Source organism: Felis catus, chromosome A2 (genome assembly GCF_018350175.1).
Source record: "Felis catus isolate Fca126 chromosome A2, F.catus_Fca126_mat1.0, whole genome shotgun sequence".
NCBI lineage: Eukaryota > Metazoa > Chordata > Mammalia > Carnivora > Felidae > Felis > Felis catus.
The window spans coordinates 54,531,230-54,998,260 of record NC_058369.1 but is presented as its reverse complement, the minus strand read 5'-3'; the positions used below and the strand labels follow the sequence as shown (position 1 = coordinate 54,998,260).

Sequence of the window (467,031 nt, the reverse complement as noted above, 5' to 3'; positions counted from 1 at the left end):
GCAAAGGTAATCACACCGTGCAAAGCAGCCCTCTGGGGGAAGGTTACGTTCAATCACCCACTAACAATTACTCTGCAATTACAGCAGGACCCCGGCAGGGCTCCAGAAAAGCCTCTGTGTTCTGGTCTGAGCTCCTGAACAGGACCTCACGCCTCGCTTTTGGCCTCCACCACATCCTGAGCTTTTACTTTGCTCCTCCCTGATTACTGCTATCAAAGAATCAGTAGTCTCCATTTTTATACATCCTTCCTCTTCCAAGAAAATTATCCAGATAATTCCAGACAGATTGCCCAGACGCGGCACTGAGCACTGGAAACAGCAACGGCTTCAGAATCACTCAGGCCTACGTTCAAATTTCCACTCCACTGTTTCATTCACTCGATGGTTATTTGTTGACCACCTACTACGTGCAAGGCATTCCACAAAATCGTTGCTCTTACACAGCTTACATCCTATGGGAACAGCTTATTTGCTGTGTGACCTTGAGTGGGTCACTGTACCTCTCTGTCAGTTTACCTATCTGTGAAGTGGGGTTCATAACCCCCAACCTTGCAGGGCAGCTGTGATGAGAGGAGGTCTGGGGCCTGGGGCATTCGGTGGAAGGCATCCCAGGTGCCTCGACCTGGAAGAAACCTCAGCCCAACCCTCTTATTCTGCAGCTCTTGACAAATGCTGTCGAGAGAGGGACAATGACTCCTCCAACGCCACTCAGTGAGATAGGGCCGAGCGAGAACTGGATCTTCTCTTGTTCCTCTTTCCTCGAGTCTGACGTTCTCTGCATGGTCCAGCCAAGGCTGGGGAAGACATCATATTCCTGGGTGGAAAGAAAGCATTCTGACTCTAGAGTTTACCTTCTCCTTGTGCCCTTCCCCAAACCCAGAAGCCAACTTCTTCCCCACACTTCACCACCAAGTGGTCATTGTGGGAAATGTCCCCCAGCTCCCTTTGACAAACTGCAGCAGCTAATGTGCGGGCCAGAACGATGGCTTGGGAGCCCCAGGCAGCCCGGCATCTGAGTCCTGTGGAAATGACTCTTCTTAAATACCTACCTAGTTCAGCCACAGACCTTCAGGGAAAGGCCCCACACAGCCTGGGGAATGCTGAGGAGGAACGTGCAGGAGCCGGGATCAGTCTTTCTTTTCTCATCCCTTAAGTTCAGCTCCAGACACAAACCTGCACATCTTACTCAGCAAAGCAAAGGCCTGATCCCTGCCCCATCCTTTTGTTAAAAAGACCAGTTGGTGGGCATGCTGTGGGAAGTCTGACCCTTTCCCCAGCTACAGGGGCCCACCCAAAGGATGATTTCATTGAATCCACAGAGGTCTCTGCACCAAAGAGTCGTGGGATATACCCCAACCTTTCAGTTGGGATGAATGAGGGTTAAACCCCAGGAGAAAGTTGGGAGGTGGGAGGAGGCACAGGTAAACCAAGACTTAGAAAAATCATGACTCAGACTTGAATCAACATAGCCTCTGATTGGATTTAAGACAACATTCCCCAACTCGAGGTCTGTCACAGGAAAGGGCAATGTCTTATCTGGAGAAAGGTAACAACATGAAGATCCTCTCATGCACAATATCTGGCGTTCAATTTAGACAAAAAAAAAAAATTTTTTTTTCTTAACCAGACACATGAATAAACAAACCAAAATGAAAAAAAATAAAACTGATCGAAAAAGACCCGAAGGTGACCCAAATATGAGTGTTATCAGATGTAGACTTTACAACAACTGTGATTGATATGTTCAAGAAGATGTAAGAAGACATGAAGAATTTTTGTCAGAGACTGGGATCTGTAAGAAATAACCAATTGGAAATTCAAGAGAAAAACACAATCACTGAAATCGAGAACCCAGCCAATGTGTTTACAGATGATTGTGCAAATTTGGAGAGAGGATCTGTGAATTTGAAGATAGGTCAGTAAAAAATATGCAGAAAAATAGCTCCAAAATAAAGAGGAAATATCATGGAAAACACAGGAGAGAGATGTATAGGACGTGATGAAGAGGTCTAACTATATGGAATTGGAGTCGCAGAGAGGAGGATAAAGAGCATGGAGCAGAAACAATAGTTCTGATAATGACAAGAATTTTCCAGAATCGATAAAAAGACATCAAACTGGGCCGCCTGGGTGACTCAGTCGGTTAAGCGTCAGACTTCGGCTCAGGTCGTGATCTCACTGTTTGTGGGTCTGAGCCCTGCGTCAGGCTCTGTGCTGACAGTTCAGAGCCTGGAGCCTGCTTCGGATTCTCTGTCCTTCCCCGGCTTGCACTGTCTCTGTCTCTCGAGAAATGAATAAATGTTAAAAAAAAAAAAAAAAAGAATATGTCCACATTAAAATGACAACAGCAACAACTGCTTAGCAGTTGGGACTGCCCCTGTGCCTGGGTGGCTCAGTCGACTGAGCAGGTTGAGCATCCAGACAGTTGGTCATGATCTTGAGGTTCATGAGTTCGAGCCTTGTGGTTTTGAATTGTATTTCCCTGATGATGAGTGATGTTGAGCATTTTGTCATGTGTCAGTTGGCCATCTGGATGTCTTCTTTGAAGACGTGTCTATTCATGTCTTTAGCCCATTTCTTCACTGGATTGTTTGTTTTTTGGGTGTTGAATTGGATAAGTTCTTTATAGATTTTGGATACTAACCCTTTATCTGATATGTCGTTAGCAAATATCTTCTCCCATTCTGTCGGTTGCCTTTTAGTTTTGCTGATTGTTTCCTTCGCTATGCAGAAGCTTTTTCTTTTGATGAGGTCCCAATAGTTCATTTCTGCTTTTGTTTCCCTTGCCTCTGGAGACATGTTGAGTAAGAAGTTGCTGCGGCCAAGTCAAAGAGGTTTTTGCCTGCTTTCTCTTTGAGGATTTTGACAGCTTCCTGTCTTAGATTTAGATCTTTCATCCATTTTGAGTTTAGTTTGGGGTATGGTGTAAGAAAGTGATCCAGGTTCATTTTTCTGCATGTCGCTGTCCAGTTTTCCCAACACCACTTGCTGAACAGACTGTCTTTATTCCATTATATATTCTTTCCTGCTTTGTCAAAGATTAGTTGGCCATACATCTGTGGGTCCATTTCTGGGTTCTCTATTGTGTTCCATTGATCTGAGTGTCTGTTCTTGTGCCAGTACCATAGTGTCTTAATAATTACAGCTTTGTAATACAGCTTGAAGTCTGGGATTGTGATGCCTCCTGCTTTGGTTTTCTTTTTCAAGATTGCTTTGGCTCTTTGGGATCTTTTGTGGTTCCATATTAATTTTAGGATTGTTTGTCCTAGCTCTAGGAAGAATGCTGGTGTTATTTTGATAGGGATTGCATTGAATATGTAGATGTCTTTGGGTAGTATTGACATTTTAACAATATTTGTTCTTCCTATCCAGGAGAATGGAATATTTTTCCATTTGTTTGTGTCTTCTTCAGTTTATTTCATTGAGCTTTCTATAGTTTTCAGTGTATAGATTTTTCACCTCTTTGGTTAGAATTATCCCTAGGTATTTCATGGTTTTTGGTGCAGTTGTAAATGGGATCAATTCCTTGATTTCTCTTTCTGTTGCTTCATTATTGGTGCAAGGAATGCAACCGATTTCTGTGCATTGATTTTTTTTTAATTTTTTTTCAACGTTTTTTTATGTTTATTTTTGGGACAGAGAGAGACAGAGCATGAACGGGGGAGGGGCAGAGAGAGAGGGAGACACAGAATCGGAAACAGGCTCCAGGCTCTGAGCCATCAGCCCAGAGCCCGATGCGGGGCTCGAACTCACGGACCGCGAGATCATGACCTGGCTGAAGTCGGACGCTTAACCGACTGCGCCACCCAGGCGCCCCTCTGTGCATTGATTTTATATCCTGTGACTTTGCTGAATTCATAGATCAGTTCTAGCAGTTTTTTGGTGGAATCTTTTGGGTTTTCTATATAGAGTATCATGTCATCTGGGAAGAGTGAAAGTTTGACCTCCTCCTGGCCGATTTGGATGCCTTGTATTTCTTTGCGTGGTCTGATTGCTGAGGCTAAGACTTCCAATACTATGTTGAATAATAGTGGTGAAGTGGACATCCCTGTCATGTTCCTGACCTTAGGGGGAAAGCTCTCAGTTTTTCCCCATTGAGGAGGATATCAGCATTAGGTCTTTCATATATGGCTTTTATGATCTTGAAGTATGATCCTTCTATCCCTACTTTCTTCAGGGTTTTTAATCAAGAAAGGATGCTGTATTTTCTCAAATGCTTTCTCTGCATCTATTGAGAGGATCATGTGGTTCTTGTCCTTTCTTTTATTGATGTGATGAATCACTTTGAGTGTTTGATGGATATTGAACCAGCCCTGCATCCCAGGTATAAATCCCACTTGGTCATGGTGAATAATTTTTTTAAGGTATTGTTGGATCCAGTTGGCTAATATCTTTTTGAGGATTTTTGCATCCATGTTCATCAGGGAAATGGGTCTATAGTTCTCCTTTTTAGTGGGGTCTTTGTCTGGTTTGGAATCAAGGTAATGCTGGCCTCATAGAAAGAATTTGGAAGTTTTCCTTCCACTCCTATTTTTTGGAACAGCTTCAAGAGAATAGGTGTTAACTCTTCCTTAAATGTTTGGTAGAATTCCCCTAGAAAGCCATTTGGCCCTAGAGTCTTGTTTTTTGGGAGATTTTTGATTACTAATTTGATTTCTTTACTGGTTATGGGTCTGTTCAAATTTCCTATTTCTTCCTGTTTCAGTTTTGGTAGCATATATGTTTCTAGGAATTTGTCCCTTTTATTATTATTTATTTATTATTTATTATTTATTTATTATTGCCCATTTTATTGGCGTATAATTGCTCATATATTTTCTTATTGTTTTTATTTCTGCTGTGTTGGTTGTGATCTCTCCTCTTTCATTCTTGATTTTACTTATCTGGGTTCTTTCCTTTTTCTTCTTGATAAAAACTGGCTAGTGGTTTATCAATTTTGTTAATTCTTTCAAAGAACCAGCTTCTGGTTTCATTGATCTGTTCTACTGGTTATTTTGGTTTCAATAGCATTGATTTCTGCTCTAATCTTTATTATTTCCTGTCTTCTGCTGGTTTGGGGCCTTATTTGCTGTTCTTTTTCCAGCTCGTTAAGGTGTAAGGTTAGGTTGTGCATCTGAGACCCTTATTCCTTCTTTAGGAAGGCCTGGATTGCTATATCCTTCCCTCTTATGACCACCTTCGCTTCGCTGTGTCCCAGAGGTTTGGGGATGTCGTGTAATCATTTTCATTGGTTTGCATGTACTTTTTAATTTCCTCTTTAACTTCTTGGTTAGCCCATTCATTCTTTAGTAGGATGTTCTTTAGTCTCCAAGTATCTGTTATCTTTCCAAATTTTTCTTGTGGTTGATTTCGAGTTTCATAGAATTGTGGTCTGAAACTATGCATGGTATGATCTCAATTTTTTGTATTTGTTGATAGATGATTTGTGTCCCAGTATGTGACCTATTCTGGAGAATGTTCCATTTGCACTGGAGAAGAATGTATATTCTGCTGCTTTAGGATTAAAATGTTCTGAATATATCTGTTAAGTCCATCTAGACCAGTGTGTCATTCAAAGCCATCGTTTCCTTATTGATTTTCTGTTTAGATGATATGTCTATTGCTGTAAGTGGGGGTGTTGAAGTCCCCTACTATTATGGTATTATTATCAATGAGTTTCTTTATGTGTGTTATTAACTGAGTTATATATTTGGGTGCTCCACATTTGGAGCACAAGTGTTTACAATTTTTAGGTCTTCTTGGTGGACAGACCCCTAAATTATGATATAATACCCTTCTTCATCTCTTGTTACAGTCTTTATTTTAAAATCTAGATTGTCTGGGGGCACCTGGGTGGCTCAGTTGGTTGAGTGTCCACCTTCGGCTCAGGTCTTGATCTTGCTGTTCATGAATTCAAGCCCCGCATCAAGCTCTGTGCTGGTGGCTCAGAGCCTGGTGCCTGCTTCGGATTCTGTGTCTCCCTCTCTCTCTGCCCCTTCACCACTCATGCTCTGTCTCTCTGTCTCTCAAAAATAAATAAACATTGAAAAAAATTTAAATCTAGATTGTCTGATATAAGTATGGCTACTCCAGCTTTCTTTTGTCAGCCATTAGCATGATAGATGGTTCTCCATCCCCTTACTTTCAATCTGAAGGTGTCTTTAGGTCTAAAGTGGGTCTCTTGTAAACAGCATGTAGATGGATCTTGTCTTCTTATCCGTTCTGTTACCCTGTGTCTTTTGATTGGAGCATTTAGTCCATTAATGTTTAAAGTGAGTACTGAAAGATATGAATTTATTGCCGTTATGTTTCTTGTAGAGTTGGAGTTTCTGGTGGTATTCTCTGGTCCTTTCTAGTCTTTGTTGCTTTTGGTCTTTATTTTTTTCCCATCGTTTGTCCCCTCAGAGAGTCCCCCTTAAAATTTCCTTCAGGGCTGGTTTAGGGGTCATGAACTCCTTTAATTTTTGTTTGTCTGGGAAACTTTTCCTCTCTCCTTCTATTTTGAATGATAGCCTTGCTGGATAAAGAATTTCTTGGCTGCATATTTTTCCTTTTCAGCACATTGAATGTATCCTGTCACTCCTCTCTGGCCTGCCAAGTTTCTGGGGATAGGTCTGCTGCAAACCTGATCTGTCTTCCCTTGTAGCTTAAGGACTGCTTTTCCCTTGCTGCCTTCACGATTCTTTCCTTGCCTGAGTATTTTGTGAATTTGACTATGATATGCCTTATTGATGGTCGATTTTGGTTTAATCTAATGGGAGTCCTCTGTGCTTCCTGGATTTTGATATCTGTGTCTTTCCCCAGTTAGGAAAGTTTTCTGCTATGATTTGCTCACATAACCCTTCTACCCCTTTTTCTCTCTCTTCATCTTCTGGGACCCCTATGATTCTGATGTTTTTCCTTTATAATGAGTCACTGATTTCTCTCATTCTTAAATCGTGCTCTTTTGCCTCAGTCTTCCTCTTTTTTTGAGGGGGCTTCATTATTCTCCATAAGTTTGTCCTCTATATTGCTGATTCACTCCTCTGCCTCACCCATCCTTGCCACCGTGGCATCCTTTCTAGATTGCAGCTCAGTTATAGCATTTATTTCATTCTGACTAGCTTTTACTACTTTCATAACCACAGAAAGGGATTCTAATCTGTTTTCAACCCCAGCTAGTATACTTATTATCGTGATTCTAAATTCTGGTTCAGACATCTTGGTTGTATCTGTGTTGATTAAGTGCCTTGCTGTCGTTTCTTCCTGCTTTTTCTTTTGGGGTGAATTCCTTCATTTCATCATTTTGAAGGAAGAAAAGGAATTAATAAGGTAAAAAAAATTATAATTAAAAAATTGAGAACAACACACACACACACACGAATCAAATAAATGATGCTAGATCCTAGGTGTGTTTTGGTCTGGTTGTTGAAAGGAGCTTGATAGATGAGGGGGAAAAAGAGAAAAAATTTTTAAAAGAAGAAAAGAAAAAGAAAAAAAGGAAAATGTTTGAAAAAAATGAATACAATGAAATAGAATAAAATGAAATGATGGAAGTAAAATAGAATTTGAAAATTTTACAAAAAATAAAAAATATAGTAGAAAAAAATTAAAGAAAAATATTTTTAATAAAAATTGAAAATAAAAATAAATTTTTTCTCTTTCTGTATTCAAGAAGAAAAGAAACAAAAAAAAAAAGAAAATTTAATAGATGGACCAGTGAACATACTGAAATACGATTGAAATTACATCTTTTTCGTGTAGAAGTCAAACTATGAAGCTAAGCAGGTGGAGAGACTTGTGGTGTTCATGAAGAGCGAGGTTGGCCCAGTTTGGCAGGGCTTAGTGTAACAGCTCCATTCTCCACTAGATGGAGCTGCTTAGCTTACTGGGGTGGATTGTTGTGGTGTTTGTAGGTGTGTATGCGCATGCACGGGGAGGGGTGAAAATGGCAACCCAGGCTACCCAGTCTCTAGTATCAGAACTCTGCTCTCCCCGACCAGCAGTCTCGCACCTGTCCTTTGTCTCCAACTTCCGTTCAGTGCCTGCTTTTACACTGTCCGTGACCAAGCCGTCAGGTTGCCAGGCGGCACCTCCCTCCTGAGTTTTATCTCAGATGCAGCAGTGTTTCCTGACCCCTCACTTCTGAGGGTCTGTGGCTTTGACCCGCTGAGACCTTCTGTGGGAGGGTCTCACTGAGCAATGGCCAGGTGCCAGCCGCACCCAGGAACATTTACGGGACCGTGCTGCTGCTGGTGCCCAGAGACTGCAGCTGGGTGCCAGCCCGCCCCAGAAAAAGTTCACGTGATCGGGTAGCAGCAGCATTTCAAGGATTATGGAAAATCACAACACACATCTGGCACTAGGCTTCACCCTTGACAACCTTGTTCCAGCACCGGTGAATGTGGTTGTTCTCCGAGGTCTGCTGGTACCTTTGCCTGTGTGGGGGCCACACCGCCTCTACCAGATGTCCTCCCGGCAGGGGAACCTCCTCTCCCCTGTGGCCTGAAGAGTCCTCCAGACCCCACTCTGCTGGTGAGGATTTGCCCTTCCCACCAGAGCACCACCAGTTATAGAGCTGCAGAGTTTCAGCCTCTGTGCTCCCCTGTTTATAGAGTCTTAATGGAATTTAAACCCTCTCCTTTCTCCTTTCTCCATTTTTAGTTCAGTCCCTGCAGCTATTTCCACTTTTCCATTTTCTCTCCAGCTGCTTTGGGGGGGGGGTGCTTTTCCCATACATCCCCCCCGCCCCAGCTCCATCCTCTCTCCACACACAAAAACAGCTACCTGCCCTCCACAGCTTCTCTCTTCCCCAGTTCACCTCTCCACGCAGAGTACCTGCTGAGTTCTGTGGTTCAGGCTGTGCATATTGTTGTGTTAATCCTCAAATCAGTTTTCTAGGTGTGCAGGATGGTTTAGTGTTTATCTGGCTGTATTTCATGGACCCGAGACAAAAAAAACTTCCATGCTGTTCTGCCATGTTGGCTCCTCTGACCTCAATAGATATTTTTAAAGTACTTACTAAGTACAGGTGCTGTGCCTAATGCACAAAACACAGCTAATTGAGTCACCATGACTTCCACCATATAATTTAGCAGGGATTTGAAAGAGTGGGAGAAATCCTGTCACATCCTGTTGAAATTCAGGTGAGGCTTCATGAGGGAGGTAGCATTTGAGCTGGGCCCTTAAGAATGGGAAAGCTTTTGGGGCTCCTGGGTGGTTCAGTCAGTTAAGTGTCTGACTCTTGTTATGGGCTCAGATCATGATCTCACAGTTCATGAGATTGAGCCCCATGTCAGAGCCTGCTTGGGATTCTCTCTCTCTCCCTCTCTCTGGCCCTCCCCTGCCCATGCTCTCTCTCTCTCGAAATAAATAAATACATAAATTTTTTTTAAAAATAAATTTAAAAAGGGGAGCCTGGGAGGCTCAGTTGGTTAAGTGTCCAACTTCAGCATGGGTTATGATCTCACCGTTCCTGAGTTCGAGCCCCATGTCGGGCTCTGTGCTGACAGCTCAGAGCCTGGAGCCTGTTTCAGATTCTGTGTCTCCCTCTCTTTCTCTGCCCCTCCCCAACTCACGTTCTGTCTCTCTCTGTGTGTCTCAAAAATAAACATTAAAAACATTTATAAAAATAAATTAAAAAAGAAAAGAATTAGATTTCCACAGGAGGTGGAGCTGGCCTGCTACAAGGACATGAGCAACATGGCCAAATGGCCAGTGACAGGAGAGCCCAACAGTTTGAATGGAGCAGAATATTTGCATACACGAGTCACAGGAGAAAAATAATAGAGCCCTATTAGACCAGACGAGGAGCGTGCCTTTGCTGCCAGCCCAAAGGGTGAGGACCACACTTCCAAATCATGAAAACAAATATCTGGGAGTCATAGAGTTCATCTTCTCAACCCTCCCATTTTACAGATGAGAAAATTGGGAGCTGTGAGCAAAGAGAAACTTTTTTAGTACAAGCATAACATGGACTGATGTGGGCTTTAGAAACGTCATTCTTGTGGTTTGGGGGGAGGATAGATTGGAGAGGCAAGATCAGAAACAGGGAGACCAGTGAGGGTTTTTTGAGATGGTCCAAATGAGTATAAGGAGGCCTGTCCTGGGGAAGTGACCACAAAGATAATTGAAAGGGAGGAGGCACATATGGGTGACAGTGTGTGATGTGTGTGCCAGCAATGAAGGCCGGTTGAAAAACCTCATATGAATGAGTTGGGGTTCTCCAGAGAAACAGAACCAATAGGATGTGTGTGTGTGTGTGTGTGTGTGTGTGTGTGTGTGTGTGTGTGTGTATGTGAAGATTTTATTCTTATGAGCCAATTTCTTATATATATACTTATATGCATATTTAAGAAATTGGCTCATAAGAATTTATGAGCATGGGCAGGGGAGCCTGAGAAGTCCAGACCAAGGCAAGCCAATGATGTGAATTCCTGTCTGAGTCCAAAGGCAAGAGAAGACCTACGTTCTACCTCAAAGACAGGCAGAGGAAAAGAATTCTTTCTTACTCAGCCTAGTATTCTATTTAGACCTTCAACAGGTTAGATGAGACCTGCCCACCTTGGGGAGGGCAACCTGCTTTACTCAGTCTACTGATTCAAATGTTAATCTCATTTAGAAACACCCTCACAGACACACCTGGAATGATGTTTGATTAAATGTGTGGACACATTACGGCCAGTCATGTTGACGTATGAAATTAGCCATCATGCCATGTTAGCCATGGGCCCTTCTGCCTAGCCTGCTCAGGGAGAGGCCCAGGCCTAGGCTTAGGACACACAGTGTGAACACATCCCCTAGAACTCGGGGTGATGAGATCGTGAACCTTTTGGGGAAAAAACTAGCATTTATCAATCCCTGCAAGTTTGTACCAGGGCTAAAGCATGATCTTATTTAATGCTTATAATCATCCTCAGATGAGGGTTTGCATTTTTTTCCTTTAGAGATGAGGGAACTGAGTCTCAGAGAGGTAAAGTGTGGCAGAGCTGGAACCCAAACTTTGTCCAACTCCAAAACTCACATTCCCTCCACCTCATCAGCCAGGGCATACAAATGACTGAAACCCAAATGTATTAGTTATGGTAACATTTCCCACTGTATCAGACAGACACCCAAGTGCATAATGGCTCCACTATCTAAGTTTATTTCTCACTTACTTGAAGTTCAAAACCACCTCCTCCCAGCAGTGATTCGAAGATCAACTTTCTTCCATGTAGTGACCCCACCATCCCCACATGGTCGTATACATTAAGCTGGGGGAAAAGGAAGCAGGAGGCAGGAATGTTTAAGGGGACTTTGGAGTCCAGGCCTGGAAGAGGCTTACATCACATAAAGTGTATATTGATGGAAAGAAAATGCATTATCTTAGGTTAGGTTTCATTGGGGCAAAGCCTTAGCCAGACTCTTGTACGTGTGTTTATCTAGGGAGAGCTCAATTGTAATCAGAAGGGGTGGGGGAGGGAAGCAGGAGGAGGCAGGAAAGAAATCACTCAAGGATGTGGTTTCAGGAAAAGTCTAGCCTCAGCCTGATCCCACAAGTTGCTCTGGAGCATGAGCGCTACAGGGGGGGTCATCCCACCATCCCATGGGAAGAATGTAACTCCCCAGAAATTCCCCAGGGAGGCTCCTGTTGGCTGAAAGCCATTCTCAGTGGAAAGGTGCAGCTGAGAGCTGTCAGCAGCTAGCTCTCACAGAAGCCGGGGGGGGGGGGGCGTGGAGTGCACCACTTTGGTGATGGAGATCTGGCCAGAGCAGGGCCATGAGAGATAAGAGTGGGGACTTCAAAATATTAATTTGATACCTACTGTGAGATAAGCACTGTCCCCACATCTGAGCTCGCTTTGTCCCCAGGATAGCATTGTCATACTGTATGTTAGTGATCAGACTCTCACTGCCTCTGGAGGGCCTTTGGAGGGCAAATTTGGGTCCATTTCACTTTCAGTCAGTTCTCCTTTCTCCAGCTCCTGTATGCCAGGCCCGCAAGTGCCAGAATCTCTCAGACACGGACCCAGCACCTTGGGAGGCCAGTGAGGGACACAGACAGCTAGGTAAATGGGTCACCACAAGACAAGACTAGCAGAGAAATGCCTCAAGAGTGTTCCCTGCACTTGGCCCCATGCTCGTGCAGAACAGATGGTGGGTATTTGCTAAATGAAGAAGAAGAGGTCCCCAAGGCCTAGCTTGGTCCCTGGCATAGAGTAAGCTGATCAAGAGAAATCTGTGGAATGGATGTCCCTGGGGCTGGGTTTGGGCTCAGAAATTACTGGTCACTTATCCATCCTGGCTAAGCTGGATGTTGAGCTGGGGAATGTGTCTATACAGACCCCGGAGCTGCCATCCTCTCTGTGGCTCCCACCCCAGTGGATAGGCCTAATGCCAGACCCCAGCTGCTCTCCACCCCCCTCCCACCCTCTCCCTCATGTCTTTGCAGGAACAGGATATTAAGAGCCTTGAGTGCTGGAATAAAAAATGCTAATGTTAGACCTTCATCCACTGTGATTATTGTCTTTGTCAGCGAGGGCTGCCACAACAAAATGCCAGAGTCTAGGTGGCTTAAACCACCAAGATTTATTTTCTCACAGTCTGGAGACTGGAAACCCAAGATCAAGGTGCCACTGGAATCAGTGTCTGGTGAGGGCTCTCTCCCTGGGGTGGAGATGGCTACCTTCTCACTGCATCCTTAATGGCCTCTCCCCTTAATGGCCATCTGTAATGGCTTCCATGGAGAAAGAGAGCTCTGGTGTTTCTACCTCGTCTCATAAGGGCACTAATCTGTCATGAAGACTCACCCTCATGACCTCATCCAACCCTAATTACCTCCTGAAGCCCCCACCTCCAAATACCATCACATTGGGGTTAGGGCTTGAAGTAAGAATTTTGTAGAGGGAGGGCCATCTGGGTGGCTCAGTGAGTTGAGCATCCAACCTCAGCTCAGGTCATGATCTTGAGGTTCATGAGTTTGAGCCCAACATCAGGCTCATTGCTGTCAGCACAGAGCCCGCTTCGGATCCTCTGTCACTCTCTCTCTCTCTCTCTCTCTGCCCCTCCCCTGCTGTTCTCTCTCTCCCCCCCCACCTCAAAAATTATAAATAAACATTAAAAAAAAAAGAATTTTGTGGAGGGGACATAATTCAGTCCATAGCCACTATCTACTATGCACTGCCTCAGGGCATAAAAGGTCAACAAAAGCGACACAGACCCTGCCCTTCAGGAGCTTAAATTCTAATAGGATGGGGAGAAGAAAATGGGAGAAAAGTCAAAATACATATGAGATACAATGAGTGGTGAGGAAAAAACAAATCAGGAGGATGATGAGGCCAGGCCTCTCAGCAGAGCTGACATTTAGGCTGAGATTTGACTGACAAGGAGAAGGCCATCATGAGACACATGAGGCACTGAGTGAGGGCCCTGACAGCTGGAAGATTAGGAGGCAAGAGCTGGTGGTTGGCAACGAGGCTAAAAAAAATGGCAAAGCCTTATCCCAAGGGCTCTGGAGGTCCCCATAAGGCATTTGGATTTCACCCTAAGGGTAACAGGAAGCCATAGAGAGGTTTTAGGCAGGGGAGAGACATGATCAGATTTATATTTCTAGAAGATTCTTTGGGATTCTGGGTGAGGTCCATTCTGCAAGGGAGTGGACTTCAAGAGGGATGAAAGTGGGGTGGGTGGCAGTTGGAGGCTGGGTAGGGGTCTAGAAATGATCTAGTGGCCTGAGACAAAGCAGTGCCAGCAAGGATGCAGAGAAGGTGGGCAGTCAGCACCATTCAGTCCTAGTACTTCACCCCTCTTGTAGCCTCACCCATTGCAGCGCCTGGCGCCTGCACTCTGAGCTTGGCTGCATGACTTGCTCTAATTGATGGGATGTCAGCAGACGTGGCATCAGCAGAGGCTAAAACAGGCATGAGCTTGTGCTAGCCCTGTGCCTCTGCCACTGCCACCCACTGGGATGGCCTGGTGGAGGATGAGAGACGTGTGGAGTCGTCCCAGGCCACGGCCAACTTAGATGCATCCCCCGACCCCCAAGCCAGCCAACAATCTCCAGACGTATGAGTGAGCCCAGCTAAGCTTGGCAGAACTGCCTAGCCTACCTCTAGCTTATCCTAGACACAACATGTTTATTGTTGTAGGCACTAAGGTCTGTGGCTGTTTGTTACACAGCGGTATCGTTATGCTAGGTAACTGATACAAAAGTAAACAGATTGGAGAGTACACTGGAGGCAGAGCCAGCAGAATATGCTGATGGTTTGCATGTGAGAATGAGGGTGGAGGAGAGGTCAAGGAGGGCCTCCAGGTTTCTAGGTGCACAGGGTACCCTAAATCTAGAGGAGGAAGAGAAGGGCTGGGAGGCTAGAAAGAGAACAAGCCTAGTGGAGAAGATCAAAAGTCCCATTCTATTTGCTCTGATAACAACAGGGAGTCATTGAGGGCTCTCCAAGCAGGACAGTGACCTGGTGATGGTGACGAAGGGGGTGGCCTGAACCCAAAGTTCTCTTCACCAAATGCCTTTCCTGCTGCGGGACTTTCCCTGAAGGTTGAACTTAAACAAATGTCTTTTGTCCATTCTGTTTCCAGAGAGAAACAGACCATATCCCCCCTCTTCCAGTTGCTAGGACACTAATCTGTTTGAGAAAGGCATGGGAACATCTGGTTGGTGGGAACGGTGCTTCTGGGAATTTCCTTTGTATCTGTGATTCGTGCTCCAGGGTTCTCCAACAGGGAAGGGGCAGCTCATGGCCAGGCACTGGGGCAGCAGCGAGGAGAGCTGGCAAGTCGGGGAGGGGAGCCCCTTTTAGTGAACACCGACTGGATGCCTGTGCTGGGGCACCTGCTGTTGTATCATGATGTATCCCAGAGGGGCCAGAGCTCAGCGAGAAAAAGAGGTGCCTTAGATTTATCTTTCTTTCAAAGAAAGATTTTGGTTTTGCGTGGGTTATCCTCTTTCTCCTCACTAGAACATAAGCTCCGTGTGGCTGATCCTTTGTTTGTTCTCTCCTGTACCCCTGGTGCGTCGAGAAATCTCTGTTGCGCAGTAATAATAGTAGTTAGCGTTGGTGGGGTGGTTACTAGCTGCATGGCACGTTGGTAAGTTCTTTAGATATACAAATTCTTCTAGACTTCAAAATCACCTCAGGAAGCGGGTATTGTTTTGTCCCCATTTTATAGGTGAGGAAACCGAGCATGAAGAAATGAAATAACTTGCCCAGGAAGCAGCGGAACTGGTAGTCCCAGGCAGTCGGGCCCCAGAACCTGTGCTCAGAGCGGTAAGATGATTTGTTGAATGAATCAATGACCTTGCCCCTGTTGCACCAAAAAACTGTGTTCCTCACTAGGACGTCCCATCTGCCTCCCTCATACACACAACTAAGGCTTCATCTTTGTGGGGTGTGGACTTCCAGGATGGTGGGGCTGGGTTTCCCCCCTGCTCCACCCAGCGGGGAGACCACAGGTGGGCTCTTCTCAGAACCACCCAAGTGCAGGGTCACAGGCCTCCCTCCAGGCCACCAGTGGCTTGCTAGGCTCCAGGCACTGTCACCACAGCAATTGGTGTGGGCAAGTAGGGGGCTGTGCATATAGGTAAGTCAGATAGAGCCAAGAGATGCCTCAGGCCACAGCGTCCTTCCTGCTGCTCTTTCAAACAATGGTCCTCACAGGGTACCGATGAGGACAGCCAGACCCTTCAGCGTTGGGCCCCTTGTGTGGACCCTGCTAATCTCATCCCTCATCATGGCCTCTCCTCCCCTCTTCCTCAATTCAGAAAACTGTTCAATATTCTGAGGCCCAGGTCACCTGGCTCTTCATCTGTTTTTCCCAAATCTATTAATTAGAACATGAACCTATGCTCTGACTCAGGGTTTCAATGTTTGAAACCCAAAAGGCCACACTCAGAAAAATCAAAATGGCATTTGAAACTCATCAACCTTGGCCTTGGAATTTAAAGTTCCTGGGATTTGAAACTCAAAGGTCTTTTTTTTTTTTAATGTTTATTTATTTTTGAGAAAGAGACAGAGTGAGAGTGGGGGAGGGGCAGAGAGAGAGGGAGACACAGAATCCGAAGCAGCTCCAGGTTCTGAGCTGGCAGCACAGAGCCCGACACGGGGCTTGAACTCATGAACCATGAGATCACGACCTGAGCCGAAGCCAGACACTTAACCGACTGAGGCATCCAGGCAGGCACTCCTAAAACTCAAAAGTCTTAACTTTTCAAACTAAAATATCTTAGCTTCTGAAATTCTTGGCACTTGAAACCCTAAAGTTTAGAATTTTAAAACTAAATGAATGGCACTGGAAGATGGGGAGAGAGCAAAGAATTCAGGGATAGGGCAGGTGTGTGTGTGTGTGTGTGTGTGTGTGTGTGTGCGTGCGTGCGCACGCGTGTGTTCACATGTATGGGGGAAATATCAGTAAATATTTGTGAATAAAAGGTTAACAAAACTCTTTCCTTCTCTTTTTCTTAATGTTTATTTTATTTATTTTGAGGGAGAGCGCAGGGGAGGGCCAAAAAGAGAGGGAGAGAAAGGATCCCAAGCAGGCTCCACGTTGTCAGCACAGACACTGACGAGGGGCTCATACTCACAAACTGTGAGATCATGACCTGAGCCAAAATCAAGAGTGAGACACTTAACCAACTGAGCCACCCAGGCGCCACTCTTTCCTTCTCTTAAGAACAGATTTGACCTTGGGTTAACTTACTAGCTCTGTTAACCCTAGAAACCAGAAAAAAATGTTGGCTGTGTTGCCAGGCAACATTGCTTATGTCAAAAATGGCTCTTGGCCAGTGAATTGCATCCAGACTAGAAGGACCGTGAATGTGCCTGATGAGGAAGCCATAAGGTTGAGCTTTCCCATGTACAAAGACCCCTGAAACTGGGTGTGTCCTTTGCAGGCACCCTGGAAGCTTTGTATATGGAGCTGTTATTACAAGAGACACTGACTAGTGTGACATGAGTCTTGAAGCCCACACCTGCCCCATGTAGATAGTATTTCCTGGACTTAAGTCATCACCTGAGGACCAAACATGACTAGCTCTTGGACTGCTATGGGGACTCCTAAGGATAAGAAAGTCCTGGTGCTACCCTTAGGCAGGCTATTTCTTGGACTGTGTCCTGAGTGACAAGCATGTGCTATGGTCAGGTGTGAATTTCATTACCTAGATGCATGCAAAGAAGGCCCCTCCCCCTACTGCCCTCCCCCATTAGCTCATGTCTCTGCCTCAGTTACAGCTAGGTAAGCACTTGGAATATTCAACTTAGCTAGAGCAACATCTAAAGGGAGGGGAAGACAATGTCCGCCATTTGCCCAAGACTTCTGCACACTGTATTCATATGATCTCTGCACATAAGAATTCATATCATCTCACATCAGTCTCTTCACAGGAGGATACTCGTGCATTTTACAGGTGAGGAAACTGAGACTCCCAGAGGTAAAGAGACTTGCTGAAGGTCATGCAGAAAACCAGTGGTATAGCTGATGTCTGGAAGACTCAGATTTAAGTGCTAGTGTGTTGGGTATGAGCCGGCAGACCTTGTGGGCTATTCTAAACCTCAATCTCTCCCTTGAAATAAGCGGATGTAATTATATTACCATACAAGGAGGCTGTGAGGCTTGAGATAGTCCACTTTCAGATGTCAGGTGCAAATGCAGCAGAATTTAAAATCTTCCCCCTCTATCCCCATCCTGTCTGTTGCCAACACCCCCCGCCCAGGGCTGTACTATCTAGCAAGAGTCTCTAGTTGCCAGTGGCCACATGGCAGATGTCCCCAGTTCTGCAGAGCAGCATTTCCACGGCACAGATAATCCTGGGGCACAGCTAGAACAGAGGTTCGGCTGTGTCAATAGCCAAATCTGATTTAAAATGGGGAGCCTGATTACCAGCATTCCAGAATCACCTCTGGCGAATGTAAGTAAACCTCGCTGTTGTTAAGGCAGTTAGAGAGAGTCCATTCATTCAATAAATATTTGATGAACACCTACCACATGTCAGGCATTGTGAATACCATTTTCTGTGAGCACACATAATCCTTGCCTGTAGTGTTTCACAATAGTTAGGGAGACAGACATTAATCAAGTAACTAACTCAAATAGGTTTTTAAATCCAGCAAATGTTATAAAGGCAAATGGCAGGGTATTATGAAAATTTGTAACAGGAGGTCTGTTGTAACCTGCTATTGTTATTGCCCACCCAGCATCATGCCCTCATTTTCTCACTTTTCATTTGAGGCCCATGTTTCTCTTTCTTTTTTTTTTTTAATTTTTTTTTAATGTTTATTATTATTATTTTTTTGAGACAGAGAGAGACAGAGCATGAATGGGGGAGGGTCAGACAGAGAGGGAGACACAGAATCTGAAACAGGCTCCAGGCTCTGAGCTGTCGGCACAGAGCCTGACATGGGGCTCAAACTCACGAACCATGAGATCATGATCTGAGCCAAAGTCGGACACTTAACCGACTGAGCCATCCAGGCGCCCCCTCTTTCTTTTTTTTTTTTAATGCTTATTTATTTATTTTGAGAGAGAGAGAGCAGGTTAGGGGCAGAGATGGAGGGAGAGAGAGAATCCCAAGCAGGCTCAACATTGCCAGTGCAGAGCTCCATGCAGGGCTTGATCCCATGAACCATGTGATTATGACCTGAGCTGAAATCAAGGGTTGGGCACTTAACCGACTGAGCCACCCAGGTGCCCCAACATATTTCTCTTTCATCAGCCCATGTGATTCAGGTGGGGATGAGCTGAGGGTAGGGATATGATCCTGGCCAATCAGAGCATTCCACTTCCTGACCACTTCAATGATTGGTCAAAGATCTGCATATGACCTAAATCTGGCCAATGAGATTCAACTCTGGGACTTTTGTGAGGACACTTAGGGAAAGCAAGTTCTCTCTGCACTGGGGTTTCTAAACTGGAAAGATAGAAAATCTGGGTCTGCCATGGAGGTGCCTCCCAGGACAGCCTACCTGAGCCTGGAGCCCCACAGAAGAAAGTTGAGAGATCTGTCGTTAGGCAGCTTCCTGGGGATGAGTCCAGCTCTATCTGAAGCCATTACCCTTGGATTTTTCTGTTATCTGAACCAACAGTCACTGTTTTTGGCTTAAGTCAGTTTAATTTTATTTTTCCACCACTTAAAATCAAGAGCTTTGCCTAGTACAGGACCAAAGGGTCTTGGAAGCCTTCCCTGAGAAGTGACATTCATGCTGAGTGCTGAAGGACGAGTAAGAGGAAACTAGGCAAAGAGGCCAAGTGTGAAGTCAGCAGTTTGGGGGCTTTTGAAAACCTTGAGAAGTTCAGGAAAGGGGAGGGTCCTCATCCTGTGTTCAGAAAAGGCATTCATGAAGGGAGATCATCACGGGGAAAAGGTAAATCACAATTCACACCTAAGGCTTCTATCACTCATGGTCTTTCATTTCATTTGAGCCAGACAAGCTCATCTCTATTCACTTGTGATAAGACCTACATTATAACAATGAGCTCCTTTTGCAGACAGAAAGATGTCCTTCCCTACACTGGCCATTCCCAAGAGGGCAAGGCCCAAGCTTGCCCTTTTTTTTTATTATTTTTTAAGCTTTATTTATTTTTGAGAGGGGGCAGGAGGAACACACACACACACACACACACACACACACACACACACACACACAGTCTGAAGCAGGCTCCAGGCTCTGAGCTGTCAGCACAGAGCCTGACACGGGGCTCGAACCCACGAACCATGAGATCATGACCTAAGCCACCCAGACCCCCCCCCCCACCCGCCCCAAGCCTGCCGTTGAAGCACCTCTGCTTCTGGCTTTGGAGGCAGAAGTATATTTTTTTAAAGGGAGGGAGGAATTAAACCAAAAGTAATAACAGACCGAAAATGGGGCCTATTTTTAAATGCAAATAACCATTTCTTAATTTACTAGTTTTGTAACAGTGTGTGGTTTTGTGTTTCAGATTTTCTTAATTTTTAAGTGTTTGTTTTTTTCATTATGAAACTAATATAACCACATTTTGGGAGATGTGGAAGAGAAAAAAACCCAACTCTTTATTATTCCCTCTTTTCAATCCAACCAAAGTTAGTTTTTTGTTTTTTGTTTTTGTTGTATTTTTCTTCTGTCTTTTTGTTTGGCTAGTTCTGTGCAGTGTGCAGCCTAGTGCTTTTCAAACTTTGATCACCTAGGGATTTGTTAAAATGCAGATTCTGACTCAGTAGGTCAGAGCCAGGACCAGGGATTTCTAATAAGCTCACAGATGATATCGCTGCTGGTCCTGGATCATGCACCGAGTCACATGGAGTTGAAGTCAACTCCGGGCTGTGTGGCCTTAGGCAACCCACTCAGACTTTTTGCTCCAGATCCTAAGTCCTGGTTCTTAGGGGTCTCCCATTGACAGTAGGAGATGGGAGGCACCCATGTCTAAGCACTGCTAAAATGTCATTGGGAGGACTATGTGGGTTTGAGAAGCCACTGAGGTAGGGGTGAGGTTTCTGAGAAGCCTGCTTCAGTGGGAGGCACCAAGGAAGGTAGGCCATGGTACCTTCCAAGGAGGGTGGCCTAGTAACTTCCGGCCTCTGTCTTCCCAGGGCAGAATGGAAGTGCTCGAGGTGTGGAGCAGACACTTAAGCTGCCACCCACATCTCCCATTCCCCTTCCTCCTACCCTGTCCACCCCTCTACCGCGTGAATGCTAAACCCGCATTTTATTAATCTTCGCTGCCCAGGTGGGACAGATGATTAGCTTCTCCAAGGTATTTCAGATCTCAGCCTTGCCCCTGCTCACTGAGTGTGTTCCCAGCTAAAATCTTAGCATATTAAACGCTTAAGATATCTGCTTGGGAGGGGGGGGGCACTTTCGACAAGAGACACGCATTAAGCCTCCACAGCTCTAGTGAGGCCTGATCCACTCTCCTTTCTGCCTACCACACACAGGAGAAATGTCCCTCCCCCCTCTCCCGCCCCCCCCACTCCCCTCCCCGCAAGACTGGCACTCAATAGTCTATAATCTGACCTCATCTAACTTCCCCGCCTCATTTTCCTTTTTTTTTTTAATTTATTTTAAATGTATTTTTTTTAATTTATTTATTTTTGAGAGAGCGTGCGAGTGAGGGGCAGAGACTGAGGGAGAAAGAGAGAATCCCACACAGGCTCCATGCTGTCAGCGTGGAGCCCGAAGCGGGGCTCGAGCTCACAAACCGTGAGATATGACCTGAGCTGAAGTCGGACACTGAACTGACTGAGCCACCAGGGCGCCCCCCCCCCGACACCCCGCCTCATTTTCTTATGTCCCACATTCCAGCCACACTGAAGCCTCCCAGGCCCCACTTGCGTGCCACTGCCGTGTCACTTCCTCTGCCTCAAATGCCCTTCCCCGCCTTGATCCTTGAAGAACAAACTTCAGTTTATCCCTCAAAACGTAAATCATACGTCTCCTTCTTCGGAAGCCTTCCAGACCCTTTCATTGCAGGGGCTGACCTCCTGCCCCAAGCCTCCTTTGTGTGTTGCACGGACCTAACACAAAGGGCATGACTCTTGGTAGCAGGTGGCTTAGGAAAAAAAACACGGGAGAGGATTCATTGATTTGTGTAATGGAAAAGAGCAGGTGGTAGAGTTGTGGCTTCAGACACACCTGAGACAAAAAATTGAGTCTCCTTGGTCTGGCTTGATCACGTGCTGATCCTTGAACCAATCACCGCGGCCAGGGGATCAACAGCTCTGACTGGCCCAGCCTGAGTCACATGGCTACAACACCTGGAGCCGGAGGGTCTAGAATGGGGAAGGGCAGCTTCTGGAGGGAAACCAGGGGTCTGGAACCAGAGGCCAACCAAGTATGGGCCCAGCAGCCGAAACCCCCACGTCCCCACCTTAGAGCACTTTTCACACTGTAGTATTTGTTTATATGTCTCTCTTCCAGCTAGTAGGGAACAAGGGTCTTTCTAATCTATAATTCCAGAACATCATTCTAGCCTAAGGGAAAAGGAGCTTAATAAATGGCCATTAAATTGTACATTTTAGGCATTTCCTTGCTATGTGACCTACATAGCAAGTAAATGAGAACAGAGTCTGACAAAAAGTTTTGTGACATGTGTATTAAGGTAATGCTTCCTGACATTTTTTTAAATCATAGATTGACTTTTGCTCCGTGCCTGTGTCCATCCAGGGTGAGTCCAGGGTTCTCTCGTGGAATCCACAATGCTGAAGAAGGGAGGGCTCCCTCCTTGACAGGTGAGAAAACGGAGAGAGAGGCCCAAATGCCTTAAGTAGATTATCTGAGGTAACACAGCTGGCCGGTGGAGTCGCTGGGAGGGAGTTAATGCCGTGCGGGGCTGCCTTTCCAGGACTTTGCTGAAGGGGTTCTCAGTTCAGGGGGACAGAGAGAGAGGGATCTCGGAAGCACCTTTGGGCCTGTTTGAAAATATTGCCCCCTCAGTTTGGTTTCCCTTAGAGCCAAACCCTTGAGACAAGGCTTCAAGTGCATGCGTTTGACTTGGGAGGGGACCCAGGGTGCACTGGTGAGAGCCTGTCCGAGTAAGACCGAGCGGACTGCTGTGGGCAACTGGAGCGGAATGCTGTGGAGACTCGCTGAGGGTCAGGGAAGGATGGAGCTCACGGTGGTCCCCCCTAAGGGGCAAGGGATCTGGCATGTTTTCACCCTGACTCTCTTCAGCCATTGGTTGGGGCTGCTCCCAGGGGGCAATCCTTAGCCAGCATGTCCAACAGCTAGAAAAAGGCCTCAGGCACCGCCAGATGGATGGGGTCCGGGGCCTCACGCAGGGCACTGACAGAGGCCGCTGCGACCCCTGTCCTCCCAAGCTCGGAAGCACTGTTCTTCAACAGAAAAACAGGCCAAAATATTTGAAATCAGGGCCGTTCCGGACCTTTAATGGTGGAGCACATAAGGCACAGAGCCTTTGGGGGGCCTGAGGGGGAGGCAGTTTCTTCTTCCTGCTCTCCCTTCACCTTTCTTGCTGTTTACCTTATGTGTTAACTAGTGTTGCACAAAGGTGGTTCTGAAGAGAGCATCCGGGGATCTAAGTGCAGGGGTTCGGTAAACCCAAAGATTATAGCCAATGACTTAGATCTGATACGTATTTTCAACGTTTTTTATTTTATTTTTGGGACAGAGAGAGACAGAGCATGAACGGGGGAGGGGCAGAGAGAGAGGGAGACACAGAATCGGAAACAGGCTCCAGACTCCGAGCCATCAGCCCAGAGCCCGACACGGGGCTCGAACTCACGGACTGCGAGATCGTGACCTGGCTGAAGTCGGACGCTTAACCGACTGCGGCGCCCCTGATACGTATTTTCAAACAGACTTCCTGGAGCACCTGAGTGGCTCCATCGGTTAAGCATCGGTCTCATTTCTTCTAAGAAAATTATGATAAAGCATTTTAGACACACCAAGTAGGGGGACAGTAACAGCAAACACCCATGTCCCCACCCCCAAGCTTCAGAACTGGGCCATTCCATGCGGATTCCATCTTTCAGAACGACCATCCTGCCAGAGATGTGGAGACAGGAGCCCGAACTTCTGGCCTCCACTCTGCCCTTCCCAGCTGTGGTCTTGCACAGTCACTTCGTTGAGCCTCAGTTTCCTTATCTTTGAAATGGGGATCATGCCAGTACCGACCTTAGGGAGAAAATGAAGAGACCTGTGAGCTGATGGGTGAACACAGGTGGTCCGTGCTTTTTTTTTTTTTTTTTTTGCAAAATGTTTCACCGCATTTCTTGATAAGCCTGAAAAATCTCCATCCTTTTCCTTCTTTCAATGGCTGCAATCTTCACTCTGATGTTTCTAGCACAATAGAGTTCTTAGTGGAAAAACGAGCAAAGGCAAGGCTGGCCGTTTCTCAAGTCTTGTCAGCAATCAGATACAAGGATACACACTTCCCGGTATCCCAGGAGGAGTCGTGCAGGTTAGCTCAGGAGCAGGTTAGCTCAGGAGCGAGCATGAGTGTGTTCCAGTGGGAATGTTCATTTGTTTGCTTACACAGGTGTCCTCATTGCTTGGGGGGAGGAGGGAGTGTGCGGGGAGCGCTTGGGGAATGTGTACATGAACTCTGTGTCAGTGGATATGGTCCCTTGACACATTTTTATCTGGTTACATGTTTTTTCCTGTCATGGTAGTTTTTTTTTTTTTTAATTTTTTTTCAACGTTTATTTATTTTTGGGACAGAGAGAGACAGAGCATGAACGGGGGAGGGGCAGGGAGAGAGGGGGACACAGAATCGGAAACAGGCTCCAGGCTCTGAGCCATCAGCCCAGAGCCTGACGCGGGGCTCGAACTCACAGACCGTGAGATCGTGACCTGAGCTGAAGTCGGATGCTTAACTGACTGAGCCACCCAGGCGCCCCCTGTCATGGTAGTTTTTTATCCCATTACTATAATACCCAAATATCCTGACATTCCTTCAGAAATCCCTCGATTTCTATTTTCTCCTGCCTGCCAAGAAAAAAAGGCAAAAAGATGTTACATTCTAAGTCACACAACCCAGCCCCATCAGGAACAACTTCCGAGCAGAGGGGTGTCAGTTAGCTACTGCTGTATAACAAACATTACAATCTCAATGGGTTGAAACAATGAACATTATTGCTCATGAGACTACAGGCCAGCTGGGTGATACTTCTGGTCTCAGCTAGGCTCCCTCCTGTGTCTGAGGTCTGCTGAGAGTCATGTAGGGAACGTTCTGATCTGCTCTGGGCTCTCATAGTTTTGGGGTCAGATGTCCGTAAGCTGGTCCACAATGTAAGCTGGGACACCTGGGCTCTCCTCCAAGCCTCTTTACATCCTCCAGCAGACTAGACAAGGTTTGTTCATGGGGTATGAGAGAGAGGAAGCATGCAGGTACTCCCAACTGACACACCATCACTTCTGTCACATTCTACTGACCAGAGCAAGTCATGAGTTCAGCTCAGTCTCAAGAGTTGGAGAAATAGAATCATCTTTCAATGAGAGGGGCTGCAAAGTCACATTGCAAAGTGATGTGAGTACAGTGAGGCCATTCATACAATGAGTCCACTGCAAAAAGGAAGCATTCTGGAATGGTCACCCTATCTCAACTGCCACTACCCATAGCTGAGTGTGTGGGTCTCCAAATTGGCAGGTTCAACCTTGTTCCACGAAGGAAGGGAGGGAAATAGGAAAGAAGGAAGAGAGGACTGGGCTTGGCAATACTGGGCTCCCTCCCCATCCTAGCCAACAGCCAAAGGGCTGGGAGGGATTCGCTCTGGCAATGCATGTTCCAGGCATCCAACTTGGAGCTCCTAATACTTAGTGAATCTCTGACACAGTTCAATAAGTTAGTTTATAGGGCATTACTGATTCATTAACTAACAACTAATTGTTAAACATATTTATTCAAGTCTTTGAGCAACAAGATGCACACATGAAATCTGTGTGGTTTTATCGCTGCCGTGATAGTCATGCTCATTTAATCTTAATCCCTCTTTCAAGAATTATGTTCTTGTTCTTGTATGTTAAAGGGATGTTCCTTTTGTGAATCTGGGTGCCTGAGCTTTAGGGGGCTCCAGCAGAGGGAGTTAGAGGAGGTTTCCCTCCGATCTTGCTGAGCACCCTCGGGACTCCAGAACCTCCTCCATGCTAGCTCCCCCACCAACTTCTGCCTTGGCCTGGCTGGGCACTCAATTGTCCCATCTCATCTCTCCACGCTAGTCACTTGCCTGCCTCCTTCGAGTTGACAGCAGCCCTGGGAGTCAGATTTGGCTCTGAATCCGGGCTTCACTGCTCTCCTGGGTTGCTTTGGGACATTTTGAAAACCTCACTGACACTCAACTTTCTCATCTGCAAAATGGGCATCAGATGACCAAGACTGCTTTCAAAGTTCGCTCAGAGTAAAAATCAAAGTTCTTGCAAAGATCGTAAAGTTTGGATAATCTGGCCGCTGCTCCCTCTCTGAACTTATCCACTATTCAGTCTCTCCCCAGCTCCTCCCCCCCCTCATTTTCCTACAGCTACTTGGGCCTCCTTGCTCTTCCCAGCAGGCTACTTCCTCAGGGCTTTTGCATATGCAGTTCCCTCTAGCAGCAGTGCTCTCCCCCAAGCAGCCACATGCCTCTCTCCCTCACCTCCTTCATGTCTTTGTTGAAACTCACCTTCTCCCTATCTGCCAGGTCTGCCTAGAGAACGCAGCCCCCACTCTGCTGCACTTCTCATCCAGTTCCCTGCTTGATCTTTCTCCTTATTAGCACTGTATAATTTACTCCACAGTTCATCAGATTCGCACAACATCAACAGCAAGATGAGCCATTAGTTTTGTACCACAAAGAAGGAAAAAATAACACCAAGTAAACTGTAGAACAATGCTGAGACACCATCGAGTGTAGGATACACCCTGATTTCAGACATATTAAATGTGAGAAATAAATCCACATCACAGAATCAGTGAAATATGGTGTATTTTACATATTTATGTTGTTTATTTTTTTTAAGTTTATTCATTTATTTTGAGAGAGAGAGAGAGAGAACAAGCACAGGGGAGGAGCAGAGGGAGAGGGAGAGAGAGAGAGAGATTCCCAAGCAAGCTCTGCATTGTCAGCGCAGAGCCTGATGTGGGGCTCAATCGCATGAACCATGAGATCATGACCCGAGCCAAAATCAAGTCAGATGCTTAACTGACTGAGCCATCCAAGCACCCCAGAAGGTGCTCTTGCAATATTGTTCAACATTAAATGAATTCTCTTCACCCCCAAGAAAGTACAAGACCTAGAACTGCCTTAATACTGCCCAAATGGGCTGTAGGAGTTTCCGATGTAAGGCGGAGCATGTCAGGAAGGGGTTCTGGTGGGAAAGCAGCCGGCTGGACAGTGACAGCAGGGAGCTCTCCGCACCAGCATGGCAGACAGGAATTCGCTGTAGGAATTCACTGCTACAGTGTAGAGGGTATCCCCTGCTGTTGTGGGGCACCCTGCTTGAGTGGCCAAACACATCCCCCTGGCTTCCTGCCTCCATGTCCCAGGGCCCGGACCCAATGAGAGAAGGGTGTGAACAAGTGAACATGTTGACTCGCAGGACCTGTCACAGGTTGGGGAGTGGTAATTCGTCCCATCCTCACATTTACGCAGGGCCTCACACATTCAGATTTGAGACATTCTGGGGAAGTCACTTTCTGTGTGAATTTTAGGCAGTGCTTTGTAAAAATATTAATGAAGTCTAATTTAAAATGCAAAACTGGAAACAGTAAAAATATCTCCCCCTCCTCTCTCTCTCTTTCACACACACACACATGCACACACACCAGTTAGTGGAAGGAAATTCAAGAGTCCAACATTTTCAGAGAGGGCCAGCCAAAAAAAGAATTCTAAGTTGTACTTCATGACTGGTGCCACACGATGGCGCCACGCCAGCCATAAACAGAAGCTGCCTCCGTCTTATCCTTGTTGGTCTTGAATTATGAGACTTTTGAATTATGCAGGGTCTTCAGGAACACTTCTTTCACATACTCCTCATTGTGTTTTTTTGTTTGTTTGTTTTTTAATTTTTTTTTCAACGTTTATTTATTTTTGGAACAGAGAGAGACAGAGCATGAACAGGGGAGGGGCAGAGAGAGAGGGAGACACAGAATCGGAAACAGGCTCCAGGCTCTGAGCCATCAGCCCAGAGCCTGACGCGGGGCTCGAACTCACGGACCGCGAGATCGTGACCTGGCTAAAGTCGGACGCTTAACCAACTGCGCCACCCAGGCGCCCCAACTCCTCATTGTGTTTTATGGGTTGTGTTGCTCAAAGCATTCGTTTGTTGACTTGTACCTTGTAAAATATACCACTTTGTGACACCATTTCTTCGTTATTTGGTCTATCAGGCACCCCCAAACATGGAAGTGGCCCCGGGTCTCTTGGCTCTGAGAGGCCCCAGAGATTTACTTTCCTGTTGACCCAGGGGAGGTAGCATCTCCTTGCCCCATCCATCCATCCCCAGAGACTTCCATGGGTACATACATGAAGCAAATACTCTGCAGCACATACCCTCAGAAAGGTCTTGTGCTGGGAACCAGATGTCAGAGATGGATCAGATGGGCTCCCCAGAGCCTAGAGGCTGGGGGCTCTCAGGGGAGGCATCCTGGAGGAGATGATGTCTTGACATTCATTAGGTTGAGAGTGTGCACCTGAACATGAAATTATTAATTACCCTTTGTCTCATTGGCTGAACCACGAGCTCCTTGTGGTCAGGAAACACAATGTCATTCATCTGTTTTTCTGCCCTTCTATTTAACAGAGGAAACAGAAAGTGAATTAAGTATGCAAATTTCTTAGAGCCTTGCCTGATGCATAGTAAAGACCATGTAAGTGTTAGCCGCTGTTCTTGGTGTGGCCATCTTGCTATTAACCAGAATCGATGTATACAGAATGAGTGAGTGGCGTGGTAGAAAGAGGCTCAGACTAGAGGTCTAAGGCTTGCACTGGAGTCCAGGATGTGCCCCTGACTAGCTCTGATCCTCAGTTCAACATCCAGAAAGTAGAGAAAATAAAACCTTTCAGACCTGGGGTTTTGAGGGGGAAATGAAATTTGAGAAAATGCACAGAAAACAGCCAGCATATAGAAGATGCTTACTGCTAATTCTGCTCCCCCTTCTCATGTTATGGCACCTAGCACAGGACTGGGCATGTGTGTGGGCTCAATAAATATTTATGCATGGATTGATAAGTAATATTCTCATTGCTTTAAGAATATTAGTCATGAGGCACCCTGGGGTGGCTCAGTTGGTTAAGTGTCCGGCTTTGGCTCAGGTCATGACCTTGCGGTTTGTGGGCTCAAGTCCCATGTCTAGCTCCGTGCTGACAGCTCAGAGCCTGGAACCTGCTTTGGATTCTGTGTCTCCCTCTCTTTCTGCCCCTCCCCTGCTCACACTATCTCTCTCTCTCTCTTTCTCTCTCCCTCTCTCTCTCTCTCTCTCAAGAATAAATAAAACATTAAAAAAAAGAATATTAGTCATGAGACACGTTCAAGTATCTCAAACTCTGAAGCAGAAATGGGAAGTATCTGACATATGAATGTCCGCTCACCATGCCTCACCCAAGGCAGACATTATTAATCAATCATGACATTCTACCAGTCAGGACTGGCCAGCTAGGATCATGTGTCACTGGCAAGGTGCCCCAGGGGAGGGCAGTCAGCAGGAGTGAAGAGTTGGCCCTCCTATTGGTCCAGAGGAAGAAGAAACAAAAGCTTGCATACAACTCACTTTGGCTCGTTCAGAATTGGTTCTGAAAAATACACAGGCTTCTGCGTTGATTTGCTTACATGAAGAGAAACCCAATATCTTTATGATAAAGTACCTCTCACACTAATGAGTCTCCCTTAGAGCCTGTAAGAGTTGGGGTTTGATTCGGTTTTTTGTTTCTTCTAAATTACCAGGAAGACCTTTTTTTTTTCTTTAAGGGCTAGGAAGCATCATTCCATCTGGAAGAACCATCATCATCATGCCTCCCTTTCCTGGGTGGCTGACTCACTTGCTCGGTTCCAGGAGGCACTGCCACTCAGTTCTGGTTAGGAGCTGTGTGTGCATCACTGTGCGTGCACACCCACGAACCATGGGCACACACACACACACACACACCTGCCAGGGGCACAAAGACACCATGCTTGAAGTAGGGTGTGTGTCCCCCCACGCCTGGGGCTGCTGACAGAAGCCATTCTGCAAAGGCTTGTTAATTCTTAGACGGCGGGGTGTGAATATCGTCTGACATTTCTAGCTGTCTTCTCTGCACTCCGTCTCGCCCACGCTGAACCATGCACCTGCAGAAGGGAACTGTGAGCATGTTTGCAGCAGATGTTGTGTGCCCTGGGAACGCTTAAATATGTATTCTAGCGAAGGCGTTTGTTACCCAAACACAGGACCGGAGGGAGGAGGAGTTGGTGGCGGGGGGAGGGCATTGCTCTGGTTTCCCCAAGTCTATGTCTGGGTGATCTGGGTGGATAGCCTGTGAAATCCCAGGCTTGGATAAAAAACAAAAGGCTATCCTGACTTGATTTTTTAAAACAAGCTCAGGAAGATGTTAATCATATACCAAAAAAACAAAAAACAAAAAACAAAAACAAATAACACATGGGCTGTGGAGTCCCTCAAAACCAGAAACCTGATTTTGAGTCCCAACTCTACCGTTTAACTTGCTGGGTGACCTTGGGCCAGTTGCCTAACCTCTCTGAGTCTTCTCACCTGTAAAATGGATAGATTAAAGTTATTTACTTCTCAGGGTTGTGGTCAGGACCCGTTAGATTAGTGATTCATAAGGTGGAACCAATGTTGATACTATTTTCTTTATTTGAGCTTCTAAGTTCAGGATGGCATGTCAGGGCAACTTTGTCCTAATATTAGAGATATTATGACCATTTTCTAGTTGCCTCCGGTTCTCAGCTTCCTGTCCCCAACTCTGGCATTCCTGTGCATCCTGGGGGTGGCTCCTGCAGATCCTGCCCCTCCTCAGTCCCCAGGTCTCCCTGGCCTTGAGGGGGAAAATGTATTATGTTGCTCAGTACTTTTCTGATCGCAAAGTGACAGAAAATGGGAACTTACTAATTCATGTAATTAGAAAGTTCAAGGGTCTGACTTCCTGAGATTAGACACAAAGTACAAACAGGCCACCTGCACTTGATTTGACTCTATGTGTCTTCTCCACTTTCTCCAGGTCGGCTCCATTCTGAGGATTTTCCTCATGGCCACAAGATGGTTGCCAGGAACATCAATTCACATCCAACCTAAAAAAGGTGACTCTGTCCCAGCATTCTTAGCAAAATCTTGAGACTTACTTTCATTGAGCAGAGTGAGGAGAACCAGGCACAGGTACAGTGGCCCAAGGAATGCAGCACACTCACTGGCACAGACCTGGGTCACTGGCTGGCACTGGGCAGGGAGACTGACTTGGATCAAGAGTGTACGAAACTGCCTCCTCAAACAAAAATTGAGGGTTCTTGCTAGCAAAGGAGGGTGGGATGCTGACAAGACAAACTGCGGCCGTCTACTGCGTATGTCAGCCTAAAGCTGTGGTCCAAGGAACCCAGCGTTGAGCCTTCTCATTGTTCTCCCTGGGGTCCCAGTGTTCCTGCTCTGACCACTGGCCCACGATTCAGATAAGTGATGGGAAAATGGAATGAACAGTACCCGCGGGGTGTTGTGAGCAATCAACGGGTCACATAAGTAAATGCTTAGCTCATTGTGGGGAGACGGTTCCTTATGCCACCAGGGTCACTTCCATCTCCTGGATGCATGAGAGAAGAACATTCCCTGCAGGTAGATTGGGACCTCAGACTGAGTTCTGACCAATGGACTGTGGACGGGAATGACATACATATTCATGTCCAGGCCTGGCCACCTTCCATGCTTCTCTCTTCCCTGTCTATTAGGTGGAAGCAAAGAGCTCTGAGATACTGGAGCCACCTGCTGAATAAGCTCCGATCCCTCAGTTACCGTGTGGAGGCAGGCCACCCAAGAGATCAACTGGACCAGGCACACTGGACTTTGTAACAGCAAACCTTAGGTACGGTAAGTCAATGGTTCTCAAAGCGGGGCATTTGATTGTATCTGGGACATTGTGGTTGTCCCAATGACAGGTGGGGTGGGGTGGGGTGAGGAAATGCCATTGGTATCTAATGGGTAGAGGTCAGAGATGCTGCTAAACATCCTACAGTGCCCAGGGCAGCCCCCCAAACAAAGAATCACTTGGCCCAAAATGTCAACAGCACCAAGGTTAAAAAATCCCACTCTAAAATGTGAGCACCTTGAGAGAAAAGATTTGTCATTGCCCCAGGATAAATCCTGGACACCCCCCACCCCACCCTTTGATCTACAAGGCCCTGCAGGACCGGGATCCTGCCCACCTCTCCTACCTCACATCCTATCCTCTCCCCTTCCCTCACTCAGTACCAATCACCCTTGCCTTCATCTGGCCTCTTTTAGACCTCAGGGCCTTTGCACTTGCTGTTCCTTCTTCCTTAAAAGTATTGCCCCCTGCTCTTCTAATTATCCAGGCACAACTTAAATGTCACCTGCTCAGAGACACCTTCCCTGATCACACAGTGTGTATTAGATCCCCTTCCACCACCTCGTGATTCTCCGTTACCACACCACATCACCATTACTGGTGATCACGGCGACAAGCCCGATCTACAACGTGGTAATGTGCTGGTTACTTGGGAAGGGAGGGATCTGACTTCCCCCTGGAACCTGAGGACATGAGGACAAGCACCATGGCTGCGTCATGTATTTCTGTCTCTCCGGCACCTGGCGCAATAGCTGGCGCATGCGCAAAGGTGAAAAATAGACGAGTTGGATGAAGGAGTAGGTGAGGAATGGGCAGAAGGAGCAGGGTGTTTGCAGTCAGACACTGCTGGATTGAATTCTGGCTCCACCACCAGCTGTGAGTCAGCTTCACTCTCCAAACCCCCATCTGCTCGTCTGTAAAATGAACACAAGAATCCCATCTCCTGGGCTGGGGGAGGATGAAGGACGACAGCATATGCAGAGCGCCATCACGATTCCCAGCACAGAACAGGCACCTGTAAGGCATGCATTGAATATCAAATGCAGGGATAAACACCCTTCCCTGTGTGCTGTCATCTTGAGGGTGACCACTGGGAAGGAAGATGGAGCTGGGGTGCCAGAGCCTGGTTCATCCAGGCAGCTTCCCTCAATGATCCTATTCTGTACCCTGCCTTCTCCTTTAAGACCGTGACCCTAGGTCCCTCCTGCCAATGTCACAGGACCCAAGTTGGTGCCTGGCTTCCCTGCGCCCTGCCTCTCCCTTGCAGGATCCAGGAGAGATGTGATGCAGCCATCATGAGGGTCCCTCTTGTGAGATTCACAGCCCCTCCCCACACATGCCTCCCACCCCCTGCCTCTATCTGTGTCCATCTAGACTACGCAGGAAATGAAACTGGGCAGCAGGGTGTTTGCAATAAGGATCTCTGTGATGCCCTGTGATGTCTGTAAAAAGGAACGCGATGAGGGGCCTCTTTCTTTCAAGTACAGTTTCATAGCAGATTTGGGGCCATAAAGGAACTCGGATTGTTTCTACCTCTGGATGCATGAAGAGCAGGGACGGCAGGCAGGACATAGAGAAGGTGGTGACCTAGGGGAGAAACAGGTGCAGGAGCCCCATCTTATAGGAGAGGCAGGAGTGTGAGGTTGGGAGCTCCTGCACAGCCTCAGTGTGTCCCTGAGCCTCCTTTCCCTCAGCTGTAAGATGAGGTGGCGGCAGGCCCCACGACGTTAGGTTATTGTAAAAATCTGATGAGTTAAAACTTGTACAGCACCACTGGACAGTGGGCTGGCCAGTGACTTGCTTCCAAAGGGTTAAAGATGCTTTACTGGTAGAGAATCCTGCAAATTGGGCCTTAGGCCAGGTGATGAGTGACTTCAGCAGCATCATTGACAGTCTTCCTTAGCTGGCCTCCCAGCAGCCTGACCCGGATGGGGGCAAATGTACCGTACCCACCAACTTCCTTTTTGTCCCATCTCTGCAGCCAGGCTATCTGGCCACCTTTCTTTGGCACTTCTTAATGATGCCTCAGGCAGTTTGTAACCCCAGGCTCTCTGGAGTGGAGGGAGGCCTCAGATTCCCTCCTCCCAGATGGCACTATGGATCCACAAGTTGTCCTTTTTCGAGACCGGCAGTGGAGCCCGTTGGGGGTTGAAATGGGTCCCCACCATCAAATGATATATTGAAGTCTTAACCCCGGCATCTCAAAATGTGACCTTTTTTGGAAGTAGGGTCGTTAACAGATGTAATTAGTTATGATGAGGTCATACTGAGAAAGCCAGGCCCCTCATCCAATATGCCCAGCATCCTTGTAAGACAGCCGTGTGAAGACAGAGACACAGGGAGAATGCCGAGCAAAGATGGAGGATGGGAGTGATGCATCTACAAGCCAAGGGATGCCAAAGATTGCCAGCAAACCACCAGAAGCTGAGAAGAGGCAAGGAAGGATTCTCCAACAGACTGCAGAGGCAGTGTGGCCCTGCTGGCACCTTTATCTCAGACTTCCAGCCCCCAGAAATGTGAGACAATGTCTATTGTTTTCCAACTACCAGGTTTGGGCCTGGGAAACTAACACAGGGCCAAAAGGAAGGGTCTGCTTTTCCCCACTTCATGGCCTTCAACATCCTGAGGGATATCCCACTCAAACATTGCCCTCTGTGCTCCATCCCTGGAGCCCCTCCCTCACTTGGCTTCAGGCTCCCCTGCCTCCTCTCAGCAGTGGGTCTGGTGGCGAGGAGTGCGGGAGGCGGTGGTGAGTTGAACATAGTAAGGCATCTTCTGCCTTTCCTCCTCAAAGCCACTGGGTTGAGGTTGGGGGCAACTGTCAGGACCCAGTGATAGGTGGTTTTCTCCAGGCTATAGAATTCTTAGTACCTCGTGTTTTCAGCTGTGGACTCACCACCAATTTCCCAGGCAGCAGGAAAAGTTCCATTCACCGTCCTGTTATTCCAGATTTGAAAGCTCAGGTGGGCTCTCCAGGCCACCATGATCCTTGTCCAACCCCAGGGTGCACCTTCAGGCCTCCTGACATTAACCTGGTCAGCCTCTTCTGCCTGCAATAACCTAATGACAGGTGCCTCCTGCAGAAATATTCTGGGGTCAGCTCTTGTAAAAATTCCTCCCTTCCTCCACAGACTTAAACGGATGAATGAATGAATGAATCAACGCAAAGCTAATGCAGTCCCAAATCCACCGAGGGAAGACAGTGTGAGGTTGTGGAACTAGGCTGCTTGGGTTCAAATCCTGAGACCAAGAATAGCTGGGTGACCTTGGTCAAGTTACTTTCTCTGTGTCTCAGTTTCCTCATCTACAAAATAAAGATAACAACAGCACTTACTCTTGAGGTTGTTGTGGGGATTCAATGAAATATTGCCAACAGCAGATTTTGTGCCTGATGCCAATAAAGGTTAGTTTCTTTGTTAACCGAGATACAAGTCTCGGTATCTTTCGGCCCCATCCTGTGCCTGTGCTTAGAACCTAATTTCCTAATCTTCTTTCACACATTGGGTTTGGCTAATTCATCCACTGCTGAGTAATTCATTATCACAGACGGTGTTCTGGAGACAGAACAAAGGTTAAGATGCTATGGGCTGAACGCATGGGGGAGAGACACATTTTTAGTTTGAGGAAACAGGATATATAGAAAAATTGTACACATGCCAAAGCTGGGACTGGATGAAATTAAACCTCTTGACTTAACTGCCAATTAAAACATTACAGGAGCAGCACAGGCTACAGCCTGCAACCAAGCTTCTATGAGACCTTGTGTTGGAAAATGACTTCAGGGCCCCCTTTAAAAATAAGAGCATGGTTTGGTGGCCATGTCCACAGGGAAATGGCTTCTGTATGTTTTGGAAGGTCTCCTCTCTCCCCCTTACTTAAAGCACCTAGGAGATTTGACAATTAAAACCTACTAAGAGATGAGAAGGAAGAAGATAATTGGTCTCCCACCTAGTCCCGCCCCCCTTGGGACCCAGCAGGGGGACAAAATGGACCTCAGAACACTGCAAAATATGCAGCATCATAACACAGACTGTCTTCAAGCGTGTGCCTTCTGCTGTGAGAAAACTGGCACTGAACAAAACTTCTGTATCCTGTAAGTGATGTGTGCACAGCACCTGTCAGCTTGCAAATCATTTCTGAGCTCTAGATCTCAAACATCCTGTGTGCCCAACTGGGTAAGAGTGTTGAGGCACAGAGGGGTGAGGCGATGTTCTCGAGGTAGCTGAGGGGGTGTGGTTGGGACCAAGTCCTAGGCTCTTTGGAGGAAGCCCTGGGCTCTCTCTCATCAGGCTAGAGCACCCTGTCTGCCTCTTTCTTCCAGAATGAACCCAGGTCCATGGGCTGGGATCCGGGTGAAGATGAACAGCCCGGTAAAGAACATAAGGGCTGTGGCCTCAATTTTTGTATTAGGTAGCTGAAGGCCACTCTAGATGACCCAAACGTTTGGAAAGCATCAAAGGAAGAATTTGAAGAAACAGGACATGTGAAAAATCACTGGTGTCCTCAGAGGGCATTCCAGTCCATCCAAGATTAAGCTTTCCCTGCTTCTCTGACCTTGAAGTGTGTGAGGCTGGGGGGGAATCAAGGAGACTCCCTGGCTTTTTCTTAGTAATTTCAATGGCTTGGGAGGTAATTAAAATCAGCTGGATGCCCCTCTAGTGAGAACTTCTCATAAAGATGATGGCATAAACTTGCCTAATGAGCATGGAGATGACAGCAAAGGACTAGGGAAGGCATTACAAAGAGTAAATTCAACTCTCAAGGTCTTCTGTTTATGGAAACAACTAAAGTTACTTTCTTTCTAGCTGCCCAAGATCAGAACCCTTTGAATGGCATCATTGCCAGTGGTCAACTGGGCAAGGAAACTAAAATTCATGGTTTCCAGTCTGTCTTTGGCTTCCCCTTCTCCCCCTCTTTCTTTCATAGAAGTCCTCTTCTAGCCATTTTTAGATGGTTCCCCTCTTTACAAGTAAGTAGAGTGCAAATAATGAGCTCAATGTCGTTGAGTTATTCTTTGACTCAAGGCTCCAGCACTTGTTAGCTGGCAAAGGCCCTCTGGGGTGTCACTTAACCTCTTGCACCTCATTTTTTTCCTCTGTAAAATGGAGATAAGTAGCTCCCACCTCTGGGATTATTTCAAGCATTAAACCAGATAACCCATGAAAAGAGTATCATCACATCGCCGACATCCAGTAGGGCTGTTGCTAAAATCTTTTCTATCAGTTTCCTATTGTAAGTGTTATCAAAAATCAATCTCCGTGCTTCAGAGTGCAAACATAACTCGAAGACAGAGTTTGGGGTAAAGAGGAACATTAGCTTTATTGCTTTGCAGAGCAAAAGAGGCTGCAAAACTGCAAGCCCGCCCAAAGTTGGGGGCTGGGGTGTTTTATAGGGACATCAGGATCTAGCTGGTTTTGCCAGGACTGTGTATGCACTGCCAGCTCAGTTGTCAGGGTGGTACAGGGTTCCTGAAAGAAAAGGCTAAGAAGGGAGGAGAGGAGGTTTGAGGAAGAGAGGAAAAGGGTTACTTAGTTTGAAATCGAGCCTCGCTGGGCCATTAGTACAGCCATTTTGATTTTTCAACTTTGTGCTTTTATTATTTTTTTTTAAAGTTTCTTTATTGTATATATAGAGAGAGTGAGAGAGACAGAGTGTAAGTGGGGGAGGGTCAGAGAAAGAGGGAGACACAGAATCCGAAGCAGGCTCCAGGCTCCAAGCTGTCAGCACAGAGCCTGCTGTGGGGCTCAAACTCATGAACCACAAGATAATGACCTGAGTCGAAGTCAGACGCTTAACCGACTGAGCTACCCAGGCAACCCTCAACTTTGTGCTTTTAAGCCATTTCATAACGAATTGTTGGGCTTAAAACAATACAAATTCTCCTATGGTTCTGGAGGTCAGAAGTCTGAAATAAGCCTTACAAGGTGTGATATTGTGATTTGTAATAAATATATATTTGGTCTTCATCCCAGTTTCTGGCGCTGAGCTCCTAAAACGCTTGGAATTTCCTAAGGGAAGACAACAGTAAAGGTGTCCTTTGTTCTGTTGGTGAGTGACTTTTGGAAAGCACCTAAGGGTAGGAGCTGGTTGCTAGAAGCAGAACCTTTCAGTCTCACCCTCTGACCTCCAAGGAGGGGATAGGAACTGGAGATTGACTTTAATCACTAGTGGCCAACGATTCAATCATGCCTATGTAATGAAGCTTCCATAAAATCCTCTAAAAAAGACAGGATTCGGAGAACTTCTAGATTGGTGAACATGAAGAGATTTGTGGAGATGAATAAAAATACTAATGGTTGTGGGGTACCTGGGTGACTCAGTTGAGGGTCCGACCCTTGGTTTTGGCTCAGGTCATGATTTCATGGTTCCATTTGAACCGATCACTCAGAGTGAGCATGGGATCTCCATCTCCCTTCCCACATAACTTGGCCTTACGCATCTTCTCCCCGGCCCCCACCCCCCTACCCCCCCACCCCACCTCCCACCAGCTGTTCTGGAGTTATACCCTTTTATGATATAAACTGGTAATCTGATAAGTAACATGTTCTCTGAGCCTGTAAGCTGCTCTAGTAAATTCATCAAACCCAAGGAAGGGGTGATTGGAACCTCCAATTTAGAAGCATAGGTGATAGACTGGACTTGGAATTGGCATCTGAAGTGGGGGCAGTCTTACAGGATGCAGCCCTTATCTTGTGGAATATGAGGCTATCTCCAGTTACATAAGGTCAGAGTGAGTTGAACTGTAGGCCATGCAGAATCACTATAAGGCTAAAGTCTAGGTGTCAGTGGTGCTGCATTCCTTCTAGAGGCTCTAGTGGAGGATTTGTCTTTTCCTTCTAAAGGCTGCCTGCATTCCTTGGCACACGGTCTTTGATCCTTCTGCCTCCCTTATAAGGACATTTTGATTACGTTGGGTCCACCCAGATAATCTCCCCATATCAAGATCTTTAATTTAATCACATCTGCAAATTCCCTTTTGCCATGTAAGGAAACATATGAACAGTTCCTGCAGATTAAAAGATGGACATCTTTGGCAGGGGAGGTCATTAGTCTATTGTTATCATTAATATGTTTTTTTAAGTTTATTTATTTATTTTTGAGAGAGAGTGAGCAAGGGAGACAGACAAGCAGGTTCTGTGCCGTCAACAGCAGAGCCCAATGCAGGGTTCAAATGGAATCGTGAAATCATGACCTAAGCCAAAACCAAGAGTCAGATGCTCAACTAACTGAGCCACCCAGGCACTCCACAATCATTAATATTTTTATCAAACTTAGCTCATTTAACTTATATAATCCTCATTAAATCCCATGAAGTACATACTATTTTCTTCCCATTTGAAAACTGACACAGAAGAAGTTAAGTAACTTTTCCAAAGTTCCAAAGTTACATAGCCAGTAAGTGTGATTGGAAGCCAGGAAACTGGCCTCTGGAGTTCATGTTCTTACTAGCAGAAATATGTGTACAGCATTTTTTTTTTTTTTTTTTTTTTTGGTATTTTAGTGAGAGAGCACAGAACAGGGGAGAGGGGTATGGAGAAGGGAGTGGGGAGAGAGAATCTTAAACATGCTTGGCTTGGAGTCCATCGTGGGGCTGGATCCCACGACCCTGAGATCATGATCTGAGGTGAAATTAAGAGTCAGACGCTAAACCTACTGAGCCATCCAGGTGACCCAAAACAGCTGAAATATGTAAAGTGGTATATAATAAGCACTGTATTAATGTTAGCTATTATTGTTATTTCTACCAAGATTAATATAATAATCCGTATCACATATGGCTTTTGTGCGAAATAAGTTAAAGTGTAAGAAGCACCAAACAGTGCCAGTCGTACAGCAGGTCTTCATTTAGATCTTTCCAGTCCTTACCAGCCCACCTTTCTTTTCAAAAGGAAGAACATTTGTGCTCACTGTGCCCTCCCCAAGATGGCGCCATCCCAGCACCCAATCCGCCCCATTCAAGATGGCGTCCATCACTCTGAAAGCCACATTCCGTCCTTCTCAAGATGGCGCCAACACTAGCCCTTGTTACCTTCCTCTCTCCTGAAGATGGCCTTAGCTTAACAGTGGGCTTCTTTGACCCTCTCAAAATGGTGGCAGGCACACCATGCACAACATCTGACCCTTCCAAGATGGCGCCGGCGTCGCAAACTTTTCCTCTGTATTATAACAGCACTTCCGGTTGCGCCGGATGCAGGCGTTAGAGGCCTGCGGGAGGGCGTCGGTGCTTGTCCGCTTTGCGCTGGGAGCCTCTGGCGCCAGAATGGACCGGAGGAAAAAGCCTTTGGACGTTACTGCCTCTTCGGTGAGTGCGGGTACGGTGATGCTCCGGGGCTCCGAGTTCTCCTCACCTCCACTAGACAAGAATCTCGACCTTGTGTGGCTTTCCCGCAAACAGGAACCCGAACCTGGCTTGTTTCAGTTGGGGACCCGGCCCAACTTTCTTACTGGGTTCTCCCCTCGGACGTACACCCGGACCGGGATTCCCTCCTTCGATACGGACCTGAACCTGATATCTTTTCCCCTTTAAGAACGTCCTTGCCCTTCTTCTGCGACAACCGGGCCAGGCCTCGTTGCCAGTCGTGTCTCCCTCCGTGGTCGGAGAGGAACCCCGGCCAGTGCTTGCTGTGCAGACACATTCCCCTTCCTCCTTTCTTTTCCAGTCCAGAGACCAGCAAGGTCCTCCCAGAACTTGAGAGAATGTGACTTATTCCCCTGGATCCGAGAGCGCCCAGCGTCCCCTGACCAGGAACTAAACAGTTGTTAATGCACCCGTAGGTTGCGGTGCTTGCGAGTTGTAAGCTCTCACAGGACGTAAGCAGTTTTGTTAAACTAGCTACTTCTAAGAAGAAAACCTGCTCTGACGTTTCTGTGCACTATCTCGTTGAATTCACCCAGCTGCTTTAGAAAGTAGGTGCTATTAATATCCCGGTTTTATAGCTGATAACTTTGAGGCCCATTTAAGGCAAAGTGGCTTTCCCCAGTTTACATACAGAATTCTTAGTGATAGAACTGGCTCACTCAATCTGGTTGTCTCCAAAGCTGTTGCCTTTTCTGTTACATCAGAGCAAATTGCCTAATATTTGATTTAACCTTCAATTTACTGCAGAGTATTAGGATGCAAAGGAAGTGCAAAGGAAAAGTTCTATGTGTGCCAAAATTTGAGTCTTTTTTCCTTGTCTGATATTGAACTTTAGTGCTAGTTAGTATGTTTGAGCAAAAAGAGCAAAAAAAGTATAAATAATAAAGTTATTCTATCCTGACAGGTTAAAATTAGCGGTAACCATAATAGGAATGTTCTCTGGGATGGACAGTTTTCAGAGCATCTTCTTTTTAAAATTCAAAAGTAGTCACAGAATAGGAAAATGTATGGCTAGAAAATGGAGGTGGTTAAGAAGGCTTAGAAGAAGAGGCTGTAAAGTTTTTGTGTTTAAAAGCTTGGATTATTAGGTTCTGGGATGACACTTCCTTTAGCATTAAATCCCTGCCAAGGCTGCTTTTAAACTGATGTCTTCCAAAATAGAAATCCTTGAACTCATTTTGATTCCCCTTAAAAGTCAATCTGTGATGCTTTATAAGTATCCTGTTGATAAATGCCCACGTGGAAGCACCTGGGTGGCTCATTCGGTTAAGCTTCTGACTCTTGATTTTCAGTTTAGGTCATGATCTCACAGTCCTGAGATTGAGCCCCGCGTGGGGCTCTGCCCCAAGTATGGAGCCTGTTTGGGATTCTCTCTGTCCCCCTCTCTCTCTCTGCTCCCCCTTGCTCTCATGCGCACGTGCATGCTTTCTCTAAGCATTAAAAAAAATGCCCATGTGTATAGGAAGCTGTATTTGGACCTTTAAAATGGAAACTGTCATTATATCTTTCTTTGCAAAGTAGACACTAGTGATTGGTACAGTGAGAGATAGGCATGGATATTCACCCAACTGCCCTGTTCCCTTTGCCCTGGCCTTTCCTGTTCTTGAACCCTGTGATTGAGCTAAACTTGCAGTTTCTAAAACATACATAAGCTTGGAGCTCTTTTCATTCACTCAGTCCACTTTATTTCCAGCTGTTGACATCTTGCGTATCTTTTTTTAAAATTTTATTTATTATTTAAAAAAAATTTTTAATGTTTATTTTTTTGGGGGGAGAGGGGCAGAGAGAGAGGGAGACACAGAATCCGAAGCAGGCTTCAGGCTCCAAGCTGTAAGCACAGAGCCTGACACAGGGTTTGAACTCATGAACCCCAAGATCATGACCTAAGCCAAAGTCAGATGCTTAACTAACTGAGGCACCCAGGTGCCCCTTATTTATTTTAAGTAATCCCTACATCCAGTGTAGGGCTTGAATTCATGACCCTGACTGAGATCAAAAGTTGCACACCCCTCTGACTGGGCCAGCCAGGCGCCCCTTTCCTGTCTTTTAAGGCTCAACTCAAAGCTGTCTCTGACCACTCTGGACAGCAGGAAATGCTCCTGCAGCTCAAATTTTATGCTATTTTCTTCCACTTTTTTTTTCTTCTTAAAGACTTTTTAAGTAATCTATACACAACGTGGGGCTTGAACTTACAACCTTGAGATCAAGAGTCATATGTTCCGACTGAGCTGGCCAGGTGCCCCTGTTTTCTTCCATTCTTTTTTTTTTTTTTTTTTTTTTTTGAGAGAGAGAGAGAGAGAGAGAGAGAGGGAGGGAGGGAGGGAGGGAGGGAGGTACCTGGGTGGGCTTAGTTAAGTATCAGACTTTGGCTCAGGTCATGATCATACAATTCCGGAGTTCAAGCCCCACATCGGGCTCTTTGTTATCAGCACAGAGCCCTCTGGGGATTCTCATTCTCTCTCCCCCTCCCCCTCCCCCTCCCCCTCCCCCTCCCCCTCCCTCTCCCCCACCCTCCCCCTCCCTCTCCCCCACCCTCCCCCTCCCCCCGCCCCCCCCCCCCCCCGACTCTCTCAAAAATAAACAAACATTTAAAGAGAGAGGGAGTCTTAAGTAAGCTGCACACTTAGTACAGAGCCTGACTTGGGGCTCGGTCACGCCTCTATCTCACAATCCTGAAATCATGACCTCAGCCGAATCAGGAGTCAGACAGTTAACCTTAATGCTTAACCTTAATGGACTGAGCTACCCGGGCACCCCTTCTTCCACTTTTAAAGTCATTTATTACATCTTACTGGTATTATAAGTTACCTTTCTTATTAGATTGTAACTGAGGCAGAAGTGTTTCTATTTCATGTTTATATCCTGCTCTTCAGTACTCGGATAGTTGCTGAAGACATTTCTCTGCAGAAATAATAAATTGTTGTGATGATTATATGGGATTACAGTATCAGTCAGAGAGAAGGTGTTTAGTGTTAATTCAGTCTGAATCTAATAGATGCAAACTTCATTTACTTTTGAGTAATTACCCGCCCCTTGCCCAGTGTTGAAGGTTAGAGTAGAAATACGTCTCCAACAGAGCTGGAATGCATTATGACTTGACTTAGTTTGCACTGGATTCTATATTTAATTTTGTATTCATTTTTGTCTGTTTATAGGAACTTTAAATCTTGCTTTGAGAATTACAGTAACTTGGAAATCTGGTCACTCATTAGAACTAACCCATCGTTTTTGTTTGCTTATTGGTTTTATTCTAGTTGGTAGACCTTAAGGCTGAACTCTTCCGAAAACAAGAAGAATTCAAACAAGAAAAACTTCTAAAAGATTCTGGAGTTTTGGGAAAACCAAAAACAACTAATAAGGTAAAAATAAGATCTAGTTATCTCCATTGATTCCAAACATGAGGGAATTATGCCATAATTAGATTTTTTGAAAGTCTCCTGGTCTCTGCTACATATAAAATTTCAGGGAAAATCCCTATCTTGTAGCTGAACATCCACATAAAATATATTATATTAAAATAGAAATTAGAGCATTTAAAAGCCTATTATAATGTTGTATGTAATTCTTTAGCACTTCTTTTGGAAAAGTGCATGCTCTAATAAGTTTTGTACCTGTTCATGGAAGATCAGCTACATAGGTATTATAAATCCAAACAGAGAGAAACAATTAGATAATACAGTAATATAGCAGAAAATACCAAGATCTTTAAGAGTTGTGAATGGTTTTCCGATTTTACAGGTAATGGTACTTATTATTTGTATTACTGATTCTGTTGAGTTAAGTTGCAGTCATTCAGGAGATAAAAGATAAATGTGCAGTCGCGTAAAAGGAATTCTTTAAATAATTTAGGGCTTTTTTTTTTTTCACCTCCAGCTTTTCCTTGTATAGTTTATTTGCCTGACATAGGTTGGCTGTCAGAAGATCTAGTTTTCTCCATTGATCCATAAGATCTAATCTGGTTTTTTCTTCTGATGTATAAAAGTAGAGATTTTTTGCAATCATTTGGTATTTCTGTTTTGTCTTTTTAAATTAATATGCTGCAGAAACCAAGTATCTGGAGCAAACAGAATGTAGGAGTTACAAATAGAGCTGAGAAGGATGCAGAACAGAAGATTGAGGAACAGAAGACTTTAGACAAAGCAAGGTAGAGTTAAACTCTGATAAATGTAGTTGCCTTCGGTGTTACCCAAGCAAAGAAGTGAGAGTTCCACTTCACACTTTTGAATTTATAGGTTTAATTTTGTCATCTTTTCAGTCAAATACTACAAAAATATAAAATAGCCTCTAAAAATAATATCATTTGTAATCTTATAAGAAGATAAGACATAACCTCCATTTGGAACATGAAACAGAATCCAACTTTGAGCCTTTGTTAGGCACTAAGATTATCAACAAGTGTTGAAGAAATGTCCCTAGGAAGGTATGGCTCTGGGCTACTAGGTGTTATGATGTTAGCATTTCGAAACTGAATTTTCCCTTTAACTTTTTATTTTGAAAAACTTCAAAGCAACAGGCTAATTGAAACGATGCCTGGGTGGCTCAATCGGTTAAGCATCCGACTTCAGCTCAGGTCATGATCTTGTGGTCTGTGAGTTCATGCCCTGAGTTGGGCTTTGTGCTGACAGCTCAGAGCCTGGAGCCTGTTTCAGATCCTGTATCTCCCTCCCTCTCTGCCCCTTCCCCACTCACACTCTGTGTCTCTCTCTCTCAAAAATAAATACATATTAAAAAAAAAAAAAAAAAAGAATACAGTACCTGGGTTTACCAATTAATGTCTTTCCACATTTGCTTTGGCTCCTTTCTGTCTCTGGTGTGTGTGTGTGTGTGTGTGTGTGTGTGTGTGTGTGTGTGTGTGTTGCAGAGAAACTTTGTTAAACATCATGATACTTTGCCTCAAAATATTTCAGCATGTATCTCCTAAGAACAGGATATTCTCCTACATAACCACAATAGTGCTATCATACCCAAGAAATTTAACACTGATAAAATAGTATTATGTACGATATGATCTATAGTCAGAGTTTACCAGTTATCCTGGCACAGTTAAATCCTTTATAGTTTGTTTTGTCTTAATTCAGAATTCAAAGATCACACATTCCATTTAGTCTGTCATTTTCTTTTCTTTCTTCCTTTCTTCCTTTCTTTCTTTCTTTCTTTCTTTCTTTCTTTCTTTCTTTCTTTCTGAGAGAGGGTGTAAGCAGGGGACAGGGCAAAGGGAGAGAGAGAGAGAGAGAGAGAGAGAGAGAGAAAGAATCTTAAGCAGGCTCCATGCTCAGCAGGGAGCCTGATGCAGGGCTTGATCCCATGACCCTGGGATCATGACCTGAGCTGAAATCAAGAGTCAGGTGCTCAACTGACTGAGCCATCCAGGCACCCCTCTTTCTTCTTTTAAAGAGGGAGAGATTTTGTATATAGAATGACTTTCTTTTTTCTTCCTTTTATTAAAATTATTTTTTTAGTAATCTCTACACCCAACATGGAGCTCAGACTCATGACTGAGATCAAGAGTCGCATGCTCTACCAACTGATCCCGCCAGGCACCCCAGTTGTCCTATTTCTTTAGTCTCTTTTAATCTAGAATAATTCCCATGCCTTTTTGTCGTCTGTTGTGCCATTACTGTTCTTGGTGAGTCCAGGCTGTGTCTGCAGTGTCCCACAATCTGATTAGAGTCTCATTAACTGCTTTTGGTAAGAATAAGATGTAGGCGGTGTGTCCTTCCCATTGGATCACAGCAGGAGGTTCACAATGTCAGTTTGAGTTATTATTGGTGATGAACTTTGATCACTTGGTTAAGATAGATTTTTTCACCGTAAAGGTCTCTTTCCCATTTGTAACTAATAATAATCTAAGGAGGGCAACTCTGAGACTATGAATATCTTGTTCACCAACATATTTCCACCCAGTGGAACCTTGTGACTTCTCAGTTGTTAGACTGGTGATTTCAAAGTGATGATTTTCTAATTCATTCGTTCCATTTTTATTTTTTCATTCTATTTGTTAGCTGGCAGTCTTCTGTAAAGAAGAACTCTTTGTTATTTACAGTGTCACCCTAGACTCAGAGGGAATCCCAAGTTTGAATGTCTGTCATGACTCATGTGCTTTTGGATCTATTGCGTAATAAAAACTCTGCACTTGGAAACAGTAGTTGCTAAGATTACTCAGCTCTTCTGGGTTTGAAAAAAAGAGGCAGAATATTAGCGCATTTGGGGAATTGTTTTTCTTAGTGTTTGACCTGTTCCCAGCAGACATAGCATATGTTAATTTTTGAGACATCTTTCTCACCCTACTGGAATATTCTCAGAATTCTAATTTGTTGAAAGGTGCCATAATCCTTTGTTATTTACTGTATATAACAAGAGTTTTCCTGGGTACTTTGCTGTGATTTTTTTTTATCCAGTAACCTATTACATAATACTTTGGCTTCTTTGTGCTTATGAAGAGTCAAGTCTGTCCTTGGTCTACAGGACTTCTGAGTCTCCCAAGAGCTCAAGATGGGCAGGGACAGTCCTTTGAGGATGTAAGACCTTAGGCAAGTTACTTCTCCATTGAGATGTTCCTTATCTATGAAGTGAGGTGGTTAATACTCAGCTCATGGAGCTTTGTAGGGAATTCATTAAAGGAGATACATAGTGTTTGGCACATAGTTGTTCCAGATAAGTGTCCCATACTCTTGCCCTCTGAATTCCATCTTTCTTACTTGACTGAAGAAATTGTTCTTTAAAGTCTCTAATGACTTCCTCATCTACTAAATCCAGTGGTGGCCATTTCTCTGACATCTTCCTTGATCTCCGTTATTCATCTGGAGACTCTTCCTGCCATCTTTCTGTTACACTGCATCCAGGCTTCTTACACTTTCCCATGTTTGTTTGTTTTTTAGGTGTATTTATTTATTTTTTGAGAAAGAGAGTGCCCGTGTGTGCTGGGGGAGTGGGGGATGGGCAGAGAGAAAGGAGAGAGAGAGAATCCCACTGAGAAGGCTCAGTGCTTCCAGTGCAGAGCCCTACACAGGGCTCAATCCCATGAATTGTGAGATCACAACCTGAGCTGAAATCAAGAGTTGCACACGTAACTGAGTCCCCCAGGTGCCCCTCCCACGCGTTCTTGTACCTGCCTCTCTCTGTCCTTATTTTGTGCCCCCCTCTCCTTTGCTCAGCATCTTCCACCATTGTGATCTCTGCTTGAACATATCAAGCTCATTCCTACTTCCTCCTTCCTCTGTCTCACTTGCTTTCTCCCTAAGATCCTCTCATGGTTGGCTTCTTGCTCTGTAAGCCTTAGCTCAAATGCCATCTTCAGAGAGGTTTCCCCTGGCTATCCTTTCTAGCCTAGTGTCCTCCTGGTTACTCTGTCCTCACACCTGTTTTTTTGTGGTTTGTTTTTTAAAAATTTTTTAGGTTTTATTTTCATTAAGACAGTAAGATTCTCTGATGACACAGCTTACTACGTTAAGCCCCCTCCGAAATAGAGTCCTCGTTACGGAAACAGTGCTTGGCATAGAGGAGGCCTGGAGGAAGTACTTGTTGAAGGAATGCATAAAATGGGAGAGGAATCTTTCTGACCTAGATGACGAAGATGCAGATGACGTACCTGATGGCATGCTTTCCGTGTGCGATCTAGTTACTCTCCATGACAACCCTAAGAGGCAGTGCTGTTTTTTTCATCTGTTACAGATTTAGGAACTGGGGGTGGGGTGGGGTACAAGAGAGGTGAAGTAATTTGTTCCAGAGCACACAGCCATGTGACCAAGGGACTTTATTGTCTCGGGATGCCATTAGAAGTGAAATTTTCCTTTATGATTAAATGTGATTGATTCTTCGCAAGCAAAAGCTCACATGACTTCTTTGGGACTTCTCTTTACCATCATTAAGTATTTCTAAAATAAGGAATTGCCAGCCATCTTACTAAGTCTGTGTCCACTAAAAAGTAAATGTCACCAGAATTAACGTGACCAGTGAGGCTGCTTTATTGAAATACCAGGGTTGATGTTTGTTTTTTATTAGCTGTGTCATGAGTAAATTACTCATGCTCTGTGTAATACATGTATGATGTATTCATGCATCATATTTTAACAGACTTCTAAGAAGTTGATCTTTAGCTCCCTTAGAGAAGCCTAATGAGCCACAGATGACCAGGGACTCGTGTCTTAAAACAGTAATGCAAAGGGTGTGCATTGAATATGGTGATCCCTTTAGAAGGTTGCACATAGAAAATGTTTTTATTTAGACACCTCTTTCTTTTTTTGGTATTTAACTTAGTTTGCATTTGGAATCTTAATTCATTATTTATTTTCAGATACTGATTGAGAATTTACTATATACCAGGTATTGTTCTAGGCACTGGGATATAGTCATTAATAAGAGAAAGATGGGGCTTGTCCTCATGGAACTTACATGAAGTTGGCAATCAGGAGTGGCTGGGTCTGAGGATCCCCTTAGGGTGGGGTGGTCAGCTCAGCCTCATCGCTAGACTGGGCCTCCTGGCAGATTGCAGCAGTCAGGCAGCCTTCACACGAGTAGCAGGCGTAAGACCATTTCTAATACTTGTCTTTTTTTTCTCCTAGGGAGAAATTGGAAGAAAAAGCCAAATTATATGAAAAAATGACTAAAGGAGACTTTATAGGTAAATACAATAATTTATTTATACTTCTTTATTTTCTGTAACTCATATAGCCCTGTGGTATTTCATTATTTATTAAAATAACCTTAAGTACGGGGAGAGATTTAAGAAATAACATGCATTACCTTCTGAGCCAGCACAGGGACGAGAAAATACATCCACAGTAATCTCTGATTGTCCATTGATCACCACATGTTAGGTGCTATGAGGGGACAAACAAGGGTAGCATGAGCCAGATTCTCTTCTCGGCCCTCAAGGGGATTGTCATCAGTGGAGGACAATGGCACGCAGAACAAAGCAAAGTTAGGAAATGAGGTCTAAATAGGCTACAATTAGAAACGATTCTACCTATATTAAAAAATGACTGAGGGGAATTATAGATATATCAGGGTGTTGCAGTTAGGTTTCCTTGTCCTTATTTTCTATTTTTTTCTGTGATGTGCCTGTAATTGCTTCTAAAATAATAAGATCCCCCTTACCCCATACCCCCTCCCCCCCCCAGAGAAGGAATGCCCAGCCTTACTAATAGATAGCAGTAGAAGAGATTTTACAAGGCACTGCATTTTTCATTGCCAAAAGGCATGTGAGGAAGTCTTTAGGGAGAAGGTAGGCTCTAATAGGATCTCAAAGGCTTTGGAGAGCTGGATAAAGGGATTCTGCAGGGTAGAGTGGTGAGAGAAGATCAGCAGAGAGAGGAGAGGGCTAGTGTTGGCAGACAGACTAGTATGGCTGGGCCTGATGGGCTGGGAAAGGGGGCAGTGGGGCAGCAGGAGAAGAGGCAGGGCCGGAACCTTGGTCATTGGCTGCCCACACAGCCAAACTCCCTCTTTCCAGACAGCAGAGGCATGTTCCCTGCCTGGCAGGGAGCCCAGCATGGGAGAGGTAGGCACTCTCAAAGCTAGGGGACATGGGGAGAGGCTGTGTCTTCCTTTTGATGAAGCAGCAGGGTGTCCATTAACCAGGAGGCCTCACTGTTATGTGGTCTTAGAACTCCGCTCTGAGAAAGTACATCTCTTTCCCATGTGAGTTATTTTGTGGCTTAAAAAAAAAAATTAGTCTTTTTTTTTTTTTTTTTAATTCAGACTTTACTTGTATCGTTAATATAGAAATCAGGTCAAAGGAGTGTGCCTGTGGACCTGGGGATTTGGTTCTGTCCAGGATGGTGAGACCTGATAGGCCTGATAGGCATATTGGATATTTGGGCAAGTTAAGTTTTGGAGCCTCAGTTATTCTCCACTGTACCTTGGGAGTTAACACCGGTACCTGGTAACAGGGAACCTAATACCTGTTCCATAGAGCTTAATCCTGTACTCAAAAACCTCAGAGAAAATTCAGCATAGTGAAACTTAATGTAAATGTTATTTGTGAGTATTTCAACTGTCTTGGGTTAAATTGAATTAAAGTCACGGGTTGCTATTTAACTTTCAGCGTATATGTTTTAGCTCAAGCATATTATAAGCCATAGGTCTTACCCGTCTCTGTATGCACTACAGATCCTGGCACCATGCCTTGCCTGAAAGTGGTGTTAATTGCATTGAAAAGAATTCAGATGACTTCTTTTGCCTATATTATGACCCTTAAAACACCATACCACAACAGTATAATTAGGGTTGGTAATAATATAGCCCCTTGATTGGGGAGCTACATGTAGTAACACAGGTCTGTTGCTCTGGTCTGGCGACATGAGAAATGCAGTCCTGCTTCTATATTATGTCATTGGGTGAATGAGTCTCTTTGAAATCACGTGGTTTTATCTTAAAGTTACATTCTGAGACCATATTGCTCACTCATTGTATTGACGAGGCAACAGAAGACTTTAGACTCTTAAGATTTTTTTAGTGTGGTATGTGTTTCTGATGGCACATTTGCAGCTCCACGGTTAGATCCCGCAGTGGCTCTGTGTCTTTGTAAACTTTCGGGGGGTGGCGGGGGTGGCGGATGCATCGACTAGTGAGCCGTCTAGGGGGAGTGTAGCCGCCCAGTGGTGAATGTGACTGCTTTATATCAATTCCATATGTGGTTTACATCTTTGAAAAGGATGTCAAAAATCTGAATATTGATTTTTATGTCTTAGATGAAGAAGCGGAGGATATGTACCTTGTGGATTTCACACAGAAGATCATAGACAAACACAAAGAGATGGAGGTGTTTGGTGCCAACAGAGATTGTAGGAAGGCAGGAGAAAGAGACGATGATGAAGAAAATCTTTCTGAAAAAGATATACCTCCTCCCCAGGACCCCGGTGAAGAATGGTTGGTGATAATGACATTAATTGATCATGTTAACATTCTCAGACTTGTGTTTACTTTTTTTTTTTTTTTTTTTAAGTAAGCTCTGCACCCAACATGGGGCTTGAACTCATGACCCTGAGACCAAAAGTTACATACTCCATCGACAGCCGGTCAGGAGCCCTGACTCGTGTTTACTTTCTGAAAGTGATTTTGTTTGGATGCTATCAAACCATTTCTCTTCAGTCTTCCTCTCTTTCCTTTAAGATTGGATTTACAGAAACAGTGGCTCCAAAGAAGAAATAATTAACAAGACTGAGTCAGGCAAAAGGCATTAATACACCTGTTTGACTGATGTGGAAGTGTTGTTTAGACAGAAGCGTATTCCTTTCTTACCTGGGCTGCTGCCCAGGTCATTATTCAGGCATTGTGGAGAGTCACTGTCCAGCTGGTGGTGATCTTCATTTCCACAGAAAAAGGCAGGCAGGACTCTGGCTGGGGCATTTCTGGCAGTGTCGTGTAGGCATTGTGGACCTCGGACCTGCATAGCAGGTCTTTCACTGGCAGTATGACCTTGATCAAGTTCCATCCTCACTGAGGCTCACTTTCCTCACCTGTAAAACAACGAAGCCTGGTTTTCCTTATTGTTTGCCTTAAACTCCCTTCAGGAAGTAAGAGTATGTTAAGCTACCCAAGAAACTGCTCTGTGGAGTAGAAGCACACATGTTGTAAGCTTTTATTTTTTTTTTTATTTTTTTTTTTCAACGTTTATTTATTTTTGGGACAGAGAGAGACAGAACATGAACAGGGGAGGGGCAGAGAGAGAGGGAGACACAGAATCGGAAACAGGCTCCAGGCTCTGAGTCATCAGCCCAGAGCCTGAAGCGGGGCTCGAACTCACGGACCGCGAGATCGTGACCTGGCTGAAGTCGGACACTTAACCGACTGCGCCACCCAGGCGCCCCTGTAAGCTTTTATTGAAATTATTCTAAGTTTTACCTACGTGTACGTGAATGATGGGGAAGCAAACTAGTCTTTTCCCTATGAGACCAATATGTCAATAAGTAAAGAGACCAGAATGAAAAGTCCCTTCTAAGGATTTTCTCTACTGAAGACTGTGTTTGCAAACTTGTTCAGACGTGGTTAAAATTGCATAGAGCTGCACTGATGCTGTAAAACTGTCTTGAGAATAACCCCGCCTGCCCACCCTCTTGCCAGTGCAGAGCCTACCCACCTTCTCTTCCAGGCTCAAGTATCCTCATTATCGGGATCTTTGTTGGGAACCGCTCAGGGTAGTTTGCAGCACTTGCTGACCTTTTGTCAGCTCTTGGCCCCGTCGGTAGGAGTCATTGGTGAGCTTAAGAGAGCAGGTCCGGCTACTGAGGATTGCAGGGACCTCACATCTTCATACTACCGAGGGTGTCCACGTTGTCCGGAAATAACATGACATTGAGATAGAACGGATGTTATCTGCTTTCTAAAAATTTACATTTGGGCTACGTTTTCTGGCTGCATACTTGTTAAAAGCAACCCAAAGAGAAGCACATACGACGTAGTCTCTTCTACTGATGCTTTTCCTCATCGTTTCCAGTATGAGCGATTTCTCCCTCACCCGAAATCTGGTAGCACTTAGATATGCTTCCGACTCCTTTGGGTCTTAGCTTCTCTTTATTATTGACACACAACTGGCCTCATTACTAGAAAAAAAATTCGAGGCAAAACTTTGGTGGTACTTATATCCTCCCTGCTGATGTTAGGAAGCGTTTCATGGGCATGGGCCTTAACTCTCCCTGAGAGCGCTTTGAAGATGCCCTGACTCTGAGCCCTGCCATATTACTCTTGTACCTCAAGTAATTGTTTTCCTGGAGCCTGTTCAGTGATTGCTGATTACATAGAGCACTTGCTGACTACTGTCTTGCCACTTCTGTTTTGAGGGGATCTGTACATTTTAGAGACCTTCTCCAGAAACAGAATAGCCTATGATTGCTTTTCATAGCAGAAATCTCATCTCCTTTGAAAGGTTTAATGTCTTTTTTTTTTTCTTCCTAATGCTTGTATGATTACTAGCAATTTGTCAGTGATTTGAAGAGTTTGGAGGGCAATTGAAGGTGTCACATGCCACCATATGGTGAAGGAAGACGCACCGCAAGCAGTTCTGACATTTTTTTTGTTTTTAAATTAAGCTCCAGAATTGTAGCTACTTGTAAAATCCTTTTGGTAGTTAAGTTCCAGGTGGTGGAAAATCTTTCCGCAAAAATACTGTAAATAATTACTCAGACCATCTGGCTAGATGATTTTATTTCTCTATTCATTAAAAAAAGCGGAGGGGGGAGGGAGGAAGAAAGAAACTGCTTTCTGCAGTTGGAGGTTTTATTTCTCACAGCAATCAGCGTCAGGACTATAGTAATAGATTCCCAGACATTCAGTTTTCAAGTCATGGGCTAACAATTGGAATCAGCACATGTAAGAGGAAAGAAATTGCCAACAAAAGCAGAGCCACATACATGAGACTCTGATCTTGAGTTGCACCAGCAGTACTGACCCCTTTCTGTGTTTTTAGCCCCCTGCTAAAGGCTATAGGCAATTCCTTGCCCATAATTAAACAATAAATCTGTTGCATCCTAATGCAGTTGAAATGTTTTCCATGAAAATCCGTCCATATTTCCTGTTGGAAGTAGGAGTATTTCGTTTTGCCTTGATGTCTGCCTGGTTCCCCTGACTGTAACTTCTGTCTGGTTTGGGCAAAGCTAAAGAAAGCAGAACTAAAAGTAAAAGATAATAGACTGGCCCACCACTGAGCTGCTTTTGCAGTACAAAATGTGTGTTGCTTGGCTTCCTCCTAATTAATGAGTCCTCATAGTAATCCTGACTTGAGAAATTTCTAATTGGAAGGAGCTGTACCAATTAGAAGAAGTAAAAGAAAGAATAAAAAGTCAGGTTTGCAAAGACTGAGAAAATGAGCAGGTTGAGCATGGTACAGAGCAAAGTTAGGCTGGTAAAATATGTGGAATTGTCTAAACCAGACTGAAGGAAGTTCTGAGGTATTGCAGCAAGGCTCTGTGTGGGGTGTTTTTATTTTATTTATTTTTTTAAATGTTTATTTTTGGGAGAGAGCAAGAGAGCATGCACACAAGCAGGGGAGGGGCAGAGAGAGAGAGAGGGAGACACAGAATCCAAAGCAGGCTCCAGGCCCTGAGCTGTCAGTGCAGAGCCCGATGTGGGCCTCCAACTCATGAACTGTGAGATCATGACCTGAGCCGAAGTCGGACGCTTGACCGACTGAGCCACCAGGCACCCTTGTATTAAATCACAGACATATATGATCAATCATTTTCTGCATTTTCTAAAACTAAGGTTTAACAGAGGGCACAATGAGCTTATTGTGTGTCAACTTAAAAAAAAAAAAAAACATGTTCTTATCCGTGGTTATGGTCTCTCAGGGTTGAGAGTGTTTCTTGGTAGTGAAGCTTACATTACTTTTTTACTGTGCACCTAGTCTGTAACTTAAGGAACCATATGTCATGTACAAAGCTTTCTTCACATGTTTTCACTTTTATTTTAGGGTGGATTATGTGGATTCTTTAGGGCGATCTCGCCGCTGTATGAAAAAGGATTTGCCAGATCTGCTGGAGATGGATAAAAATCTTCAGGGGAGGCTGTAAGTATGTGATATGCAAACCTCTGCCCAAGTCTGAAATGCAGACATAGGGATTGTTTTATGGGTGAGGCTGCTTTTAGTTCATTGTCTTGATGGTCCAGTAAGAAGGTTTTTTTCTTGATGCATAAGAATATTTGCTGAAGAACTCTTCTATGGTTAGCACACACACATAATCCACACTCAGGGAACAACCTGAATAGTTGATCATCCATATTGTGTAGCTACTGAAAGGGATGAGTTGGAAGCTATATCTGTTTACTTGGAAGGGTGTCTGATTATCAGAGTTAAAAATATAGAATGAGCCCAAACCAACAAACAAACCTTTGTGGAGAAAGATATTTAGGAATACATACTTGGTTATCCCATAGCAAGTGAGAGCACGGAGGTGGTTAGCTTATTAACTTTTTCTTTATACTAATTTTTGCATTTTGAAGCAAGGGCCTTATTGCTAGATTTTTTTCCTTTAGGGCCAGAGACATCTAAGAGATAACTTGCTAGTACACTCCAGGGAATAAAATTCCCCTCACCAAGGGCAGTTTTGATGTGGAAAGTCCACCTTGTCCAAGTCCTTCAGGTTCAGATCGGCCTGGGCTCAGCACAAGGAAGGAAGTGCAGGAGCCCTGAGCCGCCTGACATGGGACAGGAGACACTGCCTGGCTGCAGTGTTACGCAGCTGACCATGCAGCCGAGGCCCTGGCTTCTTCCTCCCCTTTAGCCCAGAAGGGGATGGGAAGGAAAGTGGTTTGTCTCAAGTGCTGAGGCAAGATTCTGTTGCACTAATGTAACAAGTCAGCTGCTTAATTAAAGAAAGATGAAAACAGTTTTTGCAGTTTCCCAGTGGTATTGTGGGTCAGAAAATTCTGTAAGGAATTACCTTATCAGCTAGAATTACTTGTCCATGATCCAGCTTACTGAACTGAAGTATTGCTGTCTCACAGCTCTTACCTAAATATAGCTTTGCTCTGTCCCCCTACTAGTTTCGTTAGTCCTGCTAATGAGAAAACCTTATTATCTGAAGATATGAGAAAAGAACTTCAGCGCCAGCAATGGGAGGAAGAAGAAAGAGAGGCCTTGAAAAGGCCGATGGGGCCCATACATTATGAAGACATTCGTGAAAATGGTATAATCATCTTGCAGCTTTTTAAATCTTTTTTTTTTTTTTTTTGGACTAATGGCAAGCATAAAGGGAAATATTCATAAAGCTGTAGCTCTTACATAGAAATAAAAGATTCTGATTTTGAAATTGAAAATATCCCCTTTGTTTGCTTTATAGCCTAAAAAATACTCTTGTTGGGAATATCTTTCTAACAGAGGGCCTGCTAATCATAAGCAGGAGATCTTTTTGGCTTAGCTGCCTTTTTTTTTTTAAACTTGTGTCAAATATTACTACGTTTCTTTTTGCCTTCATTGGAAATTTAGCCTGACTCTAATTTGTTAATCAGGGAACTCTAATCTTCTGAAAAATTGTGACTTATTTCAGAGGCCCGGCAACTTGGTGTTGGATATTTTGCCTTTGCCCGAGATAAAGAGTTGAGAAACAAGCAGATGAAAACGTTAGAGATGCTACGTGAACAGGTAAAAATTAAATTCAGAATTGATGTTAAGTATTTGAGAGCGGTTTGTTTCTTATTGGACCATATTATGGAAATGGTCTATTTTTTAAATTGATACTCAAAATGGCCTTTTAAAAAAAATTTTTTTTGTAACGTTCATTTATTTTTGAGACAGAGACAGAGCATGAATGGGGGAGGGTCAGAGAGAGAGGGAGACACAGAATCTGAAACAGGCTCCAGGCTCCGAGCTGTCAGCACAGAGCCCGACGCGGGGCTCGAACCCACGAGCCGCGAGATCATGACCTGAGCCGAAGTCGGACGCTCAACCGACTGAGCCACCCAGGTGCCCCGGCCTTTTTTAAAAAATATTTATTTAATAGTTAATATTCAGAGCAGTGATGGATAAAAGTACATTAAATAAACTTTCCATTTTATTAAAGATTAATATTTCTGATAATTAGTAAATATTGTGGCCATAAACCAGATACTGTATTATTACTTTTTAATTGATGTATAATTAACACATAACATTATGTTAGTTCCAGGTATACAATATACTTATTCAGTATTTGTGTATATAGCAAATTGATTGTCACATTAAGTTTAGTTACTATCTGTCACTATACATAGTTACAAAATTTTTTTTTCTTGTGATGAGAACTTTTAAGATGTACTGTCTTAGCAACGTTCAAATATGCATTACAGTATTATTAACTGTGATTGCCATGTTTTACATTACATCCCCATGACTTACTTATTTTATAAGTGGAAGTTTAAATACCTTTCGATTCCTGTCACCCATTTTGTCCACCCCCTACCCTCACTTCTGTCAACCACCAATCTGTTCTCTGTATCTATAAGCTTATATTTGTCTTTGTTTTTTTTTTCCTTAGGGAAGGGGGTTAGATTCCACATATAAGTGAGATCATGCAGTATTTGTCTTTTCCTGTCTGACTTATCTCATTTAGTATAATGTTCTCAAGTCCATCCATCTGGTTCAAATGACAAAATATACTTCTTTTTTATGGCTGAGTAATATTCCATTCCTCCCACCTCTTCTGTATCCATTCATCCATTGATGGACACTTAGGTTGTTTCTATGTCTTGGCTGTTGTACATAATTCTGCGGTGAACATGGGGATGCAGATATCTTTTTGAGTTAGCATTTTCATTTTCTTCAGATAAATAAGCGGAACTGGAATCACTGGATCGTATGGTTAATTTTTTGAGGAACCTCTATACTGTTTTCCATAGTGACTGCACCTGTTTACGTGCCTACCAACAATGCACAAGTGTTCCCCTTTCTCTACATCCTTGCCAACATTTGTTGTTTCTAGTCTTTTCGATAATAGTCATTCTAATAGGTATGAGATGAAAGCTCATTATGGTTTTCAATTTGCATTTCCCTGATGATCAGTGATATTTAGCATCTGTTCATGTGTCTGTTAGCCATCTGTATGTAGTTTTGGAAAAATGTCTGTTCAAATTATCTGCCTGTTTTTTAATTGGATTGTTTTAATATATATATTAATCCCTTATCCGATAATATGATATGCAAATATATCTCCCATCCAGTAGGTTGTCTTTCATTTTGTTGATGGGTTCCTTTGCTGTGCAGAAGTTTTTAGTTAGATATAGTCCCACTTGTTTGTTTTTGCTTTTCTTGCCTTTGCTTTTAGTGTCAGATCCAAAAAGTCATTGCCAAGACTGATGTTAAGGAGCTTATGGCCTATATTTTCTTCAAGACGTTTTATAGTTTGGAGTCTTGTGTTCAAGTCTTTAGTCCATTTTGGGTTAATTTTTGTATATGGTGTAAGATAGCGGTCCAGTTTCACTCTTTGCACCTGCCTGTTCCTTTTTTCTCACATGATTTATTAAAGAGATTGTCTTTTCCCCATTGCATATTATTGGCTCCTTTGTCATAAATCGATTAACTGTGTATGCTTGGCTTTATTTCTGGGTTCTCTTTTCTGTTCCACTGATCTTTGTGTCTGTTTCTATGCCAGTGCCTAACTGCTTTGATTACTATAGCTTTGTAATATAGTTTGAAATCAGGGAGTCTGAGGCTTCCAGTTTTTTTTTTCTTTCTCAAGAATGCTTATTCATGGTCTTTAGTGTTTCCATACAAATTTTAGCATTGTTTGTTCTATTGTGAAAAATACTTGTTGCAATTTTGATAGAGATTGCATTGAATCATAGATTGCTTTGGATAATATGGATGTTTTATTAATATTCATTCTTCCAGTCTATGAGCATGCTATATTTTTCCATTTCTTTGTGTCTTCTTCAGTTTCTTTCATTGTTGCTTTATGGTTTTCAGAGTACAAGTCTTTTACCTCCTAGGTTAAATTTATTCCTAAGCATTTTATTCTTTTTGATGTAATTATAAATGGGAATGTCTTCTTAATTCTTTTTCTGATAGTTTGTTACTAGCGTATAGAAACATAACAGATTTTTGTATATTGCTTTTGTATCTTGCAACTTCACTGAATTCATTTATTAGTTCCAACAGTTTTTTGGTTGGTGTCTTTAGGGTTTCTATATATAACATCCCGTCTTCTGCAAATAGTGACAGTTTTATCAATAAACTATTATTTATCAGTATCAGAATGCTATTATAGTTTTATGAATGTAGTTGCTATTCTATTTTGGTGTTCCAGACTTTAAAATTATAGCTGCTTAGAACTAACTTATATAACTTTGATGTTTTAAATTTGGTTTTAAATATGGTACTTTTAGAGTGGCCTGGGTAAGAAAATAGAGAGTTATTTAAGGGATTTCTTTAAGGGATTAAGGAGTAGAACAGAATTGGTTGGTTTCCTTGAATGTGAAGCATTCCAGGGTGCTCTGTGAACACTCGCTAAACTTAGAAAACCTGCCAGAGGGCTTGTATAAGAGGGCCTCCTAGGTCTGTGTTTTGAAGAGCTCAAGGCTAGCTGCCTAGTGGTGGCCCGAAATCAATTAATTAGTCTGTTTTTTAAGATAAAATTAATATTTAATCCTTTAAATTCACTTTTAATAATTTTAATTTGAGAAGAAATATTGTGAATTTGATTTACAGTAAATTTCTAATTTTCTGTTATATTCAGACAACAGATCAGAGAACAAAACGAGAGAACATAAAGGAAAAGCGAAAGGCTATGCTAGAAGCAAGGCTTGCTAAACTCCGACAAAAAAAGATGAAAAAGTCAAAAGAAGATGGAGCAGAGGAAGAAAACAAAGGTATATCGTGGCTCATTGTGTCTGAACTTCAAAAGGAAAATCTTTAGTTCCACTGATGTCTCAGTGAACAGGACTGACAATCTGGAAATGAGCCATTTAGTTTTATTCTCTAAGCAAGCAGGGTACCTTTGGGGTACTGCCAGGAGCAGTTTTTTATAATCCACGTGGTGCCGAATGACACTCGAAAGAATCTTTTTATACAGAGAAGAATATTAACGAACAGGACATTGTGTTACTTCATAGAAGGGCCTGGCTTAGTAAACGAGACTTCACTTAGAGCAGAGATGTTTTAAGATAGAGTTTTGTTGTACACACACATTTTAGACTTGGTTTCTTTTGCTATGGCTATAAGTTTTTTTGGTTATTGTGCATTAATTTATTTTAAAGGAGAAATATATTCACAAAGTCACGTAAGAAAGGAAAGAATTTACGAGTATAGACAGCTTCTGAAAGGACTGTCACAACACGTGGAAACACCACATGGCATGTTGTGTCCCTGAAGGCTTCTGCTTGCTGCATGAGCTACCCTAGTCTGGGCTTCACTGCCATTCCTGAGACTCCTGCATGGACTGGCTCCAACGAGCTGGAAGTCTATTTTTGGTTTTAATCCTTTGGAGGTGGTGGGTGTCTAGGCAGGTAGTAGCTCTGCCCCACGTGGTCACCCAGTCCCCAGCTTCCTCCTGTTTTCCTGCTTCTGCCGTTCCTAGAGTGATGCTTTACCTGCAGGGTGGAAGCTTGCTCCTTACCACCTGTTCATGGTCCAGCCCTAGGGAAGCGGGAAAGAGGGGAGAGGAACCTGTTGCTTCTTTAGGAATGTGAATTGGAAGGCCCACACAACCATGCATTTACAACCCACTGGCCTGAATGCAGCTGCAGGGGCCCCTGGGGAATGGCCTGTCTAGCGAGGTGGCCACATCTCTAACTGAAACTGGGGGCAGGGCGTTCCATTCCCAAAACGAAAAAGGTGAGTGTGGGTATCAGGAGCATGTTATACAAGCCTCTCCTGCTCACACGGAAGCCTTGTGCTAAGCCATCGGCCATTTTCTATTCTGAACACAGCTTCAGTTTAGCTTTGAAAGGAGACAAACATTTAGGAATAGGAAGATCATCTGTTTAGTTTTGTATAAATGCTGTGTTCCTGTAATATGTTAAGCTCTGCATATTGTTTCTCTATTTTTTGCTCTACTCCTGAACATCTGTCATCTCTACAAGATGTGGAGCGCCACACAGTGTTTTTTGAAAAATCCACTTTCTTTTAAAATCTAGCCAAAGGTGAAGAGCCTACAGCCCGCTGCCACACCCCAGCTCTTTGTCACTCCAAGTTCTCTTGCTTTGTCTGAGACTCTTATTTTAGTGGAGTAACTGGGGGTTTCTGGTCCTTCAGTTGTCGGTCTGGGGAAGCAGGGTGGCATAGCGGGAAGCACAGAGACTTTGAAATCCATCCCACCTGGGTTCGGATCCTGGCTCTTGTCACTTTCTACCTGTGTAGCATTTCTGAGCTTAATTTTCCTCATTTATAAAATAGGAATACTAACCCTGACTTTATGAGGGTTATTATAAGAGTTACACAAACTATTGTACACAAGGTACTTAGTTCACTGTCTGGGCCAAGATAGGTGCTCATTAAATACTGGCTGTTACTTTTACTCTCAAGATGAGCATGTTCTATTTAATGTTTATTTTAATAATAGCTTTAAGTTTTATTATAGTGATGTCTTATTCTCTTGCAAAAAAATAGATGTTATTGGGCCTTTGCCACCAGAACCAGAGGCTGTGCCAACCCCACGTACTGCTGCCCAGAGTAGCAAAGTGGAAGTCATCGTTCAGGAGAGGAAGGATACCCGCCCGGGAGTGCCACATGTCCGAGAGTGGGACAGAGGAAAAGGTAAGGGGGGGGGGGGGCGGTTCTAAACAGGCCTTGCACAGACTTTTCCAGTTCATCTCAGAGTGTGATTCTCATGAGTCTTAGTGTAGAGGCTTTTGAGGCTCACGGAACTCTCCAGATCTTTGAACTGTTTCTTCTCAGTACCCAGACCCTAGCTGTTTGTAAACAGGAACACTAGAAAGTGTGATTATAAAAGACCAGGGTCTACAACAGGTCATTTCAAAAGGACAATTTTTTTTAGAAGCACTGGGGGAAGTTTTTAAAAATTTGTGCTACCCTCATGTGGCTTTACAGCTTTGGAATGCCCTTTCTCAGGAGCCACTTTTAAAAATCTTACAAGGTTTGATATTTCAACGTCCTCTGTGTTTTTAGCAGCCTCCTTTACGTTTAGTTGAAAATAGTCTGCATGCCACAGGACTCACCTGGATCCACGTATGGTTCTGTTGGGTCATGCAGATTTTTCCGTAAATTATTTCTGTAAATCTACCATGATGCCCACAGCAGCTTCTTGTTGGAGGAGACCAGGATTTATGCCTCTTTGAACAAGATTGTTACAGTAGTGCATTAGCTCACCCTGTTTGAGCTGCTGAGATCCAAGACTCAATAAAGGCAAATAGGCCAGTGCATTTGGTTAGTGCTAGTTAGAAACAGAGATGAAATGCCAAATTAGATTTGGACTTTCGTGTCTTCTAAAACTCAGTAAAGGCCAAAATTTGTATTTTGTTGTGAAGTACCTACGTTATGTCTAGCAAATGATTTGAGTGTTTGGTTTTTCTGTATTTCTCTCTCAGATGTAATTTTAGTGCCTTTTTGGCAATACTTCCAGAAGCTACCAGCCTTCTCCGCCAGAGCCTTCCTTGAATCTTCCCCATCTGGAAGTAGTCACTCCCTTTGCTTAGGCTGCTGCTTCCTTATATTTTTGTAGGCCTTACATATACCTCGTATTATATTATTGCTTTCCTTGCTATCTCCTCCAGAGAATGGGAGTTGGCATTTAAGAAGTATATGTAATAATCGAAAAGTAATAACAATAAAAATTCAACTGATTTGGTCTTTACTTCTAATAATACTCTTTCTTATTTTTATTAGAGTTTTCCTTTGGGTTCTGGTCGAAGAGGCAGTCAGATCTCCGGGCTGAGAGAGATCCTGAGTTTGCCCCACCATCGGATTACTTTGTGGGTCAAAAGAGAACTGCTTCCCTCAGTAGCGAGACGTGGAGCAGAGCTGCAGCTGCACCGAGCGACCCAGGACAGTGCTCTGGCCAGAGTCGTGACACTGGCTCTTCACATCCACCATCCACTCCTGCCCCCAGCAGCCCACCACGAGCCCCGACAGTCACTTTTGAAACTCTGGACGATATGATATCATATTACAAACAAGTGACATGAACTTCCAAACCGTTCTGATTTGGGTCTCTACTGTGGATAGTGCCTTCTTCTCCTAAATTGGGGAAGATAATTTAATTTTAGGGACTGAATTGTACCTGTTTCCTCCCGTCCTTTCCCTGGAAGACACAGACTTCAGGTTGGATTTGTCTGTCAGCAAGGAAGAAAGTGAATGGTACCATGGGAATTCTGTGGCCACTTGGCTGTTCATTTTTTTCTAATTGATATGGAGCCCTGTCCTTCTGGATTTATGTGTAAGCTGTCATGTACGACCCCGAAGAGCTCGTAACCCTGTTTCATAACCACTTCCTTGGCTTACCTAGATTTAAGGGTTCCATTCCTTTCCTTTTGCAGATACTAGAGTGCAGCTTTCTTTGTTCCAAGGATTCAGCTTCCGTATCAATTCCATATCTGTCGGGAGGTGTGTTAGGCTGTCAAAGTGGCAAATGAGGGGACACTGTGTGGGCAAAGTGATCTAGTCTCCAAGAGGACCATGAAGCTGGTGGACTATTAAGTAATAACATTTGAAATAAGACCAGAGAGGAGAACTTCATAATCCAGAAAGGTAGAGGGTGAAGTCACTTACCTTGTCATCCCATCCTAAATGATGGTTGTCACCACACATGCCTAGTGGGCATTCGGTAAGTGTGTGTAGAGTCCCTGGGGCACATGTGGAGGCTGCTCAGCCTGGTCAGAGAGTGAGATGCTTCTTAGCTTAAGGGTTAGTTTTTCAGCTGGCCTGCCTCTCTGTTGCATCCACTGTAGGCCCTCATCACTCTCAGGAGCCAAGTCACCTCAGAAGTCTGATTGGAATAGACCTGAGCTGGAGTAAGAGGCAGGGAGGTCCCTTTGTCTTTACTAACAGTGAACAGAGCTCCAGAAGCATTTCCTGTGCCCGCTGCACCTCCGTGTCTTTACAGCTGCAGACAAGCAGTGGGAGTTGGCCCATAGGACTCCCTGTAAGAATGTGCTAGAGCAGGTCTTTCAGGTACCAGAAGGAGCCTACACTCTTGGGGCTCTGATGCACATAGTCTCAGTGGTATTGATGGGAATGCCCCCTTCTCATTACAGATTACAAACTGCAGTGCAGAGAAGGTCAATGACTTGTCCAAGGCCATGTAGCATCCGTATGGCAGCTCTGGGACTTCAGGGCAGTTTATTTAGGCTCATGTTTGCTCTAGCTTCACTTTCTCCAGTGCCATCTGCTCTCAGTCTTGTCCCAGTTATCAAATAGTATTAGATGAAAATCCCAGATTCTTGCAAACTTAGCCTCTGAACTCCATGTCAAAGGCAAAGTTGCCTGCCCTACTAAGGGTCATTCTGTCAGCCTGATCAGGCAAATACCTCTTCAAAAAAAATTTTTTTAATGTTTATTTTTTGAGAGACAGTGTGAGTGGGGGAGGGGCAGAGAGAGAGGGAGACACAGACTCTGAAGCAGGCTCCAGGCTCTGAGCTCTCAGTACAGAGCCCCATGCAGGGCTTGAACTCATGAACCGTGAGATCAGGACCTGAGCTGAAGTCAGACACTTAACCGACTGAGCCACCCAGGCATCCCAGGCAAATACTTCTTTTTAAAAAATATACCTTAATATCAACTGACCCAGTCACATTTTTTGCAAAACTTGATAAGCTGATCCTAAAATTGGTATGGAATTGAAGAGACGCAGAGTATCCAAAACAATCTTGAAAAAGAACAGAGTTGGAGGACTCGCACTTCCTCATTTCAAGACTTACTACAAGCTACAGGAATCAAAGCAGTGCGGTACTGACCTAGATCCATGGACTAGCGTTGAGTCCAAAAATAAATCCTTATTTCTGTGGTCAGTTGAGTTTTGACAGTGGTGTCAAGGCCATCCAATGGGGTAAAGGATAGTTTCTTCAGATGATTTTGGGACAACTATCTGCATGCAAAAGAATGAATTTGGACCCACAACTCAGACCATAAACAAAACCAACTCATTGTCAAAATGGATCAAAGACCTAAACATAGGAACTAAAGCTACAAAACCGACTGAAACAGCTTGTAGTACAAAGGGAGAGGGACAAAAAAGGAAAATTGGAATACTAGAGAGAAAAAATAGAAATAATAGTTCACTGGAATCCTAAGAAAACAAAAAAATGGAAGGGAAGAACGAAAACAATAGACAAATGAGAACAATGGAAAGAACGTGTTTATGAGGTAGAGCAGAAGGGCTTGAGAGCTGATTGTGGAGAACAGGCGGGAAGGCCAGCCAGACAGCAGTAAGCCCAGGCCTGTGGGAGTAGCGGTCATGAGCAGGATCCCCAAATAACCTTTCGTCGTTGCCCAGGATGGCCCAACCTAGGGTGGATGGCGAAGCAGTCTGCTCTTTGGCTTATGGTCACTGTCGACTAATAACTGTAAGTCGGATGTCCTCTAGGATTTCAAGACTATATAAACATTTCTAATCCTCTCTTAGCATACATGTAGTTGTTTCATGAGCCCAGTTAACATCCTCTTCCTTTTCAGACCCAGAGCTGAAGTGTTAACACAATTAGTTTTACCGGTTCTTGTGGGCCTGTTTTGTACACATGTATCCAGCAGATGGCGTTCAAGTCCTCAAGACTTCAGATCACTCTAGAACAGCACTGCCCCATAGAAATAGGATGCGAGCCCTCTGTCATTTTCAGTTTTCTGGGACCCACATCACAAAAGTGTAATTAATTTTATTGTATACTTTATTTAGTATATCCAAAATATTTCAACACTCCATATTAAAAAAATATTGAAATATTTTACATTTGTTTTCACACCAAGTGTTCAAAATCAACTGCAAATCCTCCCATGGTACATCTCAATTCGGATGCTAAGTTTTCATCAGGAGTACTCGATCTGTATTTATATGTCATAAAACATACAGGAAAAAGTAGACTCACATCCACATTGTTGCAAAAAGACAAACATTTTTAAGTTTGCCAGTAACTGAATCCAATATCAAGTCATAATACAATTTTAGTTCTTAGTCATACTAGCCACATTTCAGATGCTCAAAAGACACGTGTCTAGGGCTACTGTCTGTCCAGCACAGTACAACTCTACATGATCTGTTTTTATACACTTTATGGTCTGACCACACCTACTCCTCCCATTAGCAGCTAAAGGACTGATAAACATTTCTTCCAGGCATACGTTAAGCATTCAAGATATTATGGCAGTGTTTCACTTGAAGGCAAGGAGCAGTGAAATCTGTCAGAAAACATGACCACACCTTATTCATATCTTTGTAGAGCTAAGCGGAATGTTTTGGATCAGAAATTGCTTTGAATTACTTGTTTTCATTGTAATCTTTCCTCCAGGCCTTTGTGTGTTTTGATACAGTTCATTTGAATTGGCTAAATAAATCATTTTGTTTGCTTGCAAAATTCCCAAAGGAGAAACTTTAAATCCATATACATGAGATTTCTGCTATGTTTAGCCGTACATTTGCCAAAGACTTGTGGGATCATTTATTTCTTCTTAAAGCCATAGTGCAGCCTGCAGGATGGTTTTCAGCTAACCTTGTTGTGACATAGAGACGAGGCGGTAGAATTTAGAATTTGGAGCAAGGGTGGGTACTGGTCTTTACAGTTAACCCAAAATAGATTAGCCACGCCGTATGCGTGTAGTTTCTTTTTTAGCCTGTAAATTGAACTAAGTCAGTTATATGCCAAGCAGTTCCTGTAAAAAACAACATGGCTAAGGTAAGTGATAATGATTGAAAAGAATTTGTTGACCCACTGAAAACTGGGAGAGAGAATGAAACTCCCCCGGCCCTCCCGCCCGTTCCTTGCCTTGGTGAGGCATTTTGCTAGTGTAGGTTGTGAACGTCTAGCTTAATGTTTATAGTTTGGGGTTGGTGGGGAAGAGACTGATGTGATGGGTGTAGATCATTGTCTAGGAAAACTGGAAAATTCATGGAATGAAACAAGGTGTTTTAGTGAAAACCTGTCATTCAGGCCAAATATTGATCTGTTACCCTGTTTCTTAAATCCTGGGCTCCATTTATATATTCATGCATGGTAAATGTATGTTTGTTCAGTGACGGGATTGGTCAGAAATACTACTTCTTTTTCATCCTTAATTTAAAAAATTTCTTTCTCCACATTTCTAACTACCACATTCTTCCTAATTGTGAAAGCTCACCTGCTTGGTGGCAATTTTGCCTGGTGATAAGCATCTTCCCTGGGGTACATTGTATTCTGTTCCTGTTTTTTTTTTTTTTTTTTTTTTTTTTTTTAGTTTTTTTTTTTTATTTTGGGAGAGAGAGTATATGTGTGTGCAAGTAGGGGAAGGGCAGAGAGAGAGAGGGAAAGAGAGAATCCGAAGCAGGCTCCACACTGTCCGTGCAGAGCCCGATGTAGGGCTCGATCTCAGGAACCACGAAATCATGACCTGAGCTGAAGTGGGATGCTTAATTGTCTGAGCTACTCAGGCGCCCGCCCCTCTGTTTCTGTTTCTGAGAGTTATCAGCAATTAAGCTTCCTTGAACTTGAATATGAGGAGTAGTTTTAGATACTCGACCCCTCATCGCCCCTTCCCTGCCCCACACCTCTCTGCACATGTTGTTCAGGGTTGTTTATGAAAAACAGAAACACAAAAATAGGTTCTGCTCATAGCCGGTTCTCCCAGGTCACAAACATGTCTGAGAATGGCACTGCTGTTTTTGTAGGAGACCCAAGATTTACTGTCTTCAGTAATCAATAGATTTTTTTAAATCAAGATATAATTTACATACAACATACTAGTTTCATTGTACACCATAATGGTTTAATATTTGTATGTATCGTGAAGTGATCACCATAACGAGTCTAGGTATCATCCATCACCACACCTAGTTGCAGAATTCTTTTTCTTGTGATGAGAACTTCTGAAGTCTACTGTCTTAGCACCTTTCAAATATGTAATCCAGTGTTAACTGTAGTCACCATCCTGTACGTTACATCCCCATGGCTTGCTTATTTGATAACTGGAACTTGGCAGTTTTTGACTCCCTTTATCCGTTTCGTCCATTCCATCCTCTGCCTGTGGCAACCACCAATCTGTTCTCTGTCCCTGTGAGCTTGGTTTTTGTTTTTGTTTTGTATTTGTTTTAGATTCCACATGTAAGAGATCACAGGGTACTTGCCTCTGACTTCTTTCGCTTAGCGTAATGCTCTCAGAGCCCACCCGCGTTGTGGCATATGGCAAGATTTCCTTATTTTTGTGGCTGAATAATACTCCACTGTGTATATAAATCTTCTTTCTCCGTTCATCCATCGATGGACACTTAGGTTGCTTCCATATCCTGGCTATTGTAAATAATGCTGCAGTTAACACATGACTGCGTATATCTTTTCCAGTTAGTGTTTTTGTTTTCTTTGGATAAATACCCAGAAGTGGAATTCCTGGATCCTGGATCCTGGTAGTTCGATTTTTAATTTTTTGAGGAACCTCCATATTGTTTTCCATAGTGGCTGCACCTGTTTACATTCCCACTGTGTACCAAGGTTCCAGTTTTTTCAAATTCTCCCCAACACCTGTTATTTTTGTCTTTTTGATAATAGTTATTCTCACAGGTGTGACGTGATATACCCCATTGTGGTTTTGGTTTGCATTTCCCTGATGTTGAGCATTTTTTCATAATTTGCAAAGATCTTTACCTTAGGAAAGGCTTTTTGTCCCTGCTTCCAATGACCTGCATAAGTTTTAAGGTATACGTAACCAATGTAAACATAACATTAAAAAAATTTTTTTAACATGTTTGAAACTGAGCTGCTCAAATATTTTTAATTGGTACCTGATAGTTCATCAGATTCATCTGCATCATTGTTAAACCCTTCCTCAGTTGTTGGCTGGGTGCATTATTTCAGTATTAGGAATGAATTGGCTATAGGCATCTTTTTTGTTTGGCTCAGCCAGCATTGGTCTTTATTCCAGTAGCTTCTCTCCTTTTAAATCATCCCTTTGGGCATTATTTTCAGAAGTGAGATTACTGGGTCAAAGGGACGATCATTTTTATGTTCCTTGATGGGTCTTGCCGGGAGACCATCTTAATAAGGGCCCTTGATGTCGTGATAAATCTCCCTGGTGGAGGATGCAGGTGGTTTGCAAGTGAATTCTGCTCTAGGATAAGCAGTAACCATAAGGTTTCAGTCTCCTGTGTAAACCTTCCTCGGTGGCAGGTGGTTAAGCTTGATCATGTGCGCTGGCCCCCACTCTGCTTCCTCTCAGATCACTTCTCTCTCCAGCTCAGCCCTTTCTTCTTCTCATCTGCCTAGAGAATTCAAGCATCTGTCCAGAACATGCTTTCTATATTGAATAGCAGAGAGGACAGTGTCTGTTAATTTTCCTAGTCCCATCTCCACCTCTTTTGTGCACTGAGGGCTCATTCTCATGCCTGTCCTAGCCTAAAGCTGGGCTTGCTCACTGATTGCAGGCACGCAGTTACATCTGCACTGCTTTCTGTCTTTATCAAAGCATTTCTGATTAAAACTACAGAGAGCCAGAAACTAGAGAAAATAGCAAAGAAAGCCAGGACCAGGTGACCTGAGAGGGCTAAGTTTACAGCTTTTTGTTTTTAAGTATACAGCTGTATAAACTTCTAAAAGATACATTCTTGGGTCAGTGCCAATAATGGGAAGGAAGGATGCCCTTTTTTCTTCTAAACCTACACCCGATTCCTCACCCCCCATCCAGCTTCCTTCTGATTACATGCACTTGCTTTTCCCAAAGCCTGTTCAGAACTTTCCCACTTTTCACCCGTGTTCTGCTTGTGCTCAGCTTGCTGTGTCTGTATTTTTCAAGTACCCTTCCGGGTGCACCAAGGACTAGAAATCCCTTTGTCCTGTAGGCAGAAATCAGGGTACTGTGATTTGGTTCCTCTCCTTGGCTAATCTCTACAGCAGCTGGGCTTCTTACACTCCTTCCCACCACACTGCCAGCCCCTGGGAGGAGTACCCTAAAATACAGATGCCACCTCTGCTGGCAGTCCTTCCATGGTTTCCCATCACCTGCAAGATGAAGTCCAGGCTCATTATTTTACAGCTGGCCCCTTTCTGCCCCTCCCACGCACGGCCCCTCCCCACTCGACACTAACCCATCACCCGCTCTACTTACTTCCAGTTCCCCAAACTTGCCAGGCAGTTTAGAGCCTCTGCCCTGAGCAAGTTCCCATCACCTGGAATGCTCTTCCTCACCTTGTTTCCTAGTCAGCTTGTCTCCGGAGCAGTTTCTGTCATTTCCATTGTGCAACCTTTTTGGACTGCTCCAAATAATTTCCGTTTGCTATTTAACATTCATTGAGCACTTAACTGTATGCTAGGAGTTGCGCCAACCCTGTACGTGCATCACCGCACTTACTCCTCACAGTCCTGGGAGGTGGGGACTAGTGCCCTTGAGAATATCACACAGATCCAAGTGCTGGGTTCAAGGTCACCTAGCCTAAGCTCTTCACTACCCAGTGGTAACTATCTTCTCTGGGCTTCCGTTCTCCCTTGCAGAGAGCACTCTGACTTGTCATTGTAGCTTTGTGTGCATGCTTCTCCCCTCAGATCTGTCCTCTGGGACAGAGCAGCCAGACAGTAAGTAAATGGAATGAAGAAGCCCCTGGGCCTGTGGTCATCTTCTATATGCTTTATAAACTTATTGCATAATCCTTTCATTTCTTTGTGGGAGGTGTTTCTTGAAACTTTGCTTATGGCCACCCGCATGGGTCTTTCAGGCTATTCATGGGACTTCGATGCCACAAATAGTTTTCAGTTGCTTATAGCAGCACTGTAGTTAATAATATGGACACTATGAAAGAGAGAGAAGACACGGCCCCTGCTCTTCATTTGCAGAGATGAGATTTGCCACATGGGACACAATTAGTGATTAAAGACAATACATTTGAATATTTGATTGCATAACATGCAAATTCTTTGGCATGACCTTCTTTGGCAAGGCCTTTGGTGATCTGATGTGAGACCACTTTTCCAACTTTGTCTACTATTCTCCCACAGACCCCAATCATGCTGATGTGTTTTGCAGTGCTCTGAGCCCACCATGCTTTCGATGCTTCTGTTCCCATGTACATATTGTTCCTTTTGCCTAGAATGCCTTCTCCTTCCCATCTGCGTAGCAACCTCCGCTCATCTTTTATAACCATCTTCAGTGCTGCTTCCATTAGATCCTTTTCTTTGGGTTTTCATGGCCTGTGTATATTTTTTCTGTAGTGTGACCCTTATCCTATAGTCTATGAGTCAATTTTGTTCTAAGTCCGACCTGCCTGTTAAACGTTGAGCTAGTTGAGGGCAAGGCCCATGTCTCAGTGATGGAAAAATGAATGACCGAATCATAAAAAATGTTTACATAGAAAGGAGGGTGGGATGGTGTTCCAGCATGGCTGGTTGTCAGTCAGGAATCACACTTGACTGCAAGGATAGAGATCTGAATAAAGTGGTTCATTCTGCCCTGTGAAACCAGTTTAGAGGTCGGTGGCCGATTGTTGGTGTGGGGGTGTCGCTGTGTCATCAGGAGCCCAGGCTCCGGCGCTCTGCTCAGCCCCCTTTAATGCGTGGCTTCCCTCTGCAAGGTAACCTCATGGTTGCTTGAGCTACAGAGAGGAGGAAAGAGAAGGGCTGTGAGGAAAGAGCAAGTCCATGAAGGTAGCTTCCTGTAAAAACATGTCTCAGGGTCCTACCCAGAAGCTCTGCTTTCATTTCAGAGGCCAGAATTTAGTCACATGGGTACGTCTAGCTGAATTTTGAAGAGATAAATATACGGCAATAAATACAGGTAAGTAGAAATTATAAATATAATATTTATGTTGATTATATTATCATACTTTAATGTAAATAAAGTAAGTGTATGGTAATAGCAAATTTTAAATGACATTTTTCTTTTAAAAAAACAGCTTTTAGGTGCAAATGGACTCTTCTATAAAGAAGATATAAATTGGTCAATAAACACACAAAAAGATGCTCACCATCATTAGGCATTAGGAAAATGCTAATCAGAATCACAATGAGATGCCACTTCACACCCTCTAAAATGGCTCTAGAATCAAAAAGACAGAGTAACAAGTGTTCACAAGGACCCGGATTAATTACAATCCTCCTACATTGCTGGTGGGACTGTAAAGTGGTGTAGCCACTTTGGAAACCAGTCTGATGGTCCAAAATGTTAAACGTTGAGTTGCCATATGACCTGGCAATTTCACTTCTAGACATACACCCAGGAGAGTGAAGACATCCATCCACGCAAAAACTTGTACACGAGTGTTCATAGTATTACTATTCATGATAGCCCAAAGTAGAAGCAACCAAAATGTCCGTCAAATAATGAGTGGATCAACAAATTGTGGTCTATCCATATAATGGGATATTATTCTGCCATAAAAATGAATGACGTACTGACACATTCTGTGACATAGATGAACCTTGAAAACATGCTGACTGAAAGAAGACAGTCACAAAAGACAACATAGTGTATGATTCCATTTATGTGGAATGCCAAGAACAGGCAAATCTATAGACAGAAACTAGATTAGTGGTTGCCTAGGAGTGAGGGGGAATGGGGAGCGATTGCTAATGAATGTCTCTTGGGGATGATGAAAATGTTCTAAAATTAGATAGTGGTGTTCATTGCACAACTTTGAATATACTAAAAACCACCGTACACTTTTAAAAGGGTGAATTGTATGGCGTGTGAATTATACCTCAATAAAGTCGCTTTAAAAGCCAGCTTGTATCTGTTTGTAAGACTTATCTTCAAAGTTAACTTCAAAAGAAATGAACTGGTAGGGAGGGTGGGGAGAAGTTCCCCAAACCAGTTAACATTTCAAGGACTGTATTTGTCTTCTCTTCATTTGAGTCTTAGCTTAAAAAAAAAAAAAAAAATCTGCCTTGCTTGGTCAGGGTCAGATCCATCTGGCTGGTTGCCCAGATGATGGAGATTCTGAGTGGTTTCTTTGTTCTGCAGACTTCTCATTTAAAAAATGAACTATTTTTTTCTGAGTCTCCAAAGCTGAGGAATAGAGATGCCAGGGGGTCAGCAAATAGACATAGGAAGCCACTTCTCTGTAAACCAGGATGTCATAAGGGTTTGCTCTATGGAGCTCTTGTTCCTTGGGGATTTTGTTGCTGATAGATGGGCAGAGGCAGCTCGAAGGCCGTGGGGAAATCACAGTGTGCTTGGACAGCTTCTGTGCCAAGACTTTGCATATAGGCAACTCCTGCCTGATTAGGAGCTCGGTCTCCCTGAGCCTCTGATTCCTCATCAGTGAATTGGGAAAGTGAATAATCTCACCCCGGGGTGGTCGCACCAGATCGTGGCCCTGAGCGTGCTCTGGTATATGCCGGTTGTATACCCCACGGGTGACTTTGGGGTGGCTCCAGGGGGCATGGTTTGAGAAATGAAAGAGGGAAGATTGGCAGGAGAAGAGGCACCTTGGACATCGTGAGGGAGTGGTTGTCAGGATGGAAGGTAGAAGTGATGATTGGAAGGCTGTGGTGACAAGGATTGCCAGAAGGCACTGGCCAGCAGTCCTTCCTCAGCCGGTGTTACTGGTGTGCTGGTTGGGGGCCACTGAAGTCAGACCACAGGGGCAGCTGGCCTGCATGGCATGGAAAATGCTGGCAAAGGTGGTGGGGGAGGACCCTACCCCGTCTGCTCTAAGCTTCCCTTAGGTCAGCTTTTGTGACATGTTCTGGATTCTTCATCTTTTGCAGAGGCTCATATTCTCACAAAGCCCCTCTGGAATTAAAAAGAAATAAATCATCCTTTTTGTGTAGCGCAAGATTAAGAAGTGGACTTTACATTTTTTGTCAATGTATTTTAGACTGACATGCTACTAAAGAATGTCCTTATGGGGTTCATTTTGATTAGATAAATGAAACTTTCAGATCTGATTACAAAACCCTCGAAGTCTATCTGTGGATTTTCCCAGCTATTTTTGTGTTTATCAAACTGTTCTTCACACTCCCTCTCTTCAATTGGTGTTCTATTTTTTTAAGTTGATTTTTTTTTCTTAGTAATCTCTATACTCAATGAGCTTGAACTCATGACCTCAAGATCAAGAGTCACATGCTCTTCTGACTGAGCCAGCCAGGCACTCCAACCAGTGGTCTATTTTTGATATATATTGAGAAAATACTAATAAAACACAATTTAGAAGTAAGGGTAACAACCACCATAGCACCTAATGGTGTTCAGATGACCCAGACACAAATATGCTTCTTTGCTACCCCACACATGTCTACTTGATGAGCATGCAGAGCCCTCAAGAAATTCTATTAAAGTGGGGAAATATTTATTATAGTTCATTGATTTTAAGATAGGCATTTCCCCCATTTTAACATCTCTTAAATTGTGATATGTCTTATAGTCAGTGGCATCTTACATTGATTTTTTTTTCTTTCTTGTACATTGGTGCATCTTACAATCAATTGCTTAAAACCTTGCTTTGATGAAATGTGGCCAATATTAGTCATTGAATTGAGAAAATGTATTCTCTGTCTGCCCTTGGATGTACATGTTGAATGATTGCATGCCCACCCTTGCATCACCACCAGGAACTTCCACATCACCCCCTCCAGACAGCCAATAAAGCATCTTTTTGTTTTTTGCAGATTTTTATTACTAAATTACAAGAAGATCTCTCGCTGTCAGGTCTCTAACTGTAAAAGGTACGGTGGAACCTTTTGCCCTTCCCCATCCTTTCCACTCCTCCAGCCCCGCAGGGTCCCTCCCAAGAGGTACTTGGTTTGTATGACTGTCCCTGGAACCATTTCTGGAATCTGGTCATCCCCAAAGGCCCTTCCCAAAGTGACTCATCAATGTGGGTTTATCTGTTGCTGTCTCTGGGAAGAAAAGGGAAGAGGGGCATCCCTTTGCCCTACTGTGTGAGGAGTGACCAGTTACTTCCTTATCCTCCCTGGATAGGACCACTGGCTCAATGACCTGTAAAGGCCATTTCAGCACTTCCATTCTGTTTGTCTCCAAGGCTTCACCTTAGGTAAGAACTTTTCGCTCTCATTCACCTCTCAGGGGGCTTGGACTTTTTACAGCTGAAGGTCCATCTTATCTGAGATGGACAGTATTACCTAGCAGCATGCATACTCTAGCAACATGAATGACATCAAGAGCAACAGAGAACTGTACCAGCAATACACAGCCTTGGCCCCCAGGCTGCTGGCCCGCATCTCCAAACTGCTCATCATTTGCCGGAATGCAGGCATTTCTGTACCTAAGGGCATCAGGAACATCTTTGAGTTCACTTGGGAGGAACTCACTGCCGACCCCATGGTACCTACTGCGTCTGACATCCTGGGCCTGGAGATCAGCATTGGATCCCCACCTGTGGTGCTTATGGAATCAACCTCCATGCAGACCCCTGTCCAGAAGAAGGCACCCCCACCAGTACTACCACCTCCGTCACTGCCCACACCCACTGGGCCTGCCAGCTTCACCCGCTCTCCCACCCATGGCCATCTGGTGCACTCTAGCCGGGAAATCCTGCAGAAATTCCAGCGGCGGTCCATCCACCTGCTGACAGAGCTGCTCACCCTGAAGATGAAGGCCATGGTGGAGTCTGTATCTGGTAAGGCTGGCTCACCAGATTCTTCTCCATTTTTTCTGAGCCCAGAAGGATCTACCCAGACTGATGTGTGTGTGTCCACCACAGCCACCATAGCCCCCCCAGCCAGGTGTATAAGAATATGCTAGGGATAGGTGGCAGCCATGGGTCTGCCATAGGAATCGAACCCTGTCCCACAACCCCCCTCAAGAATCATCCTCTTCCCCCAAAGTGTTCTCTACTTTTTCCTCCCATTCCCCCAGTATTGCTGAGCTCAGACTGGAAGGTAGGCTGTGGAGAACAGTGTGAGGCCAGAGGCACTGAAGGGTGGAGTTTGTAGAAATGAAGGGTGGAGAGAGGCAGCACCCAGGAAGAAGGGGTGAATTCAGAGGGCTGATTGGTGTTTAGCAAGACCATCCATGGTAAGGGTGTAACCCCAAGATCAAGGAGGGAAGATAGAGCCATATCAGTAATTGAGCCTTCTAGATGCTTCTAGAACTTTCTAGATGTTATTTTAAATACTAATGGCACCAGGACCCTGGCCTGTGGGTAGGAAGAGAGAAGGGTAAGGGGGGTAGAGAGCAAAATGCCACCTGACAGGTCTTGGGAAATCGAGACCCTTCCATTAAGGAGACCCTTCTATTAAAAAACCCTCACTTGCTTACCCTAGGAATAGAGCTTCCCTCTACCCTTATTTCCTGGGCCATTTACAGAAGTCTTTTCCTGGAAGCATTAGCCCTGTGCTGGGAGGAAAATGAGTTTCTTCAATGATTCCTTTAGTAGGTGCCAATCCTCTGGACATCACAAGGCGCTTCGTGGAGGCCAGCCTGCTCCTCCACGTCAATGCCAAGGAGATGGCTCTTGACTACCTGATCAGCACAATTGGAAAAAGTAGCTATGGTGCTGGACAGACAGGGAAAGGTGGGTACCCAAGCTTCAGCCCTTAGAAGTTCGAATAGTGCCACTAAGAATGCAATAGAAAGGTCAAATCCCCAGTTTAAACATTTGACATCTCCAAGAGTTGAGGTGGATTCTCAAACAGAGAGATTCTGGAGCAACAGAGATTCTTAAATGCTGCAGGTGAGTATAGAAATCGGTGCAGTTCCCATGGAGAGCAATTTGATGGTATCTGCAAGGTGGTCGATGCTCTAGCATGTGACAACTCGGCAACTTCTCTTCTAGGTCATTCCCTAGGGCTGTGCTTTTCAAACTGTCTGTGGTAAAGGATCAACTTGTAAAATTGCCGATCTCTATCTCTTGTGGACTGACGTTTTAAAAAATGTGATGTGACAGCAATGTAAAATTGACACAGAGGTTTCTAAATGTTTACTCTTAATTTTTGTGCTCATCTGGCCATGGGCTGGTGTGGATTCTCATCAGTCCACTAGCCACACTTGGCTAGTCACACTTGGCACACGTGTGCAAGAAGTTGTACCAGAATGTTTATTGCAGTACTGTTTCGAATGGCAAAAGAAAATAAAATTGAAAACAACATAAGTGTCCATCAATAGGAGGAAAACAATTGATAGTCTATTTAAATAATGGAACGTAGTGAGAAGTAAAAATCAAGCACTTGTACAGCATAGGGACTGTAGTCAATAATACTATAGTGACATGTGTCAGATGTGACAGAGGTGACCACACTTACTGTGATGAGCAGTTTGTAATGTGCATAAATATTGAATCACAATATTGTACACTTGAAAGTAATATAATATTGTATGTCAACTATACTTCAATTAAAAAGAAAAAATAATACAAAATGAAATAAGCATTAAAATGCACATATCAGTACAGATAAAATCTCAAAACACAGTGTTAAGCAAATAAAAGAAAGCAAGTTTGAGAAGGATACATTTGGTATGATACTATTTAAATAAAATTTGAAAGAATACAAGCAATATTGCTTTGGGTACAGTATAAAAGCGTGGAGGGGAATGCTGGATGCTAAGTTGGAGGAAGTGAGCACTAGAGAGGGGTGGAGGGGAATAGGATCTGGGAGACACAGTGAATCAGTTGTATCTAATGTATCTCTTAAGCATGGTGGATATACAAGTACAACTGACCCTTGTGCTAACCCCCCAAGCAGTAAAAAATCCAGATGTAACTTTTGAGTCCCTCAAAACTTAACTACTAATAGCCTAATATAGATCAAAATTCTTACTGTTAACATAAACAGTTAACACATACTTTGTGTGTTATATGTATTATATACTGTATTCTTACAATAAAATAATGTAGCGAAAAGAAAATTTGTTAACAAAATCCTAAGGAAGATGGGGCGCCTGGGTGGCTCAGTCAGTTAAGCATCAGCTTCAACTCAGATCATGATTTTACGGCTTGTGAGTTCAAGCCCTGTGTTGGGCTCTGTGCTGACCTCTCCCTTTCTCTTTGCCTCTCCCCTGCTCACGCTCTCTCTCTCTCTCTCTCTGTGTCTCTCAAAAATAAACATTGAAAAAAATTTTTTTAAACCCTAAGGAAGAGAAAATATATTTACAGGACCGTACTATAGTTATTGAAAGAAATTCACATATAAATGGACCTTCACAGTTCAAACCCATGTTGTTCAAAGGTCACCTGTGTTCATTTTGGATGCCTGAAAGTCATCCTGCCTGTTAGGTTTCATAGGGAAGCGTAAAAAAAATTTAAATCTCATAACCATTGACCCTCACCTGTAAAATCCATCCCTCCCTGTAAAATAGCATCTCTCCCCGTCCACTGGATGTTTGTCCATCTTGGACAAACCTTTCCTTGGAGGTCAGAGCTTAAACATCTGATAATATACATGTACAGTACAAATAAATTGCATAATAAAATTGCCAGCCTTGCAGGAAAAATGTGGGATTTCATGGAGTCAGTGGAAGCGATGTTGGAAAGCTGCTCAGTCCCCATGCGAAGCCACTGACGATGGCACAGTGAGGCAAAACCAATCAGCTACTGGAGACAGGAAAATCATCTGGGGCAGCGACTCCTTGCAGAAAGGATGATTTGGGGGTCAGTTAAAAATAAAAACTGATAAAGCCCTTGGGTATTTTTGCAAAGAAAAACAGGAAGATACTCATGCTTTATTGCTATCCTACAACCATTCAGGAAAAAAGAAAATCACCCCACCTCAAAAAATTTTAAAAAAATGACACAGTCATTTTTATTGCTTATGAGAATTAGCGTGTGCTTACAAAATCAACAAACTTTCGTTAAATACAAGGTGAAAGAAAGTTATTTTGGTAAATTTTGGGGTTTTTTTCTAAGCCTCAATCCAAGTATGCTTTATTTTTTTTCTTTTATTAAATTTTATGAAGTTTTTAATTTTAATTACAGTATATTTAACATACAGTGTTGTGTTAGTTTCAGGTGTACAATATAGTGAGTCAGCAATCCTATGCCTTGTTCAGAGCTCTTCACTTATTTCACCCCTCCCCCACCTACCTCCCCTCTGTAACCATCAACATGTTCTCTGTACTTAAGAGTCTGTTTCTTTGTTTGTCTGTCTGTCTCTCTTTTTTCCCTCTGCTTATTTGTCTTTTCATGTGTCTCTTGACCATCTGGTTGTCTTTGGAGAAATGTCTGGTCATGTTTTCTGCCCATTTTTTAATTGGATTATTTATTTTTTGGTTTTCGAGTTTGTTTTCATTTTCTAAAATAAAATTCCAATTGGACTCCCCCACCCCCACCTCCGCACTATTTACCATGACCTGGAGGTCTTTGTTTTAAGGGAATTTACTCTTTGCGCATGCTGCTCAGGATCAGCTATGCCATGAAAACACTGGCCCTCTAACTATGCTGTAACTATATACACAGATGGTTACCAGCATGCATGGAGTCCTGCACCTTGCATTCTGTGTGGAGCTTAGAGATCCATCTCATTTGTGGGGGACACTGCCTGCTGGTCAATTGCATGGGTAGGAAAGTCCCACCTGGCCCAGCGGCTCACCCTCAGACCTGCCCAAGATGCTCCCCTACCTGAATGTAGCGTTCCCTTACCTTGAAAAGGAAATGGTTGTCACCATTAGTATTCCACCCCATAAGGTGTTTGAGCATTCTTGCAGGGTCACAGACGTTCACCCGTGATTCAGTGGCTTCCTGCCTCCCTTCTGGGTTGTGGTTAATATGGTGGAAGAGAATTTGCAGAGAACTGAGCTGAACTCTGGAGAGGCTTTGATGATTTCTGCATCCAGCTACATTAGCAAGAGTGTTCCACCACACTCCCTAAGAAATCTCTCACTTGCTGGCATGTCTGTTCCAGATGCTCCCCTTTAAACAAGCCTAGAGCTTGGGAAAAAAAAAAATATATAAATGAAGGACTGATCTGTTCTTTTTGGAAAAGCATTAATCCTAGAAGGACTTGAATTAGCTCTTACAGGGCATTTAAAAGAAGATCCAAATGCTGTTGACATATTTTACATGACTTTTGCTTTTCTGGACCATCTTACTGCATGAGGTAGACCAAAGCTGTAACTGGGTCTGGAGTAGTCTTCCCTTAAAGCTACAGCTAGAATATACCCCTTGCTTAAGGAAGCATTTCCTTGGTGATAAGCCTGCTTCCTGCCTTTTCTCCTTTCCCGTACATACTAGTCTGCCTTGTCATGAAAGAAAACTGGACTGCTCCTTGATTTTCAGTTGTTGGCAATATTACTAAGTAAAACATATACAAAAAAGGAAAACAAATAATCTTGCCATCTTTATTTACATAATTCCTATTTTTCATTTTTGTAATCTCCTTTTTTGGTTCCCCTCCCTCCCTCCCTCTCTTGCTCGCGCACGCTCTCTCTCTCTCTCTCTCTATACGTATATATACATATGTATACGTATATATACATATATATGTATATATATATACGTATACATATACATATGTATACGTATATATACATATATATGTATATATACGTATATATATACATATGTATACGTATATATATACATATATATGTGTATATATATGTATATATATACGTATATACATATGTATACGTATATATATACGTGTATATATACGTATACATACGTATATATGTATATATACATATGTATATATATATACGTATATACGTATATATACGTATATATATACGTATATACGTATATATATACGTATATATATACGTATATACGTATATATATACGTATATACGTATATATATACGTATATATATACATATATATACATATATATATGTATATATACATACATATATATATATGTGTATATATATATACATATATATATGTATATATACATATATACATATTAATATACATATTAATATATATATATACATATATATATGTATATATGTATATTAATATATATATATACATATATATATGTATATATACATATATACATATTAATACATATTAATACATATTAATACATATTATATACATATAATTATGTATAATTAATTAATTATATGTATATAATTAATATACATATTATACATATTAATATACATATATTAATATACATATGTATATTGGCATATTGGTATATGGCATAATATACATAATATACATATTAATATATATATATTAATATTAATATATATATATGTATATATATGTATATATATACGTATATATATATATACATATATATATATGTATATATACATATATATATATGTATATATATATATATACGTATATATATACATATATATACATATATATATATATATTAATACTACAATTTTCCTGCCTCTCAGTTTCCTTAACTGAGAGACAAATGTTTGCCAACATAGCTATATATTTTAATAATTGTCGCTTTAATTCATTGTAGACTTTTAATGTTCAGGTTCTATGATTAACCAAATGCTTAGGTTTTCAGTTTTCTACTATTAGTATAATATGCATCGCAATATGCAACTTCAGTTTCTATTGGTTAAGATTGATTAAGAGGAATTATTGGGGCAGAAAATTTCAATATGTGTACAGCTCTTACCAAATACTATTTTCTAGATGGATTTTGCCTATACCAGCATGGTTGACTGGTTTTATCCCATCTTTACCAGTATTGGCTGTTGTCAGTTCATTTCTGCTAACTTAGAAGGTACTGAAAGTTATCCTGATCTTAACTTTTGTATCACTAGTGAAGGTTATTATTTGCACGTGTGCAGTCTCTGGTTCTAGTCTTTATCTATTTAGGTCAGGTCTGCCATTTTCTTTAAGAATTTGAATGAACCATGATAAGTTGCTTAACATTTCCTAACAATTTCATGCCTAACCAGCGAAATGACCATATTTGGGTAAAGAATGAGTCAATGATTTGATGAAGTTTATGTAAGTATGATCACGATTTTCCGCCAGTGATGGGGGTGCTAAATTTTAATTCTCAAGTGGTCGGATATCAAATGATTCTATGTGAAACAGTGTGATTCTGCAACAGCCTGATTTGTTGTTGAAGAAGCATCTGATTTCAGTGTTCTGGATAGAGAATAATTGGCCCAGTGTTTATTCCCTCCACCTAGCGCCACACTTATACCTGCATTTGCCCTCGCAATAATACCATCACCTTCTGTGCTTGCTGTTCCCGGCTCCCTGTGCTGGTGTCATTACTCTCTTGAGGGATACTATAGTGGGGTGAGGGGTACCGTCGGAAAGGAATCTTAAAGATTCCCCTTAATTACTCTGAGCCTGCTCATGCATTAAAAAGTCTTTTTCTTCCAAGATGTGGTTGTTTTGTAGCAATCAGGGCACTTTAGAATATCTACTCTACCATACTGTCAGAACAAAAAATGTAATACTAAATTTTTGGTTACAAGAAAAATTGAAAAGTTGAAAAAAGAGTTCCTCCATCTTCCACTCCAGATTCGTCTGTGAGCACTCCAACCATGGGTGTGAACTCACCTTACCAGCTTGTCTACGAGTCATCTACTGGCTGTCTGAGCTTTTCCCTCTCAACTGGAAGGGAAGTCAAGAAGAAAACAGGTAACAGAGGATTCCAGCAAAGAGCTCTTAGCCCATCTTTGGGGGAGGGGGTGGGGGAGGGGATAGAGGATTCCCAGTGCAGGTTAATGAGATGCTTTGATTTAGTTTTCTGATAGGAAGGGTACATGGCTGTCCTGCCTGTTGGCAGAAGCTATTGACACAGATTCTTTCCCAAAGAAGTTGACACATCTCAACCCAGTCACTCCACAGTGCAGTCTCATCATTTGATTGTTTTTACGTGCCCTCTGTTCCTGGTGATGTGGTTCCCTTCACACAGTACAACATCCCTATCAAACCTACATCTTCCATCCCCCTCAGTATCCCAAACTCACCCCCTCTATCAAGAGAGAGATCTATGTTGCTCCTACTCACACAGCCAGTGGGGGAACGAGTATCTGAAGAGACGTATTTGGATACCAGACCTAACAGCATGTCCCAAACTGGGCTGATTCATGCAGAAAGAAGAGAAAGACATAGAGGGACCTGCTATCCCACGGAGGAGGACACACAACAGAAAGAAAGGCTTAAGACAAAGAACAGGTGGCAGTAGACCAGATAGTATAGCGGCAACCATGCAGCCAGAACCTCAGAGAAATAAGTTGGGAGTGGAAATGGCAAGGCAAAGTCTCATGGAATTTCCAGTTACCTTCTCCCCAACCAGCTGTGATGGCAGATGGTGGAATGGGGTAGGCAGGGAGGACTGTACTTGCAAAGTAGGTGGTGGAAGGATCAGCAAAAGGTAGGAATGCTCAAAGACTGTCCAGTTGTCCAGTGTCCCACAGACACTGGCGGTAAGGCTGGAAGTTGAGAAGTTTGCATTTTATTTCTGACCCTGCCTCTTGCTGACTATGTGATTTGCCTTCCTCCAGGCCTCATTCTCCATATCAAGCTCCTCCTGTGTCTTCAGTTAGTGAACAAATGTTTAGTGAACAATTGCTAGTTATCATTCACTGTTCTAAATCCTGGGGGTATATATGAGGACTCTAAGACAAAGAACACCTTCCCAAATGGAACTGACATCTTCAGCGTCCTTGTTTGGAGTAGATCCAGCTGCCCCCTCTCGTTTCCCAAGCTCCTTTACCTCTGTTGATGTGCTTTCTGTCACTGTGGTTCAATAACCCACAGCATCATTTCCAGCATCCCAATTTATGTGCTCCTGGTTTTATTATATCCACTCCTGAGCTGGCCCTAAATCAACAGAATCCCTTTGGGAGAAGACAAAGTATCTTCAAGATAAACTGTGACTTCATGATTTTTCCTCCTAATGATCTTGCAGGTGATGCCTTCTGTTGGCCTCTTTGTCTGTCCAACTGTTTTCCTCTGCTACCCCACCAAAATGTGATTTGTCATGATGTGCATCATTCTGACTAGATGTATTTTCGTGGTGTTGCATCTGTTATAGGTTCTTGATATGTTTAGAAACTAGTCTCATACATGCATGCCAGAATGGATGATTAACTTTCTCTAATAGTTTGTAAGTGACCGTGTAGACCTGTTTTGCCCAGGAATGTCCCAGTTTATGCTTATTGTTCTGACATAACATTTAATGATGCCCGCTTTCACTCTAAAAACTTTCCCAGTTTGTATATGTTGTACAGTTATTCTGGTTTTAGGCCACTTTGAATTTTGGACCTCTGCTCTCTGTTCATGCACATGTGCTATCACACCTTACCAACTGCCCCCTTTGCAGTTCTAGGACCAAGCAGACTTGGAGTAGACAGGCTTCAGGAGTTGAGTCTACTCCCTGAGGGAACAGCAGCTATTTTTGGAAAGTAGCCCAACTTTACAGAAGGAGAACTGAGAGAAGTCTGTCAAAAAATGGTTCCTGGTTGGAGTGAGAAGATATCACCCTCAAGGATCCAAGGCAACTAGGGCCAAGCCAGACATGAATGGTCAGACTAGAAGATGTTTCAGGAGGTCAGCCAGCTGCTAGCTGGGACTCAGGGCCAAGTCTCTGGTCTTGGGTGGCAGGAGGAGTGGCAAAAGGGACCAGAAACCACTCATAGTGGCAGATACCAGAGATGGTATCCAAGTACCAGCCAGAAAGCCGAAGAGTTGGCTGACAGTGAGGAAGACTTCATTTTGAGGCACTCAGGACCGAGCTGGAGCCTGAGCAGTGGCCCTGGCTTGAAACTCATTTTCATTCTTGAAACCAGGATGAAGTTGAGCCTACATATATTAAGAGAGAGCATGTGGCTCCAGTTGCGTGGGCAGCAGAGGCTCAGAAACATGTGGACCTGAAATGATGCCTCTGGAATTTTAGTCATGGAGAACTATCTCCACAAGTTCATGTCACCAAATCCTTATACCAGCTGACACCTGCCACAGGGTTATAACTGTGAAAATAAGTGCAATAAGCACAAAACATTGCCACCCAGAGTTGAGCAGGCAGAAGAAAGAATAAGCAAATTTGAAGATAGAACAATTGAAATTATTAAATCTGAAGAACAGATTTTTAAAAAGTAAACAGAGCCTAAGGGACCTGTGGGACACCATCAAGGAGAATAACATACACATTGTGGAAGTCTCAGAAGGAGAAGAGGGAAAGGGATAGCAAGAATATGTGAGGAAATGAAAAGTCCCAAGTTTGATGAAAGACATGAGTATAAACACCAAAGAAGTTTGACAGACTCCAAGTAACATGAACTCAAAGAGACCCACACCAAGATACATTATAATCAAACTTTCAGAAGACAATGACAGTGAATCTGGAAGGCAGCAAGAGAAAAGCAAATCATTATATGCAAGGAATTCTCAATAAGATTATCAGCAGGTTTCTCATCAGAAACTTTGGGGGCCACAAGGTACCAGGGCTGTATATTCAGAGTGATAAAAGAAAAAAAACCTGTCAACCAAAAATCCTATATTCAGCTAAACTGTCCTTCAAAAGTGAGGGAGATATTAAAACATTCCCAGATTGGCAAAACCCAAGGAAGTTCATGACACTAGACCTACCCTTCAAGAAAAGCTCAAGGGCGTCCTGCAAGGTGAAATGAAAGGTCACTAGGCACCTTGAAGCTGTATGGAGAAATAAGGATATCAATAAAAGAAAATACATGGGCAATTATAAAAGCTAGTATTATTGTAATTGGTTCATAACTGTACTTTTTGTTTTTTACATGATTCATTTATTTCTTAATTTTTTAAGTGTTTTCCTTTTATTTTTGAGAGAGACAGAGACAGAGAGACAGAGCACAAGTAGGGGAGGAGCAGAGAGAGAGGGAGACACAGAATCTGAAGCAGGCTCCAGGCTCTGAGGTGTCAGCACAGAACTCGACGCGGGGCTCGAAGTCACAGATTGTGAGATCGTGACCTAATCCAAAGTCGGATGCTAAACCAACTGAGCCCCCCAGGTGCCTCTGTTTTTCAAAAGGATTTAAAAGACTTATACATTTAAAGAAACAATTACTAGTTTAAAAGCTAGTATTACTGTAACTTTGGTTAACTACAAATTTTGTTTTCTACATAATTCAGAATACTAATACATTTAAAAAAATCATTAGTTTATGTTTTGGTGCATATACTAAATAAAGATGTTATCTTGTTGGGGCACCTGGGTGTCTCAGTCAGTTAAGTGTCTGACCAGCTCAGGTCATGGTCTCGCGGTTCGAGCCCTGTGTTGGGCTCTGTGCTGACAGCTCAGAGCCTGGAGCCTGCTTCAGATTCTGTGTCTCCCTTTCTGTCTCTTCCACTACCCTGTTCACACTTCTCTTTTCTCACCCTTTCTCTCTCTTAAAAATAAATACACATTTAAAAAATTATAAAGATATAATCTTGTAACAACTGAAAGAGGTGGGAATGAATCTGTTAAAGGAGAGTTTTTGTAAGTTAAGCTGATAAAAATTCAAATTAGAGTGTTAGAACTTTGGGTTGTTAAATGTAATCCCCACTGTTTCCCTCATTGTAACCACAAAGAAAATAGCTATACAATATACAAAAAAAACAAATGAGAAAGGAATTTAAATATCACACAATCAACACAAAACAGTATTGTAGGACCTGAGGGACCAAAGCCATAAGGCATTTAGTAAACAAAAAGTACAATACTAGTATCAGACAAAATAGACTTTAAATCAAAAAAGATTACAAGAGGGGCACCTGGGTGGCTCAGTCGGTTGACCATCCGACTCTTGATTTTGGCTCAGGTCATGATCTCACAATTGTTGAGATCAAGCCCCATGTCGAGCTCTGTGCTAGGCGTGGAGCCTGCTTGAGATTCTCTCTCTCCCTCTCCCCTTCCCCTGCTTGAGCATGCATGTTCGTTCTCTCTCTCTCTCTCTCTCTCTCTCTCTCTCTCAAAAGTTTATAAGAGAAAAAGGACACTGGTATTAATAAAATTTTCAATACAACAAGAAGATATAATAATTATAAATGTTTATCCACCTAATGACAGACCATAAAAATATCTGATGCAAAAAAATATATAGCTGAAGCAAAAACTGACAGAATAAAGACAGTTCTACAATAGTGGTTGAAAATTTCAATACCCTACTCACCATAATGGAAAAACAACCAGGCAAAAGATAAGTAAGGAAAGAGAGGAAATAAACCAATTAGAGCACAAACAACAAAACAATACACATTCTTTTCAAGTGCACATGGGAGATTTTTCAGGATAGGCCATATGTTAGGCCACAGATTTTAAGTCTCAATCAATTAAAAAGGATATACAAAGTATCTTTTCGGGCCACCATGGGATGAAGTTAGAAATCAATAACAGAAGGAAAACTAGAAAAAAACCACAAAATTGTGGAAAGTAAATAACACATTCTTAACCAACAGATTAAAGAAGAAATTGCAAGAGAAATTAGAAAACAGAGATGAATAAAAATTAGTATACAATATACCAAAACTTACAGGATGCAGCAGAAGTAGTACTAAGGGGATAATTTACAGTTTTAAGGGCTTACATTAAAAGATAAGAAAGACATCAAATAACCTAACTTCACAAGTTAAGGACCTAGAAAAGGAAGAAGAAACTAAAACCAAAGCTAGACAAGGTAAAAAATACAGATTAGAACAGAGAAAATGAACAATCATACACCAACAAATTAGATAACTTGCATGGAATGGATAGATTCCTAGAAACACAAAACCTACCAAGACTCAGGAAGAAGTAGAAAAATGTTGATAGATCTATAAATACTATGGAGATTAAATCAGTAATCAAAAACCTACCAACAAAGAAAACCCCTAGACCTGATGGCTTCAGTGGTGAATTCTACCAAACATTTAAAGAACTAATTACAATTATTCTTCATTCTCAAAGTTTAACAAAAAAATAAGAGGGAACACTTCTCAACTCCTTCTGTGAGGCCAGCATTACCCTGATACCAGAACCAGACTAGGACACTACAACAAAAGAAAACCACAGATAATGTCCTTTATGAACATTGATGCAAAAATCTTCCACAATATACTAGCAAACGGAATTCAATAGTACATTAGGGATTATACAACATGACACCAAGAAGGATTTATTCCTGGAATGCAAACATGGTTCAATAACAAAACTCAATCGTAGAGTGAAGGGGAAAAAAAACCACATGATCATCTCAGTGCAGAAAAAGCATTTGACAATTCAACACCCTTTCATGATTAAAAAACACTCAACAAACTAGGAATAGAAGTAAACTACCTTCACGTGGTAAAAGTCATGTGAAAAACATAGAACAAGCATCATATTCAGTGATGAAAGATGGAAAGCTCTTCTTCTAAGATCAGGAACAAGGAAAAGGTACCCAAGTTCACCCCTTATATTCAACTTAGAACTGGAAGTTCTAGCCAAAGCAAGATTGAGAAGAAAAGGAATAAAAGACGTTCAAATTGGAAACATACAATTTGGAAACATATCCAAATATGTATGTTTCCATGTATCATGGAAACATACACATTATATATATATATATATATATATATATATATATATATATATATATCCATCCATGTTCCTAGCAACATTATTCTCAATAGCTAAAACATGGAAGCAACCCAAGTGTCCATCAATGGATGAGTGGATAAAATGTGGTCTATACATACACATCGGAATATTGCTCAGCCTTTAAAAGGGAGGAAATTCTGACACATGCTATAATGTGGAAGAAGCTTGAGGACATTATGCTAAGTGAAATAAGCTAATCACAAAAAGATAAGTACTATATGGCTCTACCTGTATGAGGTATTTAGAATAGTCAGACTCAGACAGAAAGTAAGGTGATGGTTACTAGAGGCTGGGGGGAGTAGAGAATGGGGAGTTGTTACAATTTAATGGGTAAGAGCTTTAATTTACAAAATGAGAAAGAGTTATAGAGGTAGATGATAGTGATTGTTGCACAGCAGTGTGAATGTATTTAATATCACTGAACTGTACATGTAAAAATGGTTAGGATGGTAAATTTTTGTTACATGTATTTTACCACAATATGTAAAAAAAAAAAAAAGGAAAAAAAAAAAGAAAAAGAAAAATGCAGTCTTAGTCTGTCGATACACACTGCCCTCTGCAGAAGGCCCAAGATTAGCCAGCGTCGGAGAAGTGTTGCAGCCAATTGAGTTGGAACTGAGATTTTCTGTCTTTAATCAGAAGTGTCAAAAGGGAATCACTTCAGCATGCATGGCAGCCCCAGGCCCAGGCTGTCCTGGGGAAACATAGCTGGGTACGCCACTCTGCACGTGCCTGTTCCTAACACGTTCTTAGTTGACTCACAGAGCAGTGTCTCTGTGTTATAGTGACATGCCAGGGATTCCCATCCCCGGGAAGCATGAATGATGCCCCCCGATTATTTTGACTATCAAGAGAAGTTGCTATCCTCTCCCTGCCACCTCACCCCCATGTAAACATGACGTCTTAAGAAACTATCCTCTAGAACCCCTCTTTAACTTCTTCCTCTCCAGCCACAGGCAGATCAAAAAACTTCGAAGACATACCCATGTCACCCCTCCAACGAGGACTCGGAAACTCTGCCTCTGACAGTATGGAGTTCAGCGACCCCTGCCCTGAGGCCCGAGAGAAGCTGCAGGAGATGTGTCGCCTTATGTGAGCGCCTGGGTGGTTGGGGGCAGACGCGAGCATTGGGTATGGCTGCCAGCTACCTGTGTGTGCATGACGGGGAATTCACGGAAGTGTCTGAGCAGGGCCAGGAAGTGCCAGCTGCCCAGTGCCCCCAACGACAGTGACCAGTGATGGGGTGATGGCCATCCCTCATATGCATTAATGTCCCTACACTCTCACCACTCACAGTCCTTTTCAGCCCTCACTATAACCTGATGAGGAAGAAGGGGTATGCCCATTTTGCGGATGAGGAAACCAGTAGCCGGAGCAAGCCAATAAGGTATTGCCGGAGGTCCCACAATTTGGTGGACCTGACACCAGGCCATTGATCTTAGCCTTCTCACCTTTTGCAGGGCTCCTTACACTTTTTAGGCTTTGTGCCTTGAATGTTTATTTCTTAACACAGTTTGTCAGATGTTTTCCTACAACAGCAGCAGCAGCAGCAGCAGCAGCAGCAGCAGCAGCAGCAAAAATCCTCTCAGAGCAAACAAAAAACATTGACCTGGGTGATTAATGATATCTATGATTTGGGGTCCCACAAGTCCTAGTAAGTTAGTCTACATTTCTCCAAAGGCTCAGACCATGGGCCATAAAGGATTTAAAACCTAGCCCCATCTAAGGCATATGTCTTGGGCTCCCATGGGCCATCATTGCAGCTACAGAACATGGGAGGAGGGAAGCTACCCAGTTTGCCCTTTATTGTAACATTCTGGATGGAAACTCTTTCTTTGTAACCTCAGGAGTGGGGAGTGAGCAGAGTCCCCAGACCCTGCCCTCCAGACTCCCCTTCTGTACTCAGTCCCACTCCATGGGTCCTCATCCCATTGGAAATCAGGCAAGGAATGGTTTCAGAAGGGTACCAGGGCCTTCCCAGTTCTTCCTAAGTACTGCCTTTAGGATGAGGGGGAGTGGGGTGGGCACAGGTACTTTGGGGACAGAGAAATGGGACGAGAGTCTTGGGAGCTGGGCAGGGGCTATAGAGAGAGTGTTCCTGGTGAGTAAGAGCCAAGTGGCTAGAAGATATGTTGGTCTCCTTCCCTGCAGAGAAGCTGAAAGGGCCTCGTGGAAAGGGAGGAATTTCTCCTACCCCATGATCTTTCGCAACTACAGGGCAAAGATGCCCTCTCATCTAATGTCAGCCCCGAAAGGGGACGCTCAGACCCCTCACCCTCCAGGTGCTCAGACTTCCACTCCCACCCCTCACCAGCCTCCTGCCCATCAACAGCCCCACTTCAGCCAACATTCTCAGGAGTCTAAGACATCTAAGAAGGTCATCAAGTTGCATTACACCTTCTGTGATGGGTCCTCCTTCGTGTAGTATCCTTTTATTTGCTGCTGCCCCTTCTCCCCAACAACTCAGCCCCAGAAAATTTCTGGGTTTGAACAGGCTTGATTATTTACTTTGGCTTTTCACCTGACCAGAGAAGCCTGGTCACAGGTTCTTCAGGACATTAAGCATCTGTCCAGGTCAGAGAAGGCTCTCTTTGGAGGATGTCTGGGTGGGAAACAGTGCATCAAGAAGTCACCTTGGAGGGGCGCCTGGGTGGCTCCGTGAGTTGAGCATCTGGCTCTTGATTTTGGCTCAGGTCATGAGATTGAGCCTCGTGTTGGACTCTGCACTAACAGAGTGGAGCCTGCTTGGGATTCTCTATCTGCCTCTCTCTTTGTCTCTCAAAAATAAATGAATAAACCTAAAAAAGAAGAAGAAGAAGAAGTCACCTTGCAGCCCCGGTCCTGTCATTCACTCCCCAGTAGGCAGTGGGACTGGACCAGATGCCCAACTCATTTGGCAGCAAGGCTGTGAAGCCAGAGAGGGCAAAGCATTTATTCCAGGTTCTGCACTCTGAGTTGGATGATACGTCAAAGAGAGGAGACACTAAGCCAGACATTCTTGTCCCTTCTTTGTAGGAACAGATGGTATGACTCAATTTAATGTCACAAAAGGAATTTGGTGGCAAAGCCAGGCCCAGGTTCAGGGCCACTTCACCTCCATTTAGGGACCTCTTTTTTGGCACCATTTTTATGCCTTCTAGGATTGTTTCCTCCAGCAGAGAATAGGAGATGGGGGATGGAAGGGAGCCTCATTTAATAATAAAACCTCTAGGTACTTAGTGGCCCATACCTTTGGAGGAGAGGGAGCTCTCTGAACTCTCGGGCTGCCCAGCAGCAGTCCCCCCTCACTTCATTTGGCCTCCTCTCCGACTGAACTGGGAATTCAGAATTTAAGCACCCTGTCAAAGGAGTCCTATTGTTTCTCTGACTGTAAATGAATCCATTCATCACACTCTGCTCAGCCTTGCTTCCAGTGAGCCTTGTCATACTGTACATGGCAAACTCCTTCCAGGGTAGCTGCTGCTTGCTGTGGGTCAAGGGCTCTCCTTTCCCCCTTTCCTATTCTTCCACTGCCTTGAGTAGGATCGTCTTCCTGAGCCCCTGGAAAAGCTATGTCTGTGAATTCTGTTGCTATCAGCAGGACCAGAGTAGGTGGGCTAGAGCACAGTCTGTTCTCTTCCCTGTTCCAGAATCCTGAGGTTCCCCTGGGTGAGACCACCCCAGACCTGCAGGCCATGCTGCTGGCATGCTTGACTCATATGCCAGAAATAACCACATCCTGGCCATCAACGCATTTCCTCTTTGGGAGTCCCAAGAGGCTGGGTTCTAGGCCCAGTTCTTCTTGGTGACCCTGCACAGGTCACTTCATCTCTCTGGGCCTCACTTCCCTTCATTCGAAGCTGAGGAAGTTGGACCCAGTGATCTTGATAGAGAAATTCTGTGTTACTGCGTTCAAATGGCCAAAGCACCCATGCAGCTGTTGGATCCCTTGGAAGTAGAGAAAATGTTTGGAAGATGTTTTCTGGGCTCAGCGATTAATTCTGGTCCCATGGAGATTGCTGGACAAAACCTCAGGTAGAAATGGTTCATCTGCCCTTGGGATGCCAAAGAGCTCCCAGCCCTGATTGGTTTGCTCTTTGTCAACACCAGACCCCAGAAACCATCCCAGTATTCTTTTCATTTGGGTTTCATTCATTCCATTGTCAGCACCTCCTGGATGTCTTGGCTCAGCTGCCCATTCTCCCCTCAAACTTCCCTCAAAACCTTTTTTCATATGCACAGACAGACTCATCACATTAGAAACAAACCCTAATCACAGTGCACAGTGCTGTGCTCAGCCCTGTGCCCTTAAGGGTTGGTGGAGCGCTCAGAACCACTCTGTGTGTTGTTTTTTAAATATGGTAAAATATACATAACATAAAATTTATCGTTTTAACCATTTTAAAGTGTATCACTCAACGGCATTAAGTACATTCACAATGCTGTGCAGTCATCACCACTATCTAGTTTCAGGGTGTTTTCATCACCCTGAAAGCAAATCCCATGTGTCTGTTAAGCAGTCACTCCCCATTTCCCCTCCCCTGTAGCTCCTGGGGACCACTAATCTGCTTTTTGCCTCTATGCATTCACCTGTTTCAGATATTTCATATAAGTAGGATCATGCAATATGTGGCCTTTTGTATCTGGCTTCTTTCACTCACATTAATGTTTTCAAGGTTCATCCACATTTTAATATACATCACTGCCTCTTTTTTAATTGACATTTACATAGCATAAAATAAAAATATTTTAATATATACAATTTAGTGGCATTTAGTGCATTTATAGCGTTGTGCTACCATCACCGCTATCAAGTTCCACAACCATTCCATCACCCCAAAAGAAAACCCTATACCCATTAAGCAGTTTCCTGTTACTTTCTGTTTTCCCCTACCCTAGCCCTGGCAACCACCAATCTGTTTTCTATTTCTTTTGATTTGCCTATTCTGGTCACCTCATGTAAATGGAATCCTACAACATGTGACCTTTTGTGTCTGGCCTCCTTCACTTAGCATAATGTTTTCAAGGTTCATACATATTGCAGCATGTCTCAGAATTTCTGTTATTTATATTATAACGTGTGTGTGTGTGTATAAAATTTTGTTATATGGATATTCCACTTTTTTCTAATTCATTCATTTGTTTATGGACATTAGACTTTCCCCACCATTTGGCTATGAACATTCTTATAGAAGTTTTTGCACACCTGTTTTCAATTCTTTTGGGTCTATACCTAGGAGTAGAATTCCTGGATTATACGGTAATTCTATGTTTAACTTACTGAGGAACCTCCAAAAAGTTTTCCACAGTGACTGTGCTATAATATATCCCCACCCACATGTATGAGGGTTCCAGGTTCTCTACATTCTTGACTACACTTGATACATTTCAATTTTTAAATTCCAGCCATTCTAGTGGATGTAAAGTCATATCTCATTGTGGTTTTGAATAGAATTTTTCTAATAACTAACAATTTCAAGTATATTCATATACCTTCTTTGTGTATCTTCTTGTAAAAATGTGTATTCAAGTCTTTTGCGCATTTTTTTATTGTCATTTACTTGCTGAGTTGTAAGTGTTCCTTTATATATTGTAGATACTAGATCCGTATCAGACATATGATTTGCAAATTTTTTTTCCTATACTGTGGGAAGTTTTTTCACTCTTGCTCACCCTCTTTGGTATGTGGAAGTTTTTAATTTTTATGAAGTCCAGTTTTTCTTTTTTTTATTCCTTGTGCTTTGGGTTTCATATTTAAGAAACCATTCCCATGCCTGTGTTGTCTTCTAAGAGTTTCATACTTATAGCTCTTACATTTAGGTCTTTGATCCATTTTGAGTTGATTTTTGCATATGGTGCATATGGTGATAGAAAGCTCCAACTCCATTCTTTCACATGTGATTCCCAGTTCCACCTCTATTTCTTGAGTAAACTATTTTTTCACCATTGAATGTTCTTGGCACCCTTGCTGAAGATCGTTAACCGTAGATGTATGAGTTTATTTTTGTAGTCTTAATTCTATTCCATTGATCTGTATGTCTTATTGTGCTCGTGCCACAGTGTTTTGATTATTGTAGCTTTATAGTAATGTGTTGAAATCAGGAAGTTTGAGTCCTTCAACTTTGTTCTTTTTTCAATATTTTTTTGGTTATGTGGGGTCCAGTGCAAGTCCATATGAATTTTAAAATAAGTTTTCCATTTTTTGCAAAAAAGATTGATGAAATTTTGATATGGATTGAATTTAATCTGTGGTTTACTGTGGGGCATATTGCCATGAATAAGATGAAGTCTTCCAATTCATAAATACTAGCCACAAATGATATGAAATGCTGTATGAACAACTAAAACAATAAAAAGGAAATGAACAAAAGGAAATGATGCCATTTACAATAGTGTCAAAAAGAGTATTTTGATAAGGATTGCACTGAATATGTGTATTGCTTTGGGTAGTATTGATATTTTAACAATATTTGTTCTTCCAATCCATGTGCATGGAATGTTTTTCCATTTCTTTGTGTCTTCTTTAGTTTCTTTCATAAGCTTTCTATAGTTTTCACTATACAAATCTTTTACCTCTTTGATTAGGTTTATTCCTACGTATTTTATGGTTTTTGGTGCAGTTGTAAGTGGGATTGACTCCTTGATTACTCTTTCTGCTGCTCCATTATTGGTGTATAGAAATCAACCAACTTCTGTACATTTATTTTATATCCTGTGACTTTGCTGAATTCATGTATCAGTTCTAGCAGTTTTTTGTGGAGTCTTTTGGGTTTTCCATTTAGAGTATCTTGTCACTGCAAAGAGTAAAGTTTTGACTTCTTCTTTACCAATTTGTATGCCTTTTATTTCTTTTTGTTGTCTAATTGCCGAGGCTAGGACTTCCAGTACCCTGTTGAATAACAGGGGTGAGAGTGGACCTCCCTGTCATGTTCCTGACCTTAGGGAGGAAGCTCTGTTTTTCCCCATTGAGAATGATATTAACTGTGGGTCTGTCATATGTGGCCTTTATGATGTTGAGATTTGTTCCCTCTATCCCCACATTCTTGAGGGTTTTTATCAAGAAAGGATGCTATATTTTGTCACATGCATTTTCTGCATCTATTGAGAGGATCATGTGGTACTTATCTTTTCTTTTATTAATGTGGTGTATCACGTTGACTGCTTTGTGAATATTGAACCAGCCTGCAGCCTGGGAAAATACCACTTGATGATGGTGAATAATTCTTTTAATGTACTGTGAATTCAATTTGTTAGTATCTTGTTGAGGATTTTAATATCCAATTTCATCAGGGATATTGGCTTGTAATTCTACTTTTTAGTGGGGTCTTTGTCTGAATTTAGAATCAAGGTAATGCTGTCTTCAGAGAATGAGTCTGGAAGCTTCCTTCCATTTCTATTTTTTAGAACACTTTTAGGAGAATAGGCATCAATCCTTCTTCAACTGTTTGGTATAATTCCCCTGGGAAGCTATCTGGCCCAGGACTCTTGTTTGTTGGAAGGTTTTGGATAACTGATTCAATTTCTTTGCTGATTATGGGCCTCTTCAAATGTTCTGTTCCTTCCTGTTTCAGTTTTGGTAGTGTGTGTGTTTCTAGGAGTTTGTCCATTTCTTCCAAATTGTCCAGTTTGTTGGCATATAATTTTTCATAGTATTCCCTTATAATTTTTTGTATTTCTGTGGTATTGGTTGTGATCTCTCCTCTTTAATTCGTGATTTTATCTATTTAAGTTCTCTCTCTTTTCTTTTTGATAAGTCTGGCTAGATTTCCTTCAAAAAAAAAAAAAAAACCAGCCTTTAATTTCATTGATCTGTTCTACTGGGGTTTTGGTTTCTACATCTTATTTCTGCTCTAATCTTTATTGCTTCCTTTCTTCTGCCAGCTTTAGGCTTTATTTTCTGCTCCTTTTCTAGCTCCTTTAGGTGTAAGGTTAGGATGTGTGTATTTGGGACCTTTCTTGCTTCTTGTGATAGGCCTGAATTGCAATGTATTTTCCTCTTAGGACTGCCTTTGCTGCATCCCAAAGGGTTTGGACTGTCATGTTTTCATTTTCATTTGCTTGCATGTACTTTTAAAAAGTGCTTCTTTAATTTCCTGGTTAACCCATTCATTTCTTTTTTGTTTTTAAGATTTTTTTTTTTTTTTTTTAGCATTTATTCATTTTTTGAGAGGCAGAGAGACAATATGAGTGGGGAAAGGACAGAGAGAGAGGAAGACACAGAATCTGAAGCAGGCTCCAGCCTCTGAGCTGTCAGCACAGAGCCTGACATGGGGCTCGAACTCATGAACAGTGAAATCATGACCTGAGCCGAAGTTGGACGCATAACTGACTGAGCCACCCAGGTGCCCCCCCATTCATTTCTTTAGTAGGATTTTATTTAACCTCAATGTTTGAGGGCTTTCCAAATTTTTTCTTGTGGTTGATTTCAAGTGTCATAGTGTTGTGATATGAAAATATGCATGGTATGATCCTGATCTTTTTGTACTTGTTGAGGGCTGATTTGTGACTCAGTATGTAATCTTTTCTGGAGAATGTTCCATGTGCAGTCGAGAAGAATGTGCATTCTGTTGCTTTAGGATGAAATGTTCAGAATATATCTTTTAAGTTCATCTTGTCCAGTGTGTCATTCATAGCCATTGTTTCCCTGCTGATTTTCTGCTTAGATGATCTGTCCATTGTGGTAAGTGGGGTATTAAAGTCTCCTACTATTATGGCATTATTATCAATGAGTTTATGTTTGTGATTAATTGATTTATATGTTTGAGTCTTGCAAGTTGGGGGCCTAAATATTTACAATTGTTATATTTTCTTGATGGATAGACCCCTTAATTATGATATAATGCACTTATTCATCTCTTGTTACAGTCTTTGTTTTAAAATCTAGTTTGTTGGGGCGCCTGGGTGGCGCAGTCGGTTAAGCGTCCGACTTCAGCCAGGTCACGATCTCGCGGTCCGTGAGTTCGAGCCCCGCATCGGGCTCTGGGCTGATGGCTCAGAGCCTGGAGCCTGTTTCCGATTCTGTGTCTCCCTCTCTCTCTGCCCCTCCCCCGTTCATGCTCTGTCTCTCTCTGTCCCAAAAATAAATAAACGTTGAAAAAAAAATTAAAATCTAGTTTGTTGAAGTATGGCTACTCCAGCTTTCTTTTGATGTCCATTAGCATGATAGATGGCTCTCCATCCCCTCACTTTCAATCTGCAGGTGTCCTTAGATCTTAAATGAGTCTCTTGTAGGCAGCATATAGATGAATCTTGTTTTTTATCCGTTTTGATGCCCTATGTCATTTTATTGGAGCATTTAGTCTATTTACATTCAGAGTAATTGTTGAGAGATATGAATTTAGTGCCATTGTGTTACCTATAGAGTTGGTGTTTCTGGCGATGTCCTCTGGCCCTTGGTAGTCTTTGTTGCTTTGGTCTTCTTTTTTTCTCCACTCAGAGTGTTCCCCCTTAAAATTTCTTGCAGGAGTGGTTTAGTGGTCACAAACTCCTTTAGTTTTTGTTTGTTTGGGAAACTCAAGCCAGCATTCTAGAATAAACAATTCTAAAATTTGTATGGAACCAGAAAAGACCCTTTATAGCCAAAGTATTGTTGAAAAAGCAAACTAAAGCTGAAGGCATATAACTCCAGGCATCAAGCTATATTACAAAGCTGTAATCATCAAGACAGTATGGTTCTGGGTTCTCTAACCCAGAAATGGACCTACAAATATATGGCCAACTAATATTTGACAAAACAGGAAAGAATATCCAATGGAAAAAAGACAGTGTCTTCAGCAAATGGTGCTGGAAAAACTGGACAGCGACATGCAGAAGAATGAACCTGGACCATTTTCTTACACCATACACAAAAATAAATTCAACATATATGAAAGACCTAAATGTGAGATAGGAAACCATCAAAATCCTAGAGGAGAAAACAGGCAGCAACCTCTTTGACCTTGGCCATAGCAACTTTTTACTAGACATATTTCCAGAGGCAAGGGAATTAAAAGCAAAAATGAACTATTGGGACCTCATCAAGATAAAAAGCTTCTGCACAGCAAAGGAAACAATTAACAAAATTAAAAGTCAATGGAAATAATGGGAGAAGATATTTGCAAATGACATATCAGATAAAGGGTTAGTATCCAAAATCTATAAACAACTTATCAAGCTCAAAAAGCCAAAAAGTCCAGTGAAGAAATGGGCAGAAGATATGAATAGACACTTTTCCAAAGAAGACATCCAGATGGCTAACAGACACATGAAAAGGTACTCAATGTCACTCATCACCAGGGAAATACAAATCAAAACCACAGTGAGATACCACCTCACATCTGTCAGAATGGCTAAAATTAACAACTCAGGCAACAACAGATATTGGCAAAGATACAGAGAAAAAGGAACCCTTTTGCATTGCTGTTGGGAATGCAAATTGGTACAGCCACTCTGGAAAACCTAGTGGAGTTTCCTCAAAAAATTAAAAATAGAATTACCCTACAACCTAGCAATTGTACTACTAGGAATTTATCCAAAGGATGTAAAAATGCTGATTTGAGGGGGTACATGCATCCCACTGTTTATAGCAGCACTGCCAACAATAGCCAAATTATGGACAGAACCCAAATGTCCTTTGGCTGATGAATGGATAAGGAAGATGTGGCATGTATGTGTGTGTATGTATGTGTGTGTGTATGTATGTGCATGTATATATACACATGTATGTATACACACATGCATGTATATACACATGCATGTATATACACATACATGTGTATATACACATGTGTATATATACACATGTATGTGTATATACATGCACATACATACATACACAATGTATTATTACTCAGTGATCAAAAAGAATGGAATATTGCCATTTGCAACAAGGTGGGTGGAACTAGAGTGTATTGTGCTAAGCTAAATAAGTCAGAGACAAATATCATATTTCACTCGTGGAATTTAAGAAACAAAACAGATGAAAATAGGGAAGGGAAGGCAAACTGTAAGAGACTCTTAAATACATTGAACAAACTGAGGGCTGCTGGAGGGGATATGGGTGGGGGGATGGGCTAAATGGGTGACGAGCATTAAGGAGGACACTTTTTGGAATGAGCATGGGGTGTTATCTGTAAGTGATGAATAATTGGAGTCTACTTCTGAAACCAATACTACACTGTATATTAATTAACTTTAAATAAATTAAATTTTAAAAAGAAGATATTTTGGAATAAATTTAACCAAGGAAGTGTCAGACTTGTACACTAAAAACTACAAAATACTGTTAAGATAAATTAAAGAAGAATGAGATAAATGGAAAGACAACCCATGTTCATGAGGGGTAACTGATTTCTGGGTGTTGATCTTTTATCCTGCGATTTCCCTTTGCATGTTTCTAGGAATTTTTTTTTTCCAAGTAGGCTATCTAACCTGTAGATGTAAAATGGTTCATATACTTCTCTTATATGTCTCCACTGTCATTTCAGATTTTAGAAATTTGAATTTTCCTTTTTTTTTTTTTTTTTTTTTTTTTGGCAGTCCAGTTACAGTTTTCTCAATTTTGTCGATCTTTTCAAAGAACCAACTTTTGGTTTTGTTGGTTTTTTCTGTTGCTTTTCTGTTCTCTATTTTGTTTCTGTTTCTGCTAATCTTTATTATTTCTTCCCTTCTGCTAGCTTTAACTTTAATTTGCTCTTCTTTTTCTAGTACCTAAAGTGGTAATTATGGTTATTTATTTGAGATCTTTCTTCTCTCCCTTTTTTAAAAAGCTTATTTATTTATTTTGAGAGATAGAGAGTGAGCAGGGGAGGGGCAAAGAGAGAGAGAGAGAGTGTGAGTCCCAAGCAGGTTTCACACTGTCAGCGCAGAGCTGGATGTGGGTCTCGAACTCACAAACCATAAGATCATGATGTGAGCTGAAATCAAGAGTGGACACTTAACCAACTGAGCCACCCAGGCGCCCCTCTTCTTTCAGTGTGGGTATTTACGGCTATAAATTTCTCCTTGACCGCTGTTCTCACTTTATCCCATAAGTTTTTCATTGTTGTTGGTATATTATTCCTTTAGTAGAAACTGTGGTGACACCTGGGTGGTTCACCTGGTTGAGCATCCAATTCTTGATTTTGACTCAGGTTGTGATCCCAGAGTCATGGGATTGAGCCCTGCATCAGGCTCTACACTGTGGAGCCTGCTTGGGTTTTTCTCTCTCTCCCTTTGCCCCTCTCACCCACTCATGGACTCTCTCTAAAATAAAAAAATAAATAAATTGTTAATGAGAAATTATTTCAACACCTGAAGACCAAACTACAACAGAATATTCCATAGGTTCAAGATTTTAAGACATTCTGGAAAGAGTTTTCTGTAAAGTATATCCTTTCTGTGGCATGGCATCATCATTCTTTAAAAAAGTTACTGGAAAGGCATCATTTTCACCATCACCTACATAAACCATTCGTGTATAATTCACTCCCTCTTGTAACCGTTTGTCTACCAAAACTACATTTTGCAAATATTTTTTTTGGAACCTATTGCAAGAATGAGCATGATAATTTTTCACAGAGAGATGACGATTGCTATCAAAAGATGTTGGATTTATAAACATATTGTCTGACACATCATGAAAACTGGTAGCTTCTAAAACCCCATCCATGAAGACTGAATTTGAATCTGAAATAATGATACAGCCAAATTTATCCTTTTTATAAGGTAAAGTTCATCAAGGCATTGATGTCACTGGTCTTTTCATCTTTTCTTATACCTTCATCTCCCAAATACTTAAAGACTTTGCCCATAAATTCTGTCCAAAATCCTTTTTCATAAGAATCTTGTAGTTCCATAGGAAACTTTTTCTCTGGAGCACACTGTACAATCCATGCATCGCTATTGTCATCTGTGATTATATTGTCAAAGTAAAAAACGAGCAAAGTTTCATGGTTCCAAAAGCAAATTTGGGTCACCAGTATTACTGTGTTCCTGTGTGGATGATTCTTTGAGCACTACGAATTAAACTGACTTAGTATTTCTAAGACAATTTTACTTCAGAATAGAGCTTACATTAAGCAGTCATGACAATCTTCAGTTTTAAACACCAGCCAGATTCTGACCAACATTACTCCTATTCTATATGCAGGGAAGAATGTCTTGTTTTGGAGCAAAGAAACAGAGACTTCATAACTCCAGCATTATTACAGTGGAACATCTGACAGAAAACCTATCAGGTCGCCTTGAATGTAGGAGTAGGCACCTAGTTGGGGGTCATTCCCTGTGAGGTGCATGTTGGAGAACAGGAGCAGCAGGCTCGGCTGTGTCCCCAGGGCTTCTCACTGACCTGGGCCAGGTGTTGGCAGCATTCCTGGCCTCTGTGCCATTCCCATGGACTCTGTCCTCCAACCTCATTCCTGTGTCTTATCCTGTAAGTTTTGATGTGTTGTATTTTTGTTTTCACACATCTTTCTAATTTTCCTTGTGATTTCTTCTCTATCCATTGGTTGTTTAAAATGTGTATTGTTTAATTTGCACCTGAGAAATTTCCAAATATCCTTCTGCCATTGATTTCTAGTTTCATTCTATTGTCCGAGAAGATACTTTCTAAGGTTCCAATCTTTTAAAATTTATTGAGACTTGTTTTGTGTCCTAACATATTGTCTCTATCAGAGAATGGTCCTATGCACTTGAGAAGAATGTGCATTCTGCTGCTGTTGGGTGGAGTGTTCTGTTATGTCTAGTTAGTTTATAGTGTTGTTCAAATTCTGTTTTCTTTATTGACCTTCTGTGTAAGGTAGTGAGGTAGTGAAGTCTCCAACTTTTAACTTTTTAAGTCTCCAACTTAAAACTTTTTCTATTTTTAATCCTGTAAATTTTTGCTTTATATATTTTGGGGCTCTGTTGTTAGGTATATATATGTCTATAATTGTATCTTCTCTAGGTATTGACCCTTTTCTCAATACATAATGTCCTTCTTTGTCTCTTATAGAAATTTTTAAAATCTGTTTTCTCTGATACCAGTATAGCCACCTCTGCTCTATTTTGGTTACTATTTGCATGGAATATATTTTTTCCCATCATTTGACTTTCAACATAGTTGTATCTTTGGATTTCAAGTAAACCTCTTATAGACAGCATATAGTTGGATTTTTTTAAATTCATTCTGACAGTCCCTGCTCTTTGGTTGCAGAATTTAATCCATTTGTATTTAATGTAATTGCTGATGTGAAAGGACTTAATTCCACCGTTTTACTATTCGTTTTATATATGTCATTTTTTTGCTCCTCAGCTCCTCTATTATTACCTTCTTTTGTGTTTAACTGATTTTTTTGTAGCATTCCATTTTTATTCTTTTCTCATTTTCTTTGCCCCATATTTTTTAGTTATTTTTTTAGTGGTTACTCTTGTATAATGGACTTTAATAGTGTCTCCTAAAAATTTATGTTCACTAGAACCTCAGAATGTGATCATATTTGGAAATAGGGTCTTTGAATATAAATTAAGATGAAGTCATTATTGGCTTCCAATCCAATGACTTGTACCCTTAAGAAGAGAAAGCAGGGACCACAAAGAGGGAAGAAGACCATGTGATGACTGAGGCAGAGATTAGAATTATGCATCTATAAACCAAGGAATGCTGAAGATTCTTGGCAACCACCAGAAACTACAGAGAGGCAAGGAAGGATTCTTCTCCAGAGCCCCCAAGATCATGGTCCTGTCAGCACCTTGATTTTAGACTTCTAACCTCCAAAACTGCGAGAGAATAAATTTCTGTTTTTCAGGTTATCAGGTTTGGCCTGGATGTTATAGCAGCCCCAAGAAACTAATACACTTGAGTATTATAATTGACAAGAAACTAGTTTGAATTAATACCAACTTAGGCTTAATAATATATAAAACTCTGCTCCTATACAGCTCATCCTTCCTCGTTTATGTTGTTATCAGAAGTTACATCTTTATATGTGCATTGAGTGCCATTAACATAGATGTACAATTACTGTTTTGTGCATTTGTCTTTCAACTTATACAGGAAAAAAGAGGAATTATAAATCAAAATATAATAATACTGGTTTTATATTTACTTATATAAACACCTTTACTGGTGTTCTTTTTTTTTTTTTGTATGGCTTTAAGTTGCTGTCTAGTATCCTTTCACTTCAGCCTGAAGAACTAGCATTTCCTGTAGGGTAGGTCTACTAGTGGTGAACTCCCTCAGCTTTTATCTATCTGGAAAGCCTTAATTTCTTCTTAATTTTTGAGGGATAGTTTTTTTCAATATAGAATTCTTGGTTGGCAGTTTTTCTTTCAGCTCTTTAAATATTCTATCCCAGTGCCTCCTGGCCTCCATGTTTTCTGATAAGAAATTGCCCTTAACCTTATTAAAGATCCCATGTATATGATGAGTCTCTTTTCTCTTGCTGATTTCAAGATTCTCTCTTTGTCTTTTGGCAGTTTGATAATAATGTGTCTCAGTGTGACACTCTTTGAATTATTCTCCTTGGAATTTGTTGAGTTTCTTGATTGTGTAGATTCATGTATTTCATCAAATTTGTGGAACTTTCAGTCATTATTTCTTCTAATATTCTTTCTTCTCTTCTCTCTCCTGTCCTTCTGGAACTCCTGTTATGGATATGTTGATATGTTTGATGGTCTGCCATAGGTCTCTTAGGCTCTGTTAAATTTTCTTCATTCTTTTTAATTTGTGCTTCTCACACTGGATAAACCCAATTGATCTATCCTCAAGTTCACTGATTCTTCTGCTTCAATCTGCTGCTAAACCCAGCTAGTGACTTTTCATTCTAGTTATTGTACTATTCAGCTCCAGAATTTCTATGATTATTATGATTCCTATCTGTTTATCTCTTTTTCCCCCATTAATGGGAAACCCATAAGAGGTTGAACCCCAGTGATAACCACTGAAAGTCTTCTGTCTGGGCACTACTGAAATTCCTACAGTAGCTGCCCACACCATGTTCTCATTTAGTTGAGACCAGTGCTTCTTGGAGTCACCTTAGTAGGAAATGAGCAGGGAAACATTGCCTGCTCTTCTAGACTGATCATAAGGGAAGGCAGCCTGACAACATTAAAAATATCACTGGCTTCAGAATTCAGGTCCTGGTTCTGCCACTTCCTTGTGGTGTCACGTGGGGAAGATCATTTCTCTGGTCCTTGGATTTCTCATCTGTAGGGTGGCCAACTTGTCCTGGTTTGCCTGGGACTTTCCTGGTTTTAGCACTGAAAGTCCCACATCCCAGGAACCACCCCCACCCGCACCCCCAGACACAGAGAGACCCTACTCATCTCTGAGATGGAGATAATACTACCTACCACAGGTAGGTTGTGAGGAATAGAAAGAAGATACAAGAAGGCACCTGGGGCATGGTTGGGTTCCATAGTCATTTAGTTGTTACTTATGCAAAGTGCAGGGAGGGTCTTTGAAGACTGGGAATGATGCACCAAATAGCTATCATTTTGACATGTAGACTTACTTTCCATGGAGCACCTGAAAGCAGAACCCGGAGAGTTTTCTGCTAGTTCTCCTTGACCATTTCTGCCAGCTATCCTTCTGGAAATATTGCCATGTGTCAGATCCCCACGTGCTGCAGAGGGAGAACCATCACCTGCCTCTTTAATGACACACCCAGCTTCTCCTTTCTGGCTCTGTTCAATGCTGAAGGCCAGGGCTGTGTTCACTACAACCTGAAGGCCCGGTGAGTTGGTTGGGGGAATCCTGGCCCCATAGAAGTATCTTTGATGGTGACAAAGGGAGGCACCATGGGAAAAGGAGGGGCCATCAATGTCCAGAGGTCTAGGAGGGCAGTGAGACAGGGTTAAAGTAGGGCCTGCAGGGTGTAGGTATTTTGATGCCTGACCTTTGCTTGCTGGATCCATGTCATAGCAAAAGAGAGGGGCAATTCCCAAAGTCCTACTCCTCACTTATACCCTCAGGGCACTAAGATCTTGATTGTTGACTTGGATGGAATTCCTAGAAGAATTACTTAGTAGAGAAAATTTTTTTATACCAGGAGTAAGTGAAGGAGAGGCCATGGGTACCACTTCCGTGGGGTCTTTTAAGAGAGGCACATATTCTTGTCAGCCAAAAACTGATTTTATTTTGGCCTTTCATGAGGAACTGTTCTCAGAAGGAATGACTCTTGCATTATAGATGTTCCATTTCCCAGTTTGTCACCTGTATGCTCCAGCTCTTGGGCAACAGGACACACATTCTATTTCTTCCCCTGTTGGATGTGGCCTGAACCTCCATCATCTCTCAGACCTGCCCTTTCTGACAGACATTCCAGTAGCATCAACAGGTGAAAGGGCCTAAGACCACATTAGGCAGAGGAAGTGAGGCTGCCTGCTGGACTTCATGGTTCCTTCAGCCCAAGACAGTGTCTCAGAGCCCTGCCTTCCTGTAGCCTATAGTGATGAGGGCTTCCTTCAGGGGCCTGGCATCAACTTCTCACCTCTGAATTTCTCCTAGTTGCCCATTTGTCTTGGTCTTGGATGAGGAAGGTGGGACCACCAATGACTACGAGGGCTACGTAGTCCACAAGTGGAGCTGGACTTCCAAGACAGAGACTTTGCTCTCCCTGGAATATCAGGTGGGCATGGACAGCACAAGTGAGGTGGCTTTGGCAGTCTTCCTCAGACTGCCCAGCATTAAGAGTCATAGGGCTGCCTGTAAGACAGGTGCTTTTCCCTTAAGGAGCTTATGGTCTCATTCAGAGTTTCCCCAGTTGATGAACAGTGGTTGGGAGCTGGCTGAGGTAAACTTTTCACCAGTCTACAGTAACTGTTGGCTGCCATACTGACTTTCTTAGTAATATCCCTCCTTTTTTATTTTTATTATTTTTAATATTACTACATTTTGATGGTTAAATGCCCTTCACTTTATGAAATAACTGTTATAGTAGTTGCTGTCTTTATTTTTGATGCCTATACATGGCAATAAGAAAAGTTAGCAATTCTATGTTGGTCTTCTCACCTTCTGTTTTTATAATGTTACTATGTCATGAAAGTCAAAGGTGGCTGACAAACACAAGCCCTTCTTTATTATTCATTTGATTACTCAGACAGCCACTCATCAAAGATTCATCAAATAATAAATTAGTGTGGAATTACTAATACGAAATAATGATAAATCTAATTTATTAATAAAGCAACTAAATGTGCTTGTTACTTTATCTAGAGCAGACTTTCTCATCCTTGGCAGAACTGACATTTGGGATAGATAAGTCTTTGTTATAACTATGCATTGTAGGATATTTATCAGCATTCCATCAGATGCCAGTACTACCCACTCCCCAAACTGTGACAACCAAAAATATCTCCACACATTGCCACATGTCCCCTGGAGGAGAAAGTTGTTATTGATTGAGAATCACTGATCTGGGGGTAGAAAGATCCGCAAAGCCCCCAAGGAATCCCAAAGTCCAGGAGAGTAATAAGAACACAGGATAGAGAAGAATAAGGGTGTGAGAGAAAAGAAACAAGCTCATAGGGTTGGAATTCAGAGAAAGATCACAGAACATAGAATACACTCAAGGTGGCCTGATATTTAGAGCCTCAAGGTAAGGATTATGGACAGAAATACTCTAGGAGTATGCGGTGGGGCTCAGGCACCTACCCCTAATTGTCTGTCTTGTGCCCTTTCTGTTCATCCTCTAAATTGGCCACTGGATTCTCATCCTTGTATCCTAATTCCCATAGATCACACCTCTGCTCAGAAACATTCAATCCCTTAAATATATCTCATCTTTCCTATTAGGGAATAGGCCTGAAGTGTTCTCCCTCCTCTCTCTACCAATCCAAATTTCCCCTCCTTCACAGCCCTGCTCATACTTCCCCTCCATCATGGCACTGCAGCCCACATCCATTTGTCTCTTCTCATAGTACTCACAGTCTGGGTTAGTTATTTGATAATTAGTCATGCAGTGAAGAGGTCTTCAGCTCTGGTTGCTTATCAGAACCACCTATGGAACTTTAAAAAATGCAGATCCCCAGGCGTAGCCTCAGAGAGATTCTGATTCAGGTGGTCTGTCAAGAATGCTAGATTTCTGTAGTTGTCACAAGTACTTCTGATGCTTGGCCAGGCCTGAGATTGTCAATCTAGGGGTATATTGAATTGTTGCCTTAATATTAAACTTTTTCCAGCTCTATGAAAAGTTTATAATCCATAAAGATTATAAATTGGTGGCAGACAGGCACCATGTTTTATGTATCAGTGTGACCAAGTGGACAGAGAGCTGGAATGAGAGTCTAAGAAGCCATGTGTAGTGCCAGCCTTGCCGACTCTGGCTGTGAAGCTTTGTGAAAATCACTCAGCTCCTGAGTATTGGTTGCCTCATCAATACAAAGTGCTTTTGTGAGAACTAAATAAAATAATGGCGGGGAAGTTGCTTTGACATCACTAAAGTGTTTTGGCAGCGTAGTTCAGTTCATTGTTCTGTCCCCTGGAGCTGCATCTAGAAATGCATAACAAGGGCTAATGCAGTCAGGAGTGGTCTGAAAGATGAGGTGTCCTTTGAATTGTAATGTGAACATGTGTGAATATGATTCATGTAGATAGAAGGAAGGGAGAGTATTCTGATTAGAAGGAATAGCATCTGTAAAGACTTGGAGTTGGGACTCTGTATGGAATCACAGGTGCTTCTTGGGGCACCTGGGTGGCTCTATCAATTAAGCATCTGACTTCGGCTCAGGTCATGATCTCGCAGTTTGTGAGTTTGAGTCCCACGTCAGGCTCTGTGCTGACAGCTCAGAGCCTTGGAGCCTGCTTCAGATTCTGCATCTCCCTCTCTCTCTGCCCCTCCCCCACTCATGTCCTGTCTGTCTGTCTGTCTCTCTCTCTTTCTCAAAAATAAACATTAAAAATTTTTTTTAATAAAATAAAAAGTTCACAGGTGCTTCTTGTAAAAAAAAGAGGGAGCAGGAGGTGTATCTTCTGTGGGGTGGAGGTAAGAGGTATTGGATGTTAGGCTGAGGAATTTGCTTATTGTCTTGCAGACTGCATTGGACAGTTTGTTTTCACCCAGATGTTTACCATTTCCAGGGTTTTGCATTCCTCTGAAAATCCAAGTTTCCCCATAGTATAATTTCTCTTCAGCCTGAATAAGTTCCCTTAGTATTTATTGAAGTGTGCAGATCTGCTGGCAACAAATTCTGTTTGCTTTAATGTGAAAAAATATCTTTATGAAAGGATATCTTTGCTGGGTGTGGAATTCTGGGTTAACAGAATTTTTTTTTTCCTTCCAGCATTTTAAAGATGCTGTTCCACTGTGTATATCCTCTAAAGTTTATGATGAGAAGTCTGTAGTTACTCAAATCGTCGCTCATTTTCTCTAGCTGCTTTCAAGATTTCTTCTTTAATTTGATTTTCTAAGTTTGACTATGATGTGTCCAGGTGTGGTTGCCTTTGTTCTGTTGGAGGTTTACTTGAATTTGTAAATTAATGTCTTTCACCCAATTTGGGAAATCTTCTGTCATTATTTTAGGGGAAAATGTGCTCAATCTCTCTCCTTTTCCCCCAGACTCTAATTATGTTTTTTTTTTTAACAGCTTTTAACATTGTCTCAATATACTCCTTCTTTCTTCTTGTCCTATTTTCTTCTCTTCTCAGATTGAATAATTTCTATAGATCTATCTCCCAAGTTCATTGATTTTTATTCTGACATCTTCATTCTGCTATTATGCTAATCTAATCCTGTGAATTTTTTTATTTCAAATATGTATTTTCCAGTCTAGAATTTCCATTGAGGTTTTTTTATATTGTCTATTTCTGTGCTGAGATTTCCTATTTTTTCCATTATTACAAATATAATTTCCTTGGCTTCATTGAGTACAGTTAAATTAGCTGCCTTAAAGTTCTTGTCTAATAATTTCAACATCTGGGACATACCAGACAGGATTGGTTATCTGTTATTTTGAGAATAGCTCACACTTTACTAGTTCTTTACATGTTGAGTACTTTTGGATCACTGACATTGTGTACATTATCTGAGGATCTATGGATTGTGGAGTCTGAATTCTGATGTATTTCTCTGAAGAGTGTTAACAGTTTTGTTTTAGCAGGCAGTGAACTTGGTTAGACTCACGTCCCAAACTTTGTCTTACCACAGTGGGCAGGAGCTCACATCTCAGTTCAGCTTTTCTGATTCCCTAGCAGTTAGCTGTCTTGAGTCTTCACTACTCATGCATGGTTCAGTGATTAGCCAGGGATATGGATGGTTTATTCATAGGATTTGGGCATCTATTTCTTTGGCACTGTCCCTTCTGGAATTTTTTCCTTACTTTTTTGTGATTATAATTTCCACAGGTTTAGTCCTTTGGTTCTCTGGGCCAGAAAGATGATAGTGTTTTGGCCATGACTGCAGTTTGCCTTCAGGCTAAAACTGTAGAGTGGAAATTCATCCCATGCTAGCCCTTTCTTTTAAGTTTTGATTCTTCAAAATTTGCCTGCTTTTGTTTATTCATCAGAGCCTTTGGGTCATTGGGGTTTTTTTTGTATTTTTTTTCAAGTTCTGTGGGAGGGTCAGCCTGTTAGAAGCTGACTCAGCTATACTGGAAGTATAGTATAACCAGCCGGTTAGTTTCTAAGTTGATGGCTGGCATGGTTTGTCCAGCATTTGTGTGGAAAGCTGACTAGTAAGGGAAAGATCAGTGGATGGGATAGTACAAAGCCTGGTTATGGAGTTACTAGCCAGGTCTGACACGATGAAGGGCAGCAGCAATATATTTTAAAGGAGCCATTTCAATAGAAGGATTCAGTGACATTCAGGCACAGGCTATAGGGATAAATGAGAGGAAAGAGAAGTATAGATGACTCCACAGTGGAGTATGTGCTTGGGTGGAAACAGAAATTTCTGAAGGATCGGACATCAATATAGTTTTAGATGTGCTGATTTGGCTCAGTGCCTTTTGTGACCTAATCCTTGCTAAGGGTGAGAGATTAGAGAGGACAGATATATGTGATAGACTGGCTCATGAACTCCCAAGAAGATGAGCAGTGAATGAGCTTGTAGAGAAATCATCCAGGAAGCAGGGATAATAAATAACAGTTGTACTGTGCTAAGACTTGTGCATGTTTTACCCCAGAAAATCTGCTCAGTCCCCTAGGATAAAGCTTCTGTTACTGTCCCCAGGCTCGGAGAAGGCAACCAATTTGCCTAAAATTGCTCCTCTGGTAAGTAGCTACACTGGGATTTGAACCCTGTCCAGCTGTAGCACTTAAGCTGTCAACCACATCTCTCTACTACAGTCTCTAGAAGGAGAACAGGAGAGGGTAGGGTTTTTCCTTAAGTGGAAGTGATCAACAAATTTGAAGATGTCAAAAGGCTTGGCAAGAAGACAGCTGTGGAGTAAATATTTTCTAGGTGCTGGAGAGTACTAGCATTCAGACTGCGGAGTATAAGGAAGGGATTCAGTAGTGAGGAAATTGAGTGTAGACCTTGGGGCCAACAAGTGGAATAGTAGAAGTAAATGGAAGAAGCAAAATGAAGAGTATTTGCTTAGTTCAGAGGAGTCCTTGGGTACATGTAGGTCAGGGACTTTGAAAATGGAAGAACACGTCACCACACAGGTACCTACATAGGTAGGGCCACCGTGTATACATAACTCTCTGTACACATGAACCATCCAGGGACCTCACACTGGAGTTGTGCTGACACATCCTGACAGTATCTGCTCTTGTGTGTGATGGGTCATTGTCACTTCCATAATCTTTATCTCATTTGAACCTAATATTAGCCTTTCACCTATTTCCTGTTGAGGAATTTGAGCTTCAGAGAAGGTCAGTAGTTTGCTAACAGAGGCAGAACTCAGACTTACTTCTAGAACACAAAATTCTCAGAAAGGAGTGAGTTGCTATAAAGGCAGCTCATCCTCTCCCTGTTCCTATCTGGGATTGCTACATAGAAAATCCCACCCTTTTGGAAGTGATTTTAAAAAGGGGCAGGGGTGGGTAGGTTCCTTTGGCTCCTCTTCAGGGGAAGAGTAGTGACATATGTGGTGATTGAGGGGAGAAGACTGAGTATGTGTGGCTCAGCCCCTGCTGGGTTCCCTTTTGTCATCTGCCCACCCACCTGTGGAGGGGTGCATTCTGATGCCTCCTGCCATGTTGTCAGCTTCTGGAGGCAGCTCTGCATGCTCTAGACCAAGGTTCATAGTCAGAATTGGTGCCTGGGTGGACATGTTGTCTGATTCAGATATAGTGTAGGCTTATGACCCAAGCTGCATTTCCACCCAACTCTACTAGAACCAAAGCTGATTCGCCTGTAGACTCCTATGTCTCTTTCACAGTTGGTTCCAAGCTTGGGCTGGAAAGTGAAGGGGCAGGGGTAGGAAGGCATCAGTTACTTTTTCTGCCAATCCCCCAAAGAAAGACTGGCATTCTTTCTTCTCCATGAAAGCTAAATTCCAACATAAGAACTGGAAAGATCTTACAGCTATCTCAGTCCCAAGCCAGGAGGGATTTTATGCTTTGTGGAGAGTAAGGAGTGGGGTATGGATAATAGAAGCAGAGATCCACTAAGTATTGGTTTCTTCATCTTCAGGTGAATGAACAAATTAAGCTGACGGTTCTGAGCCAGGACTCCATCATAGTCACCTTCACCTCCCTAAATGAGACAATAACACTCTCTGTTTCAGCCAACAATTGTCCGCATGGAGTAGCGCAGGATAAACGGGTAAGCCAAAGCAGACCAGGTCCCCAGGCCTGACCCCAGGGTATCTCAATGTGAATTGCCACCCCATATTTCAATGCCTATGCTCCTCCTCTTCCTCCACCCCTGCCCTAGGCAGGGCGCTACCTCTTTCTCTGACTAATGGACTCCTACTCATCATCATTCACTACCTGATGTTAGTACCATCTTCTCCGTGAAACTTCTACCTGTTAGAAGTCTTTCAATTGTGATTGTATCCAATGCAGATTGGCTTAAACATAAAGACAGACTGTATTGGCTCAGTAAACTGAAAAGTCTATCAGTAAGCAGCTTTAGGCACGGGTGAATCCAGGATCTCAAATGATTCCATTCAGATCTTCCCATCTCTTGGCTCTGCTTTCCATTTTGTTGGTTTCGTTCTCAGAGAGTTTCTCTCCTTATGGTAACAAGATTGTCATGGGCATCTCTGGGCTTGGTATTCTATGAGCTTTGTTCTTCCTAGGAGAAAGAGGGCTTCTCTTTCCTAAGTGCTTCAGTAGAAGCACCAACATTGCTGCCTCTGCTTAAAATGGCCCCCATGGCCAGGAGCGCATGTTGCTCTCGCAGGCTAGGCTCAAGTGTCATGTCCATCCTGAGAGCCAGGGCATGATCAGCCCCAGGTATACCACCTGCATGATGGATGAGGCAGGAACATCATGGCGCTGTTACCAGAAGAGAGAGAGATGATACTGGAATGAATTACTACCAACGTGTGATGATGACCCTCTCCACCACCCCCTTTCCCATCCCAAGGAGAGTCTACCTCTCCCTCTGCTCGGCCCTCCCAGTCATGACTCATCTCTATTCTAGCACTCCTTTATTTGTAAGCCTATCTACTCTACCAGATTGGGAATTTCCTGTGGTTCCTACTGATGTCTGTTTTCACCAGAGCCCCAGCACAAGGACTGCTTCAAATTAAGTACTTACTAAGTATTTGTTGGTGGGTGAGCAAACAGTGGAGACTAGAAGCTCACTTCTTCCATTTGCTGTGTCTTCATGGATCTTTATATGTACCTGGTCCCTAGTCAACATTGTGGAGCGAGATTGGAGAGGATAGAGAGGACACAGTCCCTGATCCCTGAGGGGTTTACAGTCTAGTAGGGAACAGTTGACATATACCTTGAGACTGGGATAACCAAGGGCTCATTAATGGAGCAGACCACTTGCATTGCACAGAGCGCTTTGCTGGGATTCCACTGGGGAAGCCTCCTTGGAACAGTAGCAGGAGGACCACACCTCCCAGTTTCCCCAGGGCCAGTCCCAGTTTATACCTGCCAGCCCAGAGGAATTGTTAATAGCATCCCCTTTCACTCTCAATAGTGTCCAGGTTTGCGTGATCAGTTATATGACCATCCAGAGGGCAGTTCACCCTCCCCATGTTCCTCTCTGGAGCTGAGCAAGGCTCTTGTGCCACAGGGGCATTTGCCACCAAGGCTCATAGACTCACAAAGCTGAAAGAGCCCATGAGGAGAAGCCAGCCCAAAGTTCTCACTTTACATGCAGACATGGAGGCAGGCATTTGCTAGGGGCCCATGCTATTTGAATAAGGCACAGAACACCTGTGTTTTTCTTGGAAGAGAGCATTGCACCTGTTTTTCACTGCCTTTTCATTTCAGCAGGATTTCAACTTCATTAATTCATTTAGTAATTCAGTAAACATTTATTAGCACTTGCAGTGTGCCAAGTTGGCTGCAGGGATGTAGAAATGGAAGAAATCTCACTCCCTCTAGTCTCTAAGGTATCTTTGGTCTAATGGAAGGGGGCAAAAGCTTCAACAACCCGCTGTAATCCAGCTGGATTGGTGCAGTGTGCTAGGGAGGGGGCACTGTGGGAGTCACTGGGGTACCAGGAGAGAGTGTGTCACTTAAAGGGGCCTCATAGGAGCACCCAGGAAACTCAGATGCCTGTGACTTCAGGCTGCACTCATTACTTCAAAGAGCAAAAGAACCCCAGGGTTCTGACTCCATCTGGGCTAAGATGACAATCATGCTTATTGATGAGTCCACCCTGCCCATTTGGTTCCATGCTATTACTCTAAATGTTGCTGTTATGTGACTAAGTACACACGATATATGAGGTCATATGTCTATATTTCTTAAAAAGCTTTTTCAGCTGTGTAAAAAAAAAAAAAAACGTGAGCTTACTTTTCTTACCAAAGGCAACGGGTATTAGAGAATTGTTCTTTCCCATAAAGTTGCAATAATGCTTCATTTTCCTGGCAACCTCTTGTCTGGCAATTGCTGCAGCCTGGATCATAGCTGAGAACCAGGATGTAAGCAATTAAAGAACCCCATGAACAGCCAAGCCAAGAGAGGTCACTCTATGTCCAAATACCAAACATGCCCTCTGGGACTAGGAAAGCCCCTTAGTAATTCAAGTCTTATTTTGTCTTACCTAAACGCAATCTTAGAAGCTAGACCTAGAAATCCAGAAGTCCACGACAGAGTCCTGTCTAATATGGTAGCCACAAGCCACAGATGGTTACTGAGCACTTGCAATGTGACAAGCCCAGATGGAGATGGGCCATAAGTGAAAATGCATGCTGCATTTCAAAGACTTGGCATGGAAAGAAAATGCAAAAATTTCTCATGAATAGTTTGATTCTATGTTAAAACCATCATTTTTTGATATATTGGGTTAGGTAAAATAGTTATTAGGATTAATTTCACCTTTAAGAGCTTTTTTATGTGGCTACAGGAATGTTTACAACCACATGTGTAGCTTGTATTTTATTTGTGCTGGACCATGTGGTCTAGAAGGTGGCATCTTCATAACGGAAGCTCACAGAGGCAGTTTGACAGTGTGGTAGAAACCTGGAAAGCTATTTAAAAGGACATCATAACTCAAAAAGCACAATTGTCTTGGGGACATTTAGCATAGGGATAAGCAGACCAATACATTAAAACAGCTTCTGAAAACAGTGCTGTGTTCTAGTCTATAGTCATTGATATTGACCAAGAAGACTGACTTGCCATAAAAGTGACAAGGTAATAACCCCTTCTGTTTGAGAACACAGATTTCTGACTAGACAAACTCCAATAAATGAGGAAATATCAACTTTATTGTAGGTAACACAATTCTCAAATGTTGACTTTAGCTGCCAAGTTAAGCATCTTGGAATATTTTTACATGAAATCCTAAGGTCCAGAAAATTGGTTCATCGTAGATTCTTGGACCATCAGAGCTGCAAGGGGCCCCTGAGAATACTTGCTGATTGTGCGGGCTGGCCTAGGCTAGGAAGGGGCCATAGAGCCTTGGGCTAGTCCCTTCCCTTTCTGGGACTCAGTGTCCCCATCTTTATAGTGACATGTAAGGGCCTGCCTGGCTTCCACACACTCCCATCCTGGGACTTTTACAATCCATTCAACCTTTTCTAGGTCTGTGTGTTTGGGGCTAGTTATGACTCATCAGCAAAATCCATGGCAATCTAGAAAAGCTGAGGGTGGGGATTAGGGTGGCCTCCTCCCACAAAGTTCCCGTCACTGAGAAGCTTGTTAAATGGCTTCCCCAGACACCCATCACCTTGGAAGGAGCCACCTATCAGAGTGACAGGCAGGATGGCAGTCCTAGCTTTTACAGCCCTGCAGCCAGGCTTCTCACTAAATATTTCTATCAAGGCAGCACTTTGGAAGTGAGGCAACACCTCAATTTAAATGTTTTATTAGCCCAGAGTGCCACCTCAAAACCTTATTGGAAGCAGGCTGAGTATAAATTACAAATAAATAAATAAAATTAGCCCAGAAGCAGCAGCTGGGGCCAACAACCAGAAGGATGGTTGAAGCTTTGCTATTAATTGGGGCATCCTTTACGGAAGTCCTGACTGCAGGGCAAAGAAGAATCTATAGACTGACTTCGTCACACTTCAGAAAATCTGTCCCCCATCCATCCCATTCTCTCTACTTGAGGCTTCAATTCCACTGAAGAAAATTTTTTCTGCAACTGCTCTGTATTAAGCAGGAGATATAGAAAGCAAAGATCCTGCCTTGGAGGGGCCAGTCACATTGAGAGATAAAGAAAGTACAAAATGGCCAGGCCCAGGGTGGAAAGGACAGCAATGGGCCCTTATGCTGGTTTAGCATGGAGAGCACTTCCCCTGGCTGAGGAAATCAACAAAGGCTTCCTGGAGAAAAGGTCAGACCCCGACTGTCATGAACTCCGAGATCTGAGCCTCATTCCACATGCCTCTGAAATGCTGTAGCAGAGGTAGAGGTTGAACGGTGGGGCAGCCCCAGCAAAGGCCTCGCTGTCCTACAGAGGGCCTCAGAGCCAGAATGGCCTTTCAGGGTAGTCCCAAACTGAGGCAAGAGGCCTGGGCCTTTGTGCCCTACAGGAACCAATCTACGTAAGCTTGATCACAGTTTCTCATCTGAGATGTCCTGGCAGCTGTAGGGGACAAAGGGACTCTGGGGAATGCATATAGAGGGGGACTGGCAGCAAGGACTCCAAAGAGGCCCTTGTCTATCTAGTTATTCATAATGCAACAAGCATTAATTGAGCACCTTCTGCATGACAGGCACTCAGACACCAAAGAGACCAAGATCCGGTCCCTGCCCTTGAAGAGCTTACAGTCCAGTGGGGGAGACAGCCTCATATGCATCCAGTTACTTCATAAAGGGCTAACTTTTGACTTCAGGCTACACAGAGAGCAAGGAACAGTTTTGCTTCCTGGAGGGAAGCCCTCCCACAAGGGGACATTTGAGTCAGGTTGGGCTGATGTGCAGGAATTCCCTGAGTGCAGGGGGAGAGGGCTGTGTCCCAGGCAGAGGGGACAGCACATCCTCCAAGCTGGAGCAAGGCCTAGTTGTTGGTGGGCTGAGCCAATGGCTCCTGGGCTCCTGGCGGGGAGGCAACAATGCTCTCCCCCTTGGCCTCTCCCCAGCTGCTGACCCGCATGGACGACAAGATGTCTAAGATGAGCCGAGCCCTAGTGGGGATCAAGAAGCGGTTTCAAAAGACAGTGTCACAGTTTATGAATTCTGTCTTGTTGGCAGCAGGTAAGGAGCAGAAAAGTAGAGTGATGCCTGTCAGATAACTTCCTAAATCCTGAGTCACCTGCAAGGCATCTCTGAGGACAGCTTTTTACCACCTGGGGAGGTGGGTGGACAGGGCGACCTCCTCATCAGTAGATGGGGTAACAAGGCTCAGGCTCCTGAAGCAAGGGTACTTGCTCAGGGCCGTGTCTCAAGTAGTGGTGGCCTTTGCCACCTTCAGTTTTCTGAGCATGGTCCCATGTGTCCTCAGTGTCTCCTGTGGTTGTCTTATTTTCCTGGACCTCCCGTCATTGTTCTATAACTCTCTCTGTCCCCATCTGGTTCACCTTTCAGCTCTCCCATATTGCCCGTCATCCATTTGTAGACCCTGTTCCTCTCCTTGCGGACAATCTCAGTATAAGGGAAAAAAGCAGCCAGCTCACCAGTCTGTCCTTGTTAGGCTACAGGGTTCCCCCTGGGGCCAGCCTGGTGACCTCAAAACTGCTCCCACATCTAGACTTTCTTCCTGCTGATGGGCCTGGGGACAGAGGAACAGTGACTTCCATTCCATGCCACCCTGGCTGGGCACCAGGGGGCTGTGTTCCAAGGAGTTTTTCCTCATCCCTAAAGACTCAGTTCAACTGTACTCCTCCTCCAGAAAGCCTTCCCTGGTTCCCTAAGCTGAATGAGTCATATGCTCCTTTGGGTTCCCACAGCATATGTAAAATGTGCTCTAATTATAAATCTTACTACCTAGCATTATGAATAGTTCTTTGCTTGTCCATCCCCCCTGTATCCCTGTATCTCAGAGGCAGGGAACCCTGTTTTGGGTCATCTCTATATGTCTAGCATCCAATAAACATCTGGTAAGTGAATGAAGGAATGAAAGGTCCTGGGCCTCAGAAGTTTTCAAGTCTAGTAGGAGAAGCAAAACAAGAATACAAATAAACACAACAAAGAAAGTAGATGGAAACTCCTTAAATCTAGAGATATAGGGAATAACATTCTCAGGGAAGAGAACAGCATGGATGCATTGTATGCCCAGCCTCTATGAGTGCTGTGGAGGACACAGAACTGAATGAAATGCAGGCTCCTTGGCAGAAGAGGGATCTCAGCTGGGTCTTGACAAATGAGTAGAAATAAGATTGATTTGTTCTTACATTTCAGCCAGTATTTACCAATCCACTAACTGTACTGGGGTGGAGTTCTATGCCAGACAGCAGAAGGGAGGCGACCTGGCTTGTGAGTGTGTGAGAGTGGAGGAGTGGAGAGGAAGATGAGCTGAAGGGCTGCTCATGTGCAGAGCCTCATAGCAGGGCGGGGAAGGCCGGGCCATGAGGGAGAGTGACAGCCGTGTCTTCTGTTAACAGGCCTATTCACCATAGAATACCCGGTTAAGGAAGAGGCACAAAGCAATCGAACCAAGGTAAAATCGGGTACCTATGTCGAGCGAGGCCCCAAGCCAAGTTTATACTCAGGAGAAGTCCTTTTATTACGATCTCGGTCAGCCCGACCTGAATCCTCAGTTGGAGAGTCTTTGAGGGAAGAGCATGGGTCCGTTTCCGTGAGCCCCACTCGGAGGAAGACCATCAAGACCCAAGCCAAAGCCATGATCACACCCAGGTAGGCTTGGGCCTTCATTGCTTCTGGCCTCCATGTGTCAGACATGGTGATGGGCGGTGGGCACACCATGAAGAACGAAACAGATGAGGCCCTTCCCTCTTGGAGCAGAAATTTTAGGGGTGTGAGAAGATAGACAATAAATACAAGAAGAGTTGAAGCCATTTTAGGTAGTGATATAGGCTAGGAAGAAAGTAAATCAGGGTCACCTTAAAGCAGAGGTTGGCAACGTAGGGCCATTCACCAAATCTAGCCCCACCGCCTACCTTTTTATAAGTGAAGAAGAGTTTTTAGCTTTTTAGATGCTTAGGGGGGAAAGATCAAAAGAAGAGTATTTTATGACATGTGAAATGATATAAAGTTTAAATATCAGGGTCCATAAGTAAGGTTTTGTTGGAATAGCCACACCCACTCATTTACATATTGCCTGTAGTTACTTTCCCTAAGACAGAAATGTTGAGTAATTATGACTAAGACCATCTGGCCTGCAAAGACTAGAATATTTACTATCTGGCCCTTTATGGAAAATTTTGACTAATGCCAGGGGTGGAAGAGTGACTGGGAAGTCTGGGGAAGGTACTAAATTAGATAGTCAGTGAAGGCAGTTCTGAGGAGGTGATATTTAAATGGGGACCCACGATGGGCATTGAGGAGGGCACCTGTGGGGATGAGCACTGGGTGTTGTATATGAGCCATGAATCATGGGAATCCACTCCCGAAACCAAGAGCACACTGTATGCACTGCATGTTAGCTAACTTGACAAGAAATTTAGAAAAAAAAGAATAATTTTTACTATATTACCTTAAAGAAAATAAATGAGGAACCATGACGAGAAATAGGTAGGCACAGAGAAGGACAGGGAAGGGTTAGCAGGCAGAGGATAGAGCAAATATAGAGACCTGTGACAAGAACAAGTTAGGTATGTGCTAGGGAAAGTAAGAAGGCCAGTGAAGAGCATGCTGATAAAGAGGGGAGATGGCTGTAAATTGAGGACAGAGAGGTAGCCAAGAGCCACATCAGGTGACCTTGTTAGTGTTATAGGAAATCATTCCATAACTTTAAGACAGCAAGTGACACCATCAGATTTATGGGTTTTTAAACTTTAAAAAATAGATAAAATACATGTCTTTTCTATTTTTCTATCTTAATTTTATATACTATCAATTAATATATATTTTCTATATATATAAAAATACATAAAAATGAACAAATCCTGAGTGTATATAGCTTAGTGCATATCACAAAGTGAACATACCCTATAATCAAATCAAGAAATAGAACATTGCCAGCTCCTTAGAAATACCCTCTTGTCCCCTCCCACAGCTTCCTCCCCAAAGGGCAGAGTTCTAGCTTTGTAGATTAGTGTTTGTGTTCTTTTTAACTTTATTGAAATGGAACTACAGTATTCAGTATGTAACTGGCATCTAGCCTCTTTTGCTCAACATTATAATTATGAGTTGTGTGTAGCAGTGTTTTGCTCATTTCCATTGCTGTATGATAACCTATTTTTGAATACACTACAAATTATGCATTCTAATGTTAATGGATATCTGGGTTGCTTACAGTTTTGGTAATGGCAAACTGCACTAGTGTTAGCATGTGTCCTTAATTATTGTTGGTATATGCCTGGATGTGATATTGCTGTCCTAGGGTGGTAGGTACATGTGCCACTTCTTGTGGGACTGCCCATATTCTAGAGTGGTGGTATTGAGTGTCACTCCCACCAGTTCCAGTGGCTCCCCATCCTCACTAATGCTTGACATTGCCATTTTAATTACAATATGGATTTACATTGTGTTTCCCTGGTGACTGTCGAGGTTGAGCACCGTTTTGATTGTGCATTGACCATTTTGTATATTCTCTTTTATAAGGTGCCTGTTTAGCTCCCTTGTCCGTTTTTGTACTAGTCATTCGCCTTTTCTTTTTTTTTTTTTTTTAATTTTTTTCAACGTTTTTTATTTATTTTTGGGACAGAGAGAGACAGAGCATGAACGGGGGAGGGGCAGAGAGAGAGGGAGACACAGGATCGGAAACAGGCTCCAGGCTCTGAGCCATCAGCCCAGAGCCCGACGTGGGGCTCGAACTCACTGACGGCGAGATCGTGACCTGGCTGAAGTCGGACGCTTAACCGACTGCGCCACCCAGGCGCCCCATTCGCCTTTTCTTGATTTATATTTTGGAGTTCTTCGTATGTTGTGGGTAAAAGACTTTTGTCCATTACACACGTTGCAAACGATCTTACGTTTACTCTGGTAATGGTGTCTATTGAGGAACAGAAGTTGGAAAATTTTAATGTCCGATTTTCAATATTTTTCTTTATAATTAGCTTTTTATATCCTATTCAAGAACTTTCCTATTCAGAGAACATGACAATATTCAACAAAGTAACTTTCCTAGTTAACTTTTTTGTTTTAACTTTGACATTACATCTGTCCTCCACTTGGAGATTTCTGTAGTGATGTGAAATAGGAGCCAACTTTTAATCTTTTCCATCTATATCTATATCTATATCTATATCTATATCTATATCTATATCTATATCTATATCTATATCTATATCTATCTATATCTATACCTATATCTATATCTATACCTATCTATCTATAGATATCTATATCTGTCTTACTGATCCAGCATCCCCTTTTGAAAAGATTGTAACTTCCCTAAGCTTTTTGGTGCAAAGTTTGTCACAAATTAAGGGGCTCTATGTGTATAAATTACACATAGAGGGGCTCTATGTGTGTAAATCACACAGAGGACCTTTTCTGGACTCCTTATTTTGTTTCCTCTTTTTCCAGTCTTTTACCAATACCAGGCTGTCCAATTAATTATTATAGCTTTATAACAAGCATTGATATACAGCAGAGTACGTACTAATACTTTGTTCTAAATTGTTTTGCTGTCCCTTGTAGTTTATATTTCCATATAGGTTTAGAATCACCTTGTTGGTAAAAAATGTATCTTGGCATTTCAACTGGATTGTTAATGTCTTTGTAATATCGTAGTATTTCAATCTGTGAGTAGTATAGATTTGTATTTATTTATGTCTTCTCTAATCTCTCTCTGGTTTGTAGTTTTCAACACAGAGTTATGTGTCTTTCATTAGGTTTATTTTAAAGTTTTTAGTAGTTTTTGTTGCTATTATAAATTATGTTTTTAATTTAATTTTTTAATTTGTTGCTGGTTATATAGAAAGGCAGTTAGTTATATTACAATTTAAATTTATTTTTAATTTACTTACAGTAAGCTTTACTCTTTTTGGTGTATAAGTCTATGAGTTTTGACAAATGGATGGAGTTGTATAACCACCACCATAGCCAAGACATAGAACAACAGAACAGTTTTATCACCTCCTACCCCCGACACGCACAAATTCCCTCATGCTGCCCCTCTGTAGTCAAACTCTTCACTCACCCTTAATCCCTAACAACCACTGACCTGTTCTTTGTAGCTATAGTTTTGTATTTTCTAAAATGTCATATGAAAGGAATTATACTGTGTATGGCCTTTTGAGTTTAGCTTCTTTCACTTAGCATAATGCATGGAAGATTTATTCATGTTGTTGCATGTATCAACAGTTCATTTCTTTATATTGCTGAGTAGTATTCTATTTCAGGGGGCCCCTGCACTACTCCCACATTCAGAGATTTACCAGAACTCATGGGATTCAGCATATGGAAGCATTCATGTATAAGGTATTATAGTGAAAGGATACATGACAGGATCAGCAAGGGTAAAAGACACAGGTAGAATCTGGATAAATCCATACACAGACTTCTTTATGCTCTCTCCCTCCTGTGAGGGGATGCACCAAGCAAGCTCCTTTCTCTAGCAGTGAAAAATGTGAAAATGTAGTAATGTATGCAATATCTCTGCCCAATCATGCCCATTAAAGACTCAGAACCCAAGGTTTTTATTGAGTGATAGTCACATAGACACTCTCTGCCTAGCAAATATCAAAATTCCAGACTGCTAGAAGGAAAGCAGGTGTTCGACATAAATCACATTGTTTACACAGTGTGGGCATAGCGTAGGAAATGGTTCAAGTGCCAGGTTTCTAGACATCGGCAAAGGGCCAACCTTGTAAGCAGGTCCTTCTAAAGATAGTAGCCTTCTATGTTAACTCTTTTGTGCATGTATTGCATGGCCTGGATGGATAAAAAGATAATTTATCCATTCACCTATTAAAAGACATTTGGAATATTTTCAGTTTTTGGTGATTATGAATAAAATTGCTGTAAATACCCAAGAACTTTATGTGATCATGGGCTTTCAATTTACTTAAGCAAATACTTAAGAGCTAGATTGCTGGCTCTTAGATTGTAAATCTATGTTTAATTTTATAAGAAACTGCCAAACTGCTCAAGTAGCTGTACCGTTATACATTACTCTCAGCAATGTATGAGGGTTCCAGTTGCTTCAAATCTTTGTCAGTAATTGGCATCCTCAACTTAAAAAAAAATATTTTACCCATTCTAGGGGCACCTGGGTGGCTCAGTTGGTTAAGCGTCTGACTTCAGCTCAGGTCATGATCTCATGGTCCATGAATTCGAGCCCTGAGTCGGGCTCTGTGCTGACAGCTTGGAGCCTGGAGCCTGCTTTGGATTCTGTATCTCCCTCTCTCTGATCCTTCCCTGCTCACACTCTGTCTCTCTGTCAAAAATAAATAAACATTAAAAATTATATATTTTACCCATTCTAATAGATGTGCAGTGATATCTCATTATCATTTTAATGTGCATTTCTCTAATAATGATGTTGAGCATCTTTCCATGGGCTTACTTACCATCATTTGGTAAAATGTGTGTTCAGATCTTTTGCACATTTTCAAATTGGGCTATTTGTACTGTCAAGTTTCGAGAGAGTTCCTTATTCTGGATATAAGTCCTTTATCAGAAACTTGACTTGAAATATTTTTCCCAGTCTGGCTTGTTTTGTTTTGTTTTGTTTTGTTTTGTTTGAGCAAATTTATTTTGATGTAGTCTAATGTATTTTTTTTTTCTTTTCTGGATTGTGATTTTGTGTCATGTCTAAAAACTCTTTGCCTAAGCCAGTGGTTCTCAACCAGAGACAATTCTGATCCCCAGAGGACATTTGGCCATATTTTGAGAGTTGTTTTTTTAAGTTTATTTCTTTATTTTGAGAGACAGCATGCATACACATGCGTGTGCACACACATGAGTGAGCAGGGGAGATAGAGAGAGAGAAAGAGAATCCTGCATTGACAGTGCAGAGCTTGACATGGTTTCTATCCTACCAGCTGTGAGATCATAACCTGAGCTGAAATCAAGAGTCAGATGCTTAAGTGGTTGAGTCATTCAAACACCCTGGAGACATTTTTTAATCGTTACAATGTGAGAGGGATTGCTACTGCTATCTACTGAGTAGGGGTCAGAGATGCTGCTAAACATCCTACGATGCACAAAACGACCTGCACCACCACACACAAGAAAGAATTAAGTAGTCCAAAATGTCAGTAGTGCTGACTGAGAAAACCTGGTCTAACCCAATGTCACAAAGTTCTCCTTCAAAGTTTTATAGTTTTATGTTTTGTATTTAGGCCTATGATCTACTTTGAACTAATGTTTGTTTAAGGTACAAAGTGTGGGTTGAAGTTTATCTATTTTGCATATAAATATCCAGTTGTTCGAGTGCCATTTTTTGAGACGATGTCCTCTTCTCTGTTATGTTGCCTTGGTACTTGTGTAAAAAATCAATTGGCCATATATGTGTGGGTTTCTTTTTATTTTCTTCATATGGTGAATTATGTTGATTTCAAATGTTGAGCCAGCCTTGCATTCCTGGGATAAACTCCACTTTGTCATGAGGTACTATTATTTTTCTCTTTTGCTGGATTCAATTTACTAATATTTGGGGGAGAAGTTTTACATCTATAGTCATGAGGTTATTGGTCTGTAGTTTTCTTGTAATGTTTCTGTCTGGTTTGTCAGGGTAATGCTGGCCTAATAAAATGGGTTGGGAAGTTTTTCTACCTCTTCTATTTTGTGTTGAATTGGTTTTTTTTTTTTTTTTTTCTAATTCACCAGTGAAACCATGTTGCCTGCCATTTTCTTCATTAGAAAAATCTTTTTTTTTTTAAATTTTTTTTTCAACGTTTTTTATTTATTTTTGGGACAGAGAGAGACAGAGCATGAACAGGGGAGGGGCAGAGAGAGAGGGAGACACAGAATCGGAAACAGGCTCCAGGCTCTGAGCCATCAGCCCAGAGCCTGACGCGGGGCTCGAACTCACGGACCGCGAGATTGTGACCTGGCTGAAGTCAGACACTTAACCGACTGCGCCACCCAGGCGCCCCTGGATCTTCACTTTTTTATCTTAGTCAGTTTGGCTGTAGTTTTGTTAATTTTATAATCTTTTCAAAGAATCAGCTTTTAATTTTATTGATTTTCTCCATTGTTATTCTGTTTTCAATTCCATTATTTATGGCATTTATTTTTTATCTTCCTTCTGCTTGTTTTGTGTTTGCTTTTTACAGTTTCTAAATTGTAAGCTTGGATTATTGGTTTGAGGCCTTATTTTCTAACATGTAAGTATTTAATTCTGCAAACTTCCTTCTAAACACTGTTTTGCCTACATTCCATAAATTTTGCAATGATGGATTTTAATTTTCATTTTCATTTTGTTTGAAATATTTCCTAATTTCCCTGTGATTTCATCTTTGGTGCATGGGTTATGTAGAAATCCAATCTCTAATTTCCAAATCTTTGAGAATTTTCTAGATATCTTTTTGTTATTGATTTTAGTTTATTTCTGGTGCAGAGAACATATTTTGGATGATTTCTGTTCTTTTGATTTGCTAAGGTTTGTTTTATGATCCCTGAATATGGTCTATCTTGGTAAATGCTACATGTGCACTTGAAAAGAATTGCATTCTGCTCTCGATGGGTGGAGTCTTCAGCAAATCTTTCAATAGAGGATCATTTACAAATGTCAATGAGGTACAGTCATAGAGTTGTTTAGCTCTTCTTATCCTTGCTGATTTTCTGTCTTCTTACTCTGCTGGTTACTGAGAAAGGAATGTTTGTGTCTCCAAGCATGATTGTGGATTTTTTTGCTTAAATTCCTTAAAATATGTATAACTGTTGAAAGCAAAAGTTGTAACATTTTTGAGGTGTTTCAATCTATGTTTTCAATATCTTCAAATTTTATCATATTTTTGTTTCATAAATCTTGGACCCATGTTGTTAGGTATAGCACATTTGATTCTTTTAACATTATGTAATGTCCTCTTCAGACCTAATAATTTTTTTGTTCTGAATTCTACTTTGAATAAATAATAATAATAACAATAATAATAATCATCATCATCATCATCATCATCATCATCCCACTTCAGATTTCTTTCAATTAGTGTCTGGTATAACTCTTCCATTGTTAATTTTATTTTTATTTTTCATCTTTTGTTTGTTGAAGTAAACTCTAGACCCAACATGGGGCTCAAAATCACAACCCCAAGATCAAGAGTCACATGGTCTTCTGACTCTGCCAGCCATGCATCCCTCCATTCTGTTACTTTCAATCTATCTGTATCTTTATATTTAAACTATGTTTCTTGTAAACAGTGTATAGTTAGGTCTTGTATTTTTATCAATATGACACTCTTTTAATTGGTGTATTTAGACCCTTAATTTAATTAATTATTGATATAGTTAGATTTATGTCTACTATTTTATTTTTCTGTTTATATCCTGTTTTTGTTTTGTTTTTGTTTTTGTTCCTCTCTCTTCTCCTGCCTTATTTTGAATTACTTGAATATTTTTAGTATTCCCTTTTAATTTGTGTATTGGCTTTTTAGTGTATGTCTTTATGGTTTAATTTTTCTTTTTTAGTATTTGCCTTAGGATTTACATTCTACATGCTTCACCCTAAACAGTCTATCTAGATTTAATATTGCCATTTTGAGGGAAATGTAATAATTTTACAACTATATAAGTCTTTTTATTCTTCCCCCTTTATACTATAGTGGTTGGTGTATTATGTCTATGTATATGGAAACACTTCAACAATGTTATAATCTTTGCTTTCATTGGTCATAAATTCTGAAGAACTCAAGAAAAATATATGCTTTATTATATTTACTCAGATATTTATAATTTCTGCTGCCTTTCTTTAATTTCTGAAGTTCTGAGTTTCCCTCTGAGATCATTCCCTTTCAGCCTGATGAATTTCTTCTAGCATTTCTTTTAGAGCAAGTCTGTTGGTGATAAATCTTTTTTATTTTCCCTCACTTGATCATGTCCTCATTTTGCCTTAATTCCTGAAGGACATTTTCACTGGATAAAAAATTCTGGTTCAATAGTATTTGAATTATATTTACTCAGATATTTATAATGTTCTTCTTTCAGTACCTTAAAGATGTTGTTCTCCTGTTTCATAATCTCTATAGTTTCTGATGAGAAACCCATAGTCATTTAAATTGTTGTTCCTCCATATGTACCGTGCCCATGCGATTGCTGCCACTGCCATATGAGTGCACTTCTGCTGCTGAAACTGGCCTTGTGGAAGAACCAGGAGAGGAAAAAGAAGACATTAAAAGATGATTCTCTTCACACTCCCAGAATTACGGGGATCTATTTTCTTCTTTCTTTGGCTAGAAAGAAGGTTTCTCCTCAAGGATTTTATTAACCAGTTCCATTGTTCACTTCTCCAGATTCAGTTCACCCTCAAGTCCAAGCAGGGATATATAAGAAAGAGAAAGACCAGGAAACTCACCACTACACACTGATTGTTCCTTAAGTTTTGACTCCTTGCTCCCTCCTCTCACAATCTACCTGCTATTATTTATCTTTCAAAGGCACCAGGTATTTTTAAAATATTCTTTCTAGAATTGTAGTCAACGGGAGAAAGAAACTACAGTGTGCTTACTCCATCTGAGTAAAAACTGGCAGCCACAATTGAATTCTGCATATTGACTTTTTACCCATTGATTCTGCTCAGTTCACTTAATAATAGTTTTATCAGTTGATTATTTTGGATCTCCAACATACATAGACTTGTTATCTACAAGAGTAAATTCTTCTTTTCTAAATATTATACGTTTTTATTTCTTTTATTGCCTAACTGCACTGGTTAGATCTTCTAAGACAATTTTCAAAAATAGTTACAAACAGAGAAGGAGGGAGGCAGACCATAAGAGACTCTTAAATACAGAGAAAAAACTGAGGGCTGATGGGGAGGGGCGAGGGGGGAAAATGGGTGATGGGCATTGAGGAGGGCACTTGTTGGAATGAGCCCTGGGTGTGTGCAAGCGATGAATCATGGGAATCTATCCCCCAAACCAAGAGCACACTGTATACACTGTATGTTAGCCAACTTGACAATAAATTATATTTTAAAAAAAGGAAGTGATAATGATAGGCATTTTGGTTCATTCTCATCTTAGAGGAAAGTTTTTAAGTATTTTTTTCTATTATGCTGTAGATTTTTTATAGAAACCCTTTATTAGATTAAAAATTTATCCTTTTAGTTCTAGTTTACTAAGAAATTTTTTTTATCCTGAGTCAATATTAAATTTTATCAAATACCTTTTCTGCATCTGTTGAAATTTAGCATGTGCTTTTTCCCTTTATTCTATTATTGTGGCAAATTTTATTGATTGCATTTCAAGTGTTCAACTAATATTGTATTCCAACATAAATCTAACTTGGTTTTTATATACTATATCCCCTTTATGCATATTGCTAGATTTGGCTTGCTAATTAATTAATTAATTTATTTATTTATTTATTTTTCTTTATTTTTTAAAATTTACACCCAAGTTAGTTAGCATACAGTGCAACAATGATTTCAGGAGTAGATTCCTTAATGCCCCTTACCCATTTAGCCTATCCCCCCTCCCACAGCCCCTCCAGTAACACTCTGTTTGTTCTCCATATTTAAGAGTCTCTTGTTTTATCCCCCTCCCTGTTTTTATATTATTTTTGCTTTCATTCCCTTATGTTCATCTCTTTTGTCTCTTAAAGTCCTCATATGAATGAAGTCATATGATATTTGTCTTTCTCTGATTGACTAATTTCACTTAGCATAATACCCTATAGTTCCATCCACATAGTTGCAAATGGCAAGATTTCATTCTTTTTGATTGCTGAGTAATACTCCATTGTGTGTGTGTGGGGGGGTATGTGTGTGTGTATACATACACATACCACATCTTCTTTATCCATTCATCTATCAATGGATATTTGGGCTCTTTCTACACTTTGGCTCTTGTTGATAGTGCTGCTATAAACATTGGGGTGCATGTGCCCCTTTGAAATAGCATACCTGTATCCCTTGGATAAATACCTAGTAGTGCAATTGCTGGCTCGTAGGGTAGTTCTATTTTTCATTTTTTGAGGAACTTCCATACTGTTTTCCAGAGTGGCTGCACCAGCTTGCCTTCCCACCAACAATGCAAAAGAGATCCTCCTTCTCCACATCCTCGCCAACGTCTGTTGTTGCCTGAGTTGTTGATGTTAGCCATTCTGACAGGGGTGAGGTGGTATCTCATTGTGGTTTTGATTTGTATTTCCCTGATGATGAGTGGCTTGCTAATGTTTTATCTAGGATTTTGGTACTTGTGTTTATGAGAAATATTGGCCAATATTTTTTTCCTTTCTTGTCATGTTCTGGTCAGTCTGGCTTCTTAAAATAATCTGGGAAGAATTTCTTATTTTTCTATTATCTGCTATTTGTACACTTGAGTTATTTCTTCCTTAAATATTTGATAGAGCTTACCAATAAAGTCATCTGCCCTGGAATTTTCTTTCAGTGGAAGTTTCAAGTAAAACTTTTATCTTTAATAGATATAGGAGTATTCAGATTCTCTCTCTCTCTCTCTCTCTCTCTCTCTCTCTCTCTCTCTCTCTCTGTGTGTGTGTGTGTGTGTGTGTGTGTGTGTGTGTGTGTGTGTTTATTTTGGTAAGTTCGATTTTCCTAGGAATTTACCCATTTCATTTAAATGTTTAAATATATTGCAACAAAGTTATTCAAAATATCTTCTTGTGATGTTTTAAATGACTGTAGAATATATAGTGATACCTCCTTTTACATTTATGTGTGCCTTTTTTTTTCTTCATATATTTACTTAGGATGATTTTCCTTCTGCCTAAAGAACCACCTTTAGAATTCCTTTAGTATGTCTGCTCTTGCCTAATTTTTTGTTTTTTGTTTTTGTTTTTTGCCTTAATATGTCTTATTTCACTTTCCATTTTGAATCATACTCTTGTGATTGGCAATTATTTTCTTTCAGGACTTTAAAGATGTCTCTCTGTTGTTTTATAATTTTCATCATTTCTATTAATAAGTCAGCTCCCAGTCTTATTGTTACTTATTGTTGAAGGTAATGAGCCTTTTATTCTCTGACTTTTTTTTTTCTCTCCACCTTTAGTTAGTGGCTTCTTTTAGCACGTTTTCCATGACGTGCCAAAATGCAACTTTTATTGTATTCATCTTGTGTGTAGTGCTTCTTGACCTGTGGCTTTCAATGGTTTTGGAAAATTCTCAGCCATTACTTCCTTTTCTCTCTCTCTCCCTTCCTTCTTCCTCCCTCCTCCTCTTCTTTTCCCTCTCCTCTCAGCGTGGGACTCCAGGTATATCCACGTTACACCTTTTCACTAGGTTCCATGCATTTTTTTTCTATGCTGTATTTTAAATCTTTTTCTTCCTTCTATACTTATGTCTAGATATTTTCTTTTCTTATAATTCTTTAACTTTATTTAAATCCAAGCTAGTTAACATATAGTGTAGTAATGGTTTCAGGAGTAGAATTGAGTGATTCATCACTTACATATAGCACTCAGTGCTCATCCCAACAAGTACCCTCCCTCATGCCCATCACCCATTTAACCCATTCTCCCACCCACCTCCCCTTCAGCAACCCTCAGTTTGTTCTCTGTATTTAAGGGTCTCTTATGGTTTGCTTCCCTATCTGTTTTTATATTATTTTTCCTTCCCTTCTGTTTGTTTTGTTTCTTAAATTCCACATGAGTGAAGTCATAAATGTATCTTTCTCTGCCTGAGTTATTTCACTTAACATAATAAACTTTAGTTCCATCCACATTGTCGCAAATGGCAAGATTTCATTCTTTTTGATTGCTGAGTAATATTCCACTGTGTATATATACCACATCTTCTTTATCCATTAATCAGTCTATAGACATTTCAGCTCTTTCCATAATTAGGCTATTGTTGATAGTGCTGCTATAAACATTGGGGTGCATATGCCACTTCAAATCAGCATTTTTGCATCCTTTGGATAAATACCTAGTAGAGCAATTGCCGGGTCATTGGTAGTTATATTTTTAACTTTTTGAGGACTCTCTGTACTGTTTTGCAGAGTGGCTGCACGAATTTACATTCCCACCAGTGGTGCAAAAGTGTTTCCCTTTCTCTGCACTCTCACCAGCACCTGTTGTGTCCTGATTTATTCATTTTAGCCATTCTGACAGATATGAGGTGATATCTCATTGTGGTTTTGATTTGTATTTCCCCTAATAATGAGTGATATTGAGAATCTTTTCATGTGTCTGTTAACCATCTGGATGTATTCTTTGGAAAACTGTCTGTCCATGTCTTTTGCCCATTTCTTCAGTGGATTATTTGTTTTTGGGTGTTGAGTTGGATAAGTTATTTATAGATTTTTGATACTAACCCTTTATCTGATTTGCAATAACTTCTTCCATTCCGTCGGTTGCCTTCTGGTTTTATTGATTGTTTCCTTTGCTGTGCAGAATCCTTTAATCTTGATGAGGTCCCAGTAGTTCATTTTTGCTTTGTTTCCCTTGCCTTTGGAGAAATGTCTAGTAAGATGTTGCTGCAGCCAAGGTCAGAGAGGTTGCTGCCTGTTTTCTCCTCTAGGATTTTGATAGTTTCTTGTCTCACATTTAGGTCTTTCATCCGTTTTGAGTTTACTTTTGTGTATGACGTAAGAAAGTGATCTAGGTTCATTCTTCCATATGTTGCTGTCCAGTTTTCCCAGCACCACTTGCTGAGGAGCATCTTTTTTCCATTGGATATTCTTTCTTGCTTTGTCAAATATTAGTTGGCCATACATTTGAGGGTCCATTTCTGGGTTCTCTATCCTGTTCCATTGATCTATGTGTCTGTTTCTGTGCCAGTACCCTGCTGTCTTGATGATTACAGCTTTGAAGTCCAGAATTGTGATCTCTTCAGCTTTGGTTTTCTTTTTCAACATTACTTTGGCTATTGGGGGTCTTTTGTGGTTCCATGCAAATTTTAGAATTGTTTGTTCTAGCTCTGCTGGTGTTATTTTGATAAGGATTGCATTGAATGTGTAGATTGATTTGGGTAGTATTGACATTTTAACAATATTTGTTCTTCCTATCCAGGAGCATGGAATCTTTTTCCATTTCTTTGTATCTTCATCAGTTTCTTTCATAAGCTTTCTATAGTTTCACCATATAAGTCTTTTAACTTGTTTGGTTGGGTTTATTACCAGGTACTTTATGGATTTAATGCAATTTAAATGGGATCAATTCCTTGATTCCTCTTTCTGTTGTTTCATTATTGGTGTATAGGAATGCAACTTATTTCTGTGAATTGATTTTATATCCTGCAACTTTGCTGAATTCATGGATCAGTACTAGCAGGGTTTTTTTGGTGAAGTCTTTCAGGTTTTCCACTTAGAGTATCATGTCATCTGCGAAGAGTGAAAATTGACTTCTTCCTTGCCAATTTGTATGCCTTTTATTTCTTTTTGTTGTCTGAATGCTGAGGCTAGGACTTCCAGTACTATGTTGAACCACAGTGGTGACAGTGGACATCCCTGTTGTGTTCCTGACCTTAGGGGGAAAGCTCTCAGTTTTTCCCCATTGAGGGTGATACTAGCTATGAGTCTTCTGTAATGGCCTTTATGATATTAAGGTATGTTTCCTCTATCCCTACTTTCTTGAGGGTTTTTTTTTTTATTTTTTTTTCAACATTTATTTATTTATTTTTGGGACAGAGAGAGACAGAGCATGAACGGGGGAGGGGCAGAGAGAGAGGGAGACACAGAATCAGAAACAGGCTCCAGGCTCTGAGCCATCAGCCCAGAGCCCGATGCGGGGCTCGAACTCACGGACCGCGAGATCGTGACCTGGCTGAAGTCGGACGCTTAACTGACTACACCACCCAAGCGCCCCTTGAGGGTTTTTATCAAGAAAGGATGCCGTATTTTGTCAAATGCATTTTCTGCATCTATTAAAAGGATCATGTGGTTATTATCCTTTCTTTTATTAATGTGATTGATTTGCAGATATTGAACCAGCCCCACAGTCCAGGAATAAACCCCACTTGATCATGGTGAATAATTCTTTTAATGTATTGTTGGATTCAGTTTGCTAGTTTCTTGTTGAAAATTTTTGCATCCATGTTCATCAGGGAAATTGGTCTGTAGTTCTTTTCAGTGGAGTCTTTGTCTGGTTTTGAAATCAATGTAATGCTGGCTTCATAGAAAGAGTTTGGAAGTTTTCCTTCCATTTATATTTTTTGTAACAACTTTAAAATAATAGGTATTAACTCTTCTTTAAATGTTTGGTAGAATTCCCCTGGAAAGCCATCTGGCCTACTGACCTGCATTCCAATTTAGTAATTCTCTCTTTAAATGTATCTAGGCTGCTGATAAAACTTATCTCTTGAGTTCTTGATTTCATTTATTCTATTTTTAAGTTCTAGGATTTCCAACTGATTCTTTTAGAGCTTTTTCTCTGATGAAATTTTTCATCTTGTCTCCTATTTTCTTACATGTATTAATCATGGCTACTTTAACACCTTTGTCAGATATGTGCAATATTCCTGTGGGTCTGTTTCTCATAGTTTTCAGTTAAACCTTGATTCTTTATATGTCTGATTTTTTGTGTATGCCAGACATTGTGTATGAAAAAATATAGAGAGAATTTGAGGCTTTGGATAATGCAATATTCCTTCAGAGAGGACTTACCTTTGCTTTCAACCATCAACTTGGCTGGGTCCATATCACCCTCATCCAGACAGGAATTGAAGCTGTGTTTCAGTCTTTGTGAGGGCTTGTCTATTTCTGTTTCACTTTTACTCTTTAGGTATAGTTCTTCAGGTCCTCAACTAAAAGCCAGGACTTTTTTCAGGGACATCTTCTTTGGTGGGCCTGAGCTTCCATTTCACCCCCCTACAACCAATGAACATGCCAGGAGTCTCCTCACCTTCTCAGCCTGTCATCCCTAGGTTTCACTTTCAGAATCAGAATTTTCCTTGAGGGGTAAAGCTGTCCTATATGTCATACTTACCTTTCTTGTTTTCTCTCTTTTCCCATATCCTGACCTTACAAGTTCTCACTTATGAAATGCAAACATATTTTTGTTAATTTTTTCTCAGAAGGAAGGTTTGTCTAAACCCCCCTAGTCAGCCATTGTTGGAAGTGGGAATGTTTCTGATTGCTTTGTGGGAAAATTATTTTAGGATGAAAAGAGTGGAATCACAGTAGTTAGGAGAATATTTTAGTAATCCAGGTGACAGTGATATTGTGCTGTCAGAGGTAGTAGTAGAAATAAGGAGAAAATTAGACATATTTTTAATAAACAAAATATGTAATAACATATTTGTTAACAGAAATGACTAACTGATAGATGTGGAATAAGAGAAAAAAAGGTATTATGGATGACTTTGAGGTTGTTGTCTTAAATAACTGAATGAGGATGGTGTCATTACCTTGGATAGTGAAGAGTGAGGGCAAAGTAGGTTTAGGTGAGAATAAATGTGCAAATTACAAATATACTCCTTTCAGTATGCATTTGTATCTATGTGAGCAAGGATCCTGACCCAGATGGAGAAAACTCAGGACTTATTCAGAGCCACTGTTATTCAGTGGACCCCTGAGTCCATTTCTCCTTTGATCTTAAAACTCACTCTCCTCGTGTGGTAGAACACATCCCTAAAACCCTGGAGTTACAGGAATTACCCAAGTTTATACAACTCTAGGACCTTCTGGTCTAAGTAACTCTAACTCTCAAAACCTCAGTTTCCTTATTTGTCAAATGGGTCTAATAACCCCTGCCCTGTCTACCCTCTCCCTGTATGCTCTTCTAAGTTCCTGGGAAGGGCAACATCTATTAGATTTGCAGAAGTGCTATTTAAGCTGTAAGTGCTGTAATAACTTAAAATAGTGTGCTTCTGTATTTTCAGATACCTCAGAAACATTGTGGGAAGTGAGGAAGGAACTAACAAATCTGTTTAGTGAACCAGTCCTGCCCTACCATATACCTGGATTAGGTTTTCCTTAGGCAACAGGCAATAAGGCACCAAGGGGAGCAGTGTTTATGTGGGGAGCTGGAAGACAGGATTCCCTCTCCAGAGACAACAGTGAGCAAAGGTGAGCAGAACCTGTAAAAGCCTCTTTTCCTAACCTTCCAGTCTCAGGAGCCATAAACAGAATGCTGAACAGCAGAGCACTGAGCAGGAGAGGCAGTTTCCAGTTACTCTAACAACTGTTCTATCTTTAAAAACAGGCAGCCCAACTCTGGACAGGAACTGAAGGGATGGACTGCTAGGCATGGGAACTTAAGTGCCAGGCTTTCAGCATTGCAGAGGCCAGAGCTGGCAGGTGGAAGATGAGGACTTTTCCAAATGTGTGGGCCTATCTGAAGAGTAAAGTCAAGTTAGAGTGGGAAGGGGAACAGTTGATGAGACCAGGCTGCAGAGTTTGGATTTGACTTTCAGGGCAAATGACTAAAACCTGGACAGAGAGAGCAATGGGGAGGACCTTCTCATGGGAACACTGACCTGTGGCTGAGAGGAATGTGACCCCACAGGGAAGGAACTGGAGAAGTAAATATCTAACTGTATGGTCCTCTTTACTTCTGATCTCCTGCTGGTGCTCCCACTGGCAAAACCCAACCAGAATTTCTTAAAGCCTGTTTAAGCAAATGCAAATATATTTTACTTCTTCTGTTGCTGCTGCTTCTGCTTCCACTTTTCTTTTGTCTTTCTTTTCTCTTCTTTCTTCTTCAAAAGCATGACATTAAAAATGCTGTTCTGAAACTTTGCCTTTTTCACTTAACACTATATCTTAGAAATTGTCCTATAAATTGCTTTTTCTTTTGGCTACATAATATCCATTATATAGACGTTCCATGTTTGATTTGCCCAATTCTGTATTCCTATTCTAACCCATGGGGAAAGCAATGACCACATATATTCATCATTTCACATTTATACAAATATAGCTGTAAATAAATTGCTAAAGATGGAATTGCTGGGCCAAGGGTCACGTGCATTTAAAAGTTTAAGAGATGGCACAAAAACAGACACATAGACCAATGGAACAGAATAGAAACCCCAGAACTAGACCCACAAATGTATGGCCAACTCATCTTTGACAAAGCAGGAAAGAACATCCAATGGAAAAAAGACAGCCTCTTTAACAAATGGTGCTGGGAGAACTGGACAGCAACATGCAGAAGGTTGAAACTAGACCACTTTCTCACACCATTCACAAAAATAAACTCAAAATGGATAAAGGACCTAAATGTGAGACAGGAAACCATCAAAATCTTAGAGGAGAAAGCAGGAAAAGACCTCTCTGACCTCAGCCGTAGCAATCTCTTACTCGACACATCCCCAAAGGCAAGGGAATTAAAAGCAAAAGTGAATTACTGGGACCTTATGAAGATAAAAAGCTTCTGCACAGCAAAGGAAACAACCAACAAAACTAAAAGGCAACCAACGGAATGGGAAAAGATATTCGCAAATGACGTATCGGACAAAGGGCTAGTATCCAAAATCTATAAAGAGCTCACCGAACTCCACACCCGAAAAACAAATAACCCAGTGAAGAAATGGGCAGAAAGCATGAATAGACACTTCTCTAAGGAAGACATCCGGATGGCCAACAGGCACATGAAAAGATGTTCAGCGTCGCTCCTTATCAGGGAAATACAAATCAAAACCACACTCAGGTATCACCTCACGCCAGTCAGAGTGGCCAAAATGAACAAATCAGGAGACTATAGATGCTGGAGAGGATGTGGAGAAACGGGAACCCTCTTGCACTGTTGGTGGGAATGCAAATTGGTGCAGCCGCTCTGGAAAGCAGTGTGGAGGTTCCTCAGAAAATTAAAAATAGACCTACCCTATGACCCAGCAATAGCACTGCTAGGAATTTATCCAAGGGATACAGGAGTACTGATGCATAGGGGCACTTGTACCCCAATGTTCATAGCAGCACTCTCAACAATAGCCAAATTATGGAGAGAGCGTAAATGTCCATCAACTGATGAATGGATAAAGAAATTGTGGTTTATATACACAATGGAATATTACGTGGCAATGAGAAAAAATGAAATATGGCCTTTTGTAGCAACGTGGATGGAACTGGAGAGTGTGATGCTAAGTGAAATAAGCCATACAGAGAAAGACAGATACCATATGGTTTCACTCTTATGTGGATCCTGAGAAACTTAACAGAAACCCATGGGGGAGGGGAAGGAAAAAAAAAAAAAAAGAGGTTAGAGTGGGAGAGAGCCAAAGCATAAGAGACTGTTAAAAACTGAGAACAAACTGAGGGTTGATGGGGGGTGGGAGGGAGGAGAGGGTGGGTGATGGGTATTGAGGAGGGCACCTTTTGGGATGAGCACTGGGTGTTGTATGGAAACCAATTTGTCAATAAATTTCATATTTAAAAAAAATAGAAACAATTTAAAAAAAGAAAAAAAAAGTTTAAGAGATAGTCCAAATTAATCTCCATAAGGGTAATACCAATTTATATTCTCATCAGGAGAATATGTTGCCTTAGTATAGTTTTAATTCATATTTTTCTTTAAAATTTTTTTAAAATTCCAGTACAGTTAACATACACTTATATTACTTTCAGGTGTACAATATAGTGATTCAACAATTCTTTTTAAAAAAATGTTTATTTAGTTTCAGAGAGAGGCGCACATACAAGTGGGAGGAGGGGCAGAAAGACAGAATCCCAAGCAGGCTCCCTGCTGTCAGCGAGGAGCCCTATGCAGGGGACTCAATTCCAGGACCATGAGCATGACCCAAGTTGAAATCAAGAGTTGGATGCTTAACTGAGCTACCCTGACATCCATTGATTCAACAATTCTGTAAATCAGTCAGTGCTCTTCATGTTAAGTGTACTCTTAATCCCCATCACTTATTTCACCCATCCCCTACCCACCTCCCTTCTGGTGACCATCCATTTGTTCTCTATAGTTAGGAGTCTGTTTTTTGGTTGGTCTCTTTTTTACTTTGTTCTTTTGTTTTGTTTCTAAATTGCACATATGGTATTTGTCTTTCTCTGACTGACTTATTTCACTAGGTGTTATATTCTCTAGGTCCATCCACATTGTTGTAAATGGCAAGATTTCATTCTTTTTATGGACGTTTAATATTCCATTGTATATATACCACATCTTTATCCATTCATCTTTTGAGGGACACTTGGGCTGCTTTCGTAATTTGGCTATTGTAAATAAGCTGCAGGAAAAAATGCTTTTGTATTCTTTGGGTAAATACCCAGTAGTAGAGTTATTGGATCATATGGTAGTTCTTTTTTAATTTTTTGAGGACCCTCCATACTATTTTCCACTGTGGCTACACCAGTTTGTATTCCCACAACAGTGCACAAGCATTCCTTTTTCTCCACATTCTTGCCAACATTTGTTGTTCCTTGTATTTTTTATTTTAGCCATTCTGATAGGTGTGAGGTGATATTTCATTGTAGTTTTGGTTTGCATTTCTCTGATGATGAGTGATGTTGAGCATCTTTTCATGTGTCTGTTGGCCATCTGCATGTCTTCTTTGGAAAATGTCTGTTCTCATCTTCTATCCATTTTTTAATTGAATTGGTTGGTTTTGGGGTGTTGAGTTTGATACATTCTTTATAGATTTTGGACATTAACCCTTTATTGGATATGCCATTTGCAAATATCTTCTCCCATTCAATAGGTTGTCTTTTAGTTTTGATTGTTCCCTTGGCTTCGCAAAAGCTTTTTTTTATTTTGATGTAATCCCAATAGTTTATTTTTGCTTTCCTTTCCCTTGGCCTTGGGAGACATGTCTAGAAAAAGGTTGTTACAGCCAGTGTCAGAGAATTTACTGCCTGTGCTCCCTTCTAGGATTTTTATGGTCTCAGGTGTCATATTTAGATCCTTAATCCACTTTGAGTTTATTTTGTGTATGGTGTAAGAAGTGGTCCAGTTTCATTCTTTTGCATGTAGCTGTCCAGTTTTCCCAACATCATTTTTTGAAGAGACTGTCTTTTTCCCGTTGCATATTCTTGCCTCTTTTGTTGAAGATTAATTGACCATATAATTGTGGTTTTATTTCTGGGCTCTCTAATGTGTTCCATTGATCTATGTGTCTGTTTTTGTGCCAGTACCATACTGTTTTGATTATTGCAGCTTTGTAATATATTTTGAAGTCTGGAATTGTGATACCTCCGGTTGTTTGTTTTGTTGTTGTTGTTGTTGTTTTAAAGATTGCTTTGGCTATTCGGGGTCTTTTGTGGTTCCATACAAATTTTAGGATTATTTATTCTAGTTCTGTGAAAATGCCATTGACATTTTGATAGGGATTGCATTAAATATGTAGATTGCTTTGAGTGGTATGGGCATTTTAACAGTATTTGTTCTTGCAGTCCATGAGAATGGAATATCTTTCCCTTTTTTTGGTATTAGCTTCCATTTCTTTCATCAGTGTTTTATAGTTTTCAGAGTACAAGTGTTTGTTGGTTAAATTAATTATTAGGTTTTTTATTATTTTTGGTGCAATTGTAAATGGGATTGTTTTGTTAATTTCTCTCTCTTCTATTTCATTATTAGTGTATAGAAATGCAATGAATATCTGTATGTTAACTTTGTATCCTGAGACCTTACTGAATTCATGCATCAATTCTAGTTGCTTTTTTGGTGGAGTCTTTAGGTTTTTCTGTATAATAGCATCATGCCATCTGCAAATAGTGGAAGTTTTACTTCTTTCTTACCAACTTGTATGCCTTTTATTTCTTTTTGTTGTCTTCGAGTACTGTGTTGAATAGAAGTGGTGAGATTGGACAAGCTCATCTTGGTCCTGACCTTACAGGAAAAGTTCTCAGTTTTTCCCCAGTGAGTATGATGTTTGCAGTGGGTTTTTCATATGTGATCTTTATTATGTTGAGGTATGCTTCTCTAAATCTACTTTGTTGAAGATTTTCTTTTTATCACGGATGGATGTTGTACTTTGTCAAATGTTTTTTCTGCATCTATTGAAATGATCATATGGTTTTTATCCTTTGTCTTGTTGATGTGCTATATCATGTTGATTGATTTGTGAATATTGAGCCACCCTTGCATCCCACAATACGACTTTATTGTGGTGAATGATTTTTTAATATATTGTTGAATTCAGTTTGCTAATGTTTTGTTGAGGATTTTGTATCTATGTTTATCAGAGATAGTGGCCTGTAGTTGTGTTTTTTGTTTTTTTTTTTTTTGTTTTTGTTTTTTTTTGTAGTGTCTTTATCTGGTTTTGATATCAAGGTTATGCTGACCTCATAGAATAAATTTGGAACATCTTTCCTTCCTCTCTATTTTTTCTTCTTTTAATGTTTGGCAGAATTCACCTGTGAAGCCATCTGGTCCTGGACTTTTGTTTGCAGGGAGCTTTTTTATTTTTAACGTTTATTTACTTTGAGAGAGAGAGAGAGAGCATGAACTTGTACACATGTGTAGAAGAGGGGCAGAGAGAGAGAGAGTGAGAGAGAGAAAGAGAGGGAGAATCCTAAGCAGGCTCTAGACTGTCAGTGCATAGCCCGATACAGGGCTCAATCCCAAGAACCATGAGATCATGACCTGAGCTGAAATCAACAGTAGATTTAACTGACTGAGCCACCCAGGTGCCCCTGCTGGGAGCTTTTTGATTACTGATTCAATTTTTTTCCATAAGTGATCTGTTCAAATTTTCTATTTCTTTCTGATTCAGTTTTGGGAGGCTATATGTTTCTAGGAATTTGTCCATTTCTTCTAGGTTGTCCAATTGGTTGGCATATAGTTTTTCATAATATTCTCTTTTAATCCTTTGTATTGCTGTGGTGCTGGTTGTTATTCTTTCCTCTTTCATTTCTGATTTTGTCTATTTGAGGCTTGTCTTTCTCTGTTTTTTGTTCTGTTTTGTTTTGATGAGTCTGGCTGAAGGTTTATCAAGTTAATCTTTTCAAAGAGCCCAGCTTCTGCTTTCATTGATCTGTTGTATTGTTTTTTTAGTTTCTGTTTTGTTTATTTCACTCTAATCTTTATAATTTCTTTCCTTCTACTGGTTTGGGTTTTCTTTGTTCTTCTTTTACTACTCCTTTAGGTGTAAGTTTAGGTTATTTGAGATTTTTCTTGCTTCTCAAGGTAGGCTTGTATTGCTATATACTTTCTTCTTAGAGCTGCTTTTGCTGCATCCCAGATTTTGTACCATTGTGTTTTCATTTTCATTTGTTTCCACATATTTTAATCTCCTCTTTGATTTCTCAGTTGGCCCATTCATTGTTTAATGCATGTTATTTAACCTTCACATATTTGTGGCCTTTCCAGATTTTTTCTTGTGGTTGATTTCTAGTTTTACAGTGTTGTGGTCAGAAGAGATACATGGTATGGTTTCAATATTTTTTATTTGTTGAGACTTGTTTTGTGACCTAATATGTAATCTATTCTGGAGAATGTTCCATGTACACTTGAAAAGAATATATAGTCTGCCATTTTAGGATGAAATGTTCTGAATATATCTATTAGATCCATCTGGTCTAGTGTGTCACTCAAAGCCGCTATTTCCTGGTTGATTTTCCATTTGGATGATCTGTTCATTGATGTAAATGGGGTGTTAAAGTCATCCCCTACTATTACTGTATTACTATTGATTACTTTTTGTATATTTGTTATTAGTTGCTTTATGTATTTGGGTGCTCCCATGTGGGTGAATAAATATTTACAGTGATATATTCTTGTTGGAGTGTTCCTTTTAGGATTAGATAGTGTCTTTCTTGGTCTTTTGTTACAGTCTTTGTTTTAAAGTCTACCTTGTCTGATATAAGTATTGCTACCCTAGCTTTCTTTTCACTTCCTTTTGTATGATAAATTCTTCTCCATCCCTTCACTTTTAATCTGTATGTGTCTTTAGGTCTGAAATTAGTATCTTGTAGGTGATTACTTTAAGTTTTTTATCAGGTATATTACTCATCTCCATTTCATTTAGGTCTCTTGCTGTGATTTTGTCCTGTTCTTTCATTTGGGACATATTCCTCCATCTCTTCGCTTTGCCTGACTCTGTGTCTGTTACATGTGTTAGGAATTCAGCTATGTCTCCTGCTCTTGAAAGTAGTGGCCTTATGAAGAAGAGGTCCTGTAGTGCCCTGCTGTGCAGTGTCCCCTGTTCCCTAGAACTGGTGCTTCAGGGGTGTCTCCTATGTGTGTTCTGTGTACCCTGCCATTGTGGCTGAGTCACTTTTGCCTTCAGTTATCAGCAGTGGCTCTCTCTCCCTGTTGTGGGCAGGGCTTGTTTCCTGTATTGTTAATGGGTTAGTCTGAAGCCTCCAGTTTGAGGTTTGAGTTGAGTCAGGCCAGGCATTTTCCAGAGATGCAGTAGCACCAATATACAGAGTGCTTTTCCTGTGTTCTTCCCTGAGAAGTTTTGTTGGTGGGCAGAGCCTACATAGACCAGATGTCTGCTCCCAGGCCTCTGCTGGGCCACAGTTGGACTGGTGTCAGTGGTTATCTTCCCCATTCCCTGGGGCAGGTGTCACTTTGGAGTGGTACTGGTCCCTGTTGGGGCAGCTTGCATCTGCCAGGCTTGTGGCATCACTCTGGATGGGCTCCATCTAAGGGCATATGGGGGTGGGGGGTGGTGTCTGAAGGAGAATACAGAAGCAGGGCAGGTGGTGTTAACAGGGTCTAAGAAGATTTGCTGTGGGAAGGGACCTACAGCTTCTGGAAGTCATGGCCTGCCAGGTTGGAGGGGGTGGATCCACAGAAGTGTGTGGGGATAGGGTGCCCTGTTAGCAAGTAAGTAGCGAATGTTAGCACTGCACTCAGTTGCAGGTATCTACGTGTCTAGGCTAGGGCGTAGGGGAGGGAAATGGCACCTGCCAGCTCCTTGGTTCCTAGAGAAGTCTTCCAATGATCCCTGCCCCTTCAGCACATGCTCTGAGATCAGTAAACAGATCTTCCTCCTGTATACCTCAGGAGGTTTTCAAACTGCTGCTTCTATGCTGTATCTCCATGGGGCTGTTTGTGCTGTTTAAGGGCAGGGACTCAATTTCCTATTGCCCTCTCAGAGTTTTGAAAAATCCCACTGATTTTTAAAGTTCCAGATGTTAAGCCCTCTGATCGTAAGAACTCACAAAATTTGGCCCCTTTGGTTTTCAAAGCCAAACATTATGGGGATTTGTCTTCCCTGTGCAGTTTCCACATGACTGGGGTCCCTGATGTGAGGGTCTATTTCTTTCCCCTCTCCTCCCCTGCAGTATCCCTCCCTTCCAGCACAATCCTCCAGGTCCATTTAGTTCCTGACTGTGTTTTCACTCTTCCTATCCTCTTTGATGTGGCCTCTTCTTTATATTTAGCTGTAGAGAGTCTATTCTGCCAGGTTTTGGGTTGTTTTCTGGGACATTTACACTGATATAGGTGTTAACCTAATTGTATTTATGAGACGGGTGAACTTAGGGTCCTCCTACTCTACATCTTCCATACTTATTTTATTGTCAGTGAAGTCAAGCATAATTTTATAATTTCTTTTTCAACTTTTATGTTGTGGTAAAATACACATAACATAAAATTTATCATCCTGGTCATATTTAAGTGTATATTTCAGTGGTATTAAATACATTCATGTTATGAGACCATCACCACTGTCCATATCCAGAACTCTTTTCATCTTGTAAAACTGAAACTCTGTCCCCATTAAACACTGACCGCCCATTTCCTCTCCCTCAGCCCCTGGCAACCACCATTCTACTTTGTTTTTATGACTTCGATTACTCTAAGTCCCTTAAATAAGTAGAATCATACAGTATTTGTCTTTTTGTGAGTAGCTCATTTTACTTAGCATAATGTCTTCCAGGTTTATCCATGTTGTAGTGTGTGTCACAATTTTGCTCCTTTTAAGGGTTGAATAGTATTCCATTGTATATATAGACCACATTTTGTTTATTCATTTATCTGTTGATAGACACGTGGGTTACTTCCACGTATTAGCTATTGTGAGTAATGCTGCTATGAAGATGGGTATACAAATATTTCTTTGAGAACTCTTTTACATTCTTTTGGGTGAATGCCCATAATGCATTTGCTGGATTATATGGAAATTATCTCTTTTTTTTTTTAACATTTTTAATGTTTATTTAGTTTTGAGAGAAAGAGTGTACGTGGGGGAAAGGCAGAGAGAGAGGAAGACACAGAATCTGAAGCAGGCGCCAGGCTCTGAGCTGTCAGCTGTCAGCTGAGATCATGAGCCGAAGTTGGATGCTTAACTGACAGAGCCACCCATGCACCCCGAAGTTGTCTCTTGTTTTTGAGGAAACACCATATAGTTTCCCACAGTGGCTGTACCACTTTACATTCATACCAACAGCACACAAAGGTTCCAATTTCTCCACATCCTTGCCAACACTTGCTGTTTTCTCTTTTTTTTTTTGATAGTAGCTATCCTAAGTGTGAGGTGATGTCTCATAGATTTTTTTTGGGGGGGGTAGGTGTTTAGTATAAATTTATTATATGCTTTATATAAGCGTGAATGCTATGTACAATCATGCAGTTTTAAAAATAGTTAACAAGAAAAAAAATAAAAATAGTTAACAAGAGTTGTTATAGAACTATACATTACTGACATCATTGGGAAGCAAGGATTAATTGTTCATACTTTTGTAATGAAAGACACCTCAAATTTACTTAGTTATTTCAAATATCTATGTCAAGATAGTCTACATTTAGCTTGCCCTGGGTGTGTTTTATTTATTTTATTTATTTATTATTTATTTTTATTTTTTTAATTTACATCCAAGTTAGTTAACATATAATGCAACAATGATTTCAGGAGTAGATTCCTTAATGCCCCTTATCCATTTAGCCCATACCTCCTCCCACAACCCCTCCAGTAACCCTGTTTGTTCTCCATATTTAAGAGTCTCTTATGTTTTGTCCCCCTCCCTGTTTTTATATTATTTTTGCTTCCCTTCCCTTGTGTTCATCTGTTCTGTGTCTTAAAGTCTTCATATGAGTGAAGTCATATGATATTTATCTTTCTCTGACTGACTAGTTTCACTTAGTGTAATACCTTCTAGTTCCATCCACATAGTTGCAAATGGCAAGATTTCATTCTTTTTGATTGCTGAGTAATACTCCTTTGTGTATATGTACCACCTCTTCTTTATCCATTCATCCATTGATGGACATTTGGGCTCTTTCCATACTTTGGCTATTGTCGATAGTGCTGCTATAAACATTGGGGTGCATGTGTCCCTTCGAAACAGCACACCTGTATCCCATGGATAAATGGCTAGTAGTCCAACTGCTGGGTTGTAAGGTAGTTCTATTTTTCATTTTTTGAGGAATATCCATACTGTTTTCCAGAGTGGCTGCCCCAGTTTGCATTCCCACCAGCAGTGCAAAAGGGATCCTCTTTCTCTGCATCCTCGCCAACATTTGTTGTTGCCTGAGTTGTTAATGTTAGCCATTCTGACAGGTGTGAGGTGGTATCTCATTGTGCTTTTTATTTGTATTTCCCTGATGATGAGTGATGTTGAGCATTTTTTCATGTGCTTGTTGGCCATTTGCATATCTTTCTTTTAAGAAATGGCTCTTCAAGTTCTTTCCCCATTTTTAATCAGGTGTTTGTTATTTTGATTTTAGTTCTTTAAATATTCTAGGTATTAATCTCTTATCAGTTATATAATTTGCAAATATTTTCCCATTCTGTGGGTTGTTTTTTTACTCTATGGATAGTATCTTTTGATGCACAGATTTTTTGTTTTCCTGAAGTGCAATCTGTGTATTTTTTCTTATGTTACCTGTGGCTTTGTTGTCATATCCTTGAAATCATTGCCAAACCCAATGTTGTAAAGCTTTTCTCCAGTGTTTTTTCTAAGAATTATATTATTTTAGGTTCTTGATCCATTTTTAGTTCATTTTTGTATGAAGTGTTAGGTAAGGGTCCAAATTCATCTTTTGCATGTGGAAATCCAGCTTTGCCGACACCATCTGTTGAAAAGAAAATGTCTTTTCCCTATTGAATGGTCTTGACACCCTTATTAAAAAATCATTTGACCATACATGTAAGGGTTTATTTCTGTGCTCTGTATTCTATTCTAATGGTCTATATGTCTGTCATTATATCACACTGGTTTGATTACTGTAGCTTTGTAGTAAGTTTTGAAATCAAGATTTGTGAGTCCTCCAACTTTGTTCTTCTTCTTCAAAGTAGTTGCAGCTATTCATGGCCCCTCAACAATTCCATATGAATTTCAGGGTTGGCGCTTCCATTTCTGCAAGAAAGGCGGTTGAAATTTTGATCGGAAAAACATCAAATCTTCAGCTCATTTGGAGTAGTATTGCCAGTTTAACAATTTTAATTCTTCCAACACAGGAACATGTGATATCTTCCATTTATTTACATCTTTTACAATTTCTTTCAATGTTTTGTAATATTCACTGTGAAAGTCTTTTACTTTCTTGGTTACGTTTATTTCTTAGTATTTTCTCCTTTTTGGTTCTATTATAAATGAAAATATTTTCTAAATTTCCTTTTCAGATTGTTCTTTGCTAGTGTATAGAAATATAACTGATTTCTGCCTGTTAATCTTTTATCCTGAAATTTGCTGAATTTATTAACTCTGTGTGTGTGTGTGTGTGTGTGTGTGTGTGTGTGTGTGTGTGTGTTCTTTAGGATGTTCCAAATACAATTCATATTATCTGTGAATAGAAATAGTTTTACTCCTTCTTTCCAATTTAGATGGCTTTTATTTATTTTTCTTGCCTAATTGCTCTAGCTAGAGAACTTCTAGTACAGTGTTGAATATAAATGGTTGAAGCACCTGGGTGGCTTAGTCAGTTAAAACAGCCAACTTTGGCTCAGGTCATGATCTCACAGTTTATGGGGTTGAGCCCCTTATTGGGCTCTCTGCTGTCAGCATGTAGCTCTCTTTGGATCCTCTGTTTCACTCTCTTTCTCTGCCACTCCTATGCTTGCTCTCTCTCTCTCTCTCTCTCTCTCTCTCTCAAATAAATAAACATTTTTAAAAATGGTGAAAGTGGGCATCCTTGTCTTACTCCTGATCTCTAAGAGGTAAGGCTTTCAGTCTTTTACCATTGGGTGTGATGTTAGTGGTGAGTATTTTGTAAATGCCTTTTATTATATTGAGGAAGTTCCCTTCTAATCCTAGCTTGTTGAGTGCTTTTATCAACATTCATGAAAGGGTATTGCGATTGTCAAATGTTTTTTTCCTCCATAAACTGAGAAGATGTTGCATTTTTTTAACCTCCATTTTTTATTAAGGATATGTATTACCCTGGTTGATTTTCGTAAGTTGAACCGCCCTTATGTTCCTTGGGAAAATCTCTTAGTCATGGTGTATAATCCTTTTAATACGCTGCTGGATTTGGTTCACTAGGATTTATTTTATTGAGAATTTTTGCATCTATATTCATAATGAATATCCATTTATATTTTTCTTTTCTTATATTGTCTTTGGCTCAAGTATCAGGGTAATGTTGGCCTCATAGAATGAGTTATGAAGTGTTCTTTCCTGATCTATTTTTTAGATGAATTTGAAAACAATTGGTGTTAGTTACCCAAGTGTTTGGTAGAAATCAAAAGTGAAACCATCTGGTCCTGGGCTTTTCTTTGTCAGAAAGTTTTTTTTATTACTAATTTAATCTTTTTACTTTTTAGAGGCTTATTCAGATTTTATATTTCTTCTTCAGTAATTTTTGGCAGTTTGTGTGTTTCTAGGAATTTATCCATTTCATTTAGTTTTTCTAATTAACATATATATTATATATTGTATATTAATATGTATTATATATAATAATATAATTATATATTAACATATATTTTATATTATATAGTACATATCATTATAAATATATTTATATTATATGCTATATTAATATAATATATTAATATATATTGTATATTATATATTTTAATATATTAAGATATATTAATAATATATTGTTAATATATAATATATATTAATATGTTATATATTTTAATATATAATATATTTATATATTTTTTAATATATATATATTTTTTCAAGTTCATGATTCTTTTTTTTTCAATATATGAAATTTACTTTCAAATTGGCTTCCATACAACACCCAGTGCTCATCCCAAAAGGTGCCCTCCTCACTACCCATCACCCACCCTTCCCTCCCTCCCACCCCCCATCAACCCTCAGTTTGTTCTCGGTTTTTAAGAGTCTCTTATGCTTTGGCTCTCTCCCACTCTAACCTCTTTTTTTTTTTTCCTTCCCCTCCCCCATGGGTTTCTGTTAAGTTTCTCAGGATCCACATAAGAGTGAAACCATATGGTATCTGTCTTTCTCTGTATGGCTTATTTCACTTAGCATCACACTCTCCAGTTCCATCCACATTGCTACAAAGGGCCATATTTCATTCTTTCTCATTGCCACGTAGTACTCCATTGTGTATATAAACCACAATTTCTTTATCCATTCATCAGTTGATGGACATTTACGCTCTTTCCATAATTTGGCTACTGTTGAGAGTGCTTCTCTAAACATTGGGGTACAAGTGCCCCTATGCATCAGTACTCCTGTATCCCTTGGGTAAATTCCTAGCAGTGCTATTGCTGGGTCATAGGGTAGGTCTATTTTTAATTTTTGAGGAACCTCCACACTGTTTTCCAGAGTGGCTGCACCAATTTGCATTCCCACCAACAGTGCAAGAGTGTTCCCGTTTCTCCGCATCCTCTCCAGCATCTATAGTCTCCTGATTTGTTCATTTTGGCCACTCTGACTGGCATGAGGTGATATTTGAGTGTGGTTTTGATTTGTATTTCCCTGATGGGGAGTGACGTTGAGCATCTTTTCATGTGCATATTGGCCATCCGGATGTCTTCTTTAGAGAAGTGTCTATTCATGCTTTCTGCCCATTTCTTCACTGGGTTATTTGTTTTTCGGGTGTGGAGTCTGGTGAGCTCTTTATAGATTTTGGATACTAGTCCTTTGTCCAATATGTCATTTGCAAATATCTTTTCCCATTCCTTTGGTTGCCTTTTAGTTTTGTTGGTTGTTTCCTTTGCTGTGCAGAAGGTTTTATCTTCATAAGGACCCAGTAGTTCATTTTTGCTTTTAATTCCCTTGCCTTTGGGGATGTGTCAAGTAAGAAATTGCTACAACTGAAGTCAGAGAGGTCTTTTCCTGCTTTCTCCTCTAGGGTTTTGATGGTTTCCTGTCTCACATTCAGGTCCTTTATCCATTTTGAGTTTATTTTTGTGAATGGTGTAAGAAAGTGGCCTAGGGGAAAGAGCATCAGTGGGGGAAAGGGGCAGAGGGGAAGAGAGAGAAAATCCCAAGCAGGTTTCACATTTAGCATGGAACTCGATCCCACAACGCTGGGATCATGACCTGAGCCTAAATCAAGAGTCAGACACTCAACTAACTGAGCTACCCTGTTGCCCCTCATTTAGGTTATCTAATTTGTTGGTGTACAGCTCACAGTGACTTCTTATACTCCTTTTTAGTTAAGATCAGTAATAATGTCCCACTTTCATATTTTATTTTAACAATTTCAGTCTTCTCTACTTTTCCTACATCCAACTAAGATTAATGAATTCTGTTGATCTTTTCAGAGAAACAAACATTTTTTAGTTGTTTCTCTATATTGCTTTCTATTTTCTATTTTCTTTACCTACTGAGAATTATTTCTTTCCTTCTACTAGCTTTGAGTTTAGATTGCTCTTGTTTTTCTAATGTAAATTTCAGTTAGGTTATTGATTTGAGCACTTTCTTCTCTTTTAATGCTATATATCTCTATTTGAGTACTCTTCTCAATGTATCCCATAAGTTTCAGTATTTTGGGTTGTTTTGTTTTCATTAATGTCAAAGTATTTTCTCATTTTTCTTGTGATTCCTTCTTTGATCCATTGATTGTTTAATGTGTTGCTTAATTTCCACATATTTATGATTTTTCCAAATTTCCTTCTGTTACTGATTTCTAATTTCATTCCATTCTTATTGGAGAAAATATCTTCTATGATTTCATTTTTTTTAACTTATTGGGACTTTTTGATGGGTGAATATATATAGTTTACCCTGGAAAATGTTCCCTGTGCACTTGAGAAGAATATATATTCTTCTGTAGTAAAGGTAAATGATCTACATATGTCTCTTTGGTTAGTTGGTTTACAGTGTTCTTTAAGTTGTCTATTTTCTTTTTTGTCTTTTTTTAGTTGTTCTGTCAATTATTGAAAATAGGGTGTTGAAATACCCAACTATTAGAGTAGAATTTTCTGTTTCTCCCTTCAGTTCTGTCAGTTTTTGCTTCATATATTTAGACTGTGTTGTCATACTGCATATATATTCACAATTGTTATATTTCTAGTGAGAGTGACCCTGTTCTTAATGTCTAATACCTCATTTGTCTCCTGAAATCATTTTTTACTTAAAGTATATATTTTTGTCTCTTATCAGTTTAGCTACTCCTGTTCATTTATGGTTACTATTTGCTTGGAGTTTATTTCCATCCTTTTACTTGCAACCCAGTTGTATCTTTGATTCTAAAATGGGTCTCCTGTAGAGATCATATTATTGGGTCATAGGGTTTTTTGTTTTTTTGTTTTCTTTTCTATTCTGTCAGTCTTTGAGTTTTGTTGAAGATTTTCATCCATTTACATTTAAAAGTAATTACAATTAATGACTTACTTCTTCCATTTTGTTAATTGGTTTTCTAAAATCTTATAGTTTTTGTTCCTCAATTCCTCCATTGTTGACTTTTGTTTTTGTTTCTTATTTTTATGTATGTTGGTATATGGTGTGATGCTTAATTTTGTTTCAACTTGACTAGGCTAAGGGGAAAATATTATTTTGGGGTGTGTCTGTGCAGGTGTTCCTGGAAGAGATTAGCATTTGATTTAGTAGACTGGTAAAGAGATCCATCTTTACCAATGTGGGTGGACATCATCCAATCCACTGAGGGCCTGAATAAAACAAAAAAGCAAAGGTGAATTCCTTCTTTATTTTCTTGAGCTGAAAAGTCTATTTCTTCCTGCCCTCAGACATCAGAGTTCCTGGTTTTTGGGCCTTTGGACTCTAGGACTTACACAGAAGCCTTACTTCTTATGCCTTTGGCCTTGGACTAGGAATTTCACTGTTGGCTCCATTTCTTGGGTTTTTGGACTCAGACTGAATTTTAATACTAGATTTTCTGGATCTCCAGCTTGTAGACACCAGACTGTGGGACTTCTTGGCATCTATAATCACATGAACCAGCTCCTGTAATAACTTTTCTATGATATATATCTACATATATCCTATTGGTTCTGTTTCTCTGGAGAGCCCTAAATTATACACACAGTTTTATTTCCTTCTTTCTTCCTTTTCTGTGTAGTTTTTAGTTATTTTTTAGTGGTTAGTCTGGGAATTACAATAACAATCTAGCTTGAATTAATACCAACTTAGCTTCAAAAGTAAGACAATCTCTTCTATACAGATCCATACCCCCTGCCACATTGTTGTTGTCAAAAATGACATCTTTATGCATAGTGTGCCCAATTAACATAGTTTTATAATTATTGTTTTATGTATTTGTCTTTTAAATCGTATAGAAAAAAACAGGAGTTACAAATTGAAAATATAATAATGTGGGTTTATATTTACTTAATGTAGTTACCTTTACAGTGTTTTTTATTTCTTTATATAGTTTGAAATTACAGCCTAGTATTCTTCATTTCAATCTAAAGGATACTTTAGCATTTCTTTTGCAGCAGGCCTACTGGTGACAAACTTCCTCAACTTTTGTTTATCTTGGAATGTCTTGATTTCTCTTTTATTTTTGAAGGAAAATTCACTTAATATAGAATTCTTTATTGGAAAGTTTTTTTTTCTTTTAGCATTTTAAATATGTAATTCCACTGCCTTCTGGCCTCCATTATTTTTGATGAGAAATTGGCTGTTAATCTTACTGAGGATCCTTCTTGTGATGAAATACTTCTGTTGCTTTCAAGATACTCTTTGTCTTTGTCTTTCAACAATTATAATGTGTCTCACTGTGGATCTCTTTGAATTTATCTTACCTAGAGATTTGTTGAGCTTGTTAGAGATCTGTCAAAGTTGAAGACTCTCTTGGCAATTATTCCTTCAAATACTCTTTCTGCTCCTTTCTTTTTTATCCTTCTGGAATTTGCATTGTGTATATATTGGTATTCTCAATGGTGTCTCACGTGTAACTGAGGCTCTATTAATTTTTCTTCATTTTTTTCTTTTTATTCCTCAGACTGGATAATCTCACTTGGCCTGTCTTCAAGTTTGCTGATTCTTTTTTTTTTTTTTTTTTTTTTTTGGCCTGTTCAGATCCACTGTTGAATTTTTTATTTCATTTATTGTACTTTTCAACTCTAAAGTTTCTAATTGATTTCTTTTATACTTTCCATTTCTACATTGATATTTTCTGTTTGGTGGACGTTGTTGTCCTGGTTTCCTTTAGTTCTTCATTCCTGCTTTCCTTAGTACTTTGAGCATAATTAGGACAGTTAATTTAAAAATCTTTGCCTAGTAAGTCCAATAGCTGGATTTCCTCAGTGATAGTTTTTCTTTATTTCTTTTTTCATGTGAATGAGAAATATTTTCTTGTTTCTCTTTAGTTCTTCATAACTTTTTGTTCAAAACTGAATATTTTTAGTATTATACTGTGGTAATTCTAGAAATCAAAATTCCTCCCTTTCCATGGTTGGTTTTTGCTACTCATAGTTTGTAGTTGTTTGTTTAGAGACTTTTCTAGACTACTTTTATAAAGACTATATTCTTTGTCATGTGTGATCATAAGGTCTCTGGTTAGCTTAGTAGTCAGCTAGAAAAATTTGACAAACTTCCTTAAATACCTAGAGCCAAAACAACAACAACAACAACAACAACAACAACAACAAAAACAGTGACAACAATCCTCCTATCATTGCAGATTAACTATCTTGATGTACACTCCTTTAGTGCTTTTAGCCAGGCTCTTTACATCTCTACTTTGTCCTTCACTTCCCACTTGTGTGGAGCCCAAAGATCTGCCAGGGGTGAAAATCTAGGATGTTCTCAGGCTTTTTCTAAACATGGTTCCAACCCTGGGCATGCAGGTGTCCCTTTAGATTCCCTAGTGTATGTGGAACCTTCCAAAGTGTTTATTCCCTCATGAATTTTTTCCCCAGCCTCTTATTCCCAAGCTTTTTGGTTTGTGTACTGTGTGCCTGTGTGTTATACCTTGCACCAGGAGGTTGTATCTGATATATTTCCTTCTAAATACTTTGAGAGATGCTGTCCAGGAGAAAATTCCAAGGTGGGAAATACAAAGGCAAGCCATTAGCCAATCCTTCAGGGAACCTCCAGACACATCAAACCACCCAACCACAGTTCCTTGAGAGCAAAGTTCATATTACCATCTCTGGTATCAGCAAACCACACCAGGAACATGGGCTGCCATCCCCATAGATACCACCAAGCTGGGGAGTGGAGGATAGTAAATGAGTAAGTTAAAACACAATACTTTCTTATCAAAATATAGCAGTTTCTATATATTCCACTTTCCTCCACTGGAGGATTTCAGAAAGTAGTGACATAACGTGACTTAGGTTCTAACAGGAACCAGGATTCCCCAGTCTGGTGTGTGCAGAATAGATTGAAGAGGGGTCAGGGGAGAAGGAAGAGCACCATTAGAAGGCCCTTGCAGTCATCCAGGCAAGAAATGATGGCAGCTTGTGCCGTGTCAGTAGGAGTAGGAGGGCAGGAAAGCGGATGGATTCTAGATCGTTCTTGAATGTAGAGCAGACAGGCTTACTGATGGGTTGGATGGAGTGTGGGTGTCAGAGAAAGAAGAGGGTTCAGGATGATTCCAAAGTTTTTGTTGGATGGGTGAAGGAGTCACAAGTTTTGCACCTGAGGAAACTGAGGAACACAGAGGTTAGGGACACACACACCATCCAAGGTGGTGCTGCACCAGCAGGTGCTAGTGGGGCAAGGACCTGAGCCCTGCCCACTGAGCACTGGCCCACTTGTTTCTCATTGTAGGGGGAAGGCCCAAGAGGTACGCAGCCCCACCAGGTGGGCAGCCTCGCCCTCTGACTGCCCGCTGGTGCTGCGGAAGCTCATTCGCAAGGAAGACATTAGGGCTGGCTGCAAGTGCCTGGTGAAGGCACCCCTGGTAACCGATGTGGAGCTGGAGCGCTTCCTGTCTGCACCCCGCGACCCCAGCCAGGTACTGGTGTTCGGGATAGTCTCAAGCCAGAACCCCACCAGTACCGCACAGCTCCAGTGGATGCTGGACACACTCTACAGCCACCGGCAGCAGGGCCGTGCCTCACCCTGCATCCAGGTTGGTCTTGGGCCCAGCTGAGGAGGCCCCAGGGTCCAGGCATCAGGAACCTGGGGGGAGGACCTCCCACAGGGAGGCTAGGACTGGCTGAGCATCTGGCTGAGAGGCTGTCCTTCGACCTCAGCACATAGGCCTTCTTTTACTTCCTTTTCTCCTCCAGGCCTTTGTACACACTCTTCCACACACTGTCTGCCACATTTTGCCCCCTCTACTCTCTCTCTGACTCATCCTCCTGTCCTGAGATGAAAGTCACCACATTTATGTGGGTGCTTTGTCTGCATTCAAGATTTTTCCTGCCATTTTCATCCAGGGCACTGACCATAGCTGTGGTTGTATATTGGTATGTAAGTACTTAGAGCAGAGATGGGCTCACCACTGGGTACCCAGGGCTCAAGAATATTCACAGACTGTAGCCAAGTACCTACTGTGCACGGGCCCTGTGCCAAGCCCCAGGGAGGCTCCCAGCATGGTGGGGAGCATATATAGCACTCCTGAGCAGGGCCATGAAAGGCCAGTTCCAATTTGCAGGAGCTGGGAGCAGGCCCTGTCACCTCCAGAGATCAGGGAGAGTCTCCCAGGATGAGACGGTTTGAGCAGGTGGGTGAATGTTCCCAGAAGAAGCAGGGAGAGGGGTGCTTGAGGTCCCTGTTCAAGGGTCTGTTAGTCAGGGGTACATGGAACCACCTTCTCAACCACCTTCTCCCCATCCTGGCTGCAGGGTCCTTCCTGAGTCTCATCATCATCCTCAGTCAGTAGCCATCTCTGGCAGGGTTAGCACAGTTCAAGAGTGGCCCCATCCCCACCCCCACTGGAGCAGAGGATGTCACGTGAGCACATGAGCTTCATGTTCATCTAGTAACTTCCTTCAAATCCTCTTGGCCCCATGCCCTCTCTGGTCCACTGTCTGCCCTTTCTCCCTTTGTTGCAGACACAAAGTCTAAGTTTTTGTGTTTGTCCTGGGGATACCTTCTCCAGCTTTGCTCCCAGGGGTGCAGCCTCCTGACCCCATGAGCCTACCCAGCTAGTGCCAGGAGCTTGGCATTGGAACCAATCTGATCAGACACCAGAAGGCTTTTTACTAGTCACATACATCAAAGCCATGTATGTTTCCTGGAGTCAACCCCAATTTACATAGATTTAGTGAAAACTTACTGAGTTCCTGCCCTGCACTGATCCATGCATAGACAGATATCATCCCTGCCCCCATAGGACCTTAGAGGTGACATTTAATTACCTTGGGGCTATTAATGGTTTATTAATAATTATTCGTAAATGTAGGATGCATGGTGGTCCAGCCCAGCTGTGAGAAGTGCGAATGGGGACCGGGCCTGACCTGAGGTGGTTGAGGCCAATGGAGGAGTAGATAGTGGGTTTTGAGAGGTGCAGAGGACAATTCTGGAAGGAGGTGTCAGATGTCCCAGTGACTCTGATTCCACCATTCCAGTGTGTTTGGTTAAGGTAGAAATGTTCCCTAACGTCTTGCTCTGAAAGCTAAAATACCAGATACAGTTCTGGGTTTCACTTTTTTTTTATGTTTATTTATTTTTGAAACAGAGAGCAAGAGTGAGCAGGGGAGGGGCAAAGAGAGGGGGGTGGACAGAGGATCTGAAGCAGGCACTGTCCTGAGAGAGGAGACCCTGAAGCAGGGCTCAAAGTCACGAACCATGAGATCATAAGCTGAGCTAGAGTCAGATGCCTAACCAACTGAGCCACCCAAGCACCCCTGGGTTTCAAATTTTAAGTAGAAACATCAGGGGTGCCTAGGGGGCTCAGTCAGTTAAGTGTCTGTCTCTTGATTTCAGCTCAGGTCATGGTCTCACAGTCCTGAGATTGATCCCTGCATCAGGCTCTATGCTGGCCGTGGAGCCTGCTTGAGATTCTCTCTCTTCCTCTCTCTCTCTGCTCCTCCCCTGCTTGTGCACACTTACTTCCCCTCTCTCTCCAGAAAAAAATAAATTGAAATCTCATGTAGGACAGTTAGAGGCACCTGGAATAAAAGGCAGATCAAACCAGAAAACATCATACATTAGCCATATTAATGGATTTGTAGCATCCAGAAAGGAGGGGAAAGAGACCAGCTTTACTTTGGATTGCCCAGGTCCCACCTTGAGATGTAGGTTTGATTCAGGTCCTGGCACTGACAAGGGGTTGTCCAGAGGGGGAGGGGGCAGAGGGTGGAGGAATCCTGAAAATAGGTACACCCAGAAACACAGTATACCTCCAAATCTCCCACAGGGCTTCTCCCAGGCAAAGGGAACAGTCAAGTCCTGCAGACCCTAGAGTGTGGGGCTAGTGGCTGTCAAATGGTGGGGCACAGTCATCTCCATGACAGCTTTCACAAGCAGAAGGCCTTAGATGAACCCAGATGCCTAGATGGCATCCTTTGGCAATGGTCATGGTAGGTGTGCTTGTGGAGGCTGAACAGCCTGTTGAACAGGAGTTGGGAGGGGATGTTGAGGGGCTCCAGGATTCCATGGGAACTTGGCCTGGCTAAGAACTCTGGAATCTGAGTGCGTCCTCTTGGCATAGGATTGATGGGCACTTATTTCTCTGTTGGAAGTGCCGGCATGACCCCTACCGCCTGCTACAGTATGACCTGGACAGTGCCCTGCAGAAGAACCCACCACTGCTGGTGAAGAAGTATGCTGTGGTGCAGGGGATGGTTCTGGTGAGCTGGGGCCCGGCGGGGGGCTCACCACCAACTACTGCCAACCTAGTACCCCATAGCCCCTACCCTTGTGGAATCACAGATATGGGAGGGGAAAGGAGAGAGGGTCTGTGGGCTCTGAGGCAGAAGGCCTGACTGAGAGTCACCCATCACATGGAGCCAGGGCTGCAGCCCAGTCTCCCGTTTGCAGCCTGACCCCATGCGTCCCTCATCCCAGAAGACTCAAGGGAGCGAGGGACACCTAACCTGGAGAACCAAATTCTCTTTGTCTGTTTTTAAATAACTTTTTACTAAAAGCAGGGCATTGTAAAAATATATGTATATTTATTGAAAAAATTTAGAAAATACTTGCTTCCCCGTATTACCCAGATTGTCTCATTTGTTCACACAATGAGGATGTACTGGGCAGCTGCTGGATCCAGCACTATTGGAAGCCCTGGGGCATGCCCATGCTAACATTTTGGCCCCTGGATTTTTCTGATTTGGGGGTCCTGCTTTTTTTTAATGTTTTTTTAAATTTTTTATTTTGAAGAGGGAGAGAGAACAAGTGGGGTGGGGCAGAGAGAGAGGGAGAGAGAGAATCCCAAGCAGGCTCCTCACTGCCAGCATAGAGCCTGATGCAGGGCTCGATCTCATGAACTGTGAGATCATAACCTGAATTGAAATCAAGAGCCCAATGCTTAGCTGACTGAGCCAGCCAGGTGCCTCTGGAGTCTTGCTTTTTTAATTGTAATTTTTTAATCACTGCATGAGGATCTGTTATTTGATTTCTCTACCTGTGATCCTTTTGTTGGACATTTACATTATCTCCTTTTTGTTTGGGCAGTGGGCCATGACAAATAGCACTCTAATGGATATCCTTGCACAGAAATCTTTGGACAGGTGTCTACTTGCTGGAGACTGACATGTAGAGAGTGGGGGTTCAGAGAGCCATAGGACAAGATCCCTACACTCAGAGCTCCTATCTTATGGGGCCAGCTGATCAATGCATATGGATAAGTGGGCCAGCCAGCTGTAGGAGAGTGGAGTGGGGCCCTCTGAGCAGGAAGAAACCCTTCAGGCCCCAGGGCTCTGGAGCCCTTGTGTGTGTGGTGACCTCTGAGCAGGTGGGCCAGCAGAGGGCAAAGGCGGGGATGGTGGGGCTGCCCTCTGATTTGGGAGACCTTGATGGGGAACAGGCTCAGCCACACCTCACTGGGCGACTTGGGGAGGATAATACCCTTTGCCCGAAACCATCAAAGAAAGGCCTGAATTCTGGCACAGGCTCTGAGGCCCATGGCACCATCCTGAGATTCAGTGCCCTCCTGCTGTTTCCTTCCTATGTGTTGACAGATGTTTGCTGGGGGAAAACTCCTTTTTGGAGGCTGCATTTTGAATGGATATGGCTATAGCAGGCAGAATCTGCTGAAACAGATCTTCCAGGCTCGACAAGACTGCAAGATGGGCTACTTCCTGCCAGACAACTACAAATTTAGGTAAAACAGGAAAAACTTGGGTGCAGGGCAAGGACGGGGTGGGAGGAGACCTTGCTATGGAAGAGACACTATTAGGGACAGAAGCTGGCAGCAAGACGGAAGACTTCACAGGTGGCAAGGAGGAATGAGGCCGTGCTGTTGGGACACAGGTCAGGGGAAAGTGCCCTCTTGGAGAAAGAGGGACACAGGATGATTTGCACAGTGCCAATTTCTGTGGGGGAAAATAATGGAGACAGGTTTGGGTGGGGGTCCTAGTGACATTCCTGCCTTTCACCCTACGACACCCTACCCTATCCTCAGTGCGATCCCAGTCCTGCTTCTCTGTTTACCAGCAGGGCCATGTAGTCAAGGGTCCCTCATGAGGTGAGTTCAGTCCCTTGTAAAGGGAATGGGGTGGTGCTGGCTTAAGGCTGCCTCTTGGCCACTGAGCGTAGGCTTTTCAACCAGGTGACATCCATCTATGGAGTGACTCCTAGGCCCAGCTAGGGTGAGATGAGCATACATAGGTCTCTTGGTTCCAGAAGCATGCAGCCTGGTCCAGGGAAGGAGCATGGGGTTTATGACATTGCTGGAGGCTGTGTTAAGAGCTGGCAGTGGGTTCTGGAATGCCTGTGAAAATGCAGTGAAAAATTTACTGGGTCAGGAGTTCCAAGAGGAAGAGAAAGCCTCAATTCTGCTCTTTATAAGCTGGGGAACCATTAGCCTCCCTAATCCTCATTATCCTCACCTTTAAAATGAGGGTGATAATTCCCACCTCCCGGGGTTGTTGTGAGGATGTAATGAAGGCATGTTTGCTGAAGTGCCATATAAACCAGAAAGTGATGAGCAAACACACATAAAAAGCATACGCCTGCCTAGCACATGGGCTTGCCTTTGACTGTGCCCCTACCGCATAGAGTAGGGGACAGCAACCCCACCCCACTCCCACCAGGCCTCTCCGCTTTCTAGGAGTCCTGATGCCAATTTCTCCCCAGTGCACTGAGTTGGGGCCATGTCAGAGTGTCTGCCTGACCCTATAGAGGTTCCTCTAGGAGGATCTGGTAGAGGTCAGGTCCTGACCCCAGCATCCTGGACAGCTTAGTAGAGAAGGCAGGATCCCAAGGAGCCTGTGGACATCAGGAAGGCAGATGCTGGCAGGTGCAGAGAGGAAAGTCACTGAGACCCCAAGGCCTGAGACTCAAGGAGGGCTTGGAGGTTATTCAAGACCAGCTCAATGACAGTTCCAGGGAGAAAGGGAAACGGAGGCTCTGGGTCTGCTTGGGCTCAAGAAAGAAATACACCAAAGACAGAGGGGGTTGGGGAGGACGCTATCCAGAAGGCCCACACTGAAAATGAACTGAGACCACTGGAAGGTGCCAGAGACAGCAAGCAAAGGCATTTTCAGAAACATTTAACAGATGGGGTGCTTAGGGGTATGGTAGATGGGGATGCCAAAAACTAGTTACAAAAAGATGTAGCTCTTATTTGACTTCCACTGTCCCTCAAAGGACCACTTACTTTCTCTCTGCCTCAGCTTCTTTGCCTGCAAAGCAAGAAAAAGCATAGTTTCCACTGTATGGGGTTGTGAGAATTAGATGAGCCAGTGTGTGTGAAGTTCTGGTACATCACTAACATTTATTGAGAGGTTACAAATTATAGCTGTTAGTGCTGTCATTATTATTACTAAAATGAATTCCAGGTTCTTAATTTGTTATATGCACGGGTTCTAAAAGGACTTAATACTTACAATGGTTTTCAATAATTTTTTGAGGAATGATGGAGAAAGAATCAGCAAGCCACACACACACACACACACACACACACACACACACACACACACACACAGAGTCTAGGTTTTTGGAAGTGGAAAGGGGAGGATTCCGGAGTCTATAAACTAGTAGAACTCCTCTTAATTCCAGAATGGCCTATTAGGTTGGCAGTTTGAAAGCACTTAGAGAAAAAAGAGTGGAATTCTACAAGAAAATGTTGCCATAACAACAGTTCCTTTATCTCTATCTGTGGAACAAACCACCTCAAGTTTAGTGGTGTAAAACCACACAACCGTTGTTTATTACCATCTCTGGCAGTTTGGGGGCCAACCGGGTTCAGCTGGGTAGTGCTTGCTTAGGGTCTCTCATGTGGTTGCAATCAGAAGGTCGGGCTGGAGTCATCCCAAAGTCTTGCTCACTCAAGTCAGGTGGTCCGTGGAGGCTTTCAGCCGCGACAATTACTCATGGCTTCTCCATGTGGCCCGGGCCTCCTCAGATATGGCAGCTGGGTTCCAAAAGCGAGCATCCTGAGACACAGCCAGGTGGGGACTGGGTTGCCTTATATGGCTTGGCATGTATGTCATCACCGTCCACTCCATGTGACTCCCTAGGGCCGGCCCACATTCACAGGAAGGAAATGACACTACACCTCTTGACAGGAGGAATGTCAAAGAAATTTGGGACACATTCTAAAGCCACCCGCTGGCCCGATTCCTCTTCCAGCAGGGTAACTAGAATAGTAGTGAGACACGCTGTCAGCCTAGAATACCTAACTTCAAGGAAGACACTGGGTGAGATCTCTTGATGTCCTCGTGAACTAGATGGATAGACGGGGCTCAGGCAGCTGCTTGCTCGGCCACACCCAGTAAGTGGTGGTGGGCCTAAAGGGCAGACCTCTGTGTTTGGCCTGTCCACTTTTTCCCTAAATATGCAACTTAGATGTGTTCATGGAAGCCTGACTGATCATTTGTGCCCTAGATGGGGAGAGATGACAGAGTGGGAGTTTGCAGTAGGCTCAGCCACCAAGCAGGGGTTTGGGAGGAAAATGAACAAATGTTTACTTTTAGTTGTGGAAAGTTTATGGTCAGTGGATGTTGGAAGCCCCAGCGTGATAGTCTGTTATGCTGAAAAAAGTAACTTAGAAGTCAGAGCTATCGGTGCAGCCCAAGGGAGCCATAGGTCCTGGAGTGTTAGCGTTTTCATTTCTGGGTCCTCTGTTCCAAGAGGGACGCTAGCAGAGCTCTGGCAAGGGGGGTCCTCCCTGTCCCTTGGTGGGAGTCATTTCTTCCTTGCCAGAGTAGACTTTCAGCTGCTTGGTTTTATGCAGCTCCCGTGGGAGGATTCGAAGTGCGGAGGTGGGAGGGAGAAAATACAGGTGGGCAGAGTAAATGCAGGAGGGTGGGCTGGGCTGCTTACCCGGCACTCAGAGGAGCCAGCCACAGAGACGGCCATCCATCTGGGCTTGAGGTCTGTGAGGCCACCGTGGAGAAGCAAGGGCTGTGAGCAGGGAGGGGAGCCGGGCTGCCCAGGGAGGTGGGGCCCCCCACTGAGGCCTTCCAAGCCCCAGCGGAGAATGGGGTGGGGCCCCTGCTAGTGAGTAGACTGGTTGTGAAGGAGCAGGAGGGTGGGGGCCAGGCCAGGCCAAGGACAACTGGCGGGGTGGGGGGAGATTCATGCAGGGCTGGAGAGACCACTCTGCCTGGAGGAGAAGGCAGTGTGTTGGGAAGCTCTGTGTTAAGCTGTGCCAGCCCAGAGGACTGGGTGTCCTGTATCACATGGCCACCTCCCTTCTGTCTGTGTCCTTTGCTCATGCTCACAGCCTGGCACATTGAACCCCCTTGGGAAACGTTCACTGATTGAAGACCTAGAGCTGATTTTATCCCAGGGAAGCAGAGGGCAGGTCAGACTGAGGAAGGGCCGGTTGACAGAGTGTCCGCTGATAACTGGCCCTCAAGGCCATCCGGCTGCCCCTCATATACCTCCAGTGGTGGGAGGCTCCTCTCTCCAGAAGCAGCTCCTGCTTTTAACCTGGCAGTCCTGCCATTCCTTCCATTTCTGAGCAACTCCTGCATGCCCGGCCTCGTGCTCGGCACTGGGGATTTGGAAGTGAGTAAGACCTCAACCTGCTTTAGCTTGGCTGTTCCAAAGATGCAGAAACTGAAGAAAAAGAGCAAAGGGCACTAATCATCAGAGGACACAAGTCAAAACCACAGTGCCACACAGCTTCACACCCGTCAGGATGGCTGCTGTCGGAGCACCCAAAATAGCAAGCTTTGGCGAGGATGTGGAGGAGCCTAAGGCCACGTGCACTGCCGGTGGGAATGCAAACTGGCACGGCGGCTTTGGAAAACAGTACGGAGGGGGTCCTCAGAAAGTTAGAAATAGAATTATGGTGTAGCAGCTTCACTTCTGGGTAGGCACCTAAAAGAATTGAAGGTGGGCTTTCAAAGTCCATAGTGGCACTGTTGGTAATATCCAAGAAGCAGAAGCAACCCAAGTGCCCGTCCGTGGATGGATGGAGAAAGAAAATGTGCTCTGCGCATGTAACGGAAAAGGAAGGAAATTCTGACACACTACAACACGGATGACGTTGAGGGCATTATGCTCAGTGAAATAAACCAGGCACAAAAGGACAAATACCACGTGATCCCACTTACATGAGGTCCCCAGAGCAGACAGAAAGTCGGAGGGTGGGTGCCAGGGCTGAGGGAGGGACAGTGGGGAGTTTGCGTTTAATGGGGACAGAGTTCCAGTTTGGGACGATGAAAAGGTTCTGGAGATGGATGGTGGGGACGGCTGCACAACAGTGTGAATGTACTTAATGCCACTAAAGTGTGTACAAAAAAATGGATAAAGTTTATGTCATGTACTTTTAACCACAGTTTAAAAGTGGGGGGTGGGGGGAAATGCTCTGTGGGTGCTTTGCAGCTGAGGGGGCAGGGAGAAAAAGGGGCTATTTTCCCCAGTTAATGAGCTCCCAGGGCGAAGGCTGCTTTGGTCTCCAAAGCCCACCCCGCCTGCTCTGGTAACCAGGTCCATTCTCCATCAGCCCGGGGCCGGATGGAGGAGACGGACTCCCCAGGTGTCAGTACGTGTCATTTGCCAACACGGCCCCAGGCCTGGTGGAGGGTCTCACTTAGGGACGCCGCTGATGCTCCTGCCGCTGATGCTCCCGCCATCCTGGTCACCCTGACTCTCTCGTCACGTAACCTGCTATTGGCAGCTGTCACGTAGGAGTCCTTTTCCGGTGCCCCACTGGGCTGGACTCCCATTGCTCCATTTACCCAAGTTTTGAGTTCCTAACAAATGCTGAGCCATGACCCACCCTGGGGGACCGGGGTGGGTCGGGTGCTGGACAAGGGCATTCGGCTCAGGAAGCCTCAGGAGACCCACTCCCAGAATCTGCTTTCTTGCCACCTCTGCAGCCAGGACCAAAGGGGACGGGGGAGACAGCCAGGTCCACACCTTCCTTTTTTATTTTTCTGAGATTCTCAGAATGACAGAAGAGGCCCTTGTCTCCCCTCCCCTGCTCATCTCTTGTCGCTAAACACCCTGCCCTCAAGCAAGTCACATAGCAGGGGCTCAATTAATGTGAAGAAATGAGGAGTAAAAGGGCCTGTTCCGTCTCTGTCCTCATTAGTTTCCCAAGACTGCTGTAACAGTGCTTCACACACTGAGTGGCTTAAACTGGAATGTATTATCTCATGGTTCTGGAGGCCAGAGATGGCGGTGTGGGCAGGCCATGCTCCTTCCATGGGCGCTAGGGAAGGACTCGCTCAGGCTGGTCTCCTCGCTTCTGGTAATTCCTTAGCTTGAGGCAGCATTGTTACCCCAGACTTCGCATGGCGTTCTCCCTGTGTGTGTGCTTGTGTCCACACTGCCCCCTTTTTATAAGGACACCAGGTATTTTGAGTTAAAAGTCCACCCTACTCTGGTATGACTTCATCTTAACTCATTGCCTCTGCAGTGACCCTATTTACAAGCAAGGCCACAATCTGAAGTACCAGGAATTTGGACTCCCCCTACATGTGAATTTGGGGAGGGGGACACAGCCCCTAACACTGTACACAAGGACTTATTTCCTGGGCATCCTGTGCTCCCTCCCTCCCTTGCTCACTTTATGGAGCCCTCCTGCCCCATTGCACACCTTTCCGATGGTCAGTGCTGGGTGCACAGGTGTCGCTCGCACAGAGTTAGGGTGACTCCAGCCCTAAACAGAAGCCAGAGAAGCTGACCTCCGGTGAGTCTCTGTGTCCCCAGGGGTCAGACTCTCCCTTTACCCACCCTGGTGAGGGGCAGCCCTGTGTCCTTTTCTCTCTCGGAACCGGAACATTAAATGGCAGCGCCAGGTGAGGGCTGCTTACTCAGGGCCCCCTCAGGCTGTGGCTCTGCTGAGCGTTGCCCTTCCTTCCCTGCCTCCCCTGCAGCATTTCAACCTACATCGCGGGCCTGGAAGACCCTGACTCAGTCAAGAAAACAATACCAGAAGACATCCAAGGAAGCTTCTCCTCACTGACCATGGCGGACCAGATGGAGGAGTCCTCCCCTGAAGCTGAGAAGTAGGTGCCCCCCACCCTGCCCCGGCCCAGGGCTGAGGGGCCCTCCTGTGGTAAACAGAATGGGCGTGGCTCATAGCAGAGCCCCTGGCTCTGCTGCAGGCCACAGAGTCCATGTGGGGCTAAGTGGCCTTGGGGAAGTCACTTCCCCCTGGGCCTGGGTCATCTCTAACCATCCCTGACAGCTAGCCCATTTAATCAACACAATGTCCAGCTGGGCATTGCTCAGCTCCCCGGAGCTGCTGGCAGTGGTCTGGGTGGTGGCCATTGAGGCCTTTTGTGGTGAAATCCTACAGTCCAGGCCATCATCAGTCTGAGATGAGTGGAGACTGCCCACTGTCTCCCTGCGAGAAACTTCCTAGACCTTAACTTGGCCATGTTAACTGAAATGAATTATGTATTCTGCAAGAGCGTGAAAAATCACACATTTCTTATGAAGATGGAAAAACAAAACTGTTACAGTTTTTGTTAGAAAGGTTACAGGTGCCACTGGGACCCCCCAGGTTGCAGCAACACCCAGAGAGCCTCAACAGTGCAAAGCAGAGGGCCAGGGCTCTGGGCCCGGTTCACACAACCTCTCTCCACCCATTTCCCAGCGTTTGCTTCTCTCTATTTTGGTTTTTAGAATGAAACAGCCTGAAGTGTTTCTGCATACTCTCAGCAAAGCCAAGAGAGGCAGTAAGAAGTCGGCCATCTGGAAAAAACAGCCCTCCAAGAAATGATGCTGCCCCCACAGCTACCCAGAGCTCCAAGCCTGGACACAGCTCCTCTCACATCCACCCCAGTCCTGCCTCCCAAGCCTCCCACCCCCTTTCTCTAAGCCCCTGCATAATAAATAAGCGTGCCTCCAGCATCTGGGTGAGGCCGTGGGATAGGCTCCTATGAGGCCCCCCACAGACCTGTTCCAAGCTGAGTCCTTGGAAATGTGGTTCCTCTGACCCAGAGCTTCCTCTGTAACCAGTTAAACCAGCCAGAGAATCTCCCATTCCCAAGGAAACAGGTATCTCACTCTAAGGGTGCCAAGCCAAAGGATATATTAACCCTGGGGAGGTCTTGGATGGGACTGAATTGTGCCCTGCTGTGGAAAAGGACTCTGTTTCTGGTCCAGATGGAAAAGAGGGTGAGAGAGAAAGAGGGAGGAGAAAGACAGAGAAGAGGAGCAACAGATGGGAGGAAAGGCAGGGGGAGAGATGGAGAGCCGCTGAGAAGGGGCAGGAAGAGGAACGAGGGAGGAGGAAACTAGGGAAGAGGGAGAATAAGGGGGCAGGTGGAATGAGAGGGAAAGGGGCATGGAATGGGATGGAAAAGATAGTGATATCTATTTGTCCCAGACAGCCAGAGACCCTGTGCCCCGCCCCTCGTGTGTTAATGTCCCCATTTAGCCTAGCCTCAGTGCTCTTTGATGGATTAGACACCCCTTCCCTGGCTGATAGGCCTGAAGAATCCTTGCTAGCATCACCGGCCCAGAGATAGCAGCCCTGTCTCCCCATCTCATGTGCTGACTACTCCTGGATCATGGTTCCCAGCTCTAGGCCTGTTTGTCTGAGGCTCCTGAGAGCCACTTCCTGGAGCAGGGCATAGGCCCCAGAGGGTCTGCCTGCTTCTCCAAACTCAGAAAAGACTTCAGACTCTGATCTGTGGGCAGTGTTTGGTGATGTGCTCTACACTTAGCTACTTGTGCCCCTTTTTAATAGATGCTTTTTTAAGCTGAAGTTTTTGAAGGTTAATGTTTATCCTTTGTATCATGCAAAGGCTTATTTTGAATGATACATTTATTCCCCTAGAAATGGATTTGAAATGGCATGCTGTGTTCTTAAGTCTGCATCTTTTGATACCTAAGGGCCTGATGTTTGCTAGGTGTCTTGGGCACATAACTCTTCTCCCCTCTGTCCCCCCCACTCAAGCACAAGGGCACGCAAGGATTGGAAGGCAAGGGGAGGCAAGTTCCACCTCTGTCCTGGCTTGCAGGCACCCTTATCCCCTCAGCCAGGATTCTGGTAAAGGTGAGAATGCAGACACCGACCCTCCTACCTTCCTCCCGGAATTGGACCTTTGGGCCTGCATGCTAAGTTGTACACTTCACCAGCTGCATGCACAGGTGAGCACAGAACTGTCCCTAAAGGACAGACCCCAGCCCAACTCAGGATGCTCGCCACACTGAAAAGGGGCTCAAAATGAGCAGACTTGAGCAGCAACATTTCCCACTGGTGGAATAGGGCCCAGTGGAATGTCCAGTGCTACAAAGTCAAACTGTCCCTTGAGGACATAGAATGTCCCTTCACCATAGAAATACTAGGAGAGGGGGGATCAGGTTCCACCAACAATGCCTCCAAAAAACCAGGTGTGATGGGAAGGTGTGACTGAGAGAGTCAAACTTTTGTCTGACTAGAATAGCTAGACTTTTCCTTCAAGTTCCCTCCTGTTCTTTTTCCTTGGATTAGTGAGGTCCAAGGCTTTTTAAAGCAAAAAAAGCTCTAGATGACTCAGGTGGATACTCCAGAGATGACAAACATATGACATACATGTTACTGCTGTTTACCCCAGGTCTTTGCAGGCATCATTAATTAATCACAACACTTTGAACTCAAGTGATGCTTCAGAATCCATCTTCAGCACAAAAGTCCAGGCAGCCACTACCAACTAACTCCCCATATTCGCCTTCTGTGGACTTCTGTCCTCTACCAGGGCCTCAGCTTTTAGAAAGACTTCTTGGGGGAAGTAGAAGTGGAATAAGAGCCAGAGCCTAGGGTAGGTAGGCAGAGTCCTTGGCACTGAATCCATTCTTTCTCCTCTATCCCACCACTTTCCATGGAGGTGGACCCAGGGCACCTCCTTCTTCCAGGAAGAAGGAACCAGGAGGGCAGGAAGACAAAGATCAGACTTCCATTTCCAACAATAGTATGGATTAAATGGCCTGTAAAAAGTCACACTGCAAAATAGGTTGAATAACATAAACCCTTTTAATTGCATATTGGAGCTCAGGAGATTGTAAGGACAATCCATAGGTGCTGAAAAGAGGACTCAGGAAACCAAGTGGTAAGCAAGCACTAAAACCACAGCTGTCCTGAGGCTGTTTTGTTAATCCCAATGACCCAGAACCAGAGCTTTAATGGTTGTAGGGACACACGAGACAAAGCCTTGGGCCTGAACAAGATACCAAGCTTTTGTTTGTTTGTTTTTACTTTATTTTTTTATTTTACATCCAAGTTAGTTAGCATATAGTGTGACAGTGATTTCAGGAGTAGATTCCTTAGTGCCCCTTACCCATTTGGCCCATCCCCCCTCTCACAACCCCTCCAGCAACCCTGTGTTTGTTCTTTATATTTAAGAGTCTCTTATGTTTTGTCTTCCTCCCTGTTTTTGTACTCTTTTTGCTTCCCTTCCCCTGTGTTCATCTGTTTTGTCTCGTAAAGTCCTCACATGAGTGAAGTCATATGATTTTTGTCTTTCTCTGACTAATTTCACTTAGCATAATACCCTCCAGTTCCATCCACATAGTTGCAAATGGCAAGATTTCATTCTTTTTGATTGCCAAGTAATACTCCATCATATATATATATATATATATATATATATATATATATATATATATATATATATATACCACATCTTCTTTATCCATTCATCCGTCAATGGACATTTGGGCTCTTTCCATACTTTGGCTATTGTTGTTAGTGCTGCTATAATCATTGGGATGTATGTGCCCCTTCCAAACAGCATGCCTTTATCCTTTGGATAAATACCTATTAGTGCAATTGCTGGGTCGTAGGGTAGTTCTGTTTTTTTTCTTTTCTTTTTTTTTTTTTTTTTTTTTTGAGGACCCTCCATACTGTTTTCCAGAGTGGCTGCACCAGTTTGCTATCCCACCAGCAGTGCAAAAGAGATCCTCTTTCTCCACATCCTCGCCAACATCTGTTGTTGCCTGAGTTGTTAATGTTAGCCATTCTGACAGGGGTGAGGTGGTATCTCATTGTGGTTTTGATTTGTATTTCCCTGATGATGAGTGAGGTTGAGCATTTTTTCATGTGTTGGTTGGCCATCTGGATGTTTTCTTTGAAGAAGAGTCTATTCCTGTCTTTTGCCCATTTCTTCACTGGATTATTTGTTTTTTGAGTGTTGAGTTGGATAAGTTCTTTACAGATTTTGGATACTAACCCTTTATCTGATATGTCGTTAGCAAATATCCTCTCCCATTCCGTCGGTTGCCTTTTAGTTTTGCTGATTGTTTCCTTCACTATGCAGAAGTTTTTATTTTGATGAGGTCCCAATAGTTCATTTTTACTTTTGTTTCCCTTGCCTCCAGAGACATGTTGAGTAAGAAGTTGCTGCGGCCAAGGTCAAAGAGGTTTTTGCCTGCTTTCTCCTCGAGGATTTTGATGGCTTCCTGTCTTACATTGAGGTCTTTCATCCATTTTGAGTTTATTTTTGTGTATGGTGTGAGAAAGTGGCCCAGGTTCATTCTTCTGCATGTCGCTGTCCAGTTTTCCCAGCACCACTTGCTGAAGAGACTGTTTTTATTCCATTGGATATTCTTTCCTGCTTTGCCAAAGATTAGTTGGCCATACGTTTGTGGGCCCATTTCTGGGATCTCTATTGTGTTCCATTGATCTGAGTGTCTGTTTTTGTGCCAGTACCATACTGTCTTGATGATTACAGCTTTGTAATACAGCTTGAAGTCCGAAGACATCAAGCTTTAATTTTTTTTTTCAACGTTTATTTATTTTTGGGACAGAGAGAGACAGAGCATGAACGGGGGAGGGGCAGAGAGAGAGGGAGACACAGAATCGGAAACAGGCTCCAGGCTCTGAGCCGTCAGCCCAGAGCCTGACGCGGGGCTCGAACTCACGGACCGCGAGATCGTGACCTGGCTGAAGTCGGACGCTTAACCGACTGTGCCACCCAGGCGCCCCCGAAGACATCAAGCTTTAAATAAGACTCCCAAAGACAAATCTGGGACCCTTGATATACACAAAATTACAAGGGAATTTTAATGTCTCAGCCTCAGAGAAAAAAAATGTTTTGGTTAAGGATCCTTCTATGAATGTATAACCCATATCTGCCTTCATGGAGATTTTGGGTTTACATGTTTATGTGTGCTGTCTATGAGATCTAGAAACCCTCAAGATGTTTCGTGGAAGCAAACAAATCCTGTCTGAAAATGTTCAGTCTCAACCTGGACTTCATAGGATTCCCACAGAGATAATCCAGTTGAATATGAGCTCACAATCCAAAATTTAAAAGTATAAGCCAAAGTGAATAAAAATAAACATCAAACATTAAATTAGACATCCAAGATTTTGGATATTGAACTTGGCAGACAATATAAAATGAATGTGTTTTTAATGTTTAAATAAGCAAAAGAAGGAACTGAAAACATAAGCAAAGAAGAAGATATAACTAAACAAAAAAGAGGTGGCTTGAAATTTGCTTCCAAACATGTTAGAGTAAATGGTACTGGAGTGGATCTATTGAAAAACAACCAAGGTAAGAGAAAGAAAATGAGTTCTACAACCCACCCCCACCCCGCCCCCACCCAGCTTTGGCCAGAGATCATGCTTTCTGAATCATGGTACATGGAAGGAGAATTCAAGCAGAGTATGATAGTGTTGCTGAACTGAGGAGAAAGATTAGAATTAGGGGAGATAGCAGTGACTGAAATTTGTGGAACAGGGCCTCAGAGAAGAGGGAGTTATGCAGAGAGAACTCTAGATATCTGCACAGTGATCTCCTTGAGACTTTCAGCTGAATACTAAACTGCACGTGGTTTGAGTGTGGCTTCGTGAAGCCCAGTAAAGAGCTACATGGGAGCTGTGAACTGGGGAGACATTCAAGTTCCAACCAATCAGAAACAGACTCATGGGCCAGTAACTTCTTTGACATTAGCTGTAGCAGCTTCTTTCTTTGACATTAACTGTAGCAGCTTCTTTCTAGATATGTCTCTCAAGGCAAGGAAAACAGAAGCAAAAATAAACTATTAGGGCTACATCTAAATAAAAAGCGTCTGCACAGCAAAGGAAAACAATCGACAAAACTAAAAGGTAACCTACAGAATGGGAAAAGGCATTTGAAAGACATATCCAATAAAGTATTAGTATCCAAAATATATAAAGAACTTATAAAACACAACACCCAAAAACAATAATCTAATGAAAATCGGCAGAAGACATGAACAGGCATTTCTCCAAAGACATAGTCAGGCAACAGACACGTGAAAAGATGTTTATCATCACTTACCATCAGGGAAATGCAAATCAAAACCACAATGAGATGGCACCTCACACCTGTCAGAATGGCCAAATCAACAACACAAGAAACAGATGTTGGTGAGGATGTGGACAAAAAGGAACCCTCTTGCATTGCTGGTGGGAATACAAAATGGCACAGCCACTGTGGAAAACAGTATGGAGGTTCCTCAAGAAGTTAAAAACAGAACTCCCTTATGATTCAGCAATCTTATTACTTTGTATTTACCAAAAGAATACAAGAACATAATTTAAAGGGGAACATTCACCTCTATGTTTATAGAAGCATTATTTACAATAGCCAAGAAATGGAAACAGCCCAAGTGTCCATTGATTGATGAATGGAAAAAGAAGATATGGTATAGATATACATCAGAATAGTATTCAGCAATAAAAAATAATGAAATCTTGCCATTTGCAATGACATGGATGGAGCTAGAGAGTATAATGCTAAGCAAAATAAATTAGAGAAATAAAGATACCATATGATTTAACTCATACCTGGAATTTAAGAAAACAAATGAGCAAAGGGAGGAAAAGAGAGAGAGAGACAAATCAAGAAACAGACTTTTAATTATAGAGAACAAACTGATGGTTACCAGAGGGAAGGTGGGTGAGAGGATGTGTTAAATAGGTGATGGGGATTAAAGAGTGCATTTGTCATGATGAGCACTGGGTAATGTATGGAATTATTGAATCACTATTGTGTACCTGAAACTAATGTAATACAGTGTGTTAACTAATTGGAATTAAAATTTTAAAAAGAAAAAAAATAGAAGTAGAGACTGGGCATTTCAGTGAAGATCCCAGAAAATCCAGGCCATATGAGTAGGGATAAACTAAAGGCTAATCTAGACCCTCCCTAATAAAATTTAAAAGTAGTTCTTGGCAAAGCTATAGGGACAGAATAAAATAGATGAGGGGTTGCCTGAGATGGGAATGACTACAAAGGGTATGAGGGAATTTGACAGAGGTAGGGGTGTAAATGGGATTATTTTATGTCTTGATTATGGCAGTGGATACTTAACTGTAAACATTTGGCAAAACTCACAGAACTGTACCCCTAAAAGACTAGATTTTACTATATGTCAATTACACCTCAATTTAAGAATTATAAGAAGCCTTGAAAGAATCAATCTGATCTTCAAGTAAATTGAACTGCCTGGAAGATCAAGTAAATTGATCTTCAAGTAAATTGAATCCTCTTAAAAGGAAAACAATATAGTACAGACACAACATTCAACGTAACACAACATAGCATAATATAACATTCATAATGTCTGGCTTGCAATTAAAAAAAAATCTCTGGATATGTGAAGAAGCAAGAAAATGTAAGCCATGACAAAAAAAAAAAAGTCAATAGAAACAGACATAGAAAAGATAGAAGTGATAAAGGTTGCAGGCAAGGCCTTTATAATAGCTATTATAAATACTTCAGATGATTTAAATGAACACAATAAGAGACGTTAAACCTATAAAAAGAACTGGATGAAAAAATATACTGGGTAACAGTAACGGTGGATTAGATTCTATAGAAAAGATCAGTAAGCTTAAAGACAAGGCAATGCAAAATAGTCAAAGTTCAGAGGGAGAAAAAGTCTGAAAAAATACACAGAACCCTAGAAACCAGTGAGACAACATTAAGTGATCTAGTATATGTATAATTGGAATTCCAAAAGATAAAGGGGGAAAGAAAACATATTTGAAGCAACCCTGACCAAAAATTTGCCATACGTGATAAAAAGAATCACAATGAGGGGCACCTGGGTGGTTCAGTCAGTTAAGCATCTGACTTCGGCTCAGGTCATGATCTCACGGTTCATGAGTTCAAGCCCCACATAGGGCTCTGTGCTGGCAGCTCAGAGCCTGGAGCCTGCTTCGGATTCTGTGTCTCCCTCTCTCTGCCCTTCCTCTGCCTGTGCTCTCTCTCTCTCTCTCTCTGTCTCTCCCTCCCTCCCTCCCTCCCTCTTAAAACCTAATAAACATTAAAAAAAAAGAATCACAATGAATCTCAAGCAGGATAAACACAAAGGAAACATCATCCAGGTACCTCATGATCAAATTGGTGAAAGTTGATATTAAAGAGAAAATCTTAAGAAGAATCACAAAGACTCATTATATACTGAAGAAAAAAATGAATGCTGATTTCTCATTTAAAATAATGCAAGTACTAATTTTTTTTTAAAAAGTCAACTTACAAATTTTATATCCAGTAAAAATATCCTTCAATAATGAAAGTAGGGGAAAAAAAGTAAATGTGAATGGGTTAAACTCACCAATCAAAAAATAGAGACTCTCACATACAAAAACTTGTAAACAAATGTTCATAGTATTATCCAAATGCCTGTCAACATATGAATGGATAAACAAAATGTGGTTTAGCCATACAGCAGAATATGACTTGGCCATAAAAAGGGATAAAACACTAATACATACTACAATGTGGATGAACCTTGAAAACATTATGTTTAGTGAAAGAAACCAGACACATAAAGCCATATATTGTATGATTGAAAATATATTAAATGTCCACAACACACAAATCTCTGGAGACAGAATGTAGATTACTGGCTTCCAGGGAACGGAGTGGAGAATGATGGCTTAAAGGGTATGAGACTTCTTTTTTTTGGGTGATGAAAGTGTTCTGGAATTAGATAGTGATGTTGTTGCATGTTATTATGAGTACACTGAAACATACTGAATTGTATACCTTAAAATGTTTAAATTTGTTAATTTTATCTCAGTTTTTTAAAATCCATAAACCATTTCTGGAAAAAAGATTTAGATATACCATTTCATGTATTAGAAGTCTCAATTTATATAGAAATGCAAAAGACCTAAAGTAGCCAAAATTTTTTTGAAAAAGAAGAACAATGTTAGAGAACTTACACTATAGATTTCAAGATCCACTGTAAATTTACAGGAATTAAAACAGTGTGGTATTGGCAGAAGAATAGACATATAGATAAATTGAATAGAATAGATTAATATTCAGAACCATGTGCATATGGTCCAACAGATATTCAACAAAGGACAAGATAATTCAATGGGTGGGGAAGAGTAGTCTTTTCAACAAATGGTGCTGGAACAACTGAATGTCCATATGGGAAAAAAGTTAGAATTGATCTTTACCTCTCATCATTCACAATAAGTAATTAAAAATGGATCAGAGAGGGAGGAGTTAAGATGGTAGAGAAGTAGGGGGACCCTGGGCTTTCCTCATCCCTCGAACACAGGTGTATAGAAGTCAGGTTACTTGGAACACCCAGGGAATTGATCTGCGGAGCAGCAGAAGGATATCCACAGTTGGATGGGGACACCTTGGCAGGAGTAAGGTGCGTGGATGTGAATTGAGGGAGATAAAATGGCAAAGCCACGGAGGGGAGGGAACCCTTTCTGTGAGAGACAAAAGGAGGAGTAAGGGAGAGGGGTTGTGAAAGTGCAGCATCGAGTTAGCACAACAGGAAAACCTCTTTGGACCATGGACTGGGCAGAACAAGAAGTACAGAGTGTGCCAGTTCTGCCAGTTCTTTTTTGCAAACAGCCTTTGGGCTGAAATTCTGAGGTTTTGAAGGTGCACGACTAGCCATACTTAAATCAGATAAACTAGATTTTAAAGCAAAGATGGTAACAGGAGATGAAGAAAGGTATTATGTCATTATTGAGGAATCTATCCATCAAGAAGAGCTAACATTTGTATATATATATATATGCCCCCAACTTGAAACACCCAAATATGTAAATTAATTAGTCACAAACATAAACTCATTGATAATATTACCATTATTGTAGGAGACCTTAATACTCCACTTACCGCAATGGACAGATCATCTAAGCAGAAAACCGACAAGGAAACAACAGCTCTGAATGACACACCAGACCAGATGGACTTGACAGATATATTCAGAACACTTCATCCTAAAGCAGCAGAACACACATTCTTCTCAAGTGGATATGGAACATTCTCCAGAATAGAGCGCATGGTGGGTCACAAACCAGCCCTCAACAAATACAAAAAGATCAAGATCATACCTTGCATATTTTCAGATCACAACACTATGAAACTTGAAATCAACCACAAGAAAAAAATTAGAAAGCCCTCAAATACATGGAGGTTAAAGAACATCCTACTAAAGAATGAATGGGTTAACCAGGAAATTAAAGAAGAAATTAAAAATGCATGGAAGCAAATAAAAAGGAAAACACAACCGTCCAAACCCTTTGAGATGCAACAAAGGCAGTCCTAAGAGGAAGATACATTGCAATTCAGGCCTATCTCAAGAAGCAAGAAAGGTCCCAAATATACAACCTAACCTTACACCTAAAGGAGGTAGGAAAGGAGCAGCAAATAAAGCCCAGAGCCAGAAGAAGAAGGGAAATAATAAAGATTAGAGCAGAAATCAATGCTATCAAGATAAAAAAACACACAGTAAGACAGATCAATGAAACCAGGAGCTGTTTTTTGGAAAGAATAAACAAAACTGATAAGCCCCTAGCCAGACTTCTCAAAAGAGAGAGGATAGATAAATAGATAAAATCATGAATGAAAGAGGAGAGATCACAGCCAACACGACAGAAGTAGAAACAATTATAAGAGAATACTATGAAAAAGTATATGCCAACAAACTGGACAAAACTCAAGAAAAAATGGAAAATTTGAACAGACCCATAACCGGCAAAGAAATTGAATTGGTTATCAAAAATCTCCCAAAAGGGGAACCTGGGTGGCTTAGTTAACTGACTAACTCTTATTTTCGGCTCAGGTCATTGTGTCATGGTTCATGGGATTGAGCCCCCACATTGGACTCCATGCTGACAAGCCTGCTGGGGATTATTTCTCTCCCTCTCTTTCTGCCCTTCCCCCACTTGTTCATTTTCTCTCTCTCCCTCTCCCTCTCTCTTTCTCTCTCCTCATCCCCAAATAAATAAACTTAAAAAAAATCTCCCAAAAAATAAGTGTCCTGGGCCAGATGGCTTCCCAGGGGAATTCTACCAAACATTTAAAGAAGAGTTAATACCTATTCTCAAACTATTCCAAAAAATAGAAATGGAAAAAAAGCTTCCAAACTCATTGTATGAAGCCAGCATTCCCTTGATTCTGAAACCAGACAAAAACCCTACTAAAAAGGAGAATTACAGGCCAATATCCCTGATGAACCTGGATGCACATATTCTCAACAAGATACTAGCAAATAGAATTCAACAGTACATCAAAAGAATTATTCACCATGATCAAGTGGGGTTTATTCCTGAGCTGTAGGAATCAGCCTGCAAATCAATGTTGTACACCACATTAACAAAAGAAAGGATAATAACCATATGATCCTTTCAATAGATGCAGAAAACGCATTTGACCAAGTACAGCATCTTTTCTTGATAAAAAAAAAAAAACACCTCAAGAAAGTAAGGATAGAAGAAACTTACCTCAATATCTTAAAAGCCATATATAAACGTACCACAAATAATGTCATCCTCAATGGGGAAAAACAAAGAGCTTTCCTAAGCTCAGGAACATAACAGGGATGTCCACTCTCACCACTGTTGTTCAACATAGTTCTGGAAGTCTTACCTCAGCAAACAGACAACAAAAAGAAATAAAAGGCAAACAAATTGCTAAGGAAGAATCAAACTTTCACTCTTCTCAGATGACAGGATACTGTACATCAAAAACCCAAAATAGTCAACCAAAAAACTGCTAAACCTGATACATGAATTCAACAAAGTTGCAGGATATAAAACCAATGTACAGAAATTGGTTGCATTTCTATACACCAATAATGAAGCAGCAGAAAGAAATATCAAGGAATTGATCCCATTTACAATTGCATCCAAAACCATAAGATACTTAGGAATAAACCTAACCAAAGAGGTAAATGATCTGTATGCTGAAAACTATAGACAGCTTATGAAAGAAATTGAAGAAGATACAGAGAAATGGAAAAACATTCCATGCTCATGGATTGGAAGAACAAATATTGTTAAAATGTTGACACTACCTAGATCAGTCTATACATTTAACGCAATCCTTATCAAAATAACACCAGCATTCCTCAGAGAGCTAGAACAAACAATCCTAAAATTTGTATGGAATCAGAAAAGACCCTGAATAGCCAAAGTATTGTTGAAAAAGAAAACCAAAGCTGGAGGCATCACAATTCCAGACTTCAAGCTGTATCCATCAAGACAGTATGGTATGGGCACAAAAACAGACACATAGATCAATGGAATAGAATAGAGAACCCAGAAATGGACCCACAAATATATGGGCAACTAATCTTTGACAAAGCAGGAAAGAATATCCAATGGAATCAAGACAGTCTCTTCAGCAAGTGGTGCTGGGAAAGCTGGACAGCGACATGCAGAAGAATGAACCTGGACCACTTTCTTACACCATACACAAAATAAACTCAAAATGGATGAAGGACCTAAATGTGAGACAGGAAACCATAAAAATCCTAGAGGAGAAAACAGGCAGCAACCTCTTTGACCTTGGTGCAGCAACTTCTTTCTTGATATGTCTCCAGAGGTAAGGGAAATGAAAGCAAAAGTGAACTGTTGGGACCTCATCAAGATAAAACTTCTGCACAGCAAAAGAAATGATCAACAAAATTAAAAGGCAACCGATAAAATGGGAGAAGATATTTGCAGATGACATATCAGATAAAGGGTTAGTATCCAAAATCTATAAAGAACTTATCCAACACCCAAAAACCAAATAATCCAGTGAAGAAATGGGCAAAAGACATGAATAGACACTTTTCCAAAGAAGACATATAGATGACTAACAGACACATGAAAAGATGCTCCACATCGCTCATTATCAGGGAAATGAGATACCACCTCACATCTGTCAGAATGGCTAAAATGAATAGGTCAGCAAACAGCAGATGTTACCAAGGATGCAGAGAAAGAGGAACCCTTTTACACTATTGGTGGGAATGCAGACTGGTGCAGCCACTCTGGAAAACAGTATGAAGATTCCTCAAAAAATGAAAAACAGAACTACCCTACAACCCAGCAACTGCACTGCTACATATTTATCCAAAGGATGCAAAAATGCTGATTTAAAGGGGCACATAGACCCCAGTGTTTATAACAGCACTATCAACAATAGCCAAATTATGGAAAGAGCCCAAGTATCCATCGACTGATGAAAGGATAAAGAAGATGTGTGTGTCTGTGTGTGTGTGTGTGTGTGTGTGTGTGTGTGTGTGTGTGTGTGTATATATATATATATATATATATATATATATATATACATCTTCTTACACATACACATACATACACACACACACACACACACACACACACACACACACACACACACAGAATGGAATACTATTCAGCAATCAAAAAGAATGAAATATTGCCATTTGCAACTACATGGATGGAACTAAAGTGTATTATGCTAAATGAAATAACCCAGTCAGAGAAAGACAAATATTATATGATTTCATTCATATGCAGAATTTAGAAACACAATGGATAAGTATAGGGAAAAGGAAGGAAAAATAAGATAAAAACAGAGAGAGAGGCAAACCATAAGAGACTCATAAATACAAAGAATAAATTGAGGGTTGCTGGGTGGGTTGGGGTGGGGGGATGGGTTAAATGGATTATAGGCACCAGGATGGCACTTTTAGGGATGGCACTGGGTGTCATATGTAAGAGATGAATCACTGGGTTCTACTCCTGAAACCAAGACTACACTGTATGATAACTACTTGAATTTAAATGAAAAAAAAAAAAAACACAAGTTAAAAAAGTCAATCATAGATCTTAAGAGCTAAAATTATAAAACTTCTAGGAGAAAATATTTGTGATTTTAAGGCAGACAAAGACTTCCTACAACAATAAGAAAAAGTAATGAGAAGAAAAACAATGGACTGGACTTCACCTAAGTTAAAAATCGTCGCTCTTCAAAACAAAAACAAAAAGTACTTTATGAAAAGAAATGGTGCACCACAACCAATTGTGGTGCAATTGACCCTTACAACTCAATGAGAAGACAAACAACTCTATTCTTTCTACCTAAGCAAAATATTGGAATAGACATTTTGCAAAAGAAGATATATAAATGGCAAGAAAAACCCCACGTGGCAAGATGTCTAATATCATTAATTAAGAAGGCAAATTAAACCACAAATGAGATACTAGTAGACACCTGTCAGAATAGCTAAAAAAATTTTTTTAACTGAAAATACCAGCTACTAAGAAGTACATGGAGCAACTAGAACTCTCATACATTGCTAGTGGGAATGTAAAATGGTACAAGTACTTTGGAAGACACTTTAGAGATCTCTCATAAAGTCAGTTATTATATGACCAGAAGAAGGAGTCAGGTTGAGGAGCGGGAAAACCCTATTCTGTGAGGAGTGCTTAGAGAGACTGGGATGGTTCAGCCTAAACCCAAAGCCTCAAGGAGTCTCAGTCACTGTCCCCATCTCTGCAGGGCTATCCCAGGGCTTGAGACTGTAAAAGAGAAGTTATAGACAGGTGTCAGCATCTTTTCATTATAAGAAGAAGTTTCTTATGCTGAAAACCCCAAAACCATAGTAAGAAATCTCCACAGGGTTCTCCTGGGTGGCTCAGTTGGTTAAGCATCTGACTTTGGCTCAGGTTGTGATCTCGTGATTTATGGGATCGAGCCCCACATTGGTCCTCTCCTCTCCCCCTCCTCCACTCATGTGTGCACACACACGCATTCTCTCTTTCTCTCAAAAATAAACATTAAAAAAAAAGAAACTTCACATGACTACTTTGTTTAAAGGCCAGTGTGGCCAGAGCTAGCTCCAGCAAGGTATCTGCTCCATAAGATGGAAACACCCATTGAGAGTAATTCTGGTTTCTGCCAACATGGCAAACTGGCATGGACTACTGGACTACTGGCTACTTCCCTGTAAATCAACCCTGGAGAATTAGTAGCTGACATGATCAAGAAAATATGAGCTCAGAGGCCACAATAACTAAATATAGGAAGAATCATTTACTGAAAAAACAAGAGAACCTGAAAAAGAAGCAGTACCATTGGTAAGATCAGAAAAAACAAGCGCAATCAATATACTTAAGGAGACAAGAAATAGTTAAAATAAAAAACACCACACATGAGATAAAACCTGAAGAACCATTTAATGGATTGGAAGATCAGAGTGTGGAGCTCTCCAAGAAAATATCAGAAAAGACTGACAGTACATAAAATAGATAAGAAACAGTGAAAGATGTGGAGGAAGGAAAGAAATACAACAAAACCCAGACTGTAAGAGTCCCAGGAAGGACAGGAAATAAAAGTGGAGAGGGGGAACTACCTGAAGAAATAATAAAGATGAATGTGCCATAATTAAGAAAGATGAAAAACTTTAAGAATGAAATAAATCAGAGTGCCAAACAGGAGAGATAAGGAAAAACCCACACACAGAGTGAAATTTGAAAAAATCAAACAGAAAATTCTAAGAGACCAGATAGAGCAGACCACCTACAGAGGAGTAAGGATTAGAATAACATCAGATTTTTCACAGCAACACCAGATGCAAGAAGAATGAAGTAATCTTTAAAAAAATTTTTGTTAGTTTATTTTATTATTGAGAGACAAAGAGAGACAGAGCATGAGCACGCAAGGGACAGAGAGAGGGAGACACAGAATCCGAAGCAGGCTCCAGGCTCCGAGCTGTTAGCACAGAGCCCGACGCGGGGCTCAAACTCACAAACCGCGAGATCATGACCTGAGCCGAAGTTGGACACTTAACCAACTAAGCCACCCGGGCACGCCTGAAGTAATCTTTTTTAAGAATTGAAGGTAAAGTACTGTCAGTGTGGGGGTAGAGAAACTAAAGGGACATGACATTGTGGTAAGATATTTAGCTTCTAACAAGCTAGAGTAGATATTGATAAGGATACGAATCAAGACAACAGGAGGAAGAAGGCAGAGTAGGAAGCACCATTAATCTGTCTCCCCACCTGGACCTGATGGCTTCAGTGGTGAATTCTATCATTTAAATAACTAATGCCAATCTTTCTCAAACCTTCTAACTCATTCTATAAGGCCAGCCAGACCCTAAGACCAAAGCCGGAGGAAGATACTACAAGAAAACTGCAGACTAATATTCCTTATGAACATTGACACCTGTCATCAACAAAATACTAGAAAACAGAATTCAGCAGCATATATAAACATTATATATCTTGACATCAAGTGGGATTTATTCCTGGAAAGCAAGATGGCTCAAAATACAAAACTCAATGTAATACACCACAGAATGAAGAGGGGGAAAAAAAAACCCTATGATCATCTCAACTAGGGCAGAAAAATCAAGGAACAAGGAAAGGATGTCTGCTCTCACCACTTCTATTCAACATAGTACTGGAAGTTGTAGCCAGAGTAATTAGGCAAGAAAAAAAAAGCATCTAAATTGGAAAGGAGGAGGTAAAATTGTCTCTCTTCGCAGATGATATGATCTTATATGTAGAAAACCCTAAAGATTCCACACGAAGCTTTTAGAATTAATAAATAATTTCATCAAAGTATCAGGATACAGTCAACACACAAAAATCAGTTGCATTTCCATACACAATGAGCAATCTGAAAAGGAAATTATAAAAACAATTGCATTTACAATAGCAGCAAAAAGAGCAAAATACTTAGGAATTAACCAAGGGGGTGAAAGACTTGTACAAGGAAAACTACAAAACATTGCTGAAAGAAATTAAAGATATAGATACATGAAAATACATTTCACATTTATGGACTGGAATATTTAATATTGCTAAGTTGTCAATACTACCCAAAGTGATCTAAGATTCAAATGTAATCCCTATCAAAATCCCAATCACTTTTTTTTTTCAAAAATAGAAAAGTCCATCCCAAAATTCATATGGAATCTCAAGGGACCGCTGAATAGCCAAAACAATCTTGAAAAAGAACAGCATTGGAGGATTCCCACATCTTGATTTCAAAACTTACTACACATCCACAGTAATCAAAGCAATGTGCTCTTGGCATAAGGACAGATATACAGATCAATGGAATAGAATAGAGATCCCAGAAATAAATGTTTGCATATATGATCAAGTGAGCTTTGACAAGGGTTGCCAAGACCATTCCATGGAGAAAGACAGTGTTTCCAACAAATCGTGCTGAAAACTGGATATCCACATGGAAAAGAATGAACTTGGATCCCTATCTAATACCTTATACAAAAATTAACTCAAAATGGATGAAGGACCTAAAGGTAAGACCTACAACAATAAAAGTCTTAGAAGAAAACATAGGAGAAAATCATGACAACATTCGATTTGGCAATGATTTCTTGGATATGACACCAAAGGCACAGCAACAAAAGAAAAAGACAGACTGGACTTCGAAAATTTTAAAAATTTGTGCATCAAAAGACAAGTAAAAAGGCAACCCACAGAATGGGAGAAAAATACTTGAAGATCATATATCTGATAAGGGGTTAATATCCAGAATATATAGAAAGCGTCTAAACTTGATTCAGAATTGGACAAAAGATTTAAATAGTCACTTTTCAAAAGAAGATATACAAATGGACCATACACACATGAAAAGATACTCAACATCACCCGTCATCAGGGAAATGCAAATCAAGACTATAATTAGATACCACCTCGCACCCATTAGGATGGTTAGTATCAACAAAACAAAACAACCTAGAAAGCAGCAAGTGTGAGGATGTGGAAAAATTCGGACCCCCTGTATACTCATGGTGGGAATGTAAAATGGTACAGCTACTATGGAAAGCAGTATGGTGGTTCCTCAAAAAATTAAAAATTGAATTGCTCTATGACCCAGCAATTTCACTTCTAGGAATCTACCCAAAAGGATTGAAAGCAAGGTCTCTGAAAACACTTGTACACCCATGTTCATAGCAGTGTTATTAGCAATAGCTAACATATGAGAGCAGTCCCAAGTATCCATCGACAGATGAATGGACCATCAAAATCTGGTCTATGCATACCCTGGAACATTATTCAGCCTTAAAAAGGAAGAAAATTCTGCAGTACACTGCAGCATGGGTAAACCTTGAGGACATCAAGCTGAGTGAAATAAGCCAGTGACAAAAAGACAAATACTGTACGATTCCAGTTTTGTGTGAGATCCCTAGAGAAGTTAAAATCTTAGAGACAGAAAGTAGAGTGATGGTTGCCAGAGGCTGGAAGGAATGGAGAACGGGAGTTACTGTTTAATGGGTAAGAGTTTTAATCTTACAAGATGAAAAGAGTTACAGGAATGGGTGGTGGTGGTGGTCGCACAGCAGTGTGAGTAGATTTAATACCACTGAACTGGACACTTGAAAATGCTTAAGAGAGCATATCTTATTTGTATTTTAGCTTTAAGAAATGTTTTAAAACCCTGCAGCAATCATTTTTCTTTCTTCTTTTTATTAAACAAATTTTTAAGTGTATTTATTTATTTTGAGAGAGAGAGAGAGAGGAGGAGCAAAGAGAGAGAGAGAGAGAGAGAGAGAGAATGAATCACTAGCAGGCTGCACACTGGCAGCACAGAACCCGATGCGGAGCTGGAACTCACGAACAGCGAGGTCAAGGCCTGAGCTGAAACCAAGAGTCAGACGCTTAACCAACTGAGCCACCCAGGCACCCCAGCAAATAGTTTTCTTAATGGAGACACTTCAAATGCATTCTCTGTAAAATTAGAAACAAGACAAGGGTACTACTGTCAACACCACTGTCTACAAAATATTGGAAATTCTGAACACCATATGGAAAGAAATAGAAGTAGTTCCAGCTGCTCTTACAAAATACCAGAGCCTGGGTGGCTTAAGCAGCAAGCATTCATTTCTCACCGTCTGGAGCCTGGAAGCAGAAGGCCAGGGGCCAGCATGGCCAGGTTCTTGGTGAGGGCCCTCTTCCCGGGCCTGGCCTCTCTTGGAGTGTGCTCACAGAGAGTGATCTCCTGTCTTTGCCTCTTCTTATAAGGACACCAGTCCCATCATGGGTGCCCCACACTCAGGACCCCACCTAAACCTGATTGCCTCCCAAAGGCCCCACCTCTAAGTACTATTCCACTGGGGCTTAAGGTTTTGACTATAAGTTTAGTGGGGGACGGGGGGGGGGGTGCAGGGAGCAAACACACAAATGTTCAGTCCACAGCAAAGAGCTAGAAGGATGTGAAAGGAAATTATAACGTTGTCACTATTTGCAGGTGGATTAATCATTTACATTGAGAAGCCACCCAAGAATCAATAGACAAACTGTTAAAACTAATACGGGTTCACTGAGGCGCTGGACACAAGACTAACGCATGTAGTCAGTTTCTCACGGTGAGAAGCAGTTGGCCAGCAGCTTGAGGGTCTTAAACACACAGCACAAGTGGATGAGAAACAGAATGAAATCTGTACAAGTGACATTAGTGCCAGGGGTGAGCTGAGGCAGGAGAAAGCAAGAGTGCCTGCCCCAGAGAGGATGGTAATCCTCTGCTGATAGCCTGGAGCTCTGTAAAGCCAGGAAGATGACAGAATAAACTTGAGGCCTGTGGTTGCTGACCCGCTACGCCCCTCACCCAGAACCCTCAAGTATCTCCCCCTTCAAAAATCAAAGCTTGCTTCTCCGGTATTCCCCTCTGGCTCATGCCTTGAGACTGTGCGCAAGCAACTTCGGTCTCTGGGTCTCTACTTCCTCATCTGTAAAGTGGGAAAGATCACAGTAAGAACCTCCAGGGATATGGGTGGATTAAATGTGATAATGCAGAGGAAGGACTTAGCTGGTACTTGGTAAACATGAGTGAGAATAAGTAATTATTAATAAAGCAATTAAAGAGCCCCCCCCCCACCTCCAAACCCCCTAGCAAGGCCAGCGTGCTGGCTGCCTCCCAGCCCCCAGTTCCATTAAGGGTTAAGGAGTTTGGCTGCTTGCCTAGAAACAGGAATGAAGCACCAGCCCCAGCAGCTTCTCCCTATCTGAGAGCAATCTCCTCCCCGCCCCCTCCTCCAGCTCAGCCCTTCGGAAATGAAAGCCCCTCTAGGCTGAAACTCCTCCGCTGGCTGCATCATAATGACTTTCCCCTGGGCAGAGATGGGGGTGGGCTCTTCCCCCTCCAAGCTCTGCCTTGCTCCCCTGGATCTTGGGGCTACAGGGACCCCGGAGCTGTCAGCTCATATGTAGGAGAGAGATTGTCACTCCAGCTCCTGGCCCTGTGGGGTGCAGGAAACAGAAACGGGGGCGGCGGCGTGTTGGAACAGGGTCCTGGAGATGGGGGGTGCCGAGAGTTTGGGGAGTACCCAGCTGCTGTGGCCAGGCACCCTGGGTCTCAGAGAACCAATCCATCCTGCCGTGGGTCTGCAGATTATGACCCATTAGTGAGCTGTGGAATCCATTTAGTGGGTTGTGATCTGCATTTTAAAAAAGAGAACTGGAATAGAAAATAGAGTGCATTGCATATAATAAATTTACAAGCTTTGTTTCCCTACCGTGAGGATAGTGGCTAAAAAACACGGACCCTGGAGCCCACCTGCCCAGCATGTGACCTCAGACATATTATTTAACCTTCCGGGCCTCAGTTTCCTTATCTGTCCCTGGGGAAAAGATCAGCACCCACCTGATGGGTTATTGTGAGGACCGAAGGAGTGATACAGGCAATGTCTGTGAGTGCTGGTTTTTTTCTTGTCCTCACTGGGAAACAGAGATTTCCTCCCTGGGAGTGTAGTCACAAAAGCCTCAGGGAAAGCCGCTGGATTTGAGGACTGGGTACAGGACCTGCTTACAGTGGGAATTCGAGGTGCAGTCTTGACGAGGGTGTTGCTGCTCCTAGCAAAACAGAAAAGAGAAGCCTGAGTTAAAAAAGGAAAAACCAGCCTCAGAGGCCAGTCTGTGTGTACACAGCCCTCCACAGTTTATACCACCTGCTGGCCTCCCTTGCCCCACAGTGGACAAGTTGCTATGGCCGATGGGATCATTATGCCCATTTTGCAGATGAGAGTAGAGGCTCAGGGTGGAGAGCATTCTTCGCGTGGAGACTGGTGGCTGCAGGCCTGACTGCGGATACTGGACAGCACTGACCACTCAAGCTCACTCCATAACAGGGGTTATGGAAATGATAGAAATTCCCCTAATTTCCCGGCACATTCCATTCTCCAGCAGCAAGTCTGCCAGCGCACCAGGGGTCCTATATTTCAGCTAGCACTGGCCTTTACCAGGAGCAGTGATATCTCAGAAATTGCACTAACCAGGCCTCTGGTGTGGTCAGGATGACAGGGCAGGGAGGAGGGGACCCTCATGGGGCTGAGCTTGTCCCAGGATCCCAGCGATGACACTCTTGAGTGGCTGTGATGGGCCCTGTGCTTGATCTGCATCTGTGCATCTAATCCTGCGCACAGCTCTGTCATGTCCGTTTTTCAGGTGGGTAAGCGGAGGCTCAGAGGCCAAGGCTGCACCAGAACTCAGGCTCCAGATCCCGTGGGTGTAAGCACCGGGCTCCACGGCCTCATGTACACAGTGGATCTTCACAGGAATCCTGGGTGGTAAGTGTTAAGAACCCCCTCCTGGTCAGCCATTCAACTGATTTTTAATGAGCAGCTACTACGTGCCACACGTTGGCAATTTAATGGTGACAGGACAGGCAGGACTGACGGTCACTGAACTTACAAAGGAGGAAGTCATCTGTTCTTGTCTGTCCTGCTGCATGTCAGGTGCTGCACTTACCTGCGTTAGCTCATTTGATGCCCACCTCAGTGCCTCCCACACTCATCTCCCCATTTCCAATTGGGAGGTTGAAAGCTGGGAGTGGGATAGGGCCTGGCCGGTGACCCCACAGCCAGTCTGTGGTGGAGCAGGATTGGATCCAGGGCTGCATGCCCTGGCGACTGTCCCTCTGCCCTCAGAAATCCTCCCTGAGCTGGCGAAGCCCAGGCTGCTCTCTGTCCAGCCGAGCATATGAGAGCCCACCTTGCTCCCTCCTCCACTCCACACCCTCGCTCTTCTCTCGCCACTGTGGTTCCCCTCTTCTCTGTCCCTCAAGCATGCCACTACCTGTCTCACCTCAGGGCTTTTGCACGGCCATTCCCTCTTCCCGGAAGGCTCATCATTCCCTGGACCTTCAGGTGCTCGGCAATTTACTAAGGTCAGTCTCAACTGAGAGCCTCAGGAGAGGCTCCTGCCCTCCCAGCCCACGTTGTCCTCCGTCCCCACCGCCCAGGGCCTTGCCAGCACATCATCTGTTTTATTTCCCTCGTGGTGCCCATTACTACCTGGTTTGTATTCAGCTGTGTATTATCTATCTCCCTGATGGGGATGCCCGTTCATGGATGCGGGGTCCAGGTTCTAGTTCAATTCCTACAATGCAGGTCACTTCGGGTAAGTCACTTCTTTTCTTTCACCCTCTGTTTCCTCCTCTGTCAAATGGGATACCAGCACCTACCTCTCAGCATATTGGCAAGGGTGCAGTGTGACAATGGCGTGATGTTGGGCACATTGTAGGTGCATATTGCATGGTTGGTGGTGTAATAAAAGGGCACACCACAGGGGCGCCTGGGTGGCTCAGTCGGTGAAGCGTCTGACTTCGGCTCAGGTCATGCGTGAGTTCAAGCCCTGCCTTGGGCCCTGTGCTGACAGCTCAGAGCCTGGAGCCTGCTTCGGATTCTGCGTCTCCCTTTCTCTCTGCTCCTCCCTTGCCCGCATTGTGTCTCTTTCTCTCTCCCTCAAAAAATAAATAAACATTAAAAAAATAATAAAAATAAAAGTGCACACCACAAATAACTCAAATGGGCAAAGGGGCTGAATATACATCTCTGCAAAGAAGATATATGAGTGGCCACTAACCACATGAAAAGGTGCTCAATATCATTAGCCATAGGGAAACACAAATCAAAACCACAATGAGATACCATTCCACACCCACTAGGATGGCTCTAATAAAAAAAAAAAGCAGACAATAACGAGTGTTGGTGGGGATGTGGAGAAATCTGAGTGGCTGGGGGGAGGGTAAAACAGTGCTGCCAACTCTGGAAGACGGTCTAGTGGTTCCTCAAACAGTGCCACAGGGAGTTACCATGTGACCCAGCCACTCCCCTCCTAGGGAAATGAAAGCATCTGTCCACATGAAAAGCTGAACACGAATGTTCAGAGCAGCTCTGTTCCTAAGAATGGAAAATAGTCAAAAAGCGTAAGTCAAATGCACACCAACTGATGAATGGGTAAACGAAACGTGATGTATTCATACGGTGGAATAATACTCAGCCATGAAAAGGAGGGAAGTGTGGATAACACACGTAGTAAAAGAAGCCAGACACAAAAGGCCACACACCGTATGATTCCATCTATATGAAACGGCCAGATAAGCAAACCCATAGGGACAGAGGGTGGCTGAGTGGTTGCCAGGGGCTGGGGGGTGGGGAGGGCATGGAGCATGACTGCTCATAAGTACAGGGTTTCTTTTGGGGGTGATGAAAACGTTCCGAAATCGATTCTGTGGATACACTGATAACCACCGACCCATACGCTTTTCTCTTGTTTCTTTTTAACAAGTCTTGTTTCCTGGGGTGGGGAGGATATTGTGGGTGGACATTGTGTGCCGTGTTAAAATAACCCCACGAGGTACATTCTCTCTTTAGTAGCGTTTTACAGACAACTGAATTGGGCACAGAGAGGTAAATCAAGCTGCCCAAAATCATGCAGTGGCAAGGCTGAGATTCGAAGACAGGCAGTCGGCCCCAGAGCCCAGGCTCTTGTTGCCACTGTTTTATTTGAATATAGTTGACCCACGCTGTTACATTGGCTTCAGGTGACAGAGCCATGTTCTTAGCTACTTTTATGTCTGCTACGTGGACAAATATTAGAACCCCTAGAATATATACCCTTGCAATCTGTAACGACCCAATATGAAGAACCACTATTTATTAGACAGACACCTGCCTCATCAGGCGCCGAGCAAAGTTCTTCCTCTGAGATTAGCTCATTTGATCACCCCCATCTGTCAGATGGGGGAACAGGGTCAGGGAGGCTCCAGCAACTTCCCCGAGGCCAGCTGACAGCGAGGCTTGGATGCGAATCCTCCCAGCTGACAGACAAACCATTGCTGTTCCTATGCCTACAGCCACCTCCTGCCAAGTGCATGAAGGGGCCATGGAAACTGGCACTTCCTTTCCATGTGGGGAAATGGAGGCTCAGAGCTGGCAAGCACCCGTCCACAGCCTGGCAGCCCTTGGGCTTTGGCTTTACTCCAAGAATGGAGGTAAGCTGGGATGGGGGATCGATCCCCAATTCCTTCTCTCCAAGATGTAGTGGTTCTGAATTGGGCGGGTTCTGATTCTTCGGTTCTAAATGCTCCCCTCCCCACCCCAGGAAACAAGACTTGTTAAAAAGAAACAGGAGAAAAGAAATAAAGCCGTGCCTTGGTTTTCAGTCTGTGGGTGTCACGGGAATGGCCAGTTACACTAACGAAGCAGGAGGCAACAGGACACAGGGCAGAGGTAAAATAAGAGGTGCCCCGGGCAGTGGGCAAAGCCTCAAAGTGAATTCTCAGACCAGATGGGCCAAACAGCTTTTCTTAGAGTGGGAATGAGGAAGGAAGGAGAAGCAGTCTCAGCATCCCTGGGCCAGCCCATCCTGAACACACCTATGAAGCTCTGGGACCCAGAGCAGACATATTTACAGCCACTTCCTTCTTTTAAATTAAAAAAAAAAAAGTAACATTTTTAATTTATTTTTGAGAGGCAGAGAGAGACCGAGCACGAGCAGGGGAGGGGCCGACAGAGAGGGAGACACAGAATCCGTAGCAGGTTCCAGGCTCTGAGCTGTCAGCACAGAGCCCAAAGCGGGGCTCAAACTCACAGACCGTGAGATCATGACCTGAGATGGACACTTAACCGACTGAGGCACCTAGGTGCCCCCTTCTTTAATCCTTATAATAAATGCTATTAGCTCTTCCTTCCACAGATGGGGAAACTGAGGCCAGGGCCTCAAAGGCAAAAGGCAGAGACAAATACCCAGCTTGGCAGGAACCATGTCCCAGGTATGGCTGGGGAGCTGGGGAGGGGCCAACATGGGGGAGGATGGAGCCTTCAGGGGCTCCTTCCAGGGGCATCCCCCATTCACTGGGGGGGGGTGCTTACTCACCGGCAGTGGGGGGGGGCGCTGAGCTGAGAGGGAGGGAGGGGTTGAAGAACATGGACATCCCTCAGTCCTGTCTATCTCTGTCTCTCGCTTTATCTGCATTTCCTTTTTAGCTCACTCCCTCTTGTCTCTTCTAGGACAGAAATTCCTTGTAGACAAGCTACCCCCATCCCACCCCAAGTCCCTCCACTTCCAAAAGCAGGAAGGTCTCCATGGCTAGGGAGAGCAGTCAGCTTGCTAGGGACCTGGGAAGATCCCACAGATCTCCTCACCTCCTGGGACCAAAAGTGAGCTGGTTGATGTCCACAAGCCACATAGTCAGCACAGGCAGGAGACCGTGGCAACTATTGTGTTTCTCTTTCCAGCAAGTTTTCCCATTCTCTTTCTCTTGGTAACAAACTCTGATTCCCCCACATGGTGGTGGACATATGGCCCAGCCTGGCCAATCACAATTCTTTATCTCTGTAGCAACAGTGATAGGGCCAAGGAATAGCCAATCAGAATCCTTCCCTGAGATTGATGCTGGCAGCAATCCCCCCTTTCACTGCAGAAGCAAGCTGGGGGCTTCCTCATCTATTTAAAAAAGATATCAGAGGCAAAGGGAAGGGAAAAGTCTCTAATGACTCCTCCTTCTTAAACCTGCAGAGTAGGCAAATGTGCCATATTATTAGGATGACTTTGACCTGTCAGAAGGCCCTGCCCTGTGTTACCTTTGGTTTCCAAATTAATGAACTCTTCTTCCAGACTCTTCACTAAGAGCTGTCCTCGTATGTTCTTGTTCGGCCCTGATATTAGCCCCAGGAGGAGGAGACTTTCCTTCTCTCCAATTTTTTAAAAATAGACTTTATTTTTTAGAGCAGTTTTAGGTTTATAGCAAAACTGAGCAGAAAGTGTAGAAGGTTCCCATATACTGCCTGCCCCCTACCCCAGACACCCAGGCAAGCATAGCCTTCCTCACTGTCTACATCTCCCACCAGAGTGATATATTTGTTATCATTCATGAACCTCCACTGACACATCATTGTCACCCAAATCCAAAGTTCACATTAGGGTTCACTCTTGGTGATGTACATTCTGTGGGTTTGGACAAATGTATAACGCCGTGTATCCACCATTATCGTGTTATACGGAGTAGTCTCACGGCCCTAAAAATCCTCTGTGCTCCTTCTACTCATCCTTCTCTCCCCAATACCCCTTTGCACCTACTGAAGGACATCTTGGTTGTTTTGGCAGTTATGAATAAAGCTGCTCTAAATACCCACGTGCAGATTTAGTATAGACATAAGTTTTCAATTCCTTTGTGTAAATACCAAGGAGCTTGCTTGCGGGATCATATGGTAAAAGTATGTTTATTTTTGCAAGAAGCCACCAAGCTGTCTCACAAAGCGACTGTATCATTTTGCATTCCTACCTGCAATGAGTGGAACTTCCTGTTGCTCCATATCCTTGCCAGCATTCGGCATTGTCAGTGTTTTAGATTTTGGTCATTCTGCTCTGTGTGCGGTGTTACCTCATTGTTGTTTCAATTTACACTTTCATAATGGCATGCGATTTTGAGCATCTTTTTTCACATGCATATTTGCCATCTGTATATCCTCTTGCTCAGGTATCTGTTCACGTCTTTCGCCCAATTTTTAACGGGCTTGTTCATTTCATTGCTGCATTTTTATCGGATGTGTCTTTTACAAATGTTGTTTCCCACTCTGTGGCTTCTCATTCTCTTGACTGTGCCTTTCACGGAGCAGAAGTTTTTAATCAAATTATTTCTCTCATTTATTTCTTGGGTGACACTGGCTGTGAGCAACTTCTTTTACGTGGAAGCAGACAGAACACAGAGTAAGAAAGGTAGTTCCCTCCCAGTCTCCTGTCATCCTCCCTCTACCTCAAGGAGAGTCTCAGGTGGGTGCTACCCCATACCGAACCCCTCTTTGACCCTCACTAATCTCCCTTAACCCACAGAGGAGCGAGCGGTTCTCAAGCTCAGGGCCCCTGCAAACAACCGTGTTTGGCTTGAATTTAACAAAGGAGCTTTATGTCCCATCTAGCTGTTTCCCAGTAAACGTTCATATAAGAGCAAATCATGACAGCGGTAGAAATTTCTTTTAAATATATCTAAGTTGAAGATGTGATTTCGTGAAATCACATTTAATGAAAGGTATTCCATAAATGAAAATGGCAAACATCATGGAGGTGATGCATAAACACCCACATACCAGCATTTGGGAAGCACTCCCTTAAGAAACATGTTTGTAGGATTGCAGTGAGGTTGGGCTTGCGTCTGCTGTGTTTGTCCCCCCTCTTTGATACTTGCTCCCCTCTTCTTTCTTGTCCCCTGGCCTTTTCCTCTAGGAAACAGGACCGGGTGGGGTGGCACCCAACCTTTGCCCCACCCACCCTGCCCGGGCTCTGGAATGTCTGAGAACCTCTTCCAGGTCAGCGTCCCTGTGGGTCCCCAGTCCACTGGGGGGCGTCCCCACACTGGCCAGATCTGCCCACACTTGCGCTGTTTGGATGCGCTGACCTCACACCTTCCACCCTGAGTCCTCAGGGCCCAGGACCAGCACCAAGTTTCGCTTTCTGTCTGCCAGGGCTTCCCACATCACGTCCTGTTCTCTGCGCCCCATCTCCCCTACTCCCGACCTCCCAGCAGCCCTGTGACACGAGTACCAACCCCAAGAGGTGGTGAGGCTGGTGAGACCACCTGCAGGACAAGCCGCTGATCCAGGATGATGCATGGTAGTGGCTGTTGGGCTATCCCCCTCCCACTGTGCTCCCTGAAGGAGCTGCCCAGGAATGAATGGGGGAGGGGCCTTAGCACAGCACCTCTTCCTTACACATGAGCTCAGCCAGAGGCCAGTGGCTGTCCTGCCACTCATCCAGCCTGCTAGCGACCAAGCCAGGTCCCCCAGACACTGGGAATTTATGACTCCCTTAGAGAGGCTGAAATCTGACCACCAGAGAGAGCAGTGCTTACCCCCAAAGGCTGCCATTTCTGACATATGAAAGGTGACATTCCGAGACCCTCAATAATAATAGTAATCATAATAACATTTATCATATTTATTCTCTCAGAACGCTTTACAGGTATTAACTTGCTTCCTTCCTTCCCTGAAAAGCCCTATGATGCCGGTGCTTTTATGATTCCTGTTGTGCACATGGGGACACTGAGGCACAGAGCCATGAAGAAGGCCCGTGGAAGTTCACACAGCAGGTCAGTGGCAGAGCCAGAAGTCCGGCCCGGAGAATTTGGTCCCACACTTGTCAAAAGTGAGCAGAGGGGGCAAGGCTGTGGTGTCTGTTCATACTGAGCCTCCAAGCCTGCCTGCTGGTGCAGTGGGCCCAGCCCCTCCTCGCTGGCCTGGGTAGCGGCCAGAGTCACAGAAGGCTGGAAGGGCCCTTGGAACCTACCTCCCACTCAACAGGTCAGCCCTCGACAGCTTCCCTAGTATGTGGCCATGCCATCTCTGCTTGTACACCCCTGGTCACGAGGGGCTCACTCCTTCCCAGCCGCCTGTGTCCTTCCTGTTCCGTTCTGCCTGAGAGAAACCTGCTGTTCCTCACCCTGTGAATCCAGCACTCGGTGGGGTCTGATACTGCCCTGTGGATCCCCAGACCTGCCTCTTCCCCCTGCTTTGGGACAGCCCCAGAGCCTCTCTGACCCCTACGGACCCAGTAGGCTTTTCTGAACTTCAGAGTCTGTGACTGTGGGCCCAAGGGGCTTTAAGGGGGGGTTGGGAAATTAAAGTGAAGACAGAACTACAGCCACCTGTGTGTGTGTGTGTGTGTGTGTGTGTGTGTGTGTGTCAGGGCTGGTGGGAAGGGGTGGTTTCAGGGCTCTGCTAACACCCAGCCTCCCCACCTTTGCCCTCATGGTGAGGCCAGCCCAGTGCACGGTTTCCAGGGTCTGGCCCTTTTAAATTTAGCTGCAGGAAAAAGCAGTTTGTGCAGGCCTGGAACGCAGAGACAATCAGCAACAGGAAAAAGTCATCCGAGGGGAGTTTTCAATGAATTATGGAGGCATTGTTCCTGCACCCAAGGAGCCAGGACTGCTGCTGGTCCAGGCCTCACTGACCCAGCCCAGGCCTTTGGGGCCAAACATTGCCTGGAGCTGCGTCAGGACAACACAATGCGGGTGTCTGAAGGCCAAAAAAAAAAAAAAAAAAAAAAAAAGCAGAGGAAGAAAAATACTGGAAATTCCCTGTGTCCCAGCAATGGAAGAGCCCTTCTTGAAAATCAACAGCAAGAGAAAGGTTGCTGCCCGCCCAGGCAGGGGGCCTCAGGGAGCGGGAGGAAGTTGCAAGTGATATTTTGAGATATTTTCAGTCTGGTGTGATGCTGGCCGATTTTCCAAAACATGAGGACCTCATGCTGGGGGGAGACCTGAGGTTGGACAGGGCTGACCGGGGGGTGGGGCTGGGGCTCAGGATGGGCCAGGACAGGACATAAACAGAAGCTGACCCAGTTGGAGCACTCTCGTGTCCCAGCTGGCTGACTCACAGGCCCCTTGAAGCCCAGGGGGTCTCCTGTTGATTCAAATGCCCTTCCGGACCTCACCTTGATGAGAGGACTGCAAATGAACATTGGGATTCACTGCACAGAAAGTCTGCTTGGTGGCCAGGCAGATTCTGCTTCCTCACCTCTCCCAATAGGGACCTCACTACCTATTGCTCAGCCCATCCCCTTTCTGTACAGCTCAGACTGGGAAAAACAATAACAATGCCTCTGAGAGGGACAAATTAGTGACCAAAACAAAATCCCCTGTGCTCACGGAGCTGACATTCTGGTAGGGAGACCCAGACGGTGCACAAAATTAGTAACATTTATAGCATGTTAGAAGTTGTAAGCACTATTGAGAAGATAAAGCAGGAAAAAGAGTAGGAGGTGGTTGGGATACAATTCTAAAAATAAGGAGTTAAGGGAAAAACTCTTCACTCTCAGCCAGGACCCAGCTTCCTGGGATCTCTCATAGGCCCCTGCTCTGTCTACAGGGCCCATAGCCAGTCTGCTCCCTCTGTCCTGGAATAGCCCTGCTCTGTTCCAGGCTGAGTAGGGCAAGCTACTCATGGGAAAGGGGCCCCAGCCCCATCCTCACACATCTCCAGCAGCTCAGAGCTGAATGCCTTTCCCAGAAGTAGACAGAACATCTTAAACCCTCTGTCTCTATGAGAGCACCAAGGGTCCCAAATTAGCTGTTTTAGCAGCTGTGGCCCAGTCACCTCCTGCTGGGCTCACTGACCTCCACACCCTCGGTGGTCACCAGCCCTGCCTCTCCCCCCTTCTAAGAGTAGTGTGGGCTTGCAGACCCAGGAACAAGAATTCTTATTTATTTATTTATTCCCAGTGTTGCATCTTATGGAATTCTGTCCAGGCAGCTTGCAGAGATCTTCCTGACACAGCAATGGACCACATAGGAGACAGACAAAGCGTTAATATCATCATACAAAAAGTGCCTAAGAGTCTCTAAGGAAAACACACAACAAAAATAAAGAAACACAGACAAAGAATGTGATCAGGCAATTCACGACAGAAATGCAAACAGCCAGTAAACAAATGAAAAGATGTACAGCCTCTCAGGCAGTTATGGAAATACAAGTTACAAGAACAAGGAGATGCTATTTTTCTCTCATCAGATTGGAAGAAAAAAATTAAATATTGATGACATCCAGTGCCAGCAAGGAGGAGGGCAGTCACGTAGTTTTGACACTGCTGGTGGGAGCGTGCACTGCCACAGTCTTTTGGGACAATGATCTGCAGTGCCTATTAAAGTTTAAAATGTGTATGCCCTTTGATCCAGCAAATCCACTGTGGAAAATTTATCCTGCAAAGCCGTATAGACACATAAGGCAATACATACAAGGGTGTTCGTCGCAGTAAGAGAAAAAAAGAAGAAAAAGTGTTGGTCACTTAGGACAATGATTGAATGAATTCTGGGACATTCATTCTATAAAATATTAGGCAGCTGATAAAAATAATCAGATCTGTATGTATGTACATAGATGTGGATGGACCAGAAGTGCGTTTAGGATAGATTATTCGGCAAAAGCCACAAGGTGCCTGGGTGGCTCAGTCGGCTGGTAAGCATCAGACTCTTGATTTTGGTTCAGGTCATAATTTCACGGTTCATGGGATTGAGCCCTGTGTAGGGCCCTGCACTGACAGCATAAAGAAAAAAAAATTTGCAAAATCAGTTATATGTCTGAAGAAGTATGCCAGAAAGAAATATTCACCAAACAGCTAATATCACTTACCATAAGGCAAGAGGATCGCTAGGGGCAAGATTATTATATTTTTTATGTCACTTCTGTATTGTTTGACTTTAACAGTAAGTTTCAATGGCTCTAATAATTTAAGCAGCAAATACCTTTTCTTCTTTTAAAGTTTGTTTATATTGAGAGAGAGAGAGAGGGTGTGTGCAAGTGGAGGAGGGGCAGAGAGAGAGAGAGAGAGAGAGAGAGAGAGAGAGAATCCGAAGCAGGCTCCACACCATCAGCACAAAGCCCAGAGTGGGGCTCCAACTCATGGACCTCAAGATCATGACCCGAGTCAAAATCGAGAGTTGAACACTTAACCAACTGAGCCGTCTGGGCACCCCAGCAAACATGTTTTCTCAAAAGTCATTTCTAAGTGGTCCTTAACGGAGGACCTGTCATGTCATTGTCATGAACAAAGGGCAGTAGGGTGTCGTCTCCCTGCTGAGCTTGGGGATGTGGTTCTGGCTCACTGTGGGCCCCCTTCTCAGGCCTTCCAAAGGGTATTCAAGCACCTACTTCCCCTCTCACCCTTGGACCAGCAGCAACCCCATTGCTTACTGAGCCTCACGGTCTCCCCAGCCTCAGTTTCCCTTATCTGCTTCTCTTGTACCTCATCTTACCTTCCCTGTCCTGTGAGTAGCACTGATTCCAGAGACCATGCAGAAGGGACTGAGCTGTTTCTCAACCTTGGTCAATGATTTGAGGGATACAGAGTCTAGGCCCAAGGCATAGTCTCCATCTTGCATGCCAGCTCTGACCAGTGGCAGAGGCTGCTATGCAGAAAGGGAATCGGGGGCCATTTCTAGGCTCCATGGGTGCGAGTGTAATGATTGGTTAGGGACGTCTGCTCTCAGTGAGGGGCTGCGGACTGGGAGCCACCACAGTTACTGAACAGCAATGCTTGGTCTGGGCCAGTGATTCCCAGTCTGAAATATGCTCCCAAATTACTGGGTATCTGATTAACAGGCAAATTCAGGTCCCAGAAGTCTGGGGCAGGGCTGAAAATTCTGCATTTCCAACAGGCTGCCAGGGGATGTCCATGCTGTGGGTCTGAAGACCACCCTTTGAGAAGCATGGGGCAGAGATATTTGAGGTCTCCATTCACCTCTATCCCTGTTCTCCATCCATGTGTCACATACTTGCAGACAGAACTGATCAGCCCCTCCCCACCATCCAGCACTTTCTATACCCATCACAGCATTTGGTTCTTGGAGCAGCCTAAGTTCTCATTCTCTTCCGTGACAGATGAGGACCTGGAGGTCCGAGGGGAAAAGACTGGCCCTCAGACCCCCAGCTGCTGGTGGCAGAGGTCTACCTGGATGACAGATCCATCACCAACCTTCCTCATCCCCAACCATCTCTTCTCTGGAGCCAGAAAACAGCCAGAAAGACCCTGCTGTTCCAAGGCGCTGTGTTCACTGCCATAAATAAGGCCTCGGCCAGCCAGGCTCCTCCTCCTCCCTGGGCCACATCTCACAGCAGGCCAGGTCTAGGGCGGCCGTGGAGGGAAGGGAGGCTCTCCGACAGTGTGAGTTATGGGCTCTGGGAAGCCCATTAGTCACCCAAGCGAGAGAAGTTAACTCCAGCTTATTAACTCTAAACGTTTATTATTCACATTGATCACTTCGCAGACAGCACCCACCACCCCACCCCCTTGGAGCCAGCCAGTGCATTCAGATCGCAGGATGGCGAGTGGGCTGAAGGCACTCGCACATCGAGAATCCCCAGGGAATGCAGGTAGGGCACAGATGGCCCCAGCTGCCCCTTCCAAGAGGGCAAGGAGGGTCTCTCATTCGTGGCCCTGTCACTCATCCACTTCCCACTTATCTGTCAGCCTCTGTTCTGGGCCAACACTTGAACCAAGAGCAGGGGACCCCCAGGTGCACAGACACCGTCTCCATCGTCCAGGGGGTGGCCACGAGGTGAGGGACGTGGGGCAGATCGGTGGGGAGGAGCATAGCTTCAGGGTCTGCCTGGTTTGATTTCAGGTTCTGCCACTCAGCGGGTGCCCTTGTGTATAAACCCTGTGACTCTCAGAGACTCCATTTTGTCATCTATAAAATGGGGACACATTCATTCATTTGACAAATATATACTGAGCACCTACAATAAAGAACAGAAAAGCTCCCTGCCCTCACGGAATTCTGGAAATAGAGACAGACATAAGGCAACTGAAAAAAATAGTGTAATTTCAGATGGCGGTGAGTGCAATGAAGAAAATAACCCTGAGTCGCGTGGAAGAGAGGGACTAGGGGCATTGGGGGGTATTACTGGGGGTGCTCAGGGATGGCCTCTCCAAGGATGTGGCCTTTGAACTGAGACCTGAATTATGGGGAGGGGCCACCAGGAGGAGACCTGGGCCAAGGGGAGTCCAGGCAGAGGGAGCAAATAGCAAGGACAAAGGAAGATCGTGATTCCCGGCAATGCTTGGCTGCAGGGCAACCAGAGAGGAGCCAGGGCGGCTGAGTTAAGTGAGATGAGGGAAGAGAGAAACGGGGGGTCAGCCATCTTTTTAAGAACTTCAGCTTTTGTTCTTGGTGCAATGGGGAGCTGCTGGGTGGTTTTAGGTTGAAACGGTCACTAGGAACATAACCATACTTGACCTCCCTCCATAGTTATTATGAACTGTAGTGGACACTGGGGTCCCCGCTCTGCTCTGCATTACGGGACAGGGCTTCCTGTCCCCCAGGTGCAGTGAAGTTGGCTGCTAACGGCCAACAGCTGTCCCCTTCTCCTGAGCATTGCCCTTGGCTACCATTCTTCTCCAGTGTGGGCCCCCTGGCCTCTAACGGGGGCCAAATCTGTGGTGTGCTTTGCAAGCCAGGGCTCTCTGGTGTCGTGGTGGGGCCGGGTGAAGGCCAGTCTCCAGCAGGGACCATAGTTTCTGGCCTTGCCTGGTGCTTTGCTCCTGTGCTCCCTGCATCCCTCACTTCCTGCTGAGAGTGTGTCTTTGATATAATCCACGTGCACCTGGACCCCTGACTCAGGCTCTGCTGCGAGGGGTCCCCAACTTGAGACGAGGATTAGATCAGACAGTGACCATAAAGGCTGAACCCCATGCCTGCCACACACAGCAGTGACTTAAGGCTGCCAACTTGTCCTGATTTGCCCAAGACATTCGTGGCTATAGCACTGAAGGTCCTGCATCCCAGGAAACCCCTCAGTCCTGGGCAAAGCAGGACAGTTGGTCATTGGAGGTAACTGCTGACAGGCTTCATTCATTCATTCATTCATTCATTCATCAAATACCTCCCGGGGTCTCTCAGTGCCAGGCTCTGTCAGTGGAGCCATGACAGGGTCCCATCCTCACAGAGTTCACAGGAGGCAGGCAGTATCATCAGATGTTTGCTTGGGCCTGCAAGAAGTCAGGAGAGCCGTCCTGGGTGGTGAGGTGGAGGCTGTCCCTGAGGGCAAAGTTGCTGTCCAGTGAATGGGGGCGGGGGCTGGGGAGGTTGGGCAGAGCTCCCACCCTGGTGAGCCGATCAGGAAAGAAGCCCTGACCTTCAGATCTACAAATGCAGAGAGAGGCCATGAGCAGCAGGTTCTTGGGTCCCATCACCCCTGCCCTCAACTGCTCCAGGCCTCAGTTTCCCCCTGTGAGAAGTTCCCTCCAGCCTCAGCAGGAAGCTGAGAATGTGTGCAAAGCAATGACTCCTTTGGGAGGAGTGCTCTGAGGACACCGAGGCCCCTGGGCCACCAGTTCAGATGGTTACGCCAGGACAGGGAGCCAGCAGGCACTGTACTGGTCTCTGAAGCCCCACAACAACCCTGTCAAACAGGCCTGTTCTTTCCATTTTACAGACGAGGAAACTGAGGCTTAAAGTGGAGCACTGACTTGCACAGAGTCCCGCAGCCAGCGAGTAGTGGAGCCGGGGCAGGGTCCAGGGGCTCTCAGGCTCCACGGCCGCTGAGCCACTTGGGTAATTCAAGAAGATAAGGAAGGCATCATCACCTCCATCTGATTCATTGCTTTACACACTCCCCTCTTCTCCACGCTTACAGGGGAGAGCGAATGAGAGCGCAGGTCCTGGTGCCGCCCTGCCTGGGTCCGGGCCCCAGCTCCACCAACGCAGAAGCTGGGGGACCAAAGGTAAGTGACTTACCCCTTCTGTGCCCTGAGTTCCTCATCTCTCAAAGAGGAGAGATCTCAACAGCACCTCCTCCAGGGGTTGTTATGAAGATCAAAAGAGCTAATATATGGAAAGCACTCACAGCAGAGCCTAGCATATCGTCTCAGCTATTATTGCTTGTTTTATTACTATGACTCAGTACAATGCAAGTCATAATAATAAAACATTGGAAACAACCCGAATGTTCAGCAGTAGGGGAGTTATTAAACCACCATGATTTATCGATTTCAGTGGACACAACAGTAATTAAGACAGGTGGTCTTGGGGCGCCTGGGTGGCTCAGTCGGTTAAGCATCCGACTTCGCTCGGGTCATGATCTCATGGTTCATGGGTTCGAGCCCCGTGTCAGGCTCTGTGCTGAGAGCTCAGAGCCTGGAGCCTGCTTTGGATTCTGTGTCTCCCTCTCTCTCTGCCCCTCCCCTGCTTGCGCTCTGTCTCTCTCTCTCAAAAAAAATAAATAAACATTAAAAAAAATTAAAAAAAAAAAAGACTGGTGGTCTTGGCACAAAGACGGACAGACAGACGAAGGGAACAGGATAGAAAGTCCAGAACTAGACCAACACGTGTAGAATCACCAGATTAATGACAACAGAGATGTTGCAGCACAGTAGAGAAAGATGATGCTTTAGGTCAGGGCCAGTGGATTGGTGGATATGCACGTGGGGGAGGAAAGAGTCTTGACCCCCACCTCACATATCTGACCCCCACCACACACCCATATCTGTTTCAGTGAACTCTAGGTAGCCATTCGCCTTGAGCAAAACATTGGCTATGTGTCTGTTTACCTCGTCCTGTGCTTTAAAAAAGGCGAACTTGTGTTAAGTCCACTTCGAACACAGGCACGGACTCTGGCGAGGAAGCCAAGGTGAATTTCAGTGGTGTCGAAGCCTTCGCGTGAATGGAAGTTTTGGTTTGGTGATTGTCCTTTCAGTGAAATGAAAGACATTCCTTTATTTTGGAGTGCAGTCACACAATGCACACAATCCAAGATAATCACAGGAGAAGGAAGATGACTTTTAGGCAACAAGTAGTCAATAAGAAAGTTCCGATTTCCTCTGGAGAAAAAGGAAAACATGTTTTGTTGTCCCCTGACAGCGAGGTGGAAAAAAAGAAAATAACCAAGGGAAAAGTCACCCCACGCTTTCCTCGTGGCCGTGGGCCCCCACCACTGTGGCGCCATGAGGAAGTGGAAGGTTGAGTGAGCAAAACATGTTTTCCTTCGGCAGGACGTCTGTAGGAACCGTTGGAATCAATTATTGGAAAACACAAAAATAAAGTAAACTTCAGCCGGTGGTAAACATTACCCCTTCTTTCTGGAAGCAGGAAAACAAAGGCCAGGATGGGGGTCAGCGGGAACAGAGGGCAAGCATGCCAGGCCAAAGGCAGGGACCTGGGCTTTGGGTGAGACTGGGTGAGGCAAAGCCTTCCTGAGGCTCAGTTTACCCACCTGCAAATTCACAATCCTGTGCCCATCTCACAGACCTGGGGGTGAATGTGCCATTTCACTTAATAAATGTGTATTTAGCCCCTATTCTGTGCCAGGCTATGACCTGGGGGCTAGGCACCCCAAGATGCTTGCTGCTTTCCTAGCACTGGTGTGCACAGGGCCAGCTTCACAGCTGTGCCAACAATGTGGTCACCCAGGGACACACACACTCGGGAGGGTCCAGTGCTTGGGTTAAACCTCCATGTTCTGCTGTCACCATCTTGAAATGCCCCATTTTTGAACAACAGGCACTGCATTCTCATTTTGCACTGGGCCCCACAAATTATGTAGCTGGTCCTGGGTATGAGGCAAGAATCAGTGATGCTTTTTGATTGCTCATGGAGTCTGTGTGACCCCTCTGGGTTCACTCCAAGACTTGGCACAAAGAAGGGGGCTAATAGTGGGGTTGAAATGGACGTGAGAGCAGAAGCCAGCAGTTACGGATACTGTGCTACTGTCTGCCCCCCGTGTGCCCTTGACACAGGAGCCCCCTCGAGTCCTCGTAGGTGCTATAACTGCCACTGTTTCAGAGAGAATTACCTCCGTTTTGGTTGAGTGCAGTAGGAAGGGTACTAGCTGTGTGGTTACGGCAGCCCTGGGGTCACAACCTTCCCCATCCTTGCTGGCTCTGGATCTCTGGGCAAGTCTCTGCGCGTCAGTGTCGTCATCTGTAAAATGGGTATGATCACACGTGACATACAGAGTGCTTGTGGAGGTTAAACAGATAATGCTTAAAGCACCATAGCTCTACTCGTTGGAGGAGGTGCAAAGCCCACATCTACAGAGGTGGCAGGGGTTGGGATCCCGAAGCGGGTATTTACATTGAGAGGCAAACCGTTCTCAGGCTTTAAAATGAAGGGTTTGGCTAGACCAGGGGACACTGTCCCTGGAGAGCAAGAGCCAGGTGCTGCAGCCCATGCATAAGTGAAAGGCAAGCAAACTGTATTTATGAATAGTTAAGAATTAGGTAACCAAACTATCAGGTCAGTGAGAAATGACATGTGGATTAGACCTTCACAAAACCCTAGCAAATGTCTACCCGCTAAAAGGCATCAAATCTATTTGATTGCCTACTATGCACCAGCTACTTCGTTAATACTTAATAATGACGTCTAATATTTACTGGGCAGTTACTAGGTGTCAGGCACCCAGCAAAGCACTACTGTCTTCCTAACAGGCATGTGCAGTCAGTGCTAGAAATACCCCATTTTTCAGATGAGGAGAGCTACCCCCAAAAGAGACAGGGACTTGCCGGGGGCTCAGGGCTGGGAAGCGGTGGGGCTGGGGCTCAAACCGCAGCGTGATGTCCACACCCTCATCCCAAACTCTGAGCTGTCAAAGCTCCGTCCCCAGCTCGCTGTGAGATCATCAGAAGGATTCACGCATGGCTCCCACAGGCAGCTCTTAGGAGGTGCTGTCCTTCTCCCTTCTCATGCCGTTCTGTCCCCTCACTAGGGACTCCCCCCAAGCTGGAGAGGGTCAAACTCCAGCCTGCAGCCCCGCTGCTGGAAGGCAGCCTGGGAGCAGCTCCTGCAGGAACCCTGCACTTTAATGGTGTTCCTGGACTGGGTCTGATTAATTTCTCCTAAGTGTCTGGGTTTCAGGTGGGGGGAGGCTCATCCCAGCAATTGATGGTGTCCATGACAGGGGGTCACATTGCCTCCCAGGGCCCTCTCTGAGCACAATCACACGGGTGCACGCATGCTTATTAAGCTAATTAATGTGGTCTTTCCAGAGCCGCTATCTCCCTCACCCTCTGCCAGAGCTGGCAGAGAAATGCAGTCTCCACTCTAGAGCTCCATGGGGAAAATAAATCAGGAGTCAGGCCTTGCAGCTCATCAAAATGCCTCTTTGTAAATCACCACCATTCCTGGTACATCGGGGAAACTGACACGGCCACGCCCATTCCGCAAAGTATCCCACAAGGGAACGATGGCCTTGTGAGGGTATGAGCTCCCTGTCCCTGGAGGAACTCAAGCACAGGTGGCTGTCAAAGGTAGGAAGTTGGACTCAATTGCTTGGCAGGGGCTTCCTGGGACTGCCCTACTTCCCACCTCTGCACAACGGGATGAACATGTTCTTGCCCCTTTGGACATTAGTACACACTTGGTTGGGTTCTTGTCTGATGATCCATTTAAAACCTCAGGAGCTTTAGTAGAACATTGTCCTTGTGCTCTTCCCACAGGCCATCGAATGGGGCCTATGGGGCACCTGGGTGGCTCAGTCGGTTGAGCGTCCAGCTTCGGCTCAGGTCATGATCTCGCGGTTTGTGAGTTTGAGCCCTGCATCGGGCTCTGTGCTGACAGCTCAGAGCCTGGAGCCTGCTTCAGATTCTGTGTCTCCCTCTCTCCCTGCCCCTCCCCCACTAGCGCTCTGTCTCTCTCTCAAAAATAAACATTTAAAAGCTATCTAAAGAAATAATAATAATAATAATAATTAATAATAATAAAAATGGGGTCTCCAAAGCCGTAAGCTCATGTTAGCCAAAATGAGGAATCTCAATCCAACCCCTGGGAGTCTTAACTCATGGGGCCTGTGATGGGACTTCAGAGTTCATATTTTAACCAGCCCAGAAGATTCTTCAGATCAAGAGGCTGGGGTTCCCCTGTGTCAATCCAAAAACGTGGCTGGTGCCACTGGCCTTGACAAACCTTTGGAGGAGTTTTTTTTGTTTGTTTGTATGTTTTTCAGAAAGCCAATCACCTTTTCTCATTGTCTGTGTACAAGGCCCCTTTGGGCTTGGTGGGAGGGTAAGGAGAGAGCACAGGCTCTGAGAAGTCATTCCTGTTTCCCCTCAACCCCACCACTTCCCAGCTGTGTGGTCCTGGGCACCAGGCTTTCCTTCTCCAAGCCCTAGTGTCCTTATCTGAAAAATGGGGATAATGATGCATACCTGCCAGTGCTAATGCCCAACACAGTTCCTGGTGAACAAATGTTAGTTCTTCCATAGGGCAAGCATCTCATCCTTGCTCCCCTCATCTCCCGCTGACTCCTCTTGCGTGCCATCTTCCTGGAAGAAAGACTGCCAGTCCCTTCAGACTGTGCAGGTGAATGGAAGTTTGTTGCTACGCCCAGGAACGGGGGTCCCTGTTGCTATGCGTGCATTCGGTGTGTGACAGATACTACAGTGAGCGCTCACTGCATGCCAGGCTCTGTTCCAGGTGCCGGGGAGAGAGCAGCCGGCAGGAGAGACTCAGCCATGCCCTCCAAGAGCTGGCCTTCTAGGTGGGGAGACAGACACCACCCAGGTACGCAGACAAATGGGAGGATCTCAGATATGGGTAAGTGCAAGTGAAGAAGACACGCTGAGTGTTGGGATGGTGAGGGACTGGGGTGGGCAGTAGTCAGGGCACCCCTGAGAAGAGGTGACACTTGCAGCCCAACTGATGAGGGAAGCAAGTCCTGCCATGTGAAAATTTGGGAAGGAGACAGAAATCCAACATGGCGGAGAAGTCGGGGACCCGAAGTTCCCTCGTCCCTCAAACACAGCAGCCTTGAGGCCAGAGGACTTTGAATTCCAAGAGTCCAGGCTGCAGAATGACAGAGATGTCTCTAGGGGCCCCGGGGCCAACCTGGCAGGCCATAGGGCTACTTCAGTGAACAAATCTAAGCACACCTGGTGGAGGGTCCCAAACATCCCTGCAAGTAGAGAGATAAAGCAACCAGAGTCACAACAAGAGAGAGTACGTAACACTCTCCAAAAAACACCTCCTGAAGGGCCAGGCCCTGGGCAGTGTATGACCCCTCTTTATTTTTTTTTTTAATTTTTTTTTCAATGTTTATTTATTTTTGAGACAGAGAGAGACAGAGCATGAATAGGGGAGGGGCAGAGAGAGAGGGAGACACAGAATCAGAAACAGGCTCCAGGCTCCGAGCCATCAGCCCAGAGCCTGACGCGGGGCTCGAACTCCCGGACCGCGAGATTGACCCCTCTTTAATACAGTAGTGCTCGCAGGTGCAGGACGCATACCAAGCTTTTAAAACACATAAGGGACAGAAAACTAGCCAAAATGACAAAAGAAATCCCAGGAAGAAATGACAGCTAAAGAATTGCTCAAAACAGATATAAACAATATATCTGATCAAGAATTTAGAAGAATAGTCATAAGATTAATTGCTGGGCTTGAAAAAAGCGTAGAAGACAGCAGAGAATCTATTGCTGCAGAGATCAAGGAACTAAAAAATAGACATGACGAATTGAGAAATGTTGTAAATGAGGTGCAAAATAAACTAGATGCTGTGACAGCTAGGGTTGAAGAGGCAGAGGGGAGAATAAGTGACATAGAAGATAAAATTATGGAAAAAGATGAAACTGAGAAAACGAGAGTTAAAAAAGTTCTAGACCATGAGGGGAGAATTAGAGAACTAAGTGATTCAATGAAATGTAATAATATCCATATCATAGGAGTTCCAGAAGAAGAGAGAGAGAAAGGGGCTGAAGGTGAACTTGAACAAATCATAGCTGAGAACTTCCCTGATCTGGGGAAGGAAACGGACATTGAAATCCAGGAGGCACAGAGAACTCCCTTCAGACATAACTTGAATCAATCTTCTGCGTGACATATCATAGTGAAACTGGCAAAATAAACAAAGATAAAGAGAGAATTCTGAAAATTTGGGAAGGAGTTTTCTAGTGAGCAGAAATGGCAGGTGCAAAGTCCCTGGGGCTGCGGGGCACTTGCAGGGTCAGGGATGGAGAGGAAGGCCAGCTTGACTGGAGCTGAGGCTAAAGGGGAGGGTGGTGGGAGATGAGGCAGCATGCTGAGCTGGGGAAGTGCTAAGTATTGGAGGCCATGGTAAAGAGAGCCTATATTACTCATTCCCAGAGCAGCTGCTGCATGAGCCGCTATGCTGGGGGCTACTTCCATGGCCTCCTCACAGTGGCCCTTGGGCATCCAGAGAGAGCGGGGGAGGGATGTGTCCTGGTGCGCGGTCAAGGAAAAGGCCAGGTTCCTGGACACAGGCCACGGGGTCCCCGCCCTGTCCCGGCCCCGCAAACAACAACGGACTACTGCCTCTCCCCAGGACTCAGGGTTCCCAAGGGTCACAGCACAAGGTCCCCTAGAAAATATGCCTTTCAGAGTCCCAAGTCCCTGTCTCTCAGCTGCATCCCATGGGCACCAAGAACCAGAGGGAATTGTACAAATGCAACTCAGAGCATGCTCCTGCCTGCCTTGCCCCTCAGCCACACTGCCTTGCTCTGAGAACACAGCCCAAGGGCCGTGATGGCCAGCATCTCCTCCCTTCTCCCTTCCCTCCAACTCACTATTCCTCGGATGGCACAGGCCTTCCCTCCTCTGGGCCTTCCCTCTGTCTGAATGCTGTCCCCCCAAGTGCTGGGACAACAGGCGTGTCTCCCTCTCCCCACGTCCCGGCCTTTCCTGGACCAGCAAGAGACCTCTCCACACTCCACTCCCCTCTCATTGCTCAGAGCACTGGTCACTCTCTGAAAGTCTCCCATTTGCACTGGCTTGTGGGCTTCCTTACTGCATCCCTAACTATAATACTCACCCCATGAGGCAGGATACTCACGCTCCATGAGTGTTGTCACTGCCGTATCCCGGGGGCCTGTGGCAGCTGGCACACCACGAGTGAATATGTGTTGGATGAATGAATGACCTCAGGGGATGCCTACAACAGTCCCATGGGGCAGGTGCTCTAATTGTTACATTTCACAGGTAGGGAAAATGAGGCTGGAGAAGGTTAAGCCACTTACTCAAGGGACACAGCTAGCAAGGAGCCATGACGGAGGCAGATTGACTTCAGACCCCACACCTGTGCCCCGCTGCACCTGACTTACTGTATGGCCAGGCCTTCATCCTGTGAGCCTCGACATTGTCATCCATCTAATGGGTATAAAATCCCAGCCCTGCTGTTTCTTCGGGCTAGTGCTGAGACTTTGAGGGTGTCACCAAAGCAGACCCTCCCTGTCACCTGTATGGTGCCACACCCACAAGGGATTGGTTAAGAAGGGGCTTTCAGCCAGGCCTGCCCTCGGAAGGGTTAACATAGCCTCTTTGTCCCATGGTTGCCATGGGGACAGTTCCTGTCCTTCAGGAAGCAGGGAGAGCAGTTTCCTGTTTTGAAGAAGGCTTGAGGGCTGTTTTCCTCCAATCAGCCTGCCCAAAGAGGGGCAGGAAGCCTAGGGCCGGGCCGCCCCTGCTGATGGGTGTGTGGTCGAGCCATACCCACGCCCAGCCAGCCAGGAGGGGCCCTTGTGGAAATGCAGCCTCGGGGAAAAAGCCAAACAGGCCAGCAGAAGGAAAAAAAAAATGGTTGGCCGGAAGAGGGTGGTCACTTCCTCCACAGACCTTGGATCCCACCCAGTGGTGATAAAAACTGCAAGCTGGCCCTGCCCAGCCCCAGACTCCCCTCCCCCAGAGCTCCGCCTTTCCTTGGGGAGCTGAAGGTCTGCTGGACAATGGCCTTTGGGGCCCCTACCTGTCCCTGTCACCTAAAGGCACTCCCTACCCTATATGCTACACGCTTCAGCCTAACTGAGCTACTGGCCCCCACTTCTCACCTCCAGCTTCTGCCTGCCACGTTCTGCCCTGCCTTGCTCCCTTTTGCTTGTATGACTCCTTCAGGGTGCAGAGCAAAGCTGTCCTCCTTCTGGAAGTCTTGCCAGCATGCATTTGAGCCCTCACAACTGTGGGCCAGGAACATTCATGACTTCAGGCCTAATCTCTCTTGGGGCCCCTGTCCCAGCTTCCCTGGGTCATCCCACCTCCAGGCTTGACCCTCTGACCCCTTTAGCACTCTGGCTACCAGCTTTTCTACCACCCAAGTCTGACCATGTCCCTCCCTCCCCTGGAAACACTTTGTGGCTCTCTATCCCCTACAGAGGGGAAAGTCCAATCTCTTTGGCCTGCCATCGGAGAGCTTCCCCGCCCCCACCCCAGCACCATCCTGTGCTGTGACCACTTCCTACCTTGCCCCAACCTCGCCTTCCTCTTCCGTCCCCACAGACATTTGCTCAGGCTGTTTCCCTACCCGGAATGGAACCTTATTTTTCAACCTGGAAAATGCAACTTGACCTTTACAGTTCAGCCCCATGTCGCCTCCTCTCCTCTAGCCCCTCAGCTGGACTCAATCCCCTGCTCTCACCCCCAGTTCCACTGTGTCACAGTTAGCTGACTCCCACACCCTTCCCTTGAACTGAATTCTGAGCTCATCAAGGACAGTAAAGTGGAGAGAGGGGGGAACCAACATACCTTTAATCCTCACCCTGGCTCAAGAGAAAAGTCTCATTCCCCTTTTACAGAGGAGAAGATTGAGGTGCCGAGAGGTGAGATGTCTTGCCTGAGGCCACAAAGCCAGTAACTGGTAGAGCAAGGGGTCTTCAGGCCCCAGGCTCCTCTCTCTCCTCATGCCTGGCCTGGGTGTGTGCAGTGAGGGCAGGGGTGGGAGATGCCTGAACCAAATTTATCTGCCGTATTCCCACCCACCCCCACCAATCTTTGGGGCACGGGAAGGGAAGGGAAGGGAAGGGTGGTCTTGCTAAAACCCATCCACCCCGGCAGGTGTCTGGCTCAGATTTGCCACCCTGGAGCCGGGAAGGCAACTCAATGCCTTTCCAGGGGAAGATAAGCCTTAGAAGCTGATGATGTTGCAGCTGTGGCAGTGGGGGAGCAGTCCAAGGCTGCAGGGACCTGGGGGCCAACACCCGGGAGGCTGCAGGGCTAGGGTCATTTCCATTTGAATAGCGTGCACTTTGTCCCTGTAGACAAAGGCATACCTGCTGCTGGTAGAAAATGGGAAACCCAGGAGGGACCTCCATAGGAGGGGGAGGAGAAGGTGTCCAGCATGGGTCCCAGCTTTATGGGAACAAAACCCTGGTTGTCACCCTCTCTGGCCTGGTGCAGGAAGCAGAACCCAGGCTGCCTCCACATGCCTCCGTTGTCCCCTCTCACCAATCCCAATATAGCAGCTGTTCAATAAATGCCCTCACCTGTCTCTTCTGCTCTGATTGTGGGTTTTTCATGCCCACTTCCTGGTATACTTTATAAACATGGATTAAGCATCAACTATGTACTAGACATTTATTTTTTTAAGTTTATTTATTTCGAGAGAGAGAGAACGTGTGCATATGCACCCACGAGCGAGAAAGGGGCAGAGGAAGAGGGAGAGAGAGGGAGAGACAGAATCCCAAGCAGGCTCCACATTGTCATCACAGAGCCAGACGTGGGGCTGGAACTCATGAACTGAACAGTGAGATCATGAGCTGAAATCAAATCGAGAGTCAGCGCTTAACCAACTAACCAAGGGAATCACCAAGGCGTCCCGTTTACTAGACATTTAAATGATAATGACCATTTATTTAGATGAACTGTCTCATTTAATGAGCAGACACTATTATCACATCCACTGGGGGTGGGAGGGGGGTGCTGTGTGCTGAAGGGGGTCATAAAGCCAGCTCCAGAGCCAGGGTAGGATCCCTATCACTTACTAGCTGAGCATCCCTGGGCAAGTGCCTCAGCCTCTCTGTGCCATGGTAGCCTCATCTGTGACACAGGACTAATTATATTGCCTACTTTATAGGTTTGTTGAGAGGATTAAATGAGTTAATAATATGTGCAGAACATTTACAGAGTACACGCAATAAGCACTCAGCAAATACTAATTATTATGATTTACCAATGGGGAAACGGAGGCCCGGACTTGCCCGCAGGTCAGTATGGTTACTGCCTGTCTGGGAGGCTGGGCCATGGCCGTCTCAGCATAAGCTCACAGGGTCGGGGCACTCTGTGTCTGAGAATGCAGCCACATCTAGTTTTGGTGCTGGCTGTGCACTTTGCAGGGGCTCTGGGCAGGCGGGAACAGGGACCTGGATTTCAGTGGTTTTGATCTGAAATTACCTAAGCTGTGCACAGGTAGGTTATTCACCCTGGATGGTTCAAGGATTTAAAAAAAAAGACAGGAGGCATTTGCTTACTTGGAGGATCCTGATCTTTCATGCTGTGTCGTGTGTGTGTGTGTGTGTGTGTGTGTGTGTGTGTGTGTGTGTGTGTGACATGTGAAGGAGGAAGCATCAGTGGGGAGGGACCCAGGGGCCTTAAAAGGTCCATGGAGGGGTGACTTTAATTTCAGAAGCCCCGGGTAACTGGTCAGCCCCCACCAGGGTCTAAAGGCATCTGAGGGGACTCAGGAGGTCACTGTCTTCCCCATCAGTGCTCCTATCAAACTGGCAGATAATTTGCCACTGGTGTCCTGCTTCCTTGGCTGGTCTGCGGGCTCCAAAAGGCATGAAGGGAGTCTGGCCTGTTTATCCAGTACCCTGCTCAGTGCCTGGCACAGAGTAGGTACTCAGTGCACTTTTGTGGAGGGAAGGAAGGAAGAAAGGAAGGAAGGAAGGCCGGCTGGCCACCAGTCATTCTGTTTCTGATTCTGCCACCATGGTGTTAGACAAACATGATGTAATGTGACAGCCCCGGCCTTGAGGACAGAAAGACCTAGGTCTAGTCCCAACTCGACCACTAGCTCTGAGACTTGAGTAAGCCTCTTACCTCCCTGACCCTCAGTTTTCTTAACTGTAATTTGGAGATAATGATAGAATCACTCCACATGATCACAAGAAGCATGTAAAGAGAAAGTGCTCCGTAGACGTTAGCTATTCGCCCTCATTGTTACTATTGCTTGTTCTCATTGCCACAGCCTCCTCGTCTGGCAACAGCCGGCCACGTCCCTTTCACCCTCAGGTGCTCAGGCTCTGAGGCTCCCACCTAGCTGTTCCTTGGACGTATCAGAACCACAGTGTTGGTTCCCTGGAACACCCCTCCCAACACTCCTGCAGATATGGGCTGGGCCATCGCTGTGGAGCTGGGAGCTGCTGGCCATTCGGACCATCCACAACAGACAGAAAGACAGGAGGAGGAGAATAAAGGACAGAGAAGGCAGGCCTGGTCAGGGAGGTCTGACTGCTGCCATGGGTCAAGCATGTGACGCCCCTGTCCTGTCTGGCTTCTGTCCTCAAAAGGCAAAGGCAGCGACTGCAGCAGCACTGGAGGAAGAGGTGTGTGGTTTCAGGCTTCATGTGGTTCTGGCCTGGGCCTGGATGATGGGACGTGTGGATTCCAGCCCTGGCTGCTCCCCCCCCGCTTGCTGTATGATCCAAGGCCAACAATTTCCCCCTCTGGGCCTCAGTTTCCCAGTCTGTCGTGTGGGTATAATACCTACCCTGGGTGGCTCACGGTCTGCTGAGGGGGATTGAGACAGTAGTCATGATTTGGAAAACGTGGAAATCTAGGCAGACTTCCTGCCCATCAGAGAGAGAACAGTGTAGGCTGGTGGGGAAGTGCTCAGACTATGTTCTTGGAGTGAACGGTTGAGTCTTGCCTGGGCTATAGGACAGGACACTTCCATCTGGGCCTCAGTTTTCCCTTTGTGAGATGGGGATATAATAATCCCTTTATAGGATTCTTGGGAAGAATCCATGAGTGAAGGGCTCATTACCCCACACGGCCATGCCCTTTGTGGGTGTTTGCAGCCAGCCCCCGAGCTCAGTGTGTGGTTATGGCTCAGCTCCATTAGGACTAAGCAAGTCCAACCACCAGTATGAGCGCCGGATGTTTGTAAAGCCTTATGGTCTTTCACATCCATCTTCTCTTATTAGGAAAAGCAAACACAGGAACAAGCATTTCTACTTCATAGTCCATCACTCCACACCAACAAGTGGCTTCAGCTAAACGAGTTTAGACCTGTGCTTTTTCCCAACTGTCACTGGTGCTATGATCTTTTTAAGTAGACTTGGCTTAGCCTCAAATCCTAAATTCAACAGTCGTGGAAAGGGCTTAGCAAAGCATGAGGTCTCTTCCTGCCTTCCCTTCTTTTCACAGGCCCTACAGCGAGGGGTGAGGTTGGCTGTTGACTGAATTCTCTGAGCCTCCCTCTCCTGCTCCTACCCTGAGGTCTTAGGTTATTTGGGTTGTATTGCAAAGTCCCAGAAACAACCTCAACTTTTAAACACATCTCTTTATCTGCTCCACCATGTCCGTCACCTTGACCAACTCCACCACTACCCCCATCACCTCCTCCAAGTCTTCACCTCCACATCTGTCAGTTTCACTACCTCTATCTCCTCCGCCATCGCCAACTCACCACATCTTCCATTTTCACCATCACTTTCACAGCTACTTCTGTCACCTCACCACCTTCACCTCCTTTGCCTCCAATATCACCTCTCCCACCTCCACCGTCCATCACCTTCTCCTCCCCTTCCTTGCAGGGATCCATAAAGTTTATTAAGAGCTTGTCCAGAGAACACAAATTCCGCGGTAGATTTTCTACTCTAGAGGCACAAGTGCTTCTCTACAAAAGGCTGGAGGCTTGAGGACTCTGGTGGCAGTTCAGAGAAGAAAAGGTCCTCTAAAGGATCAAATTCCAGGGGCGCCTGGGTGGCGCAGTCGGTTGAGCGTCCGACTTCAGCCAGGTCACGATCTCGCGGTCCGTGAGTTCGAGCCCCGCATGGGGCTCTGGGCTGATGGCTCAGAGCCTGGAGCCTGTTTCCGATTCTGTGTCTCCCTCTCTCTCTGCCCCTCCCCCGTTCATGCTCTGTCTCTCTCTGTCCCAAAAATAAATAAACGTTGGAAAAAAAAAATTAAAAATGTTAAAGGATCAAATTCCATTCCCAATTTAGAAAAACTGAGGTACACCTTGCGCCCTTGCCTAAATGTGTGCATAATCGAATTCTATATTGTGGCGTTTAGACGATACAAATAAACTGAAACAAAATCAGCAAACCTGGTTAAGTGTATGAAAGTTCTTGGTGAGTGAGAAGACACTATATAAGATTTTTCATAATGACAGGAAAAAAAAAGAGTTTAACCTCTTCAGAGCCTTTCCACATTACCTCACTGAAATTCATTCATTCCTGTCTTTGGTCTGTGTGCACCAAACATCTTCTGTGTGCCAGGCACCATCTGGGTCAGGTAACAATTTAAATCAGACCTTCACTCATATAGTTTTAATATATTTTGAGTGAGCACTGGGAGTTCTACTGGGTGCAGACCCCTAGATATCCAGAAGCCTACCAACTTTCCAATAACGTATTAATAAGGAGACAGCGGTCAGGGGATTAAGTTCTCATCCCAGTGAGAACCTGGGGAAACCGTGATGTCTTTTCTCTACTCCTGTGGGCCCCGGAAGCACATCTGGCCAAAAAGAAATGGGGTGGGTTATCTACGGCAACGTTTCTCCAACTGTACTGTGTGTATGGATCATCTGGAGATCTTGTTAAAATGTAGATTCTGGTTCAGGAGGTCTGGGGGGGAACCTGAGGCTCTGCCTTTTTACAAAGCACCCGAGTGCTGCTCCATGGACCACGCTTATAGCAGTAAGGTGTTTCATCTATGCAATAAAAAGATCCAGTTACCTGGGACTCCTGGACCAAAGGCTGGCCGCAGGTATCCAGGTTCAGGGAGACAAAGCCAAAGTTGTAAAATGCCTTGTGTCCATTTGGAATTCTGCCTCCTTGCAAGGTCCCAACACAGCTGGCCAAAATCACAAAAATTCTAGCCTCCGCCATCTTTGATCCCAGAAAACCAAACTGATCCTGAACAACAGTAGGAACCTCTGTCTTGGGCCCTATTCTTGTGGACAGTAGATATTTTTTTGAAGACCTACTAAGTGGTGGGCTCTATGTTAGATGTCGGGGTTGCAGTGGTGAGCAGGTGAGCACATCCCTGCCCTGGAGCCATCATCCTGGCAAGGGGTCATGTCTGGGCCTTTCTCTCCTATTTGATGGACAGGAAGGAATGATGGTACTAATGGGAAAGGGGTACGTTCCATGTTCCTCCTCCAATTTCCACATAGTAGATACTTTGGCTCAATTGCCGAAATGAATTGAGACACACACTCCCCCCTCCCCCAGCACATACGCCTCCTGCTGCCCTTCCCAAAGGACACTGGAATTGCTGGGGGCCCACACCCTGGGCTTAGTAGACTCACATAGTAGTAGATTCACAACCAAACTATTAAATGACCAAGCCACACTTTGAGGCGGGGGTTCTGGAGATGCAGATGAGGAACAGCAAGGGCAAGAACAGAGGCAGGAAATCTCATTTTAGCAATTTACTCAGTTTCTTCAAACGTAAAATGGGAAGAATTTTGAATTTTTTTAATGTTTATTTTTGAGGAGGGGGGAGGGACAGGGACAGAGGGAGACACAGAATCTGAAACAGGTTCCAGGCTCTGAGCTGTCAGCACAGAGCCCAACGCGAGGCTCAAACTCACAGTGAGATCATGACCTGAGCCAAAGTTGGACACTTAACCAACTGAGCCACCCAGGTGCCCCATGGGAAGAATTTTGATACCAGCTTCACAAGGTTGCAATGAAGCTTAAATGAGTAAACATGCATGTACAGAGCTTAGCACTATGCCAGGCACACAGTAGGTGCTCCATAAATGTAAACAGCCAGTTATATATGGAAGCCATGTTCCCTGCCCTCAGCTTTCAATGGCTGATGTAATGAAGCCCTTAGTATGGTTTTCAAGCACTTCTGGGGCACCTGGCTGGCTCAGTCAGTGGAGTATGTGACTCCCGATCTCAGGGACATGAGTTCCAGCCCCATGTTGTGCATAGAGATTACCTTAAAAAAAAAAAAAAAAAAAAAGGAGGCACCTCTTACTTTGGCCTTTCTGTACCTCCTATTGGGACACTTTTTTTTTTTTTCCTTTTTTTAAAGAGAGAATTTTTTTTAAGTTTATTTATTTATTTTGAGAGAAAGAGAGAAAACCAGTAGGGGAGAGGCAGAAGGGAGAGGGGGACAGAAGATGGGAAGGGGGCTCTGTGTTGGGCTCAAACCCATGAACAGGGAGATCATGACCTGAGCCACCCAGGCGCCCCTGGGACACATCTACACCATCTATTTTCCTGCCAAGCCGACCCCTGTTGGCTCCTCCAACAGGGCATGCCTTTTCACACCTCTAAGTCTTTGCTCAAGCCATTTCCTCTACCTGAAAGGCCTTTTCTTTGCTTGAACCCTCTCCACTCCCAGGGATACCTCTGAGTTCCCACAAGCCCCGGTGCGCTCCTGTCATATCCTAGCAGTTGTGCTGGGAAGCAGAGCTACCTGCTTATGTTTGCATGACCAGTCAGACCAGGACCTCAAGGGCGAAGGCTTGGTACAAGTCATCCATCGGTGCCAGGGAGGTGATGGCAGGTGTGCGCTAAGTGAACACAGAAAGGCTCATCGCAACCAGGTCTTTCTTTCAATGTCAGCAACTCAGGGAGGCTTCTCTTCATCACCCGTACTCTACACAAGTGGTTCTCAAACTTCAGGTTGCATCAGAAAAACCTGAAGGGTTTATTAAACACAGGATTTCTGATTCAGTAAGCTCCGGGAGCAGAGGTGGGGGGGCGGTCCTGAGAATTTGCCTTTCTAACAATTCCGAAGCTGACCCACACACTTTTGAGAGTCAGTGCTCTGCCCCATTACCCTGGTTTATCTCCCTCTAGGCAGTTATCACTCTCTGAAACGATATTTATTGCTCATTTGTCTTGTGTCTCCACTGTCCTCTCATCTAAGCTCCACGAGGGTAAGAACTGGGAGCTGTCTTGTGTGATCTCAGCATAGCACTTGACACAGGACTGAATGCATACCCGAGGTTGAAAAGAAAGAGATGGATGGTCCGTTGGACGAGAGGACTAGGGGATCCCAAGAACCGCACTCGCCGGCTCCCCCACCCCACCGCAACTGATTCTCGTCCCTTGAACCTCTCGCAGCTCCCCGAGTCGCCACTGCCCCTTTAAATGTGCGCGGGGACGCCTCGCCCCTCGTCTCCTTCGATCCCTGACCGAGCAGAAAGGGGAGGAAAAAAAAAAAAAAAAAGCCTTCCTCTTGGAGAGCGGGAGGAAACGTCTAGGAGGGGGCGGAGGCGCGGCGGCGGCAGAGGCGCGGCGGCCAGAGCGCAGCGCGCCGGGTGCGGAGCCGGACCCGGAGCGGACGCGACGCCGCGCGCTGCCCCGGCCGCCGCCCCATGCGCGGCGCACTCGCGCCCCCTCCTCTCTCCCACCCCCGGCCAGCGCGGCCCCGCCCCCGGAGGCTCGCGCCCCGCGCCCCCACTTGCCCTGCGCTCCGCGCGGAATCTCGAGTGAACGCGACGCCGCGCGCCGTCCCGGCCGCCGCCCCGCGCGCCCCGTGCTCGTGCCCCCTCTCCTCCCCCCTCCGCCCCTGTCCGCCCCGCCCAGCCCGGAGGCTCGCGCCCCGCGCCCCCACTTGCCCTGCGCGCCGCGCGGAGTCCGGCGCGCGCCGGGGGGAAAGGGGGGGCGGGGCGGGCGCCTGGGAGTGCGGGCCCCGCGGGGCGGCCATGGAGTGAGGCGGCGCGCGGACTCGCGCTGGGACTGACCGACTGACTGACCGACGGGCGGCCCCGGGCTGCGCGTGCTGGAAGATGAACAGAGCAGGTAGGAGGCCCGCTCGACCTCGGGCGCCGAGGGACGCGCGCGAGGGGACCGCGCCAGGCGCTCCAAGTTGGAGCCCACGGGGCGCCGGGAGCGAGCCGCCGAAAATCCCCCAACCTTCCCGCCCTGCTCGGCCGCCGCTGAGATATGGGCGGGTCCGGAGTCCCCTCGCCGAGGAGGCTGAGGATCATCGGGGGCCCCCGTCCGAGACGCCCCGCCTCAGGGACGCTCCCTCCGTCTCCGCGAGGCCGCACCCTGGCGGTGTACTCCGTCATCCCGCTCCCACGGCCACCCCGGCGTGGGGGACCGCTTGGCAAACAAGGAAGGCTCCCTTCGCGAAGGCGACTTGATCGCGCCCCTGAATCCTTGCTCCGGCCCCTCTGGGTCCCTGCCAGATCCTCGCTGGCCCCTCGGAGGTCCCTCCAGGGCCCCGGGATCCTCCCGCAGCTCTTCGCCACCCCGGGGTCTATTCCTGGTCCGTCAGTACCTGGCGGCGCACTCTTAAGACGATTCTTGCTCCCTCCTCTCTCTTAGACCCCGAGACTTAGAGCTCACTCTGAGGATCAGACTAGAAAGCTCTAAATTATTGTCCCCCACAGCGTACCCTTCCCTCGCCGCGCCCTGGCCCGAGGCCTTCTTTGTGCCTCCCCCAGGGGACCACATGCCAAGGGGACGTTCCTCGCCCCTGAGGCTGAGCCCCACTCCAGACGTTTCCCTCCGTCCCTCGAGTCCGACTCTGCCAGTTCAGGGATTCCGGGAAATCCAGAATGCGTTTGATAGTAAATATTAGCAATCCCTTCCGAGGAGTGCCATTTAACAGATTTAGTAACTGAGACTCCCATGGGCGATGCCTGGAACCGGTCTCAGGATTTCTGACTCCATCCACCCGGAGGGCAGAAAGTTCCCTGAAGAGGCGAGCTTGCAAGCCAGCAATCTCAGCTAACTTCATTTCCCTGCCAAGGAGGGATAGTCACTCTTTTTTTTCTTTTTCTCTTAAAATTTAGCAGAAGGCAGCCCTCTCTCTGACCAACACCCTCGTCCGAAGCCATACTCCAAAACACACATCCCTAAAGAAACAGGAAGCCACCATTTTGGCTGTCTTAGAACCATATCCTGCTGCCTTGTATGTGTGTGTTGTGGCTTTTTCTTTTTAAAGACTTTTTAATGAAAAAAGTCATTGTCTTAGGAGGTGCAGAAGGGAGACATTTGGCTGGACTGATTTGACAAAGGAGACACTCGGGGACTTGGGAGTGTGGTAGCTGCCTTCATGTGGCCAGGCACTGTTGTTGCTGGGCATGTGGATGCCTGGACAGTGAGGGAGTGGGTCAGAATGGGGGTGGGGTGGGAGTAGGGGTGCCACTTTGGGAGTGGAAGAGGCTGGAGCGGGGTCCCAGTGTTCAGTTAGCCACTCCTTGGAGGAAGAAGGTGGCCTCCAGCCTGTTTCTGGCACAGCCTGAACAGAGCCGGACAGGCTAGCTTTTTCCTACACTCCTAATAAAACCCACTTTAAAACAATGGTGAGAGCAGTTCCAGTTTTCCCACGTTTCCCTGCTTGAGGCTTGGGCAAGCCCTCCCCTCCCTGAGAATATGGGGGATGAAGTGAGCAGGAATAAACTTGGAGGCAGGCTTGGACCCAGGAAATCTTAGCAGTTGCTGCTCTTGGGTTTAGCGGTCCTAGAACTTGCCTCCAGCATAAACCTGGTTACTTTTTCAGTGTGATAGCAATGATGGAAACCTCACATAATGATTTCTGTGTGCCATGCTCTGAATTTCCTGATCATGTAACATAGTGGTCCACAGACTCCGTGGGAATGAATTTCAGAACCACCATATACTTAGTTAGGTGACCTTGAGGAGGTTACTTAGCCTCGGTGCCTCAGTTTCCTCATCTGAAAAATGGAGATGGTATGATCTTTGTCATCGAGTTCGATTAAATAAAGCTCATAAGGTATCTGGAACAGTGTCTGTCATAAGCCACTAATGAATACTGGTTAACATTTATTGGTCACTTATTATGAACTAGGTGTGGCTTTTAAGTGTTTTACTTGTATCAGTTCCGTTTTCACAGTAACCTTATGAGGTGAGTACTCTTGCTATCCCCATTTTATAGGTTGGAAAACTGAGCTGCAGGGATTTTATGGTCACTGAGCCAAGATAGGATTGAAATACAGACTGTCCAGCTTGAGAGCCTACTTTTTTATGCAGTGCTGAACACATAGTAGATGCACAAGAAATGATGGCCAATTGAGTTTCTGTTGGCCTCTAATTGAGGTGTCTTCTATTATTTCTTTCGAACTTCTCAACAGCCTTATAGAAAAAGGAGGTATTTATTTCATTTTGCCAAGAAAGAAACTCAGGTTCAGAGAGGCAAAGTGACATGCCCAAGATGGCACAGTTGATATGTACCAGTGCTGGGATTGGAGCCCAGGTCTGTCTGAGCCTGGGGCCCATGCTTTTCCAACTTCGTCCCATGCAGTCTGCCCAGTATGTGCCCTGTTGCGGATCACTGGACTAGCTTAACAGCAGCCTAATTAGAAATCGTCAAGCTTGGCTTGGACATTCCAGCAGGCACCCAGGAATGAAAGTTAAATTAAGATGCGATTGGGAGGTGAAATTGGAAGATAATTACTCTTGGAACATATGGCTATGAGAGTTCCAGGGGGAATATAGTGAACTGCTGTTGAAACAGACTCAGGGATTGAAGAAGGGGATATCAGGAGACATCAGAAGAAGAGCCATGCATTTAATACTCTGTAGTTGGCCGGAGCAGAAGGCACTTTCCTAACTGGTGCAGTGCTCTTACTCTACAGATGGAGAAACTGAGGCCCAGAGAGGGGAAGGGACTTACCCAAGGTCACACCTCCAGTTAATGGCAGAGCCAGGAGTGGAGATCAGAGCTCCTGACTCCTAGTCCAGTGCTCCTCCCAATACCCCCTCTCATTTAACCTCTATATAGCTGACATGGGAGCAGCAGCATGAATGTGTGAGTGACAGATTTAATTAAAATAGAGAGAGAAAATACAAACTAGTAATGGGGGCTGGCTAGGGATGATTTCTATCACCAGAAACTGTTAAAAATCTCCTCTTCCTGTCACTGTGGTTCCCCACCATCATTTTAACTCTTGGCATCTTGGCTCAAAGGCTATTCTGCATTTGAGTTATGCTCATGCATAGCAAATTGCCAAGAGGTCCTGGGCAGAGAGGGTATTACCCTGGGCTTTGTGATACTGAGAAGGGGAAGGTTCACACAGCAGCCACAGGGACTCATGAGGCAGCAGAGGGTCCACACCAGCTGCACCCATGCTGGGTTCTAGTTAGAAAGAGAAACTTAACCTGGAGGAGGAACCCCCAGGTCTGATTTATCCTGTAATTCTGCATCCCTGCCAGACTGAACTCTTGACCATACTCCCAGAGGACTTGCGTCTAACCACCTCTGGGCCTCTGCATATTCTGTTCCCTCTGCCTGGCATACCCAGCGTCTCCTTTGATTAAGAAAATCCTGCCTGTCCTTCCACATGCGCCCCAGTGCTGCCTCTTCTGCGGGTCTTCTCTAGGCAGGATTGGTCTAGGACCCAGATAACCTTGTACAGAGGGCAGGCACTCTATCAGGTTCCTTTCTGCGAGGAAGGAGGGAAGGGAGCCGAGCTAAAGCTCTCACACAGCCTTCATTTTCTTTCCTTCCTCCCCAGTGTCTTTCCCAGGCTCCTCCTCATGCCAGGGCTCCCTCCTTGGCCCTGCTCTTTTCTTTGTTCACACTCATTCTCTTGGTGATCTCACCAGGCCCGTGCCTTAAATCCCATCCCTGTGATGGATACTTCCAGCCAGACCTCTCCCTGGAACCCAGACTGGTCTACCTAGGAGTCCACTTGATGTCTGTCTCCACCTAGGTGTGTGTGCTAGGTAACTCAGATTTAACACGTGCAAACTAAAATTCTGACTTTCCCTCCCTAGCACGTACAGCCTCCCCCAATTCAGTTGGTGGCAACTTCATTTTTCCAGTTCCTCTGACTCAAAACCTCGGTGTTGTCCTTGACCTTGCTCCTTCCCTTACACCCCGTATCCAACCTGTCAGCAAATCCTGCCAGCTCTACCTTCATATTTGGAATCTGACTCTTTACTACTCCCACTGCTGCCAACCTGGTCCAAGTCTCCACCGTCTCATCTCCTGCCTGGATGTCCCTGGATCCGTCATCACCACTTCTGCTTATCTCAGCACATTAACCAGAGTACGCGCATCCCTCTTCTGCTTGGGGGGCCTGCATAATCTGTCCCCTTCCTGTGACCCCTCTGACCTCATCTCCTGCTTCTCCCTGTTGCTTGCTCGCTTATCCCTCCCTTCTGGCCACTCTGGCCCTCCTTGAACATACCAACCGAGTCCTGGCTTCCCTCACATCTCTCTAATCTTTGCTCTAGCGTCCTTTCCATAAGGCCTACCCCAGTAACTCTTTAAAATTGAAAAAACAAACAAACAAAACCCCACCTAACTCCTAATCTTTGTCTATAGAGTTTATGATCATCTAATATACAATAAGGTCATATACATCTCCTTTTTATTCCTTATCTCCTCCACTAGAATATAAAGGTTCATGAGGGACAGGGTCTTTGTTTTGTTTATTGATGTGTCCAAAGATTCTAGATGGGTGCCCAGCACATAGTAGGTGGTCAATAAATATCTGTTCAGTGGAATTGGATTAATGGAAATTGGATGAGAACAAACCTTGTGACCAGTCAGTACTTCTGAGTTCTGAACTCAGCCTTTTGTAAAGTTCATACCTGGTTAGTTGTCTCTGGTCTCTCTGGCCTCAGGTTTTCTGAATTTTACCTTTCTCTGCCTCACTAGAAGCTGGGAGCCCTGAGTCTCCACTGTAGAAGAAAGCTCAGTAGCAAAAGGGTGAAGGCAGAGGTTCTAGCGACTGGACCAGGAGGCAGGAAACCCACATTCTCCCTGGGCCCTGCTCCGGGCTTGCTGAGAACAGTATGCGTCACCTCTGTGTGCCTCAGTTACCCTATCTTTTACTGAGGGGTCAGACAAAGCCTTTCTGATTCTGGCATCCTTTGATTTCAGAGAGGGTTCAGGTGAAACACCTTGAACCTCAGAACTGGAAGCAGAACATGAACACTAGATACTTGTCATTCCTAGGGGATCCTGTGGGGAAGGCATTTTCTTGCAGGATCACGCCTCAGACACCCACTGTGACCTTTCTCGAGGAGATGGCGCCCACAGATCAATAGCTTGATTGGATGAAGGATGGCGTGGGGGTGGGGGCGATGCAACCAAGGTGATGGTCGTTTTTCATGGCCCATCTGTCCCTCTGTCAAGTCTCACGGTGCTCATGTGAAATACCACCTGTTAAGGATGAGAAATGAGAGTCCCCACCCCCAAAGAGTAATTTCATGCCAATGCCTGACACCTGATGTTGGGAACTTGAAGCTAGTATTATACATCAGTGTAGAGCAAGGCTTATACCAGGGGAAGATGTGTGGTAGACAAAGACTGACATTGTTAGAATAACAATTGCTACTATTTATTGGCTAGTCCTACTTGAAGGCCTACTGTTGGGCACTTTTAATAAATTATATATATTTTAATATTCATAACCTCTTGAGAGTAGGTGTTACTGTTGAACCCATTTTACAGATGAGGAAACTGAAGCTCACTTTTATAGGTTGTAAGTGGGAAAGCCAGGATTTGAATCCAGATGAGCCAGGCTCCAAAGGCTATTACTTCACAGTTACAGGTTAGCTAAAGCTTAGCTGTTTAAAATCCACATAGTTGGGTGGATTTTGTTGGTGGTTGTGGTGGTGGTGGTGGTGGCAGCGGTGGTGTGTGTGTGTGTGTGTGTGTGTGTGTGTGTGTGTGTGTGTGTGTGTGTGTGTGTTTTAACTAATTTGGACAGATAATTTTCTAAATTAGGACGTATTTGCTTATGGCAACAAGGAGTTGGAGGGCCACTTATGTCTTGAACACTCTGGGTTATTATCTGGATGCCCGTGTCTAGCCTCGGTGTTGATGTGGATGAATATAGGTGTGGGTTAGGGCGTTGGCGTAGTGGGTGCTTTAGCCTTTAGGGTCTCGACAGCTGAGTCTCTTCTCTCCCTTTCTTGCTGGCAGCTGCCACATCTTACACCTGGCAGGGTTCCTGTTCTAACTGCCAGTCCCTTCCCCTCCTAATTAGCTGTACACTGGGAAACCAGACCACTGAGTTCCTTAGATTTATGTGCAAAGTACAACTAAAGAGACTGAAATCAGGCCCTTTCAGGAGCACGGTTCCTGGGCACCTGTATTCTTGCTGCCCCAGGCCTTTTTAATTTCCTTTGGAGCCTCCTCAGTTAAATTTTACATGGTTCTATGAGTTTAGGGGAGATACTGACTTTGGCTTGAGGTGCCAATGGAACAGTCCCACGGAGATGGGTTACAACGAGCTAGTGCTGTGCTGGCCAGCACCATAGCCACCACCCACATGTTGCTACTGAGCAGTTGAAATGCGGCTAATGTGAATTGTGATGTGCTGAAAAGTGTAAAATACACATTTGATTTCAAGGACTTAGTACAAAAAAGAATGTCAAATATTTCCTTAATAAATTTTGTATATTGATGACATGATCCAAATATGACTTATTGATGATATCCAAAATGATAATATATCAAATATACTGAGTTGAAAAAGTATTGTTAAAATTAATTTCACCATTTCTTTTTTACTTTTTTTAAGGATATATATGTATATCCTTAAAATATATATATATATATACATATATATATATATATACATATATACTTTGATCTATCAAATCTATCAAAGTGTGCATGCACCCAAGACAGAGGGAGAGGGAGAGAGAAAATCTTAACCAGGCTCCACACCCAATGCAGAGCTAACGTGGGGCTCCATCCCACAACCGTGAGATTGTAACCTGACCCCAAATTGAGTAGGACACTAAACTGACTGAGCCACCCAGGTGTCCCAGATCTCTCTCTCTCTCTCTCTCTCTCTCTCTCTCTTTTAAAGTAGGCTTCCACTGTGCTCTCACTACCCTGAGATCAAGACCTGAGCTGAAATCAAGACTTGGAAGTTGGGGCGACTGGATAGCTCAGTCTGTTAAGCATCCAACTCTTGGTCTCAGTTCAGGTCATGATCTCATGGTTCATGAGTATGAGCCCCACATGGGGCTCTGTGCTGACAGTGTGGAGCCTGTATGGGATTCTCTGTCTTCCTTTCTCTCTCTCTCTCTCTCCCTCCTTCTTCCCCTTTCCTGCTTGCTTTCTATCTCTTTCTCAAAAAAATAAAATAAAATAAACTTAAAAAAAAAAGAGTTGGATGCTTAACTGAGCCACCCAGGTGCCCCCTCGTTTTTACTTTTTAATGTGGCTGTGAGAAAAATAAAAATTACATATGTGATGATAAACGTGGCTCATGTTGCATCTCTGCCAGCTACCCCTGGACTACAGATGACAGGGTAACGGTGCTGCAAGGGTTTAACTGGAAGTCAAATGCATGGGGAGAAGAGTTTGCTGACAGACCTTTAGGAGCTCTGCTTCATCTCCCTTCTGTCATGAGCCAGGCTGGCATTCTGAGGTTGCTCTGCATCAAACCCAGGCCTTAGTGGGGATGGCACTGGGCGGCGGGGCGAGGCTTGAGGGGAGACTTGTGTGTCTTCATCTATGGGCAGTGGGGAGCCAGGCAGTGTGTTTGAAGCTGAGATGTCAGGATGGAGTTGCCTTCCTGGAAATCTTCATTCCTCACTCTGCCCACAGTGTGGCCAGGGGCTTGGAGGCATTGAAGCAGTCTTGTGGCAGGACGGATGAACTTGGAAGTGGGCAGCTACACCCTTGACCTTTGCATTTGTCCAGGCCTCTCTCATTCTGCAAAATACAACTTAAATTTCACCTACCGCAGGAGGGTCTTCCTTCATCATGGTAACTCTTGCTTCTCTGACTCCTGTTGGATGTACAGTTTGTACCCACATCCTTTATTCTGACATGGTCAGATAGATCCCCCAAATCCACAAGGGAAGAGAGTTTTTGCAGATATACATGTTGGAAAATGTCATGTAGCTTCTCCCATGAAGTTTGGATGCCCATGAAATTTAGACACAGGGCAGTTAGCTAGACACCAGTCTTGAAGCATGTAGAATTCAGAGGTGACCCTTAGAGGAGGAATCATGCATCACTGTCACAGACCTTTGGTGTATCATTCTTGAAGGAATGAGATAATGGCTATTCAGTCATAATATTCCAAAGGTCTGCAGCTCTGTCCTCCAGTTGTTCTGTTCGTTTTGTCTCCCTGACTCAATGGCAAGTACTCAGCAGAGGTATTCTTTTCGTCTTGATTCTAGAAGACCTTCCTATGTATGGTGCTATGCGTATAGATAGTAGGTATCCAATGCATTAAGTGTAGGGTGAATGTAGGCTCCATGTGGGTGGCAGAGATGATGACCGTCAAGTTCAGCATTGTCTCATGAGTGCCTGGCACCTAAAAAGAATTTTTTTTAATGTTTGTCTATTTTTGAGAGAGAGAGAGAGAGAGAGAGAGAGAGAGAGAGAGAGCGAGTAAGGGAGGGGCAGAGACAGGGACAGAGGATCCAAAGTGGGCTCTGTGCTGACAGCAGAGAGCCCAATGCAGGGCTCACAGTCACAAACTCTGAGATCCTGACCTAAGCTGAAGTTGGATGCTCAAATGACTGAGCCACCCAGGCGCCCCTAGAAAGCTTGTAATACGTAGCTGTTGGATGAATGATTACAATGATCTGGATACCTGTATTTGAGGAGTATTTCATTGAGTTCATTGAGTAGCTGGACTATATATAGAAGAAAGATCTATTTACTTTGTTTACAGAATGAATTATCAGTGGAGGTCAAGGGGTCTTAAAGATGATGGTGGAGGGCATAAACCTAACACAGAATATAGCAGATTGGGTTCACATAGGTTGGGAAACTATCTTCAGTGTTCTCTTCAAAATGGTAAGTTGGAGACTCTGAATGGAAATAAGGGTTAACTGTACTTTTTCTCCTTCTTTTCTCTATTTTTATCCTTTAGATTCACCAAAACCACCAGTTGCTCCCAAGCCAAAGACTGCCAGTCCCCTCACACCAGTGACAGCACCCAAATTCCCTTCATCACCCCGGCCCGATAGCCTTCCCAGTCCCAACTCCATGTCTAGGGGGCCGAAACCCCCCATTGCCCCTAAGCCCAGGCTGGCGACCCCCAGTGAGTGGAGAGCCAGCGTGTACGTGATCAACAGCTTGAACAAATGCAGCAACGGGAAGGTGCTCTGTGTTGACAGGGGGCCTTACGAAGAGCGCCAGTCCAACTTGGAGTGCTCGGAGTCTGAGGCTGACGAGGATTACATCGTGGTCCCCAGGGCTCCACCGCAAAAGGACGAACCCAGGGACAGCAGCTGCTCTGCAGAGAGTGCTGCCATGGCGCCTCCAGATGCCACGGGGGAAGAGGAGTGCAGGGAGGAAGGCGAGGAGTGTGACCCGGAGGGGCTGGGAGCTGCTCCAGCTGAAGTGGTGCTAGGTAGAGAGGCTGACGGAGGCGGGACCCCCACTCCTGAGAACGTGGAGGCAGAGGATGGTGCCTGTGACCCTGGGGCAGAGGAGCAGACATTGACAAGTGAGGAGGAAGAGAAGCGAGTGGAAGAGCACAACGTATACAACCTGGAGGACAGGGGACCTTGGGACGGAGAGGCAGTCCTCCCAAGCGATGACGTCATTCTCACTCACGTTGATTTAGAGGGTCCGGAAACTCCCAGCGAGGAGCCTGGGCCCCCTGGGACACCCAGGGAGGCAGAGGAGGGTGGTGGGGAAGGCTCCACCAACACAGAACCAGGGGCTCCAGAAGAATGTGTGGATTCCGACAGGCCCTCTGACGGGGACGCTGATGATGCCAGCAAGGAACCCACAGAGAATGAGGACTTGGCTGTGGGTGTCCAGGAGGCAGAGATAACCACTGATAGCCCTGAAATCTCTGAGGAGTGTGAGTGTGAAGATGACCATGATGACCAGGATGAACCACAGGACCAAAATGAGAAAACTGGCCAAGAAGAAATGGCAGCCGTCACCCAGGAGGTGGGAGAAGACCCCCGAGAAGGCAGAGACCTGGTGCAGGACGAACCTGCCGAGGAGAGCTGCCAGATCATTCCTTTTGAGAGTGACAGTGTGGATGACTTTGTGACGTCACTCTCGGGAAGTCCCTACGAGTTCTTTCCGACTGAGAGCACCTCTTTCTGCAGCGAGAGCTGCTCTTCTTTTTCCAAGTCAGCAAAAGGCTTAGAGTCCGAGCAGAAACCACAGTCAGGAGAATGTGCAGAGCAGGGCCCCGTTGTTGGAGCTTCCTGTGTCTCTGGGGAGGGCCCCTCTGTCCCTGAGGTAGTGGTTATGCCAGAGGATGAGGACGCCGGGGACGATGCACTCACCAACCCCTATGAGATGGGAGTTGACCTGGAGCATGAGGCTGACCCTGGGGAAGGAGAGAAGCCGGAGACACAGGCTGCATGTGACACGCTGAGTGGTTATGGCATGAAAGAAGAAATGAACTCCGATGCTGAGGGAGGCCTGGTCCCCCTCGACAGGAAGAACATCATCACGAGGGCCAGGCCCCACTCTGGGAAGGTGGCCGGCTATGTCCCAGAAACCGTCCCAGAAGAAACCGGACCAGAAGCTGGCTCATCAGCCATTGGCATTAGAGGTGCCACCAAGGAGGCGAGAAAGACAGTTCTGTCGTTGGAGGGGAAACCGCTGGAAGCCAGCAGGGCCTTGCCAGCAAAGCCCAGAGCCTTCACTTTGTACCCCCGATCGTTCTCCGTGGAAGGCCGAGAGATTCCGGTCTCCTTGTACCGGGAGTCGGAGGCATCTGGCTTGGACGACCATAGGATCAAAAGGAAAGATGACAACCTTTCTCTGCCCTGTGTGATCGGCTCCTCTGGGAGCTTCTCCCAGAGGAACCATCTCCCATCCAGTGGCACCTCAACACCCTCTTCTGTGGTTGACATCCCGCCCCCTTTCGACCTGGCCTGCATCACCAAAAAGCCCATCACAAAGAGCTCTCCCTCCCTGCTGATCGAGAGTGAGCCCCCGGACAAGTATACCAAGAAGAAGAAGTCATCCTTCAAGCGGTTCCTGGCGCTTACGTTTAAAAAGAAGTCCGAGAACAAAGTGCATGTGGATGTCAATGTGTCGTCTTCCAGGTCCTCTTCAGAATCCAGCTACCATGGGCCTGCCAGGCTTCTGGAAATCGACCGCAGGAGCCTCAGCAACTCCCCGCAGCTTAAGGCTCGGACTGGCAAGCTCCGGGCTTCCGAATCGCCCTCCTCCCTCATCTTCTACAGGGATGGCAAGAGGAAAGGTGTCCCCTTCAGCAGGACCGTGTCGAGAGTGGAGTCCTTCGAAGACCGCTCTCGGCCCCCCTTTCTGCCCTTGCCCCTGACCAAGCCGCGGTCCATCTCGTTCCCTAACGCCGACACTTCAGACTATGAGAACATTCCAGCCATGAACTCAGACTATGAAAATATCCAGATTCCGCCCCGGAGGCCTGCGAGGGCTGGGACATTTACGAAGCTGTTTGAAGATCAGAGCAGAGCCCTGTCCACAGCAAATGAAAACGACGGCTACGTGGACATGAGCAGCTTCAACGCCTTTGAGAGCAAACAGCAGAGTGCAGACCAAGATGCAGAAAGGTATTGTGAAGTTACATTTTCTTTGTTGTTGGGTGAGCCAGGAGGCAGGTGCTTAGGTTTAGGGGACGGGATGGACTTGCTTTTTAGCCTCAGGCTCTATTTATTTCTAGCCGTGTGAATTGGGGTGAGTGGCTTTACCTCTCTGAGCCTCAGTTAACTGGCTGAGAAATGGGGTTCATGCTACCTTGCGGCAGAGTGTTTGAGAGGATCAGAGTTGATCATCTGTGTGAAAGTATTGTCTAAAATGCCAAATACAGTGTAAATGTCAGCATTTGTGTTTCCATTATTTGAGAGACATTTCTCATGTAGATGGGAATGATGGGTTTGCTGGTCCCCTCCAGGAAAGTCACCAAGAGAGAAGGTTCTGGAATCTTGCCAAACTAAATATCTTTCACCATCAGGAAAATACCCTGAATTGAGATTGATACCCTTTTACTGTGTAAATATACACTCTATTCAAGGGAACTAGAAAAGACAATCTATTTAAATTGTTTAAAGAGCTAAGGGCGCCCTGAGCTAAATTTCTGAATAGAAGCCTTTTAAGAGGTATATCCAAGCTGATTTTTTTTTTTTTTTGGACTCATTCACCTTGGAAGTAAAAGTGAAACACTGAAATTATTGACAACAGTGGGGATTTTCTGACCCCACCTTTCCAAGACTGACTGAATGCCCTTATTGAACATCCCACGTGGATAACTGCCAAATCTTGCTGTTCCGCGTACCTTGTGGACGCAACTTAAAGGCAATGCAATTCAGCTTCAACCATTTACTCTCTTTGGGAGTGCCTGATCGGAATTAATAAAAGTGAAAATGGCGGTGATTTTAAAGGACATCCTGATTCTGACCCCTCGTGTGCAGTGACTTCACCCAGTCCCACACAGCTGCTGCTGCTGCTGCTGCTAGGAGTTCCCAGGGCGCCTGCAGTAATGAATAGATAAGATGATTTGCAATTAGCCTGAGCTGTCGCTGGAGTGTAGATGCTAGCAGTGTTTGTATGGTTTATTCTCCTGAGTTTTTTACATGGTTCCCCCACCCTGGCTCCATCTTCTCTCTCCCCCAAGTCTGGGTGAGGCTGTTAATTAGTTCTTTCCAGAATGAAAAGGTTTGTTTGCTGGGGCAAGGGTAAACACTAACACTGCTGGAGGGACTGAGTTTAATTTGGAGAGTGTGGACGTGTGCAAACTCTAAGAGGGTGAGAGCTACACAGCCGACCAGTTCATTGCATTAATAGTTATCAGCAGGGTTTGAGAAGATCCAGACCTAGCTGAGTGCCTCCTAGCGTTAATGAAAATAGAACCAAGCTCTGAAACCAAAATCTCCCTGCTAGAAAGGACCTCAAAGGGCAGATGGTCAAGGCTCCCACTCTAGCAGGCCTTGCTCTGACCCAGTCTGTACTTGAATTCCTCAAGCCACAGGAAACTCACCACCTCCCAGGGTTGCCTCATCTGTTGCTAGGTATCCTGATTAAATTTTCCTTTCTGACTGAGGCAAAAGCTGTCTCCTAATATCCCTACCCCACTCATGCTGGCTCTCCCCTCTCAAGCTAGGCAAGTGAGTTCATTTCCTCTTTTGTATGACATCCCTTCAGAAATCGAAATCTGCTTCTGTAGAATCACTGAATTTTACAGCTGGGAGGGAACTTTAGACAACATTTGGTCCTGTTAACAGAGGAAGAAACTGAGGCACAGAGAGGGAAAGGGATTTACCTAAGATAAGATAGCTCAGCAATTTAGTGGAAAAATCAGTGCTAGGACTCAGGTGTCCTGACACCTGGTTCGGGCATTCTTAGTGAATTACAACTAAGGGATGCCAGATCTGATTGCGCAGGCTGTGCACTGCACAGCTCCAGGGCCACGTTCACATCCTACGCCCCCAGGGTTGCCCAGTGCACAGGTTTTGCTTGGCCATATGCAGAGTCCCTGTTGCCTTGATCTGTACTTTGTCCAGAAACCAAAAAAGGTCCCTTCACCCAAGTTAACACGACAATAAGGGAAAAATACCCAAGAAAATGTCAGTGCTACCTTATCTTCTGATGCTATTTCACTGAAGGCCAAACTGACCAGGATAAATCTCCCATGCAGGAACCACATCCTCCTGGACATCAATCAGTGAGCAAAGCTTTCTTCTGTTTTCCTTCATGAAACATATAGAAGCAAGGGGGAGAAAAATCCTCGCTTTGAGCTGGAACAGGTCTGGGCAAGGGATGTTTCAGACACCTCAAGTCGAGAGGCACGGGGGACTGCCGTGGGGGTGGGGTCCTAGTGCGTCTTTGCCTGAACAGGGGCTTTGAGAATTGAGTGGCTGGAGTGTTGCTATCTGAGAAGCGTGCCCAGGGGTGTGCTTCAGGTTGAGCAGGACAGGAAGGGGTGAGAAGGTGGGGAGGCAGTTCCTCCTCCTTCCGCTCCTTGTCTTGCCCCACACCTTGCTTCAGTGCGAGGATCAGGGGGAGAAGCCAAAATAAATATCAACAGCCCTGAAAGGGTGCAGGGCAGTCCGTTGGGAGATGTGAGTTCAAAGCCTGCTCGGTCACTGACTTGCTGTGGGGTCTTGGAGAAGGCTAGGCCACAGTTTGCTCACCTGTAAAATGGTAAGATTGGAGCAGGTCTGTGCTTCTCAACTGTTTGCCTTTCCTGTGCCACTTCTACTATTTCCGTTACACCACCTATGCTATCACTTACTGTTTTTCTTTCAATCAGTCTTTTTTACTTTAAAATATTTAGAAAGGAAATTTTATGTCACGGTTGGGAAATGGAAAAACACTATTGGCTGCCATAAATAGAAGGCAATTGTACAAATAAGATACTAAGGAAAGGAAATTAACGGGTAAATTGTAGCTTGAGGTTGTTGCTTGCCAAGGCTGGAGCTGGAAGCCTGGTCCCTTTGTTAAACAGGGAGAGGTGTTAAAGACATCCTGGCACCACACAGAGACTTTCTCCTTGGCATAGTCAGAAGGATTCAGAAGGACTGAAAAGGGAATAACTCTGTCTCTCTCATGGTGTGATTCACTGTTGTTTAAATCCAAGTCCTTTTTCCGCTAAAAGTACCTCCCTTCAAGAAACATGTAGAGTATATAATAGAATTCAGAAGGCCCTTAGAGAACCCTAAACCAGAGTAGCAGCTCAGGGTCTAATGGATGATTGTAAAGTTTCTTCTATGTGGTAACTTCCACTGAGATTTATATACCCAGATAATAACGTTTTAGGAGCCACAATAATCTTATTAGCAGTTTTCTGTCTTGTAAAATAAAACTGTATACATTGTTACTTATGTGCATTTTCCCCATGGTATACAACATTTCCATCATCTTTTAGTTTAAAGTGTATCCCCAGAACATTCTTTTTTTTGTCCCCCCCCCCCCGAATTGACCCTTGTGAAAAAGAAAAGATGGACCAGAGATCTAGTCCAGAAAAGTCCTACTTTCCAAATAGGCTGTTCTATGTCTTCAGTCAGTGCTCTTTGATGGGGGAGCCTCGTCTTTACTTCTGAGTATTCCATGGCCCTTCAGTACGTTGGTTCTATGCTGGGAGCTTAATAAATGCATGTTTAAAAAAAACAAACAAACAAAATAAGTAAATGTATGTTGATGATGAGGGGTTTTATAATTCCATGCGAGTTGGTGATTTTGAGCTTCACAAGGATCAAAGAATTATCATTTATTAAGCACCTATCTTCAGCAACACAGTGCTAAGTGCTTTGTATACACTTAATAAATACTCATTTGGTGCAAAATACTACATAGACTGGTTTGTCCTAAGTGCCTCACTTTTATTTTATTTTATTTTATTTTATTTTATTTTATTTTATTTTATTTTAGAGAGAGTGCAAGTGTGAGCTGAGGGAGAGGGGCAGAGGGAGAGAGAGATAAAATCTTAAGCAGGCTCCATGCCCAAGGCAGAGCTTGACGCAGGGCTCAATCCCACAGCTCTGGAATCATGACCTGAGCTGAAATCAAGGGTCGGACGTGTCACCTCTGAGCCACTCAGGCACCCCCTAAGTGTCTCATTTATTTTTTTTAATTTTTTAATGTTTACTTATTTTTGAGACAGAGAAAGAGAGAGAGAGAGAAACATGAGTGGGGGAGGGGCAGAGAGAGAGGGAGACACAGAATCTGAAGCAGGCTCCAGGCTCTGAGCTGTCAGCACAGAGCCCGAAGCGGGGCTCGAACTCACAGACCGTGAGATCATGACCTGAGCCGAAGTCGGATGCTCAGCCTACTGAGCCACCCAGGCGCCCCCTTAGTGTCTCATTTAAATTCCCGTAATTGTATATTTGTTTTTTGCATGATGATGAATCTATTTTAATCATTCAGCATTATACATCAACATGGATCCCTGATGCTCCTTTTCCCCATTTCATTATTAACATTTTCAAACTTACAGAAGAATTGAAAGAGTTTTTACAGTGAATGTTTGTTTTCCCACCACCTAGATTTACCATTAACGTGTTGCCACACTGGCTTTTTCTCATCTTTTTCTTTCTCTGTTCTCTCTAGCTGTTGTGATCAGCCCACATATTGTTCTTGATGCATTTATGGCGGCTTTTTATGTTTACAGATGACGACCCTGGACCCCAGGGAGAGCACAGTGGCTAAGCATGTGGACTTTAGGCAGGCTGCCTGGAGTTTCAGTCAGTACTCCACCCTTTACTGTCTTGGTGACCTGGGACAAGGTACTCACCTCTCTGCACCTTGGTTTGTCTGTAATAGGCAATGAGAATAGTCCCTGCCTTATAACATTGTTAAACCTGAATGAGTTAATGTTGTACATAGTGAAATGATAAGTAAATATTAGCTGTTATTCAGTGACATGGTCAAGGTCACATAGTGGTGGATGCAGGATTTGAATTTGATTCTAGAGGTGTGGGTAGCAAATCCGGTCCCTTTCACTGTGGGGATGTCTCTGTCTCTGTCTCCCATATGGAGGTTCTTCTGCATGAGTTTGACTCAGTGTTCAGGACACCACTTGCGAGCTTCAGCTGTGGGGTGTGGTGTCAGCATTACCTCTGACTTCCTCTTGGGCTGGGGTCAGGGCTACAGACAACAGCCCAGGCGATAATGGTTTGGAGTCATTAGCAGCCTCTAACACCAAGGACGGCAGGACCAGAATTTTTATAATTCCGTGCTCATGGTAGAAATGCCTATCTCTGTGACTCTGACGTAGCTGTTATTTCACTTGTAATTCACAATTAGTTAGGTACATTCACCTCCAGGTGAGAAAACTGAGGCCCACTGAAGTGCTATAAACTATCCCCTGTTGCACAGGTAGTAAGTGGCCAAACTAAAATCTGAACCCAAGTCTCTCTCTTTTTTTTTTAATTTAATGTTTATTTATTATTGAGAGACAGAGAGAGACAGAGCATGAGCATGGAGGGGCAGAGAGACAGGGAGACACAGAATCCGAAGCAGGCTCCAGGCTCTGAGCTGTCAGCACAGAGCCCGACGCGGGGCTTGAACTCACAAACCGTGAGATCATGACCTGAGCCGAAGTCGGACGCTCAACCGACTGAGCCACCCAGGTGCCCCCCAAGTCTCTTTTTTTAAATTTTTTTGATGTATATTTATTTTTGAGAAACAGAGAGACAGAGCACGAGTAGGGGAGGGGCAGAGAGAGAGGGAGACACAGAATCCCAAGCAGATGCCAGGCTCTGAGTTGTCAGCACAGAGCATGACATAGGGCTCAAACCCACAAACTGCGAGATCATGACCTGAGCCTAAGTCGGACGTTTAACCAACTGAGCCACCCAGGCGCCCCATGTCTTTCTGAATCCAGTACTCTTTCCACTACCTCTTGTTTCCTGTAGTGAAAAAATGCCACGTTTTCTAGTTGTCTTTATCCGACAGCTGTAGTGTCTCCTTTGCAGAAGACAAGCTAGCACAGCCACCACCAAAATGCTGGCTTTGTTTATTGGTCTAGAGGGCTCGAGGAAAAGTGGAGTGACACGTTCCTTTATTTTCTGATGGGTGGTCAGTTTGCTGCTCTGTTGGGAGCTCATCAAGAAGGCTTACAAGCTTTCCTGGAACTTGCTGATGAGCTGTTCAGACATCTTGCCCTCCCTCAGGGCCATAGTGGGAGACGCTTGCCCTTGTGTAGCTCACTGTGCCCCTAGAGCAACCAGGAACTCTGGGTGTGGAGCAGGCCATCTGTTTGGGTTGTACGGGTGGTTAGGGGGGCTTCAGATGATTCGGCCCACCTGGGAGCAGCAGCTCATGAGTGCTCATGCCTTCTAGGGAGAGTTCTGGAAGGTCTAAGGTCCAGCCTTTCAGGGCTCTCTTCTCCCAGCCTGGGGGTCCTTACAGAGCTGTTCATTGTTGGAATGCAGCTTGAATTGCATGTTCAAGGGTTTGTGGGGTAGCCATATTATACAACATTTGTGTGAGGATAAGGAGTGGGAGCATCCAGGTAATTCAGTATTTTGGCTGATGATGACCATTTGAGAAATGAGTGATTCTTGAGGAACTGTGCCAAGTGAAATATGGACAGAGATGGACCAGGTACCATCACTGGCCTCAGTGGACTCACAGTGAAGGGTAGCAAGAGGACTTACACCCAAGTCCCTGGAGTGCAAGGTAGAAAATGCTCAGGATCCAAAGGGTGGAAGTCCAGGGGAGGGCAGGATGGCTTCATGGACACTGATGGAAAGGTAGGGTCTTGACACATGGAGATAGGAGAGAGATGTGAGGACATGTGGAGAAACACAGGCCTGTGGTTTTAGCAGGTAAAGCTGCAATGAACATGGTTTAATCTTGGTTTAGGAGTGCTTTGATCTCTTTATTCTGGAAAACAGCTCACATCATCTGTAGGCATGGGGAATAATATATGGAGGAGATTGGGTTGAAAGACTAAAGATGAAGCTCGAACACTGTGTTTTTCTGATTTCTGGTTCTTGTAGTAGAATGTTGCCCCCAGCTTGGCCTGTTGATCAGTCCCTCTGCTAACATTCGTTCAGCATCTACTAAATGTCCTCTACTGTTCTAGGTACGAGAGGTTCCCACCACCACCTGGAGAGAGAGACTGATAGAGGCCATTAGAAACCATGTGATAAAGGTTTTGCTGGAAGCCCATCCTGTTCTGGAGGAGGGGTGTAGGAAGCCTGGACCATTTGGGAGAAACTTGAAGTGGGTATTGGCAGAGGAATACGAGTTTGTGATGGAGACAAATAGTCCAGGAGGAACACAAGCATGTGCATGAGTCTGGGGGTTAGAAAGGACCATGAAGTGCTCAGATGGACCTCAGTGTACACATCTTTGTGATACAGTTGGGGAGGCAGTTGCGACCTAGAGAAAAAGTCCTTTGAATATCAACTTGATGAGTGAGCGCATTACCCATGGGCGGTAGGGCAACCATGGCAGGTTTTCGGCAGGGCAGGGCCACAGTGGAGATGCCGCATTGGCACAGACGCTCTGTTGGCACGGTGAAGTGGAGGAGATGAAGAAAACGGAAGCAGGGAGACTAGTCAGGAGGCCATTGCAGCGGTGCCCTCCAGAGAACATGAAGACCAGGCCAGAGCCGTAGCATCAGAAAAGCAGGGAGTGGGGTTCCACAGTGAACACAGCCACCCGCTTGTCCGGTGCTGACCAACTCCAGGGCTAGCTTGGGGCTGCCTTGGCTTTCCTCGTCCTTTTATTTGATTGTTACAGCCTGTCTGGGCCCAAATAAATTAAATATTTCCGGCAAAAGGCAAGCAAGAAGCAATAAGAATTCAGTCCTTAAAAGTTAAAGGATACAAGCTGAGTAATAAAGCCGGGAGAGGTAATTGTACAGGCAGTCCAGACCAAGGACAGCGACTGCAGCCAGAACGCTGAAACCCAGCACAAAATCTAGCATGAGAGCCCTCCCTCTCTCCTCCCCGGCTCCCAGTGCCTGTTCACCATCCTTAGAATGCAGTAAATATTTTGCAGAAGTGATTCCCTGAGAGAGTGAAACCTGACTTTTTATTTTTCACAACCATAGACAGTGCTGCAGCAGCAAATACACGCGTCATTGTGATACAAAGGTGATTTACAGACTGAACTGTAAATCCTCGGGTGGGTGCACTGCACAACTGCATCTAAACCTCCCGCTGACTAATTCCATTGGTGCTGAGGGCTGCATGCCTGGGTTTTTGGCACATCCCAGCCGTGGTTCATGGGTATCTTTATATCTGCCTGTAAGCTGGGAGCCTTCCTATTATTATTATGTTTTTGACAAATGAACTCATGCAGAGCTTTCATTAAGTTTCATTGAAAGGACCTGGAAATGCCATAAAAATTATTATAATCTCAAAACCATCACATTCCGAATGCATGCGGCTGTGCTTCTTGTTGAAATTGACTGATGAGAATATTCAGTTTTTAATTTTCTGACTTAAAATAAGACCATCTGCAGCTGTTTCTTTTAGCAATAATTTTTAATTAAATGCAATAAAATTTACGGGTAAGGACCCTAATAAGAAAATCGTGTCAGAAACACACTTATTGTAACATTTACTAGCATGATATTAAGGCCCCCAACCATTTTTTTTCCCTTGCAGAGCTATAATACAGAGGAAATCTTGATTAAGTGTTAATCACAATGTGGTTTTACCTTCATAAAATCAGGGTTTCCCCCTGTGGGAGGCGTGAAAATAATTCTCACTAATAGAAGACAGTCTCGTTGCACAAGTTCTTTGGTGACATGTCAGCAGCCGGTCTTCTTGACCAGCTGAGCCCCAGAAGAGGAGGGGAGTCTTTGTTCCAGCCTGAGTTTGGGTGGTGCTTGAGATGTTAGACCTTATTCTCCCCACCCCACCCCACCCCCACCGTGGTTGAGGGATTAGCTTATCACGCATTGGATGCAGTGGAAGAAGAAAATTATCTATGTATTTCATGAAGCTCCTCAGTAAGTGAAGAAATCAAGTGCCTACTACGTGCTAGGCTGTGCTCTATTTAGATAGAGTAGGGAGCAGACCGATAAGGTCCCTGCTCTGGCAGACTTGGTCTTCTATTAGGGAGAGGCAGACAGTGAACAGACTGAGAAGTAAACAAGATAATCATAGATAACTACATCATTCTTTCCTGATGAGATTTTGTGTGTGGTGTTGGTGGTGGTGGTGGGGGGGAACAGTAATGTGACAGAAAGTGACTGGTGGAAGGGATGTTTTAGGATGGTCAAAGAAGGCCTCTCTGAGGAGGTGATATTTGAGTGAAACCTGAATGATGGTCAAACCACCATGGGGGAAGGGCATTCCAGGCAGAGGAAACAGAAGGGACAATGGCCTTGAGGCTGGAGGACCCTTGTAGGGTTTGTGGGGAGGCCAGCATGTCTGGATTGCATAACAAAACAGGGGGAGTGTTGGGGGTGGGGTAAGCAGGGGCCTTTGTAAAAGACTTAGATTTTACTTTAATGAGACACCAGTGGAGAGAAATGTCAAGATCTAAAAATGTTTGAATTATCTGAACTCTTCAGACCATTTCATAGGACTTGGACATTTAGGGTCAGATCACTAAATAATTTGAAAATTATAGCAAAGAGTATTTGCTGTTCAGGATGGTTCTGAAAGTATAACACAGGTTTGAATTTAGGTCCCGGCTCTGCCCCTGGCTGTGTGAATTTTGAGCATCTGTGTCTCAGATGTCTCTCCCACCTGTGACTGCTCTGAAACTGCTTGGAACTAGCAGTTCTGAGTTCCCCATCTGAGTGTTCTTTACAGAAGACTGTGGTGGCCCAGGGAGCTGAGAGGGGACTGGCCCAGCCACACTAGAGGAAGGGTACAGGTGATAAGGCTGGGGGAGGCGGTTCTTAAAAATTAATGTGCTGCATTTGGACTTGTCCTTCCTACGTGAAGATATAATGTGTGAGCCATACAGAGCTATTGAAGGTTTTAGAGCAAGAGAGTGACTTGATTAACTGTTGCTCTAGCACAGTGATTGTCAGATGTGTGGGGTAGAACAGAGGAAAAGAAGCCACCACAGTAAAGTATCTCAGGGTCAAGAGATTGAGGCATGGCAGAGGGACCTAGCTTCTTCAGCCTCTGTAGTGTGATGGCCTCTAAGTACAGCTACTGCAGTCACTGAGCAAAAGATAAACCAGCGCTTCCACTGCTCTGGAACTCCCCAGCACAGGGTTTCTCAGGGTGGTCGATGGCAGTTAGGCAGCACAGATGACAGAACCACAAAGGCAGCGTGGCTTGTCAGGAAGACAGAATGAGTTCCGGTCTGCCTCTGTCCCTTACCTTGTCATCTGATCTGAGCCTCAGTTTCTTCACCTGTTCATGTGGTATGATGGTCCCTTCCTCTCTGAGTTATCCTGTGGTGTTAGGGCTGGTGCATGTACAAGGGCGTTGTCAGGTACTAAAAAAGGACGCTGTCAGTCTTGTGCTTTGCTGCTGGGAGCTGGAGTGGACATATGCTGCTGTGCCCACAGCACATGGGACTTTCCTGCATGTTCACTCTATGCCAGGCACTGTCTTAGACCCTTATGTACATCAACTCAGTTAATCCCAAACACCTCCCTGCCACACAGGTACTTTAAAAAATATATACTCAGCAGATGAGACATCTAAGGTATAGTAAGTCAAGTGCCCAAGGTCACAGCAGAGCCAGAATTTTAACCTAGGCAGTTTGCAACCCCCACACTGTCACGTCTTCTGTGAGGTGCTTTCTCACTTTATGTGCATCACTTCATTTAATTTGCTGAATGTCCCTTTGTCAGGAGTTACCCAGGTTTACTTTTTTTAGTAGAAAAGGAAACTGAGGTTCAGGGTGGTGACATGATGAGCAAGCCAATTAAGTGACAGAGCTAGGACGGGAAGGAAGGTAGCTTTAGGTATGGCTTCTTCCCTCTTTCTGGTTCACCCCCAGTGAGAATTTCCCAACTGGAGTTGGCCCTCCATCTGTCAAAGGTGAGGACACACAATGGAATATGAATCTTCAGAACGGAAATGTCCTTATTATAGGCATTCAAACTGGGCAGCTTATGATGACTGTCCACTTGCTTAGAGACACATGGCCAGGGGATGATGTAAAAACTATATATAGAGAGAACAGCACACACTAGTATAGTAATAATCAAAGGGATGATATTATGCAGGAGGTTAACGCTTCCTTAGATCGCCTGGCAGAGCTCAGGAGGGCCCTTGGGGCATTTATCATCTGTGCTCATGGTACTCCAGGTCAACAGGACAAAAATCTCATAATAATTTCCGAGTGATGAATTAATGCATTTCATCTGGCTCCTTGAGACTGCCCCAAGATTGTCCAGCCTCCAAGAGGTGAAGGCAGCCGCTGAGCTGTGTGCTGGAGAATTCTGAACTTGCCCCTGAGAATTGTAGTGTTTCCCTGTCTTGGAGAAGCCTGTGTCTTTGGCTGTTTTCCTGCAAGATGAATGTCTCAGTGTTGAGATTGTTTTTGGGGATGATGTGGCTGGTCTCTATGTAAACAGACCCATTCTCTTTGTGCTTGAGTTTGGTCTGGAGTCCAAGAGAAGTTTCTCCAGGTCAAGGCATGACCCAAGAACTTGAAATTTCAGGCTCGCTTGCATGATTTTAATTAAGAAAATAAGACACACACACACACACACACACACACACACACACACACACACACACACAGATACAAATCCTGCCTTACAGAGATCTTAAGTTCTGTTCTCTTGTTATGATGACACTTTCTTACACTGAGAGATATGTGCAGTGAGGGTTCCTGTGAGGTAGTGAGCTCTCCATCATCATCTGTAATTAGCACAAGTGGAAAGGATAACAGAATCTGTCATGAGGTTGTTGTAATTCGTACAGGCCGGGAAATCTGAACTCTTGGGATTGTTTTTGGTTGGGCAGATTAGAGTTCTAAGGAAGCAGGTGGGCTGCTATAGGGACTGTCTAAGTAGCCTCTGAAAAGTATCCAGGTCCCCAGTTTGGAGAGGCCCCAGAATACTATAGAAGACTCAATATCAGCTCTGGAACCAATTCCAGAAGCAGTCTCCTGGTACAAGGAAACATGCTTTTCATGCCCCTTTCCCACCACATCTGAATCCTCTGAGGTACTGAAAGGCTCACCTGCTGAAAGGTGGCACGGGGAGATGCAGTAGCTCCTGGGCTCTGGCCTGCCTCGGGAGAGGGCAGAAGTCCTCCTCCCTGGAGCCAAGGGCTCAGCTGTAGTGAAGCGGATGGGAAGGTTGGTTATTCGGTGCTTCTTGGGGGTCCCCTGACACATTTAATCTCAGTGGTTTTCAAACTCTGTGTTGTAGCAGAATCCTTTTTCAGATGAAATCTTACTTGGAACTCCAACAAAGAAGGCAAGAGTTTGTTATTATAATTCTCTTTCATAAGTTCAAATTTTCAATACTTCATATGAAGCTAGTTAATGAGATCATCATGATAAAGAAACGTCTTCATGGACATCATGATGGAAGAGACATCTTCCAACTTGGAAGTTGGGAGTTATGGATTGCAGTGTTGCTCTTACAGACTAATGAGGGGTGATGATTATACAAAGGTGTGTATCATAGGGGTTGAGAGCTTGTGTTCTAGAGCAGATGGTTGGGTTCAGATCTCAGCTCTGCCAGTTTCTAGCTGTGTGTCCTTAGACTGATTACTTAATCATTCTGTGCTTTACCCACCTTATCTGTGAAAACAGGGAAGATGACACTACCTACTATAAGAAATTGTTGTAAGGTTTGAATGAGTTAATACTTGCAAGGAATGTAGCCGGGGCCTGGGTGTCTTTTAGGTGCTCAAAACACTTTTAGCTGTTGTTGTTAACACTGTAGCAATATCTGTATCCATGAAATGGGAAGCAAACTTTTGTGAATCCTTGACCACAGGAGTCCAGGATTTCTAAGGAACGCTTTGAAACCCCACTTCATCTCATACGATCTGGTCAGTCTTCTTTTAATAAGTGTGATCTGTTGGGTATACATATTTATAAGTCTTTTTCACCAATAATGTAGTCAGTGGTTTACAGAACCCTGTGCCAGACATATTAGGGGAGGTGGAAAAATGGTTTCTGCCCATCTTTCAAAAACAGGCCTTTTGTTTGGTTGAGGGGGAGAAGGTGTGGCAGGTTAAGAAGTAGTTTAGGGTAGGGCGCCTGGGTGGCTCAGTCAGTGTTAAGCATCCAACTCTTGATTTCGGTTCAGGTCATGATCTCCTGGTTCTTGAGATGTGAGCCCTGAGCCCCACATCTGGCTCTGTGCTGACAGTGTGGAGCCTGCTTGGGATCTCTCACTTTCTCTCTCTCTCTCTCTCTCTCTCTCTCTCTCTCTCTCTCTCTCTCTCTCTCTTTCTCTCTGCCCCTCCCCTGCACACACACGTGTTCTCTCTTGCACTCTCTCAAAATACATAAAATAAATATTTTTTAAAAAGCAGGGGTTTAGAGATACATAACTAGTGTATCTTAAATTCTTGGATTATAGTAACCTCACATTCTGTGTATAAGAATGGAAGTGAAATTAAAGATATGAATGGGGAAAAGAAGCAACACTGCAGATTCCACGGTCTACAAATATTTCATATGCATATGTGCACCCCACTACTTTATATGTGTTAGCTCGTTGATTATCAGCCCTATTTTACAGGTGAGAAAACTGAGGCTCCAAGACATCATGTGGCAGAGGACACAGACAGGGTCCGAGAACCTAGAGTACAGAGTCAGGACCCACGGTGGGGCACAAGGAGGCAGGTCCCAGCCCCACTGAGCAGTGCCTGGTCCTGGCAGGAGTTGCCCCACCTTTGGAGGCAGGGAGTCACCCTGCCATGCGAAGGTGCAAAGGGGCTGGCCGAGCCCCCGACAGAGAAGCTGTCCTGGAGATTCCTTTTGTGGGCCAGAAGCTGGGATAGAAAACCCAGAAAGTTATGAAACCTTGATGTGGCCACTGTGTAACTGTTCACTGCACTTTACAGTTTACAAAGCTTTTCCATGCCTGTTAGCTCCATTGATTCTCCCAACAACCACCATGTGGAGTAGGCAAGCAAAGACCTGTAGGTAGCCAGGCAGAGTTACTTTCTTTGTGATACCTTGGGTAAGCTGTTCTCCTTGGGTGTGTCTCAGTGTCCTCAACTGTAAAATGGGCATAAGATTGTGACGGGTGTCTAATGGGTAAGAGTAACCCATGCCAAGTGCTTGGTGCGGGGCTTGGCATGAAGGAGGTTCTTAATGGATATAATTGTAGATATTATTATGATTGTACCTGCTATGAAGAGGGGATCTAGGAAGGACAGGAGGACAGGCTCCCTCTAAGACTGAGGGTTTGGAAAATACCAAGGAAGGGGTGATAAAGAGCAAAACAGGAACTGGAGGCTCCAGGTTTTGTCCAAGCTCACATAGCCAGCTAGCGGGGTATCCGCTACAGAGCTATGTGTTCCGTGAGGAATTGAGGTGAGCAAACCTGGGTCCCAGGAGTGACCTGGAGTCAGGATGTGGCAGGTTCCAGTCCACACCTGGAGGTGCTCTTGGGGTGATGTCATGCAGCTAGGGATTGTTCTGTGCCCTGGCTCCCCTTCCAGGACGCCCCTTGTAGATGCTGCATCTGGTTTTCAGGGAGGTCCCTGGTTCAAACCCAAGTTGCCTTGCTGGCCTGAGGTCAGAGGTCAAGGCGAGGTTCAGAGCCATGGAGTGAGTCTGTGGCTTAGAAGGGTCCACGGTTTAGGGTGCTGCTCAACCTCTGGGATGAGGAGGCCCTTCCCCTTTCACCTTCCTACTCCCTTCCCACCTTCCCTCTTCCCAAACCCAGTCTCAAACTCTGGGAGGCCCTGAGGTCTCCATCCAAGGCCAGCTAGCAGCACTGTAGTGAAGGCATGTTTGTATGCTATAGCCTTTGTCCCAACTTCTGGTCTTTCTTTGACCCCACCCTGTACCAGTGTTGAGGAGGGAGGTTCAAGACACCCCTGAGCCTATCACCTTTCAGAGGAGAAAACTGGACCCAGACAGGGGACTTGGTTCCTCATTTCCTCTTTCCACTACCTAAGCTGCCACCCTCATAAATGCATAGGGAAATGGTGTATAGGGAGGACATTGAGGGCAAAGGAGGAAGGGCATGCCATTGATGGAAGTTTAGATACTGTGTTAAATGTTTGGAAAAGTATTCTGGAAGAGAAAGTCTCCTTTGTGTTCTTCAGACCCCAGCAGGTAAGCATTACCTTGCTGACCTCCTCACCCCACAATTGACCACTTTCTCCTTTGTACCTCTGTGTAGAATCTGCTCACCTGTGTTATTTGTGTAACTGTTTCCCTTACCCCACTGTGAACCCCTCCAGGGCTGCACACCTACAGCTCATCCATGTGTCCCTGGCACTTGGCACAGGGCCTGATGCCCAGGTGATGCTAAACAGAAGTTTGTTCAGTTTTTTAAAAAAAACTTACGTTTATTTATTTTTGAGAATGAGAGAGAGAGAGAGAAACAGAGTGCGAGTGGGGGGAGGGTCAGAGAGAGGGAGACACAGAATCCGAAGCAGGCTCCAGCTCTGAGCTGACAGCACAGAGCCCAACTTGCAGACTCTGGGGACTCGTGGGGACTCAGGAACTGTGAGATCTTGACCTGAGCCAAAGTCAGATGCTTAACCGACTGAGCCACCCAGGTGCCCCTTAACAAAAGTTTGTTAAACAAGTGGATGTATTCTGGAGGCTGAAAGACAATGTGTTATCTCAGGGGCACACCCCAACCAAATAGGACTTTGCACAGATTCTCCCCAAGCCCCATCAGTGCTCTGGGTCCTGGGACAACAGGACAGACAAGGCAGGTTGACATGAAATGCCTAATTGCATGGTCAGTTATTTAAATTCAACTGTGTGAGTGCTCTAAAGAAGTGCAGAGCTTCTAACAGGTGCTCTGACCTATCTGTGGCTGGAAAAGACCTCTAAGAAAATGGGACTCCCACTCAGTCCTGAAATACGACGAGGAGTCAACTGGATAGATGGGGAGGGTCAGGAAGGACCCTGCGGGAAAAGCACAGTCATCTTTCCAGATGAGGAAACCAGGGCTCGGAGCAGGTATGTGACTTGTCTGAGGCCACACAAGTATCAAGAGGAGAAGCTGGGATTTGCACTCAAGTCTCCAGAGCCCATACCTCTTCTACTGGCCCTGCCCTGGAAGAGGCAGGAAGCCCAAGCTGGCCGTGGTGACCTCACAGTGTATTGGGCCAAAGCCCTTACTTCCCACTGGGAAGGCTGGACTCCACACACTCACTGCTTGACTCCCTCCCCATACCTGGGGGCTCCCCCATTCCCAGTTCCTTCCTTCCCTCACTCACTCTGCATTTCATCTGTTTTGGTATCACATGGTACCCAGGCCTCTCTGTCCTTGGCTCTACAATGAGGGGGTCAGGCAACAGACTTTCTCAGGCTCCTGACAGTCTGGAATTTTACTACATTCAGTTCTGACCTCGGGAAACATTTATGAGCCTCACATCAAGAAGGAAATATGCTAATCAATTTAAGGATCGTTCAGTGGGCATCTCCCAATGCCAGCCCCTATAGATCAGAAGCCAGGGACCACAAATGCAGCTCAGACTTCAGGTTTTGGGGGAAGGCAGATCCATAAGCAGCTGAATGGGTACAATTACAAGTACAATAGGAAAATTAACAATATTCTGGTAGCAGAGAAGGAGTGGCCAAATCCATTGAAGAGAAGGCTTTCCTGAGAAGTTTGCAGGTCTCATATTGGACATTTGAACTGAAGGGTGGGTAAAAGTTTGCAAAGTGAACACGTGTGAGGAGGGCATTCAAACAGAAGGGATGGCATACACAAAGCCACACAGTGTACAAAGACTGTGGACAGGTGCACGGTGGCCAGACTATATGTGGCAGGGAGTGACCAAAGGTGAGAGTTTTGAGCCACCAGCTTGAGATTCTGAAATATAGTGGCTAAGAGTGCAGGTCTGTGGTCGGATGGAGACTCCCAGGCTGGGGCTCTGCCTGTCCTTGCTGCCTTCAGTGGATCCTTCTCCCTGTCTTTTTCAGCCTCCATCAAAATTGTCTGGGATTATATGAGACTCCCCTCCCCCAGCTGGAGAAGGGGGAAGTGTGAATGTAACAATGTCTTTGAGGCCGGGGACTGGTCTGAGTCCCAATTATCCCTGGAGAGGCAACTACTCAGCTCACAGGGGCTTCATTCTCAAGTTGCTTCTAATCGATGGTGCCCTGGTGACAGGCATAAATTAATTTCCTTTGAATAGGCCAATTAGAGCTAATCACTGGGGGAAATGTATTTAGGTGGCTTTAGCTCTAGGCCTAGGCTTCTCTAGATGTGGCTTTTCAGAATCCTGGTCTCTGAGTTGTCATCCGCCCCATCCCATCCCTGTCTCTTTGGCCCAAGGAGTAGCTGGGTTTTATATAAATAAAGTCCACGCTCGGTAGACTGTCCACCCACAGAGGCGGAAGCAGGCTGAAAACTACTGAGGAGCATTCTATAACTCACCGTGTCTAAAGTGATTGGTTGTGGTCATTCACAAAGGTGTTCATTGTGTTCCACATTTTGGTTTTGGACTTAGAGCTCTGAGTCTCCCTCTGAGAGCAAGGTCTGGCCCAGAACATCTGGGCTCTTTGGCTCTGTGTCTCTTGATTTGTGATCTTTTTGTGGTGTTCTACTTTCTGAGCCTTGCTTTCCCCATTTGCAAAATGCAGGGTCCAGGGAAGTGATTTCTGAGATGACATATTAGTTTTCTATTGCTGCCATAGCAGTATACCACGCACTTAATAAAACAACATCCTTTTTTTCCTATCTGACAGTTCCGTAGGTCACAAGTCCAGTGGGCTGTACTCTGCTTAGGGTCACACAAGGCCAAAGCCAGGGTATCCTCTGGCCTGGGCTTTTATTTGGAGGCTGAGGGGGAGGATACACTTCCAAATGCATTCAGGTTGTTGGCTGAGTTCAGTTCCATGTAGGACTCATATAATAGGATAGGGGATGTATCTCTGTTTCCCTGCTGGGGGACTGGTTTTTGCATCTAGAGGCTGCCTGCATTCTTTCTCATGCTTTCCATGGACCCCCCTGCAGCAATAAAGAAAAAGAAAGAATCTTTCTCACACTTTGCATTTCTGACTCCAGGCAGAGAAAGCTTTCTTTTTTAAGGACCAGTGTGATTAGATTGACTCACCCAGATAATCCTGATAATCTCTGGATTATAACATCTGTTAATTTTAAATACATCTGCAGTCTCTTTTGCCATATAATGCAAAATATCCATAGGTCTCAGGATTAGGGTATGGACATTTTTTAAATTTTCTTTTAACGTATATTCATTTTTTGAGAGACAGAGACAGTATGAGCAGAGGAAGGACAGAGAGAGAGGGAGACACAGAATCCGAAGCAGGCTCCAGGCTCTGAGCTATCAGCACAGAGCCTGACACGGGGCTTGATCTCACAAACCTCAAGATCATGACCTGAAGTCAGATGCTTAACCGACTGAGCCACCTAGGCACCCCTGAAGTATTTCTTTAAAAAAAAATTATTTTGTTTTAATATTTTTATTTATTTTTGAGAGAGACACAGAGTGTGAGCGGGGGAGGAGCAGAGAGAGAGGGAGACACAGAATCTGAAGCAGGCTCCAGGCTCTGAGCTGTCAGCCCAGAGCCCGACGCGGGGCTTGAACCCACGAACAGTGAGATCATGACCTGAGACGAAGTCAGACGCCTAACCGACTGAGCCACCTAGGCAACCCAGGGTATGGACATTTTTGAGGGCCATTATTCTGCCCCCTCTTTGACACCCAAAGATTCATGTTCATCCCAAATGAGAATTCACTGCATCCCAAGGTCCCCAAAGATCTCATCTTGTGATAGCATCAGCTCAACAAGTTTCATGGGGATCTCATCAGCTCAGGAGTCCCAGGTCCCAGCATCTGAATTATCTAAGCAGCTCCATCCTAGGGTATAGTTCGTCTCCATCTGTGAACCTGCGAAGCTAAAGAAACAAGTTATCTGCCCCCAAAATACAATGATGGAACTGGTTACAGGTGTTCGGGTTCAAACAGGGAGAAAAAGGAAAACAGAACCAGATGACATTTGGGCGCCCTCATACCCGTCTCCCAAAACCGTGGGGAAAAACAGACCAAACCCAGCCCCTCAGTCCCCTCCTCACCTTTGCAGGCAGTGACTGACTGTGTCTGTGATCTGAGCTCTGCTGTGCCCACCTGGGGAGGTCCCAGGAGGTTTGACTGCCATGGTACCTTCCCCTCCTCCTTTGGGATAACCCCCCTCCCCCCGCATGCTAATCTAATTAGCTGACAAGTGTTTAGAGGACAAGAGACACAGGATCACAGAGGTCACTACAATGGCCAGAATTCTGGCCACAGAGGAGGAAATCATGCTGTTGGGAGGAAATGATGTCTAGTAGGTAAGAATTAACCAGTCCATTTTGGTTCAAAACCCCTTTTTTAAATGTTTTGTAAAACATAACATGTACTCCAGAAATTCATATCTGCAGTGAAAAATCAAATCTTACGCCCTGAATTTCTGTTCTCCAGCCCCCCACCAGATGTTTTATATGTGTGCGAACATGCAAGGACATGCACACACACACACACACACACACCCCTCCCCTGACCCTTGCCTTTTTCTAAACAGAAATGGAAGCATATTGAATACACTCTTCTGGACCTTGCTCTTGTCACTTCAGACATTGTTCCCTATCAAGGCATATAGATCTGCACCACTCTCTTTAATGACTGCAAGGAACTCCAATATCTAGTCACCTATTGATGGTATCTAGGTTGTTTCCAGTGTTACGCTCCTCTGAAAATGCTACAGTGAACAACTTGTGTACACATTTGCAGACATTTATGAACGTATCCGAAGGTGAAAAAAAGACAATCCTGCCATGTTAACATAATCACTGTTAGTATTAGTTATATTTGTTCTTGTGTTGTGTGAATGTACCTAGGGTGTGTTAAATGTGGCTATAATCATATTGTGCATAACATCTCTTATTTTGCTTATTTTATTTAATGGCATGTTGTATTTGTCTATATTATTAAATAACTTACTAAAGTAATAAAAATTACTATGAGACAGTCTGCCAGACTCTACAGATACAGCAGTACCAAGTGATTGCATATTCCATTTGAGTGGTTGTGCCCCAAATTAATGTACCCATTCCCTTGCCTTATGTACTAAGGGTGTTTCTAACATTGTGCTGCATTGTAAAGAATGCTCAGGTGAACGTACTTGGAATTAAAGCATTTTCAGCATTTGGGTTTACTTCCATAAGAGAGTGGCATGGGAAAAGGGGGTGCTGTGTTGCCAACGGGCTCTCCAGAGGGTTGTGCCTGCTCGGTGGGTCCCATTAAGATGGGAGCTGTGGGATGGCGAAGGGACAGTGAGGAATAATTGCGGAGGTTGCTGGTAAAAGCACAGACAGTGGGAGTCACCGTGGCAAAGCACCGCCGTATGCAGGGTGCACGCTGCCTCTCTTCGGGCGAGGGTGTGCATACACTTGCAGAGCCCCGGAGCCCCCTGGGTTAAACACTGCTCTGTCCTGGTTGGTATCAAATTATGGAGGACTGACTAGCGGAGATGGGTCGGTGTGAATAATTCAGGAATCTCAGGCACAAAAAGGATTACTGGAGGCAGGAAGGAGATGAATAGGCTTAGTTAAGGAGAAGAGTTTTTTTTAAGGATAAGATTTCAGAAAAGATACAGGAAAAGTCAGACACCAGAGGGCATGGGTATAACTGACAATTGTCCTTTCTTCCTTATCTAGAGGGGACACAGGTGGGGGGGGGCGGGGTCCCAAGCCATCTCCCATGGATCTGGGGACAGAAGAAGGCACAGTCACCAGGCAGTGCTGACCTTACTGGTATGGTTGAAGGGTAGCTGCCCCCCAAACCTGCCTGCCTCCCACAGTTCCCAGTCACTTGAGAGTGCCTCTTCTGGGGCTTTACAGGCACTCCCCCCACGCACATACCCCTACAGTGTGTCAGCGTTCCAGACCCTGGCTTTCTGCAGTGATTTTCCCCCAAAGAGGACTCAGGCAGTTGCTAAAATCAGGCGTTTGGCTTTCATTTCTGCCTGGCACAGTGCTCAGCCTGACAGTTAAGTTGGGTGTGCTTTTTTCCTGGAAAGGCATCCCGGCTTGGGCAACTGCAGTTTTCTGGGACTCGGAGAAATAGAACTACACGTCCCCATGTTGAAAATGCCAAGTTGTCCTCAAACCAACTAGCGGTGTTCCCAGCCAGGCCCCTCCACCATTTCCCTACAAGCAGTGTGAGGGGAGCTTCTCCATCAACCTCAGACCTCAGGACCACAGCCACCCAGTCAGTCAGCGCTTGGGACCGGCTGCTGCCTGGGGGCTGGAAATAGCACCTCTAGGAGTGGACTCCTCCCTGATTACCAGAGCAGGTACGCAGGTCACAGAGACCAGCCCACAGCACGCCCACGTGGCTGGGAGGCTTGTGAAGCCCTCCTTCCCTTTCCTGCACCCTGGCTCTCCCTCACAGGGCCCCAGAGCCCCCTTCTAGCCTCACACACTTGTTGGGACCCTAGCATCTCTCTTGCCCCCCTCTCCATCCCTCGAGTGGAATTCTGTCTTGTCCTCTTACACATCCTGAGTGGTATGACTTCCAAGCCTTTGCCCATGTGGTGCTTTCTGCCCAGCTGCTCTCTCACTCTCTGCAGGTTCAGACCCTTCCAGAGGTACGGGTTGGCCCCTTTTAAGTACCACCTTCTCCGTGAAGCCTCTGTTGTATCTTTCGGTAATTAATGGTATCTCTGTTGTCATCTGAACTTTCCTCACAGTTGATCCCTACGGCTCCTGGGTCTTCTGCCTTCCTGTTTTGTGGCTGTGTGTGTGTCACTGTGTTGTTATTACTCACAAGACCACAAACCCCAAGTGAGCAGACACTTCTGAACCCTTCTCCTTCAGTGTCTAGCCGGAGTCTTGCATTTTCAGTACTGTGTGTGGATTTGAAGATGGATGGCTGGTGGGTGGGCAGACAGATGGGTAGGTAGTCGGACAGGAGGGTGGGTGTCAGACACTGGTCCCATTTTCTGTGGTGTCATCTTGCCCAAGACAGACTGCCCCAGTGACACCTCGGTGCTGCGCTTCCTCCCTACTGTCCTCTTCCCTGATATTAAAATAGAAAACAGAATTGTATGTTTAAGTGTTTGTTACATTTCTCGAGTGAAGTCATACGTTTCTTGTTCTTACGTTAAAAATCCTGAGAGTTGAATATTTGATATTTCTTCAAGAAAAAGAGAATCTAAATTGAGTTCCTTCTCTTTGTGTGTGACATTTTGCTTGATTTATTTTTTTCCTTTTTAGACTCTGGCTCTCCATGAAAGGAAGGGTCCTCATCCTGAACTTAGCATAGTACCTGGCACACCACAGGGTCTCTGTAAATGCTGAGCTGAACTGCGCTATGCTCAACAGCCTGGGAACCCTTGGGGTCTCTGTATGCTTGGGGACTGTTCGCTATGTGTGCTAAAAGTGAGTCTTTAGCTTGGATGCAGACTGGGGCTGATGCGCTGTGCCAGATGTCCTCCCTGCTGTGGTCTTTTCCTTCTAGCCTTGAAATCTGGGATGGGGCTCCCCCTTCCCTCTATAGACACTCTCTTGGGGGCCGACACTGAGTCAGACCTGGTTGCAGACAGCCCTCCGCCCCAGGGCTCTGTACTAAGTCTCGTGCAGAGCACCATCTGGATGCCATGCAGCTCACCCTGTCTTGAGGAGGGCTGTGGGGAGTCCCCCCTGCCCCCCTCCCCATCCCACTCCCTGTTGTTGAAGAAGTCATAGCCAGCCACTCCCTATCAGGGAGCCATTTCCATGGACAAAGTACCAGTCTCATGGCTGGAAGGAACTTAGAACATTTGGAGTCTGGGGTCTACACCTGTGCATGCCCAGGGAGATTTTCTAACTTCCTTAAAAAAAATGTTTTAAGTATAGTTGACACACAATGTTACCTTAGTTTCAGGTATACAACATAATGATTCAATGTTTCTATATTATTATGCTATGCTCACCACAAACGTAGCTGCCATCTGTCACCACGCAACATTATCACAATATTGTTGACTATATTTTCTATGCTGTGCCTTTTATTGCTGTGACTTATTCATTCCATAACTGGAAGCTTGTACTTCCCACTCCCCTTCACCCAGTTTGCCCATCCCCTATCCCTTTCCCCATGGTAGCCATCCGTTTGTTCTCTGTATCAGTAGGTCTGATTCTGCTTTTTGTTTGTTTATTCATTTGTTTTATTTTTTAGATTCCACATGTGAGTGAAATCATATGGTATTTATCTTTCTCAGTCTGACTTATTTCACAGCGTGAAATAAGGTTCATCTATGTTGCCACGAATAACAGCATCTCATCCTTTTAATGCCTGTGTAATATTCCATTGTGTGTGTATACACCACATTTGCTTTATCTATTCATCTGTTAATGGACACTTACGTTGCTTCCGTATCTTGGCTAAATAGGTATGTATGGTCACTGTGGAAAACAACATGGAGACTCCTCAAAAAATTAAAACTAGAAATACCATGTGGTTCAGTAATTCCACTACTGGGTATTTAACCAAAGAAAATAAAAACATTAATTTGAAAAGATATTTTCTAACTTCATTTGATCCTCATAGCAACTCTGACAGTTGGAGGGAAAGAATTCTCACCTGACAGATGGAGAAACTGAGGCTCGGGAAAAAGAAGTAGCTTGCTCAGAGTTGCACAGCTAGGGGAGCTGGGATTTGGACCCAGATCTTCTGACTCTCAGCTGCTGTGTTTCTCAAATCTTAATATGCCTTAAAAAAAAAACTGTTAAAGATGCAGGTTTCCAGGCCCTGCACCCAGAGATTCTGATCCACAGGGTCTGGGATATGGCCCAGAAATGTGCATTTGTAACAGACTTCCCCAGGAATCCCCAGTCAACCCTTAGAGGAACAATCCCCTAACCATGTGGCTTCTTCGTAACTAGCTGCATGGGGAACCACCTCCCTCTGGATCCGGTCCATTGCAGAGGGGAGGCAGTCTTGGGACCTTGCAGATGCTCCTGTATTTGTGTAGAGGAAGAGATGTGGAAAGGGTCCCTTTAGACAGGTAGATATAAAAGCATTTTGCTTTTCAGTCAGACAGGCTCATTTTTAAACCCTGGTTTAACAGCTGTGTGGTTTGGGCTTAGTTGTGTCATATCTCTGTGCCTCGATTTTGTCATCTGTGAAATGCAGCTAGTGAATCCTATCCTAGTGCATATAAAGAGCTGACATAGTGTCATGCTTGAATAAAAAAGAAACCCCAGTTTCTCTGAAATAGGCCACACACATACCTGTCTTCATGGCTTTGTTCATACTGTTCTTCCTTCCTGGAAAGTCTTTCCCTTATCTCCCCTCTTAACTAAATACTTCTGGTATTTAGTTATAGCAATAGCCCATGACTGGTGTCTCATTACCTTCTAAGGTGCTCAAGGAAGTTGCTACCCTGGGTTTCGGACAGGTGTCTACGTCATCTCAGGTGCTTCCTGAGCATCTCAGGTGCCTCCTGGCATCTCAGGTGCCAACTTTCGTGTCTCCTGGAATTTGAGAGTTTTGAGAAGTTCTGTCTTAGCTTACTCAGAAATTCTGCCTAGCTTACTCTAGGGAGAGCTTCTAGATTTTGTTGTTTGGTTAGTTGGTTGGTCTTGGTTTTTCTCTTTTCTGTAAGCCCTGTCAAAAAATCCTTTGTGCCACCCCACCCCAGGTGATCTCCTTTGCAGGGTTTCTAAAGGCAGGTGGGGACTCTCTTGCTGTATCTTGTGGGTTGAGGTTAACTGCAGGAAAGGTTTCCCCTAGCTGCACTCTGAAGTCATCCTCAACTTGCTGGCCTCATCAACTCATAACTTATTTTACTCTGGGAAGTTTGAATTACAGCTAATGAGGGTAGTCAGTTTGGGTTTGGAAAGGACTTTTGAGATGGGGACACCCAGTCCCCCACTGGACACTTCAGTTCTCAACAAGCCGGAGCTTGAGCACCTCTAGGGATGAGGGTCTCATCTCCCTCGGGAAAGCTATGACATTATTTCAGTCTTATCTGTTAGTTTTTCTTTCTGCTCTGGGAGGTTTGGGAAGTTTCTCTGGATGAACAGGTGATACAGGTAGGATAAATGTAGCTGGATGTGAGAGAGTTTATCAGGATAGGAACCCAGCCCTGGAGCAGGGTTACAAGGTGGCTTTATACCAGAAACAGCATAGTCCAGGTGAGCTTTGGAGCTGTGAGCACCCCAGCATGCTTTGTCTTGTTAGACTTTACAGTCGGAGAACTGCCTTAATATACTTTATGCTCTGATCCTGCACAACTGAGCAAAGTTCCCCCACCCTCCAGCTAGTGGCATTCCCAGAATGTGGAGAGGGGCTAAGACTGAAGTTGGGGTCCTGGTGGTCCAGGGGTAAGAGGGGAAGGCTGAAGGGATGAGGAGCTGGGCGGCTCGGAGGCTGGATTTGGAGCTGGGTGTCAATACAGAGGCAAGAGCTTGACCCAGCTGGCCCTGTGGTTTATTTCTGTAAAGATGATGTGCTCTTAGGAAATGATTACCTAGTTGATATCCTTCCTTCCAGCTTGCTTCCCGTAAGACTCTTCTCCTGAATCACTAACTGGGGACAGACTCATTTAAATTGAACCTGGGTATACAGTCTGATCTTCAGGTGGAGGAAAATGCCCCGACCAGTTTAAGGGCTCAGGGGCTCCTCCCTGAAGGCACAGGGTCGGGGAGTTGAAGGATGGGATTTGTGAGGGCGGAGTTGAGGAGGGTGCCACACTGTCCTCAAGGGTTCTGTTTCCAGTTCACTGCCTCTTTTCCAGCACTTTCTTTCAGAAATGGAATTGGAAATGCTTACAGAATGGTGTGCAGTTTTCCAGGCTTCCATTGTTGTAGTCTCTGTCCTGGGCGTGTGGAAAGAAGGCTGTGCCAGCTGGCGCTGCAGCCCAGCCCTCTGAACCCATATTTCAAAGCAATTACTGGCCAAAAAAAAAAAAAAATTCAGGCTTTCCTGCACAGCTCCTAAACACTTCCAGATACCCGACCCCCCCAAATGCTCATAGAGCCCGGGTCCTGACATGCCCCCATGCCAGCTCTGGAGTCAGGAACCACCATCCAGCATGCTCTGAGGTCCGTGCAGGAAACAAAGAGGTGTTGTCCTGCAAAGGGGAGAGTTCTAAGCATGGGGCTGGACACCCAGGTTCTGGCCCTCTATTTCTGCTCTCTCACTGTGGGCCCCTGGGCAGGCTGCTCTGCCTCTCCAGGTACTAGTGCCTGCCTTACAGGTTTGTGGGCAAAATCAACTGAGATGGAATATGCAGGTATATTTGTAGACTGTAGAGTGTGGTGCAGATCTTAGCCAAGGGGTGAGGGGATGGGGGAGTGGGTAAGAAAAGCCTGTACAGCCCACTCTTAGGGCCTAGGGTATTGCACTGAAGGAACCACTCCCCTAGAGGCAGCATACGTAGTCTCTTTGGAGGCAGAGAGATCTGTTCCAATTCATACTGCGGCCTGTTTCATCATCTGTGACATGGGATGATAATATACCACTGTGTACCTGTCTCAAGGAGTAAATGAGACATTGCAGATAGGTGCTTACCTAGGGGCAAGTACACAGGAAGCACTCAGTGTAGCCATGAAATTAACACTATACCAAGAAAGACTTTCAGAGTTTATTGTTAGAGACTTAGGTTTGTGATGATTTATTTGGGAATGTTGGCTCCAACCTTAAATACTCATATGATCTCCCAACAACCCATGAGGTAGGCAGAGCAGGGATTTTGAACCCTGTTTAATAGCTGAGGACACTGAGGCACAGACAGAGGAGGGAAGTGATTTTGCTCAAGGTCACAGGGTGAGTCACTGGCAGAACAAAAGTCTCCTGACTCCCAGTACAGCCCTTCTAACTCTGAACTATTTTGAGGTTGGAAATCCAACCCCCAGATGCATCCCTGGTGGGCTGCAGCCTGGAGACCTGGGTCTGTACTGGATAGAGTTTTCAGTGGACATTTAAAAAGTGCGATAGGGGCGCCTGGGTGGCTCATTCAGTAGAGCATCTGACTCTTGATTTTGGCTTAGGGCATGATCCAGGAGTCATGGGATTGAGCCCCACATTGTGCTCTGTGTTCAATGTGGACCTGCTTGAGATTCTCTGTCTGTCTGTCTCTCTCTCTCCCTCTCTCTCTGCCCCTCTCCCCCTGCTTGTGCTTTCTCAGTCTCTCTAAAAAATTAAATAAATAAATAAATAAATAAATAAATAAATAAATAAATATTAAAGATTAAAAACTGCAACAGTAACATGGTAACAGTGTTACAGCCATTACCCTAGATACTTTCTATGTATGGCAACTGACACAAAAACCCAGTGAGATTGGTATTATTATTTTCCCCATTTTACAGATGAGGAAAACGAGGCACAGAAAACTTGCCTAAGGTTGCATAGCTGGTGAGCAGCAGAGAACCAGGTTTCGGAAAGCCAGGTGACTGGCTCCAGAGTCTGCTCCTAAGTAGCATCTTCACTTCCTAGACTCTACATGTGGCAGGGGTATAGAGATGAGTGAGGTGTGACCTCACATTGTGAGGCAGACTTGCTGTGCAGCCTGGGTCAAACTTCTTCTCCCCACCCCACCCAGGCCTTACTTTGCCCACTTTTGCCATGGGAGCATTGGATTGGGGCAGCTCAAGCAAAGGGTGGCATTTCTCTGAGTCCTGGGGACGGCCTGGGGTGCAGAGTGGCCCAGCCATTGTGTGCTGGGCTAGCAGGCCAGCCGGGTGTGGCCCCAGCACTGCCAGGCCCTCCCGGGGGAGGAAGTGTCGGTATTTACAGGAAATGCAGGACAAGGCCTGGGAGGTGGGTGGAGGAGGGGCACAGCCTTTGGGAGCCCAGAAGATGTGTCTGGGCGCTGGTGGGAGGGCTGAGGGCGGGTGCCCCTCTTCCCACCCCAAGGACAGACTTTTTGTTGTTGTCAAGGGAAAGGTCCCGCTTCCCAGGCAGCCCTGCCCCTCCCCTTGCCTCTTCCCTCCAAGACTGCCACACCCAGCCTGCCTCCAAAACGCCAAGGCAGCTGACCCCTGCTCCTGAGGGAGGCTCCTGGGAGCAGTGGAAAGAGCATGGAGCTGGGTAACAGGAGATCTGCCTTTACTCCTTCCCACCCTGAAACTCGATTTCTCCACCTGTTAGATGGGCACTTGCTGCAGCCCTAACATACATACAGCAAGCTCACTGCCCCCATGTAGCCCACAGCCCAGCTGTGAGAAGCACGGCGGGGACAGAACATGCCAACTGCCTTCGGCCCTGTCACACAGGGAACATAGATTCCTTATGCCACAGTTTCACTTACGCCACAGAAGTGTTCCTTGAGAAGTGTGTGTAAATTGAAATTTTGTAAAAACAGGCCCTGTACTGATTATTCTGGGATGCAGGCTAATTTTTAAGGCCTGGATAAGAACTGGAAAGGAGGGGAAAGAATAGGAAAGGGAACTAATGTTCATTGAGTCCATGCAGGTGTCCAGGCACTGTCTTTACTGCTTTTATGCACCTGATTTCACACTTTAAGAAACAAAGGTTATGTTTGGGGATGGAAGACCTGAATTTAATCTTGGAACTGCCACTTTCTGGCTGGGTCTCCCTGAGCAAATCTCCCAATACCTTGGAGCCTCCGTTTTCTCATCTGTGAAATGAGGATACTTGTGTGTTGTGTCCCATAGGCTTCCTTGAGCCCGTGCCTCACCAGCCCCCTCCCAGGCCCTTCCCAGCCTTCTCTGGGTTCCCAGCCTTTAGCATGTCTCCCACTGCTGTTCATAAGTGGCCGGGGGGAAAAACTCTCCAGGGAGCACAACTAGGCAGGTTCTTCCCCTGGCTAAAAGCCTTCCTCTGGCTACCCATTACCCCTGGGATACACAGTTCAGGTGCCTTAGCCCTGCATTTGAGACGCCAGGTGCCTTGCCAACCTCTTCTCCCAGCCCTCCTTGTGGAGCAGTAGATGTTTCTGGTTCCCTGCACATGGGCCCCAACATTTCTCTCCACAGTGCCTTTGCATGAACTTCCCTGGAATGTTCTCCCCTACCATTGTCTTTTCTTTGTCTCCTGCTCAACCTTCAGACTCAGCTCAGTCAGGCCTTACCCTGGGCTGGAACCCTTCTGTGATTCCCTCCTTACCACACACACCCACACAGGTTTAGGGGTACTTTACTGTGCTGCTTCCTCATAGCACACACTACCTCCTCTCCTGTCGGTCTGTTGGTTTTCCCACTAGGCTATGAGTGTGCCAAGGGCATATAAGAGGGATCCCTTTCACCTCTGTGTCCCCAGTGCCAGGCATGGGTTAGACCATCAATATATGCAGATTGAGTGGGTGCTCTATCCATATGCATGGCTGTGCCTGTGCTGGGTAGGGCAGCTCTGATCTTGAAGTGTTCCAAGTCCACACCAGTTCAGGAATGCCAGGAGGGACCTGGCTGCAGGTGCTCTCTCCCATCCCCATGAACCAATTAAAGACAGTAGGTGTTAGTTGAGCACCTGTTATATGCAGCATTGAATACTCTTGGCTGGCAGGAAGGAGCTCACAGTTTGGTGAGGGAGGGAAAACATGTAAAAACCAAGACCATAGCCAGGTGAGGGTACAGGGGCACATAGAGGGGATCAGGGCCTCTTCTGTAAGTAGGTGTGGCCACACAGGGGCAGGTTGTTAAGCTTATGCAATCTGTGGTGTCTGTTTAAGAAAAAAGAATATACAATGAAGAATACTAAATAATCTACAGAGACTTGAAAGGAACCCATGCAGGTGTGGGGCCCAAAGCATAAGCCTCATTAGCTTCTCTGTAGCCCTGCCTCCTTGGTCGGGGAAGGCTTCCTGGAGTAGGAGGTGACATTGGACCTGGGTCCAGAGAGGAGAATCCATCAGCCATGTACCCTAGGTCCTGACTAGTATGAGGGAGTCAGGTCAGCAGATGCTTCCCAGGCATCTGTTCTTGGCAGGCAGTCCCTGCCCTCGAGAAACAAGGTGGATTTATGGGATCTTAAAGGCTTTTGGCAAAGGGTAGCATTTCTCTGAAAATGCTTCGTCCCTATTGGGAACAAAAGAGGCAGATGTAGTTCAGCAAGACCACAAGATGGGTCATGTGACAAGAATATGTGTGTGTGTGTGTGTGTGTGTGTGTGTGTGTGTGTGTGTGTGTGTGTGTGTCTGGGTCCAGGGGTGTTTCCCTTGCCTTTGTCACCTTCCCTGCTGGGTCTGAGCCTTAGTGTGTTTATTTCTGTCTGCCTCTGTATGATTGATTCTCTCTGTGTCCCCCATCCAGATGTCCCACTCTGGCCACACGCGACTCGTGTGTTGATGTGTGTCTGGAAGGCCCTCGCCCTCTGCCCTTCTCGTGTGGTTGCACTGTGGACCCGGCCCTGTGTCCTGGCACCTCTTATACATTCTCATGCCTGTCTCCCAGCACAGACGAGGCAGCAGTGAACCAGAGGAATGAATGTGTCTCATGAGTGGGCCCAGCTGAGGGTAGTCTGTTTGTGGTTCTGTCCAGGAGAAGTTGGTGGAAGAGGAATAGCACAGTAGGCCTTGGGAAAGTCGTTTAGCCCCACAGAGCCTCAGTTTCCCCAGGTGAAAAGCGAGGATGATAACGGTGCTTGCCTCACCAAGTAGTTGAAAGGATCTAGTGGGGTAATGGATGAGATGTGTTCAGCTCACCACTCACAGCAGTTAGCTGCTACTGCCGCTGCTGTATAGAAGCAGTATAGATTAGTCGCCCAAAGAACAGACTCTGAAGCCAGATTCCCTGTATTCCTTTCCCAGCTCTGCACTTACCCTGTCAGCACTTGTTTCCCCATCTGTGAAATGGGCATGGTAACACCTACAGGATACAGTGGCTGGGAAACATTCGTAAAGTACCTGGCACGTAGTAAGCACCCCAGATCACTGGCTCTACTTCTACTATTGCGGCTGCTCCTGTTGTTATTGGCTAGCTGTGTCCTTGTGGAAGGGAGGGGTGGGAAAAGGGGACTGCTTTTCAGACCACCACACAAAGAAACCACAAATGACCCTTCTCCCAGCTCCTGGCAGCTTCAGATGTGGTGTGCAGTTATAAAATTACAGTGTTCTTCATGAATCTCCAGCCACCACATCCTCTCCCGCTGCCTGAGGTGGCATCAACGGCCCCCCTCCCTTCCACCTCCCCTGTGGTCTTGCTTACTCTGAATCTCAGAGCAGTCAGGACAGGAGAAAGATGGGTCCAAGTTTCCTCCTGCTCTGGGCTGGGTACTTAGGACTGACAGCTGTGGAGCTTATCTCACAGATGAGGAAGCTGAGGCAATCCCAGTCACCAGTCTTTCAGCATCCACTGAGCCTATGGCTGAACCAGATGCACCCCACAGGGTGCCTCTCCCAACCCCCACCCACAGCCATTTTTGAAGTAATATCAAATAATGGTCTAATTAGTAAAAAGGAAGAAAGGAAGGAAGGAAGGAAGGAAGGAAGGAAGGAGGGAAGGAGGGAAGGAGGGAAGGAGGGAAGGAGGGAGGGAGGGAGGGAGGAAGGAAGGAAGGAAGAAAAGCCCATTTATCCATTAAGACTTGGCTAGCCACAGCATTCTCATGGCAGCACCTGATGGTACCATTTTTACCAAAGGTGTTGAGCACCTGCTGTGGGCCAAGTACATACAGGAATAGGGAGGCCTTCACTGATAGGCTAAGGGGAAGTCAGATAAATTAGCTGGGGTAGGACAGTCGTTCAGTGCATGTTTGTTGTGCACCTACTGTGCACCATTCATGAAACACACAGAAGTGCATAGCAAGCAAATGATCCCCTCCCTCAAAGAACTTGTGTCTAATAGGGGACCTAATACAGGAACATAAATAACTGCAGTCACAAAATGTAAACTGTGATGGGAGCCCCTTCCAGCAGGAGAGATGCAGAAGGCTTCCTACAAGAGCTGGCACGTGTGTAGCCCTTGGGGGGCAAGTGGAGGAAGGGGGTGGGCAGGAATTCTGGAATAGCCTTGGAGGAGGCACAGTGATGGGAACGTGCAGAAGTGTGCGTGGGCCAGTGAGTCAGTGCTTTGGCTGCATGCGAAGGCCGATGAGGGCCGAGATGTGCAGGAATCACGAGGACAGAGTTCCTCGGCTTCATGGGGGGGCCCCTTTGGACGTAGAGTCACAGAGCTCCAAGTTGGGAAGGGCCTTCAGAGGTTCTCTGACTCCCTTATTCTACAGATGAGGAAGCTGAGGCCCAGAGAGGAAAGGGCCCACCCAGGGTCACACAGCAAGCTGGTGGCAGAGGTGGGGCTGGAACTCAGGTCTGTACCACATTGAAGAGCTCTGCCTGATTAATTCAGCCCTGGCCTTTAGCTCAGACTGATTGTAGCAAAGGCACTGCGCTGAGCAGTTCACCCACCTCATTCACAGACATCATCTTCTAGACTCTGGGAAGGTGAGGGCTGTTACCATCTTCATTTTACAAAGGAGGGAGCTGGCCAGGTTAAGTGACTGGCCTGGGGTCATTGGGCTGACAAGTGGCAGAACTGCCCTCAGGAGGTGAAATGTGTCCTTTAACATTGTCCTTTGCTGGGGCCCCAAAGGTGGCTGACATGCGAGGGTCAGTGGTCAGAGTGAGGCCCGGCCTGTGGCCCAGCCGTGTGGCTGCTGCTATGGGCCAGGACTCTTTCTCTGCTGTCTTGACTGGCACCCCAAGTTGCAGGAGGGTTAGTGATTGCTTCCCAAAACGAGAACCTGAGAGACAATTGCTCTGGTGAGTTTGGGGCTCTGGCTTATGATTTTTCTCTCATATGTTACCTCTTTATATTAGTCGATCATTTTATGAGGCTTCTGCTTGTCTTCCACAAGTATTAATGTTGCTCCCCTGGACTTCTGAACCCCGTGGGTTATCTAAAAAGAGCGCCTTCATAGGTATGGCTATGTTCCCCTTTGCCTAGGGGGAAAAAGAGATGTTTGTTTGGAGCAGGAGGAGGTGAACTAGAATCAAGAACAAAATTTTTTGAAAATCCCTATAAAACTGCTTCAAACCCAATTAAAAAGACAGACAGTAACAAATATTGATGAGGATGTTGAGAAATTGGAACCCTCATCATTGCAGTGGAAATGTGAAATGGTGCAGCCAAAAACAGTCCAGCGGTTCCTCAAAATCTTAAACACAGAGTTACCATATGACCTAGCCGTTCTACCCATATAAATATATATATTTTTGTTTCTTTTTTCAAGAGAAATGAAAACATACTTCCACACAGAAAACTTTTACCAGAGTGTTCACAGAGGCACTATTCATAATAGCCCCAAAGTGGAAGCAATCTAAATGTGTATCCACAAGTGAGAGGATAAACAGAACGTGGTATAGACTTACAGTGGAATATTACTTGGCCATAAAAAGGAATGAAATACTGATACATGCGAAAGCACGGATGAACCTTGAAAACATTGTACTAAAGGAGCCATAAACAAAAGGACAAATATTGTAGGATTCCATTTATATTAAATGTCCAGAAAAAGGTAAATCCATAGAAACAAAAAGTAAATTTAGTGGTTGCCTAGAATTAGGGGGCAGTCCTAGTGGTACAAGGTTTCTTTTGAGGTTGATGAAAATGTTCTAAAATTAAGTAGTGATGGTGGTTGCAAGACTCTGTGGATACACTAAAAAGCACTGAATTATACACTTACTTAAAAGGGTAAATTTTATGATATGTGAATTATATCTCAATAAAGTTATTACAACAAGAAAACAAATTCCTATAAAACCATTGATGCTGTGTTTCAAGAAGAGGGGTGGGGATGTCATAGGACAGAGAGCAAGGATGTACTTCTGTTTTTACTTAGTGAAAAATGGAAATTGAATTTTTTAAAACGCCTCTCCTTCAATCATGTTTCTGGGAACCATTACAAGCGCTATCCCTTGGCTGACCCTGGGTGTAAGATGCATTCCCTCCAAGAGGGAACAAAGCAGAGATTCACTCCAGGGGTGAGGAGACAGGCAGGCAGCTGCTTTCAGGCTGTGGGGTGCACACGGTCTGGTCTCAGCACACTTCACATGCCTGGGTGTTTTGTTCTCCACCTCCATTTTACAGGTGTGAAAACTGAGGCCCACCTTGACAGTCGTGTAGCCCAGATCATGCATTGGGTTAGTGGTGAATCCAGGACCCCTGGGGCTCTGACCCCCATCTTAAGCCATTTCCACCATATTCAGTCGAAGGTTCCCAGTTATAGTGCAGATGATGCCTGTGTCTGTGGAAGTCTCAGTGTCCCTTTGAGGAAGGGGGACATGGGAGGGGTCAGTTCTGAGTGACAAGGAAGTCTCAGAGCAGAAAGTAGCACCTGGGGAAGGTCTAGAGGGATTGTTTGAATGAACTGTGAAGGTGCCTGGGGGTGAGAGGGTGTAGAGAGTAGGCAGGGGGCAGGATTGAATGTCTGAGGGTTTGGAAATCCCTGGTTGTGCAGCCAGCCCTCCTCTCCCTCCACTTCCAAGCTATTCCAGCTGCTCCGCTAATTAGGGTAGTCATCCTGTCTCCTCCGTCTCCAACTTTCCAGCTCCCAGAGAGCAACCCTGAAGCCCCCTGCCCCTCCTGGCTGAGCTGGCGAACTTCAGAAAGGTCCCAGCCTATGTCACAGGAGCCAAAGGCTGTTACGTCTGCAGTCTGGCCTCCTTCACACATATCACTGCACCAACAAAGATGGAGTTTGGGGCCAGAGTGCCCACTGACTGATTCCCAGTGAGGCCAGCGTTCCTTTTTTATGAGTTATTAGGCCATTTTGGCTGTGCTTAGGGTTATGGTTCCCGGCGACTGTCACATAGAATGGGATTTAATGGGCAGCCCTGGGCTGGGTTACAAACTGTTCGTCCCCCCACGTGGATGCACATGTCCTTTTACGACTCTAGGCTGCTGGAAAGGACTGTGCTCATTTGGAGGGTCATTTAAGGTAATGAGCTCCGGGCAGCTTTAATTTATGTTCCCTTTAAAACACAAGTCGACTCAGAGGGAGGACACAGCTCTGTGGAGACTAGTCTGGGGGTTTAGAACTTGGCCCTTTTGCAGGCTGGCCAGAAAGGACCTACTGCGTGCCAGGCAGTGACCACTTTCTCCATTATGTTCTCATTTCATACCACATGAACCTACATACTCATCCCCACATCACAGATGGGAAACAGAGAGATTGGGTGACTTGCCTAAAGTCACACAGTGACTCTCCTCTTATCTGATGCCAAAGTTCCAGGCCACTTGGTCTCTAAACTTACAGTCCTGACTGCCTGGCCCTTTTGCTGATTTTTCCGGGCATGTGTCATCTCCCTTGATTTACAGATTTAAAAACAAACACGCAAAAAGCTGAGGCATGGAAAGGTTAAGTAGCTTGTTTGAAGTGATAGAGCTGGGATTTAAACCAAGCAGCCTGACTTCTGAGCTCACCCTCTTAACTAGATATAGGCCAGAGATAGTACTTTAGTCATCTTTGAGTCCTCCCTGTGTTAGCTCCTTGAAGTACATGCTAATCCCTGTATGTTGAGTAAGTGAGTAAGGGATGATTGGGTAGCTGGATAGAAGGATGGCCAGATGGGCGGGTGGACAAATGGACACATGGATGGATGGCTAAAGTGGGTAGGTAGTTGGATAGACGGATGGGTGGGTGGAGGGATGGATAGGTGAATGGGTGAGTAGATGAAAAAGTATATAGATGAGTGGGTGGTGGGTTAGAAGGCTTTCTCATATGTAATATATTGTTATGGTCAAATAAGCTATCTGGAGACAACATCTCAGTTATAATGGACATTTTCCATAGAACAAAGGCAATGTCTGTTCACCACTGTCCTACCAGTACCTACAGTTCAGAGTCTGAAACACAGAGGATTCTTAATAGATTTTTTTTGAATGACTGAAAAACCAAACAGACAGGAACCATGCAACTGAAAATACAGAGCCTTGCAGTGTTCCCTTCTATGCAAAGGACCCATCTCAGAAGTTTATGTTGACAGACCGGGGAAATGAATGAGATGTGTCAGGGTTCCCAATCTGTTTCCCCAAGGAAAGAAATGGTTACTCACACAGGACACAAGTTCTGCTAGAGCCTGGTGGAGCATTTGAGTGTAAGTTGTCGAAACATTTCTCAGAGCTGTTTTCTTCCCTGTATTTGAAGATCAGCCTGGTAGCAAATATGAAGGGTCTGTAGGGGCAGCTGTGTTGACACTTGTGGTCTTAGAATATTTTTATTTGCTTATTAAATGAATGACTTCTGTCCAAGATCAGGTCTGTCACTACAACTTTCATTAAATCTGCAAAGGCATTGGATTATACTTGTTCTTTTATGTTGTGAAAGTATATTTTTAATGGCAGTTCATCTCCATTCATTGCGCTCACAATCCCTAAATGAGACAGCGAAATAAACAAGCCAGAAATACCATTATAGAACCCAAACCTTTGTCTCCTGACTTCTGTTCTAGATCTTTCTTGAAAACAGAAGTCAGAAGAAGAAGTAGAATAAAAGATCATGGGCCACATTTCCAGCCAAAGCTTGAGGTTGGTTGCAGTTGGATGGTTGATGGGTCAAAGGTAACTGTGTTTATCAATGTGAGGCCTGTGGGTCTCTGATGGTGAGCAACATAATGTTAATCAAACTGTTATAGATTAATAATTGTATGGTTTATTTTAAAGTTAGAGGTGGCTCAGTCAGCTGAGTGTCCTACTCTTGATTTCAGTTCATTTCAGCTCAGGTCATGATCCCGGGATCATGGGATGGAGCCCCCTGTGTCAGGCTCCGCCCTGGGCTTGGAGCCTGCTGGGATTTTCTCTCCCTCTGCCCCTACCCATGTGCGTGCTCTCTCTCTTTAAAAAAATTTTTTTTTTTTTTTTTTTTAGGAAAAGGAGGAGGGGTGCATGGGTGGCTCAGTCAGTTAAGTTAAGCATTCAGCTTCAGCTCAGGTCATGATCTCACAGTTCGTGGGTTCGAGCCCTGCATCAGGCTCTGTGCTGACACCTCAGAGCCTGGAGTCTGCTTTGGATTCTGTGTCTCCCTCTCTCTCTGTCCCTCTCCCGCTTACACTCTGTCTCTCTTTCTCTCTCTCTCTCAAAAGTAAATCAACATTAAAAAAAAGAAGAAAAGAAAAGATTAGAGGAATGCACACTGTCATTTCATGGGTGTTATCACTTGAGATGAGGTCAGAGTGTTAGCAAATGTTAAAAATGAGTTGACTTAAAGACAACAGTAGGTAAATCATAGAAATAACTGTATGCAGCTAGAGCTGAGCTGGTAATGGAGAGAGCTCCCGTTTAGTAAGTTATTATGTGTTGGGCATGGTTCTAATTGTTTTACATTATGTAACTCATTGAATCCTCCAGGCAGCTCAGTGAATTAGGCAACCCTGAGGCTTGGTGAAGTTATACAACAGCCACGACGGGGCCAAGATGGAATTTGAACACAGGCAGTCTGACTCAAGAGTATGAGTTCTAATCTCTGCATGCTACCACCTCTCAAACAGAAAATAAAAGAATAGCACAGACAACAAAAACAAAGCCCCCTTTCACCCTGATAATCTGAGGCCCAGCTCCGTACACCAGTGCACTATGGAAACCCAACTAGGCCTCTGTTGTCACATCTCTAAAATGGAATCAAGCGTAGGGACAGGCATCCTCGGAGGCAATGTGTATTGGCCTAGATTTGCCATGTGACCTTGAGTCAGTCTCTCCCTCTCTCTGGGGGTTTGACTTGCATGGCTGTCTCCCCAGCGTCACTCATGGCTCTGTCCTGTGGAATCCAACCCTCTGCTTGGCCTGAGGTAGTATCCAATGTTGGGAAGACTTCATGGCAGCATTAAGCCCCAAGGACACCCACTTTTTTTACATCCCAAATTGAGCAGAGCCTTGCCCAACAGCCTGAACAATTCGAGCGAGAGGGTGACATGATCAGATTGGGTTTTGAGGAGGCCTCTCTGGCTGCTGGGTCGGGAAGATTGAAGCCAGCCAGGGTGGAATGGGAGAGGGTAGGAAAGCAGTGGTCACTGGCGTCCAGGCAGGAGATGCTTGGTCCACAGAGCTATGACAGAGATGCCAGTGGAGTCGGGGAAGACTAAAGGTAAATTCCAGGAGAGGTGTCATGTTCAAATAGTGGCTGGCTATGTGAGGAGATGCTGAGATTTCCAGCTTGCTGCCTGGGACCATGATGGCACCCTTCATCCGTGGGAGGCGTGGCTGAGAATCCTTTCCTCCTTCACAGTGCATGAGGAAGTACGGTTCAGGGACACATTTAACTGGGTAACTGCTCCATCCCTCATCACTACTGATTATCCTCCACAGAGCATAATGGGCTCCTGCTGGGGCCTAATGTGGCTATCCTCTTATAGGGGTGCAAGGCTCCATTCCTTGTCTGAGGGTGCAAATTGACACAGGAGGCTCTGGGGTCAGGAAAAGGGAGCCAGGGCTCTAGGAGACTGGCCCATGCAGTCACTTTCCTGAAGGAGGTTCTGTGGTCTCTAAAGCAAGTGTGGTGTTCCTCTGACTCCCGGTGGCCTCTGGTGGTGTGGGAAGGGGCAGTGAAGAAGGTGTAGGGTGGTCTTAGGAAGGGAGGTGCTCACGTGCCTTTTTACACCTTGGCGGACTAGGACTTGTTGCAAAATCCATTGTTTGCTCCATTAGTTTGAAAGAAGAGGACAACAAAGTCAATTCTGAAAAAAGAAGAAAGAGGTCTGACCATAAGTGTAGCCAGTGGGACAGTAGAGTAAGTTATGACTCAGCCCCAGTCAGGACTTAGTTTGTGCATCTGTACACAAGGACACAGCTACAGATGGTGCCACACACACATTATGTCAGCAAAAGCCCAGGCAGGAACAGGCCACCTTGTCTCTGATCTATCTGGCTTCATGGCTCCAGTGTGGACCAAGGGATGCCTATCTTGCTCTTGACAGAGCCCCTTGTTGCTTAGGCTCCAGGTATCCCTGGTTCTGGTTCCTGCAGTAGTGGAGAAAGAGCTCCAAAGATGGCCCCTAGTTGTACCGTAGCCTAAGGCTCAGTTTCTCTTGTCCTGGTGTCCCCTACCCTGGCCATGCTTCTCCCTGCCTGGACGAGAGGTAGGAACAGTGTCCCTGACCACATGAAGCATGGGCTAGCCTTGGCCCAGCCACTCCAGCAAGTGGATGCTTCCTCTTCTCTCCCAATTCATTCATCCATCCATCCATTGATCATTCTAGCACCTCATTGTGGCATTCCCAGAGAGCGGAAATAAAGATTTGATAAGAATTTAACAAGACCAAATACCTGGATTTTGAGTATGAGGAGAAAATTCTTGAGAAGTTTTCTGGGACCTCATTGCCAGTGGCAGGAAAGAGCCATTGAAAGTTTTCAAGTAGGAGATGGACATGGCCCAATGTTGTAGAGCAATCACTCTGCTGGGTGGAGAGGGAGGCCCAGAGCAGGGAGCAGAGCAAGGAGGTGGTTGTAATGGGGTTAGAGCCTCCTCTGTGGAGATAGTTTCACAGTCAGAGAAAGGAGGGTTCTTCTACTCCAGGTTGGTTTATGACAGGCCAAGCTCTTTGCTGCCTCAGTGCCTTTACACATGCTGCTTCTCCTGGAAACTTCCCTGTGCTCTCACAGAGCTCCTTTTTCTCTTACAGACTCAGAGCAGCCCTCCGTGACATATCTAAACAGTTCCCCCTTGTTGCTCCCTATGAAAGCACCTCCTTCTTCTCCCTTCACTTATAATTTATGATCGTATATTCATTGTTCCTTTTTTGAGACAGAGACCATATCTGCTTTATTTACCACTGTTTTACTCACTGCCTAGCTCTGTGCCTGGCATAAAGCAGGCAATCAAAAACATTTATTGAATAAATGTATTTAATCAATGGCAATGCCTATGTAATAGTCATAGTTACGTATATATGAGATTATTAATCTCACTGGTGTAAGTTTTCTAAGCATTGATCCTCATAGCATCAGCCAAGAAAATGAAATAGGAATCATTATCCCCCTAGGTGGAAACTGACTTGTGTGCTGTTCATGATCTAGCTGATGGCAACACAGGGACCAGAGTCCACAATACACATCCCAAACTGTACTGCATCACTTATTCAGGCCCAGAGGACATGACCACCTTGGGAATGGCCCCTGCTGCCTGACCATGCCTGTCCAGACTGCTGGTCCAATCAGATTAACATCTCTTGACATCATAGTAATTATTTGTACCCTCCTTCAGCATCACAGCCTGCCTTGTATCTAACAGAGAGACAAGTCTATCTTAGACATCATGTGTAGAGGCACTTAGGTAGCAAAAGAGTGTGGCATATTCAGGGAACTCCAAGGAGGCCAGGATGGCTGGAGTGGGAGCAGGTAGAGAGGTTTGTGCCTGTGTCTTATTCAGTTCTGGGGCCCCATGGAGGGCAGGCATGGAGCTTTGCACCCAGAGCACTTGTTAATGGCTTGTGGCATTAATAGGGCCTCGGGTGTGTTCACTTTGCCTGTGCTGGACAGGGAACTCTAACCCTCTCTCTCCTGTGCTCTGACCCCAGCGCCTACACAGAGCCCTATAAGGTCTGTCCCATCTCGGCAGCGGCCCCCAAAGAGGACCTCTCATCGGATGAAGAGCAGGGAAGCTCAGAGGAGGAGGACAGTGCTCCAAGAGACCCCAGCCTCACCCACAAGGTAGGGCGCCCTGCCCTGGACGAGGGGCAGATGGGTTGTGGGGGATCAGAGATGTGAAGGCTGAGAAAGTATGGTGAAGCATACACTGCACCCCTCTTGGTGAGAAGGGAGCTGTTTGCAAGTCGCTGGCCCCAAGTTGGATACAGAGGAAGAGTCACTGCGCAGCTGGGGCTGCAGCTTTAAGACACGTGGCAGACATGGGGTTCTGCATTGGTGACGCCAGGGTGACAGCTCCTACGGGCTTCTTGGGTCTGAGGAATTTTGGGGTTCCAAAAGCCCTTGTGAATGAAGTGAAATAGAGCTGCATGGTTGGAATCAAGACAGAGCTGGATTCTAATAACCTCAGGCCTCTGGGCCTCAGTTTCCTCGCTGTGAAGTGGGAATCTTGAGGATGAGTTAAGGGAAGTGTGTGAGTTTCCTTAACTGAAGACAGTTTTGGACTGAAAGCTGGTTTCCCGTACTCTGCAGTGGTGCTTTGAGGGGATGGGGCTGAGAGAAGGGCTCTTGCTTGTCTGGACACAGACGGTGAGTTGAGGCCCTGCCTGGGACAAGAACCAAGTCAGAGTGGAGGTCCAGACCTCTTAGTGGGCATTGGGCATTGGTGGCTGGTGGTAATTATATGTGCTCGCCACAGGGTGCTCGGGTCCTGTGCTTCACTTCCATTCGCTGGCATGATGTCAGTCCTTCCACACAGCGCTTCTGGGAGCTAGGGTTTGCTTCCCGTGTTTTTTATTTGCAGAAACAGAGACGTGAAGAACTTGTCTGGGGTCACACGGCTGTTATTCCATGCCATCCAGGAAGTACCACACGGTGCTGGGGGCTGGGAATTCAGACCAAGAGAGACACCCACCCAGCTGCAGGGAGACAGGCGAGGAAGGTTGAGGCCAGCTTGACATTTCCCCCACTGCATCCCCCGGGCCCTGCTGGTCTGCAGAGGCGTAGCTGGGGAGGCTGAGGAGCACCACCTCCGGCCTCACAAGCCTCCTTCAGACACCTTGCCCCGTGCCTGTGTCCCTGTCTTTGTCAACCTCTCCTCCCACAGCCAGGGTAGGTGTATCACGTTGACTAAAGACTGCTCCCGTGGAAGTGCCCCCCAGAGTGCCTGGCACTTACCAAGTCTTGTGTATAAATGGTCATGACTTCATTTTGTTTTCATCTCGTTGATTTCTTCTAACACCTCATTTATCTCTCTGCTCAGGGTTTTCATCAAGTTACCTTCGCAGGGCAGTGGGAGTGTTGCAGGGGGTTTTCCCACCTGGCTCTTCCTCAGTCCTTCCTGCTTTGGCTTCTGACCCTTCCTCCCCCTCTCTGGGTAGAGTGCACTGTCTGCTGCACTCCAGTCTTCTTTCACTCCTTTCTACAAATTCACCGTCAGTGCCATCACCCCCCCTGTGTAACAGAGGACACAAAGATTAAGTAACTTGCCCAAGGCTACTCTGCCAGCGATTGAAGGGGTTGGATTTAAAAGTTACAAGCCCAGTGTTTGTTTGTTTGTTTGTTTCCCCTACAGCCCTGAAAGCCTTCTCTTACCTCTCCACTTCTTCCCTTCTCCCCAGAAGGAACTGTTGGCTCCTTGAGGGCAAGGGAGGGAGCTTTAAGTTAGTGGAGCTATCTATCTATCTATCTATCTATCTATCTATCTATCTATCTATCTAAATATCTAGATACCTATCTATCTATTTATGCGAGAGAGTGAGTGAAGGGCAGAGAGAGAGAATCCCAGGAGGGGTGGGGTGCAAGGGGGTGCAGAGAGAAAGAGAAAGAGAGAAGCAGGGCTCACCTGAAGCAGGACTTGACTGGAACTCATGAACAGTGAGATCATGACCTGAGCCAAAGTCAGATGCCTAATGACTAAGCCAGCCAGGTGCCCCAGTAGTGCTATTTAGAGATGATTATGGCTTTTCTGCGCTTTTCTGAGCATCCGGATCAGGGGTTGTGGAACCTGGAAGCAGAAAAATGGTTGCTCTTTGGGATTTGGTCCCCACTCTGACACTGAGATTTGGGTCTGGGTACCAGGCCAGGAAGAGTTGAAGGGCTGACAAAACAGTAGGGCACCCCCTGTGCAACTTTCTGTACCTCAGGGGGCCCCCCACCTAGTGATGGTTCCCCCCACAGTTCCCCAATTCTCTGTTAAATGTTCCTCTGGGACTACCTGCATCTCCTCCTCCAGCTGTGGTGCACACTTTGGTGTGTGTCTTTCCAGAACCTCTCCCTTGTATTCCCTTACATACGTTGTTTGTTGGTTGCATTCACACACACCTATCTTATAAGATTTTCACACATTGCTACAGCATTTTATTTATTTATTTATTTATTTATTTATTTATTTATTTATTTATTTATTTTACCGCTGCATGGTATTCCCATTTATGGATATGCTATCCTTTATTTGGCCATCCCGCTGCTGAGGGACGTTTATAGTGTTTCTAATTTTTATGCTCTACTAACAGCTTTGCAGTGCACTTGTTCACACACCTCCTTGTGTACGTGCTTTTCTCTAGCATAGATCCCAGAAAGAAATTGGTGGGTCAGAGAGGGGCATTTTCAATCTTTGTACCTGCAGCCATAGTGACCCCTAGGAGGCTGTTGCAGTGCTCACCCTCCCGGCAGCCCTCAGTGGATGTGAAGGGGCATTTTTAGAGGGTGCAGTCTTTCCTGGTTTTGATGGGGGAGGGTGGAGAGAGGCAGCATTTGCTGTCATCTTTTTGTCTTCCACTGAAAGTTCTACTTCCCCAAAAGGCAAAGGCCTCCATCACATCAAGGGGGGAAAAAGAGCCAGATTTGCCATCTCCAGCCACCTCAGAGGAGCAGACCTAGGGAAGGTGTGAGTGAACCCCGCCCCCCGCCCCGGGAATTGCTTCCCTGGGGCCACAGGAGGTATGTTTGGGGTGAGCCCCACCCTTCCTAGAGTTTGATATGGGTTATGTAAAAATAAACAAAAGGGGGTGAGCTCCACTCTTCCAGATGCTTTGAGGTGGCCACATCAGGAGTGGAGAGCCTTCTGGAGTAGGACAGAAGGCCGAGCCCAGCCGTCCACCCACCTGTCTGACTTTGCCCTCTCTCCCACTCACGGACATTCAAGGGGTATGGGTTGAAGGGAAGAGGGGGCAGAAAAGGGAAAGCAAGAAGGACATAAAAATAGATCTAATGTGAAAGGAGACAAAGGCAACCTGGCATATCACTCCTCCCTGACAGCAAGCCTGATTTTCAGACTAACCGAGACTTTTCAAGCGAAATACCAGCTCCCCAGAGGTGAGCCCAGGAGTTGGTGGCCTCTCTGAGCCACCTCCTCCCTCCACCTCCTCCTCCCTCGCCTGAGTCCTGTCCTCTCTGTGTTTCCCTGACAGGTCCACCCCTGAGCCCAGGCAGAAGTTTGCCCTGTCCTCTGGAACAGGCCTGCCCTGCTGTGACACCCTCCCTGGCTGTGCCCACGGTCCATGTGGCCTGGCCTGGGCCTCCTTGCTGGCCTCGTGCCCCCAGGCCTCTCACCTGTCATCTCTATCTGATCATCTCCTCGAACTCTGGTTATTTCCACTGGGCCAGTCCCCACCTGGGTTAAATTCTGCCATGTGCTTTCTCCGTGCCAGAGTCTTGTCAACCCATTGTGCAGCCCCGCACCTTGGCTCCATGGCCTGTTCTCACTCCTTCTAGTCCCCAGGAAGCCCTCCTAATCCTGCAGCAGCTTCCTCAGGCTGCAGCCTGCTCTCCTTCCCAGAAAACATCCTCATCTCATCACAAGCATGAACTACCTCCCATCTGCATCTCTTATCTCTGTATCCTCGCTCCATTTCTCCCCGTCCCTCCTCTTCAGCAGAAATGTATTTACTAAGTACTTACTGAGCACCTGCTATGTGCCAGGCATCCTTCCAACGGCTGAAGATACAGCAGCCACAAGACAGACTGGGTGCCTCCCTGCCTGGCTTCTAGAATAGAAGCTCCCCTAGAGAAGGAGATGAACAATCAGAAGGCCCCTGCGGTGGGTTTAGGCAGTGAAAGCGCTCTGCCATCAAAGAAACACAACAAACCTGGCAGGTGGGAGCTGGGTGCCAAGGGCAGGGTGAGGGGGGAAATTGAGGCAGTGAGGCTAGAGAAAGCTTTTTTTTTCCAATTAAAAAAATTGTGTTAAAATACACATAACATAAAATTCACCATCTTAACCATTTTACATGTACAGTCTGGTGGCATTAAGTACGTTCACACTATTGTACAACCATCCCCACCATCAATCCACAGAACTCTTCATCTCCCCAAACTGGAACTTTGTCCCCATTAAATGCTAACTCCCCAGCCCCTTCCCCAACCCCTGGCACCTCCCATGCTGCTCTCTGCTTCCCTGATTTTGACTATTCCGGGGACCTCATGTAAGTGGGATCATACGGTATTTGTCCTTTTGTGACTAATTTCACTGAGCACCGTGTCCTCAAGGTACATCCATGTTGTAGCCTGTGTTCCAGTCTCCTTCCTTTTTTAAGGCCGAATAATATTCCACTTGTATGTACATATCACAGCTTGTCAGTTCATCCATCAGTGGGTGTTTGAGCTGCTTCCACTTTTTGACTATTGTGAATAATACTACTATGAACATGATGTACAGATGTCTCTTTGAGACGTCGCTTCCAGTTCTTTCCCGCGTGTCCCCAGAAGGAGAGTTGTTAGATCATACGAGAATCATGTCTCTAATTTTTTGAGGAATTGCCATCCCATTTTCCACCATGGCTGTCCCATTTTATATTCCCACCAGCAGTGCAGGAGAGTTCTGGTTTCTTAGAGGTCTTTAGGATGAGGAAGAAACCAGGGAGCTGAACAGAGTGAGCCAGCAAGAAATGGGAGGGTCTAGGGACAGAGCGTTCTGAGTGGAAGACAGCAGTGCAGAGGCAGAAAAGCGGGACTGAGCCTCGAGGGCTAGAAGACTAGGTCAGTAGACAGGAGCATAGGACAGGGAGATGGGCTGCAGACATTCTTAAGGATTTCCCTCAGCCCACAGACGTATTCAGTCTTCCCCACTCCCCTACCTCCCTTACTGCTGTCATCTGCCCTGCACTGCCCTCCCCGCCTCCATGAGCCAGGCCTCCACGCTGTCCACCCAGACCCTGAGCCTCAGCTCTGGTGGTCTCTCACCTTGGGAGCTCCCTCTTCCCTTGGTTTCCACTGTCCAACTCTGTCTCTGCCTCCACACGAGACCTTTCTTTCCCAAGACCCGAGCTCCTCCACCCCTGTCTCTCATCTGTGTTCTGCCCAGGCAGCCCATTCCAGGCCAGCGGCCAGCCCTCCTCAGCTGGCGTTCCCAGAGCTGAGCTCCTGGTCTGACCTCTCTCCGTGGCCCACACTCCAGCCTCCGAAAGCCCCACAGATACTGTCGTCCTCCCTTATTTGGGGTTTTGCTTCCTATAGTTCCAGTTACCCGTGATCAACTGTGATCTGGAAGCAAGGGGTCCTCCTCCTGACATATATGCAGAAGGCCAGTAGTAGCCTAACACGTCGCAGTGTCGACATCATTTATGTCACTTCATGTCACCACGTGCGTTTTATCATCTCGCATCATCACAGGAACCAGGCGGAGTAGAGTACTCTAAGGTATTTTGAGAGAAGACCACATTCACATAACTTTTCTTTCTTTTTTTTAAAAATTTTTTAACATTTCTTTATTTTTGAGAGAAAGAGAGTGTGAGCAGGAGAGGGGCAGAGAGAGAGAGGGAGATATAGAATCAGAAACAGGCTCCAGGCTCTGAGCTGTCAGCACAGAGCCCGACCTGGGGCTCAAACTCACAAGCGGTGAGATCATGACCTGAGCTGAAGTCGGACTCCCAACCGACTGAGCCACCGAGGAGCCCCTCACAGAATTTTTCTTGCAATGTATTGTTGTAATTGTCCTATTTTATTACTAGTTATTGTTGATCCCTTACTGTGCCCAATTTATAAATTAAACTTTATCATAGGTATGTATGTCTAGGAGAAAACAGTACATACAGGCATACCTTGTTTTATTGTGCACTTGATTGCACTTTGCAGATACTACATTCTTTACAAATTGAAGGTTTGTGGCAACGCTGCCTGGATCAAGTCTGTCGACGCCATGTTTCCAACAGCATTTACTCCCTTCAGTGTCTCTGTCACATTTTGGTCATTCTCACAATGTTTCGATGTCAAACTTTTCATCATTATTATATTATGGTGATCCATGATCAGTGGTTATGGCTCAGCATTTTGTAGCGATAAAGTATTTTTTTTAAACATTTATTTATTTTTTTGAGAGACAAAGAGAGAGCATGAGTGGGGGAGGGGCAGAGAGAGAGAGGGAGTGACAGAATCGGAAGCAGGCTCCAGGCTCCGTGTTGTCAGCACAGAGCCAGATGTGGGGCTCTACCTCTCCAACTGTGAGATCATGACCTGAGCCAAAGTCAGAGGCTCAACTGACTGAGCCACCCAGGTGCCCCAACAATAAAGTATTTTTAATTAAGGTATGTACATTGTTTTCTAGGTGTAATGCTGTTGCACACTTAATAGAATACAGTGTAATGGAAACGTAACTTTTATGCACTGGGAAAGCAAATAATTTATTTGACTCGCTTTACTGCGGTGTGTGCTTTATTATAATGGTCTGGAAAACCCCACAGTGTCTCCAAGATGTGCCTGTGCGGGGTTCAGCACTATCTGTGGTGTCAGGCATCCACTAGGAACCTTGAGACATATCCCCCAAAGATAAGGAGGGTCTACCATACCTCGAACTCAGCGCATCCCAAACTGAACCCGGCATCTTCCCATCCCCTCAGCCAGCTTCTCCTCTTGTGTTTGCCATTCTGGTTGTTGGCACCAGATTTGAAAATTTGGAAATCTCTGGCGTTTCATCTTCTGTTGTCATGTGTTAATCACAGATCAGATGAAATTCAGCAAACTCCAAGGTCTTCGGACGGGCATCATAAAGGATTCCAAAGCAGGTTCTGTCCGTTCTTCACCCACCTCAGGGCCTTTGTGCTTGCAGTTTCCTCCTCCTGAAGCACTCTTCCTGCCCTTTGCACAGTTGGCTCAGGGTTTCAGATTAAATGTCACCTCCTCAAAGAGGCCTCCTCTGCTCATCCTTAAGCGCTCCATTGCAGCATTCCTATCTACTTCCTTCCTTATACTTATTTCAAGCTGTGATTGTCTTTCTTTTTCTGTTTACATGCATGCCATATGCCTTTCCCTGTAAGAATAGCTCCAGAAGTGCAGGACCACACTTCTCCTATTCACATTTGTGTCCTTACTGCCTGGGATGTAAAATAGTCCTCAGTAAATATTCTCAAGTGAAACTAATAAATAAATAATAGATTTGACTCAGTTTCTGCAGTCAAGTAAGGAAAACAAACTTAGATGCATGACAGTAAAATGAAGACACTTGGGGCGCCTGGGTGGCTCAGTCGGTTGAGTGTCCAACTCTTGGTTGGTTTTGGCTGAGGTCATGATCTCATGGTCTGTGAGTTCGAGCCCCTCACTGGGCTCTGAGAGTGTGGAGCGTGCTTGGAATTCTCTCTCCTCCTCTGCCCTTCCTCCTGCTTATCACTGTCACTCTCAAAATGTGCGCTCTCACTCTCTGTCTCAAAATAAATAAGCTTTTAAGAACTTTAAAAAAATGAAAACACTTGTTTGGTCCTGTATAATTTACTTCGCACAGTGAGGGCAAAGCTGGGAGCCAACCCGGCTTCTCACCAGCTCCCTGGTAACCATGCAGAGGGTGCAGCGGTTCAGCAAAGTAACACAAGAGACATCTGGAGGCAGTGTGAGCAGAGGAGGATGAAGGACAGACGCTCAGAATAGGGGCTCAGAGGTCTGGAGGTGGCCAGGGCAGCCCTGTGTCCCACGCCCCTTGTTCAGAGAGTCCTGGAGGCCTTGAGGGCTGTGAGGAGCCAGCAGGCTGGGTATGAGGCATTAGGGTGCCCCGGCCCTAAGAGAGCTTGTTCTGTGGCTGATTTTCCTCTCTGCCATGTCCTAGATACACCCCTGGCCCCAGCGTGGGATTGGGGCCACCATCACACTCACCCTCGCTTTCTCCTTCCTGGCTTCATGGCAGCTACTCCATATACCTAGTCTGCAGCCCTGCTGCCCAGAGGTGGACATACAGACCTGCAGCACCCAGGCACCACCCCCCACACCCGCCGGACTGACCGCATCTGGATCTGCCTGTTTACCAGATCCCCAGCAGTATGTCTGCTCACTGAAGTTTGAGCTCTGGCCTGTGTACATCAGCCACCCATTCTGTATGGAGCCCCCGCAGGGCCCTCAGCTCTCGAGGTGCCAGGAAAGAAGACAACGGGGTGTCTGACCATGGGGCACACACAGCCAAGTTGGGGAATGAGAAAGCTATTGACATAAAAAACCTTACATTTATGTTTTATGCTCTTTTGTGAATGTTATATCTCGTGATATAAAAACAATGGCTGGCTGTGAGATAGCACAGTTGTGGGGCAGCCCCAGTGTCCTCAGCTGTGTGCACTAAACTCTAAACAGCATAAGTGTCCCAGGTCTTAAGAGCCAGGGCAATCAAGGAGGTTTCCAAGAAGAGGTGAGGCCTTAGTGCTTCACAAAGGAGAGTAGGACATAATTAAGTAGAAAGGAGAAGGAGGGTGCATAGGAGGCACAAACAGTATGGGATCCAGCCATTGACTGGCTTCTTGAGGTCATGGCAGGTCCTTTCTTGAACTGAAGTGAGGTGGTTAGGACAGGACCAAATCTCATATGAGCCATGTACTGGCCTCTTCAGACAATGAGAACTTGCCAATCATAGTTATGGCCACTCTCTTCAGAGTCTAGAAGGTAAGAGAGCTGACAGGGACATTTAGATACCACTTTGTTTTGTTTTGTTTTGTTTTTTATTGTGGTAAGAACACTCAACATGAAATCAACCCTCTTAATGTCCATTGATGAATGAATGGATAAACAAAGTGAGGCCTGTTCATACAATGGAATATTATTTGGCCTTAAAAAGGAAGGAAATCCCGTCACATGATACAGCACAGATGACCCTGGAGGACATCGTGCCAAGTGAAGTGAGCCAGTCACAGAAGGACAAATGCTGTGTGGTTCCACTGACGTGAGGAATCTGATACAGTCAAAGCAGAGAGTAGAATGATGCTTGCCAGAGGCTGGGGGAGAGGGAATCGAGAGTTCTAACTCAGTGGGTATAGCAGCTCAGTTATGCAAGGCAAGAGATTGCTTTGTCTTACAGGAGGGAAAACTAAAGCTCCTAGAGAGGCCCTCACTTGCTGGAGGTTATTCCGCAGATTAGAGGCAAAGTTAGGAATAAAAATCAGGTTTCCTGATCTCTCATCGACACCTTCCAAGATAACATGCTGCTTGTATGAATGTATTACAGACTGCATCCAGAACCAGAGTCCTTCCAAAACTAAAAGTTTTTTAAAGCATGTAGGCCAGACCCAGACTCACACCAGCCTGACTTCAAGAACTAGAATAAGGCAGGCGTCATCATGAACTGGAGGCAGCCACTCAGTGCTGGGGGAGCCAGAAGACCTCTGGTCCCACCTTTTCCCCGCCCTCCTCCTGGCAGGTATTGCCTCTCTTTCACCATCTTTATCCCTCCTCTGCCTCCTGTGGGAGCACAGGTGACAGCTGGGATAAAAATGAGCCATGTCTCCCCAAGCTCCTGTCTGAATTTCCCAGTGGCCGTCGAAGGCTGTGCTGGAAACTCCGACCTGAATTCCAAGGAGAAGGACAATGTCTGAGATAGTAGTGCCTGGAGGAACTTCCGGAGACAGCACTCTCCAGGAATCTGGTGCCCCCTGCGAGTTCTGAGCACTCTCCTTTCTCCAGATGTGGCCTCAGAACACGCCAGCAAGTCCTTTCACTGGGACCCTCAACAGTATTTCCCCAGGGCTTGAAACAGCCATAGAAGGCAGCCTCTGCTCCCTTCTGCGTGGGTTTTTCGTTCAGCGGGCTGTGTGGCCAAGGAGGCTGGCAAATATGGAGCAGCGGGATGCCTGCCGTGGTGCCCGGCCCCACCTCAGGTTTAGTGTGTGACTTAGAGACATTTGCTGAGATTATAGGGAAGTTCCGGCACAGGGACCTGCATGAGCCCAAAAGGCCCAGAGGTAGGGAAAAACAAGGTGTGAAACTGAGTTCCCTGGGGGCATGAAGGAACAGAGGAGAGGTTTCTGAAAAGGGTGTCTAGGCTGAGTCACAGGCAAAGGGTAGGACTTATTTGTGCCTCAGTTTCCTTCTCTGTACAATGGAGGTGATAATAATAGTACCTTGCTCATAGGTTGTTGGGAGGATTCAGTGAGAATACACATAAAAAGTTTACAGCCATACTTAGCGCATACTAAATGTTCAGTAGCGGTAGCTGTCTGTGAATAAGTAGGTATTATTATTATCATTGCTGTTTCACACGATGAAGAGAAATCACTTGTCCAAGGGCATAGGTGTATGAAGGGACGGAGCCTGGCATGTGAACCCAGGTCTTGTGACCCCAGAGCCCATGCTTTCAGCATCATTCTGGATGACAAGTTTTCCTGCAAGTGCTAGGGAACCACGAGAGCCACTCGAGGCTTCACGTGACAGCAGAAGGTGGCCACCGTGACCTGGAATGGATGGGAGTAGGTGAAAGGCTAGAGATCCCAATCAGCTAAGAGACAATTTCAGTTGACAGTGGAGGGACGCTAGAAACTCCGGTCCAAGATGGGGACCAGAAAGTTCACTTCAGAGGTGGGGCAGTTTTGAGTGTGGAGAAGGCCCAGGCTAGGTGAAGCAGATGTAAATATGGGCAAAAGTTATCTGAGAAGAAAGTCAAGGAGCTGAGAGGCTGAGGGCTGTGGTGCAGAGAGAATGGAATGCCGTCCCACAGATGGGGAGGACTGAGCCGGGCGTTAAGACCCAGGACATGGGGCTTGGCCAGGGACTGGCAAAGACAAACTTGGAAAGAAGGAGGCAGCTGTTTAAAGGCAGAACAGGTATGGGGGCCCCTGGGTGGCTCAGTCGGTTGAGCCTCCAGCTTCAGCTCAGGTCATGATCTCACAGTTTGTGAGTTCGAGCCCCTATCAGGCTTGTTATTGTCAGTGCAGAGCCTGCTTTGGATCTTCTGTCCCCCTCACTTTTTGCCCCTCCCCTGCTCACACTCTCTCAAAAATTAATAAACATTTTAAGTTTTTTTAAATAAATAAATAATTTTTTTAAAAGGCAGAGCGTGTATGAGCCCAGGAGGCCTGCAAGCAGGGAAGGTAGTTAGAAACCAGGAGTTTTGGGGGTGGTTTCTTCCTCTTCTGCAAAGTAGAACATTGTGGAGAAGGACTATGTGGCCTCTGGGCCTACTTGGGGCCATCCTGAGGGCCAGGCCATAAAGCTGGAGGTTCACTGGCCTGCTTCTCACAATAATAATAATTGTTACTATCACTATTACACAGTAATAACGATGCCTCCCTCCTCCGTAATTTTTCACTGAGAATGAGGAGCTTTTCCATCTACAATCCTATATGAGCTTTGTAACAACCTCTAGGACAGTAGTTCTCAAAACCTTTTGGTCTCCCACCTCTCTTTCCTCTTAAAAATGATTGAGGACCCCAAAGAGTTTTTGTTTCTATGGGTTTTATCAGTCAGTATTTACCACATGAAAAGATAACGCTGAGAAAAATTTTTAAACATCTTTTTTTTTAATTTTTTTTTAACATTTATTTATTTTTGAGACAGAGAGAGACAGAGCATGAACGGGGGAGGGGCAGAGAGAGAGGGAGACACAGAATCGGAAGTAGGCTCCAGGCTCTGAGCCATCAGCCCAGAGCCCGACGCGGGGCTCAAACTCACGGACCGCGAGATCGTGACCTGAGCCGAAGTCGGATGCTCAACCGACTGAGCCACCCAGGCGCCCCTAAACATCTTTTAATTCACTTAAAAAATGACAATAATAAGTGGTGCCTGGGTGGCTCAGTCAGTTAAGCGTCTGACTTTGGCTCAGGTCATGATCTCACAGTTTGTGAGTCCAAGCCCTGAGCCCCACATCAGGCTCTGTGCTGACAGCTCAGAGCCTGGACCCTGCTTCGGATTCTGTGTCTCCTTCTCTCTCTGCCCCTCCCCTGGTCTCTCTTGCTCTCTCTCTCTCTCTCTCTCAAAAATAAACATTAAAAAAATTGTTTTAGATGACAATAATAAGTCCACTGCATGTTAACATAAATGGCTTTTTTTATGAAGAGTAACTTTTCAGGAAGACTTAATGAGGAGTGTGACATGAGTTTTCCATTTTTGAAAATACTCATAATGTCTGGCTTCCTAGAAGACAGCTGGGCCCTGCTGCCTCTGTGCTCAGTCTGTCAGAACTGTTGTTTGGGCCAGCTTCACAGATAAGTAGTCGGAAAAGGGAGACAGAACCCCCAGAGGTTCTCAGACCACACTTGGGGAACTGCTCTTCTAGAAGGAGGCTAAGCCCTCCCCCCACCATTTCATAGCTGGAGAAACTGAGGCATGGAGACAGAGGACTAGGACTCCCAGCTCTTTCTGGGACTGCAAACAGGAGGGTCCCTAACGGAGGACTAGCGCTCCCAACCTGGTCTCAGAATAGCCAACACTGACCGGCTGGTTCGCCTAGGGCCTGGGGAGGAAGTGCAGGACTGGGCGGCCCTGGGGAACGGGGAAGATAAGCTGCTTCGGCCTTGGGCAGAGGGGCCAGTGGCCGCCTGATATTAACACCCACAGCCTGAGAAACGCGATAGCGCGGGCCCTGGCGCCCCCAGCCCCCACGTTCCTGGGAGGAACCCTGTTCCCAGAAGTCTGTCCCTGGACACTGCCGTCAACCTCAGAGTTCATTTCCTGGTTAAACAAACATCTATATTAAATGGCCCGGTTGGGCAACGCCCAGTAGCAGCTTCTGAGGAGAGCTTCGGGCACATGGCCTGCCAGGCCCCCTTCTTGTCGGGCTGGTGAAGACACATCCATCATCAGCAGAGGCACTAAAGCTGGACGGCCCCGTACGTCCCACCCAGAGTCTGCCCGTCTGGCAGGAGGGGTTGGGAAGGACGTGCAGAATGGCCCGTGCCCCAGCCCTACCAGAAGTCTGGGGGAATGACAGCTTCGAGAATGTAACAATGGTAATGACCACAACTCCAGATGTTGGGGTGGGCCTGATGACTCCTATCCATCATCTCATCATCTCATCCTTGCAGGTGAGAATGCTGACCCAATCTTCCAGATGAGGACACTGAGGCATCCGAGAGGGTCTTGTCCTGAGTCACACAGCCTGCCTGGGATGTGGGTCCGGGCATCCTGACTTCCAGCATAGTTCTCTTTCCTATGTACCATGGCAGGCACTGCTCCTAGGGTTGGAAATCAGAGACAACTGAGTTCAGAGGACTAGCCTGGGCTCCCCCAGGAGTGCTAGACTCCTGCTACTACCTTTAGAGGACAGGTAAAGGATAGGTGTTTCCCAGTTTGGAAAACCTGCCATCTATAATGAGCAGAGATGCCATTTACAGAGTGCTTACTATGTGCCAGACACACTGCTAAGTGCTTGGTCGTTGAAGCCAGACTACCTGATCTTGAATCTTGGCTCTGCCACTTACTAGCAGTGACTTAGGGCAAATCTTAGAACTTACTTGTGCCTCAGTTTCCTCATCTGTAAAATGGAGGTGCTAATAATTGTACCTTGCCCCCTAGGTTGTTGAGAGGATGTAGTGAGAATACATGTAAAAAGCTTAGAGCCATACTTAGCACATGCTAAGTGTTCAATAAATGCTAGCAGTTCTATTATTAAGTGTGTATTATTATCATCACTGTTTTACATTTGGGGCTCATAGAAGAGGAATCAGTTGTCCAGGGATATATGCATAGGAAGGGATGGAGCCTGGGATTTGAACCAAGGCCTTCTGACACAGCACCATGGGCTCTCAGCATCATGCTGGATAACAAGTGAAAATTGAATCACAGACCCCTAGAAGATTAGAGGTCATCTTGTCTTCATTTTATAGGGGAAGAACCTGAGCTTGACTTCTGACCCCTGTCCTTTGTCTATAAACTAATTCTCTTGATGGAAGCTTGACCACAGGGTTTCTTAGCTATTAAGGCTTGTCCTGGCAGGGTATATTTTCCATTACGAGGGTTTTGTTTGCAAAGACTTTTCACATGTGGGACTCTGCAGGAGCCCCTGCTTGGGAGGGGTGAGCTGCTTTTGTCCACAGAACCCCACACTAGCCCTGCAGATGCAAAAGGCAGACAGTGAGTCACAATTCGGCGCCTGTGGGAAGGGCGGGAGGCCAGGTGAGGCTGGAGGCCTCTGGAGGCCTCGCTGTTTCCCCTCCTGCTCCATGGATGCTGTGACAGCCCGCCAAGAGACAGCAGTGAGATGCAGGAGGGAGACTGACCGTGGGCCCAAGTTCTGCCCTGTTGAGGTGGCCTTGGAGAGAATGAAATCTCTAAAAACACTATGCTTCTTAGCCAAGAAACTGTCAGGGATGGAGTAGCTGGAGAAGGGAACTCATTTATCGAATGCCTACTGTGTGCTAAGCACTGTATCTCATTTCATGTATTTATTCAGATGTTGATTGAACATATCCTGTGTGCAAGGGTAACATCAGGTAATGTGGCTGCTGTAAAGAAGAACACACCCAGATAAAAAGTTATAACAAGTGGCTCTTACCCAGGGGTGAGATTTTCCCCCCAGAGGACATTTGACAATGTCTAGAGACATTTTTGGTTGTCACAACTTGGGGTGGGAGCTGCTACTGTCGGCCAGTGGGTAGAAGCCATGGATGCTGTTAATGAGCCTACAGTACATAGGACAGCCTTTGCAACCAAAGCTTCGCAGCCTAAAATGTCAGTAGTGCCAAGGCTGAGGAACCCTGGGGTAGAGAATGACTTTGGGTGATCTTTAGGTCGGGTGGTCATGGTTGGCCACAGTGAGGATGTGATTTTTGACCTGAAAAAGTCGGAAAGTAAGAATGAAAAGATCTGGAGAAGAGCATCGCATGCAGAAGGAGCAGCAAGTACAACGGCCTTGAGGCAGGAATGCCTCATCAAAAAGGCCAGTGCACGAGATCGGGTTGATTATTCTTCACCGTATTTCAGATGAAGAAACTGAGGCTCAGAGGAAATGGTTTGCCAGCCGTCATACGATTACGCAATATGCTGGAACCAGGATTTGAACTTGATGCTTGTTCATCCCAGTGTCCCTTTGCTTTCACTGTTTCAACTGCCGCTCTCAGAGGAGTGGTTCAGCCTTCATTCTGCAGTTGAGACCTCTCCCCTACATGGCCCTGTAAATTGTTTTTTCTTATTCCATCCCTGAGCACTTGGTTCTGTCCCTGGTTTCTGCCTCAACAACAAAAACCGCAAAGATGACGATAGCCATTATTTCTGTGGTTTTTACCGTGCACCAGTCACTGTTCCAAATGAGAGATGTGTGTATAGATACATAGATAGAGATAGACAGATATCTTTCTGTATATACACTCACTCATTTACTCTTCACAGTATGCAGGTGTTAGGCATCCTTATCCTGTTGTGCCCATTTTGCAGATAGGAAAATTGAGGTATAGAGAGGCTGCATGACCAGCAAAAGGCAGAAAGATTTGAACTCAGATTGCCTAGTTCCAGAGTCTGTGTTCTTAACCATAACACTGTAGTTGCTCTCTTAATAGGTAGTGAGTTTCTAGTCATTAGAGTAGACCACTGGCTTGACCAGTGGCTCCTTGAGTTTAGTAACACACAGGTTCAGCACAAAAGGGAATTTAGAGGTCACTTTATCACACATTCACACATTTAGCGGCCCCAGGAGGCAGTGATAGACCTGGAACCAAAAGCCAGGTGTCCCATCCAAGTGCCCTCTGCTCCACTGTGGGCCACTCTGACCTCAGCCTTGCCTGCACATTCCTGGCGTCTGCCATCTGTTCTGTCAGGCTGAGCCACAGAGTCTTTGCTCTTCTGGATCCCAGCCAGCAGCTGTGTCTGATATCTGGCAGGTTTGGGGCCACAGAGGAGGGGCCTGCTTGTGGCAGAAGGCCCAGGCATCTGCCTCAGTCCCCGCCCATCCTTCCTGTTCATAGACATAATCTCACTTATTCCCAAATCTTACAGGTGCAGAAGTTGGGCCTCAGATGGTTTAAATGGCTCATCTCCTGAGGTCAGCTGGGAGAGTTGGTGCTTCCAAAGCGGAATGGACATTCATTCATCCATTCATTTACTCATTTGTCTTTCAGTCAACAAAAGCTAGCCTGCTGTATGTGAGGTACCGGTCATGCAGGGGTGATAGTGAACCATTATGGTTCCTTCCCTCTAGGAGAGACACAATTGGTGTCCTGAGAGGAGGATGTTCAGAAAGGATACCAAACCCAGCTGGTTCATGAAGGGGTTCAAAAAAGACTCCTTGGAGGAGGTGATAGATACCATGGCTGAGTCTTAAAGTATAACTGGGAATTAGCCAGGCAGAGAAGGGGAAGGGGACAGCATGTGCAAAAGCAAGACGTAAGAGAGCTCCCTATGCGCAGAGAACCACAGGTTGTTCAAGGTTACTGGGCCTATGGGTAGAGGCCCAGGTCATGCAGTCATGATAGTGGCCACTTGCTGAGCACTTTCTGTGTGTTGGACAGTGTGCTGGGCATTAGCTCAACGGCCTCCTGAGTTAGATGCTACCAATATCCACATTTACAGATGAGGAAACTGAGGTACAGTAAGATCTCACAGAGAGTAAGTGGCAGAAATGGGCTGAGAAGTATGTGGAATTTGTCTCCGGCAGCTTGGAGGTCCTTCTGTAAACCCAGTGCTTGGGGTCTCCCTTCCCCCATCTGAATTGGTGCTGTCCCTCCTGATCACTCTGTTCTCTCTTGCAGATAGAAGGACAGTCCAGAGCCCATGTCATCGCACAGGAACTGCTGTCTTCAGAGAAAGCGTGAGTCCCCAAGCAGCTGCCTGTGGCCTTGAGCTTGTTAAGAGAACATCACCCCTCCCTGGCTTAAACAGGATGGGAATTAATGCAAACTCAACCCTCTTTCCCTCTGCAGATACGTGGAGATGCTTCAGCACTTACATCTGGTGAGTTAATCATTTTAATTGTCCAAAACTAATTGCCCTTTTACAAGGCTATGATATAAGAGGCAGAAAAGCAGTGAGGAGACAGAGGTGATTTCGATGAACAGAGGCTTGGCAGCAGACAAATGTTCACCAAGGCTTTTTGTGGACATCTGTCCCCTGATTCATGTGCTTCGGGGGGTTAATAGCAGCATGCTTTCCATGAGTATGCCTCTCTGACCAGAAGGGGGTGTATGGGGGATGTGCTGAGGGTTCTGGAAGGGTGTTTGCAGTTTCCTCAGCCCTCTTATTGAGGACGGCAGAAGGAGGACAGATGTAGTTCTGGATCATTGCTGTGTGTGCATGTGAGTATGCATGTGTGGGTGCGTGTGTACACGTGTGCATGTATGTGTGTGCATGTATGCATGTGTGTGCCTACGTGTGCGTGTGTGGGTGCATGCATATGTTTAGGTCCATATGGAGAAGGTGATTGCTTGCGCAATGACAGAGCAGCTGGGGTGTAGAGAGGCTTTCTCAGTCATCCCAGCCCTGGGGCAATAACACTTGAGCCAGTGGTGAGGAAATCATCTGGACTTTCAGAAGAAAGGAGGCCAGACTTGGGGACTGCCTGGGTATCAGGCACTGCCACCCTTTACAACCCACAAGACTGCCTGGAAGGTCTCCCTGTGCAGTCAGTTCATTTCAGTTCAACAAATATTTTTTGAACACTTGCTGTGTGACAAGAGCTGGTGAATAGAAAGATCCTTCAGGCCTTTCCCCAGGAGCTCTCTGGCCAGTGAAGGAGACAGATTAGTAAATGAGTAATCATCTGGAGCATGGGGGAAGAACTGACAACCTGGGGGAATCTAGGCAGGCTTCCCTGAGGATGTGACTTTTGGGCTGAGTCATAAGGAGGGTTGAGGGAAGAAGGTACAGCAGAGACATGGGAAGTGAGTGAACATCGGGGCACCTGCTCCCTGAGGTCTCTAAGCCATATCCAGTCCCCTAGTAGTTCAGCATCTGATTCCACGCTGTTTTGTATTGTTCACCATGTCTATCCAAGAACATCAGAACTGGGAATGTCCACTTGATATTTTGTTCCTGGTGATATGGAAGCCCAGAGAGAGTGACTGAGCCAGGATAAACACCCAGGTCCCTGTATTTCTAGTGCACTATCGTGTGTTAATCCCACGTTTCTGACTGCCTTTGGAGTTCTTTGTGGCAAAGACCACTCTGGTTGTAGTAGAGCACCCAGCACCAAGCCAGGCCTCCTGCTGAAGCCAGCTGAGGCCCCTGTGAGTGGCATCACCCTAGTGTCCTGTTGCCATGTGAGCAGGGCACCCAGGTTCCTGGAAGCAGGACAGAGCACTACTCTGGTCTGTGCGCCCAGCCCCTCATTTTTGCCCTTCAGGATGAGAGCTTTGTGTGCATTATAAAACCCAAAAGTCCTCAGGTACGTAATGTACCACCCTCTTATACCTAAAAGATCTCCTTAGGAAGGGCAGGAAGACTCACTCTCCTGTTTTCTTCTCTCTCACTTGCTTCTGAGCTGGCAGCATGACAGAAAAAGGCTGGGCTTTTTGTTTTATGACTTTGTTAAGAGGGTTTTAACTGGGAAACTTCCATCTGTGTTTGCACTGCTTCCTGCCAGTTGGAAAGATGCTGAAACCTCTGGTAATCCATAATAATATCCTGAGGAGAGAGAAAGAAAAAAAAAACGAGCCCATAAAAGTCACAACTCAAAAGCTAGTTGCGGGAAATTGTGATCTGGAGCTATACTGATGATGTCAGTGCTTGTGGGGATGGCAGTGGCAGAAAAGCCCCAATGTGACTACAAGTCCTAGCCGGGTACATGAGCCTCAGGGAGGCCCATAAACTTCGAGACATTGTCCACCACTCCCCACTCTGGATCCATCTCTAATTGCTAAGATTGGCAGGTTCTCTCTCAGAATTCCTCCTTACAGTTCGATGCTATTGAAATCCCAAGGCTGTGCAGTGAGGGGAAGGGCTGAGCGTGCATTCTGAACCTCCCCAGCTAGAAAAGTCTCTGGCTCCATTATGCTCTTTTGGGGCAGTGGGGGGTGGAGGGGGTGTCCTCTGGCCTTCTGTGTTTGGGATTCAACCCTCAGCTTGTCAAATGGTAGATAGAGCTAACTAAAAATTCTCGTCACCCAAACCTGAGTCGTAATGACCAAGATCCTGTTTTTTTGTAGCCTATTAACTAAGAATGGATTTTATAGGTTTTAAATGTTTGCAAAAGGGGTGCCTGGGTGGCTCAGTTGGTTAAGTGTCTGACTCTTGGTTTCAGTTCAGGTCACAATCTCCCAATTTGTGAGTTCGAGCCCTATGTCAGGAGCCTGCTTAAGATTCTCTCTCTCTCTCTCTCTCTCTCTCTCTCTCTCTCTCTCTCTCTCTCTCTCTCCCTCTCCCTCTCTCTCCCCCTCCCTCTCTCTCTCAAAATAAATAAACTTAAAAAAATAAATGTTTGTGAAAAAAGGCAATGAAGATGCATCAACTGTACTTCAAAAAAAAGATGTAAGAGTTTTCCATATATTCTTGATACTAGACTCTTGTCAAATATACAATTTGGGGGCAAAAAAGGTAAAGAAAAATACATGGCCAGGACTGTATGTGCCCCGCAAAGCCTAAAATATTTATTATGTGGCCCTTTACAGAAAAGGCTTGCTGACTTCTGGTTTAAATACTCCCTTCCATCCCTCCAGGAACCCAGTCATAAATACATTCATCCCCCTGCCCATCTATCTGTATAATCAAACTCTCACCCGCTCATGTAGCCAGCTTTTCACCCACTCATCTGTCCTTTAATCTATGTATGCCCCTTATGGCACATTTATGCACTCATTGATATCCCCCCTCAGTTTATCCACTGTTCAGAGGTCCACCTATCCTTCCAACCATCCACCCATCCTCCCATCCAATCATTTGTCAAACTCCTCATCCATCCATCCACCCATCAACCCATTAACCCATTCATCTAACCATCCATCCATCCACCCACCCACCTATCCTGCCATCCACCCTTCCATCCAACCATCTAACCATCCGTCCATCCAGCTTATTCCTTTTGGATGGGACATCACAGGATTTTTACAGTGCTATAGGCACTAAGATGGGCCTTGGAGCCCCAAAGATAAATAAGGCCCAGAACCTGCCCTTGAATAGGTATCCCTTTTTTGTGGGGGGAGGGGGGGCGGGGGAAGGGTGGAATGGGGAAGAGTAACAGGTAAACAGTCAGTTATGCTACTCTGCTAAGTATAATTTGCACAATTACAGTTTTGTGCAAAATCTGCAGGGGGATGGGGGAGAGAGAGACTTATTCCCCCTTGGGGTATCTAAGAAGATTGTCAGAAGAGGTGCCCCTAAGATGGAATTTGAAGGAGCCCACCAGGCCAGGATGTTGATGGAGGAGGGTACATAAGGCAAGTGGTCAGCACGGAAATGCTCCTAGGCCTAAAGGTGCATGATATATCTGGAGAATGGTGCATCATCACACATGGTTAGAACATGGATAAATTTCTAAAGGCAGGTTGGAGGTGGGATTGGGGGTCAAGTGGTTGGTCTGGAAACCAGGTACCTAAAATGCCAGGCTATGGGGTTTATGCTTTTTCTTATACATAGTGATTCACTTTAGACGTTGAACTGTTATATCCCCTAACACCTTCAATCCTCTATTTCCTCTTCTAAAAAAAAAAAACCCCTCCCCACCAAAAGCTGAAGATTCCTACCGTGGGTTCTTCCTTTGGGTTAAGGCATTGAAGGCCTTTTCAGAAGCCATTCTTCCTACTGGGAGAGGTAACCCTGGAAGTTATCACCATGCCTAGGAGACGCTCCCTATGACTGATTCCCTTGGAGAAGCTCCATCCCCTAAGAGACCCTTAGGGGTCTCTGATCCCCGCCCACCTCTGTGGCACTGCCTCCTACCACTTACGTTGTTGTTCACTCCAGACGTTGTTGTTCACTCCAGACGCTGTGGCCTTCTTGCTGCTCTTCAGATACTACAGATGCATTTCCTTTGCATGACTTTTTCTCTTGCTTTTCCCACCACCACAATGTCCTACCCCCGATCTTCTCATAGTCAGTTTCTCCTTCTCATTCTGGTGTCAGCTCAAGTATCAATACTCAAAGAAGTGGTGCCCAAAACTTAGTGGCATAGAACAACCATGTTATTATGCTTGCAGATTCCCTGGGCCAGCAGTTTGGACAGGGCAAAGTGGGGAGAGTGTGTCTCTACTCCCCGATATCTGGAGAGAACTTCAAGACAAAGGGCAACTTGATGGCCAGGAGTTAGAATCACCCTAAGAGTCATCATTCACAACTGGTGGTTAGTGCTGGCTCTTGTCCGGGACCTCATTTGGGCTGTTAGCCAGAACACTTACTTGTGGCCTCTCCGTGTGATCCCTCTGCCTGGGCAAGTTTTGGGCTTCCTCACAGCATGGTGGCTGCATTCCAAGAGTGAGTGTCCCAAGAGAGAGCCAGGAGGAAGTGCCTGGCATTTTTATGATCTAGCCTTAAGTCACGTAGCACCACTTCCACCATACTGTTAATGGAGACAGTCACAAAGGTCTACCCAAGTTCAAGGGGAGGAGGTACGGTTTCCACCATCAATGGGAGAAATATCCAGCTCACATTGTGCAATGATCCTGTGAGATAGGAGATATTGTTATGGGCCACTTGGGAAAAATACAATCTACTACAGAAGCCTTTCCTAATAATTCTATTTTGGTTAAAAATTGTCTTCAGCTGCTAGTAATGAAAACCCAGTTATGATAGCTTAATTAATGTAAAGGTGATTCTCTCATGTGAAATAAGTTCAGAAGTAAGAGATTGAGGTTAAGTTTGGCAGCTCCACAAAGTACCAGGGACCAAGGTTTCATTTATCTTTCTGCCGCATCCATTTCCAAGGTTCTTCATGAACAGAGGATGGTTGATGCAGTTCTCACCATCACATCCATGTCCCAGGCAAGAAGGAAAAAAGGGGAAAATTAAAAGGTCATGTTCTGGGGCGCCTGGGTGGCGCAGTCGGTTAAGCGTCCGACTTCAGCCAGGTCACGATCTCGCGGTCCGTGAGTTCGAGCCCCGCGTCAGGCTCTGCGCTGATGGCTCAGAGCCTGGAGCCTGTTTCCGATTCTGTGTTTCCTCTCTCTCTGCCCCTCCCCCGTTCATGCTCTGTCTCTCTCTGTCCCAAAAATAAATAAACATTGAAAAAAAAAATTTTTTTTTTAAAAAAGGTCATGTTCCCAGCCCCTTGAAAAAAATTTTTTTTTCTGAAAAGTTTACTTGTCCACTTTTGCCTCTGTCTCACTGGGCACTATTAGTTGCAAGGGAAGTTGGGTCAACTGAATCGGTCAAAGCTGGGTTCACTTCAGTGGCTGTGCTTCTTGTGTATTCATTCTGGGACCCAGGCTGAAGAGACAGCAGGCACCCAGGGAAGGCTCTCCCTGTGGTGATTTCAGGGAACAAGCAGAAATACCAGAGGAGGGGCGTCTGGGTGGCTCAGTCAGTTAAGCATCCAACTCTTGATGTCAGCTCAGGTCATGATCTTACAATTTGTGGGACTGAGCCCCGCCTGGCTTCTGCACTGACATCATGCAGCCTGCTTGGGCTTCTCTCTTTCTCCCCTTCTCCCTGCCCCACCCTCTCTCTCAAAATAAATAAGTAAACTTTAAGGAAAAAAAGAAAGAAACACCAGAGGGCATCTGAGATTCAGCCTTACAACTGGTGCATGATCACTTCTGCCCATGACCCATTGGCCAGAGCAAGTGCTGTGGCCTGGACCAAAGACAAGGGGCAGGGATCTTCTCTCCCCATGATGAGGCCATGGCAAGGGTGTGGATGCCAAGGGAAGTTCAGGAACCACAGCTGTACCTCCTCTTTTGTATCAGCTAGCTCATACTTTATTTTCTTTACAGAATGTTTCATATCTAAAACTCATCTAATTCATGTATTTGTTTACTTATGTTGTATTTTCATTTTCATGCAGTTCCAAATACTTTCTAATTCCCTTTGTGATTTCTTCTTTGACCCATGAGTTATTTAAAATTAAGTTGTTCTGTTTCCAACTATTTGTGAATTTCCCAAATTTCCTCCCGCTGCTCGCTTTTAATGCTGTCGTGGTTGGAGAATGTACATTGTGTGGTTTTAAATTTATGGAGATTTGTTTTGTGGCCTGGTATATAGTATGTCCTGGAGAATGTTCCATGTGTGCTTGAAAAGAATGTATTTTCTGCTCTAGCTGGTGGGTATCCTATAGATGTCACTTAGGTCAGGCTGATCGACAGTGCTTTGAGTCTCCTCCATCCTTGCTGGCTTTCTGTCTCATCCTTCTGTCCCTTACTGAGAGTGGGGTTACTGATTGTTGACTTATCTTTCCCTCCCGTTTCATTCCATCCACTTTGCTTCATTTGTTTTGGGGCTGTTTTAGAGGCTTGTTTACTGTGTCTCTCCCTCACTAAACTCAGAGCTCCTGGAGGGCAGAGAGCTTGACCGGTCCCATTCCCAATGGCTTGTGAGACCCAGTACACCATCAGGGCTCAGTAAATATCTGATGAATGAGTGATGGCGGGGTCAGCCCTTATAGCAGTCCTACCACATCTTCCATCACAAATATTTCCTGAGCACCTCTTATGTGCTGGGTACGGGGTCCCTGCGCTTCAGGGACTGACAGTCTAGGAAGGAGACAGGCGCAAAAAGGGGCAATATTAGTACAATGGTAGGGGCATACTGAGCCTGAGAGGTTCAGACAAGGAATATGTCCCAGGCTTCTGGGTGTGGGAGAAGGACTCCCAGAGGAAATGTGTCTAAGCTGAGACCTACAGGATGGGGAGCAATTAGCCAGGTGAGGAAGGCTTGTACCCGGCAACGGGATCCACATGTACAAAGATCCAGAGGCCAGTTAGAGATTGGAGTGTTTGGAAACTTAAAGAAATTCTAGGTGGCTGGAGCATGTGTGTGAGAGAGTGGTGACAGGTGAGGGGCAGAGCAACACAGAAGTGGGGCTTTGGGTTTGATCCCCTAGAGTTCTGTGGGGAGGCCATTGAGTGATTCCAGCAGGAGGTGACACTGGACTGGAGAGCTGCAGGCAGATTGGAGGACAGCATGCTTGGTGAGTGGCTGTGGGGTACAGGAGAGGTAGCAGATTTCTGGCTTGCTGACTCACCATAGCAGCAAGTGCTGGAGGGGGTCAGGCTAGGCATGGGGGTGATGAGGAGTTTAGTGTGAGTTTTGTGAACCATGAGGGGCGGGTGAAGGACATCCCAGTGATGGGCTGGGCACAGGATGTCTACCAGAAGTGATCAAGTGTGGAGATGTCAACCGAAGCCCCAGCAGTGACCCGGATTTCCCCAAGGAAGTGAGTGTGTAGAGTGGGGAGAGGGCTCTCAGGGGCCTAGCGGGCTTTTGTGAAAGGGTCAGGGGACTTAGGGAGGGGTATTAGGAGGCCATAGGGCAGAAAGGCAGACAAGAGGCTTCTCAGATCCTCCCTGCATCCAGCCCACTCATCACCTCCCACACCCGCCTTGCTCAATGGTGGTAGCCACCTGAAAGCGCATCAGGAGTGTCCGGGACAAGCCAGATTTCTCAGACTTCTCGGAGGAAAAGGCCACTTACTCAGAAGCCCTCCGTTGTCACTGCATATGTGTTTAACTCAACTGTGGCCATGGTGCTGACATGACTGGGGCAAGTACAGAATCTAGAGGGACTCACTAGCAAATTTATGAGTTTATGTAAGCTGGGTGCTATCAGTTTACTCCCCACCCAGGTCCCCTCTTTCCTCACCCAACCAGCTCTGGCTTCTCATTACAGCCAATGTCCAGTGTAGCTGATGCTGAGGAGGGGTGGCAGGAGCGGCAGTGAGCATTTGTTGACCTCCTATTGTGTGGTTGACAATTTACATACATTATGTCATTTAATTGCACATAGTCTGTGCTCAATAAATATTTCTCACATGGTTGAATGAGTCCAATTACCCAAGGTCACACAGCCAGTAAGAAGTAGGACCAGGACCATCTGACCCCAGAGCCCTGAGAAGGGGAGGAAACAAACAGAAGTGGTACAGTGCATTTAGGTGGCAGGGAACCTAAGGAGGGGAGAATGAGTGTACACAGGAGGAATGAAATCAGGGAAGGCTTCCTAGAAGAGAGGATGTTGAGCTGGCATTGACGGACAGGCTTTCCAGGGGATAGGAGCAGCAGGAATGAGTCCACAGAGTGGAGGGCTTGGGGGTGTGTGGTGTACAGGAAGGGGCTTGGAGAGCTGGTCTTGAGGGAGAGCCTGAATGCCATGCCCCAAGGCCTTTCAAAAGGGAGGCATAGGAACTTGGGAGCCCTGAGTAGAGCAGAAGGTGCCCTGAAGGAGGGGGAGGAGGGGAAGGGTGGTCTGGTGGGTTGGGTGGGAGGGCATGATGCTAGGGCACCCACAGGTTAACCCAGACCAAGCTCCCAGGTAGCCTCATGCTGGGGAAGTTGTGTGGAGATAGGAAGATTTTGTGTCTGTCTCTTACTTTTACTTATTTATTTGTATTAACTGAATTCCATAATTTATTCAGATACCCTTCATTTTTACTGAAGTCTTTTTTCTGTTCTGGATCCCACCCACCATAGCATTTTGCATTCATTTTTTTTTTATATTTAAATTTTAGTTAACATACAGTGTCTAACTTTTGTAGTTCCAGTCCGTAGATGACAGTAAAAATTAAGTTTTAATTCAGTGGGGAGGGCCCTGTTTCTAAGTCTTTGCTGGGCTCTCTTCCAGGACAAAGTGAACTTATTGATCTTTGGTGGACTCAGAGAGAGACAAATTTTGGTTCAGTGTGAGAAAATGTGCTTTTCTTTCTACCTGAACTGTTGGAGAAGGGGTAAGCTGTCCTTATTGGGAAGTATGAATGTAGTAGCTGTTGGGGAGTTCTCAGTAAAGTGGTTCCTATCCCAGGTGCGTGGCTCTTCCCTGTATATTTTCATTCAGTTCAGGAAGAAACTTGCTGTGTGACCCTGGAAAGTCCCTTCCTCCTTAATCCCTCACCCTGGTGGGACTCAGACATTTTTAGCCACGAAAACTCTCTTCAAGTGGAATTTCACTCAGACCCTCAGTATGAAGAGTAGCTAAAAGCAGAGGTGCTTTGTTTCAAAGGTGGGAGGGGCCAAAGTTTGGGTTCTGCCTCCACCTCTCTAATCCCTGGGTCTCCATGGAGCAGTGTGAGAAATAGTCATCTATTTCAGTGGTTCTCAGAATGTGGTCCCTGAACCAGCGGCACCTGAGAACTTATAGGAAATGCATATTCTTGGGCCCCAGCCCACAACTGCTAAACCAGAAACTCTAGGGGTAGGGTCTGGGCATCTGCATTTTAACAAAACTTCCAGGTGATGCTGATGGACAGTAACATTTGAGACCCACAGGTACATGATCCTGTAAAATCCACTCGGCATGAGTTCTCTGTGATTCCCTGCCCCCTCGAGAGAAGCATCCTCTGGAACACTGTTCCCCAATCCTGGCTGTGCACAGATCCCCAGGAGCTTTAGAAAATATGGTTTAAAAACATCCACTCAGCACAGCTATGAACAAAGCTGGGTCAATCTAAGGGTGAAAGTGAATGAGACACAGTCTGCTCCCTGCATAATTGGAGGGAAGATCACAGAAACATACAGAGTAAGTAAATAGCCTGACAATGCAAAATTCTGTAAAGCCATTGTTTTTCAGGCTGGGATGCATACATTCCTCCCTGAGGTATGCAGTAGGTGTCCAGGAGCACTTGAGGCCACAGCATAAAGAGAGCACATTTTCTAAGCACTCCTGCTTTGCTTTAGATAGATATATTTTTTTAATTAAAAAAATTTTTAATGTCTATTTAAAGAACACAAGCAGGGGAGAGGCAGAGACAGAGGGGGTCAGAGAATCTGAAGCAGGCGCTGTGCCGAAAGCAGAGAGCCCGATCGGGACTCAAACCCACGAACCGTGAGATCATGACCTGAGCTGAAGTCGGAGCTTAACTGACTGAGCCACCTAGCTGCCCCTAGATATGTATTAAGTAAATTAAATCACACATGGATATATTTTGGAGAATAATGTTAAATACACCTTAATTCTTAAGCTAAAACATGAGACTTCAGAGACGTTCTGAGACCAAGGTGGCTCCCTTCAGGTTGTAACCCCAGAGTTCCAGAGGCTGTAGGATACTTGTAAGGCCACTAGACTGACCCAGGAGGCCTTCCTGATGGAGGTAGGGTTTGAAGCAGCTTTAAAAGATGAGCAAGACATGGACCAGATGTCAGAAGCACAGAACAAAGACACAGCAGCTGGAAAGAGGACTCCTATAAAGCAGTAGTGCTCCAAGTGTGGTCCCAAGACCCAGCAGCACCTGGGAACATGGGAGAAATGAAAATTACCCGGCCCCATTCACAGCCTACTGGATGGAAACTCTGGAGGTGAGCCCAGCGATCTGGGTTTTCAGTAAGTCCCACAGACGATTGTCAAGCAGGCTTATCTTGGAGAAGCAGGGGTATACAGAAATGAGCAGTCCGCTGCAAAGGTAGGCTGGATCAGCTCTGGATCATGAAGGACCATGAACTCCAGGCCCTGGAGTTTAACTTTAATTAAAGGGCTTGGAGGAGACATGAAAGCAGTGGAGAAAAGCAGTGCTTGTCTTTCCTCACCCAGGGACCTCAGAGAACCGCTTTCCTTTTTAAAAAATGTTTTGTAACTTACAGATAGGTGCACAAAGGTAGAGCCTAAATATTTAATATATGTGTGTGCGTACGCTTGTAACTGCCACTCGTAGAGCATTTTCATCATCCCAGGAGGCGTCCTGTGCCCCTTCCCAGTCCGTATCACCCTCCAGAGGTTGCCACTGTTTTGCTTTCCATCACATTGGATTGGTTTAGCCTGTTGTTGGATTTCATATGAATGGAGTCATGAATTATGTATTCTTTTGTGTCTGGCTTCTTTAGCTCAACATAATATGTGAGATTCATCCAAGTTTTGATGCCTATTAGTATTCTTTTGTGTGGATATACCACAGTTGGTGTATCTATCCTGTTGATGATTTGGGCTGTTTCCAGCTTGGGCTATTATAAAGCTGCTATGAATGTTCATATACGTATCATTAGGGAACATAAACACTCATTTCTCCTTAGTATCTACCTAGAGTGGAATTGTTGGTCATAGAGTAAGCATAGATTCAGCTTTATTAGGAACTGCCGAATAGGTTTTCAGAGTGGTTGAATATATATACTCCCACCCCCAACATTTGGGAATAACGTTCCTCATGCTGCCCAGCGTATTGGTATTGCCCATCTTTCTACTCATGGCCATTCTGGTGATTGTGTAGTGGTTTCTCATTGTTGTTTTAGCAGCAACCACCAATTGATGGTTGATGAAATTGAGTATCTTTCTGTTTATTAGCCGTTTGAAAATCCTCATTTGAAGTTCTTTTGCCTACTTTTTAATTAGGTTGTCTTCTTTTTCTTATGGATCTATAGGAATTCTTTAAATATCCTGGACACAAGTCTATTTTCAGATATACGTATTGTAAATATTCTCCCAATCTGTGGCTTCCGTATTCAATTTTTAATAGCTTAATTGAGATATAAATCTTATACCATACAATTCAGCCATTTAGCACATTCAGAGTTGTGTAATCATCACGACAATCCATTTTGGCACATTCTCATGATCCCAGAAAGAAACCCCAAACCCCAAAGCTGTCACTCGCCATCACCCTGCCTCAGCCCTAGGCACCCACTGTCTAGTTCTGTCTCTTGTAGGTTTTCCTGTTTTTGAAATTTCACGTAAATTGCAGCAAGGTTCATCCACATTGTAGCATGTGTCAGTACTTCACCCCTTTCATGGCTAATATTCCATTGTGTGGATAGACCACGTTTTGTTATCCATTCATCAGTTGATGGACATTTGAGTTCTTTCCACTTTTTGATTATTTTGAAAATGCTGCCATGAACATTCATGGGCAAATTCTTGTATGAACATACATTTTCCATTCTCTTGGGAATATACCTAAGAGTGCAATTTCTGGACCATATGGTAACTTTTAACCTTTTGAGGAACTACCAGCTGTTTTCCAAAGTGGCTGCACCATTTTATATTCTCCTTGCAGAACTTGTTATTATCTGTCTTTTTTATTATAGCCATCCTGGTGGATATAAAGTGGGATCTCACTGTGGTTTTGATTTTGCATCTCTCTAATGACTAACGATGTCAGGCATCTATCTTTTCATGTACTTCTTGGTCATTTGTATATTTTCTTTAGAAAACTATCTTTTCAAATCCTTTGCCCATTTTTTAAAGGGCTATCTTTTCATTTTGGTTCTATATACATGCAAGTCCCTTATCAGATATGTGATTTGCAAATAATCCCTCCTGTTCTGTGGCTTGTCTTTTCATTGTCTCCATGGTGTCCTTTGAAGCATATAAGTTTTTAATTTTAATGTAATCTAATTTTTTGTTTTGTTGGTTGCATTTTTGATGTTATATCTAAGAAAGCTTTGTCTAGCTCCAAATCACAAAGATTTACTCCCATATTTTCTTTCTTTATTATTTTTTTAATGTTTATTTATTTTTGAGAGAGAGAGACAGAGCGTGAGCAGGGAGGCGCAGAGAGAGAGGGGGAGGCTCAGAATCTGAGGCAGGCCCCAGGCTCTGAGCCGTGAGCACAGAGCCCAGTGTGGGGCTCTAACCCATAAACTGCGAGATTATGACCTGAGCTGAAGTTGGATGCTTAACTGACTGAGCCACCCAGGCGGCCCTCCCATATTTTCTTTAAAGAGTTTTATAGTTTTAGCTTTCACATTTAGGTATTTGATTCTGGGTTAATTTTTGTATAGGATATAAAGAAGGAGTCCAGATTCATTCTTTTGAATGTGGATATCCAAATATCTCAGCACCATTTGTTGAAAAGGCTTTTTTTCCCCACTGAATTTTCTTGGCACCCTTGCTAAAAATCACTTAACCATAAACATTTATTTCTGAATTTATCTCTGGACTCTGAATTCTATTTCATTGATCTTTATGTCTGTCCTATACCAATATCACACAATCTTGATTCCTTTAGGCCTATAGTAAGTTTTGAAACCAGGAACCGTGAGTCTTTCACCTTTGTTCTTCTTTTTCAAGATTGTTTTTTGTTTTTTCTTTTTTCAAATTTTTATATAATGTTTATTTATTTTTGAAAGAGCATGAGCAGGGGAGGGGCAGAGAGAGAGGGAGACACAGAATCCGAAGCAGGCTCCAGGCTCTGAGCTGTCAGCACAGAGCCCGACGCAGGACTTGAACTCACAAACTGTGAGATCATGACCTGAGCCAGTCAGACCCTGACTGAGCCACCCAGGTGCCCCTCAAGATAGTTTTGACTATTCTGGGTCCTTGTATCTTCATGTGAATTTTAGAATCGGCTTGTCAAGTTTCTCTACAAACAGGTGACTGGGATTTTGATGAGGGTTAAGACGAATCTCTATATCAACTTGGGGAATGTTACCCTCTTAACAGTATTAAGTTGTGTATACGAGACCTCTTTCCATTTACCTAGGTCTTTAATTTCTTTCGATGAAGTTTTGTTGTTTTCAGAGTGTAGGTTCTATGCTTCTTTTGTTAAATTGATATCTAACCATTTTTTCCCCTTTTCATCTTACTTTTTCAATGATTTTTTAAACTTCTATTTAAAAAAAAATTCAGTTTTACAGAAAAGTAACAAGGATAGGAGTAGTACATAGCACAACCAGATTCCCTTTTCCATAGTCATCTGTTAACATGAAGTCCAATGTATTTATTTTTCTGTGTGGTTCATACATTTTGTATACAGCTGAAGGAGTCTTTGCCCCTCTGAAAACAGAATTGTTTTCAGGGTTCCACAGTACCCTCCAGTGGCTGACCATGCCAGGTGAAGTCATGTCTGCTGGACAGCTCATGGCCTGCCAATGCATGTTTGTGACACAGGTGGGTTGTGGTTGAGGTTGGTGTGCGTTTGGCCAGATGGGATCCCAGTGAGTCCACTTAACTTTTGGCGACAACATCAGTGGTTTGACTACTTGCAAAGAGGACCTTGGCCACCCACCAACTGTTTAGCTCAGAGAATAGAGGTGCTGTGTTGCCTAGAAAACTCAGTAGCAGGTTTGGAGAAGAGAAAAAGGGGCCAAGGGCCCAGGCTTCTGCATGTGAAGTCGCAGCTTCCACTTTACACAAGCCCAGGACAGGGTCCTGAGAATGCTGTGAGCTCCAGGAAACTTGTCTGAGCCCCAGAGGCAGAGAGGCAGCCCTCACACTCGGGCCTCTCCACCAAGCTGCCCCAGGGTCTCTGAGATTGGGCCAGAAGCCCTGGCTAGCACTCAGGAACCGCGTTCTAGTCCCCCTCCTTGACCTGCATCTGTCACTCCCCCGTCTGGGCCATCTGTAAGAGAGCTACAACTTTGGAGTCAGGCTGACTTGGGCCCAGATCTTGCCATCTTGATGACGTTGGGCAATTTACTTAATCCTTCTGGACCTGATTATTTTATTGGAAATAAAATGGAAATAATAATAGTGCCAAACTATAGTTGTCATGTGTTGATCACCTTCCCTGTGCAGGGTGCTAGGGAGACAGAGATAAGTGAAACAGAGTCTAGGGGAGAAGGGAAGCACAGGAAACAAAGAATCCTTAAACAGAGCAGAAGGCAATATGCACAAACACTGTGAAGAAGGTATTTGTATTCCCATTTAGCAGAGGGGGAAATTGAGGTCCATACAGATGAAGTGACTTGCTCAGGGTCACACATTTGCAACTCTCCAGGTTGATAAGGACTCATTTGTGTTCTCTAGGCCTTGGCTTGGGGTCTAGAGGCTCTAAGGCTGGAGCAGAGGCTCCACAGAGAGCTGGTAAGTGGGCATGATGAGAAGGGGAACCAGATCAAGAAGACCTCTGGTGCCCAGATGCGTTTGGATTGGATCCTGTAGGCATTGTGGCCACTCAGTTCTTCTTCCTTATTATCTCCAGTCCATTCCCTCTCTCGGTCCCCATGGCCACCATTGGGTCTGGGCCTTTCTCCTGGATGACTGCGACGGCCTTCTCACTGGTCTTGCTCTCGTTCTGGCCACCTCCAGTTTGTTCTCCCGACAACGTGAATTTTGTAAGATAGATATTTGGTCCAGTGGTTCCCTGTCACCCCAGGATGAAACCCAATTGCCTTTAAAACCCTGCAGGGCCCTGTGGGATGGGTCGTCTGTGTGACCGTCCATTGCCATCATATTCCAGTCCTATGCACTTGCACAGTGCGCACACTCACATGTACGTGCATACTGCACCCAAGACACATTTAACTTAGTGCCTCCTCCACCTCAGGGCCTTTGCACATGTTGCCTCCTCTGCCTGAAACACTCCCTTCCTATCTCAGAGGAGATAGGATGCTTTCCCAGAGCTAAGTCAGGTCTCCCTCTTATGGCCTGCCACAGCCCCTGTGCCTTGCCCACTCACAGTACTTCTACTTCTGTGTTGAAATTGTGTTTTTACTCCTTTCTTTTCCTCAAGATTGCAAACTCTTTGAGGGCAGAACAGCATTTCCTGCTCCTACTCCCTCCTTGGGACTTGGTGCAGAGCAGGCACTCACTTTGAACGAATAAGGGGATGAGAGCTGGCTATCTCCTACCTCCTTCCTCCATCTAAGAGCCCCCAGGTGCAATGATGGCCAGAACTATTAAGACAGCAGAAACCTTTCAGGGAGTGATGGATGGTGCGACAGGCACTCGGTGCTTCCAGCCGATGCATGAGTTTTAAGAACGGATGTTTGTGGCGAGTCCAATTATGCTCTGGTTTTTGAAACGAGTCGTGTCGATGATGGCCATCCTGCCGATTGGGACTTAGTCAGTTTAGTGAGAATTAATTACAGATGAGAAACTAGCTTGCAGAGCAGTTAATATTTTAGCTCCCTGGGGTACAATGCACATGCAACCATCAGTCTTGTCTTTGCTTGTCCTTCCTTCTCTCCCTCTTCCTCTTTCTGTGGTGGTCCAGGCTGCAGGGTGACCAGATTGCAGTCTTGGCTCCCCTGTGGCTCACTCTCCTGTTAAATAAATAAGGTCTTTCTGTCAGTCAGCAAGTATAATAAAACTCCTCTGTGTCACATGCTCTGTTGGGCTTTAGAAACACAGCAGGAAACAAAACAGATGTAACCCTGCTCTGAAGATGTCATAGCTAAAATATAATCACAACTGCAATGGGGATAGCACTTTACAGTTTATAAAGCAGTTTTAAGCATCAGGATGAGCCTCTCAACAGCCTCATGCTGTACTTAGTGGTGCCATTATTTCCATTTTACAGATGAGGAAAATGAGGCTCAGATAAGTGACAGCTTACCCACAGTCATCAGCTTCTTCTGGTGTAGCTGGGCTTGAACCTGGCACAGAGCCGATAACAATGTGTTGAAAGTCTGTCAATCAGCTGCCCAAGCCCAAGCAAAAGGAATTATCCTTCTTCATCAGGACGTTTTCTTTCTTTCTCTGGGATTCCAGGGCTGAGAAGATCCTGTAGGGCTGGAGCCTGGGTCCTAAACATGGAGACCCATAAGGAAGAATGGGAGGGTCCTCCTGCCCTTGGGTCAGCAGAGAAACCCCCACTCCAGGTTCAGAATGACCCCAGTGTCCCAGAGCCAGCTGTGGGCAGAAATAAGAATTAAACATTACCTTCCTTTCCCTCTCACTTGTAGTTCATACTTTCTTCACCCTCTGAAACATGCTTTCAGGAAAGGTTCTGATAGCTTAGGTACAATGGGATTTGATTTTTTTTTTTAACATTTATTTATTTTTGAGAGACAGAGACAGAGCATGAGTGGGGGAGGGGCAGAGAGATGGGGAGACACAGAATCCAAAGCAGGCTTCAGGCTCTGAGCTGTCAGCGCAGAGCCCAACGCGGGGTTCAAACTCATGAGCTGTGAGATCATGACCTGAGCCGAAGTCAGACACCCAACCGCCTGAACCACCCAGCCACTCTTGATTTCTAATTATAGCTCAAGCATGTGGTCTCCACTTAAGGACACACACGCCTTCAGCCAGAGAATCCATTCATTAGTTGAAGACTCAGCCCCAAGTTTCTGACCTTGGTGATGGGGCTAGAGGTGTCCTGAAACCTTCAAACTGCACCAGACTGGGACTGATGAGGGCTGGCCTCAGGAGGAACCAGCTCATTCTCCCTCCGTGGGACCACAAGCCAGGGTGGGTGCCCTCTCCTTGTCCTCCCCGCCATCTCTGCCCAGATTCCCGGAAGGGCAGGTTACAGCAGCAGGAAGTCAGCTCCAGACTGGAGGAGGTGTTCAGGAAGCAGGGACCTTTGTCACCTCCACACCTGCTGTCCTCTGTCTGACAGCACCGCAGCCTCTTTACAGATATTGGAGGGTTCTGTGTCCTGCTATCCATCAGTCCCTCCTTCCTACCCTCCATCTTTTCTCCTCTTTCTCCCTCTCCTTCTCTCTGTTTTCTCATTTTTATCTCTCCCTTTGTCTTTCTCTCTAGCCCTGTCCCACTTCCCTGCCTTTTTTTCCCAGTCCTCCCCTTCTCCTGCACTCCTTTCCTGGAGAAGACCAGAAAGACTTCCTGGAGGAGGGACTGCCCATCCTCTCAGGCATTTTCCCCTTTCAGATCTCAATGTAAAGAGACAATTCTAGCAATAAAAACTGTTCAGCAGTGGAATTAACTGTCTAGCTCAGTAATGAGTTCTCTGTCAGAGAGGCAATCAAACAAGGCAGTGTGGGCATCCTTCCTGAATGTTATAAAGGTGATTTGACCTTGATTGGGGATGGACCACATGTCCTCTGATACTGAGGTTTTCCTGGTGTTTATTATTCCACAATTCAAGGTGGTTTCAGTATATTCCATATAATTAAAACTTCAGGCCTGGGGCTCATGCAAGAGCAGGTAGATTTGAAGATAGTTTTTTGTTGTGAGAAAGATGTCTTGCATTCTTTACAATTTTAATGTTCATTAAATTTAGTTGAATTTTTAAAGTAATGAATCACAATACAGAAATTTTAGAAAACAGAGAAGATGGGGCACCTGGGTGGCTCAGTCGGTTAAGCGTCCGACTTCGGCTCAGGTCATGATCTCACAGTTCGTGGGTTCCAGCCCCACGTCGGGCTCTGTGCTGACAGCTCAGAGCCTGGAGCCTGCATCTGATTCTGTGTCTCCCTCTCTGCCCCTCCCCACTTGTACTCTGTCTCTCTCTGTCTCTTAAAAATAAATAAATGTAAAAAAAATTTTTTTTAAAAGAAAAGAAAACAGAGAAGAAAAAAACCATTCCTGATCTTATACCCCTGACACAGCCACTGTTTACATTTCACTCCATTTCTTTTCAGCTTTTTCCTTTGTTCCTGTTTTAGACAGCCATGTCAGGGTGGAAAGACAACTGTGTATCCCTTCTTGATGTCCTAACTCTAGGACACGAATTTGTTTACATAGACACCATCTGCATCGTTTTCAGTGACTGCTTAACACCCCATGGAGTGGTTGCCTATGACTTCTTTAGACTTTGCTTTAAAACAACACAGTGCATGAACCTTTTCAAAGACATAACGGTAGAGCAGAGCTTTGTACTTCTCCAGAGAGGGAATTACCCAACTTTTCAGAAGAAGAGCAAAACCTAAGTTCGGGAATGAACATGCTTGAAAGCCTCCCGCTGCACCAGGACTTGTGGTGGGTGTTCTTTGGGCATCAGCTACCTGTGAACAGCAGGTGTGTGTTACCACCCCTGTTTTACAGGTGAGAACGCTGGGGTCTGAGATGCTGGCCTAAGGTCTTGTGCTATCTGTATGTAGGCCAGGGTTTCAAAGCTGCAGGGGACTTGTGCTCAGGCCTATCAACTGTGGGATGACGGACCTTTGGGGTTTCAGGATTTCCACGGAGCTGTCATGAGGGCCTTGGATGAAATAGACCACGAGAGCAAGGACACATTGGCCAGGGAGGAGCTGAGGCGCGGCCTGAGTGAACTCCCAGCCATCCGAGACCTTCACCAGGGGATCCTAGAGGAGCTGAGGGAGAGGCTATTGCACTGGTGAGCTGTCCATGGTCTGCTGCCCGTACTTCCGTTGCACTGGGGGATGGGGTGGTTAACACCACACCAAGTGAAACTGTGTCTCTGTTTGACCAATGCAGAAGCCGAGGTGCAGATGTTGGGTCCTTTGCCCAAAGTAAAATGAGTGTGGGAGGGTCAAGTTGGGACCACTACCCAGTGTGACATGATCAACGCTCACCAACTAACACCGTGCTGGTCACGAGGCTGAGTTCTCACTGTCCCATCTCCCTACCCGGCTGCAGGGAGGACCAGCAGAAGGTGGCCGATGTCTTCCTGGCCCGGGAGCAGGAGTTTGATCACCATGCTGCTCACATCCTGCAGTTCGACAGGTGTCTGAGTCTACTCAGTGAGAACTGCCTGCATTCCCCCCGGCTGGCAGCTGCTGTCCGTGAGTTTGAGGTGGGTCCCTTGGTCCTCTGAGAACCTGCTCTAAGGATCCAGGGGTGGGGTGGGCATGGAAGGGCTTACTGAAAATCAGTGAGGCTTCTTGGTAGGCCTGAGGCTGAGGGTCAGAGGGGAAGCCCTGGCTGGGAGAGGAGAGGGTGACCCAGAAGAAGGGAACACTTAGAGCCTAGGACATACCCTGTTGGGCAATTGATGACAACTCCGTGAGCCCCCACCTTGGTGGGAGTTTTAGTGGCCATTCTCCTGTCCCCGTAGAAAAGCACAATGCAAGCTGGGGCCACACCCATTGGAATGACCAACAGATGGTCACTAACTGGGGATACAGTTACTGAACAGGAAAAATGAGGTTTTTTTTCTTTTACAAATACTAGATGCAAAGCAGGGACTAGGAGTTGCATGTTACTGAATATAGCACTGACTGTGAGCCTGAAGGAATGAACTGTCACAGAAGGAATGAACTGGTGCTAATCTGGGAGGCCTTCCTGGAGGAAGGGAACCTGGTTTTAGAGCTGGGGAGAAGTTCAGTGTGGCCAGGAAGAGGTGTGGATGGGACAGTGTATGAGGGATGCCGTGAGCTTGGTGCCCTGAGACAGGGGTCTCTGACGGAGTTTTGTCCTCTCTGTCTCTTGGGAGCAGCAGAGTCAGCAAGGAGGTGGCCAGAACGTGAAGCACCGGCTGCTGCGGGTGGTTCAGCGCCTCTTCCAGTACCAAGTGCTCCTCACAGGTGGGCCCCACAGGAGGTCAGGGTGCACTGAGGTGATACGGGAGTGAAGGCACCTGAGGAGGGGTGCAGGTAATGGTGGCAAGCTATGTGATCACAACCTCCCCTCCCACTGTGCTGGGAATGGGCAGGGGTGGGGATTGTTCTCAGTTCCTGGCTCCTGACCCTCCAGACCAGCTAGACTCTGCCACCATCTTCCCTTCAGCGAAGCTTTGGACCCTCTGCTGCCACCTTGGAAACCTTGCTTCAGTGGCCACCTTCTGTGTCTTCCTTCAGCCTCTCCCATCCTAAAACACATGAAGTCATACCTTCTCCTGTTCTGCATTTCCTCAGTGGGTGTCTCATTTCCCTAAATCTGTTCTTACCACCAAAGCCCTTCTTGGGGCCAAATCAGTGGACATTTTCCACCTTGGACCTACTGTGGCCATCTCTGTGGCTTTGCCACTGGTCACTTCCTGCTTCTCGAAAACCCTCCCATCCTGAGGCTTCTGTGATATACTCTCTCTGTGCCTCCCTCAGACCTCTCTGCTTACCCTTCTCCATCTGTGTTGACAGTCTCCCTTCCTCTACTGTTTCATAATAAATGTCAGTGTTTCTCAGGGCTCAGTCCTAGGTCCTGTTCCCTTCCTTCCCTCTTTATAATTACAAACTCTCCTCGGGGAATATCATCCCCTCCCTTACTTCTACCTGCCAGGAGACACCACACCTCTGTCCAGACTCACTTACCCAGCTGCCTCCCAAATGGACAAAGTCCCTGGGCCTGGAGGACAGCTATTCCAGTAGGGGAGACAGATACCCACATGTAGAGATATGCATGTAATTCCAGGTAGGGACCAGGGCTGTAAGGAAAGTACATTAGGGCCAAGGGGCAGAGAATTTGTTCATCTGATTCAACAAATGTTTATTGAGCATCTACTGTGTCCCAGGCCCCGTGCTAGATGCTGGAGGTATAGTAGTGCATTAGACAGCCAAAACTCTGTGACACTGTGGAGTTTTTACTCTAACAAGGAAATAAAAATATGATATGTCAGTGATAAAAGCTTTGAAGAAGATAAAGGGGTTTAAGGGGATGGAGGTAAAAGTGCTCTGAATTAGATACAGCACTCAGGAAGGACCTGTCTGAGGAGGCAACACTGCACAGAGATCTCAGCAAAGTGACGACATGAACCCTCTGAAGATCTGGAAAAAGAGACTACCAAGTAGAGGGAATAGTGAGTGCAAAGGCCCTGGGGCTATTAACAGGTTTAACATGTTCCAGAAAAGAGTAAGAATGCCAGCATTGCCAGAATAAGTGAGTGACATTGGTAGGTAGCTGTACAGAGGCCAGCCCACATAGAGCCTGTGGGTACAAATGTGTTAAAGGTTTAACACGTCACACACCGCTGTGTTGATGGTCACATATGTTCCCCCAATAGACAGTGTGCTTCTCAGAGGCAGGGTTTCACCTTGTCTGTGTCTATATGCTGAGGGCATAGCACAGTACCAGGCACACAGCAAGTGCTCAATAGTTGTTGAATGAGTGAATGGCTAGCAGTGGTGGCAGTGATGCTGGTGATGGTCCAGGGGCCTGATTTTGTCCTAGTGTGGTGTTGTAGTAGGCTAGCAAGGGTGAGGGGATGCGTACCCCATTCTTCCGGCCCTTTTCTTCCAAGTCTGGAAAGCGGGGGGTGGGGGGGGCTCCTGCTGCAGACAGAGGGCCTGGTCTCCCTAGGGCAGACTGACCCCTGGCTCTTGTTCTACCTGCAGACTATTTAAACAACCTTTGTCCGGACTCAGCTGAGTACGATAACACACAGGGTAAGTGCAGCATGAACCTGGAGGATGGGGACACATTTCTCTTTGGCCCCTGTCCCCTAGCTCTGGACTCTCCACCAGTTCAGGCCCGGGACATATTCTCTTCCCTGGTAGCTAGATGTGCAGTGGACATGAGACCTCTGGGGCTTCTGAGGTTATTCCCTGCTCACCTCAACCACAGGGCTCCCTGGGATGGGCTGTCATCCAGTCAAAGGAGAAGAGGGTAATCAGCATTGGTGATAGGAGGTAGTGCCAAGTATAAAAAAGTCACCACAGTGTCCCTGTTTCCTCCCAATTCTATGTGACTGTCCCTGCATATGACCTGCCAGGACAGTCCCTATTTTAACATATTCAATTTATAGCCAAGGGAACTAAGACACAAAGTGGTCAAATCACTGTAAAGGTCACTTAGGCAGTGGTAGCAAAGCTAGGGTTGGACCTATGACCTGACCCAGGTGTGAGAAAAATTGGTGCCACCCACATACAAGGCCCTGCAACTGTAGTGATCTTGGGGGGCAGTGGGGAGAGAGGGGAAGAAAGGAGGTAAGGATAGTGCTACTGAACTGGCCCTCCCCAGATGGCCCGGCTACCTTCTCTGCTTCCCTCCACAGGTGCACTGACCCTCATCTCCAAAGTCACAGACCGTGCCAATGACAGCATGGAGCAAGGGGTAAGTCTGTTTCCTGGGGTTCAGGTCTAGGACCTCCTCCAACCTGCCCCAGTCTGCCTTATGATACTCCACTTTTGGAGGTGCTGCAGGCAACCATCTGTGTCGTGGGACCTTGCAAAGAGTTCTTGGCCCCTGAGTTCTGGCCCTGACACTTACTATGTGACCTCAAGTACTGTGTGTTCCTGTCCAGGTCTGTGGTTCACCATTAGGGTAGTGAGGGGAGGCTACAGACTTGTCTGAATGTGATAAGTAATGTCCAGACTGTGGTCTGAGACCATCTGCATCAGCACCTGGAGTGCCTGGTAAGCTATAGATTCCTGATAGACCTTAGCTCTTCTCAGTCAGAACATCTGGAGGTAATGTCCAGGGATGTGCATTTTAACAAGCATTCTATGTAAACGTTTTGCTCACAAAAGTTTGAAAACCACTCGTCCACAAGAATACATGAGCTCTAAGTGTACGCTTGTTTCTGCCAGCAAGTGACTGTTTGTTGGACACTGATCCTGTATTTACTAGTTTTCTGCCAAGGAAGGCCAACTTATCCTACATCCCAACTCTGTTCAAGTGGCTACCTTGGTCACTTGTGTCCACATGTTTTCTGTTCCACTAAGCTTTAAGTAGGCCTGAGCTTTGTGTTGAGAAGGATTCTGAGGCTGAGTCCTAGCTCGGGGGGAAAGAGTTCGGTGATCAAGTGCGGGGTTCCATGGGCAGAGGTGGGAGTGATGGTGGTATGTGCACCGAGCAGTTGCCCAGCTCTGCTGGGACAGGTACACGGAGCATCCGCATAGTGAGTCCACAGGGAGAAGAAGGGGAGGGGAGTCGCAGCTATTGGACACCTACTCTGTGCCAGACTTGCGTTGGGGGTTGGAGATACAGAGGTGAGACGTGAATCCCAGGAGGAAATCACAGCTAGTGGAGCAGTAAATATGTGGACATGATAAGCATCGTGAGGGAAAGAGAAAATGCCACATGGTTTAGCGAAGGGAGCCATCCCTCCCAGCCAGGGCTGTGACAAAAGATGATACAGGAGGTGCCCCCATGGGGAGGACACACACACCTCGAAGGCAGAGGGAGGAAAGATGTGCCAGGAAGAGGCATGGAGATGGAGAAGTGTAGGTCACGGTAGAGTTCAGAGATCCACCCAGCATGGCTGGAAGATGGGAACAGGGTAGATGAGATTGGATGAGGGTCTGGGCAAAGAGTGCGCTGAGTGTGGAGGCTGAAGCCAGCTGGCTGTGAAAATTGGTACGTCAGACATGTTGTTATCATCGGGTCTTCTGCCTTCCCGCTCCAGGGTCCGTGAGCAACTTGCTCATGTGTGTTTTGGCATCCTGTATGTACAGTGAGATCTCCTTCAGTGTAGCCAAAGACAGAGGTGCTTTGGGGTCCCATGCCTGTCATGATATAGCAGCAGATGGGCTGGCTTCTCCGCGCTTCACTTTAGCCAGGGATGTCTCTGCTTCCAAAAAGGAAAAACTAGGTCAGGAAGGGCTGGCTGTGTCTTCCCTCCTGCAGGCAAGCTCACTGCGGCACCCTCCTGTAGGAGGGGGAGCTAGCGGTAGCAGCAGCCAGAGGCCCTCCTGGCTTTCTCTAAGACTGGGGTTGGGTGCTGTGCCCGGCACAGGCTGGCCCTTGTGTCTCCAGCTGCCTGTGGACACCACACTGGGCCTGCTCTGGACTAGCAGCCCCTACTGCACACTTGCTGCGATTGAGCTAGGACCCTGCCTGGGTGGTGGACAAGCAGGTCCAGATGAACCCTATACCAAGGCAGAGCTCAGTGGCTTGAGTGGCTAAAGGGTGGGCTGGGGCTCTGCCTCTCTTTCCCCATGGTCACTCCCCGGCTCAGGCCTCAACACCTCCCAACCCTGCCATTCCATTCTTCATCTGGAAGCCAGAGTAATCCTATTAAAATATATCTGATGGTGCCATTCCCCCATTTTACAAAGCCTTCTGTGTTTTCACATTGCCTCTGGTCGAATCTGGGAAGTACTTACTGGTTGTGAGAACCAGGGAAGGCTTCCTGGAGGCAGGCAGCAACATTCACATAGGTTTATGCTCCCATCAAACCATTGCCCCAACTCCCCACAAAGGTAGCTAAGCTAGAGGTATGATTTCTTGAAAGAACCAGATCCCACCACCCCAAAATGGGGCCCATCTATCTACCTGACACCTGGTCTGAAATGCCACCAATAAGCTCACTAGGATACTGTACTGACAGCCAAGCGTAACTGTAAATCCATTGAGCAGCCTGTTTACAGAAAACTGTTAGGTGATGGGAGAAGCATCAGGAAACATGACTCTAAGAGCTGAGCCCCAGGTAGCCCGTCCCCTGCTGTGATCACTTTTCCATGGAGGACAAGGAATAAATGTGAAAGGATGGAAAAGTCTTGGAAGTAGGAAAGGTCGTCCTCACCAGATTTTCAGGAAAGGCTGTGGCAGATTCCCACATGGTGTCCTACTCACGGTGATCACAACTGCCTCGTATTAGCCCAAGATTGTGCCCGACATTCTCCTCTAATCCTCAGGAGAGCTATTACCAGCCCAGTGTCACAAGCAAGGAAGCTGAGGCCTGGAGAGACAAGTGGCTTCACCCCGGATCACTCAGCTCTCGGCATGGGAGCCGGGTTTGAACTTGAGCCTTTCTTGGCTACCAGGCCAGACATGCCTGCACACATCACTCACAGGTTCAGACTTGCAACTTCACACACATGTGCGCATGAAAACGCATCCAGGTGCCCATGCACACAGCACCTGCTTCTCTCTCGTGACACACATAAATGTACATATGGACCGTTTTTCTCTCTTTCCCACATTTGGATTTTTCTTTTTTTGTTTGTATCAACTCAGCCATGGGAATGTCATGAAATGTAGGGGTGGAGGTTTGGAGTTGGCTCCCAGGTTTGTGAGCACAGGGAACTCCTTCAAGGATTGGTCACAGGTAACCTCAGAGAGTGCATGCACCTTGGTTCTAATTTCAGTTACTCAGACCAAGTCTCAGGGGATTCCCTAGAAGAAAATCCCACATCTGCTTGCAGGGTCCGTCTTTCGAGGCTTTTGATCAGATTCGCCATTGAGTGTCCTCTTCCCCACAGCATGAAAGTAAACTGTCTCCCCCCAGAAGAGAGTGAGGGGACATGTGCGAGTCTGGGGTCTCCAATTTGCACCATCTGGTTTTTTTTTAATGAACTTAAAAAAATTTCTTATTGAGGTACAGTATAACCATTACTATTATTATTTAATTTTTTATTTTTTAAATATTTATTTTGAGAGAGAGACAGAGAGAGTGTGAATGGGGGAGGGACAGAGAGAAAGGGAGACACAGAATCTGAAGCAAACTCCAGGCTCTGAGCTGTCAGCACAGAGCCCAACGTGGGGTTTGAACCCACAAACCGTGAGATCATGACCTGAGCCAAAGTCAAACACTTAACCGACTGCACCACCCAGGCACCCCCCCATCTTAACCATTATTAACACAGTCCCTCGGCATTAAGTACATTGACGTTGTTTTGTGACCATCACCACCATCCACCTTCAGAACTCTTTCTCTCTCTCCAGTTGAAACTGTTCCCATTAAACGCTAAGCCCTCATTTCCCCTCCTCCCAGCCCCTGGTGACCAACCTTCCTACTTTCTGGACAGAGTTTATTGTTGAGAACATTTTAAACTTACAGAAAAAAAATTAAGAAAGATAATACGAAGAGCTCCCATGTATCCCACACACAGTTTCTCCTATTACTGGCATCTTTATGTTAGTCAAGTACATTAAAGACCCAGTATTGATACAGTATTATTAACTAAAGTTCATTCAGGTTTCCTTCATCTTTGCCTAATGTTTGTTCCAAGTTCCCATCCAGGATATCATATCACCTTTAGTCTTCGTGTTCCCTTAGGCTCCTCTTGACTGTGATGGTTGCTCAGATTTCCCTTGTTTTTGATGACCTTGACTAATTTGAAGAATACTGGTCCAGGTATATTGTAGAATGCCCCCTATTGGAATTTGTCTGATACTTTTCTCATAAACAGACTGGGTTCATAGATTTTGGGGCGAAAGATCATGGAAGCAAAGTACCACTTTCATGACATCATACCGAAGGTGCATACTGGCACCATGGTTTATGAGTGTTGTTGTAGACCTTGCCCACCTGGCTGCAGGTGCGTTTATCAGGTTTCTCCATTTTTTATTTAAATTCCATAAAGTTATCCTCTTCTCCCCTCCTAGTCCATGCTCTTTAGAAGAACGTCAATATGCACGGCCCACATTTAAGGAATGAGGAGTTATGCTTCCTCTCATTGAGGGCAGAGCACCTACCTAAATTATGTGGAATTCTGCATGGGAGATTTGTCTCTTCTCCCTTATTTATTAATGTATTTACTCATTATAAATAAATAATTTATGTTATTAAGGGCTCACAGATATTTATTTTATGTTAAGGTTATAATCTCATAACGTTTTATTTCTCAAATTGTTCCAGTTTTGGCCATTGGGAGCCCTGTCAGTTGGTTTCTCCATACTCTCCACATATCCCCATCAATATGGATTTGGGTGGGATATTTTGGTTTGCCTATTTTTTTTTTTTAGCACTTTCATTATTTATTTTTTTTTTTTTAGCACTTTCCTACTTTCTGTCACTATAAAAATCTCCAGACTCATCTTGTGTATTTCCTGCCTTAGCCTTAGAATCAGCCATTTCTGCAAGGAGTCCTGGTTCCTTCAGTTGGATTAATGGTATTAGAAACCAAGGTCTGGTCACCAAGTAGGCTATCATTTCTTTCAGGTCTCTTACTTACAGAGCAAAAAATTATATGTGTATATAATAACCTGTGTGTATACTCACGTCTATAGACGTGAGTATAGATATTTCTCTATCTATAGATAGAATATCTATAGATATTTCTGTACACGACCATCTGTATCTATATTAAGGTAAATATGTATCCCTACTGATAGCTCCAATTCTTTTTTTTTTAATGTTTATTTATTTTTGAGAGAGTGCAAGTGGGGGAGGGGAAGAAAGAAGGGGACAGAAGATCCAAAGTGGGCTCTTTACTGACAGGCTGACAGCAGCAAGCCTGATGTTGGAGCTCAAACTCACTAACTGCAAAGATCATGACCTGAGCTGAAGTCAGACAGTCAACCGACTGAGCCACCCAAGTGCCCCTGATAGCTCCAATTCTGATCACTTCTATGTGGATCATTCCAGTCTCCTCCCTTGGCTTATCTATAAATTTCCACTCTAGCAGTGAGATACCTGGGTCCCACCATCCATCACCCATTTACTTAATTGGTCAGTTTACCTTCATTCTTGAAAGTTATTTTCCTGGGAAAAATATCTGGATTGACCAGTTTTTTTTTTTCCTTTTTACTATTTTAAAGATACCACTCTTATAGCCTATATAATTTCTGATAAGGAATCCACTGTAATGTTTATATTTATCCCTTTTACATAGTGTGTCCCTTTTTTCTGGCTGCCTTCAAGATCTTCTCTTTACAACTGACTTTTAGAAGTTTGACTATGATGTCTTAGTATGTGTGTTTTTAAGGGGCTGTGGATGGTATTTGTCTTGTGATTCTCAGGCTTCCTGGATCTGTTGTCATTCATTAATTTTGGAACATTGTGTTAGATGCTCTGTTCTTTCCCCCCACCCCCTGCATTCTTTTTTCTCTTTGTGTTTCAGTTTGGTTAATCTCAACCTTCATACCTCCAAGTTCAGTCTTTCCTCAGCTGTGATCAGTTTGCTGCAAAGCCTGTCAAGGGAATTCTTCATTTCTGATATCACGTTTTTTGTTTTTAACATTTCCATTTGATTCTCTTGTATAGTCTCCATCCCTGCTGAAATTCTCCATCTGTTCATGCATGCTGCCTACCTTTCCCACTAGCTCCTTTAACATATTGATCGTAATTACTCTGAAGTCCCTGTCTGATGGTTCTAACATTTGTGTCACCTCTAATAAGAGGTGGTTTTGTTGAATGCTTTATTTCCTGAAAATGAGTTGGGGTACTTCCTTGCGTTTTGTGTTTCTTATAATGTTCGATTGGATGCCAGGTATTATGTGTTGGAAGAATTGTAGAGACTGAGGGAAATAGTATCTACCCCAGAAGTGGGAGTGCCTCTTTTCTGATCTTGCCATTCATGTAGGGGGTGGGAGCTGAGTCAGTCCAGTCAACTAGGTGAGTTGGGTTTGGGGTTTGTTGTTGCTTTTGTCACCTTCAGAGCCCCACAGACTTCACACTCCTCCAGAAGAGGGCTGCTATTACCTGATATTTGTTTGTGGGGCCTGAGATACTGGAGAGTTTTTCTCATTGTCCTTGTCTCCACCCTCAGCTTTTAGCAATCCCTGCACCACAGAAGAGGCCTCTCTCCATGCTCTTGTCCCTTCTCAGAGGTAGACCGCTGTTTCCTGTTACTCAGTGCTTGGCTTATAAGTGTCTGCTCTCCTGGACAAGCCTCAGTCCCAAGCAGGGCCTGCAAGCCAGGCCTTCTCTGCTTTCCGTCACCTCCTCTGCACGGTAGCCACACACGCTGCCTTGTAGCCATGGCAGGTCTTGGGCAGGTTTCTGCTTAGTATTACTGCACAATCCTGGGCCCAGTGGGTACTTTCCCTCTTCTTGGGAAAGACAGCTCTTGCTTCTGCCCTTTCCCCAGAAGCAGTGAGTGGCATTTTGCTTGTCCTCTGGGAGTGGGTTACTCGGCCTCTCCCGGGGACTGAGGGTTTTGCACCAGAGAGGGGCCTGGGGAAGTTGGCAGGGTTTTATGCCCCCCCCCCCCTCCCAGTGGCAACCTGCATGCCTTCACCACCAAGGCTCCCTGCCCTGCCCCTAGTGTTCCTTGTGAGCACCTGGTGGGAGCTTTGAGAGAAGAGCTTGCAAGTGACTGCATTTTTCCTGTGTCTGGGGCTCTGTTATTCTAAACTATCCCATCAGCCCCCACCCAACCTTTCAGAATCCATTAACATTTTAGCTACTTTCTTCTCATCCTCCTTTATGCTGGCCACCTCCTCCTCCTGTGTGTTGCAGCAATTCATGTGTCTCATGTCTCTGAAGGGGCTTGTCAGTCTTTGGGATTCGGTTCAGTTGGTTGCCTTTTACTTCAGCCTCCAAGAGGTGTGAGAAGAGTTGTGATTCTGTACGTTATCTTTTTCTCACTATTAGAGAGAAGGTGGGGGCACTGTTGCCTTGCAATTTCCCTACACACAGTTGTCACCTTATTAGTTGACTTAAGACCCTGACCCCGCATAAGGTTCAGAGGACACCTACCTCATGGGTTAAGTGCTTGTTATTTCTAGCATAATGGGGTACTGTGCAGAGGGAGGGTAGGTATGTCACTGCATACTGTGGATAGCCCAGTGAGGGACCAACAAGGAGTTCCCAGGCACACATATTTTTCTTCAAAGAACACAGATCTGTTTCTTCCCCAGGTGGAAGATTTTCTTGATTACTTTCCCTCAGAGGCCCCCCCTGGGCTGCAATCCCAGAGAGAGTCTGGCCTTGGGCATCTGACCCCTCTGGATTAGTGATGGCTAGATGCTCCAGGCCTTTCAAGGGGACACAGATTGAGAGGAGGAGCCATGGCCTAGCGATAAATATGGGTATCAGCACAACAAGGGCAAGTGACTGTCCCCATGGCACACAGAAGATGGTGGTGTCAGATCGCAGGCCCAGAGGGACTAGCCTGAGTATGGGCAGTCCACATGTCTGGTACCCTGCAAGGCCAGGCTCAGATCCCAGTCCTGCCACAGACAGGAGGTCAGATTTAGGGCAAGGCCCTCCTGAACTCTGTTTTCCTCCTTTGAGGTAGAAGCAATGCCACTTCTAATAGAGGGGATAAGACTCCTTAAAGGGGTCCTGACCATCTCCCCATTGCCCTGCTTCCTCCCACAGGAAAACCTGCAGAAGCTGGTCCACATTGAGCACAGTGTTCGAGGCCAAGGGGATCTCCTCCAGCCAGGAAGGGTGAGTGCCACTGCCGCCATGGGCAGGGACAGAGGGCGGCCTGGTAGGCAGGCGGGTGAGGCTCTGATAAGACCCATTGTTCAGCTGGGCTGGTCCCAGACAGGCCTGGCTGCAGGTGCTGTTTACCCGAGGAGGGGGAGGGGGAAGGGCAGGGGGAGGGTTCTGCTGGGCTCACAAGGCCCAGGGGCTGCCTCCCCTGGGGTTTTCCACTTTCCGGACCTTTAAAGAAACAGTGCCATTTGGGTTCATGTCCCTGTGGTTCTTTTCACCTCTAAGAAGAAGAGACACCAAGTATTTTTAGTTTAGCCCAGCATTGCTAGAAAATCAGGAAAACCATCTCCCAAAAACCATGCTCCTACAAAGTAGCTTAAAAATAACATTTTTCCAGAGACAAATTTACCCACTTTTAAGCTTCCAAATGGAAAACACAAAACTCAGCTCAAAAATAGTCAAAGATGTGTTTGTTACCTGTTATGGTCAATGAAGGACAAGAGACATAGTAGACATGAGAGGTGTTATGTTCAGGATATTTTATTCAAAATTAACAGGGATCTCATTGGTCTGAGAGTCTATAAAATCACACCTAATGGTTTGGCCTTGGCTCACCAGTTCAGTAAATATTTATTAAATATTTTCTTTATGTTAAGTAACTTTAGATATCTATTTTAATCATCCTCCGGAATTAATGAGCCTGTAGCAACCGTTCACGGGTCTTCAGCTGTTTAGCAAACCTTCATAGGCTTTGTTCTGAAGGGCTCCCCGTGGCAGCAAACGAGGGAAAGAGTCACTGTCTCGACCCCTCAGAGACCAGAACAGTATCTGGGGCTTGCTAGAAGTCAAGGCGGACTGACTGCTCCTAAGAAGCAAACGTGGGCATCTCGCTAAAGCCGGGAATTCACCCATTAGTTGTTCTGTGGTACTTTGGGAGGCACCAAGATTTAAGTTTCCTGCTCGGGGCCTCCCCCCACTCTTCTTGGGCATCAGCCTGACTTCTCAGGTCTGCTTCTGTCCCCACAGGAGTTTCTGAAGGAAGGGACACTGATGAAAGTAACAGGGAAAAGCAGACGGCCCCGGCACCTGTTCCTGGTAAGTACCTGGTGCCCAGCCAAGCCCCAGGACTGCCCAATTTTGTGAAATTTTCTTGGGTCATTATTCAAAGGCAACTGGAGTTGGGGGGTGGGGGGCCTAGAACAGAGCCGAATATTTAGGCTGAAGATCATTCTGCAGAGCTGAGCTTTCCAGAGGTCTGAGGGCTTAACCATTGCCAACCACAGTCCTTCCCTCATTTATTATTTGAGCGATTTTAAATGGAATGTTGCCAAAATTTAATTGCCTGTGTCCCCATTTCAAACATCCTAACACTGGGAAATTCTTACACTGGAGATAGCTGTTCAACCGCCTTATCTAACACGCGCGAAAGCTGAGATCTAGAAGGGGGAGTTTCCTGGGCCAGATCTCCCAGCAGGTTGGTGGCAGAGGCCCAGAAGGGAACCAGGGTTGTGACCCCAGTCTAGCACTTTCTCCACTGTGCACAAGACAGAGTACAGTGTAACATTTCTGATGATTTGCAGCCACAGTCTGGAATACCAGGGAATGTCCAGGCCTGTTGCATGGTAACATCAACCTCTGTGGCTGTTGAGCTACAAGCAATAATTTTCCCCAATCCTATGGCCCAAAAGTGTTTTGCTTTTTAAGTTCTTCTACCTGCTGGGTGTAATTTTCTCTGTTCTTCATGATTTTAACTTTCATTTTTTGTTACTGTCAGTCAAGGCTGCCCTTAAGAGCCTCTTATACTTTGTTAGGATTGTGTGAGAAGTAATAATAAACAGGCTGTAAGTGTCTAAGAACTCTGTTTCAGATATTTACTGAGCACCTCCTATGTGCTGGGCACTGGAAACAAAGAGATAAAGTCTCATGCTGTGCCGTCAACCTTCGGTGTCTAATGTAACTACCGAGTTAAGAGCATGACATGGACAGAACCTCAGGTCTATGGGAGCAAAGAGGGAGGTCAACGAGAGCCAGGGAATAAAAAGATGGACAATAGCGTCAGCAGCACTGATGTTTGTTATATGTTCACTGGTGCTACACACTGTGCTAAGTATATGTTTCCTGGAGAAATGGTACCTAGTTAAGCCCAGAAGGAAGGGTAAGAAGTCTGTCCTTCCCCCCTCCCTTTCTCCCCATTTTTCTGTCTCTCTTCCCTCCCTCATGTTCCCTCCAGCATCTAGTTGGCTTCATCGTGGCCTTTCCCTCACTCATCTCCATGCTGGGCCTGGGTCTCTCATATCCCCTCATTATAATTAGGCCATAGCTCCTGCTGAATCTGGGTCCCCTTCTTTGCTCTGTCTTAGCATAGGACCTTCATAAATATCACCTAGAGAGAGAGATGGGAGGAGGATACACAGGTTCCTGAACCAGGAGGAGCCGTGATAAACACACTTAAGAATTTTTCTTCCTCACAGGTACCAGTTTCGTAAAGTAATTGTAACTGTAGAACAAAGTCAGGGCCTCTGCCCACCAATGCAATGCACAGGGGTTTCAGTAATGCTACAGAGTGGTTCCCACCATGACCCCAAGCGATGGGTGGGGTTCCCCACTGGTGGCTCATTATTGTGAGAGATTCCCCTTTACTCCTCCATGAAGGATTCCTCTCCCTTCCTCCAAATCGGGCTATAAAATACCTGCTTTGAAGAAGAGAACTGTGGGCAATCAGGAGGCAGCCTGGTTCTGACCACACATAAAACCCCAGGGTGCTAATGGCAGTTGCCATGGCAGCAGGTGCCTGAGGGGCAGCCGCAAAAAGGCAGGGACTGTTCTGATGAGTGACACAAGCCAGTTCCCCAGGGTGGGCAGGCTTGTGAGCAAGGCTCTGTGCCCAGGTTTGGTCACTGTCCCCAGATGGGGCAAGAACTCAACTGCGTGGCCACCCCCCACACACCACACCTGAACACACTGGAGGCACATTCATTTGCTGATGACCCTGACTCTGCCACTTACAAGCTTTGTGCCTGTGAGCAGGTTGTCTAAGCTGTCTGTGAAATGAGGATGATAATAATGGTGCCTGCCTGATGGGATTGTTGGAGGCATGAATTGAGATCAGGGTGCTTAGCCCAGGAGCTGGCACAGAGTGAGCGTCCAGTAGGACAGTAGCTCTTGTCATTATTAGAAGGGCAGAGCTGAAAGGGTCTTTGAAGGTTCCTCTGATCTGGGGGTCAGCCTGACACCTGTTTTTGTTAATAAAGGTCTATGGGAACACAGTCTCATGCATCTGTTAGTGGATTGTCTGTGAATGCTTTTGGGCTACAATGACTGAGTTGAATAGTTGTGACAGAAACTGTATGACCTGCAAAGACTTAAATATTTACTATCTAGCCCTTTATTAAAAGTTTTCTGGCTCCTGGTCTACTCCCAACTCTGGTTAGAGACAGTGAGGTCCAGAGAGAGGAAGGGTTTGCCTGAGTCCACCCAGCGGCTCTGTGTCCAAGCCAGGTGTCCCACACTGCTCTTGTTGGCATATTGGGATGTTGGGATCCTAAGAGCTGGAGGCAGGAAGCCTCATCTATTCTTTTCTCTCCCTCAGCAGACTCTTTACAGGGAGAGGAAGTGCTAATCCTGAGTTCTTGCTCTGTTTCAGCCCCTTAGATGCCTTGTCCTGTTCAGTCTTTGCAACACCCCTAGTTTACACTGGCTCCTACATACAGTGGGCTCACTGGGGCCATTCTCTGTCTCGGCATCTGTAATATGGTAGGGGCAGCAATGACCCCTTCTTTGCAGGGAGGAAGCTGGGGCTCAGAGAGAGAGAAATGGCCTGTCCACAGTCACACAGCTGCTACAGAGCAGAGTGAAGACTGATGTGTCTTTTCAAACCGTAAACCTTTTAGCTAAACAGAAACGCTCTCCCCTAAGGAGGTGAGGGGACTTGCACTATGTTCCTTCTGGTCTGCCTTGCTTGGGGGCAAGGAGCTTCAATTGTTCAGTTAGCAAATATTAATTGAGTACCTACTGTGGTCACTGGAGGTACACCAGTGACCAGGACCCACCAGCTTTCTATGCTCAAGGAGCTTCCTCCCTCCCTCTCTCTCTTCCTTCCTTGACTATACTTTACGGAGTCTTCATTTACAGAGTAAAATGCATCAATCTTAAGTGTATATATCTGCCTATTGACTAATGTGTATCATTGTGTAACCACCCTCTGGATCAAGATACAGAATATTTCTTTTTTTTTTTTTTTAATGTTTCTTTATTTTTGAAGGAGAGAGAAACAGAGTATGAGCTGGGGAGGGGCAGAGAGAGAGGGAGACACAGAATCCCAAGCAGGCTCCAGGCTCTGAGCTGACAGCACAGAGCCCAATGTGGGGCTTGAACCCATGAACCGTGAGATCACGACCCGAGCCAAAGTCGGCGCTTAACCGACTGAGCCATCCAGGCGCCCCAAGATACAGAATATTTCTTGAATGTTCACCTGTGCCTCTTAGCACTCACTTCCTCCACCCCTGTTCGGGCAACCATTGGCCTAATTTCCATCACTACAGGTTAGCTTTGCCTCATCTGGTACTTCATATAAATGTTATGAAACAGTGTATCCTCCTCTGTGTCTGGCTTCTTTCACTTGGCATGTCTTCGAAATTCACCCATGCTGTCGTGTGTAGCATCAGTTCCTTTTGGTTGCTACGTAGTACTCCACAGTGCTACCTGGTTCTTTGATGCAGTCACCTGTTGAGTAGACATTTGGGTCGTTTCCACTATTTGGCTCTTATGAATAAAGCCTCTGTGAACATTCCTGCACTTGACTTTTTGTGGACATCTGCATTTATTTCCTCTTTAAGTTTCTACCTAGGAGTGGAATTTCAGGGAAAGGACTCACATTTTAGCTCAGAGTGGTTATGCTCTCCTGTGGGGGGTCACTGGGGAATGCAGGATGCCTCTGCTCCCCAGAGGTCAGTGATCCTCCAGGACACAGCCTACGTTGCCTTCTGGGGTCAAGACACGTCTGATGGGATTTCCTTCTCCCCAGATGAGTGATGTGCTCCTATACACGTATCCCCAGAAAGATGGGAAGTACCGGCTGAAGAACACGTTGTCAATGGCCAGCATGAAGGTAAATGCTTGGTGTTAAGCACCCTGTTGGGTGGGTGGAGGGAGACCCCAGGGGAGGAGAGATAGCATCCCCGCTTCTAGGAGCCCACATACCAGTGGGACCAGTGGGAAGAGGCAGCCCCAAGGAAACAGCGTTATATTGTGGGTTACAGCAGGAGAGGGGAGAGGGTAGGAGGACTACCTGGAGGAGGGGCACTGAGTCCCTTATGGTAGATAATATTTGGACAGATGGGGAAGAGGAAAAGGCATCCTAAAAAAAGGGCAATTCATAAGGAAACCCTTGGAGGGAGGAAACAAAGTGGGGGTATGGCAAAGTTTTTTAAATTGTGATAAAATATACATAACATAAAATGTACCTGTTAACCATTTTTAAGCATACAGTTTAGCGGCATTACGCACATTCACACTGTTGTGCAACCGTCACTACCATTCATTTCTAGAACTTTTCTATCATCCCTAGATGAAATTCTCCCCATTGAACACTAACTCCCTATTCCTCCAGCCCCCTACCCCTGGCACCCACCATCCTACTTTCTGTCTCTAGGAATTTGCTCTAGATAATTCACATGAGTAGAATCATACAGTATTTGTCTTTTTGTGACTGGCCCATTTCAGCACAGTGTCCTCAAGGTGAGTTCATGTTGCAGCCTGTGTCAGAATTTCCTTACTTTTTTATGGTTTAATGATATTCCGTTGTACATATAGACCATTTTTGTTTTTCCATTCATCCATAGATGGACACTTGAGTTGCTTCCACCTTTTGGCTATTGTGAATAATGCTGCTATGAACATGGTATACGGGGATCACTTTGAGACCCCGCTTTCAATCCTTTTAGGTGCATACCCACTTTCTTAGGGGTGGATGGGTGCCTACAGACCACACAGTTGGAGCCGGCACTCCCCTCTCCACAGACGCACGCACACACACACACACACACACACACACACACACACACACCCTGTACCATCAAACAAAAGTTTACCCTTTGCAGATGAGGAAACTCAGGCTCAGAGAGGGACAGTGGTAGGACCAAGAGAAGAATCCAGTCTATGGTTGCCCCTCCCTGCCCCTGCCCTGAGGGGCTGCTTTGATTTTCCAGGTCAGCCGCCCTGTGATGGAGAAAGTGCCCTATGCCCTAAAGATTGAGACTTCCCAGTCCTGCCTGACTCTATCTGCCAGGTATGGGGAAGTGGGTAGAGGGAGGGTCTGGGGGATAGGGACACAGGATTTTATAGGTGTTAAAGTTTGGAATAACAAGCTGAATGAGTCATTTCTATTTGGTATTATTTTGGGTCTAAGGACTTATTTTTTAGAGCCTCTTCTTTTAAATACAATAATAACAATATCTCATGTTTGTAAAAGTCTATGGATTATTGATTGGGTCTTTACAGTAATGCAAGTAAAGAAGTTAAGGTGAGCAAAAAACGCATTGTGCACCTTAGTTCATAAAGTGGTCAGCTTTTAGGCTTTCATGCCCGGAGATTGAGAGAAAAACATAATGAGTGAGCATTCATCATTTGCCTTTCCCTGGTTTGGGGGTGTGGCCTTTTTCTCAGAAGGGTCTGTGTTTTCTCCAGGCCTTCAGGCTGCCCAGGGACCCTGCCTCACTCACTATGGGCAGCAAGAGAGCTTCCCCCTCCCTCTTTCAGGGCAAGGCCAGCTCCAGCTCTCTAGGCTCAGAAACCAGGGAGGTGTGGCTTCTGCTAGGGCCACTGTGGGGGCTGAGACAGGGTCACCAAGGCATGGGTGTCTCCCCTCACAGCTGATATGTGACCCTGGCAGGAGGCAGCAATGCCCTCTGTGTGGCGTAGTGCACATCACGTTCTCATGCAAATGCATTTGCTCATTTAGCATTTATTAGCCACTCCTCAGTCCCAGGCCCTGTGCTGAGGACACAGATTTAAACCTTGATGTGCTCAGGGAGAAGCTCACATTAAGGGCGGGAGAGTTGTGTACCAATTACAACGTAGAGCATAACTGCAGTAATAGTTAAGTGTTGATGACACGAGTAGCATGCACTGGGCACCTGCCCGGTCTCAGGCACCTCCTCTGACCCCATCGCCACCCTACCCACCCCCTACCCCCTGTCCCTCCTTCCCAGGCCAAAGGGATGCCTTATCCTGGCTTTCCTGGGGCAGACCACACACTTACGCAAGGTGGGAGCGACACCTAGTGGGTCCTGGGAGAATTTCCACCACTCTGCCTCTTGGGGCAGAGCTCAAAGCTCAGGCAACCCTGAAGGGCAGGGTGTGGAGTGGGAATTTGGGAAGTCATCTTGTTGGGGAGGGGGTGTCTGGGAAGCTATGTGGGAAAATGAGGAGGAAGATAGAGAGACGAGGATGTTGATATTTTCCAACTTCACCTAGCCATCCCCTCCCCATGTACACAGCCCTCTGCACCCTGTCCCCTGTCCCTCCTCAAGTGTGGGACTGTCTACATCTTCCTAATGCCCCTTGCTTTTGCATGGTGCTTTGCCATTAACAAAGTCCACCCATGTCCCACATGTCATTTCTTCCCACAACAGTACTGGGAGTTAGAGGGATAGTGTTGACAGTGCCATTTACAGGTAAAGAAGCAGGCCCAGAGGACAGCTAGCATGCCCTGGCCACCCTTCTAGTAGATGGAGGTGCTGAGTTACGATCCTAGGCTGATCTGGCAGGTGGCCAGTGCTCGGTGGGATTTCAGACACTGACAGGCACAGCCAGGGGAAATGTGGGGGGACCTGATCTACACTGAGAAGCAGAGGCAGAGCCGCCGTGCACACCTGCATGCCTTGTTCACGCCAGCTTGTGTCCACAGCTCCTGTGCTGAGCGAGATGAATGGCACAGCTGTCTGAGTAGAGCCCTCCCTGAGGATTACAAGGCCCAGGCTCTGGCTGCCTTTCACCACAGCGTGGAGGTGAGTGGAGGGCCCTGAGACCCACCTGATGCCAGTCTCCCAGCCCTGGGTTTCCCTGGGCACCCATACACCCAGGAGGACTCTCAGCTCCTTCCATCACACCCCTTCTCCTTCCCTTCCCACCACACTCCCCCACAGCCAGGCAGTCACTGTGCAGCCCAAATACAGCACTTCCCATTGGCTCTGTTTCTGACCCAAGGTTAGGATCCTGGAAGCCACCGTGTGGTGGAGGGGGTTGTAGAATTAGGATCTACCCTACACGTACACATCCTGCACAGGAAAGAGGGCACCCATCTAGCTATCTCCTGACCACATTGCTCACCCGATTCCTTTGTTCCAGATACGGGAGAGGCTGGGGGTCAGCTTGGGGGAGAGGCCCCCCACCCTGGTGCCTGTCACACATGTTATGATGTGCATGAACTGTGGCTGTGACTTCTCCCTCACCCTGAGGCGTCATCACTGCCACGCCTGTGGCAAGGTGAGTCACCTCACCTGGGTGAGTGTGTACATAGAGTCGTGTGGGGTTGGCTGTCAGGGATATCCAGCAGCTACTGAGTGTCAGGCCCAGGGAAGGGTGTTTTCACACCAACCCTGCGAGGTAGAGATTGTTAATACCTATTTTACTGATGGTCTCAAACCAGGGCTCCAAATCCCATTTCACTATACCACCGTACTCCCAAAAGACAACCATAGCACACATGGTTATTGTCCCAGGAGAAAACGTATCACGTCCTGGTTAAGGACTCATCAGAAAAACTGATAAAAACACTTGCACAGAAACTCTGTACCTTCACAATGGAAAAGCAGGGCGATCCGACACAGTTCTGTGCTCAGAACACGGGGTCCCTGGAGAGGTGGGGTGGGGGGGTTGGAAGAGGGGAGGGGATGCTGGCCCTCTGCACATGCAGAGGGTGAGAACCATTCCAATGTGTGTCCCCAACTGGGCCTGCAGATCGTGTGCCGGAATTGTTCGAGAAACAAGTACCCCCTGAAGTACCTCAAGGACCGGATGGCCAAGGTCTGTGATGGCTGCTATGGGGAGCTGAAGAAGAGGGGCGGGGATGTCCCAGGCATGATGAGAGGTAACCTGGGGACACCATCTCCATTCTTCCAGGTGGCCCACGTGGCTTCTCGCCGGCCCGTGGTTGGTGCCTGAAACCACTTTTCTGGGGAGGCTTAGAACAAAAGCAGTCCTGAAGGAAGAAAGAGGGGTTTAAACCATACCTGGGGGACCATTTCCCAAAATAGTGGTTCCACACTAAATCAATAGGCACTGCCAGAGGAAGCGTTCTGCAGGCAGCTAAGCTTGGGAAACGCTGGGTCAGTGCATCTCTGTGAAGGGGATGGTAGGCATGGTGACTCATGGTTACTTTGCCATAGCGGCCCTCTTTTTGAAAATGTTCTGTAGGCCTGTGTTCTATGGGACTTTTTCAGGATAAGGATTATAAAACGGATAGCAGAGGAGTTGTGGATCAGGGAAGGGCTGAGGGCTCTTTGATTGAGAAAGGAACCTGGGGAAGCTGTGCTAGCCCTTGAGAGACTGGGCTCAGGGTCCAGGCTTTGTCCAAGCAGGGTCAGGCCAGAGGGACAGCAAGTGTATCCTGGACCTAAAACCAAAGATTTCTCCTCTCTGGAGCCCCCCGAGGCCATCACAGAGGACAGCCCAGGTGAAGAAGGGATAGCCAGCACCCAGAAAAAGCCTTCCTTCTTGGCTCCCATGGCCTTTGTGTCAGTAGATAGAGTGTGCCTGTTCTTCTGGTCACACCTAACCCCCATCATGAAGCTGATTTCCATCGCAGGAGGGACCAGGAGCTCTAATTTTACAGGAATTGGCATTCCAAAGCAAGATGCATGCCTGTCTGCATGGACACTCACCTCCATTCCTCCATGGCTTGTCTTGGTTACAGAGCGGCCCGTGAGCATGAGCTTTCCCCTGTCCTCCCCACGCTTCTCGAGCAGTGCCTTCTCGTCCGTCTTCCACAGCATCAACCCCTCAACCTTCAAGAAGCAGAAGAAAGTTCCTTCAGCCCTGACTGAGGTAAGGCAGGTAGACTGCCTGTGTGGGAGGCAAGGGATTTAGAAGGTTCATGGCCTTCCTCGGACAGGGTCAGAACCTGCCCCAGGCTGACTGAACTTTACAGGACAAAGAGAATTCCTAACATGAGACATTCTAGCTACAAGGAGTAACTCACCACTAACAGGGCCTGTCTTCTGGGCGTGACTGAGAACATGTCTGATTGGTGGCAGAAGGCAGGACCCCAAATGGTTGTGGATGGTGCTAGAAGCCTTTCCCATTCCTCTCTCCCCTTCTCCCCTCCAAGTGTTTCTTTTTTTCTCCTTACTTTCTTTCCTGTCACATAGCCTGGACCAGGTCAGGTCCCCAGCAGTGGTGCACAGATCACTGGGGCTCTTGCACAGATCACTGGTACTCTTCTGACTAAAACAGCTACAGTCCTGACTTTGCACTCCCCGGCAGGCCCTTGGAACTGTGCCATCCACTCAGCCTGTGGGTCCCAAATGGCCTCAGGTGCTGAGCCTCCTGGAGGGTGTGGGACTCTGTGCAGGAAACCTCAGCGTTGGTTAAACTCAAGTCCGTTCTGTAAGGAGGGCCAGATTCTATGTTTATATTCTGATCACAACCACAAACAATTGTGTGCCCGTGAATATACAAGCTGTCAAAAGAGCATGATCAGCTGTTTCCAAGTTTTTGCATTAATATTCATTATTGAGTAGCTGGTGGCAAGGGTTTTAAGAAGTGTTAGGGTATGAAATATTTAAAGAGGCACTGTTCTATTCATTAACTTAATACCTTTGCATATTAAAAATCTTGGGAATAACACGTGGTAAAAAAATTTTTTTCAGAACACAAAGGAATACCTGATGAAACGTACGTTTTTCTCTCCCTCCCTGAACTCCAGTCCCACCACCCCCAGAAGTAACCATGAAGTTTCTTATGGATCCTTCCAGAAATTTTAATGCATATACATAATAAAGGTGCACATTCATAGATCCTCTTTTTTTTTTTACCCGAAATACAACAAATTGTACTAAATCTTCTGTACATTTTCACACTTCATTTCTCTTAACTATCATTCCACATTTGCTGACACATGCAGATCTCACACGTTTTGCATCGTGTGGTTGTAAGTCATCCCTTTCCAGTAATTAGAAAAGATCACCTCTCACTCCTTCTGTGGTGGCTCACAGAACCCGAGTGTTCCACGGGCACAGAGTTTGAGAACCACTGCTCTTAGCCTTCCAGAGTCGAGCAGCTCTGATGCTGGTGCCCCAGCCAGCCCTTTAGTAATTTTTGCTTAAAGTGACAACCTTTTTATTATCCAGCAAAGATTACACTTAGTGGGATTTGCAGCAGCCCCAGGAGAAATGTGCCCCACCCTACCCCCCACTGCCCTGTCCCCTTCCCCCAGGAGCACCATCTCCGCAGCAAGCCCTACTCCCCATGAGAAAGTCTGCAGAAATGCTGCCTCCTGAGCATCTGCCAGAAAGGGAGGTTGCAGAATCGGTTTCTTCCAATGTGTTCTGTCCACTCTGCCTTTCCTCACTCTATGAGCTGCCCCAACAGGGCAAGTGCCAGGAGAGAAAGCTCGTGTCTGGTTCTAGGAGTCTTGGAACCTGTGGTGGAGACAGACTCCTTTCCTGGTACTTCTCAAAACAGCCCAGGCTGGTGGTGGCCTCCTTTCCCTTCAGTAAAGTTCATCGACCTTCAGAGTACTTGCCAAGAGATCCAAGTTCTTATCTTCTCTTCAGCTAGGTAGGGATTTGACCTTTGGTAGATACCTCCGTGCCTCCAGGCCCATCTGTAAAATGGGAAAGTCAGATTAAATTATTTCCAAACCTGGCCTTCTTTCTCCAATAGTAAGATTAGTATTTATGAGCAGTTCCTGTAGGCCAGGCACTATACCTGTCAGGCATCTGTCTTGTGTCATTTAATCCCAGTTTTAATAACAGGGAAACTGAGACTTCAAAGAAGTAATTGCCCACATTGCCCATCAAATAACTGGGAGAACCTGGACTGGAGCCCCAGACTGGTATTACTCTACACCTGTGTTCTGAACCTCCACATAAAGACTGTGCAACAGACAAGTACTGCTTCTAATAACAACAGGAGTTAACATTCCCCCTTAGGCAGACCTTTTAAGTAAACATTAAAAAGAGGATCCATCTTTAAGATCCATCCTCTTATCCTTTTAGTATAAGAGATAAGCTTAAAAGTATAAGAATCAATGTTTTGAACATGTATGTGTGGAGTTTTTTAAAGTTTTTCTTTAAATTCCAGTTTACAGCGCAATATTAGTTTCAGGTATACAATATAGTGATTCAGTACTTACATACAACACCTGGGGCTCCTCATGACCAGTGCCCTCCTAATCTCCATCACCTATCTCCCCTATTCCTCTACCCACCTCCCCTCCAGTAACCATCAGTTTGTTCTATGTAGTTAAGAGTCTGTTTCTTGGTTTGTCTCTTGTTTCCCCCTTTGCTCATTTGTTTTGTTTCTTAAATTCCACATATGAATGAAATCGTATGGTATTTGTCTTTTTCTGACTTATTTCACTTAGGATCATACTCTCTAGCTCCATCTGTGTTGTTGCAAATGGCAAGATTTCGTTCTTTTTCATGGCTAATATTCCATTGTATGTGTATACCACTTCTTTATCCATTCATCTAGTGTGATTGATAGATGGTAGGATAGTTCTATTTTTAACTTTTTGAGGAACCTCCATTCTGTTTTCCAGAGTGGCTGTACCAGTTTTCATTCCCACCAACAGTACACAAGGGTCCCCCTTTCTGCACATCCTTGCCAACACCTGTTGTTTCTTGTGTTGTTGATTTTAGCCATTCTGACAGGTGTGTGATGTTATCTCATTGTGGTTTTGTTTTGAATTTCCCTGATGGTAAGTGATGATGAACATCTTTTCACATGTTTGTTGGCCACATGTATGTCTTCTTTGGAGAAATGTCTGTTCAAGTTTTCTGCCCATTTTTTAATTGGGTTATTTGTTTTCTGGGTGTTGATTTGTATACATTCTTTATATATTTTGAATACTAACCCTTTATTGGATATGTCATTTGCAATATCTTCTCCCATTCAGTAGGTTGTATTTTAGTTTTATTGATTGTTTCATTTGCTGTGCAGAAGCTTCTTATTTTGAAATAACTCCAATAGTTTATTTTTGCTGTTGTTTCCCTTGCCTCAGGAGACATACCTAGAAAGAAGTTGCTATGGCCAATGTCAAAGAAATTACTGCCTATGTTCTCCTCTAGGATTTTGATGGTTTCCTGTCTCACATTTAGGTCTTTTATCCATTTTGAATTTATTTTTGTGTGTGGTGTAAGAAAGTGATCCAGTTTCAGTCTTTTGCATGTTGCCATCCAGTTTTCCCAACACTATTTGCTGACAGAAACAGTCTTTGTCCTGTTAGATATTCTTTCCTGCTTTGTCAAAGATTAATTGACCATATAGTTGTGGGCTCATTTCTGGGGTTTCTATTCTGTTACATTGATCTATGTTGTCTGTTTTTGTGCCGGTACCATACTTTTTTGATGACTACAGCTTTGTAATATAACTCAAAGTCTGGAATTGCAATGCCTCCAGCTTTGCTTTTCCTTTTCAAGATTGCTTTGGCTATTTGGGGACTTTTGTGGTTCCATACAAATTTTAGGATTGTTTGTTCTAAGTCTGTGATATTTTGATAGGGATTGCATGAAATGTATAGATTGCTTTGGGTAGTATAGACATTTTAGCAATATTTATTCTTCCAATCCATGAGCATGGAATGTCTTTCCATTTCTTTGTGTCTTCTTCAAATTTTTTATCATTATTCTATAGTTTTCAGAGTACACGTCTTTAATCTCTTTTGTTAGGTTTATTCCTAGGTATCTTATTATTTTTGATGCAATAGTAAATTGTAAATGAGATTCTTTAATTTCTCATGCAACAGATTTCTATACAATGATTTTGTGTTCTGCAATTTTACTGAATTTATTTTATCATTTCTAGCAGGTATTTGGTGGAGTCTTTTGGGTTTTCTATGTATAGTATCATGTCATCTGCAAATAGTGTAAGTTTTATTTCTTCCTTGCCAATTTGGATACCTTTTTTTTTGTAAGTAATCTCTACACCCAGCATGGATCTTGAACTCATGACCCTGAGATTGAGTCACATGGTCCACTGACTGAACCAGCCAGGCACCCCAGTTGGGATCCCTTTTATTTCTTTTTGTTATCTGATTGCTATGGCTAGGACTTGTAGTGCTGTGTTGCATAGAAGTAGTGAGAGTGGACATCCCTGTCTTGTTCCTGACCACAAAGGAAAAACTCTCAGTTTACCCTATTTAGGATGACACTAGATGTGTGTTTTTCATGTGGCCTTTGTCAAGGCATGTTTCCTCTAAACCTACTGGGTTGAGGGTTTTTATCATGAAAAGATGTACTTTGTCAAATGCTTTTTCTACATCTATTGAACTAATCATATGGTTCTTGTTCTTTTATTTTGTTAATGTGATGTGTTGATTGATTTGCAAATGTTGAACTACCCTTAAAACATAGGAATAAATCCCACTTGATTGTGGTGAATGATTTTTTTAATATATTGTTGGATTCGGTTTGCTAGTATTTTGTTGAGGATTTTTGCATCTATATTCACCAGAGATATTTGGCCTGTAGTTCTCTCTTTTGGTGGTGTCTTTATCTGGTTTTGATGTCAGGGTAATGCTGGCCTCATAAAATGAATTTGGGAATTTTCCTTCCTTTTCTGTTTTTTGGACTAGTTTGAGAAGAATAGGTATTAACTCTTATAGGAATCAGTTTTAGAGGGAAGAACCTTTCCCTCAAATATCTGCAGTTTCATGTTTTGGGGGCTTGGGAACTGGGAAGAGGGAGCCAAGAATCTGCAATACCACTCGGGACAGCACTCCCGAAGGCTGTTTTTGACTCTTGTGTTTCCTGGGTGCATTCAGTAAATCCTGTCTTAATCCCTGGTACTGTTTTGCTGCTTTTGAGGTACTGGATGTATCCTGAGACCTCATCCAAGTCTCAGATTTCAAAGCAGTATAAACACTCTCTGCCAACTGGTTTGCAGTGTCACTTTAGCTCTGTCTAAACTATGCCTACCACCTGCTGTCCTGACCACTCTGCTTCCCTTCTGTCAGGTGGCCGCCTCCGGAGAGGGCTCTGCCATCAGTGGCTATCTCAGCCGGTGCAAGAAAGGCAAGAGGCACTGGAAGAAGCTCTGGTTCGTCATCAAAGGCAAAGTGCTCTACACCTATATGGCCAGTGAGGTAGTGGCGATTCTTGCTTTCTCTCCTCTCATCTGTGACGGCCCTCAGGTTAAGCTCACGCCTCAGAATGTCCATTTGGGCATGCACAACACCCCGTCACCTGCAGGGCCATGTGAGGCCGGGATGCTGTTCCCATGTCATTCAAGTCTGTATCGAGCAATACCATGTGCTGAGTGCTGCTGTGGATACCCAACCACGTGTTGGTTCCAGATCTAAAGAATTGACCATTCCTCCATGGAGATAAGGCAGTACAGTGTGCAGACCTGTGTGTGCACCCAGGTGGTTTGAATGTCACAGGCCCAGCATCCAGCACAAGCCAAGCACTCTATAAGAGCAGGCTGCTTTCTGCTCTCCACCCGGTTGTTTGGGACAGAACTCAACAACTTAGAGAAAGCTACCACACTTTTGCTCCGTGCGTTTCTTTTATCAGGGAGCTACATTGCTTCATGGTAACACTTATACCAAATAAAACTTAAGTTTCTGTTTTTATAGATCATCTTACCTTTATGTCTTATAAAATGTAGGAGAGAGGGCCTTGGGAGTGAAGCTTGCTTCCAGAGTAGACAGGTGTGGGCTATGGTTATACAGCAGGGAGCTGTCTGGTCTTGACCCAGGCTGATTCTGTAGGATACTTTGGAAGATTTCCATGTCCAGGCCTCACCATCTGGTGGCTTCCATGGGCTAAACCCACTCTGAAAATTGGTCTTAGGGGCACCTGAGTGGCTCAGTCTGTTAAGCATCCGGCTCTTGATTTCTGCACTGACAGCACAGAGCCTGCTTGGGATTCTCTCTCTCCCCCTTTCTCTCTGCTCCTCCCCTGCTCTCTTTCTCTTTCTCTCAAAAATAAATGAATAATAATTAAAAAAAAAAAAAAAGCAAGAAAGAAAATGGGACTTGAATGTGCTTTGCTGCAGAGGGTGTGTGCTTTACCCCAGGAGGATGTTCACATCAGCACAAGGCTGGCCTTTCTACCCTGCCCCTGCCCCTGCCCCCCCCTCCTCCCCAATGCTGGCCAGTGTGCAGAGGGCACTTCCTTTTTCAGGGCATAAAGTTTCTCTCACAAAAGACCTGCAACTGTGATGGTTGCAGCCTGCTCCTTCCTCAGGGAATCCCAGAGGCTAGGAGGGACACAGACAGGCTCGGAGGGGGTACCCACTGTAGCCTGAGTGACTCAGATGCTGTGTGAGCCAAGCCCTCACTGACATGTCCATAGAGGAGCAGAGGATTTTTGAGCTAGGGAGAATTTTGATCTTTCCAGAACAAACTGAAATGTGATACAATGTCCACCTGCAGCCCAGAGCATCTTCCAAAGTAGGTATTGCGCAGGACGCTCACAGGAGTTCTCTAAAAACTGGGTTCTGAGGGAACCTTGAGTAGGCAGTTCGTGGGACTGCCTCACAGGAGTACTTCTCAGAATCTCTAATGTACCAAGGAGAGCTGTGGGTCTCTGAAATAAGGAGATTTCCCAAGCTGGCCTGACCATGGGCCCTTCCTCATGGAGCGTCCTGTGGAACCATTCCATCCCGTGGAACACTCTTTGGGAAGAAATGCAGGCTTAGACAGGTGAACAAAAGCCAGTGATGATTAAATAACCACCAAATAGAGGTGAGTCCTGTGTGAGAATGGAAAAGCCAGAGTCTCTAGGTCATGAGCAACAGTTGTCATGGAAGTGACACCCTAAGTTTGTTTTTTTTAATTTTTTTCATGTTTATTGATTTTGAGAGCGGGGGGAGTGGGAGAGGGGCAGCAAGAGAGGGAGAGAGAGAACCCCAAGCAGGCTCTGCACTGACAGCACAGAGCCTGATGCAGGGCTTGATCTCAGAAACCTCGAGATCATGACATGAGCTGAAATCAAGAGTCAGATGCTTAACCAACTGAGCCACCCAGGCGCCCCCCCGCCCCCTGCTAAGTTGATAGATGGATTTTAAGTATGCTTCCAAAGTAGTTTTTTCTATAGAGAGGAACTTGTACAATTTCTTAGTAAGGTCATATCACTGATAGCACTAAGCTCTCAAATTCCATCAAAGAAAAAAGGTTTGATAAAACAGATAGCCAGTTTTCACTGTCTATACTACCGTGAACTCCTGTCATGTACCTGTGTATCCCCCACCTCATTCCCTTCCACCAGAGATTAGTTTTATCTCTTTCAGATCTTCATATAAATGGAATCTCATACAAATGTGATTTCTTCCATTCAGCATGATGTGTTTGAGATTCACCTGTGTTTTTGAATACAGCAATAGGTCATTACATTTTATACTGAGTAGTATTCCATGTTGTGAACACATCACCATTTGTTTTCCCACTCATCAGTTGAAGGACATTTGGGTTGTTTCCAGTTTTGGGTTGTAATGAATGAAGCCACTTTAAACTTTTATATACAGGTTTTTATGTGAAAATAGGTTTTTTTATTTCACTTGGGTAGACACCTACAATTGGAATTTCTGGATCATAGGAAGGTATATGTTTGGTTTATCAGAAATTACAGACCTTTTGCAAAATTATCTACCATTTTACATCCCCCTCACATTTACATGTGAGATTTATGGTTGTTCCACATCTTTGTCAACGCTTGGTATTGTCAGTCTTTAATTTACTAGTATCTCAGTGTGGTTTTAGTTTAAATTTCCATAATGACTAATGATATTGTTAATGTGCTTATTGGCTATTTATGGATTTCCCTTTGAGAAGTGTCTGTTCAGATCTCTTAGACAATTTTTTAAGTAGGTTGTCTTCTTCTTATTGAGTTATAGGAGTTCTTTACATATCTTGGATACCAGTCTTTTGTCAGATAAATGTTTTGTGAACATTCTCTCCCTGTTTTTGGCTTGCCTGTGCATTTTCTTAATGAATGAATTTGTTCTGTTGTTTTGATGAACAGAAGTTTTAAACTTAACCAAATTTATCAGTATTTTCCTTTATGGCCATTGCTTTTCATATCATAAGAAACTTTTGTCTGCAGGTCACAAGTTGTTTCCCATATTTGCTTCTGACAACTTTAATGTTTCAGTTTTTACACTGAGGTCTATCTGAAATTAATTATTGAGTGTGGTGTGAGATAGGAGTTGAGGTTCATTTTTTTCCCAAATGGATATCCAGTTATTTGAGCACAACTCATTAAAAAAGATTTTCCTTTCCTTATAGGATTATTTGGTCCCTTTGTTAAATATCAAATGGCTAAATACATTTGGACCTATCTCTGGGTTTTCTATTCTGTTTCACTGATAATATTTACCAATTCTTATGCCACTGCCTTACTACCTTAATCACTAGAACTTTATAGTAAGTCTTGAAGTCAGGTTGCATAAGCCTCCAACATTTTTCTTTTTAAAGATTGTTTGGAGTATTCTAGGTATTTTGTGTTTCCATGTAAACTTGTCAATTCTACCAAAAAGCCTAAGATTATGACGGGGATTGTTGAAGCAACTTGGGGAGAATTGGCATCTTAACAATATTAAATCTTCAAATCTATGAACATGGTATAAATCTTCATGTATGTAGTTCTTTAATTTTTCCTTTTATGTTTTGGAGTTTTAGTATAGAGATCTTATACTTCTGTTCTTGCATTTTTGTTAACTTTATTCCTATTTTATTTTTTAGATGCTACTTTGTTGTTTTTCTTTTTGGATGCTATATTGAATGGCATTTATTTGCTAGTTACTTGCTGCTAGTACACAGATATAAAAAAAAAATGATTATGCTGTGACCTTGCTAAATTATTGGTTCTAGTAGTTGTTTTATAATCAAACAAGCCCTTTGCAAGCATAGATCGTTTAACTTCTTTTTCTTATCTTTATGTCTTTCTCCTTCTTGCTGTACTGCAATGGCTAGGAACTCCAGTATAATCTTGAATTTATTTGGTGGGAGCAAGTACCCTCTTGCCTTATTCCCAATCTTAGAGGAAAAGCATTCAGTATTTCACTCTTAAGTAAGATGTTAGCTGTAGTTATTTTACGGATGCCCTCAGATTAAGGAAGTCCCCTTCTAATCCTAGTTTGCGGAGGTTTTTGTTAAATCATGAATCGATATTGAATTTTGTCAGATTCTTTTTCTGGTCCAGCAGTCTTTGAAAATTGATTCCCTTTTATATACAACCTCAGCTCCCCCTCCTTCTCTTCCCACAGCCTTCTTAGCTAATTATATTTTAACTAATTGCTTAGCTAATTATATCTGTTTTTGTATGGTTTAATAAAGTATTTTATGAGAATGTATTTTTATATAAATATGTATGTATGAACATATCTATATATATATAAATCTTTTTCCTCTGAGCACTGTGATTTTAAGATCCATTTATGTTCTCTGTGTACATGTCATGAAATTTTTAGCAAGTTGATAGGACAGACACCCTGAGTGCTCCATATTGAGGCATTGTGAATGAGGGCATGGGGGAATGAGCACAGGGTATGTTATCGAAAGTACTAACGGAAAACAGAGTCACTGACTATTCGAGTCAGCCTGAAGAACGCAGTGTTAGCAGGTGGTCATGAGTCCAAGTTCTGGCTCAGCCCCTTACTAAACTGTGTAATTAATCTTGGGGAGTTATTTACCTTCTCTGAGCCTCACTTTCCTCTTAGAACAGGAGTGACACCTTCTATGATTGTTGTGAAAGATTCGGCATGATAATGTAAAGATAAAAATGCCTGGGCCCTAATAGGCTGTCACAGAATGTTAAGTTTCTTTCCCTCCTCGTGATTGGTCCTGGCGGGATCAGGGGCAAAGAGTATGTGTGTGGCTGGTCTAGAGTTGCCAAAGCATGCCCTACACAGAAGAGCGCATCGTGCATCTTAAATCAGAGGTAACAGTAAATGCTAAGCTGTGTGTTGTGTGTGTTGTGTGGTGTTTACTATCAGTTTTCCCTTTTGCCCTCTGCAGGACACAGTGGCCATGGAGAGTATGCCCCTGCTCGGTTTCACCATTGCCCCAGAAAAGGAAGAGGGCAGCAGTGAAGTAGGACCTATTTTTCACCTCTACCACAAGAAAACCCTATTTTATAGCTTCAAAGCAGAGGATACCAATTCAGCTCAGAGGTACCCAAATAACTATCCTTGCCTCTCCCTCTGGAAGGAAACAAGTTGCTACCCAGGGCTTTGGATGCTCTCTGCTCCAGCCATCCTGTTCCATCAAATCCCTTTGGGCCACAGCAATGGAACTATCTGTTCCTGATCATGAGATTTTTTTTTAAGATTATCATGATTCGTTCATACAGGCGTGCATTGATTCAGCAAGCCTTTACACTGTGTTCCAGACCTTTTGCTAAATGCTAGGCAACAAATATGAATATGACCTCAGGTAATAGTCACCTAGTCCACCTAGTCACATAAAGGTTCTGTGACCAGAGTCGCAGAGCCATGACACCTAAATGTTCCCTCTCCTCTGTTTTACAGGTGGATCAAGGCCATGGAAGATGCAAGTGTGTTATAGCAGTTATCAAGCATGTGGACTCAGAATAAACTCTTAGGTTGATATGTGGACCCTTCTAGAAGTCGATCTGTGTCTCCACTCATTGGGGCTCACATCTGGATTCAGCATGGAGCCTAATCCTTTTTTGCTGTAACCCCCTCTCTCACCTTCACAAGTGGAACCCTTAAGGAATATTTATGAACCGCTCCTTTTCTGTTCTCGTGTCTTCCACCCACCCGACTCCACCCCAACCCAGCAGAAACTATTTCCCTACCCAGTAGTGAGTTCAAGTTTAGTAACATGAAGACATGGAAACAATAGAAAAAGTACGATGCAGTACTTAGAAATGCAGGCTTTTTAGTGGAAACAAGCTTTTACAATTTTTACTGGTGGTAAACATGATCACTTGTCATAGCATTGACATCAGTGCCTCAGGTGAAACAAGAAACAACTGGTGAATAACAGCTACCCTCCTCGAAAGCACTTTATTGTTTTATTGAGCTACAACCTTCAGTTTTATGTTTTCCAAGTGATTTACTTAAGTAAGTAGCAGATGGAGCCCCGTGGACTAATTTGCCACCAGTTCTCAACAAGAGTATGTACAAGTGATTTGTGCAAACCTGGCTGGATCTTGCCAAGTGGGCTGGTGAGCGACACTTGGCCTGGGCGGGGTGGGGGGAGGGGCGCGGGTGGCCGGGCAGGGGGTCCTCCTCGCTGCAGAGGCCACACTGGACTGAATAAGATGGCAAGGATTTTCTCCTCCATTTGATCATGCAACCTGTATACTGACATGACTTAATAAAGGAAGGACCCCCTCCTTCCCGGGGTGGTCCTCACACTACACCAGTGCTGGAAGCTTGGCTGCTGGCAGACCCAGCCCCCACCCTGTAGGTCGCTGCAAGCCTCCGAAGAGATAGGGTCTGCTTTAATTTATTGTGTGCCTTCCTGTGTCTACCCAACATGAGCTGACAGCGTTGTGTCTATAAGAACCTGTGCTTGTTTTCACCACGGCTATCCTCCAGCTATCCTTCGGCTGTACTACCGAAGAGAAAGAGATAGGAAGAGAAAAAAGATACAGTCACAAGGTGAATTAGTGGACTTGACCGGTGGCTCTGGACACAGTGAGGGAGCACAGAAGTAGTGGCTTGAAGAGACTCTCTGGGCACCTGGGGTTCAGCCACCTCCTGCTGATGACCGCTGCTCATTTTGCTGGACAAATTTCTACATAAAGCAGAATGGGGGCAGGGCAGGTGGGATTCCTTGTTACTCTCATCGAAATAGAAAACAATCCTATCATTTTCTGATGTCCTGTCCCCATCCTCCTGCTGCCCTGTTCCCTAAACAAAAAGGCATTTGCTGACAAACCTTTTGTAAAAAGTACCATCTCAAGGAGTTATTTACATTAAATATTTTCAGGGGAATTTTTTTTCCTAGTTTGCAACTTCTCTTTTAAAATGTTTGCATTAAACATCCAATTAATGATTCAAACTAAGTGATTAGACAGATCTTTTTATTAATTTTTGAGGGATCAATTCCAATGCAACCATTTTCATCGTCATATTTCAGTGGGCCTTCTAGAGCCTCTGAGCCTTTGAAAAGTACAGCAAGACTTTGGCACCAGGTAGTGGGAGCTTCTGCACTCTGCTGTGTGTCACTGGCCATTGTCAGTGTCTGAGTTCCAGGCAGAGTTATGCATCTGGAAGTCATCCGAAGGCCTCTTGTACCATATGACATCCTATTTCTGATGCTCTATAAACAAGAGGTTAATAGGGCTTTTATTTCTCAGTGAGTAGTTACCCTAATAAAAACCACCTGGGTTATACAGAAAACCTACTGAATTGGTTTTATGAAAGAAAGTGTCAGGGGCCACCAAGCTCCTCTACAGCTCAGTGTGACTGGGCAAGGACCCACTTGGTTTGCCTGCCACTTGCTTTTACCTGTCTTTCCCATGGTTCTTTGATTTCAGCTGATTTCTACTGGCCTATTTTGCTTGTCGTTCCTTCCCTGACTTTTTATTTGTCCAGCCCATTTTACAGGTTCATGGGGCCTCCTCCTTTCCACTGGGCCCAGAGGCTGGAGAAATGGCCAGCTTTGATGCCATGGCCACACTGCCTGAGGCCCCCATGGTATGTGCTTTGCCCCCTGCTCCCAGAACAGCCCCTCTGCTGTGTGCCTCCTGCAAAGGCTGTGTTTCTAGGGAGGAAGCCGTTCTGCGCCAGGCTCTAGGCCAGAAATAAGAGCGTGCAGGCCTTGGGCAACTCACTCGCTTCAGTAGCTCCGAGCCTCGGTGTCTTCACCAGTCACACGGACGCTATTACAGTTTTCCAAAGAGTTCAGGGACAAAGCACAAACCAAACGCTCAAGAAATCGGACTGGAAACCATAAACCCGTGGGAAAGGGCATGCATTGTACAAAGTGAAATAAGTCATGGGCCCTGCTCTGTGACACTACAAGATGAAGACAATATGCAAAAAATGACCTTCCTTCTTATCCATGAAAATGGCAAGAAAGAGAAACCAGGACTGAGGAGGGCCTGACACAGGCAGGCTGGGCCCCTTTGGTCACCACCCCCCCCCCCCATTTGTTTTGAATGACCTCTCCCTGAATTCTTCATACATGGGTCAAAAAAACACACAGACCTTTACACGGTTGGCCTCTGCCTGCTTCTGGGAATCAAATTTTATGAAACTGGAGTTGCACTGAAAGCAGGCACTTACTTTCTAGCAGCTTCCCACCATCCCTGCAATGTTTTTCCAGCCTGGATTTGTCTTAGTAAGTAGGTAGAATTCTTGTTCATGATTACTAATACAAAGCCCACTAGAAACAAAGTGTCCAGGGACATTGGTTGAGTTCCTGGCTCCTGGTAATAATTCTTTCACATATCAGAAGTAGGCTTTGAATTGTGGTCAGGCTGACAGATCAGCTGACCACTCATTCTCCCTTGGATGCAGCCTGGACCCATGTGTGGGTGTGGACCGAGGGCAGCCTTTGGGTGTATGCCACGGGGCCAGTGCCAAGGACACCAACAGCCCTGCTACCACCACTGCAGGGTAACAAGGTCAGAGTTTTTTCCTCATCCAGCCCAGCCTTCTGTTCAACTGTGTAAATGTCATCACTAAACACTGAAGCCCTAAATGGGGACTGAGGCCACCTGGGCTGGGAGTGGTAGGACCAAGCTGGAGCCCGAGTTTGTTCGGCTACAAGACAGTCAACAACATGCTTGTACATTCTGTTAGTTCATTCAGCCTGTGCTTTGTGACTTCTATAATTGTGACAGTTTTTGTGCTTGCACACATTGACAGTCAGTTGAGAGGACAGAGGTATCCACACTAAGAAGAAGAAGTCTGTTTTCAACAGCAGGTGAGAAGAAACCAACATCAAATGTTTAATCTAGGAAATTAACTCTACAAGAGGAAGTCCGAAAGCAGGGCACTTTGAGGATTAGACAGTGTCTCTAAGAACCAAGCTCTTTGGGTTTCTCTAATCTGTTGTCCAGTATCAGCCCGATTCCAGGGCTGGTTCTCCAGAGACTGATCAGTGACTGCCACTGATGGCTGGGTTACAGGTTTCCCTGTTCATGGGCACCAGGGAGGCGGGGCTCATCTTCCTGCACTAGGTTTTTCTTAGAAGAACCCAGCAGGCCTTCCATGCCTTTCAAGGTCCACACTTACGCCTGCCCTTTCCTGAGCTACTTACAGGGACAGACCTGTCAGCTGGGGGCTGAGGGGAGGATGGCTGCTGAGGATCCACCCATAAAGTCCACCCTTTGGATGACATCTTTTGGAAAGAAGCGTGTAGTTTGGATTAGTATAATGCAAAGGCTGTGCAGGGACATGGAGCAAGTTCTCTTCCTTACACAGAGAATCTGGTGGTGGTTGTATAGGAAAGGGCATCCTGTGTTGACACAACAGAATGACAACAGGCCTCATTCTCTTGATGGTCTTTCATGGGTACCGTTACAATAGAGCAGGAGTAGAAATGCAGCATTTCCACAAGAGTGAAAGAGAGGCTCATAGAAAATAAAATCCGTGTTAAGAAAGAATGAGAAAAAAAAAAAAAGTACCGTGAACAAGTTTTTTGGCCTTGTTTTTTTTAACTGTAGGAGTGGGTTATGAAATCGATGGCATTGGGTCACACCCAGCTCCCTTCTCCCAGCTCCCCCCCCCCCCCAGGCACACTGAAGACGGCACAGGAGAACACAGCAGGGCATACCTATCATCCTTAAAGACTATTTTATGACATTGTGGTTTCAGTCATGTATGTGCATACACATCATATTACTGATTGCTGATGTAAAATGTATTTATACTTACAGATTACAGTCAACAATTTTTTTAAACCACTAGCCTAAAAGTGTCAGGAGCACAAAGTTGCAGTTAGACATATAATGAACCAAAAGACACATATTCAAATGTAAGGTCGTTGCCAGTTTTAGTTTTTGAATGCTTCAAAAATATTACAAGAAGGGGGAAGGTATAAAATTCATGGTAAACCTACAGAAATAGTTTTGATCAGGAAATGGATATGGTAGCAATTAAGGTACCATATACCTGTAAGTAAAGTAACATGCCTGTTATTGGTATATGTAAATTATAATAATTATCCAGCAGCTAAGAGTTGCAAATATTATAGAACTTTAGAATAGCAATATGTTTTATGTCAGGGGCTCCCAAAGCTTATTTTCAACAGTGACTACTTTGGTTTATTATGTAAAGATTACCCACTCAAGTGAGAACTGCCCTAAATGACCTCAAGTTCTCTTCAAAATTAGGACCTCACCTTCAAAAGTGCAATTCACATTCTCTCCAAAGGTGGACTCAGGGAAAGTAAGGAAGGATTTGGCTATATTTCTAATGTGTTCACCAACAGCTGTATCCAACAGCTGTATCCAAAAACTGGTCTTGTGGTAAAGCATAACACAATAAGCCTATATGTTCCTAAGAACTCCTTTTAAGTAACAGATATGAGAAGGAGATGAGAATTTAAAAGAATTGCCATCTCCAGTAAATCTGTGGCCCTTCAAATCCAGTGGCCTGTACTTGACAACCCCTAACAATACCACACTAGAATTCATGAATGTGTAATGGAGCTGCCCTGCTGTGAGGAACATACATGAAAAAATAAATTACCTCTTGATAGCTACAGTAATTGGCTATACCCCAAAGCATGAGACTTGATTATTCCAACATGTATAATTATGGAAGTTATTACAGGCATAAAATTAGACAGCTCTTTTTAAAATACAGCTATAATACCACTCAGTGTGACCCTGAATCTTTTTTTATGGGACAAGGTGGAAAATGACCATTAGTTTTCACAGTAGCAATCTGACTAATTTCTCTTAAATCTCAACCTTTCACCTACTCAATAAACATCTCCCATTTTTACAATTATCAAGATATCACTGTCATCCTGTGAGTCCATCCCTTGCTACCTAGGACCAGAAACATCCCCTCCGGACAAAAATACGTGAAGAAGATGGCCTTTTAAACAACATTTCTTAAAAAGCTTTCCTTTTTCCAGATACATCCCTTGACATTATTAAGCTTTCTTTGTGAAAAATCTTTAAGAGAATAATCTTTTTCCTATTTAGGGAAGCTATGGGGATAAAACTTCTAATAGAGAATACAACATAGTGTTTCTTGACAAGTTCTCTCTTTGGGGGGAAAAAATCACGATACAACGTTTGCTAAATACCATATCTCAAAATTTTAAATACATTTAACATACTGCATTAAACATCTCAAGTTTCTTTTCTTTTTTTTTTTTTATTAAAGTTTTGTGTTTTTTTTTTTTTTTCAACGTTTATTTATTTTTGGGACAGAGAGAGAGCATGAACGGGAGAGGGGCAGAGAGAGAGGGAGACACAGAATCGGAAACAGGCTCCAGGCTCCGAGCCATCAGCCCAGAGCCTGACGCGGGGCTCGAACTCACGGACCGCGAGATCCTGACCTGGCTGAAGTCGGACGCTTAACCGACTGCGCCACCCAGGCGCCCCAAACATCTCAAGTTTCTTGTGTTTAGTTCAGGGCTTCACACAAGAGTTTTGAGCTTTGAGGTTCAGCAGGCTTCATGAATGCCTCAGTTTACCACTTGTAACAGTGCTTCCATATTCTTCCTTCCACACTTACCCACCCTGGCAGATAGGGTGGCCTCAACTGACCTCGGAGCCAACAGACTCATGAATTGGATCTCATCTAAAGTGCCACAATCAGTTAATGGCAAGTCTGGAACATGCCAAGACATCCAGGGTACTCCGTACTCTGCCAGCACCTCTCCTCCTCAGCTGAAAGATGATTGATGGTCACTTATCCTGGAAACTGACTCCGCTGATTGAAACTCTGATACGCAGTTGACTGATAAATATTGACTTTCCTAATACAGAGAAATGCTGATTACCTGTCATAACCAAAACATCTATGAGCAAATCAAATTTGTTCAACAAACCTGGAGCCTCAAGAATACATTATGGTATTTACTTCCAGGATTAATTAGCTGGAAAGAAAGGTTAGTATAATCAGGGTTGTGTTTCCTGGTACTAGATATTTTTGGTTGACTGCTGGAAGAGGAAGAGCAAGGGCTGAATGTTGTGCATATAGGAGAATGCTAAGGGACTTTGGAACCCTGTAATATTCAGGTGCTATTTTAACAGTGACACCAGACTGGGCACAGTATTAAGCACTAGAGACATGGTTATTTACTTTCAGGAGCTAACCACCTGAGAAGTCAGGTACAAAAACTCTAATTCTCTGTCCTGGAAGCATGAGAAGGATAACACTGTGGTGGAATGGATAACAGAGAATGGATTGTGCCTGAGGCAGATTAGGAAATAGTTGGGAGGTGGGGGGGAGGTGAATGGACAAAGGAGGACTTGCCTCACAGAGATGGGCGTCAGAGAGGCCCCTGGAGGCAGGGAGCAGAATGAGTAAGGTGTGTGAGAATGAGTAGGATACCATGTGGCATATTCAGGAAATGGGAGAGTGCAGAACTATACAGTGAATTATACAGGGAGGAGATCACAAAAACAGATGAAACAAGAAGGGCTGTTTGTGACCAGTTCATTCAGAGCCATTGCACCTATCCTATAGTTTCTAGATGGGGTAGAGGGGTCTTTCAGATGCTTTAAAATGGAGGATGAAACAGCTGTGTTAGAAAGACCACTCTGGTCTTCCCACGTTAGATGGAGTCTATTCTGTCAAAGATGGCCACCGTAATAGATGCCCTCCTGCGTGTTCTTACAATGGGATTTGATACTCCTCCCATCAAGGAGTGGAGTGCACATCCCTTCTCCTTGAACCTGGGCAGACCCGTGTGATGGCTCAAGGAGTAGCAGAGGAAGTGACTTCTATAAAAAGCTACTTTGTTCTCTTGTGCACTCCTGGAATGCATCCACCATGCTATGAGGAAGCCCAGGACACATAGAGAGGTCACATGTCAGGGTTCACACTGCCAACCAGCATCAATCTCTAGACAGACTAGGAAGCCTTTCAGATGACTTTAGCTCCAGCCACTTTCTGACTGCAACTATAAGAGGCCTCAGGAGAGAACCTCCTATCTGAGCCCCCCAGAACTGCAAGATAGTAATTTAAGAAAGTAATTTAAGAAAGTAATTTAAGCCCTTGAGTTTGGATGTGACTAGTTATGCAGTGATAACCAGGAAACATGCATTTCTTGGCTCCTTTCTAAAACCTACTAGGACAGTAAATGAGTAAAAAGATGTAACCTAAAGGACAAAGAAAATGCAAGAAAAGGCAGAGTATCAAAATAGTCAACTCATTTTTGGAAGTCACATGCATGGATAGCGGCAGCTGACTTAGCAGAGGAGAAAACAAATACCAAAGTGACTGCAGGGAGGGACCCCAGTGAGACATAAGGGCTGGCCCTCTGGAGAGGCTTGGGAATTTGAAGGCACAGGTGTCTGGGAAGGCTAGAGTGGGAGTAACAAGAGCATCAGCTGAAAGTCTCTGTAAGCAGTCATGAGACCCTCAAATACCCTAATACCACTGAATAGAGACAAATGACTCTGCTTCCCCACCCTGGCAGGAGACAGTAAATTTATGCTCTGGAAAAATGAGAACTACAAAAGGAACATGCCTCCACCTGCAACACACACACACAACACACTGCATTCGATCTGTAGACATGGGCTTCTGTCTCCTGCCTGCCAAATTCCCTTTCCATGACAGATTAAAATGTATTCCTTCTATTGAACAAATAGAAGGAATCAAAATTCTGAGTTCAGGTGTTTTTATTGGAAGACTACCCTTGAATGATGCTCTAATCTGTAAGGGGCTGAAAAGACTCACTGTGAAGGACTTTCAGTGGCCCTGGCTCAGCTTAGATTTTTATCTGATTGGTCAAAGGTCCCAAACTAGTTCTGAGACCCAGAACCATGTTTAAAAGAGGATGCTTGGCTTGCATAGTTTAAAAACAATTTGCAAATTGCCAGTATTGGAAAGTCAAGAGATTTCATTTACAAATCTGGATTTCTGGCTTCTCTCAAAAAACCCATCTTTGGCTGCATTGCAGGTGCTGATAAGGGGCCACCCCTTCAAGTCCAGTGAGCTCTCCAGGTGTCACTATGACCATTTACTGTACTAATGGAGGTTTACCTCAGCTTACTGACCTCCTTTAGAATACCTGCCAGACCCAACCCCCACTGTCCCCACTTTAGGCATCGAAGTTTTCACTTCAGCCCTAAGCAATGCAGAGCCATTAAAGAACTTTATTAATAGAAGAGCACTAGAAATGGCTGTTACAGAACAGGCAGTGGAAGAAAAGGAGGGAGTAAGAGAGGGAGGCTGGGTGGGAGGGGGCGGCTGGAGACTGGTTTGGAAGGTTAAGAAACCCTGACACTGGGACAGAAATAATACCTAAACTAGAGAACAGTGGAGGAGGGGCCAAATGTGAGGACAGAACCAAAAGGATCTATGCATACCATCTTGACAATGTACCCAGAGCCTCCCCAAGGCCAGAAACCTCATAGCAGCATCCTATCTCTCCCCAAGGTGAAGGGCAGGATCCAAAGCAAAGCACAGAAGGGAACGGCTTTTCCAAGACTTTTGGCTTTGAGTTGCATTTTCTGGCCTGTAGTGAAGAGGCTGTAGGGGTGAAATAATCTCTCTCCTTTTTCTAAGTTTATTTATTTCGGGGGGGGGGGGGGCGGATGACAGAGAGAGAGAATCCCAAGCAGGCTCTGCACTGTCATGGTGGAGCACGATACATGACTCACACCCATGAATTGTTGAGATCGTGACCTGAGCCAAAATCAACTCAGCTGCTTAACTGACTGAGCCACCTAGGTGCCCCTAAAATAATCTCTTCTTTAAGAAACTCAAGGAATGCCACTGTTTAGACTTAGACCCAAGTGATTAATTCTTGTGGTGGTGCTGGGCTTGTAAAGAACTCCCAAGCCTCAAGATTGAGAGTTTCTAATCAGGCAAACTTAAAAAACATTCTTCCAAGCAATCCACATTCTAAAACAGGGGACCAAGGGCAAGTGCACTTTCCTAAGATAATCTAATTTTCTGTCATGCTCCAAGATATTTGAGCCAAACACAACTTTGAAATAACACCTCTTCAAGGCCCAGGAAGCCTCAGGATAGAAACTAAAGGGGCAAAACTCCCAGTGAAAGCTGTTCTGGAGAGGCTCAGGAACTCACTTGCAGTGTCCCTGTTTTCCAGTCTCCCCAGTCCACCACAGGATCACTCACTTTTCTCTTTCTGGGAAAAAACAAGAGCCCTGTATACAGAATCTGAGACCTCTCCAAGTAGCCTTCTGTTGTGACAGAGCTTGACTTTGACAGATCATGGTGGTGGGGTGAAGACGGTTTTCTTCTCAAAGTCCTCAAGGACAGAAGAGAAGAAATAAGCAGAAATAACTTATGAATAAATGTTCCACCACTTGCCCATCATGTGACTTTGGGGAAGTCATGCTCCCCTTTAAGGCCTCAGCCTCTTCAGCTATAAAAACAAGACAATACCATTCACTTCACAAAGTTATTCTGAAGATTAAACAGGATAATGTGTGAGTATAAGGAACATGCAATCTGGTATTCATTGATTACATCTGTTTAGATTCCACATTCTTAAAAAAGACCAATAAGAATTATGAGGTTTAAAAGTTTATTTTATAAACATGTCATAATTAAATAACAAACAGAAGTTTCGTAAATTAGTACACACAGTAACAGAGAATAAGCTTTAACAGAAAAGTTGGCACAAAGATGTAAGTACTTATGAAGGTGATTATTAAGCCTTCTCAGTCTAAAATAAAAAGGAAAATCATCATTTACACTACCACAATAGCAGTATCCTTACAAGTTAAAAAAAAATCTTTGCTTAATAGTAACTTGAAGGGATGAGCACTGGGTGTTGTATGGAAACCAATTTGACAATAAACTTCATATATTGAAAAAAAATAGTAACTTGAAAAATTAAGCACATCTACAACGATTGTTTAACCAAAATTTCGTTTTCTTTGACATTTACCATTTAAATGCAAATCTCAAATAACCCTGCTTAGCAAGAAAATGTTTACTCTGGGCTACGTGCAAAACGAAACTGCACAGTATAGTTCCTGCTCTCAAGAAGCTCACGGACAAGTTATGTAATGGTTGACTAAAGAACATACTAGTTAGTTAAGTGGTGTGAAAAAACGACCTGCTCAGAGGTACAGAGAGGGCAGTGGAAGGAATACCTGGGTCTTACAGCACTGTGTAAGGAGCCAACAGTCCCAGGCCCACATCCCAGCTCAGGTAAGTCACCAAACTTTGTTTTCACTGAGTTCATCTTAAAAGCAAGATGATAACAGGGACACCTGGGTAGCTCAGTCAGTTAAGCATCTGACTTTGCCACAGGCAACGATCTCATGGTTCATGGGTTCGGGCGTGGGGCTCTGTGCTGACAGCTCAGAGCCTGGAGCCTGCTTCAGATTCTGTCTCCTTCTCTCTCTGCCCCTCCCCTGCTCGTGCTCTGCCTCTCAAAAATAAATAAGCATTAAAAAATTTTTAAACAAACAAAAAGCAAGATGACAATATGAATACTGTTCACTATATACTGTTGCTGGGAAAAGCACTGATTTAGTAAATGCCAACTTCATACAAACTCTTTACTAGGTACTGTGTTAAGGGCTGAGATAAGAGGGATAAGACACATTTTGATACAGGGCTTACAGTCTGGGTAGTTGCCAAGATGCTACACACACAACAGCTAGGTACTGCCAGACAGACCATCACTCCTGTCAAGACCCCTTCAGTCGTGATCAATCGGTTTTTAAGAAAGCTGCATGTCAAAAAATGAAACAAAAAGTTTTGTCTTGTTATTTTTGCCACACATTTTTGGAATTAGATCAGTGGTTCAGGCCGGTAGGTACAGAATTCTATGTGATGCAAAAAAAAAAAAAAAATTCTATGTGATGCTCAGAAGTGCTGATGCCAGGCCCCACCCAAAGCTTACTGCTTCACAATCACTGAGGGCTTGGCAGTTCTGAAGTACACCCCCAGCCAAGAACCCTTGAAAGGCATATAAAACAATATAAAATCACTGTTAATGCAAATGTGGATACTTATTAATAGACAGTCAAAAAAACATATAGTATAACATATAAGTAATATAGTACAACTTGAATATTTTTTGTGATTAAAGCCACTTAAAACACTAAAAGGTGTTCTAGTGAAAACACAATGGAGCAAAAAAAATGGCACTATGGTAGCACTGACCTCAGCTTGCAGAGGCCTGTTACCTGCATATATTGTTTGCAATCTGTGCACAGAGCATGAACAGGGGAGGGGCAGAGAAAGAGGGAGACACAGGCTGTGAGATCATGACCTGAGCTGAAGTCGGATGCTTAACCGACTGAGCCACCCAGGCGCCCCTAAACAACTAGCTTTTAAGTGAACATTTACTGAATGCTATTACCAACAGGCCAAACTGATGCAGCATGGTTTTACAGCATAAGCCTTAAGGTCAAAGGACTAGGTAAGAGTCCTAGCTTCCCTTATTGCACCCGTAACATCTGGCAGGTTTCTTACCTCACCTGGGCCTCAGTTCCTTCACCTCAGTAAAATAACTGTGCTTGTTCACAGTACTGCTGGGTATTAAGTGAAGAAAATTAGAAAATTATAGGCCATTATAGAAACAGTAATGATTGTCTAGTATTTACCTCAAAACTAGTGCAACTGTAATATGCTTGCAAAAACAAACAAAAAACCCCCAAACTCACTGATGTGTGAATTTTTACACAGTATCTAAAAGCATTATTCAACATTAAAAAATCAATTTTTGCGAGTACACAATTATAAAAGCAGTTCATGTTTATAAGGATTTACCATCAAAATAGCATGTTACCATACCCACATCACTTGACCCGCCTCTCCTGTAAAATCTTCCTGCTAGAGGACTGGCAGTTCCTGAGTTCCTGAGGCCCCCTCCAGTTTGAGGGTCTGTGTGATTCACCAGGACATTACAAACTTAACTCCCTTCCCCACTTACTTCTTTTTGAGTTGAGAACATGGGAGAAGAAAAAAATAAGTGCATTTAAAGCATTTCTTATAAAACAGAAATTACGGACAAAATACTCAAAAGTTGGGGTCAGCCTGATCAAAGCGCAAATGTTTAAGAAAAAAGGTTAATCCTTCCATCTTGGGATCAGTACCTATTCGGAACAAACAAGAAAAGTGAAAAAAAGAAAAATCAATTACCAGAGGATCTTCCTCCTACAAAGCATGATAATCAAGGAGAGTCTAGCCAAAAAATTTCAGGGCATCTAGGATACCTTCTCAAGCAAGTCAAAAACCACAACTTAAAACGAGAGAAACATCTAAAGAAAACCCACAACCCTAAGTTCCCAAGGTCAAGAGAAGCACTTTTCTTTATATATTTAAGCAATTTCGCAAAGCGTTGTTTTATATACACTTACGTATCACTGTTTACTAGTTCCAAATCACGGGAAGACAGGAAAAGACTTAAGCTTTGGGTCACATGTTCGCTAAAAGACCATTAATAACAGGTTTTGGACGATTTCAATACCTAATACTGCCAGAAGCTGGCGACCTTTAAAACCTAAATAAAAACCATCAGTAACGTGTAGGGCACAAACAATCCAATACCCACCAATAAACCAGCCACTTTTAACCTACAGGCTCTCTGCTGTGACTGCTCCTTCAATCAACAAACACAGAAACTTCAGCTCGGCGGGAGGCCAGGATGGAGAATGTCACAGGGAGAAAACTGTCCCCACCTAGCCTCGCGAAGCTCTCGGTCTCCCAGGAGGGGAGGGCCTGCACCCGAATAACGGTGCCCAGCACTCCCTAGGTTTTAACAAGCCCAACCGGCCCTTTGCCCTGGAAACAGAAGCGGCCGCGCCATTTAAATTTCGTCTGGCGGCTACGCCGGCCGAGCCCGGGGCGGCGGCCCCAGGCCGACAGCCCTGACCCCAGCGCCCGCCCGCCGCCGGGCCCGCGGGCCACCGAGGGGCCGGATGGACCAGCGCCGGCCGCGGCGTTCCGGTGCGCGCGCGCGTCTCAGCCAATCGCGTGCTCGCCCGCCCCCCGCGGCCGCGGCGAGGCTGGCGCTGGGAAGAGGAAGAAGAACATTCGCCCTCCTCCTACCAGCGCGCGGGCGGCGGCGGCGGCGGCACCGGGGTCACGAACTCTGACCTTTCACTGACAAAAACAATAACAAACCCCCCCTTCCCCGCGACCCCGGCGGCGCCCCCGGGCCCGCCCCCGCCGCCCCCGCTCCCACCTCGGCGTCTCTTCTCTCGCCTGCTGCCCCGCGAGCCCGCGGCCCCCGGGCTCCCGCCATCCGCCGACGCCGGGAGCCCGGCCTCCCCGCGCCCTGCCCTCCGCGTCGGGGGCCGTCCGCCGCAGACACGGGACCTGCTTCGAGGCCGCTTTGGCGCCAAATCCTGAGGTAAAATTGAAAAGGGGCCGGGGCGGGCTCGGGCCAGCGGCAGAGGGGGCGGGCCTGGCGCGCGGACATGGAGCCGCCGCGACGGCGGCTGAACCCGACCCTTTTACCTTTGCCACGGGGCGGCGGCGGCGGCGGCGCCGGACGCTTTGCATAGTGGGCCGGGCCGCTCCCCTCCCCTCCCCGCCCGCGGCCGGGCGAAGCGAGCGGGCTCCCCCTGACCGGCCCGGCCGGCGCGAGGGTGGGGGCGGAGGGGGAATGGCCGCGGCCCCGCCTCACAGCTGGCCCTCCGCCAGCGCCGCCATTTTGTTCTCGATGGAGATGGCTCCGGCTGGGCCGGGCTCCCCTCCTCCTCCCTTTCATCCTCCTCCTCCCTGCAGTCCCTCCTTCCCTAGTTCCCCGGCTCCTCGCCCCTCCGCTTCCCGCCCGCCGTTGGAGACCGCCGCGGCCCAACCGCCGTTTTTTCTGAAGGGAGGGTGGAGGAAAAGGAGGGAGGCGGGTGCGGGGCGCGACTTCATGAGCGATGGCTGGCCCGACCAACTGGTGCCCAGATAGGAGGGATGGGTCCTGTGGCCCCGCCCCCCGAGCTCTGCTGATTGGCTAGGACGGGAGGGGCGGTCCCCGCGGGGCGCGGGAGCCCTGGCGGGGCGGGAGCAGAGGCCGCGACGCGGCGTGAGGCTGGGGCGGTGGGGGCGGGGCCGGGGGCGGGGCGCGCGGGGGCGCGGCCTAGGTTAAGAGTCTGGGGCGCGCGGGGACGCGGCGAAGGGTTTGGCGTACGTTCCCTAGCCGTGGAATGCGTCCAGAATGAGTACCGTAGAACAATAGTAATAAAGGTGATGAAGTATCTAGAATCCACGGCGCTGGCTTGCGGGAAAGGCTTTTCGGAACCTGTACATCCTTCAGGGCTCCCTCCCGTGTTTTCGGCATGGCTGCGGTTGAATCCCTTCTGAGGCTCAATTTCCTGGACTGTAAAATGGGGAGAATGGTGGTTTTTGCCAGGCTATATACCTCCCTTCTCAAGATCGGTTGAGGGTCTCTGCTCAGAAAATGGAGTCCAGACTACTTTGTGAACGGCAAAGTAATGTAAAAATGGTGTTCCTGTTGAAAGTAGGATGTAGAGCCATTGGGAAATGAAAAGCTAAAGGGCATTGAGGGCTTGACAGAACAGAGGTAAATCTGAGGTAATTCTAATTCGTGAATTAAATACTTATTTGCCTAGTTTGGTTCACTGGAGGATACATCCAGAGAACCAGCTAGACAAAGCTCTTGCCTTGCTAGAATTGGGGAGTGGGGTGAGTGGACATTAAAGAGATGATTAAAGAGTGGTCAGTTTCATGAAAAAAATGAAATTAAACTGAGTGATGTATTAAAGGTCTGATGAGACTAATTTAAGTTAGATTAGATTAGGGAAGAAGGTCTTTTATGAGGTGGTGATGTTTGAGCAGAGGAACCCAAGGGAGAATAGTGTTCTAGAGAGAGTGAACAGCAAGCGTAAAGGCCCGGGAGGGCAAGTGTCCCTGGTGTGATTGAATAGGCCAGTTGTGGCGGGAGAGTGGTTCCAACTAGTTCATTGTCCTTCCCATTATCCCACTGACCTCCAGGCTAAAGTCTGTGAACTATAACAAAGGTCATGTAGGTAAATCTTCAATTTAACAGGGCCTGGGTGGCTCGGTTAAGCGTCCGACTGTTGGTTTCGGCCGGGGTCATGATCCCGCGGTTTGTGGGTTCTAGCCCCGCATTGGGCTCCCGGCTGACAGTGTGGAGCCTGCTTCGGATTCTCTACCTCACGCCCCTCCCCCTGCTCACTCTGTCTCTCAAAAAAAAAAAAAAGAAAAAAAAAATTTTTTTTTTTAAAGAGACAAAATACAGCCATCAAGTGAATTACTAATGAATACGTGACTGGGGTGTGGGGGGAAGGCTTCAAAATCACTTCTAGATTCAAATCTTTTGCTAGTGTCTCATACCCATCTTCAGTTCATAAAGTATTTGCCACGTGCCACTAATACCTCAGGCACTAGGTGACTAAGACGCTGATCTGGGTCCATTATGTGAATGTGTTTCTATACACGTGAGTTCTGTTCTCTCCTCTGCGTGTATATATGCACACACATATGCACACGCACACACATAAAATGTTTTAAACGGGAGCTAAATACTGTTGTCGTTAACTGTCAACATTTACCAGCTGTCTGACTTTGGATAACTTCCTTAACTTTTTGAGCCTCAGTGTTTTCATCTGGACAGCAATAGAGCCTTCTTTTTAGAATTGAGGATTAAATGAGTTAATCTAAATAAAGAACTTAGAAAATTGCCTAGCACATAGTAAATACTGATAATTGGAGTTGTCATTATGAAGCACTAGCTGTTGGGTAAAGACCTTAGACTAGTTAAGTGATATAAACAGTGAAATTTTTATGCAGTGTGGTAGAGGGGCAAAACACTGGGTTAGAATTAGTTTCGGCTCTTTTCCTTTTGGCTGTCACCTGGCATCCGGACCAAAAGTGTATTTAGAAAACAAAGTAGAGGAACTAAATAGTACTAATGAAAGTATGGGGTGCTTTACAATTTACAAATCTCTTCTACAGGCTTTACATTGTTCAAGCCCCACTAGAACCCATGTTATGGTACACCATTTTCCTGCTTCCTATTTTAAGAACTTTCTAAGGCTTATTTCTTATCTCTGTATCCCTAGCTCCCTGTGCACTAAACACGGTGGCCTGCTGGGGCGCCTGGGTGGCTCGGTCGGTTGGGCGTCCGACTTCAGCCAGGTCACGATCTCGCGATCTGTGAGTTCAAGCCCCGCGTCAGGCTCTGGGCTGATGGCTCAGAGCCTGGAGCCTGTTTCGGATTCTGTGTCTCCCTCTCTCTCTGCCCCTCCCCTGTTCATGCTCTGTCTCTCTCTGTCTCAAAAATAAATAAACGTTAAAAAAAAAAAAAAATTTAAACACGGTGGCCTGCTTTCAACTTCCTTAACGGTGTGGCTTACCTTTACCCCAGGTCATTTCACGTGCTCTTCCCTTCACTTCAGACTTTCACATGCCTGCCCTTTCCTCCACATATCCCCCATCCTCCAGTCCCCTGCAGATCTCAGCTCAAGCATCACTTCCTCAGGGAAGCCCTCTCTGTTGCCCACTATTTGTCTAGATCAGATTCTGTTACTTTACCCTGTGTTCTTTTTCCTTGTATCTCACTTTTTGATTACACACTGTTATGATTGATTGATGTCTGTTCCCCTTACCATACTGTAAACTTTGTGACAACAGGAATCATTTTACTCACCTTTATATTCCCAGCACTTAGCAGAGTATCTGGTACTATTTGTTGAGTGAATGAATTGTTGATAACTTTTGATATCACAGATAACTAAGTTGCTGCTCTTAAATGGTGCCTTTTTATATGGGCTTGCTTGGCAATTCAGATAGCAGTGCCAGCAATAAAATGCCTGTTGTGGTATTTGGATGAATTTAGGAATTGGTCCCTCACAGATACGGCACTGCCTAGAGATGTAAATATGGGTAAAATAACCCAGATTAATCCCTTTTTACCCACTTAGGTGTTGATTTGTGTTTATCTTTTAAAAACAAGAAATAGATAATTTAATAGTTACAAGTTAAATCTCATGAACATTAATGAGCTCATATGAAACTCATTAATAAGTAAATAGCCCAAATAGAATGTCATTTCTCTATCACAAGGGATCAGAGAACAGAAAAGAAGACTTTAGTGGGTTTGCAGGGAGTTGAGAGTTGAAGTCTCTGTGGCCATTAATTTTAAATATTTATCTTTCCAAAGAGAAATTGATTCATGCAATGGAATTACTAAAAATCACCCTTTAATTGCTTTACCAAGGTTAAAAGCAGATTTTTATGCAGTATGTGTCAAGCTTCTACTGAAAGGTCTGGTTAATAGAACATTTTGTTTATATAATACAGATTTTTAAAATAAAATGTTACAGTAGTTTGAAAACAACAGTAACATTTTTATTTAATACTTTGTTTATTTTTGGATGTTTCTTTTCTAACCTGTTCAAGGATTTTTTTGGTATCACTTGTTCAGTTCAGCACTCTTGATTCCTTGAACTAATTACTCAGGGTGAGCAAAAAACTGATAAGTTTCCTTATTACTTTATATCATTAAATTATTTATTTCCTCAATAGTTGTATTGATGGTGATCTTGAAATTTTGTTTGAACATGCCTTTATAGAAAAAAGAAAAACCCTGTGTTAATAACTTATTAGGTTTGAGAATTGTCTCCAAGGAGTCAAGTGACAGTGTAGCACCTGTCTCTGGAACCTTGAGTGGGTAGCCTCTTAGAGGCTTATACATTCCTCGCTTGAAATATGGGGAGGGAGGAGCCAACACTGAGATTGGGGTCTGGAGTAGGGAGGGGCCAGTTACTATCTAAATGACTTATAGAACGAGGCAGGTGGGCCTTTGTAGAGCAGCCCTCTTTCAAACCATAGCATTGAACCACTGGCCTCATGTATCTAGCTGCCTGAGTGTGACATATTGAGGGTTTTCATTTGGGATTTTATCTTTGAGTCCTCTTACCTATGTGTCAAATTCTTCTTTCGTCCCAAAGCGCCTCACAAAGCAGATATTGGTCAGTCCCCTTTAATCAATGCCACTTAGGGAAATCGGTGAAGGAATCCATATTAGAGTTTATCAAGCCCAATCTCACACCTTGATGCAAAACTCCCCAGCCAGAGTTAGTTCATCCCTTTTTACTTCGTTGCTGGTTATGAGGAGCTTAAATAATGTTGACTTTTCCCCTCCCTGTATGAATACCATCTCTAACCCGATAGACACATTCATGCTATCACTCATTGTAAAAAATGTGTTCTTTATTTGTTGTAGTTTGACCTGCCTTCAACATAACATGCCTAGAGGCCAAGATTCATTTTGAAATTCCCGCCTATCCTGCCATTCCTTCTCCACGTCCCTTGTCACAGTGCTGCCACCTGCTTCCCATGCTCTCTTCAGTGCCCTGAGTGCTAGAGATTTTTAAGCAGCAGGAGCTCTGTTGCCAAAAGGCAGGCCTGCCTGGGACCAGCTCAGCTAGTATAGCTACAATGATGAGGGAGAGTGTATGCATACAGAGGGTGAAAGCCCAGATCAAGGCACTGGCATGGGGGCATTGTTAGGGGGACAATATGAACAGATTCATGTCCCTGGCATCTGGGAGTCTTAGAGTAGAAGGGTGGGAGGGGAGTTTTTTAAGATGTGAAAGGAATAGACTAGCTCAGACACTCAACTGTCCTTTCCGATTTTAACTGCTACACTCCAGGTAGTTAGTCTATAATGATGAAAGCAAACCTCAGGGACAAAGTGTGATTTTTAGGGACAATAAAAATTACTTCCTCCACTATAATAAGAAGCCTTCATGAGAAGTCTTTATAGGTAAAACCTTTCATTTCTTAATTATCAACAGTAACCAAAGATTCTAATTCCTGGAAATGTTAATGTTGTAGAGAGATTTCATTCCAAGTGTTAAAAAAGATAGCTTTCTCTCCTGTTTGGACTAGTAGTCAGAGGTATGAGAGGGTTGAAAATGAAAAATCGCCTCAAACTTGAAGCCTTCATGGTTTTACTGGCTGCCCACACATGCAGCCTCAAGAAACTCCAATAACTGCCTGCCTCTAGGTGGCTGAGAAAGATACACAACAGAGATTGGATGGCTTTTGGGAAGTTACACAATGCCAGCCGGCTTCATGGTACGTTTGCCCAGTAGTATTTATTGAACAGTGAATCTGATTATTATTTGCGAAACATTTCAGAAATGCCATTTGTACTATCTTCGTTCTTTTTCTCTCCCGCTTCTCTATTGCTTCTGCAGTAATGCATCTTTTTACTAGGTTGGTTAAGTGAATGGCCTGGAATTACTCTTTTTTTTTTCCTTTTTTTTTTTTTAACATTTATTCATTTTTGAGAGTGAGAGAGACAGAGCGTGAGTGGGGGAGAGGGAGACACAGAATCCGAAGCAGGCTCCAGGCTCTGAGCTGTCAGCACAGGGCCTGACGCGGGGCTTGAACTCACAGACTATGAGACCATGACCTGAGCTGAAGCCAGACGCTTAACCAACTGAGCCACCCAGGCACCCCAATAGTCTGGAATTATTTAAAAAATCACCTTTCACCATGGTTAAAAGCACATATTCTAAAGTATGTCAGCCCCTGGCTGAGAAGACTGGCAATTAGAATATATTTGTTGACTTATTCGATACAATACAGATTTTTAAAACTTTAAATTTATAATACATGTTTCTTTTCTGAGGAGGGAAAAGAGTCAATTTTTAAAAATAAGTATCAGGTTACTAATTGGGTGGGACTAGATCAGAAATTTCTGTGAGCAATACTGAACATAAATTACATATTTTGGAATTAGTGGTTGTGTAAATGAGTTATTAAGTGGTCTAGCTTATGTTCCCTTAGATAATAAACTAGTCTTCTGTCACTTTTTAAAATTCCTTTCTCTCGACTTCTGTTTTCTGGGAAACTATTTTGAAGGGCACTTTGGTATAGAGAGAATGTTGTGATTTTAGAGACAGACAGGCCTGAGTTAGAATCCTACGTCTGTCTCTTACTAACCAGATGACTTGAAACAAGTTGATTAAAATTCTGAGTCTTTTTTTGTCAGTATTGGTGGAACTCATACTTAGAAGGTATGTTAAAGATTAAATGATGCCTACTTTGATGTAAGACACAGTGGATGCTCAGGAAATCTATCCTGCTTTCCTTCCATTCATCCATCCATCCATATTTCATGCTAATAGAAATGAAGAGAGTCTGTGTCACTCCTACACTTGGGCCCTTGGTAAGGGAGGCAATCACCCATTAGGGTACATGTTTTTTAGGGGAAGTCTCCATATAGAAGATTGTAGTGCTGCTCCCATAGAATAGGACCTGCATGTAGGTTAGAGTCACTACTCTTCGCCACTATTCATTCACTCCTCTCCTCATCTCCCCAGGCCCATCACACACACACTATTGCTGCCCCTTTGTTATAGTCCAGACCTGTAATATGGAAGAAATAGGTTTCCTGTGGAGGGTGGGAAATCATCTGACCCCAAAGCTAAATAATCTTTGAGTCTAAATAATGTCAGGGTTTCTGATAAAAAGATGTATATCTGAACCCGAGACATCTCTGTGAGCATCTTTTCTGTTGATGAACATTTATATTATGCTCAATTTGCCACTTGATTTCTATTTCCTGATTGTAAGTCTTGATCTAGGATTTCAGGTCTTCAGATATGTATTTCTTCTTTTTTAGTTCTCAGGCAATCCAGATTCTTCAATTTTTATTTTCCCATGAGTATAAAAAGACTTCTGACAATCACAGCATAATAAACTTAAACTGAGTACCTTGTACCTATCAAGAAGTTCTAGGGGCACCTGGGTTGCTCAGTTGGTTAAGCGTCTGACTCTTGATTTCTGCTCAGGTCATGATCTCATGGTTCATGAGTTCTAGGCCCATATCAGACTCTGCGCTGACAGCATGGAGCCTGCTTGGGATTCTCTCTCTTTCTGTTCCTCCTCCACGTGTGTGTGCACACTCTTGCTCTCTTTCTCAAAATAAATAAACTTAAAAAAAAAGTTCCATACCCAGAAGTATTTTGAAATAGTTATTAGCTTGTTTTTAAATATTTCTGAGATTTATCCTAATTCAAGCCTTTCATTTTGCCCAGTTGTATAATTTAACAGAATAAATTACAAATGCTATGTGAGCATATTTTATTTGTGTGTGTATACATTACATATTTATACACATTTCATGTGGATCTTATGTCAAAATGAAAGACCTGTTCCTAGTTATATATTGCATTATACAATTTGAATTTTTGCTTTCAAATTTCTTTGAGAAAGTAAAAGCGTCACCGTCTCCTTATAGCAATGGTAGCCACCATGTACTGCATGTTTACTGTATGCCAGCCTCAGTGTTAGGCTCTTGACATACATGTGTAAGATCTAATCTTCGATCTTCCCAATAACCTCATGCAGTATGGTATCAGAGAGATCAGCTTAGTGTCAGAGCCTCAAAAACCTCGATATATTTGCTTCAGTGGGAAAATACCAAGACTAGATATTTTGAATGTTATATAATTATGGGCCATGCAGTACATAAATATGGATGATATAAATCAGTTGATTGTAATGGGGAAGGCAACTCACTCATTCCTGTCAGTGAGGACAATTTCCTTGTCCCAGGACTTGTTTATTGTTATTTGAGACACTCCTAAGGCTTCCCCTGTGGGGAGCATAGCTGGTCTATCCTGGTGACTGGCTGACTTGGGGATTCAGGTGTTCCCAGTCAGAGACCAGCTTTCACTACTCTGGGGTCTGTAGCCCTGCTTGACTAAAGAAATCCTGGTTGCAGAATTTGGTCAGCTGTACACTTTTTGTGAGCCTAGAATAGTTGATTCAAAGTCACTGTTGTGTTCTTTGCTTTTTTATTGTTAAAAGTTATATTGATCTACTTGTATTTGAAAGGATTTATGTTGTAAAACCTAACATCACATAAGACCAACCAATAATAGTTTTACTTCATCATTCTGGGGTCTGTATCAATTTTTATATATTGTGCCCTGTTGTCATTTATGTGCTATACAAGAAAAACTCTGTAGTTCAAGTTAAGTTTAAGAGGCTCTACCTTCATCCCTGTCCTTGCTGCCACCACTTTCTAACTTCCCTTCCATGTACAGCCTCTCCTTTTCCATCATCTCTCCACACTGTTGCTCAAAAGTTTTTCGGGTTTTTTTGTTTGTTTTTGTTCTTTCGAAAATCCAAATGTGATCACTTCATTTCTCTGACAAACCTCTGGTAGTTCTCTGTTGTCTGCAGTGTCAGCCTTTCGCCTCCCCTGATCTGTCCAGCAGTTTCCCACCAGATTGCCTGCTGTTCCTTGAATATGCCATTCTCCTTCATACCTGCCAGTTTGTATGAGCCGTCCCTTCTGCTTAGAACTCTCCCCCTGTCACCCCATTCTTTTCTTACTAAATTTCCATTCTTCACTCAAGACCCAGTTTAACTAGCTCCTTCTCCTTTAAAACTGTCATTGGCTCCCATAGGCAGAGGGAGATGCTTTTTCCTTTGGACATTCATTGTAGCATTTAAATTGCAGAGCTATTACAGTTTCCTGCTTAAGTTCTTCAGGGGCAAGGACTGCTCCTCCTCCTCCTCTTCCTCTTTTTCTTCTTATTCTTCTTATTGTTCTTATTATTAATCTTCAGCAATTAGTCCATTGCCACTTCAGAGCAGTTGCTTTCAAAGGTTGATGATCTTGCATTTGATTAATTTAAAACCAACATAGAAAAATTTACTGTAGCAGCTTTTTTTTTTTTTTTTTTTTTTTTTTACTAGAGATACTTGCTCTTATAGCTCTTTTGGCAACTAATCAGATTCTTTTTTCAGAAGCATTATTGTGCATGTGGGCAATCTTCAAGGGTTAGGGACTTGAGCGGGTTGGGCTCCACCCTTTTTAGACCTCAGGTTCCTGTACAAAGAGCTACTTTAGTGTTTTGTCTGCAGTGGTTATTGCAGTGCCTGGAGTATAGTAACCACTCAATAAGTGTTACTTACTATGAGTATTACCATGTTTACTGTGCACTCCACCAGCCAAGAAGGTTGTTGATACTTTGTCTGATTTGTGGTATCAAAACAATAAATTGTTCTTTTTTTTTTTCCAGATCAAATGCAAATTTATATTGTGCTAGTGAGTATGGTTTTTCAAACTACATGTAGACACAACTGACTGTTTTCCTGGAGTTTCTCATTCTAGGGAGACACCCCTAATTGATGACCCTTGCCCAGGACCCTTTCCAAAACTCTCTACCCTTCCTTCTCACTGTGATCTTTCTGTCTCTAGGACTGCCTATGGCTGAGGTAGCAGTGAGAAAAGCTCTCAGGTGAGAGTCTTACCCTGATATTATCTGGGGTACACCTAATTTAATGTTTTCTCTCACTGCTTGACATTGCCTGAGGATTTTGTTTTACTTCTTAACATTGTGATATCCTGGAGAAAGAAGCCTCTGTATCTTTCTTACTTATATGTGAGGATAGGCTATGGTTTGTTACAACATATTTTCAAAAATGATGAAATGGAAAATATTTTTCTGAAATAACCTTTTCACTTACCTGTTCTTAGTGAATTTAAATCTTCATTGAAAGCCCTTGCGGGACGCCTGGGTGGCTCAGTCGGTTAAGCGGCCGACTTCGGCTCAGGTCATGATCTTGCAGTCCGTGAGTTCGAGCCCCGCGTCAGCTCTGTGCTGACAGCTCGGAGCCTGGAGCCTGTTTCAGATTCTGTGTCTCCCTCTCTCTGACCCTCCCCCATTCATGCTTTGTCTCTCTCTGTCTCAAAAATAAATAAACGTTAAAAAAAAATTCTTTTTAAAGAAAGCCCTTGCTTTTCATAGTTTCTCTTTCATTTTCTCTCTCCCACTCTTTGTCTCTGCTTGTTTTTCCAGAAGGTGCACTTTCGTCCTTGTTCATTTTTAAGCGGCTTGGAAAGCTGCTGTTTGATGATGCCTGACATTGTTTTGGAGGAAGAAAACCAACAGTGAGATCAAGAATTGTAAGAATTCCAAATGTGTAAAGAAAGGTTGCTGCTCTGGTTTTGAGTGCTTGAGATGATCTAGGAAATTGATGTGTGGGAGAAGACGGCAAGGTCGGGGACACTTGCCCTAACAGAGAGCAAGACTTCTCAGAAAGCTGCAGTAATAAGATAATGGTGGTGGCATGTGGAGAAAGATAGTAGAACAGTAGTGGAACAGAATGGAGAACTTAGAATTATAGCCACATGTATAGGGTAGCCTGAGATATGGCATTACAGATTAGTAGGGAAAATAGAATGTTCAAAAATGGTGCTGGAAAATTGACTGTCCGCACAGGAAGAAAATTAATTGGATCCTTCTCACCAAGCTCAAGAATCCATTTCACGTAGATTGAGGACTTATATGTGAGGGACAGAGACAAAACTCCTAAACATTTATAAGAAATACATAAAGTTATACTTATGACCCTAGGGTAGGACAGGATTTTCATAAATAAAACATAAAAGTACAACCTGTAAAATAAATATTGATAAATTCAACCTTATTAAATTTAGGAACTTCCATTCGTCAAAAGACAGCATAAGGAAAGTAAACAAACATGCCACAGGGTAGGAGATGTTTAGTTTAATATTTATAATATCCAGAATATTTACTTTTTCTAAGCTAAACAGGTTAACTACTACTTCTCTATGACCTAATATCTATAATCACTGGTCATTAGCAGTATCTTGGGACAGCTCCCTCTCCCCCAGCCTTATCTGAGACTAATTGGTCCTGCAAATTTAATGTTAAAGTTGAGTCATTACAGAAAGTTTTCTGAGTTACAAAGTCTCCATCAGGCAGTCATCTATAAAATCCACTTCAGCTCAAAACTTAAAGGATCAAGCTACCTCTTTTAGGGAAACCCAATAGAAAGTTACACCTTTCTAGTATTTTTTATTTCTATACTACTCAATAATATTTCCCTAACAATATTTCTATAATATTCAAATTCATATATTTCTTGTATTAAACTGCATCAATAACAGCAACAGAAATTCTAACAATCCTAAAAGTGATTAAATTAATAGTTACATCTGCATGTTTGGATTTTATTTCTTAATATAAAATACCTATTGGTTATTTATCCATTTGATTCCTTAGAGAGTTCTTATTTACTGTTTTGAGAAGAAGGATTAGAACTCTAGACTTTTCACATGCAATAATTGTGGGGTTTTGTTTGTTTTTGTTTTTGTTTTTGAGAAGGAGAGAGAGCCCGCAAGCAGGGCAAGGGCAAAGAGAGAGGAGGGGGACAGAGGATCTAAAGCAGGCTCTAGGATCTACACTGACAGGAAACAGCCCGATGAAGGGCTCAACTTAGGAACCTGAGATCATGACCTGAGCAGAAGTCAAAAGCTTAAACCTCTTGAGCCACCCAGGTGCCCCAATAATTGTGTTTTTAATAATAGTCAGTAGATTTTCTGTTACCCGTGAAGTGATGCATTTTTTTTCCTTTTCTGTTAGTTGGAACCAAACAGTAACTGGGAAAAAAGACCAGAGTGTTCTTCTGAATCACTGACACTGGTGACCTGGTATCATTGTAGCAGGTGGTACAGTATGTGCTCTCACAGGATTTTGACTCTTTGGAGGCAGGGGCCAGTTCTTTTATGTTTGTCAGTCACAGTTTCATGCCTCCATTTCTTTCTCATTGCCATTTTGGCAATAAAATAATCTGAAAGAGAATTAATGATAATAGATGTGGATATTTAATAGTAGATAGAATAATATGGAAAATTACCAGAGAGTAAAAAAGTTTCAAAGAGATCAGTGCTTGAAATACTTTAGTTAAGAACTACTGGAAAGTGTTTTATAAAATTGCATTGTCCAGTTTATGACTGAGGGAGGGCCAAGCAAATGGACTGTGTATGCATTTGTGTATATAACACACTTCATGTGGTTCTATATAGTTTTTATATGTATTGCTGGAAATAAATTATATAAAAATTACACAAGAGCTTTTTTTCTCCTATTCACCATGAGACCTGTGCATTCAATAATAAAGTCTTTCTGATTTGTCCAGGAATTAGATCCAAAGTGGATCTCTTTATCCTGAATTCTTGTGGAAGACTTATTGGAATGGGGTTTAGGGACTATTTAGGGGAGCTGTGTCTTTAGACCTAAAGACACCAGGCGGGGGGAGAGTGTGGGGGCTGTTTCATTAATAGTGCTTTGCATTCAATTGATCCTGACCCAGGAGACCAGCACACTTTTTGGTCTATAGATGCTTTTCCTCAATTTTTACAAATGAGGGCACTATTTTTTCTATTAATGAAAAGCTGAAATATCTCGTTTTCTGAATTAATGAGGACTTTAAAACATAAATTGATGTATTTATGGGTACCATGTTCTTAGCCCACTTTAGTAATGTAGTCTCCTTACTTCTTTGCTAGTGCTGGTGTTTGCCTTTCAACCTGTGAGGTGTGTTAGCACCTGGACAGGGTTTTGCTCCTCACATTGCCGCTGGTAACAGAAGTATAGTTGAGGATAGCAATCTAGTGCTCTGTATCTAAGGTTGATCTCACACCTTTCTCAGATATCCACCTTCTTTTTCAGCATAATGTGACTGGGAGCTATCCAAAAAGGTGTGATTCCCACCTCCCTGAGAGGTGAACCAAGCTGTTACAACCCAAGGGTCTTGATAATTCCAGGGGAAGTCTTGTTTCCAAATTGAAATGTTTCTGCTAATTGATTTTGGTACCTGTAATTGAAGAAGCTGGTACAGCATATCCAGATATGCTTAGCCTAGTAACTGTGTCTTCTAAAGAGGGTAGAATCTGCACAAGACACTACCAAAGATGAGTTTTGATTTCTGATATTTTTCAAGTAGCCTGGTTTCTCCCCACCTGATAGAAGTTGCTGCATCTTTCCAAACAGGTTCTCTAATGATCTTGCTTCACCATGGCTACAAATATGGAGGGGCTGGTTCAGCACAGAGTGGGGACCCAGCAGGTGGCTGAGGTGAGTGACAGGGGCTAGCACAATAGCTGGCACCCTTGCTTTTGAAAGGAAAAGTACATCCATGTCCTCTGTTGTTTGAAAACAGTCCCAATGAAGTCAGCATGAAGTCCAAATCCAAAGCAGGATGCTGCCATGGAAGAAAAAAAAAGATGACAAGAACATTTACTCCTAACATTTCTTTACATGAAGAGGGTGGCCTAGCTGCATACAATAAGGTGACTTTTAAAAAGTTTACCTTAAGGGGCGCCTGGGTGACTCAGTTAAGTGTCCATCTCTTGATTGTGGCTTAGATCATGATCTCGCGGTTTGTGAATTCAAGCCCTGTGTCAGGCTCTGCACTTTCAGTGCAGAGCCTGTTTGGGATTCTCTCTCTCTGCCCTTCCCCTGCTTGTGCTGTCTCTCTTTCTCTCTCAAAATAAATGAATACACTTAAAAAAAAAAAAAAAAAAAAAGCTTACCTTAAACCAGAAACAAAAAGAATCCAGTAGTTAATCAAACTTGTGATTATAGTTTTAACTCCAAGCCTCTGTCTTAGTTTCTTGCATACTTGATACTTTGTTAATACTGTGATATGGTAGAAAGCCCAGTTCAGTGCAATTTGCAGTCATTATTGACCAACTACCATGTGCTAGGGATTTGGGGAAGTGCTGAGAAATCTGGAGGTGAATGAGCCATTGGTCCTCCTATAGCGGTCTCAGAGCCTAGTGAAGTAATTGAAAATCAGGGTGAGAAGTGTAACTCCATGTGAGGAAGGTGATCCTGGAGGGGGTGTCGAATAACATGTAAACATTTATCAGACCCAAAGAAGTGGGATGAAGAACTCTGCAGCTGATACTGGGGAGGGCATCCCTAAGTCAGAAACCTGTATCACGTCAGGACAGTGACATGAAATAGCTGGTATGTTCGGGCAACTCGAGGTGTAAAGGAGAAAAGTTGGGCCAAATCTTTTCACTCTGGACCAGGCCTATGCAAGGGCTTTAGTCCATGCAACAACCGTTTAAAGTTGGTATGATCATTATTCCCATTTCATAGGTGAGGAAACCAAGGCTCAATGACAGAAGCGATTGGCCAAGGCTACACTGATCTAGTTCTATTTCACTTCTTCCAGAGTTCCTTCAGTAAATCATGCATCATACTGTAACCAGGAACTATTAGAAGGATTCAGATTTGTACTTTTGAACCAATATTCATATCTCTAAGGCAAAAATACAAATTTACCAAAAAATGAGCATTTAAAGAAAGAATTTAAAAAGATAAAAAGTAAGTACACACATTCCAGTTTAAACCAATAAAAACGGTGAGCAGATTTTCTAAATTTTGGATCAACCATTAACTTTAAGGGCCATATTCCCCCAGTAAATAATGATTAATATTCACTGAAGATGAAAGCAGATAGATTTCATAAATTTTTTAATATTATATTTTTGAAAGGGTTATTAGAGCTGTGGAAGTATTAGGTTTAAAATGCCTGTGTTTATTTGTTGCTTTAGTTTATAGTAGGAATAATTAGCCTGGAAATCATTATGTTGGTTTTTCAAATAGTTAGGGTTATTTTGCATTTGATACAGTTTCCAGCTGTTTTGGAGACTGATGTATGGATTACTAGGAGAATCATTAATTCTTTAGGGGAAGAGATTAGTATAGGAATTTACAGTAGTAATCTATAGTAACCAATAGTGTATGTGATCAGAAACTTTGCTAGCTAAAATTTTCTGTCAGATACCTTATTTCCTTAAGGAAATGGAATTTCATATATTAGTGCAACTACTATTTCCCATGGCAAAAAATGTGCATTTTTAGGACACTTCCAAAATAATAGAAGGCATTCTTCCTTTGGAGCACAAAAGCAGTCTTATTTAAAATATTCCCTAGATTTCTTTGCAGTTAGTTTAGTGGATAAGTATGTGTATTGTGTTCTTTGAAATTTTGAGCTTAATAACTTTAAACTAGATATAATAACGATCTATAATATTAGATGTTCTAAAACAGTAAGAGAGCCTACAGTTCCATCATTTCAGTACTAAGTAGTAATTGAGTGGGAGTGAAGTATCTAAATTGAGTTATTAACAGTCACTTTTGGATAGTTGTTTATATGATCAGTAGACAATGAGGGAGCACACCCCTTCTCTGCCTGTGGGCCAGAGAGGGCACACAGGTGAGTAAATAAGTGGGGGTTGTCTACTTACAAGGGCCCTGTGTCATGGGGGTCAGGCATGAGACAGGCCATGCTAGAGGAGTGCATAGGAAAGGACAGGCTTTCCATAATAGAAAAGAGGATCTACAGGGACCAGACAGACTGGGATTTAAATTCAGGCCTTTCCATTTGCTCTCTGGGTGACTGCCTTGTTCCTCAGTTTCCTCAAATAGAAAATGGGAATAATAATAACCTGTCTATCTCATGGGATTGTTGTGAGAAGTCATTGAAATAAAAACGTATAAAGAGCTTTAGTAGGTGCCATGCTTTTGCTCCGTAAATGCAATACAGCAACATTGTCAGTCATGTAACTGATTATGTCAAGTCCGTAGATCACCTTTTTCTCTATAGACCAGATAAGTCACAAATACCAAGGTTAACTACGAAAGTTGGAGAATACAAAGTAGCAACTTGATGGCTTATAATGTTCTCAAATTTACTCAGTTATTCAGAGAGACAGTTTAATATAGTTGTCAAGACTGTAGACTCTAGAGTCAGATGGCTAGATTTGAATCCTGACCCTGCCACGTGCAGACTGTGTGACTTCTCTGTCTTTTGGAATTGTCTATGAAGAATTAGTTTTAATTCTTTTTTAAATGTCTGGTAGAACTCAGCAATGAAGCCATCTGGACTTGGGCTTTTCTTTGCAGGTAGTTATTTGGTTACTAGTTCAGTCTTTTTCACTTATTATAGGTCTATTCATACTGTCTATTTCTACTCAAGTCCATTTCAATAGTTTGTCTTTTTGAGAATTTGTTCATTTCATCTAAGTTATCTAATATGTTGGCATACAATTGTTTACAGTATTCCTTTATAATCATTTTTATTCTGTAAGTTCAGTAGCAATTCCTCTTCATTTCTGATTGTAGTAATTTTAATCTTTTTCTTGGTCAGTCTAGCTAAATATTCATTTGTTGATCTTTTCAAAGAATCACCTTTTGGTTTTATTGATTTTTCTCAATTGTTTATGTATTCTCTGTTTCACTAATTTCCACTCTAAGTAAAACCCTAAAGAGATAACATTTTGCATCCACTAGAATGGATAAGTCAGATAACAAGTGTTGGTGAGGATATGGAATAATTGGAAACCTCCTATATTGCTAGTGGGAATGTAAGATGGTGTAGCCATTTTGGAAAACAGTCTGGCAGTTCCTCAAAAAGTTAAACACACTTACCATATAACTCAGCAATTCCATTCCTAGGTATATAGTTGAACCCCTTGAACAGGGGTTGGGGTGCCAACCACCATACAACTAAAAATCTGTTTATAACTTTGACTCCCCAGAATTTAAACTATAGCCTACTGTTGGCCAGAAGCCTTACCAACAACATGAAAAATTGATTAATATATTTTTTATGTTGTATGCGTTATGTACTATATTCTTACAGTAGTAGCTAGCTTTTTCTTTTTCTCAGTATTTCTAGGCTATGCATTTCATGTGCAAGTTTTTGTGGGTTTTTTTCAAGTTTATTTTTTAAGAGAGAGAGGGTGTGAGCAGGGAAGGGGCAGAGAGGGAGGAGAGAGAGAGAGAATCCCAAGCAGGTTATGCACTGTCAGTGCAAAGCCTGATGCAGGGCTTGAACTCCTGAACTGTGAGGTCATGACCTGAGCCAAGATCAAGAGTCAGATGCTTAACCAACTGAGTGAGCCACCCAGGTGCCTCATGTATGAGTTTTTTAAAATTGTCACAAATCTATAAAAAATTTCCCAAAGAATTTAATGGGAAAAAAAATCTGTGCATCAGTGAACCATGTACTTCAAACCTGTGTTGTTCAAGGGTCAAGTATATACCCAAAAGAAACAAAAACGTGTGTCCACACAAAAACTTGTACACAAGCATCTATAGCAGCATTATTAAAAATAGCCAAAAGGTAGAAACAGCCAATGTCCATCAACTGACAAATGGTTAACAAAATGTGGTATATACATATAGTAGAATATTAGTCAATCATAAAAAGGAATGAGACACTGACATATGCTAACAACATGAGTGACCCTTGACAACATTATACTAAGTGAAGAAGCCAGTCACAAAAGACCATATATTGCATTATTCCATTAATATGTCCAGAAACGGGAAGTCTACAGAGATGGAAAGTAGACTTGTGGTTGGTTAGGGCTGTGTTATGGGGGTGATACCTAAAGAGGTTTCTTTCTGAGGTAATAAAATGTTCTAAAATTGACCGTGGTGATAGTTGCATATATCTGCGAATATACGAAAAACCGCTTAATTGTATACTTCACCTGTGTAGATTATTTGGTAGGTGAATTATATCTCAGTAAAACTGTTTTTAAAAAACAGTACATAAGCAACCAGATGCCACTGCCAAAATTAGGAAGTATTTTGCAAGATAAAACCAAAGGGCACCTACCTGGGTGGCTCAGTCAGTTAAGCATTTGACATCGGCTCAGGTCATGATCTCAGGACTCAAGACTTCGAGCTCCACATCGGCCTCTGTGCTGACAGCCCAGAGCCTGGAACCTGTTTCAGATTCTGTGTCCCCCCTCTTTCTGCCCCTCCCCTTCTCATGCTCTGTCTCTCTCTCTCTCTCTTCCTCTCAAAAATAAATAAATGCTAAAAAAAAAAACAAAAAACTAAAGGAATTTGTGATTGTTTTCACTTATTAATTAGAATTACATACTTTCCAAAATACTAAAGCATGATTTACATGTATAGTAAACTATGTTTTTAAAAAATTGTATATATAGTTTGATTCCAGTTTGTAAAGTATTTATACTAAATGTTTATAGCTATATAGCATGTACTATGTAATACCATGTGCCAGGTATTATGCTCAGTTTATCATTTCATTTAATATTTCCATTAACACTACCAGGAAAGTATTATTTTCCCCAATTTAAATAAGAGGAAACTGGGGCACCTGGGTGGCGCAGTCGGTTAAGCGTCCGACTTCAGCCAGGTCACCATCTCTCGGTCCGTGAGTTCGAGCCCCGCATCGGGCTCTGGGCTGATGGCTCAGAGCCTGGAGCCTGTTTCCGATTCTGTGTCCCCTCTCTCTCTGCCCCTCTCCCGTTCATGCTCTGTCTCTCTCTGTCCCAAAAATAAATAAACGTTGAAAAAAAAATTTAAAAAAAATAAAAATATATATATATAAATAAATAAATAAGAGGAAACTGAGAAATAGACGGATTTCTTTGTCAGGTTTCAAACTCATATGTGAGTGACATCAGAATCCAGGCCTTTAATCACTATCCATTAAGTTCATTTTTTAAAATACCTTAAATGTTGGGCACCTGGGTGGTTCAGTCGGTTGAGTGACTGACTTCAGTTCAGGTCATGATCTTGCAGTTTGTGAGTTCGAGCCCCACATCAGGCTCTGTGCTGATGGCTCAGAGCCTGGAGCCTGCCTTGGATTTTGTGTCTCCCTCTCTCTGCCCCTTCCCCGCTCATGCTCTGTCTCTCTCTGTCTCTCAAAAACGAATAAACGTTAAAAAAAAATTTATTTTTAATACCTTAAATGTTAATAGTATTTTTAGTTTTCTAGGTTATGGAAAATTGTCTTTATACCCCCATTTTCCAAGTTTTAATTGTAATGCTCTTATTTAAACAATTCAACAAAATGTATGATTTTTTTTTCCCATGGTCAGTGTCAGAAGCATGGCAAAATTCAACCTCCTGCAAAATCTGTGTGCTGTGGAGTTGACTATGAAACTTGATAAAGAACAGTGTGGTTAATTTTTTAAAAAAGGGATAGTTAACAGTTGAGAATTGTAACTATAGCAGTGGAAGATTGAATCATATCTAATAGTAGCATTAGTTTTGCTTTTCATATATGAAATGGATTTTTTTTTAAGATTTCCCTCTATAGCTGGAAATATAAAACACACAGACTCAGTGTTTCTTCATATTGCCTAAATGAAAGAAAGACAGTTTTAAACTCTATGTTTTGAGTCAGAGAAATTTAGGAGTTAACTTGTTGAAGCACTTTGAGTTACTTACTGCTAGAAAGAGACCATTCATGCACCCAAACTGTAAGTTGAGTGTATGTTTACACAGCGGAAGTGAGGTGGCTTCACAGATCTTGGCAAGGCCTTTTCCTGGGCCCTGGGCTGTCTAAGGGCCTCTCAGTCATCAGATGCTCTTCGAATAGGAAGGTCCTGTCACCACTGAGAAAATAGCTAAAATCTTATGATCCCATTACTCTTTTTATCATCAGGGCTTGCATCACCATTGGAGAAAACAGCACATCCGTGCAAGGGGATGTTTAAAAACATAGGGCTCTCCCAGTTCTTGAACAAAGCTCTCTGTATTGGCAGAGCTACATACTCAAGTGGGAAAAAGCAAAGTCATTGCTCAGGTTTCAGGTTTCCAGTGTCCTGAAAAGACCAACTCATTACATTAAATTCTGTTATTCTGCCCTCTTAAAAACTGGACAGTTAAGTTTTAATTTTCTTGTCAAAGTGTAGTACATATACATAGATTTAAAAGTTGACCAGTACTGTGTTTGGTTTGAAATAGGAAACCGCAAGCTCCTGAACCACCCCTACCCCCTCCTTATCCCCAAGTCTCCCTCTCTAAATTCATTTTTTTCTGTTATTTAACTCCTTATTTCTAAAAATATCCTTACCTTGGTTTTTTTTTTTGTTTTTTGTTTTTTTGTTTTTTGTTTTTTAACTCAGTGTTAGACATCGTTCTTTTTTGGGGAAGGAGGGTTTTTTGTTTTTTGGTTTTTTTTTTGTAGTAAAATATGAAATTTACCATTATAACCATTTTTAAGTGTCCAGTTCTGTGACACTAAATTCACATTCACATTATTCTGCATCTATCACCATCGTCCATCTCCAGAACTTTTTCGTCTTCCCAAACTGAAGCTATACCCCTTAAACACTAACTGCCATTCCCTCCTCCCCTCTCCCCCAGCAACCACCATATTCTCTATGAATTTGACTACTCTAGGTACCTCATATAAGTGGAATCATAATATCTGTAAGTTTTAATAGGCTTATTTCATTTAGCATAATCTCCTCAAGGCTCATCCATGTTGTGGTATGTATCAGAAATTTCTTCCTTTTGGGGGGTGCCTGACTGAGTCAGTAGAGCATGCAACTCTTAATCTTAGGGTCGTGAGTTCAAGCCCCACCTTGGGTGTGGAGCTTACTTTAAAAAAAAAAAAAAAAAGAATTATCTTCCTTTTTTTGTTGTTTGTTTGATTTTTTGAGAGCTTGACATGCACCCTACCAGGGGAGGGGCAGAGAGAGAATCTTAAGCAGGCTCCATACACAGGGCAGATCTCATCACGGCCCTCAATCTCACAGCCATTAGATCGTGACCTGAGCTGAAATCAAGGGTCAGACATTTAACCAACTGAGCCACCCCAGCGTCCCTGTTTTCACTCTCTTGATAGTGTCCTTTGATGCAAAAAGGTTTTTAGTTTTGACAAAGTTCAGTTTATCCATTTTTTTCTTTTGTTACCTGTGCTTTTAGTGTCATATCCATGAAATAATTGCCAAATCCAATGTCATGCTTTTCTCCTATATTTTCTTCTAAGAGTTTTATAGTTTTGGCTCTTATGTTTAGGTTTGTAACCCATTTGTCTATGGAATAACAAAAGGGGCCAACTTCATTCTTTTGCATGTGGATATTCAGTTTTCTTGGCACCATTTGTTGAAAAAACTGTCCTTGCCCCATTGAGTGGTCTTAGCATCCGGCATCCTTTTTGAAAATCATTTGACATATATGCATGGATTTATTTCTGGGCTTTTTTTTTTTTTTTTTTTTTACCATCTTAACCATTTTTAAATATACACAGTAATGTTAAGTTTATTCACATTGTTGTGCAGTGGATCTCCACAGCTTTTTTGTTTTGTAAAACTAAAGCTCTGTATCCACTAAGCAGCAACTCCCCTTCTTCCCCCTCTTCCCAGCCCCTGGCAGCCACCATTCTATGAATTTGACTACTTTTTCTATTTTGTGTAAATGGAATTTTATAGAACTTGTCTTTTTGTGTCTGGCTTAGTTTTAGCATAATATCTTCAAGGTTCTGAGCTCTCTGTTCTGTTCCACTGGTCTGTATGTTTGTTTTTATCCCACTACCACACAGATTTGATTACTGTAGCTTTGTAGTAACTTTTGAAATTAGGAAGTGTGAAACATTGAACATTGTTCTAATTTTTCAAGATTGGTTTAGCTATTTGGGTCCCTTGACATTCCATATAAAAGTTACAGTGTATTTTTCCATTTCTATAAAAAACATTGTTGGGATTTGAATCCCTAGGGATTACATTGACTCTAGATGGCTTTGGGTAATATTGGCATCTTAAAAATTTGAAATCTTCCAATACATAAACATAGTATGTCTCCCATTTATTTATGTATTTAATTTCTTTCAGCTCTGTTCTGTAGTTTTCAGGAAGTCTTTTACTTCCTTTGGGTAAGTTTATTTTTAAGCATTTTGTTATTTTTGGAATTGTTTTCTTAATTTCCTTTTATCATTGTTCTTAGTGTATAGAAATGCAACTGATTATTATGTGTTCTTTTTGTATCCTGCAACTTTGATGAATTGTTCATTAGTTATGAGAGTTTGTGAGAGAGAGAGAGAAAGGGATATTCAGTTTTCTCTGTGTGTGTGTGTGTGTGTGTGTGTGTGTGTGTGTGTAATCTTGTATTTATCTTTCTAGCCTAACTGCTCTGGCCAGAATTTCCGATACAGTGTTTAGTAGAAGTGGCAAAAGAGGACATCCTTATCTTCCTGATCTTAGAGGAAAAGTTTTCAGTGTTTCGTCATAGAATAGGATACTAGTTGTGGGTTTTTTCATATATGACCTTTATTATGTTAAGATAGTTGTTGTTTTTTTTTTAATGTTCCTTCATTTTGAGAGAGAGCGAGAGCGCATGAGCAGGGAAGGGGCAGAGAGAAGGAAAGAGAATCCCAAGCAGGCTCCTCATTGTCAGTGCAGAGCCTGGTGCAGAGCTCGATCTCAAGAACCATGAGATCATGACCTGAGCCGGAATTAAGAGTTGGGGATGTTTAACCAACTGAGCAACCCAGGTGCCCCAAGTTAGTTTCTTTCTATTCCTGCTTTGCTAAATGTTTTTATCATGGAGTGTTGAGTTTTGGGAAATAATTTTTCTCTATTAATTGAAATGATCTTGGGGTTTTTTTTCCCCCTTTCATTCTGTTAATGTGGTGTATTTAACTGATTAATTTTTATGTGTCAAACTATCCTTGCATTCCAGGAATAAATCCCATTTGGTCATGGTATATAATATTTTTAACAAGCTGCTGATATCAATTTGCTAGTATTTTGTTGAGGAATTTTGCACTGATATTCATAAGGGATACTGGGCTGTAGTAATGTGTGTCTGACTCAGATGTCAGGCAATGCTAACCTCATAGAATAAATTGGGGAGTGTTCCTTCCTCTTCATTTTTTTTGGAAGAATTTGAGAAGAATTGTCGTTAATTCTCCTTTAAATGTTTGCTAGAATTCACCTGGACTGGTCCAGGGCCTTTTTTTTTTTTTTTTTTTTTAATTTTTTTTTTTGAGAGAGGTGTTGATTAATGTTTCATTCTTATTATAGATCTGTTCAGATTTTCTCTTCTTCATGAGTTATTGTTGATAGGGTTGTATGGCTCTAGAAATTTGCCCATTTCATTCGGGTTGCCCAGTTTGTTGGCATGCACTTATTCATAGTACTCACTTAGAATCCATTTTATTTCTGCAAAATCAGTAGTAATGTTTCCAGCTTTCATTTCTGGTATTAGATATTTTTGACTTACCATTATGGATGAAGAAATTTTAGTTTTCATTTGGCACCTCACATTCCCATCTTTCTTCCCTCCTTAATCTTCTCATTAAATTGTATTCTCTTTGCATTATTTAATGTTCTATTACCCAATTAGGACACTGGTACACATACTTTTCTTAGTATCTCCAATAAATTCTAAAACCCTGTTTTCTGTACAGTTACATCAGAGGAATTTTCAGTTCCTTTTTTTTTTTTTTCATGAAAACATTCCTTGTAAAGCCCTCTGACCTCTTGCTGTAGTCCTTACTGATTGCTTTTTGAACCTGCTACACAGCTGTTGTCCTTGACTTCTCTCTTATTTTGGGTTGTTTCCTTTAATTCATGTTTTTTCCTTTAAAAAAAGGGGGGGGGAGGAAAAATTCCCCAATAGCTTCCTAGGGTGCATCAGAGATGAATTCTTTTTACATCTTACATGATTGACTCTTGAATAACATGGATTTGAACTGCTCAGTTCTACTTATCTGTGCTTTTTTTTTTTTTTTTTTTTTTAGTAAACACAGTACTGTAAATGTATTTTCTCTTTCTTGTGATTTTTTTTTTTTTACTTTTAAAATTTTTATTTTATTTTATTTTAAGATTTTAAGTAATCTCTACACCCAGTGTGGGGATCAAACTCATAACCCTGAGATTAAAAGTAACATGCTCTTTGAACTGAGCCAGCCGGGTGCCCCCTGCCTTATGATTTTGTTGCTGTTGTTGCACATATAGCATACAAAGTATGTACTAATCAACTGTTTATGTTATCAGGGTGGTTTTGGGTCAGCTGTAGGCTTTTAGTAGTTAAGTTTCAGGGAAGTCAGAATTATATGTGGATTTCCAACTGCGTGGGGAGTTGACACCCCTAACTCCTACATTGTTCAAGGGCCAACTGTATATCTAAACATGCCTTTATTTACCCCCACATGCTTGATGGATAGTTTGACTAGGAATAGAAATCAGAGTTTTTAGAAAATAATTTTACCTCAGATTTTGAGGCATCACTTTATTGTCTTCCAGCTTTCAGTGTTGGTTTTAAGAAGGCTATATGTATTTTTGATCCTTACTGGTGACCTTCTGTCTATTTCCCCCTCCTTTTCTCTCTATTTCTTTCTTTTTCATTCTCTCTTGATTTTACACTCCCCTCCACCCCTGTTAAGATTTTTTTCATCCCTGTCATTCTGAAATTTCACATTACCTCTTAATGTACTTATTCTTTCATATGTTATAGTGGTACTCAGAAAGTCCTTTCAGTCTAGGAAATTATTTTATACCAGTTCTCTTTTGTTCTTTGTTATTTTTTTTTAATGTTTATTTATTTTTGAGAGAGAGAGTGAGAGAGAGAATGAGCAGGGGAGGGGCTGAGAGAGAGGGAGACACAGAATCCAAAGCAGGCTCCAGGCTCTGAGCTGTCAGCATAGAGCCCAACATGGGGCTTGAACTCATGAACCATGAGATCGTAACCTGAGCTGAATGAAGTCAGATGCTTAACCAGCTGAGCCACCCAGGCGCCCCATCCTTTGTTATTTTTCTAGTCTCTTTCCAGAACTAATTAATTGGAATTTGGATCTCTTAAACTAACCTTTTCATTTACTCATCTTTTCTCCTATTTCCAACTCTGTCTACTTTGTCTGTTTTCAGGGATATTTCCTGATTTAGATCTGTCTTCACAGGGGCACCTGGGTGGCTCAGTCGGTTAAGTGTCCGATTTCAGCTCAGGTCATGATCTCACAGTTTGTGGGTTTGAGTCCCACATTGGGGTCTATGCTGACAGCTCAGAGCCTGGAGCCTGCTTCCGATTCTGTGTCTCCCTCTCTCTCTGCTGTTCCCCCACTCATGCTCTGTCTCTCTGAAATGGATAAATGGTAAAAAAAAATTTTTTAGATCTGTCTTCAGTCCTTACCAGTTGCTTGAGCATATCATTTAATCTTGCTATGCCAGTTTTTCCACTTGTCAGATGGGGTTAATGTTTATACTTTAGAGGATTACTGGGAGAATTAAATGTGTTAATGCATATAAAGCATGGCCCAGAGCAAGTAGTACAGTTGTGGCAAATAGTAAATACCCCAGCTCCTGCTGCTGTTGTGTTGTTTCTTCAACTCTTTTTTTCATTTTTGTTGTCTTATTTTTACTTTTAGGAACTTCTCCCCTCTTTTATAGCAACTTGTTCTTTCATAATTGAAATTATGGTGTTTGTTTTGAGGATCAGTACTCAGACATTTCAATTTGTACACAGTTCTTAAGATCTGAATCTTGGTACTGAATATCTAAAGAGCCAGGTAGTTGTGATTATTTTCTAAGCTTAAAATTTGAAGGTAAATTTTCCTTAAAAGAATATCAATTGCCAGTATCTTCAAATGTTGATGTTATTACATCATAAGACCCACTCCATACATTTTCAGTCTTTCACAGCACCGTAATAAAGTTACTAGGAAAACTGGACCAGCACTACTCAAAGATGTTTCATAGTGCAAGCGGTTCTGACAGGAAGAGAGCCAAGATCAAGGAGTATTCTATAGAAAACAATTCTACTAAAAACAACATGGGAAGAGAGTTAAAATGGCCAAGGCATAGTAGGGGCAGCTAGGTGGCTTAGTCGGTTAAACGTCCAACTCCAGCTCAGGTCATGATCTCACAGTCTGAGTTCGAGTCCCAGGTGGGACTCTGTGCTGACAGCCCAGAGCCTGGAGCCTGCTTCAGATTCTGTTTTCCCTCTCTCTGCCTCTCCCCCATTTGTACTCTGTCTCTCTCTCAAAAATAAATAAACATTAAAAAAAATTTTTTTTTAAGTTTTTTTTTTGGGGGCGCCTGGGTGGCGCAGTCGGTTAAGCGTCTGACTTCAGCCACGTCACGATCTCGCGGTCCGTGAGTTCGAGCCCCGTGTCAGGCTCTGGGCTGATGGCTCAGAGCCTGGAGCCTGTTTCCGATTCTGTGTCTCCCTCTCTCTGCCCCTCCCCCGTTCATGCTCTGTCTCTCTCTGTCCCAAAAATAAATAAACGTTGAAAAAACAAAATTTTTTTTTAATGATCAAGGCATAGTAAATGTGCAAGTGTGACTCCAAATTGCCATCTAATGTGCTTTGTATAAAGGATATAAAAACTACCATCTGTGGAATGTTAAGCAGACACTTAAAATAATCAAAGCATTGTACATTTAATATCTCACTGTTTCCTGGTTGTACCAAGAAATAAGCAAGCAAATGATTTTACCTTAAAGTCATTTACGCTTTAAAAATGGGATGAGGTGGGGGATTCCTTTCCTAAAGACATTTCCAGAGCTATTAAAAACACTTACATTTACAAAATAGTTGATAAAAATATTCCTCTGGATTGTATAAGAAGGGAGACAGGGACCCCTGATAAGACTGGTTATCTGATATTAATCAGACTTGGCCTCTTTCTCTCCTGCTTCATCAGAGGCCAGACTTTCTTCATTCTTAGTTTCTCTGTTTAGTAGAAAACTGTCTTTAGTTTCTTGGTTAACCATTTTCCCTTTTCCTCACCTTTCCCTTTGTGCACTTTGTTGTGTGAAGATTTATGCACTCCTGCCCTTTCAGCTTCATGTCCACTGCAGGTTTAGCTGACAGTCTCCTGGATCTCCTGGGCTCCCCTGACTCCAGCCCTTCAGCAGAGCTGGCCTTCTTTTGGGATTGGTGCCAGGGCCTGGGTGAGCCAGACAGCCTTTGCAATGCTGCACCGCCGGAGTGGCAGTGGGAGAACTGGATGGAACTGTATGGCAACTTTATATTGTCTCATGGATGCAGTAGCTTGTCCTATTTCTGTGAGGGTGTTAATTGCAGGGTTTTTTGTTTGGTTTTGTTTTTGGTTTTGTTTTTGGAGGGTTTTTTGCTCTTTTTATTTTCCTTTGCTTCTTACATTTGCTGTTTTATTCAAGTTCCTTTTTCTTTTAGTTCCTTTCATATGGAAGCTTTCTTCAAATGGTTAGTGAACCTTATTTTTGGTTCACATTTAAGAATGAATCACTTACAACTAAAAGCAAGAACAAAAGTGTGTATGAGTAAGACTTGTCAACTAGTTTGGTTTGACTTTACTTTGGAGTGATTAGATAGACACCCACACATTTTGTTTGAAGGGGACCCCAGATGTCACTATTGGTAGGTTTCTTTTCTGAAGCCATTCACTTTTCTTGTCAAGAATTCTTCAGTTTTCTGTCTGAGGGGTATATGCCTTGTTGCCAATACTTTTGTTTTTGTTGTTTTAAAGCTATCGCACAAGAAAAGGGAGTTGGAAGTTTACCTTTCAATACTTTCACTTATTAATCTACCTCTTTGAAAATGGAAGACAGGACTCCTTCCTTTGCCTTGAAGATATTTTTTCTTTTTTTTTTTTAATTTTTTTTTAATTTTTAATGTTTTTATTTATCTTTGAGACAGAGAGACAGAGCATGAGCAGGGGAGGGGCAGAGATAGAGGGAGACACAGAATCTGAAGCAGGCTCCAGGCTCCGAGCTGTCAGTGCAGAGCCCGACGCGGGATTTGAACTCATGGAGTGTGAGATCACGACCTGAGCTGAAGTCGGACTCACAGCCGGCTGAGCCACCCAGTTGCCCCGTGAAGATATTTTTGATGTCTCTGGGGCTGGGACCTCTTTGTTTCAACTTATCCACAAACTACACTTCCCTTTTTTTTTTTTTTTTTTTTTTTGTAGTGAGTGAGGAGGTGGTTTGTTATGGTGGTGAGTTCCTGGCTGCATCACAGATAGTCAACTAGTCCCCTGGTTTTCAGCCTGTTTCTCAGCCCAGCTTTTTGTGGGACCTAGGCTTCTAGTACTGAGCTTTTCCAGGGTTCTGGGGTGGGAATTAGTTTGTTTGTAGCCCTTTTGTAGGCCCTGAAATTCAGCTTTGTTCATTCTGTGTTGGTTTCTTTTCTTTCCTTTCCTTTTTTCTTTTTTTTTAAAGCTGGGCAAAGTTATAAAGATTTAATTGTATCCATATTTAAGTAGTCGTTACATGGTGAAGAGTGTAAAGATACACCCTATCACATAAACTGAGAGGAAAAAAAGTTTTTTAAGGTTCTAGCAAATCAGTAGTTTAACATTAGGGATACATAGGAAATCTAATGTTATGGTGAGGACTAACTTAGGCAGCTGTTTTGTTCCATGAAGGGATGTAGAACCACCCAGAGCAATTTTTTAAGAATCCATAAATAGAGACTTCCTTGTGGCTATTCTAGTTTTTAAATATTGGTTTAAAAACTATAGCACCCCAATCACCCAAAAGTCTAGAGCTCAGACAGACCACCAGTTTATAGCCTCTGCCCTGCCGCGTTCTTCTAACACCAGTGGAATTCCAAAAGTGATCAAACTAGGATTAAAACATTCAGCAACTACCTTTTTCCTGCCCCAATACAAAGCCCTAGGAACTAAGTCATTACCTTTTAAGTAGCTAGTAGCATTTCACTGTCCATAATATAAATTTGTTGCACTGATACCGTTACTAATCAGAACCATCTTTTAGTCCATTTCTACTAAAGTTCCAGAATGAACTTGGAATATTTCTATATTCTGTTTTACGTGCTGTTGCATTTCATCCCAAATATTCCATATTCAGTCTAAACAAGACTGGTATTGGGCAATAGCAAATCTATTGAGGCAGATATTTTAGTTTTAGATCACAGGTCTGGAAGGGAAAGAAAAGCTCTCGGACTTCACTCCGTATTGGTTTTCCTCATGATTACTTATCACTCATGAAGAAAAACAATTTTACTGCTTCCAAGTGAAGAAGACTAAAAGTATACTTCTTCCTCTTTTTCATGTGGGACAACAAAGTCAAGTTTGCATTTTTTTAAATAAACATAAATTACTAACAAGGTTCTGAGGTGAGAATTAGTTTGTTTCTAGCCCTTCTGTTGGCCTTGAAATTAATCAAATTTTCGAAATCAAATTAATCAAAAATTAAAATCTCAAAGTTTAAAACCAAGAAACAGGAGTGCTTGGGTGGCTCAGTCAGTTAAGTATCAGACTCTTGATTTTGGCTCAGGTCATGATGTCGCACGGTTCATGAATTTGAGCCCTGCATTGGGCTCTGCGCTGACAGTGGGCAGCCTGCTTGAGATTCTCTCTATCTTTCTCTCTCTGCCCCTCCCCTGCTCGTGCACTCTTTCTCTTTCAGAAATAAACAAACATTTAAAAAAGTTAAAAAATAAAACCAGGAAAGAAGCTAAATCCACACACCTATTTCGACCAAACAAACTAATACTGGAATATTTCCCAAATAAAAAAGTAAGCACAATTATTACATCCCATGTTTCAGAAAAGAGGCGTTAAGGATCCATATCCTAGGTTTATTTACAAGTAGAACGAGTATGTTGAATTCAGGAGTTCAATCTGTTTTTCAAAGAGATTGCACCTCTTAATTAAAACGCTTCTTTTCACATCTATGTAATGGATTAATTAAAGCATATCTATTTCTTAAGCAGTTGGTGTCTTACTATTAAAAAAAAAAAAAAAAGGTGCAGGGTCACCTGGGTGGTTCAGTCAGTTAAGCGTTTGATTCTCGGTTTCAGCTCAGGTCATGATCTCATGTTTTCCTGAATTCGAGCCCCATGTCAGGCTCTGTGCTGATGGTGCAGAGTCTGCTTGGGTTTCTCTCTCTCTCCCCCTTTATTTCTGCCCTTCTCCTGTTCACACTGTCTCTGTCTCTTTCAAAATAAATAAACTTAAAATTTTTTTTAAAGGTGCAGCAGTGGGGCACCTGGGTGGCTCAGTCAGTTAAGCATCTGACTTCGGCTCAGGTCATGATCTCACAGCTCATAAGTTCGAGCCCTGTGTCAGGCTGTATGCTGACAGCTCAGAACTTGGAGTCTGCTTCCGATTTTGTGTCCCTCTCTCACTCTGCCCCTCCCTGGCTCATGCTCTGTCTCTCTCTCTCTCTCTGTCTCTCTCTCTGTCTCTCTCTCTCTCTCAAGAATAAATGTTAAAAAATAATAATAAAAAGGTGCAGCAAATCCAGATCCAAAGTACAAAATCATCATAGTTAGCAACTGCCACTGGTTTTCCACCGAAAATAGCAAGTTCTTTGCCTGAGTCCCCCTGATAGTGGTTCCTATGGACCACAGAAGTCATGAACCTCTGAATGCTCTGTCTCTACATAGCGCTGTTGGAAGTTCTGTGAAAGGCACAGAAAGACAGAAGAAATGGCAGCACCACACCAAGTTCTCCTCTCACTGAGTTGGTTTCCATTCCATCTTCTGTTTTCTGTCTTCCTGAAGTTTGTTAGTATTTGTGATCCACTGCCCTCTTCTTGACTATCCTTTCTGTCCTTGTGGGTCTGTACATGTTTTTATCCTTTATTCATACTTAGATTTGGTAAAGGAATAGAGATGATAAATGCATGTGAAATGTATTTGCTGTATTTAATTGGAAGTCAAGAAAAGTACTTGGAATTGAAATTCTTCATTGATGGACTTATAGGTGCTCCAAAAATACTCGTTCATTTATCCATTCAACAAGTAGTTAAGGGGTGCTTACAGTGTGCTGTGTACTAGACATTGTTCTGATTTTCAAGATGAACATTCTGCTCACGTGAAGTTTCTATTCTGTTGGGAAGGAAACAAACATCTAAACAAGTAAAATGTCAAGAGAGCGATAAGTGCTATAAAGAAAAGGGAAGAGATTGAAAGTGACAATATCTAAGCACATTCAGGGAAGACTCTTAGAAGGTTAGAAGGTGACATTTAAATGGAGACCTGAATGAAGTAAGAATGATCCTGGTGAGTATCTGGGTGTGGGGTATATTCCAAGGCAGGGAAGAGGGGGAGCATGCTTTGTACAAGTGACACTCAAACTTGCTTAAGTGAAAAAAGATTTGTTGGAAGGATATTCACAGAACTGAATCTCAGGATGTACGATCAGGCTGTATGGAACCGGAAAGCTGTCCAGTAACATCTCTTTCAAACTCCTTCTGGGGACACATGATCACTCCTCTTTGCTTTGTTCTGAGAGTCAAATTTATATCCTCTCTCCAAGGACTAGCTTTTTCTGCTTCTGTGTTCTCCAACAATTTGGGTTTATATGTGGCATCAAATCAAGCTGTTACCCTATATGATCTTATAACTTTACTTCATATCACTCTCTTACTTCTATAAACATGGCAGATCTTTCCATTTACTTGTTTTCTTTATTTTTTTCATAAAGATATAACTTTTTTTATTTGCTTCCTAATACATACTTTATGTTCTGTGATGCTGTTTACAAGTATATTAAACTTTTTATTTTCCAACTTTGCTGGTGTATAGAAATGCAAGTTTATAATTTTTTTAATTGAGCAGCCTTTCTCTTATTCTCATAATTTCGCTATATGTTCATTTGGATTTTTTTTTTCTTTCTAATCCTTATGTTTTTGTCTTGCCTTACAATCCTAGCTAGATCTCCAGTACAATGTTGAATAGAAGGAACAGGTGGCATTGCCTTGTTCCTCATCTTGAAAGGAATGCTTTCAACAATTAATTAGATATGATGTTTGTATGAACCTTTTCTCTTTATCAGTCCAGGGCATTCTCTTCTGTTCCCAGTTGGAGGAAAAGTTGTTATACTCAGCAAATGTTGGATTTTATCACCTTTTTTTTTCCCCCTCTGGCACCTTAATTATCATATGATTTCTCTCTTGACTGGCTACTGTAGTGAATTAGATTGATTTGTAATTTTAAGCCCATCTTGATTCTGGGGTTAATCTCAAACATGATTTACACACACACACACACACACACACACACACACACACACACATTTTGGATTCAGTTTGCTAACACTCTGTTTAGGAATTGTCTATCATGTTCATGAGTAGGACTTTTAATTTTTCTTATGTTTTGGGGGGCACCTGGGTGGCTCATTTGGTTAAGTGTCCGACTTTGGCTCAGGTCATGATCTTGCGGTTCGCGGGTTCGAGCCCCACATCAGGTGCTGTGTTGATAGTTCAGAGCCTGGAGCCTGCTTTGGATTCTGTGTCTCCCTCTCTCTGCCCCTCCCCTGCTCACACTCTCTCAACAATAAATAAATGTTAAAAATTTTTTTTTATGTTTCAGTATCAAGGTTAGCATAGCCTCATAAAGAGAATTGGGAGCAAGTCCCTTCGTTTTCTACTTTTTGTAATAATTTATGTAAAATTGGAAATTTTTTGGTTCTTGAATGCTTACAGAATGCACCAGTAAAACTACTAGGGCATGGAAAGATTTTTAACTATTGATTCAGTTTCTTTTTTTTTTTTTTTTCAACGTTTTTATTTATTTTTGGGACAGAGAGAGACAGAGCATGAACGGGGGAGGGGCAGAGAGAGAGGGAGACACAGAATCGGAAACAGGCTCCAGGCTCTGAGCCATCAGCCCAGAGCCTGACGCGGGGCTCGAACTCATGGACCGCGAGATCGTGACCTGGCTGAAGTCGGACGCTTAACCGACTGCGCCACCCAGGCGCCCCTGATTCAGTTTCTTTAATGGTTAAAGGACTATTCAAATTTTTTATTTGTACTTCACTCAGTTTTAATAAGTTACACCTTTTTCTAAAAATTTGTTTTGTCAAATTTTCAAGCTTATTGGCATTCTGTTCAGAATATATTTTATATTTTAACATTTGAGGCAACTCTAGTTACAGCCCTCTTTTATTCCTAGTACTACATTATTTGTGTATCTCTTATTTTCCCTTTGATTGGTTTCACCAGAGAGTTATTTTATCTCTGATAAGTTTCTGTTTTTATTATTTTCTTCTGCTTTTTGGCCATTATTTTAGTATTCTTTTTGTAAGTTCTTAGGATGGATCTTAGCTTATTGATTTCTTAGCCTTCTTTTCTAATACAACAGTTCAGCTATCTATTATCTTCTAGGTAGAGCTCCAGCCATATCACTTCCACGCAGCCAATGGTTATCTTCCTATCATTTAGATTGATTTGCAGTTTGTAGAATTTTCTATGAAAGAAATCATACAGTATATACCCTTTCTTATCTGGCTTCTTTCATTCAGCATCATTATTTTCAGACTCATCCATGTTTTATATGTATCAGTACTTCGTTCATTTTTTATAAAAGTGTATCCATTGTATTACAAATTTTTTTTAGCCTGAATGGATAAATACTTTTATCCTAAATGGATAGACATTTAAGCTGTTTCCCTTTTTTTTTTTTTTTTTTTTTTTTTTTTTTTTTTTTTTTTGCCTATTACAACTAAAGATGTTACGAACATTTTTTTAAATGTTTATTTTTGAAAGCGAGAGAGACAGAGCTCAAGCAGGGGAGGGGCAGAGAGAGAGAGAGAGAGAGACAGAATCTGAAGCAGGTTCCACGCTCCACACAGCCAGCACAGAACCTGATGTGGGGCTTGAACTCACAAACAAAGAGATCATGACCTGAGCCGAAGTCAGACACTTAACCGACCGAGCTACCCAGGTGCCCCTGTTATGAACATTTCTGTACAAGTGTTCATGAGAACATAGGCTTTCATTTCTCTTGTGTAAAAACTGCCCAGTTGATTTCCAAAGTAGTTGTACCATTTTGTATTCCTTCCAGCAGTATACAAAAGTGCTAGTTGCTCTACAAGCCTGCCAATACTTGGTGTGGTCAGTCTGTTTAATGTCAGGCATTCTCATAGATGTGTACTGGTTCCTCATGGTAGTTTTAATTTCCATTTCTCTAATGACTAATGTTGAGTATCCTTTATGTGTTTATTTGCCATGCATATATCATCTTTCATCTGTTGAAATCTTATGCCCATTTTTTTAAATTGTTTGCTTTCTTATTATTCAATTTTGAGAGTTCTTTGTGTATTCTGGATTACATGTCCTTAACACGTACATGGTTTCCAAATACTTTTTCCTAGTCTGTGGTTTATCTTTCATTCTCTTAACCATGTCTTTTGAAGAACACAAATTTTTTACTTTGATGAAGTCAAATTTATCAGTTTTTTTTTCTTATGAATCATACTTTGGATGTCCTACTAAAAATCTTTACTTAACACAAGATCACAAAGATTTTCCCCCTTGTTTTCTCTAGCAGTTTTATAGTTCTAAGTTTTACATTTATAATTATCTTTTTTGTAACTTTTTTTTTTAATTTTTTATTTATTTTTGGGACAGAGAGAGACAGAGCATGAACGGGGGAGGGGCAGAGAGAGAGGGAGACACAGAATCGGAAACAGGCTCCAGGCTCCGAGCCATCAGCCCAGAGCCTGACGCGGGGCTCGAACTCACAGACCACGAGATCGTGACCTGGCTGAAGTCGGACGCTTAACCAACTGCGCCACCCAGGCGCCCCTTTTGTAACTTTTTAAACTTAATCTCAGTATAATCAGAAAATCTGGTCTGTATAATAACAGTTCTTGAAATTTGTTTTACTTTGGTGTGTTACCTTCCAGGGTTTTTTCCTAAGTATTTTTATTCATGTATATGTAACTATAGAAGTACATTTGATCCTTAAAGAACATGGGGGCTAGGATGGTATGCCAAACCCCGCATAGTTGAATATCCATGTATAATTTTTGACTCCCCCAAAACTTAACTTCTAATAGCCTCCTATTGACTGGAAACCTTATCAGTAACATAAAACAATTGATTAACACATGTTTTGTATGTTGTATGTATTATAGTCTTACAACAAAGTAAACTAGAGAAAGAGAATGCTATTAAGAAAGTCATAAGGAAGGGAAAACACATACACAGTATCACACTGCATTTATTGTAAAAAATCCTCATGTAAGGGTACTCATGCACCTCAAACCCATGTTTTTCAAGGGTTAAGTGTTTATAGATTTTTAAATTTAGCATAAATGGAATCACACTAGATAAGATGTTCTGTAAGTTGCCTTTTTTACTTTGTCTCAAATATAATGATTGATTTTCAAAATAGTAGCATTTTATATTCCTACCAGTAGTGTACAAGAGTTCCAATTACTCAAATCTGTATAATTCCTTTTACTATCATGTAGTATTATATAAATTAGAGCTCTATTTATGTAGCCACTCCACTATAGAAGCACATTTTTGAGTTGTTTCCAGATTTTCTCAAACATAAATAGTGCTACAACGAACATCTTTGTATATGATGCCTTGTTGGGCTCACATGTTGGGTGTATTTCTCTAGACCAGAAGTAGAATCACTGATTCAAAAGCTATCTGGGCAGAATGTTATCTTCCAAGTTTTTGTGGGGTTTTGGTTTTTTTGTGTTTTTGTGTTTTTTTGTTTTTTTTTTTTTGACAGTTAACAATCATATAGCTTTATATACAAGAAGTAGCTGGGCCACTGATAAACTCTGTTGTTAATTCAGCAAGTATTCATTGAGTACATACCATGTGACCCTTCCTTCAAGGAGTTGTCTGTTCCTTCAGACCCAGCACCCCCTTTTTATTGCAGTGTTTCTTAATGACTCTTTTACTATACCAAAGTGATACTCATAGTAAATATATCCATTAATACAGAAATGATTTCCAAAAATCAGTATAGTACAATAACTAAATTCAAGAGAAGTAAAAGAAGCAAGTTATTAAAAAGTAGTATGTATTTCATGTAAATACTTGGGCATAGCTATCATAGAAGATGTAATGGAAAATTCAGATAGTTGCACACTCGTAAGCTGTGAGTTAAGAGTAGTAAGGTGAAGCTGTTTTGTAAATGAAATATACACAGTGGACTTAGAATAAAACTAGTGTTATAAGTAAGACAACTTACTGGTAGTATGGAGAGGGAAAAAGGGTTGATAAGTGGAATTGTCAAAAAGGAGAAAATGTTGAAGCATGAAGCCCTTGTAGATATGACACACCTTATGTAGAAGGATTGTGCCAAAATAATTTCCTATGATAAGTATGTCTTGGGGAGAATAGTAACGTTCTAGCGTAGAAAACATCTCCTTTCTTGAAATCTCACTGCATTTGAGGTATATGTATACCTTTAGTGCCTCATACTTTTAAAAAGATTTTGGAGACTGTAGCCTTTTATTGGTCACAGAAAATGGAGGATTAGAAATGAAACCATCTTGTCTATAAACAAATGAACATTTGCATAGGAGATAACATCTTATTCAGGGTGATAGGTTTAGCATTGTGCATTGGATTTCGTCAGGGAAATTTTAGTAGGAATGCTCTGTATTTATATAATGCATTGTACTTCATTGCCTCATTTTAATCCTCCCATTATTCTGTGAAGTAAGAGGTATCCACCTCAGTTTTACAAATGAGTAAACAGAGGCTTAGAACAATTAAGGGACTTGTCCAAAGCCACCCAGACAGGAGCTGGTGTTCTAAGTGTAATGAGTTTCCCTGTAACTAGCTGCCTACCAGGATGATTCAGTTTAGATTTGTAGTTGCAGAAATATAGCATGGTTTTAAAATATCTTCAGTAGCAGTCCTTCAAAGGACAAGGAGACCGAGAATTCTTTTTCACAGTAGAATCTCATCTTACAAAAAAATACATATATTTTCCTGAATGCGTAGAAAAGTTTTTCTTTTTAAAATGAAGAAAAGTATGAAGAACACTCATTATATCAGACTTGGGGTAGAAAATAAGATCATTCATAATACCAAATTCTAGCAATATTTGCTGGTTTTAAAAGGTAACTTTTTTGGAAATTATTTTTTTTTAATTGATTATGAAAGTGGTAGAACATGCTGGAAAATTTGCAGAGGAGAAAAGAAAGCCATATTTCTATATTTGAACACATCTTAACACTATCATTTTATTACTTTATCACTTCTTGTATAAAATAACCATTTCCACCTCGGTCACCCTTTATCCCTCTTACATCTTACTTTTCTCCAAAATGCTTATCATTATCTAAGAAACATAGGGGCACCTGGGTGGATTGGTTGGTTAAGCTTCCGACTTCAGCCCAGGTCATGATCTCACAGTTCGTGAGTTCAAGCTCTGCATCAGGCTCTGTGCTGACAGCTCTCAGAGCCTGGAGCTTGCTTCAGAGTCTGTGTCTCCTTCTCTTTGCCTCTTCCCCGTTCCCACTATGTCTCTCTCAAAAATAAACAAACATTAAAAAAATAATAAAATAAAAAACATGTATACTTTTTTATTTATCACAATAGAATGTAAGTTGCAGAAAGACAGGAACTTTGTTTCACTTGCTGTTTGTCTTCCCAGTGTCTAAAACACTTTTGAGTGCCTGGAACATAGTAAGCACTCAATATTAAGATTTCTTTATTGAATGAATAAGCATATTCTTTTTTGGTCTTCTTTTCACATGCACGTCATCCAGCTGTAATCAGTGTGCACACATAGATTGTTGTTTGACAGAATAAATGTAAATATCCTTTCCACAGGTTGCTACATAGCCTGCATAACCAACATTTTTCATAGCTACATAATATTGTATCAAGGGACCATAGAATAATTTACTAACCTATCTCCTAGTTTGGGACATTTAAGTTGATTCTGACCTTTAGGTTAAATACATCCATTCTTTACCAGTTGAGGGTGCCCAAAACAAACAAGAAAAACCAGCTGTTGCTGATTTAAAAAAAAATAGGGGGCGCCTGGGTGGCGCAGTCGGTTGAGCGTCCGACTTCAGCCAGGTCACGATCTCGCGGTCCGTGGGTTCGAGCCCCGTGTCAGGCTCTGGGCTGATGGCTCGGAGCCTGGAGCCTGTTTCCGATTCTGTGTCTCCCTCTCTCTCTCTGCCCCTCCCCCGTTCATGCTCTGTCTCTCTCTGTCCCAAAAATAAATAAACGTTGAAAAAAAAAATTTTTTTTTTAAAAAAATAAAAATTAAAAAAAATAGGATTCTTAAAAAACACGGAGTTAAACTATGTGTGGGAAAGGATTGGATTAACTTGACAGAGTTACAGGAGGACTAGAAATGTAGCTTTGCAGCTATGAAAACAAATCTCACCAAAGAGCCAGTTTGGTGAAGCTATGGCTATACACCACAACACTGCCTAGGCTGGCCACGGGGTTCCTGCTGCCAGTAGTCTCAGCACGAACATCTGATCAACCCGCTGCCCACTAAGGTAAGCTAGACCTGCAAGTATCTGTCACTTTCTGCTTCTACAGTTGAAGGTGGGCTCTACTTTATCCAGACCCCTGAGAGAGGGAATTCCTGTATTCCCTAGAAAAATAATTTAGGAGCACACACTGATAAAGCCATTTCTGTATTTAGGATAGTTTATGTAAGGTGGATTCCCAGAAGTAGAATCACCAGATCAGAGGGCGTGAACAGATTTTAGTGATGAGAAGAACAGACCTATTGACCTGAACAGTTGGGCCTTGGAGCTTTTTGCTTCTTTGTATTAATCTTTCATTTTACACATCACTTATTAGCTTCACTGAATGTTACGTTTCTTAGAACTTTAAATAGTTGTTGAGGTAGGGGGACTTTTAGTTTCCTTTTTAAAAAAGGAGAATCCTTAGGGCACCGGAGTAGCTCAGTTGGTTGAACATCCGACTCTAGATTTCAGCTCAGGTCATGATCCCAGGGTCGTGGGATCAAGCCCTGCATCTCAGGCTCCATGCTCTCTGCTTTAGATTCTCTCTCACTGTCCCCCACTTGAGCACACACACTGTCTCTCTAATGTAAAAAAAAAAAAAATAGGGAAAAAGGAGAATCCTCTCTCTTTTTTTACTCCTGAATTAATTTTTCCCTTTTAGGTTGGGATGCCTAGGTGGCATATTCCTTTAACTTAGATTGTATTAAGTTAGTACGTATACAAACTTCTGTGGAGTAGAAATTCATTGTTTATAACACAGTGAACTTACTATTAAAAATTTCCTTACTCTATCAGTTCCCTCCTCTTATCCTATATAAAAGTAAATATCCCTAAAACCTCTTTCTTCCTACTCCCCCCCCCCCGCCCCGGCTTTCATTTGTTTTGTCTGTTTTTGGTGATTGGCCAGCATTCACTTTATATTAGTTCTTTGCCCAGGTATTGAAACAGGTAGTTAAGTTACATGTCAAACAGAAGGCTACAGCTTGGCTTAGAGACAGGTGCTCTTGTCTAGCAGCCAGAGGATCTGAGTATTAGTTACAGCCCCACCTCTAACAGTGACCTCAGAAGCTCTTTCCTCTGTGGCCTGCGGGGGAGGGCTGACACTGAGACTTGAGCCATTCCGTGGCCAGTTACTACATACAGCATCCTCATTTGCACTGTCTACATGTGCTCGCCTTCCTGCGAGTATGGGAGGCTACAGGGACTAGAACTCTGACCTGTACTCATAAGCCTGGCACATATTGGGTGGGTGTAGTAAAATACTTGTTAAATGTGCCCAGTGCTATTATTCTTGTGATTGTTATGTTGCCTTCCCTTTGAATGGTGTAGTAATTTGCAAAGACCCCATGTCTTTAAAAATGTTGGCTTGATGTACTGTGAAGTTGAAAATGCTATATGCAGAATGTGGTATTTCTGAGTTCTCCAAATCTTACCTCCACTCTTTATAGTTTTAGGACTGTTTTGAGTTGGTTAGATTCCATGGTAACATGCTCTCAGGAGCTCTCAGTTCAGGAAAGATGGTCTTTAAGGGGAAGCTGGTGGAGCAGGTGGGGGGGGATGGGGGTGGAGGGGGACATTTAGTAAAGGCAGCAACCTAGGTGAAGGGAGAACTTTGTAAAGCAAAGTACATCTTCCCTAGAAGCAATTAATCATATTATTAGACAAACTGCTTTAGCAGCTGGTGAAACGGCAGGAACATGTCAATTTTGCTTCCTTGGTTACAGGGAGTGATAGTGTACTTGACCTTCAGCAAGCAGGGTCGTAGAGAGGGCATCTTTAAACAGCTCTGTCTGGTTTTGGTGAATGGAATCTGCACTGGCGGTTTGAAAGCAAATGCCTGCGCTTCCCCAACCAACCCTTTTGGTGGGGCTCTCTGGCCTGGGAGGTTGCTGAGGAAAAATGTAAATAAAGCTGGAGGGAGCCATTGGCATGGTGAGTTTTAAGGGTCCTAAGAACAACAAGACTGCAATTTTGAAGCCTGTTCTCATTCTCTGTGTTTCTGAGGGAAGCCTCCTTGAAAAGCAGTATGTTTCATAGGTACTTGTTTTTAGAGCAGTTGGCAAAAGAACAGTGGATTTAAATGCCTGGTATGTATATGAAGGAATTCCATTTAGTGTCTGTTGCTGTGCTTATTAGCACCCAGCAAGTTATGTCTTCGTAGGAACTTGTATTTGATTATGCTGGTTAAATTAAATAGGGCAAAAGCTGCTTCCTTGTTTGTTTTCAACAGACTGACCTGCTTATGAACAGAGAGTTGCTCTTAACACCTCATTGTTTTTATATAATGTGGGTGGGTAGTGGTTGTTGACTGTGTGGATCTTTGTTTTTGTGCCAAGAAATTTAGGGTTATAGTTCTATCTTTTTAAACATTATCAACTGGAAAATTTAAAAACTGGTTAATCAACTCTGATATGAATCAGTGAGGCTGATTTGTAATGTTCAGTTTTGAATCCTTAATTGACTTTAGTTTAAAGAAGAGCATGGGAGTTACCAGTCATCAAGATAATTTATTTTTTAGGAACACAGCACACTGGCATTGTAAGGTCCTAATCCTTTGTATGAGGTGAGCAGTGAGCACTTTGAAGATCAACACTCCTGTGCACTCTGGTGCAAGTTGCAGCACAAAGAGGACTTAACTCTTTGCCCATTGACCCTTCACTACACTTACTATAATGGTCCTTTGAAATAAAAGGAGGGTGTGGTATACATTTCAATTCAGGCTGGAGGTGTCAGTGCCTGAAACCCTTTACCCTACTTAGGCATTTACTTTGTTCATAATTTCACTGGGAATGTTGAGAAGTCAGAAGTTTGTGGTTGAGATTTGTAACATATTGGGTCTGCATGATCTGTTTTTTTCACAGGGTGTGAACTTGGTTGCCCTATTAATAACCCATGGGAATGTTGCAGCCAAAACTCAGAATAAATTATAGATTTAGAAACTCTTAATATTTGCTCCTTAGCTCAATGCTGTGGGCATTCTTTTCAACCTAAATGTCTATCTTTTAGCATGTAATCACCATAGAAATTTTTCCTATTTGCTCCTTAGCTCAATGCTGTGGGCATTCTTTTCAACCTAAATGTCTATCTTTTAGCATGTAATCACCATAGAAATTTTTCCTAAGAATTTATTCCTTTAAAAAGTGCTGCTACAGCAATGCCTTCTTACAATGGAATAGAGAAGGTTCTCACTCCAGGGTGAAAATGTTTGAACTTTCCCATCAGCCTCATAAACCCAGGTGTGTCAGTGAAAGCCTGTACGCCTTGCTTTATGTAATAAACTGCCAGGGCAGGTGTTGTGCAGTACCTGCAGGATGTCTAATTAGCAGACAGGCATAAGAGTGGAGTAAGAGAAAAAGCTCTTGGCACAGTTTAGGACCAAGGACTATTTCTTACTCATTCCTAAAGTTAGTAAGTGTTCATTCATTAAGCAAGCATTGTGGCCCTAAAATGAACCTAGCCTTGGGAAAAAAGGAAAAGTAGGAAGTGTTTCCTACTGCCCTCTGAGGTAGACTTAAGCAGTTACAGTAGGTGCCTTGTGGAGAGTGCTGAGATGCAGGAACTCTCGGCACCTAGAACAGAACATGTATACCAACCTGAGGGATCAGAAAAGGCTGGCCTGAGGAGCAGGGCTTTTATTAAACTCATTAGACTGTAAATATTTGTATGTTGGGGAAGCACAATTCACTTTACAAAGGATGCAAAATAGAAGAGCTGATTTTTACCCTTTTAAATGTGAGTCAAGAGACCATGCCCTGGAACACCTATGTCCAAACATACTTTCACACCCTGCTTGCTTGTGGTTTAATTGAGTCCTTTGGACTGGCAATTTTTCCTGTCAAAATGCAGGTGCTCTGGCCAGGGTACACACACCTGGGTATTGCCAGGCATTTATATTTTTCATTCAGTATGAACTAATGATCCTGTCCTTTGCAACTTGAGCAGATCGAGGGAGTTGAAAGTAGGCTAAGGCAGAGGGCCAAGACTGACATCGGGCACTGAAAAGATAAGCAGGAAAGGATGGAAAGGAGATGCTTCCACTCGTCAGAAATACATCTAATATTTTTATGTCCTGTTACCAAATTGACTTCCTACAACTGTGCTAAATGATACTCAACAGTATGCTTCTGGGGAAAAAAAAGTATATTCCCCACCTTGATGTGTGTTTATAATGTCAGGCTCTAAATTCACACAGCTGCAAGAATTTCTGAGCAGTCCCATCATGGCAGGACTTTGCCTTCAAGCCAGATCATATCTAAACTGCCCCTGCTGCCACTAGAACACACCTTCTCTCTAAAGGCCACGGGAGTGGGGGACCCCAAGTATTTTCCCATTAACCTGTCACTTTCAGAGTTAATCATCCCTCTAATAAATATGAGGGATATTTTGGGTTGTTCATCCAATCTGAATTTATTACTGAACTACCAGGCAACATTGCCAACATGATCTGTACCGCATCTCAGACAAATTTGTAGAGGCCTTTGGGCATCTCATACAAAAGGCATCATAAATTTGCAAGCATGTCCTTCAACAGGTGAGGTAAACTCACTTGAATCAACTGCAGCTCATACCAAAGTTGGCAAAAAGCAGACTTAGCACCCAACCTGTGCTTCTTCCACTATAGCTGTCCATCTTGCCCAACAGATGCTAGAGGGGAGAACTGCTTTTGATTGTACAACGGCATGCAGCAAGCTCTAGGGTGGCACAGGGTTAACACATAGCAAGTTCAAGTGAAGCACAGACAAGAGCTTCTCTGGCTTACTAACATAGAAACCTTCTTTGAGACCCGATGAAATACTTTTTGAATGCTGTTACTCTTTTTTTTTTTTTTTTGAGTTTATTTATTTTGAGAGAGAGAGGATGCGAGCAGGGGAGGGGCAGAGAGAGAGGGAGAGAGAGAATCCCAAGCATGCTCTGCACTACCAGCGCAGAGCCTGATGCGGGATTCGAACCCACAAATCGTGAATGACCTGAGCCAAAACCAAGAGTTGAATGTTTAACCAACTGAGCCACCCAGGCATCCCTCTTTTTGATTATAACCATCCTAATGCATGGGAGATGATATCTTAATTTGGTTTTGATTTACATTTCCCTAATGATTAATGATGTTGAGCAATTTTCTTTGGCTTATTGGCCATTTGAATATTTTCTTTGGAGAAATGTCTGTTCAACTCTTTTGCCCATTAAATTTGGTGGGGGGGGGGGGGGGGTGCCTGGGTGGCTCAGTTGGTTGAGCATCCGACTTTGGCTCAGGTCATGATCTTGCTGTCCGTGGGTTCAAGCCCCGCATCAGGCTCTGTGCCGACAGCTCAGAGCCTGGGGTTCTGTTTCAGATTCTGTGTGTGTCTCTCTCTCTCTGCCCCTCCCCCACTCATGCTCTGTCTCTGTCTCTCAAAAATGAATAAACATTAAAAAAAAGTTTTTTTCTATAGATGATATGAGGTAGGATTTAATACTTTTTAATAAGAAGAACAAAAATAATTTTCTGGTCAAGGAGAGCCTCACTAGTACACTTTATCACATGTGACATTAATATTTGTACACTATAACTCAGATTTTAGAGAAATTTTCAGGAAGTTTGTGATAGTGCTAATAGCTACTAAGTGTTGAATGGAATTAATACTTAACATTCATTGTCCCTCTCATCAGTCTCATAAAGTAGTAACAATATATCCATGTTAAATTTCAGGAAACTGAAGTTTAGAGGGTTTAGGTGGCTTGCTTAGGGTGATAGTACATGTTTCAGAGCCCAGCTCTGTCTGATTCCATAGTCTGTGGTACTCATATTATGTTGATTGCTTTACAATGTTTTACAGGTAAAGTGAGTATCTAAACCAGAAAGTCAGCATATTATTCAATCAGTTAAGAATTCCATATATCTGAAATTGGTAGAATTAACTCACAGGGTAACAATAGATTCAACCAAAACTCTAACAGACTTTTTCTAACAGACTTTTTCTTGATGGGGAATGCTTGATCATATCATTTGCAAACAGATTATTTTTTACTTCTTATTTACGATTTGGATGCCTTTTCTTTCCTTTTCTTGCCTAATTGCTCTGGCTAGAACTTCTAGTACTAGATTGAATAGAAGTGGTAAAAGCAGGCATCCTTGCTTTGTTCCTTATCTTAAGGAAAAACTTTCATATCTTTCACCATTGAGTATGATATTCACTGTGAGTTTTTCATATAGTTTTATTATGTGGAGATAGTTTTCTTGTGTTCCTAGTTTGTTGAGTGTTTTTATCATGAAATGCTTTTTCTCCAGCTATTGAGGTGATTGTGTGATTCTCCCCCACCCCCGCTTTAGTTCTGCTAACATGGTATGTCACATTGATTTTGTATTTTGAACCTTGTGTTACAGGAATAAATCCCATTTCATGTCAAGGTGTTTAATCATTTTAGTATGCTGCTGAGTTCTGTTTGCTAGTATTTTGTTGAGGATTTTTGTATCAGTTCATAAGAGATACTGGTCTGTGGTTTTCTTGTAGTGTCTTTGTCTGGCTTTGGTATCAGGGTAATGCTAGCCTCATAGAAGGAGTTAGGAAGTGTTCCTGTTCAGTGTTTGGGGAAAGTTTGAGAAGGCTTAATACTAGCTTTTCTTTAAAGGTTTGGTAGAAATCAGTGAGCCATCAGGTCCAGGGATTTTCTTTGTGGGGAAATTTTTGATAATTTGTTCAGTTTCCTTCATAGTTATAGATCTATTCATATTTTATATTTCTTCATGATTTAGTCATGGTAGGTTTTGTGTTTCTAGGCCTTTGTCCATCTGATGCCAACAATTTTGTTGGCATAGAGCTGTTCTTAATATTCTCTTATAATCCTTAGAGTTCTATAGAATTGATAGTAATGTCTTCACTTTCATTTCTGATTTTAGTAATCGCAGTCTTTTCTCTTTTTTTTTTTTCCTTTAGTCCATCTAGCTACAGATTAGTCAATTTTGTTGATCTTTTCAAAGAACCAACTTTTGTTTTAGTTGATTTTTCTCTATTTTTCTGTATTTCTTTTATCTCTGTGATAATCTTTATTATTTCCTGTCTCCGGCTAGCTTTGGTTCAGTTTATTCTTTTTCTAGTTCTATAAGTTATAAAGTTACATTGTTCACCTGAAATCTTTCTGGTTTTTTAATCAAAACATTTATAGTTCATAAATTTACCCCTTAACACTGCTTTCACATTGTCCTATAAATGTTTTGTTTTTTTTCATCCATCTGTAAGCTTTTTCTAATTTCCCTTATAATTTCCTCTTTGATCCAACACCAAGAATGTATTGTTTAATTTCCACATGTTTGGGACATTTCTTGGTTCACTCTGTTGATGATTTCTAACTTTATTCCCTTATGGTCAGAGAAGATACCTTGTATGTTACCTGTCTTTTAAAATCTGTTGAAGGTTAACTTGTGACCTCACCTGGTCTGTCCTAGAGAATGTCCCGTGTGTACCTGAGAAATTTTTCTGAGTATTTGTTGTTTCTGGGTAAAGTGTTCTGTATAGTGTGTGGTTGGTTTGTTGTATTAAGTTCTCTATTTCTTTGCATATACTATGTCTGTCTGTTCTGTCCATTATTCAGATTGGGGTATTGAAGTCTCCAACTATTTTTTTTTTTATAAAGTTTATTTATTATTTTAAGAGAGAAAGAGTACAAGTGGGGTAGGGGCAAGGAGGGAGGAGAGAGAGAGAGAATCCTAAGCCGACTCTGCACTGTCAACATGAAGCCTAATGCTGGACTCAAACTCACAAACCACGAGATTGTGACCTGAGCTGAAGTCAGATGCTTAACTGGCCATGACCTGAGCTGAAGTCAGATACTTGACTGACCAAGCCCAAGGTACCTCAAAGTCTCCAGCCTTTATTGCAGAACTATTTCTCCCTTAAATTCTGTCAGTTTTTTCTTCACATATTTTTGTGGTCTGTTATTAGATGTGTAAATGTAATTATTACATCTTCTTGCTACATTGAAACCTTTTGTTAATGTATAGTGTCCTTCTTTGTCTCTTGTAACCTTTTAAAATTTAGTTTATTTTGTTTGATATTAGTACAGCTACCTGTGGTTCTTTTGGTTACTATTTGTATGGAATATCTTTCTCCTTCCTTTCATTTTCTAGGTATTTGTGTCATTTGGTTCTATTTCTGTCTTGGTTCTAAAATGAGTTTCTTGTAGATAGCATATAGTTGGAACATGAGTTTCTATACATTCTGCCAATCTCTCTTTCGAATGGAAAGTTTAATGTATTTGCATTTAGAGAATTACAATAAGGAGGGACTTATATGTCATTTTGTTATTTGTTTTTTTGTATGCCTTATAAAGCTTTTTTTGTTCCCCATTTCTTACATTCCTATCTTTTGTATTCAGTTGATTTTTTGTGTGTGTAGTAAGATGTTTAAAATCCTTTTTCATTTCCTTTTGTATATTTTATAGCTATTTTCTTTGTGGTTACCATGGTAATTATATTTAACATCCATTCACTCTAGTTTGAATTTATACCAGCTTAACTTCAGTGATATACAAAAACTTTCCTCCTTTGATTCTTATCCCTTTTGGTTCATGTCACAGAATTACATCTTTGTATATTATGTGTTCCAAAACATAAACTAATAATTATTTTAAATGCATTATGTAGAAAGCAAGATTTGGAGTTCCTAACCAAACTTACAGTAATACAAGCTTTTACACTAATAGTTTTTTTTCTTTCTTTATTTTTTTTTAATTTTTTTAACGTTTATTTATTTTTGAGACAGAGAGAGACAGAGCATGAACAGGGGAGGATCAGAGAGAGAGGGAGACACAGAATCTGAAACAGGCTCCAGGCTCTGAGCGGTCAGCACAGAGCCCAACGCGGGACTCGAACTCACGGACCGTGAGATCATGACCTGAGCCTAAGTCGGACACTTAACCGACTGAGCCACCCAGGCGCCCCAGTTTTTTTTCTTTAAACATGTTAGTCTTTTAAATCATGTAGGAAACAAAAAATACATTATAAGCCATTGTTACAATAATACTAGCTTTTATAATTACCCATGTATTTACCTTTCTTGAGATCTTTATTTCTCCAGGTAGCTTCAGATTAGTGTCTAATGACCTTTCATTTCACTGTGCAGGACTCCCTTGAGCATTTCTTGCAGGGTGGGTCTACTGATCATGAACTCTGTCAGCTTTTGTTTATCTGGAAATGTCTTAATTTCTCCCTCACTTTTGAAGGACAGTTTTTCCAGGTATAAGATTCTTGGTTGATAGTTTTTTTCTTTGAACACTTGGAATATATCAGCTCACTATCTTCTGACCTCTACAGTTTTTTTTTTTAATGTTTATTTCTGAGAGAGAGAGAGAGAGAGAGAGAGAGAGAGAGAGAGAGAGAGAGTGAGAGTGAGTATGAGTGGGGGAGGGGCAGAGAGAGAGGGAGACACAGAATCCAAAGCAGGCTCCAGGCTCAGAGCTGTCAGCACAGAGCCCAACGCAGGGCTCGAACTCACAAACCGTGAGATCATGACCTGAGCCAAAGTTGGACGCTCAACCGATTGAGCCACCTAGGTGCCCCAACCTCCACAGTTTTCAGTGAGAAATCCGCAAGTAACATAATTGTTCCCTTGTGTGTGAGTTACTTCTCTCTCGCTGCTTTTAGCATTCTTTGTCTTTGTCTTTTGAAAGTTTGATTATAACGTGTCTTTGAGGTCCTCTTATATAGAATTCATTGAACTGCTTAGGTATTTATATTCATGTCTTTCTTCAGATTTGGGGAGTTTTCTGGCATTATTTCTTCAAATATTCTCTCTGCCCCTTTTTCTCTCTCTCCTCCTCATGGACTCCCACAGTGCATATGTTGGTCTACTTGATGGCCTGTAGGCTCCGTAACACTGGTCAGCTTTCTTCAATGTTTTTGTTGTTTTGTTTTGCTTTTCAGACTCTAATTTCCATTGTTCTGTCTTCAAGGTTTTTAATTATTCTGCTTGATCAAATCTGATTTTGAATCCCACTAGTGAATTTTTCACTTCAGTTATTTTACTTTTCAGCTCCAGAGTTTATTTTTGGTTTCTCTTTAGGATTTTTGTTTTTGTTTTTGTTTTTTTAATCCCTTTTGAGTTCTGGCTACTGCCCATCTTCCTTTAGTTTTTTGAGTAACTTTCAGATAGTTGTTTTTAAAGTCTTTGTCTAGTAGACCTGACATCAGAGATTTTTCAGCAATCATTTCTGTTGATTTATTTTTTTCTTTTAGATAGCCCATACTTTCCAGTTTCTTTTTATGCCTTGTGATTTTTTTGTTGTTGAAAACTTGATATTTGAATCTATTAATGTGGTAACTCTGGGAATCTGATTCTACCCCCTTCCTAGAATTTGCTGGTTTTTGTTACTGTTTTTATTTTTGTTTTTTTGTTTTTTTGTTTTTAATTTTTTTTTTAACGTTTTTTATTTTTGGGACAGAGAGAGACAGAACATGAATGGGGGAGGGGCAGAGAGAGAGGGAGACACAGAATCCGAAACAGGCTCCAGGCTCCGAGCCATCAGCCCAGAGCCTGACGCGGGGCTCGAACCCACGGACCGCGAGATCGTGACCTGGCTGAAGTCGGACGCTTAACCGACTGCGCCACCCAGGCGCCCCTTATTTTTGTTTTTTAATATTTAGGCTGTCTCTGTGCTAAGGATCATCCTGACTTATAAACTTAAGGACTTCTGAGGTCTTTTCTCAGACCTGTGCCTTCCCCTAGGCGTGTACAGTCACTGTCTATTTTTTCCTGTATATGCATTTGCTCTTGAATGTCCTTGTCTTTAATGTTTGGATCCCAAAAGAGGAAAAACAGAAAGATAGAGGAGTGGGGAGAAATAATCCAGGACTTTAAGGCCCCTGGAAGTCACTCAAGCTAGAAACAGAGGGGCTTGCAACAATAGGGGGAAGTACAGCAACAATGGCTGTCCCTTCTTTTTCTGCACTTCTGTGATTAGAAGTAGCAATCAGCGACTGGAGCACACATCCCCCGTATTTGTGGAGGACAAGGATCCTTTTGTCCACCTGGGCTCCCACAAGCTGTATGCAAGCTGTTTCTGGAACATGTGCCCATGGCTTCAGAGTAGACATGGAAGATGGGCGGCTGCTACCAGCTGCTAAGAGAAGCCAAAATTGAGAAACTAACTACAACTTATTGTCCAAGCCTTCCCCTGGAAGTTGCAAGCCTTCAATATCCAATAGACTCCAGAGTTCCAAAATAGTTACATGAGTCAGATTCTACCTGTGCAGTTAAGGTTTGGTGGGGAGACAAATTCCTGGTGCTTCCCACTCCGCCATCTTTTTCCAGAGTCCTTTCTCTCTCGAGTTAATATTTGCTTGGATGGTATGAGGGAGGGGTCCAGTTTCATTCATATGGTATGTTGTGTCCAGTTGCTTCATCACCTTTTGTTGAAAAGACTCTCTTTTCGCCATTGAGCTGTCATGGCACTTTTGTGGAAAATCATTTGACCATATATGTGAGGGTTTATTTATGAGCTTTTTATTCATTTTTATTGGTCTAAATATCTGTTCTTATACCAGTGCCATACTGTTTTGGTTATTGTAGCTTTGTGATAAGTTTTGATATCAAGAAGTGTGAGTCCTCCAACTCAGAACAATTAATGATTGTTTTGTTGGTTTTTTTTTTTTCAACAGATTTTATCTTTAAGTAATCTCTACACTCCATGTGGGGTTCAGATTTACAACCCCAAGACCGAAAGTTGCATGCTCTACTGATAGAGCCAGCCAGGCACCCCAAAACATTCAAGATTGTTTGAGCTATTCTGATTGCCTTGGATTTTCATAAAAATTTTAGGATCAGCTTGTCAATTTATGCAATAAAGGCAGCTAGAGTTTTGATAGCAATTATGCTGAATCTGTAGATCGATTTGAGTAGTATTAAGAGCTTAACAGTATTAATCTTCTGACCCATGAACACAGATGTCTTTACATTTATTTAGGCCTTCTTAAATTTCTTTCAATGATGTGTAGTTTTCAGTGTATAAGTGTTACACTTCTTTTGATGTATTTATTCCTGTTTTTAATGCTCTGGAGGTGGGAATACTTCCTTAATTTCATTTTCTGATTGTTCCTTTCTCTTGTATAGAAATACAGTTGATTTTTATATATTGATCTTGTATCTTCCAACCTTGGGACTCATTTACTAGTTCTAATAGTTTTTTGTTTTTTGGTTGTTTTTTTTTTTAGGACTTTCTCTATGATCATGTCATGTCATGATCATATTCTCTGTAAATAGAAATAGTATTCCTTCTTTGTTTCCAAGTCTGGATGCTTTTCTTTCTTTTTCTTCCCTAATTGCTCTGGCTAGAACCTGCAGTACAGTGTTGAGTTCACGTGGCAAAAGCAGACATGTTTGTCTAGTTCCTGATCTTAGGAAGAAAGCTGTCAGTCTTTCACCATTAAGTGTTCTGTTAAGCTGTGAGTATTTTATAGATACTCTATCAGATTGAGAACTTACTAGTTTCTAGTTTGTTGAATGTTTTTATCATGAAATGGCATTGGATTTGGATTTTGTTGGATGGTTTTTCTGTGTGAGATGATGAGGCTTTTGTTCTCTGTTAATATAGTGTATTACATTGTTTAATTAATATGGTGAACCGATCATGCATTTTTGGGGTAAATCCCACTTAGTCATGGTATATGATTTTTTTATATGCCTCTGGATTCAGTTTGCTAGTGTTTTGTTCAGGATTGTTACATCTATACTCATAAGGAATATTGGCCTGTAGTTTTCTTTTCTTGTGATGTCTTTGCCTAGTTTTGGTCATAGAATGAATTTGAGGAGTGTTCCCTCTTCTGTTTTTTGGAAGAGTTTGTAAAGCATTGGTTCATGATGTGCTTTTATTCAAGGAAAAGTGTCTGCCCACCTCAGATGCCCAGGTGACCACTCAGAACCTTGAACCTTGCCTTTTAGTAGGTATTGACGAAATTCCAGACCTTTGTATAACTGATGGGCTTTTCCCAGCCCCATCCCAGCGGGGCTGGGATATTGCCAGGACTCTTCCACAAGTACTGATCCCAGAAGTTTTCAGCGTATTGCTGGGGTTTTTTTGCCATCCTCTATGGTGTTTGTGAGAGCCTTTCTTCTGGAAACTGTCATCTTAAAGGAGTGTTTTACAGCTGGTTTTGGGGACAGTGAAAACATTCAAATACCATTTCTAAAAAGGTACTTTGGTACTTTCTTTTATGAAAGTTATATGAGCAGATTTGAAAATTCCTGTGTTTTTGTGGGGGGGTTATTTGGGGAGGGGTTGGTTGGTTGGTTTTTGCATTTTCAACATTAGAAATAACTCTTTTAAGATTGTATTTTCTTATGGCCATCCTGTGGCAGTATCTCATTGGTTTCTTTGTCATTCTGGGTCCAAATACCAAAACTACTCAAGTGTATTACTCAAAGCCACAGTGAAAGCAAGAGGCATGGTCCTCAGCTACCACCAGACATTTTTGTAAGCCCCCTTGTGATCCAGCCCATTTCTTGCCCACAGGTACCACGGACACAGACCTCTCGGCCGGAATCTCCAGGGATGACCAGCCCCTCCCCGCGCATCCAGATAATCTCCACCGACTCTGCGGTAGCCTCACCTCAGCGCATTCAGGTACTTGCACCAGTCCCACTTGGTTCCAGCCACCTGCCCAAAGGCAGACCTGCCTTCTGAATCCTTTCTAGAACAAACCTGCCTTTGAATTTCACTAAGGAGTTGTGCTTCTTGGGCCTCAAGTATAGTACAACCTCATTTATTCTTAAAAAAGAAAAAAAGAAAAGTTTACATTGATTGAACTAACTACTTTTAATGCAAAAGTCTAAACTGTCTCAAATTCTTGGGGATGTAGTACCATTTTATTACTTATGTGCATCCACATTAAGAGGCAGTATATCCTAGTAGTTAAGTGTATGGGCCCCCACTTGGAGTCAAGTTCAGTGCCCCACTTTCTAGCTATTTTGACCTTGAAAGTTAACTTTTCAGTGCCTTGCTTTTTTCGTTTAGAAAATGTATGTGATAGTAGTACTTACCTCATAAGGTTATTGTGAGGAATCAATCAATGGGATATTGCTTGTAAAGTGCTTAGAACAGTGATTAGCACATACTGATGTTCAGTATGTACTAATTATCTATTATAATAACCATTATTACTAGTGTTATTGTTACTAATTGATATTCACTTATGGGAAGTTTAGTCTTCCCCAGGGCTCTGAAGCTGCCTCTGGCCCATTGAATAAAGGGAAGATATGTGTATTGAAATCTTAATCAACAAGCCAAGAAGAAGAGATAATATATTGATGACACAGATTAAAGACTCATAGTTACCTCAGCAAGCTGAATCACAAGGCCAAACCAAAAAACATGAACAAAGATGAATGGCAGGAAAAACATTAGTTACATAACACAAATATGAAAGACTATCAGGGCATACAGGTAATTTGAGTGAATGAGTAAAAGGATTGCTTTCAATTTACAGTTTATTCCAAAGTTGGTATAAGTGAACAATATGATACCATAACTACATAATTTCTATAATGTTTACCCATTCTAAAAAGTGATTTTGTGGACTACCTATTATAAAGTAAGCATAGAAGAGTTCTATAAGTAAATGAAAGAAGTTAAAGATTATATTCCCATTATGTCTGTATTGTATAATATTTTATCATAAACACTGAAGCTCATATAAGTCATTTTAACCTCACACCAGTAAGGAACACATATCTGAGTGTTTGGAAATTCAGAAGTAATGGGCCCAACATTAGAGGTTTTACTGTTCCTCACAATTAGGAACTTCATAGCCAAATTATTTTTTCTCTTTTATTTTGCTCATTATGACTTGAAAATGGGTCTTGTATAGTTTTATGTAGTAGATATTAGGATTCTGCCTATGTAACTGCCCCAACTGGGAAAGGAGCTAATTGCATTCAACCATGGCCTGTACATAATGGGCTCACAACCACCTTAGGGCAGATGAGAACACAGAAAGTTCCCCAAGAGACTGTCAGTAGCTAGTGTATATACTGAGAGAGTGCACATTTCCGCCCATATTGGTATGAGAAGAATCTCTTCCCAAGGGCTATCCTACCATCCCATTCCATATAGAGGGGCTAAGCCCATGCCCTGGTCCTCGGCCTGTGGTGACACTGCTGTCCTGGCTGGATTGTAGCAAGGTCCCTTGAACAGAAGTCCTATAGAATAGATTCTTAGTGTTGAGCTTTTAGTCTCTCTGGGGAGGATAACTCTTAGGCATGAGTTCTACGTATGGTAAATATACTTGAAAATCTTTTCATCATGAACTGTCAATAAAATGGACAAGTGCAACTGAACTATTTCAAGGTTTAGGATTTTGTTGTTGTTGTTTGTTTGTTTTGTGTTTTAAGGAAAACTAAGGTTATAGAATGATTTCTGGGTTCTTGATGTTGGTGGTAATGGTTTCGATAAAGTTTTCATTTCTAGCCCTGACTTCAGTCCTGAATTTCCAATGCCCTGAGGCCTGGGAAGAGAATAAGTGCTATGATGTTTTCATGAATAACAATGCTTGGAACCCAAATGGTGGCTTCTGTGATAAGGTTAAGAGGAAAAAATTATACAGTAAGGGTGATAGACCTAGGTCACATTTAGGATCTTTGGCTCTGAATGGAACAGACTTAGGATCAAATTTTATCTCCTCTCAGCTGTGTGACTCTGAAGAAAGTTTCTGTAACCTCTATAGCTAGAAAATGACAACAATAATAGTACCTGTTTAATGGGATTTTAAAAGGATTAGGTGAGATAATGCTTGTAAACTTATAGGAAGCAAATATCAATGTTAGCAAATGACTTATAATTTTTCTTAAGGTTTATGTTTATATAATTCCAAACACAGAAAATAGTACATGGAAATCCTGTATATATATATATCCCCAATTTAACCAATTGTTTGCTATAACATTCTGAGTAAATGTACATATATTTTTTTGAATCATTTGAGAATAGAAATAACACACCTCTTTGCCCTGAATATGTATGTATTTCCTAAGAACAATGACATTTTCTTGCATAATCACAATACAGCTATCAAAATCAGGGAATTAATTATTGAAACATACCATTATCTAATCCATAGTTTATATTCTAAAATGTCATTCAGTTGTCTTAGTTAAGTCCTTTATAACTGTTTTCTCCCATTCCAGGATTTATGTTACTGTTTTTATTTTTTTTTTTTTTTTCAACGTTTATTTTTGGGACAGAGAGAGCATGAACGGGGGAGGGGCAGAGAGAGAGGGAGACACAGAATCGGAAACAGGCTCCAGGCTCTGAGCCATCAGCCCAGAGCCTGATGCGGGGCTCGAACTCCCGGACCACGAGATCGTGACCTGGCTGAAGTCGGACGCTTAACCGACTGTGCCACCCAGGCGCCCCTATGTTACTGTTTTTAATAATGATAATATGGCCAACATACCTAGTTATGCAGGCCAGCAGAGGGTGATCTGGAACATAGACTTGTGTCTGTCAGTATCCTGTCATCCTAATGGCTGCAACGGGGCTTTGGGGCCAAGTGGGAAGAGTGGCAGTCCTCAGAGTGGGGGCAGTAGCCTTGTGGCTAGAGTTAAAAGCTATTGTTTTGAGGATACAGAGGTCTAGGGTGGGGACTGTGGAAGGAGAGAAGGAGGTAAGAGCCATAGGAGGGCACCCACTTCTCTGAGAATGAGGCATAATCGAACCCATCCAATTGCAAGGTGACTTCTCAGTAAATCTCACAGGTTTTCATCATGATGCAGTCTTTCCAGGCCAGTGGTTTGCAAATTTCCTTATGATTTTTTTTAATGTTTATTTAATTTTTGAGAGAGAGAGCACGAACAGGTGAGGGACAGAGAGAGGGGGAGACAGAGTATCTGAAGCAGGCTCTAGGTTCTGAGCTGTCAGCACAGAGCCTGACACAGGGCTAGAACTCACGGACCTCAGGATCATGACCTGAGCCAAAGTCGGATGCTTGACTGACTGAGCCACCCAGGCGCCTCTGCAAATTTCCTTATAAACAGGTGCGCCTGTTCATGTATATTTTTTAGAGTGTGAAATCTTTACTTGGGCCCTTATAGCACCCGCTTCCCTACTTCTGTCTTCTACCACCTCTTTATTCCTACACTTCCCTTCTGGAACGCCAGTACTTGTTCTCTGCCCTTTCTTTGTCCACAGCCATCAGACATCTCCTTTCTCACTGTGATGTTCTCCTGGCCCTTCTCAGGTACTCATTGCTGTAACAAAATCACACCACACCAAGCAGAGTATAGAGTAAACCATACACCTCCCTTCTTCCTCTTCCACAAGTCACCCAGGTCTCTCCCATGAGGTAACCACTGTTACATATTGCTATTTGTTCTTTCACAGACACACTCTACCAAAAGCACATGTGTAAATAATGTACAGCATATTTTCCATTCATGTAGACATTCTGTCCAGACTGTCCTATATTCTTTTTTCTTAACATCTTTTGGAGGTAGTTCCATGTAGAAACCGTTCCTTCTTTCTCTTGATGTCTATGGATGCTGCAATGAATAACTTTTTACCTGTTCAATTTAACACTTGCGAGAATACTTCCGTCAGATCAGTTTCTGAGTGTAGGATTCTTGGGACAAAGGATATGTCCGTGTGTAATTTTTTTTTGGCCTATAGTATCATATTAGCTTCAGGTATACAACATAATGATTTGATATTTGTGTAGATTGTGAAATGATCACCATACATGGTTAGAAATTTTTTTCTTGTGTTGAAAACTTTTAAGATTTAGTTTCTTAGCAACTTTCTAGTGTGCAATTCAGTAAACTATAGTCACCATTATGTGTATTACATCTTCATGATTTACTTTGTAACTGGAAATCTGTACCTTTTGTCCTCTGTTGCCCACCCCTGCCCCCTTTGGGCAACTACCAGTCTGTGCTTTGTATCCATTGAGCGTGTGTGTGTGTGTGTGTGTGTGTGTGTGTGTGTGTGTGTGTGTGTGTGTATTTTGTTTTGCTGTGTTTTTTAAGATTCCATAAGTGAGATCATACAGTATTTGTCTTTCTTTGCCTGAGTTATTTCACTTAGCATACTACTTTCAGGGTCTATGTTGTCACAAATGGCAAAATTACATCCTTTTTTATGGCTGAATAGGTATTCATTTGTATATAAATAAATACATATATACATGCACACATATTTACCACATTTTCTTTACCCATTCATCCATCAGCAGACACTTAGGTTGTTTCCATATGTTGGCTATTGTAAATAATGCTGCAGTGAACTTTGGGGTGCATTTTTTAATGTTGTTTCTTCTTTTTTTGAGAGAGAGAGAGAGAGAGAGAGAGAGAGAGAGTGAGCGAGGGAGGGGCAGAGAGAAAGGGAGACACAGAATCTGAAACAGGCTCCAGGCTCTGAGCTGTCAGCACAGAGCCCAACACGGGGCTCAAACTCACGAACTGCAAGATCATGACCTGAGCCGAAATCAGTCACTTAACCGACGGAGCCACCAAGGTGCCCCTGGGGTGCATATATCTTTTTTTGAGTGAGTATTTTTGTTTTCCTTGGATAAATACCCAGAAGTGGAATTGCTGGATTATATGATACTTCCATTTTTATTTTTTTGAGGAACCTCCTTACAGTTTTCCACAGTGGCTGCACTAGTTTATATTCTCACCAACAGTGCATGAGGGTTCCTTTACTCCACATTCTTGCCAACAATTGTTACTGCTTTTTTTTTTTTTTTTTTTTTTTTTTTTTTTGATACTGGCTATTCTGACTGGTGTAAGGGGTTATCTCATTGTAGTTTGATTTTCATTTTCTTGATGATGAGTGATGTTGAGCATTGTTTCAATACCTATTGGCCAACTTTCTGTCGTCTTTGGGAAAATAAGTAACTATTCAGATCCTCTGCCCATTTTTTAAAGTTTGCTTTTGCTGTTGAGGTGTTTGAGTTCTTTTTTTTTTTTTTAAGTTTATTTATTTTGAGAAAGAGAATGTGGGGAAGAGGCATGGAGAGAGGGAGAGAGACAGAATCCCAAGCAGGTTCCACACTGATAGCACAGAGCCCAACATAGGGCTTTAACTCACGAACTGCTAGATCATGACCTGAGCCAAGATCAAGAGTCAGATACCTAATCGACTGAGCCACCTAAGCACCCCCTAGTTCTTTATGTATTTTGAATATTAACCCCTTAACAGATACATAATTTACGGATATTTTCTCCCATTCAGTAGTTTGTCTTTTCATTTTGTTGATGGTTTCTTTTGCTGTGCAGAAGCTTTTCAGTTCCATGTGGTTTGATTTGTTTATTTTTGCTTTTGGTGTCAAATCCAAAAAATGGTCACCAGAACTGATGTTGAGTTTACTATTTTTTTAATGTGTTCTTCTAGGAATTTTATGGTTACAGGTCTTACATTCAAGCCTTCAGTTGATTTTGAGTTGACCTTTGTGTATTGTAAAATAATGGTCCCATTTCATTCTTCTGCATGTGCCTATCCAGCTTTCTCAATATCATTTATTGAAGAGGCTGTCCTTTCTTTCCCCATGGTATATTCTTGGCTCCTTTGTCATAAATTAATTGACCATATATGTGTGGGTTTATTTCTGGGCTGTCTTCTATTCCATGCATCTGCATTTCTGTTTTTATGCCAGTACCATACTGTTTTGATTATTATCGCTTTATAATATAGTTTGAAATCAGAGAACATGATGTCTCCAATCTTTTCTCAAGATTGCTTTGGCTATTGGTCTTCTGTTATTGTGTAAAAATTTCAGGATTGCTTTGTAATGTTTCTGTGAAAAATGTCATTGGAATTTTGAAAAGAATTGTATTGAATCCATAGATTGCTTTGGGTAGTGTAGACATTTTAACAATATTAACTCTTCCAATTTATGAGTGCCAAGTATCTTTCTATTTATTTGTGTTTTCTTTAGTTTCTTTAATTAATGTCATAACAGTTTTCAGTGTGCAGATCTTTTACCTTCTTGGTTGAATTTATTTCTAGGTTATTTTATTCTTTTTGATGTAATTGTAAATGATTGTTTTCTTAATTTCTCTTTTAGATTGCTTGTTATTAGTGTATAGAAACACAACAGGGGCGCCTAGGTGAGTCAGTTGGTTAAGCGTTCAAGTTCAGCTCAGGTCATGATCTCACAGTTTGTGGGCTCAAGCCCCACATCGGGCTCTGAGCTGACAGTGCAGAGCCTGCTTGAGATTCTCTCTTTCTCCCACTCTCTCTCTGCCCCTCCCCCACTTGCACATGCACATGCATTCTGTCTCTCTCAAAATAAACTTAAAAAAAAAAAACACGACAGGGGTACCTGGGTGGCTCAGTCGGTTAAGCATCCCACTTCAGCTAAGGTCATGATCTCACAGTTTGTGGGTCTGAGCCCCGAGTAGGGCTCTGTGCTGACAGCTCGGAGCCTGGAGTCTGCTTCAGATTCTGTGTCTGTCTCTCTCTGCCAGTCCACCACTCACACACACGCTCTGTCTCTTCATCTCTCTCTCTCTCTCTCTCTCTCTCTCTCTCTCTCTCTCTCAAATATAAATAAACATTAAAAAGTTTTTAAAAAACAGATTTTTATATGTTGATTTTGTATCTTGCAACTCTGCCAAATTTGTTTATTAGTTCTAACAGTTTTTTGGTGGAGTCTTTAGGATTTTCTGTGCATAATGTCATGGCATCTGCAAGTAGTGATGACAGTTTTATCTCTTCCTTTTCAATTTGAATGCCTTTTATTTATTTTTCTTGGTTAATTGCACTGGCTAGGACTTTCAGTACTGTGTTGAATAAAAGCAGCGAGAGTAGGCATCCTAGTCTTATTCCTGATATTGGAAAAGCTTTCAGCTTTTTGCCTTTGAGTATGATGTTAGCTGAGTATCCATGTGTAATTTTGACAGTTGTTGCCAAACTGCCTTCGAAAGAGGTTGTGCCAACTTATACTCCCACCAGCCCAATATCAGAGTGCCCATTTTTCCACACACTCAACTGTATATTATGCTATATATACTGTTTAATCTTTTTTAGTTTGCTAGGTGAAATATCACTACTATATAAGTTTTGTGTTTCTATTACTTATTCATCTAAAAATATGTAATGAAAACTGTTGTGTTTTTATCACTGTCGTGATACTCAAATTTTATATAATCGTAAATAAGAAATTACTTTTTTACCCGTCTTTCTCCATATCTCTACTCCATTTACTTTTCAACCAATAGGTTTCTTGAAAATTATGTCTAATTTTATTATCATTATCTTTTACATTAAAGTATTTTACATATACATAAAAGTATAAAGTATAAAGATACATATATTAAGATATTAGGCTTTTCTAGAATCACTTTTCTGAAATATCTAAAATCAATCAGCTAAGTATCTGTTTAATAGGATTAATATTCAGAAAACTTAGAGGAAGTAATTTATAAAAACCGAATATAATATGTAGCCAGACTGCTAAATGTTGGAGTTCCTCAGGATTGCATTCTGGTCCCACTTTCTCCCCTCTGTATTTTCTCTGAACCCATGGCTTAAATACCATTTTATGCTAGTGACTCCCAAATGGATGTCTATGGCCTAGACCTCTGCTATGACCTCCATTTAGTTCAAAATACTTTAAATTTTTATTGCTGCTACTTTGACCCATGTGTTATCCAGAAGTGTGTTAATTTCTAAATATTTGGGAATTTCAAAAACTTTTTATTAATTTCTAGTTTAATCAGTCTAGTAGTGACCTAGAACATACTTTATGATTCCTATTTTTTCTTAAGGTATATTTTATGGCCCAGAATGTGATGTATATTATTGGATATTCCTTGCAAGCTTGAGAAGAATGTGTATCCTGCTGTTGTTAGATGGATTATTTTATAAATGTCAGTTATATCAGGTTGATTGATAGTGTTGTCCAAGTCAACTATATCCTTATTGATTTTTCTGCCTGCTTAATCTACCAGGTGCTGACAGGGAAGCAGTGACATCTCTACAACTATAATAGTTGATTTCTCTCTTTCTCCTTGGCAGTTTTACAAGTTTTTGTCTCCTGTCTTTTGATGCTGTCTTGTTAGGTGCATACACATTTAACATTGTTATGTATTTGTGGGGAACTGACCCATTTGTCAACATGTAATACCCCTCTTTACGCGTGATTTTTGATTAATGATAGCATGATGTCTTTTCTCCATCCCTTTACTTTTGATCTGTGTCGAGGGTTTCCTGTTGACAATGTATAGTTGGGTCTTCTTTCTCTATCGAAATGAGTCTTTGTCTTTTAGTGGTCTGTGTAGACCATTCACATTTAAAGTGGTTCTGGATATACTGTATTTACATTAATGTCAACCATGTTTAACTATTTTCTATTTGTTGCCAGAGTCGTCTTTTTCTGCCTCATCTGGGGTTTTATCATGTTTGTTTATTTTTTTTAACTTTTTTTTTTTAACGTTTATTTTTGAAAGACAGAGCATAAGCAGGGGAGGGGCAGAGAGAGAGAGAGAGAGAGAGAAGGAAACACAGAATCTGAAGCAGGCTCCAGGCTCTGAGCTGTCAGCACAGATCCCTATGCGGGATTCGAACTGTGAGATCATGACTTGAGCCGAAGTCGGACACTTAACCAACTGTTAAGGGGCACCAACTCAGGTGCCCCTATTTATTCATTTTTGAAAGAGAGAGAGAGAGAGAGAGCAAGGGAGGGGCAGAGAAAGAGAGGGAGACAGAATCCCAAGCAGGCTTCGCACTGTCAGCTCAGAGCCCAATGCAGGGCTTGAGCTCAACAACCCTTGAGATCATGACCTGAGCTAAAACCAAGAGTCAGAGGTTTAAGGGACTGAGCCATCCTGGGGCCCCTGCCTTATTTGGTCTTGATTGGGCAATTTAGTTGATCCCTTTTATCTCTTCTCTTAATATATCAAATGTACATCTCTACAGATGTTTTTAGTTGTTGCCCTAGAAGTTTACAGTAATTATTTTAAGCTGATATAAGCCTACCTTCAAATGACATTATTCTGTTTCACATGTAATATAGGTTTCTTATAACCATGTTCCCAATTCCTCCTTCCTGTCCCTTGTGGCATTGCTGTCATTCATTTCACTTATCCACATGCTGTAATCACATAGGACATTGTTATTATTATTAATTTAGACAATTATTTTTTAGATCAATTAGGAATAATAAGATTTTATTTTACCTTCACTTATTCCTACAGCAGTGCTCTTCCATTCTCTAAGTAGATCCAAGTTCTAACCTATATCATTTACTAACTAAAGAAAAGCTTTTAATATTTATTGGGCAGGTTTGCTGGTGATGAATTTTCTTAGTTTGTGTTTGAGAAAGTATTTCTCCTTGACTTGTTGGTTGTTGTTTTTTAAAAATTATTTTTAGTGAAATTCATAGGACGTAAAATTTAATCATTTTAATGTGAACAGGTCAGTGGCATTTAATACATTCTCAGTGTTGTACAACCACCACCTCTATCTAGTTTCCAAACATTTTCATCAGTCCAGAGTAAAACCCCTTACCCATTGAGCAGTTTCTCCCTGTTCCTCTTTCCCTGTAGGCCCTTGAGACCACCAGTCTACATTCTATCTCTATGGACTTACCAATTTTGGATATTTCCTATAAATGGAATCACACAATATGTGACCTTTTGTGTATAGTGTCTTTCACTTAGCCTGATGTTCATTTATCTGTGATGTAGCATGAATCTGTACTTCATTACTTTTTATGGCTGAATAACATCCCAATTTATGGATAGACCACAATTTGTTTATCCATTGTTTCTCTATAGGTGAGGTGTTTCACCTCCCCACCCTACCCCACCACTCCAGACTTCTCTCAGTATTTTCTCTTTGTCTTTGGTTTTCTGTGGTTTGAATATGTTGAGGAAATATAGTGAGAAGAAACAAAATCTTCTCCCAATCCAGAAAACTCCCATAAAGGTAGAAGAGAGAAACAGGAGTTTTTTTCCTTCTTTTTTTTTTTAAAAGATGTTATTTTTAAGTAATCTCTGTACCCAGTGTGAGACCTGAACCCCCAACCCCAAGATCAAGAGTTGTGTGCTCCGCTGACTGAGCCAGCTAGGTGCCCCTTTCTCCTCCTCCTCCTCCTCCTCCTCCTCCTCCTCCTCCTCCTCCTCCTCTTCCTCCTTCTGCTTCTCTTCCTCCTCCTCTTCCTCTTCTTCCTCTTCCTCAGTAAACATTAAATCAGAATGTAATGTGCATTATAGGCAATCTTCTAAGAAATTGCAAAGATGGAAAGGAATTTTACTCATTTGTAAGCCAAGCGTGTACAACCCATTACATACATGTTTTTAAGATCCTAACTTTATCATGGAAATTGTGGAAACCACTTTATTGAGGAAGGAGAAGGGGGAAAGGTTGTTAAATCTTTATGATGGGAGGTAGTTTGCAAATAGCAAGGTGCCCACCAAGTTAGGTCCTTACTCTCCCAGAGGCCTAGGAGGTAAGGGAGTTGTCTTCAAGTTTGCATTTCGAAATGGTGGCTCCCAGATCCTTGAGAACACATTCCTGAGTTGTGAGACTGGCAAGAGGCTCCTCTAACCATTATAAAGATTTACATACATATGAAAAGGACAGAGAAGGAGTTCTAAAAGGAAGGGGAAAGAAATTTCTTCCTTTATTTTTCACAGAATTAAGCCTCTTGTCTTTAATCTGTATTTGGCCTTACAAGTAGGATTTGTCTAGATATAGTATTTTAGTATTTATTCTGCTTGTCATTAATTTTAGAAAGTTCTCAGCCACTATTACTTCCAGTATTTCTTCATTCTCCTTCTGGTATTCCAGTTATGTATATGCTGTATCTTGACATTGTCCCACAGTTCTTGGATACTCTGTTCTGTTTTTTGTTTGTACGTTTTGTTTTGTGTTCCTTCATTGCTTTTTGCCTTTGCATCTCAGTTAGGGATGTTTCTGTTGACCTATGTGATGCAGTTTTGGAGGGGGGTGAGGCAGGGGGTGTCCAAATTGACGGCCAAGAAAGAATTCTTGAGATGTCTTTGATGCAAAAAAAGTGATATTATTTTTTATTTTTTTTAATGTTTATTTATTTCCCAGAGAGAGACAGAGCATGAGTGGGGGAGGGGCAGAGAGAGAGGGAGACACAGAATGAGAAGCAGGCTCCAGGCTCTGAGCTGTCAGCACAGAGCCTGACGCGGGGCTCCAACTCTCGAGCTCATGACCTGAGCCAAAGTCAGATGCTCAACCAACTGAGCCATCCAGGTGCCCCAAAAAAGGTGATATTATTAAAGCATGGAGACGGGACCCATGGGCAGAAAGAGCTGCCCTGCGATTGTGAGGAGTGACTGATTATATACAGTGCTATGGAGTTGGGGGAGGGTAAAGGCAAAAGGGAGGCCTTGCTATTGTCAAGTTAAGGTTGTTTTCCCTCTAGTAAGACTGGACAGAGGGAGTTTATTGGAGGAATGTTTTACTCTGCCTGCCTCAAGTATTTGTCAACGAACTGCAAGTTATAAGGAAATTTAATTTTATCTACATTTCCTTCTGCCTTTGTTTCCCGTATCACTATCTTTAAGCTCACTGATTCTTTCCTTGGTTGTGTCCAGTCTGCAGATGATCCCATCAAGGCACTCTTCACTTTTTCAGTGTTTTTGAATTCTAGCATTTCCTCCTTTCTGAGAATTTCCATCTTCTCTCCTCTGTTCTTGCATGTTGTCCTTTTCGTCTAGAGACCTTAACATTAATCTTTGTATTTTAAGTTCCTGTTTGGTCATTCCAACGTTTGTGCCCTGAATCTGATTCTGATGCTTGCTTTATCTCTGGATTGTTTTTCTTGCCTTTTGGCATGTCTTGTACATTTTCTTTTTAAAATCAGGTAATGTCTATGTTAGATAATAGGAGCTGAGATAAATGAGCCTATAGTATGGGGATTTATGTTGATCTGGCTACGTGTTGAGCTATGTATGATGTTCTCTGTGGCTATAGGTCCAAAGGCTTCAGATTCCTCTAGTGCCTTTGTCTTGGTCTCTCCTCTTGACTTTGGGCTCCTTGGATACTCTTCTTTAGAGTGTCTATATCTTAAAGCTCTTCCAGCTGTAATCCCCTGTTACACTGGAGCCCTGTTGGTGTGGTGGTAAGGTGGGAGTGCAGAAGCATTCTACAATCTTATAATGAAATCTCAGTATTTTAGTGGGCCTTTGTCCTTGGACTACCTGTAAGAGTTCCTGGACCTAGTTCTAACTTGGGGGCAGGTTGGGAGAAGTCCCACATATACAACACCAAGCAATTCTGACACTATCAATGTAAAGATAGCATAGATTCCACAAACTAACAATTCAACCTGATAGAACTGCCCCCTAGTCCCACCTCAGACATCACTCTCAAGTCCCAGGTTGTTACCTATACCTCTGACTAACCAGCTACAGATTAGAGTTCCAGTGACCTTCTTAGGTTCAATTAATTTGCTAGAGCATTTCACAGAATGGAGGGAAGCACTTATTCATGTGCAGTTTATTAAAGGATACAAATCACCAGCCAGATGAAGAGATACCTAGAGCAAGGTGCCAAACAAAGGAGTTTTTGTCCTTGTGAAACTTGGGGACAGACAGCTTAGTGACACACAAAAGTCTTCTGGTTCCCCAAGCATGGAAGCTCCCAAATGGGCCAAAAAGCTGTTTTCTTGGGTTTTTATGGAGGCTTCATTACACAGACATGATTGATCAAGTCACTGACTATTGACTGATTGAACCTCCAGCCCCTCCCCCAACCCGGAACCTCCAGGGGAGGGGGAAATGAAAGTTCTAACCCTTTCATCCCATGGTTGATCCTTCTGGCAACCAGTCCTTGCCCTGGGGAGGGGTTCCAAAAGTCATCTTCATTAATAACAAGACACTCATTTCACTTTTATGGCTCTAAAGTATTTTCAGGAACTGTGGATGAAGATCACATATATCTGAAAAATATACTTTTGTCATCTGAATGACCAAATATATACTTCTTATAAATCATATTGCAGGCTGTGACCTTGACAAGTGTGTATTAATTTCCTCTACTGCCTACCTCCTTAGATGAGATAAGGGAGCCTGAGGGGCCTGGAGTTGAAGAAATGCCCTCTCCCCAGGTGGGATAGACTCAGGTGTAAAGCCTTTTTCCCCTGCGGAATAGTCATTTGTTTACTTTACAGAAGAAACCCTTGAGTTCATTTTATAAAAATTCTTCCCCTTCCCTTCCAGAGCCACCAGGGAATCTTTCTCATCTTTTCACCTTGGGAACCAAGTGGAATTTCTGGAGCTAAAACCCATGAAAGTATGAGGGACCCTCCTAAGCCTGTGGTACTCAGGAGTTTCTTACTCACATGCTAGTCTGTGCTGAGTCTTCAGCAACCCATTGCAGTTACGTTTTGACTGTTCCTCCAGGTTGGCTTCTGCTCCAGCTAAGCAGATCTCACACTTTGTGAATCCACCTCTCTCCAGATTTTGGAATAGAGTTTGCCCTGCATCCTCAACTTTTCTGATAAGCCCAAGGGAAGTCATTGATTTTCATTTTGTCTTGCTTTTTCTTGTTGTTAAGGTGGAATGATGACTTCTAAGCTGTTTATATTGAAGTTGAAACCAGAAATACACTGTGAGCTCCAAACTCATCTATCTGGTAGTTTACTTGACACATCTACTCGGCCGTCTCCTAATTGGCAGGCTAAAAACAGACTTCTGAATTCCTACCAGCCCTTGCCCTTCCATCATGCCATTGTTCAGGCTAGAAACCTAAGAGTCATTCCTGGCTGTTCATTCTCCAGTCCTTACATCTCCTCCCACCTACACATGCTGTTGCATCTCCCTCCAGCCTGCATCCCGCAGTGGTCCTCTGCTCTCCACAGTCCCACAGCCACTACCTTCTGCTCTCACCTGGGCTTCTCCAGGGACATCCTAATAGTTCCTCAGCTTCTACTTTTCTCCTATATTTTTTTCCATCCAATATATAAGAAGATCTGTTTAAAATGCAAAGCCCATCATTCCCTCACTTAAAATCCTGAATGTGTTTAGAAAACACTGTTTTGTGTTACTCAGGGAGGAAAGCTTTGTGAAATACTTTACCTACCTAAACTTTCTAGAGATTGAATTAGGCTGAATGGAGAATATAGTTGTTTGATCCTTGCCTATGAGCGGTACTAACTTCTCATATGTGTTAAAATTTATTTAATTTTCTTAAATTTTTATTTTTGAAAGAGAAAGCATGCATGTGGGGGAGAGGCAGAGAGAGAGGAAGACACAGAATTCGAAGTAGGCCTGGAGGCTCCAAGCTGTCAGCAGAGACCCTGACACGGGGCTTGAACTCATGAGCCGTGAGATCATGACCTGAGCCGAAGTCAGATGCTTAACCGACTGAGCCACCCAGAACGCCCCTTAAAATTTATTTTTAAGTGAAAGATTGATTTGCCTTTTTGCATAGGTCAAAAAATTTTTAACAGGTTTTTGCCTTTACTTTTAATTATCTTTACTATTGTCCTGCTATTTTTAATATACCCTGACTTGTAACAATCTAACAAATTTTATATAGTTTATATATTTTTAAATGTATGTGTGTGTAAAAAATAGTGTAATGTAAGATAGATATAAAATAAGAAACCTAAAGACTTGGTTTGGGAGGACAGAACCCTTGAGTGGCTCCCATTGTATGTGGAATGAAATCCTGACTCCACGCAAAGCCAGCCCACCTCCCCCTGTAGGGGAGCCTTCATTGTCCATGGACCTGATGTCAATTCTAAGAGCTCCTTCCTCTTAGGGCTTTCCATGTGCCAGAACATTTCCCAGTTCTTGGAACACACTTTTCCCTGAACCTTAATCCGACTCCCTTCTTAGCCTTGAATCTTGTTTTAAATGCCGCCTTAACACAGAAACCTTCCTTGACCTCTCTTTCTGAAAGGTTAAGTGCCTGTGTTTTCTCCTACTCCATCCAGCCAGATCTTTAACCTCATAACATTTATCATAAACTTAAACTGTTCACTGGTTGGTCTGTTTACTTGGTTTTTGCCACTTTCCCACTAAACTAAAAGCTCAGCGAGAGCAAGAGCCATCTCCGTAATGCCTATAATCTAGCAAAGCCCATGGCATAGAGTAGACCCTCTTTGTAAGCATTTGAGGAATGAATGAAGGACTGTAGTCAGTGGGAGAGATTGGATGAAATGAAAGGGATAAGACAAGGCTTCCCAATGAGGAGAGAAGTACGTGAGAGCTTAGAGCAGGAAATACTTTTATCAGGGTCCTCTTATGTTCTGGGCCTTGTACCAAGTGCTTTCACACACGTATTGCTTCACTTTCCTAGGAATCATATAACTGCTCCACAGTGACCCAGTTGGGAAGCAGTAGAATGAGCATTCCATTCACAGCTCTATCTGCAAAGCCCTATTTCAGGATCACAAACTGGTGTTTACAGGACCAGGTGGCAGTGGAAAAGGTGGTCAAGTTGGAGATTAAGGCCAGTCAGAGAGCCCATGACCCATCTGAAGGGGCAGCCACACACAGCCAGCTGATAACACAGGGAACTTAGGTCCAGGATGGCCTCAGCTTCCAGCTTGTCACAAGAACTATAAATCCAGTTTTTATGGTAAATACTCTATCTTCAGGTGTTGGCAACCAGTTTTTTAAAATTTTTAAACTCTGGGGAACGCCTGGGTGGCTCAGTCGGTTGAGCAGCCGACTTTGCCACAGGTCATGATCTCACAGCTCGTGAGTTTGAGCCCCGCGTCAGGCTCTGTGCTGACAGCTCAGACCCTGGAGCCTGCTTCGGATTCTGTGTCTCCTCCTCTCTCTGCCCCTAACCCACACGTATTCTATCTCTGTCTCTCTCAAAAATAAATTAAAAAAAAAACAGTAAAAAATTTAAAAAATTAATAAAAATTTTAAACTCTGGGAGATCAAGCAAAAGTTATCCATTGGCTGGTTTTACCTTTAGGCTATCCCATTTGCAGGTTTTTCTTTACAACATAAATCATGAGCCCAGCTCGGCTGGAACAGAGAGTGGGTAACATGGAGGAGAATGGCAGTAAGTCAGGTCACATTGAGGTCCTTTTAGGGTAGAAGTAGAGAGGGCCTTGGGCCTGTAGAGTATGTAGTCTGCTCTAATAATGTGACATATGCGTTCCTAAAGATTCCCACACTGCCAAATTTTGCAGTAGAAACCATAGGGCTTGTGGGGGGAAATGGCTTAGTGGCATAACATTTAAAAACTGTTGGTGACACACTAAAAAACAGGTATGAACTTAATTTAATGTAAATAGTAGTTTTATATATGTTAAATAGTTAAGAAACACATAATGACCACAATACAATATGGCACTTTACCTTGAAAGATATTGAAGCTTACTTGTGGGGGCGGGGGGTGTGAGAGGATTATAGCTCTTTAATGATTGTGAGTGGGGTGGTCTGAAACTAGGGAAAGCAGCAATACCACATGCACAGAGCTGGCTGTTCCCACTTAGCTCACTTCACTTGGATGTCATTTTCTGGGTGTACACTGTTTCTCAGAGAAATCATGCATAAACAGACAAAAGATTTACATTGTGCCTAGATTATTCCCTAGTATATCTGTCACGTTGAAACAAGTACAGCTTTTCAAAACAAGCATCGTAGCAGTACTGCATAGCCAAGCTGTGGAGGGCCTAAGAGTCACACAGGAAACAAGACCTCCCTCATTACAGTCCTCCCTACCCTCCATTCGTTATTGTTTACAAGCAGAGAGTAGGAACATTTGTTCCAAGTGAAGAGATTAAATAAAGTTTGCTTCTCATATTCATTTCCTAGGGCTGCCATAACAAATTACCACAAACTTGGTGCCTTAAAACAACAGAAATTCATTTTCTTACAGTTCTGGAGCACAGAAGCCCAAAATCAAGGTGTTTGCCAGGGCCATGCTCTCTTTAAGATTCTAGAAAAGCTTCCCTCCATGCCTTCCTACCTAGCTTCTGGTCCTTCCCTGCAGTCCTTGGAGTTCCTTGCTCACAGCTGTACCACTCCAGTCTCTGCCTCCATGGGCACATGGCTTTGTAGTAAAGACACCAGTCATTGGATTTGGGGCCCACCCTAATCCAGTCTGGACTCATCTTCACTTGATCACACTTTCAAAGTCCTATTTCTTTTTTTTTTTTTTTTTTTTTTTTTTTTTTAATTTTTTTTTTTTTTTCAACGTTTATTTATTTTTGGGACAGAGAGAGACAGAGCATGAACGGGGGAGGGGCAGAGAGAGAGGGAGACACAGAATCAGAAACAGGCTCCAGGCTCTGAGCCATCAGCCCAGAGCCCGACGCGGGGCTCGAACTCACGGACCGCGAGATCGTGACCTGGCTGAAGTTGGACGCTTAACCAACTGCGCCACCCAGGCGCCCCAACAAAGTCCTATTTCTAAATAAGATCACATTCATAGGTTCTGGGGGTTAGGACGTAGCCATCTCTTTTTGAGGACACTGGTTCTACCAACAACGCTTCTTCTCCGCCCCTCCACAGGAGATTTAATAAGTCCGCATGCATCCTCTCAATTTTTTTAAGTTTATGTATTTATTTTGAGAGGGAGAGTGCAAGTGGGGAAGGGCAGAGAGAAGGAGAGACAGAATCCCAAACAGGCTCTGCGCCGTGAGTCTGATGCAGGGCTTGAACTCACAAACCAGGAGATCATGACCTGAACCAAGATCAAGAGTCAGATGCTTAACCGACTGGGCCACATGGGTGCCCCTACATCTTCCCAATTCTGTGTTTCCTTGGTTTCATTAAACAGGAGTCTGCCTGCTTGTGTTTGTCAGCGAAGTTTGTGTAAGGGTCACCCTGGGGTTCTTCTGTGACCCTGAACCTTTGGGGGGGAAATAGAAAAGAATAGTTTGAGCTTTAGGATATGTTACATATAGCCACCGAGAGCAGCTGTCCCTGTCTAGACCCCATCACTCCTACGTCCCACCCCTGCCCTAGCTCCATACCTGCCATGCCTCAACCAAGAGGCCTGGGAATAGCAGCAAAGGTAGTAACATGCCCATTACTGTGTCTACTCAGATGTAGAGTGCATCACCTCTGAACGTGTGAAGGACTTCTACTAGCCATACCTTGGTTATAGCTGGTGATTGAAGATCCTTTCAATCACATGACTCTCTCATTTCTTTTTATTTTATTCTAATTTTTTTTTAATGTTTTTATATTTGAGAGACAGAGTGCGAGTGGGGGAGGGGCAGAGAGAGAGGGAGACAGAATTTGAAGCGGGTTCTGAGCCATCAGCACAGAGCCCGACGCAGGGCTCGAACCCACGAATCTTAAGCTCATGACGCTTAACCAGCCGACATCCACCCAGGCACCCTCGTGACTATCTGACTTTGTAACAGGGAAAGTAGTTTAGGAAGGAGATAAGTTTTGATAGACATGAAAAGGAAGTCAAACACTTAACTCCTAGATCTCAAAGTTGTAAGGGCCTTCCAAAGGCCAGCTTGTTACCTTTTAACTAAGGTAGGAGTCCCTTTTGTGACAGCTGAGAGAAGTATGTGTCAACCAGTCTGTCTGTGGTCTTTCAGTTCCTCATTGGGTAGGAAAGGTTTTTGTTTTTTTTTTTAAAGAATTCTTCTTACAAAGTTTTCTATCTCATGTTTTACTTTTCCAGGGGAGTCTCGGTATGTATGCCACAGGAATCTGCCTGTGTAACAGTGAAAGGTACTTCCTTTCATTCTTTGAAATCTTCCTTCTTTATCCTTAAAGATCTTTTGACACGTTAGTTGGAAATGATGATATGCCAGGATTCATGCCCAGCCATCAGCTAAGGATTTGTTCTTGTATCCTGTTCCCAGTCTGCTCTTCTTTCTGGTCTTGAACTTGCTGTGTGCCCTCAGCCTGTGACATACTTTGCCACATTTATGTATGGCTTCCTCTCTTGCTTCATCAGGTGTTTGCTCAACATCACTCCATCAGAGAGATCTTTCCTTCTAACATGGCTCCCCCACCTCCTTTCCCTTGACATGATTTGTCCACTTACTCTGCTTTTTAGTTTTCTTCAAGGCACCTACCAAGCCTGATGCTCCACAATATCAGTGTTCATAGTCTGTTTCCCTTCTAGAAGGTTAACCCCACAAGATAGGAGCTCTGTAGTATTCGTGTCCCTATCCCTAGTACCGAGAATAGTGCTTGCCACATAGTGAACACCTAGTAAACTATATTAGGTAATTGGATCTTTTCTTACCTATGTCATTTGCTTTTGAACCAACCAACCTTATCTAATTTTTCATATTGGATAGTTGGTAAAGGTGTTGTGCTAGATTCTGTAGAAGTTTGCTGTCTGAATCTTGGAATGATGTGTCACAAGGCAACATCTATCAAGATGTGGATACCAGACCTGGCAATAAATACGGTATAGGGAACTGTGTTCTAGTCAGAGATGTAGTACATCTCCGCTTGTCCAAGGCCCAGCCACAACAGCCCCAAGAATCCTGTTTGCTGTGAGGCCCTCCTGCTGTCCCCAAGGAGAAGGTGGGCAGTGCTCCAAGCTGGGCACTCGGCCTAGAAGAAGGCAGGACAGGGAGTAAAACAGCTTCAGAAAATTTCATGAGCAGGAATGAGAAGTCACTCTTGCTGTAGCAACTATTTTTTTCGTAACTGATGCAGTTAAGGCAGGGGCTCTGGGAAGAGGCAGGCTCTGACAGCTGGCCCCCTGAATGGTAGTAGCCTCTGGAGAAATCAGGATCAGGACTTCTCTGGAGTTTATTATGTCCAGGACAAGGATTTTTTTTTTAATGTTTATTTTTTGAGAGAGCAAGAGAGAGAGAGAGAATGCGAGCAGGGAAGGGGCAGAGAAAGAGGGAAACACAGAATCTGAAGCAGTCTCCAGGCTCTGAGCTGTCAGCACAGAGCCTGACTTGGGGCTCGAACTCAGGAATCATGAGATCATGACCTGAACTGAAGTCGGATGCTTAACCGACTGAGCCACCCAGACGCCCCAAGGATTTTTTTTTCTTTTTTTTAGTTAAACCTATCATCTACTATTATTATCTCCATTTCATAAAAGAAAGGGCTTTTCTTTTTCCAGTTTTACTGAAATTATAATGGACACACAGCGCTGTGTAAGTTTACCGTATACATCATAATGCTTTGCCTTACATGTATTATGAACTGATGACCCCTGTAAGTTTAGTTAGCATCCATCGTCTCATACAGATACAGAAAAAGAAAGAAAATATGGTTTATTCCTTGTAATGGGAACTCATAGGATCCACCTTCTTAACAACTTTCAAATACATCATATGGCAGAGTTAGCTACAGTCACCATGCTGTACATCACATCCCCAGTACTTAGTTATCTTACAACTGGAAGTTTGTATCTTTTGACACTCTTCATCCAGTACCCACCCCACACACACCCTAAAGGGCATTTTAATGAAAAACAGGAAGGATATCACCCCAAAATAAAATTAGCTCGATGATCATTTCTGAAAAAACTCATGGTTGTGTTTTGTTTTTCTCATTTCACCATGCACTGGTGAAACTGCATCTTGGACCAGCATTGACTCCAGGACGGCATTGGGCAGTCATCGCTTTGAGCACCACCTGCAAGTACACAAGTCGCATGATGCTCCGTGAGAGCAGCCTCCATGTTGTGTCTTGTAGATTGTGACAGACCAGCAGACAGGACAGAAGATCCAGATAGTCACCGCAGTGGACGCCTCCGGATCCCCCAAGCAGCAGTTCATCCTGACCAGCCCAGATGGAGCTGGAACTGGGAAGGTGATCCTGGCTTCCCCGGAGACCTCCAGTGCCAAGCAGCTCATATTCACCACCTCAGACAACCTCGTCCCTGGCAGGATCCAGGTGAGGCCTGTTGATAGGTATTTGTTTCTGCACTTATTTCTGACCCTTTCTCTGTCTTGGAAGCCAAATCCATCTCTAGAAGTTCCTTTGAGGACCTGCAGGCATGGCAGAGTTATGCTTTGGCTAAAGTAAAAAAACCCGCAAGTGAGGGGCAAGGCCCAGAAGGCAGCCAGCTGTAGTGCTCAGATGGAATGGAAGTTGAGCGAGAAAAAGTCAGTGGCCCACAGGAGACTGGCATGGGCAAGCTGACACTGAGGCCACTAAAGAATCGTTCTAACTAAAGTAAGACTGCACGGTAGTAGTTCTTGGCCCCTGACATTTTAGGGGCACCATCTAGGGCTGACCACAGTCTGGAGAGGACTGACTTGTTCCTAACGCTCACTTCAGCCTCATCCAGGTCATCAGGACTGGTCCCAGCTCTTCATTCTGTCCTAAGTTGCTCCTGTGAACTGCTGCCTCTGGGTCCCTCAGTCACTATCTCCATCTCTGCCATGGTTCTCCCTTTGCTGGCAGGGTGAGATGGGGAGGGGGGCAGATAGAGAAACAAAAAGAGCAAGGGTTTGACGGAAAGCAGAGTTATTGAGAAGCACTGAATGTCCAAGCCTGACACTTAGAGAAGCAAACTCAAGGCCACTGTCTCATGATGGCCAAGCGTGGAACAGATTTAGTGAAAGTCAAGATGGGATCTATGTTTTTGTTTGTTTTTAATTTTTTTTTTTCAACGTTTTTTATTTTTATTTTTGGGACAGAGAAAGACAGAGCATGAACGGGGGAGGGGCAGAGAGAGAGGGAGACACAGAATGGGAAACAGGCTCCAGGCTCTGAGCCATCAGCCCAGAGCCTGACGCGGGGCTCGAACTCACGGACCGCGAGATCATGACCTGGCTGAAGTTGGACGCTTAACCGACTGCGCCACCCAGGCACCCCTGTTTTTAATTTTTTTTTTTTTTTTTTAATTTATTTTTGGGACAGAGAGAGACAGAGCATGAATGGGGGAGGGGCAGAGAGAGAGGGAGACACAGAATCAGAAACAGGCTCCAGGCTCTGAGCCATCAGCCCAGAGCCCGACGCGGGGCTCGAACTCACAGACCGCGAGATCGTGACCTGGCTGAAGTCGGATGCTTAACCGACTGCGCCACCCAGGCGCCCCAAATTTTTTAAAAATTATGGTAAAATATAACCAAAAATTATCATCTTAATGACTTTTAGGTGCCCGGTTCAGTGGCATTAAGTACATTCACATTGTGTAGCCATCCCCACCACCCATCTCCAGAACTCTTTTTATCTTCCCCAATTGAAACTCTGTCCCCATTAAACACTAACTGCCCATTCCTCCTCCCCCAGCCCAGACAACCACTATCCTACTTTCTGTCTTTATGACTTTGGTATTCTGGGGACCTGATGTAAGTGGTGGTATTCCTACAGTACTTTTTCTTCTGCAGTGGCTTATTTTATTTCACTGAGTATAATGTCTTCAAGGTTCATCCATGTTGTAGCCTGTGTCAGAATTGCCTTTCTTTTTAAGGCTAAATAATATTCCACTGTATGTATAGACCACTTTTTATATAGTCATCTGTTGTTGGATGTTTGGGGAGCTTCTACCTTTTGGCCCTTGTGAATAATACTGCTAAGAATCCATGTTTTGAGTGGGGGGGGGGGGTTGGGGGGACTTTCTGCTGTAGAGAAAAATAAGGAAAGGGAATGATTTTTTTTTTCTTCTGATAGAGCTGGGTTCAGGACACAAATTATGTTCAGCTTTCAGAACTGTGCTTTTGAGACACCTCCTAATGCAGTTAGTAAATACTACCTCTTCCTTTCCCAGACTACATGCTGATCATCTGAAATCAAAATTCTTCGCTGCTTATTTAGACTACTCTTTGTTCATGGGAAAGTGGCTGTTGATTTTGTTGCATGTTTTTTAAGAAGTCATTCTATATAATTGCTGTATATATTCCCACCATACAGAAATCATGTTAAGGGTTACAGTTGGTACGTTATTTAATAACAGGTATTTTTCACTTTCTCATATTGATGTCAGTTACAGTATTCTTCCAGATGAGTAACACTGTCACCTAGAAAGTCATGTACAAGTGAAGAAGAAATAACAGTGTTCAGAGGTCACCAGCTGCCTCAAGAAGAGACCTACTTATTTAATTAATAAAGCTTGATTATTTCACTGCCCAGTGTACCTCTCTGCATACTTCTAAGCTGTTTCATGGGAATGGAGAAGCAGCCAGAAAGACCTGCAGTATCTTCATGTTGAGACATCTGCATGTGATTTCCCACGTGGGGCTCTCCATCCTGGGTGGTTGTGCTAGCCAGATAGGAGAATAGACCAGTGAAAATCAATGTCTGACCTTGGACAAACCACACACACCCCCACCCCCTGCCACCACCACCACAGCTGAAGGGCCATAGTCTAGGTGAGCAACAGAGGCATTCTGGATATCCAGCTAAGTGTCAAGTGGGATTTTCCCAGTTCTGCCCAAGGTTCTCCTGCTTAGAAACCCAAGATTAGGAATTTCTAGTTAAACATTACTTTGCTTTAACGATCTGATTTTTAATCAGCACTTTGCTTGTTTCCCAATTCTTCTTAGATCGTCACGGACTCTGCTTGTGTGGAACGTTTGCTGGGGAAGGCTGACGTCCAGCGGCCCCAGGTGGTAGAGTACTGTGTAGTCTGTGGCGACAAAGCCTCTGGTAAGTAATCCTAGATTATAGGTGCACTTCATGGTCCAAAGTCATGAACCAATTGGGGGTGGGGATGGGGAATTACCAGAGAGAGAACATTTTCTGTAGGGTTTGTAGGTTTCAAAACATGAACTCCACTTTTCTTAGTGGGGTAGTAATATAAATAAGCAAACCAACTTGTCAGATTATTAGAATCAAAAGAAAAAGTCAAGGTACTGTTTCTGTGAGTTGTAAATCTTAGTTATATATTTATATACTACTAAGAAAGCAGTTTCTTTAATCTAGGTAATATCAGCACAGTGCTTTGCTATTTCACAAGATGTGTTACTTGTCTATTTCTTCTTCATCATCTTCATCATCTTCTGTCATCCCCTCACTATAACCCAGTGTGGTAACTGCTGTAATGGAGGAGGGAGCATGCAATTCTGGCTGGAGCCCCAGGGTCAGGCAAGGTCCCCCAGCGGCAGTCACATTCTGTGAGACTTGGAGGTTGAGTGTGTATGCATTGGGTAAAAGAGAAGCATTCCAGCTGGTGGGGATGTAATTCCCCACCATTGGGAATTTACATCCCCACCAATGGTTGTAATTTACTCCATTCCAGGGAGTAAACTCCTGAGCCAGGGCCCAGCGAGTTTACTGTCCATACCCATGGTGTCTTTGGGGAAGAACTCGGGCTTCTGTGGTTAGGATGTGAGTGCAAGGAGACTAGAGAAGATGTCTGGCCCTAAAGTTCAAAATTCAGCCTGCTAACACCAGTGAGCTGTAGAAGGTGAGGTGAGCAGGAAGGATGGAGAAGTATTTAGTGAATGTGCTGACAAAACGATCAAAGGATGGACAAGTATTTAATAAGATACTCTTTCAGCTGTGTTAGGGCCATAGGCCTGAGTTTTATGATTGGCTCCACTTTAGTCTATGGTAACAGAATTCCTAGGAACTTTGGGCACTTTGTGATCCTGTTTAAAACTAAAAAAGGATGGACCAAACATCTTAGGAAGACAGCCCAGGCAAGCATCCACAGAGGTCAGAAGCTGCAGTTCCACTCCTAGCTCATGGCATCATTTGCTCTGCCAGGGTGCCTTGCCTCTGTTTCCACCCCTTGTCTTGAACAGGGCAAAGCCCAGCCCATCCCTCCCTTTCTCTGAAGCCAGTGCTGCTTCTGTCTTCATCATCCTTTTGTATAGACCACTATATCCTGTCTCCTTGCTCAGCAGGAAGAGGCATTCTGCAAACTTTTGAACAAATGAATGAAGCATGAACAGAATGAAGAGGCCCACAGAATCTGCTTGGCTTCCCCATTTGTCAGTCTCTTTCTGGGCTTAAAGGAATGGCCTAGTCACAGGCTTCCAGTGCCACAGTCTCCAGATACTAGAGGTCACTCTAAAGTCTAGAGAGGCTAAGGAAATATACTGCAAAGAAGGAAAAGTGATATCTACACAGGAATTTTAGCACTGTTCTTTTTTTGTTATTGTTTATTTGAGAGAGACAGAGAGAGTGGGTGAGGGGCGGGGAGAGAGAATCCCAAGTAGGCTCTGTCCTGCCAGCACAGAGTCTGATGCAGGGCTTGAACCCACAAAACTGTGAGATCATGACCTGAGCCGAAACCAAGAGTCAGATGCTTAACCAACTGAGCCACCCAGGTGCCCCTAGCACTATTCTTAAAGACACAAAATTGAGACCCTCCAAATATACACTTGGAATGGCTCTCCATGTGAGAGCTTAGGACTGTGGGATATTCACTCAGTAGCTGCCATCAGTGATGATCCTTTCCAGCAATGTAGCTATGATACTGGGTTAGAGAAGACCAAACCAGGGGAGTTTCATGGTCAGTCCCAGCTAGGAACAAATGAGGTGTGATGTGTGCGGAAAAACGTGGAGAAATTGGAAGGGTAACTGAGATGGGGGGGCTCTTTTTAATGTCATTAAAAAGTTTGTCATTAGAAGTTAGAAACCCCAAAGTAAACAAGATTAGAAAAAAAGAACCATGTGTAATAAACGCATTTCTAGAACTGTGTTTCCAAAAGGGTCTGAATACCTAACCCAAGTGAGCCACATGACATGCACCCTTCCCTCACCTTGGGCCTACGCAGTCACGGCCCCTGTGCTTCCCCAGGACCCAGGACAAGACTCACATAGAGGGAGTAAATGGAGGAGGAGTAGGACCCTATGTGCTAGAAAAGTCATGCAGGTGTTTGCTGTGTGCCACTGTCAGCAGGATAGGCGCACTGGGTAGTGTCACAAGCCCAGGTCTGCAGAGCCAGGACCAGGTGCATGCACCCAAGTGGACACTGTGGTTCAGCCGTTATCCATGGGCTCCTCCTGCATGTTAGGTCCTCTGTGTACTAAAAGCATTGAGGTCATGCCGTTTACCAGCTGTCACTTAACCTATCTGAGCTCCTGTTTTTCCATCATGACCTCACAGGGCTACTTTAAAGATTATAGGAAAATTATGGGAAGAACCTAAGTGCCATGCTTAATGCTCGGGCCTGTGGCCGTCCTGTGGCTGCCGGTATCTGACACTGTGCCAGTCACCTTGATAGAAGGTGACCTTAGAAACAGGGCCTGTGGCAGATCACCTCTTCTCTTGGTGAATTGCTTCACACACTCTTTCTCCTTTCAGGCCGTCACTATGGGGCTGTCAGTTGTGAAGGTTGCAAAGGTTTCTTCAAAAGGAGCGTAAGGAAAAACCTGACCTACAGCTGCCGGAGCAACCAAGACTGCATCATCAATAAACATCACCGGAACCGCTGTCAGTTTTGCCGGCTGAAAAAATGCTTAGAGATGGGCATGAAAATGGAATGTGAGTAACAATAATAAGAAGCCGCTGAGTTAGCAAGTTGAGAGAAAGTGAAGTTTCTCTACCTGGCTTTAAAATACTCTAAGAGAAAAATATCCACCGAGGCTTCACTTTATTTCCCTTCTGGGTCAGCTAGGTGTTCCAGCACTGATGCTGCTGGGATTGGTCATTTCCCGTGGAGTATTTGGAAACCTCCAGATAAATCGGGATGCAGCACAGGGCAGTGGGGTAAACACAGGCTGTGGAGTATCAAACCCCAGCTCTGTCACTTAGGAGCTGTGGGGACTGGGGAAGACATGTCACTGCTTTCAGCCTCAGGGTCCTCATCTGTGAAATGGGACCCTCTTACTTACATATTGGATCTGGGGTTCATCCTTTCTTTCTGTTAAAAAGGTTTTTATTTTCATTTCTTTCTGGCCTGTATACTCCTTTTAGGTCAGATTGCTAAAGGGAGAGACTGCTAGTGTTGTAGAAAACTAACACCCCATTAAACAGTTTGCAGAAGCTGTGCAGGCTTGAGTTGGACATTGGAATGCTTCCTCTCTGACACGTGCGTCAGACAAGATTTCTGTTAAGGACCAACTTGAAGAAGGGTGTTTCTCTTCCAGAGAGTGCCTTTTGTTAGCAGCAGGCAGAGAAAAGCCAGAGTCCTCAGGGTGGGCCCCCCACAAGGCCATACAAATGCCGTGCTCAACTGTCTTAGCAGGCAGTGCTTACCCTCTTTAGCCCTTTGGATTTAACATCGTATCGTTTGGCTTTGAGTTTTTCACCTCTTTGGCTGAAAAGTCCACTGTGAAAATGGAGTTAGATGTGTCTAGCACCAGAACCTATCATCCCTGTAATAACAAACTTACTAAGGAAAACCCCTAAATTTACTTTGAAAGATGTAGTTCAAAGTGGGGGAGGGGCAAAGAGAGAGGGAGACAGAATCCGAAGCAGGCTCCAGGCTCTGGGCTGTGTCAGCACAGAGCCTAATATGGGGCTTGAACTCAAAAACCATGAGATCATGACCTGAGTCAAAGTCAGACACTCAACCGACTGAGCCACCCAGCTGCCTGGAAAGATGTAGTTTTTTTTTTTGTTTTTTTTTTTGTTTTTTTTTTTTAACGTTTTTATTTATTTTTGGGACAGAGAGAGACAGAGCATGAACGGGGTAGGGGCAGAGAGAGAGGGAGACACAGAATCGGAAACAGGCTCCAGGCTCCGAGCCATCAGCCCAGAGCCTGACGCGGGGCTCGAACTCACAGACCGCGAGATCGTGACCTGGCTGAAGTCGGACGCTTAACCGACTGCACCACCCAGGCGCCCCAAGATGTAGTTTTTAATAACTTGACTCTTTCCTCTAAATGTGAATATTTATGTTGTGATTTAAGCTGTACAGAGTGAACGGAAGCCCTTTGATGTACAACGGGAGAAACCAAGCAATTGTGCTGCTTCAACTGAGAAAATCTATATCCGGAAGGACCTGAGAAGTCCTCTGATAGCCACTCCCACGTTTGTGGCAGATAAAGATGGAGCAAGGTCAGTCCCTGTTTTGGTAAAGGGTCACACTGCTATCAGCCTTTGAGCTGTCCCTTGGAGGGTGCTTACTTGGATCCCTGCATGCTGCCACAGCCTTCAGCCTTGTCTTGCCCCACCCTACCCTTTTTGGAGCTGTTCCAGTCATACTGTGGATAGGCCTGAGGATGGCTAATTTAAGATGGGGTCAGAATTTCTCCTGCATCAGGGGCTCAGGTTATGTCCTGTAGTTATTCATACAGGAAAACAGTTGCTCTTCAAGATGGAGTTTTTCTGCAGTATAGACAAAAGGCCTAAGTCCTCAGGTAGTCTCAAATAGTGCCACAAGTTAACTTATATGTCTTTTTGCTTTCATGTAATCTGTTGAACTTAATTGAAAAAGAACAGAAAAGAAAAATAAGAAATCCAAACTCTATCCTAGCAAGAACTAGAGTTGAGAATTCCTTGGTGATACTCTGAAGATCAAGTTAACTTTATTTAAAAGAGCAGTCACCGTCTGTGGTCAGCTTGGAAGCTTGGGGGAGCAGGGGTGGGAGCGGGGAGACATGTGTCTGTGTGGCAGCCTGTTTCAGGCTGTAGGCCCAGCTCTGTGTGCATCTCGTTGCAGAGAGAAGGGGGGTTGTTAGTCACTCAGTGGCTGAGTCCAGTTAGAGCTTTTGTGCTCTTCAGACAGCTTTGCAGATGTGGAAGGGACAGAGCAATGCAGCATGATCATACTGTGCATTAAATGTTGGAAGCTACTCTGGGTTTCTTTATGTCTTAAATAGACAAACAGGTCTTCTTGATCCAGGGATGCTTGTGAACATCCAACAGCCTTTGATACGCGAGGATGGTACGGTTCTCCTGGCCACGGATTCCAAGGTGATGTTCTCTACTTATGCCTTACTCTCCATCTTTCTGTTGCCGTGCAGACTGCTTCTCGGAATTGTGCACCCACCTTCTTGGCCTTCCGAGACAACCTCGAAAGCATGGCCTTCTGCATCTCACCTCACTTCTTGTACAGCCATCTGTGATTTATTTTAGGGATGTTGAGGACTTTTTGGAAACTCAGGACTGGCTGCTTATAGTCATTGTAACATGTCAGGATCTAGAGTTCAGTTTGGTGAGAATTCAGTGGCTCTCAAATGAGTTAACCACCCACCACCCCCCACCTCAGTACACACATTGGCAAACTACTGGTATGCTAGGGAAATGGCTGCTTATTCTAAGATAGCCTTTGGCAGAAGCTGCTAGTTCCTTTTTTTTTTTTTTTTTTTTTTGGTTGAAGTTGACACACTGTTAAATTATCCACACCCACCCCCTTCCTTTTTATTAGATGACCTGCAGGAGGAAGTTCAGGCAGGATTCTGACAATTGTAAAACTAAGAGCAAATCAGCCATATGGAATTTAACTTGTTGTGAACAGAGGTGTTTGTCATTCCAGGAGAGAGAGAGCTGGCTAACCCCTGTGAAGATAACTTAGGAGAAAGGTTTTATCCAGGCAAGGAAACTGATTACATCAGAAACTATGAGATGAGAAATATAACCCAGTGATGATGAAGTAGCAGCGCACCATGGCTGAAGTCCGGTTTTTCTTCTCTAAAAGGAGCGACTTCGTAACAGTGCTGACATGGCTACTGCCCTGAGAGCCAGAGCCACGCTACCTGCAAGGCTTCCTTCTCATCTATTCACATGCACATCGCTGGGCCCACTCAGCACGTTAGGAACATCCTTTTTTGAGAAAGAAAAGGCAACAGTGAGAGCTGCTGGCTGGCACCAACAGCAGCTTTCCATCCTCTGGCCCTTATGCCAGGCTTTGAGCTTCCTGTCTTTGGGCACTGGTGATGTATGTGACATGGGAATCACACCCAGTTTGCTGCTGTCACCCAGTAGCCATTCAGGACAGTGATTGATGCATAGTGGGGTAGAGAGAAACCAGAAGCCTGAAAGTAAGGCCCAAATAACCTTAAAACCTGATTACCAAGGGATTTCACAGCAGCTGTTCCATGGTACCATCCATGCAGAGACTGAGAATAAGAACTAAGAGACTCCAGAGTCTGCTATCTTGGGAGCCCAGCACCGCTCTTGGGAGCCATGTGCCCTCTTTCCTACATCTCTGCTTCCTTCAGTACCCCCGACACAGGGGTGCTGGGAAACTTGAGTTAGTTTTATAAAGCACACAGCATGCAGTGACACTCAGTAAATGAGGAGCTAGTCATGGTCATTGGATGGAAGAGAAAGGACACAAACTGTGGTATTTAAGTAGCAGTTAAGAGAAAGAGCTGCAGAGTCAGACGTGTGCTCCCACCTATTCCTTCCTCTGTGGTGTGGAAGTTTTTCATGAATAACGGAGTATATACAAAACACCTAAAGGGAGCTATTTTCAGAATCTGTTTTTTAAACCTTCCACTTTGAAAGATTAAAATTCAAAATAACGTACCTTGAGCAAGCACAAAGATACTGCAGAGCTCCCCTGTACCCTTTACTCAATTGCTCCCAGCAGTTTATCTGGCAAGACTGCAAGATGGTATCAGAACCAGGACGCAGCACCGGTACAGTGTGTGGGGAGTGATCTTTTTCTTTTTTCACTTAAGCTTTCTTTCTCTTCAACACATCTTTCTGTCATGACAACCTGCATCATTTAACAGCTGCACAACCTTCTGTTATATGGTTGTTCGGTGATTTGTTAGTCAGTTCTCTGCTTATGATCTTTTCTGCTGTTCTGGTTTTTCACTTTTCTAACCAGATACAACAAACATTTGTTTATACATCTTTTTTTTTTTTTAACATTTATTTATTATTGAGAGACAGAGACAGAACATGAGCATGGGAGGGGCAGAGAGAGGGGGAGACACAGAATCTGAAGCAGGCTCCAGGCTCTGAGTTGTCAGCACAGAGCCCAACGCGGGTCTTGAACTCGCAAACCGCAAGATCACGACCTGAGCAGAAGTCGGATGCTTTACCGACTGAGGCACCCAGGCACCCGTTTATACATACCTTGATTTATTTGTTCAAATATGTCTGGTTTTCTTTTTTTGTTTATTCGAGATAAAATTCACATACCTGAAGATTTATCCTTTTAGTGTTACAGTGCAGTGCAGTGGTTCTAGTACTTTCACAAGGTTGTACAGCCATCACCACTACCCAATTCCAGAATATTTTCATCACCCCAAAAGAAACCCTGCACCCATTAAGCAGTCACTTCCTCCTCCCCTACCAACTGCTACTCTACTTTCTGACTATACTCTACTTTTCTGATATAAATGGAAACACAATATTTTGCCTTCTGAGACTGGCTTCTTTCTCTTGGCGTAACGTTTTCAAGGTTCATCCATGTTGTGGTGTGTGTCAGCAAGCACTTCGTTCCTTTTTATTGCCAATTAATAAGCCCTTGAATGACTAAACCACATTTTACATATCCATTACATTCAGCTGACGAACATTTGAGTTGTTTCTACTTTTTGTCTATTATGAATAGACAAATATGCTACGAACATTTGGGTAATTTTGTGTGTGTGGACGTATGTTTTAATTTCTCATGTATACAACTAGGGAGTGGAATTGCTGGTCATATGGTAACTGTATTTAAACTTTGTGAGGAAGTGCCAGACTTCTCTACAGTGGCTGCACCATTTTACATTCCCACCAGCAATGTATGAGGGTCCAGTTTCTCCACATCCTCCCCAGCACCTGTTATTACCTGTCTTTTTTATTATAAACATCCTGTTGGGTGTGAGGTGGTATCTCATTGTGGTTTTGATTTGCATTTCCAGTGATGTTGACCATCTTTTCATGTGCTTATTGGCCATGTGTGTCCTCTTCTAAGAAATATCTAAATCCTTGGCTCATTTTTTTTTTTTAACTGACTGCTTTATCTTTTTATTTTTGACTTGAAAGAGTTCTTTAGATATTCTGGTTACTAAACCATTGTAAGATGTGTGTTTTGCAAATATTTCCTCCCATTCTCTGGGTTGTCTTTTGTGTGTGGAAGGGCAGGGTTTCTTTTTACTTTCCTAATAACTTTTTTCTTTTTTTAAGCTTTTATTTTTAAGTAATCTGTACACCCACCGTTGGGCTCGAACTCACAACTCCAAGGTCAGGAGCCAGTGCTTCACCAACTGAGCCAGCTAGGCACCCCATTTACTTTCTTAATATCTTTTGAAGCACAGAAGTTTAAATTTTGGCAGTGTCTAATTTGTCTGTTTTCTGTTACCTTATTATATGTATATTTGTGTAACCACCATCGCAGTCAAGACACCGAACTCTCCCCTCACCAAAAAGTTCTCCCTCCTGCTGCCATGCTGAGCTCACACCCCATAGATGCTGTTTTTAAACTACCATTATACCTTCATTGGCCTGAGAGTCTTTTATGTGTGTGTTTGTGTTCATCTTTAATGTTCTTGTTTTTTGTTTAATAGGCAGAAACAAGCCAGGGAGCTCTGGGCACACTGGCAAATGTAGTAACCTCCCTTGCCAACTTGAGTGAGTCCCTTAACAATGGTGACACTTCGGAAATGCAGCCGGAGGACCAGTCCGCAAGTGAGATTACTCGGTATGATCCCATGAGGGTGGAGACTCTGCCCAGTGTGCACACTTAGCTGCTGTTTTGTGAGGGCTGGCGGCAGCATTTTGACACCCACCCTGTATTTAATCAAGGATGGTAAAGTCACGGTGTCCCTGCACATCTGTCTTCCTTCACATTTTAACTATGGGAACCAGGATTCGTTTACATTACATGATATAAAACAATCAAAGTTGCTTTTCATTCCAAACAATGAAAAAGGAAATGGAGTGACTGAGTGGAAGCAGGGAAAACCCTTCAATAGACAGGTGTTCCTTGCATTAGTTATTTTGAGTAAATATTAATAGTTCATCCCCTTTCCCACTTCTGTTTTAGCCTATTTTTCCAAATAGTCTAAAGCTTAAGTCCATCAGGGTGTTAGCTACTAGCATTAGCTGGCCCTGGACATCCGTAACCGGCTGCAGAGAGTTTCTTCTCCATAGGCTCTCGTGTTTGCTCCTTTCCCGTGGGACTGGTCACCCCTGCCTGTCTTGCCAGGCTGGGCAGATGTACAGCTGGAGGCCACACAAGTGCCTCAGGCCTCATGATCTCTTGCAGTCTGATAGCAAAGAGGATGGGATTCGAGTTGGATAGAATTCTGTTTCCACCATTTACTGGGTGGTTGGTCTTAGAAGAGTTATGTAACATCTCCAGGCCTCAGCTTTCACATCTATAAAATGGGGAGGGTTCTACCTTAGAGAGTAGTGTGAAAAATAGAAATTATCTGTTAAAATAAATAATATATAGCTTAGTGCCCATGATGATGTATGGACTGTACACAGAAACTTTCATTGTCATCCCTTCCCCCAGCAGGTAGAATTTAATGATCTTTTCCCCATTGCATGGTTTTTCTAGATTATGTCTCAGCTAGAGTTCTGTTCCTCCTAAAAGCTGTGGATTCACACCACTGACTGCTTCATTTTTGCTCACAGGGCATTTGATACCTTAGCTAAAGCACTTAATACCACAGACAGCTCCTCACCTCCGAGCCTAGCAGACGGCATAGATGCCAGTGGAGGAGGCGGCATCCACGTCATCAGCAGAGACCAGTCCACACCCATCATCGAGGTCGAAGGGCCCCTCCTTTCAGATACTCATGTCACATTTAAGGTGAGTGCATTCAGCCTACCCACATGCCCCAGCCTCCCAGCCTGCAGTGTAAAACCAAAATCTTGTAGCAAGCTCATTTTCATGTTGTGGCTTTTGATCCAGACCTGGTGTTCCAGAACAGTATTCTCATTAAAAAGCATTTTCACTCCGTTTTGCTCATTTGGCTCTCAAGGTAACTTGCCCTGAAGCAGGTGTGGCCTGTCCTTGCCAAGAGGGGTTGACAAGGTGCTGACCCTCGAGGGTTTTTAATGGACTGCTCTGCCTTTTCTAGGATGGCCTAGCTCCAGCACAGGCTCAGTCAGGCACCTTTGTCTGCTTCAGCGTGCAGGCAGCCAGCCCTCATTCCTAGCCGCTGGTCCTGACCGCTTGCCATCGCTAGCCACAGAACTTTGAAGAGCTATTAGTCTTCCCCACAGGCTCCTCCATAGCCTTGCTTCCAAAAGACACTCCTCAGTTTCTAGGGCTACAGACCGTGTCTTCCTATCCCCGAGTGCTCTTGACTAGAGAGGCCTGACCAGTCACTTAGGAAGACTGGGTCCCTGCTCACAGTTCCCCACTGGTGCCAAGAATATAGGTCACCAGTGGGATTCCAGCATCAAAGGCATTAATGCCCCTCCTGGACAGTGGAGCTCTGGAGCCCAGGCCTGAGCATTCTGATGATGGGATCTCGTCCTCCCACCATATGGGTTTCTTTTCAGCTCTCACTCACTGTTACCCTGAGGCCACCTACCAAATGCCCACTAGCTATGAAGTTGACCCCTGTTCCCAGATTCAATTTAGATTTTAACCTCCAGCTCAAAATGGAACTGCTTTAGAACAAATAGCAATTTAGTTGAGGCAAAAGTTGAAAAGTATGTCTTTGTGTGATTGAGCTGGGAGGTCACCATCATTGACCACATTCTGAGGGCCATCAGGCCCGAGTTCATTGGGCAGGAGACTACAGGGTGTTGGTGCCAGCCCCCCGCTGCAGAGGACACAGATTTCATAAGGATGGGTCTGCACAGGAGCTTCAGCATTAGAGATTATCACAACTCAAGTGTCACAGTTGTTGAAACGTGACAGGGATTCATGTTGACCTGTCTCTCTGTCACCTCCTGTGCTGTGTGCCTCTTCTTCTCCAGCTCACCATGCCCAGCCCAATGCCAGAGTACCTCAACGTGCACTACATCTGCGAGTCAGCGTCCCGCCTGCTTTTCCTCTCCATGCACTGGGCCAGGTCAATCCCAGCTTTTCAGGCACTTGGGTAAGTGGCCTTTTCTCTCTGTGCATATCTTTCAGCAAGAGCCCTCCCCTCATTAGGAGTGGCCCAGAAGATATCTGAGGGCCATTCTAGTTTGTTCCTGTGATCTCATTCAAGTGACCCTGATTTTCTTATTAAACACACTAAGTGGACTGGTAGCCGAAGTCCATGGTTGCCACTATTTCGGTGTTACTCAAACTTTTATCAGCCTTCTCCATATGCCAGGGACTTGGTGCTGGGAGCCAGGGATGGAGTGGAGCAAAAGGCAGGAGTCATCCTGAAATGTTGAGACAAGTAGCAGGAGCTCCTTAGATAGGGTCATACTGTTTGCAGCATGGTAGCCATGCTGTCCTGAGTATAAATCATCCAAGACAGGGCTGAAGGCTGGCGTGGCTGGCCTCTTCCTGTCTCCAGTGCCAGCTTCTCCCCTGCAGGGTTTGCAGACCCTCTGTTCTCTGTCTGCAGGGTGTGTCTCCCACCCCCTTAGCTCTTAGCCCTTAGATCACTGCAGCCTCTTCTGACAGCCATGTCAGGGCCACTGTGAGTTTAGAAGGCTATAGGAGATGCCAGTTTAGTCATACCCATTCAGATTTCTCATTACTGAAGTCTAAAGAGTCTTTGTTAAGAGAATAGTTTATCCTCAGAGGGACTTTAGTTAAGAGATTCACACAGACAGTGGTGTTTTCAGAGAATGGTCCTGAACATACCATAGACCTTCAAGAAACACTTGCTGAATCGACTTGTTTGGGGCAAACTGGGCCCTGGAGAATGCCAGCATGCACCCACACCCACTCTGACCTCTGTCCCCAGGCAGGACTGCAACACCAGCCTGGTGCGGGCCTGCTGGAACGAGCTCTTCACCCTCGGCCTCGCCCAGTGTGCCCAGGTCATGAGTCTCTCCACTATCCTGGCAGCCATTGTCAACCACCTGCAAAACAGCATCCAGGAAGGTAGGGCTGGGCTGGGCTGTGGGGGATTGCATCTCGGTTCAGGCTGACTCCTTGCAAACTGGCCAGCCTCAGTGTCCCACAGCATCCACAGGCTGAAGGTAGTTTAACATTTAAGTCCTAGGACCTTTACCAGTGAGAACATGTAAATTTCTACCCGTCTGTCATCTTATAAGGCATATGAAAGGCAAAAAAAAGATAATTGAAAAAATTGCCAACTTCCTGATACGTAGGCATTTGATGTTTCCAGCATAATCTTACATTTCCATCTTGATTGTCAGGCATACATGAAAAAAAACTAGTTTTTCACCTGTGGGGTGAAAGAAAAACCCAGTTTTTCCCTACTGTGCTTCTCTTCCCTGCATGTCTCCTTTACTACTCACACAGAACACTTTTTTTTTTTTTTTTTTTTTTTGAGAGAGAGAAAGAGCACGAGAACACGGGGGAGAGGGGCAGAGGGGGAAAGAGAGTAAATCTCAAACAGGCTCCATGCTTAGCGAGAAGCCCGATGCAGGGCTCAATCTCACGACCATGAGATCATGACCTGCGCCAAAATCAGAAGTTGGACACTTTACCAACTGATCCACCCAGACTCCCCAAGCACTTCGGTTCTGGAACTTGTAGTCACCAATGTGTGGAGGTGTTTCCCCACAATAGGCAATTCCCTGTGACACCAGGTGGGTGTCTTACAATTTAATTCAATTCTGACACTGTCTACCCAGAGATAGTGTCAGATCCCACGGATGTTAAGGGCTCAGTCCCATAAGACCCTGTCCCCAATACACACACACAAGTCCAGGCTATCACCTGTGCTTCTGACCAACCTGCTGTAGATCAGAGGTTGCAGCAGCCCTCAAGTTGGATTCATTCACTAGCGTCGCTCACAGAACTTGAGGAGACACTTAAGTTCACCACTTTTTAAAAGGATATGATAAAGGATACAGATGAACAGCCAGATGAAGAGATACATAGGGTGAGGTCTGAGAGAATCTCAAGTGCAGGAGCTTCTGTCCCCGTGGACTTGGGGTACTTCACCCTCTGGTGTGTGTGTGTTCACCAACTTGGAAGCTCTCTGAACCCCATACTATTGGGATTTTATGATGGAGACTTCCTTCCTCATGTGGGCATGATCAATTATTAACTCCGTGTCTAGCTCCTCTCCCCACTCTGGAGGATGAGGGACGGGGCTGGAAATTCCAAGTTTCTGGGCATGCCTTAGTCTTTCCAGGGGCCAGGCCCCATAGATTCACCTCAAAAGATGAATCCTAGTGCTCTTAACACATAGGAGCTTACAAGGGTTTTAGGAGCTCTTTGTCAGGAACAGGGTCAAAGACAAATATTAGAATAAGATGTCGTGGTAGTGCTCTTATCACTTAGAAATTAACAAGGGTTTCAGGAGCTCTGTGCCAGAAACTGGGGGCAGAGACCAACAGACAGATTTTTTATTATCTCGTAACAGGTTACCCTTCCCCGTATAACAAATTCTCACAATCCTAGAGAGACTATTATTGCAGTAAGGTCCCTGGATTGCCCCAAGTGAAACAGCAAGCAGAAGAGCCAGGCACAGACAAGGGTCGTGCAGACCCCCTAGTCCAGGACACAGTTGCATACCCAGCTGCTGCTCACGAGCGAAGGTGACTCTCTTCCAGAAAGATTTGTGGCAACTACCTAACATTTGGTGGTCAGATCCCAGCCATGTCAGGACAGGAGATAGCCAGTGCAGATAGTCCTCTGCCTGCCGGAAGTCCATAGTACATCAAAGACATAGTCTTGAGGGAGCACACCTAGGATTCAGCACTGACACTAAAAATCTACACCTGATACTGAATTGCAGTTGAGCTGCACTTTTCATTAGGCATTCCAGATGTTTGATTATCTAGGAATTCGAGTTACCTAGTCACACCTTTGTTTTTCTAGTTACTCCTTTGGACTAGTAACGTAAAGCTGTTTTTTTTTTTTTAACCCTGTAACATTTTGTTGATTTTAAGTTAGATTTGTTCACAGATGAGGATTGGTTTCCTTTAATTTTAACTGAGTGTAATAATACTAATACCTTCAGCAAATACTACCATGAAGATTAAATCGGAAAACACACAAAATTGTTTCCACAACTAAAAAATGTCGACATTTAATGGTCATATCGTAAACATTTATTAAATGCCTGCAGAGACTTAGAAAATCTGACCACTGTTAAGAATTGACTTATAGGTCTTAAGCACAGAATAAAAGGAGTTACCAGTTTGTGCCTATAGGCCAAAGTTGCTGCCCAACGTGGGGCCAGGGAGAATCGCTGGTCTAGGGGATTATTACTGAGACAGCATACATAGCAGAGTGGAATTTGGGTACCTATTGTCACTTCTCCTTCACCTGGAAACTGAGGCTGTTAACCATCTTAAGGTAAATGGTTTTCCATTAAAAAGTGAAATTATTTTCTCTTCTCTTTGAATCTGTGGCTCCTCAAAGAAGCTTGTGTTGTTATTCTTACCAGCCTTTCTCAGAGCATCTGTGATGTTGATTTGTAGATAAACTTTCTGGAGACCGGATAAAGCAAGTCATGGAGCACATCTGGAAGCTTCAGGAATTCTGTAACAGTATGGCGAAGCTGGATATAGACGGCTATGAGTATGCATACCTTAAAGCTATAGTTCTCTTTAGCCCCGGTAAGATATGTGGTGGTGACTCACAACAGTTTTCCGCCTATGTCTACTGATATTTCTGAACATGAACGTGTTGTCACGCTGTCAGCCATGTAGAGAGAGCCCTGCCAGATTGTATGTGACAGAATGTTCTCCTAAAAGGTGTGCTTTGCTAGCTAACATAAACATAATGTTCTTTTAAATTGTTTTTACAGTCCCAAAGACATATGCCATAGTGCCTTCCAGATGTTTGACTTCATATGTTGAATAGATCTATTCTGTATCCTAATTTAAACCATTGGCCAAACAAGACTTCAGCATACAAAACAGAGTAGTATACTACTGTCCAATGTCCTTTTTTGTTCGTTTTGATTTGTTTTGCTTTCCTTTCTGCCAATTTTTAGTTTGTATTAGCTTATGTCCTCCAGTACAGACTGAAACTGCACAAGTTTACCTGTTCCTGGAGGACAGTAGCAGCAGCTGAAGAAGAGGCAGCAGGACTGTCCGGCTGGCCTCACTGCCCCCCTCTCGGCTGTTGTCTCGGAGCCTCCAGAGAGGTCACTCAGGCTGACTGCTGAACTCGATAGCAGGGTTGGACACCGCTAACTCCCTCCCTTCTTCCCCAGCCATCCACTCATGAACAACAAAGTAGCTAATAAAAATGGGAGAAATTATGTATTAAATACATAGAAAGTAAATGATAATTTCTAATCTCATGTGATAGTTCCAAGCCAGATGTCCAAACCAAGCCAGGTGGGGCTGGTGAGGCTGGTGTGACCACTCAGGAGCCCAGCCCTCTCCCGGGAACCCTCAGGCCTTGGCAGAGCATTGAGCAAAAACTAATGTTTTAACAGTAATATCCAAACCAGATCCACCTTCAGAGTTCAATCTACATTGTACTTGAGAAATGTGCCAGAGGCTTAATTAAAAATACTAAGAAGTCTGCAAGCGAGGCTTTCAGAATACACAAGGCAATTCAGGGGTATTTTCTCTTTTTAGACCATCCAGGTTTGACCAGCACAAGCCAGATTGAAAAATTCCAAGAAAAGGCACAGATGGAATTGCAGGACTACGTTCAGAAAACCTATTCGGAAGACACGTACCGGTGAGGCGCAAAGATACACACTCTTGCTGTGGGGCAGGAGGGGGTGCAGCTGGATCTGTAGTCACAAATATAAATTGTCAGCCTTTCCACATCTGGCAGCCCGGTGAAGCCTCCTTTTGATCACACTTTAGTTCTTGCATTTCATGGATGGTAACAGTGTGTGGAAAGTGCTAGGTGGGAGGGGCAGGAATACTGGACCATTCCAGTATTTGCTGGGTAAACTGCAGGTGGAACCTTGGGTGGTTCTTCTGTAACATGAGGGTTTGGAATCGTTGCTGTGTAATTCCCTCCAAGGCTCACATCGTGCACAGATGGTAGTTCTCACGGAGATTCCCTTTGTCCAGAAGAGCAGCTGTGCCCCCGTGGTCTGCGTCCACTGAAGAGGCCAAGCTAGCGTACGTGATAGCAAAGTTTTTGTTGACAGAAACCGACCCCGACCTCTACAAAGGAGTGAGTGGGTTATAGAAAATAGTAATTTTGCCGTCAGATAAACTGATTTTTTTTGAACTCCCATTTTTTAGGTAAAAAAGTTAGTTTGTATTATTTGTAATGATTGGGCAGCAAATACATGTATATACATATATACTCATAGATATACATGTGAGCCTTTGTCATGCAAAATTGAACAGGAAAGTTCTGAAATAGGGCAGGATGCCTGGCAGGCTTTCCAGCCAAGGAGTGGAGGAGCTCTTTCCCCATGACCACTTCCAACCCACTGGAAACTCCATGAATTACTGAGGTCATGTCAGGCAAACTATTTAATATTCCCTTCCCCGCCCTGTCCTCTCAAAATAAACACTGGAGCAAAATTGACCCATAAGATACACGGCCCCACTTCTCTCCATGTGTGTCCCCTTCACAGACCTCAATCCAAAGATGCCCCACAGAATGAGAATGCCAGGCCCCAGGGACCCATTTCTGTGGTGTGATTGGCAGACCTGTAGCTGGCCCTGCTGGGAGAGAACCTCCTCTGCTTTAGGCACACCTCCATGGCCCAAGCATAGCTTTTGCCAGAGCAGGATCCATTTTGACTGGAATCTATGAAAACCTCACCATGAGTCTCAAGTGATTACAGCCTCAATACATATAGAATGGGACTGCCAATGGGAGCTCTACCACCCATACCCAGAGCTCATCCAACCCAGCCAGGTATGCAGGCAAGCTGTCCCCAGAGGTAGCCATGGGCCTACTCCCACACAGTGTCCGTGGTCAGAAGAGGCTGGAAATGCCCCTGTAGGGACTGCTAACAGAACCACACAGCACACTAGAGTCATCTTGACAACAGCAGCTCTCTGGCCTTTGAAAGTAGGTGTTTCTACAAAAATCTAGTGAGGAACCCAGGGATAGATAAAGGGCATGGTAAGAAAAGTGATTTGGAACCAAAAATGAGATAAGGGAGGCTTTCTCATAGGATAGGACTCAGAAACTCACTCAAAGACAGTTCCCCCAAAAGCCCTAGGACGGTTGACACCCGTTTCTGCATTGTTTTAGTCTTTCCCATTTTATGCCTTTTCTCATACTGTCTGCTCCTCCTGAAATAACCCTTCTATCCCTCCCCATTGTTTATATCTCTGCTGAGAGAAACCTCAGCCAGCCTCTAAGGCCCAGCTGACCTGTCCCCCCACCCCCACCCCAAGAAGTCCTCCTTGATTGACCCTTGCTGAGTTTCCAAGATCCTTCATCCTGTCTGCCCCTTCTGGTCTGTGGTGGTGTCCCCTTACATCTTTGTGTGCCCTGCAAGACTCATGGTGGCTGGGCGAATGGACGATGATGCTGGAATGCCGCTTGCATAATCTGTATTTTCTCTTTTTAAAAATAACAGTGTTCACTGTAGGAAAGAAATTAGAACATTCTGGAAAGTAAAATGAAAGCTTTTCAGTTCCTGTAAATAGCACTATCCATAGTTAACGTTTTATGCATTTCCTTCCAGAAATTTTTTATGTCTGTGTAACTGGAATCATAAAATCCAAAGTAAGGTTTTGTAACCCTTTCTTCATGTAATGTTCAACAAGCATACTTCTGCATTTTCTGTGGCTGAGGAGATGCTGTCATTTCTTTAGAACTTTCCTGCTAATGAAAATATAGGTTGTTTCCAGACTAGGCTGGCACGCAGTGAGCATCCTTGCACACGTAGCTTTGTACAGTGTCCAGAGCCATCAGAACGGGGTCATGATGTGTCCTCCCACCCAGGGTGTTTTCAAAATGAAAACAGTTTTATTGCTTCATTTTTTAATTAGGATGCTATGTGAACACTAGAGTAATACAGACAAAGGTATAATAAATAAAAGCATTCCAGATCCCCAAACCCAGAGATCAGGGTTTTGGTGAACATTTTGGTGAACATCCTTCCAAATACTTTTTTATACATGCCACACAAATAAATTTACACAAATGAGATTGTGTTACACTTGGTGCTTCCCGGTCTCCTTTTAGGTTTTTACTCGGCTGTACATCACAGACGTACCATCAGTGAATGTATATCTTTTTTATACTTTTTGCTGAATATACAGTGTGCTCTTTTATATGGACATACCATAATTTAACCCATCCTTTATTGATTTCCAAATTTTTCTCTTTTGGTGGAGGTGGGAAGAATTGTTATAAATGAAGGAAACATTTGTACATACATCTTTGTACTTGGTTTTGATTTTCTCTCATGATAAATCCCTACAAGAGGAACTGTTGAAATTTGAAATACAAGGGGTAGGTCATGGGTCTGTTTGTTTCAATTCCAAGCAGTGCGGAGAGGGTCCCTGGGAGCCTGTCCAGGGAGAAGTCTGAAGGGCAGTGAACTCCCTTTCTCTAATGAGCCTCCCTTTTACAGATTGGCCCGGATTCTCGTTCGCCTGCCAGCACTCAGGCTGATGAGCTCAAACATAACAGAAGAACTTTTTTTTACTGGTCTCATTGGCAATGTTTCAATAGACAGCATAATCCCCTACATCCTCAAGATGGAGACAGCAGAGTATAACGGCCAGATCACCGGAGCCAGTCTATAGTGTGCACCGCACGCCTGCCGAGAAGCAGAAGGATCCTCCCAGGACCGCTCAGATAACAGAGAAAATAAAGTAGTGGTATTTTGGTATGTGCAAATATTTCCAGTATGTTAGCCATTTCCTACCTGGTTTCTTCTTACCTGTTAATCCCAAACAATAGCAACTAAAAGACTAGTAGGATCCTTTCCTGCCATAAGAAATGTTTTAATGCCTTTTGATGAAGCAGATTTTGGAACAATCTTTTAACCTAATTTGTATTTAGCGATTCTCAAAGGGCAAAAAACAAAGAGTTTTATAATGTCAGAGACTAGTATTAAACAAAACTAAACGAACCTAAGAAAACAGTATGTGTGTATATATATTAAAATTTTCCTTGGAATTAATAGCTACTAATTACCAGGGTAAATAATATTAGCACTTTCTAAGCACTTCTTATCAATGCGTATGTTAGCAACATCTTGCCTGTGGGCAGGACAAATGGAAAACTGTATGTCTTTTGCCGAAATGCTAATGATTTCTGTGAAAACGCAATAGGGTACAGGAGACAATCATTTATGTTTAAAAAAAGATGGCATCATTCCTAATTGTATGCACACATTAGTGGTGTTGAACTAAATTCCTATGAACGATTGAGAATGTGGCTCATGTGTATCATGCAGTAAGTGGGAGTGTGGTAGTGCAGTCGGTGGGGACCCCAACCGGAAGCTTCCTCAGCTGGTGAGTTGATGATGCTCGTCAGGTTCCCTGACCTCTGGTTCTGGTCTGTGACTGGCATCTACAGGCTCCTCCAAACCTAGGGCTCTCTTGATGACTGGTTCTCAGAATTGGATTGCAACCAGTCAGACATAAACTGCCAATTCCTGCAGCAAGTGAAAACATGCCCAAATCGCCTCCACCACTCACGGCAGACAGAGCCTTCTGACCAAAAAGTGCAAGGTGGGCATTTTGAACCTGACAGTAATTCCTAAATGCAATCTGGGGCGGTTGCTCATTGTTCAGATGGAGGAAGAAGGTCCCCTTCTCAGGGGTTTCCATTCCAAACGCCCCCTTGAGAAGGGTCTGTATTCCTGCAGTTCACTCAGAACTGTGAGGTGATTCAGCGGGGAGGGGTGCAGGATTTTGCTCCTTGTCCCAGGGTAGTGGTGATGGTACGGCTGAATGGAAGGGTTTCTCTGTTGACCTTGAATATCAGGGTTTTTCAAAGTGTTTCCAGACTCTGCATTTCTGTTGGCAGATCTTTGAATGCTACTGGCACACCATGCACTTTGATCCCCCCAGGTGTGTACCAGCAAAGAACCCTGGAGCATTTTGGGTGATGTATGCAGAAGCAGCCTACCTGCTCCTTATAAAAAACATAACTCCCAAAGTTATCTTCTTTGTCCTAAGTTACAGCCACCATCATTTACAAGAGCAGAATGCAGTATAAGGAAGTTTCTGTCTAGAGAAGAGCATAAATTCCCATGGATGTGAGTAAACGGTGGGCATTTCCTGCTTGGGAAAGTGGCATGTCCAAGACCAGATCAGGTACTCTCCGTTTCCTTTTTGTACAGCCCAGATTAAGAAAATACAGCATTAGGTTAAATTTGCATCTCCCAGGACCTTTTGACCAGATGGTATCCAGAAAGATCCCAGTGCACTTCCCCTGCCTCACAGGCACTCTCTGGTCTGGCTTGGGCCCTAGTCAGGGTGGGGCCTCGTGCTATGTAGGTGCCCAGCCAGCTAGCCACTGGCTCTTGACAAAATAGGATTCTCTGTTCTGAAGTGTTAGGAGCACTTGGTGAAAGTCATTAGTAGGAATTAAGTGGGGATGGTATCTCCAACTTCTAAATTCCTGTCTGGATTTAATTATATTATTTATAGTTCATGACTTGGAAACACATTTTGGAGATAATAGGGGTGCCTGTTATAAAATGATGGAAAGAATTTAATTTTGCCAGCTTAAATTTTTGGTTTCTAACTTTGAAGAGATTTAAATTTCAAAATTAAGAAAAAAACAGCCAAGACAGTAGAGTTAGGGCAGGTCTGTTTCATTTCTACTCGTGAAGGATTTTAGCAGAGGGTATTTTCAAGCACGTTTATGCATCTTTCACAGCAAGTTGCCTGTTTTCTGTTCGATTTTTTAATATAAGCACGTCTGTTGATCACATAGCCATTCAGTGGCAATACCGGTGTCACATCTCCCAGATCTGAGTTCTCCATGTTAGGGAAAAGGCCCACCCCTCATTCCCAGGGGTGGGCCCTGGAAGTCCTGTGTCCATTCGGCTTGTAGTTACCTTTGCCTTTAGACAACAGCATGGCTTAGCCAAGACCTCGACCGAAGTCCCAGCGATGCACTGTTGAAAGTTTTGGGGCAGAGAAGATGATAAACCAGCAGGAAGACAGGGAACATTTGGGTGAGTGCTGCACTCTGGCCAGGTAGCCCTGGACAAAAATCGGTTCAGCTTGGAGGGTTGTTGATTTTGACCTAGTCTTGCCCCTTGAGTCCCTTCACTGGTGATGGCTGATGGCAGTGGACGATTTTGGGCTTTGAACACTCCTTTCCCAGATCCTCTTGGCTTTACTTTGAAGTAGCCTTTTCCCTAAGGATCATGTTCACACAAGCTGATTTCTTGCTGCCCCAAATCATTTCACACCTTGGACAGCAGGTCCATCCCATCTTGTCAGATTGGTTAAGAGAAGCCCAAAGTCCAGACTTTTTTAAAGGGATCCCAAGCAAATACTGTGGCTCAACTTTCACAAGGCTTTTACCCCTCGTTGGTAGTTGGTGAAACTCTAGATTTGGTTAAGTGATGCCAGCTCTCTGCCCAAGAGCAGGTTCTTAGTCACACAGCCTGTGCACATGTCCCTTCTGTTAACCTGGCCCTTCTTTCCTTGTGAGGAGAGGTCTATCAGCTAAAGGAGGTGGTGATATACACCATTGTTTCTTGATGAAATGGGCTCTTTTCCGGCAGTATCTCAGATAATGCTAGACAGTTATATGTTGAAATTCTGGAGGTCATTACATATAATCATAAAACAGGACAGGAAGAGACTTAGAAAAATTACTCAAGCAAATGATACTTTCCAAGCTAGTCCACCCTTCTGATTTGAAATTTGTATGTGTGTCTATTGGGGGGGGGGGGGGGGTTACCATTATTTATTGTCTAGCTTCTGCCATGAGGCTGTTCTTGAGGTTCTTTTGTTGTTTGGGTTTTTATATTTCACTGCAGGTATAGTCACTTGTAAGATGTTATGTAAATGCCCTCAAGAGGGATGGTTTCCTAGCTTCTCAGTATTAAATGTGAACTCTGTTCTGAGGCAGTTGCCACCAGCCATGGTGATCGCAATGGATGCACCTACTCTTGGGCTCCCTGACGTGGCAGCCACATATCGCTAGAGCGCATGGTTGCAGCCATAGTACATATTTACTTAGCTGTTTTGCTTGTTTGGGGGATGGCCGTGGCAGGAAGGCTAAGATTTAGAAGGGCTATATCTAGTGCTTTTATTCTGGGGGAAAAATGCATCCTAATCCTTTGGGGTGATTTCCAGTAGTCTTGCCCCCAGCCTGCTCTCTGCCTGACAAGCAGCCCTTGGCCATGAATCCAAGTTCTAGGACCTGATCAGATCAGAGTCCAGAAGTTTGTTGCCCACTTGCCGGTGGAAAGGGCCTCATGTGCAGTGGGGCTATCTAGATGACATTTCATCTCTAAGTGTAGGCCGTGAAGTGTCATCTTCTGACATTCGCTTTTATCCCCGGGGGCGGGGGGGTGGGGGGAGGTAGGGAGGCAGTGCCCTTTAGACCCTGGAAGGTTGGAGCAGGCCAGGCAGATGCCCACATGCTTCCTTTATCCCACTTCCAGTCTCTAGATTGTACGGCTCTTTGAAAATGTCTTAACTTTGATGTAAATTTGTAAAGCCAAGCCCTAATCGAGGTAGCGGGTTTGGGTCTTTTGTACACAGGGTTCTGGACATCCCCACGTGTGCCTCTAGCCAGCGCACACTTGCGCATGTCCAGCCCTGGGGTCCCTTCAGCGGCATTGTGCGTGTACAGATTTATAGGCTTGTATGACTGAATGAATGTACATGTGTTTATATCTATATATGTACAGTGTATATAGTGTGTGTATGTGTACATAGATGTATATTATGTATACAGACATGTAGCCATGTATCCAAAATTTCCTTATGTTTTAAAGAGAGTCTATGATAGAGTTGCTAAAGTAAATGGATGTGGGTGTTCCAAGGTCCCTCAGCAGGATGGATTTGCTGTTATTTTAACTCCATTTTCCTTTGGGTGAGCCTGGCTGGGAAAGGCCATGAAGACAGAATCTCCACTCTGTACCAGGGAAGATTCCAGACAGAAAAGGTCCTGACAGGAGGACACTGCCGTATATTCTCTAGGTTCAGGCAAGGGCCAGAAAGGTAGAAGACCGTTCATCCTTATGTCCAAAACTAGGTGGGGACCTTTAACTTGGCTGCCACACACCTGTTTATGGCCTGACTAGAAGGAACTTGATAGTAGGAGCTGTCGGCCTTCCCAGATACTCGCTCTGTCATGTGGTCCAGAGACAGGCATCATAGTCAGAGATTCAGAGTGGTCCTTGTTCTGGGGCCTGACTCCTCGTGTGGTAGTGATTTCCTATGCTCACCCGGATTTAGCAAACGGTGGGCACTGCCCGGTGAGTAAACAGATTCCCATGTCTCTAGTGCCAGTTGAAAAAAACCTACCAAGCAGTCTTTTAAGATAAACATGAATATGATGACTAAATTATGGAATATTAAGTTACAAATCTTAAATTACTTCTCTAGCATGTGAATAAAATCCACTGACGTAAATCCTTCCTATAAATTGATTTAAACATGTCAGATAAAAATTGGATTTTAATATGGCTACATGTGCCCTTTAAGCTACAGATACCTAATTTTCCTCGCCCAGGTCTATTCTGATGAATTTTCCCCCTTAATCAGGCTTTAAACTGAGACACGGCACGCGGGAGCCAGGGCCCAGCCCGGCGTAGTTGCTTGCAGAGCTGGTGAATGGGGCCTGCCTGGCGGGAGGGCTGAAAGCTGGCCCGCTGAAGGGAACTGGAGAACGGCAAAAACTCACATAGCCCATAGGTTTTCTGTTGTTTTTTAAAATAAGCTACCGAAATGTTTGAAAACACTTCATTGAGACTATAGTACTCAGTGCCTTTTGTGAGACGGTGGGTCATTTAGCCTTCAGCTTCCCCTATATTTGATGTAAAAGAAGCTCCTACTTCGCTGGCCTCATCCAACAGTACTTCCTGACCTTCCCCTGTCCCTGCCTGTCGTGACAATCACACTCTTGAAGGTGGCTTTCCAGTTAAAATACAAGAGGAAGCTTGACAGTCTCTCAATCTTCAAAGTAAAAGTTTTCATTTGGGGCTATCTTAACAGCAATCTACGAGTAATTAAAGTTTGAGCTTAAAAAGAGTATCTTAGGGGTGGGGAATGTCGGAGATACTTTTAAGGCCCAGCTATACTTCCAGTTCAGAAGCCAGTAATTCTGGTGTCTCAATATTTATACACACAGCATAGAAAAAATGCTATAAAAATCAATGTTCAGCAACATTTATCAACTGACAGACTGTGAGAAAGCTTAATATTTGGATAACATTTGGAAGTAGTAGACTTTATGTTAAAAACGACTTCTCTTTAGGAACGTGTACTCAATTACCATTTTAACGACCAGAGCGGCCACGGGCTCAGACGATGCCGCCACACAACTCAAGTGCTGGGATATTTTTCTACAGCCTCCGTTCTCCCAACTACCTTGTAATAAACCAGTGTTCAACTAGTTTTATAACTGAAAAGCTGCACATTTTTCATAGTACAAACCCTAGTTTTTACCTGTAGTTTGGACCTCTCCGTTAAAATGTAGCTGCATTACCGGCCCTTTTAAAAGACATCTGTTAAAGGAAAATTCGGGTGTTAGATTTTCTTGGGACCGTTTCTGTAACTTCTGCCCTTCACAATATAGAAAATACTGTTCATGCCATTACATTTTAATTCCAGGTTTAAAACCTGTCGAAAGCTGGAGCTTGAAATCAGCTTTATGTGATGGCATTTAAAAAATAGCATGTTCTTTTTAAACTGAATTTTATATCTAATCAGTGTCTTCAGTCTTGAAGAAGAATTTGCATTGTTGTGTTTGTATATAGAGTATTGCAGTGCATGAATTAGCTTTTATGCATTTTATTAAATGCTGTCTCAATGTGGCATTATTGTTGTGGCTTAATACTACTACCTAAATGAGGTTTATACTATTAAAAAAGTGAATTAAAGACTAATGTGCATCTGCTCATTTCTTCTAATAGTAACACCAGTAATGCCTGACCCCCAGGAGCACCCGCAGGAAGTACCCGCAGGTACTTCCCTAGCCGTCAGTCTACTTGATGGTCCACCTGACTTGCAAATACCTTTAGTGGGAAAGAAGGTGTGGAAGTCCCAAAGCCAGGTCGGTGGTTCTGGAGGGGAGCACAGCTGAGGTGCCAGGCTACACAAGCTGCAGTCACAGATGATACTCGAAAGCCAGGCCTCCAACCAGCCGGCTCATCCTGTAAGGGTATTCACTATCCAGAACAAAAATGTGTTCTTAAAGTTGTAGAAGTTGGAAAGAACTTGCTCCGCGGGGGGGGGGGATCATGTGACCTCTCATTTTACTGGTGAGGATTCGGAGGTCCAGAGTCAGATTCTTGGCAGAACCCACTGGCAGCCAAATAGCTTTAAATGGCTGTGCCAGGTAAGTATTCAAAATGAAAACCAGTCACTTCAGAAGAACAAGGTCTAAAATCTATGCAAATAGACACTATCACAGCAATCTTTTTTTCCTCCTATTTTACATTTTAAACCCATCTTTTATCACTACTAAACAAAGTAGGAAACAGGAGACAAGGGTCAAAGAGATAATGCCCCCTAGTGGTGCTTATTCCAAGTCTCTGTAAAGAGTAATAAGGGCGGCACTGGCTTGCCTTGCCTCCCGGTCAGCAACCTTTCTGGGCCCCCTGTGGGCCATGGAGGGAAGAGGTACTTCCTTCCCCAGCCCTGGCTCACTTTCCGAAAAGCTCCAGCGGCCCCAGCAGCCCAATCACAGCCTCAGCAGCTGGCGTGAAGGCCAAGGCTAAGTCAGCTGGGCGGGGTTATTAAAAAACATGACAGAAAGGGTTAGAATGGAGGATAGAATTCTCGGCCCACCCTCAAATGGTAAAGGGAGAAGGCGCACTGCCGTGTGGACCTGTAGTTCAGCACAACCCTGGTGAGCCTGCAGCCATCCCAGAATGCCTCCTCCGTGCCCAACCCCACCAGCCGTCTCCCCGAACACAAATCTGGTACAAAATCACCACCTGAACATCAGGTGGTGTAAATGTAAAAGGAGCCAAATCCCTCCCAATTTAATGGGCTGATCCCCCAGCATTTCTATAAAACATTCTGGTTCCACACGATTTCCCCAGCAAATTAGTTCCTGGCCTCCCCTTTCCTCTCAGCCCCACCGGCCAGGCATTTCCCACAGGGCAGCGTCTCAGCCAGGTAAGCCTTGAAGTAATCCTGGAGGGCTCAGGTGTCACCTGAGGGTTGAAACCGGCATCCCTCAGTGACAGCAGTATCCATGTCCTGTGAGGCAAGAACTAGGCGGACCTTCACCCCCTCTCGCAAACCTGAGAAAGAGGCAGGCTGAGAGGCACCCAGAGCAGGGCCTCGGAGTCTCGACCAGCCAGCACCTCACCCGTCCGCCCTCCTGGTCCGCAAACCTACCTGTGAACGGGGCCGGGGAGTGGCAGCTGGCAGTGGCTGCCTCACCAGGGCACACACCTGAGGGAGGCTGCTCTGTGCCTGCCACGGGCGCCTCCTACACCACCTGCTCGCCTGCAGCCAAGCCTCTTGGGAGGAATGTCGGTTGGCTTTAGTTTGAAAGGGGGCTTCACGCTGCCAGCCAGACGGCTCCAGCCAGATCCTGCCAGATCCAACCAACCACAGCAGCTCAGGGTCTGGAAGAAAAATCGAAGCCAAGAGAGACTAGGAAAAGCCAGCAGGACTGACACAGGGGTGTCAGCAGGTAGGCCTTAGACCTTCTCCATCCCTACGCAGGCCTTCCTGTGCCTATTAGACAGATACGCACCACGCCTCTGGAGATCTGGAAGCATTTTATTGACCTGATGGAGTGAAGATCTTCGTCTGGCAGTTCGACAGCAGATACTCCCCCGACCCTCCCGTGTCCTTCCACACAGGTGTGTGAAGGGGACCCTCATGGCAAAGAGACCGTCAAAGTCCCTTCGAGGATAGCCAGGGGCTTCCCTGGGTGTGGTCTGGGGCCCTAGTCCTGGGCGCTGGCTTTCAGCATCGCTCTGTACTTCCCCGTCATCTCCTTTGGTAACGGCACCAGGCCCGGGCAGGGGACCTGCCCTTCCACCTCGCAGATGCACTCCCGTAGGCAGTACTTTCGGGGGCCAAAGTGAGCCGGGTGAGAAAGCTGCTTTTTCTCCTGCTCCTCTCTCTCCAGGGTTTCCCTGCCAAACAGCACAGACGGGACGTGTGGGAGCGCTGCTGAGCCTCTAGGCATTGTGGGACTTCTTGGCCAAGTGCATCCCACCATCAGCCGGGGAAACCTGGCTCTCCTGTGCCTCTCGACCTGCTCCTCACCCCCAAAGCCTAACGTCCTCCCCCACAGGCCTCCCAGTCCCACACTGGCCACACACAGCACTGACCGCACAGCAACGGTCAGCTTTCCTGCGACCCAGAGGCGGCCCCAGCTCTGACTCAACACGTAGTCAGGATGAAGGGGCCTGTGAAGGCCTCAACGTGCTTCCTCCAAGACGTACTTTTCTTGGCTTCCCTCCCTTTGCTCCATCCATCCGTGTACAAAAGATGGATCCCAACACGTGCTGAGGCTAGATACCCACCAGCTCCAAAGGGAGATTCCCAAGGAGAGAACTGGCCACAACTGCCCAGGGCCAGTGCTCCCCCGGCACCTCAGCTTCCCGTCGAGCCCAGGAGACAGGGAGGTCTCTGTCCCCACCTCGCAGCAGAGGCACACACGTGGGGAGCAGCAAAGCCAGACCGAGCGAACTCTGCAGCCTGCGCTTGGGTTGGTGTGTGCCCTCCTGATGCCCCTTTCCTCCCTCGCTCTGCATTGAGGCTCCTGTTCCCCTCCAGGTCAGCCCCATCAACTCACTTGCTCTTCCCCAGGATTTTTTTGACGTGCTCCATGATCTCCTTATTGCTCTTGGTCTCCACATCCACGAGGACCTGCTCCCCGGAATCTGGAAATGGGAAGCAAAGGGGACAAGAAGCACTGAGGACTCAGCGGCACGCTTTGCAGCCTCAAGTGGTGGTGATGGATTTGCTTTTAGCGGAGCATTTTAACGATAAGATAAACGTGTGTCTACATAACCCATAATGCCACCCTTTTTCCATATTTCTTTAAACATGAGGAAACAAATTTGAGGTATGTCCAAAAGCATACTATTTTAATGGAAAGCAACTCTCCACGTTCATGGATAGAATATTCAGTATCATTAAGATGGAAATTCTCCCCACACTGGACCATGGATTCAGTGCAACCTCCATCAAAATCCTAGCAGGTGTTTTCATAGAAACAGACAAATCAAGCCTCAAATTCATGCAAAGGACCCAACATAGCCAAAACAATTTTGAAAAACAAGAAAATGGAGGCGCCTGGGTGGTTCAGTTGATTAAGGGTCCAACTCAGGTCAGCTCAGGTCATGATCCCAGGGTCGTGGGATAGAGCCCCACGTCAGGCTCCATGCTCAGTATGGAGCCTGCTTAAGATTTCTCTCCCTCGGCCCCTCTCCGTGACTTGCGCTCTCTAAAAAAAAGTTAAAAAAATCCAAGACAAACAAGACAATGGGAGGATGTTCGTGTTCCAATTTCAAATTTACTATAAGCTACAGTAACCAAGACAGTGTGGTATTAGCATAAGAACACACTACAGACTGATGGAAAAGAACTAGGTCCAGAAATAAACTCCTATTTTCAGCAAAGATGCCAATGCCAACATAATTCCTCACAGCATTTAAAAAAAAAAGAAAAACCTGAAAATGGATCAGAGGCCTAAATGTATGAACTAAAACCACTATTAAACTTTTAGAAGAGAACAAAGAAAATCTTCATAACCTTACCTACACAAAGATTTTTAGATATGACATCAAAAACATGGTCCATTAAAGAAAAAATTGGATAAACTGAAATTCATGACAGTTTAAAACTTGCGTTTCAAAAGATACCAAAAGCCACAGGCTAGGACAAAATACTCATAATGTATACATCTGATAAAGCACTCATATCTCAACTATATAAAGAACTCTCACAACTCCTTAAAACAATCCAACTAAAAATACGAAATATGTAAAACATTTAACAACAAAAATACAACGGTCAATAAGCACATGAAAAGATACTCTTCATCATCAGTTATTAACAAAATGCAAATTACAAGGACCATAGGACAAGATTGGAGTGGCTCAAACTTTTTTTAAATGGGTAATAAAAGCACCAAGGAGGATGCAGAGTAACTGGAACTTTTTTTTTTTTTTTTAATGTTTATTTATTTTTGAGACAATGCGAGAGATAGAGTGCAAGCAGCAGAGGGGCAGACAGAGGGAGACACAGAATCTGAAGCTGGCTCCAGGCTCTGAGCTATTCACCCCAGAGCCCGACACGGGGCTCGAACTCACAAACCATGAGATCATGACCTGAGCCAAAGTCAGACACTTAACTGACTGAGCCACTCAGGCACCCCGGTAACTGGAACTTTCCTACACAGCTCATAAAAATGCAAAATATCACAGCCACTTTAGCCAGTGAATACACAGAAAAAGAAAAGGAAAAAAGATCGGAAAGGAAGTAAAACTGTCGTTATTTACAGATGAACTTAGGAATTTAGAAAATAAAACCTACTAGAAATACGAGGTCAATTTATTAGCAAGGATGCAAGACACAAGACCCACACACAAAAATCAATTGGACTTCTATAAAGGTGTAACCAAACAACTGGAAATGAATTAAAAAATAACACTTTTCACAACAGTCACAAAACATATTCAACATTGTTAAAATGTCCATTCTCAAAATGGTATGTAATATGATTTCAATCAAAATCCCAGCAAGCTCTTTTCAAGAAACAGACAAGCAGATTTTAAAGTTAATATATAAATGCAAAGAACGTACATATAAAGTGATTTGGTGGGGTTGGGGGGTAGAACAAGTCTGAATTTAAAACTACGTGATCTTAGGGGCACCTAGGTGGCTCAGTTGGTTAAGTGTCTGACTTTGGCTCAGGTCATGATCTCACAGTTCACAAGTTTGAGCCCCACGATGGGCTCTGTGTTGACAGCTTAGAGTCCGGGGCCTGCTTCAGATTCTGTGTCTCCCTCTCTGCCCCTGACCCTCCCCGCTCGTTTTCTCTCTCTTAAAAACAAAAACGTTAAAAAAAATTTTTTTAACTACCTGATATTAAAAGGCTTACTAGAAAGCCACAAACCAAGACAGGGTGGTATGAGACTAAGAACAGACATATGATCAGTGAAAGAATGAAGAGGTCAGAAATATATGGTGAAATGATTTTTGTGTGTGGTAAAATACACATAACAAAAATTACCATTTAAAGCCTGTAATTCCGTGGTTTTTATTCCATTCACGATGTTGTACAACTGTGACTATCACCACTATCTTGTTTTAGAACTTTTCTCATCACCCCAAAGAGAAACCCTGTACCTATTGAGCAGTCACTTCCTATTCACACGACACCAGCCTCAGCCCTGCACAACCATTTTCTGTCCCTATGAACTGGCCTGTTCGTTCGTACATTTTATATAAACGGAATTATATAATCTGTGGCCTTCTGCATCTGCCTTCTCTCATTTGGCTTATGTTTTCAAGCTTTGCCTGTGTTGTAGCATCTGTCAGTACTTTGTACCTCTTTGTGGCTGAGTAATATTCACTGAATGGATATACCAAGTTTTGTTTATCCATCTACGGTTGACTGTGTTTTGACAGAAATGCCAAGGAAACTAAATAAGGCAAAGGATGGTCGTTCATCGCTTGGTGCTCTAACACCTGAGTATCCCAACCCTGAAAAACAGGGGCGCCTGGGTGGCTCAGTTGGTTAAGCGTCTGACTTCAGCTCAGATCATGATCTCACAGTTCAGGAGTTCAAGCCCTGCATTGGGCTCGGTGCTGATAGCTCAGAGCCTGGAGCCTGCTTTGGATTCTGTGTCTCCCTCTCTCTCTCTCTCTGCCCCTACCCCTGCTCATGCTCTGTCTCTTTCTCTCTCAAAAATAAATAAATGTAAAAAAAAAAAAAAAAAAAAAACCTCAATCCCTATTCCACTTAATACACAAATAACTCAGATTATGTATCAGAGAAACAAATATGCAATCTACAACTATAAAACTTTGAACAGAAATATAAGAGAAAACCTTTGTGACCTTACAATAGACAGATTTCTGGGACAGGACACAAAAAGCACTAGCCATAAAAAAGAACAACCGACAAGCTAGAGTTCATCCAAATTAAAACTTGTGCTCTTCCAAAGACACCATTATGAAAAGCAAGCCAAAGACTGAGAGACAATACTCACAATACACATACCTGAGGGAACAACTGCATCCAGAATATATAAAGAATTCAATAAGAAAGCAAAGAGCCTGATTTTTTTTAATGGACAAAGACTCAGAGACACTCTTTACAAAGAAATCTTATGAGTGGCCAATAAGCACACGAAAAGATACGGGGAAATGTAAATTAAAATTTCAATGAAGCCTGGAAAGGCTAAAATTTAAAATATTTAATGTGGTAAGTAGAATGGCCTCAAAACCTATACCTGTCCTACTCCTCCATAACGTGAATAGGTCACCTTTCGCGACAAAAGGGGCTGTGCCTCAGAACGTGAGTCGAGGACCTGGGGATGAAACCATTCTGGATAATGTGGGCGACCTAAGTTAATCACACGGATCTTAAAATCAGAGAACCTATCTGGACTGTGTTCCGAGGGGCATGTGACTGTGGAAGAATGGCTATATATGCCATGCTGCTGTACTTGAAGATGGAGGGTAGGGCCACAAGCCAGAGAATGGGGGTGGCCTCTAGGAGCTGGAAAAGCCACATAAATGAATTTGCCCTTAAACCTCCAGACAGGAAGGCTCTGCGGACACCTTGATTTTTGTCCATGTTGGACTTCTACAGAAATGGAAGAAATTTGTGTTAAGCCACCCAGCCTGCAGTCACTTGTTACAGCAACCACAGGAAACCAATGTAATTAACAGGGAAAAAAAAAAACCTAATGCAAATGACAGCAAGTAAGGATGGAGAGCCACCACGACTGCCACGCCCTGCTGACTGAAGGGTGAGATGCACTAGTTGGAGAAAGCAGTTCACAGCAGTATCTGGCATGGCCTATCCCATCGTCCAGCAACCCCATCCTGAGAACGTGCCCAGAAGAACAGGGCGCCTGTGTCCACAAAATCCACTCGTGCGGGAAGGTGCTGAGGCGCACCGTCTCTTAGTAGCCAGAAACTAGACACGGCCCTCAACAGCCACAGAGGCCCTCCTGTGACAGCGCAGGTGTCCAGGACCTGGCCAGTTCTGCCCAGCGCAGAGCTGGAACTTCCTGCTGGGCTGGCCCAGACTTGCTCAGGCCTGCGCCACCTTCTGAGGCACATCCAGACTCCTTCCTTCTCCCTTTCCTTCCAGAGATGTCCAACCTGCTCTGCCACCTGAAGACTTTCCCTGCCTTCCCCCTCCCTTTATCTCCAATAAACCTACTTCTAACTCTGTCTCGGCATCTAACAAAAACCCAAATGATGATCAACAGGTGAACGGATAAATAAACTGTGGTATGTTCCTTCAGTGGAACCCTACTCAGCACTAAAAACGAATAAACTACTGATACACGTAACTGAGGAGTCTCAAACACATAAGTAAAAGCCAGACACAAAAGAATATTTATACACAGAAAATCTGTGTGTTTTACTCTGGGTAAATTATAACTCAATGAAATTATTTTTTAAAATGCAAACACAAAATATATACACAAAACTGCTCTAGCACCAGCATTCTCTTCACCCCCTTGACCTTGCTCTAGTTTTTATTTCATAGCACTTATCCTCTGACATACTATCTGAAGTTTCTTGTCCATTCTGTCTCTTCCTGCTAGGATGCCATCCCTACAAAGGCAGAGACCTTTGTCTCTATGGCTCCCTAATACCTCAGGCACTGTGTGTGCCTGGGCCCAGCGGACACTCCTTACATATTTGCTGAATGAATTTAAGAACAGGATCATATTGCTTCCTGAAGCATTTCCCAAACTGCACCTCAGTTGGTTCTTGTAACCATGTAAGCCAGTTGTTGGTCCTTCACCTGAGAAATTAATCAATGGGAATATTACTCTCTCGTGGTCAGAATGACTGAGTAGAGAGCTGGATCAAAACATCCAGGTCTGACTTCAAAGCACTGAACCCAATATAACCAAACAAATATTCACTCGGTGCCTCATGCGAATAGGAGAGCATCATGAAAGTGTGAGCTCCAGAAGAGGACACACACAGATACACACACTGCTCAAGAGGCCGTGGCCAGCACTGAGAGGGCAGCTAGGAGACAGGGGAGGACCAATGTAAGGGGGCAGGCAGAGCTTCCTGGAAGAAGTGGTGCCCAAGTGGAGTCTCTGAAGGATTTTAAAAATAAATCAATAAGCAAAGTAGAAAGGGGATTTCCAGCAGAGGGTCCAGCATGAGCAAAGCATCGAGGTGGGGTGTGGCAAGGGAATTTGGAAGAATCTGCTGCATGGTGTGAGGCAGGTAGGAGACACGGGGGCAACAGGAGACAAGGCTGGAGAGACGGGGGAAGATCCAAACCTCAGTGGCCACTGTGTGCCACGGTCCAGCGCCAGTAACAGAAAGTAAGGGATGTTTACAAGAGCCCTTGCCTCAGATCTCCCGAGTGCTAAGGTAGGAGGAAAGGACGGGAGGAAAGACTGTCCTGGCCTCAGCAGAGACCACACTCACCCAGATAAAACCTCAGGAAGGGGGACGGCGTCATGTTCTTAAACATTATGATCTGTACCCAAGGGTTTTTGTACTGGATCTGAGGTATGTTGAAAAACACAAATTTCCTGCAAAGGAAAGACATTAATTAAACAGTGAAACAGAGTTTTCAACTTGAAATGTTGTACACTTCCATATTTTGAGGGAAAGTCCAGAATTTTCATCTGATTCACAGGGGACCCTGCCCCACAAAAAGGCTGAGGAAAGCAGCAGTCGGGAATTTATTAGTATATTCTCTCAACAGTGGGTGCTGGTTAGACAGGTGTACTCATTCATAGGTAGAAGTTCATCAAACTGTATACTAACAGGTGTGCACTTCATGTAAATTAACCCATAATATAAAAATAAATAAAAGCATTGGGTCACCTCAGTGGCTCAGTCAGTTGTGCGTCCAGGTCTTTTTTTTTTTTTTTAATTTTTTAATGTTTATTTACTTTTAAGGAAGAGAGAGAGACAGAGTGTGAGTGGGGCAGGGGCAGAAAGAGAGGGAGACACAGAATCTGAAGCCGGCTCCAGGCTCTGAGCTGTTAGCACAGAGCCCAACACAGGGATTTGAACTTAAGAACCATGAGATTATGACCTGAGCCAAAGTCGGACACTTAACCGACTGAGCTACCCAGGTGCCCCGAGCATCCAACTGTTAGTATCGACTCAGGTAGTGATCTTGTGGTCGTGGGATCAACCCCCATGTCAAGCTCCACGCTGAGTGGAGCCTGCTTGGGATTCTTTCTCCCTCTCTCTCTGCCCCTCTCCCACTTGCACACACATACACACGCTCTCTTAAAATAAACTTTAAAAAAAGAAAATAAAAATAAATAAAAGCAAACATGGAAAATAGTTTTACAACCTAAGAGTGGAGAGACCTTTAAACTTAAGTTTAAAACACAGATAGAGGCACCTGGGTGGCTCAGTTGATTAAGCATCCGACTGTGGCTATTCATGGGTTCAAGCCCTGCACTGAGCTCTGTACTGACAGCTCAGAGCCTGGAGCCTGCTTTGGATTCTGTGTGTGTGTTTTTCTCTGTCCCTCCACTCACAGGCTCTCTCTCAAAATAAATAAACATAAAAAAAATAATAAAATAGAAAAAACACACATAAATATGACCACCTTTAAACTTTGGCAAAATTTATCAAAAACATAATCAACATTTGCCAAAAGAAAAATGTTTGTAAGACATAAAACAAAAAGCTAATTCCTTTGATAAAGTTTTACACATCATAAGATTTACAGTTCAACAACAATGGCCACAAATAGGCAGAAACCCAAATAGCCTATCATCTTGAGAGTCTCAATACCTTCCCAAGAGTCCTGTAAATTAAAATAGGATTGACACCTGTTAGATTGCTACAGATTAAAAAAAGAAGAAGTTATAGAAATCAGCAAATACCTCCTTAAGAACTGGTTTAACCTCTTCGGAGGTCACCTTGGAACTAGCAAAATTTTAAAAGCTTAGATCCTGACTCAGTGATTTCACTGCTTTTTATGTTCACACTTGAATGCAAAGACATTATTTGTTACAGCAAAGGAACAGAAACAACAAATGTTCCTTGAGAGAGGACTAATTAAGACGCTGCTACATGTCTGAATCCCTCTCCTCCTACTCTCCATCCTTGACGGCTAACCTACTTGGACTAGGAGGTGGGCTTCCTTGACCTCTGACTTCATGTTGGGTTTGGCCAACAGTGACCTTCGGCAAGACTGGAAGTAGGGGGCAGAGTCAAAGTATTCTTTCCCTGACTTGTCTCCTGGCTGAGTCCCAGGCTCATTAGGCAGTTCTCTCCCTCGCACTTCTGCCAACCTAGACCCGGGGTCCTGCACTGTTCCTTGTGGTTTCTTTTCCCTATCCTTGCCCATACCTCTGTAAACAGTTCCTTAATTAAAGGCTCCCCAAAGGATCCTAATTTAAATGTGCCCTCTGGGGCGCCTGGGTGGCTCAGTCCGTTAAGCATTTGACTCTTGATTTTGGCTCAGGTCATGATCTCATGGTTGTGGGTTTGAGTCCCATATTGGGCTGTGCACTGATAGTGTGGAGCCTGCCTGGGATTCTCTCTCTCTCCCTCTCTCTCTGCCCCTCCCCCATTTGCACTGTCTCTCTCTCTCTCTCTCAAAATAAATAAACTTAATATATATATTAAAAAAATAATAAAATAAATGTGCCCTCTGCTTCCTGCTGCCACCCTGCCCCATACATCAGATGACAGACAGGTACAAGTAGTACACGGGTAAGAAACAGTTTCCCAGCTTTACCACTTCTCAGCTGTCTGAACCAGGGCAACGTATGGCTGTGTGCCTCAATATTTACAAGACGATGACAATGCAGGACAACAGAAGGTGACTATGTGACCATTTACGTGGGGAGACTTCCATAACCAGAGCAGTCTACAATTAAAACAAAAGCAAGGACAATTATTAACTCCAGGGAAAACAAAAAGCTTTGCAAAAACAAAAAGGAAAAATAACCATAGCACTCTGGTTCAACTGTGTGGAGTGTTCACAAAGTCACATTAATTTAAACAATGAATACTATTCTATCCAAAATTCTGAAATGACTACACTGGGAGGATGAAGAGCTGAGTAATGTGTTGGGTTCGGTTGGGGAATGGCAATGTTGGGGAAAGACAGCTAAATCCTCATCTTCCACAGTGGCAAGTCAGTAGATAATGCCTAAAGCTAGAAAAGTAAGAACTAGCTTTCTAAGTACGGTGTTCAACTATGAAGGGGAAACTAATTAAATGGTTAAAACTAAAAAGTTGCTGACTCTAGGAGAGGCAACAGAGATAAGGTCCTACTGTAGGCCTTGCAGATCATGACAAAGCTAAATTTACCTTCCTAGGCTTATGATGCCTCTGCTCAATTCCCACCCCACAGCAGAGGATCCCAACATCATACCAAGAAACCAGGGCATATTCATACAGGAACTGCTGACACCTAGAACTGCTGGGACAATATCTCGACAGGAATGTTTAAATGGTTCTTGAAGCCTGGGAAGAAAGTTGACAATGGTAGGAAACCTTTAGTTGAGCCCTGCTGTATATGTCAGACACTTTGTTGGGTATTTTATTTATTTTACTTTTTTTTTTTTTAAGTAGGCTCCACACCCAAATGTGGGGCTCTAACTCACAACTGTAAGATCAAGAGTCAGATGCCCTACAGACTGAGCCACCCAGGCACTCACCTGTTAGGCAATTTAATACACTTGAATGCTCACAACGACCCCACAACATAGGGTTTTATAACCAAGGAAATCAGGTCAGAAAAGTCAAGTAAACTGTCCTAGGTCACACAGCCAGGGGTCAAAGAACTAGGACTACGAGCAGCTGGACTTCAGCCACACTCTTCTGTCACTATCAAATTACCAAATTCACCTAGATCCTGAGGTTCAGCCTGGAAAGAAAACTCAATAAATGCTAGCAGCTGTTACTTTTCTTACTGCATCTGAATGGCAAGAACATCTGGCAGAGGTGAGCAGAGATTTAGCCCTCAGACACTAAGGCAGCTCCCCACACACCCAGCAGACACCCAAGACTATGGCTCTCCCAGGGCTGTGTGTACACTGTGGCACTTGGAATGGAGGCGATCCAGGGAGGAGCAGCGAAATGCTACGGGTACATGAACACCCAAAGGCCTGTGGTGCGAGAAAGAGCCAAGTCAAGTAGACTCAAACCCAAGGGCACAAAATCCCCAAGGGCACACACAGGTGAGACAGGCAAGCCTTTGCCATGAGGAATAATGAGGCACAGAATGGCTGTTTGGTTTCTGTTGACCTAGAGGGTATTAAACTACTTGAACATGCAAGTATAAGGCCTACAGGCCTATTTTTTATTGGCTGATGATTTAAAAACCAGATTCATATACAAATCTGAATTTTTGGCTTCTTGACAAGTCAGAAATTCTCCACGGGGCCCACAAAGTTAAGCTGTAGCCAAGCAGTAAATGGTCTCTTGTGACGGGGCATAGTTCCCAGTTCTAGTGGGCCCATCCAGACTGCCTCCCTCCTTACTGGTACTGCCTGGCCTCTGCCCTGACTGCCAGCATGGACACATCGGATGAGATGCACAGTGGGTTATAAAGAAGTATCTGGATACCCATTCCAGAAGCCCTCAGCACAGCTGATCCCATGCAAGCAAGTCCAAGTTATTCGCTTCACCTATGGACAGCAAACAGCTAGGAGGTAGCCTCTGGCTGTCCCAAACAGCTGTGCAGCAAAGGCACCTCACCATGGGAGACCATTCCATACTGGGAGCACTCCCCCTGTCCCGTTTTGATCCACCCCATATAGCCAGTCCCAAAGCTTCTGGAGGACAGAACTTTTTTCTTAGGCACTGTTGAACTCCCAGCTCAGAGCCAAGCATTCAGCAATCAGTACATTAATACTTAATACCTGAAAAGCCCAAAGCACCAATACTGCCTCGAGGTTCACTTCAAACCCTCCATTTGTAAACTTCCGTTCAAGGAGTTCCTACTCTGCTCCAGGATTAAAAAACCACCTTAAGGAGTCTATGGTGGGGGTCTAGGTATGGAGCCTGAGGCTACACAGCTGACATAATCAATTACAAGGGTGATGAGTCCTGCATATGAGAAGCATGTGCACAGCCAGCCTGATACCTTGAACAACCGACTTACTAACATCTCTGTGGCGTTTCTTCATCCCTAAAATGGGGATAACCATGGGGCTTCCGTAAACATCAAATAAGATAATGCATGACAAACATTCAAATAATGCATGACAAACATCCTTTTTATATGCTGCATGTGCATGCATAAGAAGGGCTCAGGAAGTGCTAGCAGCTATTACTTCTTTCAGTGCATCCCCACAGCGACCCTGGGCACAGGTATCAGCCCGGTTTGACAGTGAGAAGGAGCAACTCGCCCCAAGCCAGCAGTTGTTAAAGCTGGGACTTAAACAGGGTCTGTCGCCGCCGGACCAAGCTCCATCCAGAGCAGAACGTGTGCCGCCGCTCCCCACGGCTCGCTTGCCAGGCACAGGTAGTTAAAGGAGGCTGTGGCCTCCCCGGTTAGCCTAGTCCTCCACCGGGGAGGCAGGAGGGAGGAGGGGGCCCTTGTCCTCCGCTCCCCCACTCCGTCACGACCGCAGCCTGCACGGCGTGGCCCTGCTGTCCTCTTCTCGCTGTGGAACCTGGAGCAAGCTGCTCCTCAGTCTCCTCGTCTGTAAAATGGGGCCGATGGCACCCAGCTCAGGAGGCCAGCCTCAGGATTAAGTGGCACTTAGAGCAGCTCCAGGTCTCAGCGTTACTAGCCCGTCATTACGGTGAGCACGGTACGGTCCGCGCGGCCTGAGGACGGCCTCGAAGAGTTCCGACTGACCTGGCGCCCTCGCCCAGCTCCCCGTGCGTGTTGTAGTTCACTGTCATGACCTTCACTGAGTCCTTGAACACCACGTCCCCCTGGCCCAGGTACTGCAGGGTGCGGCGGATCGGGAAGCGGCCCTTCATGGGCATGGCGGCGGAGAGGTCGGGCCGCTGGCCTAGCAGCAAGGGCCCCGCTGCTGCAGACGCCGCCGGCCCGGCGGACCTCACACCGCGTCGCCTCTCCGCTGGTTTCCACTTCCCGCGCAGACGCACGGGAGACGCCTCCCGGCAGGCTGCGCGCTCACCGCAGAGCAGCTCGGAACTTGTAGTTCCCTCTGGCGGCGTTAGGCTTAGAGGCGGGGCACCTTTTCGGTAAGAGCACCGTCGCTCAAAGTTTGGTTTTCACACTCAGTATATTAGCCTTTCCCCACCCCACCCCGCAAGTAAAAATATTTTTAAGAAGGCTCAAACTCAGTTAAAAAATATTTTTAAATAAATAAATAATAAATAGGCTCAAACTTAAGACAACAAAATTACAACAGTGATATATCAGGAGAGCTGAGTTCAGAGGCCCAGTGGGCTACTTTGATCTTCAACCGCAAATAAGTCAGTTTTTCTCTCTCAACTTCTCTGGATTCAAAGTGAAGTGTTCCAAGTGCAGATTTTCTTTCTTTTTTTTTTTTAAGATTATTTATTTTCAGACAGCGAGTGGGGGAGGGGCAGAGAGGGAGGGAGGGAGAGAATCTCAAGCAGGCTTTATGCGGTCAGCACAGAGCCCAGCTCCAGGCTCAATCTCACAACCGTGAGATCACCACCTGAGCTGAAATCAAGAGTCTGATGCTAACAGAATGAGCCACCCTGGTGCCCCGAGATGCATCTCTCAAGTACACTTCCTGATCTTACAAAGTTTTTCCTTCTCCTTCACATTAGAAGGATAATTTTGCCAGATATAGATTTCTAGGTTTGTGGGGTTTTCTTTCAAGACTTTAAATATTTCACTCCACTCTCTTCTTGCATGTTTCTGAGGAG

At 44.0% G+C, this 467,031-nt stretch overlaps 5 protein-coding genes, 5 long non-coding RNA genes and 1 pseudogene across 21 annotated transcripts; 6 read left to right on the top strand and 5 right to left on the bottom strand.

Moving 5' to 3' along the window:
• Positions 1 to 15,126: 15,126 nt before the first annotated feature.
• LOC123383777 lies at positions 15,127 to 35,173 on the top strand. The gene is made up of 5 exons (XR_006593979.1): positions 15,127 to 15,221; positions 22,053 to 22,150; positions 30,569 to 30,647; positions 31,284 to 31,417; positions 31,908 to 35,173. It is a non-coding gene; the product is annotated as an uncharacterized LOC123383777 (long non-coding RNA).
• Positions 35,174 to 39,595: 4,422 nt separating this feature from the next.
• On the top strand, positions 39,596 to 65,708 carry CCDC174 (coiled-coil domain containing 174). Its single transcript, XM_003982522.5, has 11 exons — positions 39,596 to 39,722; positions 43,034 to 43,138; positions 43,823 to 43,923; positions 48,341 to 48,399; positions 50,471 to 50,648; positions 54,187 to 54,282; positions 55,260 to 55,402; positions 55,763 to 55,857; positions 58,925 to 59,057; positions 60,796 to 60,942; positions 62,032 to 65,708. Exons 1-11 carry the CDS (start codon positions 39,609 to 39,611, stop codon positions 62,328 to 62,330), a joined length of 1,470 nt encoding a protein of 489 aa, XP_003982571.2. The 5' UTR covers positions 39,596 to 39,608; the 3' UTR covers positions 62,331 to 65,708.
• Positions 64,568 to 164,847, top strand: CA2H3orf20 (chromosome A2 C3orf20 homolog). 6 transcript variants are annotated; one of them, XM_019825118.3, is made up of 18 exons: positions 64,568 to 64,706; positions 71,009 to 71,079; positions 73,914 to 73,970; positions 74,227 to 74,884; positions 75,641 to 75,781; positions 81,671 to 81,790; positions 88,682 to 88,823; positions 89,883 to 90,155; positions 104,231 to 104,383; positions 105,157 to 105,277; positions 111,227 to 111,358; positions 116,253 to 116,367; positions 117,714 to 117,966; positions 153,189 to 153,492; positions 156,053 to 156,160; positions 157,493 to 157,635; positions 163,811 to 163,942; positions 164,565 to 164,847. In XM_019825118.3, exons 4-18 carry the CDS (start codon positions 74,413 to 74,415, stop codon positions 164,659 to 164,661), a joined length of 2,706 nt encoding a protein of 901 aa, XP_019680677.3. In that variant the 5' UTR covers positions 64,568 to 64,706; positions 71,009 to 71,079; positions 73,914 to 73,970; positions 74,227 to 74,412; the 3' UTR covers positions 164,662 to 164,847. The 6 variants fall into 6 exon arrangements, with proteins under 6 accessions (XP_019680677.3, XP_044907931.1, XP_044907932.1 ...); XM_045051996.1 differs by lacking the exon at positions 64,568 to 64,706 and adding an exon at positions 65,849 to 66,026; XM_045051997.1 differs by lacking the exons at positions 64,568 to 64,706; positions 81,671 to 81,790 and adding an exon at positions 65,849 to 66,026.
• On the bottom strand, positions 99,955 to 101,084 carry LOC109497013 (annotated as a pseudogene).
• A 24,291-nt stretch (positions 164,848 to 189,138) lies between the features above and the next one.
• Positions 189,139 to 199,904, top strand: LOC123383776. The gene is made up of 3 exons (XR_006593977.1): positions 189,139 to 191,997; positions 192,378 to 192,472; positions 196,758 to 199,904. It is a non-coding gene; the product is annotated as an uncharacterized LOC123383776 (long non-coding RNA).
• A 249-nt stretch (positions 199,905 to 200,153) lies between these two features.
• LOC109497318 lies at positions 200,154 to 204,853 on the bottom strand. The gene is made up of 3 exons (XR_002740375.2): positions 204,022 to 204,853; positions 201,669 to 201,796; positions 200,154 to 200,566 (listed from the first exon to the last, which is right to left on the bottom strand). It is a non-coding gene; the product is annotated as an uncharacterized LOC109497318 (long non-coding RNA).
• Positions 204,854 to 216,317: 11,464 nt separating this feature from the next.
• Positions 216,318 to 338,477, top strand: FGD5 (FYVE, RhoGEF and PH domain containing 5). 2 transcript variants are annotated; one of them, XM_023250049.2, is made up of 21 exons: positions 216,318 to 216,531; positions 225,564 to 228,204; positions 268,589 to 268,721; positions 285,515 to 285,573; positions 285,686 to 285,716; positions 304,562 to 304,722; positions 304,986 to 305,142; positions 305,788 to 305,872; positions 307,616 to 307,666; positions 308,275 to 308,333; positions 316,213 to 316,284; positions 317,302 to 317,370; positions 321,299 to 321,382; positions 322,482 to 322,561; positions 324,182 to 324,281; positions 324,622 to 324,759; positions 325,234 to 325,363; positions 326,189 to 326,319; positions 331,454 to 331,582; positions 336,458 to 336,612; positions 336,970 to 338,477. In XM_023250049.2, exons 1-21 carry the CDS (start codon positions 216,519 to 216,521, stop codon positions 337,004 to 337,006), a joined length of 4,515 nt encoding a protein of 1,504 aa, XP_023105817.1. In that variant the 5' UTR covers positions 216,318 to 216,518; the 3' UTR covers positions 337,007 to 338,477. The 2 variants fall into 2 exon arrangements, with proteins under 2 accessions (XP_023105817.1, XP_023105816.1); XM_023250048.2 differs by having other exon boundaries at positions 305,785 to 305,872.
• Positions 320,961 to 351,400, bottom strand: LOC102899806. 3 transcript variants are annotated; one of them, XR_002740373.2, is made up of 5 exons: positions 351,007 to 351,400; positions 327,915 to 328,099; positions 326,157 to 326,279; positions 325,279 to 325,474; positions 320,961 to 320,997 (listed from the first exon to the last, which is right to left on the bottom strand). It is a non-coding gene; the product is annotated as an uncharacterized LOC102899806 (long non-coding RNA). The 3 variants fall into 3 exon arrangements; XR_006593975.1 differs by lacking the exon at positions 351,007 to 351,400 and adding an exon at positions 332,085 to 333,333; XR_002153428.3 differs by lacking the exons at positions 327,915 to 328,099; positions 351,007 to 351,400 and adding an exon at positions 327,461 to 327,654.
• NR2C2 (nuclear receptor subfamily 2 group C member 2) lies at positions 350,543 to 451,922 on the top strand. Of its 4 annotated transcripts, none has more exons than XM_023250051.2 (15): positions 350,543 to 350,899; positions 364,359 to 364,442; positions 402,787 to 402,897; positions 423,855 to 424,055; positions 426,653 to 426,755; positions 429,364 to 429,543; positions 430,914 to 431,061; positions 431,826 to 431,919; positions 435,456 to 435,589; positions 436,531 to 436,708; positions 437,830 to 437,951; positions 438,759 to 438,898; positions 441,418 to 441,555; positions 442,531 to 442,636; positions 445,461 to 451,922. In XM_023250051.2, the coding sequence occupies exons 2-15, from the start codon at positions 364,383 to 364,385 to the stop codon at positions 445,633 to 445,635; spliced, it is 1,890 nt and encodes a 629-aa protein (XP_023105819.1). In that variant the 5' UTR covers positions 350,543 to 350,899; positions 364,359 to 364,382; the 3' UTR covers positions 445,636 to 451,922. The 4 variants fall into 4 exon arrangements, with proteins under 4 accessions (XP_023105819.1, XP_023105820.1, XP_044907929.1 ...); XM_045051994.1 differs by lacking the exon at positions 350,543 to 350,899 and adding an exon at positions 351,763 to 352,077; XM_045051995.1 differs by lacking the exon at positions 350,543 to 350,899 and adding an exon at positions 361,447 to 361,465.
• Positions 448,745 to 453,378, bottom strand: LOC123383775. Its single transcript, XR_006593976.1, has 2 exons — positions 452,052 to 453,378; positions 448,745 to 451,541 (listed from the first exon to the last, which is right to left on the bottom strand). It is a non-coding gene; the product is annotated as an uncharacterized LOC123383775 (long non-coding RNA).
• A 378-nt stretch (positions 453,379 to 453,756) lies between these two features.
• Positions 453,757 to 466,282, bottom strand: MRPS25 (mitochondrial ribosomal protein S25). The gene is made up of 4 exons (XM_003982518.5): positions 466,019 to 466,282; positions 460,654 to 460,760; positions 454,802 to 454,889; positions 453,757 to 454,136 (listed from the first exon to the last, which is right to left on the bottom strand). Exons 1-4 carry the CDS (start codon positions 466,150 to 466,152, stop codon positions 453,944 to 453,946), a joined length of 522 nt encoding a protein of 173 aa, XP_003982567.1. The 5' UTR covers positions 466,153 to 466,282; the 3' UTR covers positions 453,757 to 453,943.
• Between the last annotated feature and the right edge of the window lie 749 nt (positions 466,283 to 467,031).

What these genes read in the sequence shown, in the direction of transcription:
- FGD5 (XM_023250048.2), top strand. An exon ending in CTGCTGTCTTCAGAGAAAGC is followed by an intron (nt 285,574 to 285,685) that starts GTGAGTCCCCAA and finishes TTCCCTCTGCAG; the next exon opens with ATACGTGGAGATGCTTCAGC. An exon ending in ACTGCCACGCCTGTGGCAAG is followed by an intron (nt 324,760 to 325,233) that starts GTGAGTCACCTC and finishes CTGGGCCTGCAG; the next exon opens with ATCGTGTGCCGGAATTGTTC.
- MRPS25 (XM_003982518.5), bottom strand. Translation starts at nt 466,152, where the DNA reads ATGCCCATGAAGGGCCGCTTCCCGATCCGCCGCACCCTGCAGTACCTG. An exon ending in CTTCCTGAGGTTTTATCTGG is followed by an intron (nt 454,890 to 460,653) that starts GTGAGTGTGGTC and finishes TCCCATTTCCAG; the next exon opens with ATTCCGGGGAGCAGGTCCTC. An exon ending in AAAATCCTGGGGAAGAGCAA is followed by an intron (nt 454,137 to 454,801) that starts GTGAGTTGATGG and finishes GCTGTTTGGCAG; the next exon opens with GGAAACCCTGGAGAGAGAGG.
- CCDC174 (XM_003982522.5), top strand. Translation starts at nt 39,609, where the DNA reads ATGCAGGCGTTAGAGGCCTGCGGGAGGGCGTCGGTGCTTGTCCGCTTT. An exon ending in AACCAAAAACAACTAATAAG is followed by an intron (nt 43,139 to 43,822) that starts GTAAAAATAAGA and finishes AATATGCTGCAG; the next exon opens with AAACCAAGTATCTGGAGCAA. An exon ending in AAGACTTTAGACAAAGCAAG is followed by an intron (nt 43,924 to 48,340) that starts GTAGAGTTAAAC and finishes TTTTTCTCCTAG; the next exon opens with GGAGAAATTGGAAGAAAAAG.
- CA2H3orf20 (XM_019825118.3), top strand. Translation starts at nt 74,413, where the DNA reads ATGAATGACATCAAGAGCAACAGAGAACTGTACCAGCAATACACAGCC. An exon ending in GTGCCTCACCCTGCATCCAG is followed by an intron (nt 153,493 to 156,052) that starts GTTGGTCTTGGG and finishes CTCTGTTGGAAG; the next exon opens with TGCCGGCATGACCCCTACCG. An exon ending in TCCTCCCCTGAAGCTGAGAA is followed by an intron (nt 163,943 to 164,564) that starts GTAGGTGCCCCC and finishes TTTGGTTTTTAG; the next exon opens with AATGAAACAGCCTGAAGTGT.
- NR2C2 (XM_023250051.2), top strand. Translation starts at nt 364,383, where the DNA reads ATGGCTACAAATATGGAGGGGCTGGTTCAGCACAGAGTGGGGACCCAG. An exon ending in CTGTGGCGACAAAGCCTCTG is followed by an intron (nt 426,756 to 429,363) that starts GTAAGTAATCCT and finishes TTCTCCTTTCAG; the next exon opens with GCCGTCACTATGGGGCTGTC. An exon ending in GATGGGCATGAAAATGGAAT is followed by an intron (nt 429,544 to 430,913) that starts GTGAGTAACAAT and finishes TTGTGATTTAAG; the next exon opens with CTGTACAGAGTGAACGGAAG.